Genomic DNA, 576716 nt, shown 5'->3' on the forward strand with positions numbered 1-576716 from the left:
GGGGTCCATTTTGTCCTGTTACCCTTGGTAAAATAAAACAAATTGGAGCTGAAATAAATTTTGTGTGAAAAAAAGTTAAATGTTCAATTTTATTTATACATTCCAAAAATTCCTGTAAAACACCTGAAGGGTTAATAAACTTCTTGAATATGGTTTTGAGCACCTTGAGGGGTGCAGTTTTTAGAATGGTGTCACACTTGGATATTTTCTATCATATAGACCCCTCAAAATGACTTCAAATGAGATGTGGTGTTGTAAAAATGAGAAATTGCTGTTCAACTTTTAACCCTTATAACTCCCTAAAAAAAAAAAATTTTGGTTCCAAAATTGTGCTGATGTAAAGTAGACATGTGGGAAATGTTACTTATTTAGTATTTTGCATGACATATCTCTGTGATTTAAGGGTATAAAAATTCAAAGTTGGAAAATTGCGAAATTTTCAAAATGTTCGCCAAATTTCCGTTTTTTTCTCAAATAAACGCAAGTTATATCGAATAAATTTTACCACTATCATGAAGTACAATACGTCACGAGAAAACAATGTCAGAATCGCCAAGATCCGTTGAAGCGTTCCAGAGTTATAATCTCATAAAGGGACAGTGGTCAGAATTGTAAAAATTGGCCCGGTCATTAACGTGCAAACCACCCTCGGGGCTTAAGGGGTTAAAATCTATGTTACTATGTAGAGCTGATGAGATCTATCAGAAGTTGAAAGGGGGGAGAAGATAACTGCTATATGGAAATTAATGGGCTGGGTAGGTGACTAGGATCTCAGGAGTTAACTCTTCTTATGGAACTACTGTACACACTGGGACAGGATCTTTTGGCCAGGCTCCATGGAAACAAGATACTCACTATGTAAAATAAAAGATGAATTACGACAGCACATAGAAAAAGTCAATTGAAAATGTACTTCTTTTCATGCAGCCTAACTAAACCTATGTAACAGCATGAGAATTCACACATTTCCACACGACAGACAGTATATAAGGGCATTTTTCTGCAGAGAAATGACTGTGTCTAACGTCTCGCTTGCACCATCTTATTGTCTCAGCATGCTCTGATCTTTTTCTTGTTCTTGTTAGTCGTTTTGCAAAAACTTATGTCCATTTATGATGGCAAATAACAGAGCTGACCATGGAAAATAGCAGCTCTGTAACACATGCCAGAAAACAAGTATTCAAAATGATTTGTCTGGCACGTTATCATCCACAGATGCCACAGTGCGCAGCATGCTCCCAGTGATGGACCCACAGTGCGAGGCATGCCCCCAGTGATGTATGCCACAGTACACGGCATACTCCCAGTGATGGACCCACAGTGCGAGGCATGCCCCCAGTGATGGATGCCACAGTACACGGCATACTCCCAGTGATGGACCCACAGTACACGGCATACTCCCAGTGATGGACCCACAGTACACGGCATGCTCCCAGTGATGGACCCTGTTATGACCTGGTGGTTAGGAGCACCCGGAATGACCTGATAATTAAACCTCATACAGGACGAGCTCTGGGATGTGGGAGCTCTGCTGACCGCAAGCCCTAATCCTATTACACACACTAGAAATAGCTGTGGAGCGCTCCTGACCAGACCTAGGCGCCTAGTCACAGCCTAAGAACTATCTAGCCCTAGAGATAGAAAATAAAGCCTACCTTGCCTCAGAGAAATTCCCCAAAGGTAAAGGAAGCCCCCCACATATATTGACTGTGAGTAAGATGAAAGTCACCAACGCAGAAATGAAAACAGGTTTCAGCAAAGGGAGGCCAGACTTACTAAATAGACAGAGGATAGGAAAGGTAACTTTGCGATCAGCACAAAAACCTACAAAGACCACGCAGAGTGTGCAAAAAAAAAAGAGCTCCGCACCGACTCACGGTGGGGAGGGGCCACTCTGCATCCCAGAGCTTCCAGCTGGCAAGACAAAATCATGAAAATCAGCTGGACAAGAAAACAGAGAACAAAATAAGACTATAAGGAACTTAGCTTCTGCAGGAGAAGGCAGGTCACCAGAGAGATCCAGGAGCGAACTGAACGAATACAAAAACATTGTCAGCTGGCATGGAGTAACGATCAGAGAGGAGTTATATAGAGCAGCCAACCAAAGGATAAACCACGTCACCTGTGTAAGGAACCTCAGAAGCAGCAGCTTCACTCAAAGCCACCAGAGGGAGCCCATAGACAGAACTCGCCGAAGTACCATTCACGACCAAAGGAGGGAGTTCGACAACAGAATTCACAACAGTACCCCCCCCTTGAGGAGGGGTCACCGAACCCTCACCAGAGCCCCCAGGCCGATCAGGATGAGCCAAATGAAAGGCACGAACCAGATCGGCAGCTTGAACATCAGAGGCAAAAACCCAGGAATTATCTTCCTGACCATAACCCTTCCACTTGACCAGGTACTGGAATTTCCGTCTCGAAACCCGAGAATCCAAAATCTTCTCCACCACATACTCCAACTCCCCCTCGACCAACACCGGGGCAGGAGGATCATCGGAGGGAACCATAGGCGCCACGTATCTCCGCAACAACGACCTATGGAACACATTATGGATGGCAAAAGAAGCTGGAAGGTCCAAACGAAATGACACAGGATTAAGAACTTCAGAAATCTTGTATGGCCCAATGAAACGAGGCTTAAACTTAGGAGAGGAAACCTTCATAGGAACGTGGCGAGATGACAACCAAACCAAATCCCCCACACGAAGTCGGGGACCAACACAACGCCGGCGGTTAGCGAAACGTTGAGCCTTCTCCTGGGACATTGCCAAATTGTCCACCACATGAGTCCAAATCTGCTGCAACCTGTCCACCACCGCATCCACACCAGGACAGTCCGAAGACTCAACCTGCCCTGAAGAAAAACGAGGATGGAAACCAGAATTACAGAAAAAAGGAGAAACTAAAGTAGCCGAGCTGGCCCAATTATTAACCCCTTCATGACCCAGCCTATTTTGACCTTAAAGACCTTGCCGTTTTTTGCAATTCTGACCAGTGTCCCTTCATGAGGTAATAACTCAGGAACGCTTCAACGGATCCTAGCGGTTCTGAGATTGTTTTTTCGTGACATATTGGGCTTCATGTTAGTGGTAAATTTAGGTCAATAAATTCTGTGTTTATTTGTGATAAAAACGGAAATTTGGCGAAAATTTTGAAAATTTCGCAATTTTCACATTTTGAATTTTTATTCTGTTAAACCCGAGAGTTATGTGACACAAAATAGTTAATAAATAACATTTCCCACACGTCTACTTTACATCAGCACAATTTTGGAAACAAAATTTTTTTTTGCTAGGAAGTTATAAGGGTTAAAATTTGACCAGCGATTTCTCATTTTTACAACGAAATTTACAAAACCATTTTTTTTAGGGACCACCTCACATTTGAAGTCAGTTTGAGGGGTCTATATGGCTGAAAATACCCAAAAGTGACACCATTCTAAAAACTGCACCCCTCAAGGTGCACAAAACCACATTCAAGAAGTTTATTAACCCTTCAGGTGCTTCACAGCAGCAGAAGCAACATGGAAGGAAAAAATGAACATTTAACTTTTTAGTCACAAAAATGATTTTTCAGCAACAATTTTTTTATTTTCCCAATGGTGAAAGGAGAAACTGAACCATGTACGTTGTTGTCCAATTTGTCCTGAGTACGCTGATACCTCATATGTGGGGGTAAACCACTGTTTGGGCGCACGGCAGGGCTTGGAAGGGAAGGAGCGCCATTTGACTTTTTGAATGAAAAATTGGCTGCACTCTTTAGCGGACACCATGTCACATTTGGAGAGCCCCCGTGTGCCTAAAAATTGGAGCTCCCCCACAAGTGACCCCATTTTGGAAACTAGACGCCCCAAGGAACTTATCTAGATGCATAGTGAGCCCTTTAAACCCCCAGGTGCTTCACAAATTGATCCGTAAAAATGAAAAAGTACTTTTTTTTCACAAAAAAATTCTTTTAGCCTCAATTTTTTCATTTTCACATGGACAACAGGATAAAATGGATCCTAAAATTTGTTTGGCAATTTCTCCTGAGTACACCGATACTTCACATGTGGGGGTAAACCACTGTTTGGGCACATGGTAAGGCTCGGAAGGGAAGGAGCGCCATTTGACTTTTTGAATGAAAAATTATCTCCATCGATAGCGGACACCATGTCGCGTTTGGAGAGACCCTGTGTGCTTAAACATTGGAGCTCCCCCACAAGTGACCCTATTTTGGAAACTGGACCCCCCAAGGAACTTATCTAGATGCCTAGTGAGCACTTTAAACCCTCAGGTGCTTCACAAATTGATCCGTAAAAATGAAAAAGTACTTTTTTTTCACAAAAAAGTTATTTTCGCCTCAATTTTTTCATTTTCACATGGGCAATAGGATAAAATGGATCCTAAAATTTGTTGAGCAATTTCTCCCGAGTACGCCGATACCTCATATGTGGGGGTAAACCACTGTTTGGGCACACGGCAGGGCTCGGAAGGGAAGGCGCGCCTTTTAACTTTTTGAATGGAAAATTAGCTCCAATTGTTAGCGGACACCATGTCGCATTTGGAGAGCCCCTGTGTGCCTATGCAATGGAGCTCCCCCACAAGTGACCCCATTTTGGAAACTAGACCCCCCAAGGAACTTATCTAGATGCATACTGAGCACTTTAAACCCCCAGGTGCTTCACAGAAGTTTATAATGCAGAGCCATGAAAATAAAAAAAAAAAATTATTTTCTCAAAAATGAATTTTAGCCCGCAATTTTTTATTTTCCCAAGGGTAACAGGAGAAATTTGACCCCAAAAGTTGTTGTCCAGTTTCTCCTGAGTACGCTGATACCCCATATGTGGGGGTAAACCACTGTTTAGGCACATGCTGGGGCTCGGAAGTGAAGTAGTGACGTTTTGAAATGCAGACTTTGATGGAATGCTCTGCGGGCGTCACGTTGCGCTTGCAGAGCCCCTGATGTGGCTAAACAGTAGAAACCCCCCACAAGTGACCCCATTTTGGAAACTAGACCCCGAAAGGAACTTATCTAGATGTGAGGTGAGCACTTTGAACCCCCAAGTGCTTCACAGAAGTTCATAACACAGAGCAGTGAAAATAATAAATACGTTTTCTTTCCTCAAAAATAATTTTTTAGCCCAGAATTTTTTATTTTCCCAAGGGTTACAGGAGAAATTGGACCACAAAAGTTGTTGTCCAGTTTCTCCTGAGTACGCTGATACCCCATGTGTGGGGGTAAACCACTGTTTGGGCACACGTGGGGGCTCAGAAGGGAAGTAGTGACTTTTGAAATGCAGACTTTGATGGAATGGTCTGCGGGCGTCACATTGCGTTTGCAGAGCCCCTGGTGTGCCTAAACAGTAGAAACCCCCCACAAGTGACCCCATTTTGGAAACTAGACCCCCAAAGGAACTTATCTAGATGTGTGGTGAGCACTTTCAACCCCCAAGTGCTTTACAGAAGTTTATAACGCAGAGCCGTGAAAATAATAAATACGTTTTCTTTCCTCAAAAATAATTTTTTAGCCCAGAATTTTTTATTTTCCCAAGGGTTACAGGAGAAATTGGACCACAAAAGTTGTTGTCCAGTTTCTCCTGAGTACGCTGATGCCCCATGTGTGGGGGTAAACCACTGTTTGGGCACACGTGGGGGCTCAGAAGGGAAGTAGTGACTTTTGAAATGCAGACTTTGATGGAATGGTCTGCGGGCGTCACGTTGCGTTTGCAGAGCCCCTGGTGTGCCTAAACAGTAGAAACCCCCCACAAGTGACCCCATTTTGGAAACTAGACCCCCCAAGGAACTTATCTAGATATGTGGTGAGCACTTTGAACCCCCAAGTGCTTCACAGACGTTTACAACGCAGAGCCGTGAAAATAAAAAATCATTTTTCTTTCCTCAAAAATGATGTTTTAGCAAGCAATTTTTTATTTTCTCAAGGGTAACAGGAGAAATTGGACCCCAGTAATTGTTGCGCAGTTTGTCCTGAGTATGCTGGTACCCCATATGTGGGGGTAAACCACTGTTTGGGCACACGTCGGGGTTCGGAAGTGAGGGAGCACCATTTGAATTTTTGAATACAAGATTGGCTGGAATCAATGGTGGCGCCATGTTGCGTTTGGAGACCCCCTGAAGTGCCTAAACAGTGGAAACCCCTCAATTCTACCTCCAACACACCCCTAACCCTTATCCCAACTGTAGCCGTAACCCTAATCACAACCCTAACCCCAACACACCCCTAACCACAACCCTAACCCCAACACACCCCTAACCCTAACCACAACCCTAATTCCAACCCAACTGTAAGGCTATGTGCCAACGTTGCGGATTCGTATGAGATTTTTCAGCATCATTTTTGAAAAATCCGCGGGTAAAAGGCACTGCGTTTTACCTGTGGATTTACCGTGGATTTCCAGTGTTTTTTGTGCGGATTTCACCTGTGGATTCCTATTGAGGAACAGGTGTAAAACGCTGCGGAATCCGCACAAAGAATTGGCATGCTGCGGAAAATACAACGCAGCGTTCCCGCACGGTATTTTCTGCACCATGGGCACAGCGGATTTGGTTTTCCATATGTTTACATGGTACTGTAAACCCGATGGAACACTGCTGCGGATCCGCAGCGGCCAATCCGCACCGTGTGCACATAGCCTAATTCTAAAGGTATGTGCACACGCTGCGGAAAACGCTGCGGATCCGCAGCAGTTTCCCATGAGTTTACAGTTCAATGTGAACCTATGGGAACCAAAAATTGCTGTACACATGCTGCGGAAAAACTGCACGGAAACGCAGCGGTTTACATTCCGCAGCATGTCACTTCTTTCTGCGGATTCCGCAGCGGTTTTACAACTGCTCAAATAGAAAATCGCAGTTGTAAAACCGCAGTGAAATGCGCAGAAAAACCGCGGTAAATCCACGATAAATCGGCAGCGGTTTAGCACTGTGGATTTTTCAAATCCGCTGCGGAAAAATCCGCATAGGACCAGAATACGTGTGCACATACCGAAACCCTAACCCTAGCCCTAACCCTAGCCCTAACCCTACCCCTAACCCTACCCCTAACCCTAACCCTACCCCTAACCCTAACCCTAGTTCTTACCCCAACCTTAGTGAAAAAAAAAAAAATTCTTTATTTTTTTTATTGTCCCTATCTATGGGGGTGACAAAGGGGGGGGGTCATTTACTATTTTTTTTATTTTGATCACTGAGATAGGATATATCTCAGTGATCAAAATTCACTCTGGAACGAATCTGCCGGCCGGCAGATTCGGCGGGCGCACTGCACATGCGCCCGCCATTTTGGAAGATGGCGGCGCCCAGGAAAGAAGACGGACGGACCTCGGGCGGCCAGGTAAGTATAAGGGGGGGGAGATCAGGGCACGGGGGGGGCGTCGGAGCACGGGGGGGTGGATCGGATCATGGGGGGGGTGGATCGGAACACGGGAGGGAGGATTGGAGCACGGGGAAGGATTGGAGCACGGGGTGAGGGATCGCTGTGCGGGGGGGTGGATCGGAGCACGGGGGGGGGGTCGCTGTGTGCGGGGGGGGGATCGGAGTGCGGGGGGGTTTGATTGCAGCACAGGGGGTGTGATTGGTGCACGGGGAAGCGGACAGGAGGACGGGGGAGCGGAGCACAGGACGGAGGGGAGCGGACCACAGATCGGGGGGCTGGGGGGGCGATCGGAGGGGTGGGGTGGGTGCACATAAGTGTTTCCAGCCATGGCCGATGATATTGCAGCATCGGCCATGGCTGGATTGTAATATTTCACCAGTTTTTTAGGTGAAATATTACAAATCGCTCTGATTGGCAGTTTCACTTTCAACAGCCAATCAGAGCGATCGTAGCCACGAGGGGGTGAAGCCACCCCCCCTGGGCTAAACTACCACTCCCCCTGTCCCTGCAGATCGGGTGAAATGGGAGTTAACCCTTTCACCCGGCCTGCAGGGACGCGATCTTTCCATGACGCATATGCTGCGTCATGGGTCGGAATGGCACCGACTTTCATGACGCAGCGTATGCGTCAAAGGTCGGGAAGGGGTTAAGGGCGAACTCAGCCAAAGGCAAGAAGGACACCCAATCATTCTGATCAGCAGAAACAAAGCATCTCAGATATGTCTCCAAAGTCTGATTAGTTCGTTCGGTTTGGCCATTAGTCTGAGGATGGAAAGCCGAAGAAAAAGACAAATCAATGCCCATCTAAGCGCAAAAGGACCGCCAAAACCTCGAAACAAACTGGGAACCTCTGTCCGAGACGATGTTCTCTGGAATGCCATGCAAACGAACCACATGCTGGAAAAACAATGGCACCAAATCAGAGGAGGAAGGCAATTTAGACAAGGGTACCAAATGGACCATCTTAGAGAAGCGATCACAAACCACCCAAATGACCGACATCTTTTGAGAAACAGGGAGATCAGAAATAAAATCCATGGAAATATGCGTCCAGGGCCTCTTCGGGATCGGCAAGGGAAAAAGCAACCCACTGGCACGAGAACAGCAGGGTTTAGCCCGAGCACAAGTCCCACAGGACTGCACAAAAGAACGCACATCCCGTGACAAAGAAGGCCACCAAAAGGATCTAGCCACCAAATCTCTGGTACCAAAGATTACAGGATGACCAGCAAACACTGAACAATGAATCTCAGAGATAACTCTACTAGTCCATCTATCAGGGACAAACAGTTTTTCCGTAGGACAACGGTCAGGTCTATCAGCCTGAAACTTTTGCAGCACACGCCGCAAATCAGGGGAAATGGCAGACAAAATTACCCCTTATTTAAGAATACCTGCCGGCTCCGGAACACCCGGAGAGTCAGGCACAAAACTCCTTGACAGGGCGTCAGCCTTCACATTCTTAAATCCCGGAAGGTATGAAACCACAAAATCAAAACGAGAGAAAAAGAGCGACCATCGAGCCTGTCTAAGATTCAACCGTTTGGCAGACTCGAGATAAGTCAAATTCTTGTGATCCGTCAAGACCACCACCCGATGTTTAGCTCCTTCAAGCCAATGTCGCCACTCCTCGAATGCCCACTTCATGGCCAACAACTCCCGATTGCCCACATCATAACTGCGCTCAGCAGGCGAGAATTTCCTAGAAAAGAAGGCACAGGGTTTCATCACCGAGCCATCAGAACTTCTTTGCGACAAAACAGCCCCTGCTCCAATTTCAGAGGACCAATTGACCACATCAGCACCTTTCTTAGTCAAATCAGTCAACGGTTTAGCAATACTGGAAAAATTAGCGATGAAGCGACGATAAAAATTAGCAAAGCCCAGGAACTTCTGTAACCTCTTCACAGATGTCGGCTGAGTCCAATCGTAAATGGCCTGGACTTTAACAGGGTCCATCTCGATAGTAGAAGGGGAAAAAATGAAACCCAAAAATGAAACCTTCTGAACTCCAAAGAGACACTTTGACCCCTTCACAAACAAGGAATTCGCACGAAGGACCTGGAACACAATTCTGACCTGCTTCACATGAGACTCCCAATCATCCGAAAAGACCAAAATGTCATCCAAATATACAATCATGAATCTATCCAGGTACTCTCAAAAGATGTCATGCATAAAGGACTGAAACACAGATGGAGCATTAGAAAGCCCGAAAGGCATAACCAGGTACTCAAAATGGCCCTCGGGCGTATTAAATGCCGTTTTCCATTCATCACCCTGTTTAATTCGCACAAGATTATACGCACCACGAAGATCTATCTTGGTGAACCAACTAGCCCCCTTAATCCGAGCAAATAAATCAGACAGCAGCAGCAAAGGATATTGAAATTTGACTGTGATCTTATTAAGAAGGTGGTAATCAATACAAGGTCTCAAAGAACCATCCTTCTTGGCCACAAAGAAGAACCCTGCTCCCAATGGTGACGACGACGGACGAATATGACCCTTCTCCAAGGATTCCTTTATATAACTCCGCATAGCGGCGTGCTCTGGCACAGATAAATTAAACAGACGGCCCTTAGGAAACTTACTACCAGGAATCAAATTAATAGCACAGTCGCAATCCCTATGAGGAGGTAGGGCACCAGATTTGGGCTCTTCAAATACATCTCGGTAATCTGATAAAAACTCAGGGACTTCAGAAGGAGTGGATGGCGAAATTGACAGGAATGGAACATCACCATGTACCCCCTGACAACCCCAGCTGGACGCAGACATAGATTTCCAATATAACACTGGATTATGGACCTGTAGCCATGGCAACCCCAAAACGACCACATCATGCAGATTATGCAACACCAAAAAGCGAATATCCTCCTGATGTGCAGGAGCCATGCACATGGTAAATTGAGTCCAGTACTGAGGCTTATTCTTGGCCAAAGGCGTAGCATCAATTCCTCTCAATGGAATAGGATACCGCAAGGGCTCCAAGAAAAAACCACAGCGCCTGGCAAACTCCAAGTCCATCAAATTCAGGGCAGCGCCTGAATCCACAAATGCCATTACAGAATAGGACGATAGAGAGCAAATCAGAGTAACGGACAAAAGAAATTTAGACTGTACCGTACCAATGGTGGCAGACCTAGCGAACCGCTTAGTGCGCTTAGGACAATCGGAGATAGCATCAGTGGATTCACCACAGTAAAAACACAGCCCATTCCGACGTCTGTGTTCTTGCCGTTCAGCTCTGGTCAAAGTCCTATCACACTGCATAGGCTCAGGCCTATGCTCAGAGGATACCGCCATATGGTGCACAGCTTTGCGCTCACGCATGCGCCGATCGATCTGAATGGCCAAAGACAGACTCATTCAGACCAGCAGGCGTGGGAAATCCCACCATGACATCCTTAAGGGCTTCAGAAAGACCCTTTCTGAAAATTGCAGCCAGGGCACATTCATTCCAGTGAGTAAGCACAGACCACTTTCTAAACTTCTGACAGTACACCTCCGCTTCATCCTGACCCTGACACAAAGCCAGCAAGATTTTCTCTGCCTGATCCACTGAATTTGGTTCATCATAAAGCAATCCAAGGGCGAGAAACGCATCAACATCACGCAATGCAGGATCTCCTGGCGCAAGGGAAAATGCCCAGTCTTGAGGGTCACCACGTAACAAAGAAATAATGATTTTTACCTGTTGAACGGGGTCACCAGAGGAGCGGGTTTTCAAAGCTAGAAACAGTTTACAATTATTTTTTGAAATTCAAGAACCTAGGTCTATCCCCAGAAAATAAGTCAGGAATAGGAATTCTAGGCTCTAACATAGGATTCTGAACCACAAAATCTTGAATGTTTTGCACCCTTGCAGTGAGATGATCCAAACAAGAGGACAGACCTTGAATGTCCATATCTACACCTGTATCCTGAACCACCCAAAGGTCTATGGGAAAAGAAAGACAAAACACAGTGCAAAGAAAAAAAAATGGTCTCAGAAGTTCTCTTATCCCTCTATTGAGATGCATTAATACTTTGGGCCTGCTGTACTGTTATGACCTGGTGGTTAGGAGCACCCGGAATGACCTGATAATTAAACCTCATACAGGACGAGCTCTGGGATGTGGGAGCTCTGCTGACCGCAAGCCCTAATCCTATCACACACACTAGAAATAGCCGTGGAGCGCTCCTGACCAGACCTAGGCGCCTCGTCACAGCCTAAGAACTATCTAGCCCTAGAGATAGAAAATAAAGCCTACCTTGCCTCAGAGAAATTCCCCAAAGGTAAAGGAAGCCCCCCACATATATTGACTGTGAGTAAAATGAAAGTCACAAACGCAGAAATGAAAACAGGTTTCAGCAAAGGGAGGCCAGACTTACTAAATAGACAGAGGATAAGAAAGGTAACTTTGCGATCAGCACAAAAACCTACAAAGACGGGCGTGGCCTAACTGCTGATGGAGTAGGTCACACAGAGTGGGAGCTCCGTGTCCAGGAATCCTAAAGCGGCTCTTATCTACCTCTCCGGCGCCCTTCTGCTCCTCGTTGATCTTGATTCCGGTCCCTGGTACGGTGGTGAGTGTATGGGGAAATCCAAAACGCGCTCCCGTGACCCCACCAGGAGAATTCCTGACTTCTTTGCGGCCTCCTCACAGCTACCGCCGGAGTCTAAGATGGCGCCGCCCTCCCCCAGATCTTCCCGCTCTTCACAACGCAACGCTCAGGCGTCGCAATCGAGCGCTGCAGCGTCGCATTCAAGCGGAGTAGCGTCGCATTTAGGCGGAGCAGCGTTGCATTCAAGTGGTACAGCGTCTGATTCGGCTGATGGCCCGGTGACTGCTTCTCTCCTCAAGGGTTTGCTGGGAGACCTTAGAACCTCCATCCAGGAAGATATACGCACTATGCTGGCTGAACTGAGAGGGGAGGTGGTTGAGCTGGGTAACCGCACTGACCGTTTGGAACGCAAAATGGCGGAGCTGGTCTCTTCTCATAATGAACTCTGGGACGCTCATGAGACCCTGCAAATCATGGCCACTAAAACCCATGCTAAAGCCTTGGACCTGGAAGATAGGTCCAGGAGAAACAACGTCAAACTGAGAGGCATTGAGGAATCTGTCCTGGCGGCGGATTTTAAGATATTTCTGCAGGAATTTATGGCCGCAGCTCTCCCGCAGTTTGCCCCAAAGGACATTATAATTGACCGCGTGCACAGGATCCCTAAACCGTCTGGCCTGGGGCCCTCCATCCCGAGAGATGTCCTGGCACGCATACACTTCTTCGAGATGAAGGAGGATTTTCTCCAGGCCCTAAGGAAGGGTCCAGCTCTTCCTGAAAGATTTGCAAGCATCTCCGTCTTTCCAGATCTCTCCCCGGGCACGTTGGCTCTACGGATGGCCTTTGCCCCCTACACTACCATCCTCAGAGAGAAAGGCATCCTGTACCGCTGGGGGTTTCCTACCAAGCTCCTCATCCGTAAAGATGGATCAATCACCACCTGCCTGACTCCGGCACACGCAGCTACTGCTTTCACCAAATGGGGATTCTCTACTCCGGACTCTCCGACCGCCGTGACCCTTCCTAAGCGTGGAGCTGGTGGAGGTCTCAGGGCCCGCATCACACCGGACTGGGAGGTGGCCTGAGCCCACTGCAACTTTGGTTCCTGGCCATTTTCCCGCACGGATTCATTTGGTTTTCTTTTTTCTTTTTTTAAGCTGCGTTGGTTCCTCTCTCGAGAGTATCCGCAGCATTTGTTTGCCCCATAGGTGAATTGTTTTCCTGATTCTCACCTCTTGGACTCAGGGTATCCCTGATGGACCTCGGTCCACTGGTTGACTTGTTGTATGTCTTGTTTGCTCCCCTTTTTCCCCTTCTCTCCTTCTGGTCCCCCCTTACTTACTTTTTTGCCACAAGTACTAGACTCTTTTACACAGGTTATTGGTGTCCTGAAGTTTGCAAAACTGTTTACATGTTCTCATTATGAGTATATCGCTGTATTCAATTAATGTTAATGGTCTCAATTCGCCGGGCAAGAGGTCTGTGGTATGGCGTCAGTTGGGTAAATCCCGTCACGACATTCTGTGTCTTCAGGAAACACACCTACTGGAATGTGATAATCTCAGAATGCAGTCAGGCTTATACCCGCATCAATTTTTTGCCAACGGCCCGTCAAAAAAGGCGGGAGTAGCCATTTTTTTCAGTAGGTCCAACACCTTCCAGCTGGTTCGCTCCATAGCAGATCCGTTGGGTAGGTTTATTGTGGTCCTATGCCTTATTAATAACGCCCCCTATACCATCGCCTCGATCTACGCCCCCAATGTAGGGCAGCTTAGGTTCCTGGAGGAGGTCTTTGAAACTTTGCGTGATATCCAACATGGTCATAAACTGATTGCTGGTGATTTCAATGCTCCAATGTTTAGGGACTTGGACTGCTCTGCTTCTTCCCTGTCAAGATGCGAAGCAGGTCCTCTGACTAACTCTTTTAACCTGCATGATATCTGGAGATATTTGCATTGCGGCGAGAGAGACTACACGTTCCTGTCTCCCAGGCACGGTTCCTATAGCAGGATTGATTTTGTGCTGGTAAATGACGTGGCTCTCCCTCACTGCATTTCAGCAGATATAGGCAGTATCACATGGTCTGACCATGCCCCGGTGTCCCTTACACTGAGAGATCCTTTGGCTATTAGACCCCCCTTGCACTGGCGTCTCAACCCCCATCTCCTTGCTGACCATTCCAACTCTCGGTGTATTGAGGAGGCTTTGGGGGAATTTTTCACCTCCAATGATACTCCTGACATAGGCGACGACACCCTTTGGTTTGCCCACAAGGCGGTAATTAGGGGTCACTTTATTAAACTGGCGGCAAGGGCCAAAAGAAAGTATAATGCAGCTCTCCAGTCTTCCCTAGATGAATTAAGGCGCCTGGAGTCCGCGCACAAATTATCTCCTACCCCGGCGCTTCTCTCCGACCTCTCCAAAGCACGCATGCATGTTCGCAATTTGCTTCTCCATAAGGCTGAGAGGGCCCTGAGGAAAACTAGGGCTAAATTTTACACAATGGGCGATCGAGCGGGTGCTGTTCTGGCCAGACGTGTTAGGAAGAGAGAGGCTCAATCCAAGATTCCATTTTTGCTCAAGCCTGACGGCTCCCGGGTGTATAATCCGATTCATATCGCGGAGGAATTTGCATCTTATTACTCCTCGCTCTATGACCTCGGGTCTGACCTAGGGATTCCTCAGCCTTCGCGGGAGTCAATTTTGGCGTTCTTGGAGAGGGTTAATCTCCCCTCGGTCACCCAGGAACAGCGCTCCTTCCTAAACTCTCCCATTGTTGAGTCTGAACTCTCGCAGATTGTCAGAGAGGCCAACAAGGGTTCTTCCCCGGGGCCTGATGGTTTTTCTTTTCTCTACTATGCTCAGTTCTTCCCTGCCCTCTCCCCCTACCTCTTACGCCTTTTTAATAATTGGCTGTCGACGGGCAGTATTAGGGCTGAGGGGTTGGAGGCATCCATAGCGACTCTCCCCAAACAAGGGAAACCCCCAACATCCCCGGGGAACTTTCGTCCGATAGCACTTTTAAACTGCGACGTTAAGATTTATGCAAAAATCTGGGCCAACAGACTGTTCTCGGTTCTCCCTGGTCTCATCCACCCCGACCAAGTTGGGTTTGTTCCTGGCAGACAGACCAGAGATGGCACCAGGCGCCTGATAGATCTTTTAGATGTGGTCGAGAGGGGGAGCCTCCCCAGTGTATTTCTCTCGCTTGATGCCGAAAAGGCGTTCGACAGGGTACACTGGAGTTATATTGAACTCACGCTGGAAAAATTTGGGCTCACCGGGCAAATTAGTAGAGCGGTTATGGCATTATACTCCAATCCCTGCGCGTCGGTTCGTTCGGCAGGATTTAGATCTCGGACATTTTCTATTCGGAATGGCACTCGTCAGGGCTGCCCCCTCTCGCCTATCATCTTTGCTCTGGTCATGGAGCCTTTGGCTTCCATGGTCAGACAGAGTGCGGACATTGAGGGAATCCGGGTGGGGGGAACCGAACACAAAATTGGCCTCTATGCCGACGACGTGGTCCTGACTTGTGCCTCACCGTTAGCATCGCTGAATGCGATTACCTCTATTCTAACTGAGTTTTCGGCGGTTTCGTATTATAAACTTAATCTGACCAAATCCACAATTTTCCCCCTTTTTCTCCCGACCCCCCTTCAAATCCAAATTCAATCCCAATACGAGTTCATTTGGGCTCCCCTGGGCTTTACGTACTTAGGCATCAGGATAACTAGGCTGGATAATATAGTTCGTGTAAATTGTGAGGAAACTCTTGCGGAAGTCAGGAAGAGCATGGATCATCTGTCCCGCATACAAACGGCGAAAATGCTATTCCTACCCAAAATAATGTATCTCTTCCGATGCCTCCCCCTTTTTATCCCTTCGAAGTTTATTTCAGCTTTTCAATCTCTTATAGATCGGTTTATTTGGAATGGGAAACCTCACAGGATTAGGCGTCGGATTATGTCCCTACCGTATTCTATGGGTGGGTTGGGCGCGCCTGCAGTGCTTTCATACTATAGGGCGGCGATCCTTGAGCCCCTTAAAATATGGTGGGAGGGGAACTCATGTTTACCCTGGTTTCTGATTGAATCGCATTTTGCCCCCAAAAACTCGCTTAGATTGCTCTTGGAGTTTCAGCTGCTTAAGGTACCTCTAGTTGGCCCTTGTCTCCGTTCTATTAGGAATGCTTCTAAATTGTGGGCGCTACTCAGCACTTCCCATCTAATATTTATGTTTGACTATGTTTCTTTGCAGGCTTTGGAGTATGCTATCGGGCACATTTCTCTTTCCTCCTGGACGGACCGCGGGGTGCTCCGGGTGGCAGACCTTTTCGGCTCAAATGGCCTTCTGTCGTTTGAGGACCTCTCAGGGAGATTCTCTCTTACTGGGTCTGACTTTTATCAATACCTGCAGCTCCGTAGCTTTCTCAGGTCACGTCGGTCATTCGGAGTGCCCTCGCCTCTGACAGAGGACCCGGCTCATAGATATTTCAGACCGGCCACCATATTGCCCCATGGCATCTCCATAATCTATAAAGCTCTCATCTCCTATGGTTCTGCTGACAAGCTCCCTTTCATGACCGCCTGGGAGTCCTCGCTGGGTTTCGAGGCCTCCCTGGAGGACTGGCAATTTGCTATGGTGCACCCTTCCAGGTTCTCCACATGTCTTGGCCACTTGGAGCAGGTGAAAAAAATTCAACTGCATTGGTACTTTACCCCTGTCCGCCTGGCGAAGGTTTTCCCGTCTTCCTCCCCTCTGTGTTGGAAGAAGTGCGGCGCCTTGGGGTCCTCCTCTCATGTATGGTGGTCGTGCCCGCAGATCCGGGTTTTCTGGCGTGAGGTGGAGGCTTTGATTGTCGATCTGACACGTCTCCCCCTTGCGCTGAGTGGTCAACTAGCTGTCCTGGGTATTTCCCTCGTGGGTCTCCCTTCCCCTCTCCGGCCCATAATTTCAAATATCCTAGTTGCCGCTAGACAATGTATAGCGAAACATTGGAAATCCCCGGGTCTTCCCTCCAGAGCCGAACTGATCGCCAGAATTGACTTACACTTCTGCTATGAGGTTATCATGGCACAGGATCTATCGAGGAGAACTAGGGTTCTCTCGTGGTGGGATCCCTGGGTGTCCTCGGCACATATATCTCAGTCTGCTCTTGCCCTCATTTAAATCGTTTGCTTCTCATGTTTTGACACTGTATCTGTGTGTATTATACTGTTCATATTGTGGTCTTTAACTTAGGCGCTGGTCCTGTTTTCCCACATCCCCCTCCCCCCCCCGTTTACCCTTGTCTCCCTCCCCCTCTGTAGTTTACTGATGTGTTGTTTAACATGCAAAATTTCAATAAACAACTATTGGTTAAAAAAAAAAAAACCTACAAAGACCACGCAGAGTGTGCAAAAAAAAAAGACCTCCGCACCGACTCACGGTGCGGAGGGGCCACTCTGCATCCCAGAGCTTCCAGCTAGCAAAACAAAATCATGAAAACCAGCTGGACAAGAAAACAGAGAACAAAATAAGACTATAAGGAACTTAGCTTCTGCAGGAGAAGGCAGGTCACCAGAGAGATCCAGGGGCGAACTGAACGAATGCAAAAACATTGACAGCTGGCATGGAGTAACGATCAGAGAGGAGTTAAATAGAGCAGCCAACCAAAGGATAAACCACGTCACCTGTGTAAAGAACCTCAGAAGCAGCAGCTTCCCTCAAAGCCACCAGAGGGAGCCCATAGACAGAACTCGCCGAAGTACCATTCACGACCACAGGAGGGAGTTCGACAACAGAATTCACAACAGGACCCACAGTACACGACATGCTCCCAGTGATGGACCCACAGTACACGGCATGCTATCAGTGATGGACCCACAGTACACGGCATACTCCCAGTGATGGACCCACAGTACACAGCATACTCCCAGTGATGGACCCACAGTACACGGCATACTCCCAGTGACGGACCCACAGTACACGGCATGCTCCCAGTGATGGACCCACCGTAAACGGCATACTCCCAGTGATGGACCCACAGTACACGACATGCTATCAGTGATGGACCCACAGTACACGGCATGCTATCAGTGATGGACCCACAGTACACGGCATACTCCCAGTGATGGACCCACAGTACACGGCATGCTTCCAGTGATGGACCCACAGTACACGGCATGCCCCCAGTGATGGACCCACAGTACACGTCATGCTCCCAGTGATGGACCCATAGTACACGGCATACTCCCAGTGATCGACCCACAGTACACGGCATACTCCCTGTGATGGACCCACAGTGCACGGCATACTCCCAGTGATGGACCCACAGTACACGGCATGCTATCAGTGATGGACCCACAGTACACGGCATACTCCCAGTGATGGACCCACAGTACACGGCATACTCCCAGTGATGGACCCACAGTACACGGCATACTCCCTGTGATGGACCCACAGTACATGGCATACTCCCAGTGATGGACCCACAGTACACGACATACTCCCAGTGATGGACCCACAGTACACGGCATACTCCCAGTGATGGACCCACAGTACAAGGCATGCTGCCAGTGATGGACCCACAGTACACGGCATACTCCCAGTGATGGACCCACAGTACACGGCATACTCCCAGTGATGGACCCACAGTACACGGCATAGTCCCAGTGATGGACCCACAGTACACGGTATACTCCCAGTGATGGACCCACAGTACACGGCATACTCCCAGTGATGGATGCCACAGTACATGGCATGCTATCAGTGATGGACCCACAGTACACGACATACTCCCAGTGATGGACCCACAGTACACGGCATACTCCCAGTGATGGATGCTACAGTACACGGCATACTCCCAGTGATGGACCCACAGTACACGACATACTCCCAGTGATGGACCCACAGTACACGGCATACTCCCAGTGATGGACCCACAGTACAAGGCATGCTGCCAGTGATGGACCCACAGTGCACGGCATACTCCAAGTGATGGACCCACAGTACACGGCATACTCCCAGTGATGGACCCACAGTACACGGCATACTCCCAGTGATGGACCCACAGTGCACGGCATACTCCCAGTGATGGCCCCACAGTGCACGGCATGCTCCCAGTGATGGACCCACAGTACACGGCATACTCCCAGTGATGGACCCACAGTACACGGCATACTCCCAGTGATGGACCCACAGTACACGGCATACTCCCAGTGATGGACCCACAGTACACGGCATACTCCCAGTGATAGCATGCCGTGCACTGTGGGTCTATCAGTGATGGACCCACAGTGCACGGCATACTACCAGTGAAGGACCCACAGTACTCGGCATACTCCCAGTGATGGACCCACAGTACACGGCATACTCCCAGTGATGGACCCACAGTACACGGCATGCTCCCAGTGATGGACCCACAGTACACCTCGGCATACTCCCAGTGATGGACCCACAGTACACGGCATACTCCCAGTGATGGACCCACAGTACTCGGCATGCTCCCAGTGATGGACCCACAGTGCACGGCGTACTCCCAGTGATGGACCCACAGTACACGGCATACTCCCAGTGACGGACCCACAGTACACGGCATGCTCCCAGTGATGGACCCACCGTAAACGGCATACTCCCAGTGATGGACCTACAGTACACGACATGCTATCAGTGATGGACCCACAGTACACGGCATGCTATCAGTGATGGACCCACAGTACACGGCATAGTCCCAGTGATAGACCCACAGTGCACGGCATGCTATCAGTGATGGACCCACAGTGCACGGCATACTACCAGTGAAGGACCCACAGTACTCGGCATACTCCCAGTGATGGACCCACAGTACACGACATGCTATCAGTGATGGACCCACAGTACACGGCATACTCCCAGTGATGGACCCACAGTACACGGCATACTCCCAGTGATGGACCCACAGTACACGGCATGCTCCCAGTGATGGACCCACAGTACACCTCGGCATACTCCCAGTGATGGACCCACAGTACACGGCATACTCCCAGTGATGGACCCACAGTACTCGGCATGCTCCCAGTGATGGACCCACAGTGCACGGCGTACTCCCAGTGATGGACCCACAGTACACGGCATACTCCCAGTGACGGACCCACAGTACACGGCATGCTCCCAGTGATGGACCCACCGTAAACGGCATACTCCCAGTGATGGACCTACAGTACACGACATGCTATCAGTGATGGACCCACAGTACACGGCATGCTATCAGTGATGGACCCACAGTACACGGCATAGTCCCAGTGATGGACCCACAGTACACGGCATACTCCCAGTGATGGACCCACAGTACACGGCATACTCCCAGTGATGGACCCACAGTACACGGCATGCCCCCAGTGATGGACCCACAGTACACGTCATGCTCCCAGTGATGGACCCACAGTACACGGCATGCCCCCAGTGATGGACCCACAGTACACGGCATACTCCCAGTGATGGACCCACAGTACACGTCATACTCCCAGTGATGGACCCACAGTACACGGCATGCTCCCAGTGATGGACCCACAGTACACGGCATGCTCCCAGTGATGGACCCACAGTACACGTCATGCTCCCAGTGATGGACCCACAGTACACGTCATGCCCCCAGTGATGGACCCACAGTACACGGCATGCTCCCAGTGATGGACCCACAGTGCACGTCATGCTCCCAGTGATGGACCCACAGTGCACGGCATGCTCCCAGTGATGGACCCACAGTGCACGGCATGCTCCCAGTGATGGACCCACAGTACACGGCATGCTCCCAGTGATGGACCCACAGTACACGGCATGCTCCCAGTGATGGACCCACAGTACACGGCATGCTCCCAGTGATGGACCCACAGTACACGGCATGCTCCCAGTGATGGACCCACAGTACACGGCATGCTCCCAGTGATGGACCCACAGTGCACGGCATGCTCCCAGTGATGGACCCACAGTGCACGGCATGCTCCCAGTGATGGACCCACAGTGCACGGCATGCTCCCAGTGATGGACCCACAGTGCACGGCATGCTCCCAGTGATGGACCCACAGTACACGGCATGCTCCCAGTGATGGACCCACAGTACACGGCATGCTCCCAGTGATGGACCCACAGTACACGTCATGCTCCCAGTGATGGACCCACAGTGCACGGCATGCTCCCAGTGATGGACCCACAGTGCACGGCATGCTCCCAGTGATGGACCCACAGTGCACGGCATGCTCCCAGTGATGGACCCACAGTACACGGCATGCTCCCAGTGATGGACCCACAGTACACGGCATGCTCCCAGTGATGGACCCACAGTGCACGGCATGCTCCCAGTGATGGACCCACAGTGCACGGCATGCTCCCAGTGATGGACCCACAGTGCACGGCATGCTCCCAGTGATGGACCCACAGTGCACGGCATGCTCCCAGTGATGGACCCACAGTGCACGGCATGCTCCCAGTGATGGACCCACAGTGCACGGCATGCTCCCAGTGATGGACCCACAGTGCACGGCATGCTCCCAGTGATGGACCCACAGTGCACGGCATGCTCCCAGTGATGGACCCACAGTGCACGGCATGCTCCCAGTGATGGACCCACAGTGCACGGCATGCTCCCAGTGATGGACCCACAGTGCACGGCATGCTCCCAGTGATGGACCCACAGTGCACGGCATGCTCCCAGTGATGGACCCACAGTGCACGGCATGCTCCCAGTGATGGACCCACAGTGCACGGCATGCTCCCAGTGATGGACCCACAGTACACGTCATGCTCCCAGTGATGGACCCACAGTGCACGGCATGCTCCCAGTGATGGACCCACAGTGCACGGCATGCTCCCAGTGATGGACCCACAGTGCACGTCATGCTCCCAGTGATGGACCCACAGTGCACGTCATGCTCCCAGTGATGGACCCACAGTGCACGTCATGCTCCCAGTGATGGACCCACAGTGCACGTCATGCTCCCAGTGATGGACCCACAGTGCACGTCATGCTCCCAGTGATGGACCCACAGTGCACGGCATGCTCCCAGTGATGGACCCACAGTGCACGGCATGCTCCCAGTGATGGACCCACAGTGCACGGCATGCTCCCAGTGATGGACCCACAGTGCACGGCATGCTCCCAGTGATGGACCCACAGTGCACGGCATGCTCCCAGTGATGGACCCACAGTGCACGGCATGCTCCCAGTGATGGACCCACAGTGCACGGCATGCTCCCAGTGATGGACCCACAGTGCACGGCATGCTCCCAGTGATGGACCCACAGTGCACGGCATGCTCCCAGTGATGGACCCACAGTGCACGGCATGCTCCCAGTGATGGACCCACAGTGCACGGCATGCTCCCAGTGATGGACCCACAGTGCACGGCATGCTCCCAGTGATGGACCCACAGTGCACGGCATGCTCCCAGTGATGGACCCACAGTGCACGGCATGCTCCCAGTGATGGACCCACAGTGCACGGCATGCTCCCAGTGATGGACCCACAGTGCACGGCATGCTCCCAGTGATGGACCCACAGTGCACGGCATGCTCCCAGTGATGGACCCACAGTGCACGGCATGCTCCCAGTGATGGACCCACAGTGCACGGCATGCTCCCAGTGATGGACCCACAGTGCACGGCATGCTCCCAGTGATGGACCCACAGTGCACGGCATGCTCCCAGTGATGGACCCACAGTGCACGGCATACTCCCAGTGATGGACCCACAGTGCACGGCATACTCCCAGTGATGGACCCACAGTGCACGGCATACTCCCAGTGATGGACCCACAGTGCACGGCATACTCCCAGTGATGGACCCACAGTGCACGGCATGCTCCCAGTGATGGACCCACAGTGCACGGCATGCTCCCAGTGATGGACCCACAGTGCACGGCATGCTCCCAGTGATGGACCCACAGTACACGGCATACTCCCAGTGATGGACCCACAGTGCACGGCATGCTCCCAGTGATGGACCCACAGTACACGGCATGCTCCCAGTGATGGACCCACAGTGCACGGCATACTCCCAGTGATGGACCCACAGTACACGGCATACTCCCAGTGATAGACCCACAGTACACGGCATACTCCCAGTAACATCCCACAGATATCACACAATCAGCATCAGAGCAGCCACCACAACAGAAAAACACACTTCACTTGTTAAACAGCTCGTGACTACTCAACTACTGCGCCTGCGCCTGACGCTACACTAACACCCGCCTTTCACTGAGAAAGGCGTCCAATCAGAACCAGTCTTCCGGGACACGACTCCAAAATTGTTTTGGCTGCTATTTGACAAGTTGGACGGTAGAGGGCGTGGTGAGCAGGCTTGCAGAGGGTGAATCTGGCGCACTGATGACGGTAGCGGAGGTGCAGTGAGAGACGGGCGCATGCGCAGTGCCTGCAGAGCGGTTACCTCAGTGTGTGTATTTTGCTATCCTCTGCGGTTTCCTCACCAGTGCTCCCTGTCTCCCCGCTGCACCTGTACTCGGCCTGGAAGACACGGGCTCCTGCCCGGGAGCGTTACTGCGGGGCCGGGACCTGCAGCTCCGTGTGCGCGGAGACCTCCTATCACTGACATTCAGCGGGCGCTCCGGGAAGTGTCATGTGCTGGTAACCCGCTGTGTGCCGGGCTCTATGCGGCCGCTGGACCATGAATCTGCACCAGGTGCTGACAGGAGCCGTCAATCCGGGGGATCACTGCTTCTCTGTGGGGAGCCTGCAGGAGCAGCCCATAACGGTGAGACCCTAGACATGGGGGGCACTGATACTGTATGGGGGGGCTACTGTACATGGCAGCACTGATACTGTATGGGGGGCACTGATACTGTATGGGGGGCTACTGTACATGGCAGCACTGATACTGTATGGGGGGCACTGATACTGTATGGGGGGCTACTGTACATGGCAGCACTGATACTGTATGGGGGGCACTGATACTGTGTGGGGGGCTACTGTACATGGCAGCACTGATACTGTATGGGGGCACTGATACTGTATGGGGGGCACTGTACATGGCTGCACTGATACTGTATGGGGGCACTGATACTGTATGGGGGGCACTGTACATGGCTGCACTGATACTGTATGGGGGGCTACTGTACATGGCAGCACTGATACTGTATGGGGGGCACTGATACTGTATGGGGGGCTACTGTACATGGCAGCACTGATACTGTATGGGGGGGCTACTGTACATGGCAGCACTGATACTGTATGGGGGGCACTGATACTGTATGGGGGGCTACTGTACATGGCAGCACTGATACTGTATGGGGGCACTGATACTGTATGGGGGGCACTGTACATGGCTGCACTGATACTGTATGGGGGCACTGATACTGTATGGGGGGGCTACTGTACATGGCAGCACTGATACTGTATGGGGGGCACTGTACATGGCAGCACTGATACTGTATGGGGGGCACTGTACATGGCAGCACTGATACCGTATGGGGGGCACTGTACATGGCAGCACTGATACCGTATGGGGGGCACTGTACATGGCAGCACTGATACCGTATGGGGGGCACTGTACATGGCAGCACTGATAGTGTATGGGGGGCACTGTACATGGCGGCACTGATACTGTGTGGGGGCACTGTACATGGCGGCACTGATACTGTATGGGGGGCACTGTACATGGCGGCACTGATACTGTATGGGGGGCTACTGTACATGGCAGCACTGATACTGTGTGGGGGGCACTGTACATGGCGGCACTGATACTGTATGGGGGGGCCACTGTAGATGGCAGCACTGATACTGTATGGGGGGCACTGTACATGGCTGCACTGATACTGTATGGGGGGCTACTGTACATGGCAGCACTGATACTGTATGGGGGGCACTGATACTGTATGGGGGGGGCTACTGTACATGGCAGCACTGATACTGTATGGGGGGCACTGTATATGGCTGCACTGATACTGTATGGGGGGCACTGTACATGGCAGCACTGATACTGTATGGGGGCTACTGTACATGGCAGCACTGATAGTGTATGGGGGGCTACTGTACATGGCAGCACTGATACTGTATGGGGGGGCACTGTACATGGCAGCACTGATGCCGTATGGGGGGCACTGTACATGGCAGCACTGATACTGTATGGGGGCACTGTACATGGCAGCACTGATACTGTGTGGGGGGCTACTGTACATGGCCGCACTGATACCGTATGGGGGGGCTACTGTACATGGCAGCACTGATAGTGTATGGGGGGCTACTGTACATGGCAGCACTGATACTGTATGGGGGGCACTGTACATGGCAGCACTGATACTGTGTGGGGGGCTACTGTACATGGCCGCACTGATACCGTATGGGGGGGCTACTGTACATGGCCACACTGATACTGTATGGGGGGCTACTGTACATGGCAGCACTGATGCCGTATGGGGGGCTACTGTACATGGCAGCACTGATACCGTATGGGGGGCTACTGTACATGTCAGCACTGATACCGTATGGGGGGGCTACTGTACATGGCCACACTGATACTGTATGGGGGGCTACTGTACATGGCAGCACTGATACCGTATGGGGGGCTACTGTACATGGCAGCACTGATACCGTATGGGGGGCTACTGTACATGTCAGCACTGATGCCGTATGGGGGGCTACTGTACATGGCAGCACTGATGTTGTATGGGGGCACTGTACATGGCAGCAGTGTGGTACAGTGTGGGCACATTACATGGCAGCAGTGTGGTCTGTGTGGTACAGTTCGGGCACATTACATGGCAGCAGTGTGGTACAGTGTGGGCACATTACATGGCAGTGGTGTGTGTGGTACAGTGTGGGCACATTACATGGCAGTGGTGTGTGTGGTACAGTTTGGGCACATTACATGGCAGCAGTGTGTGTGTGTGGTACAGTGTGGGCACGTTACATGGCAGCAGTGTGGTACAGTGTGGGCACATTACATGGCAGTGGTGTATGGTACCCTATTACATGTGTGACACATTACATGGCAGCAGTGTGGTGAATTTCCTAACACAGCTTTCCCATGAGTGTCCTATGAGCAGGACTCTGTGTCCTGTTCGGGTTGTGTATGTACCATGGCTGATTAAGCAGTGTGAGCGCCAGTCCCATCAGTGTCCTAGTAGCTGGTATTTTTACCCCTGGACACAGACTTAGTTACTCTGGTAGAAAAACCACAAGTCTGGATCTCTTCCCAATGACTTGTTCTGTCACATGACTGTGTATTTCATGTAAGACAGGACAAACCGCCGTGTGACTCCAGTCTGTGCTTTATAGGAGGCTGCCATGTTATCTGTGTCGTCTGTACGGTATATTTTGTAAAACCTCACGTCTTGATGTCAGCGTCTGGTGATGTTGGAGATGAGCCGTGCTAGATGCAGTGGGTGCTAGGCTTGTCTCTTGTCTGGTTTTTCTTTTGTGCCACTTCTCTGATTGTTAGAGGGGAAATATACTAAGGGTTTCATGACACAAGGAGATAATTGTGAGAATAATGTGACTGTAAAGGTACCTTTACACTAAACGACTTACCAACGATCACGACCAGCGATACGACCTGGCCGTGATAGTTGGTAAGTCGTTGTGTGGTCGCTGGGGAGCTGTCACACAGACCGCTCTCTCCAGCGACCAACGATCAGGGGAAAGACTTCGGCATCGTTGAAACTGTCTTCAACGATGCCGAAGTCCCCCTGCAGCACCCGGGTAACCAGGGTAAACATTGGGTTACTAAGTGCAGGGCCGCGCTTAGTAACCCGATATTTACCCTGGTTACCATTGTAAAAGTAAAAAAAAAAACACTACATACTCACATTCTGATGTCTGTCACGTCCCCCGCCGGCGTCCACAGGGTTAAAACTGCTTTCGGCAAGAGCGCTGCTAATGCACGCGCTTTGGCCGAGAGCTTCCCTGCACTGACTGTGTCAATCCGGCCGTAAAGCAGAGCACAGCGGTGACGTCACCGCTGTGCTATGCTTTACGGCCGGCACTGACACAGTGGACTCCGGGGGACGTGACAGACATCAGAATGTAAGTATGTAGTGTTTTTTGTTTTTAACTTTTACATTGGTAACCAGAGTAAATATTGGGTTACTAAGCGCGGCCCTGCGCTTAGTAACCCGATATTTACCCTGGTTACAAGTGAACACATCGCTGGATCGGCGTCATACTCGCCGATCCAGCGATGACAGCGGGTGATCAGCGACCAAAAAAAGGTCCTGATCATTCCCCAACAATCTCCCAGCAAGGGCCTGATCGTTGGTCGCTGTCACAGATAATGAGATCGTTAGCGGGATCGTTGCTACGTCACAAAAAGCGTGACGTTGCAATGATATCGTTAACGATATCGTTATGTGTGACGGTACCTCTACCTTGCGGTTACTCGCAACTAACAAACTATGCAAAGTTCTATCTGAACAAAACACCAGATTTCTGGATCAATGAAAGTCTTTTGGAATACAAGTGAAGATGTTTATCTGTAGTGTCCTGCCCCACAAATGCCTCAGACCAGTTATCAGGTGCAGTGGTGGACGGGTGATGACTTGAGCTTGCTTTGCTGTCACAGGCTCTGGGCAGTTTGCAGTCATTAAAAGAACCATGAACTCCTCTTTATACCCAAGTATTCTAGGGTCAGTAGTGAGGCTATGTGGCATAAACTGAGTGTTGCTACAAAACAATGATTGGAAACACAACAGCAAATCTACTCCATAGTGTCTGAAAAAGAGAAAATAATTGAGGTATTGCAATGGTCTGTTCAAAGTTAGGACCTCAACCCAGCTGAAATTCTATGGCAGCACCTTAACTCCTTCCTGCAAATAGGCGTAACTGATTGCAGGTGATTTCCCATACAGTTGTACAGTTACGTCTTCGTAGCAAGAGCTAGCTGTCATACACAACCAGGCTCCTGCTGCATGCATTGAGACTGGACATAGCACCAATCCCAGCTCTTTAGCCCCTCAGATGCCATTGTCACTAGCTCCGCTCACGGCTGTTAACCAGAGACAACGTCATTTACAGTGCTGGGGGGTGCACCATTCTGTGCATTCAACGGCGCTCCAGCCAATCAAAACATTGTATCTACCCTAAAAATTGAAAATGTTAAGCGTCTCGGAAAATGGGGTCACAATCAAATTACTTTTTTGCAAGTACCCATGAACCGCACCTGAGGCTATGTGCACACGTTGCAGATTTGCCTGTGGAATTTCCTGGGCAGATTCTGAATTTCTTGGCAGAAAACTCAGGTCAGAATCTGCTCCATTTTTTTGGTATGTGCACACGTTGCAGATTTTTGTGCGGATTTCTTCCTTTTTTTTACCCCTGCAGACTTCTATTATGGATTGGGTGCAGAAATGCAGCAGAACTGCACAAAAGAAGTGACATGCTCCTTTTTTGAATCTGCTGCGTTTTCTGTGCAGATTTTTCATTAGCACAGCGTTTTTTTTTTGGCCATTGATTTACATTGTACTGTAAATCACTTGCAGATCTGCAGCGTTTCTGCGCGGAAAAAAAAAGCTGCAGTTCTGCAGGAAATCTGCAAGGTGTGCACATAGCCTGAGAGAGATTGGGATCCGCCGTTATCACTGGACAGAAAACCAAGAGCACAAAATAAAAAGGCACCTCCCACTTCCTCATTCATTGTGGTCTCCTGACCTTTGGATGTAGGACAGAGCAGCCGGGAATCCTAGAATACTATAGCGTGTCATATAGCAACCTCTAGTAAGAATGGCAGTGAGTACAGGGGCCCAGTTAGGCACTGAAATTCCAACATCAGTCTGGGTCAATCTGCATTAAATGCTTGCGTACCCACCTAGGTTTGGTGTCTGGCCTGGGCCTTGTGTTTCAGTGGTCCTGTGGCCTTATGACTCTGGCTAGTCATGTAGCCTGACATTTCACGTTCAGTCTGCAGCCTGCCGTTTCTTGTTTTGGTACTGTGGCTTAGTTGCTTAAAGCGTCTGTCTTGTCATCAGATCCTGTGTTCGGATCTCGGTAATGTCTGGCCTCGTGTCTTGTGTGTTGCTTTGACCAATACCATATGATGTCTAGATCTCGTTCTGACGGAGTCGCTTCCTCATGGGAAAAAAAAGTAGTGTATTAGAAGTGATGGTTATCACTTTGTTTTCTTAAGGTACCGTTACACTAAACGACTTACCAACGATCACGACCAGCGATATGACCTGGCCGTGATCGTTGGTAAGTCGTTGTGTGGTCGTTGGGGAGCTGTCACACAGTCAGCTCTCCAGCGTCCAGCGATCCGGGGAAAGACTTCGGCATCGTTGAAACTGTCTTCAACGATGCCGAAGTACCCGGGTAAACATCGGGTTACTAAGTGCAAGGCCGCGCTTAGTAACCCGATATTTACCCTGGTTACCATTGTAAAAGTAAAAAAAAAAAAAACACTTCAGATCTTTTGAACTATTAGGTGTTCATTGAGACTAGAAGGGTTTCTTAAATTCCAGATTTCGGCCTTAGGCCGGGGTCAGACTAGCGTACGGCTTCCGATGCTATATGCTAGTGACCCTCGGCTCCTGCTCTGCTGCGAGTGGGAGCCGAGTGTCATGTGTCTGTGCTCCGAGCCTCTAGCACAGAGAAACGGAGCACAGCTGTGGAGGAGGCGGAGAAATGAATCTCTCCATCTCCTCCATTGCCAGGGTCAGCGTATATCGCACAGCACTCAGATGAAATCCGAGTGATGTGCGTTGTCTCACTCGCACCCATAGACTTATATGGATGCGAGTGAGCCGAGTCTCTGCCGAGTGTCGGTGACAATCGCAGCATTCTGCGATTTCACTCGCACGTTGAAAACAACCAACAAAAAACAAAAAAAAAAAGCTGCTGTGAGCTGCCCCATAGATGAATACTGGTCCGAGTGCTATGCGATGTTTTATCAGCCCAAGGCTGTTTGCACTTTCATGACCAGGCCAAATTTTACAATTTTTACCAGTGTCGCTTTATGTGGTAATAACTCTGGAACGATTCAATGAATTCCAGTGATTCTGAGATTGTTTTTTCGTGACATACTGTACTTCATGTTAGTGGTAAAATTTCTTCATATGACTTGCGTTTATTTGTGAAAAAGCGAAAATTTGGCAAAAATTTTATGTTTTTCAAACTTGATTTTTATGCTCTTAAATCAGAGGTATATCACACAAAATAGTAAATAAATAAGGCTACTTTCACACTAGCGTCGGAAGCTCCCCGTCGCAATGCGTCGGGCAGAGATTCCGATGCTAGCGTTTAACGCACTGCACAACGGAGGCAGCGGATGCATTTCTCCGGCACATCCGCTGCCCCATTGTGAGGTGCGGGGAGGTGGGGGCGGAGTTCCAGCCGCGCATGCGCGGTCGGAAAAAGCGGTCCGTCAGGAGGAAAAAACGTTACATGTAGCGTTTTTTGCTCCCGACAGTCCGCCAAAGCACGACGCATCCGTCGCACGACGGATGCGACGTGTGGCAATCTGTCGCAATGCGTCGTCAATACAAGTCTATGGGGAAAAACGCATCCTGCAAGCACTTTTGCAGGATGCATTTTTTCTGCAAAACGACGCATTGTGACGGATTGCAGTTAACGCTAGTGTGAAAGTAGCCTAACATTGTCCACAAATCTACTTTACATCAGCATAATTTTTGTTTGTTAGGTAGTTATAAGGGTTAAAAGGTGACCAGCGATTTATCACTTTTCCAACAAAATTTACAAAACCATTTTTTTAGGGACCACATTACATTTGTATGTAAGTGACTTTGAGGGGTCTATACTGCAAAAACTGCACCCGGTGCTCAAAACCACATTCAAGAAGTTTATTAACCCTTTAGGTGCTTCACATGAATTTTTAGAATGTGGAATGAAAAAATGACCATTTAACTTTTTTTCTCACAACAATTTTACTTTAGACCCACATTTTTTTAAATTTTTTTATTTTCACAAGGGCAATGGGAAAAAATGGGCCCCAGAATTTGGTCTCCAATTTATCCTGAGTACGCCGATACCCCATTACGTGGGAGAAAACTACAGTTTGAGCGCATGGCAGGGCTCGAAAGTGAAGCAGTGCCGTATGACTTTTTGAATGCAAAATTTGCTGGACTAATTAGCGGATGCCATGCTGAGTTTGGAGTTCCCCTGATGTGCCTAAACAGTGGAAACTCTACACAAGTGACCCCATTTTTTTAAACTCGACCCCTCAAGGAATGTATCTAGATATGTGGTGAGCACCTTGAACCCCCCAGGTGTGTCACCAAAGTTTATAACGTAGAGCCATGAAAATAAAAAATCACATTTTTCCAACAAAAATGTTTTATCCTCAATTTTTTTTTTTTTTCAGAAGGGTAACAGGAGAAAATGGAACCCAAAATTTGTTGTGCAATTTCTCCTGAGTATGCTGATACCTCATAAGTGGTTGAAAACTACTTTTGAGGCACAGTGCAATACTGTGCAATAGGGTAGAAGCGTCATATTGAAGTTGAGATTTTGCTGGACTGATTTGAGGGTGCCATGTCACATTAGCAGTACCTCTGAGGAGACAGAACAGAAGAAACATACAAAGGAATCCACATTTTACAAACTACACCTCTCAATGAATTCATCTAGGGGTGCAGTGATCGTATTGGTGCCACAGGTGTGTCACAGAGTTTTATACCATTGGACAGTGAAGAAAAAATAATTACATTTTTACCACCAAAATGTTGTTTTGGCCCCAGAATTTACATTATCTCACTGGGAAATGGGTAAAAATGGCACCAAAATTTGTCTCACAATTTCTGCTGTAATACCGTATATATGGGTGTACACTAATGCATAATGTTCGGCGGTATGATGACAAAGCATTTTTTTTTGTTAGGGTGTTCATTGAAGAAGTTAACTAGTGGATTGTTTCGGACATGCCAATACCAAATATATGTCCTTTTATTGTTTTTTTTTATTTACATAAATGTATTTATAGGAAAAATATTTTTCTTTTTTTCCCCTTTATTTGGGGATTTTTTTTTTAAATTTCTTTTAATTTAATTTTCTTTTATACTTTTTTTACATTGTATGAGCCACCTTCACTGCAGGGCCAGGAAGGACGCCGTGGCCATCTTGGGGCCGGGGTCTCCATGCAGACCATCAGGACAATGCGATTGCATCACGTTGTTCTAATGGAAGCGCGCAGCGAACACATTCCTTGCGCGATGCTCCTTTATGTTGCTGTCACTACTGACAGCGGCATCAGAGGGATTAAAGGCCCGCGATTGGTGCTAACACCGATCATGGGCGTTGCTGCGGGGTGTCAGCTCTCACACAGAGCTGACACCCGCACGCAATCGCTACGGTGTGAGGCCACGCCATACATATACTGCTGTTTGCCGGAACGCAGCTCCCGCAAAGCAGTATATGTACGGCGCATGTCAGGAAGGGAAAACTTTCACAAACATCAGTGTATCAAATACTTATTTTCCCCGCTATACAGTCATGAGAAAACCAAAGTACACCCTCTTTGAATTCTACAGTTTCCCCTACCGTGATACATACATTTGGTCCTTAAGGGTATGTGCACACGTCAGGATTTCTTGCAGAAATTTTCCTGACAAAAACCAGACATTTCTGCCAGAAATCCGCATGCGTTTTTTTTCACGTTTTTTCATGCGTTTGTGACTCATTTTTGGTGGGTTTTTTGTGCGTTTTTTCCCAAATGCATAGAATAGCGGGAAAAATGCAGAAAATCCGCAAAATTAATGAACATGCTGCTTTTTTTTTTTAACCGAGATGCGTTTTTTTTTGCGGAAAAAAATGCATCATGTGCACAAAACATGCTGAATATAGGATGCATAATGTATACACTTTTAATGAGTTTTTATAGCATTTTTACCGCGAAAAAATGTGAAAAAAACGCGAAAAAACCTGAACGTGTGCACATAGCCTAAAGGGTCTTAAAATTTGGTAACTACAGCCACCGTTGCAAAACATGACAAATAAACTTACTATAATCCATATATGTCTCGTGGCGAAAAATCTTATTGCTTTTCACTGGAAGAGTCAACAGATACCATCAGTTAAAGATATCATACTAAAAGTTTCTCAGCACAGATCTCATGAATATCATTTTTCAATAGCAAATAACCAGTGTCTAAAGTTCTTGAAAAAGTGGTCCAGATGGGATAAAACATTCCCTACCCCGATAACTTGAAATGTTAATCAAGTTCAGGCTCCAATTATTAATCATAATGTGTCTACCCTGATTTCTGTTCTTGTGGTTCTAACTTATAACCTTGGTTATATTCTAAGATGTATAGTAATATGCTTGCTAAAATCTGTACATAGTTCTTGTTATCATACTTGTCCTATGCAAATCTATTGTACGATCATTATTATACCCCATTGTTAGGGGTTTGTTTTCCCTACCTCCATACCCCTCCCCCTCCCCCTCTCCCCCTCCTGACCTATCCCTCCCGGTTAAAGTTTAAAATTAATAAAATTATTTTGAAAGCAAAACATGACAAATTACACTGTCATTATTTAACCACTTAGGGAAGGGGCAGTTAGTTTTTTACTTTCGTTTTTTCATCCCCTTAACCCAATAGCTGTAATTTTTCCGTTGACACAGCCATGTGAGGGTTATTTTTTGTACTTTTGAATTGCTAGATCTATTTTAACCCCTTCATGACCCAGCCTATTTTGACCTTAAAGACCTTGCCGTTTTTTGCAATTCTGACCAGTGTCCCTTCATGAGGTAATAACTCAGGAACGCTTCAATGGATCCTAGCGGTTCTGAGATTGTTTTTTCGTGACATATTGGGCTTCATGTTAGTGGTAAATTTAGGTCAATAAATTCTGTGTTTATTTGTGATAAAAACGGAAATTTGGCGAAAATTTTGAAAATTTCGCAATTTTCACATTTTGAATTTTTATTCTGTTAAACCAGAGAGTTATGTGACACAAAATAGTTAATAAATAACATTTCCCACACGTCTACTTTACATCAGCACAATTTTGGAAACAAAATTTTTTTTTGCTAGGAAGTTATAAGGGTTAAAATTTGACCAGCGATTTCTCATTTTTACAACGAAATTTACAAAACCATTTTTTTTAGGGACCACCTCACATTTGAAGTCAGTTTGAGGGGTCTATATGGCTGAAAATACCCAAAAGTGACACCATTCTAAAAACTGCACCCCTCAAGGTGCACAAAACCACATTCAAGAAGTTTATTAACCCTTCAGGTGCTTCACAGCAGCAGAAGCAACATGGAAGGAAAAAATGAACATTTAACTTTTTAGTCACAAAAATGATTTTTCAGCAACAATTTTTTTATTTTCCCAATGGTAAAAGGAGAAACTGAACCACGTACGTTGTTGTCCAATTTGTCCTGAGTACGCTGATACCTCATATGTGGGGGTAAACCACTGTTTGGGCGCACGGCAGGGCTTGGAAGGGAAGGAGCGCCATTTCGCATTTGGAGAGCCCCTGTGTGCCTATGCAATGGAGCTCCCCCACAAATGACCCCATTTTGGAAACTAGACCCCCCAAGGAACTTATCTAGATGCATACTGAGCACTTTAAACCCCCAGGTGCTTCACAGAAGTTTATAATGCAGAGCCATGAAAATAAAAAATAATTTTTCTTTTCTCAAAAATGATTTTTTAGCCTGGAATTTCCTATTTTGCCAATGGTAATAGGAGAAATTGGACCACAAATGTTGTTGTCCAGTTTGTCCTGAGTATGCAGATACCCCATATGTGGGGGTAAACCACTGTTTGGGCGCATGGCAGGGCTCAGAAGGGAAGGCACGCCATTTGGCTTTTTAAATGGAAAATTATCTCCAATCATTAGCGGACACCATGTCGCGTTTGGAGAGCCCCTGTGTGCCTAAACATTGGAGATCCCCCACAAATTACCCCATTTTGGAAACTAGACCCCCAAAGGAACTAATCTAGATGTGTAGTGAGCACTTTGAACCCTCAAGTGCTTCACAGAAGTTTATAACGCAGAGCCATGAAAATAAAAAAAAAAAATTATTTTCTCAAAAATGAATTTTAGCCCGCAATTTTTTATTTTCCCAAGGGTAACAGGAGAAATTTGACCCCAAAAGTTGTTGTCCAGTTTCTCCTGAGTACGCTGATACCCCATATGTGGGGGTAAACCACTGTTTAGGCACATGCTGGGGCTCGGAAGTGAAGTAGTGACGTTTTGAAATGCAGACTTTGATGGAATGCTCTGTGGGCGTCACGTTGCGTTTGCAGAGCCCCTGATGTGGCTAAACAGTAGAAACCCCACACAAGTGACCCCATTTTGGAAACTAGACCCCGAAAGGAACTTATCTAGATGTGAGGTGAGCACTTTGAACCCCCAAGTGCTTCACAGAAGTTCATAACACAGAGCAGTGAAAATAATAAATACGTTTTCTTTCCTCAAAAATAATTTTTTAGCCCAGAATTTTTTATTTTCCCAAGGGTTACAGGAGAAATTGGACCACAAAAGTTGTTGTCCAGTTTCTCCTGAGTACGCTGATACCCCATGTGTGGGGGTAAACCACTGTTTGGGCACACGTAGGGGCTCAGAAGGGAAGTAGTGACTTTTGAAATGCAGACTTTGATGGAATGGTCTGCGGGCGTCACATTGCGTTTGCAGAGCCCCTGGTGTGCCTAAACAGTAGAAACCCCCCACAAGTGACCCCATTTTGGAAACTAGACCCCCAAAGGAACTTATCTAGATGTGTGGTGAGCACTTTCAACCCCCAAGTGCTTTACAGAAGTTTATAACGCAGAGCCGTGAAAATAATAAATACGTTTTCTTTCCTCAAAAATAATTTTTTAGCCCAGAATTTTTTATTTTCCCAAGGGTTACAGGAGAAATTGGACCACAAAAGTTGTTGTCCAGTTTCTCCTGAGTACGCTGATACCCCATGTGTGGAGGTAACCCACTGTTTGGGCACACGTGGGGGCTCAGAAGGGAAGTAGTGACTTTTGAAATGCAGACTTTGATGGAATGGTCTGCGGGCGTCACGTTGCGTTTGCAGAGCCCCTGGTGTTCCTAAACAGTAGAAACCCCCCACAAGTGACCCCATTTTGGAAACTAGACCCCCCAAGGAACTTATCTAGATATGTGGTGAGCACTTTGAACCCCCAAGTGCTTCACAGACGTTTACAACGCAGAGCCGTGAAAATAAAAAATCATTTTTCTTTCCTCAAAAATGATGTTTTAGCAAGCAATTTTTTATTTTCTCAAGGGTAACAGGAGAAATTGGACCCCAGTAATTGTTGTGCAGTTTGTCCTGAGTATGCTGGTACCCCATATGTGGGGGTAAACCACTGTTTGGGCACACGTCGGGGTTCGGAAGTGAGGGAGCACCATTTGAATTTTTGAATACAAGATTGGCTGGAATCAATGGTGGCGCCATGTTGCGTTTGGAGACCCCCTGATGTGCCTAAACAGTGGAAACCCCTCAATTCTACCTCCAACACACCCCTAACCCTTATCCCAACTGTAGCCGTAACCCTAATCACAACCCTAACCCCAACACACCCCTAACCACAACCCTAACCCCAACACACCCCTAACCCTAACCACAACCCTAATTCCAACCCAACTCTAAGGCTATGTGCCAACGTTGCGGATTCGTATGAGATTTTTCAGCATCATTTTTGAAAAATCCGCGGGTAAAAGGCACTGCGTTTTACCTGTGGATTTACCGTGGATTTCCAGTGTTTTTTGTGCGGATTTCACCTGTGGATTCCTATTGAGGAACAGGTGTAAAACGCTGCGGAATCCGCACAAAGAATTGGCATGCTGCGGAAAATACAACGCAGCGTTCCCGCGCGGTATTTTCTGCACCATGGGCACAGCAGATTTGGTTTTCCATATGTTTACATGGTACTGTAAACCTGATGGAACACTGCTGCGAATCCGCAGCGGCCAATCCGCACCGTGTGCACATAGCCTAATTCTAAAGGTATGTGCACACGCTGCGGAAAACGCTGCGGATCCGCAGCAGTTTCCCATGAGTTTACAGTTCAATGTGAACCTATGGGAACCAAAAATCGCTGTACACATGCTGCGGAAAAACTGCACGGAAACGCAGCGGTTTACATTCCGCAGCATGTCACTTCTTTCTGCGGATTCCGCAGCGGTTTTACAACTGCTCCAATAGAAAATCGTAGTTGTAAAACCGCAGTGAAATGCGCAGAAAAACCGCGGTAAATCCACGATAAATCGGCAGCGGTTTAGCACTGTGGATTTTTCAAATCCGCTGCGGAAAAATCCGCATAGGACCAGAATACGTGTGCACATACCGAAACCCTAACCCTAGCCCTAACCCTAGCCCTAACCCTAGCCCTAACCCTAACCCTAACCCTAGCCCTAACCCTAACCCTACCCCTAACCCTACCCCTACCCCTAGCCCTAACCCTACCCCTAACCCTAACCCTACCCCTAACCCTAACCCTAGTTCTTACCCCAACCTTAGTGAAAAAAAAAAAAATTCTTTATTTTTTTTATTGTCCCTATCTATGGGGGTGACAAAGGGGGGGGGGTCATTTACTATTTTTTTATTTTGATCACTGAGATAGGTTATATCTCAGTGATCAAAATTCACTCTGGAACGAATCTGCCGGCCGGCAGATTCGGCGGGCGCACTGCACATGCGCCCGCCATTTTGGAAGATGGCGGCGCCCAGGAAAGAAGACGGACGGACCTCGGGCGGCCAGGTAAGTATAAGGGGGGGAGATCAGGGCACGGGGGGGGGCGTCGGAGCACGGGGGGGTGGATCGGATCATGGGGGGGGTGGATCGGAACACGGGAGGGAGGATTGGAGCACGGGGAAGGATTGGAGCACGGGGTGAGGGATCGCTGTGCGGGGGGGGTGGATCGGAGCACGGGGGGGTCGCTGTGTGCGGGGGGGGGATCGGAGTGCGGGGGGGTTTGATTGGAGCGCGGGGGATGTGATTGGTGCACGGGGAAGCGGACAGGAGGACGGGGGAGCGGAGCACAGGACGGAGGGGAGCGGACCACAGATCGGGGGGCTGGGGGGGCGATCGGAGGAGTGGGGTGGGGGCACATTAGTATTTCCAGCCATGGCCGATGATATTGCAGCATCGGCCATGGCTGGATTGTAATATTTCACCAGTTTTTTAGGTGAAATATTACAAATCGCTCTGATTGGCAGTTTCACTTTCAACAGCCAATCAGAGCGATCGTAGCCACGAGGGGGTGAAGCCACCCCCCCTGGGCTAAACTACCACTCCCCCTGTCCCTGCAGATCGGGTGAAATGGGAGTTAACCCTTTCACCCGGCCTGCAGGGACGCGATCTTTCCATGACGCATATGCTGCGTCATGGGTCGGAATGGCACCGACTTTCATGACGCAGCGTATGCGTCAAAGGTCGGGAAGGGGTTAAGTGTGGCAAAATAGCAAAAATGTGCACTTTCACAACAGTTTTTATTTTTTTTCTGGCGTTCTGATCACATGAGTCTCCAAGTCAGTATGATTACTGAGATACCAAACATGCATAGATTTTGCTTTATTTAAGTGGTGAAAAAAATAATTTGGTTTTCCTGAAACCCACGACCGCATTTGAGAAAGAAAATGGGATCTGATAAATAAAAAGGCAGCTCCCACTTCCTCCTTCAATGTGATTTCCAGGAAGTCAAGAATCGCCCAAATTCTGATAATTATTATTATTTATACATTCACTCAAGCCCTTCCCTGAGAAGACAATATTGAGAACCACCAATCATAAGCTACAGAGAGGGAATAAATAGGGATGCATGGGTTGCAGGAAAATCAAATTACCTATAAGTACCGTAATTACCGTATCATTTTTCTCCCCACCCATGACAGCAACTGAGAGACGATGACCAAGGAATCCTCTGATAGGGAGGTAGCAACCATATAAGATCTTGCACCTGAAGAATATCTTAGTTCAACAGAGATGGCTTTAGGACTGAAGATTGTGAAAGTTATATCATTCATTCAAGATGTCTCTGTCGCTTTGTACCTCCACCAAAACCAAACACCAACAAGAGTAAAAATAGAATTCTATTCCTGCTTATCACAACTTTTTTTTTTTCCAGAGATGTTCTATATTTTCAGACTTAAAGGGAACCTGTCACCCGCCCCCCCAGGGCCTGTAAAGGTAAAAGAGCCACCTTCTGCAGCACTAAGGCTGCATTCTGTGGAGGTGGCTCTTATGTTTTTGATCCCTAGTAACGATGAAATATTCACTTTTATAAATTGCGTGCCATAGCTGTATTGAGTCCGGGGGGAAAACATCCATGGAGTAAAAATAGTCACTACATCTGTAGATAAATTCCCAAAGGGCTATAATTTCCAAAGTGGGGTCACTTGAGGGGGGATTCTGCTTCTCTAGCACTTAGGGGCTCTGTTTATGAAGTCCACAAACTAGTCTAATTAAAACTGCACTCCTGGAGGCAAATAGCGCTCTGTCCCTCCCGAGTCTCTCCGTTTGGCAAAGTAGTACTATAGAGCCACATATGGGGTATTTCTACTTTCAGCAGAAATTGTGGGACATATTTTGGTGCCATTTTTACCCATTTCCACATCTGAAAATGTAAAACTTGGGACTAACACACAATCTTGGTGGTAAAAATGTAAATTATTTAGTTTTCAATTGAGAGGTTTAACTTTGGGGTCCACTTTCTCCTGTTGCCCTACAAAGTTTGTAGCAAAAAAAGTTTTTTGTGTGAAAAATGTGATTTTTTTTTTTTTTTCCCCCCACAGCTTAACGTTTTAAACTTCTGTGAAGCACCTGGGGGATCAAGGTGCTCAATACACATCTAGATAAGTTCCCAAAGGGGTCTAGTTTCCAAATTGGTGTCATTTGTGGAGGGTTTCCACTGTTTAGGCACATCAGGGGCTCTCCAAACGCGACATGGCGTCCTCTAATTATTCCAGCAAACTTTGCATTCAAAAAGTCAAATGCATGCTTCCCTTCCAAGCCCTGTCGTGCACCCAAACAGTAGTATTCCCCCACATATGGGGTATTGGCGTACTCTGGATAAACTACTCAACAAATTGTATGGTCCATTTTCTCCTGTTACCCTTGTGAAAGTAAAAAAAAAATAGATCTAAAGGAAAATTTTTGTGAAAGAAAAGTAAATTTTTTTTTGCCTTCCACATTCAAAAAATTCCTGTGAAGCACCTGAAGGGTTAATAATAAACTTCTTGAATGTGGTTTTGAGCACCTTGAGGGGGTGCAGTTTTTTAGAATGATGGTATTTTTTTTTATTTCTTTTGTCATATGGGCCCCTCAAAGTCACTTCAAATGTGAGGTGGTCCCTAAAAAAAAAAATGGTTTTGCAAATTTTATTGTAAAAATGAGAAGTCACTGGTCAACTTTTAACCCGTATTACTTCCTAACAACAAAAAAAATTTTGTTTCAAAAATTGTGCTGATGTAAATTAGACATGTGGCAAAGGTTATATATTAACTATTTTGTGCGATATGACTGATTTAAGGGCATAAAAATTATAAGTTTGATAACTGCAGACCGAGGAACATTGATAGTCATCTTGTATTTCTTCCATTTTCTAATAATTGGGCCAACAGTTGTTGCCTTCCAGGGCCGGACTGGGACTAAAATTCAGCCCAGGCATTTGAAGTTACACAGGCCCACTTGTCACATGGTGACTATATAATATCTTTGTACACTTGTAGGCAGGGCCAGTTTTAGGCAAAGTGGGGCCCTACGCCTAGGCAAAGTTTAATATGGGGCCCAAATGCTAACATATTGCACATCACACAAAAGCATTTCGGTTGTATTTCCAAGCGCTGAGTTCAGGCCGCTAAATGAGTTTGATCGACAATACTGAAGTTGTTCAACGCTTGTTTCCCGGCCTCTTTCCACCAGCTGAGGAATAATGATTCGACAAGACGATTACTAACAGATCACCATACAGTATCATGTTATCAGCAGAACATCTACAGTTTACACCGGCGATGTGCTGCTGAGAACAATGATTTTTTTTCCAGCAAAAACAATCTGAATATGCAGTATTTTACTTGTTTAGTAAAATACATCCCATAGTCCTCCATATATTATAATGTTCACCACAGTCCTCCATATACTATAATACAATCCCTATAGTCCTCCATATATTAAAATACACTTCTCTGTCCTCCATATAGCATAATACACTCCTCATAGTGCTCCATATAGTATAATACACTCCTCATAGTGCTCCATATAGTATAATGCACCGCCATAGTCATCCATGTAGTGCAATTCAATTCCCATAGTATAATGCACCCCATAGTTCTTCATATAGTATAACGTATTCCCCATGGTCCTCAATACAGTATAATACAGCCACCACCCTACAGAATATAATGCAGCCACCCCAGAGTATAATGCAGCCACCTTATAGAATATAATACAGCCCACCTCCCCATAATATATAATGTAGCCCCCATAGTATATAGCACAGCCTCCCCCATAGAATATAATATACCCCCACAATAGTATATAACACAGCCACATAGTATGTAACACGGCCTCCCCCACAGAATAAAATATACCCCACATAGTATATTGCACAACCCGCATAGCAGATAACACAGCCCACGTAGCAGTATACAGCACAGCCCACGTAGCAGTATACAGCGCAGCCCACGTAGCAGTATACAGCGCAGCCCACGTAGCAGTATACAGCGCAGCCCACGTAGCAGTATACAGCGCAGCCCACGTAGCAGTATACAGCGCAGCCCACGTAGCAGTATACAGCGCAGCCCACGTAGCAGTATACAGCGCAGCCCACACAGTAGTATACAGCGCAGCCCGCACAGTAGTATACAGCGCAGCCCGCACAGTAGTATACAGCGCAGCCCGCACAGTAGTATACAGCGCAGCCCACACAGTAGTATACAGCGCAGCCCCCACAGTAGTATACAGCGCAGCCCCCACAGTAGTATACAGCGCAGCCCCCACAGTAGTATACAGCGCAGCCCCCACAGTAGTATACTGTTATGACCTGGTGGTTAGGAGCACCCGGTACGACCTGATAGTTAAACTCACACAGGACAAGCTCTGGGATGTGGGAGCTCTGCTGACCGCAGGCCCTAATCCTATCACATCAACTATAAATTGGCGTGGAGCGTTCCTGACTCTCCCTAGACGCCTCTTCACAGCCTAAGAGCTAGCTAGCCCTAGAGATAGAAAATAAAGCCTACCTTGCCTCAGAGAAATTCCCCAAAGGAAAAGGCAGCCCCCCACATATATTGACTGTGAGTAAAGATGAAAGTCACAAACGCAGAAATGAAAGAGGTTTCAACAATGGGAGGCCAGACTTACTAAACAGACAGAGGATAGGAAAGGTATCTTTGCGGTCAGCACAAAAAACTACAAAAGACCACGCAGAGTGTGCAAAAAAGACCTCCGCACCGACTAACGGTGCGGAGATGCCACTCTGCATCCCAGAGCTTCCAGCTAGCAAGACAAAATCATGATAACCAGCTGGACAAGGACACAATGAACAAATAATAACTATCAGGAACTTAGCTTCTGCTGGAGAAGACAGGTCACCAGAAAGATCCAAGAGCGAACTGAACCAATGCAGGAACATTGACAGCTGGCATGGAGTAACGATCTGAGTGGAGTTAAATAGAGCAACCAACCAAAGGATAAACCACGTCACCTGTGTCAGGAACCTCAGAAGCAGCAGCTTCACTCACAGCCACCAGAGGGAGTCCATGGACAGAACTCGCCGAAGTACCATTCACGACCACAGGAGGGAGTTCGACAACAGAATTCACAACAGTATACAGCGCAGCCCCCACAGTAGTATACAGTGCAGCCCCCACAGTAGTATACAGCGCAGCCCCCACAGTAGTATACAGCGCAGCCCCCACAGTAGTATACTGTTATGACCTGGTGGTTAGGAGCACCCGGTACGACCTGATAGTTAAACTCACACAGGACAAGCTCTGGGATGTGGGAGCTCTGCTGACCGCAGGCCCTAATCCTATCACATCAACTATAAATAGGCGTGGAGCGTTCCTGACTCTCCCTAGACGCCTCTTCACAGCCTAAGAGCTAGCTAGCCCTAGAGATAGAAAATAAAGCCTACCTTGCCTCAGAGAAATTCCCCAAAGGAAAAGGCAGGCCCCCACATATATTGACTGTGAGTAAAGATGAAAGTCACAAACGCAGAAATGAAAGAGGTTTCAGCAAAGGGAGGCCAGACTTACTAAACAGACAGAGGATAGGAAAGGTATCTTTGCGGTCAGCACAAAAAACTACAAAAGACCACGCAGAGTGTGCAAAAAAGACCTCCGCACCGACTAACAGTGCGGAGATGCCACTCTGCATCCCAGAGCTTCCAGCTAGCAAGACAAAATCATGATAACCAGCTGGACAAGGACACAATGAACAAATAATAACTATCAGGAACTTGGCTTCTGCTGGAGAAGACAGGTCACCAGAAAGATCCAAGAGCGAACTGAACCAATGCAGGAACATTGACAGCTGGCATGGAGTAACGATCTGAGTGGAGTTAAATAGAGCAGCCAACCAAAGGATAAACCACGTCACCTGTGTCAGGAACCTCAGAAGCAGCAGCTTCACTCACAGCCACCAGAGGGAGTCCATGGACAGAACTCGCCGAAGTACCATTCATGACCACAGGAGGGAGTTCGACAACAGAATTCACAACAGTATACATCGCAGCCCCCACAGTAGTATACATCGCAGCCCCCACAGTAGTATACATCGCAGCCCCCACAGTAGTATACATCGCAGCCCCCACAGTAGTATACATCGCAGCCCACACAGTAGTATACAGCGCAGCCCCCACAGTAGTATACATCGCAGCCCACACAGTAGTATACAGCGCAGCCCACACAGTAGTATACAGCGCAGCCCACACAGTAGTATACAGCACTGCCCCATAATAGTATACTGCACAGCCCACATAGTAGTATACTGCACAGCCCACGTAGTAGTATATAGCATTGCCCACATAGTAGTATACAGCACAGCCCATGTAGTATATAGCACAGCCCGCACAGTAGTATACAGCACAGCCCGCACAGTAGTATACAGCACAGCCCGCACAGTAGCATACAGTAGAGCCCACATCTCTCCTCTCACCCTAGAATGGCCCCACAGTCCTGTAAAAAAAAACAGAAAAAAACACAAGCTCCTCACCTCACCTCGTGCCCGCGTTGCTCCCTGCTCCTGTCTCGGCAGCTGCCGCTGCACTGCCTGGAACACAGTGAGTGCCCGCGCACCTGCAGTGTCAGAGGCAGAGCGGGGAATGATGGGAGAGGGGGCGTCAGGTGATGCTCTCTCCATCATTGCATTCAACTGTGCTGGCGTCATAGTCGCTTGTATAGTTGAATGCGGCGGCGCTGGGGGGGGAAGGGTGAGTCGGTGTGCAGCGGCCCACTACTGGCACCGGCCCTTCTGGCATTTGCCAGAACTGCCCGATGGCCAGTCCGGCCCTGTTGCCTTCTCACCAAGCTGCTTGCCTACTGTCCTGTAGCCCTTCCTAGCCATGTGCAGGTCTCCAGTTTTGTTCCTGTTGTCCTTAGACAGCTCTTTGGTCTTTGATATGGAGGAGGCGTTGGATGTGATTGTGTGCTCAGGTGCAATTTGTGCAGGTAATGCATGCAGAGTAGAAGGGCTTCTTAAAGAATAACTAATAGGTCTGTGAGAGCCAACATTCTTGCTGGGTGGTAGGTGATCAAAATCATACAATATCATTTTCTGGTATTTATTTTTAGATTCTGTGTCCAAGTGTACCTACGATAAAAATTATAGACCTCTCCGTTCTTTGTAAAATCGTCAGTGTATCAAGTACTTATTCCCCCCCTGTAGCTACCAATGCGGGATCGGCCACAATATATAGGAAGTTGTACCGCCAATCTACAAAGGAAAATAAATATTAAGAGTGAAAATTAAAGGCTTTTTCTTGTTTTACAATGCAGACCTGCAAACTTCTACTAAATGCCTAGTGATTCAGTGAGAAGAGCTGCAGTAAGAGTATTGTGCACACGTCGCAGATTTGCCTGTGGTATTTTCTGTGCAAATTCTTCCTCTCTTGGCAGAAAACGCAGGTGCGGATTTGATGAATTTTTAATGCATTTTTTTGCTGCAGATTTTCATGCGTTTTTGAAAGCTAAATAGAGATCTATTATTAAGCAAAAAAAAAAAAGAATTGTGATGTAATTTCTTGTCCAACCTCTTTATTTACATACTCCATTGAAGAATGTTTACACAGACAGATAGATCTATAGATAGATAAATCTGTCTATACATATAGATCTATCGATGGATAATACCAAGCCCGATGTTTAGTAATAAACATAAAATGGTACGTAAAGAGTTAAATAAAGACACACACACAATCTGTGTTATTAAACGCAATATCTGTTTAATTTAAAAAATAATTGAAAAAAAATGGCATTCGCTCCCTCGCAATTGTCTGCACCAGAGAGGAAAAAGCCGATGGTCGGGACCCGATGTTTATAGCCTGAGAATACCCATGGATCTTCCCAGACTATGAATATCATCCCGCAGCTGTATATTTAGCTTTACTGGCTATTAAAATAGGGGGACCCCCCAAAAAATGACGTGGGGTTCCCTTATAATTTATAGTCAGAAACGCTATGCAGACAGCTGCGGGCTGATATTCATAGCCTAGAGAGGGACCATGGATATTGCCGCCCCCTCCCCCCAACTACAAATGCCAGCTCCCAGCCACCCCAGAATTGATGCATCTGTAAGATGCGCCAATTCTGGCACTTAGCCTCTCTCTTCCCACTGCCCTGTAGCGGTGCCATATGGGGTAAAAAGGGGTTAATGTCACCTTTGATTGTAAGGTGACATTAAGCCCGGTTAGTAATGGAGAGGCGTCAATAAGATACCTATCCATTAGTAATCCTACAGTAGTGAAAGTAAAAAAAAAGACAGTGTTTTAAAATTCTTAATTTCACCATACTTACAACCACGCCTAATTCCCCAAAGCCATCGATCACCTTCAAAAAATAATAAACCAACCGTATACTCCCTGGTCCGACGCAGTCCAATTAATAACGAGTGTCCCACGACGATCTCCCCTGTAGAACAGTGACATCGGGTGATGTCACTGATCTATAGGCCTCCATTGACACACTGACAGGAAGCAATGGTTCCTGCAGTACATCGCTGAAGAGGTTACCTTAGTTCATTCTCTCGCTTTACTGCAATGGTGTGTGGGAATTTTCTCACACAGCTTTCCGGCAAGAGAATGAACTTAAGTGTCCTCTCTCCCGGAAGCAGCGAAGGGATATACATCGCGGAGGATTACCCCCGCTGTCAGTTCATTGCAGGGCCCCTGTAGAGTGCGGACATCGCCCGATGTCACTGTTCTGCACGGGAGATCGTCATGGGAGGACACTTCTTATTAATTGGACTACTGCGGAAAGGTAAGTATAGGTTGCTTTACTATGTTATTTTTTGGTTACAGGAGAATTGAGGGCTTCGGGGACTAGGCGTTTGGTAAATATATACTCTGTTGTGTGCTGTATGTTATGTGTATGTACTGTTTGTTATATGTTGTATGTTCTGTATGGTTTTGTTTTTTTTAAACTACTGAACACAGCCATTGTCTGATGGGACTGCTTTCCCATCATCGGCAATTCTGTCGTGAGCTTTCATTGCTGGATGGGAGCAGTAGTCCTATCAGACAATGGATACACGCGCGCGCGCGCAAACCCATCACACAGACCTACGCGCACATAGCTCCGCCGCCCCACTCCGCCCACACATTCCCTCCTCCCGATCTGCAGCGTTTCATCCGTAGCAAAACTACAGATCTTTTTTACATCTGCGGGTTTGCTGCGGATGTGCCTGACACAATGGTAGTCAATGGGTGCAGAAACGCTGCAGATCCGCCAAAAGAATTGATTTCGCGTATTTTTTTTCCGCAGCATGTGCACAACAATTGTCAATTTCACATACAGTAGACTAACATTGGCTGTGCACTACACTGCGGATTTGATGCAAATCCGTGGGACCTAAAACGCGGCGGAGATGCATCAAAATCCGCAACGTGTGCACATAGCTAAACAGGCATAACTCCTGATCACACAATTCATAGCCAGGTTCCTATCTATAGATCTATTGAAACTAGAATAGCAGGAGGAAATTCATGGAAACAAGGACAATGTACAGTCTCCATGCATAGAAGTCCATCCTGTCGGAGTGATTGCACAGTCCATGGTGAGCAGAGCAGATTTTGTCAGGTGTTTAGTTTTCTTATTGAGGACTTTCGCTTAAAGTGAATGTCATCAGGATTGTGCTCAGTAAACTACAGGCATTATCATGTTGGCCCTGTTATTCTGATTAAAATGATACCTGGGTTGAAGTAAGGCCGGTTTCACATTAACGTTTTTTGCCCAATGTAGCCCTGCTTACTGTCCGCATTCGTCTTGCATACCTATCTTTAACATTGTGTACGCAGGGACATGCTTTGGCATCAGTTTGTATGCGGATGCTTCGTTTCGCTGTGTCCGGCGAATGCAACATGTTCCATTTTTTGAGGCGTCAAATATGCGCATATGTGTGCGGATGATTGCGTATAAACAATGCATTACTGTCTATGGGAACGCATTGGTACGCAAGGACATGCGTTCGATGCTCTCGTGTATTATACTAATATTGAGGACTGAGGAGTGAATTATACTACATGAAGGACTATGAGGAGTATATTATACTATATGGAGGACTATGCGGTGTATTATACTAAACAAGCAAAATGCTGCTTATTCATAGAGTGATTGGATTGTTTATCTGGGAACAGAAATCCTTGTTCTCAGCAGCACATCGCCGGTGTAAACTGTAGATGTGCTGCTGATGACATGATACTGTATGGGGACAGATTGATCTAATTGTGATTGTTCTGTCCCCATCATTCTTTCTCAGTTGGTGTAAAGAGGCCGGGAAACAAGCGAACGACTTCAGCATTGTCGATCACACTCGTTTAGCGGCCTGAGATCAGCACATGTAAATACAGCAGAAATGCTTCGCAGGGAGACCAGGCAAGGATGATGACAGTTGTAGTTAGCACCCGGCGCCTGGGAATAGCGCTAACTCTACTGATTTTCCCAGCCGCCAAAGCATTTAATTCCGGTATGTGTAATGATTTTTAGGGTTGATGTCAGCTGCGTAATTTCAGCTGCTATTAATCCCTGGTGTAAGTAATGGAGAGACACCTCCACTACTAGCCCAGACCTGGCGAGACCCAGCGACTCTGAAGAGCGGTGACGGTAGTAACAGTACCGCTCTTCACAGTCGCCGAGCTCAGCGGAAGATCCGGAATATCTGAAGAGCGGTGACGTTACTGATGTCACCGCTCTTCAGAGTCACCGGGTCTCGTGCTGCGCAGCGTAACCAAAAGTGGCTGTAGGCAAAGTATATGGAGCATCAGAATGAGGTTCTCTACGAGATCCAGTTATGTAGGTAAAGTAGCGCCTTTTCTTGGTACTGCAACTAAAAGCAATAAATAGGACTGAGCTGTAATGCTGGATACAGCTGTGATTATATGTTATATAGTCGTGTTACACTCCCCTCACTTCTTGTAACCTACAAGTGTTCAAAGATGTTATACAGTCACCATGTGACAAGTGGGCCTGTGTAACTTCAAATGCCAGTGCTGAATTTTAGTCCCAGTCCAGCCCTGCTGGGAGCCGGCAGAGGACTGACAGCCCTTCTCTTTGGATCGGAGACCCCACTGCGTGACGCGAGGTCCCAATCGTTGCCATGGTGACCTGATTTCGCCATGATGATATCCGGGTCATCAGAGCTAGGAAAGTTGCTGATCAAGTGCAGTGCATGATCAGCAGCTTTCCCTGTCAATGCAGAGCTGACAGCTTCTATTGCAGGCTGCTGCATCCCCATGCGGTACAGGCGATCAACCTGCAAAAAATAATAGTCCCATATTGGGACAAAGTTAAAAAAAAATTATAAAAAGTAAAACTTTTTTAAATAATTGTAAAAATATTTTAAAAATATCAAATAGTAATAAAAAAATTGTTTCTATAAATAAATATTTGTATGAAAAAAAAGATATAAGCCATAACAGTACACATATTTGGTGTTGACCCGACCTATAAAACCGTTCAACTAGTTAACCCCTTTATTACCATAAAAAAATAAAACAAGGCATAAAACAATGCTTTTATCGTACCACCAAATAAAAAGTGGAATAAAACGCGACAAAAAGATGGATATAAACAAACGTGGTACCGCTGAAAACTGCATCTTGTCCTGCAAAAAACAAGCCGCCATACAGGTCCATCAGCAGAAAAATAAAATAGAATAAAGCTATGCAAAAAATAATCCAGCCGACACACGGGCTCTCCAGCCCGACACACGGGCTCTCCAGCCCGACACACGGGCTCTCCAGCCCGACACACGGGCTCTCCAGCCCGACACACGGGCTCTCCAGCCCGACACACGGGCTCTCCAGCCCGACACACGGGCTCTCCAGCCCGACACACGGGCTCTCCAGCCCGACACACGGGCTCTCCAGCCCGACACACGGGCTCTCCAGCCCGACACACGGGCTCTCCAGCCCGACACACGGGCTCTCCATGCATGTACTGTGATAGTGACATAGCTTCGACACATGCAGCTGCTGAGCCGAACAGCTGATCAGCCGAAGCGATCCATATACCCGGGTTCCCGCTGTAGCTTATTCTGTAAGCGCTATAGCGTGCCGAATAAGCAGGAACCCGATCAAATTCGCTCATCTCTAGTTTTGAGCACCTTGATGTGATGCAGTGCCTTAAAAAAATGTTTTTGTAAATTTTGTTGTAAAAATGAGAAATTGCTGGTCAACTTTTAACCATTTTAACTCCCTAACAAAAAAAAAAATTTGGTTCCAAAATTGTGCTGCTGTAAAGTAGACATATGGGAAATGTTATTTATTAACTATTTTGTGTGACATATCTCTGTGATTTAAGGCCATGAAAATTCAAAGTTGGAAAATTGCTAAATTTTTCCCATATTTCCATTTTTTTCACAAATAAACGCAAGTCATATCAAAGAAATGTTACCACTATCATGAAGTACAATATGTTATGAGAAAACCGTCTCAGAGTCACCGGGATCCGTTGAAGTGTTATAACCACATAAAGTGACACTGGTCAGAATTGTAAAAATTGGCCTGGTCATGGAGGTGCAAACCACCTTCGGGGGTAATGGGGTTAAACAACAACCACAAGACGGATTTAGTAAACCCAGGTATCATTTTAATCAGAATAAGGCCAGAATCACACATGCAAGAAATACGGCCGAGTCTCGCATGTTAATATCCGGCATTGCCTTCATTATTCAGGAGCGGAGTGTGCGGCCGCATAGCAATACATGGAGCCGCACGCTCCGCTCCTGAGTGACGGCGGCAATGCCGGGTATGAACATGCCAGACTCGGCCGTATTTCTCGCATGTGTGATCCTGGCCTAACAGTGCCAACCTGACAGTGTTTGTAGTTTACTTAGCAAAATCCTGATGACAGGTTCGCTTTAAAGGGATTTTTCAGATAGTCTTTTCAGGTCAGTTTTCCCACTGTCCTCTTCTGGGGGGTATCCATCCTCCATGTGTAGTTTATTTTGGAGTTTTCTGTGCTCACCCTTTCCTTACTGATAATGACTGAAATGGCAAGCAGCTCTGGACAAGGTCGCTTGTAGCCTTAGGCAGGATAAATATACCTTGATGTTCAGGTTTTGTGGTTATACAAGTCTAATATTTCACTACGTGAATGGAGCCTTTAATATCTGGAAATAATATCTCGTAGTCAGTAAAAGACATTTTTTATAGGAAACCAATCATGGGGGAGGTGGGAATCTGTAGCAAAGCCACATGTAGTATAGTCTGTATCCATTCTTATGCAGTAAAGATTTCCGGGATTTAAAAAAAACAATTGTTTCGTTATTTTTTGTTATTCCAAATCTTTGCTTTTTGTATTGAAGTGATTTTTTTTTTTAAATTAAAAAATGTGTTATCTTAAGTCTTATTGTAAGACTCGTTAAAGGGTTGATTGTGACTTGTAGGATCACTACTTCCAACAGGTGGCGCTATAGAGTTCAAGTTCTCTTTTTCTCTGAAGAGGCAATTTGCATATTAAATTTCCCAGAGGAGCATTGCACGGCTAATTAGCCTCCTTACCTTGACATGCCAGAGCTGGTATGTCACTCTCCACAAGGAGAAACGTTACCCCTTAGACTTCAGTCCAGAGCCTCTCACCTAGCCAAATCAGTTCTCATGCTTCGCACTGACGAGGGCCAACAGCCCGAAACACCGTGTCTGCGAATTGAGATACTGATTTGACATTTTATCCTAAGTCATATTGTAAGACTCATTAAAGGGTTGATTGTGACTTGTAGAATAGCTACTTCCAACAGGTGGCGCTATAGAGTACTAGTCCTCTTTTTCTCTGATGAGGCAATTTGTATGTTAGTATAATGTTCTTTTTGCGTTAGGTTTTTTGTCTACTGTTACATGCATGTACCTGAAATGGGTGGGACACAGTGAGTTCTATTTTTTACTTTTTTTTGTTGAAAGTTTACGTTTTCAAAAGTGGAATGTAAGTTGCAGTCTGCAGTCCCTTTCACAGCCAAATCTTACTTTTTCTGTGTCTCAATGAGGAGTCCTATTTTGCTGGTCCAAAATAAGTGGACTAGGTAACAAGAATGTTAGGGCCTCAATCCCCATAGGCGAGCATATCATCATGTTCCCGTCTTTGCCCTTACAGTGGCTTCCATCTGAATAGGTGTGAAAAAGGCAGACACGGTCTGATATGAAATTGTGACTGGTTATGTCAGGGGACAAGTGTGAGTAGGGAGAAGGTCATGTGAACTCGCCTAACCCTAGTCCTAGCAGGGTTAGGCGAGTTCACATAACCTTCTCCCTATTATGTCTTCCCATAGTAATCTCCGTGTTTCATTGGAGTCACTTCTAATAATAATCTTTATTTAATAATCTTTATTTTTATATAGCGCTAACATATTCCACAGCGCTTTACAGTTTTGCACACGTTATCCTCACTGTCCCCGATGGCGCTCACAATCTAGAATCCCTATCAGTATGTCTTTGGAATGTGGGAGGAAACCGGAGTGCCCGGAGGAAACCCACGCAAACACGGAGAGAACATACAAACTCTTTGCAGATGTTGTCCTGGGTTGGATTAGAACCCAGGACCCCGACGCTGCAAGGCTGCTGTGCTAACCACTGCGCCACCGTGCTGCCCATTGCAGAACATCTTTTATAAAGTGCAGTAAAATGAAAATTGTGAATAATGGGAGGGGTACAGATGTGTAGACCAGAGGTGTCAAACTGCATTCCTCGAGGGCCGCAAACAGGTCATGTTTTCAGGATTTCCTTGTATTGCACAGGTGATAATTTAATCACCTGCACAGAATGATTCCAGCACCTTGAAAACATGACCAGTTTGCGGCTCTCGAGGAATGCAGTTTGACACCTCTGGTGTAGACTATGGGCATGATATTGCTTCACTGAGTAAAAACTGAAGTGGTTTTTCAGTCTTTGTTTACCCCAGTGTAGTGATGACGTGTGTGACAGCACAGATTTCCACCGCTGGTTTCTGAACAAGGTGGTCACCTCTGCGAAGTCAAATTATCACCTGACTTGGCAAGAGGCTACTTATAAACCAGCAGGAATGGATGTTTAGTGAAAGTAGAACTGGTAATTTATCTAAGCACTACAGAAAAAATTCTAAATCAAGGTCAAGGGTCCTTTAAATAAAGGTCTTATTTTATTTTCTCTGTAATGTATTTTTGATGCTAAGGTTACTCCATAACCAAGGGCCCAGAGTCATTACAGATGCTGGAAGGAAAGCTGTGCTGCCGGAGATCATTGTAACGCACCTTTGGTAATTTGTATTGGGCCAGGGGCAATGGCTCCTGCTTTACCTTCCAGGCGTTTGATATATTCCTGGATTTTGTTTGACATTTGCTTTCCACAATTGCAATAATAAAATTACTCCCAAGTATCCTGAGGTGTGAGGCCAGAACAAATGCTGTTCAGATTGATTTAACGCCCCTTACTGAAAGAGAAATCTAATATTCCTTTTACAGAACATTATTCTTCACTTTGTGACAGATGAAGAAAATGATTTACAAATTATGTAATGTGGTAACATTAGAAAAAGAAGGCAGCACTCCTTTAGGTGAAATACTGTGGTTTAATTCTGTGGGTCTGAATTAAACCACAGTATTTCAGCTAAAGGAAGGAGTGTTGCCTTCTTTTTCTAATGTTGGATTTTTTTGCATAGTGAATGCATTGCAGTGAAGGCTTGTGCACCTGACAGTACATATAGTGCTGTTCCTCTTTTTTGGTTCCAATTCTAATGTGAAAATAATTACTTTAAAGCAAATGTTTTTTAAAGGGAGTTGTACGTGGGTGTCTTTTTTTTTTTTTCCCAGAGCCTACTGCTGCTCTATTCTTAAAGTACCTTCACACTGAACAACTTAACAACGATATCGCTAGCGATCCGTGACGTTGCAGCATTCTGGATAGCGATATCCTTGTGTTTGACTCGCAGCAGCGATCTGGATCCTGCTGTGACATCGTTGGCCGGAGCAGAAAGGCCAGAACTTTATTTTGTCGCTGGATCTCCCGCAGACATCGCTGAATCGGCGTGTGTGACGCCGATTCAGCGATGTCTTCACTGGTAACCAGGGTAAACATTGGGTTACTAAGCGCAGGGCTGCGCTTAGTAACCCAATGTTTACCCTGGTTACCATTGTAAATGTAAAAAAAACCAAACAGTACATACTTACACTCCGGTGTCTGTCCCCTCGCCGTCAGCTTCCCGCACTGACTGTGAGCGCCGGCCGGCCGTAAAGCACAGCAGTGACGTCACCGCTCTGCTTTACGGCCTGCCAGCGCTTACAGAGTGCAGGGAAGCTGAGGCCGGGGGACAGACACTGGAATGTAAGTATGTAGTGTTTTTTTTTTTTTTTACATTTACAATGGTAACCAGGGTAAACATCGGGTTACTAAGCGCGGCCCTGCGCTTAGTAACCCGATGTTTACCCTGGTTACCAGGGGACTTCGGCATCGTTGGTCGCTGGAGAGCTGTCTGTGTGACAGCTCTCCAGCGGCCACACAGCGACGAAACAGCGACGCTGCAGCGATCGGCATCGTTGCCTATATCGCTGCAGCGTCGCGTAAAGGGAACCTGTCACCCCGTTTTTTCAGTAGGAGATAAAAATACCGTTAAATAGGGCCTGAGCTGTGCTTTACAATGGGGTATTTTTTGTCCCCTGATTCCCTGCCTATGCTGCCGAAATACCTTACAAAAGTGTCCTTTTTCGCCTGTCAATCAGGCTGGTCAGGTCAGATGGGCGTGGTCACAGCGCTGTTTTTCCCCCACATCTTGCTTAAGTTCCCGTTGGTGGCGTAGTGCTTCTCGCATGCGCAAGTGCCGAATGCACTGCACAGCTGTCGAAAAAGAGCACGCTCGCCGCTATTCAGCGGTTTCTCGGTGGGCGCGGCCATCTTCCTGAGGCCGCGCGTGCGCAGATGGAGTCTCCTGCTTCCCGGGGCTTCAGGAAAATGGCCGCGGGATGCCGCGCGTGCGCAGATGGACATTGCGGTGGCCATTTTCCTGAAGCCGAGATTCGAACCAGCCAAATGCAGCAAAACTGATTGGTCGTCGTTTCATACTACAGATGGACAATGACCCAAAACATAAAGCCAAAGCAACCCAGGAGTTTATTAAAGCAAAGAAGTGGAATATTCTTGAATGGCCAAGTCAGTCACCTGATCTCAACTCAATTGAGCAGCATTTCACTTGTTAAAGACTAAACTTCAGACAGAAAGGCCCACAAACAAACAGCAACTGAAAACCACCGCATTGAAGGCCTGGCAGAGCATCAAAAAGGAGGAAACACAGCGTCTGGTGATGTCCATGAGTTCAAGACTTCAGGCAGTCATTGCCAACAAAGGGTTTTCAACCAAGTACTAAAAATGAACATTTTATTTAAAATTATTGAATCTGTCCAATTACTTTTGATCCCTTTAAAAACAGGGTGGCACATGTTAAGGAGCTGAAACTCCTAAACCCTTCATCCAATTTTAAGGCCATGTTCACACAGTGCGTTTTTTACCGCGGAACCGCGGCGGTTTTGCCGCTGCGGTTCCGCAGCTGTTTTCCATGCAGGGTACAGTACACTGTACCCTATGGAAAACAGGACACACTGTGCACATGGTCCGGAAATTGTAAAAAAAAAGCCGCGCTGAATAGCTCCCGGAAAAAAGAAGGAGCATGTCAATTCTTCTTCCTGAACCGCAGCGGTTCTGCACCCATAGACCTCCATTGTGAGGTCAAAATCGCAGTAAAACCCGCAGATCAAAAATATATCTGCGGGTTTTACTGCGATTTGATGTGCAGAACCGCTGCAGCAGGAAGTGCGGGGGAGCGGGCGGAAGTGCGTGGGCGGAGTGTGGCTGCCCCCCCGTGCTCCGATCCCGCCCCCCCGTGCTCCGATGCCCCCCCCGTGCTCCGATGCCCCCCCCCAGTGCTCCGATGCCCCCCCGTGCCCTAATCTCCCCCCCTTATACTTACCCGGCGTCCCGGTGTCCGTCCGGCCGTCTTCTCCCTGGGCGCCGCCATCTTGCAAAATGGCGGGCGCATGCGCAGTGCGCCCGCCGAATCTGCCGGCCGGCAGATTCGCTCCAAAGTGCATTTTGATCACTGAGATATAACCTATCTCAGTGATCAAAATAAAAAAATAGTAAATGACACCCCCCCCACTTTGTCACCCCCATTGGTAGGGACAATAAAAAAAATTAAGATTTTTTTTTTTTTTTTTTTCACTAAGGTTAGAATAGGGTTAGGGTTAGGGGTAGGGTTAGGGGTAGGGTTAGGGGTAGGGTTAGGGTTAGGGGTAGGGTTAGGGTTAGGGTTAGGGGTAGGGTTAGGGGTAGGGTTAGGGTTAGGGTTAGGGGTAGGGTTAGGGTATTTTCAGCCATTTTAGCCCTAAAAAGCTTCCTAGGAAACACACAGTAAAAAAAGGATAAAAAAACGCATCAAAAAACGCATCAAAAAAGGACAAAAAAAGGACCTGCGTTTTCTGCCAAGAGCTGCAGTTTTTAAAAAAAAAACTGTCCTGAAAAAAAAAGGATGGAAATCCTGAACGTGTGAACATACCCTAATGTGGATACCCTCAAATGTAAGCTGAAAGTCTGAACTTCAACTGCATCTGAATTGTTTTGTTTAAAATTCATTGTGGTAATGTCTATAACCAAAATTAGAGAAATGTTGTCTCTGTCCAAATATATATGGACCTAACTGTATATGTGTGTGTATATATATATATATATATATATATATATATATATATATATATATATATATATATATATATATATATATATATATATATATATATACACATATATATATATATATATATATATATATATATATATATGTGTGTGTGTGTGTATATATATATATATATATATATATATATATATATATTTATTAAGAGACCACAGCAAAATTTTCAGTTTGTCTGACTCTTTATAGGTATAGTTTTGAGTAAAATGTAAATTGTTCTTTTATTCTATGAACTACTGACAACATGTCTCCAAAGATCCAAATAATAAATTTTGTATTTTCTCTTCGCCACGACAGCACCCACTGAGAGAAGGGATCCGCCCCTAGGAACGGGAAACTCTATGGAGAGATTAAAGAGGCGGTCCCCCTCGCTCCCACAGTTGGTTTCCTGTTCCTAGGGAACATGTGAAGAGAAGAGGATACCTGGGCTGTGATGCCGCTTGTGTGCTTACTGTAGGAACGGCAGGGGCTCCAGCTCCAGAAGCAGTGTCGGGGGATTTTTGTCTCCAGCTCCCCCCTCAGCTGACAGGACACCGTGAGGCCGGGATCCGGGGAGTCGCCCTGGCTCACGGAGAGAGCACGGCGTGGCTGGATGGGTCATTGCTTGTCTGGGGCTGCAAATGAAGCTGGAGGTAATATGGAAGAACGCCGCCATCGCGACCTTGCTAGTGGGCGCGCATCTGCTGAGTCCCCAGATGCGTTCTCCCACGGAAGTCATCGGTAACTTCCGGGGGGTACCAGGGAAGCGAGAGGATGTGTCTGTATATAGCGGCGATGCCGTGCAAGCGCGCACAGTGCGGCTGCCACCCGGAAGTAGTGAGTACTTCCGAGGGGGAGGACTGAGGAAAAAAAATGGAGTGGAATTCCAGCATTTTGGGAGTAGAACTGCATAAGAACACCGGCGAGAGATCCACAGGTGTGCAACATTGCATCCCCTGAACAGACTGCTGTACCTCCTTTGGAAAATACAGCAGCTTCAGTACGCAAAAGCAGCAGTGGACGCTCTAAACACAGCGGATCCTCGGCCAAAAGTGGAAAAGATAAAGGATCTGGCAGGTCCACGTCGCAGCCTGTGCCCTCTCCTCCGCAACCGGTACCATATTAACAAGAAAGCTTCACTGGGTGAGTGTTATTGTCCCACCTATTAAGCTGATAGTCCCCTTCTTTCTGTATGCCCTAGGCAAAAAGAGCTGAAAAATCTAAACATAATGCGCCCTGTGTTCCCAGCCCCTTCCGGACAGCTACCCCAAAAGGATTTGCCAAACATGCATCGAAAATACCCTACAGGAAGAGTCCTCTATAAGGACAGAGAATATCAGACTGATGATTAGGGAAGAATTCCTGGCCTTAAGGGGTTCAGGTAGTGTAACGGGAATAAGGTCCATTAAGACATATGACTCCCAGAGATCAGAAGCATTCCTTGGATATTGATGATAGAGGCTCAGATTCCTCCTGAGAATCCCTTTCCTCATAAGGGGAGCAAGATACATGTTTTCCAACCGAAAGTATCGACAATCTTGTCAGGTCAGTTCGAAGAACAATGGGTCTTACGGACACTAAAGATCCCAAAATCCCTCAGGATATTATGTTCGCAGGCCTATCTGAGAAAAAGAGACGGGTATTCCCCGTGATTCCAGCAATTGAGAGGTTAGTAAGGAAGGAATGGGAGAAACAGGGACAAAAAGGTCTTCCTTCAACATCAAAAAGACATTATCCATTTTGATGACGACGATCTATCTTCATGGGCAAAAGCCCCAAAAGTGGATGCGGCTGAAGCCTCCACATCAAAACGATCCTCGTTACCAGTAGAAGACTCAGGAACCCTACAGGACCCTTTTGATCATAAAGCAGATACCCTTCTAAAAGATCTTGGGAATCATGTACAGGAGCATTTCAGCCGGCAAGATCCATGTTAGTATGGTTGAATGATCTGGAAGAAGGCATAAAAGGCGGCCTATCCAGAGATAAATTAATGTCCTCCATCCCTCTGATCAGAGGCACCACAGCCTTCTTGAAAGACGCCTCAGCCGATTCTTAGCGGCCAAGTCAGCAGGACTGACAAATGCAGCACGTCGGGCTCTATGGTTAAAAGGATGGAAAAGAGATGCGCAGACCAAATCCAGGCTCTGCAGCCTACCATGCCAGGGTGAGTACCTGTTTGGTACAAAGTTGGATGAGATTCTCACCAAAGCTGGTGAAAGGGGTTTCCTAATATTTACATTCCATCCTATAGGAGAGCCTTCCGAAAACCCGCATTTAACAGGAGGAAGGACTATAGAAACCAGGACCGCTGGCCCCACAAAGAAACCAAATAAAAGGGTAAACTGTTCGGCAAACGTTCATTCAGAATTAAGGATAAACCACGTTAATTCTGACCTACCGGTGGGTGGCAGACTATCTTTTTTCTTCCAACAATGGAGGGGGATAACGTCCAACTCATGAGCTATTAGCCTTGTAACTTCAGGCTTAAAGTTAAAATTTGCTTGGGTTCCCCCGGACACCTTCCTATTGACATTTCTAAACTCCCAATCTCAACAGGGTTTTTTGGTGCGGAAATAGAAAGTTTATTGTCCAAAAGGGTTCTGGTGGAAGCTCCAGTACATCAAAGGGGGAAGGGGTTCTATTCCACTCTATTTCTGGTATCTAAACCAGATGGTTCATATAGGACCATAATAAACCTGAGGAAATTGAATGTCTTTTTAGAAAACCAAACTTTCAAGATGGAGTCCATACGATCAACTATGAAACTTTTGCTTCCCAGGTGCGTTATGTCGGTCCTCAACCTCAAAGATGCGTATTACCATCTACCAATATGTATCAAACATCATCAATACCTCTGCGTGGCGGTCATGTTGGAAGGTCAAGTCTGTCACTTCCAGTATACAGCAATGCCCTTCGGGCTGTCCGTGGCTCCCCGAGTCTTCACCATATTGATGTCAGAGGTGATGTCATATATGAGGTTAAAGGACACTCGTATAGTCCCATATCTAGACGGCCTACTGGTGGTAGGAAATTCTGCTTCAGTGTCAGCAACGCCTATTTAATGTAATCTTGTCCTTACAGGAGTTGGGATGGTTTGAAATTGGGAAAAGTCCAGACTGTGCCCGATAACCTGTCAAACATTCCTGGGCCTTTTTCTAGACTCCGTAAGTCAGAGGTGCCTTCTCCCAGAAGCAAAACAACTAACAATAATTAATAAAGTATGATCAGTAGTCAACAACCCCACGGTATCCCTTCTGGGTTCTTTAACATCATGTATTCCAGCAGTCCCATGTGCTCAGTTCCATACTAGACAGTTGCAGATCACAATCCTGCAAGAAGAAGTGAAGTTACAGGGTCATCTAGAAGCAGAAGTAATTGAATCTCTAACCTGGTGGCTAGAACCAGACCATCTCTTAGGAAGGGTTCCCTGGGTTATTAAACCCTCAAAAATAATTTTCACAGATGCCAGTCCTAGAGGTTGGGGAGCGCATCTAGGAAAACAAATAGTTCAGAGGCAGTGGTCTATTAGCGAAACAAGCGACTCATCAAATGTAAGGGAGTTGAAGGCCATTTATCATGCCATATGCAAATTTCTTCCACAGTTACAAGGGACCCACACAAGGGTACTATCAGACAACATGACATCCGTGGCATATATAAATCATCAAGGAGGAACAAGATCAGGAACTCTCATGTCTATTTCGGAAAAAATCCTAACAATAGCCAAAAAAAATCTATCCTTGTCAAGGTTTGCACGTCAGGGGACTGGACAACTTCAGAACAGATTTCCTCAGCCGCCAGACCTTGCACCAAGGAGAATAGGTACTCAACCGTCACATTTTCAAAATGATAACAGAAATAGACCTTTTTGCGACAAGGAACAACAGACAAGTCGAAAGGTTCGCTTCATTATATATGACAGACAACCTGGATATTCTCGACTCCCTTCAAGTCCCATGGACCTTTCATCGGGCATATGCATTTCCTCCAATGATAATCCTGCCAGTAGTCTTCAGGAAGATAAGGGAGGAAAGGGGCATATGTGATTCTATTAGCACCATTTTGGCCCAAAAGACCATGGTTCTGGCTCAGAACCATGTCAATCTCAGACCTGTGGATTCTCCCTGGAGATTAGGATCTGCCGTCTCAGGGGCACTTCTACCATCCTTATGTGAAGGGCTTGCGAATGATCACCTGGAATTTGAGAGGCAATTATTAAGTCTAAGAGGCTTCTCAGAGAAACTAATTGATTCCCTTTTACAAGGTAGGAAAACGGCCACCATAAAAATTTACATAAGAGTATGGAGGAAATTCCATAGTTTGCATTCAGCAGCTCTTTCCAAAGAAGTACCCATGTCCACTATTTTAGAGCTCTTGCAGAAGGGTCATGAGTTAGGTCTTTCGATCAACACTTTGAAAGTACAACTATCTGCAAAGGGAGCCTTATATAATTACTATGTGGCAGATGACAAATGGGTAGCTTGCTTCATGTCAGCATGTCAAAGAGCAGAACTGGTACATATTCTCCAAATGCCTCCTTGGGATCTCAACTTAGTATTAGATGCTTTGACAGACGTCCCATTTGAACCTCTACACTCAGTCCTGATTAAATATGTCTCCCTAGAAACAGCTCTATTGGTGGCCTTAAGGTACCTTCACACTCAGCGACGCTGCAGCGATACCGACAACGATGTCGATCGCTGCAGCGTCGCTGTTTGGTCGCTGGAGAGCTGTCACACAGACAGCTCTCCAGCGACCAACGATCCCGAGGTCCCCGGGTAACCAGGGTAAACATCGGGTTACTAAGCGCAGGGCCGCGCTTAGTAACCCGATGTTTACCCTGGTTACGAGCGTAAAGGTAAAAAAACAAACACTACATACTTACCTACCACTGTCTGTCCCCGGCGCTCTGCTTCTCTGCACTCCTCCTGCACTGACTGCTCTGCTTTCCGGCTGACCGACGCTCACAGCCAGTGCAGGAGGAGTACAGAGAAGCACAGCGCCGGGGACAGACAGCGGTAGGTAAGTATGTAGTGTTTGTTTTTTTTACTTTTACGCTGGTAACCAGGGTAAACATCGGGTTACTAAGTGCGGCCCTGCGCTTAGTAACCCGATGTTTACCCTGGTTACAAGTGAAGACATCGCTGGATCGGTGTCACACACGCCGATCCAGCGATGTCTGCAGGGAGTCCAGCGACGAAATAAAGTTCTGGACTTTCCTCAGCGACCAACGATCTCCCAGCAGGGGCCTGATCGTTGGTCGCTGTCACACAGAACGATTTCCTTAACGATATCGTTAACGATATCGTTATGTGTGAAGGTACCTTTAGTGTCAGCAAGAAGAGTAAGTGACATTCATGGCTTGTCAATATATCCCCCTTTCTGTCTGTATTTCAAGATAAAATAGTCCTGAAAACAGACCCCTCTTACCTGCCTAAAGTATCCACTAGATTCCACAAATGGCAAGAAATTTTCCTTCTTCCTTTTATAATAACCCCACAAATCAGCAAGAAGAAAGATATCACACGCTGTATGTGAGAAGGGCCATAATAACATATAATTAAATAGGTGATGCCCCACTGAATGGCTTGATCCACAACTGCCACTTTTCCAGCACTTCTCTTCAAGATGGAATCAATTTTAAGGGTTCTGGCAGAATAGCCAATTTCTTCAATTTGCTAATCAGAGTTCCAGCATGTCCCACTAGCAGACTATCTCTTATTGCCAGCTGCAGCGTGTGCACATCACAGCGCATGTGATGAATAGGAAAGAGGTGTGAAGCAGCTTCAACAAAATCATCTAATTGTAAAAAATCATTTTGCTGTTCTTCTGTAGTAATATCTGTTTATTCCTCCGTTATGGGAACAGGACTGTGGCCTTCCATCTCCAACATACTGAATGTGAATTGTTCTTCTAGGTGCTGTTCACCTTCATTACTTTCATTCATCAGTTTAATTGTACTTATCATGTTTGAAGCATTATCAGTTACAATAGCAAGAACCTGTTCTTTTTTGAGTTCATAATCTTGCAGAACTTTTTCCACTAAGGTGTGGAGAAACTGGCTGCTGTGAAGAGCTTTAGTATGTTTTACTGCCAGCATCTTGGTAACAATTTTTTGGTTGTCACAAACTTATCGAATGTTGATGGCAAAATAGTTCACTCTGTGACGTGTGCAGGCATCCATTTTAAGATACACAAAGTGTCTCTTGAGTCTTTTTAAGATCTTCTTTTTGGTTAAGGGCTTCTTCAATCACTAATTTTCTAATACTTTCTCTTTCAAGAGAAACACCAAGTTTGTGGGCCGTTTATCCATTAAGAGCTGTAAAAGATAGTTGTGCAAATAATGATAATGGTACGCTGTCCTTCACAACAAGCTCGATGAGCTGTCTTTTAAACACATCCTCTGTCATTGTTACAGTAACTTAGGGTACCGTCACACAGTGGCATTTTGATCGCTACGACGGCACGATCCGTGATGCTCCAGCATCGTAACAATATCGCTCCAGCGTTGTAAACTGCTGTCACACTTTACAATGTACGACGCTGGAGCGATAATTTCATGACGTATGTGCGATGTAGAAGCCGTTGGTTACTATGCGCACATCGTATACAATATCGTGCACACCTTTGTTACACCATGCGATCATGCCGCCACAGCGGGACACTAGGCGACGAAAGAAAGTTTCAAACGATCCGCTACGACGTACGATTCTCAGCGGGGTCCCTGATCGCAGGAGCGTGTCAGACACAGCGAGATCGCTGGAACGTCACGGATATATCGCTGGAACGTCACAAATCGTGCCATCGTAGCGATCAAAATGCCACTGTGTGACGGTACCCTTAGTCACTTACAAAATATCTTGTATCTGATGTTTGAGACGCTCTTTCCTCCTTTGCCTGGTGGGAAGTGCCGGTCTCTGGTTTGTTGGTGCTGCTGTGATCTTTTTCAATCACAGCTTTGTAAACTTCTGGGTGGCAGCGTTGTAAATGTCTTCTTAGATTGGAAGCTCTTGAAGGAGCATTTTTATCACTGACTGATTTTGGCATCAAAACATTTGTTTTCACCTGGGTCAATACACTGACACACAAAATGTTTTTTTTTATCTTGAGTCACTGTAAAATGCTCAAAAATAGCTGACTTCATAAGATGCTTCTTAGACATTTTGTAATTATGTAAATTCGCTCTTAAAATAATTTTGTCCTGTAAAAAAATAAGGTTTATTGTGATTCTTGCAAGAATTGGGGAATCATGCATGCACTGTATAATTTAGGATATAAATAAAACAATCTTTGCATAAATCAATAGGACAGATGAGAAGTATAAAGGTTGTAAAATATGTTAGATAGCTTTATGCTGAACTTTCAATGTCAGGCTTGTCTCAGGGTACAGCTCACTAAATGCTTCACATATTTCTTCACAGCCTATGAAGAGGGGAGGAGGGAGGGAGCATGTTTGTGCTGAATCATATTGCAGAACACACACACACAAATATATATGTCCTCATCGATCCTGTTAGTGTATTTCTGAATTTGAGATGTTAGAAAATAGTTTTTCCCCTTATATTCTATGTATAGTGTATATAAGTCATCAGGGCAGCTAAGAAAAAAAACAAGCTAAAACATCAAGAATACAGACAACATATACTGGACTATTGATTTATGCACAGTTTATTGAAAGTTTAGATATGCTTTACGAAGTACTTGCCTTAATCCTGCTTTCCTGTTCACTCCAGAAGTTCTGAGATAAATGCTAGGCTACGTTCACATTGGCGTTCCGCCAATGTGCGTCGCTGTTGCGCCGGCGACGCAGCGGCGACGCAGCGGCGACGCGCCCCTATGTTTAACATAGGGGACGCGTGCGTTGTTTTGGTGGCGTTTTTGCCACGTGCGTCGTTTCCGACGCTAGCGTCGGACGCAAGAAAACGCTACATTGTAGCATTTTCTGTGCATCCGATTTTCGTCAAAAGCGTCGCAAAACGCGCGCGTTTTTGCGCGCGTTTGCGCGCGTTTTTACGTGCGTCGCGCGTTGCGTCGCCGACGCAGGGCGGCGCAACGCTAGTGTGAACCTAGCCCTAGGCATTCCTTCCCTGTGTGTGTGTTTATTTTTCCCCTTATCTGTAGAGAAGGAACTTCACTACTTATCATGAACATAAACTGCAGCACAGATTCAGCTCAGCTAAAAGTCTAGATCAGGAATAGGACAGACATTTATAGTACATTTTTAGAACTTTCCCAAATTCTTGTGATAAAAATATTCTCCACAAACTGCATTGAACTACTGTACCCAATGTATTATATATTTTCAGAGTCGGTCCATTTTATACCAACTTCGACTCCACCAAAATGTGCTCAAACTCCGACTCCATAGCCCTGGTTATAAATTGCTATGATAGTTTCATGCAAAATAAATTGAAACCTTTGTTGAATGTTTACATAGGAGAAACCTGTTATAAAGTGTTAATGTACTGGCATTTAAAGTTAATGGGGCAGAAAAGGCATGTTCCAGACTCTTGGACTGTACTGTACTCACAATATGTAACATTTTTATGCATTATGTAAAACTCATTTGGATGAGGGAATGGAGACAGCCTCATATTGCCATTATGTGCAGTACAGTGGCGTAGTGGTTAGCACAGCAGCCTTGCAGCGCTGGAGTCCTGGGTTCAAACCCCACTAAGGACAACATCTGCAAAGAGTTTGTATGTTCTCTCCGCGTTTGTGTGGGTTTCCTCCCACACTCCAAAGACATACTGACAGGGAATTTAGATTGTGAGCCCCATCGGGGACAGTGATGATAATGTGTGCAACCTGTAAAGCGCTGCGGAATATGTTAGCGCTATATAAAAATAAAGATTATTATTATGTGTACTATTACACATCCTTTGCACACACAGAATAAGATGCTGAAACAAAATCAGAGATGACTTTATCAGCACTCTTTGATATTGAGGCTCTGTAAGTGAAATTTTATTTAATTTTACAAGTTACTTATAAGTAGATGTGGAATTGTAAAAATATTAGACACAGATATACGTATACTTAGGAATAACATAATTTTTGGTCATTTTATGACATAAGTCCTGCATTTACCTTCGTTTTCCCCTTTGGTCCTTTTCTTTAATCCGCCGTTGTATCTGAGCTGGTATATGAAGACTAGCTGCTATAATTTCTTCCATAGAGAGTGCACAGAGTTTTGAGGGATTCCTCCTTTGTCTACATAACACATGCTGCATGTAGGACATTATGCAGGTTTATTGAGCTGTGTAGCTGTGAATCCAGCACTGACTTTAGATAAATCATTGTTCCCCTCGCTATGTCTGCTTCTCCCCTTTCCTCTCTCATCTTGATAGACTCCAAAAGGCAGCTCTAATGTGATGCCTCACTTGTTTTGAACAGGATGTTTCATTGAAGGATGAGTTTTCTTTTGGAGTCGAGGAGAGGGGGTGAAGTGACCCAGAAGAGGAGAAAGCAGCATCTTTCTCGAATCAGAAACATTAGAGTTCCTCCTTATATTCATCCGTGCTATTGATGCATGCAAAGTTTGTTGAAATGGCAGTGATCGTTTTAATATTCTCATCTGGAGAAGCCTCTAAGCTTTCATTACTAACATAATCTATATGACAATGTTACAAAGTGTAGGCCTAGCAAAGCTCTCTTTAACTAAACTGTACAATTCGTTTTGTTTGTTTTTTACCGATTTTTATTGTACCTATGTAAAGACCATTACATACTATGGCTATGATACATTGATCAGTAGTTTTTGACAAAATGTGTTTTCTCTATGGACTGAATATCTATCTGTAGATGTCTGAGATCAGGTTTAGAAATCTGAGGCTTTGGTCACTCCTGCATTTTGCAATTCTGGAATCCTGTAGAATTCATACACCGTACAGAAAAATATTTAGAACTGAGAGTCCTCAGTGGTTGATACCTTTTAATGGATAACTGAAAAGATGGTAACAAATTGCAAGCTTTCGAGACTACACAGGTCTCTTCATCAGGCAAAGACTAAAAGAAATTCTGAAGAATCACATATTTATGCACAACATAGCACAGAAAAAAAAAATCATTGATAAGACAGGTGACATGAAGCAGAATTACCATGAGTGATAAACAGTTATGTCCATAAATATTGGACCAGTTCTTAGATAGGGAATGTTTTATTATCCTCTGATTGGGGTCTGGTTCTGTTGTGATGACCCCACGTAGCCTGAGGGGCAAGTTCCTTAGTTGAGGTAAAAAGACATAAATCCATGCGACACATTCATTCCTGCACTAAGACTGTCAAAGGTCGTCATCAGTTTATAATCCCATACTCTTCTGTCTCTTAGATTTGAAGCTACCTTTTAATACAAGTAATTTCATGTCCATAATGTTATGATTTGGGAGACAAAAATGTATTGCCACAGGTAGATCCATTCTTTTTTCTCTTATTGTGTGGCGGTGAGAATCCATTCTTGTTCTAAGCTTTTGTCCTGTCTTCTCCACAGACAGACCCCCAGTTGGACATTTAGTACAAATAGTTAGGTACACCACATTAGAAGTGTCGCAGCTGAAAGTACCTGGTATCTTGTAGTCCTGATGTGAGTTGGGGATCTTTATCTTGTCCGTGGTCATTATAAATGGACATCAGTGCCTAGGAGAGAAAGGCCATACAGTCTCTGAAAACCAACAACGAAATGATCATCAAATCTGCTGACAAGGGAGGTGCAATAGTCATGATGAACACATCAGACTATATGAAGGAAGCAAACAGACAACTTATGGACACACACTACTACAAAAAATTGGAGTCGGATCCTACACAGGACTAATACAAGGAACTAAACAAGCTGGTATCTTGTCTGCCCGACGAATCCATAGGAGCCAATGACCTGATACCAGAAAGTCCAAGAACAGGGACATTCTACATGCTTCCCAAAATCCACAAATCTGGAATCCAGGATGACCAATTATTTCATGTGTGGGCACCCTTACTGAGCAGGTATCTGGATGGGTAGAGGGTATTCTTAAACCCCTGGTAAAGGATACACCCAGCTTCATTCAGGACACAACTATCACCAATAGGTCCTCTACCAGAAGGAACCATCCTGGCCATCATGGATGTGGAATCTTTGTACTCCCAATATCCCACACAAGGATGGATTAAATGCCTGCAAATTCTTCCTGGAAAATACAGGGACTGATGCAATTCTGTGGTGAAACTTATAAAATTCATCTTCACCCACAATTACTTTGAATTTGACAAGAAGATCTATCTACAGGAGACTGGCACAGCAATGGGAAGTAAAATAGCCCCACAGTATGCAAATCTTTTCATGGCCAAGCTTGAAAGCGACTTTTTGTCCTCATGACCCATCAGGTCTCTGGCGTACTACCGCTACATTGATGATATTTTAATCATCTGGACGGAGTCTGAGCCACAGCTAAAGACGTTCTATGAACAATTTCATCCTACCATCAACTTGACACTCAACTACTCCTGTACTGAAATTATCTTTTTGGACACCATCATTAAGCTGCAGAACAATAAAATAGAGACATCCCTCTATCAGAAGCCAATCGACCGTCCAACATACCTTAAATGGGACAGTTTCCATCCAAAATACATAAAAACTATTGTCTACAGCCAAGCCATCAGATACAGTCGTATAATGTTCCAACCCAATGGATAGGGATGTGTTGTGAATTCTGCTTTTGGGCTCCCTCCGGTGGTTGTAGATGGTAATGCAGTTGTCCCTGGGTTGCAGTCCTGGTCAGGTGTATCTGCTGATTGCAGTTCTGACTGGGGTATTTAGGTGTGCAGGATTCATTAGTCCTTGCCAGTTGTCCATGGTTGTTGGGAGGTGTTGGACCTCTGTCTGGTTCCTCCTGCCTTGCTGCCAAATCAGCAAAGATAAGTGTCTGGTTTTGTTTCTGTGGCACACATGCTGTGTGCTTGATAATTCAGTGCTATTCATTTGTTTTTTCTTGTCCAGCTTAGATTGTGTCAGTATTTTCTCAGTCTTGTTGGATTCTCAGGAGTTGCAGATATACATTCCACGTCTTTAGTTAGATGGTGGAATTTTTTGTATTATCTGCTGTGGATATTTTTGGAAGGGTTTTAATACTGACCGCTTAGTATTGTGTCCTATCCTTTCCTATTTAGCTAGAGTGGCCTTTTTTGCTAAATCCTGTTTTCTGCCTGCGTGTGTCTTTCCTCTCCTACTCACAGTCAATATTCGTGGGGGGCTGCCTATCCTTTGGGGTTCTGCTCTGAGGCAAGGTAGAATTCCTATTTCCATCTATAGGGGTATTTAGTCCTCCGGCTGTGTCGAGGTGTCTAGGGTTTGTTAGGCACACCCCACGGCTACTTCTAGTTGCGGTGTTAGTTCAGGATTTGCGGTCAGTACAGTTTCCACCTACTCCAGAGAAAGTTTAATGCGGCTCCAAGGTCACCGGATCATAACAGGGATGAACACCTTGGTCGCCTCAGAAAGACCTTTTTGAATCAGGGCTACCATCCAAGAACAATTGAAAATCAGATCACAAGAGCCACCAGAATATCAAGGAATCACCTGCTACATTACAAAGCTAAAGAAGAAAATAACCGGGTACCTCTAGTAGTTACCTACAATCCAAATCTGGAGATGCTAAGAGGAGCTGCACAGAAATTACAACCTTTACTACAAAAAGATGCCCACTTATAATCCATTTTTCCAGACCCCCCATTACTGTGTTTTAGGCAGCCCCCAAATCTAAGAAGCATCATTGTCAAGAGCTCCCTGTCCTCTCCAACAGCTGCAGATACCTTTCCTTGCAATCAGAAAAAATGTAAAGCCTGTCCATTTATAATGACCACGGGCAAGATAAAGATCCCCAACTCACATCAGGACTACAAGATACCAGGTACTTTCAGCTGCAACACTTCTAATGTGGTGTACCTAACTATTTGTACTAAATGTCCAACTGGGGGTCTATATGTGGGGAGACAGGACAAAAGCTTAGAACAAGAATGAATTCTCACTGCCACACAATAATAGAAAAAAAGAATGGATGTACCTGTGGCAATACATAGAAGAAGAAAAAAACACAAAATTGAGCTTAAATTCAGTTGGTACACATGCAGAGGTTAAATGCATGTTCACATTGGCCACAAAACATTGAAACCTGCAAGAGAAAAAAGTAAACAAAAACCCTGATGTAACGAAGCAAAAGTGCATTTAAATAACACAGAGTTTTTAGTAATACTGTTTTTTGATAAAAAAATAGCACAAAAGCCATCCCACCTCGTCACGGTAACTCTGATCGGGACAGTCCTACACTGTCTAATATTAAAACCTTACATTGTGTCAATATTGACCTCAGTGTGAATAAGGGCAGACAAAAGGACTGGGCCCAACCAGTGAAACACAAGGCTTCCCCAGTCTATTGTTTCACTGGTTGGGGCCAGTCCTTTTGTCTGCCCTTAAGGTACCGTCACACTCAGCGACGCTGCAGCGATACCGACAACGATCCGGATCGCTGCAGCGTCGCTGTTTGGTCGCTGGAGAGCTGTCACACAGACAGCTCTCCAGCGACCAACGATGCCGGTAACCAGGGTAAACATCGGTTACTAAGCGCAGGGCCGCGCTTAGTAACCCGATGTTTACCCTGGTTACCATCCTAAAAGTAAAAAAAACAAACGCTTCATACTTACCTTCCGCTGTCTGTCCTCGGCGCTCTGCTTCTCTGTACTGGCTGTGAGCACAGCGGCCGGAAAGCAGAGCGGTGACGTCAACGCTCTGCTTTCCGGCCTCTGTGCTCACAGTGAGTGCAGGAAAGCACAGCGCCGAGGACAGACAGCGGAAGGTAAGTATGAAGCGTTTGTTTTTTTTACTTTTAGGATGGTAACCAGGGTAAACATCGGGTTACTAAGCGCGGCCCTGCACTTAGTAACCCGATGTTTACCCTGGTTACCAGCGAAGACATCGCTGAATCGGTGTCACACGCCGATTCAGCGATGTCAGCAGGAAGTCCAGCGACGAAGTAAAGTGCTGGACTTTCTGCAGCGACCAACGACATCACAGCAGGATTCTGATCGCTGCTGCGTGTCAAACTGAACGATATCTCTAGCCAGGACGCTGCAACGTCACGGATCGCTAGCGATATTGTTTAGTGTGACGGTACCTTTATTCACACTGAGGTCAACATTGACACAATGTAAGGTTTTAATATTAGACAGTGTAGGACTGTCCCGATCAGAGTTACCGTGACGAGGTGGGATGGCTTTTGTGCTATTTTTTTATCAAAAAACAGTATTACTAAAAACTCTGTTATTTAAATGCACTTTTGCTTTTTTTACTTAGTTACATCAGGTTTTTCATTTACTTTTTTCTCTTGCAGATTTCACTGTGGCAATACATTTTTGTCTCCCAAATCATAACATTATGGACATGAAATACTTGTATTAAAAGGTAGCTTCAAATCTAAGAGAGACATAAGAGTATGGGAATGTAAACTGATAATGACCTTCTTAGTGCAGGAATGAATGTGTCGCATGGATTTATGTCTTTTTACATCAACTAAGGAACTTGCCCCTCAGACTACGTGGGGTCATCACAACAGAACGAGACCCCAATCAGAGGATAATAAAACATTCCCTATCTAAGAACTGGTCCAATATTTATGGACATAACTGTTTATCACTCATGGTAATTCTGCTTCATGTCACCTGTCTTATCCAGGTTTTTTTCTGTGCTATGTTGTGCATAAATATGTGATTTTCCAGAATTTCTTTTAGTCTTTGCCTGATGAAGAGACCTGTGTAGTCTCGAAAGCTTGCAATTTGTTACCATCTTTTCAGTTACTGTAGCCATTAAAAGGTATCAACCACTGAGGACTCACAATTCTAAATATTTTTCTATCTACTGGCTAACACGATACCAAGATATTTATCTTTCCTGTGCACAGTACGGAGGCATTGTATAATGAATGCAATTTGCACCCGAAGGAGCCCATTGTCTGTAAAGGTCTCTTTCAGCTTTTTGTTATCATGCAGAGAAACAGAATGGTAAAACACATGTATGAACAGAGCCCAAGCCCAAAATCTCTCTTATGTTTCCTATGTACACACATGTAGTATAGCTATGGTATATTAGTCCCTAGCTCTGTTAGAAACCTATTTATTGTGGTGCTTGTAGTGTACACAAATCAAAAACCGCATGATGGCCTCAATGATACAACTGAGCCTGTGCAGCAGAATGTTTTATATCAGCAATCTCTGCCTGTACAATGAATACAATATGTCTGACTGATGACTCAGACATTATGTGAACCGAGCCAGCAAAAGGAACCCAAAATGTGAATGTTAATAATCCCATATGTTCATAACTGTGGTATGGCCAGTTTGGTAGTCACACCCCACCACCCTCTGTAATTCGTTCCTTGTTAATATACTTTCTCGATCAGATAGTACAGTAATGCTGCAGTGATTCACAGTAAAAATAATTTCAAATAATTTTTGGCATTTTTTCATGCTTTGTACAAAATCGTGCCATTTTGTTTTATGAAAGCATATGAATTTATAGAGGGTCTGTCATCTGATTATGCTTGTCTGATATAGGGCAGCATATTATCATGCCGGTTCTGAGCTATTTTATCAAACAGCACAAAAAGTGTACAATAGAAAGCATATTTGCTGCACCAGGAGCCCTGCTGCTTCGGCACTCTTCTTTTTTGTTTGGTGTTCTAAATCAGCAGACCTGTTATGATCTGATGACCATATAGATGACCACCTTATGTGGAATTGGGGTTGTCTCCGTGACTTGTCAGCAGATATTTATTTAGATGATTTAGTGAGAGAAACTCTCTTTAGCGTTATGCAACATTATACAAGATGTGAACCTAAGTGAATCCATTTGTTTAAACCCATTATAAGCTTAAAATAGGTTTCAGAGCTGAAAATAACTGAATGGAGAAGTGAAGCGTGTTTCTCTCATGCAGAGGTATTGTTCAGCTCCTCTGTGACTCACGGGGCTGCGGCTGCACAAGAACAGGAACTCCAGGTCCTGCTCCACACTTGAGCTTTGTGTACTGTATACAGTGTGTGCTGTATACAGTGTGTGCTGACAGAAGCCTATTGTCAGAAAATACCAAAGACCATCTCGCTGCGTGTTGCACAAATATCAGAGATTTTGTACCACCTCCTGGTCTGTTAGCCCTAAACTTTTCCAGCATGAGATATATATGTATGTATATATATTTATATACATAAATACACACACACACACACACACACACACACACACACACACACACACACACACACACACACACACACTGTGTTCCAAATTATTATGCACAAAGAGTTTAGGAGTGGTAAGGTTAGAATTTTTTTGTTTGTCATTTAAACTCATTGATGGTGATGTGTGTCAGGGCTCTTTATATCACTGAAAGCAATTGCAGATACCTGTGCAAATTAGTTGGCAGGTGTGTCCAAATAGAGGCAAAACTACTTAAGAAGGCTGTTCCACATTATTAAACAGCCTACATTTTTGGCCAAAATGGGAAAGAAAAAGGATGTGTCGGCTGCTGAGGAGCAACAAATTGTGGAGTATTTAGGTCAAGGCATGACTACAATCAACATTGCCAAGACACTTCATCGTGATCATCGCACAATCAAGAAGTATGTAGCTGATTCCCAGCACACACGTGTGTGTGCTGATAAGGAAAAATTGAGGACTCTTTCCAACAGGCAATTGCATAAGGTTAAAAGAGCAGCTGCAAAAATGCCTTGTCATAGCAGCAGACAAGTTTTTGAAGCTGCTGGTGCCTCCAACGACTCCAGAACAACAAGATGCAGGGTCCTTTTAGAGGTTTGCATCTGTGCGTAAGTCATCCTGTCGACCACCTCTATCCACTGCACACAAGCAGAAACGGCTCAAGTGGGCCAAACGGTACATGAAGACTGACTTCCTAACAGTTTTGTTCACCGATGAGTGCCGTGCAACGCTCGATGGTCCAGATGGATGGAGTGGAGGATGGCTGGTTGATGGACACCCCATGAAAACACGGCTAAGGCGCCAACAAGGAGGAGGTGGAGTAATGTTTTGGGCTGGAATCATGGGGAGAGAGATTGTCGGCCCCTTTATGATCCCTGAAGGGGTAAAGATTCAAGAGGAAGAACCGTGCTTTCTGCAGTAAGATCATTTTCATGCATGATAATGCACCGTCTCATGCTGCAAAAAATATATCTGCATCTCTGGCTGCTATGGGCATAAAAGAGGAGAAACTTATGGTGTGGCCACCATCTTCCCCTGACCTCAACCCCATTGAGAAACTCTGGAGCATCATCAAAAGGAGTGTCTATGATGGCGGGAGGCAGATCACATCTAAGCAACAGCTCTGGGAGGGTATTCTGTCCACATGCAAAACAATTGAAGCAGAAACCATCCAAAAACTGACAAATTCAATGGACGAGAGAGTTCAGAAGCTTCTTTCGAACAAGGGGTCCTATGTACAAATGTAACATCACCTAGAATAACGTTTTCACTTGAAAACTGATTTCATTTTGCTGATAATGCTTATAACTTCACAATTTACCATTTTTTTTGTTAAAAATGAAATAAAAAAGGTTGAAAACTCTGCTGTGCATAATAATTTGGAACATGCATTTTGAGTGTTTATTTTTTTTTAACCCCTTAATGACAGCCAATACGTCTTTTAACTGACCTGAGATATAAGAGAATAGCCTCCCCATACAGGAGACAATCCAGTATCTGTCGGCTGTCCACTATAACTGACAACTTTCTGCATCAGCCACGATCAGTGTTTGCACCGTCCAACTCTGTTTAACCCCTTAGATGCTGCTGTCAATAGTGACTACATCATTATAAATGGTTAACAGAGTGTGGGGGCTTCCTATTTAACCAAATTGGTGCCCTCAGATCTTGATTTTGTGGCCCTGATGTTTGCCATGGCAATTCATGACCAAATAGTGGCCTTAGAGTCTGATTGCTGTAGTAATCTGTTCAGAAGTTAGAGACATTTAAGTGGTAAAAATACACATTTTCATTTCTGTCATACCACTTTGCATTAATTCCTGTAAAGCACCTGAAGGGTTAATAAACTACCTGACAGCAGTTTTCAATATGTTTAGGGGTGCTGTTTTTAAAATGCTATCACGTTTGGGGGTTTCCCAATATATGAGACCCCTAAAGTCACTTCAAACATGGATAAGTCCCTAAAAAAATAAATTTTGCAAATTTCCTTGAAAAAATTAAAAATTGCTGCTACAATTTTAATCCTCCTAAAATGCTAACAAAATAAAATAAAATTTTACAAATGATGCTGATGTAAAGCCAACATGTGGAAAATGTTATTTATCAATGATTTGCTGTGGTATGACTATCTGGATTAAAGGGATAATCATTCAAAGTTTGAAAATTGCTAATTTTTTAACATTTTTCTCAAATATTTTATATTTTTTATAAATAAACACAAAACATATTGACCTAAACTTACCATTATCATAAAGTATAATGTGTCACGAAAAAACAATCTCAAAATCACTGGAATTTGTTGAAGCGTTCCAGAGTTATTACCACATAAAGTGACACTGGTCAGATTTCAAAAATTTGGCTCCGTCACTAAGGGGTTAAAAAAGATACTGTTTTCATAGGCAGTTTGTTTCAAAACATTGCAATTATACTAGAATAGTAGATGACTGGAAAATAAGAATGACTGCAATTCAGATAGGTAATTTAGAGAAAATACGTGGACATATTATTTGCATAATAATTTGGAACACTGTGTGTGTGTGTATATGTATGTATGTGTATATATATATGTATGTATATATGTATGTATATATGTATGTATGTATATATATATATATATATATATATATATATATATATATATATATATATATATATATATATATATAAATTTTTCCCCAACCGAGTTTTGGTTTTGTCACAGGAGTGAATCTAAAACCAAGTGTATGTTTAACTGAATACTTGTCAGGGCAGATATGATATCTCTTGGCTTTTACAGATAGGGATTTGTTTTCTAAACATGTTCTTAAGTTATGTAGACATCAGTTTTTCACAGATAGTACTCTTAAGGTACCGTCACACTCAGCGACGCTGCAGCGATTTAGGTCGCTGTAGAGACATCAAACACAGCAACTCCAGAACGATGCAGGAGCAATCCAGTGACGTAACGGTGACTCACTTCTCGTTCTCGCTGGTTGTTGGCTCCATGTCAAACAGCCGGAGTGTACCAATCCGACGCATCTAGGGGCCCTATGCTCGTTGCTGGCATCGTTGCTTTTGATGTCAAACACGACGATACACGCCGACCTGGCGACGAAATAAAGTTCTGGACTTCTAGCTCCGACCAGCGATGGCACAGCGGGATCCAGATCGCTGCTCCGTGTCAAACACAACGAGATCGCTATCCAGGACGCTGCAACGTCACGGATCGTTGTCGTTCTCTTTGCAAAGTTGCTGAGTGTGACGGTACCTTTACCCATCATGGTCTGAGGCTATTTACATATCTGTGTTTTATTGCAGACCAAGTGGTCTGCTCCAAAACATGGAGACGTGTTTGATTTTGATCTGGGTCATGGATAAAAATTATCAATGCAACTATATGGCTTCATAAAAAAAAATGGAAAGCACTCGGATGCCTTGATTTTTGCATGCTAATTCTGCCCGAGTTGCATGTGTGTTTGGTAGGAGAAGCTTGAGAAACTTTTTCATATGCAAAAAAACTGATGAAACTACGAAAGTAAAATTGTCACACTGATGAAAATCTGACCCAAAACACAGATGAAAACCATCCTGAGAAAAACCACCTATGTCTGAGTGAGACCATAGTGTTGCTGACTGCACAGAAACAGTTTTGAGCTAAAAATGTGCAGCCATTGCTGGAAGGTGGAGATTCTTATGCACCAGCCATAGAGTGTGTCCTTGCCCTAAATCTACCATTTATTCATGCATTATGTAATACAGAAGTGTGAACATAGCATGTGCAGCATTCAAATTACAACAGGGAAGTAGTATACTGCCAGTATTGAGCCACATTAACACGTTCAGTATTTCGCATCAGTATTTGTGAGCCAGAACCAGGAGTGACAGAAAAATACAGAAGTGATTACGTGTTTCTATTATAGTTTTCTTCTGATTGTTCCTTACTTGGTTTTGGCTTACAAATACTGATGTAAAATACTGAACGTGATCGTGGCCTTAGGCTTGGGCTACACAGCAACGTCCGTCACAGCACAGGTCACGTGGTCAATGATTGCTATGTGTCGCTGCAACATTGCAGTGCAATACAGATGAATGGCATTACATTGCAAACATTGGGGTACTGCGACATGCAAGTCACAAAAAATCTGACTGGGGTTTTCCCTGACAGGATTCCTTTTAGAGTGTGTAGACTGATACATTGCGGATTTTCTGCTGCCGATGTGTGTGTGTTGACCGTTCACTACGTGCTACACTCAACAAAAACCTAAAGAAATGAAATGGCATATACATTGGTTTGCATGCAACGTGTAGGTGCATGTTCACACTGGCCACTAAACCGAAGATAAAAACAAAGTGAGCAAATACCCTGCAGTAAATAAATAAATGGCAGTAGTGCATGCAAATACTATAGGGGTATTTGGTTAACATAATTTTCATTAAAAAAAACATTAAAGCCATCCCACCACGTTGTATTGGGACGGTCGTAACATCTAGTAACCTTATCATTTGTCAAATTACGTAAATCACGCCTAGCATCTCACAGCGGCAGATATCTCCCTGACGATTAGATCGCCAAATGACGTAAGGCTATGTGCACACGTTCAGGAATTCATGCAGAAAATTCCTGACAATTCCGGACATTTTCTGCATGAAATCCGCAAGAAAACCGCGTGCGTTTTTGCCGCGGTTTTGACGCGTTTTTGCCGCGGTTTTGACACATTTTTGCCGCGGTTTTTTCCCAATGCATTTTGGAGTGGGAAATCCTCAAAAAAAACGCAAAAAGATAGAGCATGTCCGGATTTTTGTGCCTGATGCGTTTTTTTTGCGGTAAAAAACGCATCATGTGCACAAAACATGCGGAATTCATTCTAAATGATGGGATGCTTATTGGATGCGGTTTTTTTGCGGTTTTATAGCGTTTTTATCGGGAAAAACCACGAAAAAACCGGAACGTGTGAACACAGCCTAAATGTATTACATTCCTAGCATCTCACAGCAGCGGACATCTCCCTGACGATTAGATCGCCAAATGACGTAAATGTATTACACTCCTAGCATCTCACAGCAGCGGACATCTCCCTGACTATTAGACCGTCATTGTGGATTTCACTCTGACATGCAGAGAGTGTAATTTGCCTCAGTTCCGCGGCATTTTTCAGTTCTACAATATATCATGAGAAAAAAAATGTATGTCATGATGTAAAGATGCATTGAGGAGAGAGCTCTTTGGAAATAACTAGGATTGTCTCATGCAGGCTGATGCCCCCTTTATATATCAGGCCGGTGGTAGAGGAATACACACTGTTTGCAGAATTCTTAGGCAAGTTGTATTTTGATCACATGATACTTTTTATACATGTTGTCCTACTCCATGATGTTCAGGCTTGAGAGCCAACTACCAATTTAGTAAATCAGGTGATGTGCATCTCTGTAATGAGGAGGGGTGTTGTCTAATGACATCAAAACCCTATATAAGGTGTGCTTAATTATTAGGCAACGTCTTTTCCTTTGGTAAAATGGGTCAGAAGAGAGATTTGACGGGCTCTGAAAAGTCCAAAATTGTGAGATGTCTTGCAGAGGGATGCAGCAGTCTTGAAATTGCCAAACTTTTGAAGCGTGATCACTGAACAATCAAGCGTTTCATGGCAAATAGCCAACAGGGTCACAAGAAGCGTGTTGGGCAAAAAAGGTGCAAAATAACTGTCCATGAATTGAGGAAAATCAAGCGTGAAGCTGCCAAGAAGCCATTTGCCACCAGATTTTCCATATTTCAGAGCTGCAACGCTACTGGAGTAACAAAAAGCACAAGGTGTACGATACTTAGGGACATGGCCAAGGTAAGGAAGGCTGAAAAACGACCACATTTGAACAAGAAACATGAGATAAAACGTCAAGACTGGGCCAAGAAATATCTTAAGACTGACTTTTCAAAGGTTTTATGGACTGATGAAAGGTGGAGGTGGGGTACTGGTATGGGCTGGTATCATCAAAGATGAACTTGTGGGACCTTTTCGGGTTGAGGATGGAGTGAAGCTCCTATAGACCTACTGCCAGTTTCTGGAAGACAACTTCTTCAAGCAGTGGTGCAGGAAGAAGTCGGTATCGTTCAAGAAAAACATGATTTTCATGCAGGACAATGCTCCATCACATGCCTCCAACTACTCCACAGCGTGGCTGGCCAGTAAAGCTCTCAAATAAGAAAATATAATGACATGGCCCCCTTGTTCACCTGATCTGAACCCCATAGAGAACCTGTGGTCCCTCATAAAATGTGAGATCTACAGGGAGGGAAAACAGTCCACCTCTCGGAACAGTGTCTGGGAGGCTGTGGTGGCTGCGGCACGCAATGTTGATCGTAAACAGATCAAGCAACTAACAATTAATGGATGGAAGGCTATTGAGTGTCATCATAAAGAAAGGTGGCTATATCGGTCTCTAATTTTTTGGGTCTTGTTTTTGCATGTCAGAAATGTTTATTTCTAAATTTTGTGCAGTTATATTGGTTTACCAGGTGAAAATAAACAAGTGACATGTTAATATATTTGGTTTTTATTAAGTTGCCTAATAATTCTGCACAGTAAAGGTACCGTCACACTAGACGATATCGCTAGCGATCCGTGACGTTGCAGCGTCCTCGCTAGCGATATCGTCCAGTGTGACAGGCAGCAGCGATCAGGCCCCTGCTGTGCTGTCGCTGGTCGGGGAAGAAAGTCCAGAACTTTATTTGGTCGCTGGACTCCCCGTAGACATCGCTGGATCGGCGTGTGTGACACCGATTCAGCGATGTCTTCACTGGTAACCAGGGTAAACATCGGGTAACTAAGCGCAGGGACGCGCTTAGTAACCCGATGTTTACCCTGGTTACCAGCGTAAAAAAACAAACAGTACATACTTACATTCAGCTGTCTGTCCCTTGCCGTCTGGTTCCTGCACTGACTGCTGGCCGCAAAGTGAAAGTGAAAGCACAGCACAGCGGTGAGTCACACAGCGGTGACTCACCGCTGTGGCTGTGCTCTGCTTTCACTTTACAGCCAGCAGTCAGTGCGGAAGCAGACGGCAAGGGACAGACAGCTGAATGTAAGTATGTACTGTTTGTTTTTTTACGCTGGTAACCAGGGTAAACATCGGGTTACTAAGCGCGGCCCTGCGCTTAGTTACCCGATGTTTACCCTGGTTACCGGGGACCTCGGGATCGTTGGTCGCTGGAGAGCTGTCTGTGTGACAGCTCTCCAGCGACCAAACAGCGACGCTGCAGCGATCCGGATCGTTGTCGGTATCGCTGCAGCGTCGCTAAGTGTGACGGTACCTTAACAGTTACCTGCACAAACAGATATCCTCCTAAGATAACCAAATGTAAAAAAAAAAACACTCCAACTTCCAAAAATATTAAGCTTTGATATTTGAGTCTTTTGGGTTGATTGAGAACATAGTTGTTGATCAGTAATAAGGCTGTGTGCACACGATGCGGAATTAGTGCGGATCCACAGCATTTTTTTCCGCAAAGTGATTTACAGTACAATGTAAATCAATAGGAAAAAAAATGCTGTGCTAATGGTGCGGAAAATCCGCATGAAAACCGCTGCGGATCAAAAGAAGTAGCATGCTACTTCTTTTGTGCAGAACTGCAGCGTTTCTGACCCTTTCCATTATAGAAATCCGCAGGGGTAAAAAAAAAGGCAGAAAATCCGCATCAATTCCGCAACAAAAACTCACAAAATCCACATAAAATCCGCGACAAATCTGCACCTGCGTTTTCTGCCAGGAGATGCAGATTTTGTGCAGAGAATTTTGCATCCCAATCCGCAACGTGTGCACATACCCTTAAATTAATCCTCTAAATTACAGCTTGCCTAATAATTCTGCACACAGTGACACTGCTCGCTGTATGCTTCTACTCGCTATATACCTTTGTAAAGTTCGCTGTGCAATTCAGTAACACAGTAAAATGCTTCTTGTCCCAAAATAGTGTCCGAGATCCTCTGGGTAAATCGAGCCCTCTGGATACATTTGAGTAGAGAATCTTCATTTACAGGGTGATTATGACAAAGCAAGGGTAGTTAATTTGTATGTTATGTTGTTTTTTCCCCCTTTAAAAGCAGCGTTCTTTGCTATGTGACATAATGTAAAGTCATGCATCATACCAGACGTTTAGTTCTTGATATTGCTCCATTTTTTTCAGCTTCTATATTTTTTTTGTGTGTGATCCTGGTAAAATGTGACCACAATGGATGGATTGTTGCTGTGTTAATTGAAGCCAGGCACACAGGTGGCTTTCATCCGGCTGTAATAATAGTGTTATACTGTGCTGTGTAATTTACCTGTCTAGCTGGCAGCAGCTGCTTGTGTGTAGTATGTGGCAGTGATAACTGGGGACACCAGGGCTCCTGTCTGGGTAAGGTAATGCTTGAAGAAAAGGATCACAGTTCCAGCTCCTTAAAACGATTAGTTTATTAAGTTCAAAATATAAAATCCAAATATCCAAAGTGAGTAAACTCCCAGCGGTTGGTGCTAAGATAGTGAAGACTGACTGCCATTCAGTCTTCGCTATCTTAGCACCAACCGCTGGGAGTTTACTCACTTTGGATATTTGGATTTTATATTTTGAACTTAATAAACTAATCGTTTTAAGGAGCTGGAACTGTGATCCTTTTCTTCAAGTATGAACATTTCGCCTGTCTGCAGCGGAGTTCCGTGCACCTGCGGTGATTACTGGTGAGCTGGTTACATACCCCTTCTCTATGTAAGGTAATGCTGCTCTCTCCACATACCTAGGCTTTCACTCCAGTTTTACCCTGTAGGAGCGCCCTCGGCTGGTTCTAGCTCCTCTCCTGTGGGTGCCTCTATGCACAAGGTCTGTTTAGTCAACATTACATGAGAGGAGCACTGGAAACTTTGTTTATTTGCACTTGTAGCAGACTCTGTCCTGTCTGTATACTGCTAGTGTGTGTATATTCTATACTAAGCTATTTTACATCTTGTTCTTCATGATCCTGCACTCACTCACATATTTCATCTGTTATGTAGTTACATGCGCCCTTTAATATGTTAATAAAGTCTCAAATTCATCAAAAACATCATTAGCACCAAATCTTTGGTGTACTCACTTAATTCCTGGTACACAATATTTATCAAAGGTTGCAACTCAAAATATAATGTGTCATAAATATGTCCTCTATGTTTACGTTTTTGTGCAGGTACTGAAAACTGGTGTAATACATTGAGTAAAACATGGGTAGATTTAGCCTAAGCATTTAAGATGAGATAACAACACAATTTGTGGAAATATGGCACAATAAATGCCACCCAGTGTTTCTGGCTGCAACATTTATAAATGGGGAGAAAGAAGCTAGGATACTTGGTAAATCTTCATGTACTCTCCTAATATATCAGTGGGATGCACTGTAAAGAGGCTGTTCATTGTATTACTAAAGAGAAATTGCTAAAGGTCCTCTTTACTGCTGGACACTATTTACATTTATTAGTCTTGGTATTCACTTACCGTACATAGCGCCATCATATTCCACAGCTCTCTACAGATATTATCATCACTGTCCCCATTGGGGTCTACAATGTAAATTCCCTATCAGTATGTCTTTAGAGTGTGGGAGGAAAGTGGAGTACCCGGAGGAAACCCACACAAACACTGGGAAAACGTATAAACTCCTTGCAGATGTTGTCCTTGGTGGGTGTAGGGTTTCCACTCGCTCAGCTGCAGTTGAGGTAGGCATGGGAAGCGGTTTTATAAGAATGTCCAGGCTGGTTTATTAAACTTCATAAATTACTCAGCATAAGCAAATCAAAAAGACAGATTTTTTCCATCATACTTGACGGCACCACGAGAGGGGATCTGCCCTTCAAGGACAGGAAACCTTCAAGATAAAAGGGGCGGCTCCTCTCTCCACATCAATTGGTTTCCTGTCCTTGATGGGGAACCCTCAAGATGGACTTCTGAAGACAGAAGAGGATGCATGGGTCTGGTGGATTTGGGCAGACATTAGTTTGCTGCACCCGTCACCAGATACCGGTAGTCGCCTCGGGGGCCATGTTTTTCCATGCCCTCCCCCCTGAGCGAAACATGGCCACAGCCCGCGAGGCGAAGCCCGGGTGAAAATAGGGCCTCAGAGGCCACAGATAGTGTAACCTCCCTGTGGCCGTAAAATCTGCTGTATTGAGCCCTCCCTGTTGAGCACTGAAGGTGGTCCTTCCCCCGCTCCCCTCCTTCCTCACTGGGCTCCCTTCATGGAGTACCTTCAAGCAGCATGATCACGGCAGGGAGGAGAGCGGTGTATGGGACAAGCGCTGTGGAAAAGCAGGGTGAGTGCAGCTTCTGTCTGGTGATTCGGCCCGGGACACGGTGAAGGTCCTTCTCGGGCATCGTGTATCGCGCATCCTGAAGGAGGAAGCTCGCGCGTGCGCACAACATCCGGGACACAGCGGCACTCGGAACCCTAGATGTGGTGCGAAGTGGCAGGGGGGCTGAGAATTCCAGCGCGCATTGGAAGTAATGGCCGTGTGCACGCCTAGAAGGGAAGGGTATGTGCAGGTGTTGGCGCTGGGAGCAGAGGCACGGTCAACCAGGTGAATAGTTGATTAGGTAGCGCGCCGGACGTGACTGCCGGCGGCGCGCATAGAATGAGGCGCAAATGTATTAATTTACCAGCTGAGGCTGGACGGCTGCAGAGGCAGGATCAGCCAGGTGATTGATTGCATCTACATGCATCGGAAGTGGTGCAGGCATGATCAACCAGGTAATCAATCAATAAGATTAACATGCAGGTGCGCACATACACCCGATTGTAGCACAGACCGGAGTGTTGAGCGGCCAGTAAAAGGCAGGATCAACCAGGTGATCCATTAAGAAAAAAAAAGGGTTAAGTGAGTCTATTTAAAGGAATTAGAAGTGCTGCCCTGTGTCACTAACCAGTCCAGGTTCATTGTGACTGCTCTTGGTACGTGGTAGTTTGTAAGATGGAGAGTTTTTCGCCGGAACATTAAGGCTGTGCACACGTTGCAGAATTCCCGCAGAATTTTCCGCGGCAATTCCGCAACTCCTGCCGCGGATATATGGCTTGCGGAATTGGCATGCTTATTCCTGCTAAACACTAGCATTTTCCAAGCGATCTGTAGCATCGCTTGTAAAACTGATTGACAGTTTGGTCACACTTGGTTACAAACATAGTGTTTGACAAGTGTGACCAACTTTTTACTATTGATGCTGCCTATGCAGCATCAACAGTAAAAGATAGTGTTAAAAATAATTAAAAAAAAAAATGGTTATTCTCACCTTCCAATGTCCCGATCTCAGCGGTGCACGCGGCGGCTTCCGTTCCCATGAATGCTGTGTGCGAAGGACCTGCAGTGATGTCACGGTCACGTGACCGCGACGTCATCGCAGGTCCTTCGCACACAGCATCCCAGGGAACGGAAGGTGCCGCGTGCACTGCTGAGAGGCGGGAGGACTTCGGGGGCCATCGGAAGGTGAGTACCGTATATACAGTCATGGCCAAAAGTATTGACACCCCTGCAATTCTGTCAGATAATACTCATTTTCTTCCTGAAAATGATTGCAAACGGAAATTATTTGGTATTATTTTCATTTAATTTGTCTTAAATGAAAAAACACAAAAAGAATTGTCCTAAAGCCAAATTGGATATAATTCCACACCAAACATAAAAAAGAGGGTGGACAAAAGTATTGGCACTGTTGGAAAAATCATGTGATGCTTCTCTAATTTGTGTAATTAACAGCACTTGTAACTTACCTGTGGCACCTAACAGGTGTTGGCAATAACTAAATCACACTTGCAGCCAGTTGACATGGATTAAAGTTGACTCAACCTCTGTCCTGTGTCCTTGTGTGTACCACATTGAGAATGGAGAAAAGAAAGAAGACCAAAGAACTGTCTGAGGACTTGAGAAACCAAATTGTGAGGAAGCATGAGCAATCTCAAGGCTACAAGTCCATCTCCAAAGACCTGAATGTTCCTGTGTCTACCGTGCGCAGTTTCATCAAGAAGTTTAAAGCCCATGGCACTGTGGCTAACCTCCCTAGATGTGGACGAAAAAGAAAAATTGACAAGAGATTTCAACGCAAGATTGTGCGGATGTTGGCTAAAGAACCTCGACTAACATCCAAACAAGTTTAAGCTGCCCTGCAGTCCGAGGGTACAACAGTGTCAACCCGTACTATCCGTCGGCGTCTGAATGAAAAGGGACTGTATGGTAGGAGACCCAGGAAGACCCCACTTCTTACCCCGAGACATAAAAAAGCCAGGCTGGAGTTTGCCAAAACGTACCTGAAAAAGCCTAAAATGTTTTGGAAGAATGTTCTCTGGTCAGATGAGACAAAAGTAGAGCTTTTTGGGCAAAGGCATCAACACAGAGTTTACAGAAGAAAAAAAGAGGCATTCAAAGAAAAGAACACGGTCCCTACAGTCAAACATGGCGGAGGTTCCCTGATGTTTTGGGGTTGCTTTGCTGCCTCTGGCACTGGACTGCTTGACCGTGTGCATGGCATTATGAAGTCTGAAGACGACCAACAAATTTTGCAGCATAATGTAGGGCCCAGTGTGAGAAAGCTGGGTCTCCCTCAGAGGTCATGGGTCTTCCAGCAGGACAATGACCCAAAACACACTTCAAAAAGCACTGGAAAATGGTTTGAGAGAAAGCACTGGAGACTTCTAAGGTGGCCAGCAATGAGTCCAGACCTGAATCCCATAGAACACCTGTGGAGATATGTAAAAATGGCAGTTTGGAGAAGGCACCCTTCAAATATCAGGGTCCTGGAGCAGTTTGCCAAAGAAGAATGGTCTAAAATTCCAGCAGAGCATTGTAATAAACTCATTGATGGTTACCGGAAGCGGTTGGTCGCAGTTATTTTGGCTAAGGGTTGTGCAACCAAGTATTAGGCTGAGGGTGCCAATACTTTTGTCTGGCCCATTTTTGGAGTTTTGTGTGAAATGATCAATGTTTTGCTTTTTGCTTCATTCTCTTTTGTGTTTTTTTCATTTAAGACAAATTAAATGAAGATAATAATACCAAAGAATTTATGTTTGCAATCATTTTCAGGAAGAAACTGAGTATTATCTGAGAGAATTGCAGGGGTGTTAATACTTTTGGCCATGACTGTGCTCGAGTATAAGCCGACCACTCTAATTTTGCCACAAAAAACTGGGAAAACTTATTGACTCGAGTATAAGCCTATGGTGGGAATTGCAGCAGCTACCGGTAAATTTCAAAAGTAAACATAGATACCAATAAAAGTAAAATTAATTGAGACATCAGTAGGTTAAGTGTTTTTGAATATCCATATTGAATCAAGAGCCCCATATAATGCTCCATAAAGTTTATGATGGGCCCCATAAGATGCTCCATATTAAAATATGCCCCATATAATCCTGCATAAAGGTTAATAATGGCCCCATAAGATGCTCCATAGACACATTTGCCCAATATAATGCTGCACAAATGTTGATTATGGCCCCATAAGATTCTCCATACAGACACTTGCCCCATTGGCTGTTGCTGTCATAAAAAAAAAATCACATACTCGCCTCTCTTCGCTCAGGCCCCCGGCACTTTAGATATTCACCTTTCCTCGTTCCGGCCGCCGCTCTGTCTTCAGCGTCATCTGCACTGACGTTCAGGCAGAAGGCGCACACTAACCACGTCACTGCGTCCTCTGACCTGAGCATCACTGCAGAAGACGCTGAAGACGGAGCGGCGGCAGGAACGAGGAGAGGTGAATATTGCACAGCGCTCCCCCTCCCCATTATACTCACCCTCCTGGTGCAGTGCAGTCCTTGGTTCCCCAGCGCCGCAGCTTCTTCCTGTATTGAGCGGTCACATGATACTGCTCATTACAGTAATGAATATGCGGCTCCACCCCTATGGGAATATTTCTAGCTGAATCGTGACTGTAAGACTAACTTTAAAATAGGACTCCTACACGAGTGCCCTTAGACAGTGCCCTTAAACTACCTTCACACTTCCGTCATTTGGGCTACGTCGCAATGCGTCGTTTTGGAGAAAAAACTCATCCTGCAAAGTTTCCCGCAGGATGTGTTTTTTCTTTATAGACTTGCATTAGCGACGCATTGCGACGTATGGCCATAGGTCGCATCCGTCGTGCTTTGGTGGACCGCCGGCACAAAAAGTTCAATGTAATGTTTTTGTGCGAAGTGTCCGCCATTTTTGACCGCACATGCACGGCCGAAACTCCGCCCCCTCGTCCCCACTCATCACACTGGGCAGCGGATGTGTTGTAAAACTGCATCCGCTGCCCACGTTGTGCTAAATTTAGCACAACGTCCGTCGGTACGTCGGGCTGACTGTTTGCGACAGTCCCGTACCGACGGAAGTGTGAAAGTAGCCTTAGAGAGTGCCCTTAGAGAGTCCCCCTTAGCTGTGGCTGATGAACACTATGGTAGCTCTTACAAGAGCACTGCTGCCCATTCAGTCAGCAGATCGGTGGAGGTGTCTTTAGTCAGTGTTTTTTCTTACTACTGTATGTCCAAGGCAATTGTAGTGACCACTCTTTGGGTGTGAAATATTAGGGCAAGTTTGCTGAATCTTGTGTCAGTGGTGGACTTTCATGACATTAGTTTGTTTTATTAGACCTGCAGAGTGTTGTGCTGAAATCAGCTTTGTAATTTCTGGGTCTCTGCCATTGTAACCTATTTCCACAACACAACGGCTGCACAGGAAATTCTTTTTGTTTGTTTTGCTACCCGATGTTTAGAATATCATACTACGGTTTGGAAAGTCTTATTTGTTATATAAGATACAGCCACTTATAATAAGCAAAGTTAGAGCATGGGTTTCCATAATTGTCATTTATAAATGTACCATATTTATTTTACTAGCTTATTTGGCGCTCTTAATTTGCACAGCATTTTATAGACCTCTTCATGATTGTCCCCATCTGGGTTTACAATCTAGATTCCCTATTAGTATGTCTTCGGAGTGTATGAGGAAACCGAGAACCCAGGGAAAACCCATTCAAACTCCTTGCAGATGTTGTCCTTGGTGGGATATAAATCCAGTACCCCAGCGTTGTAAGGCTAGAATGCTAACCTTCCTCCACATACAATCCTTTTTATCCAGACACACACGGCCGCATCATGTCCTATCCTGCTCCCACCTTCTAATGATCTGTCTGTTACTCCTCATTGCTGGTGACATATCCCCAAATCCCGGCCCTCCCCAATTCATCCCCACACTCGTTTCTAACCCCCTGCCACGATCCTCCGCACGTTTTCCCAACCACGACAACCTCATACCCATTCATCCAGCCCCCACTCCCCAGCTCCCCCTACTTGGAGCACTATGGAACGCACGCTCCATCTGCAACATACTGCCATTTATCCATGACCTCTTCATCACCAACAAACTCTCCTTCCTCGGCCTCACCGAAACCTGGCTCACCCCCTCTGACTCGGCCTCTCCAGCTGCGCTCTCCTATGGCGGATTCCACCTCTCTCACACCCCTCGCCACAGCAACAAACGCGGTGGAGGAGTTGGCTTGCTCCTGTCCGACACCTGCTCCTTCACTCCAATCCCGCTACCACCCTCCACTACTCTTCCCTCGTTTGAGGTGCACTCTGTCCGCATCTATTCCCCCTCCAACCTCCAGCTGGCTGTCATCTACCGCCCCCCAGAACTAGCCATCTCCACCTTTCTCGACCACTTCACCACCTGGCTACTTCATTTCCTCTCTGTTGACATCCCCACTATCATCATGGGTGATTTCAATGTCCCCATTGACACTTTCACCTCAGCTACCTCTAAACTTTTATCACTGACTGCCTCCTTTGGCCTCACTCAATGGTCCTCTGAGGCCACTCACAAAGATGGCCACACGCTGGACCTCATCTTCACCCCTCCTCTGCTCCCTTACTAACCTCACTAACACACCCCTCCCCCTGTCTGACCACAACCTACTGACATTATCGTCCCTCTCCTCTCCTAGTGTGCAACCCCCACTCCACAAACTCACTCACCCTCGCAGAAATCTCAAACATCTCAACTTACAATCACTCTCTGAGTCCCTTCTCCTTCTCACAGACATAGCTTCCCTTCATGACACAGATGCTGCTGCCACTTTTTATAACACCACAATAGCAGCAACACTCGATTCGGCCGCCCCACTCATGCATAGTAAAACTCGTACAATTAACAGGCAGCCCTGGCTGACCAGCCTGACCAAAGAATTGAGACGGGCTTCCAGGATTGCTGAGCGGAGATGGAAGCGATCCCACTCTGCCGACCACTTCACTGCATACAAGCAGTCCCTCGCCAGCTTCAAGTCTGCGCTCACTGCCGCAAAACAAACTTACTTCTCATCCCTCATATCCTCCCTGTCCCACAACAGCTTTTCAACACTTTCAATTCTCTACTCCGTCCCCCTGCACCTCCTCCCTCCCCCCTCATTTCTGCTGATGACTTCGCCTCTTTCTTTAAACAGAAGATCGAAACGATCAGAGAAAGCTTTGGCCCACAGCGCCCACTGCCCCTCTTAGCTGCTCAACCCTGCACCTCCAAAACCAGCTTCTCCACCATGACAGAAGATCAGCTCTCCACCCTCCTGTCAAGATCACACCTCACCACCTGCACGCTTGACCCGCTCCCATCCCACCTCATCCCTAACCTTTCCACGGTCTTCATCCCAACCCTAACGCACCTCTTCAACCTCTCACTCACAACAGGTGTCTTTCCCTCATCCTTCAAGCATGCCAAGATCACACCCATCCTCAAAAAGCCCTCCCTCGACCCATCCTCTGTGTCTAGCTATCGCCCAGTATCTCTTCTCCCTTATGCCTCCAAATTGCTGGAGCAACACATCCATCTTGAACTGTCCTCCCACTTCTCCTCCTGCTCCCTCTTTGATCGGTTACAATCAGGCTTCTGTTCCCATCACTCAACTGAAACTGCCCTAACTAAAGTCACCAATGACCTACTAACTGCCAGGAGCAAGCGACACTACTCTGTCCTCCTTCTCCTGGACCTGTCTTCTGCCTTTGACACTGTAGACCACTCCCTTTTGCTACAAATCCTCTCATCCCTTGGCATCACAGACTTGGCCCTTTCCTGGATCTCGTCATATCTGACAGACCGAACATTCAGTGTCTCCCTCCCCCACACCACCTCCTCACTTCGCCCCTTGTCAGTCGGTGTTCCTCAAGGCTCTGTTTTAGGACCCCTACTCTTCTCCATCTACACTTTCGGCCTGGGACAGCTCATAGAATCCCACGGTATGCAGTACTATCTCTACGCTGACGACACGCAGATCTACCTCTCCGGACCTGACCTCTCCTCCTTGCTTACCAAAATCCCGCACTGTCTGTCTGCCATTTCAGCCTTCTTTTCTGCTCGCTTTCTACAACTGAACATGGACAAAACAGAATTCATCATCTTTCCCCCATCTCACTCTACCCCTCCACCAGACCTATCCATCAATGTCAATGGCTGCTCACTATCCCCAGTCCCACACGCCCGGTGCCTCGGGGTGATCCTCGACTCTGCCCTCTCTTTCAAGCCACATATCCAAGCCCTTGCCTCCTCCTGTCGTCTCAAACTCAAAAATATTTTCCGGATCCGTGCTTTCCTTGACCGCAACACTGCAAAAACGCTAGTGCATGCCCTTATCATCTCCTGCCTCGACTACTGCAACCTCCTACTCTCTGGACTCCCCTCTAGCACTCTGGCACCACTCCAATCCATCCTACACTCTGCTGCCCGACTAATCCACCTGTCCCCCCGCTATTTCCCAGCCTCTCCCCTGTGTCAAGCCCTTCACTGGCTTCCTATCGCCCAGAGACTCCAGTTCAAAACCCTCACACTGACATACAAAGCCATCCACAACCTGTCTCCTCCATACATCTGTGACATGGTCTCCCGGTACCTACCTACACGCGACCTCCGATCCTCCCAAGACCTCCTTCTCTACTCCCCTCTCATCTCTTCTTCCCATAACCGCATCCAAGACTTCTCCCGTGCTTCCCCCATACTCTGGAACTCTCTACCCCAACACATCAGACTCGCGCCTACCATAGAAACCTTCAAAAAGAACCTGAAGACTCATCTCTTCCGACAAGCCTACAGCCTGCAGTGATCCTCAACCTACTGAACAGCCGCACAGCCAGCTCTTCCCTCTCCTAGTGTATCCTCACCCACCCCCTGCAGACTGTGAGCCCTCGCGGGCAGGGTCCTCCCTCCTTATGTACTCGTGTGCCTTGTTATCTGCTCATGTTTAATGTATTTGTCTATATTTGCCCCGTATTCACATGTAAAGCGCCATGGAATAAATGGCGCTATAAAAATGTATAATAATAATAATAATAATAAAATGCTAACCACTTAGCTACTGTGCTGCCGTATATATTTATGTATTATTTATTAATTACATTGTAAAAGTAATATTTTTGTTCTTCAATTCACAGGCTTACGCATCTGGGTGTGATGTTGTGATTTTGGGAAGTGATTTTGAGAGACTACAAGTAATCCCTGGAGTCCAACATGGAAATGTGCTGGTGGGATGTGTAGACTGTTCAATGCAACAGGGCAGAGTAAGTGTTGTAATCACCTAGTAATGGTCATACGTGTCTGAGAGGGACCAGAACTGCTTTGTCTCAAGGCTAAGGCTATGTGCCCACGTTCAGGAAAGTGTGCAGAATTTTTCTGAACAAATCAGGACTACTTTTGCAGGACATCTGCACGTGTATTTTTTCGCGTTTTTTGTGCTTTTTGTTTTTGCAGATTTTTCACGTTTTTTTTTCTGGAGCTTCGCAATGCAATAATATAGTGGGAAATCCGCGAAAAATAAACAAAATTAAACCCTTAAGCACCGAGGGTGGTTTGCACGTTAATGACCGGGCCAATTTTTACAATTCTGACTACTGTTATGAGGTTATAACTCTGGAACGCTTCAACGGATCCCGGTGATTCGAGACTTATTGTACTTCATGATAGTGGTAAAATTTCTTTGATATTACCTGCGTTTATTTGTGAAAAAACGGAAATTTGGCGAAAATTTAGAAAATTTTACAACTTTGAATTTTTATGCCCTTAAATCACAGAGATATGTCACACAAATTACTTAATAAGTAACATTTACCACATGTCTACTTTACATCAGCACAATTTTGGAAACAAATTTTTTTGTTTTGTTAGGGAGTTATAAGGGTTAAAATTTGACCAACAATTTCTCATTTTTACAACACCATCTTTTTTAGAGCCCACATCACATTTTAAGTCATTTTGAGGGGTCTATATGATAGAAAATAACCAAGTGTGAAACCATTCTAAAGACTGCACCCCTCAAGGTGCTCAAAACCACATTCAAGAAGTGTATTAACCCTTCTGGTGCTTCACAGAAATTTTTCGAATGTTTAAAAAAAAAATGAACATTTAATTTTTTTTCACAAAAAATTTACTTCAGCTCCAATTTGTTTTATTTTACAAAGGGAAACAGGAGACAACGCACCCCAAACGTTGTTGTACAATTTGTCCTGAGTACCCTGATACCCCATATGTGGGGGTAAACCACTGTTTGGATGCATGGCAGAGCTTGGAAGGGAAGGAGCGCCGTTTGACTTCTCAATGCAAAATTGGCTGGAATTGAGATGGGACGCCATGTTGCGTTGGGGAGCCCCTGATGTGCCTAAACATTGAAACCTCCCACAAGTGGCACCATTTTGGAAAGTAGACCCCCTAAGGATCTTATTTAGATGTGTTGTGAGAGCTTTGAACCCCCAAGTGTTTCACTACAGTTTATGATGCAGAGCCGTGAAAATAAAAAAAAAAATTTTTTCCACAAAAAATATTTTTTAGTCCCCAGTTTTGTATTTTCCCAAGGGTAACAGGAGAAATTGGACCCCAAACGTTGTTGTGCAATTTGTCCTGAGTACGCTGATGCCCCACATGTGGGGGGTAACCACCGCTTCGGCGCATGGCAGAGCTCTGAAGGGAAGGAGCGCCATTTGGAATGCTGACTTAGATGGATTGGTCTGCAGGCGTCACGTTGCATTTGCAGACCCCCTGATGTACCTAAACAGTAGAAACCCCCCCACAAGTGACCCCATATTGGAACCTAGACCCCCAAGAAACTTATCTAGTTGAGTTGTGAGAACTTTGAACCCCCAACTATTTCACTACAGTTTATAACGCAGAGCCGTGAAAATAAAAATAATTTTTGTCCCACAATAATGTTTTTTTAGCCCACCAATTTTTTTATTTTCCCAATTGTAACAAGTGAAATTGGACCCCAGAAGTTGTTGTCCAATTTGTCCTGAGTACGCTGATGCCCCATCTGTTGGGGTAAACCCCTGTTTGGGCGCACAGGAGAGCTTGGAAGGGAAGGAGCACTGTTTTACTTTTTCAACGCAGAATTGGCTGGAATTGAGATCAGACGCCATATCGTGTTTGGAGAGCCCCTGACGTGCCTAAACAATGGAAACCCCCAATTCTAACTGAAACCCTAACCCAAACACACCCCTAATCCCAACCACACCCCCAACCCTAACCACACCCCTAACCCTGACCCACCCCTAACCCTAATTCCAACCGTAAATGTAATCCAAACCCCAACCCTAACCCTAGCTCTAACTTTAACCTTAACCCTAACCCTAATGGGAAAATTTAAATAAATTTATTTTTTTATTTTTCCCTAACTAAGGGGGTGATGAAGGGGGGGGTTTGATTTACTTTTATAGCGGGTTTTTTAGCCGATTTTTATGATTGGCAGTTGTCACACACTAAAAAACGCTTTTTATTGCAAAAAATAATTCTTTACGTTACCACATTTTGAGAGCTATAATTTTTCCATATTTTGGTCCACAGAGTCATGTGAGATCTTGTTTTTTTTGGGACGACTTGTCGTTTTTATTGGTAACATTTTCAGGCACGTTACATTTTTTGATCGCTTTTTATTCTGATTTCTGTGAGGCACTATGACAAAAAAAACAGCTATTCATGAATAGGGATTGCATCACATTATATCAACACATATACTTTGCTGTGCACTGTGTCAGATCAGCAATCACACACAGGAACAGCAGGGAGGCTTACCAGCGCTTGCTCTGAGCAGGCGCTGGTAAGCCACCTCCCTGCAGGACCCGGATGCAGCCCTGTGGCCATTTTGGATCCGGGCCTGCAGGGAGGAGGAGGGTAAGAGACCCTCAGAGCAACGCGATCACATCGCGTTGCTCTGAGGGTCTCAGGGAAGCTTGCAGGGAGCCCCCTCCCTGCGCGATGCTTCCCTATACCGCTGGAACACTACGATCATGTTTGATCGCAGTGTGCCGGGCGTTAATGTGTCGGGGGCGGTCTGTGACTGCTCCTGGCATATTGTGCCGGATGTCAGCTGCGATAGTCAGCTGACACCAGGCCGCTCCCCCCGTGAGCGCGGCTGATCGCATTGGATGTACTATCCCGTCACTGGGAATTAAGTCCCAGGTCACCTTGACGGGATAGTACGTCCAATGGGATTAAGGGGTTAATAAACATGCTGCGTTTTTTCCGCGATGCATTTTTATCGTGGCAAAAATGCAACATGTGCACAAAAATGATAGGATACTTAATGTAAGCGTTCTTAAGCGTTTTTGCAACGGAAAAACGCGAAAAAAACTCGAAAAATCTGCAACATGTGCACATAGCCTAAATGCAAAATGATGTACAGTCATGGCCAAAAGTGTTGACACCTCTGCAATTCTGTCAGATAATACTCATTTTCTTCCTGAAAATGATTGCAAACACAATTATTTTGGTATTATTCTCTTCATTTAATTTGTCTTAAATGAAAAAACACAAAAGAGAATGAAGCAAAAAGCAAAACATTGATCATTTCACACAAAACTCCAGACAAAAGTATTGGCATCCTCAGCCTAATACTTGGTTGCACAACCTTTAGCCAAAACAACTGTGATCAACCACTTCCAGGAACCATCAATGAGTTTCTTACAATGCTCTGCTGGAATTTTAGACCATTCTTCTTTGGCAAACTGTTCCAGGTCCCTGATATTTGAAGGGTGCCTTCTACAAACTGCCATTTTTAGATCTCTCCACAGGTGTTCTATGGGATTCAGGTCTGGACTCATTGCTGGCCACCTTAGAAGTCTCCAGTGCTTTCTCTCAAACCATTTTCTAGTGCTTTTTGAATTGTATTTTGGGTCATTGTCCTGCTGGAAGACCCATGACCTCTGAGGGAGACCCAGCTTTCTCACACTGGGCCCGACATTATGCTGCAAAATTTGTTGCTTTTCTTCAGACTTCATAATGCCATGCACACGGTCAAGCAGTCCACTGCCAGAGGCAGCAAAGTAACCCCAAAACATCAGGGAACCTCCGCCATGTTTGACTGTAGGGACCGTGTTCTTTTCTTTGAATGCCTCTTTTTTTCTCCTGTAAACTCTGTGTTGATGCCTTTGCCCAAAAAGCTCTACTTTTGTCTCATCTGACCAGAGAACATTCTTCCAAAACGTTTTAGGCTTTTTCAGGTACGTTTTGGAAAACTCTAGCCTGGCATTTTTATGTCTCGGGTTAAGAAGTGGGGTCTTCCTGGGTCTCCTACCATACAGTCCCTTTTCATTCAGATGCCGACGGATAGTACAGGTTGACACTGTTGTACCCTCGGACTTCAGGGCACCTTGAACTTGTTTGGATGTTAGTCGAGGTTCTTTATCCAACATCCGCACAATCTTGCGTTGAAATCTCTTGTCAATTTTTATTTTCCATCCACATCTAGGGAGGTTAGCCACAGTGCCATGGGCTTTAAACTTCTTGATGACATTGTGCACGGTAGACACAGGAACATTCAGGTCTTTGGAGATGGACTTGTAGCCTTGAGATTTCTCATGCTTCCTCACAATTTGGTTTCTCAAGTCCTCAGACAGTTCTTTGGTCTTCTTTCTTTTCTCCATGCTCAATGTGGTACACATTGACACAGGACAGAGGTTGAGTCAACTTTAATCCATGTCAACTGGCTGCAAGTGTGATTTAGTTATTGCCAACACTTGTTAGGTGCTACAGTTAAGTTGCAGGTGCTGTTAATTTCACAAATTAGAGAAGCATCACATGATTTTTCGAACAGTGCCAATACTTTTGTCCACCTCCTTTTTTATGTTTGGTGTGGAACTATATCCAATTTGGCTTTAGGACAATTCTTTTTGTGTTTTTTCATTTAAGACAAATTAAATGAAGATAATAATACCAAAGAATTTGTGTTTGCAATCATTTTCAGGAAGAAAATGAGTATTATCTGACAGAATTGCAGGGGTGTCAATACTTTTGGCCATGACTGTAGTGTGATCGAGGGTACCACTGCGGTGAGCAAGGATCACCTTAAGTATGCTGAATACAATGAACTGCATACAAGAAAAGAGAAAGAGGCATACTAATACCAGGGATCACTCAGAAATATTGAAAATAAAATATTTGTGCCTTTATTCACATACAAGAAAATGCTTCAATTATAAAAACATTTAAAAGGGCCTACATAACAAGAACAAGCCTATAATAAGGCTAACTGTCCACCACACTCATGGACCTGTCCCAGCACACAGATATTTTTGAATATATATCAAAATAATTAATAAACAATATCCTGTAACAATCCACTATATAACATAGTATGCACAATGGTAGATATTTGCCAAATTTAGGACATGTAAATTATATCTCATAATCAGCTGCGCTTGTAGCGAACCAGCATCAATTATGTTCAATGCAAAGAAGATGTTCAAATCGGGTGTCCAAAAATGTGTACATAAAGTACAAGAAGGCAGCCGACTAACAGCTCCTAATGGATGCAATCAAATACACAAACATCAAAAAGCAGGTGGTGTGAACAAAATCACCATGGTCCAATGCTGCTAGTAATTCCCTCCAATACTCCTACCATGTGCAGTTCAGTCCCTGTGGATGCAGATCAAATATCAGGATAGAGCTGGGGAAAGAAAAGGTCACAGAGGGCTGGACAGACACAGAGCCTGCCCGAAGCATGTGGCCAGTAAACTGGCTTCCTCAGGTCCAACAGCTCTCCAAGGTGTGATCACTCCTTTTTAGATGCAGACTAATGAGCAGATCTAATTTGATGCAGGTGTTAGTTTTGGGAATTAACATTTACACGGTGATTCCATAATTTTTTTTCTCAGAATTGAGTGACTCCATAATTTTTCCCCTATGCTTGGTTAAAAAAAGTAACCATTACTGACTACCACATGTTTTGTTCTTGATTTCTTTTAGTGTTTCTTAAAGCCAGAAAGTTGCCATTTGAACTCACTTTAGTTTTTGTGCTATGTCTGTGATCTGCTTTTTTTTCTACAAAATGCAACAACTGAATGAACATCCCCCAAGGCGGTGATTCCATAATTTTTGCCAGGGGTTGTATATCGGTGATCGGTGGTGTGTGTGAGTTAGCAGAGAGTTCAATAGACCTTGTGAAAAAGACTCCGCGCATAGAGGGAAACCGAGAGGTAAAGAAATAGGTATATTAGCTATAAATGTGTCCACATAGTGTAAATTGCATATTGTGCAAATGTTATAAATGTAACCGAGTGAATTCCAGCAAATTACAATGCCCAGGTTCCCACAGGTATCACTAAGTCACCACTAGTCACAAGTCAAGAATAAGACTTGCCACTTACCCATACTATTTTGAAATAGAATGCCTGAAACAGCCCCGACGCACGTTTCACTTTCTCTAGGGGAGGTGCTTGCAACATGTTTACAAGTCAGGATTATACCCACCCCTGGAGCCAATCACTCGGCGCTGATCGGGCCGTTAAGGAAGAGCCAGCCTGCTGCCATTACAACATTGTTCGCATGCGGGGTGCAATGATGACCCTCTGACGTCAATAAGTTCCAAAATTGCAAACATTTTTTTTTCACAAATGAATGCATGTCATATCGAAGAAATATTACCACTATCATGAAGTGTATGTCAAGAAAAACAATCCTCGAATCAGTGGGATCCGCTGAAACGTTCCAGAGTTATTACCACATAAAGTGACACTGGTCAGAATTGTAAAATGTGACCCGGTCATGAAGGTGAAAACAGGCTTGGGGATGAAGGGGTTAAAAATGATAATATGCAGGAGTCACAAAGCTTGTGCCTGGAGAATAGAATGGGTACTCTATTAGCAGGCGGACAAATCGCAGTAAGACTGCAGCATTTCTGACCATGAGAGCTTGCATCTATAGTAGACCTTGAAGGTAAGAAAGGAAACCAAGAAACTACGTGGAATCGCTGAATTGCATCGCGCCCTGTAGTGCTAGTGAAGGTGCTATTTATTCTCTAGACCCTCCTGTATGGTTCCTGGCTGAGAAATGATTTATTTCCTTTTTATGTTGCGCTTTCCCACAGATAACCTGGCACAGTTACCGTAATTGATACAAACGTAAATGGCACTTTTAGGTCACACTGCCCGTGTTATTCAGCATCATTAGGTTTTGTGTCTTTTTAACGTTTGTATTGTGTCATAGAATGTTATATGTTTTGTATTTTTGTTACTACATTGTCTGACTCGCTCAAGAGTTTCTTCTGTATGTCATCTTTAGCATCATTTTACAATTTGCTTACTAAAATATTCTAATAAGTAGACCTTCCTTATGACAATTCTGGTTTTGTAGCTGCTGCTAAATTACATATAGAAAACCTTTTTAAACATGTTTGTGAAATCGTGAAGGTTGCGAGAATGTTATATTGTCATGGTGCTCAGAACAGTCACTTCAGTTACTCGGTGCCTGGTCTTTAATCACAGCCATTGGTACATTCACATACAGAGACTCGTGTCAGACAAGGAACATTGGGTGGCATTATAACTGTGACTGTTCAATGCGTCACCTCCACCCATGACATAACATCATTCTCCCTGACCCAGAGCTTCGATTTTACAGGAATCTGTTTACTGCTGTATTTACCAGCACGTTCCCGATATGCCTTTAGTTAAATAACCACATTTCTCATTCTGCGTAAAGGGTTCATTGTTGTGTCTTATCCGTCCTCCTCTATTCCCTGTTCTGCAGACTGAAGAGCTGAAATGTTCCAAGCGTTGTCTATTGTACAGGTTTTGCACACAAGGAAATATCATTATGGTCACTTAGAAACAGACAAATCTGCCAATGCTAATAGCTGGCGCAGGTCACTGATAAAGAATGAACGTGTAACGGTGATGTGTAATAGGGTAATACCACTCTAAGCTTTAGGATTATTACTGACCACAAACTGTCTGCTGGGTCCAGTGGAAATAATTACAATTGTGGCTTTACCTTTAGACTTCTATACCAGCATTGTCTCAGGTATTAGTGGTTTATCGCCTGTGTGAATATATGGAATCCAAGATGCCCATTCTTTCCTCCTTAGACGTGTGCCATTGGTGAGAATCTGGAGACCCATAATACTCATTAGTCTGCATTCCCTGTGAGCCCCTCTTTCTCTAATCCTGTACACAAGTTTGCTAAAATGTATCCAATGTAAGAAAAAAAATACATTGTACAAACGAAAACGAAGTCTGCCTAAAAGCCTGCTTAAAGGCCTCACAAACAAAGGAAGGCTTTAATCATTGAAGTAAATGAAAGCATTGGTTGATCTATAATGTGCTGCGGAGTATAAAAGCCTTCTGAAATTATAACCATTATGTATATTTTGAAGTAATTTCCCAGTGAAAAGCAGATCTCGCACAATGAGGCCTCTGCTGTACCGACAGGCTGAACGTACAGCAATATGAAGGGCACAGATTGCAGTGATAAAAGACCGTAAAATACATACTAGACATCTGAAATGACAAGTTTTTCTGTTTCTAGATTGCAGCATCATACAACAATGTGATTTGCATTTTTGAACCGGTGAGTCTGCTGAAACAAAAGAATGCTCCGTTACAAGTAAGTATACTCCCTGGTTAATCGCTAGCGGTGATTAATTCCCTAAGATTGTTATAGTGGGGTCAGAGTTGGAGATACTTCTGCTCTTATTCAGCACGTAATATTAAGGCATTGTGCAGGCACAATTCCCGCTTGACTTTAAATTACCGTATGTGAGGAGAGACACGAGTGCACGCTAGGTCATACAATTGGGGGGGCAACCTTTCGCTATCTGATGATCATTGCCCACAATGTCTCTTAATTGCAATAAGATCGCTGTACGATGCTCCTGCGCTTCAGACATTTGCCCCTGCTGTACCACCATGTGTGCGCAGTCACTCCACACCAAATGTCATATCAGGCAGAAGAGAATGACTGTACAAATAACTGTAGGTGAATATGGCTTATGATCTGGTGGTGTTTGTCCTTTTAAGCGTGCATAAAAGCACGGTCTGCCACAGTTTTGTGCAGTTCTGAAAACCTCTGAACACAGACCAGACTGAGTTCAGAGAAACTCTGCTGCGTCTTTCGAGTGAATGGATCCCTTGGGAGTTCATCTGAATTGTGTCACTCAGAGATTTAGATGGAAACCCCAATATAGAGTGCAGGATAAATGTGATCCAAAATGTTATGTAGAATGTTCAATAAAAGCTTCAACTCAATCTAGAAAAAAAGTAAGCCCCCACTCAGGTCCGTCATCTGTCAATGGAAATATAGGGGGTTTCCACGTTACTGGTATAACAAAGGCTCTAGAAAAGCGCTATAGCTCCTCACATCCCAGAAGATATCTAGCGAATTCTGTTCTCCTAAATCCGAATGCCTCTCTCCCTTTTGAACCCGAGTTTGCATAAACCATTTAGCATCCACATGTTTGGTGTTTCTGTAGTGGTGAGAGCGTGCTTAATTTGCAGAGGCCGTGTCTCCAGAAGAACGAGCTGGGCACAATGTACTGGGCACTGTACTGGGCACGTGACAGCTTGTTTCTGGCATACACCTATGGAGTCAAAATTGTCACTACACCTGTAGATAAAAATGGGGTCACTTGAGTGGGAATTCTTCTCTTCTGACACATAAGGGCTCCTATTTTGAGTCTGCAAACTATTCTACAATCATTTGTTCTCAAATAGTCAAATAGCGCTCGAATCTCGCTGTGTGGCTAAGCAGTACTGTACAGCCACATAAGGGGTATTTTGGTATTTTTTTACCCATTTTCCCATATGATAGTGTAAAATATGGGGCTCATACAAAAATTTTGTGCTAAAAATTTAATTATTTTTTCTTCACTGCCCAATAGGACAAGATTCAATAACACATCTGTGGTGTTAAAAAGGTCACTGCACTTCAGATTAATTAATTGAGAGGTGTTGTTTGTAAAATTGGGTCACTTATGGGGGGATGTGGCTGTTCTGGCCACCTCAGGGGCTCTTCCAGTGGCATTCTCAAACCATAACGGCAAAATCTGTACTAAAATATGGTGCTCCTACCCTTCTTAGCTTTTTACTGTGCCTAAAAAGTAGTAACCGATTATATGTAGAGTATTGGCGCACGCAGGAGAAATTGCACAACAAACTGTGAGGTCCATTTTTCCTACTAGCCCTTATAAAAATTAAAAACTTTGGGCTAAAACCTAATTTTATTGGTAAAAATGAAATTATTCTTTCTTCACCGCCCAATAGTATCAAATTCTGTTAGGTACATGTGGTGTCAACATGCTCACTGCACCCCTAGATAATTGAGGAGTGTTGTTTGTAAAATGTGCCCACTTATGTGGGTTCTGCTTTTCTGGCACCTCAGGGGCTCTGCCAATGTAACATGGCACCCTCAAAGTATTCCAGCAAAATCTGAACTCCAATATTACCGCATATCTGGTATTGGTGTACACCACAAATTGTACCATCCATTTTCTCATATTTACGGCTTTTGAAAATTGATAACTTGGGGCCAAAGCAACATTTTTAATGGAAAAAAATTAAATTTTCCATTGACTCATCCCAATGTTATATAATTCTGTGAATCGCCTGAGGGTTAAAAATGCTCACTACACCGCTAGAATTTTTTGGTAGGTGTAGTTACCAAAATGGGGTCACTTGTGGGGGTTTCTCCTGTTTTGGCATGCCAGGGGCTCTTCAAATGTGTCATGGTTTCCGCAATCTGTTCCAGTCAAAATTGCACTCCAAAATTCAATTGCCGTTCCTACCTTTCTGAGCTCTGCAGTATGTCCAAGAAGTAGTTTTCCACCATATGTGGTGTTCTAAGTAGAAATCGCACAACAGATTTTAGGGTAAATTTTCTACTGTTATCCTTGTTAGGAGTTGGGGTATGTATCCATGGGACGGATTACATCCGGAATAGCTGCGGATTGAAGGCTGCGTACAACCGCAGCGTTCAATCCGCAGCGTCCAGATGTTACAGCATAGTGGAGGGGATTTTATGAAATCCCGTCTCCACTATGCTTACGAACACGCATCCGGCGACCCTGCATTTACGGACATGTGGCGCGTCTTTTTAGAACGCTTCGTCACCGCAAGGTAAATAACAGGATCCTATGTATAGGGTGCTGCAATTCCGGATGTGCGCAATGAACATATCCGGAATCACCATGCCTACAGAAGGGGCGGCACTCAGTTTTTCGCTCCGTCCAAAGCGCTGGCAATCCCGACAGTGGACACTCACCCTTAAAATCTGGGGCTAAAGCAAAATTTTTGCAGAAAAATTTATTTTTTTTTTTTTTAATTTTCACGGCTCAATGTTTTACAATTCTGTGAAGCACCTGTGGGTTCAAGGTGGTCACCATGCCTCTAGGTAAGTTCCTTGAGGTGTGTAGTTTCCAAAATGGGGGTTTCCGCTGTTTAAAGGGTTTGCAAACACGACATGGCGTCTATCTATTCCAGCCAATTTTATGCTCCATAAGTTAAATGGTGCTTCTTCCCTTCCAAGCCCTGCCGTGTGTTCCACCACATATGGGGTATCGGTGTACTCGGGAGAACTTACATAACAAATTGTACTGTATGTTTTCTCCTGTTACCCTTATGAAAATGTGAAATTTGGGGCTAAAGCAATATGTTTGTGGGAAAAAGTAAAGTTTTCATTTTTTTCCTTCAGCATTGCTTTAATGCACGTGAAGCCCCTAAAGGAGATAATAAACTTCTTGAGGAGTGCAGCTTTTCAAATAGTGTAACTTTTGGGTTATTTTATGTCACATAGGCTCCTTAAAATCACTTCAAATGAGATGTGGTCCCTTAAAAAAAAAAAAAAAAAAGTTGGTTTTGTAAATGATGTTGGTGAAATTGGAAATAGGCTGTTCAATGTTTAACTTCCAAACAAAAAAAGTTTGAAAAATAATGCTGATGTAAAATCCGTGTTTTCATTTTCTTATTTTCCTCCCCTTCCAGGAGCCATAACTTTTTTAGATTTCCTTCAACATTGCTGTATGAAGGCTTGTGTTGTGAGGGAAGAGTTGTACTTTTGAATTGCATTGTTGATTTTACCATTATAGTTTACAATAGTTTATAATTTTTTATATATCATGTTCACTATATGATAAAACTGACCTGGCAATATGATTTTCCAGGTCAGTATGAATATTCAGATACCATCATGTATAATTTTATTTTTATTTACTGTAAATGGTGGAAAAAACCTTCTGAAATTTGTATGACAATGTTTTTGCGCTCGTTCACTTTTCTTTTTTTTTTTTTTTTTAGACCTCTAGTGCTTCCATTTTTTGGTATCTGGGGCCGAGTGATGGCTTTTTTTTTTCTCTCTGGTCTGATGTTTGTGTTGATACCATATTCGGACAGGATACAAATATGATGTTTTGATTGGCTCTTATTGTATTCTATTTTTTGGCAGCCTCAACATTGTAGTTCTGGCGTTAAAATTTTTTCTCTTGTTACGCTGTTTACCGACCAGATTAATTTAGTTTATATTTTGATAGATTGGATCTTTCTGAACACAGTGATACCAAAATTTTTTTTGTTTTGTTTTTTTTTTAGTTTTATTTTTTAAAAGGGGAAAAGGGGAGTGATTTGAACTTTTGTTGTTTTGATTCGTATTTTTTTTTTAAATACAGTGCTGCGATGTATAGCAGAAATCACGATCTCCTTGGGCCATGGGCCGGCTTTCACAGTAGTATCATCATGGCAGGCATGTGGGTCTTCTGCAGACCCCCAGCAATCATGACAACCCATCGGCGCTTCGCGACCACAGGACAGGGACGCCGATGGGCAGACGGCGTGACTCAATTTTGGACTGAACTTATTAAATCTCGCTGTCATACAGCTGAATTTAAACAGTTAACAGCTGAAGGTGGAGCTCCGATCCACCCGTGGCTGTTTTGAATGCACATGATCTCCGATCCACCCGCAGCTGTTTTGAATGCACATGATAGCCAATTAAGTTTTCAATATTTTCATAAATAAGCACACATCCTATCAACCAAAATTTACCTCTAACATGAAGTATCACGTCATGAAAAACCATTCTCAGAATTGGTGGGATCCGTTAAAGCATCCCAGAGTTATTATCACATAATGTGACATTTGTCAGAATTAAAAAAATTTAGCCTGGTCAGAATGGTAAAAACTGGTTCAGGGGGGTGAAAGGTTTAACGAAGATTTCCATCCAGAACCTAAACTTCAGCTATATATAAGAAACTGTTAATTTTGACAAGTAACCACTGTAGTTATTGTGTATTTTAATGAATATTTCATTTTTTTTCTGCATTATCAATGTTTATAAAAATGATCAGAATAATAGCTTTCACTTTTTTTAATTGTATTCTAATCCTCAGTAGAAAATACTAAAGCTCTATTTTTTGTTCCTAGGGAGTTCAATCCCAGTGGCAGAAACGTGGCCATATAGTCTTGGACTCTGTTGCACATAATATAACTTGGGACCCAACAGGTGAGCAGCAGTTATGGACTCATGAGACAGTGTGTTTTAGTGTTTATAAGCTTTTTATCACATATTTTTAATATTGTACTAATTTTAAAAGGAACCTGTTATGTTGAAATTTGTATCTGATCTTTCGACAGGATGTGATAGAGCAGGGGGAACTGATCATTTTAATATACTTTTTTTTATGAGAAAAGTTTTAGTAAAATTTAAATGTTCTTGAAATCCCTGGTGTTCTTACACACACAAGCACAGTGGGCGGCCCTGCTTGGTGATTGGCAGTCCTTCTTGTATGGCTGCGTACAGTTATCGCTGTCAATCACTCAGTAGGGCCCACTTGACGTGTGTGTGTGTGTCGTACCCACACGTGTTGCAGGTAACAGATTTGCCTTTGTCTCATACAATCTGTACAAATCCATTCTGAAACAAACTAAAATAATTTTGACTGTGGAAATTAAAGTGTCAAAACTTAAATAATGTGGCTGCATTATTGTGAACACTCTATTTTATAATTGGGGACGTGGTTATGTTCAGAATTAGCCAATCATATTTAAACTCATGTTAAATAGTAGAGAGTACAAAGCTGAGATCATTTACAGTGATTCTGATTTACTTCATATAAAGTTTAGCTGTTCTAAAACTATTTTCTGAAATTTTCATAGTTGCAGTTTACAGCAAAACTCATAGTCTGTAAACCGCTTCAAACACTGCAAAGGTATCTCATTGCTGAAGGCTATCTTTCAGGAGAAGGCTACAAAAACATTTGCAAGGCATTTGATATACCATGGAACGTTATGAAGACAGTCCTCAAGAAATGGCTTAGAATTGGCACTATCTTTGCCAAAAGGTACATCAGATCAGCCAAAAGGAAAATGGGAAAATTTAGGGTATGTGCACACGTTCAGGTTTTTTCACGTTATTTTTTCCGCATTTTTTCGCGATAAAAGCGCATTTCAAACTGCAGACATTTGCATCCTATCATTTAGAATGCATTCTGCAACTTTTGTGCTCATGATGCATTTTTTTTCCGCAAAAAAAAAAAACCGCATTGCGGTAAAAAAAGCAGCATGTTCATTAATTTTGTGGATTTTCTGCGTTTTTCCCGCTATTCTATGCATTTGGGAAAAAACGCACAAAAATGAGAAAAAAAACGCATGCGGATTTCTGGCAGAAATGTCCGGTTTTTGTCAGGAAATTTCTGCTAGAAAATCCTGACGTGTGCACATACCCTTATGGTCTGATGAGACCAAGATGAACTTTTTGGCCCTGAGTCCACTGTGTTTGATTATAAAGGAAGTACTGTGCATCACCAAAAGAACACCCGTGAAGCATGGTGGAGGCAGCATTATTCTTAAGGGCTGATTTTTAGTACCTGGAACTAGGGCTTTAGTCAAGGTGGAAGGAAATCTGAACAGTTCCAAATATCAGTCAATTTTCCATCAAAACCTTCAGGCCTCCACTAAATAGCTGGTATCGCAGTAGTCGTACTGACCCGAAGAATAAAACTGCTTTATCCATTTTACCAAACGCAGAACGGTATAAATGCCTCCTCCAAAAGAAATTCATGAATAGCTGGTTTTTGGTCATTCTGCCTCACAAAAATCGGAATAAAAAGCGATGAATAAATGTCACGTGCCCGAAAATGTTACCAATAAAAACGTCAACTCGTCTCGCCAAAAACAGGACATCACATGACTCTGTGGACCAAAATATGGAAAAATTATAGCTCTCAAAATGTGGTAACGCAAAAAATATTTTTTGCAATAAAGAGCGTCTTTCAGTGTGTGACGGCTGCCAATCATAAAAATCCGCTAAAACCCCCACTATAAAAGTAAATCAAACCCCCCTTCATCACCCCCTTGGTTAGGGAAAAATAAAAAAAAATGTATTTATTTCCATTTTCCCATTAGGGTTAGGGCTAGGGTTGGGGCTAAGGTTAAGGCTACAGTTAGGGTTGGGGCTAAAGTTAGGGTTAGGCTGGGATCACACTGCGTTGTGTGAACCCGTTTAACGGACTACCTTACACCGTGGCATAACGATGTGTAACGTACTCCGTTAACGCCGCCATCACTTGCAATGGCGAACGCATCGCTAGCACACGCTCACAATGGGCGTGCGCTAGCGATGTGCCATCATTGAGTGGCGGACCCGAGACGCGGGCTGCAGCGTTTCCGGGTCCGTCACTGCTAGCGCAGATGGAGCTAGCAGATGCTCCATCTGCACTAGCGCAGTGCCAAAGTCGGCACTTGCGTTAGTGCAGTCCGTTTAACGGATTTGTTGAACGGACTGCACAACGCAAGTGTGAACCTAGCCTTAGGGTTTGGATTACATTTATGGTTGGGAATAGGGTTGGGATTAGGGTTAGGGGTGTGTCTGGGTTAGAGGTGTGGTTAGGGTTACCATTGGGATTAGGGTTAGGGGTGTGTTTGGATTAGGTTTTCAGTTATAATTGGGGGGTTTCCATTGTTTAGGCACATCAGGGGCTCTCCAAACACGACATGGCGTCCGATCTCAATTCCAGCCAATTCTGCGTTGAAAAAGTAAAACAGTGCTCCTTCCTTTCCGAGCTCTCCCGTGCGCCCAAACAGGGGTTTACCCCAACATATGGGGTATCAGCGTACTCAGGACAAATTGGACAACAACTTTTGGGGTCCAATTTCTCCTGTTACCATTGGGAAAATACAAAACTGGGGGCTAAAAAAGATTTTTTATGGAAAAAAAAAAAGATTTTTTTCTTTTCACGGCTCTGCGTTATAAACTGTAGTGAAACACTTGGGGGTTCAAAGTTCTCACAACACATCTACATTAGTTCCCTGGGGGGTCTAGTTTCCAATATGGGGTCACTTGTGGGGAGTTTCTACTGTGTAGGTTCATTAGGGGCTCTGCAAACGCAAACTCTGCCATGCGCTCAAGTGGTGGTTCCCCCCCACATATGGCGTATCAGCGTACTCAAGACAAATTGGACAACAACGTTTGGGGTCCAATTTCAACTGTTACCCTTGGAAAAATACAAAACTGGGTGCTAAAAAATAATTTTTGTGGAAAAAAAAAAAAGATTTTTTATTTTCACGGCTCCGCCTTATAAACTGTAGTGAAACACTTGGGGGTTCAAAGCTCTCACAACACATCTAGATGAGTGCCTTAGGGGGTCTACTTTCCAAAATGCTGTCACTTGTGGGGGGTTTCAATGTTTAGGCACATCAGTGGCTCTCTAAACGCAACATGGCGTCCCATCTCAATTCCAGTCAATTTTGCATTGAAAAGTCAAATGGCGCTCCTTCCTTTCCGAGCTCTGCCATGCGCCCAAACAGTGGTTTACCCCCACATATGGGGTATCAGCATACTCAGGACAAATTGTACAACTTCTGGGGTCCAATTTCTTCTCTTACCCTTGGGAAAACAAAAAATTGGGGGCGAAAAGATCATTTTTGTGAAAAAATGATTTTTTTATTTTTACGGCTCTGCATTATAAACTTCTGTGAATCACTTAATGGGTCAAAGTGCTCACCACACATCTAGATAAGTTCCTTAGGGGGTCTACTTTCCAAAATGGTGTCACTTGTGGAGGGTTTCAATGTTTAGGCACATCAGGGGCTCTCTAAACGCAACATGGCGTCCCATCTCAATTTCAGTCAATTTTGCATTGAAAAGTCAAGTGGCGCTCCTTCGCTTCCAAGGTCTGCCATGCACCCAAACAGTGTTTTACCTCCACATATGTGGTATCGGCGTACTCAAGACAAATTGTACAACAACTTTTGGGGTCCCTTTTCTTCTGTTACCCTTGGAAAAGTAAAACAAATTGGAGCTGAAGTTTGTGAAAAAAGCTAAATGTTAATTTTTATTTAAACATTGCAAAAATTCCTGTGAAACACCTTAAGGGTTAATAAACTTCTTGAATGTGGTTTTGAGCACCTTGAGGGGTGTAGTTTTTAGAATGGTGTCACACTTGGTTATTTTCTATCATATATAGCCCTCAAAATGACTTCAAATGAGATGTGGTCCCTAAAATAAAATGGTGTTGTAAAAATGACAAATTGCTGTTCAACTTTTAACCCTTATAACTTCCTAACAAAAAAAAATTGTGTTTCCAAAATTGTGCTGATGTAACGTAGACATGTGGGAAATGTTACTTATTAAGTATTTTGTGTGACATATCTCTGTGATTTAATTGCATAAAAATTCAAATTTGGAAAATTTTTGCCAAATTTCAGTTTTTTTTCACAAATAAATGCAGGTAATATCAAAGAAATTTTACCAATATCATGAAATAAAATATGTCACGAGAAAACAGTGTCAGAATCACCGGGATCCGTTGAAGCGTTCCAGAGTTATCTAATATATAAAGCTGAATGTTTGTGTGTATGTCCGGGATTGGCATCTGCACCGTCGCAGCTACAGCCACACAATTTTGCACAGTCACCTGTCTGGACCCCAAGAGCGTCATAGGCTATGTTGTGAGGCAAAATTTTAACCCCACGCGTTCCAATTCGCCAAACAATTTTGCCCCTATCTACATAATGGGGAAAAAGTGAAAGGAAAAGTGTTGGAGGCAAATTGACAGCTGCCAGATATGAACAAGGGGGACTTAAAAAGTGAGAGTGATGGCGCCAAAGAGTATATACCGTACAGTTGCTAAGGTGGGGCCCCGACATGGGATACTCACCACACATGGGGATATGAACACACACACAAAATGCGCCACACACTACCACGTGCTTGAACACATATACCACCCTCAGCACACATTTCACCACACATACACCAACCTCGCCACATAAAAGTCGAAACACAAAAGTCGCCGCTCAAAACTCGCCACGCGCAAAACAGGAAGAGATGACATACAGGTATATACTATATACAGGAGGAGATGACACACAAATATAAACTATATACAGGGGAGATGACACACAGGTATATACTATATACAGGAGGACATGACACACTGGTATATACTATATACAGGGGAGATGACACACAGGTATATACTCTATACAGGTGAGATGACATACAGGTACATACTATATACAGGAGGAGATGACACACAGATATATACTATATACAGGAGATGACACACAGGTATATTCCATATACAGCAGCAGATGACAAACAGGTATATACTATATACAGGAGGAGATGACACACAGGTATATACTATATACAGGAGGAGATGACATACAGGTACATACAATATACAGGAGGAGATGACACACAGGTATATACTTTATACAGGAGCAGATGAGAGGAGATGACATACAGCAGGTATATACTATATACAGGGGAGATGACATACAGGTATATACTATATACAGGAGATGACATACAGGTATATACTATATATAGGAGGAGATGACATACAGGTATATAGTATATACAGAAGAGATGACATACCGGTATATACTATATACAGGAGGAGATGACACATAGATATATACAATATACAGGAGGAGATGACATACAGCAGGTATATACTATATACAGGAGATGACATACAGGTGTATACTATATATAAGGGAGATGACAAACATATATATACTGAGGGGAAAATGAGAGGTGTGAGGTGAAAATGAGGGGTGTGAGGTGAAAATGAAAAGGTGTGAGTGCAAAATGAGAGGAGTGAGGGAAAATAGTGGAGTGATCGGAAAATGACAGATGTGAGGTTGAAATGACAAGTGTTAGGGGGGAATGAGAGGAGTGAGGGGGAAAATAAGAGGAGTGAGGGGGAAAATGAGAGGTGTAAGGGAGAAAATGAGAGATGTGAGGGGGAAAATGAGAGGCGTGATGGGAAAATAAGAGAAGTGAGGTGCTATAACTAACCACAGATATTTACTATGCCCAGGCAACGCCGGGCTCTTCAGCTAGTAACCTCATAAAGGGACAGTGGTCAGAATTGTAAAAATTGGCCTGGTCATTAACGTGCAAACCACCCTTGGGGGTAAAGGGGTTAAAGGTGAAAAAAGTTATGAAATTATTATTCGTATGATTTTTTTATTTTTTTTTATGACAAAACTTGACATTTTAACAGAGATGTCTAGACCCAGACTTTTTATAGCCACTGTATATTGCACAAATTATAGTGTTTTAACCCCTTAGTGACAGTGCCAATTTGGTACTTAATGACCGAGCCAATTTTTGCAATTCTGACCACTGTCACTTTATGAGGTTATAACTCTGGAACGCTTCAACGGATCCCGCTGATTCTGAGATTGTTTTTTCGTGACATATTGTACTTCATGTTAGTGGTAACATTTCTTCGATATTACTTGCGATTATTTATGAAAAAAAATGGAAATATGGCGAAAACTTTTAAAATTTCGCAATTTTCAAACTTTGTATTTTTATGCCCTTAAATCAGAGAGATATGTCACGAAAAATAGTTAATAAATAACATTTCCCACATGTCTACTTTACATCAGCACAATTTTGGAAACAAAATTTTTTTTTGTTAGGGAGTTATAAGGGTTAAAAGTTGACCAGCAATTTCTCATTTTTACAACACCATTTTTTTTTAGGGACCACATCACATTTGAAGTCATTTTGAGGGGTCTATATGATAGAAAATACCCAAGTGTGACACCATTCTAAAAACTACACCCCTCAAGGTTCTCAAAACCACATTCAAGAAGTTTATTAACCCTTTACGTGCTTCACAGGAACTGAAACAATGTGGAAGGAAAAAATGAACATTTAACTTTTTTTTGCAAACATCTTAATTCAGAACCATTTTTTTTATTTTCACAAGTGTAGAAACAGAAATGTAACCATAAATTTTGTTATGCAATTTCTCCTGAATACGCCAATACCCCATATGTGGGGGTAAACCACTTTTTGGGCGCACCGCAGAACTTAGAAGTGAAGGAGCGCCGTTTGACTGTTTCAATGCAGAATTGGCTGGAATTGAGATCGGACGCCATGTCACGTTTAGAGAGCCCCTGATGTGCCTAAACAGTGGAAACTCCCCACAAGTGACACCATTTTGGAAACTAGACCCCTTAAGGAACTTATCTAGATGTGTGGTGAGCACTTTGAACCCCCAAGTGCTTCACAGAAGTTTATAATGTAGAGCCGTGAAAATAGAAAATCGCTTTTGTTTACACAAAAATGATATTTTCGCCCCCAAAAATTCTTATTTTCACAAGGGTAACAGGAGAAATTAGACCACAAAAGTTGTTGTGCGATTTCTCTTGAATACGTCGATACCCCATATGTGAGGGTAAACCACTGTTTGGGCGCACCGCAGAGCTTGGAAGTGAAGGAGCGCCGTTTTATTTTTTCAATGTAGAATTGGCTGGAATTGAGATTGGACGCCATGTCGCGTTTGGAGAGCCCCTGATGTGCCTAAACAGTGGAAACCCCCCCCCACAAGTGACTCCATTTTGGAAACTAGACCCCTTAAGGAACATATCTAGATGTGTGGTGAGCACTTTGAACCCCCATGTGCTTCACAGAAGTTTATAATGTAGAGCCGTGAAAAAAAAAAATCGCATTTTTTTCTACAAAAATGATCTTTTTGCCCACAAATTTTTATTTTCACAAGGGTAACAGGAGAAATTAGACCACTAAAGTTGTTGTGCAATTTCTCCTGAGTACGTCGATACCCAATATGTGGGGGTAAACCACTGTTTGGGCGCACCGCAGAGCTTGGAAGAGAAAGAGTGCCGTTTTACTTTTTCAATGTAGAATTCGCTGGAATTGAGATCGGACGCCATGTCGCGTTTGGAGAGCCCCTGATGTGCCTAAACAGTAGAAATCCCACACAAGTGACCCCATTTTGGAAACTAGACCCCCCATGGAACTTATCTAGATGTGTGGTGAGAACCTTGAATGCCCAAGTGCTTCACAGAAGTTTAGAATGCAGAGTCGTGAAAATAAAAAATATTTTTTTTTCCACAAAAAAGATTTTTTAGCCCCCAAGTTTTTATTTTCACAAGGGTAACAGGAGAAATTGGACTGCAATAGTTGTTGTCCAATTTATCCCGAGTACGCTGATGCGCCATATGTGGGGGTAAACCACTGTTTGGGCGCACGGCAGAGATCGGAAGGGAAGGAGCGCCTTTTTGGGATGCAGACTTTGATAGAATGGTCTGTGGGCATTATGTTGCGATTGCAGAGCCCCTGATGTACCTAAACTGTAGTAACCCCCCACAATTGACCCCATTTTGGAAACTAGACCCCCCAAGGAACTTATCTAGATGTGTGGTGAGAACTTTGAATGCCCAAGTGCTTCACAGAAGTTTAGAATGCAGAGTCGTGAAAATAAAAAAAAATTTTTTTTTCACAAAAAAGATATTGTAGCCCCCAAGTTTTTATTTTCACAAGGGTAACAAGAGAAATTGGACCCCAGAAGTTGTTGTCCAATTTATCCCGAGTACGCTGATGCCCCACATGTGGGGGTAACCCACTGTTTGGGCGCACGGCAGAGCTCAGAAGGGAGGGAGCACCATTTGACTTTTTGAGCGCAAAATTGGCTGTCGTGTTTGGAGACCCCCTGATGTACCTAAACAGTGGAAACCCCCCAATTCTAGCTCCAACCCTAACTTAAAACACCCCTAACCCTAATCCCAACCTGATCCATAATCCTAATCACTAACCCTAACCATAATCACAACCCTTACCCCAAAACAACCCTAATGTCAACCCTAACCATAACCCTAATCAAAACCCTAAATCCAACACACCCCTAATCCTAATCTCAACCCTAACCTCAAACCTAACCCTAATCCCAATACACCCCTAATCACAACCCTAACCTTAACCCTAATCCCAAACCTAACCCTAATCCCAAGCGTAACCATAATGCCAACCCTAACCCTAATACCAACCCTAATCCAAACCCTAACCCTAATCCCAGCTCTAACCCTAATTTAAGCCCCAACCCTAGCCCTAACTTTAGCCCCAACCCTAACCCTAAGGCTACTTTCACACTTGCGTCGTTTGGCATTCCGTCGCAATCCGTCGTTTTGGACAAGAAACGGATCCTGCAAATGTGCCCGCAGGATGCGTTTTTTGCCCATAGACTTGTATTGCCGACGGATCGTGACGGATGGCCACACGTCGCGTCCGTCGTGCACTGGATCAGTTGTGTTTTGGCGGACCGTCGGCACAAAAAAAGTTCAATGAAACGTTTTTTTGTACGTCGGCATTTCTGACCGCGCATTCGTGGCCGTAACTCCGCCCCCTCCTCCCCAGGACATAGATTGGGCAGCGGATGCGTTGAAAAACTACAGCTGCTGCCCACGTTGTGCACAATTTTCACAACGTGCGTCGGTATGTCGGGCCGACGCATTGCGACGGCCCCGTACTGACGTAAGTGTGAAAGAAGCCTAACCCTAAATTTAGCCCCAACCCTAACCCTAGCCCTAACCCTAGCCCTAACCCTAGCCCTAACCCTAGCCCTAACCCTAGCCCTAACCTACCCCTAACCCTACCCCTAACCCTACCCCTAACCCTACCCCTAACCTACCCCTAACCCTAATTTTAGCCCCAACTGCTGTTCTCCTGCCGGCCGGCAGATGGAGACAGATGGCGGGCGCACTGGGCATGCGTCCGCCATGTTCTTCTGCCGGCGGCCAGGAGGAAAAGCAAGAGGATCCAGGGACACAGGTGAGTATTGTAGGGTCCCCGAATCCCCCTATTTCTCTGTCCTCTGATGTACGATCACATCAGCGGACAGAGAATTACACTTTACTTTTTTTTTTTTTTTTTTGTGGTCGCCGGTAAACAGTTAATTACCGGCGATCGCAAAACAGGGGTCGGTAAAACCGACCCCGATCATGCTCTTTGGGGTCTCGGCTACCCCCGGCAGCCGAGACCCCAAAGATTCTCCCGGTGCCGGCCGGCGGGCGCACTGCGCATGCGCCCGCCACCGGGAGACACGAGGAGCATCGGGGGAGCTAGGTGAGTATTGGGGGGCCACCTGGGACCCCTTTTCTCTGTCCTCCGATGTGCGATCACATCGGAGGACAGAGAAATTAAAAAGAGATCGCATTTTTTTTTTTTTCTTTTGCGATCGCCGGTAAACGGTTAATTACCGGCGATCGCAAATGCGGGGTGGGTTAAAAAAAAACCCAAATCATGTTCTCTGGGGTCTCTGCTACCCCCGGCAGCCGAGACCCCGGAGAAAATCGTCCTCTGGGGGGCACTATTGACTTTTTCCACAGCGCCGTTAATTAACGGCGCTGTGGTTTAAGTACCCTTAGCGGCCGCCGTTAAAAGGCGTATCGGCGGTCGCTAAGGGGTTAAACTTATCTCTGGCTTAAGCGTAAAAACAAACTGATTGCTGCACACCTGTCAAGATTTCTGCCCTGTGACAATGGCCTTAGTATAAGAACCCAAACTTACTGAATCCATGTCGATTTGTTTCAGGAACACGTCTGTTGATTGGCTCAAGCAGTTTACATCTATGGTCCAATGTGCCGATAGAAAAGTTATCCGGTGATGATTCTCAGGAGAAGCCATACACGGATTTTAGCAACTGGACATGTATCTGGCAGTGCAAGTAAGATATTCATATACAAAATGTCTGTATTTCTTTTTTCAGAAATTATATAAGACAACACCTATCTATCTATCTATCTATCTATCTATCTATCTATCTATCTATCTACAGTACAGACCAAAAGTTTGGACACACCTTCTCATTTAAAGATTTATCTGTATTTTCATGACTATGAAAATTGTACATTCACACTAAAGGCATCAAAGCTATGAATTAACACATGTGGAATTATACACTTAACAAAAAAGTGTGAAACAACTGAAAATATGTCTTATATTCTAGGTTCTTCAAAGTAACCACCTTTTGCTTTGTACACTCTTGGCATTCTCTTGATGAGCTTCAAGAGGTAGTCACCGGGAATGGTCTTCCAACAATCTTGAAGGAGTTCCCAGAGATGCTTAGCACTTGTTGGCCCTTTTGCCTGCACTCTGCGGTCCAGCTGACCCCAAACCATCTCGATTGGGTTCAGGTCTGGCGACTGTGGAGGCCAGGTCATCTGGCGTAGCACCCAATTACTCTCCCTCTTGGTCAAATAGCCCTTACACAGCCTGGAGGTGTGTTTGGGGTCATTGTCCTGTTGAAAAATATATGATGGTCCAACTAAAAGCAAACCGGATGTAATAGCATGCCGCTGCAAGATGCTGTGGTAGCCATGCTGGTTCAGTATGCCTTTAATTTTGAATAAATCCCCAACAGTGTCACCAGCAAAGCACCCCCACACCATCACACCTCCTCCTCCATGCTTCACGGTGGGAACCAGGCATGTAGAGTCCATCCGTTCACTTTTTCTGCGTCGCACAAAGACACGGTGGTTGGAACGAAAGATCTCAAATTTGGACTCATCAGACCAAATCACAGATTTCCACTGGTCTAATGTCCATTCCTTGTGTTCTTTAGCCCAAACAAGTCTCTTCTGCTTGTTGCCTGTCCTTAGCAGTGGTTTCCTAGCAGCTATTTTACCATGAAGGCCTACTGCACAAAGTCTCCTCTTTGTAGTTGTTGTAGAGATGTCTCTGCTGCTAGAACTCTGTGTGGCATTGACCTGGTCTCTAATCTGAGCTGCTGTTAACCTGCGATTTGTGAGGTTGGTGACTCAGATAAACTTCTCCTCAGAAGCAGAGGTGACTCTTGGTCTTCCTTTCCTGGGGAGGTCCTCATGTGAGCCAATTTCTTTCTACCTCTTGATGGTTTTTGCCACTGCACTTGGGGACGCTTTCAACGTTTTCCCAATTTTTCGGACTGACTAACCTTCATTTCTTTAAAGTAATGATGGCCACTTGTTTTTCTTTACTTAGCTGCTTTTCTTGCCATAATACAAATTCTAACAGTCTATTCAGTAGGACTAATAAATATTTGTAATTCACCGCACACTCTAATTGAATTCTGTACAATGAGTATATGCAAATAAAATGTGGATTTATTTATACACTTGGGAGCATAACAGAATAAAGCAGCTCATGCGATCTGACACAACGTTTCGGCTCCTCCGGAGCCTTTTTCACGTGATCGCTTATTCCAGTGTGAGAGGAACATACGAATGCGGGAGCGCCGCTTAGCACAGCGACTGAAACAGAGTACCCTCATCTGGCCAGCAGTCAATCATAGGCCGTTGCAACCTCATTAGTGTAAGTGTCACCATTGGGATCTCTTTCCCTCATTCGTATGTTCCTCTCACACTGGAATAAGCGATCACGTGAAAAAGGCTCCGGAGGAGCCGAAACGTTGTGTCAGATCGCATGAGCTGCTTTATTCTGTTATGCTCCCAAGTGTATAAATAAATCCACATTTTATTTGCATATACTCATTGTACAGAATTCAATTAGAGTGTGCGGTGAATTACAAATATTTATTATTACTTAGGACCAATTGGTCCATTACACCAGCACCTCGCCTCTAGCAGACTGAGTGCACGCCAAAACTTCTCTTTATTCAGTAGGACTATCAGCTGTGTATCCACCAGACTTCTGCACAACACTGATGGTCCCAACCCCATTTATAAGGCAAGAAATCCCACTTATTAAACCTGACAGGGCACACCTGTGAAGTGAAAACCATTTCCTGTGACTACCTCTTGAAGCTCATCAAGAGAATGCCAAGAGTGTGCAAAGCAGTCATCAAAGCAAAAGGTGGCTACTTTGAAGAACCTAGAATATAAGACAAAATTTCAGCTGTTTCACACTTTTTTGTTAAGAATAAAATTCCACATGTGTTAATTCATAGCTTTGATGCCTTCAGTGCGAATGTACAATTTTCCTAGTCATGAAAATACAGATAAATCTTTAAATGAGAATATATATATATATACTTCTCAAAAAGATAAAGGGAATAATTAAACATCAGCACTGTTTGACAATCAATTTCACATGCTGTTGTGCAAATGGCATAGACAACAGATGGAAATTATTGGCAATTATCAAGACACACTCAATAAAGGAGTGGTTCTGCAGGTGGGAACCACAGGCCACATCTCAGTACCAATAGCTTTCTGACTGATGTTTTGGTCACTTTTGTATGTTGGTTGTGCTTTCACACTCGTGGTAGCATGAGACAGACTCTACAACCCACACAAGTGGCTCAGGTAGTGCAGCTCATCTAGTATGGCACATCAATGTGCACTGTGGCAAGAAGGTTTGCTGTGTCTGTCACCGTAGTGTCCAGAGGCTGGTGGTGCTACCAGGAGACAATCCAGTACACCAGGAGACATGGAGGGGGCTGTAGGAGGGCAACAACCCAGCAGCAGGACCACTACCTCAGCCTTTGTGCAAGGAGGAACAGGAGGAGAGGAGCACTGCCAGAGCCCTGCAAAATGACCTCCAGCAGCCACAAATATGTATTAGTCTGCACAAATGGTTAGAAATCGACTCCATGAGGATGGTCTGAATGCCCAACGTCCACAGATAGGGGTTGTGCTTACAGCCCAACACCGTGCACGATGCTTGGCATTTGCCACAGATCACCAGGATTGGCAAATTCGCTACTAGTGCCCTGTACTCTTCACAGATGAAAGCAGGTTCACACTGAGCACATGTGACAGACGTGCCAGAGTCTGGAGATGCCGTGGAGAGCGATCTGCCACCTGCAACATCCTTCAGCATGACCGGTTTGGCAGTGGGTCAGTAATGGTGTGGGTGGCATTTCTTTGGAGGGCTTCACAGCCCTCCGTGTGCTAACCAACGGTATCCGACTGCCATTAGGTACCGAGATGCGATCCTCAGACCCCTTGTGAGACCATATGCTGCTGCGGTTGGCCCTGGGTTCCTCCTAATGCAGGACAGTGCCAGACCTCATGTGGCTGAAGTGTGTCAGCAGTTCCTGCAAGATGAAGGCATTGAAGCTATGGACTGGCCCGCCTGTTCCCCAGACCTGAATCCGATTAAACACATCTGGGACATCATGTCTTGCACCATCCACCAACTTCACGTTGCACCACAGACTGTCCTGGAGTTGGGGATGCTTTAGTCCAGGTCTGGGAGGAGATCCCTCAGGAGACCATCCGCCGCCTCATCAGGAGCATGTCCAGGTGTTGTAGGGAGATCATACAGGCATGTGGAGGCCACACACACTACTGAGCATCATTTCCACTGAAGTTCGATCAGCCTGTAACTTCATTTTCCACTTTGATTTTGAGCATTATTCCAACTCCAGACCTCCGTGGGGTATTAGTTGTGATTTACGTTTATCATTTTTAGGTTTTATTGTTCTTAACACATTCCACTATGTAAAAACTTATTTTTGCTTTTATTTAAAAAATAAAGAAATTTCTAAGTGGCCCTAAACTTTTGAACGATAGTGTGTGTAATATATATATATATATATATATATCTATCTATCACGTTCAAAGTACCAGACGGCTCCCTATAGAGCTTGTAAGTTGTAAAGTAAACAAATGAGTGTTTTTTTTTCTTCGGTATTATGATTGCGCACATTAAGATCCATTTGAATTTGGCTCATTTACAATAACCGAATCTGATTGCACGATGTCCAGTCATCTCTGGCCAGTAGTAGGTCTGAAGGGATGAAGGAGGGAGTCTCAAAATAATAACAATGTTCAAGCAAATTTTATATTTTGATTCCTCGTAATGTAGTCATGTACAGTGGGTAAAAAAGCAGATAAAAATGTACACTTAGTGGGTGCCTCCATTTATGCCATCTGCTTCCACTTCATCCCCAATAGGCTCCTGTGTTAAATAATGTATAAATAAACTTGCAATGCACGTATACCTCTCTATTTCTACCGGTTCTGTTTTTCATGGATGGCCGAAGTGTAATGATTTGGTATCATGACAAACTGTATAGCAGAATGCAGCTATACTGTCCCCAAACAGTGCTAGTGCTAGTCAAGTATTCTGTTTCTTTTGTCATTTATTTCATCAGTCACACAGCTCTCATATTAGCCTCAATATATTTATGTTCTTTACAAGGCTGTGTGGCTTACAGCAGAGGTGTCAAACTGCATTCCTCGAGGGCTGCAAACAGGTCATGTTTTCAGGATTTCCTTGTATTGCACAGGTGATAATTTGATCACCTGCACAGAATGATTCCAGCACCTGTGTAATGCAAAGGAAATCTTGAAAACACGTATGGTCTGAGGCCCTCGAGGAATGCAGTTTGACACCCCTGGCTTACAGGATTCCCTGGGGGTGCATCTGTAGCAGCTCTGCATTATTATCTTGTGATAAAGACCATAAAAATTATCACCAAATAAAAAGGCCTTTATTTCTTGAATCGTATGGCCGAGTTTTACAAAGAATAATCTGAACTATTCTTGGAGAGTGAATAAGCCAGAAACTGTCCATTTTTATATGGTGGGAAATTCTCTTTAAATAAAATGCCCAGCTATGTACCAGTGATAGGCCTCCTTTTAAGGGATCCGTGAGCATGCAATCTTACAGCGTTGTGAGGTAGGGACAGAGACTCTGATTCATGTGGTGTATCACTTAGTTTACGGGGTGCAGCAATTCTGATAGTCAGAGTTTTCTCTACTGCAGATCTGGCAGAGCTGAGCTGGTTATAACCCGACCCACAGCACAGCTTTGTGTGTATTGTATAGTGACAGAGAGCTGCTAATCAGTGCTGGGAGGGATTGGACAAGTTGTCTCTGTTGATAAACTACTGATTCAGCAAAACAAAGCCTGGTAAGTGACAAACCGCTGTAATTGGGCTCTCTGCTCCTACTTATGCTGTTGTCAGATTGCATAGCAATTAGCTGGTAACACATTCCCTTTAATGATGTTTACATCTGTATATATGAAATGCACCCAAGTTTAGTGAGTAAAAACAACACTCCAGAATGGAAGATGTCCTCTCTGTGCATCCTTAAAACAAAGGTGACCACTCTTAAGGCCCCTTCACATTAAGCGACGCTGCAGCGATACCGACAACGATCCGGATCGCTGCAGCGTCGCTGTTTGGTCGCTGGAGAGCTGTCACACAGACCGCTCTCCAGCGACCAACGATGCCGGTAACCAGAGTAAACTTCGGGTTACTAAGCGCAGGGCCGCGCTTAGTAACCCGATGTTTACCCTGGTTACCATCCTAAAAGTAAAAAAAACAAACACTACATACTTACCTACCGCTGTCTGTCCCCGGCGCTCTGCTTCTCTGCACTCCTCCTGTACTGTCTGTGTGACATTTACCATGACTTTTAGGATGGTAACCAGGGTAAACATCGGGTTACTAAGCGTGGCCCTGCGCTTAGTTACCCGATGTTTACCCTGGTTACCAGTGAAGACATCGCTGGATCGGTGTCACACACGCCGATCCAGCGATGTCAGCAGGGAGATCCAGCGGCGAAATAAAGTTCTGGACTTTCTTCAGCGACCAACGATCTCCCAGCAGGGGCGTGATCGTTGGTCGCTGTCACACATAACGATTTCATTAACGATATCGTTGCTACGTCACAAAATGCAACAATATCGTTAACAATATCGTTATGTGTGAAGGTACCTTTACACCAGAATAAACTGAATGTTGTTTGATGTAAGAGAAGGCGAGAAATCATCTGTCTCAATGACTATAAACTAGGCAATGCTTTGGTAAGGGACTCTCTTTTGGTAAAAGGTATGTGAATCGCTAGTCACTGGGTCTTCACAAATGTGTTTGCTTGCTTTGGAGGTAAAGCTTTGTCTTATACTCATCAAAAAATGTGTTTCTTTACAGAACCGCTTTTTCAGTCCATCTTATGAAGTTTTCACCAGACGGAGAATTTTTTGCCACAGCTGGAAAGGTGAGCGTTTCCTCATTTTGTATCTTGGTAAGAGATTATTAAGACAAGTTGGGACTATAATGTTTTGTTCACAGAGATGTTTTTGCATATGTTTGTGGGGTGGGGCTTTTCAAAAGTGGAGTGAGATCCAAATTTTATCAAAAAAGTGGCTTTAGGAACTGTTCCTGAGTTCTTTTTTTATAGCTGAGAAGGCACACTTGCAGAAAGTACAGTTGAAGGTTAACAAATCCTCATAATAATGGTGGTTTAATTATGATGCCTGGATGGGTTAAAACCAAACAGGAAAGCTGGCTGCACACTCCCAAAACTCCGCCATCCAATGATGGCTAATATTCACACTTTGGGTGGTGTGTCAGCCCCATTCAGCCATTCTCCCTGTGTGATGTTGGGTGAACAGAGAATGTATGGATGCCTGCCTTCCAGTCTTTGCGTCAGTTCAGACCTACCTATTTTTGCTCTGTCGTTACTATTGCCAAATGTGTTTAACGGCAGCGGGTGAAGGAGAATCTATCTGGGAACATTCCTTGCGAATTCTCGGCAAATACGATTGTTCATCGTCCTGTCCTGAATGCTGCTGCCAGGATCATATTCCTCACCAATCGGTACACCGATGCCTCTACCTTGTGCCAGTCATTACACTGGTTACCCATCCACTCCAGAATCCAGTACAAAACTACTACCCTCATCCACAAAGCACTCCATGGCTCAGCACCACCCTATATCTCCTCTCTGGTCTCGGTCTACCACCCTACCCGTGCCCTCCGCTCCGCTAATGACCTCAGGTTAGCATCCTCAATAATCAGAACCTCCCACTCCCGTCTCCAAGACTTTACACGTGCTGCGCCGATTCTTTGGAATGCACTACCTAGGTTAATGCGAATAATCCCCAATCCCCACAGTTTTAAGCGTGCCCTAAAAACTCATTTGTTCAGACTGGCCTACCACCTCAATGCATTAATGTAAGGATCCCTGTGTGGCCTATTTAAAAAAAAAAAAAAATGTTCTCATTCACTTTATGCAGTTAATAGCCCTCTGTGTCTGTACTGTTACATACTTAGGCAGTTAACTGGTTCATGCAGCTTTACATGAACACCCGATCCTTACACTATGGCTGGTCCGAATAACTATAGCATTTGTTACCATCCACCTCTCGTGTCTCCCCTTTTCCTCATAGATTGTAAGCTTGCGAGCAGGGCCCTCATTCCTCCTGGTATCTGTTTTGAACTGTATTCCTGTTATGCTGTAATGTCTGTTGTCTGTGCAAGTCCCCTCTATAATTTGTAAAGCGCTGCGGAATATGTTGGCGCTATATAAATAAAAATTATTATTATTATTATTCATTGTTAAAATATTCCTGTCAAAGTCTTGTTAAAAGTGTCCATTTTCAACAACTTTAGTTTAATGTGTGGGCATCTTTACCACCCTGTTCACATATTCATCTTTAGTTTGGACACATAAAATGCTGAATCATTGGATAAATAAAGTATACCCGTGGCAGGGCATGTTATCAATGTACTTTTCTTGAATGGGGATTTTGATTCTGGCATGAATCTTTTATGATATCAGTGTGATGTAGTATATGCCAGGCAGTAGCTGCACATACCGGTAAGGCCATGTTCACACGATCCTTTTTTTCATGCGGAATTGCCGCGATTTTCCCGCTGCGGGTCCGCAGCTGTTTTCCATGCAGGGTACATTACATTGTACCCTATGGAAAACAGGAACTGCTGTGCCCACAATGCGGAAAATCAAAAAAAAAGCCGCGCTGAATAGCTGCGGGAAAAAAGAAGTACCATGTCACTTCTTTTTTCGGAGCCGCAGCGGTTCTGCACCCATTGACCTCCATTGTGAGGTCAAACCCGCAGTAAAACCCGCAGATGAAAAAAATATCTGCGGGTTTTACTGCGGTTTGTGGTGCAGAACCGCTGCAGCAGGAAGTGCGGGGAAGCGGGCGGAAGTGCGTGGGCGGAGTGTGGCTGCCCCCCCGTGCTCCGATCCCGCCCCCCCGTGCTCCAATCCCACCGCCCCGTGCTCCGATGCCCCACCCCCAGTGTTCCGATGCCCCCCCCCCCCCCCCGTGCCCTAATCTCCCCCCCTTATACTTACCCGGTGTCCGTCCGGCCGTCTTCTCCCTGGGCGCAGCCATCTTGCAAAATGGCGGGCGCATGCGCAGTGCGCCCGCCGAATCTGCTGGCCGGCAGATTCGTTCCAAAGTGCATTTTGATCACTGAGATATAACCTATCTCAGTGATCAAAATAAAAAAAAAATAGTAAATGACACTCCCCCCCCCCCCCCTTTGTCACCCCCATAGGTAGGGACAATTAAAAAAAAATTAAGAATTTTTTTTTTTTTTCCACTAAGGTTAGAATAGGGTTAGGGGTAGGGTTAGGGGTAGGGTTAGGGTATTTTCAGCCATTTTAACTGCATACAAAACTGCATAAAAAAAAGGATCAAAAAACGCATCAAAAAAGGACAAAAAAAAGGACCAAAAAAAGGACCTGCGTTTTCTGCCAAGAGCTGCAGTTTTTTAAAAAACAGTCCTGAAAAAAAAAGGATGGAAATCAGGAACGTGTGAACATACCCTTATTTATAGAGCGACAATAATAAGTACACCTTCAGCTCACCTTCCTGCTTCTTCAGATGTGTGGGAACCCGCCTGAGGTCCAGTAACCAGAAGAAATGTAGGCTTTATTTCAAATTAATCAGAAATACAGGGCGCATCATCGCCTGCAAAAGACCACGCATGCTTTACATAGATACACAAAAGTAACCAATTGTAAAGTACTAATTATCCAAATGCTTATGATGAAAGCTATGATTAATAAAAGGTAAAATATAGCTACAAAATACAATTTATGTAAGTTCACTTAACAGGGAAAGAATAAATGGTGGGTTCTATTCCTTTTTCTGTAGGCCTCAACCATGATAAAACATACAGGTGATATTTACCGCTCCAGCACCACTGCTCTTGTGCTCTGTGCTGGACCTGGATGTCGTGATGTCTTTTCCAACGATTGGCGGATGAGTCCTTTGATCAATGGGATGATGTCCCCTCCGTCATTCACCTGACCACATAGTCAATTGGTGGTTTAGAACTTTTAAAGTCGATAATGTTGCCTCCATAACGTTGTAAAAAGTGTTGTTATGCTGCGTGCCATCTTGACCTGTGTAGGCTTTAACTTTCACCAGATACACCAGAATTTATTTCAGCAGGATCTCTTAAGCAAGGTTGAAAAAAAACCAATTCTTATCAAATTTAAATGTATACTTTATATTTTAAACAAAGTCCTATAAAATTGTCACCATTTTTAACTTTGTATCATATGTACTTTTGCTTTCTGTTCTTTACTTTATTCTACTAATAAAAAACCTACAAGAAGAAAAATAAAGTAAACCCTGCTGTAACTAATAAATGAAAAGCAAAAGTGCATGTTAATAACACAGGGTTCTTAGTAACACTGTTTTCAATCACAAATATTATAAAAGCCATCCCACCGTCAGCTAGGTGACCCTGATTGGTATGGTCCTACGCTGTCTAATATTAAAAACCTCTACTAGTGTCTAAACTCCTCTCCTTTCTAATGTTTTTAATAATTTTTTCTCAATTTATAACTTTTTTAAAAAAATAGAAGGATACAGTCAAAACCAGATACATTTAGAACATAATTATTTAGGCATTTCTGTAAGGTGAATGTATCTTGCCTGTGATGATGAAGTGATTGCTGAAGTGATCTCTACAGAACAGTAGGTATCAGCCTAATGTAAACTTTTGTGGCCAAACTAAAAATTGAAAGCTAATGACATGGGAAAAAAAATGCAATTAAAACCAAATTTTAACATGAACTTGGGTAGTTTTTTGGTGATGCATAAACTTTAAGTCCCCAAAGAGCCGTGTTCTTCAGAGGTCACATTGTTGTGTGTTCACAAGATGAGCATTGATTTTTGCTTCCAGGATGTATGGCTATATGCTTCATTAGCTATGAATGCAGCAGGAAAAGTTCTCACCTTTGATCTCATATTCTTGGAAATTGATTTTACGTTTTAGGATGCCCAAGTATCAGAGAATCATATCATTAGAAAGTACCAGCTTCATTGTGCTTTCTTTTTCTCTGAAGGCTCGGGGGCAGTACGAAGTTCACGGCCTAAGAGTTGTATGGTTTTCTGGATATTGTTCAGTTGTCTTCAGGCTTTATTTTCATGCTTCACCTGAATGTTCTTTATCTGCCTGTTTTCACAGGATGACTGCCTTGTAAAGGTCTGGTACAATACTGAAAGCTGGCACTCAGCTGTTTCATCTCCAGTTACCAGTCCAGAAAAGGAAGGTGAAGGAGAGGTGGAATTCTCATTTATCTACCTTGCTCATCCTCGAGCAGTAACTGGGTTTTCCTGGAGAAAGACAAGTAAATTCATGCCACGGTCAGTGCACGTTATAGGTCCTGCATCAATGGCTGACTGTCAGTTACACAGGAAAAGCAATCTTAATAATAAGCAATATCACACTTTTATTAAAAGGGTTTTCAGAAAATTACATTTTGGAACTCATCAGCTTCAACTGTTAGCAAACTATTACACAAATACCTAACTTTTACTCGCCCTCCTCACTGCAGTGCCTGCTCTCCACTAGTTCTGTGGTCTTTATTGATGGGCTGCAGCAAAGACATCACAATTACAGCTGATGGGATCAATGCAGCCAATAATTGGCCCAGGGGATCTTGTGCCTACTTGGTATCAATGCTGAGCCTGGTGATTGGCTGCAGTCGTGACATTGCAGCCGTCTGACTGAGTAAGGCTAGTTTCACACTAGCATTCGGCAGGGCTGCGGATGAAAGCCTTCTTCCTCCATTAAGCCCCGCCCACTGCCACACATTTTCCTTCAGCTCCGCCCATATCCACATGCGTCGTTTTGGCGCGCTCAACGCAGTTCAGCGCAGCGTCAAAAAGGATGCATGCAGAGGCATCTGCATACATCCGCATGGCCTGCGTACCCAATGTTAAAGATAGGATACGCAGGACGCATGCAGACGTAGGCGGAGCTGAAGGAAGAGGTGCGGCAGTGGGCGTTGCTTAACGGAGGAATTAGGCTGTCATCCGCAGCCCGGTCGAACGCAAGTCTGAAACTAGCCTAAGCAATGGAGAGCTGTCGCTTTAGCAAAGGAAGGTAAGTAAATCTCTCTTTGGTATTTTGATAGCTGTTTGGTAGCAGTTTAAGTTTTTTGGATAAACATTGTTTTTCTTGGAAAACTCCTTCTAAGGGATTGGTCTCTATCTAGTCCTCTGAGTGGTTGCCATGTAATGTTACATTTCCACTGCAGGAAAAATGCCTGATGGGCCACAACTTCATGGTGAAAAATCACCTGATTTCACCAGGTGCCACATTTTGAAATGTGTTGCCTCTTGGTACAATTTTGTTAACATATGTTAGTGTGAACATAGCTTAACACTATAAAAATACAGATGCCGAATGGGAACTGGTAATTTAATTGTTTTCACTTTAGCGCTATCCTTGTAATCGGAGCAGGTGTTATTCTTATTACCACAAATCCATTATCATAAGCAGGTGCAGACAACTGCACCAGAGCTCAAAGGTGGAGAGGAGTGGGCGTACTGCCCATAGCGGCAGATCATTCAGACGCTATCCGTCCACTCGGTCAAGATTACGGCGGAAGGGAGAGGGGCCCGGTGCTGCTTGACACCGGGCCCCTCTCACAATCATGTGGATACCCATAGCTAGGGAGAGAGCGGTGCGCAGCCTGCAGGAATTGAAGACTGGTGAGAGCTCTCACTGGCTGCCGTCTTTGTACCCCTGCAGGGTGCATCCCAATGGTGACTATTCACCTGTAGTCTGGGGGCCTGAGCCGCAGAGCCTACTCAGTACATTGGTGGAGGAAGAGCCTGGCTAAGGCCACATGTACATATTCAGTATTTGATCAGTATTCTACATCAGTATTTGTAAGCGAAAACCAGGGGTGGGTGAAAAATGCAGAAGTGGTGCCATGTTTCTGTTTTACTTTTCAACTCCTGATTTTGTCTTACAAATACTAATGTAAAATACTGACCAAATACAGACAGAGAAGAGGTTGGGGGAGGAGAGCTTACTACAGGGGTCAGCAGCAGGGAACTGATTTCAGTCCTCTGTTGTCCCCATCCCCCACACTGGTTTCTGCAGCCCTCTTCAGAAGATCTCTGAACTATGTGGCCGACCTCCTCCACAGCTTATCTGAACGCCTCATATCATTGATTAGTGTATGTGTACATATATGTGTATGTATGTTTGTGTGTATGTGCATATATATATACACATGCATACATATAGGTGCTTCCAACAAAATTAGAATGTTATCAAAATGTTAATTTATTTCAGTTCTTTAATACTGTAAACATATATAGAGTCATTATAAACAGTGATATTTTTCAACTGTTTATTTCTGTTGATGATTATGGCTACAGTTAGTGAAAATCCAAAATTCATTATCTCAGTAAATTAGAATACTTTATAACAGCAGCTTGAAAAATGATTTCAAAATCCAAACTGTTGGCCTACTGAAATGTATGTTCAGTAAATGCACTCAATAATTGGTCGGGGCTCCTTTTGCATCAATTACTGCATCAATGCGGCGCTGCATGGAGGCGATCAGCCTGCGGCATTGCTGAGGTGTTATGGAAGCCCAGGTTGCTTTGATAGCAGCCTTCAGCTCATCCTCATTGTTGGGTCTGGTGTCTCATCTTCCTCTTGATAATACCCCATAGATTCTCTACGGGGTTAAGGTCAGGCGAGTTTGTTGGCCAATCGAGCACAGTGATACTGTTGTTTTTAGACCAAATAGTCATACTTTTGTCAGTGTGGACAGGTGCTAAGTCCTGCTGGAGAATGAAATTTCCATCTCCAAAAAGCTTGTCGGCAGAGGGAAGCATGAAGTGCTCTAAAGTTTCCTGGTAGATTTCTACGCTGACTTTAGTCTTGATAAAACACAGTGGACCTACACCAGCAGATGATATGGCTCTTCAAACCATCGCTGATTGTGGAAACTTCACACTAGACCTCAAGCAGCTTGGATTGTGTGCCTCTCCACTCTTCCTCCAGACTCTGGGACCTTAATTTCAAAATGAAATGCAAAATTTACTTTAATCTGAAAACAACACCTTGGACCACTGAGCAAAAGTCAAGTTCTTTTTTTCTCCTTGGCCCATGTAAGACGCTTTCTGGCCTTGTCTATTGGTCATGAGTGGCTTGACACAAGGAATGCGACACTTGTAGCCCATGTCCTGGATACATCTGTGTGTGGTGGCTCTTCAAGCAATGACTCCAGCAGCAGTCCACTCCTTGTGAATTTCCCCCAAATTTTTGAATGGCCTTTTCATAACAATCCTTTCAAGGCTGCAGTTATCCCGATTGCTTGTGCACTTTTTCCTACCACACTTTTTCCTTCCACTCAACTTTCCATTAATATGCTTGGATACAGCACTCTGTGAACAGCCAGCTTCTTTAGCATTGACCTTTTGTGGCTTACCCTCCTTGTGGAGTGTGTCAATGACTGCCTTCTGGACATCTGTCAAGTCAACAGTCTTTCCCATGATTGTGGAGCCTACTGAAACAGAATAAAGGACCTTTTTAAATGCTTAGGAAGCCTTTGCAGGTGTTTTTGTTAATTATTCTAATTTACTGCTATAATTGAGTTTTGGGTTTTCATTGGCTGTAAGTCATAATAATCAACATTAACAGAAATTAACATTTGAAATAGATCACTCTGTTTGTAATGACTCTATTTAATATAAGTTTCACTTTTTGTCTTGAAGAACTGAAATTCATTCACATTTTGATATTATAATTTTGTGAGAAGCACCTGTGTGTGTGTGTGTACACACACACACACACACACACACACACACACACACACACACACACACACACATTTTTCAATTTCAGAGAAACTTTATTGGCAGAACCAAATAAACATTAGTTTTGCCTAAGCACGTGTACAGTAGAGAGTAGGGACTGTGGGGATAATAGGTGGGAACTGTAGAAACGATGGATGGGGCACAGGGTGGAGGCTAAGGAAGCCCATGGCATATCATGGTTGTCTTTCTCACAGCCTATGGTATGCGCTCACATACTGCGCTCCTCTCTCCATTGCGCTTTGTTCTTCCCCAGCGGGATATACAGTATGTTTTCTCTTCCTCTTTTATGGAGCTGAAATCTGGAAAGAGATCTAATAGTCTACTGAAGTGAATGTCCCTCACTGCTGAAAATTTGGTGCAGTGTAGCAGGAAGTGGGTCTCATTCTCCAGGTCATAGTGGAGGCACAGTCTGTCTTACCCGGGCTTGTAGCTACAGTCATGGCCAAAAGTATTGACACCCCTGCAATTCTGTCAGATAATACTCCGTTTCTTCCCGAAAATGATTGCAAACACAAATTCTTTGGTATTATTATCTTCATTTAATTTTGTCTTAAATTAAAAAAACACAAAAGAGAATGAAGCAAAAAGCAAAACATTGATCATTTCACACAAAACTCCAAAAATGGACCAGACAAAAGTATTAGCACCCTCAGCCTAATACTTGGTTGCACAACCCTTAGCCAAAATAACTGCAACCAACCACTTCCGGTAACCATCAATGAGCTTCTTACAATGCTCTGCTGGAATTTTAGACCATTCTTCTTTGGCAAACTGCTCCAGGTCCCTGATATTTGAAGGGTGCCTTCTCCAAACTGCCATTTTTAGATCTCTCCACAGGTGTTCTATGGGATTCAGGTTTGGACTCATTGCTGGCCACCTTAGAAGTCTCCAGTGCTTTCTCTCAAACCATTTTCTAGTGCTTTTTGAAGTGTGTTTTGGGTCATTGTCCTGCTGGAAGACCCATGACCTCTGCGGGAGACCCAGCTTTCTCACACTGGGCCCTACATTATGCTGCAAAATTTGTTGGTAGTCTTCAGACTTCATAATGCCATGCACACGGTCAAGCAGTCCAGTGCCAGAGGCAGCAATGCAACCCCAAAACATCAGAAAACCTCTGCCATGTTTGACTGTAGGGACCGTGTTCTTTTTTTTGAATGCCTCTTTTTTTCTCTTGTAAACTATGTTGATGCCTTTGCCCAAAAAGCTCTACTTTTGTCTCATCTGACCAGAGAACATTCTTCCAAACCGTTTTAGGGTTTTTCAGGTATGTTTTGGCAAACTTCAGTCTGGCTTTTTTATGTCTCGGGGTAAGAAGTGGGGTCTTCCTGGGTCTCCTACCATACAGTCCCTTTTCATTCCGACGCCGACGGATAGTACGGGTTGACACTATTGTACCCTCGGACTGCAGGGCAGCTTGAACTTGTTTGGATGTTAGTCGAGGTTCTTTATTCAACATCCGCACAATCTTATGTTGAAATCTCTTGTCAATTTTTCTTTTCCGTCCACATCTAGGGAGGTTAGCCACAGTGCCATGGGCTTTAAACTTCTTGATGACACTGCGCACGGTAGACACAGGAACATTCAGGTCTTTGGATTTGGACTTGTAGCCTTGAGATTGCTCATGCTTCCTCACAATTTGGTTTCTCAAGTCTTCAGACAGTTCTTTGGTCTTCTTTCTTTTCTCCATGCTCAATGTGGTACACACAAGGACACAGCACAGAGATTCAGTCAACTTTAATCCTTGTCAACTGGCTGCAAGTGTGATTTAGTTATTACCAACACCTGTTAGGTGCCACAGGTAAGTTACAGGTGCTGTTAATTAGACAAATTAGAGAAGCATCACATGATTTTTCGAACAGTGCCAATACTTTTGTCCACCCCCTTTTTTGTGTTTGGTGTGGAATTATATCCAATTTGGCTTTAGGACAATTCTTTTTGTGTTTTTTCATTTAAGACAAATTAAATGAAGATAATAATACCAAAGAATTTGTGTTTGCAATCATTTTCAGGAAGAAACTGAGTATTATCTGACAGAATTGCAGGGGTGTCAATACTATTGGCCATGACTGTATGTCTGTGCCAGCCAACCAGATTGTGAGTACAGAGTCTATACAGGTTCAGGATTTGGCGGTCTCTGGGGTGCTGATATGCTGATCTTGTTCTTCCAGTCACTGACCATACCTACCATCCCACCATCTTCCTGATTCAGGCTTTTGTCAGATTGCTTTGGTTGACTGTTCGGTCAGGTTGGGTTTGGTTTGGTTGAGCTGTTCCGACGGTCTGAGTTTGTGGGGACCACCTATATGTAGCATGACTTTATGGTGATGGGAGCTTGGAACTAGCCCGACAGGCACTGTTGGTGGTGCTCCGATGGACCTGGAGAAGGTGTTTACAGAATTCCAGGTTGAATATTTCTGTTGGACTGGAATCCCACTTTGACCAGTCTGGGTATGTGTGAGGGCCCCAGACTTCACTGCCGTACTGGAGGATTGGAGTGATTATGGCACTGAAGATCTTTAACCAGACCCTCACTAGCTGATTCAGATGGTATAGTTTCCTTCGTATGGCATAGAAGTTTTTGCAGGCCTTGTCCTTCAGGGTCTCTATGGCTTTTGTTATTATATATACATGTATGTGTATGTATGCATGTTTGTACAGCTCTGGCAAAAATTAAGAGACCGCCACATCAAAACCCTGTCATGGGCAGCTGTAACTCCAGACCTGAACCCCATTGAAAACCTCTGGAATGTAATCTAGAGGATGATGGATAGTCACAAGCCATCAAACAAAGAAGAACTGCTTAAATCTTTGTGCCAAAAGCAGCGTGAAAGACTGGTGGAAAGCATGCCAAGACGCATGAAAGCTGTGATTAAAAATCATGGTTATTCCACAAAATATTGATTTCTGAACTCTTCCTGAGTTAAAACATTAGTATTGTTGTTTCTATATGATTACTAACTTGTTTTCTTTTCATTATTTGAGGTCTGAAAGCAATGTTTTGTTTTGTATTTGTGTTGACCATTTTTGTCAGAGAAAAACTACAAAGTTTATTGCTTGGAACTTTGGAGACATGTTGCCAGAAGTTTATAGATTAAAAGAACAATTTACATTTTACTCAAAAATATACCTATAAAGAGAAATATCAGACTAACTGAACATTTTGCAGTGGTCTTTTAATTTTTGCCAGAGCTGTATCTACCTACATACATGCATACATACATTTCTAGATTGTGTGCCCCCTTGGGGACAGCGATGATAATGTGTGCAAACTGTAATGCGCTGTGGAATATGTTATAGCGCTATATATAAATAAAGATTATTATTATTATTATTTATACTCCACTAGTCCGGGCTCTGTATAACTCATGCATACGCTCTGTTCCTGGTTCTGAAACCGGTGAATCCCCGAAGACCAAAGTGCGTGTGTCCTAGGGGAATTCATAAGTCTGCAGTCACACAGAATGACGACAGACTTATCAGTTTTGACTAGAAAACCCCTTTAAATATAGGCCTTCTAATGTTTAGGCTATGTACCAAGTTTATAAGTTTCCCCTTATTCATAAGCTAGAGGATACCTTCTCGATTGTTGGGTGTCCGACCACTGGGACCCCAACTGATTCCGATAATATAGCTCTTCTGAGTCCCGTCTGTATAAAGCAGAGGTCACACCTCCATTCCATTCTCGATGGGCATGCCGGAGATTGCGAGTCTGGCCCATTGAGAATGAATGGAGGAAAGGTGCATGCTCGACCTCCACTTCCTTCAGGTGAACTCTTCAGAGCCGTGTGGGTCCCAGCCGTCTCACCTCCAGTGATCAGGAAGTTATCCCTTATCCCCATACCTTTTACATTTATTGTTAAGTATTGTACTTTACACTTTCATGATCTATTCTAAGTGCATTAAATAAATTTGTTACATACATTTCTGTCACTGGAGATCGGTGTGAATGTCTTTTTTCTCTGTATCATGCACATAAGATGCGCAGAGTAAGCTCATACATTTTCAGTTAGAAATCTCCCACTTGTGACCAAACCATTAGGAAATCTCCACCATCTTCTAATTCCGCCAATTGTATTCTGTAGTTCTATAACTTTAATGAGAACAATTGGGTTAGAGCATGCTTCTGTTCCAGCCTGTGGTGCCCGAGTGTCTGCAAAAATAAATTGGACACATGTTGGTTATCGATCCAAGTCACAGATCAAATTTACCAATGCAAGGTACTGGTCCTTGAACATGACATTAGGGTATCCGTGAGTCAAATTAGCTTACATGTTAGTTAACCTTCTCCCCAACCAACCACCTTACCCAACTCCTTTTTACCCAAACCCTCTCCCAAGTACCTGTTGCAGTGACCATTGCTGAATAAAAACTTTACACTGAATTTGGATTAACTGGCCACAGCAGCCTTTTATTAACATTTAATAAACGATTTAACAATAAAGTCCAAAAAGAGGGAGTGTGTTCCTCGAAGCCCCAAACGCATAATCGTAAGTATCCACAGCCCACCATGGCCCCAGGTTAAGTCTTACCCCCAGCCGCTATGCACCAGCTTGGGGGCAGATGATAACCAACCTGTCCGAACCACTAAACAATTGACGGGTCCCTTGATTAACCCTTCCATAGGATTGGACAGACCCCGTCCAACCAAAATTCCTTAGGGGAGTCCAGGACCTCGTGAGATCCCCCCCCCCCCCCTACCAATCCACCATTTCCATTTCCACCAACTTCGAGGACCTTCCACCCCCACGCCACCAACATGAATGTTCTAAACACTCAAACATTCATGTCTCCCCACACTTTTAAAGCTGTCTCGATGCCTTCCTGAATGGCCAAGCACCACATATCCGTGCCCACTGCATTTAAATGGACGCCGTCCGCTCTCCAATAACTTCCTTCACCGGATTCCAAATCCACATGCCTAACTACCACCGCGCCATTCCTTCCCATAAAATGAGATACCGCTTTATTCAACTTAATCCTCGCTTAATTCACCCCCGCCACTGATCTTGCTCCTCGCCAGACCTTCTTCGGGATAATATCGGACCAAACTACCACCACTTTTGGAAACATCGCCCACAGCCTCAGCATGTCATACTTGATATCTTTTATCAACTCTCTGCAAGGCCTCTTACCTAGATCATTCCCTCCTAAATGTATAACAACTATGTCAGGAACCCGATCCAACCGAACGAAACGATGAAATTCGAACAAAAACTGACCCCAAATCATCCCTCTTTTACCAATCTACCGTAGGGTTGCCGATTCCTGAGGAAAACCCAATTGACGCCTCGACGGGAAGACGAATGAGTGTCCCATAATCCAAATTAACCGTTAATGATGGTCTGCAACAGAAAAAAGGTGGGAAGACAAACAACTCAAATTAGGTTTGGCCGAACATAATACCTAAATCTCTCGGATTCCCAGTGTCCAATTTTCTTTATCACATCCTCATGCAAACCCGACCTAGCAGCTTCCGTTGCTGCCCCAATCCTGAACGAATGACCATTATATTCAGCGGCTGGTAAACCCCCCCTCCTTCAAACAACGTCTAAAAACCGCTATAAATTGGAACCTGGACGAAAAAGAACCGTCAGCATGAACCAACAGCGGTTCACTTAATGACCCCCCGTACTTCATAAAATTCCTCAAACAGAACATCAGACACAAGGGAGAACCACGAACCTCGAACAATATAACCTTACAACCTCTCCCACTCACGTCTGTTTTTGAGGAGTAAAGGAACACCACCACCCTATCGTCAGAGACATCCACGTCTTCTCTCAGCAAGCCCTCTCTTATGAACCTGGTTGGACTAATGAGCTCCCCTAAGCAGAAAGTGCCAAAAAACGCCAAAGAAAACAAACGCGGCATTAAACAAATCGATTTCCCATGCAGAAGAGCATACGGCCGATAATTTTCTTCCAATTACCAGCAACACTTCATATGATACAGGCCGCCTGCCGTCTACTGACTTCTTACCTCTTTTCATACCTCTTACCACTTGCCGCACCAAAAATGATTTGATTTCATCTGTCATTCCTCTGACTTTAAAGCCAAACGATAATCCCGCCACAAACTTATCCAGTTTTGACACTGACCAGCCTGACTCCCAGTCATGACCCAACAACAACAACAATTTACTCTCATCCTCAATATCAGTGCTGATTGATGCCCTCCAAGCATCCCAAATATTCCATGCTTGGCCATACTGTCTCCAAGACCTGTCTGCCAGTGACCTAGAAAAAAGATGCCTCATGGCCCGCAAGGCAGGTTCCATAATTCCGCTGGACACTCCGTGCCCCGCGAGTCCGACTCCGAATGTCGTTCCCACTGTGAACAAAAAGAAAATCAGCAACAGAGTTAGAAGAGCCAAAACCAACTTCTGCTACGATTCAGAACTTAAATTTCAAACCTACAAACACCAAGTGCCTGCAGTACTCTCACGACTACCGGTGATGCCGCCGACAGAGTATTTATTGCCACAACTGCACCTACATGCTCACAAAGAAAATAGATTTTTCTGTTTTGAACCATTTCCCCCCACCGAGCCAGTGCTACAACTCTGGGGAACAACTGAAGCAAAATGCTGTTTAATGCCAAACCCGAATCACTCCATGACTGAGGCCACATAGTCACCATCGAGTCGCCGCGAAAATACAAACCGAAACAGCGGCTTTCATCTACCTTGATGAACAAACCCAAAACGTCGGCATCAACAATTGGGCGAATCCAAATTGAACGACCATTATAATTCTCCAAAAACCATTCCCACACTTTCAAATCATCTCTCATCTCCTTTTTTAATCTGATAAAATGCAGAGGGGATTTTACCCCCGTCGTCACCAACGATAGCCGCCGACAAAAAACACGACCCATCGGCAAAATCATGCACGCAAAATTTAGTTTGCCTAATAACGACTGTACCTCCCTCAATGTTAATTTACGTGCACTCGCTGCTCTCCCTACCTCAGCCTTCAAGGCCGTCACTTTTTCGTCTACCTCCATTTATAAACCCGCCTTTTTTGAATCCCTCTGTCCCCTCCCAATCAGTGACCTCATCACCCCAGTACTCCCATTAACCCCTTATTTACCTTTAAAACTAAACGCTCCTTATTATCCCACGTCTCCTTGTCATGCCGGCCTCCCCTTAAAGGGCCGTTGGCCCAGTACGGCCTCACTTCTCCGACATCACACTGATGGCATCCTTGTGCTGTCAGTGCTTCACCTCAGGAGAAGGTTCAGAAACTGCTAAGATTTATTTATTTTTATGCATACGTGAACAACTGATGAAACACTGATAGTAAAAACTGACACACTGATGAAAATCGGATTCACTACGCTGAAGAAAGTACCAGAGGGAAAAAGCAATAGATTTCTGAGTGAAGCATTTCTGCACATTGTACTTTAATGTCAGAGATTTTCTGTGTAACACACCTCATTCAAACATTGCTTTTTTTCTCGTATGTGTTTGGTCAGTATCCGGTTTTACCATCGGTGATTTTCTCATAAGCCCCTACCTCCATACCATAAAAAATAAAGATTTAAAAACATACGACCTTTCTCGCACCCATTACAAAGGCTGGATTGCACCTGTAGGTATTAGTGCGCTAGTGGAGGTTTCCGGTGACCCTTATACTAGGTTCCCATTGCGTTAATGGGACAGCGCTAACGGACAGCGTTGCACGGCGAAATTAACGCCATGCAACGCGTCCGTTAACGCACCCATTGGCAGCAATGTTAACACGCATCGCTAGCGCGTGCCATTTTTCGGCACGTGCTAGCGATGTGCTGTTCTTTTGTGACGCGCCTCGGACGCTGCTTACAGCGTCCGAGGCGCGCCCGAGGTCCGTTCCCCGCTCTCGCAGATCGGGGATCTGTGCTAGTGGGGACGTTAAACGTGACCCCCAAAAATACATTGCGTTAGCGCAATCCGCTAGCGCTATGCGCTAAACGGATTGCCTTAACGCAGTGGGAACCAAGCCTTAGACTTATTCATTTTGGTGTTTTTTTTTTTTTTTTTATATGTATCAAACAATAAGGCTATGTGCACACGTTCAGGATTTCTTGCAGAAATTTCCTGAGCAAAACCGGACATTTTCTGCAAGAAATCCGCATGTGTTTTTTTCACGCATTTTTTTCACGCATTTTTTTTACGCGTTTTTGACGCGTTTTTTTTCAGAGCTTACCAATGCATTAAATAGTGGGAAAAACGCGAAAAATCCACAAAATTAATGAACATGCTGCGTTTTTTACAGCGAAGCATTTTTTTCGCAGAAAAAATAAGAATCATGTGCATAAAAATTGCGGAATGCATTCTAAATGATGGGATGCATAATGTATGCGTTTTTTATGCATTTTTATACCGAAAAAAAGCAACGTGTGCACACAGCCTAAAGATGTCGCTTTTTTATGTTTTAATTCTTTTGTTGATGTAAAAACACAGTATAGCAGCATGACAACTTGTATCTGAATGATGCCTGGAGAGAGGTGGAGGGAACTGTTGCAGAGCCGCACTGATGTGCACACGTCCGTATTTCTTGCAGAAATTTCCTGACAAAAACCAGACATTTCTGCCAGAAATGCGCATGCGTTTTTTTTGTGTTTTTTTTGTGCGTTTTTTGCAAGTTTTTTTGCGTTTTTCCCAATGCATTAAATAGCGGGAAAACCGCGAAAAATCCGCAAAATTAGGGTATGTGCACATGTTAAGGATTTGTTGCAGAAATTTCCTGAGCAAGACCAGACATTTTCTGCAAGAAACCACCATGCGTTTTTCTTGTGTTTTTAACCGCGTTTTTGGTGCGTTTTTTTGCAAATTTTTCTGGAGGTTCCCAATGCAATAATATAGTGGGAAATCTTTTTTTCATGGAAAAAAACACATCATGTGCACAAAAATTGCAGAATGCATTCTAAATGATAGGATGCATATGTATGCGATTTTATCGCAGAAAAAACCTGAACTTGTGCACATACCTTAAAGGAGAGGCAGTGCTCATTGTATTCTGCTCAGCACTTCTCGTAGATTTTTGCACTGCTGAACACCAGGGGCATCATCATCCCAATGTGACGTTTTATTCTAAAAGAAGAAAGTGTCCAGCTTCACCGAATCCGTGAAAAAAAGGTTTCTTTATTCCCAAACTTGTAGCATAGAGGATACAAACTTCAGCACAAGCCATGTGGGTGTGAATCTCAAGTTTCTCAATCTCACGTTTTATTCTACTGTCTTATACTCTGTTCCATGATAGTATTTTGTTTTTCCCTTACAGAGGTTCTGTATGTAATGTTCTTCTCACCTGCTGCAAGGACAATGTCTGCCGGCTTTGGTCAGAGACTTTGCTGCCTAACGACAGCCTATTATGTGGCGACGGATTTAGCCAAAACATTGAGCCCGACAGCTTGAATAATAACTTCAAAAGAAATCCGTCAAGTAAAGAGCGTGTACAGAGTGCACTGGAGGTGAGGACTGCAGTTATTGACGTCGTAACCTGTACCCATGTCATCTTTATTAACTGGTTTTAATGGCAATGCCAGAGCACATTGGTACATTTTTATGCTGTAGACACCAATGTACTATGTTAAGAAGATCACTACAAATGATATATTATTATCCACAACATCAAAAGCTAGCGCTGTTACCCCCACTGTTAAAACTGTGGAGATAGAGCACAGTGTAGTAAGTGAAGTTGTTTTGCAATTAAGGGAAATAAATGTGCCTGGTAAACAATGAAGGGGGCATAGCACAGTTCCGGGAGTCCTACCCCACTAATCTGATGTAATCCCTCACTGCTCCATGATGGAAATATCTGTGGGGAGTTACGTTTTTCTCTATGACAGATATATACATCCTGCCTGTCAGTTCAGCGCCAGGAACATGGGTGATATACAAAATGTGGCTCCTGTAACTGCAGGAAGTGGAGAGATCCCCGCAATGTAATGCCTTAGAAGTACTGGGCAATAGGGAACTGTCCCCTAAGCAGTTAGATGGCGGGACGGGGCACCTCTGTCAGGTCATCAGTTCCCCAACCAACCTCTTGTACAACGCATTAATTCATCTTCATAGTCCTGGACAATGGCATACAGGATTTCCATCTTAGGCCATGTTCACACAGTGCGTTTTTTACTGCGGAACCGCCGCGATTTTGCCGCTGCGGCTCCGCAGCTGTTTTCCATGCAGGGTACAGTACACTGTACCCTATGGAAAACAGGAACCACTGTGCACATGATGCGGGAATCGGGAAAAAAAGCCGCGCTGAATAGCTGCGGTAAAAAAGAAGTACCATGTCACTTCTTTTTGCAAAACTGCAGCGGTTCTGCACCCATTGACCTCCATTGTGAGGTCAAACCCGCAGTAAAACCCGCAGATGAAAAATATATCTGCGGGTTTTACTGCGGTTTGTGGTGCAGAACCGCTGCAGTGTGGCTGCCCCCCGTGCCCCAATCCCACCCCCCCATGCTCCGATGCCACCCCCCCGTGCTCCGACGCCCCCCCTCCGTGCCCTCATCTCCCCCCCTTATACTTACCCGGCCTCCCGGTGTCCGTCCGTCCGTCTTCTGCCTGGGCGCCACCATCTTCCAAAATGGCGGGCGCATGCGCAGTGCTCCCGCCGAATCTGCCGGCCGGCAGATTCGTTCCAAAGTGCATTTTGATCACTGAGAGAGGTTATATCTCAGTGATCAAAATAAAAAAAATAGTAAATGACCCCCCCCCCCCTTTGTCACCCCCATAGGTAGGGACAATAAAAAAATAAAGAATTTTTTTTTCTTTCCCCCCACTAAGGTTAGAATAGGGTTAGGGGTAGGGTTAGGGGTAGGTTAGGGTATTTTCAGCCATTTTAACCCTAAAAAACTCCCTAGAAAACACACACTCTGCATAGAAAACTGCATAAAGAAACGCACTAAAAAACGCATCAAAAAACGCACCAAAAACACACCAAAAAAAGGACCTGCGTTTTCTGCCAAGAGCTGCGGTTTTTAGTGCAGAAAAAAAAGGATGGAAATCAGGAACGTGTGAACATGGCCTTAGGCTACTTTCACACTAGCGTTGTTTTCAATACGTCGCAATGCGTCGTTTAGGGGAAAAAACGCATCCTGCAAAGTTGTTTGCAGGATGCGTCTTTGCCCCATAGAGTAACATTACCGACGCATTGCGAAGTATTGACACACGTCGCAAACTGACGTGCGACGGTTGCGCCGTGTTTTGGCGGACCGCCGGGAGCAAAAAACGTTAAATGTAACGTTTTTTGCTGCCGACGGACCACTTTTTCCGACCGCGCATGCGCGGCCGAAACTCCGCACCCACCTCCCCGCACCTCACAATGGGGCAGCGGATGCGCCGGAGAAATGCATCCGCTGCCTCCGTTGTGCAGCGCATCAAACGCTAGCGTCGGAATCGCGGCCCGACACATTGCGACGGGCCGAATCCGACGCTAGTGTGAAAGTAGCCTTAGTACATCAAGTGGCTTTAGATCACACTAGAATAGTGAAACTGAATGTAGTCACATTGCGACCACCAAGTTGCCGCAACTCCCAAAAAAATCTAGGTTTGCTGGACTTATTTATACTTACACTAGATGGCAGCCCGATTCTAAAGAATCGGGAGTCTAGAATCCATATATACTTGAAATTCGGCAGGAACTTGAAGAGCAACGTCACTGGGCCCGCCTCCACGCAGTAGAAACTTGCTGTGAGGTAAAAATTCAAAAATCACACCAAAATGGCGGGCGGAGTGTGTCACAGTACGGCACGTTTCTGATTGGTCGCTCGCAGCAGGCGGCAACCAATCAGACACTGGACACTGTTGACGTCACTTATCTCCGGACATTAGCTCCGGACATTAGCTCCGGACATTAGCTCCGGACATTATCTCCGCACATTAGCTCCGGACATTAGCTCCGGACATTAGCTCCGGACAAAGCCACGGAAGTTGGCACAAATTGCAGGAAGTAGTATTCTAGGCAATTATATATTAGATGATGCACTCACAGCACAAGTACATTAACTTGTATTATGGTAATATCTAGTGTCACCATGGTACAGTCCTTAGCCCCAGCCTAAGGTTAGGGTCAGCCAGTGCAGGAAAAAATCCACTCAACACTGGACAATTTAGTGTTGTGAAGCATTAGAAACTGTATTTTCCTCCTTATGCCCTTTTTTCAAAGCTATTGACCGTGTCTAGTTGATATTCTTGTATCCCCTGTTGAATTGGTTTCTGCACAGTGACACATGGGGGGGCTCAGATAGTGTGGATGCCGTGATGTCAGGGTGATGGTCATGCAGCACAGTCGCTGGCTGGATGACTAGGATGGATTCTGTCCGGTTGCACTGCTGCCACAGCTATTGGGTGGGGAGAAAATGGATGTCCTGAAAGTTACCCTTTCAGTGCTACAATTAGTCCTACATTGAAATTGGAAGGGGGAAAACTAAAAATGTTAATATCCTCATCCATGGTGACCAGGAGCCGCTCTTTATAGCGGTATTCTATGGAAGGAGGAGCAGTTGGTATTCACCAGACTAACTTGATGCGCACTATGAGGCGGCAAAAGTTTTTTCATACTCAGGATTTCTCTTATGCGCAGTTATGAAAAGCAGTAGTCTACCAGGACTTTTATACATTTGCACCTCTTTCATCAATTTTGGGTTGTTAATAACCCCCATCACATCCCCTCTCCCAACAATGTGTCTTAACAATAGATTATTGTCCAAAATATTTCATATTCCCAGTGTTATGTTATATGCACAGAAATACTTGTGTGTTTATGACCAGTCAATCATGTTGCTTTCCTTGATATGTGCTCATCTAGTGACGGCAGCACACAATTGCTCCTGAGCTGGGATGAAGCCTGCTGGGAGCGCTGGGCTGTTACCTACTTTTTTTAGACCTTGTTAGATCAGAATTAACAGTTATTGGCAATATTGTCAGACGTTAGTTGCCAAGTAACTAGCCAAGGCCACTTTAGAAAAAAAAGCTACAGAGCCCTTTACGGGGAGAGGAGATATTTCAGTAATTGCCAAGGTTATGGCTAATATAAGACACAACTATTATTGTGTAGGATTATCAGCTGTAATCCATGTGCGACCTTTTATTACCTTTACCACATCTGTAATATTTAATTTCATGTCTTACATACTGTAGGTAGAAAGTATGTTGGTAACAATGCAGCTAGAAATGTTGTCCTTTCTGCATATTTTGGGTCATTTTCCTTCCGTTTGTGCCTTTCTGTAAATGTACACATTTAGGTAGGCTTCTCTTGGGGTAATCTTGGAGATACGCTAGGGGCCTACAGCATATTAACGGCCCTGCCTTGCTGTTACTTCTTCAAGCTCACATTATGCAGTGTAGAAACTTTTATGTTTGGTGTGTGTATATATTATGTATGTATATGAATACAGTTGGCAAAATAGTATTTGATGTATTGACGATTTTGCAACTCTTCCCACCTACAAAGAATGGAGAAGTCTGTAATTTTTATTGTAGGTACACTTCACCTGTGAGAGACAGAATCTAAAAATAATTCTAGAAAATCACATTGTATTATTTTTTACATAATTAATTAGCATTTTATTACATGAAATACGTATTTGATACAATAGAAAAACAACATAATATTTGGTACAGAAACCTTTGTTTGCAATTACAGAGGTCAGACGGTTTATTCCTTGACAACGGTTTCACACACTGCAGCAGGGATTTTGGCCCACTCCTCCATACAGATTTTAGCTAATTCCTTTGGGTTTCGGGGCTTTCACTGGGCAACATTGAGTTTATTTTCGCCAAAGATTCTGAGTCTGGCTAGGACACTCCTCCACCTTGAAATGCTTTTATTGAGCCACTCCTTGGCTGCCCTGGCTGTGCTTCGGGTTATTGTCATGCTGGAAAACCCAGCCATGACCCATGTTCAATGCTCTTACTGAGGGAAGGAGGTTGTTGGCCAAAATATCACGATATATGACCCCATCCATCTTCCCTTCAACACGGTGCAGTCATCCTATACTCTTTGGAGAAAAGTACCTCCAAAGCATGATGTTTCCATGCTTCATGGTTGGGACGCTGTTCTTGAGGTTGTAATCGCCCTTCTTCCTCCAAATACGGTGAGTGGAGTTGATACCAAAAAGTTCTATTTTGGTCTCATCTGACCACATACTTTATCCCATGCCTCCTCTGGATCATCTAGATGGTCATGTGTTGGTGTGAGCTGGGGACCTTGCGTGCCCTGCACGATTTTAATCCAATACTTCATAGTAATTACTAACTGTAATGTTTGAGATTGTGGTCCTAGCTCTCTTCAGGTCATTGACCAGGTCCTCCCATGTAGATCTGGCTGATTCATGATCTTTCTCAGAATCATCCTTAGCACACGAGGTAAGATCTTGCATGGAGCCCCAGACAAATGAAGATTGACCAGTCATCTTGTGTTCCTTCCATTTTCTAATAATTGTGCCAGCAGTTGTTGCCTTCTCGACAATCTGCTTGCCTATTGCCCTGTAGCCCATCCCAGCCTTGTGCAGGTCTACAATTTTGTTGCTGGTGTCATTAGGCCGCTCTTTGGTCTTGGCCATGGTGGAGAGGGTGGAATGTGATTGGACAGGTGTCTTTTATACAGGCAAAGAGTTCAAACAGGAAATGATTTCAGAGTAGGAGGGCTGCTTGCTGATTGGTAGGTCATCATATACTTATTTCACGCAATAAAACGTAATTTAAAGGGACTCTGTCACCTGAATTTGGAGGGAACAATCTTCAGCCATAGGGGCGGGGTTTTCGGGTGTTTGATTCACCCTTTCCTTACCCGCCGGCTGCACGCTGGCTGCAGTATTGGATTGAAGTTCATTCTCTTTCCTCCATAGTACACACCTGCACAAGGCAAGCGCAGGCGTGTACTATGGAGGACAGAGAATGAACTTCAATCCAATATTGCAGCCAGCGTGCAGCCGGCGGGTAAGGAAAGGGTGAATCAAACACCCAAAAACCCCGCCTCTATGGCTGAAGATTGTTCCCTCCAAATTCAGGTGACAGTCCCTTTAAGTACCGTATTTGAAAATCATACAATGTGATTCTTTGTTTTTAAATTTTGCCTCACAGTTGAAGTGCACCTACAATAAAAATTACAGGCACGTGCATTCTTTGTAGGTGGGAAAACTTGCAAAGTCAGCAGTGTTTCAAATACTTATTTTCACTCATGCCTGCACAAGTTTGGGAGAAAAAATGCTACAATGTAAGAGTGCATTTAAAGATAGAAATGTAAGCAGCTTAGTTTATTTTTTTCAACAAAATGGATGGTGAATGGACAAAGAGATCTGAATCAAATCAATATTTGGTGTGACCGCTCTTTGCCTTTCAAGCCGCATCAAAGCTTCTATTCTTCTAGGTGCACTTGCACTTGGCTTTTGTAGGAACTCTGAAGGCAGGAAGTCCCAAACATCTTGGAGAACTAAGCACATATCTTCTGTGGATGTAGGGTTGTGTAAATCCTTTAGTCTTCTGGTGTATTCCCACACAGACTTGATGATATTGAGAACAAGTCTGTGGTTGTGTATGTTATCACAAACCCACATTCCTTGTTCTTGCTTGCGCTGAAGATGATTCTTAATTACATTGTGTATGTGACATTAGAGTTTCACTTATTACAATTTAAAAAAAAATGGAATATGGTTTAGAAAAAGCATAAATACAGTATTACACTTTTCTCTGCACAGTTGAACCTGAGGCATTTCCGTAGAGGAAGGAGACGCTCTTTAGCACTGGTAGCGCACACTGGATACCCTCCTCACCAGCAAGATGCTCATGAGGTTCATCGGAATACACCCTTCCATGGCAATGCTCTATGTCACTTTCACATTGCGGCCAGCATCAATCCAGCCACAGGTGAGATCTATAGATGAAGTGTTATATGTGTAGTATTGCTAAAAGCAGTTCTGGATAAGTTTGTTGAATTTCGTACCTTGACTGTTTTATGTTTTGCCTTCCTTTTATTAGTCTTGCATCACAGACCTTCTGTCCTTGCAGTGATAGAAATACTGTATTTCTGTCTCTTACACAAGTGTGTGCAACATGTGATTTATTAGTGCTTTCGAGAGCAGCAGCTCGGCTCCTAGGGCTGATTTGAGCTCTTGACAGCAGCGTACACAGAGCTGTTCTGCTCCGTACAATGTTTACACCCAGCCATGGTTGATATCAGCTCATCGGTGGCGTTGCCTGGTGTTAACCTATATTTAGCATAGGTCATAAATATCAGATCAGTGGGGCTGATCGATGTCAAAGCCACATTCAACCCATTAATGACTGGAGACTTTTTATACAGGGATGCAGTTAAGCTAGAACAGGACAGGGCTTTTCCAGACCATTACTAAAAACTTTGAAGTATTTGGCTGTCGAAAATGACATTGTGCACTGTACCTTGTTTTCATGGGAAAGACCCATGAACCTTCCAGAGCCCCATAACATTATCCCTCTCCCACCAAGTTTTACAGTAGACTATGCATATTGTGGAGGTCGTATTTTTTCAGTTTATCAGTGACTCTTCATCACTGTAGAGAGCATGTCGTCTCCGCAGGCTCTAGAGTTCATGGTTGTGCGCTTTATAGCTCTCGAGCTGACACCTGAATTGTGCATGGTTATCTTAGGCTTGGGTATCTGCTCCACCATGGAAACACATCCCACACAGGCATCTTGTGCTGGTGTCCCGTCCGGAGGCAATTTGAAGCTCAGTAGTGAGTGATATAACAGAGGATGGGTGATTTTAACATTTTACACACTGCCTAACCTGTGAGTTTGCACAGCCTGCTTCTTCATGACTTAGCCATTCTTAGGCTACGTGCGCACAGTGCGTTTTTGATGCTTTTTCACAGCATTTTTCCGTGTGGAAATGGGCCAAAAACGCTATGGAAACCTTACACAAGCTAATTAAATGTTAATCCGGAAGTGTTGTGCACATGATCAGTAGATTTCTTTAGAGTATTTGCAGTGCATTTTTTTCTGCAGCATGTCAATTCTTTGTGTGTTTTTGCAGCGTTTCCCCACACATTGACTTCAATTTAGTCAGTTAAATCTGCAGTAAAAACGCAGGTATAAAAATGTATACGGATTTGCTGAGTTTGTTTGCATTTTTACTGTCCTTTTATGGTGTTTCCCTCACTGTCATCTGTGTGTCAACGTGGGATACATCGGCGCAGTGGTTCTTATCGGCGGTACCGTGTTTTGGCTGTGTTTTTGCTGCCAAGAAATGCAGAAACCTTGCAAAAATTTCTGCAAACAAATATTTGGAATTGAGAGTCCTCAGTGGTTGATCCCTTTTAATGGCTAACTGAAAAGATGGTAACAAATTGCAAACTTTCAAGACTACTCAGGTCTCTTCATCAGGCATAAATTAATACAACATCTGAAGAATCACATTTATACACAACACCGCACAGACCTGTCATTATGGGAGAGTGATAAACAGTTGCGTCCATAAGTATTGGAACAGTTCGTAGATAAGGAGTGAATGTTTTATTGTCCTCTGATTGGGGTCTGGTTCTGTTATGATGCTCCATAAGGTCTGAAGTTCAAATTCCTTAATGATGTACTAAGCTAAAGAAGGAAATAACCGGGTACCTCTAGTGGTCACCTACAATCCAAATCTGGAGGTGCTAAGGGGAACTGCATGGAAATTACAACCTTTACTACAAAAAGATGCCCGTTTACAATCCATTTTTCTTTTCTTTTTGTGCATAAATATGTGATTTGTCAGATGTTGTATTAGTCTATGCCTGATGAAGAGACCTGAGTAGTCTCGAAAGCTTGCCATTTGTTACCATCTTTTCAGTTAGCCATTAAAAGGTATTCACCACTGAGGACTCTCAATTCCAAATATTATTCTATCTACTGGCTAACACGGTACCAAGATATATATCTTTCCTGCAAACAAATACTCAGCGAGCGCACATGGCCTTACTCCTCTTCACAATAATCACATTTATGCTACAGGTCTGATCTGGCAGGTGAAAAAAATCACAAATCGTCTTGCAGAGTTGAAGTATAGCCTCACCAAATGTAGACCATTTTTTTATATTGGACCACAAGGCTCAGCAAAGTAACTTGTTGTAAGAAAGTTTCAGCCAGTTTCTTTCTACCGTTTTCTATAAGCTTGTCTCCAAGTACATTTATGGCTTGCTGGCTCCATTTTATAAAGGGCACTTACATAATTTTTATGTTGTGTAGACTGTCCTGAGTGGTCCGCATATAATCATGGGGGACGGACCTCTGCTAAATGGCATTATGGGGTGTTGCTTTGTGAATTGACCTTTATTAGGATTTTGCCAAACTAGATTCAATAATCAGTAACAGCATATAATTTGATGGGACTCAATCATGAGTCCATGGGAGTTATTTTTTTTTATGAGTTAATCATATTTTTTCTAACTAATCAAGCAGATATTAATTGGTGCACAAAGTTTTGCTTTAACCCCTTCATGATTGGGTGCTTTTGCTTTTCCTCCCCTTATTTCAAAAGCCACAACTTTTTATATATTTCTGCTTCAACATAGCTGGATTCGTACCCATATACCCAGCATGTGACACACGTCAGTCACACATCGAGAAAGGGTTAATCATGAAATGGGAATAGATGCATATTCTGCATGAGTTGTAATGGGCTGTGATTGTTTTTTTTATTTTAATTGTTTTATTTTTTTAATATCATGTGAAGCATCACACCATTTCCTTTTTTTCACCACCTTTTTATATGTTGGTAAATTGATAGTAAAGATAATGTAATTTTCCTAGTATTCCACCTTAGAGCCAATTGTTGTTTGTTTGTTTGTTTTTTCTTCAGCTTTTCTTTCTTTCTAAATTGGCTTTAAGAACACTGTATTCTACTTTTTATTGAGTTTTCTGGTTACCCCCTCAGACATTCCTCTTCTTCCTTCCATATCATCTATGAGTCTTGGAGAGACTGAAGAAAAAAATGGACCTTTTGTTGTACATTGGCTAAATAACAAGGAGTTGCATTTTTCCTTATCGATGGAAGTCTTCCTCCAACAATTAAAGAAAAGTTTTGACCAGCAGTCGTCAGAGGCCAGTGCTGATGAAATGCACCAGGCTGAAGGAAACTCAGATGAAGGTTTGTCTTTTATGGACATCTGTCAAGCTAATAGTAATTTTTCTTAGACTTTCATTGAGTATTCCACTTGAGGCCAAAGCTGCTAATTGGTTCCAGAGCTCGCAAATTATCTGCCTGAAATAAGTTAAGATTAAACAAAAAGGCTATAGGCGTATAACTAGCGCAGATGAAGCAAGAGAATACATCATGGATACCTCACACCCACTGTTTTAAAGTGTTTGTCCAGTCTTAAATTAAATTAAAGTCTGCAGTCTCTTTATGTGACTGCAGACTTGTGAATCCTCACATTGCACATACTGTGTGCTGTGACGATTTGCTAGTATTGGGAGGTCATGTGACCACAGGCATGCATACTCTAACACATTCCAACTACATGGGTGTATTGAGTGAGGCCAGGCACAGTCTAGTCGGAATGTGGCCAGAAGTGTCACATGACCACCCACTGTTGGCACTGGCAATGGCAGTGTGAGGATTCACAAGTCCACAGTTGGACGGGAGATTAAAGGGATTGTCTAGTCTTAAATTCTAAGTGTGCCGTCACTCTATCTGGCGTGGTGTGCTGCTCCTTTATGCTGTGTGGTAAGAAGAGTTGAGGAAATTTGATTGGGTCTCTGCTTATTCTGCAATCTTTAGCGCTTGCCGAATAGGCTGCAGAGGGAACCCGGATATATGGAGCGTGCCGGCTGGTCAGCTGTCCGGCGCCGCAGCTGCATATGTCGCAGCTGTGTCGCTGTCACAGGACCTGCATGGAGAGCTTAACACACAGGCTCTCCAGCCGAACACACAGGCTCCCCAGCCGAACACACAGGCTCTCTAGCCCAACACACAGGCTCTCTAGCCCAACACACAGGCTCTCTAGCCCAACACACAGGCTCTCTAGCCCAACACACAGGCTCTCTAGCCCAACACACAGGCTCTCTAGCCCAACACACAGGCTCTCTAGCCCAACACACAGGCTCTCTAGCCCAACACACAGGCTCTCTAGCCCAACACACAGGCTCTCTAGCCCAACACACAGGCTCTCTAGCCCAACACACAGGCTCTCTAGCCCAACACACAGGCTCTCTAGCCCAACACACAGGCTCTCTAGCCCAACACACAGGCTCTCTAGCCCAACACACAGGCTCTCTAGCCCAACACACAGGCTCTCTAGCCCAACACACAGGCTCTCTAGCCCAACACACAGGCTCTCTAGCCCAACACACAGGCTCTCTAGCCCAACACACAGGCTCTCTAGCCCAACACACAGGCTCTCTAGCCCAACACACAGGCTCTCTAGCCCAACACACAGGCTCTCTAGCCCAACACACAGGCTCTCTAGCCCAACACACAGGCTCTCTAGCCCAACACACAGGCTCTCTAGCCCAACACACAGGCTCTCTAGCCCAACACACAGGCTCTCTAGCCCAACACACAGGCTCTCTAGCCCAACACACAGGCTCTCTAGCCCAACACACAGGCTCTCTAGCCCAACACACAGGCTCTCTAGCCCAACACACAGGCTCTCTAGCCCAACACACAGGCTCTCTAGCCCAACACACAGGCTCTCTAGCCCAACACACAGGCTCTCTAGCCCAACACACAGGCTCTCTAGCCCAACACACAGGCTCTCTAGCCCAACACACAGGCTCTCTAGCCCAACACACAGGCTCTCTAGCCCAACACACAGGCTCTCTAGCCCAACACACAGGCTCTCTAGCCCAACACACAGGCTCTCTAGCCCAACACACAGGCTCTCCAGCCCAACACACAGGCTCTCCAGCCCAACACACAGGCTCTCCAGCCCAACACACAGGCTCTCCAGCCCAACACACAGGCTCTCCATGCATGTACTTTAACAGTGACACAGCGCATCATGTATGGGACTTGTCAATTATATTATACTAGATTGTGGCCCGATTCTAGCGCATCGGGTTTTCTAGAATATGCATGTCCCCGTAGTATATGGACAATGATGATTCCAGAATTCGCGGCAGACTGTGCCCGTCGCTGATTGGTCGAGGCAGCCTTTATGACATCATCGTCGCCATGGCAACCATTATGACATCTACGTCGATACTGTGCCCGTCGCTGAATCAGAAACGTGAGATGTCTACGTCCTTTATGACATCATCGTCGCTGTGCCCGTTGCTGATTGGTCGAGGCCTGGCAGCCTCGACCAATCAGATGCGGTATTTCTACGTCCTTTATGACATCATCGTCGCTGTGCCCGTTGCTGATTGGTCGAGGCCTGGCAGCCTCGACCAATCAGACGCGGTATTTCTACGTCCTTTATGACATCATCGTCGCTGTGCCCGTTGCTGATTGGTCGAGGCCGCCAGGCATGTCATAATGGTTGCCATGGCGACGATGTCATAAAGGTTGCCTCGACCAATCAGCGACGGGCACAATCTGCTGCGAATTCTGGAATCATCATTGTCCATATACTACGGGGACATACATATTCTAGAATACCCGATGCGTTAGAATCGGGCCACAGTCTAGTAGTATATATCTGTGTGTCATCTCCCCTGTATATAGTATATACTGTGTGTCATCTCCTCCTGTATTAGACCTTGTTCACACGTTATTTGCTCAGTAGTTTTACCTCAGTATTTGTAAGCTAAATTGACAGCCTGATAAATCCCCAGCCAACAGGAAGCCCTCCCCCCTGGCAGTATATATTAGCTCACACATACACATAAAAGACAGGTCATGTGACTGACAGCTGCCGTATTTCCTATATGGTACAGTTGTTGCTCTTGTAGTTTGTCTGCTTATTAATCAGATTTTTATTTTTGAAGGATAATACCAGACTTGTGTGTGTTTTAGGGCGAGTTCCATGTGTCAAGTTGTGTGTGTTGAGTTGCATGTGGCTACATGCATGTAGCGACATTTGTGAGATGAGTTTTGCGTGGCAACATGCGTGTAGCAACTTTTTGTGTGTCGAGTTGCATGTGACAGGTTAGTGTAGCAAGTTGTGTGCAGCAAGTTTTGCGCATGGCGAGTTTTGCACGTGGCGAGTTTTATGTGTGGTGCGTTTTGAGTATGTGCAAGTTTTGTGTGAGGCAACTTTTTCATGTGTTGCAACTTTTGTGCCTGTGGCAATTTTTCCGCGTGTGCAAGTTTTGCGTGTGGCGAGTTTTCCATGAGGTGAGTTTTGCACGTGTGGCGAGTTTTGCGTAAGCCTAGTTTTGCATGTGGCGAGTTTTGCGCGTGGTGAGTTTTGAGTGGCGACTTTTGTGTTTCGACTTTTATGTGACGAGGTTGGTGTATGTGTGATGAAATGTGTGCTGAGGGTGGTATAGGTGTTCAAGCACGTAGTAGTGTGTGGCGCATTTTGTGTGTGTGTTCATATCCCCATGTGTGGTGAGTATCCCATGTCGGGTCCCCACCTTAGCAACTGTACGGTATATACTCTTTGGCGCCATCGCTCTCATTCTTTAAGTCCCCCTTGTTCACATCTGGCAGCTGTCAATTTGCCTCCAATACTTTTTCCTTTCACTTTTTCCCCATTATGTAGATAGGGGCAAAATTGTTTGGTGAATTGGAACACGTGGGGTTAAAATTTCGCCTCACAACATAGCCTATGATGCTCTCGGGGTCCAGACTTGTGACTGTGCAAAATTTTGTGGCTGTAGCTGCGACGGTGCAGATGCCAATCCCGGACATACACACACATTCAGCTTTATATATTAGATTTGTAATAATGAAATATTTTTCCAAAGAGAAAGGAATCTCCAAATAAATCCCAGCACTGGGGCCGCAGTGTAACAGGGCTCCACACCTATCTAGCTAGGTAACATATACAACGTTCAATGCTTGGCAGGGGAATATCTGCCTAAGGATTCATACATGTGTCCCGTTAGCCAGGTAAGTACGCCAGGTGACGGTAGTATGAGTAGCATGAAATTATAGATTTAGGTACCCGTGGCTAGTAACAAAGTGCGGCGAATCCGCTGTCCCCAACGCACGTTTCGCTTGTGGGTTGCTTCTTCAGGGGTGGGGCTTAACAGGTCATGTGTGCCCCTCCATATATGTCCAGCGGGAGTCATTCATTATGACATGGCTGCTCGTGCGCATTGTCGCTCACAGCTGATGCGATTACGTGGGACGGCCAGCGCCTGGTGTGATAGGGGGATGCCCAGAGGAGGAAACCTGGAGAGCGTGCATACATCACGGATAAAGAGTGTATGTGAGCAAAATGAAGATGAAAAGTGCCCATGTGCGGGACAAATGTATATTATATGATCAAAACATTAGCATTAGAATTTCAATATAATATAACGAGGTATACAGACAATGTAGATGAGGCCTCTGGGGGTTTAGTCAGAATTCCTCCAAAGGTAACATACACATCTGGCAATGATGAAATACACGTCCACGTCGTGGGGCACAATAGGGGAGATGTGGACTGTAACAGCTGGATGAGTCAGAAGGCGACAGAGACAAGCTTGAAAATGAGAGGAATTGGGCAAATCCCTGAGATTCACTGAGACCATGAGGGGACATTGCCCCCAAGGCCGTGATCCACCTGGTCTCTCTGAGCCAGAAGGTGTTTTCTGTCTCCTCCTCTAATTCCGCATTGAATAGGGTTCACAGTGATGGAGTCATTTGTAGTGCCGTGGTTTGGTTTTCAGCAGGGACAGATCAGTAATGGTTTCTGTGGCCAGTATGTCACCCACGTGTCCCTAGTGCGTGTCTGGAGCTGGCGAGGTGTTAACCCGATATAGATTTTGGGGGAACTACAGGTGGCATTATATGAACCAGTATGACACCTAAATTTTGGCTCCTTCTAGAGGTCACGAGAGGATATATTGGCAGGAATGTGGATAAAGTAAGTTCAGTTTGTAAAATTTTCCATTGTCGTTGGAGACTCTCCCTCATAGTGTACCATTCCCCAATAGAGGTGGAAACAAACCTTTTTTGATCTTGTGGTCGCGGGATTTCTACGTTGATGCTGTGCCGGTCTCTGATTGGTCGAGGCCTGGCGGCCTCGACCAATCAGAGAGCCGGGATTTCCAGGACAGACAGACAGACAGACGGAAAAACCCTTAGACAATTATATATATAGACTAGATGGTGGCCCGATTCTAACATATCGGGTATTCTAGAATATGTAGGTAGTATATAGCACAGGCTACGTAGTATTCTAACGTATCGGGTATTCTAGAATATGTAGGTAGTATATAGCACAGGCTATGTACTATTCTAACGTATTGGGTATTCTAGAATATGTAGGTAGTATATAGCACAGGCTACGTACTATATTGCACAGTGACATAGTATATAACACAACCGACGTAGTATATAACATAGCTATGTAGTATATAACAGAGCTACGTAGTATGTAACAAAGTGTACGTAGTATATAGCAGAGCTACGTAGTATATAACACAGCCGCGTAGTATATAGCATAGCCACGTAGTGTATTGCACAGGTATGTAGTATATTGGTCAGCCACGTAGTATATAGCAGAGCCACGTAGTATATATCATAGCCACGTAGTATATTGCACAGGCACATAGTATATTGCACAGGCATGTAGTATATTGGACAGTCATGTTGTATATTGCCTAGCTACATAGTGTATAGCACAGAGATGTAGTATGTAACAGAGCCCACGCAGTATATAGCAATGTGGGCACTATATGCATGGTTAAAAAAGACTTAAAATAAAGAATAAACATATACTCACCTTCCGAAGGCCTGTTGAAGTCCTGGCCCCTGTGTGTGGTGCACGCGGCAGTTTCTGGTCCCAGGTTGGTATGAGCGCAGGACCTGTGATGACGTCGCGGTCACATGACCATGACGTCAAGGCAGATCCTTCTCGCATAGCATCTTTGGCATCGGAACCTGCCGCTTGCAGTGCCGAGGACAGCAGGCGAAGTCGGAGGGTGACTATAACCTTTTTTATTTATTAGTATTATTTGTAACATTGGGGTTAATGGCTGCGTTATCGGAGTCCGTTACCAGAGTGCGTTACACTGCGCTCCGGTAACGCTGGCATTAACCCTGTGTGAGGGCTGACTGGAGGGGAGTATGGCGCAGGCACTGACTGCGGGGAGGAAAGAGCGGCCATTTTGACGCCAGACTGTGCCCGTCGCTGATTGGTCGTGGCAATGGTCGTGGGCGTTTTGCCACTACCAATCAGTGACTTGTATTTCCATGACAGACAGAGGCCGCGACCAATGAATATCCGTGACAGACAGAACGACAGACAGACAGACAGAAAGACAGACATACAGACAGACGGAAGTGACCCTTAGACAATTATATAGTAGATGGACTCGTACATGATACTCTCCTGGCATTGTATGGTTTCCACTGCAAGTAATAGCGCCCATTATTCCTGCCTGGCTAGTTGTAGCTTTACATAGCAAAATCGGCTCTAGTCATTAAGGGTGACGTGTCATTTCTCCTTAATCTACACCCCAGAACAATATGGACCTGTAGTGTCCAATCAGATTTTCTGGGGAAAATACATTTACAATTATAAGAATTCTCCCTAAATATTTCACCGTGAGACTTGTGGCACCTGGAAAAGTTCTTATAGTGGATTATGAAATGTCCAGATGAGAAAACTCTTTTTTACAGGGTAGATTTAGATACTTCAGCTATTGTATTTAGTAGTTTTCTATTTTTTTTCAATTGTTTTGCAGTTATTTTGTTCTTATTTGTCTTTCACGAAGTTGCATTTCACTTGCACCCAGTTTTTCTTATTTTTTCTGTTAGACCCATAAACAGAATATTAGTCCATATTTTCTTTTTCTTTTACTTCTTTTCTTTCAGAAAACGATTCTATTGGGGAAGTCGATGCCAATGTGGCCACTGATAAGAAAGAAGCGAATGGTGAAAAGTCTGTGACAAATTCTAACTTTGTTTCCTTCCCATCATCCGTTATTGACCACGAGATTGAAGTCCTGCTGTCCGAATGGAACAAGAACCCTGACATGTTATTCAGTATTCATCCCGTTGATGGCTCTCTGCTGGTGTGGCATGTTGATTGGCTGGATGAATACCAGCCTGGCATGTTTCGTCAAGTGCAGGTTTGCTCTGCTAATTATCTTTCATCAGAATGCTAATTATTAGAAGACTTTATGATTCACAGACCCTTTTTTCTTTTAATAGGTGTCCTTCTCATGTAGAATTCCTGTGGCTTTCCCAACCGGGGACGCAAATTCTCTTTGCAGAAGCATTGTGATGTATGCCAGTACGAAAAACGTAGACTTGGCTATTCAACAGGGCAAACAAAAGCCTCCCAGTATGGCGCATTCGTCTTCAATGCTGATATCCGCTGGCCAAAATAAGTCCTCCAGCAGTCTGAAATTGAGCATTTTCACTCCTAATGTCTTGATGATCTCTAAGCATGCTGATGGGTCGCTAAATCAGTGGCAGGTCAGCTTTGCTGAGGAATCTGCCTTTTCAACCGTGCTCAGCATTTCTCACAAATCTAGATACTGTGGTCATCGCTTTCATCTCAATGACCTAGCCTGCCATTCGGTGCTGCCACTACTCCTGACAACGTCTCACCACAACTCTCTGCACCCCGTAGAAGATGATGGTGGCCAAGAGGCACAAGCAGATCCTAATTGTAATCAAAATGCCGTGGAAGACAAAACCTGGCAAGACCCAAGTGCCGTGTATAGTGAGCTCATCCTTTGGAGGGTGGATCCTGTTGGACCGTTGTCTTTTTCTGGTGGAGTTTCCGAGCTGGCTCGTATTAATTCTCTTCACGTTTCTGCTTTCTCAAATGTTGCTTGGTTGCCAACTCTTATACCAAGCCATTGCTTAGGTGAGCCCCTTTATGTGTCACATTTTAAGAGATGGTGCTAGCTGATACTGCAGATAAACTACAGCTATGACCAAGGCTGCAACAGCTTAGTGACGTCACATGTCTGAATTTCAGGAACATACTGCAATTCCCCAAGTGCGTGTTTTGTTGCAAGCGATGGCCAGAATTTAAGATTATACCAAGCGGTGATCGATGCTAAGAAGCTACTGTGTGAGCTGTCCAACCCCGATATCTCTGTAAGTGCTGCAGTCTGATGTGCTTGTCTCAGTGAAACATGAAAGTGGCCTAATTAATCTCAGTTATGATGCCTGATTTCAGAAATACGTCGGGGAGGTTTTCAATATCATTAGTCAACAATCCACCGCTAGACCAGGTTGCATCATCGAACTTGATGCCATTACCAGCTTGGTAAGCTTAGATAGATGTAAATCATTGCATATACTGCAGATGCCTAATTTCATTTTTGCTAACACTTTTGTCATGCTTAGCATTGCAGAAAAACTCAACTATTGCACGTCTTTCAAGAAGACTTCATACTGGGAAATCTAAAGAAAACTGGGTCTTCTGGAATTAGTGGTCTTCTGTCGGATTCTGGTAATATGATGTTTGAGGTTGGCTTAGGCTACGTTCACACTAGCGTTGTGCGCCGCTGCGTCGGCGACGCAACGCACGCAAAAACGCACGCAAAAACGCTGCGTTTTGCGATGCATGCGTCGGTTTTTGCCGAAATTTGGCCGCAAGAAAAATGCAACTTGTTGCTTTTTCTTGGTCCGACGCTAGCGGCAAAAAAGACGCATGCGTCGCACAACGCAACAAAAAAAAAAACGCATGCGTCCCCCATGTTAAATATAGGGGCGCATGACGCATGCGTCGCCGCTGCGTCGCCCGACGCAAACTAGCATAACGCTAGTGTGAACGTTACCTAAGTGCAGCTGTAGTTAATATGCTGCCGATAAGTTGTGAAAGATTAAGAATATGCTCTACCTTAAAAGGAAACTGTCAGCCATGTTTTTGCCATGTAAGCATTAGGTAGGGACCGAGACCCTGATTCCAGCAATGTGTCACTTAGTTTACTGGATACAGCAGGTATGATACAATCAGTTTTCTCTGCTGCAGATCTAGCAGAGCTCTGAATGCTGAGCTGTGTATAACCCTGTCCACACCACTGATTAGTATATTGACAGAGAGCTGCTAATCGGTGCTGATGGCGTGGCGGGACTAGGAAGCATGAGACAACTTGTCCTGTAGTGATAAGCCCCTGCTGGTAAAACACTAATTGTATTGAAACAGCAAAACACAGCCTAGTAAGTGACACATCCCTGGAATAAGGCTCTCTTCCTCTACATCATGGTGCTCTCAGATTACATAAAAAAATCTGGTGGCCTAATACACCAGCCAAGTATCATTTAGAATATCGTATGATTGAGTAACTGTTTGCAGTGTTTGACCTGTGAAAAGATAGGAGTGAAATTGTTCACTTGTAGTTTGTATTAAAAAATATACCTCTATGAATGCATGCCTTAGTGGCACACTGATGTCATTCTAGAGAATTTGTCATTATTTCCAGACGTTGCGTTTTTTTCCTCTATATTAAATATAGGTGTTAAAATCTGAAGTCTTGATGGTAAAAGCTACCAAAAGATCTCCCGAACTGCAGGGTGAACCAGTAAATTGGTTGCCTCTAAAACAACACCGAACACACAGACATTGTCACCTATGAGCATGAATGATAAAAACAAAGCTTTCATTGTACAAGTTCATGTGAGAAAACTGAGCAGCATGGCAGGAAATGTGACTTCACGTGTTGGTGGCAAGCGGGCGCATGTGACTGTCTTTGAGGACGGTTATTTTAATCCTGTTTTTTAACTCTGTTAATAATCGCCAGGCTTACTACAATCAGATCTTTCTTTTCCTGAAATGATTAGCATAGCATGCCAAAACATTTAGACATTTTAGGCCTAATTATTTGTTGCAGATGCCCTAACAGTTAATTCCTTCTTATTTTTTTTTCTCCCATAGAAAACTCTCAAAGTGGATTTTCTGAAAAATTCTACTTAGTGGTGATTGAATGCGCAACAAACAAACTTTCTGTGTTGCATATGTGGAAATTACACCTGAAATCTATCCCCGTTTCTCTAGGTATGTTACTTTTCTGTCCTGCACTTGTTTAGCTCAAACGTAAAAGAGCATTCTTAATATCTGTTACATAAATCCACAAGAAGCCATTCCTCTAGTAACATTATGCTTCTCACAAAATAGGTGTGTTGTTTTATTGACCACTTTTAAGGATTATTAGTAAAGAAAAGTGCATCACAAGCAGGATGAGGAGTGAAAATAAATCCGTGTCCCCATTATAAAGTATGATACCATTAGTCAATTAAGTGAAAAATGTTACTTTAATTAGCATTTGATGGTTTAAAATCCTGCTATTAAAAATTTAACAAAAAGTCCAATTCTGAGTAAGTAAAGAATTTGCCAAACAACCCAGCTCCAATATACGTACAATACAGTAGATAGCTGTCAGCCAAGAGGGATCTCCTCAAGGGTAGCCTCGTCCGAGCTTGCCTGTGCTCTATGAAAAAGCCACTGCCCAACTCCTCTGACATCTGCTTGTCTGCAGGGAGGACAAAAGGACTTGCTGCTGAAATTCAGCCGAACTCTGCAAGTTTGACTGACTTCAGTCTACTGTGTTGGGACCCTTTATCTTATGGTTTGTCATTCATTTAATTCCGGCACCTTAGCATTCCCAAAAATAACTATAATATGTATTTCTTAATTGATTAGTATAGACATATCTCAAGTTTTGGTATTGCTGACCTGTTGGTGTAATTGCTTTACTATTCATTATTTTATTTTACAGAGGAAAAATCTGTCTGTGAAAATAGTCCGCCAAGAGAGGAGTCTTATAGTTCTGCTTCTGGAGAAAAGGTTCAGTCTCCACTTACTCAAAGATACCAGACCTGCAAGGCAAATTTACAGAGTACCAGCAAAATGTCCCTTTCGTCCGAGCTTGTGTATAGCCAAGAAATACCTTTGCCTGATGGCGTGGAAATAATTAGTGTTAAACCATCTGCAGGTAATAACATGGTTATTTTTTGATTAATTAAAAAAGAGGACAATTGAGGGTGTGCCATGGATCAGTCCTGTGTTGGGACAAATACTACTGTCTTCCAGTCGTACCATTTCCACATCAAATCAGTAGGGATCCAGAACCCTGCATCCTTTCTGATTAGCTGTTTTTAGTTCTGGCTTAGAATCGGATCTGATCTGCAGTACTTGGCAGTGGCCACTACACAGATTATGGCGCTGTGCTGTTTAGCTCCGCACCTGTTTACATCTGTCGGCTGCCTCTGCTGAGAACAGCTGATCGGTAGGCAATAAGTATTAGGATGGTGCAGACGCTGGGTGCCCAGTGGGTAATGCACACTGTGGCTGCTGTTTATAAGGACTGTTAAGTTTAATCTTGTCTAATGAGAAGCAGTACCTAGACTTACGGTACCGTCACACTCAGCGACGCTGCAGCGATATAGGGACGTCAAACACGGCAACACCAGAACGATGCAGGAGCGATCCAGTGACGTACTTATCGTTCTCGCTGGTTGTTAGCTCCATGTAAAAACATTGCTGGCATCGTTGCTTTTGCTGTCAAACATGACGAATCACGCCGACCTGACGACCAAATAAAGTTCTGGACTTCTAGCTACGACCAGCGATGTCACAGCGGGATCCTGATCGCTGCTGCGTGTCAAACACAACGAGATCGCTATCCAGGACGCTGCAACGTCACGGATCGCTGTCGTTCTCGTTCTAAAGTTGCTCAGTGTGAAGGTACCTTTACACTGAAGCAAGCTGATGATCATCCCCTTGTTGATCACTTCGTTGTTCTTCCCTTGGAGAGGGAAAAGAACACTTGTTCTCCTTGCCCTAGAAATCAGTGGACTTATTTACATTTACTGCTTGGCGCTCTGTAGAATAAAGGACCTACCTCCATAGACATTTATTAACCATGATTATTTTCTTCATTCCATTGTAGGGCACCTGAGTTCTTCTTCAATATACCCCGTTTGCAATGCTCCTTACCTTTTAGCCACTTCTTGCTCGGATGGTAAAGTGAGATTCTGGAGGTGCACGGTGGATTCGGACCTCGCACTCTCTCCATCTGATGTGGAGAACTGCATTGTGTACACATGGGATGAATGGCCCCTGCTGAATGAGGATGGCTTACAAGTCAGCACAGTGAGTGTACCCGGCAGGCCCATAGAGGTGAGCTGTGCGCACACAAACTGCCTGGCCGTAGCATTCAAGCAGACACCATATAAAACCAGCAACTCCGCTAATGAGTTTTTGATGCATGTGAGCATCTTTGAATGTGAATCCACGGGTGGCTCTTGTTGGATCCTGGAACAGACTATTCATTTGGATGAGCTAAGTACAATGCTAGAGACTGGAATCAGTATCGACAATAATCTTGTAGCTTACAATAAGCAAGATGTGTTTTTCTCTTCAAACAAGCATCTTAAACCCAGCACCAAACACTTGGTTCATTTAGACTGGATGTCCCGGGAGGATGGCTCACACATTCTAACCATCGGCATTGGTTGCAAACTACTTATGTACGGCCAGGTTGCCAGAAAACTACCAGAACACGCTAGTAAGGAAGACTTTGCATTGCAGCTCTGGAATACAGCCAAAAACACATCTCAGCCTAGGTTTGTGCTGTTGAGATGCGTTGACTTGGTGTCTTCTGTGGAGGGCTCCCTTCCTTTGCCCGTGTCCTTGTCTTGGGTTCGGGATGGCATACTTGTTGTGGGGATGGATTGTGAAATGCATGTTTATTCCCAGTGGCAGCCTTTCTCTAAGCAGGATTCGTCCAGCACAGATTCTTATAACGGAAGCACTCCATCTATCACTAATTTGGTCAAACAAAGCCAATCTGTTGCATCTGGTCTCTATCCACCAAAGAAAGCCATGACAAGATCCATGACTAGCTTAGCACAAAAACTTATGGGAAAGAGAACTGCGTACGATCTCCCTGTAGAGATGGAAGACTCTGGACTCTTTGAAGCTGCTCATGCTCTATTTCCCATTTTACCTCAGTACCATCCATTGCAATTAATAGAATTAATGGATCTGGGAAAAGTGCGCAGAGCGAAAGCTATCCTATCTCACCTGGTAAAGTGTATTGCTGGGGAAGTGGTCTCTATTAACGACAATGAACCCAACCCGGAGCGCAGGCTCCGATCACTCTCAATCAGCGCAAGTGGAAGCACTTCTCGAGATCCTAAAACGTTCAATAAGCCAGAGACTGCAGATTACACAGAAATTGACTCTGTGCCTCCCCTACCATTGTATGCACTTCTGGCTGCTGATGAAGATTCCTCTTTCACATCCACAGTAGAAAAATCCAGCAACCACAACAACTCCAACAAGCAAACGGATAGCAATGCAAATGGTGAAAACTACGATGAACTCTTCCAGGCTCCGACTCTGAGCGCTGATGAGCTTACAAACCTGGATTCCGAAGAAGAAAGCACTAAGCCGCAAATCATCGACCTGTCTCAGTACAGCCCCACGTACTTTGGCCCAGAACATTCTACCGTTCTCTCTAGACATTTGCTCCACTCCAGCTTACCTGGCCTGACTCGCATCGAGCAGATGTCTCTGATGGCCCTGGCAGATACCATTGCCACGACAAGTACAGATATCGGAGAGAGCCGAGACCGGAGTCAAGGTAATACACATATGCTTTAACCTTTCTAACGTGTCTGCTCATCAGTTTCTTGTTGCTGCTTGTTTTTGTTTTTCCTCGGGGGACGTGTGGGGGGTTGATACCATGCTAGTGATTTATTAGACTGAGCATTATTTTTTTTTATTCCTTAAAATATGCCACAGTTTTAGACAAATTATCTCTGTACAAGTATTTAGAAGAAGAAATCACTGCATTGTCCTCTGTACTTTATAATGCATAAAATATAACCTTTATTAGTACTAATAGGTAAATGTGACACGGACCACAGATGAAAAAAGAACCACCATCACCCTTTAAAATTAGAAACCAGGGATGTGCCTGATCCTATATGGTTGCTATACTTTTCCTGCTTTGCTGCGGAGGTTGGCACCCTAAAACCTGCGCATCGGCGCCCACGCTCGTCATTGGCTGTCCCCTCTTACCCTATGTTGCTATATTGGGATTAGAGGGAAAGGAAAAAACAAGACTATATGTGAGTGGGATATAATCTCTGGTCTGTAGGGCAAAGGATAACAATAATGCAATAACAGGATTGCTTATGACTTTCAGCCCAAACATTGATATTGCACTATATCAATAAAGTGCACGTGTTTAGGATATATCAGAAGGTATGAGAAATGGGAAGGGGCAAAATTACTCTACAAATGCCCTACATGCCAGTACGGGTTGGCACCCTATTGACCTGCGCAAAATGGCGCCCCGCTCCCGACGACAGTCCTTTGTGTCTCTATTGATGCCATACCCAAAAAAAAATTGTTATATCAGGTGTCAACAAAGAAAGGAGGCGGCGGAGGGGACAAATTGCAACCTTATTAATGTATCATGATCAGCAGTGTTATATATGATATTAAGTATACTTTGCAGATAGATGGTAAAGATAGTCTGCAGTTACTCTTCTTGTTCCATAAATACTCAAATATATTGACCAAACCCCGGAGGTGCCAGGTAACTCAGAGGTTTTGAAAAAAACTTAGTTATAAAAAGGTAAAAACACTCTCAGAACACTCTACACATTTCCCCTATAGCAAAAACCACAATAGGAGGAAAAATACTCCACTATTCTGGAAAAAAACACCAGAAAAACAGGCAAAGGTGCTTACCTGACTAGGCCTCAAATCAAATGCACTCTCGTGGTGCAGTGGGCCCAAGTAAAGATGGGGACTGCACATGTGCAGTAATACCAATGAGACAGCCAGCCTGCAATCAGGGATCGGCCGCTTGGCACACCGGTGCAAACAGATAATCTGCAGCAGTGTTCACACAGAGTATGCACAGCATCTGCATCATAGCCTATTAGTAACGCCCAGTGCTAACTATAATGCGTCCCGTGTGAACAGGGGCCACAGTATACAGAGCCCTCTGGGCCCAACTGCACCCCGAAAAGTAAAAGTATATAAAGTGCACAAAAATATCAAAATATGTAAGGTATTAGTTAATATTATGGCCACAATACGTAAGCTGGCAACCCACGTAAAGGGTCCTCACACTTGCCAGTCCTACTCTAACAGCAAAAACCACAAAAGGAGGAAAAAGAGGAAAAAAACCTCCATTATTCTAGAAAAAAACACCAGAAAAACAGGCAAAGGTGCTTACCTTACATTTCCCCTATATCGGCTTCATTAGGAGGATATGTGAAGAGTGGCACTAATAGCAAGAAAAAAATACTTGGCTCATGAAAATTCTTCTGTTGATTAGCCCATCATAACACCAATGATACATTCAAGCACGAGGATCGATCCCTCCTGACGCTGTGCTGGATGATGCAATGCATGCCCTCCATTATAACATGCCTCCTTACTAACACGCTGCACCTGAGTTGCACCACCATGGCGCATGTGCAGTGTCCAAGTCACTGGTGTAAATAATCTTCTTGTCAAACTATGCGTTCCACACAAAAGGAGGAAGAAAATACATGTACCAGATATGACAAACACGTGTCGGAGGTTGTGTTCTAGATGCCGGAAGTGTCTGCCTCTGCCGGATGTAGCAAGCAGCAGAGACTGTGTGCCAGAGGCTGTGTTCCAAATACCGGGTCAGCTGCGACCGCCAGAAGTGACAAAGATACGCTTCCGAAGCCGCGCTCCAGGGGGCATGTCAACAAAAAATGGTTATGCTGGTCGGTATTAAAAAAATAACCCAGTGGGAATAAAAGGATTAACCATGTGTTTCCAAAAGCCACCACCGGAGCTGCAGCCTAAATTCAGTACGCTGCAGTTATTGAGGCACTGGCAAAACTTATGTTAAATCTCACACATTAGTAAAAAATAAGAGAGAAAGAAGAATTTATCATGTTTAATTTAAATAAATGTCAATCCATACATATAAAGAGGGCAAACATTATGTTATTAAAATGTGTAAGCACTATCGCACAATGGGGATAGGTGAAGAATAACCTATTAGGTCAGTTTTCTAAGATGACAGGTTTTCTTCAAAAAAAGGCCTAGAAGTTAGCAGATAGTGACTGGGCAGAGAAAGGTGCACAAAGGGAGCTAAATGTAGCATCTAAATCACATCTGCTCATTCAGCCCTTTATGGTGTACACAATCAAATCTGTGAATCCATTTGAATTCCTTCTGAAGAATGTTGCAATCCCAGTTCCCTCCACTTCAGTGACACAAAAAGAAAATGAGTTGAGGTCACCATGATGTTTTTCTCTTACATGTCTAGAACTGGGTGTATCCCTTGCATGTTTAATGTCCCCCATGTGGTCCCCTATTTGTCTTCTCAACTCTTTTAGTTTTGCCAATATAATTATAGGGACAGGAACATTGATTAGGTAGATAACACCCTTTGTTTTACAGTTGGCAGTGTGTCTAGAATGGTAGCTTTTGCCAGTGCTTGCATTCTCGAAGGTTGCTTTCACTTCAGTATACTTACAGAAAGTACACCCACCATAACGAAAAGTACCATTACTTCTATCCAACCAACGCCACCTTTTTTGGAACAGAATATAGGTGCTATGCACCAGTTGCTATCCATTGGATCTACCCTCCCTATCAATGTTATAGATATAGGAGCATATGTGCTTCACAGACCTGTGTGAGTGCGGGAAGCGTCTGTCTGCAGTCGCGATCAGACAGGTGTGTGGAGCAGAATGATCTCACCCAGACCTGTGAGCGCAGGGGGTGAATCACTGACATGTTCATGCGTCTCAGCAATGTGCGCACTGTCAGACCTATGTGAGGGGAGCGCAGGAAGCATACGTTGTACACACTGAGGGCGGTGAGTTGGGATCGTCTACTGGGAGGATGGATAATGCTTGCAGATGGAATAATGCCAGGGGCCATACTTCAGAGGATAAAACCTTGTTATTTTTTCAGTGGAGCATAATTTTTAATAACTGTAAATTAAAAAACCACGTGTTTCCACCGGTTCTGCTTAGTTAAATATATTCTCTAAGGTGACACTCCCCCTTTAAGTGCCCTGGTTGTGACAGAGCACTTCCCGAGCCTTCCTCCCATGGTTGTTTCACCACCCAGCACCGGACTCTTTCACTTGTGTGATGGCTCACTGCCAGTGTGTCGCCAGGTGCAAGGCAAGGAAATCGGACCTATAAAAAAGAGTAAAGAGGCTGGAGCTGAGCAGGGAAGCAAAATCGAAAGGCAGTGTCTTCTTAAGTGCTCTGTAACATCTCATTTGCATATGAACTAAATTGCTAATCATTCAGGAAACGCAGCAACAGATATGATATAAAAATGGTGTTTGTGGATTTACATTTCACTCTTATGGCAGCAGAAAAAAGCGGTTTAAGGGTAAGATCACACGGCGTTTTTTTTGCTGCTTTTTTTTATTGCTAATTTTCAGCTGCTTTTTACAGTACTAGTAAAGCCTATGAGATTTCAGAAAGCACACATTGGGTTTTTGTGTAATCAGTATTTTGTGCTTTGCAGAGTTTTTTTTTTTACATAGGGCATGTCACTTCTTTCAGCAATTTTTCAGCGTTTTCCACCCATTGACTTGAATGGGTGGTGAAAAAACGCTGCAAATACGCAGGTTGACTTTTCTTGCAGCGTATTTGCAGCAGAAAAGTCAAGGACAGCCGGATGTGACCAAAAGCGCTTCCTCTTGAAGCTCATGAAGAAAATGCCAAGAGTGTGCAAAGCAGTCATCAAAGCAAAAGGTGGCTACTTTGAAGAACCTAGAGTATAAGACATATTTTCAGTTGTTTCACACTTTTTTGTTAACTAAAATGAGAAGGTGTCCAAACTTTTGCTCTGTACTGTACTTCTCAGTTTTCTGATATAAATTGCTTTTAATCACTTATTTCTGGGATCAATATTAGATAATAAAATGTTTATTTATTCTCAAGCCACTGCATCCAGTGTAACCTTATGAATTGATAAACTCTTCCTGACAGGCGGTGAGACCCTTGATGAATGTGGCCTGAAGTTTTTCCTGGCGGTTCGTCTTCATACATTTCTCACGACCTCTCTTCCTCCGGCTTACAGAGCTCAGCTTTCTCATCAAGGTATCTGTGCTGTGTAGTGCAGCTTATCTATAAGTGCAGGCGTGTAAAAGGAACATCCCTGGGAGTCCGTCACTCTGACCATGGGCAGTGTTTTGAGTTGAATCATTCACCATTTTATGTGCTTATACTTTTATTCTGGGGGGGGGGTTACGGGTTATAAAGCATGCATTGCATAGAACGCAGAAAAATAGAAACGCTTGACACTAAAGCCATTTTCTGGGACAGAGCAGGATGCCGGTCAGGGGTCAGTGGGGTGATTGCAGCGCTCTCCCTGTGTGGAGCGATGACTGCTCGCCTCTACCGGCTCTGTCCCAATGACTGAAGCGAGTGGCTGCTGAGGGAATAGAACTTCATTTTCTCCCTGCAGCCGACCATCCAGTTAGACAGCTGTGTATGTTTGGGACAGTATTTTCTCTAGATTACCACCATGGCTCTAGGACTAAGTAAATGCTGCTTTTTCATGACCAGTTCTTTTAACTATACTGGTTTCTCTATGGTACATTTTTTCAGTACATGTGTATTGGTGCACTGATGTAATTTCTAACTATGTTCATCCGTTCTAGGCTTGTCTACAGGAGATTTTGCTTGGGCTTTTCATTCTGTGGCAGAGGAAGAGCTCCTTGCCACTCTGCCAGCAATGCAGAAAGGTGACCCTACCTGGGCAGAGCTTAGAGCAATGGGGGTAGGCTGGTGGGTCCGAAACACAAACAGTTTACGGAGATGCATTGAAAAGGTATACTGGAAATACTGCAATTTTTTTCAGACATATTGATAATTATTGTGATGTGAATGTAACCCCTTAATGACTGCTGATAAGAGAATAGCATCCCCATACAGGTGACAATCCAGCAGCTGTCGGCTGTACACTATAGCTGACAATTTGCTGCATCAGCCACGATCAGTGTTTGCACCATCCATATTTGTTTAACCCCTAAGATCCTGCTGTCAATAATGACTATATCATATAAATGTTTAAAAAGAGTGTGGCTTCTCCCTCTTTACCACCATCGGCACCCTGAAATCATGATTGTGTGGTCCTGATGTTTTGTCATGGCAATTCACGAGCAAATAGCAGTCTGCCGGCTACACTGACCTGTTAAAAAGTCAGCGACGTTTAGGTGGTAAAAATCAACTTTTTCATTCCTATCATGCCACTTTGTATTAATTCCTGAAAAGCACCTGAAGGGTTAATAAACTAGCTGACAGCAGTTTTCAGTATGTGAGGAGGTGCTGTTTTTAATATGATATCAGTTTTGGGGTTTTCCAATATATAGAACCCCTAAAGTCACTTCAAACCTGGATAGGCCCCCCCAAAAAAACAATTTTGTAAATTTCTTTGAAAAAATGAAAAATTGCTGCTACAGTTGTAAACCTTTTAAAAATGCTAACAAAATAAAATAACATTTTACAAATGGTGCTGACGTAAAGCAGACATGAGGGAAACATTATTTATTAATGCTTTGCTATGGTATGACTATCTGAACTAAAGGGATAATCATTCAAAGTTTGAAAATTGCTAATTTTTTTTACATTTTTGTCAAATTTCTGAAATTTTTTATAAATAAACATAAAGCATATCAACCTAAATTTACCATTAGCATAAAGTATAATGTGTCATGAAATAACGATCTCAAAATCAATGGGATTTGTCGGTGTTCCAGAGTTATTACCACATAGTGACTCTGGTCAGATTTTTAAAATTTGGCTCTGTCACTAAGGGGAAGCAAAGTCTCCTATTAATCACCCCTTTTACCCCCCACTTAACAAATAACTAGATGTTTGCAAATCTGTACGTCAATTCTGATTCCTGACCATCTTCATCCCTGGTGTCTGAGAGCAGAAGTGCTAGAGGTATAAATCCTCGGCCAGCAGATTGCCAGAAGTGCATCCAGCCCTGCCAGCTATCAGGTAGCAAATATTAAAGAGTCCTGCGGAAGCTCGAATTCTTGCTTCGGGTGATTGGTTACTTTATAGTAGGAGGTGGGAGATGGAAGAGACGTGTAGTGATTTAGGCACACTCCTCACTGGTCCCTGCATTGCTTGCTGTATCACTAGGAGATTTGGTAGTGGGCTGCGTTCCCCAAATCAAGTGCATGCATTAGGCTATGTTCACACGTTCCTGATTTCCCTCCTTTTTTTTCAGGACTAAAAACCGCAGCTCTTTGCAGAAAACGCAGGTCCTTTTTTTGGTGCTTTTTTGGTGCGTTTTTTGATGCGTTTTTTTATGCAGTTTTCTATGCAGAGAGTCTGTGTGTTTTCTAGGAAGTTTTTTAGGTTAAAATGGCTGAAAATACCCTACCCCTAACCCTAACCCTACCCCTACCCCTAACCCTATTCTAACCTTAGTGAAAAAAAAAAAATTATTAATTTTTTTATTGTCCCTACCTATGGGGGTGACAAAGGGGGGGGGGGGGGGTCATTTACTATTTTTTTTTTATTTTGATCACTGAGATAGGTTATATCTCAGTGATCAAAATGCACTTTGTAACGAATCTGCCAGCCGGCAGATTCGGCGGGCGCACTGCGCATGCGCCCGCCATTTTGCAAGATGGCGGCGCCCAGGGAGAAGACGGACGGACGGACACCGGGAGGCCGGGTAAGTATAAGGGGGGGAGATGAGGGCACGGGGGGGGGGGGGGGCGTCGGAGCACGGGGGGTGGCATCGGAGCATGGGGGGGGTGGCATCGGAGCATGGGGGGGTGGGATTGGGGCACGGGGGGGCAGCCACACTGCAGCGGTTCTGCACCACAAACCGCAGAAAACCCGCAGATATTTTTTTCATCTGCGGGTTTTACTGCGGGTTTGACCTCACAATGGAGGTCTATGGGTGCAGAACCGCTGCAGTTCCGCAAAAAGAAGTGACATGGTACTTCTTTTTTACCGCGGCTATTCAGTGCGGCTTTTTTCGCGATTTTCCGCAATGTGGGCACAACAGTTCCTGTTTTCCATAGGGTACATTGTAATGTACCCTGCATGGAAAACAGCTGCGGACCTGCAGCGGGAAAATCGCGGCGATTCCGCATGAAAAGAAGGATGGTGTGAACATGGCCTTACACTTCACCACACTGGATTACTGACTCTGGGGGGAATCTGGAAGTAATTCTCCCAGCTAAAAGATGGAAATCTCTACTTTACCGTGCGTAAGTGCGGTTATTATCTTCCTGGACTGATTCTATGCCTCAGAGGCTTTGTATGGCAAAGAAAATATTTGCTATAGTTTGAATGTACAAGAGGACATTGATATCATCCCGGTTTTCTGATACCTGGTGATTAATATAAATGAATGGCAGCTAAACTTATAGACCTGTTTATCTCACTGTTCTACTATGTTATATTTATACTATGCTGTTTATTTCCATTTCTGATTGTCAGATTGCTAAGGCAGCTTTCCAGAGAAACAATGATCCCTTAGATGCTGCAATATTCTACCTTGCCATGAAGAAGAAAGCTGTTATATGGGGGCTATATAGGTGAGCTGCATTTTATTTCTTTTATAAAGCTTATTTTAGTAGAGACACATGTCTGAATGTTTTGGTTGGTGAGATTTTGCTTTTCACCTGGACCTGTCCGTATGTGTGAGAATGATCTATAAGTTCTGCGACTGTGTACGGAAATGTTATAGCCGACCGTGAGATGCAGACTTTTTAATATTTTTTCTTTCTTGGTTTCTCATGTTAGGTCTCAGAAAGACGCACGGATGACTAAGTTTTTTGGAAACAACTTCAGTGAAGAGAGATGGAGGAAGGCTGCTCTGAAGAATGCTTTCTCGCTCCTCGGCAAGCAGCGCTTTGAGCACTCTGCTGCTTTCTTCCTTCTCGCTGGTTCTCTGAAGGATGCTGTGGAGGTTGGAAGGAATTAGACTTATCATTAGGAATTCCTCATGTACTGTCTATTCCATAATCTTTTAATAATATCATAAAAAGTTAGTTACTTAAAAAGGATATGCTTTCATTGTCCAGTAGAACCGGCTGCTTGTATTCCATGAATTGCTTAGAAGTTTGTAATTCTTTACTATATTTTTTTTCCAGGTTTGTCTTGAAAAGTTACATGACATCCAGCTCGCTCTTGTGATATCGAGACTTTATGAATCTGACTTTGAAAAATCTTCAACTTATAAATCAATCTTGCAAAAGAGAGTACTCGGCATTGAGTCATCTGGCCGAGAGCCCACTCTGTCTTCAATGCATCCTGACCCCTTTGTGCGCAGCATGGCTTACTGGATTTTGGAGAATTACAAAAAATCATTAGAAACCCTGTTGAAACATTTGTTTAGAGATGAAGAAGGTAAATATTTTATTTAAGGAAATCTGTCAGCCGCCTTTTTACCCACCCACCCCTCCACGCAGCAAAGTACGTGTGTGGGTTGTAAGAACACAAGTGAGTCCATGCATTTGGTAGATAAAAATGCTGTTCTGCGGAAGATGAATGCACTTTAGAAGTGATATGCCATTGAGGCTGTAAGTGCTTTGGGTAGGACAGAGCACTGTCTCGGCTACCATCTCCATTCTTTACCTACACCTGCCCTCCACTAGGTAATCTATGTGCTGCTCACAGTCAGCCACCTCGTAGGGATGGGGGAGATGGAGCAAGTCAGTGAAGTGCTTTGTCCATCCCCGAGCACTTCCAGATTAGATTGCATATCACTTCAAAGTGAATGTCTCTGCAGCAGAGCAGCGTTTCTGCTCCATAAAGGTATGGATTCACTCGTGTTTTTACACCCTATACACACATCTGTTTGGGGGGCTGGGGTTCGAAAAAGCTACAAGAATCTTTTCTAAGGGGTATTCTCATCTTGTACACTTATGGCATGCTCACAGGCTATACCATGTATAGTAAATGTAGGTCTCGCCAATGGGACTCGCATCTATCTTGAGAATAATGCCACGTGGTATGCTGATATCAGTGGAGAGGTCATCATGGGAATTTCAGCTCCTCTCCACTGACAGCAGGGTGCGTTAGGGTCCCGTTCTCCGGATAGATGGTAATGTTTTTAGGTTTCTAGATCTCAAAGTGTCTTTGATAGTTCAGTCTTGGCAAAGAAAAATGGCTACCTGCAGACAAGATTCACTGATTATAAATTACAGGTGAAAACTGAAGGCGGAGGATTGAGAAGGAAAAATGTAAAGGCTTAAAGGGATATTCCGATGTCCAAGATCCTATCTCCAATATGTAATAGGTGTAATAATATTAGCAAATGCCTCCAATTAGAAATGTATAGTTTTTCTAATTCGCTACGCCTTTCCTCATGTGCTGGCTTTAGTAGGACCTTAGGTGTCCATGGTTACGGCCACTGATATAGTGACAGCTAGCTAGTTGCTAGTGGTTGTAACCATGGATACATAAGGTCCTGCCATTCCCTTCACATGAGGAAAGAGACTTGGCAAATCAGAGAAACTTTACATTTTTAATTGTAGTTATTTGCTAATATAATTTTTATTACACCTACTACATATTGGGATAGGATCTTTGATGTGGGAATACCCCTTTTAAGGCAGATTATTCATTAATTGGGGACATTTATAGGTTGTGTGGTTCAGTATTCAGTCAGGGCTCCGTTATTTGAGTGTAAAACGTCACATGGAAATGTGAGAAATAGCCTAATTTCACTGCCTGGGATGAGGATGATTGATGATCTTCTTGTAAATGGCCTTTTAGCTGTAGCAATGTGCAGACAGGAATATGCAGGACGGCGAGGAGTTGTCCGTATTGTGCAAACCTGAGCTGCCGTCATTTGCTGACTTGTTTTGTGTCAACCTGGTCCTGCCTTGCTGTCACAGACGTGATGTTTTGTAAATTACTGTCTGTGCTTTTGCCAAGGCGTCCATAGGACAGAGAGTCATGAATCTGGCATTTCCCACAGTCCTCATGTTACTGTATTAGGGAATAATTCTAGGTGACGCAAATGATAGAAAATGATCTTTACCAAAGATTTATCCTATGAAACCTGACTTTGCTGCCTTAGTAGTCTTATTTTTCAAGCCATTTTTTATTCTTACCTGTTATTTTTGGCTATTGCATTGCAGATGACTATTGGAGCCTCTCATCAAGCTGCGAACCATCAGTCTTCAATTTCTACAACTTCTTAAGAACTCACCCCATGTTGTTAAGGCGACATTTTGGATCTTCAGAGGCGTCCTCTACCAAAATGCGTCTCTCTGTTGAAAATGGCTTGACTGACAAAATTAACTTGGGGGAAAGAAAACTTTTCTTCACTACTGCACATGCTCACTTAAAAGCCGGCTGTCCAATGTTGGCTCTCGAAGTATTATCGAAAATGCCCAAGGTAGTAAAGAGATCAAAGCCATTGGTTCGGACTTCAAGTTTAGCAGATGCAAGCAAGTCGTCTACACCATTGTCTCCTTTACTTGGTGAGAAGAAAGACTCGGCTTGTGAATTTGACTGGTCAAGCTCTTTGGTCAATGGAATATCTGATGGATCCTCGGAGAAGCGGCAGAATTCTGCCCTGTTATTTGACTGGAGTCAGCCATCCACGGTCATTGAAGATGAACCTTTGGAATTAAAGTGGGACAGTGAAACAGATGAGGAGTCCGAAGGCTCAGGCTTGTCAATGAGAGAATTAAAGCCTTCACCAAGTACAGAAAGTGACAAACATGAGGCAACTGTGACTAGTTACTCAGAATCTCTAAGCATTGATGAAAATGACGTCCTCAGTCACTCTGAAGATGTGATCGCTGCTCAGCTAAAGTTCAGAGCATGTCTGAAGATCCTTACTGGTGAGCTACGGACATTATCTACTGGTTATGAAGTGGATGGTGGCAAACTGCGATATCAGCTGTATAGTTGGTTGGAGAAAGCCGTGGTCGCTTTGCAGAAGATATGTGACTACAGTGCCAATCTGGATGAGCTCAGTTCTGCCGGAGCTACTGATTGTTCTTATGAGGACAGTTCAGATAATTCTTGTGATCAAGTGGCGACGAAGCAAAGGAAAGAGCTTCTTCAGAGACGGCAGTGGTTACTAAAATCCCAGTCCCTTCTGAGGATGTTTCTGAGCTTTTGTGTCCTGCACGGATCTCATGGTGGTGGTCTGGCCTCCGTACGAATGGAATTGATATTGCTTCTTCAGGAGTCTCAGCAGGTACGTTCTCTTGTTTGTCACTCAGGTGTTGCTAACAAAGATGCAATGCATATTCTTAAACTGGAGTACAGTGCTAAGTACACAGCTTTCAGAGCCAAGCAATAGGCTTACTGTTCATGTATCAGTGCCCTCGGGGCTATGTACGTTCCTGCAGACCCACATACAGCACATTTACCATGCAGACATCTGTCCAGCCACTTACTACTACTGACCCTGAGCATAGAGTGTGGCTGGTAGATGGGGAAACTGCCCGGAGGGGGCTGACAGATAGCATATGTACCTAGAATTGTTCCAGTTTAACCCTTTTAAATCTTTTCTGTACTCTGGTGTGAAAATATAGTGTATGCATATGAATAACACACCGTGTTATTACGGCACAAAGATGTTGTGGGCACAGGAGCTAAGCCACTGTCATCAGCAGCAGTCCGCTGTAATATAGATGTAATTTCATAATGTCAGCAAGTCATTAATACAGCAGTCATAGCCCAAAACCCAATGGTGGAATTACTTAGTGCCTCCACACACACAAAAAACGCAAAACCTCGCTATAAATTTACATCATGTGCCTCAAAAAGGTGCCATTTATAGATAGTTCATTATGCAAAAATAATATGGCAACTTGTAAAGGAGGAAAAAAATGTGAAATATGTTTTGTTTGTTTTTTTAAAGGAACGTTTTATAAATCCTTTATCCTGAATGCCACAAGTATTCAGCGTGTGTTGTTTCCAAGTCCTCTGAATACAGAAATTGTTGTGCTTTGATAAATGCATAGAATTTTTTTTGTCCACCAAATTACTAATCAAACATTTTCTTTACAGGATACCTCTGTCCTTTCCAATCCTCAAACAGAACAGACATCAATCCCGCTCTTATTTGCCTGCACAGCAAGTGCCAAAACTGTTGTGGCCAATCCTCTGTTACACCTCAGTAACCTGACTCATGATATTCTGCATGCCATAATCAATCTGGATTCCCCTCCGCACCCTGATGTCCGGGGTAATAAGGTATGTGCTTGAACACATTGTGCCTTAGAAAGGTGAATTTCTAAATGTGAATTTAATAACGTGCCTGCGTTTCTTCCTTCCTTCCCTCCCAGATATATGTAATGCACACTCTGGCGGCATCTCTCTCTGCCTGTATCTATCAGTGCCTTTGTGGAGGACCGGCAAACAGGTATGAGAGCCTTAAACAGTTCTATTTTTGGAGATAGCTTTTATCTGAACAGACATAAGGGGAGGAATACATTGCAATAATTGAGAGCACAATGTATGTCTACTCTGGAAGATTGCGTGTTTTGTGTAAGAGCCATGTTGCATTATACACGGTGTTTAGGATTGACCATTGATGTAAGATTAATGTCGCATCAAGTGCTGGAATCAACAAGGGTCATCTTCTATTAAGATCACTATGGCAGTCAGTGGAGACAATGTAGTAAATGGTCAGACCAATTCCATCAGAGTGGGTCTATATCTGACATATCCATCCTAGGTTATAATGACTGTATACCATCATTCTGTCTTTCAGTTCCTCTATTCAGACCAACCCCTTTACAGGTATGGTGTACCAGAGTGTCCTCCTTATCCATCGGCAGCCTTTACGTACGGCAAGTCTGGATGAAGCCGTCATACCAAACACGTCACCCACCCATTGGCCAGGTATGGTTTCCACATAACTTTCACTCACTAATCAAGTGATTAAATAGATGATACTTTACCTGCTTGCTGGACGACTACATAACTATAATCTCTGGCCAGATTCTGTCACTATATAACTTCTCTTCTACTTGCTAGATAAGTAATGCAAATAGCTTCACCTTTACCCTTGCGGCCATTGCCTAGGAGGTTCCCACTCCATGAACACCTGAAATACACGCAAAGAACCTTTACAATTATAATTTTTTTTTTTATAGTAGAAAAATGGCTCAGAGGACACACAATACGTCCGAGGTCAGAAGCCCCGCTTTGATGCGGGCTCCGGCGGTGAGCCCGCATCAAAGCCGGGACATGTCAGCTGTTTTGAACAGCTGACATGTGCTTGTAATAGGCGCGAGCAGAATCGTGATCTGCCCGCGCCTATTAACTAGTTAAATGCCGCTGTCAAACGCAGACAGCGGCATTTAACTACCGCATCCGGCCGGGCGGCCGGAAATGACGGCATCGCCAACCCCCGTCACATGATCGGAGGTCGGCGATGCTTCTCCATTGTAACCATAGAGGTCCTTGAGACCTCTATGGTTACTGATCGCCGGTAGCTGTGAGCGCCACCCTGTGGTCGGCGCTCACAGCACACCTGATTTTCTGTTACATAGCAGTGGCGATCGTGCTGGGCCTGCTTCTAGCCTCCCATGGAGGCTATTGAAGCATGGCAAAAGTAAAAAAAAAAAAAATGTGAAAAAAATAAAAAAAATATAAAAGTTTAAATCACCCCCCTTTCGCCTCAATCAAAATAAATCAATAAAAAAAAAAAAATCAAATCTACACATATTTGGTATCGCCGCGTTCAGAATCGCCCGATCTATCAATAAAAAAAAAGCATTAACGTGATCGCTAAACAGCGTAGCGAGAAAAAAATTCGAAACGCCAGAATTACTTTTTTTGGTTGCCGCAACATTGCATTAAAATTCAATAACGGGCGATCAAAAGAACGTATCTGCACCAAAATGCTATCATTAAAAACGTCATCTCGGCACGCAAAAAATTAGCCCTCAACCGACCCCAGATCATGAAAAATGGAGACGCTACGAGTATCGGAAAATGGAGCGATTTTTTTTTTTTTTTTTTTTTTTTTTTTTTAAGCAAAGTTTGGAATTTTTTTTCACCACTTAGGTAAAAAATAACCTAGTCATGTTAGGTGTCTATGAACTCGTAATGACCTGGAGAATCATAATGTCAGGTCAGTTTTAGCATTTAGTGAACCTAGCAAAAAAGCCAAACAAAAAACAAGTGTGGGATTGCATTTTTTTTTTGCAATTTCACCGCACTTGAAATTTTTTTCCCGTTTTCTAGTACACGACATGCTAAAACCAATTATGTCGTTCCGCAAAAAATAAGCCCTCACATGGCCATATTGACGTAAAAATATAAAAGTTATGGCTCTGGGAAGGAGGGGAGCGAAAAACGAAAAATGCCAAGGTCATGAAGGGGTTAAGGCTGCTGTGGCCCGCCAATTTGGCAGCGGTACAGACTGCGTGGCCAATGATCACTACATACCGCTGTTACGGAGCAGTGCCAGTGATTAGGGTTGCATTGTGACCTACTAGGTACCGCAAAGACGCTCTGTAGCCCCAGCCTTATGCAGGTGCCAGCCACTAACTCCGTGTATTTCTTGTCCTATATAGGAATAAGTAGCTTAATCCGCCTCCTTAATTCTGCTGGGGAAGAAGCCCAATCGGGCCTTACAGTCCTGCTGTGCGAAATTCTCACTGCTGTCTACCTGAGTCTCTTCATCCATGGATTAGCCACTCACTCCAGCCAGGAGTTATTCTGCATCGTTGCCCATCCTTTGGGTGACAAGATGTGGTCTGCAGTGTTTGGTGGAGGAGCTCGCATCCCATGCAGGGGACAAATGCCTGTGAAACCAGTGACAGGTCAGTCATTACTTACACATTACTGTGGAGCCATCTTTTTATATTACAGTCCTTTGTGTTGTGCACATTTGTGTTCACCAGTTCTGTATAGCACCGCACCCTGCTTGTGTCTTAGTAATGTATTGTGTCGTCTTTTTTGTGTTTGTGCTTACACTCAGGATGATATAGTAAGGTTATACACCTTCAATAGGTGCTCATTGGCTTCCACACGGCATAGGAGTGAGGCCATTTTGCCAGTACTGTAGCTTTTAGCGAGAGGTCGTTGATCTGTCATGTTAGCATTAAAAATATAGAATTTAGTCACTATGTATATACAGTGGTGGACTCCAATATCGGCAGGAACCGCACATGGACCTCTTGTTAGCAGCTGCTGCTTTGATGAGAGAGGGGCGCAAGTCATAGACCACTTCATTTAGAACTCTAAAAATCACTTTATGCTTTTGGATTTGCATTGATGTTTTTGCCCTGAAGACAATTTGTCTTTTTATACCCTAATCAATATATTTATAGAACGCCAGGAGAACTTGGCAATGGGACGTGATTGGTACAGAGCCATGAATTGGCTCCTAGATCGCTATCCTGCCAGTATCTGCTCCTAGCCCTGTAATCAAGCATGTATATAAATAGATTGGACTTCTTAAATAGGCACTCCGAGTTCAGACACAAGCCATCACAATGAGTTTTCGGAAGCGTACGTTGCTTACCTTGTGTATGTGTGCGCTCTTTTGCCCTGTGAATTTCTGAATTTATAAGCTGACGTCTGGTCCCAGAGCCTCACTGTACCTACGTGGTGAGCTCTAGGGCCGTCTGAGCAGCATACTCCATGTGACGGGTATAGAAGTGCAGGGATTGTCACACTGCAGCTAGGTATTTGGGCACATGTATACCGAAGAGCCTAGCAGACTGCTTGCCTTGCTCAGCCAGTATTAAGTATTGCTGTCTGGTTTGGTTTTTAATGCTCCTGGTCTTCAGTCCGTTTTTGAAGTACTGTGTGACTCCGTTCCATCCCCTTTCATGCTCTGAATGTTCTCTCTCTTTTTGTTTTGACAGGAAAATACTTTTCTATTCCTAGTCCTCATCAGGTAGTTGTGTTCTCCATGGAATGTGTTGGCTTTTCCAAAGCCCTTACTGCCATCAGTACCCATAGCCCTCCCAGCCCTCCAGGCAAGAAACTAGATTTCAGTTGAGGGCAGTGTTTTCTTCCCTTTCCATTGCAGGACCATTGGCTAGCGCTGGGGGATGTTTTGTTTTTTTTTGTACTGCATTTATTTTTCAATGGATTTCTAATTGTTAATTTATTGATATAGAAGACAATTCCTTACCTGTGGTCATGCTTTCCATACAAAGAACATATGTCGCATATGGTTTTACAGAGTTGGTAAAGAAACTCTGTGTTCTTCCTGCAGAACATTAAAGACCCACTTGATAACAATCAGTACTGGCGATCAGCAGTCTGGTAGCTAAACTATTAGAAATCCATACCTTTTTACCTTTTCATCTTAGTTTACTAACATGCTGTGTGGCTAGCATTTTGCTTTTAGGTGTATGGTGTGGTTTGTGTGTTTTATGGCTTTTGTAGTCTTTCAAGGGAAGGGGTGTGCAGTGTTTGTGAATAATGGAGTACTTATTTTTGGTGAATAGTTTAGTTTGTAGTATAATGGTAAGGTAGTGATTGGCTGTGTGATAGCAGAAATTGTAAAACCATCAGCAAGCAACCCAAGATGCGCAGGGATGGCAGCTTATAAATGGCACTAGGATTTCTCACAGAGCTAAGGCTGGGTTCACATTGCGTTAAGAGCAGCCCGTTCAACACATGCGTTAACGGGCTGCTGTTAATGCAAGTGCCGATATGTCATCGCGCTAGCGCAGATAGAGCTAGCAGATGCTCCATCTGCGCTAGCAGTGACGGACCCGGAAACGCTGCAGCCCACGTCCCAGGGTCCGTCACTCAATGACAGCACATCGCTAGCGCACGCCCATTGTGCGCATTGTGTGCGCTAGCGATGCGTCCGACATAGGGCTTAATGGCGGCGTTAACGGACTGTGTAACACCGCGATGTAACATAGTCCGTCTAACGGAAGCCTCTAACGCAATATGAACCCAGCCTAATACTTCTCCTGAGCTGACCTTACATCAGTTCCATTGGTTTAGTAGAGCGGTGGTAGGGGAAATCACTGATGACAGGTCTTCCATTGAATATATACAGGTCCTTCTCAAAAAATTAGCATATAGTGTTAAATTTCATTATTTACCATAATGTAATGATTACAATTAAACTTTCATATATTATAGATTCATTATCCACCAACTGAAATTTGTCAGGTCTTTTATTGTTTTATACTGATGATTTTGGCATACAACTCCTGATAACCCAAAAAACCTGTCTCAATAAATTAGCATATTTCACCCATCCAATCAAATAAAAGTGTTTTTTAATAACAAACAAAAAAACCATCAAATAATAATGTTCAGTTATGCACTCAATACTTGGTCGGGAATCCTTTGGCAGAAATGACTGCTTCAATGCGGCGTGGCATGGAGGCAATCAGCCTGTGACACTGCTGAGATGTTATGGAGGCCCAGGATGCTTCAATAGCGGCCTTAAGCTCATCCAGAGTGTTGGGTCTTGCGTCTCTCAACTTTCTCTTCACAATATCCCACAGATTCTCTATGGGGTTCAGGTCAGGAGAGTTGGCAGGCCAATTGAGCACAGTAATACCATGGTCAGTAAACCATTTACCAGTGGTTTTGGCACTGTGAGCAGGTGCCAGGTCGTGCTGAAAAATGAAATCTTCATCTCCATAAAGCATTTCAGCCGATGGAAGCATGAAGTGCTCCAAAATCTCCTGATAGCTAGCTGCATTGACCCTGCCCTTGATGAAACACAGTGGACCAACACCAGCAGCTGACATGGCACCCCACACCATCACTGACTGTGGGTACTTGACACTGGACTTCAGGCATTTTGGCATTTCCTTCTCCCCAGTCTTCCTCCAGACTCTGGCACCTTGATTTCCGAATGACATGCAAAATTTGCTTTCATCAGAAAAAAGTACTTGGGACCACTTAGCAACAGTCCAGTGCTGCTTCTCTGTAGCCCAGGTCAGGCGCCTCTGCCGCTGTTTATGGTTCAAAAGTGGCTTTACCTGGGGAATGCGGCACCTGTAGCCCATTTCCTGCACACGCCTGTGCACGGTGGCTCTGGATGTTTCCACACCAGACTCAGTCCACTGCTTCCTCAGGTTCCCCAAGGTCTGGAATCGGTCCTTCTCCACAATCTTCCTCAGGGTCCGGTCTCCTCTTCTCGTTGTACAGCGTTTTCTGCCACATTGTTTCCTTCCAACAGACTTACCATTGAGGTGCCTTGATACAGCACTCTGGGAACAGCCTATTTGTTGAGAAATTTCTTTCTGGGTCTTACCCTCTTGCTTGAGGGTGTCAATGATGGCCTTCTTGACATCTGTCAGGTCGCTAGTCTTACCCATGATGGGGGTTTTGAGTAATGAACCAGGCAGGGAGTTTATAAAAGCCTCAGGTATCTTTTGCATGTGTTTAGAGTTAATTAGTTGATTCAGAAGATTAGGGTAATAGGTCGTTTAGAGAACCTTTTCTTGAAATGCTAATTTATTGAGACAGGTTTTTTGGGTTATCAGGAGTTGTATGCCAAAATCATCAGTATTAAAACAATAAAAGACCTGACAAATTTCAGTTGGTGGATAATGAATCTATAATATATGAAAGTTTAATTGTAATCATTACATTATGGGAAATAATGAAATTTAACACTATATGCTAATTTTTTGAGAAGGACCTGTATATAATTATATTCAATGTTGACAAAACAGCATCTTTGACAGAAAAGATTGATATTTGCTATTCATTTAGTTCAATAGCCGATAAAGTTTTTCAAGATCAGAGATTTTAATCCTTTTTCCATAAAAAAAATAATAGTTCAGACCTTTGTTCCTTGGCGTTACAGCAGTGATGAAGGTTGGGCTTTGTGATGTCCTTGATAAAAGGATTATTTTGTGGAATAAGCTTGTTTGGGAAGCTAAATATATTGCATGTGTTCCTCCAAAGGAAGACATTTTGTCATGTGAAAGTCTTGTTCCTGAAACGTTTCCTGCCCACTCTGGTGCCAAGATGTGGACCATGAGCAGAATTGGCACGTTCGAGTGGCGGATAGGCCAATGCCGGGCACCTCTGGTGGGGACTTGTATACTAATGAACAAAAGTAATGAGTATGGTGAAATCCATCTCACAGCCTTCCCGACATCAGGAATCCAGTGCACTAGCAGATGCAGCAGACCCCCATGATAAAGGCGGGGGCAGCACAGGAACAAAATAGTGATGAAACAACCGCTCACAAACCTACTATTCACAGATGGGGTGGTCGCCTAGTATTAAAAATGCACACAGATGATGCTTGCTAGGGCACCAGACACACAGATAGATTTGGTAAGATCTGCCGAGAACCTGATAATCTGGTGGTCACGTAAGAGTGGCCGCAGATGCTACAAGAGAACGCTACTTGTATACCATAGATGGCTCCGTAGACAAGAGCACATGCACGCTGAGCATGCTCAACTGCGAGCAGAGGATAGGCGAATGCCAGACACCTGTAGGTCACTTACCTACTTAAGAACAAAAGCGAGAGGCCTGTTGAAATCCAGCATGTCCGCTCAGTCAGCAGGCCCCCATACCAATTAGATGGTCGTTCGCTCCTGTGGAAGTGGATGGGTGATGTTCTTCGAAGATGGACAGCCACTTAAGCTGGAGAAGCCAATGGTCTGCGTATGTAGTTATGGTTGACTAGGGTTAATTGAGGAACAATGATCAGTGCTAGTATCGAGGTCTTTCCCAACATTCATTTTAGGAGTGAGCTTTTAGCTGCTACGTAGTTACAGGTGATAATGAATTTTTCGCTGTCCTTGGTGTTGGCATGCTCTTTGCTGTTTTGTGTGTTGCTGTCACGCTCCATTCCATTATTTCCTCCATTTTATATTATTTCTATTCACTATTATATCCGCTGTAATATGTTGAAAGACAGCCTGTTCCCCTTGGTCTCATAGTATAACATGATATATAATGTGATAATTACAAAATATGTCCTTGGATGTCAGTCTTAGTAAAGGATAAAGAGTATGTTCCAAAATTAGAAGCCCACCCCCCACCCATGACATAAAGGATAGCACGGGGGACGCCAGGGGTCGTTTTGAATCTTGGTACATACCTTTGGCTTTTTTGCAGGATACTTTTTTTGCCTCTAAAGACCATTGTTTTATTGCTGACCACCTTCCGTTGGGCATGTGCATGCCGATAGTGCACGTTTGGGTTCTTCAATGTGTTATATGTAGAATATTCTGTGTTGTATTTCAGCTTAATAATCCCAGGTTTATATAAGGTAAGTTGATTCCAGTTAACTTATTTTATAGGAAGACTATTAAAACCAGTGGCCACTTAGTAGATATTTATCTGCCGTCATTATTGTTTGGTATGAAGATTTCATGCACGATTCCCAGCAATCCAAAAGAGAAGACGCAGCAGTCCCGGACATTCAGATGTCACAGTGGGTGAATAGAATGTGATGCATCTGGATAGCCGTCTCTTGGGATTTCTGAGATGATGATAATGGTGGCAGAAGCAGTTCTGTTTTTTTCCCTGCTGCTTCTTTTGTAGATGCTGGATGCAAACATAAGGAAAAAAGGCAGATCAGCATTAAAGGGCCACTGTCACCCCCTCCAGCCGTTATAAACTAAAAGAGCCACCTTGTGCAGCAGTAATGCTGCATTCTTACAAGGTGGCTCTTTTAGTTCTTGGTGCAGTTATTGCCAAAATAAAGCATTTTATAATTTCGCCAAAATACCTTTCTTTAGACAGGGAAGCAGGTCTTAACCCCCCAGCTGCAAACGCCACACTGCCGTCACTCAAATCTTCAGGGGTGCCGGGCGCCGCCCCCTCCGCACTGTTTTCCAATGAAGTCCGTTTAGTCTTGCAGACTGCGCCTGTGCGGCCGCCCTGCCTGTGATTCCCAGCCCCGCACTGTGCATAATGCATAACACACTGCGGGGCTGGGATTCACTAGCTGGGTGGCCGCACAGGCGCAGTCTGCAAGACTGCATGTGAGGTCAGACGGCCAAAGCTCACTGCGCCTGCCCCAGGCAGTACTAAACAGCGCACGCACCGGATTTCATGGGAAAACAGCACGGAGGGGGCGGCAGTGTGGCGTTTGCAGCAGGGGGGTTAAGACCTGCCTCCCTGTCTAAAGAAAGGTATTTTGGCGAAATTATAAAACGCTTTATTTTGGCAATAACTGCACCAAAAACTAAAAGAGCCACCTTGGTAGAATGCAGCATTACTGCTGCACAAGGTGGCTCTTTTAGTTTATAACGGCTGGAGGGGTGACAGAGTCCCTTTAATTCACCGCCCATTCCCTCATTTTAATGTTTTTTTGGGATCACACTAGTGATGACCTATCTTTTTTTGATAGGTCTTCAGTATTAGATCAGTGGTCACCGACTCTCAGTAACTCCCCCAAGCAATGCAGCCTCTTCGTTTTTACATTTCTCTGTCTACCTGCATGCCGTCCACTTATAATGTCTTAAAAAAACTGCTGGCCCCAAAAGGTCTCCAATTACCATAAACTTTTACTAATAATAAACTCCTATTAATTGGTAATGAAGGGATACAGAGCACAGCTCCCGTGAGTGTAGATCTAGTGGGAAGGACTGTGTGATCTAGTATGTGAAATCCTGAATCTAGTGCAGCCCGAAACTACCACCATATGCATAGATATGCCATTACATATCCAGGGGCACAACACAAATTTCACCTATTCTTCAGGTGACGTGTCTGGATGGGGAAGCTGTTAAGAGACTGTCAGCACAGAATGACTGATCAGTCCAAATACAGGCTCTCGATCCATCATGATGAGGCCAAAACAATTAATGTGCAGGCATTGCAGAACCTTAGGTATCCATGGTTACCACCACCGATATAGAGGCAGTCAGTTAGCTAGTTGCTAGTGGTCGTAACCAAGGATACCTAAGGTCCTGCAATGCCTGCACATGAGGAAAGAGACATAGCGAATCAGAAAACACCTATACTACATTTCTAATTGAAGGTGTTTGATAATGTTATTATTATTACACCTACTACACATTAGGATAAGATCTTCGAGATGGGAATACCCTTTTAATTGCTCTTGACACCTGCTTGTTTTCTATCTATCTCTGTTTTTCTCTTGCTCTGTGAAGCCAGAACTGTCACTCAAAGTAAGGGAAGATGGAGATAGAGGGAAATGAATCAGGTGCATTTAAGTGTTTGGCCTCATTATAATGGACAGAGCGCCTGGATGTGGTTTGAACAGTCATTCTATGCTGACAGAGCCCCTTTAAGGAATGAAGTTTTGCCCCAGCTATGGGTGACCCCCTGAGCTGCCATTGCATGCAGTCAGGTCCATATGTCCTATTGAAGTGAAAGGGAGCTGAATGCACACAGATCGAATACTGCTGGCCTAACCTAAGGGATAAGCTATTTTATCCCAGAAAATCTCTAGAGGTAAGGGTTTGTGCACATGACCATATTTTCAGTCTGAGTGTGATCCATCAAAGCATTAGATCGCACTCGGACCAATGTTATTCTATGGGCCGTACACATGTTCAATTTTTTTTTTCCCTCCGACTGAGCTGGTCTGAGGAAAAAAATTGCAACACACCTGAGTTTGGTCCAATATTCAAATCACACTCTGCCATGCAAGTCAATGAGTTTCTGGAAAACATCGGATTTCACTCTGATGACATCTGAATGCAGTCCCATTTCCACAGACTGACATACTAGAGAAGAAGAAGAAATGTTTTTTCTCCATCTTCTCCTCATCCGAGAGCATTGGATCACACTCTGATCTGATTTGCGTAATCGCCCCAATTGTCTCAGATGAGAGAATATATGCCGGTGTGACCCTGGTCTGAGAGGGCAAAATCACCTCCGCGCCCTCAGCAGTTACATAGAAAATACTATCTGGATTGTACGTGGCCACTGTGGGTGACGTCTTTGCACGGATTCTGATACCATTGTGTGTTTTTTTTCTTTATAGTTGGTGCTTTTGGACGTAGGTTAGTTCTTTTTTTCGTGAGTCTTCTTTTACAATATTACAGTTTCTATTGTTTCTCGTTATTTTATAGTTGTTGTATCTCCTCCAGCTGAAGAGAGTGACAAGGCTGCAAAGCGGTTCAGACTTTCCACAAAATCTCCTCTCAAAGAGAGTCCATCTGTTTTATCGTCATCAGTGTTAGACCAGGGGTCATCCATATTCCGCGAGAAGTTCGTCCCCCCTGAACTCAGCATCTGGGATTACTTCATAACCAAGGTACCTGACAATGAACCTTTTTATATAGTATATACATGTTAGCTACTTACTGTGTCCACATCAGGAAGATCTCTGGGCATGTAGTCCCTCATAGTTAAAAATACAGATGGGGAAAGAAGAGTTACAATTTCTGGAAATAATCATTACATACATTGAGAGCATTTACACTGAACATGTAAAAATAATGCAGTGTGAACCTAGCCCAAATGAGATTGGGGGAGGAGGTCTTGTAATGGCTAGGTGGTTGGTCAGATTGATTTGGTAATTAAATCAGTAATGGGAATTAACATGATGTATGCCGTAGCATTTGATGGTACAGTCCACAATGAGTTAAAGGCAATGCAAGTACCGATGCAGATGTAATAGTTCCAGTCCATAATATCTGTCCACCTCTGATAACACAACACATTTGTACAGGAGCAGAGATATCTGGCTCTTCCTGCTCCATCCCCAGCAGGTTACTGTACGGAACATAGCGAGGTATGCAGTAATGTGTTCATTATAATACTGTTGGGATAACAGATGCTGTAACACAGAATATCCCGGCCACTGACATCCCCTGATGGAGCAAAAACTGAAGTGTTCAGTAGTAGACTCCAAATCAAATTCTTAAGAAAGGATGATTGATTCCGCTATATGCTAGCTCCATCCTTTAATCCACTAACTGATACCTAAACAAATATAAAAAGGACACGACATAGACAGGAAGGGATGAGGAGGAGAATGGGGGAAAAAGGCACAAACTCTGTGGATATAGTAAGGCCAATCTGAGCCCAATAATAATCCCAAATCCGTCCACTCCAGCTCTCAGCAAAGCCGTCATATATTCCGTTCTACGGATGTCAGCAATTCTATTTAGTAAGTGTTGGTGGGAAGGGGGAGAGGTCTGTTTCCAATTAAGAGCTATCAAACACCTCGCCACAGTGAGAATGTGTAACAGCAGTTTAGCTGAATTTTCCCCATCCCTCTAGGAGAGACATTTAGGCGATAGCTGGATCTAATTCAACCTCCACATAGAGAACCCTGCAAATTAAGGCTCTTACGTCCTCCCAAAACGAATGCTCTCCGGACAAGACCATAAGATGTGTCATTGAGAGCCAGCCTCCGAATCACAATGCCAAGAGAGGTTCGAGAGCTGGGGACTCAATCTATGGAGGAGCTCCGGAGAGTGATACCCGAACATCAACATTTTGTACTGATTCTCCTTATAAAGAGCGCAAACTGACGATTTAGCTGCCCTATTCCAAATATGTTGCCAGGTTTGAGGCGACAAACCCCTCCCCAAAATAGATTCCCATCTATTCCAATTGCTGACCCCCATGGGGATAGTTTATTATCTTATATATTTCCGAGATGAATCCCTTGGTTGATGGCCCCTTTTGCAAATCCTCTCAATGTCAGACTGTGAGGACACCTATGATGCTCCATATAACGACAAGGTGCTTAATCTGCCTGTACTGAAAGAACTCCCTATTAGAGTAAATCTAGACTTGATATCGTCAAGGGAAAGAGCCTCCAACGTGTCCCCATCCACCAAGTCCGCAAATCTGAACAATCCCGCCGAAATCCACAGAATCATTGTATACTTTTTACTGAACAGTTATTGGAATGTATATTACAAGCATCTTTTCCCTTTCAGCCTTTCTTTCCACAGTCACAAAGCAGACTGGAATATGACTCTGAGGACAGTCTTGGAAGTGACGATGAGGAAGAAGACGACATGTCACTGTCTGACGTCCAGATTCAGGAACACTCCAATCCTAACTCTTACAGGTACAGTGCGGCATAGCAGAGGTTCTGTTACACGGCCACTGTGAGGGGTGGTGTGGGGAGAGATTGCAGTCATTACCAAGGTCTGGTGCCATAAATGACAAGTGATTAGTTTAATTGTCCACCCCTAAGTATATTTTCAGCAAGCTGTGCAGCTTGAAGAATCTTGCTAACGAGTAATGTACACACTGTCAGGATTTCTTTCCAGTAGAGATTCGTAGATCAAGGAAAACATTGAGCAAAGCGCCAGAGATGCTATTTATCACATGACCGCATTTATGTATATAGCCTCCTTGTGGTTGTGTGACTACTGCTGGAGTCAGTTAGCGGAGCCGAATCTTAACTGTGCAGATTATTCTACTACATTGGGATTCGGTAAGTGGTTTGCCAAGAATTTACACAGGGGAAGACAACCCATTTAAAGGGATATTCCTGCCAAGAGCATTTCTCTTTCGTCCTACGGAGGAACTCACAAACCGTAGGATAGTCTGTTGCCACCTGGAGGCTGACACTATTAATGCAACTAATAGAAAATTGCCTCCTCCCCGGCAGAATATATCTTGCCTGCTAGCACCAGGCTCCTCAGCTTTTCAATGTCAGTTAGAGGCAACCGATGTCTGAGTCTGAGACCTATTTTGGGCCTTTAGAGGCCAGGTTAGGCGTTAACCTTTTGGGCTGATCAGAGAGATCTCTCCCATTCGTTTTTTTTTTGTGACTTTTTTTTTCTCTCTCCTTCTCCAGGACAGAGCATTAGAGTGTTCGGTTCCCTCCTTTCCCCTTAGCGGAACTCTCCATCTTTTCACCTTAATGAGGAGATTGCTCTCCCTTCTTTAGGTACTTCGTCCTCGTCTCTGAGAGGTTCTCACATAAGGTGATGTAGCCAGAAGCTGGGCAGCTCTGCCGGTCCCTCAAAGCTCCGTTTGGATGCCTTATGGTCATCCCGGTATGCTCTGTCAGAGGCCCGGTCTCCTCTGTGGGTGATCTCTGCTCGCTGGATTAGATCAGACACTAGAAAGGCTTATAAGGCAGGTGCTGGTGCTGCCCCGTTCAGGCTTAGGGCGCACTCTGCATGGACTTCCAAGGTCTTTCCGGGCAGTTCTTCGCCAGGTGTCGACCTTGCAGCTCTGTAAAGCAGCCACTTGCTCATCAGGGCATACTGTTTCCAAGTTTTACAGGGTCCACAGCTTTGCTTCAGCAGATGCAGGGCTGGGGAGGAAGTTACTGCAGGCAGCAGTTGCTTAGGCGGTCGATAGTGTAATAGTGGAAAACGTTTACGTTATTCCCATCCCTGGAACATCACACTGTTACGGTGTTCCCCAATAGTACCAACAAGAAATGAGGATTTTTTACTCACTGTAAAATCTTTCTAGTAGTCTTTATTGGGGTACACATCTGCCACCTTTTGTTGCCTGGTTGGGCGTGCATTATTTTTATTTTCAGGCTTTAATTCATTTGTCTGTGTCTCACTGATTTTTGACTAAACTGAGGAGCCTGGTGTTAACAGGCGAGGAGACCATTTTCTGTTAGTTGCATTAATAATGTCAGCCTCCAGGTGGCAGCAGACAACCCCACGGTTACTGTGTCCTCCAATGAAGACTACGAGGTTTTATGGTGCATAAAAAATCCTCATCAATGCTAGATTGGTGGGGATCCATATTGGAAGACCACCTTTGCTTGACTTTTTGTCATTACTATAAACTTTGTGTGTAGCAGCAGGACACATACATGGTCTCCAATGCATGCAAACTCTGCCTAGCCGCATCCGTGCTGAAGGACGGAAACTGAGATCCCCATTCTAGCAATCAGTGGAGGCCGAGCAATAAGACCCATGTAGCATTTATCCGCTGTCCAGTGGAAAGAAGAGATACAGGCTCAAATGCTCTTTTAAGGGCTGCTGTTAGAGATTTTGCACTTTCACTAACTAATAGTAAGTTCCATTAAGTTTCTGTCATTTTGATTAATAAATAATTGCTCCACGGACGGTACTATTTTTCCCATCAAAGCAGAATCCGCACCAGAGGTGTGTACAATAATGTCCTTTTTTTAAATGGCCACTTTACGAAATATCCATTATCTGTGCTGAGCGATTTGTAGAAACTGCCTCTACTTCTGTATCAGGGCTAATGTGATTGTCAGGATGAAAAGTCTGCAGCCTGCGGTCTCGCTTATCATTTGTTCCAAGGCTTAGCGTAACTTCATTACCGATCTTAAGTGCAGTATTCGCCTACTGTCTTCCCATAATTCAGTGTGGTCAGATCACATTTGTTATTGATTGTTTCCTATAAACTTAATATACAGTAGTGCCGGCTTTATCTCTCTATAATCCTGGATAGAGGCAAGCCATCCACTACCAAGTTAGTGAGTGGCCACTTTTACAGCAACTTTTTCCAAATCTGATTTACGCAACTGATTTGTGATTTGAAGAGGTTTTCTGAAATATTGTCTGCACGTGCCCTATCCCTGTCTCCATGTCCGTACAATGTCCCCGGAGTAATCTCATATTTAAGCAACGGTGTGTGTACATGACATAGTAAAACTGCAGTATGGTTCCTCACATGGAAATGTATTCAGGGTCCACGTTCTAGCTACATAATAATGCCACTATGCTGATATACTGTTATCTAGTTACGTGTTCCTCAATGGGGAAATTTTATTAATATTGTGTTAAAATAAGACTATACCAGTCAGACTGAAATGTGGAGAATTTAGCACTGGCTCACACCGTGTGATAGAATTGGTAGACATGTTAAAAACCTTGTTGGCTGGTTTACTTTATCCCAATATTTATGGCACACTTTACATTGTGGTAAAAATAGACAATGTCAAAAACTCATAAAAAATCTGTCACAGGTCTTGTACACTAGGTTTTCTCACAAGATGAGCAAGAATTCTGATTCCTTTATCTTAGGGAGTTCAGTTTTGGAATTTAGAAGCCGAGATGTTTCTTGTGAACCCTTGTGGCCTTGTTTCCCCACATCTCCTCCACTAATGCTTTGCCTGTATTACAGCTGGGCTCTCATGCGTCTCACTATGGTGCAGTTTGTGCTTCAGAATCTCAAGAGCTTTTACCCCTTAGCTGGACACGAGCTTTCAGGTAAATATATGTGACTAGATTGTGGCCCGATTCTAACGCATCGGGTATTCTAGAATATGCATGTCCCTGTAATATATGGACAATGATGATTCCAGAATTCGCGGCAGACTGTGCCCGTTGCTGATTGGTCGAGGCAACCTTTATGACATCATCGTCGCCATGGCAACCATTATGACATCATCGTCGCTGTGCCCGTTGCTGATTGGTCGAGGCCTGGCGGCCTCGACCAATCAGAGACGCAGGATGTCTACGTCCTTTATGACATCATCGTCACTGTGCCCGTTGCTGATTGGTCGAGGCCTGGCGGCCTCGACCAATCAGAGACGCGGGATTTCCAAGACAGAAAGACAGACAGACAGACGGAAAAACCCTTAGGCAATTATATATATAGATATTCAGCAAGTGTCAATGTGAAGTTAGACAGTGACTCTGTGCCAAAATCACAGCTGGGTATCACGGTACCAGAACGTACAGACGCACAAAGCTACATCAGCCATTTTATGCATTTGGCATATGTCCCCTGTTCACTTCAGCCAAGATTAATGAGGTGATTTGCTAAATGTGCACCTAATGGTGAGAGTTATAGTTTATGGAAGTGTCATTATCTTTACACAATGGATGCAGAATGACTATTTTAACCATCTGAAATGGCACATTTTTATAGATAGTTATTGTCTATTTTTATCTATTAGTTTTATTTAATACATACAAATAGGTGTAAAATCTAGTTAGAACTACCAACTGTGTTTGCATCGCTGAGGGCAGGATACAGATATGATTGGTGCCTTTCCAGAAGTTGTCTGAGTAATGTGCATGGGCTCAGGAGTGTCTGGTATTCTGACCTGTGGGCTATCCCCACCTAGCCCTGCCCTCTATCTACTCTTTGGCTTTTGCGGTCTATGCATAGTAATATGGAGAAAGCTGGCACTCCGAGGCAGGAGGTGGTCGCCTTCCGCTCACAGATACCGAGGATGCCTTCCTTACAGCCCAATGCTCCACGTTTCACAGAAACTACAGTCCACACATTTCAGACATAACTCTGAATTTCTTTCACTAGAGCACAATACTTTCAATATACCGTAATAATTTTTCCTGTATAAGTAGATTATTGGTGAAGTTGACATTTAGGTATGTTATCTTTACCAGAGCTTCCGGTGGCTTCTCCACTCTGCCATGCGACACTGAAGACTTTGCAGAGATGGGAGCAGGTACTGTTACGACGGCTGGAGCTGTATGAGGGCCCACCACAAGACTTCATTGCAATCCCCACCTCAGAGGAAGCCTTGTCTTCTGGCCCTGCTATCCTGAGACACAAAGCATTGCTGGAGCCAACTAATACACCCTTCAAGTTAGTATATCTGTTCATACAGGTGTCGTCAGAGGTTTATGGGTGTTTCAAGTATTTTTTGACCTATAAACAATAGCCATGATGCACTAATGTGAGCTTAACCTTTTACAATGTTATTCCCTTATTCATAGATACATATTGCTGATTAAGGCTTGTAAAAATAAGCACTTGTAATTTACAGCTTAGTAAAATTTGCAGCCAAGTACATACTTTTGGTGATGGGCAGTGGAGCTGAAGTTATGGAGAGATGGTGAAATCTCTTCTGTTGAAATGAAGCGATGTTCCCGGCAGCAGCACATATAGTATCAGTTCTTCAGAAAAAACTGAGAAATCTTGTGATAATTTGCAAATTGTTATTGTTTAGTGAGGATCAAATTTAGAAGGACTGATACTATATGCCAGTGTTCCCCAACTCCAGTCCTCAAGAGCCACCAACAGGTCATGTTTTCAGTATTTCCTTAGTATTGCACAGGTGATAATTGCATCACCTGCACAGGCAATAATTCCATCACCTGTGCAATACTAACGAAATCCTGAAAACATGACCTGTTGGTGGCTCTTGAGGACCGGACTTGGGGAGCACTGCTATATGCGCTGCTGCCGGGGACATCTTTTCATTTAATTTTCACCACCTATCACCATGATCATCAAAACTACTTTTCCTTGGATCTCTGCAGCATTTCCCTGTCCATCATTATCACACTGGTCCACGTTCGGATCGTTGTGAGAACAGTCCAATCAGAGACCAGTGATGGTAATAGACAGGGAAGACTATTGTAATAAAGTTACTGTCCCTGGCAGCCTAGTACTTGTTTCTTCAGCCCATGCATGAGCTTTAGTAGCATCTGTGGTGCAGAGGGCTCAATGAGAAGCCATGCCATCCACAAAATGCAAGGCACACTTCCATTGAGAAATAGTAATGTAAATCACAGGTTTTTAGATACTAACTCTCAAAGTAGTCAGTAGATATCTAAACAAGTAAACAAATATAGTTATAGTTTAATGTCTGGGTTTTCTCATTGTTTTTGACAGTCATTGTTTACAGTCACTGTTTTTGTTTTCTCTATTAATTTCTGATTTTAAATTGCTTTTATTTTTGCAATATAGGTCCAGACATTCAAGCACATTACCAGTAAAGAGACTATGGCAGTATCTAGTGAAACAAGAGGGAATCCAAGAAACCTTTATCAGAAACATTTTTACCAAGAAAAGATCTCTCAACGAGGTATGGAATCATTAGTGGTAAATGTATGTGTTTTATACCTCTTTATAAAAAGTGTGCCGTCTGTATTTAGCCTAGAGGCAATGAGGAAACGTTCCTGTGTCCAAAACAAATGTGTGAACTTCTGTGCAGGCGCCGTAATCCTACAAATGGAAATTCTTCTCTTAACCCCTTTTAAGAAAATTCTTTGCTTTACTTGAAGTGTGGTCCTCCCCAGGATTGAAGCTTGGAGCATCTGTCATGACAGACAGTACCTTTACCAGCAAACCACTGACAGCACTGCTAAGTATATCAGGATTGTCTCTGCCTAAACATTGAAATTGTATTCTTTGTTACAGGCAAATAATACTGGTATATATCTCTATATACATGCATGTAGAGGGTAAATTAGAACTCCGATATTTTTCATCTATAAAATTACTAAAAGGTAATGGAGAAGAATTAAGATAATCACATTATTAAAAATAAACATTACAAACTAGTATATTGCACAGATAAATTTTGTCTCACTGTAATCATAACAGCCCATACAATACTGTGAACAATAAGTTGTTTTTTTGTTGTTGTTTGTTTTCTTTTTTTTTGTTGATTACTTAAAAAAAAAAACTGGTACAATTGCTTGGGGTTTTGTTTGTTGTTTTTTTATTTTTTTTATTAAACTCATAAAAAGTTAATAAAAATGTAATACTTACATTTGTGTTTGTCATGATGGCACTTTAAAAAAAAAAACAACTACATCTCATCTCATTAAAAACTAGCCCTCATATAGTGAAGCATACGTAAAAAAAAGAAAAAAACAAAAACTATGGCTATTTCAACAATTAAAGAAGGAAGTAAAATTGTTTGTGTGAATCTGGCATTTTTCAGCCATCTTCTGCCTCTAAAAACAATGGGTAGAGCTGAGCACCGTCCATATATGTGTTTATTTATGGGGGGGAAAAAACAGAAATTTGCCATTTTCAAACTTTTAATTTTGGGGCCCTTAAATCAGTCATATCACAGAAAATAGTTAGTAAATAACATTTCCCACAAGAGGTTGGTACACAAAATGAGAATGCTTGGTCTGGGGGAAAATGTGTGTAAATGGGTTAGTAACTGGCTAAGTGATAGAAAGCAGAGGGTGGTTATAAATGGTATAGTCTCTAACTGGGTCGCTGTGACCAGTGGGGTACCGCAGGGGTCAGTATTGGGACCTGTTCTCTTCAACATATTCATTAATGATCTGGTAGAAGGTTTACACAGTAAAATATCGATATTTGCAGATGATACAAAACTATGTAAAGCAGTTAATACAAGAGAAGATAGTATTCTGCTACAGATGGATCTGGATAAGTTGGAAACTTGGGCTGAAAGGTGGCAGATGAGGTTTAACAATGATAAATGTAAGGTTATACACATGGGAAGAAGGAATCAATATCACCATTACACACTGAACGGGAAACCACTGGGTAAATCTGACAGGGAGAAGGACTTGGGGATCCTAGTTAATGATAAACTTACCTGGAGCAGCCAGTGCCAGGCAGCAGCTGCCAAGGCAAACAGGATCATGGGGTGCATTAAAAGAGGTCTGGATACACATGATGAGAGCATTATACTGCCTCTGTACAAATCCCTAGTTAGACCGCACATGGAGTACTGTGTCCAGTTTTGGGCACCGGTGCTCAGGAAGGATATACAGGTCCTTCTCAAAAAATTAGCATATAGTGTTAAATTTTATTATTTACCATAATGTAATGATTACAATTAAACTTTCATATATTATAGATTCATTATCCACCAACTGAAATTTGTCAGATCTTTTATTGTTTTAATACTGATGATTTTGGCATACAACTCCTGATAACCCAAAAAACCTGTCTCAATAAATTAGCATATCAAGAAAAGGTTCTCTAAACGACCTATTACCCTAATCTTCTGAATCAACTAATTAACTCTAAACACATGCAAAAGATACCTGAGGCTTTTATAAACTCCCTGCCTGGTTCATTACTCAAAACCCCCATCATGGGTAAGACTAGCGACCTGACAGATGTCAAGAAGGCCATCATTGACACCCTCAAGCAAGAGGGTAAGACCCAGAAAGAAATTTCTCAACAAATAGGCTGTTCCCAGAGTGCTGTATCAAGGCACCTCAATGGTAAGTCTGTTGGAAGGAAACAATGTGGCAGAAAACGCTGTACAACCAGAAGAGGAGACCGGACCCTGAGGAAGATTGTGGAGAAGGACCGATTCCAGACCTTGGGGAACCTGAGGAAGCAGTGGACTGAGTCTGGTGTGGAAACATCCAGAGCCACCGTGCACAGGCGTGTGCAGGAAATGGGCTACAGGTGCCGCATTCCCCAGGTAAAGCCACTTTTGAGCTACAGAGAAGCAGCACTGGACTGTTGCTAAGTGGTCCCAAGTACTTTTTTCTGATGAAAGCAAATTTTGCATGTCATTCGGAAATCAAGGTGCCAGAGTCTGGAGGAAGACTGGGGAGAAGGAAATGCCAAAATGCCTGAAGTCCAGTGTCAAGTACCCACAGTCAGTGATGGTGTGGGGTGCCATGTCAGCTGCTGGTGTTGGTCCACTGTGTTTCATCAAGGGCAGGGTCAATGCAGCTAGCTATCAGGAGATTTTGGAGCACTTCATGCTTCCATCGGCTGAAATGCTTTATGGAGATGAAGATTTCATTTTTCAGCACGACCTGGCACCTGCTCACAGTGCCAAAACCACTGGTAAATGGTTTACTGACCATGGTATTACTGTGCTCAATTGGCCTGCCAACTCTCCTGACCTGAACCCCATAGAGAATCTGTGGGATATTGTGAAGAGAAAGTTGAGAGACGCAAGACCCAACACTCTGGATGAGCTTAAGGCCGCTATTGAAGCATCCTGGGCCTCCATAACATCTCAGCAGTGTCACAGGCTGATTGCCTCCATGCCACGCCGCATTGAAGCAGTCATTTCTGCCAAAGGATTCCCGACCAAGTATTGAGTGCATAACTGAACATTATTATTTGTTGGTTTTTTTGTTTGTTATTAAAAAACACTTTTATTTGATTGGATGGGTGAAATATGCTAATTTATTGAGACAGGTTTTTTGGGTTATCAGGAGTTGTATGCCAAAATCATCAGTATTAAAACAATAAAAGACCTGACAAATTTCAGTTGGTGGATAATGAATCTATAATATATGAAAGTTTAATTGTAATCATTACATTATGGTAAATAATGAAATTTAACACTATATGCTAATTTTTTGAGAAGGACCTGTAATGGAACTAGAGAGAGTACAAAGGAGGGCAACAAAATTAATAAAGGGGATGGGAGAACTACAATACCCAGATAGATTAGCGAAATTAGGATTATTTAGTCTAGAAAAAAAACGACTGAGGGGCGATCTAATAACCATGTATAAGTATATAAGGGGACAATACAAATATCTCGCTGAGGATCTGTTTATACCAAGGAAGGTGACGGGCACAAGGGGGCATTCTTTGCGTCTGGAGGAGAGAAGGTTTTTCCACCAACATAGAAGAGGATTCTTTACTGTTAGGGCAGTGAGAATCTGGAATTGCTTGCCTGAGGAGGTGGTGATGGCGAACTCAGTCGAGGGGTTCAAGAGAGGCCTGGATGTCTTCCTGGAGCAGAACAATATTGTAACATACAATTATTAGGTTCTGTAGAAGGACGTAGATCTGGGTATTTATTATGATGGAATATAGGCTGAACTGGATGGACAAATGTCTTTTTTCGGCCTTACTAACTATGTTACTATGTTACTATGTTACTTTACATCAGCACAATTTTGGAAACATTATTTTTTTGTTAGGACGACCAGCAATTTCTCATTTTTCGAACAAAATTTACAAAACCATTTTTTTTTTTAGGGACCACCTCACATTTGAAGTGAGTTTGGGGGGTCAATAAAACAGGAAATACCTAAAAGTGACACCATTCTAAAAAACTGCACCCCTCAAGATGTGCAAAACCACATTCAAGAAGTTTATTAACCCTTCAGGTGCTTCACGAGAAATAAAGCAAAGTGGAAGGAAAAAATTTAAATTTTACTTTTTTCACTGGGTTCCCATTGCGTTATGGGACCGCGTTAAACGGACAGCGTTGCACGGCGAAATTAACGCCGTGCAACCCGGCCGTTAACGCGCCCATTCACGCTAATGGGAACGCGCTTCACTAGCGCGTGCCATGTTCGGCACGCGCTGGTGATTCCTGGCGCGCCGCGGACGCTGCTTGCAGCGTCCGAGGCGCGCCCGCGGTCCGTTCCCCGCTCTCGCAGATCGGGGATCTGCGAGAGCGGGGACGTTACCGCGACCCCGACCGCAGCCCCATAGAAAACATTGCGTTAGCGCAATCCGCTAGCGCTAAACGGATTGCACTAACGCAATGTGACCCTAGCCTAAGAATTTACTTTGGATCTCAATTTTTTTATTTTCACAAGGGTAAGGCTGGTTTCACATTTGCGTTTTTTGACGCTGCGTTTTTGCGCCAGAAAACGCATGCGTTTTTTTTCCTATACTTAACATTAAAAACGCATGTGTTTTTTTGCATGCTTTTTGCCGCGTTTTGCCGCCGCATGCGTCTTTTGTATGCATGCGTTGTGTTGCAGAAATGCAACATGTAGTAATTTTTAGCGGCGTTTTTTTGCCTCAAAAAAACGTATTGCTGTCTATGTAAACGCATGCGTTTTTAAGCACATGCGTTTGCATGCGTTTAAAACGCATGCGTTTTTATTAAAAAAAAACAAGAAAACACATTGATAAGCCACCCCACACCATAAAATTGATAAAGGGATCCTACCCCTAACCCTACCCCTAACCCTACCCCTAGGGATCCTAACCCTAAAGGGATCCTAACCCTAAAGGGATCCTAACCCTAACCATAACCCTAAGGGTTAGGGTTAGGATCCCTAGGGGTAGGGTTAGGGTTTGGATCCCTTAGGGTTAGGGGTAGGGTTAGGGTTTGGATCCCTTAGGGGTAGGGGTAGGGTTAGGGTCCCTAGGGTTACTAGGGATCCTAACCCTAGCTATTTTTGTTTATAGTGGGTTTTCTTGTTGATTTTGATGATTGGCAGCTGTCACACTTCTCATCATGCGCAAACGCATGAAAAAACGCATGGAAACGCGTCAAAATGCCGCGTTTGTATTAAAACATGCAAAAACGCATGCGTCAAAAAAACGCAGCGTTTAAACGCGTTTACATGCATTTTTTCACCAAATGCGTTTGCGTTTAAAACGCTGCGTTTTTAAACGCAAATGTGAAACCAGCCTAACAAGAGAAAATGGACAACGCAAAATTAGCTGGAATCAATGGCGAGTGCCATGTCGCGTTTGGAGACTCCCTGATGTACCTAAACAGTGGAAACCCCCCCAATTCTAACTCCAACCCTAACACACCCATAACCCTAATCCCAACCATAATCCTGACCACAGCCCTAAGCCCTACACCACCATAACCCCAACACCACAATCCTAACCCTACCCCTTGCTCTAACACTAACTCCAACCCTAGCCCCAACCCTAAGGCTAGGGTCACATTGCGTTAGTGCAATCCGTTTAGCGCTAGCGGATTGCGCTAACGCAATGTTTTCTATGGGGCAGCGGTCGGGGTCGCGGTAACGTCCCCGCTCTCGCAGATCCCCGATCTGCGAGAGCGGGGAACGGACCGCGGGCGCGCCTCGGACGCTGCAAGCAGCGTCCGCGGCGCGCCAGGAATCACCGGCGCGTCGCTAGCGCGTGCCGAACATGGCACGCGCTAGTGAAGCGCGTTCCCATTGCCTTCAATGGGCGCGTTAACGGCCGCGTTGCACGGCGTTAATTTCGCCGTGCAACGCTGTCCGTTTAACGCGGTCCCATAACGCAATGGGAACCCAGCCTAACTCTAATAGAAAAATGGAAATCAAAACATGTTTTATTATTTTTACCTAACTAATGGGGTAAAAATTTACTATTTTTTATTTTGATCACTGTGATAGGGTCTATCACAGTAATCAAAATGAACTAATAGGAAAAATCTCCTATTTGTTGCCGGGTGCCGGCTGGAAGATCTCGGCTGGCGCACTGCGTACGCGCCCACCATTTTCTTCCCGGAAAAAGCCGCCGATGGCCAGGGAACATCACCATGGGATGCAGAAGGTGGTGTAGGTACCAGAGGTGCTCGAGGGACCCCATTTCTTTCTCCTCTGATGGGCTAGATCATATCAGAGGAAATGAGAAAAATAAATAAGAAATCGGCCTTTTGTTTTCTTTTTTTTGCGGTCGTCGTTATTCCATCAATTTTACCTTACGCTGACAGCATAAAAAAACAAACACAAAAACAGTTCCTGAATTGCTGGTTTTTGTTCATTCTGCCCCTCAAAAATCGGAATAGAAAGCGATCAAAAAATGTCATGTGCTCGAACATGGTACCAAAAAAGTCAACTTGTTCGCAAAAAAACAAGCCCTCACATGACTCGAGCTGAAATTTGGAAACGTGATAGCTATCAAAATATGGGGATGCAAAGCATCTTTTAGTGTGTGACAGCAGCCAAACATAAAAAAAAAGCTGTATAAATCTGATATCGTTGAAATCACACCGACCTGAAGAATAAAATCATCTAATCACTTATATCTCACGAATAATGGTGTAAAAATGAAAACCAATTCTTCACCTGCTGTTAATTTGTTCATTCGGCCTCACAAAGATGGCAGTAAGGCTCGGATCACATTTATTCTGCGCTCTATGCTGAGCACTTACCATGTAAATCTCTAAAATACGTGATTCAGACAGAACCCCGGCGGAATATTCCTCATAATGAGGCAGATGCAGGCACTGTGGACTCTGTGATCTGGCGGTGTCCATCTTTTTAGGCGTGTATAAAAGCACGGTCCGACACAGTTTTGTGCACTTCTCAAAAGGACAATTCTGAACAGAGGCCAGACGGAGTCCAGGGTATCTCTGCTGCCTCATTATAGTGAATGGATCTCTCAGGTGTTTCATCTGAATCACGTCACTCGGAGATTTAGATGGAAACCCCGATGTGTGTGTTCAGCGTGTAGAGCGCCAGATAAATGTCATCCCAAACGTTATGTTAAATGTTATCAGTAAAAGCTTCAACTCAATCCACGAGTAAAGAAAGTCCTCACTCAGGTCTGTTAACGGAAATATAAAGGCGGCTTTCATATTACTAGTAGTACAAAAGCTCTAGAAAGAATGTGCTATGGCTGCTCGCCCCACCCCCCCAAAAGAAATTCACTAACTTCCACACTCCCAAATCCAAATGCCCCCTCCCTTCTAAGGCTTCTTTCATACTTCCGTTTTTCTTTTTCCTTCACAATGCGTCGTTTTGTGAAAAAAAAATGGATCCAGCAATAGACTTGTATTGGCGACAAATTATGATGGATGGCCATCCATTTCATCCGTCATGCGCTGGATCCATCGTAAAATTGCTATCCGTCGGGTGGAGACAACGCACAGAGGAACGGTTTTTTTCTGTACGTCGGAGAATCGCTCAGCGACGGGTCCTGCGCTGTCCGTCCTTGGCTATAATAGAAGCCTATGGACGCAGGATCCGTCGCTGACTGTGAAAATCAGGAATCCAGCGACGGATGCCGTCTTTTTAAACTGAGCATGCGAGGAAGAATTTCCCATCAGGGAAATTCTCTCTCGCTCTCTCTCTATTTTTACTATTGACACTGCCTATGCAGCATCAATAGTAAAAAGATATAATATAAAAAATAATTTAAAAAAATAAAAAATCGTGATATTCTTACCTTCCGGCGTCCCCCGCAGCCTTCTTGCAGCCTTCCCGATGCTCGCAATGCTGCCAGCAGCTCCCGTTCCCAGTAATGCCTTCCGAAATGACCCGATGACATAGCAGTCTCACAAGAACGTCATCACAGGTCTATGTTTCGCAAGGCATTACTGGGAACGGGAGCTGCCGGCAGCATCGCGAGCATCGGGAAGGCTGCTGGGGATGCCCGAAGCTTTTTTTTAAATTTTATTATTTTTAACCTGGGTTGTGTTGTGTATGCGTTTTCGCAGCGGGAAAATATGGCGAAGACGCCTACAAAACGCGTGCACATAGCCTCGACGGATCCGTCAAAAAAACGGACCCAGTGCATCTGTTTTTTACAATCTGCACAGGATCCCGTCTTTTCATCATTTTGACGGATTGTGACTGATTGTAAAAAACGGAAGTGTGAAAGAGGCCTAAGCCCCACAGTGTGTCTAAACCACATTTGTCGTCCACATGTTTGGCATTTCTGTAGCAATGACTGCCCACCAAATGTAAAGGTGCCTGTCTCCAGAAGTATGAGCTGGGTGCCAACATCCACTTCAAATCATCATCAAGTCAAAATCATCACTACATCTGTAGTTAAATTTCCAAAGGATTATAATTTCAAAATGGGGTCACTTGAGGATGGATTCTGCTCTTCTAGCACTTAGGGGCTCTGTATATGAAGTCCACAAACTATTCAAGGAAAATCTGCGCTCCAGGAGGCAAATAGCCCTCTGTCCCTCCCGAGTCTCGCCGTGTGGCTAAGCAGTACTGTACAGCCACCTATAGGGTGTTTCTACATTCAGAAGAAATTGTGGGACTAGAAATGTGTTTTTTTTTTTCTTCACTGCCTAATGGTTTAAAAACGTTGTGAAGCACCTGTTGTTTCAAGGTGCCCACCAAACATCTGGATCAATTCCTTTAGGTGTCTAGTTTCCAACATCGGGTCACTTTTGTGCGGTTCCCACTCTTTAGGCACAACAGGGGCTCTCCAAGCGTGACATGGTGTCCCTCTAATGATCCCAGCCAATTTTGCATTCAAAAAGTCATGCACCCAAAAAATAGTTTTCTTCCACATATTGGGTGTCTGCATAGTGCATACTCAGGAGAAATTGCACAACAAATAGAATGGTGCATGTTCTCTTTTACCCTTGTGAAAATAACAAAAAAAATTGGGTGTAAAGTAAAATTTTTAGTGAAAGTTTTTTCCTTCCACGTTACTTCAGTTCCTGTGGACAACCTGATAAACCTGGATAAACTTCTTGATTATGTTTTTGAGCACCTTGAGGGTTGCAGGTTTTAGAATGGTGTCACTTTTGGGTATTTTCTGTTGTATATACCCCTCAAAGTCACTTCAAATTTCGTGTGGTTCCTTAAAAAAAATTGTTTTGTAAATTTTATTGGAAAAATTAGAAATTACTGTTCAACTTTTAACCCTTCGAACTTGCTAACAAAAAAAAATATATTTCTAAAATTCTGCTGATGTAAAGTAGACATGTGGGGAAATATTTACAGTTGTGTGATTTCCTATTCTTTTGCATGTTTATCACACTTAAATGTTTCAGATCACCAAACAAATTTAAATGTTAGACAAAGATAATACAAGTAAACACAGACTGCAGTTTTTAAATAAAGGTCTATATTATTAACCCCTTTCTGACATGTGACGTACTATCCCGACGAGGTGGTATGGGCCCGTATGACCACTGACGGAAAGTAGGACATCATCACCGATCAGCCGATCAGGGCCGGGTGTCAGCTGACTTATCACAGCTGACATCCGGCACTATGTGCCAGGCGCGGTCACGGACCGCGCCTGGCACATTAACCCCCGGAACACTGTGATCATACATGATCGCAGCTTTCCGGCGGCATAGGGAAGCATCACGCAAGGAGGGGTCTCCCTGCGTGCTTCCCTGAAACCCTCGGAGCCGAGTTGATCGAGTTGCTTTGAGGGTCTCCTCTGACGTCCTGCAGGGAGGCGGTTTGCAAGCGCCTGCTCAGAGCAGGCGCTAGCAAGCCTCCTGCAGTGCCTGTCAGATCAGCGATCTGACACTATATAGTCATGTCCCCCCCCCTGGGACAAAGTAAACAAGTAAAAAAAAAATATTTACATGTGTAAAAAAAAAAAAAATGTGTGTGTGTGTATATATATGTGTATATATATATATATATATATATATATATATATATATATATACATACATACATACATATATATATATATATATATATATATATATATATATATATATATATATATATATATATATATATATATAGTTCCAATAAATACATTTCTTTATCTCAATAAAAAAAAACAATAAAAGTACACATATTTAGTATTGCCGCATTCGTAGCGACCCGACCTATAAAACTATCCCACTAGTTCACCCCTTCAGTGAACACCGTAAAAAAAAGGCAATAACAACGCTTTATTATCATACCGTCATCTTGTCCCGCAAAAAATGAGCCGCCATACAGCGTCATCAGCGAAAAAATAAAAAAGTTATAATTATTTTTTTATATAAAATAGTTTTTATCGTATAAAATCGCCAAAACATAAAAAATGATATAAATGAGGTATCGCTGTAATCGTACTGACCCGAAAAATAAAACTGCTTTCTCAATTTTACCAAACGTGGAATGGTATTAACCCCGTCCCCCCTCCCCCACCCAAAAAAAAAAAAAGAAATTCATGAATTGCTGGTTATTGGTCATTCTGCCTCACAAAAATCGTAATAAAAAGCGCAATCAAAAAATGTCACTTGCCCGAAAATGGTACCAATAAAAACGCCAAATCGTCCCACAAAAAACAAGACCTCACATGACTCTGTGGACCAAAATATGGAAAAATTATAGCTCTCAAAATGTGGAGACGCAAAAACAATGTTTTGCAATAAAAAGCGTCTTTTAGTGTGTGACAGCTGCCAATCGTAAAAATCAGCATAAAAATCAGCTAAAAAAACCTGCTATAAATGGTAAATCAACCCCCCCTTCATCACCCCCTTAGCTAGGGAAAAATAATAAAATAAAAAAGTATTTATTTCCATTTTCCCGTTAGGGTTGGGCCTAAAGTTAGGGTTAGGGTTGGGGCTAAAGTTAGGGTTAGGGCTAAAGTTAGGGTTATGGATGGGGCTAAAGTTAGGGATAGGGTTTGGATTACATTTACGGTTGGGGTTAGGGTTATGGTTGGGATTAGGGTTGAGTGTGTTGGAGTTAGGGGTGTGGTTGGGATTGGGGTTAGGGGCGTGTTTGGGTTAGGGGTGTGGTTAGGGTTATGGTTAGGGTTGGGAATAGGGTTAGGGGTGTTTTGGTTAGGGTTTCAGATAGAATAGGGGGGTTTCCACTGTTTAGGCACATCAGGGGCTCTCCAAACGTGACATGGCGTCCAATCTCAATTTCAGCCAATTTTGCATTGAAAAGTCAAACGGCGCTACTTCCCTTCCGAGCTCTGCCATGCGCCCAAACAGTGGTTTACCCCCACATATGGGGTATCAGCGTACTCAGGACAAATTCCACAACAACTTTTGGGGTCCAATTTCTCCTGTTACCCTTGGTAAAATAAAACAAATTGGAGTTAAAGTAAATTGTTTGTGAAGAAAAGTTAAATGTTCATATTTTGTTAAACATTCCAAAAATTCCTGTGAAACACCTGAAGGGTTAATAAACTTCTTAAATGTGGTTTTGAGCACCCTGAGGGGTGAAGTTTTTAGAATGGTGTCACACTTGGGTATTTTCTATCATATAGACCCCTCAAAGTGACTTCAAATGTGATGTGGTCCCTAAAAAAAATGGTGTTGTAAAAATGAGAAATTGCTGGTCAACTTTTAACCCTTATAACTCCCTAACCCCCAAAAATGTTGGTTCCAAAATTGTGCTGATGTAAAGTAGACATGTGGGAAATGTTACTTATTAAGTATTTTGTGTGATTTATATCTGTGATTTAAGGGCATAAAAATTAAAAGTTTGAAAATTGCCAAATATTCAAAATTTTTACCAAATTTTCCGTTTTTTTCACAAATAAATGCAGGTAATATCAAAGAAATTTTACCACTATCATGAAGTAGAGTATGTCACGAGAAAACAGTGTCCGAATCCTCAGGATCCGTTAAAGCGTTCCAGAGTTATAACCTCATAAAGGGACAGTGGTCAATATTGTAAACATTGGCCCACCCCAAACCACCCTTGGGGGTAAAGGGGTTAAAGGAAGGGAAAAAGAAATCCCAACCTACAGGGCCCTGTGTGAAAAAGTGATTGCCCCCTGAACCTAATAACTGGTTGACTCACCCTTAGCCGCAACAACTGCAATCAAGCGTTTGAGATAACTGGTAATGAGTCTTTTACAACACTCTGATGCATTTTGGCCCACTCATCTTTGCAGAATTGTTGTAATTCAGCCACATTGGAGAGTTCCGAGTATGAACCACCTTTTTAAGGTCATTCCATAGCATCTCAATACGATTAAGGTCAGGACTTTGACTAGGCCACTCCAAAGTCTTAAATTTGTTTTCATTCAGAAGTGGACTTGCTGATGTGTTTTGTTTCATTGTCCTGCTGCATAACCCAAGTGCGCTTCAGCTTAAGGTCACGAATAAATGGCCGGACATCCTCCTTCAGGATTTTTTTTGGTGGACACCAGAATTCATGGTTCCGTTTACCACAGCAAGTTTTGCACGTCCTTAATCAGCAAAACAGCTCCAGACCATCACACTAACCACCACCATATTTTACTTTTGGTATGATGTTCCTTTTCTGAAATCCTGTATTACTTCTCCACCAGATGTAATGGGACATACACCTTCCAAAAAGTTTAGGAGTGATAAACATGAAAAAGAGTAGGAAATTAGGAAGGGAGCCAACACTTTTTCACACAACTTTATTGCCTATTTTGCGTGTATAATGCAGAAGCATTTTTTAAGATTTTACCCTAAATTAAGATTTCTTCTTTCCAGACCGAAGCTGATCTGGTGTCCTCGGGAGGAAGAGCCCGCATAATCCATAAAGAGTCTGATATAATCACAGCTTTTGCAGTAAATAAAGTAAGTGTTTTTCTACATTCTCAGGTCGTGTCATTTCATTTTTAGGGAAGGTTCACACATTGCCAATTTGTTCCAGAAGTTTCTGCCACTGGTAATAAGTTCCAAATATCCAAATGTTTGTTTTTTTCTGCCACATTAGCATGTTCAGGGTTTTTAAGGAGAGAAGTCGTGATGAGTGAATGTACTTGGATAAGGTGTTACCAAAGCATGCTCGGGTGCTAACCTAATGTCTTTGTCATGCTCAAATAATACGTTTGAGTCCCCGTGCCTGCATGTCTCGCGGTTGTTCGACAGTTGCAACGCATGCAGGGATTGCCTAACAATCAGGCAATCCCTGCATGTGTTGAGGCTGTCTAAAAGCCGCTAGACATCAAGCCGTGGGGTGTCGAACATATTATTCGAGTGTGAATGGAGCATGCTCGGATAACACCTTATCTGAGCACATTCGCTCATCACTAGAGAGAAGTAAGCAAAGAACATAAAGCCCCTAAATTTAAATGACATGCAACTTTACCATGCATTTTCATATTTTTCATCTATGCTCTCAGTGCATGTTTTTAAAGTCAGTAGTATTGCCTAAGTAATATCAGGAGGACAGGTTACCTACCCTTGCTGTTGTTCAAATTTGCAATCGGCAAGCTTATTCTGCCACCACTGATGTATGAAGATGTGTCTGAAGGATGTGAACACGAATCTCTGTACAAGCAATGGTAGATAAGTTACTCACTATCCTCTCTTCTCTAGTCTGACTAGTTGCATGTTGATAATACAGGAAGATGCAGTGGACAAACTTTTAGGCAGTTTATCGACTGTACCTTGACAAATAATGAGTTAGAGATGTTCGAGAAGATAAAAGGACGTGAATGAAAGATAGAAGATGATAGTTGGACGATAGACCTAGCAGGAAAATCCTGTCTCTGTCTGAAAAATCCTGTCTGAAAATCCAGCTCTGATGCATGTTTCTGCCAAGATGACACTGACAAGGAAGAGTAGGCAGGATGTGAATTAACAGGATGCAATATGTCACTCTGTGACTACAGACTTGTGAATCCTCACATCACGTGCACTGTGCTCTGTGAGGATTCGCCTGTGTCCGTGTCGGGAACGGTGGTCACGTGACCACGTTTCTTGGTCCTGACACTGGGGAATCTTCACAGCCCTCGATATAAGGATTCACAAGTCTGCAGACACATAGTATATATGACTATATAGTATGACTGCACACTATGTGTTTTAGACTGGACAACTTCTTTTAGACGAGAGAGGCATAGTTGGAAATTACAGTACATATTATAACAATGGCCACTAGATGACAGCGTGGGCATGCAAACTCTTTAGAAACCAGCATAACAATAGATAATGAGTAGCACAAAGACATTATTTTTCATGGGTTTTCCAGCACTATTTTTTTTTTTGTACTATGTGCCAAAGAACTAAAAGGCAGTTGGCTCATAACAGAGGCAATTTGCCTGTCGTACCTAGCACCAGCTCAGAGCACTCCACACTATTTCTGGCAAAACAGCTGCTTCACGTCAACAAGGCAGCTCTACTTCCAGCCAGTTTTGTTGACAAGGCGTGACTGCTGAAGTCTTGCTGATTGACAACCGGTGTTGTGAATTCTGTGGCAGAGCTCCCTCCTGTGGTCACAAGTGGTACTTCGGCTGATTCTCTCTGTGAGCTTCCGTTGGTGGAGGAAAGTGGTACTGCGGCTTCTGAGTTTCCTTCCTCAGGTGATGTGGTGAAGTCGTTAGGTGCTGCTCTATTTAACTCCACCTAGTGCTTTGATCCTGGCCTCCAGTCAATGTTCTAGTATTGGACCTGTTTCCTCCTGGATCGTTCCTGTGGCCTGCTGCTCTGCATAGCTAAGTTCCGCTTTGCTATTTTGTTTGCTGTTTTTTTCTGTCCAGCTTGTCTATTTGTTTTTTCCTGCTTGCTGGAAGCTCTGGGACGCAGAGGGTGTACCTCCGTGCCGTTAGTTCGGTACGAAGGGTCTTTTTGCCCCCTTTGCGTGGTTTTTGTAGAGTTTTGTGTTGACCGCAAAGTTACCTTTCCTATCCTCGCTCTGTTCAGAAAGTCGGGCCTCACTTTGCTAAATCTATTTCATCTCTACGTTTGTCTTTTCATCTTAACTCACAGTCATTATATGTGGGGGCTGCCTTTTCCTTTGGGGTATTTCTCTGAGGCAAGGTAGGCTTATTTTCTATCTTCAGGCTAGCTAGTTTCTCAGGCTGTGCCGAGTTGCATAGGGAGCGTTAGGCGCAATCCACGGCTGCCTCTAGTGTGGTTGGAGAGGATTAGGGATTGCGGTCAGCAGAGTTCCCACGTCTCAGAGCTCGTTCTATGTTTTTGGGTTATTGTCAGGTCACTGTATGTGCTCTGACCTCTATGTCCATTGTGGTACTGAATTACCTTAAAAAATAAAGGAGGCCCAGGAAGCCTTCAGAATTAAACTTGAAAAGAAACTGTCCCACAATAATACCAGAGAGGTTTGGGCAGGAATGAAATTACTGACTGGGCTTAAGCTGAGGCCTGAAAATGATCCAGGAACAATGGACAAGGCTAATGAGATGAATGAGTATTTCAACAGGTTCAGCAGTACATGTGTACATGTGCCAACTGATAGTGGAGGGGACCTGGGTGCAAATTCTGCAACATCGATATTGGAGGATGAGCAGACTAATTTTAGAGTATCCGAAAATGATGTGAGGAGGCAGTTTAAGTCACTTAACATTGGTAAAGCTGCAGGACCAGATGGACTCAGCTCACGTGTCCTTAAAGTTTGTGCAGACCAGCTGTGTACTGTCTTTACGCGCCTATTTAATGGAAGTATACAAACACAGAGGGTACCTGTGCTATGGAAAACTTACTGTCTGGTGCCGGTACCCAAGACTTCTTCTCCTGCAACCCTAAATGACTATCGTCCTGTAGCCTTAACATCTCACGCTATGAAGGCCTTGGAAAGATTAGTGCTTGCTCACTTAAGACCAAGGGTCAATGCTTTTATCGATCCCCTTCAGTTTGCTTACCGACATAGATTGGGGGTGGATGATGCTATTCTTTCTCTGTTACATAGGGTACATTCATTTCTGGAGATTGACGGAACCACGGTGCGAGCGATGTTCTTCGATTTCTCGAGTGCATTTAACTCCCTGCAGCCACTTTTACTACACAAAAAGATGACTGATATGAAGGTTGAGGTGGGGATGAGAAATTGGATAACTGACTACCTATCAGATCGGCCACAGTTTGTACAGATGGGAGCAGTTGTGTCAAGCAGATTATTGAGCAGTGTAGGTGCCCCCCAGGGAACGGTGCTTGCACCCTTTCTATTCACACTGTATACTTCAGACTTTCAGTATAAATCTGAACTTTGCCACCTTCAATAATTTTCGGATGACTCCTTGGTTGTGGGATGCATTAGGGGGGATCAGGGGGATGAGGAATACAGAAGTGTGGTGTCGAATTTCGTGGATTGGTGCAATGGTAACTATCTGCAACTAAATGTTAAGAAAACTAAGGAGTTGGTGGCCAACTATAGCAGGATTAAGTTGGAATGCTTACCGATCACTATTGCTGGTCAGGAGGTCGAGCAGGTGGAGAGTTACAAATATTTGGGGGTTCATTTGGATAGCAAACTGGACTGGAGATGCCACTCAGAGTTTGTCTACAAGAAGGGGATGAGCAGATTGTATTTCCTAAGGAAACTGAGGTCTTTTAATGTGTGCAGCAAAATGTTAGAAATGTTCTACCAATCTGTAGTGGCAAGTGCCATCTTTTTTGCAATCACGTGCTGGGGTAGTAGTGTGCGGGCCTCTGATGCTAATAAGCTGAATAAGATTATCAAGAAGGCAAGTTCTGCTGTGGGCTGCAAGCTGGACTCTTTTGGGGAGGTAGTGGAGAGAAGAACTCTGAAAAAGTGTATGGCAATTATGAACAATAATGCACATCCATTATATGAGCTATTCATGAGACAGAAGAGCACCTTCAGTAACCGGCTAATACTTCTGAGGTGTAAGAAGGAAAAATATAGGAAATCGTTTGTGCCAACTGCCATGGGAATGTACAATAATAACATTAGGGTTAAACCACCAAGGTGATAGTCTACTTATTTCTCTACATTTCAGTTCACTCGTTGTGTATGTCCTATTCTAATGTATGATGTTCTTCTGTCAACAAACTGTCATGTCAACTATGTAATTCCTTTATGATTTTTATGATTTAAGTTGTGCTGCTGTGATACCATAATTTCCCACGGGATCAATAAAGTGTAGCGTATCGTATCGTACCTTATCATAACAAACCGGCTCCCGATAGTTAGGCCGGTTTCACACGTCAGTGGCTCCGGTACGTGAGGTGTCAGTTTCCTCACTTACCGGAAACACTGACTCACGTAGACACATTAAAATCAATGTGTCTCTGCACATGTCAGCGTGTTTTCACGGACCGTGTGTCCGTTTGAAAAACACGGAGACATGTCAGTGTTCGTGGGAGCGCACGAATCACCCGGACCCATTAAAGTCAATGGGTCCGTGTAAAACACGTACCGCACATGGATGCTGTCCATGTGCAGTCCGTGTGCCGTGCAAGAGACAGCGCTACAGTAAGCGCTGTCCCCCCAGCTTGTGGTGCTGAAGCCCCATTCATTTCTTCTCTCCAGCAGCGTTCGCTGGAGCGAAGGAATGAAAAATCTTTTTTTTTTTTTTTGTTAAAATAAAGTTCCCGGTAATCTCCCCCCTCCCTCCCCCTGTGCGCCCACCCGCTCGCTCGCTGGCATTAAAATACTTACCCAGCTCCCTCGGCGCTTCCTCTCAGCGTTGCAGCTCTTCCTGTATGAGCGGTCATGTGGTGCCGCTTATTACAGTGATGAATATGCGGCTCCACCTTCCATAGGGAAACTAAACGCTTTAAGAAATTATTTTAGTGTTGTAGTGAGTATTTAGAACCCATTTTTGCTTCACAGAATTTTAGAATTCACCCTAAAGTGCCAGTACAGCAGAAAATCCCCATTTTTGACACTACACCCATCATGTAATTTGTGTACAGGAGAATATTTTTCTCACAAGTGTTTTCCATTGTAATGAAAATGGTGAGATTACGTTTCTTACAATAATAAATAGATTTAGCTTCAAATGTCTCTTCTTTACCAGGGATAATAAGTATAAACCTACCATCCATTATGCTATAACTGTAATGCCAAATACGCCAATACCTTATATATGCTCATACACTACTGTTTAGACACATTTGTGGCGATATTGGCTTGTAAAGTTTAGGTTATAATTTGTAAGCAAAACTGGGTGTTAGCAGAGATTTGTTTCTGTGAGTGTGTTCTTTTTCCCCCTTTATAACGTTGACCAATCATAAACAGGCAGCAAAATACATGGGATAGAAGAACACTCCTCCGCTTAAATCGTGATTTCTCCAGTGTGAAACATGTAATCTCCTCATGGATCTCACAGGTCTTATTACAGAGCTGTGTTTTATTACATAGTGTCTTGAGTAGTGTAAGGAGGAGATTGATTATGGACACTTCTTCAGCTTTCATCTCATGGGAGTAAGCGTGGGGGAGGGTTGGTACAGCAGACTTGAGGTTCGTTTCATTACAAACACTTTCTTGGAGACAGTGCTGTCAGCCCCGCTGTTCTCGCCTGCCACCCACTCTGGTTGCCGTGACGAAAGGTGTACGTAGTCACACTCTCCTCTGTTCCTGGCAATTCATAATCAGAGTTCTGCAGTGAGACCAGTGAGGAGAGCAGACTGTTTGTCATTACACGTCTCACACAGGAGGAAACCTGCTCGATGTCATTGTGGGGATGTGTTCTTCTTTTCCCCATATTTTACTGTCTGCTTTTGATTGGCCAACGTCACACAGATAAAAATGTGCACACCCCCAAATGAAAAATCTCTGGTAACGTTCAGCTGAACTTACCATAAATTATGACCCAAACTTTACAAGCTAATATCTCTGCAACAGTAAGGAGAAATCTAATATATAAAGCTGAATGTGTGTGTGTGTATGTTCGGGATTGGCATCTGCACCGTCGCAGCTACAGCCACAAAATTTTGCACAGTCACACGTCTGGACCCCGAGAGCGTCATAGGCTATGTAGTGAGGCGATATTTTAACCCCGCGCATTCTAATTCACCAAACAATTTTGCCCCTATCTACATAATGGGGAAAAAGTGAAAGGAAAAGTGTTAGAGGCAAATTGACAGCTGCCAGATGTGAACAATGGGGATTTAAAGAGTGAGAGCGATGGCGCCAAAGAGTATATATCGTACAGTTGGTAAAGTGGGGCCCCGACATGGGATACTCACCACACACAGGGATATGAACACACACACAAAATGCGCCAAACGCTACCACGTGCTTGAACACATATACCGTACCACCCTCAGCACACATTTCACCACACATACACCAACCTCGCCACATAAAAGTCGAAACACAAAAGTCGCCACTCAAAACTCACCACGCGCAAAATTCGCCACACGCAAAACTCGCCACGCACAAAACTAGGCTCACGCAAAACTAGCCACACGTGCAAAACTCACCTCATGAAAAACTCGCCACACGCAAAACTTGCACACGTGGAAAAATTGCCACAAGCACAAAAGTTGCAACACATGCAAAAGTTGCCTCACACAAAACTTGCACATACTCAAAATGCACCACACATAAAACTCGCCACGTTCAAAACTCGCCATGCGCAAAACTTGCTGCACACAACTTGCTACACTAACCTGTCACATGCAACTCGACAGAAAAAGTTGCTTCACGCATGTCGCCACACAAAACTCATCTCACAAAAGTCGCTACATGCATGTCGCCACACGCAACTGAACACACACAACTTGACACATGAAACTCGCCCTAAAACACACACAAGTCTGGTATTATCCTTCAAAAATAAAAATCTGATTAATAAGCAGACAAACTGCAAGATCAACAAATGTACCATATAGGAAATACGGCAGCTGTCAGTCACATGACCTGTCTATTATGTGTATGTGTGAGCTAATATATACTGCCAGGGGGGAGGGCTTCCTGTTGGCTGGGGATTTATCAGGCTGCCAATTTAGCTTACAAATACTGAGGTAAAAATACTGACCAAATAACGCGTGAACGCGGTCTAATACAGGAGGGGATGACATGCAGGTACATACTATATACAGGGGAGATGACACACAGGTATATACTATATACTGGAGCAGATGACACAGAGGTATATACTATATACAGGAGGAGATGACACAGGTATATACTATATACAGGAGGAGATGACATACAGGTATATACTGTATAAAAGAGATGACATACAGGTATATACTATATACAGGGGAGATGACACACAGGTATATACTATGTACAGGAGGAGATGACAATAAGGTATATACTATATAAAAGAAGAGATGTCACATATGTATATAAAGGAGGAGATGACATACAGCATGTATATACAGGGGAGATGACATACAGGTATATACTATATATAGGAGGAGATGACATACAGGTATATACTATATACAGGACCAGAAACACATGGGCTACTTGCACACCGAACAAGTCCGTAGGAACCCGTTCACACCACCAAAAAACTTGAAGACACAAAAGAGCACAGTGAGGTCAAAAATACTGTTGTAAAAAAAATCACAGTAATAAGCAAGTGCTTGTCAAAAGATGGAAAAAAAACAGGGTATTTAGTTGATACGTTTTTTTGCAAAAAAATGTATACTAAGCTGCTCCACCAATCGTCAAGGTATACCCTTATAGAGCAGTCCTATCTAATGTATATAATCCCTATCTGATGTATTTAAAACCTGATCATCTGTATAGTACCTGTATAAGCATGGTTCAGAGAAGGAATATCCATGTGGACGTGCAGGATGGAACAGCTTAAATGCAAATGACCCAACAGAGGAGGAGATGACACACGTATATACTATATACATGAGGAGATGACACACAGGTATATACTATATATTGGAGGAGATGACATACAGGTATATACTATATACAGGAGGAGATGACACACAGGTATATACTATATACAGGAGGAGATGACACATAGGTATATAGAGGAGGAGATGACATACAGCAGGTATATACTATATACAGGTTAGATGACACACTGGTATATACTATATACAGGGGAGATGACATACAGGTATATACTATATACAGGGGAGATGACATACAGGTATATACTATATACAGGAGATGACATACAGGTATATACTAAATACAGAAGAGATGACATACAGGTATATGCTATGTACAGGAGGAGATAACACATAGGTATATACAATATACAGGAGGAGATGACATACAGCAGGTATATACTATTTACAGGGGAGATGACATGCAGGTATATACTATATACAGGAGATGACATACAGGTATATACTATATATAAGGGAGATGACAAACATGTATATACTGAGGGGAAAATGAGAGTTGTGAGGTGAAAATGAGAGGAGTGAGGTGAAAAGGTATGAGTGCAAAATGAGAGGAGTGAGAGAAAATAGTGGAGTGATCGGAAAATTACAGATGTGAGGTCGAAATGATAAGTGTTAGGAGGGAATGAGAGGCGTGAGGGGGAAAATAAGAGGTGTGAGGGGGAAAATGAGAGAAGTGAGGTACTATAACTAACCACAGATATTTACTATGCCCAGGCAACGCCGGGCTCTTCAGCTAGTTAAAGAATAAAAACGGAGTTTCACTCGGCTCGGCAGCCGTTATTCCATGATCTGACGAGTTTACCATGCACAAACTGGGGAAAGGTCTTTTTTAAGCCCTGTAACATGCTGCACATGTTAAGGTTCGACACTGCCGTATACTGGTCATTTAGGGCAACAATATTTTGGTATAGAAAACGTCACAATATTATGGCTATGTGGTTAAACAAAGGGGACACAGAAAAGGAGGTCTCTGCCTTTTTATACCTCTCCAACCTGACGCCTTGGTCAATTTCCCAATAGCCTAGCAGCATTGCGTATTGAAGAAACGCTGGGTGTCCTCAGCCTACAGCTGGTCATTCACTTAAGATTTGTCACCTGATTTTTACCTCCTCTATAAGGTGCCTTGAGCAGTCCACTAACATCTGGGATGGAGTAGGAGGGAGAACAAGCTGGTTACAGTTCAATATGCTTGAACCTTTGTTCTGCCGACATAAAGCACTGCCAGATGTGTCCGGATGAATCTGAGAAATCGTGTGCTACACTGGTTATAATGGTGGCATTTTATAGGTTTCCTACAGATACTTATGTCTGATCTGTTTGCTGTGGAGCGAGGCTGAAGTGTCCGTCAGCAGCTTGTTCTTCTTTCCGCGTTGAAATAAATATTCACGATGTGTTCAAGTTTAAATTCATTGTTGCTGACTTCTTATTGGCTCTTCTGTCTGTAGAAAGCAGAAAATGATCTGCATTCGTCTAGGTTTGGACAAACATCCGTAGTCGATTCCTCTGTACTTTTGATTTTGGCATTTATCTATTGTAGACTGTGTACATTTATGTTTTTTTTAGGCCAACCGAAACTGTGTTGCAATTGCTTCTAGCCATGACATCCAGGAGCTTGATGTGTCTGCAATCTTGGCCACCCAGATTTTTTCTTGGATTGATGATGACTTTGAAATGGAAAATAAAGGGTATATGTTTGTTTTTATGATTCTAGTATTTGACGACTTCCATAATTACCTGTACTTATCTATATGTATAAATATGATCGTGGTGGTTTTCGTTTGTACTGGTTCTTTACTGATGACTCTAGTTGTGTCCCATGATGTGTTTTTACAGACCTGACGATTTTCTAGTTGTACACACTCGGGATGATCTTTCCGCAGTTCAAGGCTCCACTCCTTACACCCACAGCAATCCAGGAACACCTATAAATATGCCCTGGCTTGGAGGAGTTCAGACAGGAAGAGGTGCATCAGTGGTATGTATTATTGGGGGAGTGGGGACTATGTAGACGGGCACCCCAGTGTTTTCCATGCTAAGTGTCCAAAATACTATAGGTGCATAAGTACAATAATACCTTTAATTGACATTACTTGCCATAAAAATATGTAAATCCAACATGGTCACTCAGCTGCTGTGTAACTCAGCAAAAGTAATTCAACAATGACTGGGACCTGTAAAAACAAAAAAAAAACAGCGTTACTCTCCTACCAGCACCCACCTGGGTCCAGTGCAGGCTGCTCCTTGGTCTATGCTGACACAGGATTAGGAGAAGTCTCCGTTCCACCAGGTCTGTGAATGGCTGCAGCGGACATGTGACTTTATCGGTGCATAATCAGAAAAGCATTTGATGACTTGTTTCTCAAGTCAACAGACCATTATAGGTCCTGCTGCTGGTAGAACGGAGATGTCTCCTTTTCCCATGTTGTCATAGACCGCGGAGCAACCTGCGCAGGATCCAGGTGGCTGCCGGTATGTGAGTGACACTTTGTGGGGTGTTTTGTTTTGTTTTTTTGGGGTTTTTTTTTACAACCCCAAGCTTTTGGGGAAATTTTCTTTTTGCCTGGGCAGTCCCTTGAAGGTTCCTGGTGCAAATACTGAATGTGTTCAAAAGCCCGAGAATACTAAGCATAAAGTGTATTATATTCCCTTTTCTTTTGTAAATAAAATGTAGCACACTGCATTGTTCTGTACAAACAGACACCGTAAAATCCACTGTGTAGATACATGTATATACACGTGGTGGTGGTCAGTGGTTGACATGCCACAGTTTGTCACTTCTGTTCTGACAGAAGCAAAAGACAATATTTGAGCAGAGCCGAACATAAAATATTGTAACCTATTAGTAATTTGAAAATGCATGTAATATTTTCTACTTATAAATGATTTTATTGTTTTATGTAAATTATGCACAAGGAAAGTCAATTTTTATTTTTATTTTACAGATGATAAAAAAGCAAATTAAAGATGTCCGAAGAATGGCATCACATCCAACCCTGCCTTACTGTGAGTTGCTGAAAAAATCCTGAGTGGATTTTCTTTCTTTTATTTTATCTTTCTATTGTGACTGGAAGGAAAATCTAGCCGATCACAACAATATAGCAGCATCTTGCTCTCTTATTTTCCTTCCTGGCTATTCTTGATGCGTTTTTGTCTAGTTTAAAAAGCAGTCTGCAACTTTAGCCATGTTTCCGCTGAAATATTTTATGAGATTATTTGGGGTTAGATTGGTTCACACAGAACTTTTACTCCTGAACAATGCTTTATTGTTTAATCTGACCAGCTTTATTATCTTGTACACAGCAAACACAAGAGTCAACACCTCAGGGTACTCAGTTACTGTGACTTCTTGAGAAAGTCCACGTGACTCCTTAGCTACAGTTGTGCTCAAAAACTTACATACCCCTGCAGAATTTTTGCTTTCTTTGTCTTTTACACAATATAAATGATTTTTCTCCACTCGTGGTTAGTGGTTGGGTGAAGCCATTTATTGTCAAACTACTGTGTTTTCTCTTTTTAAATCATAATGACAAACCAAAACCTCCAAATGACCCCGATCAAAAGTTTACATACCACATTTCTTAGTACTGTGTATTGCCCCCTCTAACATCAATGACAGCTTGAAGTCTTTTGTGGTAGTTATGTATGAGGATCTTTATTTTCTCAGTTGGTAAAGCTGCCCACCCTTGTTGTCAAAAAGCCTCCAGTTCCTGTAAATTCCTGGGCTGTCTAGCATGAACTGCACGCTTGAGATCACCCCAGAGTGGCTAAATGATATTGAGGTCAGGAGACTGAAATGGCCACTCCAGAACCTTCATTTTGTTCTGCTGTAGCCAAAGACGGGTCGACTTGGCCTTGTGTTTTGGACCGTTGTCATGTTGGAACATCCAAGTGCATCCCATGTGCTGTTCCCAGGCTGATGAGTGCAAATTTGCCTCCAGTATTTGCTGATAACGTGCTGCATTCATCTTTCCTTCAACTTTAACCAAATTTCCTGTGCCTCTGTAGCTCACACATCCCCAAAACATCAGCGATCCACCTCCATGCTTTACAGTAGGAATTCTGTTCCTTTCATCATAGGCCTTGTTGTTCTCTCCAAATGTAATCTTTATGGTTGTGGCCAAAAAGTTCAATTTTGGTCTCATCACTTCAAATTACCTTGTTCCTGAAGTTTTGAGGCTTGTCTCTGTGCTGTTTTGCGTGTTGTAGGAGAAATACTTTGTGGCATTTGTGCAGTAATGGCTTTCTTCTGGCCATTCGACTATGCAGCCCATTTTTCTTCAAGTGTCTCCTTATTGTGCATTTTGAAACCACTACACTGCTAATTTTCAGAGTGCCCTGTATTTCAGCTGATGTTATTTGTTGGTTTTTCTTTCCCGAACAATTTTCCTGGCAGCCGTGGGCAACATTTTTGTTGATCTACCTGACCGTGGTTTTGTTTTTACAGAACCCCTGATTTTCCATTTGTTAATTACAGTTTGAACACTGCTGACTGGCATTATCAATTCCTTGAATATCTTTTTGTATCCCTTTCCTGTTTTATACAGCTCAACTACCTTTTCCCGTAGAAAATTATTTTGCTTTACCCATTACTTACAATCCAGAATTGTCAGTGGCTGGTTCAAAGATGCAAGAGTCTGTCTGGATCCCAGAAACTCACTCGGCTTTTATACACACACTGATTACAGGCAAACAGGTCACAGGTCAGGATGTTACCTTTAGTAGCCATTCAAACCCATTTGTGTGAACTTCTGTGCATGTTATCAGTCTAAAATCACCAGGGCATGTAAACTTTTGATCATGGTCATTTGGATGTTTTGGGTCGTCATTATAAATTTAAAAAGAGAAAACACAGTAATCTGACAATAAATGGCTTCACCCAACCACTAACCATGAGTGGAGAAAAAGTTTTGGTGTTATCATTCATATTCTCTGAAAAAAAGGCCTAGAAAGCAAAAATTCTGCCGGTGTATGCAAACTTTTGAGCTCAACTGTATCTGACCCTGTCTGCACCAACCGCAGATTCTATACAGGGAATTACAAATGCGTGAAGGTACCTTCACACTAAGCGACGCTGCAGCGATACCGACAACGATGTCGATCGCTGCAGCGTCGCTGGAGAGCTGTCACACAGACAGTTCTCCAGCGACCAACGATGCCGGTAACCAGGGTAAACATCGGGTTACTAAGCGCAGGGCCGCGCTTAGTAACCTGATGTTTACCCTGGTTACCAGCGTAAAAGTAAAAAAAAAAAACACTACATACTTACCTTCCGCTGACTGTCCCTGGCGTTCTGCTTCTCTGCGCTGTGTAAGCACAGCGGCCGGAAAGCAGAGCGGTGACGTCACCGCTGTGCTTTCCGGCTGGCCGGCGCTCACAGCCAGTGCAGAGAAGCAGAGCGCCGGGGACAGACAGCGTAGGTAAGTATGTAGTGTTTGTTTTTTTAACTTTTACGCTGGTAACCAGGGTAAACATCGGGTTACTAAGCACGGCCCTGCGCTTAGTAACCCGATGTTTACCCTGGTTACCAGTGAAGACATCGCTGATTTGGCGTCACACACGCCGATTCAGCGATGTCTGCAGGGAGTCCAGCGACGAAATAAAGTGCTGGACTTTCTGCAGCGACCAACGACATCACAGCAGGATCCTGATCGCTGCTGCGTGTCAAACTGAACGATATCGCTAGCAAGGACGCTGCAACGTCACAGATCGCTAGCGGTATCGTTCAGTGTGAAGGTACCTTTACACTGAAGGGAGAGATAGTGACAGGTAACACTACCAACGTATCTGCCATAATATCAAATTCCAGACACAGAGATAATAGTTTACTTAAAACTCTGTAAAATATTTTTGGTGGAAACCAAGCTTTCCTAAATGCCTTTAATCTCACGTAGCTTTCCTGAGTGATAGTGCTATTATATTGCCAACACCCACTGCTAACAGCAGCAACCAAAGCTTGCTTCAGTCACTGATGTTTAATCCCTTAACTACTGCTGTCCAAGATTGACAGCGGCATTTATCTGGTATGATCAGCATGGCCGTCTGATCCCAACTCCTCCCACTCCCTGCAACATGATTGCTGAGTGCCATTTGGTTGCATTTGGGGATCTACTTAAGCCCCCTATAATCCCATCTTTGCACTCCTATTAAAGCACCACTCCAGCATTTTTTTACTTCACTGCTTGAGTGGTATCACCAGTGTAAGTTCCCTGCCCCTAATAATATACTTACCAGCCACCGTTGTCATCTGATTTTGGCGGTGCTACGGTCATTTTCTGCTGTGTCCTGCGAGGTCACTGAAGTGTTTTCTTGGTGATGCGGAAGTCACTACTCATTGTAAGACCATTAGAGCCAGAACGAGACTCTCATACACTGTATTGAGCACTAGTCACCGTTACCTCGAACTTCTGGTCAGTGAAGAAGATTCAATCACAACATGGCGGTACACTACTGGAACGACACGTGAAGGAGCAGAAAACCGCAACTGGTAAGTATATTACTAGAGGCAGGAAACATGAATTATCAATATCATTCCAAAAGCAAGAAAAAAGCGAATGTCACTGAGTAGCGCACTTTACTTACTATTATCGCAGAGTAGACGCAGAATCACAGACACAATACAGTGGTTGAATCAAGCTGTTGAAGGTGCTTGCTGGAAAGCCACATGAAGAAATCCCAAAATGAAGAAAAATAGCAGCAACACTCCAAATGTTGGTGAAAAAAATCCTTAGTCCTTTATTTTACAAAGAATTGCATGGACAAGGTTCTGCGGGCAAGGACAAGTGCAGATTATGCAGAAAAGAGAAATTGGACGACGGCCGTTTCACGTTATTCACGCTTCCATCTGGACCCGTGGAGACGTGAATAACGTGAAACGGCCACCGTCCTGTTTCTCTTTTCTGCATAATCTGCACTTGTCCTAGCCCGCACAACCTTGTCCATGCAATTCTTTGTAAAATAAAGGACTAAGGATTTTTTTCACCAACATTTGGAGTGTTGCTGCTATTTTTCTTCATTTTGGGACCCCATCTATTTATGTAACAATTTCCTATCATTTGTATGTTGATGTAGATCTCACTGGTGCTCAAGATGGCAGCGTAAGAATGTTTGAATGGGGTCACGCTCAACAAATAACTTGCTTCAGGACAGGAGGAAATTCCAGAATAACTCGCATAAAGTTTAACCACCAAGGGAACAAGGTAATACTTCTTTTGTGTGACATAAAAATCTAGTTGATAGATGGGGTCCCAAAATGCAAACTCGGCTTCAGGAAAATGGCCGTCGAGATCGCCATCTGCGCACGCGCGGCATCCCGCGGTCATTTTCCTGAAGCCCCGGGAAGCCGAGAAGAACCATCTGCGCACGCGCGGCCTCACAAAGATGGCTGCGCCCACCGATAAACGGCTGAATAGCACAGATCGCGCTATTTTCCTTGAAGCTGCGCCGTGGATTCGCCACTTGGACATGCGCATACCACTACGCCACCAACGGAGATCTGGGGGAGAAACAGCGCTGTCACCACGCCCATATAACCTGACCAGCGTGAGTGACAACCCAAAACGGCGACTTTACAAAGGTATTTTGGCAGCATAGGTGGGGAATAAATGCTCCAAAATACACTAATGTAAAGCACAGCTCTGCCCCTATTTAACGCTATTTTTAGCTCTTCTTGAAAAAACGGGGTGACAGGTTCCCTTTAATATGTAATTTTTTTTGCATTGTGTTCTTGCTAGTGATGAGCGAATATACTCGTTACTCGAGATTTCCCGAGCACACTCGGTTGTCCTCCGAGTATTTTTTAGTTCTCGGAGATTTAGTTTTCATCGCTGCAGCTGAATGATTTACATCTGTTAACCAACATAAGTACATGTGGGGATCCCCTAGTAACCAGGCAACCCCCACATGTAGTTTTGCTGGCTAATAGATGTAAATCATTCAGAACTAAAAAATACTCGGAGGACACTCGAGCGTGCTCGGAAAATCTCGAGTAATGAGTATATTCGCTCATCACTAGTTCTTACCACTTTTCTCTGGACTTGTCCATTTTTTATTCCTGCACCTCTCAATCCTGAGATATGGTCCTCACCTTTCTGTCTGTAAATCTGGTTTATTAGCCAATTGGTGAGATATGCAAACAAACATCAACAAAGAAAAATTGAGGACCACTCCCACTTAACTTAACCTCTTAGTGACGGAACAAAATTTTTTAAATCTGACCAGTGTCATTTTATGTGATAATAGCTCTGGAATGCTTCAACAAATCCCATTGATCTTGAGATTGTTTTTTCGTGACATGTTGTACTTTATGATAATGATAAATTTAGGTTGATATGTTTTGTGTTTATTTATAAAAAATATCAGAAATTTGCGAAAAATGTTAAAAAATTAGCAATTTTCAAACTTTGATTATCCCTTTAATCCAGATAGTCACCCCACAGCAAAACATTAATAAATAACATTTCCCACATGTCTGCTTTACATCAGCACCATTTGTAAAATGTTATTTTATTTTGTTAGCATTTTAGGAGGTTTAAAAATGTAGCAGTCATTTTTCCTTTTTTCAAGGAAATTTTCAAAAAAAATTTTTTTTATGGACCTATCCAGGTTTGAAGTGACTTTATGGTTCCTATATATTGGGAACCCCTCCAAAAGTGATAACCATTTTAAAAACAGCACCCCCGACATACTGAAAACTGCAATTACGTAGTTTATTAACCCTTCAGGCTATTTTCAGGAATTAATGCAAAGTGGCATGACAGAGATGAAAATGTGTATTTTTTTAATACCTAAATGCCGCTAACTTCTGAACAGGTTGCAACAGCCGTCAGGCTCTAAGGTCTATTTGGTCATGAATTGCCATCGCAAACATCAGGACTACACTAATCATGATCTGAGGGAACCAATTGGGATAGAGAGGAAGCCCCCACACTCTCTTAACCATTTATATGATGCAGTCACTATTGACAGCAGCATCTAAGGGGTTAAACAGATTTGGGAGGTGCAAACATTGATCATGGCTGATGCAGCAAGTTGTCAGCTATAGTGTACAGCCGACAGCTGCTGGATTGTCAGCTGTATGGGTAGGCTATTCTCTTATATATCAGGTCAGTTAACCCCTTTCTGCCAGCTGACGGAATAGTACGTCAGCTGGCGGATCCCCTGCTTTGAGGTGGGCTCCGGCGGTGAGCCCACCTCAAAGCCGCGACATGTCAGCTGTTTTGTACAGCTGACATGTGCGCGCAATGAGCGCGAGCGGAATGCCGCCGTCAAGCGCTGACAGCGGCATCTAACTAGCGCTCCCGCTCGCACCACTGACCCCCGTCACATGATCGGGGGTCAGCAGTGCATTGCCATAACAACCAGAGGTCTCCTTGAGACCTCTATGGTTGTTGATGGCCGATTGCTTTGAGCGCCACCCTGTGGTCGGCGTTCAAAGCAACCCTGCATTTCTGCTACATAGAGGTGATCTGTGCATCACCTCTATGTAGCAGAGGCGATCGAGTTGTGCATGCTTCTAGCCTCCTATGGAGGCTATTGAAGCATGCCAAAATTAAAAAAAAAAAAAAAAAAAAAAAAAAGTGATTAAAAATATAAAAAAAAATAAAAAATATATTAAAGTTCAAATCACCCCCCTTTCGCCCCAATCAAAATAAAACAATTTAAAAAAATCAAACATACACATATTTGGTATCGCCGCGTTCAGAATCGCCCGATCCTATCAATAAAAACAAAGGATTAACCTGACCGCTAAATGGCATAGCCAGAAAAAAAATCAAAACGCCAAAATTACGTTTTTTGGTCGCCGTGACATTGCATTAAAATGCAATAACGGGCGATCAAAAGAACGTATCTGCACCAAAATGGTATCATTAAAAACGCCAGCTCGTCCCGCAAAAAATAAGCCCTTACCTGACCCCAGATCACGAAAATTGGAGACGCTACGGGTATCGAAAAATCGCGCAATTTTTTTTTTTATTTTTTTTAAGCAAACTTTGGAATTTTTTTCACCACTTAGATAAAAAAATAACCTAGTCATGTTATGTGTCTATGAACTCGTAATGACCTGGAGAATCATAATGGCAGGTTAGTTTTAGCATTTGGTGAACCTAGCCAAACAAAAAACAAGTGTGAGATTGCACTTTTTTTGCAATTTCATCACACTTGGAATTTTTTTCCCGTTTTCTGTTACATGGCATGGTAAAACTAATGATGTCGTTCAAAAGAACAACTCGTCCTGCAAAAAATAAGCCCTCACATGGCCATATTGACGGAAAAATAAAAAAGTTATGGCTCTGGGAAGGAGGGGAGCAAAAAACGAAAATGAAAAAGCGGAAAAAGCTAAGGGGGTGAAGGGGTTTAAAAGACGTATTGGGGTCATTAAGGGGTTAAAAGTCCTGTCTTGCATACAGGGAAGAATGGGCAATATCTCAAGAAGTGAGTGGCATGGGAACAAAAAATAAACCTGTAATCCTCAAGAAAATAGTATTTACACCATATTTACAGCAAGTGACAGGCTCTCCTTATCCAGACTTGAACTACACTTCACTCTGATCTGACATTCTAAAACATCAGTGCAGAGTGAGAGAGAGAGATTGCCTGAATGGAATAATTGGTTAAATTAAAGGAATAGAAATTCTTCCAGGCATGCTCAGTTTCAAAAAACGGAATCCATCGATGGACAGCGACAGATCCTGCGCCCATAGGCTTCCATTATAGCCAACGACGGACGGCACAGGATCCGTCGCTGTCCGACTTTTCGACGTACACAAAAAACGTTATGTCCGTTGTCTCCGGTCGACAGACAAAGACTTTACGATAGATCTGTCAAATGACAGACGAAACGGAAGGCCATCCGTCACAATCCGTCGCTAACACAAGTCTATTCGAAAAAAGCGGATCAAGCAGCAACATTTGCTGGATCCGTTTCTTTCTAAAAAAGACGGATTGTGACTGATTCTAAAAAACTGATGTGTGAAAGAGGCCTAATCCGTTTTCGGTAGATCATGCAGTTTTTGGGGCCGGGGATTCGTCGACTTTCAGATACAGGCTCACTCCCCATGGAGAAGACAGAGATGGGTTATTAACATATCTACCTTCTCGACAACTATATAAACATCACTGTACAAGGCCTGTGTATACAGATTGGGAAGGACTGAGGGTATGTGCACACGTCAAGATTTCTTGCAGAAATTTTCCTGACAAAAACCGTACATTTCTGCGTTTTTGGTGCGTTTTTTTGTACGTTTTTTCCCAAATGCATAGAATAGCGGGAAAAACACAGAAAATCCGCAAAATAATGAACATGCTGCTTTTTTTACCGCGATGCGTTTTTTTCACGGAAAAAAAGCATCATGTGCACAAAACATGCAGAATGCATTCTAAATGATAGGATGCATAATGTATGCGTTTTTAATGAGATTTTATAGCATTTTTACTGCGAAAAAAACGGGAAAAAACCTGAACGTGTGCACATAGCCTGAGAGTGCTACTTCCCACAGGCCTAGTAACATAGTTATTAATTAATGTGGAAGGAAGACTTTAAGTCCATCTATTTCAACCCATAGCCTAACCTAACATGCCCTAACGTGTTGATCCAGTGATGATGTGATCGCTGGATGAAGGTAATAAACCAGAGCTGCTGGATCCTAGGGAGCCCTGCAAGCTCTGCTATTTATAGCCCTGCAATCATTGAAAAAATGTTCCATTTGTAAAAATAATTTCTTTGTAAAGGGGAACACAGCTTAAAATGTTTTTTACTGTTTTTTTTTTTTGTGGTCATTAAAGAATATGAAAAATAGACACAATTTCCTATTTTCTTTACATTTTCCCCAATAACAGCAAAAAAATAAAGTGAATAGAAAAATGATACAAAGCCCAATGTGTCATGAAAAAATTAGGCAAACGTTATTTGAATATCCAAACAAAATGTTAAAGCTATATAAAGTGCATGTGCTGCAAAATCCAAAAATGTCTGTTCGCCTTAGAGACGCCGCCTTTTTTTTTCTTGCATTTTGGTTTTTCGCTCCTCTTCTTCCCAGAGCCATAACTTTTTTTATTTTTCCGTCAATATGGCCGTGTGAGGGCTTGTTTTTTTGCGAGACAAGTTGTACTTTTGAACGACACCATGTTGTGTACTAGAAAATGGGAAAAAATTCCAAGTGCTGTCAAATTGCAAAAAAAGTGCAAACCCACAACTGTTTTTTTGTTTGGCTTTTTTGCTAGGTTCACTAAATGCTAAAACTGACCTGCTTTTATGATTCTCCAGGTCATTACGAGTTCGTAGACACCAAACATGTCTATGTAAGTGGTGAAAAAAAATTCCAAACTTTTTGCGTGCCAAGCTGACGTTTTTAATGATACCACTTTTGATCGCCCGTTATTGCATTTTAATGCAATGTCGCTGCGACAAAAAAAACTGAATTCTGGCGTTTTGAATTTTTTTATGCTACGCTGTTTAGCGATCAGGTTAATCCTTTTTTTTTTATTGATAGATCAAGCGATTCTGAACACGGCGATACCAAATATATGTATGTTTGATTTTTTTATTGTTTTGTTTTGAATGGGGTGAAAGGGGGGTGATTTAAACTTTTATATATATATATATTTTTTTTTCATATTTTTTAAAAGATTTTGTTCTTACTTTTGTCATGCTTCAATAGCCTCCATGGGAGGCTTAGAAGCTGGCACAACTTGATCGGCTCTGCTACATAGAAGCCATGCTTAGATCGCTCCTATGTAGATGAATTACAGCATTGTTATGAGAGCAGACCACAGGGTGGCATGTAGTTAATTTTTGTCCGGGCAGCTTTTGAATGGCAGCTATAATTTCTTCTAGATGGTGGCCCGATTCTAACGCATCAGGTATTCTAGAATATGCATGTCCACGTAGTATATTGCCCAGCCACGTAGTATATTGCCCAGCCACGTAGTATATTGCCCAGTCACGTAGTATATGGCCCAGCCACGTAGTATATTGCCCAGCCACGTAGTATATGGCCCAGCCACGTAGTATATGGCCCAGTCACGTAGTATATGGCCCAGCCACGTAGTATATTGCCCATTGACGTAGTATATTGCCCAGCCACGTAGTATATGGCCCAGCCACGTAGTATATGGCCCAGTCACGTAGTATATTGCCCAGCCACGTAGTATATGGCCCAGTCACGTAGTATATTGCCCAGTCACGTAGTATATTGCCCAGCCACGTAGTATATGGCCCAGCCACGTAGTATATGGCCCAGTCACGTAGTATATTGCCCAGTCACGTACTATATTGCCCAGCCACGTAGTATATGGCCCAGTCACGTAGTATATGGCCCAGCCACGTAGTATATTGCCCAGCACATAGTATATTGCCCAGTCACGTAGTATATGGCCCAGCCACGTAGTATATGGCCCAGCCACGTAGTATATGGCCCAGCCACGTAGTATATTGCCCAGCCACGTAGTATATTGCCCAGCCACGTAGTATATTGCCCAGTCACGTAGTATGTTGCCCAGCACAGAGTCACGTAGTATGGAGACTTAAAAAAACAAAAAAAAAAAACATATACTCACCTATAGCCCGTTGAAGTCCTGCTATACTTACCATCCGCTGCCTTTCTTGCTCCTCTCCACGCTCCCGGGACCGCTCCATTGCAAGCGGCAGCTTGCGGTCCCAGGGCTGGTGTGAGCACAGGACCTATGATGACGTCGCGGTCACATGACCGTGACGTCACAGCAGGTCCTTGTCCCACACCAGCCCTGGGACCGCAAGCTGCCGCTTGCAATGGAGCGGTCCCGGGAGCGTGGAGAGGAGCAAGAAAGGCGGCGGAGGGTGAGTATAGCAGGTTTTTTGTTTTTTTTAATTATTTTTAACATGACATATTTTTCCTATTGATGCAGCATAGGCAGCATCAATAGTAAATAGTTGGGGACACACAGGGTTAATAGCAGCGGTAACGGAGTGCGTTACACCGCGGGCTGTTACCGCTGCCATTAACCCTGTGTGAGTGGAGGGAATTACGGAGCGGGCGCCGGGCAGTGAGTGCAGGGGAGTAGGGGAGGGACTAATCGGACTGTGACCGTCGCTGATTGGTCGCGGCAGCCATGACAGACAGCTGCCGAGACCAATCAGCGAACGAATAACCGTGACAGAAGGACAGACAGACAGACAGAAGTACCCCTTAGACAATTATGTACAGTATATAAATATTTTAAGACACAAAAGAGAATGGTAAAACCAAAAACACTCAGTTTGAAAAAATGTTTGCAGTAATCCGCAAGTGCTAGTAAAAGATGTAAATAACAGGGTATTTGGTTGATACGTTTTTTGCAAAAAATGTATACTAAGCTGCTCTACCAATCTTCACGGTATACCCTTATCAGAGCAGTCCTAACTAATGTATGCAATCCCTATCTGATGTATTTAAAAACCTGATCATCTGTATATTACCTGTGTGAACAGGGTTCAGAGAGGAAAAATCCATGTGTGCATACAGGGCAGAACAGCTTTTGTGCAGCTAGCCCAAGAGGAGTGGTGGAACTCCCCAGTCTTGTAGACACAAGAGAACAATTATGGAAACAGGAACACATGGGCTACTTGCACAGTGAACAAGTCTGTATGATCATGTTCACACACCACCAAGAAACCTGAAGACACAAAAGAGAATGGTAAAACCAAAAACACTCAGTTTGAAAAAATGTTTGCAGTAATCCGCAAGTGCTAGTAAAAGATGTAAATAACAGGGTATTTGGTTGATACGTTTTTTGCAAAAAATGTATACTAAGCTGCTCTACTTGCGGATTACTGCAAACATTTTTTCAAACTGAGTGTTTTTGGTTTTACCATTCTCTTTTGTGTCTTCAGGTTTCTTGGTGGTGTGTGAACATGATCATACAGACTTGTTCACTGTGCAAGTAGCCCATGTGTTCCTGTTTCCATATAAATATTTTAGCTGTAACTCTTTGCCTGTGGTAATTACATAGTTACTGCACATTATATTTTTTTCATTACATTATTGATGCATATATTATATTTTTTCTTTAGGATACATTAGTTATACCCCCTCTACTGGGCGCTCTGCTGCTACTATTACTACTTCTCTGCATTTACTGCTTGTTTTATCCTTCATTTAATAAAAATTTACAATTTTATTATTGTTTGAAGTGCCATTTTCTTTTTTTTTGTTTTGGACCCCATTTGTATTAATTTACTTATGTATATATACAGAACTCATTTGTGACTTCTTAGCACATAGACATGAAGTCAAAGCAGCACTACGGCATTTTGGTTATTTTTTTTTCAGCGCTGGAGTGGTGCTTCTATTGAAAGGTCCCAGCCCCCTGTCTTCTACTCTGCCTCTGTGGTCAGAAGCTATGTTACGAGCTCTCAGTACAAGTCTATGAGAGAAACAAGAAGGATCTTATAGACTTGTATTTCGTTGTGACCTCTGTCCTACTCCATGAAACACTGCAGCGATTCAGCAGTTCAGAAACTACAGGAGACCGACGGGAGCAGTGGTGATAAAAGGTGAAGATGGAGACAGGTGAGTATGAGAGTAAGGGGAGGAGACTAGGGTTGAGCGAAACGGATCGTTCATTTTCAAAAGTCGCCGACTTTTGGCAAAGTCGGGTTTCATGAAACCCGACCCGATCCCTGTGTGGGGTAGGCCATGCGGTACGCGACTTTCGCGCCAAAGTCGCGTTTCGTATGACGCGCTTGGCGCCATTTTTTTCAGCCAATGAAGGGGCGTGGGCAGAGTGATGACATAGGCGTCCACGCCCCTAAGACCTATCGCCATGTTGTCGCTTGTGCGCTGTAGCGATTTGCAATGTGTAACACCAGCTTTTCAGTTCAGGGACGGAGGAGAGAGAGAGAGAGAAAAAAAAAAAAAAAAATTAAATTCCCATTGGCTTTGCATTGGGTTTCGTGTTTCGGTCGATGCTCGAATTTTCGCCATAATCGGCCGATTTCACTCGACTCGACTTTTGAGATAGTCGGGTTTCGCGAAACCCGGCTCGACCCTAAAAAAAGTCAAGGTCGCTCAACCCTAGAGGAGACCTTAGATTAGAAGCACCACTCCGGCGCTGCAATAGGAAACAAAACTCTGGAGTGGCGCTTTACACACTTGGCACAACTCCTCAACCTATTGCAATGATAACTCACGGTTATCAGCATTACCGCCATGTACAAGCTTTGCAATCTACAAGAGTGATATGACTATTTTGGCTATGCTAAATCTGCAGCTATCAATATATGTGTCAAATTTATTATTTTAATTTTTTTTTACAGTTTGGAATTGTTGATGCTGATGGATTTATCAGTCTGTATCAGACCAACTGGAAATACAGTGCAACTACTGGGGGTCCGGCCAAGCCATACTTGGTAACTTGTTTTTTTCCTCATTGCTCATAGTCTGCATATATAATGCAGCACTCTATATAGATTATCAGCACCCAAATCCTTCTTCATCCACCAGATGTTTTAAGAGTTTAGGGCCCCCATACCCAGGCTCAGACTTGACCACCAGGGAACAATTCATTCATTTACCAAACTACCAGTTTATTATTATATAGAAGCAGGGGTAAATATGTGGATGAGGGTAATGTAATATTTGCATAAAGCTGAACATTGGCCCCCCAAAATAAATAATACTGGTGGGCCTTTGGCAGCCCCATCCGATACTGAACGTGCACATCAGACGGCGGTTGCCTGAGCAATCTTTACCTTGACAGCTATCTTCCCCAACTGCTCCACACATGGGAACGCCCGTCTCGCCCGGATGCTCTTCTGCTCTCTATGAAAGACATTTGTCAGACTCCTCTGCAGCAGATTATTTCCTGGAGAACAAAAGAATCGTCCGTGCTACAGTGCAATGGATATCCATCAGGCCAGATCCTGCCCTTCCCCATTATCTGTCAGTCGAGGGGCCCCAATATGCATTAGAATGGAGGCCGATCCTGCCAATATTGGCAGATTTGGCTGAATTTAGTCTGTGTACACAGGTCTGTAAGAGGCAACTGAAGTACCTGTGAAAAAAACACAGCAAATGTGAAATGGACATACAAGCTCTATGCTGAATGTAGACTAGTAACCAAAGGCTTTTTTCTCTTTCTGTATTTTTCTATAAACCTCATGCAAGCTATTTTTTCTCTTTTTGTTTGTATAGACATGGCAATGTCATAACAAAACCGCCAATGATTTTGTTTTCATAAGTTCATCTTCTCTGATAGCAACAGCCGGGCAGTCAAGTGATAACAGGTAATTGGAAACTATTTTCATACATGTATGTGTTTGGTATTTTTTAAGCCACTCCGGATTTACTCTTAAGGAATCCTGTTTTCTTTTTAAAAATACAGCGTCGTATTTCCACTAAGACACTGTCTTCTTTTATTGAAATGAAGGGAAGCCTTCAATGCAGTATTTGTCTTGTAGAAATGAGTTTGTTGCTTCCTTCTTGTTTACAGATTACCTTAACATTTTCTGATAGATGGGAAGACAAAAAAAAGTCTGCATTTACAGTTATGCATGTTTGGCGGTAATGACTGTTCTGTGTAGCGTAGCTAAAGCCCTGGTAAGGCTGGAATCACACATGCAATAAATACGGCCGATTCTCACATGTTAATACCCGGCATTGCTGCCGACATGTATTGCTATGCTGCCGCACGCTCCGCTCCTGAGTGACGGCGGCAGTGCCGGGTATTAACATGCAAGACTCGGCCGTATTTCTCGCATGTGTAATCCCGGCCTACTACTCCCTACTTTTGGCTGCCAGAGGTGGAGTTGCAGTTTCATGTTACTTCTGTAAAGATTACAGGACAGAAAGTTTTCATTAATGAAACTTCATTCTTGGCAATCTAAATCCCTAAACTGAAGTCCTTTATAACTTATTGTATATATTTTTTATTAATTTATTGTTAAGATACGTTACCGCATATCAGATACAGAGTGGGTTTAAAATCTGTGTATTACAATTGTATTTTAGGCTTAAAGAAATTGCAGTCACATTCTGCACTGAAAATCTGCAGCGTGAACGTGTCACTTTATGCTGTAGCTATTGCTGCATATTTTACTCTTTGCAATGAAATGGACAGAAAATAAGCATATTTCTCCTTCGCCTCATTGGGGGACACAGACCGTGGGTGTATGCTGCTGCCACTAGGAGGCTGACACTAAGTGGTACAAAGAAAGTTAGCTCCTCCGCTGCAGTATACACCCTCCTGCTGGCTCTCAGCTAACCAGTTCTTGCTTAGTGTCCGTAGGAGGCACACGGACGTGTCTGCTATTCACACCCAAAACTCTTTTTATTTTATTTTTTACATTTTTACATTGTTTTGATTTTATCTTTTACAATGGACGAAGGGGCGAGAGATCCTTTCAAGGCGCCGATCTCCCCGAACCATCAACAGGCGAGCATGGAGAGTGTCGCCTCTCCGTATCCGGGCGTCGTGGGATGCCACACCTGAGCTGATATTTAGGGGCGACGGGTCCCTTCAAGGGCACCGATCTCCCCACACCTTCAACAGACGAGCACATGGAGTGTCCCCTCCACGTATCCTCTTCCGTAGCCAGGCCTATAGCCGTACATTCAGCCCTGTCCCATCCTAGGCGATTAACCCTTTGGATGTACAGAGGCCCTCCTCGTGGCGTCCGAGCAGCCCCCACTGCACCACCACTGTTAAAGCGGATCGTACAAGGAGGCAGACGGTCCCTCTCCACCTCCCTACTAAAGGGTTGGTGGATTGAGGGTTTTTACCCCTTATCCCTGCATCGTCCAAACCAGCAGCAGCACAGGAGGACCTGCAGCAAGCTGCCTTAGGCTTCTTTCACACTTGCGTCGTCGTGGAAAACGAGTGTGACGCATCCAGTGTAATGACGGATGCATCGTTTGTGCTGTTGCCACAATTTCAATGGAGAAACTGCCGGGAATAGTCCGGGGACGAGAGAGAAAGAGATTGATTCTTCCAGGCATGCTCAGAGGGGAAAAACGTGATAAGTCACTGGATTCCTGAGTGTGACGGTCAGTGACAGATCTTGCGTCCATAGGCTTCCATTATGGCCGACGACGGGCAGCACAGGGCAGTTACTCTGAACGTTTTCTCCGCACGACGGAACGTTATTTTCCGATGGATCCAATGCACGACAGATGAATCCGTCGCTAGTACACGTCTATGGGAAAATGCAGTGAGTGCCGGGGCTGGAGGGCTCCTTTCAGGCGGTCTGGGGCGGCGCTGGTTAGGGGGGACCCATTTTGGCGGCGGGGCTTGCATTCGGCCCCTTCCTGCATCAGCACCGCAAATTTAGTCCCCAGCTTCGGCCCTGTAATAGGCCGCAACCCCTATCTCCGCTCATGCGATGATGCAATGTGGAGCCCCCGCCCACCAGTCCTGGTGCTTCTCGCACAGCACGAGAAGCGCCTCTGAGATCTCGGGGGCCATCTTTCTCCCCCCAAACCGCCTCAGGACACACTAGCTGATATCAGGACCGGCAACAAGTGTTCTCAGTGCAGGGGCCACGCAGTTGGAGAGATGCAGGAGGAACGGGGACACAGGCCTGGGTAAGGGAGCGCTGCATAATAAATCCTCCTCCCTGCTGTAACCCCTTCTTTTCTCAGCAGTATCCTTTCTCTGCAACCCCTAATATTATAGGGCCACATAGAAGGATACATCATGTCCCAGCCTAAGGCATAATAATAATCTTTATTTTTATATAGCGCTAACATATTCCGCAGCGCTTTACAGTTTTTGCACACATTATCATCACTGTCCCCATTGGGGCTCACAATCTAAATTCCCTATCAGTATGTCTTTGGAATGTGGGAGGAAACCGGAGTACCCGGAAGAAACCCACGCAAACACGGAGACAACATACAAACTCTTTGCAGATGTTGTCTTTGGTGGGGTGTGAACCCAGGACCCCAGCGCTGCAAGGCTGCTGTGCTAACCACTGCGCCACCGTGCTGCCCCTGTCCAAAAAGTCTAACAAGACTATGGCTATATTCTTTACTTCATGCTTCTCCTGCCAATCTGCGTTTCCTGAAGCTAAGAGTTCACCGCTCTGCAATGCCTGTGACCCAAACTGCTCTCAGGAGCCCTCTGCCACCACCGAGCCCAGTGTACCTAGTCCCCATGAGTGGGCTTCGTCAGTGTCTCAATCCATGGCTTCGCTGGCCAAAGCGATTGAATTCCTCCGTGATCCTTCGGGGGACCGGAGCGTTTGCAGGACTGATGCAGTCAAATCCTCCCCAAGCTGGGAGCAGTCTGTTAGCAGGGTCCGAAAGCACTCCAGAAGCTGTCAGGCACCTAGAAAACAGATCCATAGCACATCTCCTGAGCAGACACGTGCCTTGTCGCCTCACAGCTCTGTTTCTCTCTCTCTCTCTCCAGAGTTCAGTAGCGAACGCGAATCTGACTGCAAATCTGATGGTTCCTTAGATCGGGATTGCCAGACTTTCAGAAGACAGTGGATTTGCTTATTGAGGCAGTCAACCAGGCTTTAAAGGTTGAGAAAGATTCCCGCTCTGCACCGGATCAGACCTTGTCGTTTAAGAGAACTAAATGCTCTCATAAGGCATTGGCTCTTCATCCGGAATTTAGTGCCATAGTTATTAAGCATAGAGAACGCCCGGACAGGACAAAGGCCTCATGAAGCCAAGTATCCTTTTCTCCTTACCCTCATTGGGGGACACAGACCATGGGTGTTTGCTGCTGCCACCAGGAGGCTGACATGAAGTATTACTAAGAAATTTAGCTCCCCCCTGCAGTATACACTTTCATGCTGGCTCCCAGAGAACCAGTTCTTGCTTAGTGTCCCTAGGAGGTATACGGACAGGTCTGCTATTCAGACCCAAAACTCTTTATTATTTTACTTTTCAATTTTGAAAAGTAGACCCCCCCCCCTCAGTATCCCGCCTAGCATCCAAAGCTCTCCTGTGTGTGTCGGATGGCTCATCCATCAGAAATCCCACGGACTGCTTTTGAGGCCTCGGCCCTCTATCCATCCTTTGCTGCAACATGGGAAGCTAAGGATATGGTTTTCTGGTCAGAGACCTAGCTAATTCACTTCGGAATAGTAACCTTCCTCCAGAGGTGGCGCATCTTGCCAACCAAATTTCCTGGGCAGGCGATTACCTGGTACATGCATCTTTGGATGCGGCCAGTTGTGCGGCTTAGTCAGCAGCCAATGCCATCTCTATCAGAAGGTCATTATGGCTCAGAGAGTGGAAGGCAGACTCTGCTTCAAAAAAGTCTCTCACCTCCCTTCCTTATCAAATCGGTCGCTTATGTGGAGAAAAGCTGGATCAGATCATTTCGGATACTACGGGAGGAAAAAGTAAATTCCTTCCCCAATAGAGACTCGGGCGTCCCTTTCGGAGATGGCAACAAATCCATTTCCGTTTCATTCGCTCCACTCCAAGCTGGGCCACTACCGCTACTTCGTCCGGTTCAGGACATTCTCCACGAAGAGATGGAGGAACTCAGGACTTGTACAGGCCTAACCAGCATTGGAAGTCCCGACCCAAATAGTTGAGGCCTAAAGATTGAGTTGAGGTCCTAGAGATTTTCCTCACACTGACGATCAGCACTATCCGGTCCACACCGGCAGGGTAGGCGGCCGCCTACTTCTCTTATCAGGTCTGGCTTTCTGTCGTCTCCGTCAAGTGGGTCAGAGATATGGTGTCGTCCGGATACAAAATTGACTTTGCTACGCTTTCCCCTTCACGTTCCTCCCTCTTCTGAGGCAAGGGCAAAAGCGTTCTCCCGGGCCAAAGATGCACTGCGTCACAATGGCGTAATTGTCCTGGTCCCAGAATGCAAAAGGTTTCAGGGTTTCTATTCAACCCTTTTCGTCTGTGCACACATTCAGGATTTCTTGCAGAAATTTCCTGAGCAAAACAGGACATTTTCTGCAAAAAATCTGCATGCTTTTTTTCGCTTTTTTTCTGCGTTTTTGACACTTTTTTTTGCGGATTTCCCAATGCAATGATATAGTGGGAAATTTGCAAAAAATCCACAAAATTAATGAACATACGAGGGGCGATCCAAAAGTAATGATAATCGGTTATTTCTATTGCACACAAAATTTAAAATAAAATGTTTTCTTCTCTCTTAGGTACCCACTAGTCCAGGAAAAAAAAATTACTTAAATAGACCACGATTCCTGGGAGCTACATTCATTTGAATATGAACTGCCGAGGAGTGAACATCAAAATGGAAAAAACGAGCTCAGAGCTGTCATCAAATACCTCTGCTTGAAAAAAATGACTACCAAAGACATACACAGCGACTTGGTGGAAACATTGGGGGACTCTTCTCCTCCATATTCCACAGTTGCACGCTGGGCCAAGGAATTTAAGCTGGGAAGAACATCGACGGAAAATAACCATCGTGAAGGACGCCCATCCACGTCCCTCAATGAAGAAAACGTGAAAAAAGTTGAAGAAGTTGTATTGGCAGATCGAAGAGAGGGTCAAGATCAATAATTTTTTTCGAAGGGAATTCTAAGTTTAGAAAAGAGATGGACTAAATGTATAGACTTGTTAGGAGACTATGTAGAAAAATAAATTTATTTTTTGACTATATTCATTGTGTTTAGTATTGATTATCATTACTTTTGGATCGCCCCTCGTACTGCGTTTTTTACCGCGATGCGTTTTTTCCACGGAAAAAAACGCATCATGTGCACAAAAATGGCGGAATGCATTCTAAATGATGGGATGCATAATGTATGCAATTTTTATGCATTTTTATAGCGTTTTTATAGCGAAAAAATGCAAAAAAAAAAAAACTCGAAAAATAAGCAACGTGTGCACACAGCCTAAAACTTTGTCAAGGTCCGTCATTTCCGCATGGAATCTCTACTTTATCACTTCCCTGGAAGAAGGGGAATTTTTGGCCTCAATCGACATTCGAGACGCTTACTTGCACATTCCAATCTTTCCCACTCACCAGAGATGCCTGCGCTTTGCCATTCACGAACAGCACTTCAATTCACGGCCCTGTCCTTCGGCCTTGCTACTGCCCCCAGAGTGTTCAGAAAGGTCATGGCGGCTGTCATGTCCATCCTGCACTCTAGGGACGTGATCGTTCTGCCCCTTCTGGATGACCTGTTGATCAAAGGTCTGTCCTTCCGACTTCGCGGAGTCCGTTCGCATTACTTGTGATACCCTTTCTCGCCTGGGCTGGTTGATAAACTTAAGCAAAATCTCTCCGGTCCCAGCCCACCAGATCTCATTTCTAGGAATGTCCCTGGACTCGTCTCGGTGGTTGGTAATTCTCCCTCCAGACAAAATCTTAGCCCTTCATCAAGGAGCCCAAGATCTTAGTCAGTCTACCCCTCACTCCATCCGGTTTGCAATGAGGGTACTAGGAAAGATGGTTGCTGCAATGGAAGCGGTCCCCTTTGCGCAACTGCACCTTTGTCCCCTTTAACATGCCCTTCTGTCAGCTTGGGACAGGAACCCTTTCTCCCTCGACCGAAGGTGCCGCTTATCCCTGCAAGTCAAACACACTCAGGTGGTGGACATTGAACTCTTCCCTCAACCGGGTGAAGTCTTTTCTACCCGTTCAATAGCTAGTAATGACTACCGATGCCAGTCTTTCGGGCTGGGGAGCAGTCTTCTGCCACCACACTGCTCAGGGCCACTGGTCAATTCAGGAATCTAAGCTACCGATCAGCGTTCTGGAGGTCCTTGCTATTCATCTGGCTTTGCAGCACTTCCAACATCTTCTGGCGGGTCACCCCATCCGTATCCAATCAGACAATGCCACGGCTGTGGCATACATCAATCATCAGGGGGGTACCTGCAGCAGGACGGCCATGTTCGAGGTAATTCACATACTTCGATGGGCAGAGAACAACCACTCAGTGATCTCAGTGGTACACATTCCAGGAGTGGAAAACTGGACTGCGGATTTTCTCAGCTGTCAGGGTCTCATTTCGGGGAAATGGGAGCTCCATCCGGAAGTCTTCTCCCAGATCTGTCTTCGCTGGGGGAACCCAGGATTGTGGTCTTTCTTTTCTCGTCTTCTCAGTCCCCACCATTCTAGAGTTTCTACAGGTCGGTCTGGACTCCGGGCTGGCACTTAGCTCTCTCAAGGGCCAAATCTCCGCTCTATTTGTCTTATTTCAAAGACTCACCACGTTAAGACTCCAGGTTAAGACTTTTCTTCAGGCAGTATCACATGTCGCTCCTCCTATCGCATGCCTTTAGAGCCTTGGGGCCTCAAGTTGGTGCTAAGTGCCCTTTAGGAATCGCCCTTTGAACCGCTTCAGGACATTTCACTTTCCTTTCTTGTGGCAATCACATTGATCAGACGGGTTTCGTAATTAGCTGCCTTATCCTGCCGGGCACCTTTCCTTAACTTCCATAAGGACAAGGTTGTCCTCAGGCTGTTGCCTTCCTTTTTGCCAAAGGTCGTTTTGTCCTTCCATCGTAGCAAGGATATTGTTCTTCCTTCCTTTTGTCCGGCTCCGATTCACAACATTGAAAGAGCTCTCCACACTCTGGACCTAGTCTGAGCTCTGCGAAGGTACGTCTCAAGGACAGCATCCTTCAGAAGAACAGATGCCCTGTTCATTCTCCCAAAAGGTCACAAGAAGGGTCTTGCCGCTTTGAAGGCCACTATAACCAGGTGGATTCGTTCCACCATTCAGGAGTCATACCGAGTCAGAAGTCAGCCCATCCCATCGGGGATTAGAGCACACTCCACTCAAGCAGCAATTCCGCCCCAATATCGGTGATTGGTCGCGCCCGGCTGGCCGATCAGCGAAGCGTGGTTCAAATCTGGTGCCAATTCGCGGCCGGACTGCGTCTGTCGCTGATTGGTCGCGGCCGGCCGCGACCAATCACCGAAGCGGTGTTTAAATCCCGTGCCAATATCGCTGATTGGTCGCGACCGGCCGCGACAAATCAATCAGCGAAGCGTGGTTTAAATTTGCGGCTGGACTGCATCTGTCGCTGATTGGTCGCAGGATGTCAGGGGTTCGGGACGCTGGATGTCGGGGGTTCGGGGTGCAGGATATAGTACAGCCACGTAGTATAAAACACAGCCACGTAGTATATAGCACAGCCACGTAGTATGTAGCACAGCCACGTAGTATATAGCACAGCCACGTAGTATATAGCACAGCTACGTAGTATATAGCACAGCAATGTAGTATATAGCACAGCCACTTAGTATATAGCACAGGCATGTAGTATATAGTACAAGCAAGTAGTATATAGCACAGGCACGTAGTATATAACACAGCCCGCGTAGTATATAACATAGCCCACATACTATATAACATAGCCCACGTACTATATAACACAGAAAGCCACATAGTATATAGCACAGCCACGTAGTATATAGCACAGCCACGTAGTATATAGCACAGCCACGTAGTATATAGCACAGCCGCGTAGTATATAGCACAGCCACGTAGTATATAACACAGCCCATGTACTATATAATACAGAAAGCCACATAGTATATAGCAGAGCCACGTAGTATATAGCACAGCCACGTAGTATATAGCGCAGCCACGTAGTGTATAGCAGCCACATAGTATATAACACAGCCCACGCAGTATATAACACTGCCCATGTAGTATATATCAGTCACGCAGTATATAACACAGCCCACATAGTATACAGCAGTGTGGGCACCATATCTCTGTTAAAAAAAGAATTAAAATAAAAAATTGTTATATACTCATCCTCCGGCATCCACCGAAGTTGTCCCGATGCGTGCGAGGCTGCCGCCAGCTTCCGTTGCCAGTGATGCATGGCGAAATTACCCAGATGACTTGGCAGTCTCGCGAGACCGCTAAGTCATCTGGGTAATTTCTCCATCGTCTCATTGGGGGACACAGGACTGTGGGTGTATGCTATTGCCGCCAGGAGGCTGACACTAAGTAGACAAAAAAAAAAAAGTTAGCTCCTCCTCCATAGTATACACCTTGACACTGGCCCTGACAGCTCCAGTTTATGCTTAGTGTCCGTAGGAGGCACATCTCTGGGTTTTCCCAGATTCATTCTACCTTGAAGATAAGACAGGGGCGACGGACCTTTTTGAAGGGGTCCGATCTCCCCAAACCAACAACGGGCGAGCACGTGTGAGTGTCGCCTCCACGTAGCCTTTCCCGCAACGTGGGATTGCCGGACTTAAAGCCTGACCACCCTGAGGTAACGAAACCCTAGGTTGTACAGGCATTCATGCATTGTCCGTGCAGCCTCCACTTTGATCACCAATGCATTTGACTACGGTGCTTAAAGGAGGCAGACGGTCCCTCTCCTCACCTTTTGAAAGGTGAAGGAGCTAGGGTGCCTGCACCGTCCTTTCCCATACGTGTATATATATATATATATATATATATACATATATATATATTTATCATGTGTATGCCTCTTTTCTAACCTTGCGTGTTGTCAGAGGCTGCGGGGGGGGGGCTCCTGCTTCATCGCGCGGTCTCAGGTGGTAAATCGCCATGCTACACTCAGTGCAGTGCCGGTTCCATCATAGCTAAAGCACGGGCGGAAGTCCCGCCCCTAGCATCTTTCTTCCGGCGGCCCGCTGCATCATGGTCGCTGTAGTCTTCCTGCAGGATCACGGGCGGAAGTTCCGCCCCTAGCGTCCTTTTCTTAGGCGGCCCGCTGCATCATGGTCGCTGTAGTTTCAGCAAGGTTGTGGGCGGAAGTTCCGCCCCCTTCGCCGTCGCGTACTTCCGGTTTCGCGCTCCCAGCGTTTCTAGGAGAGAGCAGGTATGGGGAAAATCAAGTCCCCTGCTTTGGCCTTCTGCGCGTCCCTTATGGCGGCTCCTCCCCCTTTCATGATCTTCATAAGGGAGGTTTTCTCTGCTCAGAGCTCGGTCAGTTTGGTGCTCAGAACCGACGGGGACACAGGACTGGGGTAAGTGCTACTTCCCTCAGCCTGACAGCAGTCTTTTGCTCTAGACACAGTGGCCCATAAGGAGTTTCATAGCAGCAGCAGCAGCAATAGTCAGTCATGTCTAGAAGGACTAAGTCTCACTCCGTCCTGTATTCCTCATGCATTACTTGCCGGGCTTCTTTTCCGCATGCGCAAACTAGCCACTTCTGTGAGGCTTGTGACCCCGAACGCGTCCAGGAGCCCCCGCCTGCTATTCTGCCGGGTATGCCTGTATCTGAGACTGCGGCATCTCCCCCTGAGTGGGTCGTATCCTTAACGCAATCTATAGCGTCCCTAACAAAGGCAGTTCAGTCCCTTCAGGCCCCTGTCGGGGACATTCATCCATCTGCTTCGGGAAGATCCTCCGATTCTCATGACCCTCCGGCCTGCAGGGGCCGTACTCCCTCTAGGCAGACGCGGGGGAAGCGTACCCATACAGCGTCTCCCGGTCCATCGGGTGCATCTGTGAATTCCGTCTCTCGGTCTCCCTCACCTGTGGAAGTGAGTGTACATGGTTCAGACGTTGACTCTGAAGGGTCTTTTGATTTAGAAGCTCCTGATTATCAGGAATCAGTTGACAGTCTCATTGAGGCCGTTAACCAGTCTTTGGGAGTAGAGGATGAAGCCACCCTACCTTCAGGTCATAAGGTGTCTTTTAAAAGATTCAAGCAACCTCATAAGGTGTTTTCTTCTCATCCTGAGTTTGAGGATCTAGTTCAACGTCACATGGAGCGACCGGATAAACGTTTCTTAGGCCAGAAGGCCCTGGGTACCAGGTATCCTTTCGCTCCCGAAATTTGTAAAAAATGGGCAGAATCTCCTTCTGTGGATCCTCCCGTGTCCCGTTTGGCCTCTAACACACTGTTGTCTCTTCCTAATGGATCCGCTATTAAAGACCCAACTGATCGGCTCTTAGAGAGTCTAGCTCGGTCGGTGTTTGAGGCTTCAGGGTCAGCCCTCGCGCCGTCTTTTGCGGCGACATGGGTTGCCAAAGCTATGATAGCTTGGTCAGAGTCCGTCACTAAAGCTCTTCAGGATAGGGAGTTTCCTGTAGAAGTGATAGAGATGTCTAATCAGATATCCTTGGCTGGGAATTATTTGATTAATGCATCTTTGGATGCGGCAAATTGTTCAGCATTGGCAGCTGCAAATGCTATCGCTATCAGAAGGGCTCTATGGCTGCGAAATTGGCGGGCGGATTCTACTTCAAAAAAGTCCCTTACATCCCTTCCTTATCAAGGTGGCCGATTATTTGGCGCAAAGTTGGATCAACTTATATCTGATACCACAGGGGGAAAGAGTAATTTCCTTCCACAACAAAGGGTTAAGCAACCTTTTCGTCGCCAATTTCAAGCAAGGTTTAAATCCTTTCGTAACACCCGGTGGTCTGCAGCCCCAAGCTCAGGTCCTCCAAGTCGGTCTAACCAAGACAGGGAGCACCAGGTCTCATATAGAGCCAATCCATTGGCAAGAATGCGATATCAACCATCAAGATCTAGGGGATCTAGATATCCGCGGTCTTCGGCTAAATGACTGGAGGCAGCCTCATGGCGTCTTCAACAGGGTAGGCGGTCGCCTACTTCTGTTCCATCAGTCCTGGCTGTCAGTCGTATCCGACAGATGGGTGAGAGAACTGGTGGTCTCAGGGTACAAAATAGAGTTTCTCTCTCTCCCTCCAAGCCGTTTTTTTCCGTCCAGTCTTCCCAGTTCAAGATCCCGTCTAAGGGCCTTATTCAAAGCAGTCGAGTCTCTTCAGTCCAACGGGGTCATTGTTCCCATTCCAGGGGTAGAAAGATTTCAAGGATTCTATTCCAATCTGTTTACGGTCCCCAAAAAAGACGGGACTGTAAGACCCATTCTGGACCTAAAATGTTTAAACAAGTTCGTAAGCATTCGTCACTTCCGTATGGAGTCGCTCCGCTCGGTTATTGCGGCTATGGAAAAGGGAGAATTCCTAGCTTCCATAGATATCCAAGATGCCTATCTGCATGTTCCCATATTTCTTCCGCATCAAAGGTTTCTACGGTTTTCCATAGGTGAACGTCACTTCCAATTCACAGCATTACCTTTCGGTCTCGCCTCTGCTCCCAGGGTGTTCACAAAGGTGATGTCAACAGTTGTGTCCATCCTGCACTCCCGGGGCATAGTCATTTTGCCATACTTGGACGATCTCTTGGTCAAGGGACCAACTTTTCAAGCATGCAAAGAAAACATCAGCATCACTTTGGACACTCTGTCCCGACTAGGGTGGCTGGTCAATCGGAAAAAGTCATCTCTCGTCCCATCTCGAAAGATTTCTTTTTTAGGAATGATCTTCGATACTTCTCGGGGTCTGACTATCCTACCCCAGGACAAGGTACTCTGCCTTCAGCAGGAAGGGAAAATACTGCAGCAGCCAAGTTTTCACTCTATCCGGTTTTGCATGAGGGTCTTGGGCAGGACGGCCATGGAAGCAGTACCATTCGCCCAATTTCATCTTCGACCTCTCCAGCAGGCAATTTTGTCAGCCTGGAACAGGAGTCCGGCTTCTCTCAACCTCCGGTGCCGTCTGTCTCCCCGGGTCAGGCAGTCTCTCATATGGTGGATGAGGAGCTCCTCTCTGCGGCAGGGGAAAGCTTTTCCTCCAGTCCATTGGCTGGTAGTCTCTACAGACGCCAGTCTTCTCGGTTGGGGAGCAGTGTTTCTCCAACACACAGCACAAGGTTTTTGGTCTCCAGAGGAGTCAACTCTTCCAATCAATCTGTTGGAGATAAGGGCTATTTGGCTGGCTCTGCAGCACTTTCACCATCTTCTGGCGGGTCGCCCGGTCCGGATCCAATCGGACAATGCCACGGCTGTGGCTTACGTAAATCATCAAGGGGGCACCCGCAGCAGGTCAGCCATGCGCGAGGTAGGGAAAATCCTCCGCTGGGCCGAGAACAACCACTCCGTGATCTCGGCAGTTTACATCCCGGGCAAGGAGAACTGGGCAGCGGACTTTCTGAGCCGTCAGGGTCTTGCGTCCGGGGAATGGTCTCTTCATCCCGACGTTTTTCGGCAGATTTGCCAACGCTGGGGTATCCCGGACGTGGATCTAATGGCATCCGGGTGGAATGCCAAGGTCCCCAGGTTCGTAGCTCGTTATCGAGATCCAAGAGCTCTCGCCATAGACGCGCTGGTCCTTCCTTGGAACCAGTTTCGTCTTCCATATCTGTTTCCTCCTCTGGCGCTCCTCCCAAGGGTAGTCAGGAAGATCAAGATAGAGGGGGTTCCGGCAATTCTAGTCGCCCCAGATTGGCCTTGGAGGTGGATCTAATGGCATCCGGGTGGAATGCCAAGGTCCCCAGGTTCGTAGCTCGTTATCGAGATCCAAGAGCTCTCGCCATAGATGCGCTGGTCCTTCCTTGGAACCAGTTTCGTCTTCCATATCTGTTTCCTCCTCTGGCGCTCCTCCCAAGGGTAGTCAGGAAGATCAAGATAGAGGGGGTTCCGGCAATTCTAGTTGCCCCAGATTGGCCTCGGAGGTCATGGTACGCAGACCTTGTTCAGCTGATTGCTGGGGTTCCTTGGCAGCTTCCAATGCGGCCGGATCTTCTGTCGCAGGGGCCGATATTCCACCAGAACTTAGGGGCCCTGCGTTTGACGGCTTGGCCGTTGAATCTTGGATTCTGACCCAGGCCGGTTTTTCTCAAAAGGTAGCTTCTACTATGATTAATGCTCGAAAGACGGTTTCTGCACGCATCTACCACCACACCTGGAAAGTTTTTCTTTCATGGTGCAGGAAGAAGGGTCTTCCTCCTTTACGGTTCTCCGTTCCTAATATTTTAGCCTTTCTCCAAACTGGTTTAGACTCAGGTCTCGCTCCAAGTACCCTTAGGAGGCAGATATCAGCCTTATCGGTTCTTTTTCAGCACAGGATTGCTACCATTTCACAGGTCAATACTTTTTTGCAGGGAGTCTCTCACATGGTCCCCCCTTGAGCTCCGCTAGAGGCTTGGGACCTTAATCTGGTCTTGAGCGCTCTTCAGGAAGCCCCATTTGAGCCTTTCCAAGAAGTTTCTTTAACGTATCTTTCTTGGAAGGTTTCGTTTTTGGTAGCCATAACCTCCATTAGGCGGGTGTCGGAATTGGCGGCCTTGTCCTGCCAGTCGCCTTTTCTGCAATTTCATCAAGATAAGGTAGTATTAAGACCAGTTCCCTCTTTTCTACCAAAGGTAGTTTCCTCATTTCACATCAATGAGGACATAGTCTTGCCTTCGTTTTGTCCTGCTCCTTCTCACCGTGTGGAAAAAGCTCTCCATACTCTGGACCTAGTGAGAGCACTGAGAAGATATGTTTCTCGGACCGCGTCTTTTCGACAGACGGATGTCCTGTTCGTTCTTCCGGTGGGTCACAAGAAGGGATTCGCAGCCTCTAGGTCGACCTTAGCCAGATGGATACGAGCCACCATTCAGGAGGCCTACCGTATCAAGGGTGCAGCCATCCCGGCTGGGATCAGAGCACACTCTACTCGAGCAGTGGGGGCTTCCTGGGCACTTCGGCACCAAGCTTCAGCAGAACAAGTTTGCAAAGCGGCAACTTGGTCCAGCCTGCACACCTTCTCTAAGCATTACAATATCCACACTCAGGCCTCTGCTGATGCAAGTTTGGGAAGAAAAATTCTTCAGGCTGCGGTATCACACCTATAGGCGGTAAGTGCCTAAGGGTTTGTTCCAGTAAGTCTTTTTTTCCCACCCTGGGACTGCTTTGGGACATCCCACAGTCCTGTGTCCCCCAATGAGACGATGGAGAAACAGGGATTTTTGTGTTACTCACCGTAAAATCCTTTTCTCCGAGTCATTCATTGGGGGACACAGCGCCCTCCCTATTTTTTTCTTGTTATTTTCTCTACGGAGTTGTTCAGGCTGTAGTGTTATTCTAGACATGTTGTCTTTGCTCTAATGCTGTTTTGTTGTCTCTATCTCCTACTGCTTGTGCACCAAACTGGAGCTGTCAGGGCCAGTGTCAAGGTGTATACTATGGAGGAGGAGCTAACTTTTTTTTTTTTTGTCTACTTAGTGTCAGCCTCCTGGCGGCAATAGCTTACACCTACAGTCCTGTGTCCCCCAATGAATGACTCGGAGAAAAGGATTTTACGGTGAGTAACACAAAAATCCCTGTTTCGCAATGCATCTCTGGAACGGAAGCTGGCGGCAGCCTCGCCACTCGAGCGCTTCGGTGGACGGGGGAAGATGAGAATAGCACCATTTTTATTTTATTTTTTTAAATTATTTTTAACATTATATCTTTTTACTATTGATGCTGCATAGGCAGCATCAATAGTAAAAAGTTTGTCACAGTGTTAATAGCAGCGTTAACAGACTGCGTTACACCGCGATATGCCGCCGTGTAACGCAGTCAGTTTAACGGACTGCTAAAACGCTATGTGGGCGGCGGGCGCTGACTGAGTGGGGGCACAGACTTCAGGGAAATAGGGAGCGGCCATTTCGCGGCCGGACTGTGCCCGTCGCTGGCCGCGACCAATCAGCGACTTTGGATTTCCGTGACAGACAGACAGACGGAAGTGCCCCTTTAGGGGTTCAGTCTGTTGTTCACCTCCAAAAAAGAGCAGAAGAAATGCATTAAAGGTGTAGTCCTGGCTAAAAACGCAGTTGCCTGGGGTTTAGATTTCTGAAATTAACCAACTCTGCCATACTCTCCACCAGTCACCCATGTGGATTCAGCTCAGGTTGCTCCATGAACTGGTCTGGCATCAGAAGTGATGACATTCACCTGTGATTGACTGCAGCGGTTAGGTGACTTGAACAGTGCGTTATTGGGTGTTTCTCTGACACGCTGTTCAAGTCACTTGGCTGCTCCAGCCAGTGACAGTCTGCAGTGCCAGACGAACCTCTACAACTTTAATAACTCTTATGATCTGCAGCTTCTTCCTGCCTACTTATTCATTATGCTTGATCCTTATTACAGGTAAAACTCTGGTTTGGGTTGTATTTTCTTCTGCTTTCAAAACATGGATAGCATGGCTTTTAGTTTACGACTCTTACTATGCAAGTCTCCAACATCTTTCAGGAGAAGGCTTGTGACACGTTTACTGAAGGCTTACCAATATATGGTCAACTTATGGCCGTAAACCAGAAGAAGAAAGAAATGTCTCCTAATTACATAAATGCTTGCCTCAGTTTGCCTGTATTATTCCTAGCAAGCTTTATATTTTTGTATGACAGAAAAGAAGTCCTGTCTATGGAGGAGTGTGGACTCTACTATTACTATATTGCTATCCTTATATGATGGTCGTTTACATGTGCGTCACTGCTGAGCAGCTGGTATTATAGAGGCATGGCGCAAACTACCCCTTCTGTATCTTTATATACTGTCAGACAGTGACTGTGTATAAAGACGTGCTCATTCATCAAACATCTGCAGCACTGATTAAAATTCATGCACGTTTCATTCTACAGGGTGGAAGTAAAGTTTTGTTACGCCCCCCTCCATTGCACTTCTTGGTTGAAACATTTCAGTACAGAATTCTGCACTAGAAATATGCAATAACCGTCCCATATGTGACCCAGTCCCCTGATATTTACATACCCTTCTGTTTCCTTCCAGAAATCTCTGTCTGTGGGATACATTGGTTACCCCGGCAAATAGTTTAGTTCATGGTAAGTAATTATCTTTCTCTCCCTATTCACATTTCACTTGATGGTTTTACATCTGATTGCATTTCTTTTATTAAGTCAGCAAAAGCCAAGACAGATCTTTATTTTTCCCTTATAGGATATGTGCTCAGCTAAATTGTTATACAGTATGATATCTGTGCCCCAAACATAAGCCTGTTAATACCGGCCGTCACTAAATAATCTTAGGCCATATTATCTTGCCTAAGGCTGTGTTCACACGTTGCATTTTTGCTGGGTTTTTTTATGGAAATATTCAGCTGCATTTAGTTAATGGGTATCAGTCTCCAAGTTTCGAGGTCGACATTATATGCAATCCAGTAAATGTATACTGAGATAACAAGTTAGAATGTGTGGTTAGATGTATGTGATGTATGTGAATATATATAATCATGGTGTAACATTGCTGGACGGTTAATGACCAGACATGGGAATGAACACGTAGTAATTCATACATTGTTGCTTCAAATTTTGTAAACCAGTGTAATAACAAAGTGTGCTCCTGTTTATGAACATCGGAAATGTGTTCGTTCTTATGTATATTTTTAATAAACGAAGTTAACAAAAAATATTCAGCTGCATTTCAAAGTACCATCAAAGTCTGAGATTTCAGAAATCCCATGAATGCAGCTTGTTTTTTTTTAACCTGACTTTAATCCGAGCTGCTTTTAGCATGGCACTTTTTTCAGCTTTTTTTTTTATTTTTTTGCTGTTTTTTCACCCATTGAAAGCAATATGTAGTCTACGTTTTTGGTACCAAAACCTGATGACGTTGAATCAGATTATAAAAAAAAAAAAACGTGTGAACATAGCTTAACCCCTTCATGACCTTGGGATTTTCTGTTTTTCCGTGTTCATTTTTCACTCCCCTCCTTCCCAGAGCCATAACTTTTTTGTTTTTCTGTCAATATGGCCGTGTGAGGGCTTATTTTTCTGCGGGACGAGTTGTACTTTTGAACGACATCATTGGTTTTACCATGTCATGTACTAGAAAATGGGAAAAAAATTCCAAGTGCGGTGAAATTGCAAAAAAAAAGTGCAATCCCATGCGGGTTTTTTGTTTGGCTTTTTTGCTAGGTTCACTAAATGCTAAAACTGACCATTATGATTCTCCAGATCATTACGAGTTCATAGTCACCAACCATGTCTAGGTTCTTTTTTATCTAAAAAAAATTGCTCCATTTTCCGATACCAGTAGCATCACCATTTTTCATGATCTGGGGTCAGGTGAGGGCTTATTTTTTGTGTGCCGAGCTGACGTTTTTAATTATAGCATTTTGGTGCAGATACGTTCTTTTGATCGCCCGTTATTGCATTTTAATGCAATGTCGCAGCGACCAAAAAAAAATAATTTTGGCGTTTTAAATTTTTTTCTCGCTACACCGTTTAGTGATCAGGTTAATCCTTTTTTTGTTGATAGATCGGGCAATTCTGAACGCGGCGATACCAAATATGTGTATGTTTGATTTTATTTTCATTGTTTTATTTTGAATGGGGAGAAAGGGGGGTGATTTAAACTTTTATATATATTTTTATTAATTTCATAATTTTTTAAACATTTTTTTTTACTTTTGCCATGCCTCAATAGCCTCCATGGGAGGCTAGAAGCTGGCAGAGCCTGATCGGCTCTGCTACATAGGAGCGATAATCAGATCGCTCCTATGCAGCTTAATTACAGGCTTGCTATGAGTGCGGACCACAGGGTGGCGCTCACAGCGAACCGGCATCAGTAATCATAGAGGTCTCAAGGACCTCTATAGTTACTATCCTGATGCATCGCTGACCCCTGATCATGTGACGGGGGTCAGAAATGCGCGTGGCCAGAAGCGGTAGTTAAATGCTGCTGTCGGCGTTTGACAGCGACATTTAACTAGTTAATAGCTGCGGGTGGATCGCGATTCCACTCGTCACTATTGCGCGCACATGTCAGCTGTTCAAAACAGCTGACATCTTGCAGCTTTGATTTGGGCTCACCGCTGGAGCCCTGCATCAAAGAGGGGGATCTGACCTCGAACGTACTCTCCCGTCCGAGGTCAGAAAGGGGTTAAAGCTATTTTCTCATCAGAGGCAACAACTTTCCAAAATGCGGGCTCTATAGCTATCGCCCAGTCTCCTCCTTGGGCTACACCCATACTATTCCTTAGACAAAGTAAAAACTGCATACTGCCATGTTTTTGAAGTGGCTGCAGCAGGAGAAATATAAAGTATTACATGGTGGCCATATACATCAGTGACCAGCCATGTAGTGCTAGGATAGCTGGAGTCCGTCAAAACAGGAACTACTCTCATAAAGTAGGATAGAGGGGGATCCTGAGCAGGATAACCCCCTGCATGACCCCTAACAATGCATTTGGACATACGTTGTCCTAATAGCTCAGTGGACCATTGTTCTAGTAAAACCCTAACTTGGCCAAAATATTGAAATTACAATCACTTTAAGTATCAATAAATTGTGTTTTTTTTTCCATTTGTATTTTCAGCTTTCTTTTGCCACGAGAGTGGAGCAACTGTTATAGCTTATGCACCAAAAAATCAGCTTTTGATATCTGGAGGAAGGAAGGGTCTCATTGGCTTATATGACTTGCGTCAGAGGCAACAACGGCATTCATTCCAAAGCCATGATTCTGCAGTCAAGGCCATTGCTATTGACACAACAGAAGAATATTTTGTCACCGGATCTGCAGAGGGCAACATTAAGGTATAGTGTTCATATAGGAACTAGTTTATATATTGAGCTGTTCTATCAGGATATCTACACATGAATATCATCTTAATTTTTTATTTTCTTGCCTTAATTATTATCAACTCATAGACTGCAGCATTCAGGATTCTGCAAGCTTTAGAGTTAAAATCTCTCACTATCCCTTGATGGTGCGCAAAATGTCATGATTTACATTGTAGCCCAGGGTTAACACATGGTGCCACTAAACACTCTCCCGGATGGGGGGCTGGCCTGCTCTCTCGGATGGGGGGCTGGCCTGCTCTCTCAGATGGGGGGCCGGCCTGCTCTCTCGGATGGGGGGCCGGCCTGCTCTCTCGAATGGGGGGCCGGCCTGCTCTCTCGGATGGGGGGCCGGCCTGCTCTCGGGGGTGGTAGGCTGCTCTTTCAGATGAGTGCCGGCCTGCCGTCTCGGCTGGGGGGGCGGCCTGCTGTCTCGGATGGGGGGGGCAGCCTGCTGTCTCGGATGGGGGAGGGCGGGGGGAGGCGGCCTGCTGTGTCAGATTGTGGGGGCGGCCTGCTCTCTCGGATGGGGGGCTGCTCTCTCAGACAAGCATAAATGGTTCTGGCCTAAAAGATGACTCATGCATGGAATCAAGTAAACTATCTCTAGATTTGGTATACTGCAGCAAATCTACATATTGAAGGGCAGTTATATATCACTTTTTTTTTCCTGCAAAGTTCATTGTACAGCAGAAAAAAAATACAATGTATTTTCTCATTATCATTGCTCCTATACAGAGCTACAGACATGCTTCAACAAGGAGCTGTTTTGCACTTAGTGCAAGTTCTGGTTGTTGCTCTAGCCAATTATCGTTATATATTCCTAACTTATAGAAGTATATTGGCTCATAAGCAAGCAAAGCCATCAGGAGGAATTGTTTGTGTAGTAGATGCTTCCCCGAAGATTTGAGACAGAATAAGACCTTATTCACACATACATATAATGGTTCTATGTACATGTGGTATATTTGGTGACAGATAGATCACCAAACATTTCCCTACTTTCTTCAGATGGGATCTGATACAATTTTTGCTACTAAATATAAAGTACAGAAGCCATAAAACATGTGGCTGACTAGACAGTCTCGTCCCTATATTTCCATATACAGTAGCAATCACAAGTCAGCTGTAGTTTATTACATAGATTAGGGCTTATAGTGCGATGTACAAGGATATAAGTGTTGTTTTCTCTGTTCCAGGTCTGGAGCCTGAGCTCTTTCAATGTAATGCACACTTTCCTCAATGAGCATGCACGTCAGTCCATCTTTAGAAATATCGGGACCGGCGTGATGCAGATCGAGACCGGGCCCGCCAATCACATCTTTTCCTGTGGTGCAGATGGAACAGTCAAAATGAGAGTATTGCCGGACCGATTTAGCACAATTAACGACCTTCTGAAAAATGAAGTCAAATTTTTTCTCTGAACTTTTTACTTTGTACAGTTTAACCCTGTGGACTCTTTCCAATGCATCGTCCTGCACTAGCACTGAAGGTGGATTAACATGTAATGTATTGGGTGAGACAAGGGGCCGGCAGATGAAATGTGCAATGCTTTAAAGATGTGCCACTGTTCTGCTTTTCTCTGCTTGTATTTATTTATGTCAATGTTTTCTTTCCGTTTTCGCCCTTAACGCACTGATGCCTTAAATGATTAACACAATCATTCATCGATTGAATGCTATGTTGCCTAAAATAGGAAAATGGATAAATATGTAAAATAAGATGTATTCATATATATATATTCCTACATACTTGTGCTGCTGCTGTTTTTTTTCTTTCTATTATTCTTCTAAAATGTTTTTTCATGTGTTTTACAATCTGCACATTTAGAGGATATTTTATTAATTGTGTGACATTTGAACCATTTGATTTACTCATCATAGTTATATATACAGAAATTACGATAAATTATATTTTGAGGCCGTTAAAGATCATTTCAAAATAAAATAGACACAGTTTAGGTATTAATTTACCTATATATAAAAAAAAGGTTTCCTAACGTGAGTCACAACAAATAAGGCAAAAAAACATTTTGCAGTATTTGTTGCTGGCTAACTTTTATTTTGATGATCTTTAAAAGCACTTACATAACTGTGTTACAGCTTTACAGGAATATTTTTTTGTATTTATAAGATTTTTTAGAAAGGTGTGCATACATCTTTTCTTTTTTTTTTCTTTGCCAAAACTTAGGATTTTTATCTAAGCCTGAAAATTGTACCAGTAATTATCCCATTTCCAAGGGTTACACACAGCACACGTTTTTGGGGAAGTTCGGTGGCTCAAATCACATATGCAGTTTTAAGTTTTTCCCCTTTTTTGTGGGGATTAGAAGTAGGTTTTGCTTTCGCTTCTGGGCTTTAGTGGAAAAATGCCATCAAAGGGTCTTGCGCTGCTGATCTGTTTCCCCTCTGTCAGCATTTTAGTTGATAAAACAAAGTAGTAAACCTGGATCTGCAGGATATGTAATATAATTTCCTAGCCTAGAGAAGACAATCACTTGTGATCACCTTGTTCCCTCATTGTAACCAGGCATGGCTACCGCTCTTTTCTGACACTGTGACTGTGTGGACCACATGGGCTGGTGCAGCCAATGATGTTACAACCCTACACTCCATCCAGCAGGTGTGCGGAGTTGTCACACAATCTACAAGGGTCATGTACGCTCTTTATAACCCTTTTGAATGGGTTCACAAGCCGCCATTCACCAAATGCGGCCAGTTTGGCCTTTGTTGCATTAGGGTCTACGCATTTTTCACCGTGTGGAATAGTGCAGCCATTATTCCTACACTTGCATCCAGTAACAAACATGAAACATTTTTCTTTGCACAATTAAATCTTTTAGGTGACGGATGTCACAGGATGGCATCTAATCAACAAAATGAAGGGAGGCTGGAGGGGGGAGTGCAGCCACAACATTTTAGGTCCAACACAATTGCTAAAACAATAAAGGAAAAGACTGCAGCATTCAAGAGTATGGAAGAAAACCATCTGTCCGAAAAGAGCATAAATTGTCAGCAGAGTAAGTGTCCGCACCCTAACGTACTGGATTATAGTGTGTTTTAGGGTAATTGGGTGGAATCTTGGCATAAACTACATTCACACCTGTTTTCATATTTTTAGTGTGGTCTTAAACATATGACCAAAAAACTACAAGAGCACAAAACAAGTATAATTATTTCTCCAGTAGTGCAGCTGTATAGGTTAGATCTAGTGTTTGCAGGGCCAATATTCTAGCTGTGCTTTTATTCTGGTCCAGCTAAAAGGTAAGATACAAACCTTCCCTGGCTAATGTAACGATCCTCATTTCCTTCTTCTGTCCGCCTATTTGCCTGTAACAGGGCAACAAGACAGATGTGTGATAATTAGCTGGTGACAATGCTTTCCACTTGACTATGAAGCCAGGGAATACGTAGCTGCATTGTCAGTGTAGATCACAATTTGCTATTTTTCATCATCTTTAGACGTCAGCAGAAAACTCCTAAATGGTATATTCCCATACGTCAGAAAAATAATATGGTCTACAGTACATTAGCCAGTGCTTTCACTTAGGTTATACCGTACACTGCATAGCGACTGCAATGTAATGATGGTCTAGGTGTGAATGATCATATGTGACTTTTATAACATTCTCAGGACTTGGGTTTTTTAAATTACTCCAGTAAGGAAGACTTTTTAAACTATATTTTCGTTATTTAACTGTTAGGAAAGTCACAAAAATTCTGACTATAAGCTTAAGAGGTGCAATAACTTATATGGGGTTCTAAAATCCAAGGTTAAAATCTAGTGTAACGCTAAGTAACAATTGACCATAACTGTGTTAATAATTGACTGTTTAAAAAAAAAAAAATTATAGATAGATTACCGGAATGAAATGCTTAACAATGGGAACAATTGTGTTTAAATCTCAGAGTTTCTAATGAATTATAAAGAAATGTGATTTGTCATGTACTAAGTATCCATCTTTTAAATAAACTTAGAGACCATGCAGTCTGGTTTGACCTTGGTGCTTTGTACAATTTAGTGTTGGGGATATGAACTTCAGTGACATAAAATTTATAGAGGGTGAGCCTCGTGCAACAAACCAGTGGGTGGCACAAGATAATTCTTCTCATTTATTAGAACTGTTTTTATAGCCCATTAAAAAATTAGACCGCAGGTTTTATTTAACAGTGTAAGAAATGAATCGTATTATATCCTTCTCTGCCAGGCAAGTGGTAATCTTCGCCCAGGGCAATTGTGTTATGTGTGTGAGTATCCAACATGTTGTATTCGATGAAGCTAAATAATTGCGATAGTGGTGTCCTACACACAGACTCATTCACGGAAGTAGAAGGACTGCTTTTCTGGTCAATTTCTGGACCATAATATTAATATATATTATATATATATATAGATAGAGAGAGAGAAAAACAGCCAGCACTCCTAATGTGAACACGTGCAAGCTGCAAACTGCATCATATAGATAAAGAAAAACACAGCAGCACATGTACATGAATCTAGGCCATGTGAAAACACAGACCAATATTCAATATGAATTATACTTCTCACAAATATTTTCCATAAAAAAAATTCAAAAATTTTTTTTTTCATAAAACTTAGTCATAGATGAAATGAAGATTCTTAGCGCATAAATTGGCCAATTCATGTGTGCCCATCAACCACGGCAAGGTGATCTCCTTCTGATGGGTCCTACACTACCACACATGCCACTTTTGGGCCACCAGCCTACAACTCTGGACAAACCATGTCACTCTGGGCTAAACCTACAATTTATGGGCAGGTAGAGTAGATTACCACCACCTGCAAGGTCAATGGGAGGAGTGCACGATCAGTGGGGATGCAGCCGCATCCATACATCAAATAGAGAAAAAAATATATATATATATACTAGATGGTGGCCCGATTCTAACGCATCGGGTATTCTAGTATATTGCCCGGCCACGTATTATATTGCCCGGCCACGTATTATATTGCCCGGCCACGTAGTATATTGCCCGGCCACGTAGTATATTGCCCGGCCACGTAGTATATTGCCCGGCCACGTAGTATATTGCCCGGCCACGTAGTATATTGCCCAGCCACGTAGTATATTGCCCAGCCACGTAGTATATTGCCCAGCCACGTAGTATATTGCACAGCCACGTAGTATATTGCCCAGTTACGTAGTACATTGCCTAGTGACGTAGTATATTGTGCAGCCACGTAGTATATTGCCCAGTTACGTAGTATATTGCCCAGTGACGTAGTATATTGCGCAGCCACGTAGTATATTGCCCAGTGACGTAGTATATTGCGCAGCCACATAGTATATTGCCCAGTGACGTAGTATACAGCACAGAGTCACGTAGTATATTGCACAGCGATGTAGTATACAGCACAGAGCCACATAGTATATTGCCCAGTGACGTAGTATATTGCCCAGTGACGTAGTATATTGCGCAGCCACGTAGTGTATTGCGCAGCCACGTAGTATATTGCCCAGTGACGTAGTATACAGCACAGAGCCACGTATTATATTGCACAGCGATGTAGTATACAGCACAGAGCCACATAGTATATTGCCCAGTTACGTAGTATATTGCCCAGTGACGTAGTATATTGCGCAGCCACGTAGTATATTGCCCAGTGACGTAGTATATTGCGCAGCCACGTAGTATATTGCCCAGTGACGTAGCATACAGCACAGACCCACGTAGTATATTGCACAGCGACGTAGTATACAGCACAGAGCCACGTAGTATATTGCCCAGTGACGTAGTATACAGCACAGAGCATATTGCCCAGTTACGTAGTATATTGGCCAGTCACGTAGTATATTGCCCAGTGACGTAGTATACAGCACAGAGTCACGTAGTATATTACACAGCAAAGTAGTATATAGCACAGAGCCACGTAGTATATTGCCCAGCTACGTAGTATATTGCCCAGCCACGTAGTATATTGCCCAGCCAGGTTTGTCACAGGTTAAAAAATAAACATATACTCACCTTTCCGAGGGCCCCTTGTAGTTCACGGCAGGTTCCGGTCCCAGGGTTGGTATGAGCGCAGGACCTGTGATGACGTCGCGGTCACATGACCGTGACGTCATGGCAGGTCTTTCTAGTGCAGGGCCTGTGATGACGTCGCGGTCACATGACCGTGACGTCATGGCAGGTCCTTCTCGCATACCATCTTTGCCACCGGAACCTGCAACGGAAGATGGCGGCCAGCGCGAGCAACTACAGAGGGTGAGTATAGCAGGTTTTTTTTAAATTATTTTTAACATTACATTTTTTACTGTTGATGCCGCATAGGCAACATCAATAGTAAAAAGTTGGGGACACACAGGGTTAATAGCGGCGGTAACGGAGTGCGTTACCCGCGGCATAATGCGGTCCGTTACCACCGGCATTAACCCTGTGATAGCGGTGACCGGAGGGGAGTATGCGGGCGCCGGGCACTGACTGCGGGGAGGAAGGAGCGGCCATTTTCTTCCGGACTGTGCCCGTCGCTGATTGGTCGCGGCAGCCATGACAGGCAGCTGCCGAGACCAATCAGCGAATGAATATCCGTGACAGAAAGAAAGAAGGACAGACGGAAGTGACCCTTAGACAATTATATAGTAGATTTATATATATATATATACACACACACACGATCTGTGACGATTCCCCCCCCCCCCCCAAAAAAAAAATACCGTAGATAATCATGTGTTCAAATATCTATTGTTCCTGCAGACATCCAGGAAAAGATTATGGAAAGCCCCAGGAAATTAACACAAATTATCACACATACGAAGTACAGCATGTTGAGTAAAAAAATGTGGATAAGCAGAAGCATATGGCATATTGTAGTTGACTACTACAACCCCTGGCAAAAATTATGGAATCACCGGCCTTGGAGGATGTTCATTCAGTTGTTTAACTTTGTAGAAAAAAAAGCAGATCACAGACATGGCACAAAACTAAAATAATTTCAAATGGCAACTTTTCTGGCTTTAAGAAACACTAAAAGAAATCAAGAACAAAAAATGTGGTAGTCTGTAATGGTTACTTTTTTTTAACCAAGCATAGGGGAAAAATTATGCAATCACTCAAATCTGAGGAAAAAATCATGAAAAACAAACAAAAATACACTCCAAAACATCTAGTATTTTGTTGCACCACCTCTGGCTTTTATTACAGCTTGTAGTCCCTGAGGCATGGTCATAATGAGTGTCAAACAGTACTCTTCATCAATCTGGCTCCAACTTTCTCTGATTGCTGTTGCCGGATCAGCTTTGCAGGTTGGAGCCATAATTTTTACCAGGTGATGTAGATATCATCGCAGACAGCCATTTGGACCACTTTGAAAACCTCATGACTGATGAAGCATAGGCCCATCTAACCTGTTCTGTTAATTATCAGAGCCATAGATGATGGCACCAAGACAATTCACACAAGCTAATCATAATCCAAAAGTCATTTGGTATACGGATTTGAAATCTAATATTCTTTGATAATGTGAACACTAATATAAAATGTGAACACTGCCATTCATATGGACCATTTCAAGCAAGAGCATGCAGTTAACTGAACGAACAAGTGCATGATTGTTTTTTCAGCAATAAATTGGGTTCTGTTTTACATTTTTTTTCAACCAAATCAATACATAACTAGCTAAGATTTGCTACTCAATAACTGCATGTGACATCTGATCATTTTTATTTTATTTTTTAATGTAGGCCATCTTACTTGCCACTTAGCTTTTTTCAGACCTAGATATACACAAGTAATTGTTGAGGAAAAATAAAGAAATATTAACTATTTTTAGACCACCCATAGACTTTAAAGGGCACCTGTCACCTCTTTTTTGGCCTACCAGCTAAAAATATCCGTTAACTGAGTGTCAGCTATGCATTCCACTACTACTTCTGAAACCCCCTGACTCCCCACGTATCACCCATAAAAAAAACTTTTTTATTGATCCAGCGCTGTATGGTAATGTGTTCGGTCCGGTCCCATGGGCGTTGCTTCGGTTCCCTCACTTCACCCCTCCTCGGCTTGCTGTATGCATTCCTTGCCGTGATTATCACAGATCATGTAGAGGTTTCGAGTGTGCGTATTCAAATGGGTTCTCGTGCATACACAGTATGCTTTGCCCAACTGCGGGCAAAGTCGAAAAGCAATACAGCGCATGCGCACTACTGCTTTTAGGCTTTGCCTACAGTTGGGCAAAGCATACTGCGCACGCACGAGATCCCAGGTGATGTCATGTGACCCAGCTCATTATACTCTATGGGGTTCAGAGGAGAGAGTGAGCAGCAGGGAGAGAAAACAGGTAGAGGGAGAAATACAAAGATGGTGGTGAACTTTCTAACTTTTTACCTCACCACAGAGCTGATTCATAACAAGACAACTCAGCTTTACTTTATAATTTTCTCTAGGTTGCTCCAGCTTGACTGTGTGTAAAAAAAAAAAAAAAAACTGAAGAGAAGGAATCCTTTGTGTAGTGCTGTTTGACAGAGATCACTGCAGCTAGTCTCTTCCCCACAAATCCCAATTGATTGCAAATTAGAGAGAGCGCTAAACTGGTGAAAATGCAGGACACAACGTGCAGCTTAAGGCTGTGTGCACACGTTCCGGATTTTTCGAGTTTTTTCACTATAAAAACGCAATAAAACCGCGAAAAAACGCTCACATTAAGCATCCTATTAAAAAGAATGCAATCCACATTTTGTATGCACATGCTGCATTTTTTTCCTGAGCGGAAACGCATTCCGGAAAAAATTGCAGCATGTTCATTAATTTGCTATGCCCACCATGCGGGAAGTAAGTGGATCATGTGCGGATGGTACCCAGGGTGGAGGAGAGAAGACTCTCCTGCACGGACTGGGCACCATATAATTGTTAAAAAAAATGAAAATAAAAAATAGTAATATACTCACCTTCCGATGGCCCCCGGAGTCCTCCTGCCTCTCAGCGGTGCACGCGGCGGCTTCCGTGACCAGGGATGCTGTGTGCGAAGGACCAGGGATGAGGTTGCGGTCATGTGACCGTGACATCATCCCTGGGAACGGAAGCCTTCGCATGCACCGCTGAGGAGATCGGGTGACGTCGGAAGGTGAGAATAACCATTTTTTTTATTTTTTTTAACATTAGATCTTTTTACTATTGATGCTGCATAGGCAGCATCAATAGTAAAAAGTTGGTCACACTTGTCAAACAGTGTTTGACAAGTGTGACCAACCTGTCAATCAGTTTTCCAAGCGATGCTACAGATCGCTTGGAAAATGCTAGCATTCTTCAAACTAATTACGCTTGCAAAACGCTAGTGTTTAGTGGGTATACACATGCCAATTCCGCATGCGATATACCCGCGGCAGGAGTTGCGTAATTGCCGCAGAAATTTCCTTGTCAATTCCGCAATGTGTGCACTTAGCCTAAATATTACTCAAAAAATGGTTACCCCTTAAATGACCAAGTGGTTGGCATTTTGCTTTGCTGTGATTTTATAAAATGTAATTACAGAAGAATCAGCTGCACGAGATCCTGCAGGAGCGGGAAGCTGATTGTCAGACACAGCCAGACTCCCTATGGAGAAGGCAGAAATGGTTTATTACCATCTCTGCCTTCCTTATTGTTGTCTAGACAGCAGTAGACAAACTGTGTGTACAGTAATGGAAGCACAGACCGTGCTTCTGCCTCTAGATCCAATGATCATGTTTTCACTGGGTTTCTGGATAGAGCCAGAGCTGCTGGGCACTGTCAGACCTAGAACACCTCTGTTGTTCAAGCAGTTGGCTGAATTTGCACTGTAGCTGAGGTTAATATACCAGCCCCAGGGGAAATCGGCAATATAAAAAAGTATTAACCCTTTGCGAAATATGATGCAAACTTACATCATATGTTGTGTCCCTGCCTTTGATATGGGCTCACAGGCCAAGCCCGCATCTTTCCCGACTCATAATGGCTGATTTTCAGTCGTCATTTGCCTTTAACAGTTGCGGGTGGAGGGGAGCTCCACCCGACCTGTTAACCTGTTAAATCCTGTCAATCTCTGTCAGCGGCATTAAGGCTATGTGCACACGTAAGAAAAGAGGTGCAGAATTTTCTGCACAAAATCTGCATCTCCTGGCAGAATCCGCAGAAGCTGATTTTGTGCGGAATTGATGCGGATTTTCTGCGGTTTTTTCCACTGCGGAATTTTAACATGGAGGGGTTCAGAAATGCTGCAGATCCGCACAAAAGAAGTGACATGCACTTCTTTGAAATCCGCAGCAATTACGCACTGATTTTTCCGCACCATCTGCACAACTATTTTTTTACCCCCATTGATTTACATTGTACTGTACATCACAGTGCGGATCTGCAGCATTTCTCCGTGGAAAAATCCACTGTGGATCAGCACTAAATCCGCATCGTGTGCACATAGCCTTACTCTGCACTGACAGAGGCACTCTCTCATTGACGTATCTGTGATGTGATTGATCACAGGGTGCTGATCGTTTGTCATGACAGCTGAGATTTCTCGAGCATGCTCAGGGGTCCTCCGAGTATTTTTTAGTGCTCGGAGATTTAGTTTTTCTTTCTGCAGCTGAATGATTTACATTTGTTAGCCAGCATAAATACATGTGGGGGTTGCCTGGTTGCTAGGGAATTCCCACATGTAATCAATCAGGCTAGCAGGTGTAAATCATTCAGCTGCGGCAAGAAAAACTAAATCTCCGAGCACTAAAAAATACTCGGAGGACCCCTGAGCGTGCTCGAGAAATCTCGAGTAACGAGTATATTCGCTCATCACTAAGATTGTCAAATGCAGAAAAAAAAGTGAGGGGAAAAAAAGTTTTTAAAAATGTAAAAAAAAAACTATTCAAATTGCCCCCCTTTTGCGCAATTAAAAATGATTTGGTATCTCTGTGTTTGTAAAAGTCTGAGCAATCAAAATATAAAATACCGTTATCCAATCCGTAAACAGTGTAACGAAAAAAATATACCAGAATTAGTTGGGTTTTTTTTTTTTCTTTTGCAACATTGCAATGAGAGGCAATCAAAACATTATATCTAATCCAAAATGCTATAAGTAAAAAGATCACCTCAGGGCACAAATAAAAGCATGTATGAAGACAGCCCAAAATCACAAAAAATTAAAACAGTACGGGTGTTGAAAAATGATGACAAAAGCAAGATTTTTTTTCTTACAGATTTCTGAATAAACACTATACATGTCTGGTATCTGTGTACTTGTACTGACCTAGAGAATCTTATTGCCAGGTCAGTTTTGCCACATAATGAACATGGTAGATCAAAAAACAAAAACAAAAAAAAATTGTGAAGTTTGCAATTTCAACGCACTTAGAATTTTTTTTTTCACACTTTACAGTGCATGATAAAGTGAATGATGGTAAAACTAGTCCCGCAAAAAAAATCAAGCCCTCATATAGTTATATTGATGGGAAAATAAAAAAGTTGTGGCTCTTGGAGAGAAGGGGAGGAAAAAATGAAACCAGAAAATGGCCATGACATGAATTAAATGTTGGAATTTCTCTAAAGGTCTTATGATCTTGTGGGGGGAGCATAATGTGTGAAATAAAAGAAAATAATAAAATAAAACCACTGTCAGTACGAATTTCTGTTTGTAGCACTACTTTTATCGAAATATAGCATATGTTCAAAATATTACCCCCAAGGGTGGTGTGCACGTTAATGACCGGGCCAATGTTTACAATTCTGACCACTGTCCCTTTGTGAGGTCATAACTCTGGAACGCTTCAACAGATCCCGGTGATTCTGACAGTTTTCTCGTGACATATTGTACTTCATGATAGTGGTAAAATTTCTTTGATATTACTTGCGTTTATTTGTGGGAAAAAACTGAAATGTGGTGAAAATTTTGCAATTTTCCAACTTTGAATTTTCATGCCCTTAAATCAGTGATATATCACACAAAATACTTAATAAGTAACATTTCCCACATGCCTACTTTACATCAGCACAATTTTTCTTTGTTAGGGAGTTATAAGGGTTACAAATTGACCAGCGGTTTCTAATTTTTACAACACCATTTTTTTTTTAGGGACCACATCACATTTGAAGTAACTTTGAGGGGTCTATATGATAGAAAATACCAAAAAGTGACACCATTCTAAAAACTGCACCCATCAAGGTGCTCAAAACCACATTCAAGAAGTTTATTAACCCTTCAGGTGCTTCAGAGGAATTTTTGGAATGTTTAAAAAAAAAATAACATTTACCTTTTTTTCACAAAAAAATTACTTCAGATCCAATTTGTTTTATTTTACCAAGGGTAACAAGAGAATTTGGACCCCAAAACTTGTACAATTTGTCCGGAGTATGCCGATGCCCCATATGTGGGGGTAAACCACTGTTTGGGTGCATGGCAGGGCTCGGAAGGGAAGGAGCGCCATTTGACTTTTCAATGCAAAATTGGCTGGAATTGAGATTGGATGCCATGTTGCGTTTGGAGAGCCACTGATGTGCCTAAACAGTGGAAACTCTCCACAAGTGACACCATTTTGGAAAGAAGACCCCCTAAGGAACTTATCTAGATGTGTGGTGAGCACTTTGAATCCCCAAGTACTTCACAGAAGTTTATAATGTAGAGCCGTAAAAATAAAACATTTTTTTTCACAAAAATGATCTTTCACCCCCAATTTTTTATTTTCCCAAGGGTATCCACAGAACTTGGACCCCAAAAGTCGTTGTGCAATTTGTCCTGTGTATGCTGATACCCAATATGTGAGGGGAACCACTGTTTGGGCACACGTCGTGGCTCAGAAGGGAAGATGTGGCGTTTTGGAATGCAACTTTGATGGAATGGTCTGCAGGCGTTACGTTGTGTTTGCAGAGCCCCTGATGTACCTACACAGTAGAAACCCCCCACAAGTGACCCCATATTGGAAACTAGACCCCCCGAAGGAACTTATCTAGATGTGTTATGAGAACTTCAAACCCCCAAGTGTTTCACTAAAGTTTATAACGCAGAGCAGTGAAAAAATAATAATTTTTTTCCCGCAAAAATGATTTTTTTAGCCCCCAAACTTTTATTTTCCCAAGGGTAACAGGAGAAATTGGACCGCAAAACTTGTTGTCCAATGTGTCCTGAGTACGCCGATAACCCATGTGTGGAGGTAAACCACTTTTTGGGAGCACATCGGGGTTCGGAAGGGAAGAAGTGGCGTGTTGGAATGCAGACTTTGATGGAATGGTCTGCAGGCATCATGTTGCGTTTGCATAGCCCCTGATGTGCCTAAACAGTGGAAACGCCCCAATTCTAACTCCAACCCTAACCCCAACACACCCTTAACCCTAATCCCAACCCTAACCACACCCCTAACCCCAACACACCCCTAATCCCAACCATAACCCTAACCACACCCCTAATCTGAACACACCCCTAATCCCAACCCCAGCACACCCCTAACCACACCCCTAACCCAACCGAAAACATAATCAAAACCCTAACCCCAACTCTAGCCCCAACCGTAATGGGAAGATGGAAATAAATGCAGTTTTTAAATTTTACTATTTTTCCCGAACTAAGGTGGTGATAAAGAGGGGGTTTATTGGTACCATTTTCGGGCACATGACATTTTTTTTTATCGCTTTTATTCCGATTTTTGTTAGGCAGAATGAACAAAAACAAGCAATTCAGAAATTTCTTGGGGGCGTTTATACCGCTCCGCGTTTGGTAAATTTGATAAAGCAGTTTTATTTTTCGGGTTAGTACGATTACAGCGATATCTCATTTTTTTATGTTTTGGCTCTTTTATACAATAAAAATGTATGTAAAAAATAATTATTTTTGCATCGTTTTATTCTGAGTGCTATAACTTTTTTTTTTCCGCTGATGACACTGTGTGGCAGCTTGTTTTTTTGCTGGACAAGATGATGTTTTCAGCTGTACCATGTTTATAACCGGTTTTTTGATCACGTATTATTCCACTTTTTGTTCGGCGGTATGATGATAAAGCATTGTTTTTTGCCTCGTTTTTTTTTTGTTTGTTTTTTACGGTGTTCACTGAAGGGGTTAACTAGTGAAAGTTTTATAGGTCGGGTCGTTAGACGCGGCAATACTAAATGTGTACTTCTATTGTTTTTTTTTTAATTTGCATAAAGAAATGTATTTATTGAAACAATATTTGTTTTTTCTTTATTTAGGATTTTTTAAAAATGTTTTTACACAGTGTTTTTTTTTTTTACGTGGTCCCAAGGTGGGACATTCCTATATAATGTCAGATCACTGATCTGACACTTTGCTCATTAGTGCTGAAGGCTTGCCGCTCACAAGCCACCTCCCATGGCCAGCTTGGATCCGGGGCCTGCAGGGAGGAGAACGGAGGAGACTCTTGGAACAACGCAATCACATTGCGTTGTTCTGAGGATCTCAGGGAAGCACGCAGGGAGCCTCTTCCCTGCTCGATGCTTCCCTATGCCACTGGAACTAAGCAATCATGTTTGATCGCAGTGTTCCGGGGGTTAGTGTGCTGGGAGCTGTCCGTGACCGCTCCTGGCACATAGTGCTGGATGTCAGCTGTCATAATCAGCTGACACTCGGCCACGCTCCCCCCGTGAGCGCAGCTGATTGCATGTGACGTACTATCCCATCGGTGGTCTTACGGGCCCAAGCCACCTCGATGGGTGTCACGATTGGACTGGCGAGTAAACTGGGACCAGGGGCACCTTTCCTGGCCCTAGTTCTAGGGGGCACCCTAACTCGCCCTGTTCCCCGGGATACCTCAGATGGCGAGGATGCCGGGACCTCCGCCCTTGTCCTGTCTCCTAACTGCAGCCCTGCATCTGTCCTCCTCCCCACTCGGGGAAGAGAGGCGCTACCGTGTACCGCAGTACACCAAACGGGAACAAAGACAATGGTAAAAGTAAACTCCACTCACACAAAATATACTCCCCCAAAAACAGGTATTCACCAGGGAGTGAAGGAAGGGAGGAAGAAAATAAGGCAGGTAAGAATGAGGAATTTCCATGCGTACAAACTATTCAACTGTCCCACAATAAATTCCTCCAGCTCTCCAAACACCAGCTCCTCACTACTCTAGGTCTATCAAGCAAGTGCTATCTCAGACAAGGATCTGACCAGAAGGCCTAAATTTTAAAGGAGAGAGGAGTGTCTAACCTAGCACAGCTGAAAGCAGAGATTTCCACATGGCCTATTAACTCCTATTCTGCTGAAAGAAAACAAACACCTTTCATACACTGGAGAAGTGCTTCTTCTCCGCGGCGAAGCAGGAGCTATCAGACGCCGTGGTGTACTGGTACTGCTCTGTCGCGGTAACTCCGTGACAGTATCCCCCCCTTCTATGAGGGACCTCTGGAACCTCAGGACCTGGTTTATCTGGGTGGGCTGCATGAAAGGCCCGAACCAGTCTGGTCGCATGCACGTCGGAAGCTGGAACCCACATCTTCTCCAGGCCGTACCTCTTACAATGTACCATGTATTGAAGTGACCGACGAACAAGACAAGAATCTAAGACTTTTGCTATCTGGAACTCCAGATTACCATTGACAATGACAGGAGAAGGTGGCAGAGGTGAAGGTCCTGCAGATGCCACGTACCTCTTGAGAAGTGAACGGTGAAAAACATTGTGGATTTTAAAAAGTAGGTGGCAGAGCAAGACGGAATGCTACCGGATTGACGACGGCTAGGATCTTATAAGGACCAATAAACCTGGGACCCAATTTCCAATATGGAACCTTTAACTTAATGTTCCTTGAGGACAGCCACACCAAGTCACCAACACACAGGTCCGGGCCCACGAAACGTCTCCGATCTTTTGCAAATTATTAATCACCCCCTGCCATATTGTAGAAATAGAAAACCATTCCTCTGGTAAACCAGAAGGACGATCACCATTGAACAAACTAAACTGCGGATGGAACCCATATGCCCCGAAAAACGGGGACTTACCAGTTGATTCCTGACAGCGATTATTAACCGCAAATTCCATCAATGGTAAGTCACGCAGTCCTCCTGATTCTTAGACACAAAACATCTAAGATATGTCTCTAAATTCTGATTAACCCGTTCAGTCTGCCCGTTAGACTGTGGGTGAAAAGCCGAAGAAAAAGACAAATGGATCCTCAGATGGGTGCAAAACGCCCTCCAGAATTTGGAGATAAACTGAACCCCACGACTCCGAAACAATATCGGTAGGAATCCCATGCAGTCTTAGGCTATGTTCACGCTTTGCGGATTTTTGCTGCGGATCCGCAGCGGATTTGACCGCTGCGGATTCGCAGGAGTTTCCTATAAGTTTACAGTCCAATGTAAACCTATGGGAAACAAAAAACGCTGTGCACATGCTGCGGAAAAAAACGCGCGGAAACGCAGCGGATTACATTCCGCAGCATGTCACTACTGCGGATTTTTACCTGCTCCAATAGGAAAATGCAGATGAAAATCCGCATAAGAAACCGCAGTAAAAACTGCGATAAATCCGCAGTAAAAACCGCGACAGGTTTTCACTGCAGATTTTGGAATTCCGGTGCAGAAAAATCCGCAGTGGAATCCGCAAAGTGTGCACATAGCCTTATTATTTCCTTGACGAAGATTTGCGCCAGTCTTGGCATTAGGCAAAGCAATAAAATTAGACATTTTACTGAACCTGTCCACCACCACCAGGATTACAGTGTTCCCTGCCGACACAGGTAGATCCGTAATAAAATTTACCAACAAATGAGTCCAAGGTCTGCTGGGAATCTCCAATGGTAGGAGAACCCCTGACGGACGAGTATGTGAAGTCTTAGAATGCGCACAGATATTGCAGGCGGCTACATACTCCTGAACATCCTTATAAGAACCTGGCCACCAAAACCGCCGAGAAAGTAGATCCGCAGTGGCCTTAATCCCTGGATGTCCAGCCAGCACTGAATCATGATGTTCACTGAGGATTCTTAGATGGAGATTGACTGGTACAAACAGTTTACCAAGTGGGCAGGTAGCAGGGGCGTCCCCCTGAACATCAGCAACCTCTATTTCAAGATTAGAGCATATAGACGCCATCACTACCCCTTTTTGCAAAATAGGTACCGATTTGCACTTTTCGCTTCCCCCAGGAAAGCAACGGTACAAAGCATCTGCCTTAACATTTTTGCTCCCCGGCCTAAAGGTAACAAAGAAGTTAAACCTGGTAAAGAATAATGCCCATCTTGCCTGATGAGGTGTAAGACGTTTTGCCGACTCCAAGTAAACCAGATTCTTATGGTCAGGGTGAACTGCTCCCTCCAAAAAATGATGCCGCTCCTCAAATGCCCATTTGATAGCTAAGAGTTCCCTATTACCAATATCATAGTTTCTCTCAACTGGCGACAGTTTTTTTAGAAAAGTATGCTCATGGTTGCCATTAACCAGGAGACGCACCCTGCGACGATACAGCCCCCACTCCCACCTCGAATGCATCCACCTCCACAATGAAAGGCTGAGGGACATCAGGCTGAATAAGAATCAGTGCAGAAGCAAAACACCTTTCCAATGTGTGAAATGCCTCCCTGGCAGGACTGGACCACTTGGAGAAGTCTGTCCCCTTTTTAGTCATATCAGTGAGCGGTTTGGCTACTACCGAAAAGTTTTTTTTATGAATTTACGGTAGTAATTGGCAAAACCCACAAACCTTTGTAAGGCCTTCAAATCCTCAGGACGATCTCATTCCAATACCGCCCGGACTTTCGCCGGATCCATGTGAAAACCGGTGGCAGATAATATGTATCCAAGGAAAGGGATCTCAACCGAGAACATACACTTTTCAGGTTTGACATACAGTTTATTGTCACGAAGTGTGTGTAGGACTTGTATGACATGTTGCTGGTGTGAATCAAGGTGAAACAAGAATGTGAACCAGGTAGATAACAACAAACCTGGCTACAAGGTGACTAAAGATGTCATTAATAAAATGCTGTAAGACGACGGGCGCGTTCGTCAACCCAAAAGGCATCACCAGATTCTCGTGTCCTTCTGGCGTATTGAACGCAGTCTTCCACTCATCCCCCTCCTTAATGCGGGTGAGATTGTACGCCCTCTAAGGTCCATTTTAGAGAACCATTTTGCCCCAATGATTTGATTAAAAAGGTCATGGATTAGAGGTAGCGGATACAGATCACGGACCGTGATCGCATTAGGTTCCTGGAAATCCAGGCAAGGATGTAACCCGCCATCCTTCTTAACGAAAAAGAAGCCTGCAGCAAGGGGAGAAGAGGATGGTCGGATACGGCCTTTAGCCAGACTTTTCATAATATAGTCCTTCATGGCCTGCCTTTCTGGACCTTAGATGTTATAGAGTCTGCTCTTGGGCAGCTTGGCACCAGGAACCAGATTGATGGCACAATCATAAGGACAATGAGGGGGAAGCTCTTGGCTCCCCTGCTCAGAAAATACATCCATGAAGTCTGACAGGTAATGGGGCACGAACTGGGTATCCACCCTTGCCAACCGGGTACCCAAACAGTGTCCTTGACTGTATGTACTCCACTTTACCACTTCCTGTGTCTGCCAATCAATTACCGGATTGTGCAGAGCGAGCCAAGGAAGTCCCAGTATCACAGGTGAGGGCAGGCCCTCAAGCACATAACATTTTAACACCTCAGAGTGTATGGCCTCCACCTGTAGCTGTAAGTCATGGATTACCTGCATGAAGTGCCCCAGTTTTAGAGGGCTGGAATCGATAGCTATTATGGGTATCGGTCTGGACAAGGTTTGTGAGACAAGGCCTTGGTCCCGGACGAACCCAGCGTCGACCAAATTAAACCCTGCCCCACTATCCAAGAAGGCGGACATGTCAACCTTGTTTTCACTAACGTATAAAATAGTTGGAAGGAAAAACGAGTCTTTCCCTCAGAGGTTATGAGTACACCCGAGTTGCCAACCTCCCCGCAACCTGGGCCCTCTAGTTTTCCTGCAGTTGTTTAAACAAGTGACCGGTAGGACATGTGCTTACAAAATGACACTTCTTGCCACAACAGAAACACACTCCCCCTTTTACGCCGAATTAATGCAAGTTTGCTAGATTGGGATGCCACACCCACTTGCATGGGTTCCACAGTGGAATCAGTACTGGTCATGCCCAAACTTGGACCTCCTGCCCCTAGAGGTGTCTCCCTATGCCTCTGGCGAAGACGGCGATCAACCCGGATCGCCAGAGACATGGCTGCCTCAAGGGAATCCGGAGTCTCATAGAGAGCTAATGCATTCCTTACTCTTAAAGAGAGACCCTCGCAGAACTGACTACGGGTCATTCCACCTCGTGTCAGTGGCCCACAGCTGGAACTCAGAGCAGTATTGCTCCGCCAGACTGTCTCCTTGTTGAAGTTGGCGCAGAGATGATTCAGCCAAGGAGACACGATCAGGGTCATCATACACCAAACCCAAAGCCTGGATGAAGCCCTGTACTATCTGGAGTGACTGTGAGTCAGATGGGAGAGAAAATGCCCACGCTTGCGGGTCCCCCTGCAGGAGTGAGATAACAATCCCCACCCGTTGCTCCTCTGTACCAGAGGATACCGGAAATAAAGTTTACAGGCCTCCCGGAACACAACAAACTTGTCCCGCCCTCCAGAGAACCTGTCTGGCAGCGCGACCTTGGGCTCCACAATGGTTTGTTTGGAAGGCGAGATCCCCATAACAGAGTGCTGTGAAACCACCGTGCGTAAATCCAACACCTCCAGACTGAGCTGCTGCAACTGCCCTGTCAGCGCTGTGATAGGATCCATCATGGATCATAAAATGCTTTCGGTCTGAGATAATGTCACGATTGGACTGGCGAGTAAACTGGGACCAGGGGCACCTTTCCTGGCCCTAGTTCTATGGGGCGCCCTAACTCGCCCTGTTCCCCGGGATACCTCAGATGGCGAGGAGGCCGGGGCCTCCGCCTTTGCCCTGTCTCCTAACTACAGCCCTGCGTCTGTCCCCCTCCCCCACCTGGGGAAGAGAAGCCCTACTGTGTACCGCAGTACACCAACCTGACAAACGGGAACAAAGACAAGGGTAAAAATAAACTCCACTCACACAAAATATGCTTGCACAAATAACAGAGGTATTCACCATTGAGTGAAGAAAGGGGGAAAGAAAATAAGGCAGGTAAGGATGAGGAATTACCATGCGTACAAACCACACAACTGTCGCACAATAAATTCCTCCAGCTCTCCAAACACCAGCTCCTCACTACTCCAGGTCTATCAAGCAAGTGCTATCTCAGACAAGGATCTGACCAGGAGGCCTAAATTTTAAAGGAGAGAGAAGTGGCTAGCGGAGCACAGCTGAAAGCAGGGATTTCCATATGGCCTATTAATGCCTGTCCTGCTGAAAGAAAACAAACACCTTTAAAGGGAACCTGTCACCTGAATTTGGCAGGACTGGTTTTCGGTCATAGGGGCGGAGTTTTCGGGTGTTTGATTCACCCTTTCCTTACCCGCTGGCTGCATGCTGGCCGCAATATTGGATTGAAGTTCATTCTATGTCCTCCGTAGTACGCGCCTGCGCAAAGCAATCTTCCCTTTAATACACTGGAGAAGTGCTTCTTCTCAGCGGCAAAGCAGGAGCCATCAGACGCTGTGGTCTTCTGGTACTGCTCTGTTGCGGTTACTCCGTGACAACGGGATAGTACTTCAGATGTCAGAAAGGGGTTAAAAATAATTTTTAAAGAAAGGAGATAAAATTAACCAACACTTAAAATTATAGACTGTTCATGTCTTTGTCAGTGGGCAAACTTACAAAATCACCAAATAATATGTCTACAACGTTTGTCACACATAAAACAAACAATTCTTGAACTGCTAGTTATTTATTCATTCTGCATCCCAAAAAATCTGTAATAAAAGGAAGGGTTCACATTTATCTTGTGCTCTATGCTGAGCATTTACATCGGGATTTCTGTCTAAACCTTAAAAAAATTAGATTCAAATGATACCTACTAGTGATAAGCGAACGGATTTTGATAACGTCTTATTCGACCATGCTCGTGTTTTAACCGAGCATCTGGCAGTGATCATGATTTACGGCTGAAGACATGTGGGGATTGCATGTTTTTTAGGGAATCCACACATGTGTTCAGTCTGTCTTAACAGCCGCAATCAGGCAGCCACAGTGACTTGAACATAATATACAAGCACTGCCAGATGCTCGGATAGCACCCGAGCACGCTTGGATAAGACATCTGAGCAGGTTTGCTCATCATTACTACCACCGAAACCATTCACTATAACAAGTGTGATAAAGTCTCTGGTAAACTGTTTGAGAGGAGATGTTTCACTACGTCTAATAGCATCAGTGATATAAAACCCAGAGTTTTTCCTCCAGCACACTAAGTGTTGTGAGGGGTTAAGCTAATTTGCATAATGAGCTAGCTTTTATGTGGACATCCATAGAGTTGGTAGGAGGATGTCCACCTTATCTCCACCCCAGGGTGTGGCCTAAGGCTTAAGTAGCTGGCCTCCAAAGGTAGCAGGGATCAGTGGAGAGGAACACTCCAGAGAAGTGTTTTTGTTTATGCCTGAACTATGGGTTTTGCTATCCCTGAGCTGGCTGATCCCCGCTAATGCAAGGACTGTACCTAGTGCTAGTGCTACCTTTTTGTTTTTCCCAGAGGGCCATGTTTATTTTGTGCTTCAGCTTGGTTTATGCCATATCTAATAAACTAAATGCATTCCTAAAGCCGCAGTGTTCCCGTGTACTACCTCCATGTGCAGCCGAGTGAGATAATCTACCACATGTTGTGTTAGAAGTGTGGGCAGCGTTCCCAGTGATCACGTGTGACGGCTACATGAGGTACTGTATGTCCTGGACGAAGGCGGCTACAAGCCAGCATACATCAGGCAAAATGGAGGACCTGCTTAAGCATCTGGTACAAGCACAGCAACAGCAGCAATTACAGCAGCAACAGATGGGGCAATAGGAAAGAAGTAAGCTGCTTATGCAATAAATGCAACAGCAGCAGATTGACTTGCTAGCAGAGGCGGTTCGTGGAAGGCCAGCAGCTCCTCCCCCAAGACCAGGTGACGACACGTATGTCCAGATGTCAACTACAAGGTCCACCAACCAGGGAGAAGAAAACCATACCAGGTGTATCACAACTCTTGAAACCGTGGCGAGACAAGGATCTGGTAGATGTCACAGTGGCAGAGACACTGTCGCCTGCCCAGAAACAACAATGCCGTGAGCTGTTTTCTGCAGAACCGAGACCTGTTTTCAGAGTTACCAGGATGTACGCAGGTTGTGGAGCACGAAATCCTGACTGAACCGCATGTGAGGGTGAACCAAAGGTCGTATCGGATTCCCGAAGACCGCCGTGAGACCATCTCCAAGGAGGTAAAGAGAATGTTGAGTCATCGAGCAGTCAGCACTATTGTCCATGTGCCGAAGCGCATTCCTAAAGCCGCAATGTTCCTGTGTATACCTCCGTGTGCAGCCGAGTGAGCCAATCTACCACACAAGGCAGATGGAGTCACTTTAGACTTCATCTGGCTTCTACACCCACAGTGACTAGACGTTTTAGATGTACACAAAAGTGTGGTAGACTGAATGGAGAGTGGCGCTTCTATAACGATTACAGGAAGCTCAATGAGGTGTCCAAGTTCGACGCATATCTGATGCCCTGGGTCAATGAGCTTATTGATAGGCTACAGTCAGCCAAATAGATCACCACCCTGGACCTAACAAAAGTGTACTGGCAAATTCTCCAGTTTCTAAATGCCAAGGAAAAGATGGCCTTCTCTATACCTGACGGGTGCTTTCAGTATACCCGGATGCCGTTCGAACTACAAGGAGCCCCAGCTACCTTCCAGATGACTATGGACCGGATCCTAGCCCCTCACAAGAAGTACATTGCCGCTTATTTGGACGACATTGTGATCTTCAGCCCGGATTGGGGAAGTTACCTGCAGAAGGTCCTGGCGGTACTGGATGCACTGAGCAAGGCAGGGTTTACCATAAACCCAAAGAAGTGCGCCCTCGAGAGAGGAGAGGCAAAACACTTGGGCTATATTTTTGTAAGCAGCGAGATAAAAAACAGAGATAGACAAGGTGGAGGCAATCCAAAAGTTTTTTCAGTCGGTCTCCAAAAAGCAGGTTAGGGTTTTTCTGGGAACTGAGGGATATTATCAACGATTTATCCCAAATTTCACCATGATAGATGGCCCCTGACTGATGTTCTCAAGGGCTCAAAGTCGTTGATGGTCAAACGGACCTCTGAAACTGAGATGGCATTTCAGGAGTTAAAGCTCGTTCTGTGCAGACAGCCAGTCTTGGTTGCACTGGACTTCACTAAGGAGCTTGTGCTCCAGACAGAAGCCTCCGAGGTCGGTTTGGGAGCTGTGTTGTCCCAGGAAATAAATGGGTACGAAAATCCAGTCCTATACCTGAGTAGGAAACTCTCCTCCTGTGAGAATAACTATGCCATCATAGAGATAGAGGGCTTGGCCATCAAGTGGACCATCGCACTCCGAGATACTACCTATTAGGCAAAAAGTGTTATGACACAGCTGTCGGGTGACACGGGATCAGGGGCTCCTTCCCTGTCTCTACCACTAGGGGCACCCTAGCTCACCCTATTACCCAGGATACTTATGAAGGTGAAGATGCCGTGGCCAACACCCTTGCCTTATGTCCTGAATCAGCCCTTTGTCTGTTCTCTTCCCCCACCCAGGGAAGAGACCGTACACAAATCTGATGAACAAGGCAACACAAACAAGAGTGAGGCTATGTGCACACATTGCGGATTAGCCTTAGGAATTTCTGGTGCGGATTCTGCCTCTCCTGGCAGAAAACGCACCTGCGGATTTGTTGCGTTTTTTCTGCGTTTTTTTTTGCGGATTTGCTGCGTTTTTTACCCCTGCAGTTTTCTATAATGGAATGGGTACAAAAACGCTGCAGATTCGCAAAAAAGAAGTAACATGCTACTTCTTTTAAACCGTAGTGTTTCCACAGCGGATTTTCCCCAAAGTGTGCACAGCATTTTTTTTTCTCATTGATTTACACTGTACTGTAAATCAATTGCGGATCTGCAGAGTTTCTGCACTGCAAAAAATGCTGTGGTTCCGCAGAGAATCCGCACTGTGTGCACATACCCTAACTGAAAATAGCTAGCTCTGAGATGTGTGTGAATCAAGACCCAGATTATAAAGGTAATGGGAGTGGAACCCGACCCGATCCCACTGTGGGATCGGGTCGGCGGTCGGCGATCTTCGCTCCAAAGTCGGGTTTCGTTTTTTTATATATATATATATATATATATATATATATGTGTATATATATATATATATATAATCATTGAGACACATATATATATATATATATATAATATATATATATATATATATATATATATTTATATATTTATATTTACTTCGGCACGATATTTCAGAAAAGCCGGTAATTCAATTGCCGGCTTTTCATTTCTCCTTCCTAAACCCGACATGATATGAGACATGGTTTACATACAGTAAACCATGTCATATCCCCATTTTTTTTTTTTTGCATATTCCACACTACTAATGTTAGTAGTGTGTATGTGCAAAATTTGGGCTGTCTAGCTATTAAATTTAAGGGTTAAATCACGGAAAAAATTGTCGTGGGCTCCCGCGCCATTTTCTCCGCCAGAGTGGTAAAGCCAGTGACTGAGGGCAGATATTAATAGCCTAGAGAGGGTCCACGGTTATTGGCCCCCCTGGCCAATATGCAAAAAAATGGGGATATGACATGGTTTACTGTATGTATGTAAATCATGTCTCATATCATGTCGGGTTTAGGAAGGAGAAATGAAAAGCCGGCAATTGAATTACCAGCTTTTCTGCAATATCGCGCTGAAGTAAATATATAGAGATTTCCCATTGACTTGCATTGGGTTTCGTGTTTCGGCCGATCCCCCGACCCCGACTTTTCAAGATAATCGGCCGATTTCACTCGACTCGACTTTTGAGAAAGTCGGGTTTCGCGAAACCCGACTCGACCTCAAAAAAGGAAAAGTCGCTCAACCCTAATAAACACCATTTAAAAAGGAGAAATGCTTCTTTTTAATGCACAAAAGTGTGGTAGACCACAACTCCAAAATGCAATCTTGCCTTGCGCATGCGTGTACTATGGAGGACAGAGAATGAACTTCAATCCAATATTGCAGCCAGCATGCAGCCAGCGGGTAAGGAAAGGGTGAATCAAACACCCAAAAACCCCGCCTCCATGGCTGAAGATTGTTCCCTCCAAATTCAGGTGACAGTGTCCCTTTAAGTACAAGAAAAACAGACCGAGTTTCATCAGTGGTTTTCATCAGTGTCATCAGACTTTCATCAGAGTTTGGTCATAGTTTCATCAGGTTTTTTCCTGAGGAAACAAAAGTGTCTTCACCTTTTCCCATCAGTCAGTGAAAAATGGACATCATACAGATGACATCCGAGTGCTGTCTTGAGTTTTTTTAATTGACTTGCATTGCTGATTTTGATCTGACACATGGATCAATATTGGACCCATCTCTGTGATTTTGCTCAGACCACTTGGTCCAATGAAAAAAATCTGACATGCGAACAGCCCTGTACATAACAGTCATAGGTATGAGTGCTATCCATGAAAAAAACTAATAGCACTGATGGTGAAAAACTGCATGAGGCGTTTATGACTAATGTTTCCAAGGGGGTGCAGTGTACAGCACAGGATAAATGTAAACCTAACTTTGAAAGTTCTCTAAATGTTATTTACCTCAAAATTTTACCGATAACTTGAACTCATTTTACAAAAAAAAGTAAGCCCCCACTCAGGTCTGTCACGAGTTAATCAAAAAAGGGGAATTTCCACATTAATGTTAGCCCAGAGATTGTGGAAAAAATGACATTACATACACAAAAAAATTCAGCAACATCTGCACTCCGAAAGCCGAATGTCCCGTCTCCCATCTGAGCCCCGCAGTATCCTGAGATGGCAGTTAGTGCACATTATTTTATTATTATTATTATTATTATTTATATAGCACCATTGATTCCATGGTGCTGTACATGAGAAGGGGTTACATACAAATTACAGATATCACATACAGTAAACAAACTAACAATGACGGACTGATACAGAGGGGCGAGGACCCTGCCCTTGCGGGCTCACATTCTACAGGATTATGGGGAAGGAGACAGAAGGTTGAGGGTTATGTATGTATGGTATTGCTCCAGTGGGAACAACCCACTTAACAATTATTTGGGTCTGTGTCTCCACAAACACAATCTGTGTATGTATTATGTGTATGGCATTAAACAAACATATTTGCAATTTTCACTCTGCAACATTCACTGTGTGCTTATTTCTACAAATCATAGTGACCTAAATTTACCATTAGCATAAGATAAATAACTTCTTAAGCCCTGTAATAGGTAGCAACTTTCCAAAGTTAATAATGGGACACATCAGATATGAACAATTTGGCCAGGTGAAAACTGGCTTCTTCGGGAAGGGTTAAAGGAACATTGGCTACACTATCTGGATGAGCAAAAAGAGGAAGCTGTGGCAGCTACCAGAGTCCTGATTCTCGAATTACTGTAAAGAACCTTCAGCAGGACTCGATGACGATGAAAGTCTCCATGCTTGAACTCCTTGTACACCTGAAATGTGGACAAGGGACGGCCACAGGACGAGGGGTACAGCAACAGTCTGCAGACACACAGAGATTAGATAATATAATATGAATATTTACTAAACAGTTTTTAAAGTAAAGGAAATGATGGTAGGTAAGCAGTATATAAGTAACAAATACAATGACAGCATTTACTCGTAATAACACCGACTATGAATATACGCAGGTAACTTGAACAAAATTAACAGTTATGTGCAAGTAAAAAACAACATGATTAACCCTTTCCATGCATGAATCAATAAAACAACAGTGTTGTGCCAGTACTTTATAAATAATTAGTGATGAGCAAATAGTGAAATATTCGGATTCGGGAAAATCGGCACAAATAATTTCTAATATCCGTGTATTTGTACCGAATAACGAATCCAATGCAAGTCAATAGGAAAGCCAAATATTTTTCTGCTTGGCCCAACAAACAGAACTGGATGCGAAAGATCTAAGACAGAACAGCCTTTCTGACTCACATATGATATCTGGGAATGATGTCAGATTATTGCGCTGGTTTTACAGAGTTATAAGACCTACCAAACCAAACTTACATCTTTTTTAAAGAGAAAAATGCTAAGAAACATTTTTTCCTTCATAATTACATCTATATACCGCAAAATAAAAATAATTTAAAAATTATAAGCACACCTCCCCTGTTCACACGGAGCGTTTTGGCTTTAGTTTTTCCTTTTACATTTGTGAGGGCTCTCACTCCTACATTTTTAGAGGAGCCTCATTCATTCAAAATTGTTAGCTAGATAGTGGAATGCATATTCCCCATCCCTTTACAATGCCAGCTAAAACATGTCCATTTGAATTTTGGGCTTTACCCGCCACCACCACCACTTCCACCGCCATGTCATTATGAGGTCCTCGCTTCACATTTTCAGAGGTCCAGCAGGTGCCATGAAACCGCGGTTTTATGAGCTTCACGGTTTATTTTGGCCTCCGGATCCCAATGGAACCACGGTTATAGCGGGTGAAGCCGCTATAAGATTAATATAATACAGGAGTTGGGAGAGCTGAATGCTCAATGCCAGTAAATTGGAGTCTACCAGACACCAAAAGCATTAGAATTAAATTTTGAAAACAGTGTATGCAAGCGAGGACCTGTATTGTGGTCAGTCTGTCAGGCTTGAAACCCATGTCAGGAACATGTACAAGCCTCATTTTACTTGGAAGCAGCCTCCTCAAGAGACAGGAGTACCATTGACCAATCTGCACAAGCCTACGAACTTCTTTTGCAAACTACCCAACCAGGCAGAATTTCTCTTTTGCATGGTTTTGAGCAACAATGGAGTAATTACAGCATAAGTCCCAGAGAGAGACTAGGTCTGTGGAGTGTATTACTCAGGTGGCAGGCAGTGCTACAGAGCTCAGGTTTTAGCGTGGCAATGACCATCTTCCAATATGAGTAAAGCTGCGGCCTGAATAGGTCTGTGGAGTGTATTAACCAAGTTTCTTGGACGTGCTTAAAATGTACAGAAACTGGGCAATACCTGACCACCATTTTTTTTTTGCTCCCAAATTTAGAACATTTAAGGGGAGCGGCAGTTTAATAAAGAGACACAAGTCTCATTTAGGTGAATGGAAAAGTCATCAATGCTCTTTGTCCAGCATCGGACAATGTATAGTGCTAACGAATATGTGTGCTCTATCTAACAATTTGTGAACAGACCTATATGATGACAAAGTAAAACTGAACGCTGTGCTGGGACAACGAGAAAAAGAACTGGACTGTTGCTCAGTGGTCCAAGGTGTTGTTTTCAGATGAAAGTATATTTTCCATTTCATTGGAAATCAAGGTCCCAGAGTCTGGAGGAAGAGTGGAGAGGCACACAATCCAAGCTGCTTGAGGTCTAGTGTGAAGTTTCCACAAACAGTGATGGTTGGGGAGCCATGTCATCTGCTGGTGTAGGTCCACTGTGCTTTATCAAGACCAAATTCAGCGCAGCCGTCTACCAGGAAATTTTAGAGCATTTCATGCTTTCCTCTGCCGACAAGCTTATAGTCCGGATATATGGGCTCTGGTGGGGAGGTGGCAGAGCGGTTTCAGCAGAGCATCTTGTCACTGGAGGTTGGAGCCGGCGGCTCTGGTTAACTCCTGTGCCCGCTGCTAAAGAGAAATGAATATGCACTGCATTCCATGCCTATGGCGTGGAGGGCAAAGCATATTCATTTTTCTGGCATCCTGGTATGATTGGTCCCATCTTTTTTCTTTTATAATTGGCCCCATCCTGTTCCTAGTATGCATGGCCCCATCAGGAGAAATTTAAAAAAATTACACTCACCTACACGACGCTCCATTGCAGCATCCTGCTTCGGTGCCAGCAGTTGCTTAATGCTTGTAAGCAGCGCATGGCAGGGATGTCATGCGCAGCTCACAAGCAGACCACAGCTGCCAGAATACTCACCGGGACCTTTCATCGCAGAGAGCGGTGATTATCCATTCCTCTTCAGTAGCGTGCAGTGTCAGCCAGTGGCTTCCTGCTGCGGCTGGCGGTCAAGTGTGCCGATACTTAAGAGAAATGAATATTCAGAATTCAGTTTAAGGCCCCCTTCTCCTACCTAAGACCGTCACAGTGTGACAGTGGGAAATGCTTTTGTCTTCTTACTGACACCGATTAAAGAAGCCTGTCCGGAAACTAGAGGCTGAGCATCTATCTCCATAAACCTCCTCTAATATGGCCATAATGTCTTCTAGAGTTTTTCTTGTTGACACGGGATGCTGCGTCACGTTTTCCCTGGCTTATTCCTTTAGCAAATACAGAGTAACGTCAGAGTGCACCTCCTCAGCTAGGTTTTGCAGTAAGTATGTACTTCGTATACAATCAGCCATTCTTCATGTTATCATCAAATTTTGCAAGTTGTCTCAGTATGAACCCTGCTAACAAGCTCAGGCTCGGAGCGTTTAGAGTTGGCCGGAGAGGAATTGGAACAGGTGCTTCTGTGGACGCTGCGGCCTCTACCGCAGTACTATCCCCAGTCACGTTCTGCATTGTGATGCTGTGCCCTGCTAGCAGTGTCAAATGAAATGTTGAAGAGGGATGACTACAGGATGAAGGGTACAGCAACAATAAGCAGATACACACAAAAATTAGGTAATATACTGTATGAATGTGTATAAGTAACAAATACAATGACAGCAGTTACGCAGGTACACTTAAGAAGAATTAACAGTTATATGCAAGCAAAATACAACAGAATTAACCCTTTCTATGCATAAATCAATAAAATTACAGTGTTGTGCCAGTACTATAGTAATGGCCTACTTGGAGCAGTTTTCGATGTGTCTCTTACAGAAAAGGCCTTTTATGCTAACTAACTGGACCTCTACAAGGCTATTTATATATACACTAGATTGTGGCCCGATTCTAACGCATCGGGTGTTCTAGAATATGCATGTCCCCGTAGTATATGGACAATGATGATTCCAGAATTCGTGGCGGCCTCGACCAATCAGATAGGCGGGATTTCCAGGACAGACAGACAGACAGAAAGACAGACAGACGGAAAAACCCTTATTATACCTAATTATATATATAGATATATATTCAGATGTAAGACGATAATGGTACGTCATGAAACTGATGTAGAAGGGCCCTTGCTGAGTTGAGTCCCGAATAATCAGAAACGCCATCTTGAAACTCTTTGGGAATGCCGATCTCTCCATTGTAGGGTTTCCCTAAGTCATTAGCGATAGAAATGTCATCTTGAAGATCGTAGGGAATGTCGATCTCTCCAATGCAAGGCTTCTCTAAGTCCTTAGAGATAAGGCATCACATGGCCTAGCGCAAGATGCGGTGTACTTGGTTGTTCTCACCGAGTAGGCTCATGTCAAGCCGAACAAGTCCCAGAGTCACCAACAGATCCAGAGTTTCACCACCCTATGCAGATTTTCTCCAAGCGTTCGCAGCTTCACTTCCACCCAGCCTCTCGTTCGACTCCTCCCAACTGCCCACCAGCTGCCAAAAACCCCCGAACTCCAATTTTGGCCTCTGACTGCTGCGCTCTACTCTGCCTTGATCCAAAACGCGCGACGGGGCGCATTACGCACTCATCACTCTGACCATCCAGGTAACCTTATACAAAAATCATTCTCTTGTGCCTGTACCTAGCTTCACATGCATGAGACTCTTCCATTTAGCTCCGCAAATATCATTCCTTCAGAGTGATTTCCCATGCTTGTTGTCTCCTCTACGTCATAACTTCCACCAAAGTTCCAGGATGTATTAAACCCATTCTATTCTGCTAGCTATGGGCACCCCTATTTAGCCTTTTTTGATTTGTATAGAATATCCCATTACCTAGAGAACCAATGTATTACAACTGATTACCTTGTCACGCACAGTGTGGGAAGACTAAGTGCAACATGACGGGAATGAAGCCCAAGCACTAGCGAAAGGGGCATGGAGACCCCTCGGCAGATTTAATAGCACCTTGCCTACCCTACCATCCCTATATTGGTTCTACGCCAATCGCCGAGCAAGAACCTAATCCCTGTATATCCCTAGAGCTAGGCCCTGAATAGGGAAGGGGGGTATGCAATGGTCAGTCCCCACTGTACACTAAAGACATGAAGGGAGACAAACAAAGGGGAAGCAACTTAGCTTGAGCAGACTCCAGAGAGATAACACCAAACGTCCTCCAACAGCACCAGAGAGGAAGTAAGCTAACTGCTATAGCTCCAGACCTTCACATGGGGAAAATGTGTATATCACTGGTGGCTCCCTGAAGCAGACTGAGGGTCTATAAACACCCAGGTCCAGGTGTGTCAATTAGAGCCAGAGGGAGGTTGCCACTGGGTCTAACATTCAGAAGGATTAAGAAGGTGTCTGGAAAGGCAAACGCGGAGACCTTTTGCAGCCAGATGTGTTATGACCTGATAGTTAAGAGGCCACACTGAAATGACCTGGTGGCTAAAACACAACATGAAACGAGCTCTGAGGTGGTATCTCTACTGACCGCAGTCCCTAATCCTAACAACACAACTAGAAATAGCCGTGGGATGTTCCTGACACTCCCTAGACACCTCGTCACAGCCTAAGATATAACTACCCCTAAAGAAGGAAATAGAAAGCTATCTTGCCTCAGAGAAACCTCCAAAAGGAAAGATAGCCCCCCACAAACATTGACTGTGAAAGGAGAGGGAAATTACGAACACAGAAATGAAATTAGAATTCAGCAAAGGGGAGGCCAATACTAAACTAGATAGACAGAGAGCAAAGGATACTGTGCGGTCAGTATTAAAAACTACAAAATCCACGCAGAGTTTACAAAAATGAACTCCACACCGACTCACGGTGTGGAGGGGCAAATCTGCTTTCCCAGAGCTTCCAGCTAGCCTAAATAAGACATAGTGACAAGCTGGACAAAGAGACAAAATGCAAAGCAATAGAGTCCAAACAAATGGACAAACAAACTAGCAAAACTTATCTTTTGCAGACAAGGACTGGCCATATGAGAAATCCAAGGGAAGGATCAAATCCAACCAAGAACATTGACAGCAGGCATGGACTAAAGCCCAGAGCAGGTTTAAATAACAAACCCAGGCAAGGCGATTAGTGAAGGCAGCTGCTACAGCTACCTAACGAAGCAGCAGTTCCACTCGAAACCACCAGAGGGAGCCCAAGGGCAGAACTCGCAAACATACCATTAGCAACCACAGAAGGGAGCTCCAGAACGGAACTCACAACAGTACCCCCACCGAACCCTCACCAGAGCTCCCAGGCCGATCAGGACGAGCCAAATGGAAAGCATGAAGCAAATCGGGAGCATGAACATCGGAGGCAACAACCCAAGAATTATCCTCCTGGCCATAACCCTTCCACTTGACCAGATACTGAAGCTTCCGCCTCGAAAAAGGAGAATCCAAAATCTTCTCTACCACATATTCCAATTCCCCCTCAACCAACACCAGAGCAGGAGGATCAACGGAGGGAACTATAGGTACCACATATCTCCGCAACAAGGATCTATGGAACACATTATGAATGGAAAAGGAAGCTGGAAGGGCCAAACGAAAAGACACTGGATTGATAATTTCAGAAATCTTATAAGGCCCAATAAAGCGAGGCTTGAACTTAGGGGAAGAAACCTTCATAGGAACATGACGAGAAGACAACCAGACCAAATCCCCAACACGAAGCTGGGGACCAACACACCGACGACGGTTAGCAAAACGCTGAGCCTTCTCCTGAGACAACGTCAAATTGTCCACCACCTGAGTCCAAATTTGCTGCAACCTGTCCACCACGGAATCCACACCAGGACAGTCAGAAGGCTCAAGCTGCCCTGAAGAAAAACGAGGATGAAAACCAAAGTTACAAAAAAAAGGCGAAACCAAGGTAGCCGAACTAGCCCGATTATTAAGGGCAAACTCGGCCAACGGCAAAAAGGTCACCCAATCATCCTGATCAGCAGACACGAAGCATCTCAAATAGGTTTCCAAGGTCTGATTGGTTCGCTCCGTTTGGCCATTTGTCTGAGGATGGAATGCAGAAGAAAAAGACAAATCAATGCCCATTCTAGCACAAAAGGACCGCCAAAACCTAGAAACGAACTGGGAACCTCTGTCAGACACAATATTCTCCGGAATACCATGCAAACAAACCACATGCTGAAAAAATAATGGAACCAAATCAGAAGAGGAAGGCAACTTAGGCAACGGCACCAAATGGACCATCTTAGAAAACCGGTCACAAACCACCCAGATGACAGACATCTTCTGAGAAACAGGAAGATCAGAAATAAAATCCATGGAAATATGCGTCCATGGCCTCTCAGGAATAGGCAAAGGCAAAAGCAACCCGCTGGCACGGGTACAGCAAGGCTTAGGCCGAGCAAAGGTCCCACAGGACTGCACAAACGAACGCACATCAAGTGACAAGGAAGGCCACCAAAAGGACCTAGCCACCAAATCTCTGGTACCGAAAATCCCAGGGTGACCAGCCGACACCGAACCATGAACCTCAGAAATTACCCTACTAGTCCATCTATCAGGAACAAACAATTTCCCCACAGGACAGCGGTCAGGTTTATCAGCCTGAAACTCCTGAAGTACCCGCCGTAAATCAGGGGAGATGGCAGAAAGAATCCCCCCGTCCTTGAGGATCCCAGCCGGCTCAAGAACTCCCGGAGAATCAGGCAAAAAACTCCTAGAAAGGGCATCAGCCTTCACATTCTTAGATCCAGGAATATACGAGACCACAAAATCAAAACGTGAGAAAAACAAAGACCCCCGAGCCTGTCTAGGATTCAACCGCTTAGCAGACTCGAGGTAAATCAGATTCTTGTGATCAGTCAAGACCCCCACGCGATGCTTGGCTCCCTCAAGCCAATGTCGCCACTCCTCAAATGCCCACTTCATAGCCAACAACTCCCAATTGCCGGCATCATAATTACGCTCAGAAGACGAACATTTTCTGGAGATGAAGGCACATGGTTTCATCAAAGAGCCATCAGAATTTCTCTGAGACAAAATGGCCCCTGCCCCAATCTCAGAAGCATCAACCTCAGCCTGAAAAGGGAGAGAAACATCTGGCTGACGCAACACAGGGGCAGAAGTAAAACGACGTTTAAGCTCCTGAAAGGCCTCAACAGCCGCAGAGGACCAATTCACCACATCAGCGCCCTTCCTCGTCAAATCGGTCAGAGGCTTCACCACACTAGAAAAATTAGCAATAAAGCGACGATAAAAATTGGTAAAGCCCAAAAATTTCTGAAGACTCTTTACAGATGTAGGTTGAGTCCAATCATGAATGGCTTGGACTTTAACAGGGTCCATTTCAATAGCCGAGTGAGAAAAAATGAAACCCAAAAAAGAAACCCTCTGAACTCCAAAGAGGCACTTAGACCCCTTCACAAACATTAGAACGAAGGACCTGAAACACCATCCTAACCTGCTTCACATGAGACTCCCAATCATCGGAGAAAACCAAAATATCATCCAAATACACAATCATAAATTTATCCAGATAATTCCAGAAGATATCATGCATAAAGGACTGAAATACCGATGGAGCATTAGAGAGCCCGAATGGCATCAAAATATATTCAAAATGGCCTTCAGGCGTATTAAATGCTGTTTTCCATTCATCACCTTGTTTAATACGCACAAGATTATACGCCCCTCGGAGGTCGATTTTAGTAAACCAACTAGCACCCTTAATCCGAGCAAACAAATCAGAAAGCAAAGGTAACGGATACTGGAATTTGACAGTGATCTTATTGAGAAGGCGATAATCTATACAGGGTCTCAAGGAGCCATCCTTCTTGGCAACAAAAAAAAATCCCGCTCCCAACGGTGACGAAGACGGGTGAATATGCCCTTTCTCCAAGGACTCCTTTACATAACTCCGCATAGCGGCATGCTCTGGCACAGACAGATTGAAAAGCCGGCCCTTAGGGAACTTACAGCCAGGAATCAAATTAATGGCACAATCGCAGTCCCTATGAGGAGGCAGGGAACTGGACTTGGGCTCATCAAATACATCCTGGAAATCCGACAGAAACTCAAGAACTTCAGAAGAAGGGGACGAGGAAATGGACATCAAAGGAATATCACTATGTATCCCCTGACAACCCCAACCAGTCACAGACATAGATCTCCAATTCAGCACTGGATTATGTTCCTGTAACCATGGAAAACCCAGCACAACAACATCATGCAAATTATGCAACACCAAAAAACGAATATTTTCCTGATGTGCTGGAGCCATGCACATGGTTAACTGTGTCCAGTATTGAGGTTTATTCTTGGCCAATGGCGTAGCATCAATCCCCCTTAAGGGAATAGGACTCTGCAAAGGTTCCAAGAAAAAACCACAGCGCCTGGCAAACTCGAAGTCCATTAAGTTCAGGGCAGCGCCAGAATCCACAAATGCCATAACAGAAAAGGACGACAATGAGCAAATCAGGGTAACAGACAAGATAAATTTAGGCTGCACAGTACTAATGGTAACAGACCTAGGGACCCTCCTAGTACGCTTAGGGCAATCAGAAATAGCATGAGTTGAATCACCACAGTAAAAACACAGGCCATTCTGACGTCTGAATTTCTGCCTTTCTGCTCTAGTCAAAATCCTATCACATTGCATAGGCTCAGGACTTCGCTCAGAGGACACTGCCATATGGTGCACCGCCTTGCGCTCACGCAAGCGAAGATCAATCTGAATGGCTAGAGACATAGACTCGCTCAAACCGGCAGGCGCAGGAAAGCCCACCATTACATCTTTAAGGGTTTCAGAAAGACCTTTTCTGAAAATAGCAGCCAGCGCCTCTTCATTCCATTTAGTGTGCACAGACCATTTTCTAAATTTCTGGCAATATAACTCTGCCGCTTCCTGACCCTGACACAGGGCCAACAGTGCTTTCTCAGCATGCTCTACAGAGTTAGGTTCGTCATACAACAATCCGAGCGCCTGAAAAAATGCATCTACATTCAATAATGCCGGATTCCCTGTTTCAAGAGCAAATGCCCAGTCTTGAGGATCACCAACCAGTAAGGATATGATGATTTTCACTTGCTGAATTGTTGTGAATTCTGTGGCCAAGCTCCCTCCTGTGGTCGTGAGTGGTACTTCGGCTGGTTCTGTCTATGAGCTTCCTTTGGTGGATGAGTGTTGTGAATTCTGTGGCATAGTTCACTCCTGTGGTCACAAGTGGTACTTCGGCTGATTCTCTCGGGGATCTTCCGTTTGTGGAGGAAAGTGGTACTGCAGCTTCTGAGTTTTCTCCCTCAGGTGATCTGGTGAGCTCGTTAGCTTCTTCTCTACTTAACTCCACCTGATGCTTTGATCCATGCTTCCTGTCAATGTTCCAGTGTTGGACTGGTTTTTTTCCCTGGATCATTCCTGTGGCCTGCTGCTCTGCAAAGCTAAGTTTTGCTTTTGTTATTTTGTTGCTATTTTTCAGTCCAGCTTGCTTTATTGTTTTTTTCTCGCCTGCTGGAAGCTCTGAGACTCAGAGGGACGACCTCCGTACCGTTAGTCGGTGCGGAGGGTCTTTTTGTCCCCTCTGCGTGGTTATTTATAGGTTTTTGTGCTGACCGCAAAGTTATCTTCCCTATCCTCGTTCTATTCAGCTAGTCGGGCCTCACTTTGCTAAATCTGTTTCATCTCTATGTTTGTGTTTTCATCTTACTCACAGTCATTATATGTGGGGGGCTGCCTTTTCCTTTGGGGAATTTCTCTGAGGCAAGGTAGGCTTATTTTTCTATCTTCAGGAATAGCTAGTTTCTCAGGCTGTGACGAGGCGCCTAGGTTCTGGTCAGGAGCGCTCCACGGCTACCTTTAGTGTGGTTTGATAGGATCAGGGATTGCGGTCTGCAGAGTTCCCACGTCTCAGAGCTCGTTCTTTAATTTTGGGTGTTTGTCAGATCACTGTATGTGTTCTGACCGCTATGTCCATTGTGTTACTGAATTGGTTAACATAACAGTACAGGAAGCCATAAGTGCTAATGATTCTCAATAGAGGGAAAAAAGAAGTTCTGAGACCATTTTTTTTTTTTGCACTGTGTTTTGTCTTTTTTTTCCCCTAGACATTTGGGTGGTTCAGGACACAGGTGTGGACATGGAGATTCAGGGTCTGTGCTCTTCAATGGATAATCTCGTTATAAATGTGCAAAAGATTCAAGATTTGGTGGTTCAGAAGCCTATTTTTGAACCAAGAATTCCTATTCCTGATTTGTTTTATGGTGATAGAGTCAAGTTTGTGAATTTCAAAAATAATTGCAAACTGTTTTTGGCCTTGAAACCTCACTCCTCTGGTGACCCAGCTCAACAAGTGAGAATTATTATTTCTTTTTTGCGTGGCGACCCTCAGGATTGGGCATTTTCTCTTGCGCCAGGAGATCCTGCATTAAGTAATATTGATGCGTTTTTCCTGGCGCTCGGATTGCTGTACGATGAGCCTAGTTCAGTGGATCAGGCAGAGAAAAATTTGCTGGCTTTGTGTCAGGGTCAGGATGAGATAGAGGTATACTGTCAAAAATTTAGAAAGTGGTCTGTACTCACTCAATGGAATGAAGCTGCGCTGGCAGCAATTTTCAGAAAGGGTCTCTCTGAAGCCCTTAAAGATGTCATGGTGGGATTTCCTATGCCTGCTGGTCTGAATGAGTCTATGTCTTTGGCCATTCAGATCGGTCGACGCTTGCGTGAGCGTAAATCTGTGCACCATTTGGCGGTATTATCTGAGCATAAACCTGAGCCTATGCAGTGCGATAGGACTTTGACCAGAGCTGAAAGGCAAGAACACAGACGTCAGAATGGGCTGTGTTTCTACTGTGGTGATTCCACTCATGCTATCTCCGATTGTCCTAAGCGCACTAAGCGGTTCACTAGGTCTGCCACCATTGGTACGGTACAGTCAAAATTTCTTTTGTCCGTTACTTTGATCTGCTCTTTGTCTTCCTATTCTGTCATGGCATTTCTGGATTCAGGCGCTGCCCTGAATTGGATGGACTTGGAGTATGCTAGGCGCTGTGGGTTTGTCTTGGAGCCCTTGCAGTGTCTTATTCCATTGAGAGGAATTGATGCTACGCCTTTGGCCAAGAATAAGCCTCAGTATTGGACCCAGCTGACCATGTGCATGGCTCCTGCGCACCAGGAGGATATTCGCTTTCTGGTGTTGCATAATCTGCATGATGTGGTCGTGTTAATAAATAATAATAATAATCTTTATTTTTATATAGCGCTAACATATTCCGCAGCGCTTAACAGTTTTGCACACATTATCATCACTGTCCCCGATGGGGCTCACAATCTAGAATCCCTATCAGTATGTCTTTGGAATGTGGGAGGAAACCGGAGTGCCCGGAGGAAACCCACGCAAACACGGAGAGAACATACAAACTCTTTGCAGATGTTGTCCTGGGTGGGATTAGAACCCAGGACCCCAGCGCTGCAAGGCTGCTGTGCTACCCACTGCGCCACCGTGCCGCCCCACGGGGCGCAGTGGGTAGCCATGGCTACAAGTCCATAACCCAGTATTAGATTGGAAATCTATGTCTGTGTCCAACTGGGGTTGTCAGGGAGTACATGGTGATGTTCCATTTCTGACTATCTCGTCATCCACCCCTTCTGAGGTCCCAGAGTTCTTGTCTGATTACCGGGATGTATTCGATGAGCCCAAGTCCAATGCCCTACCTTCGCATGGGGATTGTGATTGTGCTATCGATTTGATTCCTGGTAGTAAGTTTCCTAAGGGTCGACTGTTTAATTTATCTGTACCTAAGCACGCCGCTATGCGGAGTTACGTGAAGGAGTCCTTGGAGAAGGGTCATATTCGCCCGTCATCGTCGCCATTGGGAGCGGGGTTCTTTTTTGTGGCCAAGAAGGATGGTTCGCTGAGACCTTGTATAGATTACCGCCTTCTAAATAAGATCACGTTTAAATTTCAGTACCCCTTGCCATTGTTATCTGATCTGTTTGCTCGGATTAAGGGGGCTAGTTGGTTCACCAAGATAGATCTTCGTGGTGCGTATAATCTTGTGCGTATTAAACGGGGCGATGAATGGAAAACAGCATTTAATACGCCCGAGGGCCATTTTGAGTACCTGGTTATGCCTTTCGGGCTTTCCAATGCTCCATCAGTGATTCAGTCCTTTATGCATGTCATCTTCCGAGAGTACCTGGATAAATTCCTGATTGTATACTTGGATGATATTTTGGTCTTCTCGGATGATTGGGAGTCTCATGTGAAGCAGGTCAGAATGGTGTTCCAGGTCCTGCGTGCGAATTCTTTGTTTGTGAAGGGGTCAAAGTGTCTCTTTGGTGTTCAGAAGGTTTCATTTTTGGGGTTCATTTTTTCTCCTTCTACTATCGAGATGGACCCTGTTAAAGTTCAGGCCATTTATGATTGGACTCAGCCAACATCTCTGAAGAGTCTGCAGAAGTTCCTGGGCTTTGCTAATTTTTATCGTCGCTTCATCAATAATTTTTCTAGTATTGCTAAACCGTTGACTGATTTAACCAAGAAGAGTGCTGATGTGGTCAATTGGTCTTCTGCTGCTGTGGAAGCATTTTAAGGAGTTGAAGCGTCGTTTTTCTTCTGCCCCTATGTTGTGCCAACCAGATGTTTTGCTTCCGTTCCAGGTCGAGGTTGATGCTTCTGAAATTGGAGCAGGGGCGGTTTTGTTGCAGAGAAGTTCTGATTGCTCGGTGATGAAACCATGCACCTTCTTTTCCAGGAAGTTTTCGCCTGCTGAGCGAAATTATGATGTTGGCAATCGAGAGTTGCTAGCCATGAAGTGGGCATTCGAGGAGTGGCGTCATTGGCTTGAAGGAGCTAAGCATCGCGTGGTTGTCTTCACTGATCACAAGAACTTGACTTATCTCGAGTCTGCCAAACGGTTGAATCCTAGACAGGCTCGTTGGTCGCTGTTTTTCTCCCGTTTTGACTTTGTGGTTTCGTACCTTCCGGGCTCTAAAAATGTGAAGGCGGATGCCCAGTCTAGGAGTTTTGTGCCCGATTCTCCGGGCTTGCCTGAGCCGGCGGGTATTCTCAAAGAGGGGGTAATATTGTCTGCCATCTCCCCTGATTTGCGGCGGGTGCTGCAAAAATTTCAGGCTAATAGACCTGACCGTTGCCCAGCGGAGAAACTGTTTGTCCCTGATAGGTGGACGAATAAAGTTATCTCTGAGGTTCATTGTTCGGTGTTGGCTGGTCATCCTGGAATCTTTGGTACCAGAGATTTGGTGGCTAGATCCTTTTGGTGGCCGTCTCTGTCGCGGGATGTACGTTCTTTTGTGCAGTCCTGTGGGATTTGTGCTCGGGCTAAGCCCTGCTGTTCTCGTACCAGTGGGTTGCTTTTGCCCTTGCCGGTCCCGAAGAGGCCTTGGACACATATCTCTATGGATTTTATTTCGGATCTCCCCGTCTCTCAAAGAATGTCGGTCATTTGGGTGGTTTGTGATCGCTTCTCTAAGATGGTCCTTTTGGTGCCCTTGTCTAAATTGCCTTCCTCCTCTGATTTGGTGCCATTGTTTTTCCAGCATGTGGTTCGTTTACATGGCATTCCAGAGAACATCGTTTCTGACAGAGGTTCCCAGTTTGTTTCGAGGTTTTGGCGAGCCTTTTGTGCTAGGATGGGCATTGATTTGTCTTTTTCCTCGGCTTTCCATCCTCAGACAAATGGCCAGACTGAACGAACCAATCAGACCTTGGAAACATATCTGAGATGTTTTGTTTCTGCTGATCAGGATGATTGGGTGTCCTTTTTGCCTTTGGCTGAGTTCGCCCTTAATAATCGGGCCAGCTCGGCTACTTTGGTTTCGCCGTTTTTCTGCAATTCTGGGTTCCACCCTCGTTTCTCTTCAGGGCAGGTTGAGTCTTCGGACTGTCCTGGTGTGGATACTGTGGTGGATAGGTTGCGGCAGATTTGGACTCATGTAGTGGACAATTTGACTTTGTCCCAGGAGAAGGCTCAACGTTTCGCTAACCGCAGGCGCTGTGTGGGTCCCTGACTTCGTGTTGGAGATTTAGTTTGGTTGTCATCTCGTTATATTCCTATGAAGGTTTCCTCTCCTAAGTTTAAGCCTCGTTTCATTGGTCCGTATAGGATTTCTGAGGTTCTTAATCCTGTGTCTTTTCGTTTGACTCTTCCTGCTTCTTTTTCCATCCATAACGTGTTCCATAAGTCATTGTTGCGGAGATACGTGGCACCTGTGGTTCCATCTATTGATCCTCCTGCTCCGGTTTTGGTTGAAGGGGAGTTGGAGTATATAGTGGAGAAGATTTTGGATTCTCGTGTTTCGAGACGGAAACTCCAGTATCTGGTTAAGTGGAAAGGTTATGGTCAGGAAGATAATTCCTGGGCCTCTGATGTCCATGCTGCCGATCTGGTTCGTGCCTTTCATGTGGCTCATCCTGGTCGGCCTGGGGGCTCTGGTGAGGGTTCGGTGACCCCTCCTCAAGGGGGGTACTGTTGTGAATTCTGTGGCCAAGCTCCCTCCTGTGGTCGTGAGTGGTACTTCGGCTGGTTCTGTCTATGAGCTTCCTTTGGTGGATGAGAGTGGTACTGCGGCTTCTGAGTTTCCTTCCTCAGGTGACGAGGTTAAGTCGTTAGGTGCTGCTCTATTTAACTCCATCTAGTGCTTTGATCCTGGCCTCCAGTCAATGTTCTAGTATTGGTCGTGCTTTCTCCTGGATCGTTCCTGTGGCCTGTCTATCCTGCATAAGCTAAGTTTTGCTTGTGTTATTTTTTGTTTGCTATTTTTTCTGTCCAGCTTGCTATATTGGTTTTTCTTGCTTGCTGGAAGCTCTGGGACGCAGAGGGAGCACCTCCGTACCGTTAGTCGGTGCGGAGGGTCTTTTTGCCCCCTCTGCGTGGTTGTTTGTAGGGTTTTGTGTTGACCGCAAAGCAATCTTTCCTATCTTCGGTCTGTTCAGTAAGTCGGGCCTCACTTTGCTAAATCTATTTCATCTCTGCGTTTGTATTTTCATCTCAACTCACAGTCATTATATGTGGGGGGCTGCCTTTTCCTTTGGGGTATTTCTCTGAGGCAAGCTAGGCTTATTTTTCTTCCTGAGGGCTAGCTAGTTTCTCAGGCTGTGCTCGAGGCGCATAGGTCTGGTCAGGAGCGCTCCACGGCTACCTCTAGTGTGGTTGGATAGGATTAGGGATTGCGGTCAGCAGAGTTCCCATGTCTCAGAGCTCGTCCTATATTTTTGGTAATTGTCAGGTCACTTTGTGTGCTCTGAACTTCAAGGTCCATTGTGGTTCTGAATTACCTGTTCATCACACTGAATGGCATCACCAGAAGAACGGGGTTTCAAAGCAAAAAAACAATTTGCAGCTATTTTTAAAGTTCAAAAACTTGGATCTGTCCCCAAAAAAAAAAATCAGGAGTAGGAATTCTTGGCTCTAGAGCCGGAGTCTGAACAATATAATCTTGGATACTCAGGACTCCTGCAGCAAGTTGATCCACACGAGAAAACAAACCCTGAACCTCCATACCAGAGCATATATCCAGCACCACCCAGATATCAAGAGGAAAAAAAAGGCAGAACAGAGCACAGAAAAAAAAATGGTTCAGAACTCTTTTTTTTCCTTCTTTTGAGACGCATTCAATTCATTCTTGGCCTGCTGTACTGTTATGACCTGGTGGTTAAGAGGCCACACTGAAATGACCTGGTGGCTAAAACGCAACATGGAACGAGCTCTGAGAAGGTGGTATCTCTACTGACCGCAGTCCCTAATCCTAACAACACAACTAGAAATAGCCGTGGGATGTTCCTGACACTCTCTAGACACCTCGTCACAGCCTAAGATATAACTACCCCTAAAGAAGGAAATAGAAAGCTATCTTGCCTCAGAGAAACCCCCAAAAGGAATGATAGCCCCCCACAAATATTGACTGTAAAAGGAGAGGGAAATGACGAACACAGAAATGAAATTAGAATTCAGCAAAGGGGAGGCCAATACTAAACTAGATAGACAGAGAGCAAAGGATACTGTGCGGTCAGTATTAAAAACTACAAAATCCACGCAGAGTTTACAAAAATGAACTCCACACCGACTCACAGTGTGGAGGGGCAAATCTGCTTTCCCAGAGCTTCCAGCTAGCCTAAATAAGACATAGTGACAAGCTGGACAAAGAGACAAAATGCAAAGCAATAGAGTCCAAACAAATGGACAAACAAACTAGCAAAACTTATCTTTTGCAGACAAGGACTGGCCATATGAGAAATCCAAGGGAAGGATCAAATCCAACCAAGAACATTGACAGCAGGCATGGACTAAAGCCCAGAGCAGGTTTAAATAACAAACCCAGGCAAGGCGATTAGTGAAGGCAGCTGCTACAGCTACCTAACGAAGCAGCAGTTCCACTCGAAACCACCAGAGGGAGCCCAAGGGCAGAACTCGCAAACATACCATTAGCAACCACAGAAGGGAGCTCCAGAACGGAACTCATAACACAGATGCAGAGCAACTGTCTGTAGCATCTGACACACCCATGACACGTGTGCCCATAGTCTTCTTACTATCTTTTCCATACCGCACCTCTGTTCCATTTACAATCTTAATACTGCCTCATGTCATAGGCACATTCCATATATTAATCATTGTGATGCACCATTGATCTTGTCTTACAGCTCCATAAACAGTATATATTATTTGATGCATATAGATAGATTTTTCATGATTTGCTTATATACATCATTGTAACAAATGGAAACAGAGGCACAGAAGATGAAGTTCACATTCGTGTTTATTGAAGTTTAATGTGGAACCTCGGGACCACGGTCCGGGGGCTCCGAAGGGGGCGTGACTACGTGAGCCCCAGATACCCGTAGTATGTCCCCCCGAAAAAGGTCAGAATGGAATCCTTGGGGGACACGGATGCTACCTCCAGTTAGACACCGGACTTGTGGCAGCTGTCCCAGTGGAATAGACGGACATGCAGGGTTAGCAGAAAACGTAGAGCTAACCAGATGATACCGGGTATACGGGTAAGAGCTGGTACTGGCGAGTCTGGCGTTGTCCGAAGAGGTTGATGACTGACTGACAGGACGAGACAGGATTGCGTAGATTGAACTGTCATCCTCTACGATAGCCAGGTAACAGGTAGCTGATGATCTGTGGAAACAGACAGTACGTGTATAAGCGGAGTACTAGCAAAAGAACTTCAGAAACAGGAGCACGTGCAGACAAGAACCAGAAGTAAGCAACTGTGGATACTTGTTTCTCTGGCACCCTCCCTATGGTGGAGGGGCTAGAAATAGTGATCCCTAACACACCCTTGGTCAGAAGAGCTTTTTGAAAAATGCGCGCTGTCTCTTTAAGAGACAGGGAGTGAGCGTGTGCGCGACCTAAGTACTGTGCTCGGGAACCTGCTGGCTGAATGACAAGCACCTGAGGGAGGAGGAGTAGAGGCTGTATCCAGACAGCGTGGAGCCGGCACAGAGCGGGAGTCCCGACGGGGACCCCGGGAAGGTACAGAAGCTGGAACGGGTGTAACAATCATCAATCCCTGTCAATGCTTATATCAGTCATACTTGAAAGGTTGTTGTGATTATACCTTATATTGCTATTACCTAGGGTTGAGCGAAACGGGTCGGCCATTTTCAGAAGTCGCCGACTTTTGGCAAAGTCGGGTTTCATGAAACCCGACCCGACCCCTGTGTGGGGTCGGCCATGAGGTCGGCGATCTTCTGAATCTGGTATCAGAATTCCGATACCGAGTTCCGATATGTTTGCAATATCGGAAATCGGTATCGGAATCCATATTTAAGTGTAAAATAAAGAATTAAAATAAAAAATATTGCTATACTCACCCTCTGACGCGCCCTGGTACTAACCGGCAGCCTTCCTTCCTTAGAATCAGCGCGTGAAGGACCTTAGATGACGTCGCGGCTTGTGATTGGTCGTGCAACCGCCCATGTGACCGCTCACGCGACCAATCACAAGCCACGACGTCACCGAAGGTCTTTCAAGCGCTGATTCTTAGGAAGGAAGGCTCCCGGAAAGAAGCAGGGCGCGTCCGAGGGCGAGTATATACCTAATAGGAATATACTCACCCTCGGACGCGCCCTGCTTCTTTCTGGCAGCCTTCCTTCCTAAGAATCAGCGCTTGAAAGACCTTCGGTGACGTCGCGGCTTGTGATTGGTCGCGTGAGCGGTCACATGGGCGGTCGCGCGACCAATCACAAGCCGCGACGTCATCTAAGGTCCTTCACGCGCTGATTCTAAGGAAGGAAGGCTGCCGGTTAGTACCAGGGCACGTCAGAGGGTGAGTATAGCAATATTTTTTATTTTAATTCTTTATTTTACACTTAAATATGGATCCCAGGACCTGAAGGAGAGTTTCCTCTCCTTCAGACCCTGGGAACCATAGTATCCCATTGCACTGCATTGGGTTTCGTGTTTCGGCCGACCCCGACTTTTCTATAGGAACGGCCGATTTCACTCGACCCGACTTTTGAGAAAGTCGGGTTTCGTGAAACCCGACCCGATCCTATAAAAGTAAAAGTCGCTCAACCCTACTATTTCCCCCTCATGGTCTTCATGTTTGGTAACAACATATTTGAATATCTTGTGTGTATTATCATATTGTATACATGAGTGCTGGCACTCTTCTGCTTTTAGTGCCACTTTTACCATTTTATCTCAATAAAGTCTATTTTTTACTCTTCTAATGATTACTTTCCTCTCCATTTGTTGGACCTTTTGTTCAGCATTTTCATCACTGCTCATCTATCCTAATCCCAATGGTCTGCCATTTATATGTCCACTAGCAAGAATATATGTTTACTACTCTACTGTCTATTTTTCTTATTACACAGTGATATACAGTATATACAACCGCTATGCTCAGTGTGTACCTTCTTTCATATATTACATAACAAATCTCGAACAATACAGTAACTGTGATTAACCCTTACACACCTCTATCATCCAAAAGCACAAGTTGCCTGTGATATGCTCAAAACAATATAGATAAGACACAACATTTTTGGAGTACTGTCTGTAGAGTGATGTGTCACATAAGTGGAACTTTTTTAGCCCATGGATTGGCATTATGTCAGAAGAAAGAAAAATGAATCATATGCCGAAAAGGACACTTTTCCTATGGTGAAATCTGGCAGTAGCTCAATGATGCTCTGGGACTGCTTTGCTTCCTCTGTAAGCCTGCAGCATTTCGAAGGCGAAATGCATTCAAACAAATATCAGGAAGATCTTGAAAAAAATGTTGTGCCTTAGATCCGCAAACTGAAGTTTGAGCATTATTAGACCTTATAACTAGAGTTGAGCGACTATGTTCGGAATCGGTCGCAGATTCTGAATTTGCCATATTAGTGCCATATTATTACCCTATTCGTGCTGAATTTATGCTTGATGATCGGTTCCGAACATATTCGGTCATTTCTACTCCCATTAACTCCAATGATGTTCGGCGAATATTGCAAAACTATTTGCTGATGATCGTAATCGGAACTGAATTTTGAAAAATTCACTCAACTCTACTTATAATAGTACTGGGATTTCAAGCATAACTCAGTCTACTAAAGCTTGGTTTCAGAAGAAGTCGTTAAAGAGTAGCCATCCTATTAATTTTTATTGCTTAAATCAATAGTACATGTGAAAATAATACATTTTTAAATATTTCTTATAAGAGAATTCTGCTTCTTTCTCCACCAGGACTGATACGTAATTCTCAAAATTATCAATTCTCTGGTAAAATCTGTATTTACTGAAGACAGATTGTTACATTACTTAGATAGGAGATGTAGTGGAGTTGGTGCTCAAAAGACTATGTAGACGGGAGGAGGTGCTAGAAGCAGATCTCCTGCTTCCTCCTCCCTCTCCCATATCTATATAATCTTACCTGTAGTAACTCCAAGGTGTGATCACTCCTATTTAGATGCAGACTAACGAGCAGATCTAATTTGATGCAGGTGTTAGTTTTGGAAATGAAAATTTACAGGGTGATTCCATCATTTTTTCCTCATAATTGAGTGACTCCATAATTTGTACCCTATGCTTGGTTAAAAAAATTAACCATTACTGACTACCACATGTTTTGTTCTTGATTTCTTTTAGTGTTTCTTAAAGCCAGAGAGTTGCCATTTGAAATGACTTTAGTTTTGTGCCATGTCTGTGATCTGCTTTTTTTCTACAAAATTAAACAACTGAATGAACATCCTCCAAGGCCAGTGATTCCATAATTTTTGCCAGGGGTTGTAATCCGGTGTGTCTTATATTCCGAAAAATCTGGTAACTGTTAAAAATCTCAGTTCCTTTCTTTTCCATTGGTTACCCAAGACAAACAACAGTGTGTTCCCACCACCATTGCACCCAATCATCTCAGGCATTGAATCCCTTAAAGAGAGGCTCAGTGTCTGAGTTGATGAACAACTGCAACCATTGACATACAGAATCCTGAGCTACCTTAATGACAGTACTTCGATTTTGACATATTTGTAGGTTTTGAGTGAAAGTAAATCTATAACTTTTTTACATGTGATATAGTAAGGAGTACCCTTGCAATATGCCATCACTTCTAAAAGACCGCATACAAATTAGATTAAATTTGGCCAAACCCGTCAATATCAGCGGGATTAACAGACCATCTAATATGCATGGGGTCCTTCTGACTTTCTCCCAATTGATGTCATTGGGAGAGAGAATTCCAAAGACTGATCTTTTGTTTTCCCTGGAAACAAGTCTCTCTCATAAAGATCACCGGAGCACTTGACCAAGTAGAGCATTCCTGTGTATGATATAGTCATAGGAAGATAGTTGTCTGCTGAACTACCGTAGTTGTGTGGTTGACAGCTATCTAAAATGCATGGGGGTCTTATGATGGAATATCTGTTTTATGGTCATTTTACATGGTGTTTTTTTAATATATATTTTTTTTGATGGTATGAGAGAAAAGACAATATGTAATTCCACTTGGAGGAAGATCTAGTTGTAATATCTGGGGATCTCAGTTGCAGGTCAAAATTTTAATTTATGCTATTTCAATAAACTTTCAAATTCTTTGTGCACTTACACTTCTCTGTCCCTCAGTTTTCACATTACATATGTGTTTTTACTCAACTGGGGTAATACCAATATAATATTGACTCGTTACCTTCACCTCACCCCTATTGTACACCTTTTCACTAATTTGCATAATCTGTGTTTTTACACTTCACTCACCCGTGATCACATTTACAGTATTAGTTATCAGTATTATATAAGATTCACTTACTTCATGTATATTTTCACATTACGCATGTGTTCTCACTTGGGTTATATTAACTTAATTTTGACCCACTACATCACTATTTATCATCGCTGCATATATTTTTACATACTTTACTGTTGTGAATTCTGTGGTCAAGCTCCCTCCTGTGGTCATGAGTGGTACTTCGGCTGGTTCTGTCTATGAGCTTCCTCTGGTGGATGTGAGTGGGGCTGCGGCTTCTGAGTTTCCTTCCTCAGGTGACGAGGTTAAGTCGTTAGGTGCTACTCTATTTAACTCCACCTAGTTCTTTGTTCCTGGCCTCCAGTCAATGTTCCAGTGTTGGTCCTGCTCTCTCCTGGATCGTTCTTGTGGCCTGTCTACCCTGCATAAGCTAAGTTTTGCTGGTGTTACTTTTGTTTGCTATTTTTCCTGTCCAGCTTGCTATATTGGTTTTTCTTGCTTGCTGGAAGCTCTGAGACGCAGAGGGAGCACCTCCGTACCGTTAGTCGGTGCGGAGGGTCTTTTTGCTCCCTCTGCGTGGTTGTTTCGCCATTTTTCTGCATTTCTGGATTCCATCCTCGTTTCTCTTCAGGGCAGGTTGAGTCTTCAGACTGTCCTGGTGTGGATACTGTGGTGGATAGGTTGCAGCAGATTTGGACTTATGTAGTGGACAATTTGACATTGTCCCAGGAGAAGGATCAACGTTTCGCTAACCGCAGGCGCTGCGTGGGTCCCCAAATTCGTGTTGGGGATTTGGTTTGGTTGTCATCTCGTTATATTCCTATGAAAGTTTCCTCTCCTAAGTTTAAGCCTCGTTTCATTGGTCCATATAGGATTTCTGAGGTTCTTAATCCTGTGTCTTTTCGTTTGACCCTTCCAGCTTCTTTTTCCATCCATAACGTATTCCATAGGTCATTGTTGCGGAGATACGTGGCACCTGTGGTTCCATCCGTTGATCCTCCTGCCCCGGTTTTGGTTGAGGGGGAGTTGGAGTATATAGTGGAGAAGATTTTGGATTCTCGTATTTCGAGACGGAAACTCCAGTACCTGGTTAAGTGGAAGGGTTATGGTCAGGAAGATAATTCCTGGGTCTTTGCCTCTGATGTTCATGCTGCCGATCTGGTTCGTACCTTTCATTTGGCTCATCCTGGTCGGCCTGGGGGCTCTGGTGAGGGTTCGGTGACCCCTCCTCAAGGGGGGGGTACTGTTGTGAATTCTGTGGTCAAGCTCCCTCCTGTGGTCATGAGTGGTACTTCGGCTGGTTCTGTCTATGAGCTTCCTCTGGTGGATGTGAGTGGGGCTGCGGCTTCTGAGTTTCCTTCCTCAGGTGACGAGGTTAAGTCGTTAGGTGCTGCTCTATTTAACTCCACCTAGTTCTTTGTTCCTGGCCTCCAGTCAATGTTCCAGTGTTGGTCTTGCTCTCTCCTGGATCGTTCTTGTGGCCTGTCTACCCTGCATAAGCTAAGTTTTGCTGGTGTTACTTTTGTTTGCTATTTTTCCTGTCCAGCTTGCTATATTGGTTTTTCTTGCTTGCTGGAAGCTCTGAGACGCAGAGGGAGCACCTCCGTACCGTTAGTCGGTGCGGAGGGTCTTTTTGCGCCCTCTGCGTGGTTGTTTGTAGGTTTTTGTGCTGACCGCAAAGCTATCTTTCCTATCCTCGGTCTATTCAGTAAGTCAGGCCTCACTTTGCTAAAATCTATTTCATCTCTGTGTTTCTATTTTCATCTTAACTCACAGTCATTATATGTGGGGGGCTGCCTTTTCCTTTGGGGATTTTCTCTGAGGCAAGGTAGGCTTATCTTTCTATCTTCAGGGCTAGCTAGTTTCTCAGGCTGTGCCCGAGGCGCCTAGGTCTGGTCAGGAGCGCTCCACGGCTACCTCTAGTGTGGTATGATAGGATTAGGGATTGCGGTCAGCAGAGTTCCCACGTCTCAGAGCTCGTCCTATGTTATTAGCAACTATCAGGTCACCTTGTGTGCTCTTAACCACTAAGTCCATTGTGGTTCTGAATCACCAGTTCATAACACTTTACTCACCTGATACCACATTAACCTATATCTTGATTTGTTATTAATATATCGAATTCATTCACTTTATGTCTGTTCATCATTTTCACCATTCACATATTTTAAAATTATGACACAATTTTAGCATTTCACAATTTATTTTAACCCCTTGACCCCAAGGGTGGTTTGCACGTTAATGACCGGGCCAATTTTTACAATTCTGACCACTGTCCTTTTATGAGGTTATAACTCTGGAACACTTCAACGGATCCTGATGATTCTGACATTGTTTTCTCGTGACATATTGCACTTCATGATAGTGGTAAAATGTCTTTGATATTACCTGCGTTTATTTGTGAAAAAAATGGAAATTTTCCAGCTTTGAATTTTTATGCCCTTAAATTACGTCAGACAAATAATAATAATAATAATTTTTATTTATATAGCGCCAACATATTCCGCAGCGCTTTACAAATTATAGACGGGAATTGTACAGACAATAGACATTACAGCATAACAGAAATATAGTTCAATACAGATACCAGGAGGAGTGAGGGCCCTGCTCGCAAGCTTACAAACTATGAGGAAAAGGGGAGACACGAGAGGTGGATGATAACAATTGCTTTAGTTATTCGGACCAGCCATAGTGTAAGGCTCAGGTGTTCATGTAAAGCTGCATGAACCAGTTATCTGCCTAAGTATGTAGCAGTACAGACACAGAGGGCTAATACTGCATAAAGTGTATGAGAACATGATGCGAGGAACCTTTTTTTTTTTTTTTTTTTATAAATAGGCCACACAGGGATCGTTAGGTTAATGCATTGAGGCGGTAGGCCAGTCTGAACAAATGAGTTTTTAGGGTACGCTTAAAACTGTGGGGATTGGGGATTAATCGTATTAACCTAGGTAGTGAATTCCAAAGAATCGGCGCAGCACGTGTAAAGTCTTGGAGACGGGAGTGGGAGGTTCTGATTATTGAGGATGCTAACCTGAGGTCATTAGCGGAGCGGAGGGCACGGGTAGGGTGGTAGACTGATACCAGGGAGGAGATGTAGGGTGGTGCTGAGCCATGGAGTGCTTTGTGGATAAGGGTAGTAGTTTTGTACTGGATTCTGGAGTGGATGGGTAGCCAGTGTAATGACTGGCACAGGGTAGAGGCATCGGTGTAACGGTTGGTGAGGAATATGATCCTGGCTGCAGCATTCAGGACAGATTGGAGCGGGGAGAGTTTTGCAAGAGGGAGGCCGATTAGTAGAGAGTTACAATAGTCCAGACGAGAATGAATAAGTGAAACAGTAAGAGTTTTTGCAGAGTCGAAAGTAAGAAAAGGGCGAATTCTAGAAATGTTTTTGAGATGCAGGTAAGAAGAGCGAGCCAATGATCGGATGTAGGGGGTGAATGAAAGGTCAGAATCAAGGATGACCCCAAGGCAGCGGGCATGTTGCTTTGGAGTAATGGTGGAACCGCACACGGAGATGGCAATGTCAGGCAAAGGTAGGTTAGTAGAGGGAGAGAACACGAGGAGTTCAGTTTTTGACAGGTTTAGTTTCAGATAGAGGGAGGACATGATGTTAGAGACAGCGGTAAGACAATCACTGGTGTTTTCTAAAAAGGTCGGTGTGATATCAGGAGAAGAAGTGTATAATTGGGTGTCGTCAGCATAGAGATGGTACTGGAAACCAAATCTACTGATTGCTTGTCCAATAGGGGCAGTATACAACGAGAAGAGGAGGGGGCCTAGGACTGATTCTTGAGGAACCCCAACAGTAAGGGGAAGGTGAGAGGAGGAGGAACCAGCAAAAGATACAGTGAAGGATCGGTCAGAGAGATAGGAGGAGAACCAGGAGAGAACGGTGTCCTTGAGGCCGATGGAGCGGAGCATAGTGAGGAGGAGCTGATGATCCACAGTATCGAATGCTGCAGAGAGATCCAAGAGAATTAGCATGGAGTAGTGACCATTAGATTTAGCTGTTAGTAGGTCATTAGAGACTTTAGTGAGGGCAGTTTCAGTAGAGTGTAAAGAGCGGAAGCCAGATTGAAGAGGGTCGAGAAGAGAGTTATCTGAGAGATAGCGGGTAAGACGGGAGTGGACCAGGCGTTCGAGGAGTTTAGAGATGAAGGGAAGATTAGAGACAGGTCTATAATTTGCGGCACAGTTTTGATCGAGGGATGGTTTTTTAAGTAATGGATGTATGATGACATGCTTAAATGAGGAGGGAAAAATACCGGAAGTGAGGGATAGGTTGAATATTTTTGTTAGGTGAGAGGTGACAGCCGGGGAAAGGGACTGGAGGAGATGTGACGGAATGGGGTCACTGGTGCAAGTGGTCGGGCGAGAAGATGCAAGGAGCCTGCTTACTTCTTCTTCTGTAACTGCTTCAAAGTCAGAGCGTGAACTAGATGCAGTGGGGGAGGGAGGACAGTGCATGGTATGAAGAGATTGGGAGATGATTTCCTGTCGAATGTGGTCAATTTTTTCTTTGAAGTAATTGGCCAGATCGTCAGCACGGAGATCCGTGGTTGGGGCCTGCTCTCTTGGGTTGAGTAGGGACTGGAACGTGTCAAAGAGACGTTTAGGGTTATTAGACAGGGAGGTGATGAGGGTGTTGAAGTAGGTTTGTTTGGAGAGGTGAAGGGCAGAATTGTATGTCTTTAGCATGAACTTATAATGGATGAAATCTTCGGGTAGATTAGATTTTCTCCACAGACGTTCTGCGCACCTGGAGCACCGCTGCAGGAAACGTGTTTGCAGCGTGTGCCACGGTTGTTGCCGTCTGTGCCGAGTTGTTTTATGTATAGGAGGAGCAGCTTCATCCAGAGCACTTTGCAGGGTTTCATTGTAATGCTTCAGAGCAGAATCAGGACATGAGATGGAGGAGATTGGGGCCAATGAGGACTGCAAGTTCTTCATAAGTTTCTGGGTGTTAATGGCCTGTATGTTTCTATAAGTGTGGAAAGTGGGGGTGACCTGAGCGGGATGGCAGTTCTTTATAGAGAATGAAAGAAGGTTGTGGTCAGAGAGTGGGAGAGGGGAGTTTGTGAAATCATCCACTGAGCAAAGCCGGGAGAAGACCAAGTCAAGGGAGTTTCCATCTTCATGTGTTGGAGAGTTAGTATGCTGCGAGAGGCCAAAAGAGGAGGATAGCGATAAAAGGTGAGAAGCAGATGGGGAGAGGGGAGAGGCAATGGGGATGTTGAAATCACCCATGATAAGGGTGGGGGTGTCACAGGAGAGAAAGTGTGGAAGCCAGGTGGCAAAGTGATCCAGGAACTGATGAGAGGGGCCGGGAGGACGATACACCACCGCCACTCGCATGGAGAAGGGGACATAGAGTCTGACCACATGGACCTCAAAGGAAGGGAAGACAAGTGAGGGTACTTGGGGGATAACTTGGAAAGTACATTTGGGTGAAAGGAGCAGGCCAACACCTCCACCTGCTCTGTTGTCTAATCTTGGGGTATGAGAAAAGTGTAGTCCACCATATGAAAGAGCAGCAGCAGCAGTGGTGTCTGACTGCTGAATCCAGGTTTCAGTAAGAGCCAGGAGATTAAGAGAATTAGAAAGGAAGAAGTCATGAATGAAGGAGAGTTTATTACACACAGAGCGAGAATTCCAAAGGGCACAGTTGAAAGAGACAGAAGGCATGCAGGGAATATTAATAAGGTTAGAGGGGTTTCTGGGTGTAGCAATTGGGAGGTTTGACTGGCTATAACATGGGGGGCCGGGGTTTGGAGATATGTCTCCAGCGACTATGAGAAGGAGGATCGAAAGAGTGAGCAGATGGTTAAGTGATTTGTGAGAGCGTCTCTTGTGTTGGATGGTGGGACTGAATGGATCTGTGCTGTTAAGCAATGTGAATAGAGCATGAGTGCTATACATAGGAGAGGCAAGGACAGAGGGGCCGATATGGATGGAGTGTAGAGAGTTAATGCAAGGGCGGTGAATGTGAGTGAATGCGGCAGTCAGGATATAGATTATACAAATAAATATGGTGAGTATTTGTGCTGTTTCAAGTGAATATGGATTAGATTTAGTTTTTCTTACCTGTCTCCTGCCCTGTCTAACTGCCATGTTATAACTGCCGAGTACTTAGAAAAAAAGTACTTTGAATAAAAATACACAAATAACAGTGCATGAATGCACCCCTGCACGAATGCATCCCCAAGCTAAGTCTACATTTATAGAAGGCTAGCCCTTAGATCTCTTTTTTTTTTTTCTTTTTTTTTTTTTGGGTTAAAGCTCGTTAGCAATCAATCTAACTCAGTTGAGACAACAGGACACAATAAATGTAGTGATCAGATAAACAAATGTCCAGGTCTACATGGATCATAAACCGCTTTGAAACAGTTATGTGATCTCTCTGAGTAAGGACATGCAAAAGTGAGTTAAATATCTATAAACACAAACAAAGGCATAATAGGATGAAATACTTAATAAGTAACATTTCCAACATGTCTACTTTACACCAGCACAATTTTGGAACCAAATTTTTATTTGTTAGGGAGTTATAAGGGTTAAAAGTTGACCAGCAATTTCTCATTTTTACAACACCAGTTTTTAGGGACCACATCACATTTTAAGTCACTTTAAGGGGTCTATATGATAGAAAATACCCAAGTGTGACACCATTCTAAAAACTACACATCTCAAGATGCTCAAAACCACATTCAAGAAGTTTATTAACCCTTCAGGTGTTTCACAGGAATTTTTGGAATGTTTAAAAAAAATTAAAAAATTAACATTTAACTTTTGTTCACAAAAAATTTAGTTCAGCTCTAATTTGTTTTATTTCACCAAGGGTAGCAGGAGAAATTGGACCCCAAAAGTTGTTGTACAATTTGTCCTGAGTACGCTGATACCTTATATTTGGGGGTAAACCACTGTTTGGGCGCATGGCAGCGCTCGGAAGGGAAGGAGCACCATTTGACTTTTCAATGCAAAATTGACTGGAATTGAGATAGGATGCCATGTCGCGTTTGGAGAGCCCCTGATGTGCCTAAGCATTCAAACCCCCCACAAGTGACACCATTTTAGAAGCTAGACCCCCTAAAGAATTTATCTAGATGTGTTGTGAGAACCTTGAACCTCCAAGGTTTTCACAAGAGTTTATAACGCAGAGCCGTGAAAATACAAAAAAAAATTTTCCACAAAAATTATATTTTAGCCCCCAGTCTTGTATTTTCCCAAGGGTAACAGGAGATATTGGACCCCAAAAGTTGTTGTCCAATTTGTCCTGAGTACGCTGATACCCCATATGCTGGGGTAAACCCCTGTTTGGGCGCATGGGAGAGCACGGAAGGGAAGGAGCACTGTTTTACTTTTTCAACGCAGAATTGGCTGGAATTGAGATCAGACGCCATGTCGCATTTGGAGAGCCCCTGATGTGCCTAAACAGTGGAAACACCCAATTCTAACTGAAACCCTAACCCAAACACACCCCTAACCCTAATCCCAACCATAACCCTAACCACTCCCAAAACCCTAATCCCAATCCTAATCCCAACTGTAATGTAATCCAAACCCTTTAACTTTAGCCCCAACCCTAACCCTAACTTTAGCCCCAACCCTAACTTTAGCCCCAATCCTAACTCTATCTTTAGCCCCAACTCTAACCCTAACTTTAGCCCCAAATCTAACCCTAACTGTAGCCCCAACACTAACTGTAGCCCTAACCCTAACTTTAGCCGCAACTCTAACCCTAACATTAGCCCTAACCCTAACTGTAGCCCCAACCCTAACCTTAACTCTAGCCCCAACCCTAACCTTAACTCTAGCCCCAACCCTAACTGTAGCCCTAACCCTAACTTTAACCCCAACCCTAACCCTAATGGGAAAATGAAAATAAATAATTTTTTTAACGTTTTTTTTTTCCCCAAACTAAGGGGGTGATGAAGGGGGGATTTGATTTACTTTTATAGTGGGTTTTTTTATTGGCAGCTGTCACACACTAAAAGACGCTTTTTATTGAAAAAAATAGTTTTTGCATCTCCACATTTTGAGAGCTATAATTTTTCCATACTTTTGTCCACAGAGTCATGTGAGGTCTTGTTTTTTTGTGGGACGAGTTGAAGTTTTATTGGTACCATTTTCGGGCATCTGACATTTTTTTATTGCTTTTTATTCCGATTTTTGTGAGGCAGAATGACCAAAAACCAGCTATTCATGAATTTCTTTTGGGTGGGGGGGCTCTTATACCGTTCCACGTTTGATAAAATTGATAAAGCAGTTTTATTCTTCGGGTCAGAATGATTACAGCGATAACTCATTTATATCATTTTTTTACAATACAGACCAAAAGTTTGGACACACCTTCTCATTTAAAGATTTTTCTGTTTTTTTTTTTAATGACTATCAAAATTGTACATTCACAATGAAGGCATCAAAACTATGAATTAACACATGTGGAATTATATACTTAACAAAAAAGCCGGTTTGTGTTTAGTTGGACCATCATTTATTTTTCAACAGGACAGTGACCCAAAACTCACCTCCAGGCTGTGTAAGGGCTATTTGACCAAGAAGGAGAGTGATGGGGTGCTACACCAGATGACCTGGCCTCCACAGTCACCAGACCTGAACCCAATCGAGATGGTTTGGAGTGAGCTGGACCTCAGAGTGGAAGCAAAAGGGCCAACAAGTGCTAAGCATCTCAGGGAACTCCTTCAAGATTGTTGGAAGACCATTCCTGGTGACTACCTCTTGAAGCTCATCAAGAGAATGCCAAGAGTGTGCAAAGCAGTCATCAAAGCAAAAGGTGGCTACTTTGAAGGACCTAGAATATTAATCATATTTTCAGTTGTTTCCCACTTTTTTGTTAAAGAGAACCTGTCACCTGAATTTGGCAGGATCGGTTTTCGGTCATATGTGCGGACTTTTCGGGTGTTTGATTCACCCTTTCCTTACCTGCTGGCTGCATGCTGGCCGCAATATTGGATTGAAGTTCATTCTCTGTCCTCCGTAGTACACGCCTGCGCACGGCAAGATTGCTGTAATGATCCGGTGACCTTGGAGCTGCACGAGAACTTTCACTGGAGAAAGTGGCCACTATACTGACCGCAAACCTGAACTTGACACCGCAACTAGAAGTAGCCGTGGAGTGTACCTAACACACCTAGACACCTCGTCACAGCCGGAGGACTAAATACCCCTAAAGATGGAAATCGGAATACTATCTTGCCTCAGAGAAAATCCCCAAAGGATAGACAGCCCCCCACAAATATTAGCGGTGAGTCGGAGAGGAAAAAACATACACAGGCAGAAAAAACAGGATTTAGCACAGGAGGCCACTCTAGCTAGATAGTACAGGATATGACAGAGTTCTGTGCGGTCAGTATTAAAACCCTTCAAAAAATTCACAGCAGAATATACAAAAAACTTCCTACATCTAACTAAAGATGTAGGAGCGTATATCTGCAACTCCAGTGAATCCTACAAACAGAGCAGGAATAAACTGAAACAAGCACACAGCAGTGTGCCACAGATACAAAAACAAAACACTTATCTTTGCTGAATTTGGCAGCAAGCAGGAGAAGCCAGAAAGAGATCCAACACTTCACAAGGAACATTGACAACTGGCAAGGGCTAAAGGATCCTGCACACCTAAATATCCCAGTCAGAATTGTAATTATCCGATACACCTGGCCAGGACTGCGAGTCAGAGACAACTGCATTCCCACCAACAACCACTGGAGGGAACCCAAGAGCAGAATTCACAACAGATTGCACCCTGGGTGTAAAATGATTTAACTCCTTCAGATGGATTTACAGCGTGGGACAAGAGTGTAACGACGAAAGGTATGGAATATTGTTGTTTGTTTTTTTTTAACTTTGTTTCAGGTGACAAGGGTCTTCAGGTGGATTAAGAGTATAATAAAATATTAAAACACCCTGTGTCTTTATTTCATTAAAATACTTTTTAATAATGTGTGTGTGTTTTATTAACCATTTCGTACTATTGGAATAATAATGGATAGGTGTCATAATTGACGCCTCTCCATTATTAACCTGGCTTAACGTCACCTTACAAAAGCAAGATGACATTAACCCTTCATTACCCCATATCCCACCGCTACAGGGGAGTGGGAAGAGAGAGGCTAAGTGCCAGAATAGGCGCATCTTACAGATGTGCCTTTTCTGGGGTGGCTGGGAGCAGATGTTTTTAGCCGGGGGGGTCCCTATAACCATGGTCCCTCTCTAGGCTATTAATATCTGCCCTCAGTCACTGGCTTTCCCACTCTGGCGGAGAAAATTGCGCGGGAGCCCACGCCAATTTTTTCTGGGATTTAACCCTTTAATTTAATAGCTAGAGACCCCAAATTTGACACAAAGACACTTTGTACATTACTAAAGAGGAATATGTAATAAAAGAAGGGATATGAGATAGTTTACTGTATGTAAACCATGTCTCATATCCTGTCGGGTTTGTGAAGGTGATAGGAAAAGCCGGCAATTGAATTACCGGCTTTTCTGCTATCTAGCGCTGAGTTAAATATATATATATATATATATATATATATATGTGTCTCACTGACATATATATATATATATATAGACTGTATATATGTTTTTAAGAATATTTGAGCCAATGGATCCATGATATGTCCATTTTGCAAGCCTGCGAGAAAAAAATCGCCGTACGGAAGCCATACAGATGCCATACGGATGACACACGGATAAATTTGTGCGTAAAAATCGCATCCTTGCATTGAATACGGAACAGTATTTTGGGACAATTACTGCGTATTAGGGCCGTAAAAAACGGACCGTATTTACTTACGCCTAGTGTGACGCAGGCCTTATAAATACTCGGAGACCACCCGAGCAACGAGCATACTCGCTCATCACTAATATATATATATATATATATATATATATATTGCATGTTGCCCATGTGTTCCAGATATAAATGCATGTGTATATATATAGATATACTAGATGGTGGCCCGATTCTAACGCATCGGGTATTCTAGAATATGTATGACAGAACTTGTTCAGTAAGTGTAAACCTAGCATATAACAGACCGCGTAGCATTTAGCGCAGCCTATGTAACATATTGCACAGCCACGTAGTATATAACACAGCCACATAGCATATAGCACAGCCACGTAGCATATAACAGCCCACGTAGCATATAGCACAGCCACGTAGTATATAACACAGCCACGTAGTATATAGCACAGCCACGTAGCATATAACACAGCCCACATAGCATATAGCACAGCCACGTAGTATATAACACAGCCATGTAGTTTATAGCACAGCCACGTAGCATATAACACAACCACATAGCATATAGCACAGCCACGTAGCATATAACAGCCCACGAACTATATAGCACAGCCATGTAGTATATAACACAGCCACGTAGTATATAGCACAGCCACGTTGCATATAGCACAGCCATGTAGTATATTACACAGCCCACGTAGCATATAACAGCCCACGTAGTATATAGCACAGCCACATAGCATATAACACAGCCAATGTAGTATATAGCACAGCCACGTAGCATAAGGCACAGCCACGTAGTATATTACACAGCCCACATAACATATAACAGCCCATGTAGTATATAACACAGCCCATGCAGTATATAGTACAGTCCACGTAGTATATAACACAGCCCACGTAGTATAAAGTACAGTCCATAGTATATAACACAGCCCACGTATTATATAGCACAGTCCACGTAGTATATAGCACAGACACGTAGTATATAGCACAGGCACAGCCCACGTAGTGTATAGCACAGCCACATAGTATATAGCAGCCACATAGTATATAGCACAGCCACGGAGTATATAACACAGCTCACATAGTATATAGCACAGCCCACGTAGTATATAGCAGTGTGGGAACCATATCCCTGTTAAAAAAAATTATTAAAATAAAAAATAGTTATATACTCACCTTTCGGCGGCCCCCGGATCCAGCCCAGGAGTTAGCGATGCTCTCGCCAGGTCCATTCCCAGTGATGCTTCGCGGCAATAACCCGTGATGACGTAGCGTTCTTGCATGATCCTACGTCATCTGGGGTCATTTCGCAAAGCATTACTGGGAACAGAGCTGCAGAGAGCCTTGCATGGATGGGGAAGGCTTCGGGGGCCGCCAGGTGAGAATAGCACGATTTTTTTAAAAATTATTTTTAACATTATATCTTTTTACTATTGATGCATAGGCAGCATCAATATTAAAGCCTGTCGCTGATTGGTCGCGGCCAGCCGTGGGATTTAAACACCAGCGATATTGGCGCAGGATTTAAACACTGCTTTGCTGATTGGTCGCGCCCGGCCGGGCGTGACCAATCAGCAAAGCGTGGTTCAAATCCTGCGCCTGTCGCTGATTGGTTGCGGGCGGCTGGCGCGACCAATCAGCGACACGGGATTTCCGTTACAAACAGACGGAAATAGACCTTAGACAATCTACTATATAAAGCTGAATGTGTGTGTGTGTGTGTGTGTGTGTGTGTGTGTGTGTGTGTGTGTGTGTGTGTGTGTGTGTGTGTGTGTGTGTGTGTGTGTGTGTGTGTGTGTGTGTGTGTGTGTGTCCGGGATTGGCATCTGCACCGTCGCAGCTACAGCCACAAAATTTTGCACAGTCACAAGTCTGGACCCTGAGAGCGTCATAGGCTATATTGTTAGGCGAAATTTTAACCCCGCGCGTTCCAATTCACCAAACAATTTTGCCCCTATCTACATAATGGGGAAAAAAGTGAAAGGAAAAGTGTTGGAAGCGTCGCAGTTACAGCAACAAAATTTTGCACAGTCACACGTCTGGACCCCGAGAGCATCATAGGCTATGTTGTGAGGTGAAATTTTAACCCCGCGCTTTCCAATTCACCAAACAATTTTGCCCCTATCTACATAATGGGGAAAAAAGTGAAAGGAAAAGTGTTGGAAGCATCGAAGCTACAGAAACAAAATTTTGCACAGTCACACGTCTGGACCCTGAGAGCGTCATAGGCTATGTTGTGAGGTGAAATTTTAACCCCGCGCTTTCCAATTCACCAAACAATTTTGCCCCTATCTACATAATGGGGAAAAAAGTGAAAGGAAAAGTGTTGGAAGCATCGAAGCTACAGAAACAAAATTTTGCACAGTCACACGTCTGGACCCCGAGAGCGTCATAGGCTATGTTGTGAGGTGAAATTTTAACCCCGCGCTTTCCAATTCACCAAACAATTTTGCCCCTATCTACATAATGGGGAAAAAGTGAAAGGAAAAGTGTTGGAAGCATCGCAGCTACAGCAACAAAATTTTGCACAGTCACATGTCTGGACCCTGAGAGCGTCATAGGCTACGTTGTGAGGTGAAATTTTAACTCCGCGCTTTCCAATTCACCAAACTATTTTTCCCCTATCTACATAATGGGGAAAAGTTAAAGGAAAAGTGTTGGAGGCGAATTGACAGCTGCCAGATGTGAACAAGGGGGACTTAAAGAATGAGAGCGATGGCTCAAAAGAGTATATACCGATCAGTTGCTAAGGTGGGGCCCCGACATGAGATACCACACATGGGGATATGAACACACACACAAAATGCGCCACACACTACCACGTGCTTGAACACATATACCACCCTCAGCACACATTTCACCACACATACACCAACCTCGCCACATAAAAGTCGAAACACAAAAGTCGCCACTCAAAACTCGCCACGCGCAAAACTCGCCACATGCAAAAACTAGGCTCACGCAAAACTCGCCACAAGTGCAAAACTCACCTCATGGAAAACTCGCCACACGCAAAACTTGCACACGTGGAAAAATTGCCATATGCACAAAATTTGCAACACATGCAAAAGTTGCCTCACACAAAACTTGCACATACTCAAAAGGCACCAGACATAAAACTCACCACGCGCAAAACTCGCCATGCGCAAAACTTGCTGCACACAACTTGCTACACTAACCTGTTACATGCAACTCGACACACAAAAAGTTGCTACACGCATGTTGCCACACAAAACTCATCTCACAAAAGTCGCTACATGCATGTCGCCACACACAACTCAACACACACAACTTGACAAACGAAACTCGCCCTAAAACACACACAAGTCTGGTATTAGCCTTCAAAAATAAAAATCTGATTAATAAGCAGACAAACTACAAGAGCAACAAATGTACCATATAGGAAAGACAGCAGCTGTCAGTCACATGACCTGTCTATTATGTGTATGTGTGAGCTAATATATACTGCCTGGGGGAGGGCTTCCTGTTGGCTGGGGATATATCAGGCTGCCAATTTATCTTACAAATACTGAGGTAAAAATACTGAGCAAATAACGTGTTAACGAGGTCTAATACAGGAGATCACACAGGTATATACTATATACAGGGGAGATGACACACAGATATATACTATATACAGGAGAGATAACACACAGGTATATACTATATAGAGGAGGAGATGACATACAGGTACATACTATATACAGGAGGAGATGACATACAGGTATATACTAAATGCAGGAGGAGATGACACACAGGTATATACTATATACAGGAGCAGATTACCTACAGGTATACACTATATACAGGAGGAGATGACATACAGGTATATACTATATATAGGAGGAGATGACATACAGGTATATACTATATATAGGAGATGACATACAGGTATATACTATATACAGGGGAGATGACACACAGCAGGTATATACTATATACAGGGGAGATGACATACAGGTATATACTATATACAGGAGATGACATACAGGTGTATACTGTTGTGAATTCTGTGGCTGAATTCACTCCTGTGGTCACAAGTGGTACTGCAGCCTCTGGGCTTCCTCCCTCAGGTGTTCTGGTGAGCTCGTTGGCTGCCTTGTTATTTAACTCCACCTGATTCTGTCTTCCTTGCTCCTTGTCAATGTTCCAGTGTTGGATCTGAGCTCCTGGATCTTTCCTGTGGCCTGCTGCTCTGCTTAGATAAGTGCTTCTTTGCTTTTGTTGCTGTTTTTTCTGTCCAGCTTGTCTATTCGTTTTTGCTGGTAGCTCTGGGACGCAAAGGGTGTACCGCCGTGCCGTTAGTTCGGCACGGTGGGTCTTTTTGCCCCCTTTGCGTGGTTTTTGCTTTAGGGTTTTTTGTAGACTGCATAGTTCTCTTTGCTATCCTCGCTCTGTCTAGAATATCGGGCCTCACTTTGCTGAATCTATTTCATCCCTATGTTTTGTCTTTTCATCTTGCTAACAGTCATTATATGTGGGGGGCTGCCTTTTCCTTTGGGGTATTTCTCTGAGGCAAGTCAGGCTTGTATTTCTATCTTCAGGCTAGTCAGCTCCTCAGGCTGTGCCGAGTTGCATAGGTAGTGACAGGCGCAATCCACAGCCACCTTTAGTTGTGTTAGGATAGGTTCAGGTATTGCGGTCTACAGAGATTCCACGTCTCAGAGCTCGTTCTATTGTTTTTGGGTTATTGTCAGATCACTGTATGTGCCCTGATTACTGCACACTGTGTTACTGGATTGCCTACACAACAGTTCAAGGAGCCAAACCAATGATTCTCAATAGAGGGAAAAAAGAAGTTCTGACATCATTTTTTTTTCTCAGCTCTGTGTTCAGTCTTTTTTTTTCCCTAGACATTAGGGTGCTTCAGGACACAGCTGTGGACATGGATATTCAGGCTCTGTGCTCTTCAATGGATAATCTCGTTATAAATGTACAAAAGATTCAAGATACAATTGATCAGAAATCTATGCTAGAACCAAGAATTCCTATTCCTGATTTGTTTTTTGGTGATAGAACTAAGTTTCTGAGCTTCAAAAATAATTGTAAGCTATTTCTGGCCTTGAAACCTCATTCTTCTGGTAATTCAGTTCAACAGGTTTTGTTTATTATTTCTTTTTTGCGCGGCGACCCTCAGGACTGGGCATTTTCTCTTGCGCCAGGAGACCCTGCATTGAGTGGTGTCGATGCGTTTTTCCTGGCGCTCGGATTGCTGTACGATGAGCCTAATTCAGTGGATCAGGCTGAGAAAAATTTGCTGGCTTTGTGCCAGGGTCAGGATGATATAGAAGTATATTGTCAGAAATTTAGGAAGTGGTCAGTACTCACTCTGTGGAATGAATCTGCGCTGGCAGCTTTGTTCAGAAGGGGTCTCTCTGAGGCTCTTAAGGATGTCATGGTGGGTTTTCCTATGACTGCTGGTTTGAATGAGTCTATGTCTTTGGCCATTCAGATCGGTCGTCGCTTGCGCGAGCGTAAATCTGTGCACCATCTGGCGGTATTGTCTGAGATTAAACCTGAGCCTATGCAGTGCGATAGGACTATGACCAGAGTTGAACGGCAAGAACACAGACGTCTGAATGGGCTGTGTTTCTACTGTGGTGATTCCACTCATGCTATTTCTGATTGTCCTAAGCGCACTAAGCGGTTCGATAGGTCTGCCGTCATTGGTACTGTACAGTCCAAATTCCTTCTGTCCATTACCTTGATATGCTCTTTGTCATCGTATTCTGTCATGGCGTTTGTGGATTCAGGCGCTGCCCTGAATCTGATGGATTTGGATTATGCTAAGCGTTGTGGCTTTTTCTTGGAGCCTTTGCGGTGTCCTATTCCGTTGAGAGGATTTGATGCTACGCCTTTGGCCAAAAATAAACCTCAGTACTGGGCCCAGCTGACCATGTGCATGGCTCCTGCACATCAGGAAGTTATTCGCTTTCTGGTGCTGCATAATCTGCATGATGTGGTCGTGTTGGGGTTGCCATGGCTACAAACCCATAATCCAGTATTGGATTGGAACTCTATGTCGGTATCCAGCTGGGGTTGTCAGGGGGTACATGGTGATGTTCCATTTTTGTCTATTTCGTCATCCACTCCTTCTGAGGTCCCAGAGTTCTTGTCTGATTATCAGGATGTATTTGAAGAGCCCAAGTCCGATGCCCTACCTCCGCATAGGGATTGTGATTGTGCTATCAATTTGATTCCTGGTAGTAAATTCCCTAAAGGTCGTTTATTTAATTTATCCGTGCCTGAACACACCGCTATGCGCAGTTATGTGAAGGAATCCCTGGAGAAGGGACATATTCGCCCATCGTCATCACCACTGGGAGCAGGGTTCTTTTTTGTAGCCAAGAAGGATGGTTCGCTGAGACCGTGTATTGATTACCGCCTTCTTAATAAGATCACTGTTAAGTTTCAGTATCCCTGGCCATTGTTATCTGACTTGTTTGCTCGGATTAAGGGGGCTAGTTGGTTCACTAAGATAGATCTTCGTGGTGCGTATAATCTGGTGAGAATCAGGCAAGGAGATGAATGGAAAACGGCATTTAATACGCCCGAGGGTCATTTTGAGTATCTAGTGATGCCGTTCGGACTTGCCAATGCTCCATCTGTTTTTCAGTCTTTTATGCATGACATCTTCCGTGAGTATCTGGATAAATTCCTGATTGTTTACTTGGATGACATTTTGATCTTCTCAGATGATTGGGAGTCTCATGTGAAGCAGGTCAGAATGGTTTTCCAGGTACTGCGTGCTAATTCTTTGTTCGTGAAGGGATCAAAGTGTCTCTTCGGTGTGCAGAAAGTTTCATTTTTGGGGTTGATCTTTTCCCCTTCTACTATCGAGATGGATCCGGTTAAGGTCCAAGCCATCCAGGATTGGACTGAGCCTACATCTCTGAAAAGTCTGCAAAAGTTCCTGGGCTTTGCTAATTTTTATCCAAAGACATACTGATAGGGAATTTAGATTGTGAGCCCCAAAAGGGACAGTAATGATAATGTGTGAAAAAATGTAAAGCGCTGCGGAATATGTTAGCGCTATATAAAAATAAAGATTATTATTATTATTATTATTATCGTCGCTTCATCTGTAATTTTTCTAGCATTGCCAGACCATTGACCGATTTGACCAAGAAGGGTGCTGATTTGGTAAATTGGTCTTCTGCTGCCGTGGAAGCTTTTCAGGAGTTGAAGCGTCGTTTTTGTTCTGCCCCTGTGTTGTGTCAACCAGATGTTTCTCTTCCGTTCCAGGTCGAGGTTGATGCTTCTGAGATTGGAGCAGGGGCGGTTTTGTCACAGAGAGGTTCTGGTTGCTCAGTGTTGAAACCATGTGCTTTCTTTTCCAGGAAGTTTTCTGCTGCTGAGCGTAATTATGATGTGGGCAACCGAGAGTTGCTGGCCATGAAGTGGGCATTCGAGGAGTGGCGTCATTGGCTTGAAGGAGCTAAGCATCGCGTGGTGGTATTGACTGATCATAAGAACCTTACTTATCTCGAGTCTGCCAAGCGCTTGAATCCTAGACAGGCCCGTTGGTCGTTATTTTTTGCTCGCTTCGATTTTGTGATTTCGTACCTTCCGGGCTCTAAAAATGTGAAGGCGGATGCTCTGTCTAGGAGTTTTGTGCCTGACTCTCCGGGTTTATCTGAGCCGGCGAGTATCCTCAAGGAAGGAGTCATTGTGTCTGCCATCTCCCCTGATTTGCGGCGAGTGTTGCAAAAATTTCAGGCTAATAAACCTGATCGTTGTCCGGCCGAGAAACTGTTCGTCCCTGATAGGTGGACTAGTAAAGTTATCTCTGAACTTCATTGTTCGGTGTTGGCTGGTCATCCAGGAATCTTTGGTACTAGAGAGTTAGTGGCTAGATCCTTCTGGTGGCCATCTCTGTCACGGGATGTACGTGCTTTTGTGCAGTCCTGTGGGATTTGTGCTAGGGCTAAGCCCTGCTGTTCACGTGCCAGTGGGTTGCTTTTGCCCTTGCCGGTCCCGAAGAGGCCTTGGACACATATTTCGATGGATTTCATTTCTGACCTTCCCGTTTCTCAAAAGATGTCAGTCATTTGGGTGGTCTGTGATCGCTTTTCTAAAATGGTCCATCTGGTGCCCTTGGTTAAATTGCCTTCCTCCTCTGATTTGGTGCCTTTGTTCTTCCAGCATGTGGTTAGTTTGCATGGCATTCCTGAGAATATTGTTTCTGACAGAGGTTCCCAGTTTGTTTCAAGGTTCTGGCGAGCCTTTTGTGGTAGGATGGGCATTGACCTATCTTGTTCCTCGGCTTTCCATCCTCAGACTAATGGCCAGACCGAACGAACCAATCAGACCTTGGAAACATATCTGAGATGTTTTGTTTCTGCAGACCAGGATGATTGGGTGTCCTTTTTGCCGTTGGCTGAGTTCGCCCTTAATAATCGGGCCAGCTCGGCTACCTTGGTCTCTCCATTTTTCTGCAATTCTGGGTTCCATCCTCGTTTCTCTTCAGGACAGGTTGAGTCTTCGGACTGTCCTGGTGTGGATTCTGTGGTGGATAGGTTGCAGCAGATCTGGACTCAGGTAGTGGACAATTTGACCTTGTCCCAGGAGAAGGCTCAACTTTTCGCTAATCGCAGACGCCGTGTGGGTCCCCGACTTCGTGTTGGGGATCTGGTTTGGTTATCTTCTCGTCATATTCCTATGAAGGTTTCCTCTCCTAAATTTAAACCTCGTTTTATTGGTCCGTATAGGATTTCTGAGATTCTCAATCCTGTGTCCTTTCGTCTGACCCTCCCGGACTCCTTTTCCATACATAATGTATTCCATAGGTCGTTGTTGCGGAGATACGTGGCACCTATGGTTCCATCTGTTGAGCCTCCTGCCCCTGTTTTGGTGGAGGGGGAATTGGAGTATATTGTGGAGAAAATTTTGGATTCTCGTGTCTCTAGACGGAAACTCCAGTATCTGGTTAAATGGAAGGGTTATGCTCAGGAGGATAATTCCTGGGTTTTTGCCTCTGATGTCCATGCTCCAGATCTTGTTCGTGCCTTTCATGTGGCTCATCCTGGTCGGCCTGGGGGCTCTGGTGAGGGTTCGGTGACCCCTCCTCAAGGGGGGGGGTACTGTTGTGAATTCTGTGGCTGAATTCACTCCTGTGGTCACAAGTGGTACTGCAGCCTCTGGGCTTCCTCCCTCAGGTGTTCTGGTGAGCTCGTTGGCTGCCTTGTTATTTAACTCCACCTGATTCTGTCTTCCTTGCTCCTTGTCAATGTTCCAGTGTTGGATCTGAGCTCCTGGATCTTTCCTGTGGCCTGCTGCTCTGCTTAGATAAGTGCTTCTTTGCTTTTGTTGCTGTTTTTTCTGTCCAGCTTGTCTATTCGTTTTTGCTGGTAGCTCTGGGACGCAAAGGGTGTACCGCCGTGCCGTTAGTTCGGCACGGTGGGTCTTTTTGCCCCCTTTGCGTGGTTTTTGCTTTAGGGTTTTTTGTAGACTGCATAGTTCTCTTTGCTATCCTCGCTCTGTCTAGAATATCGGGCCTCACTTTGCTGAATCTATTTCATCCCTATGTTTTGTCTTTTCATCTTGCTAACAGTCATTATATGTGGGGGGCTGCCTTTTCCTTTGGGGTATTTCTCTGAGGCAAGTCAGGCTTGTATTTCTATCTTCAGGCTAGTCAGCTCCTCAGGCTGTGCCGAGTTGCATAGGTAGTGACAGGCGCAATCCACAGCCGCCTTTAGTTGTGTTAGGATAGGTTCAGGTATTGCGGTCTACAGAGATTCCACGTCTCAGAGCTCGTTCTATTGTTTTTGGGTTATTGTCAGATCACTGTATGTGCCCTGATTACTGCACACTGTGTTACTGGATTGCCTACACAACAGTATACTATATATAAGGGAGATTACAAACATGTATATACTGAGGTGAAAATGAGAGGTGTGAGGTGAAAATGAAAAGGTGTGAGTGCAAAATGAGAGGAGTGAGGGAAAATAGTGTAGTGATAGGAAAATGACAGATGTGAGGTCGAAATGACAAGTGTTAGGGGGGAATGAGAGGAGTGAGGGAGAAAATGAGAGGTGTGAGGGAGAAAATGAGAGATGTGAGGGGAAAAATGAGAGGCGTGATGGGAAAATAAGAGAAGTGACGTGCTATAACTAACCACAGATATTTACTTTGCCCAGGCAATGCCGGGCTCTTCAGCTAGTTATATATATAGACTAGATGGTGGTGGTATTCTAGAATATGCATGTCCACGTTGTATATTGCCCAGCCACGTACTATATTGCACAGCCCGCGTAGTATATTACACAGCCCACGTAGTATATTGCACAGCCCGCGTATATTGCCCAGCGTGCGTAGTATATTGCCCAGTGTGTGTAGTATATTGCACAGCCCGCGTAATACATTGCCCAGCCCGCGTAGTATATTGCCCAGCCCGCGTAGTATATTGCACAGCCCGCGTAGTATATAGCAATGTGGGCATCATATCCATGTTAAAAAAAAGAATTAAAATAAAAAATAGTTATATACTCACCCTCTGTTGGCCCCTGGATCCAGGAAGCGTTTACCGACGCTCCTCGCGCGCTCCGATCTCAAGAGTGCATTGCGGTCTCGCGAGATGATGACGTAGCGGTCTCGCGAATGCATGGACCGTTTACCGGAGCGTCGCGAGGAGCGGGAAAGGCACCGGAAGGTGAGTATATGATGATTTTTTATTTTTTTATTATTTTTAACATTAGATCTTTTTACTATTGATGCTGCATAGGGTTAATAGCAGCGTTAATGGAGTGCATTACACCGCGGCATAACGCGGTCCATTAGCACTGCCATTAACCCTGTGTGAGTGCTGACTGGAGGGGAGTATGGAGCGGGCACTGACTGCAGGGAGGAAGGAGCAACCATGTTGCCGCCAGACTGTGCACGTGGCTGATTGGTCGTGGAAATGGTCGTGGGCGTTTTGCCACGACCAATCAGCAACTTGTATTTCAATGACAGAGGCCGCGACCAATGAATATCCGTGACAGAAAGACAGACAGGAAGACAGACAGACGGAAGTGACCCTTAGACAATTATATAGTAGATGTGTGTATACATGTGTATGTACAGGGTGGGCCATGTATATGGATACTCCTAAATAAAATGGGAATGGTTGGTGATATCAACTTCCTGTTTGTGGCACATTAGTATATGGGAGAAGGAAAACTTTTCAAGATGGGTGTTGTCGATGGCGGCCATTTTGAAGTCAGCCATTTTGGATTCAACTTTATCTTTCCTAATGGGAAGAGGGTCATGTGACACATCAAACTTATTGAGAATTTCACAAGAAAAATAATGATGTGCTTGGTTTTAACGTAACTTTATTCTTTCATGAGTTATTTACAAGTTTATTTTTGATACAGGCAAAGAGGTTAACACGTGAGGAACGGATAATTGTGTTGATGTCTGGTGACCGCAGTACCCGGGTCATTGCAGCAGATTTCAATGCAAGACACCCTACGCAAGAAAACTGTCACCATTTCCATGTTATTTAGGTGTATCCATATAAATGGCCCACCCAAAAATTTCTGCCTCATCTCCGAACATACTGTTCTGTGTAAACTGAGGGTCCTGTTCCAATGTTTGCTTTGCCCATTCTGCAAATTCAGTGCGGCGATCTGGGTCATCCTCATTGAGATGCTGCAGCAGCTGGATTTTGTAAGGGTGCCATTTGTGAGTAGCTAATATCTGCTGAAGGGATGTTCGACTGATGCCAGATCGGCACGCTGAATCTTGGCCATTTAGATGTTTTGAGTTGTCATTATGATTTAAAAAGAGAAAACAGTAATCTGACAATAAATGGCTTCACCCAACCAGTAACCATGAGTGGAGAGAAAGTTTTGGTGCTATCATTCATATTCTCTGAAAAAAGGCCAAGAAAGCAAAAATTCTGCCGGGTATGTAAACTTTTGAGCACCAGCATACTCAGGAGAAATTGCAAAACAGACTTGGAGGTCGATTTTTTTATGTTAATGTGGCACCCCTAGGGGTATTTGCCACAAAAATAGTTACTGACAGTAAATACAAATACTAAAATAGCAAGACTGCACTACCACCTCCGGCCAGAAGGGAGAGCTCCAGAGACTCCCCTTGATCCATTCTGGTCTGAGAGAAGAAATGGCAGTTGGGCCAAGGAGCTGATAGTGAGAGGTCATACAGCTGAATTTCTAACAGTCCTGTGACTGTTTCCAGGCCTAAATCACCGGCCTGAGGAGAAGAGGGACAGAGAAAAAGGACATTGTGAGAACCGGGTAGCATTAATCACTACCCAGAACAGGCGCAAAGACGGATACCGGATCCGTGGCTGTATTCATTATATATAATACAGCAACCGGAAAAACGTGAGGTGATACCAGCTTCACTAGGGCCGGACGCAGCAACAGACTCAGAGTTCAGCGGTACTCCCGGAGGGGGTAAGCCGATAAAAGGACTCGGGTTGCCTGTCGAACCAGGACCCAGAGGGGACAGATTGGGCCGGCAGCCAGTTCACATACAGCAGCAGGGCCACACAGAAATTGCGTACAATAAGAGGCGAAGACCCCGGCAGGGTCAAAGTAACTCAGAGTTCCCATACAGACTCCGGTGACAGGACTGGTTGTAAATCCCTTTATGTTAAAGTAAACTGGTTAAACGTTTCAGTGCCTCAGTCTTTCATTTGGACAATAGCCAATATCCAGGATCATCGCCGCTGGGAGAACCTGCTGCTGATCAAGTAAGTGCCTGCTCCCTCACGATACCCCTTACACTGTGCATTGCCTGAGGCTACAGCACCGGGTCAAGCCACCCGTGACATCCCCCTTAAGAGACAGACCCCATTGGTCCGGTGCTGGGTATCCCGGTCTCCTGGGCGTCACATTAATCTTGTGAAAATAAAAAAAATTGTGGCTAAAAGATAATTTTTGTGGAAAAAATGTATTTTTTTTATTTAAACAACTCAATGTTATCATTTTCTGTGAAGCTCCTATGGGTTCAAGGTGCTCACCAAACATTTAGATAAATTCCTTGTGGGGTCTAGTTTCCAAAATGGTGTCACTTGTGGGGGGTTTCCACTGTTTAGGCACATCAGGGGCTCTCCAAACGCGACATGACGCCCGCAGACCATTCCATCAGAGTCTGTAGTCCAAAATGTCACTCCTTCCTTACCAAGCCCTGCCATGCGCCCAAACAGTGGTTTTCCTCCAAATATGGGGTATCAGCATTCTTAGGAGAAATTATAAAACAGACTTGGCGGTCCATTTTCTCCTGTTAACCTTGTGAAAATAAAAAAAAATCTGGCTAAAAGAACATTTATGTGGAAATTTTTTTATTTTCACAATTCAAAGTTATAATTTTATGCGAAGCACTTGGGGGGGTTCAAGGTGGGCACCACACATTTAGAAAAACTCCTTGGGGGGGACTAGTTTCTAAAATGGTGTCATTTGTGGGAGTTTCCACTGTTTAAGCACATAAGGGGCTCTCCAAACACAACATGGCATCTGCTCTCAATTACAGCCAATTTTGTGCTGAAAAAGTCAGACGGTGCTCCTTCCCTGCCACGTGCCCAAACAGTGGTTTCCCCCACATATGGGGTATTGGCATACTCAGGACAAATTGCACAACTTTTGGGGTCCAATTTCTTCTGTTATCCCTGTGAAAATAAAGAAATGGGTCTGAAGTTAAATTTTGTGAAAAAAGTTAAATGTTCATTTTTTCCTTCCACATTTCATTAATTCCTGTAAAGCACCTGAAGGGTTAATACACTTCTTGACTGTGGTTTTGATCACCTTGAGGGGTGCAGTTTTTAGAATGGTGTCACGTTTATTTTCTGCCATATAGACCCCTCAAAGGGACTTCAAGTGTGAGGTGGTTCCTAAAAAACATGGTGTTGTAAATTTTGTTGTAAAAATGAGAAGTCACTGGTCAACTTTTAACCCTTATAACTCCCTAACAGTAAAAAATGTTGGTGCCAAAATTGTGCTGATGTAAAGCAGACATGTGGGAAATGTTACTTAATAACAATTTTGTATGACCTCTCTCTCTGATTTAAGGGCATCAGAATTTTCAGTTTGAAAATTGAAAAATGTTCTACATTTTTCGTCAAATTTCCAATATTTCAACAAATAAAGCAAGTTATACCGAAGAAATGTCACCACTGTCATGAAGTACAGTATGTCCTGAAAAAAATCAGAATCACCGGGATCCAGAGTTATTACCTCACGGGGTCCTGGGTTCAAATCCCACCAAGGACAACATCTGCAAAGAGTTTGTATGTTCTCTCCGTGTTTGCGGGGGTTTCCTCCGGGTACTCCGGTTTCCTCCCACATTCCAAAGACATACTGATAGGGAATTTAGATTGTGAGCCCCAATGGGGACAGTGATGATAATTAATGGCGCTATGTAAATAAGTAACATAAGATAAAGCAACACTGGTCAGAATTGTACTCGTTGGCCCGGTCATGAAGTTGAATACTGGCCAGGGGGTGAAGAGGTTAAGGAAGAGCCCGGAGCATTAGGTGGCACATAGCCCCAAGTATGTGACCTCCTAAACTCAGGACCTATAGTATCTATAGCTGTTCCCAGTGGTGCCAGTCTCCTCTATGAAGTAAGGAGAGCTGTGGCGGGCACCACACGGCACACCGCCGCCGCCCGGCCACATACACAGCATTCCCGGGGCCGCACTGACACGCCGCTACACGCCGCGCTCTGCTGTGCACGGCCAGGGCTCTGCTGCCTCAGTGTCCGCCCCGCCAGCACAGGCTCCGCCCCCGCACCGCTCACAGTCCCGCACTTCTCCGGAGCTCTGCGCGCTACAGCTTGTGCTCCCGGCAGCTCGCTTGGCGTTACCCGGTGCGTGGTGGTTACTGGACCCTGGACCCCGTCACCACTGTGCCCCGTCACCACCTTGAGTAAGTACCGGCTGCGTCCCCTAACTGTGTGAACCAGTGCAGTCAGTAGTCATGCCTCTAGGCGCAGGGTTTCCAAGGTGCAGTGAGGAGCGGTGCCCTCTCTACCTGGCATGTGCCCTCCTTACCTGGCATGTGCCCTCCCCGCCTGGCATGTGCCCTGCCCTCCCCGCCTGGCATGTGCCCTCTCTACCTGGCATGTGCCCTCTCTACCTGGCATGTGCCCTCTCTACCTGGCATGTGCCCTTCTTGTCTGGCATGTGCCCTCTCTACCTGGCATGTGCCCTCTCTACCTGGCATGTGCCCTCTCTACCTGGCATGTACCCTCCTTGTCTGGCATGTGCCCTCTCTGCCTGATATGTGCCCTCCCCACCTGGCATGTGCCCTCCCCACCTGGCATGTGCCCTCCCCGCCTGGCATGTGCCCTCTCTGCCTGGCATGTGCCCTCCCCGCCTGGCATGTGCCCTCTCTACCTGGCATGTACCCTCCTTGTCTGGCATGTGCCCTCTCTGCCTGACATGTGCCCTCCCCACCTGGCATGTGCCCTCCCCACCTGGCATGTGCCCTCCCCGCCTGGCATGTGCCCTCTCTGCCTGGCATGGGCCCTCCCTGCCAATCATCTGTTACACTGTGACCCTTTTCCCGAGTGTGGCACTTGGCTGAGCAGACAGAAGATTGTGATCAGAGTGATGGGAATTGATGTTGGCGGTGCAGTTATCTCAGTTTTTCGGATGATTTATTTTCTGTGATCGCTCAGTTATCTGAAGTTATGTAATTTGTTGAAAAATGTGAAATGTTTAAGTATTTTGTATTTCAACCATTTGCAGTATTTTAAGTGCAATGAATATGTGACTGGTGAAATATTTATCGGCACTGGATTGTTGTGGAGCCGCCTATTCTCAATGCCTATAGAAGTGATGGGCACAACAGAGCGATATGCTCAAGTGCCAGCGCAGGGGGAATCGGAGACATAAGACCCCCAATCTAGTGACTGGTGGGGCTACCATTGATCTGTGGATAGTTGTCATGTGTGAGGAAACCCCCAGGAAGTGATGGCACCAAATATGCTCTTCCTTATTGGTAAGGCGGCACCCCAACGATCCCAGAAGCGGGGCTTTGCACCCAGTCTCCATGGATCATCTCTGCCCCATTCATTCTCTATGGGACTGCAGAAATAGCTGAGCACAGTATTGGGCTTTCTCTGACAGGTCCGAAGAGAATGAATGGAGCAGAGGTGACTCTTGCTGGGCTTCCTCTTTAATCAGACTGGGTGCAGAGCCTCACTCTTAGGATTGGTGGGGGTCCCAACTGTTGGAACTTTATTGGTCGGTAACTTAGCCCCCATTGGTGATGGACACACAAACCCTGATGGGGGGGGGGGAGGGGCAGTGCAGGTAGGTGACTTCTGACGTAAGATGCACAAATTGTTTGTTTTGCCTTTATGAAAGTGAACTTTAAGATGCTACTGATTGATTTTAACTGCGATTGGTTGAACAGCTTTAAAGTAGCTGTACTTTAAAGGGATTGCCCACTATTTGGACAACTCCTTCATAAATGCTTTTGTCCACCCTGTACAATGAAAAAAACCCCTTGTTCTCCTCATCATCTTCCAACTGCGCAGTCCCAGCAACGTCAGTGTGCCGCAGCCAATCAGCACCTGATAATGGACTTCACTCATACATACGGCTTTTAGGGTATGTGCACACGTATCTGTGAGGGCTGCGGATTTTTCCGCAGTGGATTTGATAAATCCGCAGTGCAAACCCGCTGCGGTTTTTCCTGCGGATTTATCGCGTTTTCTATTGAGGATTCCGCTGCGGGTTTACACCTGCAGTTTCCTATTGGAGCAGGTGTAAACCCGCAGCGGAATCCGCACAAATAATTGACATGCTGCGGAATGTAAACCACTACGTTTCCGCGTTGTTTTTTTCCGTAGCATGTGCACTGCGGATTTCGTTTCCCATAGGTTTACATTGTACTGTAAACTCATGGGAAACAGCTGCGGATCCGCAGCAAAATCCGCAGCGTGTGCACATACCCTTAAAGTGTGTTTTTCTCTGACATCACGCAGCGTTTCACAGTCAAACATACCTGCCTGACATCACACAGTGTGTGTCCAATACATGCTGCCTGTGGATTGGGCAGCATGTAAGAGCTATCAAGTTCCCTTCAAAGGGAACCTGTCACCCCCAAAATCGAAGGTGAGCTAAGCCCACCAGCATCGGGGGCTTATCTACAGCATTCTGTAATGCTGTAGATAAGCCCCCTATGTATCCTGAAAGATGAGAAAAAGAGGCTAGGTTATACTCACCTGGTAAGCGGTCTGATCCGATGTGCGTCGCGGTCCGGGGCCTCCCATCTTCTTACAATAATGTCCTCTTCTTGTCTTCACGCTCCGGCGCAGGCGTACTGATTTGCCCTGTTGAGGGCAGAGCAAAGTACTGCAGTGCGCAGGTGCCAGGAAAGGTCAGAGAGGCCCAGCACCTGCGCACTGCAGTACTTTGCTCTGCCCTCAACAGGGCAAATCAGTACGCCTGCGCCGGAGCCGCGGCAGGAAGACAAGAAGAGGACGTCATCGTAAGAAGATGGGAGGCGCTGGACAGCAACGCCCATCGTACCGGACCGCCCCTGGGTGAGTATAATCTAACCTCTTTTTCTCATCTTTCAGGATACATCGGGGGCTTATCTACAGCATTACAGAAGAATCTTGCCTTGTGCAGGCGTGTACTACGGTGGACATAGAATGAACTTCAATCCAATATTGCAGCCAGCATGCAGCCAGCGGGTAAGGAAAGGGTGAATCAAACACCCGAAAACTCCGCCCATATGACCCAAAACCGGTCCCGCCAAATTCAGGTGACAGGTTCCCTTTAAGGTAAACCTAAGCCTGTTTGTGCATAATTGTGAAAAACTGCAGCAGGCAAAATACACCACGGCCACAATGTGCGAGTGCAGCCTTTTGTTACCCCTAATCTTACTAGGGAATATGTACATGACGGTGGAGAGACTCCGCTAAGGTTCCTCACAATGTGATGTTCCATGGATGGTCATTGATCTAAATGGACTTGAATAGTATTACATTTTACTTTTAGTAAAAGTGTATAGCCCACTACAGCTACACTAGTATAATTATCTGATTCCGGATCTGTGATAAGCCGGACTTGTGGCAATTTCTGTTTTCTTGTTTTTTAAAATGCTTCCTTCCTTTTGCTGATCTTCTGCAAGATAAAAAAAAAAGCATGATTTGATGTGTTTTTGATGTGAGTGAAGTCCTGAATCATAGACTTTCTATTGAGCCCATACACCATTCAGCTTTTGCCTGATAAGTGATGTTTTCATAAAGGCTAATTGAGTGAGCGGTGAGATCTCAGGACCTACCCACCGATTTACAGGACATGTCCGATAATACCAATCATTTAAAAAATAAAATTCCTGTTCTGAAAAAAAGACTATATCAGGTGTATGCTGAAAAAAAAAGTATCAAATTTAGGTAAAATGGTCCAAAAATCACTGTTTGGAGTGTGTTTTAATATTTTTCTATTCTGTCACTGCTAACTTCTAACGGCAGCAAAATAAATATATTAATATATACCATATATATATATTCCTAAGTGGGGACCCAAAAGGATTCTTTTCTTGTGAAAGAACATGGTTGCTGTGAGTTTGTGCTGGATAAGGTGATACTCACTTTTATGTTTTTGTGTTAGCTATATGTCACATTTCAGTTCACATTGTTGTAATATTGATTTAGGTTTTTGTTTCATCCAGGTTTGCACCATGTTGTATACAGGAGGCCCTCGTACAATTGCTATGTATGAGCTGTACATCACATTGTAGTGTTTTATTTAGATTTATGCATGTAGAAAAGCCACGGAGACACCATCATGTGTTTCTCAACGCAAGCAATAAATAGCCAGGTCTTTCACAGGGAAGGAACAACCACGGGAAGGGCAGCATCCCAAAAGGGAAAACCACCTATGCCAAAACATGGTATCCATCCACAGACAGCTGTTTCGGGGTATTTGCCCCTCATCAGTGTGGAGTAGGAAACTGGCTATTAGGAGCAGTGCCTAGTAAAATTTATTTAAATTTATGGCAGTGTGTGTAAATAATCCAACCAAACTGTGAGTCCTGATTACAGTTGCACAAGTCTGTCTTCAGATGGGTGTTTCTGTAGCAAGTTCTTCTGTAAACTTGTGTTCGACAGGGCTGTGGAGTCTGTAAGACAAACCTCCTGCTCTGACACCTCAATTTCCATGACACCGACTCCACCAAAATGGACTCCGACTCCGACCTGCCAGGACTGTGAAGTCAGTAAGCCAATGGTGATGAGCGAATATACTCGTTACTTGAGATCTCCCGAGCACGCTCGCGTGTCCTCCGAGTATTTTTTAGTGCCCGGAGATTTAGTTTTCATCGCCTCAGCTGAATGATTTACAGCTATTATCCAGGCTGAGTACATGTGGGGGTTGCCTGGTTGCTAGGGAATCCCCACATGTAATCAAGCAGGCTAGTAGCTGTAAATCATTCAGCTGCAGCGAAGAAAACTAAATCTATGAGCATTTACAAATACTCGGAGGACACCCGAGCGTGCTCGGGAAATCTCGAGTAACGAGTATATTTGCTCATCACTGTAAGCCAAACCTCCAACTCTTCAGTTTCCATGACTCTGACTCCACCGAAATGGACTCAGACTCCACAGCCCTGGTTAGCAGTGATGAGCGAGTATACTCGTTGCTCGAGATTTCCCGAGCACGCTCTGGGGGTCTCCGAGAATTTGTAAGTGCTCGGAGATTTAGTTTTTGTTGACACAGCTGCATGATTTACATCTACTAGCCAGCGCCTGAGTGCATGTGGGGGTTGCCTGGTTGCTAGGGAACCCCCACATGTACTTATGCTAGCTAACAGATGTAAATCATTCAGCTGCGGCGATGAAAACTAAATCTCCGAGCACTAAAAAATACTCGGACACCCGAGCGTGCTCAGAAAATCTCGAGCAGCGAGTATACTCGCTCATCACTACTGGTTAGTAATTACATTTCATACAGTAATTTTTTTTCATACACTCTCCTGGCACTGGCTTAAATATGGTTTATGTGAAACTATCTTGATGGGGATTGTCTCTTTGAAATGGGGTAATGACCATATTGTGCTCGACCATATTCAGCAGTGCGATTGACAATAGTGATGGCTATGTGACATTTCAGAGCTCCTTCCCGAGCGTTCTCCATGGTCAAGCAATCAGCAAGCTATCACCTCTGCTGTGGATATTAGATATTTTGCTGAGTTCAGATATTCCCTTTAATCTATAAGGGCAGGTGCAGACGCCCCTAGATTCTCTCATCCAAGAGAATCGCGCTGATTATGCAAATGACACTGATTAGAGTGTGACCAAAGTGCGATCTGATTCTCCGATGAAGAAAAAAAATGTCTCCATCTTCCCTATTCTGTTAGTGAATGGAAATCAGACTGCACTCAGATGTCATGCGGGAGCGGACCGATGTTTTCCATCCACTGATGGACTTTCATGGCCAAGTGCAATCCGAATATTGGATCAAACTCTGGCATGGAGCTGTTTTTTTTTTTTTCCCTCGGACAATCTGTCAAGGGAACTATCCGACATGTGTATGGCCCCATACGCTGACATCTCGACTGAAAATACGCTCGTATGCACCTGCCCTAAAAAAAAGTTATGTGATTTTAATAGTTTGCTACATGTTTCAAGGTCTTCTTAAGGAGACCTATTCCTGCAGAGAGATTGATAGATTTGTATCTTTCAATTACTAATTCCATAGGGATGTTACATGGCTACATGTCTCCTGACTACCGCGGCTGATTCGTGCCCATTGTGGTCACCCTGCCCAATATAACATCCCTACGTTGAGCACACACATTCCAGTAAATCATGATACAAGTAGTACTGAATGTCTATCTGACCTGCCATGACATCTGAATGCAGCGGCCTCATACTGATTTGCTGCCAGACTGAGTTTTATTAGTGGTTTGGCAAAACCTGCTATTACTGCAACCTAATACAGCATTCAAATCATAGTCACTATAATGGCGCAGTCAGACGGCCGTATCACACGGATGACGATCACATCGCAGTGCCCAGACTGGCCTGTGGCTCTCCGGACCTGAGCGTGACAGCTGCATAGAAATACATGCTGGTCAGGAGAGCCACCAGGCAATCCGAGCATTGCGGTGCGACCCTGTGATAATGCTGTACGACTGCGCCCTAAACTAAGACTTCTATTATTCTGTAAAAGTTTCCTATGTCTATCACAATGTAAAATGACCATGATCGGTTTTCTTCCCCATGTAGAAGGATAGCTGTTGCATTGCTGCTGTGACTTGCATGTTAAAGCTCTTCTAGATCCCTAGCTGTAACAGCACTTTTGGGTTCTGTAACCATCAGTCGCACTATGACACTGAACTACCGTAATACTGAGTTCCTGCATAATGCCACTTCCTGCTAATTAGAACTGAAGCCACATCAAGAGCAAGTCTAGGCCTTATTGTGCAGGAAGAATACATCTTGTATAACTCACTGGACACTTGGTGAATTCAGATCTCGAATTTACGATATACCCATCACGGTATCATTCACACAATGTTTTATTTTTGAAATTTTAAATTGCATGAAATAAAAAAAAAAAAAAACCACACTTGAAAATGTCAGTATTCAAGAAAAATATTTCGTGATGGTTTTTAAAATATTATTTTTTCCAATGTGTTTGATGGATTTCCCTCCCCCCTTTGTAGTACATTTTGTTTTTGTTTTTTATACATGAGGTTGTAGCTTTTTTTCCCCCGCATCCCCACCAGAAAAAAAAGCTGAAAACAGCAAATTGATGCAATGCAAATTGATATCTACATTTCATGCCCAGTGTATCAGGTCCCTGTTGACCTTTTGCGGTGATATCACCTACGAGACCAGTAGGGAAGATCAGGGATCCGGCCCGTGTCAGGGATGAAATGGGTAAGTATATACAACTTTCTTATTTTACTTACTGTATATTACTGCCTGTTGGCAATATTTATTAGTCCAGACATCCCTTTAAATCAATTTTTACAGCAATACCCCTTTGTACTCCTGTGAAGTATTTGCAATCGGTAACATTCATTAGCAGATGATGGTAGTTAGTCACACGTATGCTTTCTAACATGCTTGGCGTTATATTATTTTCCTACATGCCGGCAGAAAGTGGAGTACTAAAACGTTTCACATGCGTTGAAGATTGGAAAATATGCAAAGAACACGTGATGTAAATTTCACTGATAAAAAGAACAAAAAAGTTCTAATGACTTGTGCAGAATTTACTGTTGACCTTTCATATGGGCACAAGAGTCACTAGAAGACTGAAAAGCCTTGTTCTGATTTTCCCCTTCTCTCTTGGATGGAAGCCAGATGTGGGGAGCACCTAACCTAAAAACCACTCTGTTTCTTTCTTTTTTTTTTTTCTTTTAAACTCCTGGATTTCGTCAAGTGAGGAAGTGTTTCTGGAGTGGGCCTGATTTCATTCTGTTTCCTGGCGGTTGGTGATTTGTTTACTACATTACTATACTCCATCTCTGTGATGGTCGTGATTTAGGCATATAGACTATATTATATGAACCGTTCAGACTGTGGGGCAATTGTTCTGACATCTCAGTATTTATCCAGGAAAAAGGAAATGACCCAATACATTCAGTTAGCCCTGAACCCTTGTGTAAGACTGCAATGCCTCCTTGTAAATGTTACCAGGTTGCGCGGTAAATACGGCATGCTTTGTCACCCCTCTGTAATAATGCTATGTTTGTATAACATGCCATCGCTAAGCAAGACAATGCACTGTCATCGTGCCGTACACTACACTTTCTGAGATTTATTACTCAAACATAACAATTAGGTTATGCGCAAGAGAGGGTTTGTTTTTTTTAGCAGGACAACTGTGAAAAATGCCTGAAAAAGCGCTTGAAAGACTACTGCTAGTCATTTCTATTGTAAAACAACTTTGCTGTTAATTCGCTCGGTCTTTTCTCCCACTTCAGGTATTGGAAAATGACTAGTGGAAGAAAAGAAAGTGCATGTCACTTCTTATAGACGTCTCTCCATTACTAACCAGACAATGCAAAGGTGACATCAACCTCACATATATTACCTCACTAGCCACCGCTACAGGGTAAGAGGGAACAGCCAGACAAAGCGCTGGAATTGATAGATGTGCCTTTTTTGGGCAGCTGAATGTTGCTATTTGTAGGATGGGAAAGGGGTCAACATCCATGGCCCATTACCAGCCTGAGAATACCAGCCCCCAGCTGTGTGCTCTAGCTAGGCTGGTTGTCAAATGAAGGGGACCACATGCGTTTTAAAAAAAAAATTTTTTTTATTTAAATAAAAAACAAAAAAAAAAACAGCGTGGAGACTCTTTCTTGATAACCAGCCTTGCTGACACCTGAGGGTTGCAGCCCGCAGCTGTCAGTTTTGCCTGGCTGGTTATCAAAAATACAGTAGAACCCACGTCGTTTTTAAAAAAAATTTATAGCGCAGGCGACAGCTGATGAATACTCCCATCAGCTGCCGCCTGCTCTCACTGTTGTTAGTGGCAGCAGGTGTAGGCTGATGGGAGTAAAGGCCCCGTCACACATAGCGAGATCGCTAGCGAGATCCCTGCTGAGTCACAAGTTTTGTGACGCAACAGCGACCCCAGTAGCGATCTCGCTATGTGTGACACGTACCAGCGATCAGGCCCCTGCTGTGAGATCGCTGGTCGTGTCGGAATGGCCTGGGCCATTTTTTGATCGTTGAGGTCCCACTGACATCGCTGAATCGGCGTGTGTGACCGAGGTCCCCGGTAACCAGGGTAAACATCGGGTTACTAAGCGCAGGGCCGCGCTTAGTAGCCCGATGTTTACCCTGGTTACCATCGTTAAAGTAAAAAAAACAACCGCTACATACTTGCCTACCGCTGTCTGTCCCCGGCGCTGGGCTTCTCTGCTCTGGCTGTGAGCACAGCGGCCGGAAAGCAGAGCGGTGACGTCACTGCTCTGCTTTCCGGCTGCCTGCCGCTCACAGCCAGACCAGAGAAGCAGAGCGCCGGGGACAGACAGCGGTAGGTAAGTATGTAGCGGTTGTTTTTTTTACTTTAACGATGGTAACCAGGGTAAACATCGGGTTACTAAGTGCGGCCCTGCGCTTAGTAACCCGATGTTTACCCTGGTTACCGGGGACCTCGGGATCGTTGGTCGCTGGAGAGCTGTCTGTGTGACAGCTCTCCAGCGACCAAACAGCGACGCTGCAGCGATCCGGATCGTTGTCGGTATCGCTGCAGCGTCGCTAAAGTGTGACGGTACCTTAAGGCTGGCGTCACACTCAGCGTATAAATATACGGTCCGTAATTTACGGCCGTAATACGCAGAAAAGTCCCCAAAATAGTGGTCCGTATCTCCTCCGTAGGCAGGGTGTGTCAGCATATTTTGCGCATGGCATCCTCCGTATGTAATCCGTATGGCATCCGTACTGCGAGATTTTTTGCAGGCTTGCAAAACCGACATACGGACATACAATGGACACATGTTCTCAAAAAATCGTAACATATATACTGTATATATATATATGTATGTATATATATATATATATATATATATATATATATATGTGTGTATATGTATATATGTATATATGTGTATGTATATGTATATATATATATATATATATATATATATATATATATATATATATATATATATATATATATATATATATATATATATAATAGTGAAGAAACCAGGTTGTATCTTAATTACCCAGACAGCTACCTTTTTGCAAACCAATAAGAACTGACTTTTCATTTGTATATTGGCTTGTGCATTTAAGTGTTTGTCTGTTGGTTCAAGAAGACAGACTTGCAAACTGATACCATTTAACATACAGTGTAAGTCTGTAATAGTGACTTGTACATAGTGTGTGTTTATCTTTGTTTATGATGTGTGCTGATATGCTAATTGTGCATTGAATTCCAGAACTAGCTTGGTGACTTCTAAAGCAGAGAAGGAAAGTCTGTGCAAATAGATTGAATGGTCAAGTAGTACTACGTAATCTCATCACCATTGTTTGCCATATCTTGATGTTGAACTAAAGGACACTGGGTAATTCTAAAAATAGCTTACATGCCTTGGGTATAAAAAGACTCAGAGATCACATCCTGGGGGAGTCTGAAGTAATACAGAGCTACCAGCCGGACATTCTGCAAACCACACTACAAACAGAAGAAAGGACTGCAGCCAATTCATCATGGCACCATCACGAGGGACACTGGTCTAGGATTCTATAGGATACAACCTAGGGGTTTTCGGCTCCGGTTGGAAGGACACAGATCTGATCCAGTGACCATCTCTGTACCATGGATATGTTTGGAGAAAGCCAGGGTTGGGACCCGCTGGTTGCCTGGTTCCATGGAGATGGTCCGATAAGACAGGTGGTGACTCGTGTCAACTGGCTTCGGACCTTGTATGGACTCTATGGACAGTTCTTGGTCATCTCCCTATGCTTGTTGTTGCCCCTTCTCTGTGCTTTCATCCACAGATGGAGTAGCGACCCTGGGAGCTCTGATATCATGTCAACTGGCTTTGGACCTTGTATAGACTCTATGGACAGTTCTTGGTCATCTCCCTATGCTTGTTGCTGCCCCTTATCTGTGCGTTCATCCACAGATGGAATAGTGACCCTGGGAGCTCTGGCATCATGTCATACTGGAAACACGTGGCGACGCAGTGATATTTTATATGCGCCCATGTACCCATACAATTCCAGGCATGTTGGGAATGCTCTGTTTGCTATTGTGTGCTGTGGTTCAATTAAGTATTGCCACACTGTTTTACCTTAACCCTGTGTTGTCTGTGTAGTGTATTGCCCACTGGGAGATATAGCGGGCGTTCAGTGGTATGAGCCGTGGTCCATGCAGTCTTGCTAAAGACAGCCGGGCTAGCGGACGAGAGCACCCACTGACCCCGTTTCTCCGTAATATTATATATATATATAATCTCTTTAACCCCTTAGCGACCGCCGATACGCCTTTTAACGGCAGCCGCTAAGGGTACTTAAACCACAGCGTCGTTAATTAAAAAGTAAATAGCGCCCCCCAGAGTCGGATTTTCTCCGGGGTCTCGGCTGCCGGGGGTAGCCGAGACCCCAGAGAACATGATTCGGGGGGGGGGGGGTTTACCGATCCCGCATTTGCGATCGCCGGTAATTAACCGTTTACCGGCGATCGCAAAAAAAAAAAAAAAATGCGATCTCTTTTTAATTTCTCTGTCCTCCGGTGTGATCGCACATCAGAGGACAGAGAAAAGGGGTCCCAGATAGCCCCCCGATACTCAGCTATCTCCCCCGATGCTCCTCGTGGCTCCCGGTGGGCGCCGCCATCTTCAAAATGGCGGGCGCATGCGCAGTGCGCCCGCCGGCCGGCACCGGGAGGATCTTTGGGGTCTCGGCTGCCGGGGGTAGCCGAGACCCCAAAGAACATGATCGGGGTCGGTATTACTGACCCCTGTTTTGTGATCGCCGGTAATTAACTGCTTACCGGCGACCGCAAAAAAAAACAAAAAACAAAAACGAAGTGTAATTCTCTGTCCTCTGATGTGATCGCACATCAGAGGACAGAGAAATAGGGGGATTCGGGGACCCTATTATACTTACCGGTGTCCCTGGATCCTCCTGCTGCTCCTCCTGGCTGCCGGGGAAAAGAAAATGGCGGGCCCATGCGCAGTGCGCCCGCCATCTATCGCCATCTGCCGGCCGACAGGAGAAGAGCAGTTGGGGCTAAAATTAGGGTTAGGGTTGGGGCTAAATTCAGGGTTAGGGTTCTTTCACACTTACGTCGGTACGGGGCCGTCGCAATGCGTCGGCCCGACATACCGACGCACGTTGTGAGAATTGTGCACAACGTGGGCAGCGGATGTAGTTTTTCAACGCATCCGCTGCCTAATCTATGTCCTGGGGAGGAGGGGGCGGAGTTACGGCCACACATGTGCGGTCAGAAATGGCAGACGCGACGTACAAAAAAACGTTACATTGAACGTTTTTTGTGCCGACGGTCCGCCAAAACACAACTGATCCAGTGCACGACGGACGCGACGTGTGGCCATCCGTCACGATCCGTTGGCAATACAAGTCTATGGGCAAAAAAACGCATCCTGCGGGCACATTTGGAGGATCCGTTTTTTGTCCAAAACGACGGATTGCGACGGATGCCAAACGACGCAAGTGTGAAAGTAGCCTTAGGCTACTTTCACACTAGCGTTAGCTGCAAACCGTCTCAAAAACGTCTTTTTGCCGAAAAAACAGATGCGTCAAAAAAGTGGAAAACGTATGCAATGCATACAGCATTTCGACGGATCCGTCGCAAATCCGCTAAACGGTTGCGTTGAAATGCTGGATGCGTTGCATACGTTGCATTCGTTTTTAACATCCGTTGCATCCGTTTTTACGACGGATCCGTTTTTAAAATGGGAGGAACCCAAATTTGATTGGCTACTGTAGAATAAGGGAAATCTATATACTGACTGTATTTACAGCCCATCTTTGAGGGTTTTAGTTTAGTGGCAAGGATGGATGGTGTACTTGGGAGGATTGCGAGTTTGGTTACTGACGTTATATTTGAGACGAATCGCCTGGATATCATAGTGCGGGAGAAGGAGGCGGCAGCAGAAAGACGGAGGATGCAACGGAGAGTGAGACGATTCTGGATACATCCGATCAATGAGCTGCGGATGACCAGGGGTGTCCAGTCCACTCTCTATCTGGAGTTGCGGTGCAACCCACAGAAATTCTTCAATTATGTACGGATGAGGATGGAACATTTCGATTATTTGGTTGGAAAACTAGAGGATGTCATCCAAAGGCAGGACACAAGGATGAGGCTTGCCATCACACCGGCGGAGCGTCTCCTGGTGACACTGCGGTAAGCCTCTTTTTTTTATGTGATTGCTCATATTGAATGTTATTACATGCTGCAGACAAAACTGCGCTGACAAATTGCGCAGCATTTTCTGCAGCATGTAATTTTTTGGTTTGTTTGAGGCCATTCCACTGGTTTTTTTTTTCTTATGTCATTGGTCATATTGAATGTTATTACATGCTGCAGACAAAACTGCGATGACACATTGCGCAGCATTTTCTGCAGCATGTAATTTTTTGTGTTGTTTGAGGCCATTCCACTGGTTTTTTTTTGTTGATGGTCTGTGCAATTATTTTTTACATTTTTTTTTTTTTCTGCAGCTTCCTAGCTATGGGTGAGTCTCTGACTTCGCTCCATTACCAATTCAGGCTGGGGATTTCCACTATTGGCGGAATAGTGAAGGACACATGTCGGGCTATTTGGGACACTTTACAGCCGGAGTATATCCCACAACCATCAATGGACATCTGGTTGAGAAGTTCCGAACAATTTGAGAGAATTTGCAATTTCCCAAATTGTGTTGGTGCCGTGGACGGCAAACACATAAGGATTGCTAAACCGGCAGGAACAGGCTCCGAGTACTACAACTATAAAAAATACTTCTCCTTGGCCACCTAAGTAACTTCAAAATGAATTTCCATAAATCCGAAGTCCTAAACATATCACTCCAACTCCCCTTGGTGGATCAATTAAGGAGGGCTTTCCCATTTAAATGGAGCTTTGATTCCCTTACATATTTAGGTATCAAAATTACAAACAAAACGTCTAAACTGTTTGAAACCAACCTTGCGCCAATCCTACAGAAAACAAACTCAGACTTGGAGAAGTGGCACAGGCTACAATTGTCCTGGCTGGGTAGGATCAATGCAGTGAAGATGGACCTCCTGCCTCGCCTCTTATATTTTTTTCAAACAATTCCCCTATACCTACCAGCTTCCTTCTTTTCCCGCCTCAAACAAATAATTACTCGTTTTATTTGGTCTCATAATCGAGCACGAATTTCATATACAACATTGAGTAGATCTAAATCGACAGGTGGACTGGGTCTCCCGGACCTCGCGATTTATAGCTATGCATCATTGGGAACTTGTATCCTAGACCTTTATCATAGTAAAAACAATAAAAAGTGGGTCAACTTAGAAAATGATCTTAATGGACGCGACTCCCAAATTGTACTTTGGAAAGGAGGCAAGGGGCTAGGGCAGGACATCTACATGCCCTTCCTTACGAGAAACTTGTTGCTTCTTATCAAAAATCGAAATAAAGACTTTCAGATCACAACCCTCCCGGGCCCCTTAATTCCAATTTACGATAATTCTGCTTTTCCGGCAGGGCAGAATAGAGAGACATTTCTAAATAAGAGAAAAGCGTCAAAACCCATCATCCACGACTATTTAAATGAGACAGGGATGAAGTCCCTCAGGGAACTATTCCCAGGGGAGGAATCATGCTCTGTTGACTGGTTCTTCTATGAACAACTTAAAAGTTATATCCACTCAATCTCTAAACAAGCCAACATCAACAGGCCGCTAACTCCCTTTGAGAAGCTTTGCATATCAGCAAATCCCCCAGATCATACTGTCTCGCTGCTTTAAAAAATCTTCCAAGAGGGGAGGGCTCCGCTGCAGGGTTGGCCATTATTTTTCTCAAAATTGGAGGGCGATCTGGGAAGACCCTTGTCATCTGAGGATAGGGAAAAAATTCTTCTCTTCTCTTCCAGATCGTCATTATGCGCAGTATCACAGGAGAGGAGCTATAAGATTCTAGCAAGATGGTATAGATGCCCCTCCATGGTGCATGCGGTGTTCCCCACGACTCCTGACGTCTGTTGGAGATGTTTAAAGGAAATAGGCTCCTACATGCATATCTGGTGGGACTGCCCCCCCATAAGGGATTTGTGGCTGGCCGTCTTTAAACTTCATAATAAGCTGTCTATCACACAGATCCAACCTTCAGCAGGTCTAGCTTTGCTGTCTCTATGCGACTTGTCAATATCTAGGTTCAAGAGGGGCATCCTAAGACACTTTCTTACCGCAGTCAGAAATTTGATCCCTCGGTTTTGGAAACAAGAAAAATTTCCTTCCCGTACAGATTTTGTGGCAGAACTTAATAACATCTATAGAATGGAGCAGTTGATAAATCAGTCACCAGGTAACGCAGAGAAAACTTACAACATATGGGCCCCTTGGATCGCTTTTAGGGAAACTCCTGAATTAGATCTCTGGGTTTCCAGAACCCGACACACTATATAGCCTATTCTCGTATGCTTCCGAGCCATTCCTCGGCATGCGTTCTGTCCGCTGGGATATGGGGGCAGCCACACTCCTTCCCTGAACCCCCCCACACCCTCATCCATCCTTCTTTTCTTCTTCCCACCCTCTTTTCTTTCCCCTTCCTTACTTTCTATGTTTGTCCTCCTCACAACTAGTTCGATTATACATATCGTATTTTGAATATTCACAAAGAAATCTAACAATTGGTACCAATTATCCCGGCTTTTTTTATTGTTATCAGCTCATGATTTCGGGATAGACAGGAGCATTGTTGATCAGAAAAGTTAAATCATAAGACATTAATGCTGTAACTATGCTCCTCTTGTTTGACTTAAAATTACTGCCTATCATTGCACAGATTTACCAGTTTGTAACGTTTGCCTTTGTTCTTTATTGCTGTGACCAATAAATACCGGATTACTTACCGGTAATGCTCTTTTATAGAGCCCACGACAGCACCCACTAGAGAGAGGGGATCCGCCCCTAGGAACAGGAAACCTACAGAGAGATAAAAGGGGCGGCCCCCCCTCGCTCCTCAGTTGTTTTACAGAGAATAGGAGGAACCGCCGCCAGGTTTTAGTTAACAGGTTCAGGTATATACATATATATACACATATTTACAACCTCATACTACATCTTTCTAATATTTACACCTCACCAAAAAAGCACCATGTGCAACTATATACAGAAAAGGGAGGGATGTGAACGGGTGCTGTCGTGGGCTCTATAAAAGAGCATTACCGGTAAGTAATCCGGTATTTTCTATTCGCCACGACAGCACCCACTAGAGAGAATTACAGAGACTATAGACTGGGTGGGTTTACTGAGTCAAGGACCGATACACCGAAGGTCAGGTCAGAAGCAGAGGATAGATCTAATCTATAATGCTTATAGAAGGTGTTAGGTGAAGACCAAGTTGCAGCCTTACATATAAGGTCTATTGGTACATTTGCCCTTTCTGCCCAGGAAGTCGACAAGGCTCTTGTAGAGTGCGCTCCTACATGCATTGGAGGATCTCTTCCTCCCACTTTATACGCCAAGATTATGGCCTCTCTGATCCAGCGAGATAATGTGTTCTTTGTCACTCTGGCACCCTTGGTTTTACCCTGGAAAGACACAAAGAGAGCCCTACTCTTCCTCCAGTCCCTAGTTCTCTCTAAATAGGCTAAGACAGTCCTTTTTACATCTAGGGTGTGAAGTCTATCTTCTTCTGGAGTTGAGTGGTTCTCATAAAAGGTAGGTAGCAAGATCTCTTGGGATCTATGAAAGGTAGAGGCCACCTTAGGGAGATAACACGGATCTGTTTTTAGAAGTATCCTATCTGATGTTACCACCAAAAAGGGAGGATCTATAGATAATGCATGAAGATCACTAACTCTTCTAGCAGAAACTAATGCCACTAATAATACCGTTTTTAAAGAAATATTCTTTAGTGAGGCTGCATGGAGAGGCTCAAAAGGTGGTTGTGTCAATGCATTTAGGACTATCGATAGATCCCACTGAGGAACCCGAGGTATGCTAATTGGTTTTGATCTCTCACAGGCAGATATAAACCGAGATATCCATCTATTACCTGCCACGTCGTAATTAAACAGAGCTCCTAAGGCTGACACCTGAACCTTCAGAGTGCTTACGGAAAGACCTAATTCCCGACCTTTTTGTAGAAATTCCAATATTGGAAATATAGGAATTTCAGCTGAAAGTTGTGTAGTATGAAATTGAAGAAATTTTCTCCAAATTCTAACATAAATCCTGGTAGTTGAAGGTTTTCTGCTTTTCATCAGAGTATCTATTAACCCACTAGAAAACCCCCTGAGATTTAGTAACCGCCTTTCAAACTCCATGCAGTTAAATTCATGCCCTTTGCCTGAGGATGAAGGAATGGACCCTGAGAGAGCAAGTCCTTGGACTGAGGCAGAATCCACGGGTCCGACACTGACATCGCCCTCAGCCATGAGAACCATGGCCTTTTGGGCCAGAACGGGGCTATTAATAGAATTTTTGCTCTTTCTTCCCTTATTTTTCTTATTACCAAAGGCAGTAGATTCCATGGAGGAAAAGCATATGACAGGTCGAAAGTCCATGGTACTTGGAGGGCATCGAGTATGTCCGGCTCGTCCTCCCTGTTTAGAGAGGCAAACACCCTGACCTGTCGGTTGGCTCTTGTGGCAAACAAGTCTATTTGAGGAACACCCCATCGAGCTGTTATCATTTTGAAAATTTTTCTGTTTAGCATCCATTCTCCTTGATGAAGGGTGTGACGGCTCAGGAAATCTGCACGAAAATTGTCTGTGCCCCTGATGTGCACTGCTGACAGTGATAGCAGATGACCTTCTGCTAATTCCATGATGTCTGATGCCAGCCCCCTGAGTCTGTCCGACCGCGTACCTCCTTGATGGTTCAAGTAAGCTACCGCTGTGGTGTCGTCGGAGAACACTCTTGTGTGAGAGCCGCTGAGCTGAGGAAGAAAGTGAAGTAGGGAATAATATATCGCCCTCAACTCTTTGACATTCGAAGAACTATCAAGTTCCGAACTAGACCAAAGATCCTGAACCCACTGATCCTGAAAATGTGCCCCCCAGCCTTTAGGCCCAGCATCTGTGGTCACTATACTAGAGGGGGAAATTACCCAAAGAACCCCTTTTGAAAGGTTTTTCTGATTTAACCACCACTTAAGAGAGTGTAATACTTCCGTTGTTAGATAAACTGTCCTATCCAGACAGCCTCTATTCTTGATGTCTTCCTCCAATATAAATTTCTGTAGAAGCCTAGTATGAGCCTGTGCCCACTGGACCGCAGGAATACACGATGTCAGAGAACCTAGTAATGACATGCTCTGTCTGAGTGACATACTACGATTTTTTATTGCTAAGGATACCTTATCAACTATGGAGATTTTCTTATCCTCGGGCAGCTTACAAATCTGGTCAGCTGAATCTAGAAGGAGTCCAAGGAATTTCTGACACTTTACAGGCTGAAGTCTAGATTTTTCCCAATTAACCAGCCAACCCAGGGATTGCAAGGAAAACACTACTTCCCATAACCTCTGCTCACACTGTAGGGGGTCTTTACCTACAATCAATAGGTCATCTAGATATGGAATGACTAAAGTATCCTTTACTCTTAAGAAAGACATTACTTCCAATTGCAATTTTGTAAAAACCCTTGGGGCCATAGATAATCCGAAGGGCATCGCCTTATATTGTAGATGACGAATTTGTCCCTCTATACAAACTGCTACCCGAAGAAACTGCTGGTATAAATGATGTATAGGAATATGATAGTAAGCATCCTTAAGATCCAATACTACCATGTAACAGTTTGGAAATAGATTTTTTATAGCTGAACGAATGGATTCCATCTTGAATGTTTTAGGTCTTATAAAGGAATTCAGCTTTCTTAAATTAATTATGGTTCTGAAAGAGCCATCCGGCTTACTAATCAGAAACAAGGGAGAATAAAATCCTCTCCCCATCTGGGAAGATGGGACAGCCACTAGGACTTGTTTGCGTAGGAGGGATTTAACCTCTGTTTCAAGTGCCTCTTGCTGAGGCCTGGATCTTAAGGTACCTTCACACATAACGATATTGTTAACGATATCGTTGCTATTTGTGACGTAGCAACGATATCGTTAATGAAATCGTTATGTGTGACAGCGACCAACGATCAGGCCCCTGCTGGGAGATCGTTGGTCGCTGAATAAAGTCCAGAACTTTATTTCGTCGCTGGACTCCTGCTGACATCGCTGGATCGGCGTGTGTGACACCGATCCAGCGATGTCTTCACTGGTAACCAGGGTAAACATCGGGTAACTAAGCGCAGGGCCGCGCTTAGTAACCCGATGTTTACCCTGGTTACCATGCTAAAAGTAAAAAAAAAAAAAACACTACATACTTACCTACCGCTGTCTGTCCTCCAGCGCTGTGCTCTGCTCTCCTCCTGTACTGTCTGTGAGCCGGAAAGCAGAACGGTGACGACACCGCTCTGCTTTCCGGCTCCCAGACAGTACAGGAGGAGAGCAGAGAAGCAGAGCGCAGCGCTGGAGGACAGACAGCGTTAGGTAAGTATGTAGTGTTTGTTTTTTTTTTACTTTTAGCATGGTAACCAGGGTAAACATCGGGTTACTAAGCGCGGCCCTGCGCTTAGTTACCCGATGTTTACCCTGGTTACCGGCATCGTTGGTCGCTGGAGAGCGGTCTGTGTGACAGCTCTCCAGCGACCAAACAGCGACGCTGCAGCGATCCGGATCGTTGTCGGTATCGCTGCAGCGTCGCTTAATGTGAAGGGGCCTTTAAGGTGGTAAGGAGGAAGGAATCCGGAGGAGTTCTAATAAAGTCTAATGTGAGCCCTGAAGATATTAATTTAATAGCCCATGGATTAATTGTTATCTCTTCCCATTGTTGCCTAAACTGTTTTAGCCTTCCACCCACTGGAGGAATATAGTTAATGGAATTTGTCGGCTGGCTTGAATGGACGTTTATTAAACAAGTTTCCTTTTTGTTTAAAATCCTTATTGTTCCATCTGTCTCTGAAGCCTCCCCTCTTTCCGAATGGTGGCTTCCTGAACGCCCTTCTGTAAGACGGAATAAAGGGATTAGGAAATCCTTTTTTCCTTTCACCTGCCTTAGTGAGTATATCATCAAGGACTGTTCCAAAAAGGTACTCACCCTGACAGGGTATGGCACATAATTTGGATCTAGACTGGGCATCTCCCTTCCAGTTTTTTAGCCATAAAGCACGCCTAGCCGTATTGGAGAGATTAGCTGTTCTGGCCGCAAGTCGTAGGGAGTCAATAGAGGCATCAGATATAAAGGCGGCCGCACCCTTGATCAAAGGGATAGACGCTCGTAACTTTTCCCTGGATACACCATTTTTAATATTTTGTTCTAGCTGATCCAGCCAGACTAGCATTGACCTGCTAGTACATGTGGCTGAAATTGCTGGCTTGAATGCCGTGACACAGGCCTCCCACGATTTTTTAAGGAGCGCATCTGATTTTCGGTCCATGGGATCTGATAAGGAACCTGCATCCTCCACGGGCAAGGAAAACCGGCGAGATGTAGATGCAACTGCCGCATCAACCTTCGGTATTTTGGTCCAGGTACTCAAATCTTCGTCATCGAAGGGGTAGCGCCTCTTACAGGATATTGGCACAAACCCCTTTTGACCTTTACCCCATTCCTTCTTAACGAGGTCTTTTATGGCCTGGTTTATTGGAAACACGTGGCCTTTCCGTTGGGAAAGACCAGCAAACATGACCTCCTGTGGTGTTTGGGGTTCTTTTGACTCAGATACCCCCATTGTATTTCTCACTGATTTGACTAAGTTGTTTATGCCTTCTGTTGGAAAACAAACAAAGTCTTCTTCCTCTGAAGAATCGGACAGCTGAGAGACCTCTGAGTCGACCTCCCCGCTCTCTGCTGACGTGTCAGCTTTAGGAGGGGATACTCTTCTTTTCCTTTTCTCCATATTAACCGAGGAAGAACCGCCTCCTAATGACTGAAGTTCTTCCCGGATTATGAGCCGTATGTCATTCATCTTAACCGATTCCTCCTGCCGTAAGGTGTTATCTATACATGTCTGACACAGATTTTTAAGATAGGATTCAGGCAGGGGTTCGGTACATATAGCACACTGTTTGTGCTTACTCTTCCCCGTCCTCTTTGCCTAGAAATAATATAAGCAAAGGAATCAATATAAGCTTCAGTGAAGCTATATATACACTCACCCAGCGTATTAATTTTACCGGCTGCAGGGTTGCCTTAGTCTGGGATGTGGAACGGGACGATTTCCTTCCCGATTTGTCAGTGGAGTCACTTATTTTAGAGTGTCCACTGCTCTTTTTTCTGGTTTCACTACTAGGTACTAGTGGCTCTTCCATGGGGTGCATACGGACCTCCTCTTGGGACGACATAATGCACACTGACTGCACTCCTAATCCTCACTTTTATAGTGTAGCCACTCCTGCACACATCCCCTTTTTTTTTTTCTACTCACAAGTCTGGCGTCAGGACACTGGGATCGCATGGGGGAATCCAATATGGTGGTTCCCCCGGAAATAGTACTCCGACCTCGCGACCCCGGAAGTTCAAGCTTTCTTTCCGGGGACGCCGACGCTACTGCGCATGCGCCCGCGTCTGCTGTATACCGGAACACGCCGCTGAAAGCGCTGCATCCACCACCATGTCGCCTCTTACCTTGGAGGGACAGGAGGGAAGACTCCGACCGGGGACGCCATCCGCCGCTCAGCTCCACTCAGGAGGGCACCACCGCAGGTATCCACACTGCACCATGCAGTTGTCAGCACTTATCCAACTGTGTCCCAGCAGGGAGACCGTTGGCAACTTCAGGCTTTCCTGTCAGCCGCACCAGATGAGGGGGGAGCCCGCAGGAACATTCCCCCGACACTGTCTACCTGCTCTGAGACCCCTGTCGCTCAGCAGAGACGGTATAGGCGGTAGCCCTGGCAGGTTTTCCTCTTCTTAGCACCATAGAGCTTCTCTGTGGGTTCCCTTCTAGGAACAGGAAACCAACTGAGGAGGAGCGAGGGGGGGCCGCCCCTTTTATCTCTCTGTAGGTTTCCTGTTCCTAGGGGCGGATCCCCTCTCTCTAGTGGGTGCTGTCGTGGCGAATAGAAAAAATGATTTATACAAAAAAATACTTCTCCATTGTACTCATGGCTATTGCAGACGTCAACTGCCGATTCCTTGCTGTGGACATAGGAGCGTATGGCCGTTCCAACGATTCGCAAGTTTTTAAAAACTCTGCAATGGGTCGTTGCCTGTATGGAGATACATACAATTTCCCGCCAGCCAGACCACTCCCAGGAACAAGTGAACCAGCCATGCAATATGTTTGTGTAGGTGATGAAGCGTTTCAACTGTCGCCGCACCTACTGAAACCATATAGCAGCCGTGAATTAAACCGTACCAAGCGGGTATTTAATTACCGTCTTACCAGAGCAAGAAGAGTAGTAGAGTGCTCTTTTGATATATTGACGGCAAAGTGGAGAGTTCTGCTGACGGCTATAAAACTGGAAACCAAAACTGTAGACGATGTTGTCAAGGCATGTGTGGTGCTCCATAATTTTGTCATTTCAAAGGAGCCCGTTACCTTGGATGACGAAGAGTTGGAGACAACCTTGTGGGATTACCGCAGTGCCTCTGTTCGCTCCACAGGTTCTGTTACTAGGATGAGGGACCAGTTGGCGGATTATTTTTGTCACCTGTTGGGCGGATTCCATGGCAAGACATCATTGTGTGACATGTTTTTCATGGCTTTTGTTGTTTATGTAAAAATTGTGTTTCTAGCAAAAAAAAAAAAAAAAAAATCCCAAAGCGTGGTTTGCTTGGTAATAAAACCATTGTTATACCTTTCAAACGTCTGGTGTTTCTTTTCACTTAACCTTTAATATTTACCCTATTACCTTAATGAATCAACACACACACAGAGTAGATTTTAAATCAGAAAGATTTTTATTTTAAACCTTGAATTTTTTTTTAGCATTTTCAAAAAACATTTTTTTTTTCTTTTCAAAATAACTTTTTTTTTTTGTGAAAATTTATAAACTTATAATTTTTTTACTACAAGTCTTGGTAGTGTTGGGTGGAGTAACTATGGGAGGAGGGGCTGGAATGTTGGACCACGTTGGTAGGTGGGATTGGGGAAACCCTACTTGTTTGGTCTGCAGTGGAAGGGTGGTGAAAAGCAGGAGGCTGACCAGAGGGGGGTTGTGTTGGGGTATTTGTATAACTGAATGGGGAAGGAAAGCTGGGCAAGGAAGAAGAAAACACTGGGGAATACATTTGGGTTGTGGGTCTGGTTTGGTATTGGGACTGACGTTGATATTGGGGGGCATGATGTTGAAATGGTGACTGGGATGTGTGGGGGTAGATTGGGGTTCGTGGAGGACCTTGAGTAGAGCATTATGGCAGCTATTCATTACCCGCATCTGCTGATCAAAAGAAAGCTTTTCCATGCTCCTGAGCATGGATTGAAAAAAAAGATTGGCCGGAGATTGACTTACATCTAAATGCAGCCTACCCAAGCGACTGCTGGTTTCATGGTGGGTTTCACTGATGCGTGATTGCACCATGTTGAAACCAGCAGTCACTTGTTCTCCCAAAATTTTAAAAGAACTTTGGAAGGATGCATTTAGATGTAAGAACTCAGGAGCATAGCTCCTTTCCTGACCCCTCTGTCGCTGCCGCCACGAACCTAACGGTGGTGTAGAAGTGGCAGGGTCAGAGGGGTGGGGTAAAGGGAACGCTATCTGTTGACCATCAGATGCGAGTAACGAAGGCTGCGCTCCAGTGCCTGAGGTGGATGAAGTGGAGGGGTCAGAGGTGTGGGGCCTACCGACGTGGTCCCCGGTGGCAGACTCAGGAGGGATCGCTCCAGAGGGCGCAGAGGAAGATGCAGGCGCACGGTGGCTGGAGAAGGTGCTGTGAAAGAAAAAAAAAAAAAAAAATAATAATATATTGATATGAAAAAGCCCGGACTGAAACAAAAGTTTTGTGATTAGACAGGTTAACATGGTTATTACTGGGATGTTGAATACTTACACTCTACTCAGCATGGTTCGCCTCAGGAAGGAGAGGGCAGGGGCGTATCTGTAGCTCCTCTTCTTCCTTCCTGCTGAGCCACTCGGGGCCTGCATCTCCTCGTTGAATTCCCTCTTAAAGCGATCCCTCAGTGACCGCCACCGATTCCTAACCTTGCCACCTGTGAAGACAGAAGACAGGAATGAAGAAAAAAAAATGGTAAATGCAAGACATTACATTCAGCTCTAAACATCACTGAAAAGTGAATACTTACATAGTTTGCTCTGCTGCTGTGGAAGAAGGTTCTCCCACCTTGGAAAGATGTTATGGCATACTTCCAACCAGAGCCGAAGGGTGACACTGGTATCAGCATGTCTGCGGTCAGCCATGTTCCACAGCGGCTCCCGCTCTCGAACCTCCTCAATGAGGGCTTCGATTTCTATATCAAAATCTTCGGCGGGAGCACACTGTGAAGCCTGTGAGAAAAAAAAAATAAAAAAATAAAAATTAGTAGACTGAAAAACAAAATTACCAATCGAAGCCCCCCAAAAAACCAACTCACTGATGGCCAACCGCGGCGTCGATTCCGCCGACTCTGGGAGCGCCTGGGAGAACCTTCACGCTGTGCTTAATGTATGTATATGTTTTCTGTGTTACGTTATATATGAAATTCTGTTTTGTGTATGGTGCAGTGTGATGTGTGAAGCAAGTGTTTCGCCAGTACTTACACTTGGTTCCTCCTCCACTTGGATGTCTCCACCCGTCTCGGTCCCTTCTGACAGCTCCTCATCGGATTCTGATTCCTGTTTAAACATAATAAATGCATGTAGTGAATAAAAATGATGTAAATTTAAAAATAAATAAATAATAATAATTGGTTTACTTACCGATACACGCTGTTGCTGTGGAGGAGGGCTGTCAGAAGAGGACATTGTGTTCCTGGTGTTAAGGCCGGTGGCTGTGGTCCTGGTGGCTACGGCCGGTGGCTGTGGTCCTGGTGGCTACGGCCGGTGGCTGTGGTCCTGGTGGCTACGGCCGGTGGCTGTGGTCCTGGTGGGTCTGTAAGTTAAAAGAGACTTGCAATCTGCTCTACACATTGAAGTAGCAGATTTGGGGTCTTCAAAACTTACTTTGAAAAATTTGAGGATGTGGTCCTGGTGGCTACGGCCGGTGGCTGTGGTCCTGGTGGGTATGGCCGGTGGCTGTGGTCCTGGTGGGTACGGCCGGTGGCTACGGCCGGTGGCTGTGGTCCTGGTGGCTACGGCCGGTGGCTCTGGTCCTGGTGGCTACGGCCGGTGGCTATGGTTCTGGTGGGTCTGTAAGTTAAGACACTTGCAATCTGCTCTACACATTGAAGTAGCAGATTTGGGGTCTTCAAAACTTACTTTGAAAAATTTGAGGATGTGGTCCTGGTGGCTACGGCCGGTGGCTGTGGTCCTGTCGGGTACGGCCGGTGGCTGTGGTCCTGGTGGGTACGGCCGGTGGCTGTGGTCCTGGTGGCTACGGCCGGTGGCTGTGGTCCTGGTGGGTACGGCCGGTGGCTGTGGTCCTGGTGGCTACAGCCGGTGGCTGTGGTCCCTAGTGTATCTGTAATATAATAAGTATAATGGATTTATAGTTAGACCACCGCAGAACTAGGTAATGTTTAACAATAAACACCCTGTTTTAAAATGTGAGAAATAGCTGAAAACCAAAACCCAAAAACAGGTGCACGTTATACCATTCATTTCCATGTCCCAAAAGAAAAAAAAAAAATTAAAATGAGACACCATGGAAAAATATTTTTACCACATTTTTTTTAACAAAAATAACCTCCCCCAAAAAACCTTCCAAGGATAACCTTTAGTAAAAAATGAGCCCTCAACCAACTCTGTATTGTATGTGTAACCATTGGTACATACACCAGTTTTAAATTTACCTTTATGAAATTATACTACGGACAATTTTTTAAACATTTTATTATTTTTTTTTTTCGTTTTTTTTTTTTTTTTAAATCACAATGGAGCAGAAATGCTCTTTATTTTAAATACAAGTACATCAACTGGGAATGGTTTCAACAGTAAAAAAATCAACACTATTTAAAAAAAAAAAAAAAACACTCACACATTCTAACCACAAGCTGCAGACCACTAGACTTTGCAATAATACATCAGATAAAAATAAAAAAAATTCACACAGGCTGCACAAACCACTATACTTGGTAAATACCTCAAAAAAGTACATTAACCAATATGGCATTGACAAATGCACATGCAACCAACAAGACGCACACAAACATACCTGCAAGCAGAGTCATAACACAAGCATAACACATGAACAGGCATAATATTGGCGAAGGCATAAGGTGCAGGCACGTGAACACATACATACAAAAGCACACAGCAGTACAAAAATACACACACACGGCCATCAGTCCTCTGGCTGGAGCTGGATGTTTTCACAGTGGCAGGCCTCAGGGTGGATCTGGACTGTAGCAGGGCACTGGCTGTTGCAGGACGACGGCAGGCCTCAGGTTGTATTCAGGTTTTAAGCTCTTGCTGTAGTAAGTACGTCATACACACACACACACACACACACACACACACACACACACACACACACACACACACACACACACACACACACACACAGCCATCAGTCCTCCGGCTGGAGCTTGATGTCTTCACAGTGGCAGACCTCAGGGTGGATCTGGACTCTAGCAGGGCACTGGCTGTTGCAGGACGACGGCAGGCCTCAGGTTGTATTCAGGTTTTAAGCTCTTGCTGTAGTCAGTACGTCATACACAAATGCGCGCACACACACACACACACACACACACACACACACACACACACACACACACACACACACACACACAGCAATACTCACAGCAATACTCACACTGTTGGAGTGTGTCTGGAAGGTCCTTGCTGCCAGGCTGGGGTCTTGCTGTCCGGCTGGGGTCTTGCTGTCCGGCTGGGGTCTTGCTGTCCGGCTGGGGTCTTGCTGTCCGGCTGGGGTCTTGCTGTCCGGCTGGGGTCTTGATGGCAGTCTTGCTGGCTTCTTCTTGCTCTGTCTTCTTTTTGGCATATGTGGGGTTGAAGGCCCAGGCCAGGTTTATATAGATTTGGGGATGTCTGGCCAATTAGCTAAAAAATCCTGGTTCTGAGCATGCTCAGTAGAAAAATATGTATTGCTGCATTGCGTCGTACGACGTGTCTCGACGCATCCATCGCTCATAGACTTTCATTGTAGCCAAAGACACATGCCGCTGGATGCGTCGCGACACGTTTTTTTGTCGGAGCCAAAAAACTTTACAATCTACGTTTTTCCAGACGACGTGTTGCCTAATTTCGACGCATCCGTCGTACGACGTATACCGACTTATGCCAATCCGTCGCAATACGTCGCCAATACAAGTCTATGGGGAAAAAACGCATCCTGGAAGCACTTTTGCTGGATGCGTTTTTTCGGCAAAACGACGCATTTGAACATATTGCAGTTAACGCTAGTGTGAAAGTAGCCTTAGGGTTAGGGTTGGGGCTAAAGTTAGGGCTAGGGTTGGGGCTAAAGTTAGATTTGGGGTTAGGGTTTGGATTAGAGTTGGTATTAGAGTTAGGGTTGGCATTAGGGTTAGGTTTGGGATTAGGGTTAAGGTTAGGGTTGTGATTAGGGGTGTATTGGGATTAGGGTTAGGTTTGAGGTTAGGGTTGAGATTAGGATTAGGGGTGTGTTGGATTTAGGGTTTTGATTAGGGTCATGGTTTAGGGTTGACATTAGGGTTGTTTTGGGGTAAGGGTTGTGATTATCGTTAGGGTTAGTGATTAGGATTATGGATCGGGTTGGGATTAGGGCTAGGGGTGTGTTGGGGTTAGGGTTGGAGCTAGAATTGGGGGGTTTCCACTGTTTAGGTACATCAGGGGGTCTCCAAACACGACAGCCAATTTTGCGCTCAAAAAGTCAAATGGTGCTCCCTCTTTTCTGAGCTCTGCCGTGCGCCCAAACAGTGGTTTGCCCCCACATATGGCACATCATTGTACTCAGGATAAATTGGACAACACCTTTTGGGGTCCAATTTCTCCTGTTAACCTTGTGAAAATAAAAACTTGGGGGCTACAATATCTTTTTTGTGGAAAAAAAAATATTATTTATTTTCACGACTCTGCATTCTAAACTTCTGTGAAGTACTTGGGCATTCAAAGTTCTCACCACACATCTAGATAAGTTCCCCATGGGGGGTCTAGTTTCCAAAATGGGGTCACTTGTGGGGGGTTTCCACTGTTTAGGCACATTAGGGGCTCTCCAAACGCGACATGGCGTCCAATCTCAATTCCAGACAATTCTACATTGAAAAAGTAAAATGGCACTCCTTCTCTTCCAAGCCCTGCGGTGCGCCCAAACAGTGGTTTACTCCCACATATTGGGTATCGACGTACTCAGGAGAAATTGCACTACAACTTTTGTGGTCTAATTTCTCCTGTTACCCTTGTGAAAATAAGAATTTGTGGGCGAAAAGATCATTTTTGTGTAAACAAATGCGATTTTTTTTATTTTCACGGCTCTACGTTATAAACGTCTGTGAAGCTCTTGGTGGTTCAAAGTGCTCACCACACATCTAGATAAGTTTCTTAAGGGCAGTACCCTTTCTGACTTGTTCCTGGATTGTCCTAGTATGTTGTTTTAATTGTTAATAAAGTTTGTTTACATTTGTACTATATGGACTTTAAGGTCGTTTTTTCGGGCCCTTGTGACCCATGTTTTGGTATATTTCGTTAGCGACTAGTCCGTCTATACAGTCCCCTTCTTTTGATCAGCTATAGATAGTTTATATTATGCTGAACCTTGTTGTGCTTCTGTTTAATTAAGTTTCTTAACCCCTTAGTGACAGAGCCAATTTGGTACTTAATGACCCAGCCAATTTTTGCAATTCTGACCACTGTCACTTTATGAGGTTATAACTCTGGAACGCTTCAACGGATCCCGCTGATTCTGAGATTGTTTTTTCGTGACATATTGTACTTCATGTTAGTGGTAACATTTCTTCGATATTACTTGCGATTATTTATGAAAAAAACGGAAATATGGCGAAAATTTTTAAAGTTTTGCAATTTTCAAACTTTGTATTTTTATGCCCTTAAATCAGAGAGATATGTCACGAAATATAGTTAATAAATAACATTTCCCACATGTCTACTTTACATCAGCACAATTTTGGAAACAAAATTTTTTTTTTGTTAGGGAGTTATAAGGGTTAAAAGTTGACCAGCAATTTCTAATTTTTACAACACCATTTTTTTTTAGGGACCACATCACATTTGAAGTCATTTTGAGTGGTCTATATGATAGAAAATAATGAAGTGTGACACCATTCTAAAAACTACACCCGTCAAGGTTCTCAAAACCACATTCAAGAAGTTAATTAACCCTTTACGTGCTTCACAGGAACTGAAACAATGTGGAAGGAAAAAATGAACATTTAACTTTTTTTTGCAAACATCTTAATTCAGAACCATTTTTTTTATTTTCACAAGTGTAAAAACAGAAATGTAACCATAAATTTTGTTATGCAATTTCTCCTTAATACGCCAATACCCCATATGTGGGGGTAAACCACTTTTTGGGCGCACCGCAGAACTTAGAAGTGAAGGAGCGCCGTTTGACTTTTTCAATGTAGAATTGGCTGGAATTGAGATTGGACGCCATGTCGCGTTTGGAAAGCCCCTGATGTGCCTAAACAGTGGAAACCCTCCACAAGTGACACCATTTTGGAAACTAGACCCCTTAAGGAACTTATCTAGATGTGTGGCGAGCACTTTGAACCCCCATGTGCTTCACAGAAGTTTATAACGTAGAGCCGTGAAAAAAAAAATTGCATTTTTTCTACAAAAATGATCTTTTTGCCCACAAATTTTTATTTTCACAAGGGTAACAGGAGAAATTAGACCACTAAAGTTGTTGTGCAATTTCTCCTGAGTACGTCGATACCCAATATGTGGGGGTAAACCACTGTTTGGGCGCACCGCAGAGCTTGGAAGAGAAAGAGTGCCGTTTTACTTTTTCAATGTAGAATTGGCTGGAATTGAGATCGGACGCCATGTCGCGTTTGGAGAGCCCCTGATGTGCCTAAACAGTAGAAATCCCCCACAAGTGACCCCATTTTGGAAACTAGACCCCCCATGGAACTTATCTAGATGTGTGGTGAGAACCTTGAATGCCCAAGTGCTTCACAGAAGTTTATAATGCACAGCCGTGAAAAGAAAAAAAAATTTTTTTTCCACAAAAAAGATTTTTTAGCCCCCCAAGTTTTTATTTTCACAAGGGTAACAGGAGAAATTGGACTGCAATAGTTGTTGTCCAATTTATCCCGAGTATGCTGATGCGCCATATGTGGGGGTAAACCACTGTTTGGGCGCACGGCAGAGCTCGGAAGGGAAGGAGCGCCTTTTTGGAATGCAGACTTTGATAGAATGGTCTGTGGGCATTATGTTTAGATTGCAGAGCCCCTGATGTACCTAAACTGTAGTAACCCCCCACAAGTGACCCCATTTTGGAAACTAGACCCCTCAAGGAACTTATCTAGATGTGTGGTGAGAACTTTGAATGCCCAAGTGCTTCACAGAAGTTTAGAATGCAGAGTCGTGAAAATAAAAAATATTTTTTTTTCCACAAAAAAGATATTGTAGCCCCCAAGTTTTTATTTTCACAAGGGTAACGAGAAATTGGACCCCAGAAGTTGTTGTCCAATTTATCCCGAGTACGCTGATGCCCCATATGTGGGGGTAACCCACTGTTTGGGCGCACGGCAGAGCTCAGAAGGGAGGGAGCACCATTTGACTTTTTGAGCGCAAAATTGGCTGTCGTGTTTGGAGACCCCCTGATGTACCTAAACAGTGGAAACCCCCCAATTCTAGCTCCAACCCCTAACCCTAATCCCAACCTGATCCATAATCCTAATCACTAACCCTAACCATAATCACAACCCTTACCCCAAAACAACCCTAATGTCAACCCTAACCATAACCCTAATCAAAACCCTAAATCCAACACACCCCTAATCCTAATCTCAACCCTAACCTCAAACCTAACCCTAATCCCAATACACCCCTAATCACAACCCTAACCTTAACCCTAATCCCAAACCTAACCCTAATCCCAAGCGTAACCCTAATGCCAACCCTAACCCTAATACCAACCCTAATCCAAACCCTAACCCTAATCCCAGCTCTAACCCTAACTTTAGCCCCAACCCTAGCCCTAAATTTAGCCCCAACCCTAACCCTAGCCCTAAGGCTACTTTCACACTTGCGTCGTTTGGCATTCCGTCGCAATCCGTCGTTTTGGACAAGAAACGAATCCTGCAAATGTGCCCGCAGGATGCGTTTTTTGCCCATAGACTTGTATTGCCGACGGATCGTGACGGATGGCCACACGTCGCGTCCGTCGTGCACTGGATCAGTTGTATTTTGGCGGACCGTCGGCACAAAAAAACGTTCAATGAAACGTTTTTTTGTACGTCGCATCCGCCATTTCTGACCGCGCATGCGTGGCCGTAACTCCGCCCCCTCCTCCCCAGGACATAGATTGGGCAGCGGATGCGTTGAAAAACTACAGCTGCTGCCCACGTTGTGCACAATTTTCACAACGTGCGTCGGTATGTCGGGCCGACGCATTGCGACGGCCCCGTACCGACGTAAGTGTGAAAGAAGCCTAACCCTAAATTTAGCCCCAACCCTAACCCTAAATTTAGCCCCAACCCTAGCCCTAAGCCTAGCCCTAACCCTAACCCTACCCCTAACCTAACCTGTTATGACAGACAATTCAGTATCACCATGGACATGGAGGTCAGAGCACATACAGTGATCTGACAATAACCCAAAATAATAGAACGAGCTCTGAGACGTGGGAACTCTGCAGACCGCAATTCCTGATCCTCTCCAAACACAACTAGAGGCAGCCGTGGATTGCGCCTAAAGCTACCTATGCAACTCGGCACAGCCTGAGAAACTAACTAGCCTGAAGATAGAAAAAATAAGCCTACCTTGCCTCAGAGAAATACCCCAAAGGAAAAGGCAGCCCCCCACATATAATGACTGTGAGTAAGATGAAAAGACAAACGTAGGGATGAAATAGATTCAGCAAAGTGAGGCCCGATATTCTAGACAGAACGAGGATAGGAAAGATAACTTTGCGGTCTACACAAAACCCTAAAGAAAACCACGCAAAGGGGCAAAAAGACCCTCCGTACCGAACTAACGGCACGGAGGTACACCCTTTGCGTCCCAGAGCTTCCAGCAAAACAAATAGACAAGCTGGACAGAAAAAATAGCAACAAATAGCAAAGAAGCACTTAGCTATGCAGAGCAGCAGGCCACAGGAACGATCCAGAGATACACAAGTCCAACACTGGAACATTGACAGGAAGCATGAATCAAAGCATTAGGTGGGGTTAAGTAGAGAAGCACCTAACGACCTCACCAGATCACCTGAGGGAGGAAACTCAGAAGCAGCAGTACCAGTTTCCTCCACAAACGGAAGCTCGTGTAACATGCGATACAGGCCTGGGCATCAGGGCACCTGTATCTATGACCTCCGATTTATCATTATCTCTGCCCCCTGAGGAACCGTATGACGGGGAAACGCGTCGGGGCGTTATTCTGACAGCTAAGTGTTTGGTTTCTTTTGGGTTAACCACCCCCTTTTTTTCACTGGCTGTTGCTGAAATCATCTATTTTTTGTCTATCCGACTGTGCATGTGTATCGGTACCTACTATTGGCTATTAGAACCCACTGGGTAGCTCATCTAGTGTGTAGCTTGAAATATCCCTTTAAGACTTTGTACCAGTGTGGCATCATGTTATTACTGTGTACCTAGAGACAATTGTAGCTATACTGAGTTGTGTTACATTGTTTCACATTCTAAAATATATTGATTGTTTTGCCAAGGGGGTGCTACCATGCACTGTGTCTATCTTAGACTAAATCAGGTCATTTGTTATTCTGTACCTGTTCTCCCACTGTCATCTCGCCATTTGATGCACGGAGTTATGTCCCTTGCTGATACATAACGGGACTGCTGTATTGCAACGCTGGGAGCACATGTTTTGTTTGGCTCCACGCACTAGTATATATATATATATATATTTTTTTTTTTTTTTCTCAAGTGTCTGTTGGCTGAACATGAGATGTCATTGAGGGAGGACGGTATATAGATTTTTGTGCACCTTAGTTTCTCTACCCTACATCTTCCTTCATTTCTTTTTATTGCTTATTGTTTTCCCTCCTATAGCTGACTAGTTTCATTAACAGGGATAGCAGGTGTCAGCCGTCGTGGAGTGGGGGCGCCAAAATATCTATCAGGGTGCCAACCTCCACTGCTAGGAAGGGATAGCAGGCGAGTGTAGGGTTATCTGTGAGGAAAGGTGCACTAGTGGATTCGTTTTTTGTATTCCATTTTTCTGTGTTCACTGGGAAGTGGTATTTTTTAGATTATCTCTAAATAAAATATATATTGTTTTAAAGGGACTACATGTTACACGTTTTTTGATTTTCCCTTTCTTATTTATTTGTTTTCCGATGATATACAAACGGAAGCTCCCAGAGAGAATCAGCCGAAGTACCACTTGTGACCACAGGAGGGAGCTCTGCCACAGAATTCACAACAGTACCCCCCCTTGAGGAGGGGTCACCGAACCCTCACCAGAGCCCCCAGGCCGACCAGGATGAGCCACATGAAAGGCACGAACAAGATCGGGAGCATGGACATCAGAGGCAAAAACCCAGGAATTATCCTCCTGAGCATAACCCTTCCATTTAACCAGATACTGGAGTTTCCGTCTTGAAACACGAGAATCCAAAATCTTCTCCACAATATACTCCAATTCCCCCTCCACCAAAACCGGGCAGGAGGGTCAACAGATGGAACCATAGGTGCCACGTATCTCCGCAACAATGACCTATGGAAGACGTTATGTATGAAAAAAGATTCTGGGAGGGTCAGACGAAAAGACACAGGATTAATAACCTCAGAAATCCTATAAGGACCAATGAAACGAGGTTTAAACTTCGGAGAGGAAACCTTCATAGGAATATGATGAGAAGATAACCAAACCAGATCCCCAACACGAAGTCGGGGACCCACACGGCGTCTGCGATTAGCGAAACGTTGAGCCTTCTCCTGGGACAAGGTCAAATTGTCCACTACATGAGTCCAAATCTGCTGCAACCTGTCCACCACAGTATCCACACCAGGACAGTCCGAAGACTCAACCTGTCCTGAAGAGAAACGAGGATGGAACCCAGAATTGCAGAAAAACGGCGAAACCAAGGTAGCCGAGCTGGCCCGATTATTAAGGGCGAACTCAGCCAAAGGCAAAAAGGACACCCAGTCATCCTGATCGGCAGAAACAAAGCATCTCAGATAGGTTTCCAAGGTCTGATTGGTTCGTTCGGTCTGGCCATTAATCTGAGGATGAAAAGCCGAGGAAAAAGACAAGTCAATGCCCATCCTACCACAAAAGGCTCGCCAAAACCTCGAAACAAACTGGGAACCTCTGTCAGAAACGATATTCTCTGGAATGCCATGCAAATGAACCACATGCTGGAAGAACAATGGCACCAAATCAGAGGAGGAAGGCAACTTGGACAAGGGTACCAGATGGACCATCTTAGAAAAGCGATCACAGACCACCCAAATGACTGACATCTTTTGAGAGACGGGAAGATCTGAAATAAAATCCATAGAGATATGTGTCCAAGGTCTCTTCGGGACCGGCAAGGGCAAAAGCAACCCACTGGCACGAGAACAGCAGGGCTTAGCCCGAGCACAAATCCCACAGGACTGCACAAAAGAACGCACATCCTGCGACAGAGACGGCCACCAAAAGGATCTAGCCACTAACTCTCTGGTACCAAAGATTCCAGGATGACCAGCCAACACCGAACAATGAACCTCAGAGATCACTTTATTTGTCCACCTATCCGGGACAAACAGTTTCTCCGCTGGACAACGATCAGGTTTATTAGCCTGAAATTTTTGCAGCACCCGCCGCAAATCAGGGGAGATGGCAGACACAATTACTCCTTCCTTGAGGATACCCGCCGGCTCAGATAAACCCGGAGAGTCGGGCACAAAACTCCTAGACAGAGCATCCGCCTTCACATTTTTAGAGCCCGGAAGGTACGAAATCACAAAGTCAAAACGGGCGAAAAACAGCGACCAACGAGCCTGTCTAGGATTCAAACGCTTAGCAGACTCGAGATAAGTCAGGTTCTTATGATCAGTCAATACCACCACTCGATGCTTAGCTCCTTCAAGCCAATGACGCCACTCCTCGAATGCCCACTTCATGGCCAGCAACTCTCGGTTACCCACATCATAATTCCGCTCAGCAGGCGAAAACTTCCTGGAAAAAAAAGCGCATGGTTTCATCACTGAACAGTCAGAACCTCTCTGCGACAAAACAGCCCCTGCTCCAATCTCAGAAGCATCAACCTCGACCTGGAACGGAAGAGAAACATCAGGTTGACACAACACAGGGGCAGAAGAAAAACGACGCTTCAACTCTTGAAAAGCTTCCACAGCAGCAGAAGACCAATTGACCAAATCAGCACCCTTCTTGGTCAAATCGGTCAATGGTTTGGCAATACTAGAAAAATTGCAGATGAAGCGACGATAAAAAATTAGCAAAGCCCAGGAACTTTTGCAGACTTTTCAGAGATGTCGGCTGAGTCCAATCATGGATGGCTTGGACCTTAACAGGATCCATCTCGATAGTAGAAGGGGAAAAGATGAACCCCAAAAATGAAACCTTCTGCACACCAAAGAGACACTTTGATCCCTTCACAAACAAAGAGTTAGCACGCAGGACCTGAAAAACCGTTCTGACCTGTTTCACATGAGACTCCCAATCATCCGAGAAGATCAAAATGTCATCCAAGTACACAATCAGGAATTTATCCAGGTACTCTCGGAAGATGTCATGCATAAAGGACTGAAACACTGATGGAGCATTGGCAAGTCCGAATGGCATCACTAGATACTCAAAATGACCCTCGGGCGTATTAAATGCAGTTTTCCATTCATCGCCTCGCCTGATTCGCACCAGATTTTACGCACCACGAAGATCAATCTTCGTGAACCAACTAGCCCCCTTAATCCGAGCAAACAAATCAGATAACAAAGGCAAGGGGTAATGAAATTTAACAGTGATCTTATTAAGAAGGCGATAATCTATACAAGGTCTCAGCGAACCATCCTTTTTGGCTACAAAAAAGAACCCTGCTCCTAATGGCGACGATGACGGGCGAATATGCCCCTTCTCCAGGGATTCCTTCACATAACTGCGCATAGCGGTGTGCTCAGGCACGGATAAATTAAACAGTCGACCTTTTGGGAATTTACCACCAGGAATCAAATTGATAGCACAATCACAATCCCTATGCGGAGGTAGGGCATTGGACTTGGGCTCATCAAATACATCCCGGTAATCAGACAAGAACTCTGGAACCTCAGAAGGGGTGGATGACGAAATTGACAAAAATGGAACATCACCATGTACCCCCTGACAACCCCAGCTGGACACCGACATGGATTTCCAATCCAATACTGGATTATGGGCTTGTAGCCATGGCAACCCCAACACGACCACATCATGCAGATTATGCAACACCAGAAAGCGAATATCCTCCTGATGTGCAGGAGCCATGCACATGGTCAGCTGGGTCCAGTATTGAGGCTTATTCTTGGCCAAAGGCATAGCATCAATACCTCTCAATGGAATAGGACACTGCAAGGGCTCCAAGAAAAACCCACAACGCTTAGCATATTCCAAGTCCATCAAATTCAGAGCAGCGCCTGAATCCACAAACGCCATGACAGAATATGATGACAAAGAGCAGATCAAGGTAACGGACAGAAGAAATTTTGACTGTACCGTACCAATGGTGGCAGTCCTAGCGAACCGCTTAGTGCGCTTAGGACAATCAGAGATGGCATGAGTGGAATCACCACAGTAGAAACACAGCCCCTTCAAACGTCTGTGTTCTTGCCGTTCAACTCTGGTCAAAGTCCTATCACACTACATAGGCTCAGGTTTAAGCTCAGGTAATACCGCCAAATGGTGCACAGATTTACGCTCACGCAAGCGTCGACCGATCTGAATAGCCAAAGACATAGACTCATTCAAACCAGCAGGCATAGGAAATCCCACCATGACATCCTTAAGGGCTTCAGAGAGACCCTTTCTGAACATAGCTGCCAGTGCAGATTCATTCCATTGAGTGAGCACTGACCATTTTCTAAATTTCTGGCAATATACTTCTATCTCATCCTGACCCTGACAAAGAACCAGCAAATTCTTTTCTGCCTGATCCACTGAATTAGGCTCATCGTACAGCAATCCGAGTGCCAGGAAAAACGCATTGATATTACTCAATGCAGGATCTCCTGGCGCAAGAGAAAATGCCCAGTCCTGAGGGTCGCCGCGCAAAAAAGAAGTAATAATCAAAACCTGTTGAACTGGATCACCAGAGGAACGAGGTTTCAAGGCCAGAAATAACTTACAATTATTTTTGAAACTCAGAAACTTAGTTCTATCTCCAAAAAACAAATCAGGAATAGGAATTCTTGGTTCTAACATAGATTTCTGATCAATAGTGTCTTGAATCTTTTGACTCTTGCCGAGAGCTGATCCACAGATGAAGACAGACTTCTAATGTCCATCGCTACACCTGTGTACTGAACCACCCAAATGTCTAGGGGAAAAAAAAGACAAAACACAAAGCCAAGAAAAAAAAATGGTCTCAGAACTTCTTTTTTCCCTCTATTGAGAATCATTAGTACTTATGGCTTCCTGTACTGTTATGACAGGCAATTCAGTATCACCATGGACATGGAGGTCAGAGCACATACAGTGATCTGACAATAACCCAAAATAATAGAACGAGCTCTGAGACGTGGGAACTCTGCAGACCGCAATCCCTGATCCTCTCCAAACACAACTAAAGGCAGCCGTGGATTGCGCCTAAAGCTACCTATGCAACTCGGCACAGCCTGAGAAACTAACTAGCCTGAAGATAGAAAAAATAAGCCTACCTTGCCTCAGAGAAATACCCCAAAGGAAAAGGCAGCCCCCCACATATAATGACTGTGAGTAAGATGAAAAGACAAACGTAGGGATGAAATAGATTCAGCAAAGTGAGGCCCGATATTCTAGACAGAACGAGGATAGGAAAGATAACTTTGCGGTCTACACAAAACCCTAAAGAAAACCACGCAAAGGGGCAAAAAGACCCTCCGTACCGAACTAACGGCACGGAGGTACACCCTTTGCGTCCCAGAGCTTCCAGCAAAACAAATAGACAAGCTGGACAGAAAAAATAGCAACAAATAGCAAAGAAGCACTTAGCTATGCAGAGCAGCAGGCCACAGGAATGATCCAGAGAAACACAAGTCCAACACTGGAACATTGACAGGAAGCATGAATCAAAGCATTAGGTGGGGTTAAGTAGAGAAGCACCTAACGACCTCACCAGATCACCTGAGGGAGGAAACTCAGAAGCAGCAGTACCAGTTTCCTCCACAAACGGAAGCTCCCAGAGAGAATCAGCCGAAGTACCACTTGTGACCACAGGAGGGAGCTCTGCCACAGAATTCACAACACTAACCCTACCCCTAACCTAACCCTAACCTAACCCTACCCCTAACCCTACCCCTAACCCTACCCCTAACCCTAACCCTAATTTTAGCCCCAACTGCTGTTCTCCTGCCGGCCGGCAGATGGAGACAGATGGCGGGCGCACTGGGCATGCGTCCGCCATGTTCTTCTGCCGGCGGCCAGGAGGAGCAGCAAGAGGATCCAGGGACACAGGTGAGTATTGTAGGGTCCCCGAATCCCCCTATTTCTCTTTTTTTGCGGTCGCCGGTAAACAGTTAATTACCGGCGATCGCAAAACAGGGTTCGGTAAAACCGACCCCGATCATGCTCTTTGGGATCTCGGCTACCCCCGGCAGCCGAGACCCCAAAGATTCTCCCGGTGCCGGCCGGCGGGCGCACTGCGCATGCGCCCGCCATTTTGAAGATGGCGGCGCCCACCGGGAGACACGAGGAGCATCGGGGGAGCTAGGTGAGTATTGGGGGGCCACCTGGGACCCCTTTTCTCTGTCCTCCGATGTGCGATCACATCGGAGGACAGAGAAATTAAAAAGAGATTGCGTTTTTTTTTTCTTTTTGCGATCGCCGGTAAACAGTTAATTACCGGCGATCGCATATGCGGGGTGGGTTAAAAACCCCCGAATCATGTTCTCTGGGGTCTCGGCTACCCCCGGCAGCCGAGACCCCGGAGAAAATCGGCCTCTGGGGGGGGCGCTATTGACTTTTTCTACAGCGCCGTTAATTAACGGCGTTGTGGTTTAAGTACCCTTAGCGGCCGCCGTTAAAAGGCGTATCGGCGGTCGCTAAGGCGTTAAGGGGTCTAGTTTACAAAATGGTGTCACTTGTGGGGGGTTTCCACTGTTTAGGCACATCAGGGGCTCTCTAAACGTGACATGGCGTCCAATCTCAATTCCAGCCAATTCTGCATTGAATAAGTCAAACTGCGCTCCTTCACTTCCAAGTTCTGCGGTGCGCCCAAAAAGTGGTTTACCCCCACATATGGGGTATTGGCGTATTCAGGAGAAATTGCATAACAAAATTTATGGTTACATTTCTGTTTTTACACTTGTGAAAATAAAAAAAAAAATGGTTCTGAATTAAAATGTTTGCAAAAAAAAGTTAAATGTTCATTTTTTCCTTCCACATTGTTTCAGTTCCTGTGAAGCACGTAAAGGGTTAATAAACTTCTTGAATGTGGTTTTGAGAACCTTGAGGGGTGTAGTTTTTAGAATGGTGTCACACTTCGTTATTTTCTATCATATAGACCCCTCAAAATGACTTCAAATGTGATGTGGTCCCTAAATAAAAAAGGTGTTGTAAAAATGAGAAATTGCTGGTCAACATTTAACCCTTATAACTCCCTAACAAAAAAAAAATGTTGGTTCCAAAATTGTGCTGATGTAAAGTAGACATGTGGGAAATGTTATTTATTAGCTATTTTTTGTGACATATCTCTCTGATTTAAGGGCATAAAAATACAAAGTTTGAAAATTGCAAAATTGTAAAAATTTTCGCCATATTTCCGGTTTTTTCATAAATAATCGCAAGTAATATCGAAGAAATGTTACCACTAACATGAAGTACAATATGTCACGAAAAAACAATCTCAGAATCAGCGGGATCCTTTGAAGCGTTCCAGAGTTATAACCTCATAAAGTGACAGTGGTCAGAATTGCAAAAATTGGCTGGGTCATTAAGTACCAAATTGGCTCTGTCACTAAGGGGTTAAAGCCGGTAATTTAATTACTGGCTTTTGCGATCTCCTTCCTAATCCCGACATGATATGAGACATGGTTTACATACAGTAAACCATCTCATATCCCCAATTTTTTTGCATATTCCACACTACTAATGTTAGTGTGTATGTGCAAAATTTGGGTTAAATGGCGGAAAAAATTGGCATGGGCTCCCGCGCAATTGTCTCCGCCAGAGTAGTAAAGCCAGTGACTGACGCCTCTCAATTATTAATCTGGCTTAATGTCACCTTACAATAGCAGGGTGACATTAACCCACATCCCACCGCTACACGGGAATGGGAAGAGAGTGGCCAAGTGCCAGAATAGGCGCATCTTTCAGATGTGCCTTTTCTGGGGTGGCTGGGGGCAGATGTTTTTAGCCGGGGGGGGGCAATAACCGTGGACCCTCTCCAGGCTATTAATATCTGCCCTCAGTCACTGGCTTTACCACTCTGGTGGAGAAAATTGCGCGGGAGCCCACGCCAATTTTTTCCACGATTTAACCCTTAAATTTAATAGCTACAGCGCCCCAATTTTGCACATACACACTACTAACATTGGTAGTGTGGAATATGCAAAAAAAATGGGAATATGACATGGTATACTGTGTATGTGTATATGTATATATATATATATATATATATATATATATATATATATATATATATATATTTTACACACATATATATATATATATATATATATATATATATATATAATGTGTGTGTATGTCATATATATATATATATATATATATATATATATACACCTATTCTACGTGTACACATTTATTCTACCTATTCTATTGTAAGCGGTCAGTGTGATTTTACTGTACACCGCACTGAATTGCCGGCTTTTCTATAGAACACCGCTGCGTATTTCTCACAAGTCACACTGCTGGTCCGTGTGTAATCCGTATTTTTCTGGCCCCCATAGACTTTAATTGGCGTATTTTTTGCGCAATACCGTGACAAACGCAGCATGCTGCGATTTTCTACGACCGTAGAAGACCGTATAATACGGATCAGTAAAATACGGCTGATAGGCGCTGGGGCATAGAGAAGCATTGTACCGTATGCAACCCGTATTTTCAGCACCTCTCTTACGTCCGTAAAACACGGTAGTGTGACTCCGGCCTTAGGCCGGGATCACACATGCGAGAAACTTGGACAAGTCTCTCCTCAATACCCAGCACTGCCGCCGGCACTCGGGAGCGGAGCGTTCAGCTGCATGTATTTCTATGTAGCCACACACTCCGCTCCTGAGTGCCGGCGGCAGTGCCGGGTATAAAGATGCGAGGTTCGTCTGAGTTTCTCGCATGTGTGATACCGGACTTAAAAAAAAAAAAAGACACACACACATACACGAAATCTGCGTTAGGCCGTGGTCACATTTGCAAGAAACTCGCACGAGTCTCGCACTTCAGTACCCGGCACTGCCACCGGCAAGCATGACCGGAGTGTGCGGCTGCATGTATTTCCATGTAGCTGAATGCTCCGGTCCCGAGTGTCGGCGGCAGTGATGGGTATTGAGGCGAGAGACTCATGTGAGTTTCTCGCAAGTGTGACCCTGGCCTTAACCCCTTCATGACCTTGGGATTTTCCGTTTTTCCGTGTTTGTTTTTCGCTCCCCTCCTTCCCAGAGCCATAACTTTTTAGTTTTTCTGTCAATATTGCCATGTGAGGGCTTTTTTTTTTGCGAAACAAGTTGTATTTTGAACGACATCATTGGTTTTAGCATGTCGTGTACTAGAAAATGAGAAAAAAATTCCAAGTGCGGTGACATTGCAAAAAAAGTGCAATCCCACAGTAGTTGTTTGTTTGGCTTTTTTGCTAGGTTTAATAAATGCTAAAACTGACCTGCCATTATGATTCTCCAGGTCATTACGAGTTCATAGACACCTAACATGACTAGGCTATTTTTTATCTAAGTGGTGAAAAAAAATACCAAACTTTGCTAAAAAAAAATAAATACTCGTAGCGTCTCCATTTTTCATCATCTGGGGTCTGTTGAGGGCTTATTTTTTGCGCGCTGAGCTGGCATTTTTAATGATACCATTTCGGTGCAGATACGTTCTTTTGATCGCCCATTATTGCATTTTAATGCAATGTCGCGGTGACAAAAAAATTTAATTCTGGCGTTTCAAATTTTTTTCTCGCTACGCTGTTTAGCGATCAGGTTAATGCTTTTTTTTTTTATTGATCGATAGGGTGATTCTGAACGCAGCAATACCAAATCTGTGTAGGTTTGATTTTTTTTTTTTATTTTTTTTTTATTTTGAATGGGGCGAAAGGGGGGTGATTTCAACTTTTATATTTGTTTTTTATTTTTTTAACTTATTTTTTTTGCTTTTGCCATGCTTCAATAGCCTCCATAGGAGGCTAGAAGCTGGCACAACTCGATCGCCTCTGCTACATAGCAGCGATCATTAGATCGCTGCTATGCAGCAGAAATGCAGGTGTAGCATGAGCGCCGACCACAGGGTGGCGCTCACAGCTAGCCGGGATCAGTAACCATAGAGGTCTCAAGGACCTCTATGGTTACTATACAGAAGCATCGCTGACCCCCGATCATGTGACGTCCGGCCAAAAGCTCCGGTTAAATGCCGCTGTCGACGTTGGACAGCGGCATTTAACTCTTTAATAGTGGCGGGTGATAGCGATTTCACCCGCCGCTATTGCGGGCACATGTCAGCTGTTCAAAACAGCTGACATGTCCCGGCTTTGATGCGGGCTCACCGCCGGAGCCCTGCATCAAATAGGGGATCTGACCTCGGACATACTATCCCGTCCGAGGTCAAAAAGGGGTTAAAAGCAATATGTTTAATTTAAAAAAGATAAAAAATGAAAAAAAATTGCTCCCACGCAATTTTCTGCGCCAGAGAGGGAAAGCCAGCGACTGGGGGACAGATGTTTGTTGCCTGGGAAGGGGTTAATACCCATGGATCTTCCTAGGCTGAATATCAGCACACAGCTGAATATTTAGCCTTTACTGGCTATAAAAATAGGGGGACCCCCTCCCCCCAAAAAATGATGTGGGGTCCCCCTATAATTTATAGCCAGAAAGGCTACGCAGACAGCTGCGGGCTGATATTCATAGCCTTGAGAGGGGCCATGGATATTAGCCCCCTCGGCTACAAATACCAGCCGCCCCAGAAATGGCACATCTGTAGGATGCGCCAATTCCGGCGCTTAGCTTCTCTTCCCACTCCTGAGTAGCGGTGGGATGTGGGGTAATAAAGGGTTAATATCACCTTTGTAAGGTGACATTAAGCCGGTTTATTAATGGAGAGGCATCAATAAGATACCTACCATTACTAATCCTATAGATGTTCAAGGGTTAATAAAACACACACATGCAGAATAAAGTTTTGTTTTTTTTAAACCATAAATTTTTATTGAAGTTTGCATATATGATACAGGAAAAGAAGAAACTTTAGTATTATCATTTTAATGAAATAAAACACCACACAGTTTTGACCATATTTTTATTATATGCTCAATCCATGCGATGCCCTCGTCTCCTGGGAAAAAAAAGAAAAATAATAAACCAACAGTATACTCCCTGAGTCCAACGTAGTCCTTAATAACGAGTGTCCCACAGAGTCCAGCTCTGCTACATCTGGATGCCTGACATCCAGACATAGCAGAGCCTGTAGATGACCAGCGGAGATAACTCTCCAGCGATCACCTGCACTGCAGCGTTCTCACAATCGGCTGATCAGCTGACCGTGAGACCCAGCCTAGTGTGACCGGAGATAACCCCCGGTCACGTGCACGGCAGTTCTCGCGGTAAGCCAAGTTATCGCGAGAACTTGGCTTACTGCTAGAAGTGCAGTGGACACGGGACTTCCGGCGGCGGGACAGGTAAGCCGGCATGTGAATTAGTAGACATGCGTAGTAAGCTGCGTTAACGCAGTTACTACGCATGTGACTAATCATTAGATGCGGTTTTACCGCTATTTAATGATAGTCTGCTAAATTTACGGCGCGGCGACGGAGCGTCGCCGCATTGTAAACAGACATGCTGCGTTCTGAAAAGACGCGCCGCATGTCCGTTTACGCGGGTCTGCGGCATGCGTGTTTTAACGCATAGTGGAGACGGGATTTCATGAAATCCTCTCCACTATGCTGTAACATCTGGACGCTGCGGGTTTGACGCTGTGGCTCTACGCAGCGTCAAACACGCAGCGTTTCCTGACCGTGTCTCCGGTACTTATGAAAAGTGTCACCACATGTACCAGTCTCAATGTTGTCTGAAAGAGGATTAAGAGGGACTGCGATAAAGAATGTGATATTTTCCCTAGCTCCCCCTTGTGGTGGATTAACGTTTGCTTCCCTATGTACACTGTGATGTAATACAGCCTGTAGGATCTGCCGTCTCCACAATCGGTTATGACCTGTACCTCATCCTCTGCATACCTGCTTCTATCGTCATGAACTTATTTGCTCATCTGGAATCTGGAGATCAAACCAACATCATACTTGGTTTTTCTTTTTTCAGTTTTAATATTTTGTAATATGGATAGCAGACATACGATAACAACGAATGTCTGAATGAGAACTTGAACTGATCTAGAAGCAGTGCACTGTCTGACCTGTGTCATAGGCAGCTGGACAACTGGCTATGTGAATGAGTTATACAGACTATAGCATCAAAATTGCCTTTTTTTTTTTTTTTAACGGCTACTTGCTATTTGCTCTCTAAATGCACATTAGGCAACTTTATAAATGGAACAGAAATAATGACCCTTTTCCAAAATTGTTAGGCTGTGTGCGCACGTTGCAGATTTTGCTGCGGATCTGCAGCTGTTTTCCATGCGTTGTAAAGTACCATGTAAACCTATGGAAAACAAAATCCGCAGTGCACATTATGCGGAAAAAAATGCGCTGAAACGGAGTGGTGTTTTTTCCACAGCGTGTCAATTCTTTGTGCGGATTCCGCAGCGGTTTACACCTGCTCCTCAATAGGAATCCGCTGGTGTAAAACCGCAGGTGGAATCCGCACAAAAACCGCCGTAAATCCCCAGGTAATCTGCAGTGCGGTTTACCTGCGGATTTTGGTAAAGCAGTGCGGAAAAAGCCGCACACCAATCTGCAACGTGTGCACATAGCCTAACAGACTGTGTCTCAATATATTAAATACCTGCACACATTGTTTGAAACTGATACAGAGAATAACACAGGATGGCAATTAGTATTAATATATATTAAGGGGTCCAAGTTCTTGTAATGTTACTGATAGTTTCAGATGACTTTTTTTGTGTTTATACATGAAAAATAAAGGTTTGTGCACACAGTTTTTTGAGGCAGTCAAAAAAAACCATTGCGTTTTCAAGCAGAAACCTCTTTTAGGAACGCGCCTTCGAATTGGCTTATTCTAGGTATTTTATTTTTGTCCTGAAGTGTTTTTTGTTAACACAATGCTAACCTTTCCTGAAGCATTTTTCTCATTTGTAAATATTTCTGAAGCTTTTTTTTTTTAAATTGCGGGCGGTCTTCACGTTTTAGCAGTGAGTTAATCACTAGCATTTTATGTGGCAAAACCGCGTACAAAATGCTCAAAAAGAGTCCCAGGCGTCTTTGTGGTGTTTTTGTAGACTTCCCATTGACCACCGTTGTAAAATGTAAAGCAACTTCATAGCGTAACACGCCTGCATAGGACACTGATTTTAAACTCTTGTGTCTTGAGTCATCGTTATATTTCCACTAGTTTTTTTACGCCTCAATTAGTGAACTTTGTGATTTGCAACAAATTCAGCAATTTTCACTTTTATTTCCCCCAAGTTGTCGTTAATTTAGTGTTGCACTTTTTTTTACAACAGTGTGGCTTTTCCAAATGTTGTAGGCTCGTCAATTGAAACTTTTTTTTTTTAAGTTGCATAATTTGGCATAAGACTACTCGTCGCCAAATACCATTTCTGGGTATTGTATGGTTTCCAATTTACCTCTGCAAGCTCTAGCTGTAAATTAAAGTTGACCTGAGTAAGTGGGTGGAAATGAGCTACTACAATAGCCTGAAGGGGCAGCACTTGGCATTGAGGTGGGATCACTACTAAACATATGCCTCTGACGTTCCCCGTCAGTGTGGTATTCATCCATAAAGGATTAGACAGTCTTGTGATGAGCGGATAGTCTGTGTGTGATCTGTACATCTTACAATATTCACTTTAGTTTTTGGCAAAGCCATTTGCAAAATTCTTTTTGTTAATCTAATTGTCAAAGTTCATTAGCATTGCCTGAATTTTTTTCATTCTTTCCATGCATTTTTTTTGTTCTCTTATTAGTTTCTCTTTTTTCCATTTTATGGCTATTGTTAGATTTCAAAGTCCCTGAACGTGATCTCCTAAATGAAATATGGCACGCATAGATCTTGGGACATTCTCTATTCTATTTGATTTTTGCAACTTGCTCAACGAAAGCCACATGTGGTGATCATACCAAACAGTCTGTGTTAGAGGTGGTTCAATAGTTTGACTGTGTTTTATAAAGGCAAAACATTCTCTCGTTCTTAACGGTTTACTCAGTTTCCCTCCGGGAGCTCTCTATACACATGCAGCATAGTCCATAGTGGGAACCTGTTTCAATGCATGGAAGTTAACATTTCAGGCTATGTTCACACACATTTTTTTTTTGCAGACTAAAACTGCTCTCTTGATGTTAAAAATGCTGCGTATTCGAGGTGATTTTTGTGTGGATTACATGTGTGCTTTGTCTACAGGACATATTTAATAAAGTTACAGTAGTTTTATTCAGCAAAAATTCCTGAAAAATGCCACAAAACTGCACTTTTTTCCCACTTTCTCATTGCTTTCAATGTGTGAACAAAATGCTGCAAGCGTGTCCACAAGATTTCTGCAATCTCATTGATTTTGCTGTTGTAAAAGTCTGACTATAAATTGTATAAAGAAAAGGTGGCATGTTAACAGAGCCTTGCTCATTCTGGGACTGTGTAAATGCTTAAAAATGTCTTTTTATTCAAGACCACAACCGCAGAGAAAAAATGCACCGTTTATAAACTGTATTGAAAACGCAAAGTGTGAACTTATCCAATGTAATGTGTATATAGAGTAGCAGGAGAGCTTTCTGAGCAGCTTGGCTCAGTACACCGTGCATCTGAGCTGTATATTTAACATATATGCCAGGAAAAGCCCTGCGTGGTTCATATGCGCCTATACCGTGCCATGTAATGACTTTCTGGCACTCGTCTGTGCGATCTGGTGCATTTAAAATTAGAAGAACAAATGATGTCACGGAAACTAATAACAATAGTTTCTTAGTGTTAGTTGACAAACCGATGCTTTTTATATCTCTGACATTCAGTTGTTTGTACCTTTTTTGCAGCTCTTATGCAAGCTAATGTAAGCTTGTAGGAGTGTCAGGGTATGTGCACACGATGCGGAAAACGCTGCGTATCCGCAGTGTTTCCGCAGCTGCGGGTCCGCGGCAGTTTCCCATGCGTTTACAGTACAACGTAAACCTATGGGAAACAAAAAAACGCTGTACCCATGCTGCGGAAAAAAACGCGCGGAAACACAGCGGTTTACATTCCGCAGCATGTCACTTTCTGCGGATTCCGCAGCGGTTTTACAGCTGCTCCTATAAAAAACTGCAGTTGTAAAACCGCAGTGAAAACCACAGGAAAAAACGTGATACATCTGCAGCAAAAAAGCAGTGTTTTTTTCCCTGCAGATTTATCAAATCTGCTGCGGAAAAATCCGCAGTGGACCATTATACGTGTGCACATAGCCTCAGAGTTTTCTGTTAGCACTGGATGTTCTACGTATTGCTTTTACTGCTAGTACTTTACTAGCTTCACTCTAATCATATGATTCTTAGAGATGATGATGAAAATGTGTATGCATTTATAATGGCACGATAAAAAATATTAGTTTTTATTTTACATGATAGGTAATTATTACATGCTACAAAGAAATAGACTGCAAGCTGCACGTTGTGTGCCCAAATATAGCTTCATGTTGCTGCTACAATTAAGTATAAATGCAGAGAAATGGGGTAGCATTACGACTGGCAACAAGTTTTTGCGACTTGCGGAAGCACTCCTCCCATCAAAGTTTTCATCCTCTTAATATATTGCAGTCATCATATTATATAGCACTGTGTACTTACTATTGCTCATTTTGCCTTTCTTCCTAGTTAATTCCTCTCTTTTCTCTGCTCTATTTATAAACAGGAAGTTTCTTGTTCCTGCAGAAAACATTCCTCTCCAACTCCTGACCCAGCTGCTCTCTCCTCCCCAGCCCCCCCCCCATTGACTTTTGCAGTGACTTATGATCCATGGAGGGAAAATTAACCTCTTGTTTCTACATAGAGCTTAGAAAGATTCAGCTTGTTTTTAATCACGTGATGTTATAGACCTAACGAAAAATCAGAAGAATTAACTTGGTAGAAAGGCAAAATTGTAGTACACAGTGATATATAATATGATGATAGTAATTTACTAACAGGATACAAATTTTGATGGGAGTATTTGTTAACTTTGTGCAATACCCTGTGGATCACAATGCACCCCCATTAATTTGCATGACGCTGCAATGCAGCAGCGGCATAGAGGCCAAAGTTAACGTGTACCCACAGTCTTATGGTGGAAGTATTTGCCAAAATTAAAGAAATACTATCTCCTGAAGTTTGCTTAAATTGAACCTGTTGGATGATGCATGCTGCTCAATCCACAAGCAACGTGTATTAGACACTGGCTGTATGAACTCAGCCAGGTATGACTGACTCTGAAACGCTTCATAGAAAAACATACTTTAAAAGTCACCCATTGACCTGGATTGTTAGGTCTTTGCCTGCATGTGTAGGCAGAGGCCTGTCAATCCACAGGTATAGGTGGGGAGAAGCTGCCGGGGACCCGCCTGTCCAGCTAGTCTACTTGGCTCAGTATGTTTGTCTCTGAAATGCCGAAGCGTTTTTGAGTCAAACATACCTGGCTGAGCTCATAGAGCCAGTGGCTAATACATGCTGCCCAAGGGATTGGAAGAATGCATCGGATATCAAGATCTCTTGAACTTTTTACATGGTTACGAAATGAGTTAATAATAAGGTTACTACAGCAAGACAAGTGACTGTGTAGCTCATATTCACTTGTGAAAACTGCCACCTTCCCAGTTATAGCTTAGAAATACTGATGGAAAACGCTGGCTGAATACTGCCGTGTGAAAGTGGCCCACTATTGCAGTGCCCAAGTACATGGCTGTCACTGTGAGAAGCATGGCTCTATTTGGGCAAACCGCACTGCGGATTACCCACGGATTTGCCTCGGATTTACCGCGTTTTTTGTGTAGATTCCTATTGAGGAGCAGGTGTAAACCGCTGCGGAATCCCCACAAAGAATTGACATGAGGCGGAAAAAACACTGCTGCGTTTACGCGTTTTTTTTTTCAACAGCATGTGCACTGCGGATTTTGTTTTCCATAGGTTTACATGGTACTGTACAACAAGTCCAAAAAAAGAAACAAAGTATACCTGCACTGCTGTCATTCGCGATCGGCGTGCTACAATATGCTGTACCAGCCCCTATATCTCCTACTCAATGCATGGGCATAAGGGGTGCTCAACCAAAAAGATATATAATTCAAAAGCAATAATTTTTTTTTTTTTCTTTTGAATTACATGGTACTGTACAACGCATGGAAAACAGCTGCAGATCCGCAGCGTCAAATCCGCAGCAAAATCCACAGCATGTGCATATAGCCTCATCCTGCTATTCTTTCCACATTAACTAAAAGACTAGCACGTTTTCTACACCGGGTCTGTATGGAATAGAGATTTGTTTTTCTGACTTTTTAAACCGTATTTCATAAATGTGTCTAATTCCTAGCCAAGCAGCAAGCTACACTTGCTTTTCTTTCCACCTTTAAAATATAATGTTGTGCTTGGCATAAATAGTTAAAAAACAATAACAAAGTAGAATGGGCACTGCTTCAAAAGAAAAAAAATGCACAAAATACATTAACCCCTTAGTGACCACCGATACGCGGAAAAAGTAAATAGCGCACCCCAGAGGCAGATTTTCTCCAGGGTCTCGGCTGCCGGGGGTAGCCGAGACCCCAGAGAACATGATTCGGGGGGTTTTTAACCCACCCCGCATTTGCGATCGCCGGTAATTAACCGTTTACCGGCGATCGCAAAAAAAAAAAAAAAGCGATCTCTTTTTAATTTCTCTGTCCTTTGATGTGATCGCACATCGGAGGACAGAGAAAAGGGGTCCCAGGTAGCCCCCCAATACTCACCTAGCTCCCCCGATGCTCCTCGTGTCTCCCGGTGGGCGCCGCCATCTTCAAAATGGCGGGCGCATGCGCAGTGCGCCCGCCGGCCGGCACCGGGAGAATCTTTGGGGTCTCGGCTGCCGGGGGTAGCCGAGACCCCAAAGAGCATGATCGGGGTCAGTTTTACCGACCCCTGTTTTGCGATCGCCGGTAATTAACTGTTTACCGGCGACCGCAAAAAAAAAAAAAGTAAAGTGTAATTCTCTGTCCTCTGATGTGATCGCACATCAGAGGACAGAGAAATAGGGGGATTCGGGGACCCTACAATACTCACCTGTGTCCCTGGATCCTCTTGCTGCTCCTCCTGGCCGCCGGCAGAAGAAAATGGCGGGCGCATGCCCAGTGCGCCCGCCATCTGTCTCCATCTGCCGGCCGGCAGGAGAACAGCAGTTGGGGCTAAAATTAGGGGTAGGGGTAGGGTTAGGGGTAGGGGTAGGGCTAGGGTTAGGGCTAGGGTTGGGGCTAAATTTAGGGTTAGGGTTGGGGCTAAATTTAGGGTTAGGGTTCTTTCACACTTACGTCGGTACGGGGCCGTCGCAATGCGTCGGCCCGACATACCGACGCACGTTGTGAAAATTGTGCACAACGTGGGCAGCAGCTGTAGTTTTTCAACGCATCCGCTGCCCAATCTATGTCCTGGGGAGGAGGGGGCGGAGTTACGGCCACGCATGCGCGGTCAGAAATGGCGGATGCGACGTACAAAAAAACGTTTCATTGAACGTTTTTTTGTGCCGACGCTCCGCCAAAACACAACTGATCCAGTGCACGACGGACGCGACGTGTGGCCATCCGTCACGATCCGTCGGCAATACAAGTCTATAGGCAAAAAACGCATCCTGCGGGCACATTTGCAGGATCCGTTTCTTGTCCAAAACGACGGATTGCGACGGAATGCCAAACGACGCAAGTGTGAAAGTAGCCTTAGGGCTAGGGTTAGGGTTGGGGCTAAAGTTAGGGTTAGGGTTGGGGCTAAATTTAGGGTTAGGCTTCTTTCACACTTACGTCGGTGCGGGGCCGTCGCAATGCGTCGGCCCGACATACCGACGCACGTTGTGAAAATTGTGCACAACGTGGGCAGCAGCTGTAGTTTTTCAACGCATCCGCTGCCCAATCTATGTCCTGGGGAGGAGGGGGCGGAGTTACGGCCACGCATGCGCGGTCAGAAATGGCGGATGCGACGTACAAAAAAACGTTTCATTGAACGTTTTTTTGTGCCGACGCGCCGCCAAAACACAACTTATCCAGTGAATGACGGACGCGACGTGTGGCCATCCGTCACGATCCGTCGGCAATACAAGTCTATGGGCAAAAAACGCATCCTGCGGGCACATTTGCAGGATCCGTTTCTTGTCCAAAATGACGGATTGCGACGGAATGCCAAACGACGCAAGTGTGAAAGTAGCCTTAGGGCTAGGGTTAGGGTTGGGGCTAAAGTTAGGGCTAGGGTTGGGGCTAAAGTTAGGGTTAGAGCTGGGATTAGGGTTAGGGTTTGGATTAGGGTTGGTATTAGGGTTAGGGTTACGCTTGGGATTAGGGTTAGGTTTGGGATTAGGGTTAAGGTTAGGGTTGTGATTAGGGGTGTATTGGGATTAGGGTTAGGTTTGAGGTTAGGGTTGAGATTAGGATTAGGGGTGTGTTGGATTTAGGGTTTTGATTAGGGTTATGGTTAGGGTTGACATTAGGGTTATTTTGGGGTAAGGGTTGTGATTATGGTTAGGGTTAGTGATTAGGATTATGGATCAGGTTGGGATTAGGGTTAGGGGTGTGTTGGGGTTAGGGTTGGAGCTAGAATTGGGGGGTTTCCACTGTTTAGTTACATCAGGGGGTCTCCAAACACGACAGCCAATTTTGCGCTCAAAAAGTCAAATGGTGCTCCCTCCCTTCTGAGCTCTGCCGTGCGCCCAAACAGTGGTTTACCCCCACATATGGGGTACCAGCATACTCAGGACAAATTGGACAACAACTTTTGGGGTCCAATTTCTCTTGTTACCCTTGTGAAAATAAAAACTTGGGGGGCTAAAAAATCTTTTTTGTGGAAAAAAAAATATTTTTTATTTTCACGGCTCTGCATTATAAACTTCTGTGAAGCACTTGGGCATTCAAGGTTCTCACCACACATCTAGATAAGTTCCATGGGGGGTCTTGTTTCCAAAATGGGGTCACTTGTGGGGGATTTATACTGTTTAGGCACATCAGGGGCTCTCCAAACGCGACATGGCGTCCGATCTCAATTCCAGCCAATTCTACATTGAAAAAGTAAAACGGCACTCTTTCTCTTCCAAGCTCTGCGGTGCGCCCAAACAGTGGTTTACCCCCACATATTGGGTATCGACGTACTCAGGAGAAATTGCACAACAACTTTAGTCGTCTAATTTCTCCTGTTACCCTTGTGAAAATAAAATTTTGTGGGCAAAAAGATCATTTTTGTAGAAAAAATGCAATTTTTTTTTTCACGGCTCTACGTTATAAACTTCTGTGAAGCACATGGGGGTTCAAAGTGCTCGCCACACATCTAGATAAGTTTCTTAAGGGTTCTAGTTTCCAAAATGGTGTCACTTGTGGGGGGTTTCCACTGTTTAGGCACATCAGGGGCTCTCCAAACTCGACATGGCGTCCAATCTCAATTCCAGCCAATTCTACATTGAAAAAGTAAAACGGCGCTCCTTCACTTCCAAGCTCTGCGGTGCGCCCAAACAGTGGTTTACCCTCACATATGGGGTATCGACGTATTCAGGAGAAATCGCACAACAACTTTTGTGGTCTAATTTCTCCTGTTACCCTTGTGAAAATAAGAATTTGTGGGCGAAAAGATCATTTTTGTGTAAACAAAAGCGATTTTTTATTTTCACGGCTCTACGTTATAAACTTCTGTGAAGCACTTCAGGGTTCAAAGTGCTCACCACACATCTAGATAAGTTCCTTAAGGGGTCTAGTTTCCAAAATGGTGTCACTGTTTAGGCACATCAGGGGCTCTCTAAACGTGACATGGCATCCGATCTCAATTCCAGCCAATTCTGCATTGAAAAAGTCAAATGGCGCTCCTTCACTTCTAAGTTCTGCGGTGCGCCCAAAAAGTGGTTTACCCCCACATATGGGGTATTGCCGTATTCAGGAGAAATTGCATAACAAAATTTATGGTTACATTTCTGTTTTTACACTTGTGAAAATAAAAAAAATGGTTCTGAATTAAGATGTTTGCAAAAAAAAGTTAAATGTTCATATTTTTCTTCCACATTGTTTCAGTTCCTGTGAGGCACGTAAAGGGTTAATAAACTTCTTGAATGTGGTTTTGAGAACCTTGAGGGGTGTAGTTTTTAGAATGGTGTGACACTTCATTATTTTCTATCATATAGACCCCTCAAAATGACTTCAAATGTGATGTGGTCCCTAAAAAAAAAATGGTGTTGTAAAAATGAGAAATTGCTGGTCAACTTTTAACCCTTATAACTCCCTAAAAAAAAAAAATTTTGTTTCCAAAATTGTGCTGATGTAAAGTAGACATGTGGGAAATGTTATTTATTAACTATTTTTCGTGACATATCTCTCTGATTTAAGGGCATGAAAATACAAAGTTTGAAAATTGCAAAATTTTAAAAATTTTCGCCATATTTCCGTTTTTTTCATAAATAATCGCAAGTAATATCGAAGAAATATTACCACTAACATGAAGTACAATATGTCACGAAAAAACAATCTCAGAATCAGCGGGATCCGTTGAAGCGTTCCAGAGTTATAACCTCATAAAGTGACAGTGGTCAGAATTGCAAAAATTGGCCTGGTCATTAAGTACCAAATTGGCTCTGTCACTAAGGGGTTAAGTGAGGGCCAGTAGAAAAGAAGCGTAAACCGGTATAAAGACCTATGATTGTATCTGACAATGGCAGAACCTGACCCTGAAATACTCGGTCTCAATCAGACTGCTGACCTGCACTTTTAGCTTTGTTTTGCCAGTGACATGGGAAAGGTTGTGATTGTATGATGTTGTTACAGAAAAGCTCTAGATATCCATGTGTGTAAATACACTTCACCTTAGGGAAACTTTTGTGAGAATGCAGTAACATAGATTTACTAATAATAGTGAGTGTATCTTTTACATTCTGTGCAATGTAGCGCTGAGTGAGTTACATGAGCATTCATTTGTTTGCTACCGAAAAGGATAAAAGGGGACAGTTCTGCCAGAAAAGTTTCACTTTTGTTTTAGAAAGTGCGTTATTTGAGCATGTCCTCTATGGTCGCTTGTCCCTAGGGCTGACTTGGTTGCCGGACCTGTAAAGGAGCTATGTCATTGATTAGTATATTAATGATAATAAAAGCGTGAGTCTGCAGGGAGACTGGGTGCTAAGATCACTGCAGTGGCCCTGCCTGTGGATAATATGTGGTATTATGACTGTTTCATGTTGGAAGTGTTTGTACTCTTAAGAAGAGGTACTCGAAGTCTAAATACCCTCTAGTTGTGTAACTTTCCAATTGCGCCACATTTATTAAGATGCCTTTGAATACATTTGGCACGAGACACTCCAGTTTGGCATAAGATGCACAATGTAAGGGGTTCCAGTTTTAGTAAATTTGGACAATTATATTTTCTGCTAATAGTGGCCATTGCTAAGTAAAGTCTGGGCTATACTGCAAGTTTTTGTCGCCCTACTGATTGATTTTTTACTGTGAAGTGGCAGCTGCAGTCCTCCCAATTACATACAGCTCCTTGTATTGATGATTTGGACAGCACGTGTACGGTAACTAAAATCAATTGGTAGTGCTACAAAAAGTCGCAGTGTAGATCAGGTTTTGTCCTGGGGCCCTTGTTGCAGACATGCTTAGTGTATTTCCTACTTTCATACAAGACCCCCTGCATTCAGTGGCTCTGTGTCCCAGTCTTCAGTGTTCGTTCAGGTAGTATGTTGTGTAGAACAAATACTGTAAGTGTCCCCATCACAGAGATTGACCCACATAACACTTGTAATGTATCTTTGGACAAGAGTTGACAATATAACCTCACAATATGTGGAGTTGCGTGATCTGCTTTCTGTATATGATGCCCGCTATGGCACTGGGTCTAGTTGTGAAATACTGAGGGCAATAGTGATGACTTTAATCATTGTCTCACACCACAATATATAGCTTTTATTTTTTTAAATTAGAATAGCAATAGGCAGTATTGTAATGAAAATATTACCGGCCTTTTAAGTAAACAATGATCACAGTGACTCTCCTGTCCATGACCACGGATGCTACAGAACAAGCTGTGGTCGTTGCGGGAATGATGAGAGCCACTGAGTAAAAAACTCCAGAGGAAGGCGAAGAACCCCCCCATCCTTCCTAGAGTTGTACCTCAAAGGAGGAAAAATTCCTTCCTGACCGCTGTTCTGGTGATCACATATTTCCCTGGATCATTTCTGCCATGCTGCATGTTACTATAGAGGTGCTTCTCAAAAAATTAAAATATCATAAAAAGTTAATTATTTCAGTCCTTCAATACAAAAAGTGAAATTCGTATATTATGTAGAGTAATTACATTAGTGATCTATTTCAAGTGTTTATTTCTGTTAATGTTGATGATTATGGCTTACAGCCAATGAAAACCCCAAAGTCATTATCTCAGTAAAATTAGAATAATTAACAAAAAACACCTGCAAAGGCTTCCCAAGCATTTAAAAAGGTCCCTTAGTCTCTTTCAGTAGGCTCTACAATCATGTGGTAGACTGCTGACTTGCCAAATGTCCAGAAAGTAGTCATTGACACACTCCACAAGGAGGGTAAGGGTACCGTCACACTATACGATTTACCTACGATCACGACCAGCGATACGACCTGGCCGTGATCGTAGGTAAATCGTAGTGTGGTCGCTGGGGAGCTGTCACACAGACAGCTCTCCAGCGACCAAGATGCCGAGGTCCCTGGGTAACCAGGGTAAACATCGGGTAACCAAGCGCAGGGCCGCGCTTAGTTACCCGATGTTTACCCTGGTTACAAGCGTTATACTAAAAAAAAAACAAACAGCACATACTTACATTCTGGTGTCCGTCAGGTCCCTTGCAGTCTCTGCTTCCCGCACTCAGTGACTGCCGGCCGTAAAGTGAAAGTGAAAGCACAGCCGCTGTGCTCTGCTTTCACTTTACGGCCGGCAGTCACAGTGCTGGAAGCAGACTGCAAGGGACCTGACGGACACCAGAATGTAAGTATGTGCTGTTTGTTTTTTTTTAGTTTAACGCTTGTAACCAGGGTAAACATCGGGTAACTAAGCGCGGCCCTGCGCTTAGTTACCCGATGTTTACCCTGGTTACAAGCGGACGCATCGCTGGATCGCATCGCTAGATCGCTAGATCGGTGTCACACACACCGATCTAGCGATGACAGCGGGAGATCCAGCGATGAAAGAAAGTTCTAAACGATCTGCTACGACGTACGATTCTCAGCAGGATCCCTGATCGCTGCTGCGTGTCAGACACAGCGATATCGTAACGATATCGCTGGAACGTCACGAATCGTACCGTCGTAGCGATCGAAATGTTATAGTGTGACGGTACCCTAAGCCACAAAAGGTCATTGCTAAAGAAGCTGGCTGGTTACGGAGTGCTGTATCCAAGCATATTAATGGAAAGTTGAGTAGAAGGCAAAAGTGTGGTAGAAAAAGGTGCACAAGCAGCCTAGATAACCACAGCCTGGAAAGGATTGTTAAGAAAAGGCCATTCAAAAATTTGGGGGAGATTCACAAGGAGTGGACTGCTGCTGGAGTCATTGCTTCAAGAGCCACCACACACAGACGTATCCAGGACATGGACTACAAGTGTCACATTCCTTGTGTCAAGCCACTCATGACCAATAGACAAGGCCTGAAGCGTTTTGTATTGATGAAATGAAATAAAGTAACTTTTTGATATTCTAATTTGGGAGAAGCACCTGTATATCTTTATAAGCTCAGTAGGACCAACTGCTCATAGAAAAAGCAATATACCGTAGTTGAAGGTGGGTGGGTGGGGGGTCAGGTTGCTGGTTTGGTGAAACTTTTAAAATTTTGGGGTTCAGCTGTCCTGGTGCTATAAAGTTGACAAAAGGGGTTAAAACAAGTTCACTATTCATGCCAGCATTAGAGTGTGACTAATGGCTTTACTCTGTTTATTAACCTCCTTTAATGTAGGTTTTTAAAAGAAAGCAGTGTGTGGAGACGGCACCAGTCTGCTGTCGGAGTGCCCTCCAGTGAAGCTTAGTTTGCCTTGAATTGCTCTAGTGTTTTGGACGGGCTACAGCTGTACTCACACTGACCTTTCCTCGCCCGCTCTGGCATCATTTTGTACAGTGAGTAGAAGTTTACTTTAGGTGTCACTATACTGGTATTCTAAGCTTTTGAAAAACAAAACTTTTCCAGTGAGTTAATTTAACTGTGTTTTTGCTTATTATTATTGCATGCCTTACCGGAAAGGTTCAAAAATAAGAGGGCGTACTGCAATGGTCTAGTCAGACTCTGGGTGTTAAATTGGGTTTTGGATATTCCATCAAAGAAAATATCTGAGGCAGAACTCCAGTTGGGTGTTACATCATTTGGAAAACTTATTGAGTTATGTGTGTGTTTACAAAAGCGCTTGTGAATATGAATAAGTCCAGTTTTTGGTGTGATATCATGCTGTGTGGAGGTATTAGTCTATGCTAGAAAACTGGTGTGCACAAGTTGCAACAGTTACATACTTCGACACAGAAATATTGAGCCTTCTGTAGCTTTGTACCAGCCCTGGCTGGAGTTTTGAAGCAGGATGGGCCTTTTGCTGCCCAACAAATTAAATATAGTTTATGACAAAAAGTGGCGCCCATACAATTAGGCTGGTGGTGTGAGGGGGCCCGGCTTACTCCTATTGTCTGTCGGTGAGCTGTACAGTTCAGGTACTATTATATGATAGAGTAGAGAGGGGTTAAAGGGAATATGTCATGATGATGTAACTACTGAAACTGCTAGTATGGCGGTAAAGGTCCTAGCAAAACAGTAAAAATGGTATTTGGTTTGTTGTAGTCGATTTGCCAGCAATTGGAGTGCATCAATACGCTTGTAATGCACTTCCAGGCTAATCTGTGAGCTTCCCTTCTGAGCACCAGCGCCTCAGATTACTACAATATTGGTATTCTTTTTCGGGCATGTTTACCTCGTTCAGTATTTGTGAGCCAAAATCGGGAGTGGAACAATCAGAAATAGTATAATAGAAAAAAGGAAAATGCAGAAAACACTAGCACCCTCACAACGGAATGGATAAAGGAGGAACAGGAAAGCAGTAAGCTGAAGGCAAACTTCGGATTGTGTGTGATAAATCCAATGGTTAAACAAAAATATGTTGTTTGTCACACTAGTATGCTTATAGAGATACTAACTAGCAGGATAAGATAGCTATTTAATGGATATGCTTTAAGCACTCTGCATTCGCCACTAACACAAAAATGGTTATAATAAACTAGATGGTGGCCCGATTCTAACGCATTGGGTATTCTAGAATCTGTATGTAGTTTATTTATTAAGATTTAAGAATAATGCAATGAATACTCAGGATCCGGACGGCCGGGCGTGACAAATCAGCGAAGCGTGGTTCAAATCCCGTGCCAATTCGCCGGTCGGACTGCGCCTGTTGCTGATTGATTTGTCACGCCCGGCCAGGCGCGACCAATCAGTGAAGCCAGGGCCGGCTCCAGATTTTTGAGGGCCCCAGGCGAGTCTTAGTGGCCCCCCTCCCTTTAACACATACCACAATTCATGATGCACACATAGAGCAGAGCAATATAGCACAGCCACGTAGCATATAACACAGCCAACGTAGCATATAACACAGCCCACGTAGTATATAACACAGCCCACGCAATATAGAACACAGTCCACGTAGTATATAACACAGCCACTTAGTATATAGCAGTATGGGCACCATATCCCTGTTAAAAAAAAAAATTAAAATAAAAAATAGTTATATACTCACCTTCCGGCGGCCCCCGTATCCAGCCCAGGCCTTTAGCGATGCTCCCGTCAGGTCCGTTGCCAGCGATGCTTTGCGGCAAAAACCTGTGATGATGTAGCGGTCTTGCAAGACCACTACATCATCTGGGGTCATTACCGCAAAGCATTACTGGGACCGGAGCATCGCGAGGAGTGGGAAAAGCTGCCAGGGATGCCGGAAGGTGAGAATATCACGATTATTTTTAAAATTATTTTTAACATTATATGTTTTTACTATTGATGCTACATAAGGCCTCTTTCACACTTCCGTCTTTCATCTCCCGTCACAATCCATCGAGTTTTGAGAAAACAGGATCCTGGAAATTTTTCTGCATAGACTTGTATTAGCGACGGATGGCCATCCGTTTCGTCCGTCGTGCACTGTGGATCCGTCGGCAAAAAATGGTCCGTCGGGCGGAGAAAACGTTCAGAGGAACGTTTTTTCTGCACGTCGGAAAATCGCTCAGCGATGCATCCTGTGCTGCCCATCGCTGGTTATAATGGAAGCTTATGGGCGCAGGATGCGTCTCTGACTGAAAAACAGGATTCCAGCGACGTATCAGGTTTCTGTGCTCTGAGCATGCCCGGAAGGATTTTCTAGTCAGGGAAAAATCTTTCTCTTTCTCTTTCTCTCTCTCCTCAGTCGATGCATCCGTCATAACACTGGATGCGTTACTCACGTTTTCAACACATCCGTCGATACGTCAATTCACTGCATCATGACGCACCCCGACCGACGGAAGTGTGAAAAAAGCCTAAAGGTACCGTCGCACTCAGCGATGCTGCAGCGATCTAGACAACGATCCGACCTAAACTAGATAGCTGGAGCGTCACTGTTTAGGTCGCTGTAGAGACGTCAAACACAGCAACTCCAGAACGATGCAGGAGCGATCCAGTGACATAACGGTGACTCACTTATTGTTCTCGCTCCATGTAAAAACGTTGCTGGCGTCGTTGCTTTTGATGTCAAACATGACGATACACGCCGATCTAGCGACCAGGGCCGGCTCCAGGATTTTGTGGGCCCCGGGCAAAAGAGTCTCAGTGGGCCCACATACCACGATTCATGATGCACAGATACGGAGGAGAAATATAGATATACTACATAGGGCCTAGCCTTCCCCCTCATCCTTCACATAGGCAGATATGCACACACACAATACGCAGACATGCACGCACACACACAATACGCATACATGCACACACACAATACGCAGACATACACACACACACAATACGCAAACATACACATACAGTACGCAGACATGCTGCACACACATACAGTACTCAGACATGCACACACACACGCAGCACTCAGACATGCACACACACAATACGCAGACATGCGCACACACACAATACGCAGACATACATATGCAATACGCAGACATGCACACAAATACAATATGCAGACATGCACACAAATACAATATGCAGACATGCACACAAATACAATACACAGATATACACATACAATACGCAGATATTTACATACATATATTTGAAGACAAATTCACAAAAAAACATAAATATGTACAGTCACACACTGATATACACAGATATGCACATCATACAGGCATACACAGACATACAGAATGACACAACACACAAGCCTCACTCAACTCCCCCAGGCTTGTCACCCATCAGGCTCCTCTGGCATGTGGATATGGAGGGAGTGCTGCTTGATCGATGGCCGTCACTTAAACAGACATGGCCACCCACAGTGCACGCTGCAGCTGTGTCTGTTACTAATGATGCGGTCAGGCAGACACTGTGCCTTTAACTTTGCTTGTGTGTCCGCCCAGCCGCGTCATTACTAGCAGAAGCAGAGACATCGCTGCAGAGTGCACTGTGCGCGGCCATGTTTATTTAAGTGACGGCTGAGCTCAAGTAGTAGCGAAGCTGCTGGGGGAGCAGCCCGGGCTCCCTGGTATCCCGGCCACGAGTGGGCCCCCCCATTTGTTCAGGGCCCCGGCATTTGCCCCGGTACGCCGGGTGCTGACGCCGGCCCTGCTAGCGACCAAATAAAGTTCTGGACTTCTAGCTCCGACCAGCGATATAACAGTGGGATCCAGATCGCTGCTACGTGTCAAACACAACGAGATCGCTATCTAGCACGCTGCAACGTCACGGATCGTTGTCGTTGTAAAGTTGCTGAATGTGACGGTACCTTAAGCGGCATCAATAGTAAAAAGTTGGTCACACTTGTCAAAAGCGATGACTGACCTGGAAATGCTATAGGCAGGGTTTCCGGGTCCATCACAGAATGACGGCACATCGCTAGCGCATTCCCAGTATGGCTTACGTTGGCGATGCGCCCGGTAACAGGATTTTATGGCAGCTTTAACGGACTGCATTATGCCGCGGTGTAACGCAGTCCGTTTAACGGACTGCTAAAACGCTATTTGGGCGCTGATTGGAGGGGGCACTGACTGGAGGGGAGTAGGGAGGGGCCAATTCGCGGCCGGACTGTTACTGTCGCTGATTGGTCACGCCCAGCCGACTGCGACTAATCAGCGACTCGGGATTTTCATAACAGACAAACAGACGGAAGTGGACCTTAGACAATTATAATAAAAGTGAAACACAGAAACTCAATATATACCCGTTGGTAGTTAGACAGAAGACTGGTGAATTGCCAAACATTCCAAAAATATCCGCTTTTGTGGAGGAAGCGCAAATTGTAAAAAGGGTTACTATTGCGTTGTTTCTTTGAAATTATTACTCAAGTAAAACAAAGTAAATGAGAACCTGCATTTAGCTTGTTTTACTTGATTCAAGTATTACTGATTTGTGCAGCAGTGAAAAATAAACTGCTTTGGTGTTTCTAGAACTCTTGGAAGGACGCGATGTCTTGGAGAGGTACCAGCCATGTTTTATAGATTGCAAAAGGATGTTGAGAATTACCCAAAGGACTCGAGAAGCCAATAGTTCGTAAATAGTGCAATCTAATAGCCAAGATCCATCTTCTGTTTGTATTTTCCTTCCTGTGACCTTGCTTTCTTGTCTTGTAGATTTTTTTTTTTCCCCTCGAAATGTTTTAATATTGATGCACTTTATGGGCCAAGCGCACAGGTCAAAATGACAAAACCAATTTAGAATATAATATGCAGGTTGTTTTACAATGTTTATTTACATTGTAAACTTGTGAAAAATGAACTTATAGGCTACATTCCCCGGCTGAGCTTTTGGTGAGTTTTTGATGTTGACATTTTCTAAAACCCATTACGTGAAATAAGAAAGAAGAATCCTCCAGCGATGAAGCAGGGTAAGTAAAAAGAAACTTCACATTTATTGGTACGTTAAAAGATTACGGCAGCCTCGTATCTCACACTAAACCTACACGTTTGGGCTAGAGAGCCTTAATCCTCAAGGGCTGCAAACAGGTCATGTTTTCAGGATTTCCTTGTACTGCACAGGTGATAATTTAATCACCTACACACATAATGATTACAGCACCTTGTGCAAAGCTAAGGAAATCTTGAAAACACGCATGGTTTGCGGCCCTCGAGGAATGCAGTTTGACACCCCTGGTCTAGATAGCTGCTGGTGAACCACCATCAAATGTGTCCACATGGTGTTCATCAGCCAATGGGAAAATAAACCCATGCATAAAATTAGTTCACCTGCTGAAACAAATATGTGTAAAACAGTTAGAAACTATAAACAGTAACACAGGATGGGTATTACTTGAAAAAACTATTAAACAATGACAAATCATTAACCCCTTACCGACATCGGGCGTAATAGTACGCCGATATCAGTACCCCTCCCTTTGATGTGGGCTCCGGCGGTGAGCCAACATCTTTCCCTGGACATGTCAGCTGTTTTGAACAGCTGACATGTGCCCGCAATAGCCGCGGATGGAATTGTGATCCACCCGCGGCTCTTAACTAGTCAAGTGCCGCTGTCAAACTCTGACAGCAGCATTTAAATGTCGCTTCCGGCTATCGTGCAAGAAATACGCACACGTGTGTCGGCATGACAACCCGAGGTCTGCTGGAGAGCCCTATGATTGTCACTGTCGGATTGCTGTGAGTGCCACCCAGTGGTCGGCACTCATAGCAAGTCAGCAATTCTAATACATAGTGGCAATCTGACCATCCTCTCTATGTAGCAGAGCCGATCGGGCTGTCTGCTTCTAGTCGCCTATGGAAACTATTGAAGCATACCAAAAGTAAAAAAAAAAAAAAAAATGTTTAAAAAAAAATCTAAAAGTTCAAGTCTGCACATATTTGGTATCGCCGAGTTCAGAATCGACCAGTCTATCAATTAAAAAAAAGGATTAACCTGATCGCTAAACAGCGTAGCAAGAAAAAAAGTAAAAATGGCAAAATTATGGTTCCGTGACATTGCTTTAAAATGCAATAATGGGCGATCAAAAGAACATATCTGCACTAAAATGGTATAATTAAAACCATCAACTCGGAATGCAAAAACTAAGCCCTCACCGAAACCGAGATCACGAAAAATGGAGACGCTGCAGGTATTGGAAAATAGTGCAATTTTTTTTTTTTTTTTTACCAAAGTTTAGACATTTTTTTCACCACTTAGAGAAAAATGAATCTAGACATGTTTGGTGTCTGTGAACTCATAATGACCCGGAGAATCATAAAAGCAGGTCAGTTTTAGCATTTAGTGAACTTAGTAAATAAGACAAAAAAACATTATGGGATTGCACTTTTTTGCAATTTCACCACACTTGGAATTTTTTTCCTGTTTTCTAGTACACAACATGGGAAAACCAATGGTGTCGTTAACAAGTACAACTCGTCCCGCAAAAAAACAAGCCCTCATATGGCCATATTGACGGAAAAATAAAAAAAGTTATGGCTCTGGGAAGAAGGAGAACGGAAAACGAAATGCAAAACAGAAAAAAAGCTCCGGGGGTTAAGGGGTTAAAATTAGTGATGAGCGAATGTACTCGTTACTCGAGAGGGGTCCTCCGAGTATTTTTTTAGTGCTCAAAGATTTAGTTTTTCTTGCCGCAGCTGGATGATTTACATCTGTTAGCCAGCAGAAGTACATGTGGGGATCCCCTAGCAATCAGGCAACCCCCACATGTACTTATGCTGGCTAACAGATGTAACTCATTCAGCTGCGGCAAGAAAAACTAAATCTCCGAGCACTAAAAAATACTCGGAGGACCCCCGAGCATGCTCGAGAAATCTCGATTAACGAGTATATTCGCTCATCATTAGTTAAAGGGACACTGTCACCCCCTCCAGCCGTTATAAACAAAAATAGCCACCTTGTGCAGCAGTAATGCTGCATTCTAACAAGGTGGCTCTTTTAGTTTTTGCTTCTGTTATTCCCTCAATAAAGCGTTTTATAATTTTCCCCAAATACCTATCTTTAGCCAGGGAGGCAGGTCTGAAGCCCCCTCTTTGAAGCGCCCAACTGCCTTCAGTCATCCCTTCTGGGGCGCTGTTCGCCGCCCCTTCAGCGCTGTTTTCGTCTGAAATCCGGCGCCTGCGCTGTGATATGCCTTCTCATTTAAAGATTTTTCTGTATTTTCATGACTATGAAAATTGTACATTCACACTGAAGGCATCAAAACTATGAATTAACACATGTGGAATTAAATACTTAACAAAAAAGTGTGAAACAACTGAAATTATGTCTTATATTCTAGGTTCTTCAAAGTAGCCACCTTTTGCTTTGATGACTGCTTTGCACACTCTTGGCATTCTCTTGATGAGCTTCAAGAGGCAGTCACCAGGAATGGTTTTTACTTCACAGGTGTGACCGTTCAGGTTTAATAAGTGGGATTTCTTGCCTTATAATTGGGTTGGGACCATCAGTTGTGTTGTGGAGAAGTCTGGTGGATACACAGCTGATAGTCCTACTGAATAGACTGTTAGAATTTGTATTATGGCAAGAAAAAAGCAGCTAAGTAAAGAAACGAGTGGCCATCATTACTTTAAGAAATGAAGGTCAGTCAGTCCAAAAAATTGGGAAAACTTTGAAAGTGTGCAGTGGCAAAAACCATCAAGCGCTACAAAGAAACTGGCTCACATGAGGACTGCCCCAGAAAAGGAAGACCAAGAGTCACCCCTGCTTCTGAGGATAAGTTTATCTGAGTCACCAGCCTCAGAAATCGAAGGTTAACAGCAGCTCAGATTAGAGACCAGGTCAATGCCACACAGAGTTCTAGCAGCAGACACATCTCTACAACAACTATTAAGAGGAGACTTTGTGCAGCAGGCCTTCATGGTAAAATAGCTGCTAGGAAACCACTGCTAAGGACAGGCAACAAGCAGAAGAGACTTATTTGGGTTAAAGAATACAAGGAATGGACATTAGACCAGTGGAAATCTGTGCCTTGGTCTGATAAGTCCAAATTTGAGATCTTTGGTTCCAACCACCGTGTCTTTGTGTGACGCAGAAAAGGTGAACGGATGGACTCTACATGCCTGGTTCCCACCGTGAAGCATGGAGGAGGAGGTGTGATGCTGTGGGGGTGCTTTGCTGGTGACACTGTTGGGGATTTATTCAAAATTGATGGCATCCTGAACCAGCATGGCTACCACAGCATCTTGCAGCGGCATGCTATTCCATCCGGTTTGCGTTTAGTTGGACCATCATTTATTTTTCAACAGGACAATGACCCCAAACACGCCTCCAGGCTGTGTAAGGGCTATTTGACCAAGGAGGAGAGTTATGGGGTGCTACACCAGATGACCTGGCCTCCACAGTCACCAGACCTTGACCCAATTGAGATGGTTTGGGGTGAGCTGAACCGCAGAGTGAAGGCAAAAGGGCCAACAAGTGCTAAGCATCTCTGGGAACTCCTTCAAGATTGTTGGAAGACCATTCCCGGTGACGATCTCTTGAAGCTCATCAAAAGAATGTCAAGAGTGTGCAAAGCACTCATCAAAGCAAAAGGTATGCTAAGCAACTGTCACGATCCATGTTTGGATCTGTGGCAGATCTGTTTTGCCTCAGTTAAAGAACTTTTTTCCTTTCTGGTCATCGGGAGTTAATGCAGTTTCTTCCCCCCCGGTGGCCGCTGATGTTACTGCATTGCTGCTGGCTCAGCTGATGCTTGTGATGACCACTTTCTCCATCCTTTAAAAGGTCACCTTGTTCATCAGCTGACTGTCGGTGTTAGTTCTTCAGCGACCAAGCCAGGAGTAGGAGCTAGCTGGGAACTGCTGTTCTACAGCTGTGTACGTTGTATCTGGTGTTTCTTTCTGCTGTGCTGTGCCTTGCAGCATTAAGCTAAGTTTGGTTTTCCTTTACACTGGTGCAGTCCACCTCCCTTGGGGGGAGTGGGGGTCACTATAGGGCCTGCATAGGAGACAGGGATACGCTGGCGGCTCGGGCCTCCTAACCTTCATAGGTACTCCCAAGATAAGGGAAAACCAGGGCCCCTTATAAGGGCCCCTTATAGTGGCAGGGACAGGTGTGGGTTCCAAATACGCCGTCCTGCCCCTTTATCGCCGTAATCGGCGTGACATTAACACCGACCTTCACATTTTTTCTGGTGAGCTATGGCTCAAATGCAGGCCTTTGCCCAACTGCTTCAGACCCTCACCGACGAGTTTAAGGTGCTGCGTGGTGAGGTGGTGCATCAGCTGCAGCAGTTGGTGGGGTTTTGGGCTTCAGCCCAGGTAAATGCTCAACCTGAGCCCAAGTTATCTCTTCCTGACCGGTTCTCTGGTGGGAGAGATAAATTTTTAGTTTTTAAGGAGGCCTGTAAGTTATACTTCAGGCTCTGCCCTCGTTCATCAGGGAGTGAGGAACAATGGGTGGGAATCATCGTTTCCCTTCTTAAGGGTGATCCCCAATCCTGGGCCTTCTCCCTGCCGACTGGTTCTCCATCTCTACGGTCAGTGGACAAGTTTTTTGCAGCTCTGGCGCTGGTATATGGTGACCCGGACGGCGTCTCCTTGTCGGAATCCCGACACCGTAAGATCAAGCAGGGGGCTCGGCCGGCGGAGGAGTACTGTTCAGAGTTCAGGAGGTGGGCCACTGACACACAGTGGAATGACCCGACCCTTAGGAGTCATTTTGTGCAGGGTCTGTTCCCTAGGTTGCAAGATACTCTGGTACAGTTCGCCGCTCCCAAGTCATTGGAGGCCACCATGTCCCTTGCCATCCGGGTGAATAGACATTTGAGGGAGAGGCATACACCAAATGTGCCCCCGGTAGTCCTTGCTAGGGAGGAGGACACACCTGACCAGGTGGACGAACCCATGCAGGTGGGAGGAGTTGCTTCCCAAACGGGGTTGTCTGGGGTTCGCCGTGGTGTTGGGGCATGTTTTTACTGTGGGCAGACTGGTCATTTTATTAATGTCTGCCCAGCTCGCGCCAAGATACCTGTTCCATCTAAAAATCCACGTCCCCCTGGTTGTGTGGAAGGAAGCGACCAGGGAGTGTATATTTCCTCCATTTTCTCATCTCCGTGTACCTTACCTGCTGAGGTGGTTGTAGGTGGGGTAACAGAATATTCCGGTGCTTGTGGACAGTGGAGCAGGAGTCAATTTGGTGGATGCTCATTTTGTCCAGAACCACGGCCTGATGAGTAGGTCGCTAGCTAGACCCCTAAGCGTTCAGGCCGTTGTCCCGCTCAGCCAGGGGAGCATTACCCAAGTCGTTGACAAGATACATTTGCGTATAGGGGCTTGTCATGAAGAGTTCCTGTCATGCTACGTCTTGGAGAACATACCAACTCCCATTGTCTTAGGTCTCCCTTGGTTGAGTAAACACAACCCGGTCATAGACTGGCGGTCCAGAGAAGTAGTCAGCTGGGGTCAGTCGTGTAAGGACTGCTGTCCAGGAGCTACGATCTCTGCCATCCTTCTACAACCTACCCCTTCTTCTCCTGTGGGGGTAGTAGAGGTGTTTGAAGGGAGTAGGGGCAAGACTCTACCCTCATTACATTACTAACCCGGTATGTCAGAGACCTCTTAGGAGGAGGGGTTGGAGGAGAGTGGTGGTTCCCTCGGTGCATAGTGGGGGTGTGAGTTTGGTGACACAGGGGGACACCTCTGTTGTCGGTTCTATAAAGAGTTCACCATCTTGTGGCAGACGCATGCGTGAAAATAAACATTCAGGTCCGGACCTGTGTGTGAATGATTACGTATGGGTGTCCACCAAAAATATCAGGTGGAAGTGTGGAACTGGAATCTGGAGTTCGAGGGTAATCGGGCCATACCAGATGTCAGCCATTGTTGGTCTGAAGACTCACCAGTTGGAGTTACCCTCTGTAATGCCCATTCACAACTCATTCCACAGGTCGGCGCTCTGGAGATTTGTGCCGCCTTCGTTGTCATCTCCAATGTGCTGTGTCCACCGTAAACCTAAGGGTCAGGTGACTGAGGAGGTGAACTCTGGTGAATCGAGACGTTCTCACTGTAGGTTGTTTACTGGTGAGGTCCAGTGTTGAGGGTCCAGAGGCCCCTCATTGAAAGGGGGGTACTGTCACGATCCATGTTTGGATCTGTGGCAGATCTGGTTTGCCTCAGTTAAATACCTTTTTTCCTTTCTGGTCATCGGGGGTTAATGCAGTTTCTTCCCCCCAGTGGCCGCTGATGTTACTGCACTGCTGTTGGCTCAGCTGATGCTTGTGATGACCACTCCCTGCATCCTTTAAAAGGTCACCTGGTTCATCAGCTGACTGTCGGTGTTAGTTCTTTCTTCAGCGACCAAGCCAGGAGTAGGAGCTAGCTGGGAACTGCTGTTCTACAGCTGTGTCCGTTGTATCTGGTGTTTCTTTCTGCTGTGCTGTGCCTTGCAGCATTAAGCTAAGTTTGGTTTTCCTTTACTTTGTCTGTTTTCCTGTTTATTGTATAGTTATACACTGGTGCAGTCCACCTCCCTTGGGGGGTGTGGGGGTCACTATAGGGCCTGCATAGGAGACATGGATACGCTGGCGGCTCGGGCCTTCTAACCTTCATAGGTACCCCCGAGATAAGGGAAAGCCAGGGCCCCTTATAGTGGCAGGGACAGGTGCGGGTTCCAAATACGCCGTCCTGCCCCTTTATCGCCGTAATCGGCATGACAGCATCTCTGGGAACTCCTTCAAGATTGTTGGAAGACAATTCCCGTTGACTACCTCTTGAAGCTCATCAAGAGAATACCAAGAGTGTGCAAAGCAGTCATCAAAGCAAAAGGTGTCTACTAGTGATGAGCGAGTATTCTAGTTGATCGGGTTTTCCCGAGCATGCTCGGGTGACCTTCGAGTATTTGTTATTGCTCGGAGATATAGTTTTCATCGCCTCAGTTGCATCATTTACGGCCTCCAGATAAGCTGAATACATGTGGTAATTCCCTAACAAACAGGCATTCTTCACATGTATTCGTACAAGAAAAAGTAGCGGGCACCACAAAACCAAATAAATCAGGGATCAACCATATGCATATAAAAGGGACCATAGAAAATCAAGCAAGAGAAAAGATATGCATAACAAAAGGGATCAACCATCAAAAAATTAATTTTATTATATTAATACAAAAAGCACAGCAAGGTAAGACACACATTTAAAAACATATTAAAAACCAAAAGACAAGCATATGGCTAATAAGCCACATGTAACCCCCCCTCCCCCCCCCAGTAAATGGAAACAAATACCAACCAGCACCCAATATTTGATAATATATCAGATGAAAAATATGCATACACACATATGATAATCGCCGGCTATACCCCACGAAATCGACAGTCTGAACCACACAATAGTGGTAAGGTCAGGACACAGATCATGCATCTCAGATATATCAACCAAAATAATACCATACACAGATAGATGTCACAGGATCGCGGTAGATATCACCCAAAAGAAGAGAGCCTGGGGGTAAGATCGATATTGAGGTCCAAAGTCCTTAGAAAGCCTAAAGGACAGGGCGCAAGACAGAGATGCAGCGGCCAAAATTAAGGTGCTAGTGCTGGGGGGGGGGAGCTGAGCCCCATGCGTATCGACGCTACAAGAGCATCTTCATCGGGGGAAATGTGACATTTTCTCTTACTTGATTTTCTATCCTCGCATGTATTCAGCGTATCTGGAACCATAAATCATGCAATTGAGGTGATGAAAACTATATCTCCGAGCAATAAATACTCAGAGGTCACCTGAGTGCTCGGGAAAATCCGAGCAATGAGTACACTCGCTCATCACTAGTGGCTACTTTGAAGAACCTAGAATATAAGACATCATTTCAGTTGTTTCACACTTTTGTTTAAGTATATAATTCAACATGTGTTAATTCATAGTTTTGATGCCTTCAGTGTGAATGTACAATTTTCATAGTCATGAAAATACAGAAAAAAATCTTTAAATGAAGTGTCCAAACTTTTGGTCTGTACTGTATATATCTCTACCAAGTCATCATTCCCCTTTGTTTGTTTTTTGTGTAAAACTGTTTTATTCAAATATCATGAACCAGGGTGGATTTGATTTAAATCTAACTGATTTAAATCACGATTTAAATCACGATTTAAATCATTAGTCAGTAAGGCTTGATTTAAATCAGTGATTTAAATCAAAGTTTCTACCTAACTGAATTTGACTCCGCAGAGGTCCCAGCCTCTTCTTCACGGCAAAAATGTTACAACATGAACAGAGTTGAGAAAAAGACCTTAATCCTATTGTTCTACAAACCTATGAATACAGAATCAACACCTTCAGTGCCAAGTCCAAGAAGTTAGACAATATTTTTCTGATTGTTTGGAGTGGAATAGATCTGCACAACACAAGAAGAATGTGAATCTAAGTGTGAGGAGGAGGAAGGGCAAGCAGACAAGAAAATGAAAGTGAAACTTTGAGCACAATACTGCAGCATAGTAATACTTCATCACTGCACTTCTCATGATGTTGCCTCATTCGCGCCACCAGGCCTTGCATCTCTTTGTTGCATCGTCTGCATTTTGCACGCATGCCTACCTTATCGATAGGCGAAGGAGCTTCATTAAAATATTCCCAAACTGGGTCTCTTTTACGGCCTGCTGCCATTATAAGGAAACAATGTAATAAACCTCAGATCGTACACACAAACAGATCCAGACTTGTCTGTCTGTGGCTATGCTGCAGTATTGTGCTCAAAGTTTCACTTTCATTTTCTTGTCTGCTTGCCCTTCCTCCTCCTCACACTTAGATTTTTTGCTGTGAAGAAGAGGCTGGGACCGCTGCGGAGTCAAATTCAGTTTTGAGAACTGCGTAAGTAAAGCGAGCGTCTGTGATAATATAGGAGAGAAACTGCCCACTAATCCTACAGAAACCTCTGGAAGAGCATGGCATTGTGAATGTTACACATATACAGCCTTTATTCTACTGAGTTAAGCAACTCAGCTTTATCTCATGATGGAAGAACCTTTGGATGGTAAAATATTTTCCTCAAAAAGCCGTTTATTGAAAAAAATCCAATTTAAATAAAAAAAATCCGATTTTTTTTGATTTTTTAAAAAAAAAAAAACATTGATTTTTATCCACCCTGTGACATGAACCCTCTCCATATGTCCGTCACTCTGAGGAGACCACTTCCTTGTTCCGACTAGGTTTCCTGTGGAAGGTTTTCAGTTCCACCATGTATTATGCAAAGTGAATATCATCTTTGAGAAGACCACCCCTAGTTAACCACTTTTCAAGAGGTTTCACTATTCATTTTAGTAAATGTGGGGGTTGTATGTGAAAGCTGTTCTTTTGCAGGACTTGATTAGTATAATGATGTCTTGATCTATTAGTATTTTAACGATCTCTCGTAACCACAGTTTCCTTCCTCACATAAAATGTTTTCATCACTGCGACACACTCCTGCACTTCTCATCAAGTAAATATCCTAGCTATTTACTGAGAGTGGCTGCATCTTCTGTTACACCAAGTATAGCCCTAAAACACTGAGAGTTTTAGAAAATTATTTATAAGTTTTCACTATGTGAAAAAAACGTGAATTTGAGGTTATGCTGCAGAAATTACAGTTGTTTGCATTCTTTACCTGTTCCAGTTTTCTGGCAAAAATTCCACAAATTTTATTGTATTAAAATATGTGAACATGCGTTTTGCTGCGATTTTTGGTGCATGTATGCCGCGGTTTTACATGTTTTTTGTATGTGTTTTTGTACAGAAATGAATGCTTTTTTAAGTTAAAGATCTAAAAAAAAAATTTGTGATGTAATTTCTTGGTTTAACACCACCTTTTTCCTTCTGATTTAGTAGCATCAGAGTAGTGGGATTAGGGTTTGGTGTCAGCAGCTGTCATTGACACCAAGCCCTAGGCTTAGTAATGAAAAGGTGTCAGGGACATTCGGGAATATGTGGGATTCACAGACTCAATTGAAGTCAATGTGTGGGAAACGCTGCAGAAACGCACAAAGAAAGAATTGACATGCTGCAGAAAATTTTGCACTGCAAATACTCAAAGAAAGTTTACTGATTATTTGCACAACACTTCAGGATTGTAATTAAATTAGCTTGCACATGGTTTCTATAGCGTTTTTGGCCCATTTTCGAAATAAAAAAAGTCTTGCAAATGCATAAAAACCGCACTGTGTGCACATAGCCTTAAGTGTTGTGAATTCTGCTCTTGGGCTCCCTCCGGTGGTTATGAGTGGTAGTGCTGCTGTCTTTGGATCGCAGCATTTATCAGGTGTGTCCACTTAATTGCAATTTGGACTGGGCTATTTAGTCTTGCTTGATCCTTTAGTCAGTGCCAGTTGTCCATTGTTTTTGGAGGATTCACATCCATACCTGGTCTCTCCTGTTTTGCTGTTCTTTTCAACAAAGATAAGTTCTGGCTTTGTTTTTGCTGTCCACATGCTGTGGACCTTATAGTTCAGTGCATTTTCATGTTTTGTCTTGTCCAGCTTTGTCTGTGAAGGATTTTTTGCAGCCAAGCTGTGTCTCTGGAGATGCAGATATACCCTCCATGTCTTTAGTCAGATGTGGAGATTTGTATTTTCTATGGTGGATATTTTCTAGTGTTTTAATACTGACCGCATAGTACTCTGTCCTATTCTTTCTTTTTAGCTAGAATGGCCTCCTTTGCTAAATCCTGATTTCAGTCTGCGTATGTCATTTCCCTCTCCTCTCACAGTCAATATTTGTGGGGGGCTGTCTATCCTTTGGGGATTTTCTCTGAGGCAAGATAGTTTTCCCGTTTCTATCTTTAGGGGAAGTTAGTTCTTAGACTGTGTCGAGGGGTCTAGGGAGTGTTAGGTACTTCCCACGGCTACTTCTAGTTGCGGTGCTAAGTTCAGGGTCTGCGGTCAGTACAGGTACCACCTTCTTCAGAGTACGTCTCATGCTGCTCCTAGGCCACCAGTTCATAACACTTAAGGTGATGTTCTTGATGCTGTGAACCTTTTCTGCCGATTGTTTACATCATCTAATTTATGAAAGAATAACTGTTGTTTTAATTTTTATTTACCGTATATACTCGAGTATAAGCCGACCCCTCCCCCCCCTAATTTTGCCACAAAAAACTGGGAAAACTTAATGACTCGAGTATAAGCCTAGGGTGGGAAATGCAGCAGCTACCGGTAAATGTCAAAAGTAAAGATAGATACTAATAAAAGTTAAATTAATTGAGACATCAGTAGGTTAAGTGTTTTTGAATATCCATATTGAATCAGGAGCCCCATATAATGCTCCATAAAGTTTATGATGGCCCCATAAGATGCTCCATATTAAAATATCATACAATACAAATAATACGGGAAAAAAGACCACTAGGTGGCACACAATAGCTGGAAACAGCACAAGGGTATGGCATTACATCAATAATATATTATAAATCATTCCATAGACATATAGCAAGTGGAATGCAACTAGTAGCATTTAAAAATATCATAAAAATCTATTAGAAGGAAAAATAATGATAATATTATGCCACTACTAAGCGCTAGATCATCATAAAATATATACTTTTTTCTAACAAATGAAGTGTATCATATTTATAGGAATATTATGTAAGAGTGGATACACGTCAAATCGTTATTTAGTTTTTTGTATGATATTAAAATATGCCCCATATAATCCTACATAAAGGTTAATAATGGCCCCATAAGGTGCTCCATAGACATATTTGCCCAATATAATGCTGCACAAATGTTGATTATGGCCCCATAAGATGCTCCATAAAGATATTTGCCCCATATAGTGCTGCACAGACACTTGCCCCATATAGTGCTGCACAAACGTTATGGCCCCACAAGATGCTCCATACAGACACTTGCCCCATTCGCTGTTGCTGCGATAAAAAAAAATAAAAAATCATATACTCACCTCTCCGTCGCTCAGGCCCCCGGCACTTTCAATATTCACCTGATCCACGTTCCGGCGCCGCTCGATCTTCAGCGTCTTCTGCACTGACGTTCAGACAGAGGGCGCGCACTAACCACGTTATCGTGCCCTCTGACCTGAGCGTCACTGCAGAAGACGCTGAAGATGGAGCGGCACCGAAACAGGGAGCAGGTGACTATCGTACAGCGCTCCCCCTCCCCATTATACTCACCCGCTCCTGGCGCGGTGCAGTCCCTGCTTCCCCGGCGCTGCAGATTCTAACTGTACTGAGCCGTCACCGTTACCGCTCATTACAGTAATGAATATGCGGCTTCACCCCTATGGGAGGTGGAGCCGCATATTCATTACTGTAATGAGCGGTAACATGTGACCGCTCAGTACAGGAAAAAGCTGGGGCGCCGGGAAGCAGGGACCTGCAGGTCCGGACCGCACCAGGAGCAGGTGAGTATAATTAGACAGCCCCCGCTCCCCCTCCCCTGCCGACCCCTGGGTATGACTCGAGTATAAGCCGAGAGGGGGACTTTCAGCCCCAAAAAATGGGCTGAAAATCTTGGCTTATACTCGAGTATATACGGTAACTTAATTCTACACATGAAAATAAGAAACTTTGTAATATGTCTTATCAGGGAAATCTGCTTCTTTCTTTACCAGGACTAAAAAAGCTAAAAGAAAACCAATCATTTGTTAAACTCAACAGTAGTCCTTGATGTCTTGATCAATTACTGCTAAAGTAATTGTGAAACAAACTCTATCTATCTATCTATCTATATACATATAGATACACATGTGCTTCTCACAAAATTAGAATATCATCAAAAAGTTAATTTATTTCTGTTGTGCAATACTAAAAGTGAGTCTCATAAAACAACCCCTGGCAAAAATTATGGAATCACCGGCCTTGGAAGATGTTCATTCAGTTGTTTAATTTTGTAGAAAAAAAAAGCAGATCACAGACATGGTACAAAACTAAAGTCATTTCAAATGGAAACTTTCTGGCTTTAAGAAACACTAAAAGAAATCAAGAACAAAACATGTGGTAGTCAGTAATGGTTACTTTTTTAACCAAGCATAGGGGAAAAATTATGGAATCACTCAATTCTGAGGAAAAAATGATGGAATTACCCTGTAAATTTTCATACCCAAAAATAACACTTGAATCAAATTAGATCTGCTCGCTAGTCTGCATCTAAAAAGGAGTGATCACACCTTGGAGAGCTGTTGCACCAAGTGGGCTGATATGAATCATGGCTCCAACAAGAGAGATGTCAATTGAAACAAAGGAGAGGGTTATCAAACTCTTAAGAGGGTAAATCGTCACACAATGTTGCAAAAGATGTTGGTTGTTCAGTCAACTGTGTCTAAAATCTGAACCAAATACAAACAACATGGGAAGGTTGTTAAAGGCAAACATACTGGTAGACCAAGGAAGACATCAAAGCATCAAGACCGGAAACTTAAAGCAATATGTCTCCAAAACAGGAAATGCACAACAAAACAAATGAGGAAAGAATGGGTGGAAACTGGAGTCAACGTCTGTGACCGAACTGTAAGAAACCGCCTAAAGGAAATGGGATTTACATACAGAAAAGCTAAATCAAAGCCATCATTAACACCTAAACAGAAAAAACAAGGTTAGAATGGGCTAAGGAAAAGCAATCGTGGACTGTGGATGACTGGATGAAAGTCATATTCAGTTATGAATCACGAATCTGCATTGGGCATGGTGATGATGCTGGAACTTTTGTTTGGTGCTGTTCCAATGAGAATTATAAAGATGACTGCCTGAAGAGAACATGCAAATTTCCACAGTCATTGATGATATGGGGCTGCACGTCAGATATAGGCACTGGGGAGATGGCTGTCATTACATAGTAACATCTTCAATAAATGCACAAGTTTATGTTGATATTTTGGACCCTTTCCTTATCAATTCAAAGGATGTTTGGGGATGATGAAATAATTTTTCAAGATTATAATGCATCCTGCCATAGGGCAAAAACTGTGCAAACATTCCTTGAAAAAAAGACACATAAGGTCAATGTCATGGCCTGCAAATAGTCCGGATCTCAATCAAATTGAAAATCTTAGGTGGAAGATGAAGAAAATGGTCCATGACAAGGCTCCAACCTGCAAAGCTGATCCGGCAACAGCAATCAGAGAAAGTTGGAGCCAGATTGATGAAGAGTACTGTTTGACACTCATTAAGTCCATGCCTCAGAGACTGCAAGTTGTTTTAAAAGCCAGAGGTGGTGCAACAAAATACTAGTGATGGTTTGGAGTGTTTTTTTTTGTTTGCTTGTTTTTCATGATTGCATAATTTTTTCCTCAGAATTGAGTGATTCCATAATTTTTCCCATATGCTTGGTTAAAAAAAGTAACCATTACTGACGACCACATTTTTTGTTTTTGATTTCTTTTAGTGTTTCTTAAAGCCAGATAGTTGCCATTTGAAATGACTTTAGTTTTGTACCATGTCTATGATCTGCTTTTTTCTATAAAATGAAACAACTGAATGAATATCCTCCAAGGCCGGTGATTCCATTCCAAAATGACATACTCACCTCTCTTGCTGCCCGCAGCTCCTCAGCGTCCCGTCTCGGCGTCTCTCCGCACTGACTGTTCAGGCAGAGGGCGGCGCGCAGATTAGTACGTCATCGCGCCCTCTGACCTGAACAGTCATTGCAAGAGGACGTGGAAGACGGAGCTGCGCCCGGCGGGTGGAACGTGGACAGGTAAATATGAAATACTCACCTGCTCCGGCGTGGTCCCTGGCTCCTTATCCCGGACAGATCGTCTTCTGGTGCCGCAGCCTCTAACTCTGTCAGCGGTCACCGTTACCGCTCATTAGAGGAATGAATATGTGGCTCCACCCCTATGGGAGTGGAGTCCATATTCTTAACTTTAATGAGCGGTACCATGTGACCGCTGAACAGGGGAAGAGCTGCGGCACCCGAAGACCATAGGACATGCAGGGACAGCGACAGGAGCGCCCGGACTAGGTGAGTATATGACAGTCCTCTCTCCCCCTCACCCGCCGACCCCACCGCCGATCATGACTCGAGTATAAGCCGGGAGGGGCACTTTAAGCCCAAAAATTTGGGCTGAAAATCTCGGCTTATACTCGAGTATATACGGTAAGTTGTTCCAAACACAGATGTATATTATACTACAGGTCTTCTCACAGTAGGAAATCAATCACTGTTCATAATACATTTATAGAACTCAAGCATTGGCAAGTCTGAGACTGTTCTAAATACATCACGTAGGAGACACCAAGACTGCATTATATACATCACATAGGATGCACTGAGGTTGGAGTATAAACATCGAGTGAGTTAAGTATTGAACACATCACCTACTTTCTAAGTAAATATTTTTCTAAAGGTGATATTGACATGAAATTCTCACCAGATGTCATTAACTAACCGTCCAATAAACACAGGCAAAGAAATCAAACCATAGATGTTTATAAATTATGTTGTGTGTAATAATGATATATGACACCAGGAAAAAGTATTGAACACGCTTACTTGAAATGTATTTGGTACTTCGTATAAAAGCCTTTGTTGGCTTTTTTTATACACATTAAGAAGGAGACATGGTGCTGCGGCATATACATCACAGGAAGAGTCATGGGGCTGCAGTATATAAACTGCAGCTGCGGTAAATGAGCTGCAGCTGTGGTCTTTTTTAGGAAGGGAGCACATCATACCCTAATCCTGCCAACAAAAGACGTCCTGACGCAGGCAGTGGCCAGCGTCAGGACATAGTCTATTATTGCATGTGCCGCAGTGTTCAGTCGTGAATGCTGCAAGCCCTTGCAGCTGCCAGCCCAAGCATTGCAGTCACCAGGAATTTGCCCGCCCAGGGGCCAGAGAAAACATCATCGTGGGCTGTACCCCTGGCTAGGTAATCCAAGTATTTCCAGATGCTTCCAAACTGGTTTCCAGTCATATAGATGTGTCCTTTCACCAAACTTTGTCGTAAGTTGGCAGTAATTTCATGTTTTACTTAATTGCTTAAATAAAAGCAGATTTTTTCTTGATTTAATGGAACATCTTCTGTGTATTTTTGGAAAACCTTTCGCCTGCTTGTTGTTGTTTTTTTTTATATCCACCATGCAGTTTCAAAGAATTTTCCCTTTTTTATTTAGTGCACCCATTCTGCATTTTTTATAGTTTTCTTTTTTGCTCTTCTTTAAAGAGTAACTAAACCTTTAGCAGTTTTTTTAAATTATTTTGCAGGCACTGTATTTGTCTGCAGATCGCTGAAAAGTGTGCAGTTCAATTTATAGGAGTGCCAAGCTGCTGCATGAGCGCCCCCCCAGCGAAGTGCAGATTCAGCAGGAAGCATAGTGTCTGCAACGTTCTAAACAAAAAACAACCTGCTGAAGGATTAGCTACTCCCTGAGCCAATCTATACAGCAACCTATGCTGTGCAGTGCTAATGCACTTTCATTCCCTTTAAAGTCCACGGAAAAATCACACATGATTTACGGTACTATGATTCCATATCTACAGTTATAGCACATGCCAACCTTTATTTTTACCTGGGATTTCTAAAAGGTGTGTAGTCCGATCATAAAGCCTGTTGTACACTATAGGTAGCTGTTAAGTAATTTTGTCCCAACACATGTACGTACAATTCGTTTCCAGACTGAAATATCTTGTTTCTATAACTCCTATAGAAATAAATGGGAGTTTCGGAAATTGCATAGCTCGCTTTTTAGTGTTTGCATAATTCCCATTAGTTTTTACTGGTGGTGTGGAAATGGCCTAGCTGTGCGTTAACGTAGCCCTAAGCCCTGTTATCCCCTTCTGGATAGAATTATTTTAGTCTCAGGCTTGAAAAAAATATCACAGAAAAAAAAGATACAGCCTTACCAACACCAGGTCAGATTACCAATGTACCAGCAGGATGCAGCAGACCCCTATGATAAAGGCCAGGGCAGCACAGGAGCAAAATGCTGATAAACTCTCACAAGCCTACCATGGAGGGGGTGGCTGTGTAGTATTAGGGTATGTTCACACGTTCCTGATTTCCATCCTTTTTTTCTGCACTAAAAACCGCAGCTCTTAGCAGAAAACGCAGGTGCGTTTTTTGGTGCGTTTTTTGGTGCGTTTTTTGGTGCGTTTTTTGATGCGTTTTTTAGTGCAGTTTTCTATGCAGAGTCTATGTGTGTTTTCTAGGAAGTTTAGGGTTAATGGCTGAAAAAACCCTAACCCTACCCCTAACCATACCCCTAACCCTAACCCTACCCCTAACCCTATTCTAACCTTAGTGGGGAAAAAAAAAAATTCTTTATTTTTTTATTGTCCCTACCTATGGGGGTGACAAAAGGGGGGGGGGTCATTTGCTATTTTTTTTATTTTGATCACTGAGATTATATCTCAGTGATCAAAATGCACTTTGGAACGAATCTGCCGGCCGGCAGATTCGGCGGGCGCACTGCGCATGCGCCCGCCATTTTGGAAGATGGCAGCGCCCAGGGAGAAGACGGACGGACGGACACCGGGAGGCCGGGTAAGTATAGGGGGGGAGATGGGGGCACGGGGGGGGGGGGGGCGTCGGAGCACGGGGGGTGGCATTGGAGCATGGGGGGGTGGGATTGGGGCACGGGGGGGGCAGCCACACTGCAGCGGTTCTGCACCACAAACCGCAGTAAAACCCGCAGATATTTTTTTCATCTGCGGGTTTCACTGCGGGTTTGACCTCACAATGGAGGTCTATGGGTGCAGAACCGCTGCAGTTTCGCAAAAAGAAGTGACATGGTACTTCTTTTTTACCGCAGAAATTCAGTGCGTTTTTTTTTTAGAATTTCAGGATCATGTGCACAGTGGTTCCTGTTTTCCATAGGGTACAGTGTACTGTACCCTGCATGGAAAACAGCTGCGGTTCCGCAGTAAAAAACGCACTGTGTGAACATGGCCTTAAACATGCACGCAGATGGAGCTTTGCATAGGACGCCAGTCACACAGATAAGTGTGATGCACAGTGTCTGGCTTACAGCCTATTGATGACACGCACACTATTACATCGTGGACTTGTCAGCACTATATAAATGCACCCCACAACGACAGACACCCCAATACACCCAACCATTACTAAAGGGTCTGGCTGCATCCTGCATAACCATGAAAAAAAGTGCAATAAAAAGATGAAAAATAATGTATAAAATAAATACATTATGTAAGGTGCTGGTCGATATTTTGGCAAAGATATGCAAACTCACAACCCACGTCAAGGATCCTCACACTTGCAAGTCCTAACACTAAAATTAACAATGGCTGCCAAAATTTAAAAAAATCCTCACAGAAAAAGATACAGCCTTACCAATATCAGGTCAGATTACCAATGTACCAGCAGGAGGCAGCAGACCCCCATGATAAAGGTGGGGGCAGTATACAGTGGGGAAATAAGCATTTGATCCCTTGCTGATTTTCTGAGTCTGCCCACTGGCAAAGACATGAACAGTCTACAATTTTAAGGGTAGGTAAATTTTAACATTGAGAGATAGAATATCAAAAATATACACTCGCTACACTCATCAGGAGGGCGTTAAACTAGAAGAAGAGGGGACGGGAAGAAAAACATTAGACTCGAACAAAGACGACCCAGGAAAACATACTCAGAAGGGAGGTAAGAACATTTCTAAAACAATCCACAGTGAGGAGATTGGAACAAAACAAAATCCTCTAAACTGCATGCTCGCAAACGCCAGAAGCCTGACAAACAAGATGGAAGAACTAGAAGCAGAAATATCTACAGGTAACTTTGACATAGTGGGAATAACCGAGACATGGTTAGATGAAAGCTATGACTGGGCAGTTAACTTACAGGGTTACAGTCTGTTTAGAAAGGATCGTAAAAATCGGAGAGGAGGAGGGGTTTGTCTCTATGTAAAGTCTTGTCTAAAGTCCACTTTAAGGGAGGATATTAGCGAAGGGAATGAGGATGTCGAGTCCATATGGGTTGAAATTCATGGAGGGAAAAATGGTAACAAAATTCTCATTGGGGTCTGTTACAAACCCCCAAATATAACAGAAACCATGGAAAGTCTACTTCTAAAGCAGATAGATGAAGCTGCAACCCATAATGAGGTCCTGGTTATGGGGGACTTTAACTACCCGGATATTAACTGGGAAACAGAAACCTGTGAAACCCATAAAGGCAACAGGTTTCTGCTAATAACCAAGAAAAATTATCTTTCACAATTGGTGCAGAATCCAACCAGAGGAGCAGCACTTTTAGACCTAATACTATCTAATAGACCTGACAGAATAACAAATCTGCAGGTGGTTGGGCATTTAGGAAATAGCGACCACAATATTATGCAGTTTCACCTGTCTTTCACTAGGGGGACTTGTCAGGGAGTCACAAAAACATTGAACTTTAGGAAGGCAAAGTTTGAACAGCTTAGAGATGCCCTTAATCTGGTAGACTGGGACAATATCCTCAGAAATGAGAATACAGATAATAAATGGGAAATGTTTAAGAACATCCTAAATAGGCAGTGTAAGCGGTTTATACCTTGTGGGAATAAAAGGACTAGAAATAGAAAAAACCCAATGTGGCTAAACAAAGAAGTAAGGCAGGCAATTAACAGTAAAAAGAAAGCATTTGCACTACTAAAGCAGGATGGCACCACTGAAGCTCTAAAAAACTATAGGGAGAAAAATACTTTATCTAAAAAACTAATTAAAGCTGCCAAAAAGGAAACAGAGAAGCACATTGCTAAGGAGAGTAAAACTAATCCCAAACTGTTCTTCAACTATATCAATAGTAAAAGAATAAAAACTGAAAATGTAGGCCCCTTAAAAAATAGTGAGGAAAGAATGGTTGTAGATGACGAGGAAAAAGCTAACATATTAAACACCTTCTTCTCCACGGTATTCACGGTGGAAAATGAAATGCTAGGTGAAATCCCAAGAAACAATGAAAACCCTATATTAAGGGTCACCAATCTAACCCAAGAAGAGGTGCGAAACCGGCTAAATAAGATTAAAATAGATAAATCTCCGGGTCCTGATGGCATACACCCACGAGTACTAAGAGAACTAAGTAATGTAATAGATAAACCATTATTTCTTATTTTTAGTGACTCTATAGCGACAGGGTCTGTTCCGCAGGACTGGCGCATAGCAAATGTGGTGCCAATATTCAAAAAGGGCTCTAAAAGTGAACCTGGAAATTATAGGCCAGTAAGTCTAACCTCTATTGTTGGTAAAATATTTGAAGGGTTTCTGAGGGATGTTATTCTGGATTATCTCAATGAGAATAACTGTTTAACTCCATATCAGCATGGGTTTATGAGAAATCGCTCCTGCCAAACCAATCTAATCAGTTTTTATGAAGAGGTAAGCTATAGACTGGACCACGGTGAGTCATTGGACGTGGTATATCTCGATTTTTCCAAAGCGTTTGATACCGTGCCGCACAAGAGGTTGGTACACAAAATGAGAATGCTTGGTCTGGGGGAAAATGTGTGTAAATGGGTTAGTAACTGGCTTAGTGATAGAAAGCAGAGGGTGGTTATAAATGGTATAGTCTCTAACTGGGTCGCTGTGACCAGTGGGGTACCGCAGGGGTCAGTATTGGGACCTGTTCTCTTCAACATATTCATTAATGATCTGGTAGAAGGTTTACACAGTAAAATATCGATATTTGCAGATGATACAAAACTATGTAAAGCAGTTAATACAAGAGAAGATAGTATTCTGCTACAGATGGATCTGGATAAGTTGGAAACTTGGGCTGAAAGGTGGCAGATGAGGTTTAACAATGATAAATGTAAGGTTATACACATGGGAAGAAGGAATCAATATCACCATTACACACTGAATGGGAAACCACTGGGTAAATCTGACAGGGAGAAGGACTTGGGGATCCTAGTTAATGATAAACTTACCTGGAGCAGCCAGTGCCAGGCAGCAGCTGCCAAGGCAAACAGGATCATGGGGTGCATTAAAAGAGGTCTGGATACACATGATGAGAGCATTATACTGCCTCTGTACAAATCCCTAGTTAGACCGCACATGGAGTACTGTGTCCAGTTTTGGGCACCGGTGCTCAGGAAGGATATAATGGAACTAGAGAGAGTACAAAGGAGGGCAACAAAATTAATAAAGGGGATGGGAGAACTACAATACCCAGATAGATTAGCGAAATTAGGATTATTTAGTCTAGAAAAAAGACGACTGAGGGGCGATCTAATAACCATGTATAAGTATATAAGGGGACAATACAAATATCTCGCTGAGGATCTGTTTATACCAAGGAAGGTGACGGGCACAAGGGGGCATTCTTTGCGTCTGGAGGAGAGAAGGTTTTTCCACCAACATAGAAGAGGATTCTTTACTGTTAGGGCAGTGAGAATCTGGAATTGCTTGCCTGAGGAGGTGGTGATGGCGAACTCAGTCGAGTGGTTCAAGAGAGGCCTGGATGTCTTCCTGGAGCAGAACAATATTGTATCATACAATTATTAGGTTCTGTAGAAGGACGTAGATCTGGGGATTTATTATGATGGAATATAGGCTGAACTGGATGGACAAATGTCTTTTTTCGGCCTTACTAACTATGTTACTATGTTACTATGTTACTATGTTACTAAATCCAGAAAATCACATTGTATAAATTTATTTTCATTTTGCAGTGAGAAATAAGTATTTGATCCTTCTGGCATTCAAGACTTAATACTTGGTGGCAAAACCCTTTGTTGACAAGCACAGCAGTCAGACCATGGGCGGACATACCGCCTGTTCAACCTGTGCAACCGCACAGGGGCCAAGAGCGGGAGGGTGCCCCCAACGGACATACAAAGCAATGAATGTGAATGACTGCCGGCGGTAGTATTACTGCTAACAGGAGAAGCAGGGGAGCCCGCTCTGCTGCACACATGTGATATGACCGTTAACCCCTTAATGACCGCCAATACGTCTTTTAACTGACCTGAGATATAAGAGAATAGCCTCCCCATACAGATGACAATCCAGCATCTGTCGGTTGTGCACTATAGCTGACAACTTGCTGTACCAGCCACGATCAGTATTTGCACCATCTAAATCTGTTTAACACCTTAGATGCTGCTGTCAATAGTGACTACATCATTATAAATGGTTAACAGTGTGTGGGGGCTTCTTCTTTGTCACAATTGGTGCCCTCAGATCATGATTTTGTTGTCCTGATGTTTGCCATGGCAATTCATGACCAAATAGCGGCCTTAGAGTCTGACGGCTGTAGTAATCTGTTTAGAAGTCAGCGACATTTAGGTGGTAAAAATACACATTTTCATTTCTGTCATACCACTTTGCATTAATTCCTGTAAAGCACCTGAAGGGTTAATAAACTACCTGACAGCAGTTTTCAATGTTTAGGGGTGCTGTTTTTAAAATGGTATCACGTTTGTGGGTTTCCCAATATATGGGACCCCTAAAGTCACTTCAAACATGGATAAGTCCCTAAAAAAATAAATTTTGTAAATTTGTTTGAAAAAATGAAAAATTGCTGCTACATTTTTTAACCTCCTAAAATGCTAACAAAATAAAATAACATTTTCCAAATGGTGCTGATGTAAAGCAGACATGTGGGAAATGTTATTTATTAATGGTTTGCTGTTGTATAACTATCTGGATTAAAGGGATAATCATTCAAATTTAGAAAATTGCTAATTTTTTAACATTTTTCTCAAATTCTTGATATTTTTTATAAATAAACACAAAAAATGTTGAACAAAATTTACCATTATCATAAAGTATAATGTGTCACGAAAAAACAATCTCAAAATCACTGGGATTTGTTGAAGCGTTGCAGAGTTATTACCACATAAAGGGACACTGGTCAGATTTCAAAAATTTGGCTCGGTCACTAAGGGGTTAAACGGGCCCCCCTCACCTGCTAGCATATATTATTCTGCTGTTCAGCCGGCTGTCACTGCTGCGGTCTGCGGTGAGGAGATGGGTAGCAGACGCTGGACCAGGAAGAGAGGAGGGAGGGGAGGGCCTCTCAGTCACAGTGAGTCACTGAAGCTTGCTCAGGACATGTGATGAGGTCACAGGAGGGGAGGAGTCAGGAATCACATGATCAGGGCCTCTGTGTATTGCAGGACTCTGCTGTCATGGTGCACTGCTAGACGGTAAGCTTATGTGTGGGGTCAGGAGTTGTTTACAGTGGATGTAGCAGAGCCGTGTGTGTACGAGGTGTACAGAGCGGAGCAGTATGTGTATGAGCTGTACGGAGCGGAGCCGTGTGTGTATGAGGTGTACGGAGCGGAGCCGTGTCTGTATGAGGTGTACGGAGCGGAGCGGTGTGTGTATGAGGTGTACGGAGCCGCGTGTGTAGGAGTAACTGTGGCCGTTATACTGTACGCAGCATCATGTGGGGCCGTCATACAGTACGAAGCATCATGTGGGGCCGTCATACAGTACGGATCATCATGTGTGGCCATTATACTGTATGGAGCATCATATGGGGCCATTATACAGTACGGAGCATCATGTGTAGCCATTATACGGCATTGAGCATCATGTGTGGCCATTATACAGCATTGAGCATCATGTGTGGCCATTATACAGTACGGAGCATCATGTGTGTGGCCATTATACAGCACGGAGCATCATGTGTGGCCATTATACAGCACGGAGCATCATGTGTGGCCATTATACAGCACGGAGCATCATGTGTGGCCATTATACAGCACGGAGCATCATGTGTGGCCATTATACAGCATGGAGCATAATGTGTGGCCATTATACAGTACGGAGCATAATGTGGGGCCATTATACAGTACGGAGCACTGTGGCCATTATACAGTACGGAGCATCATCTGTGGCCATTATACAGTACAGAGCATCATGTGTGGCCATTATACAGTACGGACCATATTGTGTGGCCATTATACAGTACTGAGCATCATGTGTGGCCATTATACAGTGCGGAGCATCATGTGTGGCCATTATATAGTATGGAGCACTGTGTGGCCATTATACAGTATGGAGCATCATGTGTGGCCATTATACAGTATGGAGCATCATGTGGGGCCATTATGCAGTATGGAGCACTGTGTGGCCATATTTTTTGTTTATAATTAATGTTTATGAAACTCTGATCAGCAGTTCTAAATGGCTGTGGTTGTGGATATAAGTGTGACTAGTTGTGAAATGGGTGTGGTCAGAGGCGTGGCTTAAAATTTGGGAGGTATGGTTTAACTGCGCCCCCACTTGTATATGTTTGAGGAAAAGGTGTGTGTTAATGGGTGTGGCTTAAAAATGGGTGTAGTTTTCCTACACACCAACACAGAACCTGTTGTTAAAAATATGAATCCCACCCCTGCTTGCTCTGCTTGTGACTCACTGTTGCTGTGCACGGGCAGTAGTTCGTGCACTCTTCCTAGAGCCTCAGAGATCCCCGGGACTGGGTCTTTACATTACGCATGAAAATGGGGTGGTGAGGCGAGGAATTAATTAATCACTGGTCTAGGTAGGGTAAGGGCTGGCTCCCCTGGAATAAATGTATTGAAATGATCGATCCACTATATAGGGGGTGATGGGGATAGAGATCTACTGAGCACTTGGTACATGTTTAAGGTTATATGGAGTGCACAGTGACATATTTGCATGGTTACCTCTCAGCCAATCACAAATTGCCTTACAAGCACATCTGTGATTGGCTGACAGGATGATCTGCAAGTGTCTTCTGTTCAGATACGACATCAATTGCATGACTGCTTTGTGTTATATTCAGTTTTTAAGTATGGAACATAAATTTATTATTTAGACTTGATAGTTGTGTTCTAAACTGATAAATATTACAACCTATATGTTTACATAACTTTGTTGCGCTATGGGGGGGTGGGAAGATTTCTTGCACAGGGGCCATCTGCAGTCTGTGTCCGCCCCTGAGTTAGACGTTTTTTGTAGTTGATGATGAGGTTTGCGCACATGTCGAGGAATTTTGTTCCATTCCTCTTTGCAGATCATCTCTAAATCATTAAGATTTTGAGGCTGTCTCTTGGCAACTAGGAGATTCAACTCCCTCCATAAGTTTTCTACAGGATTAAGGTCTAGAGACTAGGTAGGCCACTCCATGACCTTAATGTGCTTCTTTTTGAGCCCCTCCTTTGTTGCCTTGACTGCATGTTTTGGGTCATTGTTTTGCTGGAAGACCCAGCCTCGACCCATTTTTAATGTCCTGGCAGAGGGAAGGAGGTTGTCACTCAGGATTTTATGGTACATGGCTCCATCCGTTCTCCCATTGATGCAATGATCTAGTCCTGTGCCCTTAGCAGAGAAACACCCCCAAAACATAATGTTTCCACCTCCATGCTTGACAGTGGGAACGATGTTCTTTAGGTCATAGGCAGCATTTCTCTTCCTCCAAACATGGCTAGTTGAGTTAATTTTTGTCTCACCTGACCACATCACCTTCTCCCAATCACTTGCAGACGGCATATCTGAGTTGATGGCCTGAACTTTGCACAGTCTATTACTATAAGGAAAGGCTGCCTTGCCACTACAGCGTCGTGCTGTAGTGCTGCTGCTGCTCTCCTATGCTGTAGTGCTGCTGCTGCTCCGAAATTCTGTAGTGTCTGCTGCTCTCCGACGCTGTAGTACCTGCTGCGCTTCAACGCTGCAGAGGCAAAGCAGCCTTTGCTTATAGTAATAGACTGTGCAAAGTTCAAGCCATCATCTCAGATATGCCGTCTGCCCCAACTGTTAACAATCGGCGTTTAACTCCGAATATTGAAAGTGAGACAATCCCTTTTAAGATGGGGTTTCTAATAGTGAGAACAGTATTAGATGCAATTGCATACACATTGTGCTAATAGTCATGTAACCTTTATTGCAAATCATCCTGCATGTTTAGTTGCTGTGGAGCCCTGGTATAAAAAGTTTGATTTTAGGTTTTCTTTAATGGTCCTGAAATACTAGCAGCAAAATCTGATTGTGATATTTGCCAAAATAGCACCAAAAACATTTTTCCAGTTGATGTTTAAAACAGAAAACCTTGAATGCCATTTCTGCCATTAAGGCCATACTATACCTCCTCAGCACTGAGCCTCAGGCTAGGTTAACATTTGCGTTGTGCATACGCTAATGGACTGCGGTAACACAATGTCTAAAAAGGGATCGCGCTTAGCGATCGCGCTAGCGCAGATGCCCGATCTGCGTTAGCGAGAACGAACCCAAAAAAGCTGCAAGCAGCGTTCGAGGTCTGTCACAAATTAGCGGAACATCGCTAACGCATGCCAAAAATGGCATGTGTTAGGGATGCGTTAGTTACATTGCAGTCAATGGGTGCGCTAACGGATCCGTTACATTGCGTTAGTGGTGCTATGTAACGGATTCCGTTTGCGGATACCCACTAACGCAATGTGAACCTAGCCTGACAGTGACATAATGGGGTAGTGTATATTTTTCTGGCTCAGAGGAATTCCATAAAAGTGGCGCTATGGCTGTTCATAAAAGTTGTTTAAAAAAACCTGCTTTTGGTGTCCATGGACTAAGAATAGGTCATAAGATTTGTTTTGTTACTATATGAATACTTTAATATAGACGAGAAACTTAATGGAGGAGACACAAACTGCAAGAAACACCAGAACAGCAAATATATTGTTCTTAAAGGTCATTCATACACTAAATAAAACGGTTTGTTTGTAAATTTAATTCTATTGCTTTGGAAAAAAAAGATTCTATAAAGGGGTTTTCCAAAAAATTGGTTAAATGTGTTAAGACGTCTGAAATAGCTTTTACTTGCCTGTTCTATCCCCCTCTGCTCCAGCGGGGAAATTCAGGTGCTCCTGTTCTGTCCTCCTCTGCTCCAGCGGGGCAGTTCCGGTGCTCGTGTTCTATCCCCCTCTGCTGCAGCGGGCTAGTTCCGGTGCTCCTGTTCTGTCCTCCTTTGCTCCAGCGGGGACATTCCGGTGCTCCTGTTCTGTCATCCTTTGCTCCAGCGGGGAAGTTCCGGTGCTCCTGTTCTGTCCTCCTCTGCTCCAGCGGGGAAGTTCCGGTGCTCCTGTTCTGTCCTCCTTTGCTCCAGCGGGGAAGTTCCGGTGGTCCTGTTCTATCCTCCTTTGCTCCAGCGGGGAAGTTCCCGTGCTCCTGTTCTATCCCCTTCTGCTCCAGCGAGGAAGTTCCGGTGCTCCTGTTCTATCCCCCTCTGCTCCAGCGGGGCAGTTTTGGTGTTGCAGGGTAATTTTGGTGCTTTTTGCTGCTTTTGTTTACTTGTCTGCAGCAGTGACGTTGACCTTAAGGGCTCATACTCACTTGCGAGCAAAACGGACGCGTGCAATCCGATAAAAAAATCGGATTGCACTTGGACCAATGTTAGTCAATAGGTGACATCTCATTTGCAATTTTTTTTCTCAGACAAAATTGGACTGAGAAAAAAATCGCAGCATGCTGCGAGTCTCGGACGAGACTCGCCAATGCAATGCAATGGGTGCAAGAAAAAAAAAATCGCACAGCACTCGCACCATGTGAGTGCTGTCTGATTTTTACACAAGCCGGTAATTCAGCGCGGTGTACACACTGACAGGTTAGAATAGATATATACACATAGAATAGGTGTGTGTATGTATGTATGTGTGAATATATATATATATATATATATATATATAATAATATATGTCAGTGAGGTATATATATTTATATTTCATACAGCGCTAGATAGCAGAAAAGCCTGTAATTCAATTGCCGGCTTTTGCTATCTCCTTCTCCTTCCCGACAGGATATGAGACATGGTTTACATACAGCAAACCATTTCATATCCCTTATTTTTTTTTACATATTCCTCACTAATAATGTTACAAGTGTCTGTGTGTAAAATTTGGGAGCTGTAGCTGTTAAAATAAAGGGTTAATTCACGGAAAAAACTGGCGTGGGCTCCCGCGCAATTTTCTCCGCCAGAGTGGTAAAGCCAGTGACTGAGGGCAGATATTAATAGCCTAGAGAGGGACCATGGTTATTGGCCCCCCTGGCTAAAAACATCTGCCCACAGCCACCCCAGAAAAGGCGCATCTGTAAGATGCGCCTTTTCCGACACTTAGCCTCTCTCTCTTCCCACTCCCTGTAGCGGTGGGATGTGGGGTAATAAAGGGTTAATGTCACCTTGCTAATGTAAGGTGACATTAAGCCTGGTTAACAATGGAGAGGTGTCAATAAGACAGCTATCCATTATTAATCCAATAGTAATAAAGGGTTAATAATACACACAATAGGAAAAAAGTATTTTAATGAAATAAATACACAGGGTGTTGTAATATGTTTATTATACGCTCAATCCAAATGACGACCCATGTTTTCTGTAAAAAAGGTTAAAAAAAGCAAAACAATATCCCATACCTCTCCACCGGTACAGTCATGTCCCACGATGTAAAGGGGTTAAATAATTTTACAGATTAAAGGGGTTAAATAATTTTACAGCCAGGAGCCTGCTAATGCAGCTGCCCCTGGCTGTAAAAACTGGGGAATGAATGGAAAGCAAGGGAACATATCTACCTAGACTTGCGGTGCTGCACCCTCTGCTGGCATAACCTCATATGAACTCAAACGTGAGAAAATATTCTAAAAAATTCCCACGCTAGAGTTCTTATAAGGTTCTGCCAGCAGGGGGGCGCAGCACCGCAAGTCTAGGTAGCAATGTTCCCTTGCTTTCCATTCATTCCCCAGTTTTTACAGTCAGGAGCACAGCTGCATTAGCAGAGCTCCTGGTTGTAAAATTATTTAACCCCTTCTGATGGATTTACATCGTGGGACATGACTGAGCATCGGAGAGGTATGGGGTATTGTTGTTTTGTTTTTACCTTTTTTTTTTTTTTACAGAAGACATGGGTCGTCATTTGGATTGAGTGTATAATAAACATATAGCAGCACCCTGTGTATTTCATTAAAAAACGTATTTCCTATTGAGTGTGTGTATTATTAACCCTTTATTACTATTGGATTAATAATGGATAGGTGTCTTATTGACACCTCTCCATTATTAACCAGACTGAATATCACCTTACATTAGCAAGGTGACATTAATCCCTTATTACCCCATATCCACCCCTACTCAGGAGTGGGAAGAGAGTGGCTAAGTGCCAGAATAGGCGCATCTGACAGATGTGCCTTTTCTGGGGTGGCTGGAGGCAGATGTTTGTAGCCAGGGGGGGAAATAACCATGGTACCTCTCTAGGCTATTAATATCTGCCCTCAGTCACTGGCTTTCCCACTCTGGCGGAGAAAATTGCGCGGGAGCCCACGCCAATTGTTTCCGGGATTTAACCCTTTATTTTAACAGCTACAGTTCCCAAATTTTGCCATTGAATTACAGGCTTTCCTGCTATCTAGCGCTGTATGAAATACATATATATATATATATATATATATATATATATATATATATATATATATATATATATATATATATATATATATATATATATATATATATATATATATATATATATATACACAGATTTATAAGGAGCATCTATGGGGCCATAATGAACGGTGCAGAGCATTCTATATTGCACAGCTTTATGTGGAGCATCTATGGGGCCATACTAAACGGTGCAGAGCATTATATATGGGGCACAGCTTTATATGAAGCATCTATGGGGCCATACTAAACGGTGCAGAGCATTATATATGGGGCACAGCTTTATATGAAGCATCTATGGGGCCATACTGAACGGTGCAGAGCATTATATATGGCACAGCTTTATGTGGAGCATCTATGGGGCTATACTGAACGGTGCAGAGCATTATATATGGCACAGCTTTATGTGGAGCATCTATGGGGCCATACTGAACAGTGCAGAGCATTATATATGGCACAGCTTTATATGAAGCATCTATGGGGCCATACTGAACGGTGCAGGGCATTATATATGGCACAGATTTATATGGAGCATCTAAGGGGCCACAATGAACGGTATGGAGCATCTATTTTTATTTTTGAAATTCACCGGTAGCTGCTGCATTTTCCACCCTAGGCTTATACTCGAGTCAATAAGTTTTCCCAGTTTTTTGTGGCAAAATTAGGGGGGTCGGCTTATACTCGAGTATATACTGTGTGTGTGTGTATGTGTGTATATATATATATATATATATATATATATATATATATATATATATATATATATATATATATACACCGTATATACTCGAGTATAAGCCGAGATTTTCAGCCCATTTTTTTGGGCTGAAAGTCCCCCTCTCGGCTTATACTCGAGTCATATACCCGGGTGTCAGCAGGGGAGGGGGAGCGGGGGCTGTGTAGTCATACTTACCTGCTCCCAGCGCGGTCCCTGCAGTCCCTGGCTTCTCCGGCGCTGCAGATTCTTCCTGCACTGAGCGGTCACATGGCACCGCTCATTACAGAAATGAATAGGCAGCTCCACCCCCATAGGGGAGGAGCCGCATATTCATTGTTGTAAATGATCGGTGCCATGTGACCGCTCAATTACATGAAGAAGCTGCAGCGCCGGAGAAGCCAGGGACTGCAGGGACCGCGCCGCAGCAGGTAAGGGGAACGCAGCGCTATAATTACCTGCTCCTCGCTCCGGCTCCGTCTGCAGCGTCCTCTAGCAATGACGCTCAGGTTAGAGGGCGCTGTGACGTAGTCAGTGCGCGCCCTCTGCTGAGCGTCAGTGCTGGAGACGGAGCGGCAGAGGAGCAGGTAATTATTGAAAGCGCCGGCGTCCTGAGAAGAGAGGTGAGTATGTGATTTTTTTTTTTTTTATGGCAGCACCAGCAGCATTCTAAGGAGCACCTATGGGGCCATAAAGGTGCAGAGCATATAAGGGGCACAGCATTATAAGGAGCATTTATGGGGCCATAAAGGTGCAGAGCATATAAGGGGCACAGCATTATAAGGAGCACCTATGGGGCCATAAAGGTGCAGAGCATATACAGGTCCTTCTCAAAAAATTAGCATATAGTGTTAAATTTCATTATTTACCATAATGTAATGATTACAATTAAACTTTCATATATTATAGATTCATTATCCACCAACTGAAATTTGTCAGGTCTTTTATTGTTTTAATACTGATGATTTTGGCATACAACTCCTGATAACCCAAAAAACCTGTCTCAATAAATTAGCATATCAAGAAAAGGTTCTCTAAACGACTTATTACCCTAATCTTCTGAATCAACTAATTAACTCTAAACACATGCAAAAGATACCTGAGGCTTTTATAAACTCCCTGCCTGGTTCATTACTCAAAACCCCCATCATGGGTAAGACTAGCGACCTGACAGATGTCAAGAAGGCCATCATTGACACCCTCAAGCAAGAGGGTAAGACCCAGAAAGAAATTTCTCAACAAATAGGCTGTTCACAGAGTGCTGTATCAAGGCACCTCAATGGTAAGTCTGTTGGAAGGAAACAATGTGGCAGAAAACGCTGTACAACGAGAAGAGGAGACCGGACCCTGAGGAAGATTGTGGAGAAGGACCGATTCCAGACCTTGGGGAACCTGAGGAAGCAGTGGACTGAGTCTGGTGTGGAAACATCCAGAGCCACCGTGCACAGGCGTGTGCAGGAAATGGGCTACAGGTGCCGCATTCCCCAGGTAAAGCCACTTTTGAGCTACAGAGAAGCAGCACTGGACTGTTGCTAAGTGGTCCCAAGTACTTTTTTCTGATGAAAGCAAATTTTGCATGTCATTCGGAAATCAAGGTGCCAGAGTCTGGAGGAAGACTGGGGAGAAGGAAATGCCAAAATGCCTGAAGTCCAGTGTCAAGTACCCACAGTCAGTGATGGTGTGGGGTGCCATGTCAGCTGCTGGTGTCGGTCCACTGTGTTTCATCAAGGGCAGGGTCAATGCAGCTAGCTATCAGGAGATTTTGGAGCACTTCATGCTTCCATCGGCTGAAATGCTTTATGGAGATGAAGATTTCATTTTTCAGCACGACCTGGCACCTGCTCACAGTGCCAAAACCACTGGTAAATGGTTTACTGACCATGGTATTACTGTGCTCAATTGGCCTGCCAACTCTCCTGACCTGAACCCCATAGAGAATCTGTGGGATATTGTGAAGAGAAAGTTGAGAGACGCAAGACCCAACACTCTGGATGAGCTTAAGGCCGCTATTGAAGCATCCTGGGCCTCCATAACATCTCAGCAGTGTCACAGGCTGATTGCCTCCATGCCACGCCGCATTGAAGCAGTCATTTCTGCCAAAGGATTCCCGACCAAGTATTGAGTGCATAACTGAACATCATTATTTGTTGTTTTTTTTGTTTGTTATTAAAAAACACTTTAATTTGATTGGATGGGTGAAATATGCTAATTTATTGAGACAGGTTTTTTGGGTTATCAGGAGTTGTATGCCAAAATCATCAGTATTAAAACAATAAAAGACCTGACAAATTTCAGTTGGTGGATAATGAATCTATAATATATGAAAGTTTAATTGTAATCATTACATTATGGTAAATAATGAAATGTAACACTATATGCTAATTTTTTGAGAAGGACCTGTATGGGGCACAGCATTATAAGGAACACCTATGGGGCCATAAAGGTGCAGAGCATATATGGGGCACAGCATTATAAGGAGCACCTATGGGCCATAAAGGTGCAGAGCATATAAGGGGCACAGCATTATAAGGAGCACCTATGGGCCATAAAGGTGCAGAGCATATATGGGGCACAGCATTATAAGGAGCACCTATGGGGCCATAAAGGTGCAGAGCATATATGGGGCACAGCATTATAAGGAGCACCTATGGGGCCATAAAGGTGCAGAGCATATAAGGGGCACAGCATTATAAGGAGCACCTATAGGGCCATAAAGGTGCAGAGCATATATGGGGCACAGCATTATAAGGAGCACCTATGGGGCCATAAAGGTGCAGAGCATAAATGGGGCACAGCATTATAAGGAGCACCTATGGGGCCATAAAGGTGCAGAGCATATATGGGGCACAGCATTATAAGGAGCACCTATGGGGCCATAATCAAAGGTGCAGAGCATATATGGCACAGCATTATAAGGAGCATCTATGGGGCCATAATCAACGGTGCAGAGCATTCTATATAGCACAGTTGTATATGGAGCATCTATGGGGCAATAATGAACGGTATGGAGCATCTATTTTTATTTTTGAAATTCACCGGTAAATGCTGCATTTTCTACCCTAGGCTTATACTCGAGTCAATAAGTTTTCCCAGTTTTTTGTGGCAAAATTAGGGGGGTCGGCTTATACTCAGGTCGGCTTATACTCGAGTATATACGGTATATATATATATATATATATATATATATATATATATATATATATATATATATATATATATATATATACACATAATATATATTGTAAAGCTGCAGCAGCTTCGTACGCAGTGAAGAAGCAGTGACCCACAAATTCAAACACAAAAGTCTCTTTTAATGTGTTTCTTCACAGCATTAAAGTCCACTTTACATAAATGCATATAACTTCAGTGATCAGTTTACACCAGTTCAAAATAATGCATATCACATGGCTTTAGATTTGCGGTCCCTAAACAGGCCAGACTTCCCTTGTCCAGTTTCCCTGGGCGACAGCACGCCATCTCAGTCTCTATACGTCTCCGTACACACAGTCTCATATGTTGCAGACACTGCACACGCCAGCCCTCCTCTGACTAGTTCTCGTGGGTGTCTTGCATCGCTGTATCACAGTCTCTTACAGACTCATTACTCACACAGTCGTACACAGTTCAGGATATCCTCCGGATAGCAGCCGGGCACCATATCCACCTGTTTGCAATCGTTACACATGCTAGTCCTCTTTCGGGTACAGGACATCCACCTCTGGACACAGGACTATCCACATCCGACTCCTACGGGCACAGGATATCCACCCCCGGGCACAGGACTGTCCACATCCGAGACCAGTACCATGGACGACTTGCATCTCTGTGTACGCTGCGGGTGCCAGGCTATTCAGGTGCCCTGGGTGCTGGCTCTGCTGGCCTCCATGCACTCTGCAGACCAGCACACACCAGACTGACACTGATGTGCACCTCACACACCTGGCCAGACACCTGACACACCCATACCCCTTACTGCAGGCTTTTAAACACACACAAACCTGTGGCCTTCAGCCACATGGAAAACCCAGACCGGAAATCCGTGACTCTCATGCACACCTATGGACTTCATCCGTCTGCATGCACATTCTGGGGAGAACAAACAGCGCCCCCTAGCTGTATCAGAGGCCGCAGCCTCACAAAATATATATATATATATATATATATATATAGATATAGATATAGATATATATATATATATATATATATATATATATATATATATATATAGATATATATATATATATAGATATATATATATAGATATATATATAGATATAGATATATATAGATATATATAGATATATATAGATATCTATATATATAATTGTCTAAGGGTTTTTCCGTCTGTCTGTCTGTCTGTCTGTCTGTCCTGGAAATCCCTGCTCTCTGATTGGTCGAGGGCTGGCGGCCCCGACCAATCAGAGACCGGCACAGCATCGACGTAGAAATCCCGCGTCTCTGATTGGTCGAGGCCGCAACTAATCAGCAACGGGCACAGTCTGCCGCGAATTCTGGAATCATCATTGTCCATATATTACAGGGACATGCATATTCTAGAATACCCGATGCGTTAGAATCGGGCCACAATCTAGTGTATATATATATATATATAGATAGAGAGAGAGAGAGAGAGAGAGGAGAGAGAGAGAGATTCAAAGAAGCTTTATTGGCAGGACCAAATACACATCAGTTTTGCCAAAGCAAGCGTATAAAGGCAATAGGGATAGGGACTGTGGGGATGTTGGGTAGGGGAGGTGGATGGGGCAGGTCCATTGTGGGGGCTATAGTCCATGGCATAGGGGAGGTGGATGGGGCAGGTCCATTGTGGGGGTTATAGTCCATGGCATAGGGGAGGTGGATGGGGCAGATGCAGGGTGGGGGCTATAGTCCATGGCATAGGGGAGGTGGATGGGGCAGGTCCATTTTGGGGGCTATAGTCCATGGCATAGGGGAGGTGGATGGGGGCAGATCCAGGGTGGGGGCTATAGTCCATGGCATAGGGGAGGTGGATGGGGGCAGATCCATTGTGGGGGCTATAGTCTATGGCATCATAGTTCTCTTTCTCGCAGTCTATGACATTCGCTCACATACCGCGCTGCTATCTCCACTGCGCTCTCTTCTTCTCCCAGCAGGATATATGTTTTCTCTTCCTCTTTCATGGTGATGAAGTCTGGGAAGAGATGTGCGAGTCTCCTGAAGTGAGTGTCCCTCACTGCTGAGTATTTGGAGCAGTGTAGCAGGAAGTGGGTTTCGTCCTCTATGGCCTCCTGATCACAGTGTTGGCACAGTCTTTCCTCCCTGGGCTTGTAGCTCTGCCTGTGTCGGCCACATTCGATGGCCAGACTGTGGGCGCTGAGTCTATATCGGCTCAGGATCTGGCGGTCTCTGGGGTCCGGGAGTTTCTCCAGATATGGGGCCAGTCTGTAGTCTCTCTGTAGGCTCCGGTACATGGTCAGTTTCTGTGAGCTGATGATATCATTCTTCCAGTCACTGACATACCTCTCCTGGCCTTCGTCTGCCATCTTCCTAATTCCGGCTTTTGTCAGGTTGTTGTGATTGGTGTTCTGGTCCGGTTGGGTTTGGCTGGGCTGTTCCGAGGGTTCTGGTTTTTCTGTTTCACCTACATGTATCATGGCTTTATGGTGATGGGAGCTTGGATTGCTCCTATGCAGGTGAGCCCGGAATGACAGCGCCCTCTTTAGAACTGTTAGGTGTAGAGGGAATCTGCCCAGCTCGGCCCGACAAGCACTGTTGGAGGTGCTCCGATGGACCTGGAGAAGGTGCTTGCAGAATTCCAGGTGGAATATTTCTGTTGGACTGGAATCCCACTTTGACCAGTCTGGGTAGGTGTAAGGACCCCAGACTTCGCTGCCATACAGGAGGATTGGGGCGATGATGGAGTCGAAGATTTTTAGCCAGACCCTCACTGGTGGCTTCAGATGGTAGTGTCCTTCGGATGGCATAGAAGGTTTTGCAGGCCTTGTCTTTCAGGGTCTCTATGGCTTGTTTGAAACTCCCTGACCGGTGAATCTCTAGGCCCAGGTAGGTATATTTGTCAGTTCCTGTGAGGTCGCAGTTGTTGAGGACGAATGGTGGGTGTTGGTCTGATCTTCTCTTTCTCCTCTGGAACACCATGGTGTTGGTTTTCTTTAGGTTGACCGGTAGAGCCCAGGTGGAGCTGAATTTCTTTAGGATTTTCAGGTTGTCCTGGAGGCCTTTCTCGGTTGGTGACAGCAGCAGCAGGTCATCTGCATACAGCAGGAATTTCACCTGAGCGTCGTGGAGGGTGAGACCTGGTGCTGAGGAGGATTCCAGGGCGGTAGCCAGCTCGTTGATGTAGATGTTGAAGAGCGTTGGACTTAGGCTGCAGCCTTGTCTGACTCCGCGGCTCTGCTGGAGATAAGCCGTTCTTTTGCCGTTCACACTCACGCTGCAGCGGTTCTCGGTGTAGGAGCTTTTGATGACATCGTAGGTCTTTCCTCCTATTCCACTCTCCAGCAGTTTCAGGAATAAGCCCGGGTGCCACACTGAATCAAAGGCCTTTTTAAAGTCCACAAAGCAGGCGTATATCTTCCCATTCTTTGTATTGTAGACGTGTTTCTGAATGAGGCTGTGCAGAGTATAGATGTGGTCAGTGGTGCGGTGGTTCGGCATGAACCCTGCTTGGCTCTTGCTGAGGACGTTGTGCTCGGTGAGGAAGGTGAGGACCCTCTTGTTCAGGATACTGTTGAACAGTTTTCCCAGGTTGCTGCTGACGCATATGCCTCTGTAGTTGGCTGGGTCATACCTGTCCCCACTCTTGTGGATGGGTGTGATGAGGCCTTGGTTCCAGGTACGAGGGAAGTAGCCGGCACTCAGTACAATATTGAAGAGTTTAACCATTGCAGCCTGTATTTCTGGTGGGCTGAACTTCAGCATTTCTGGTAGGATTCCATCCAGGCCACCGGCTTTTCTACATCTTATGGAGGAGAGTCTCTCGGTTACTTCCTGTAGTGTTATAGGTGTATCCACCAGGTTTTGGAAGTTTTTGATTTTTTCCTCCATTGCTTTTAGTTTCGCCATTATGTTTTCCTGTTCTTGGCTTAGTCCTTCCTTTGGAATGTCTTTATAGAGGTCTCTGAAGTATTGGAGCCAGAGGTTGCCATTTTGGATATGGTTGTTGTTTTTCTTGTCTTTGGTGCCCATGTGGTTCCATAGATCCCAGAAGGAGTTGTCTTGGAGGGCGTCTTGGAGTTGGTTAAGCTTGGTAGAGATGTAACTCTGCTTCTTCCTCCTGAGGATGGTTTTGTACTGCTTTTGTATGGAGTCATAGGCTTCCCTCAGACCCAGGTGGTTGGGGTCTCTGTGTTTCTTGTTGGAGGTTGTTCTCAGGGTCTTCCGTACAGCTTTGCATTCTTTGTCAAACCAGCCATTGACCTATGTTTCTTTTGGTCTCTTGTAGTCGACTTTTTTAAGGTCGGACAGTCTGGCCATTGCGTAGAATATATTGTTGAGGTCCTTTGCGGCTTGGCTCACTCCCTCTGGGTTTGGCATGTACTCGAGGTTGTAGAAGTGGTGGAGCATCCGCTGTATTTCAGGTCTGCTGGAAGCTTCTTTATACTTTAGTGCCGACATTTTGAACCATTTGTAGGATGGAGGCCGGGTGAAGAGGCCGCTCTGCTGTGGCTTCTGAGTGGATGGTTTCTCTGTAGATTTCATGTACAGAAGAAGTTGGCTGTGGTCTGACAGGTGCGTTTGTGGGGTGACTATGAAGGCGCTGACATCTGCCAGGTTCAGGTCTGTAATGGCGTAATCAACTACGCTCCTCCCTACATGGGAGTTTAGTGTATACCTTCCTAAGGAGTCACCCTTGCTTCGTCCATTGAGGATATGAAGTCCTAAACTTTTACATACGTTCAGGAGCTTTCTGCCACTTTTGTTGACTGTACTGTCATAGCCGTTTCTCTCAGTGTGTACAGGGTCTTGGCCGTCATTCTCTGCTCCAAGTATGTAGATGTTTCCATCCGTGGTCAGGAAGTCTCTCTCTCTCCCTGTTCTTGCATTGAGGTCTCCAAAGATGAGAACTTTGCCCAGGGCCTGATAATGGGCGGCTTGTCTTAGTAAGATCTCGAAGCAGTCTGGATTGAAGTAGGGGGACTCTGGCGGTGGTATATAGGTGGCACAGAGGTGGACATCAGACTGACAGGTAAGGATGGAGCTGCTGATTCTGATCCATATGTGGCTGCCTCCTTTCTTCACCGGTTTGATGTACTGATGGAGCTCCTCTTTATACCAGATCGCTACTCCTCCTGAGCCCCGGCCCTGTTTGATGTTTTTATTTTTCTGGGCATGGACATACATACATACATAGATACATACATACACACATATATATATATATATATATATATATATATATATATATATATATATATATACACATACATATATATATATAGAGAGAGAGAGAGAGAAAAAAAACAACCAGCGCTCCTAATGTGAACCCGTGCAAGCTGCATCATATAGATAAAGAAGAACACAGCAGGACATGTACATGAATCTAGGCCATGTGAAAACAGACAAATATTCAATACGAATTATACTTCTCAAAATAAAAATTTTATTACAATTTTTTTTCAGAAAACTTACAGTTATAGATAAAATGAAGATTCTTAGCGCATAAATTGGCCAATTCATATGTGCCCATCAACCACGGCAAGGTGATCTCCCCCTGATGGGTCCTACTCTACCATACATGCCACTTTTGGGCCATCAGCCTACAACTCTGGACAAAACATGTCATTCTGGGCTAAACCTACAATTTATGGGCAGGTAGTGGTAATCAACTCTACCTGCCCATAAATTGTAGGTTTAGCCCAGAATGACATGTTTTGTCCAGAGTTGTAGGCTGATGACCCAAAAGTGGCATGTTTGGTAGAGTAGGACCCATCAGGGGGAGATCACCTTGCCGTGGTTGATGGGCACACATGAATTGGCCAATTTATGCGCTAAGAATCTTCATTTTATCTATAACTGTAAGTTTTATGAAAAAAATGTTTTATACATTTTTTTTGAAAAGTATAATTCGTATTGAATATTTGTCTGATTTCACATGGCCTAGATTCATGTACATGTGCTGCTGTGTGTGTGTGTGTGTATGTGTGTATATATATATATATATATATATATATATATATATATATATATATATATATATATATATATATATATATATATATATATATATATATACTATATATGACACTATATCCGAAATGTTGCCACTCCGTTTGGGCAATAAAGTCCACTTTTTTTGAGTTTTTTTGTGCTGTTTCCCTTTTTTTTTATTTCTACACGCACGCACGCACGCACACACGCACACGCATACACACACACACATATATATATCTACTATATAATTGTCTAAGGGTCACTTCCGTCTGTCTGTATTTCTGTCTGTCTGTCATGGATATTCATTGGTCGCGGCCTCTGTCTGTCCTGGAAATCCAAGTCGCTGATTGGTCACGGCAAAACAGCCACGACCAATCAGCAACGGGCACAGTACGGAAGAAAATGGCCGCTCCTTACTACTCGCAGTCAGTGGCCGGCGCCCGCATACTCCCCTCCACTCACCGCTCACGCAGGGTTAATCCCGGCGGTAACAGACCGCGTTATGCCGCGGGTAACGCACTCCGTTACCACCGCTATTAACCCTGTGTGTCCCCAACCTTTTACTATTGATGCTGCCTATGTGGCATCAATAGTAAAAAAAAGTTATGTTAAAAATAATAAAAAAACAAAAAAAACTGCTATACTCCCCCTCCGTTGTCCGCTGAGCCCCTCACGCCTGCTGCGATCTTCCGTTCCCGGCGATGCATTGCGAAATTACCCAAAAGACTTAGCGGTCTTGCGAGACCGCTAAGTCATCTGGGTAATTTCGCAATGCATCCTGGGAACGGAAGATGGCGGCAGCCGCGTGCCTATCGCCGGAGCTCTGCTGGATCCCAGGAGGTGAGCATATAACTATTTTTTATTTTAATTATTTTTTTTAACAGGGATATGGTGCCCACACTGCTGTATACTACGTGGGCTGTGTTAAATACCGCGTGGCTCTGTGCTGTATACTACATAGGCAGTGTTATACACTATGTGGGCTGTGTGATATACACCGTGGGCTGTGCTATATATTACGTGGCCACTGTTATATACTGTGTGGGCTGTGCTATATACTACATGACTGTGGAGGCCAGGTCATCTGGCGTAGCACCCCATCACTCTCCTTATTGGTCAAATAGCCCTTACACAGCCTGGAGGTGTGTTTGGGGTCATTGTCCTGTTGAAAAATAAATGATGGTCCAACTAAACGCAAACCGGATGGAATAGCATGCCGCTGCAAGATGATGTAGTAGCCATGCTCATACCTCCCAACCGTCCCGGATCCCGCGGGACTGTCCAGATTTCGGCAGTCAGCCCCGTGATCCCGGGCGGGACATTAGTTGTCCCGCACTACGCAAGGTTTGTTGCTGTTTTTTCTTTTTTTTTTTTAATAAAAGCTGGGTCACCTCCTGACCGACCCCGCCCCCCCCGCCTCCCCTCCCCTCCCCTCCCCTCCTCTCCTTGAAGACGATACTCACCCTGCTCCAGCGATGCCTGGTTCCGGCTTCTGCAGTGCTCCTGAATGAGCGGTCACGTGGTAGCATCATTATGGTCAATGAATATGCACATATTCATTGACCTTAATGAGCAGTATCACATGACCGCTCAAGCAGGAAGAAGGTGCACTGCTGAGCCGGGAGTCGGGACACTGCGAGAGGGATGGCCGCGCGGTGAGGAACAGGTAAGTATGAGGGACAGGGTAGGGGGGGATGAATGAGGACGGCATTCAAGATGGGAGGGGGGGAATATGAGCCATGCATGGGGGGGAATATGAGCCATGCATGGTGGGGGGTAATATGAGCCATGCATGGTGGGGGATAATATGAGCCATGCATGGTGGGGGGTAATATGAGCCATGCATGGTAGGGGGTAATATGAGCCATGCATGGGGGGGGAATATGAGCCATGCATACAGGGGGGGGGGGGGCATGGGCCATGCATACAGGGGGGGGAATATGAGCCATGCATACAGGGGGGTGAAATATGAGCCATGCATACAGGAGGGGGGTCATTATACAGTATTAAGCATCATGTGGGATCATTATACAGTATGGAGAACTGTGTGGCCATTATACAGTATGGAGCATCATGTGCGGTCATTATACAATATGGAGCATCATGTGTGGCCGTTATACAGTATGGAGCATCATGTGTGACCATTATACAGTATGGAGCATCATGTGCGGTCATTATACAGTATGGAGCATTATGTTTGGTCATTATACAGTATGGAGCATCATGTGCGGTCATTATACAGTATGGAGCATCATGTGTGGTAATTATACAATATGGAGCATCATGTGTGGTCATTATACAGTATGGAGCATCATGTGCGGTCATTATACAATATGGAGCATCATGTGCGGTCATTATACAATATGGAGCATCATGTGCGGTCATTATACAGTTGAGCATCATGTGGGGTCATTATACAGTATGGAGCATCATGTGCGGTCATTATACAGTATGGAGCATCATGTGCGGTCATTATACAGTATGGAGCATCATGTGCTGTCATTATACAATATGGAGCATCATGTGCGGTCATTATACAGTATTGAGCATCATGTGGGGTCATTATACAGTATGGAGCATCATGTGCGGTAATTATACAGTATGGAGCATCATGTGCGGTAATTATACAGTATGGAGCATCATGTGCGGTCATTATACAGTATGGAGCATCATGTGCGATCATTATACAGTATGGAGCATCATGTGCGGTCACTATACAGTATGGAGCATCATGTGCAGTCATTATACAATATGGAGCATTATGTGCGGTCATTATACAGTATGGAGCATCATGTGGGGTCATTATACAGTATGCAGCATCATGTGCGGTCATTATACAGTATGCAGCATCATGTGCGGCCATTATACAGTATGGAGCATCATGTGTGGCCATTATACAGTATGGAGCACTGTGTGGCCATTATACAGTATGGAGCATCATGTGTGGCCATTATACAGTATGGAGCACTGTGTGGCCATATTTTTTGTTTATAATTATTGTATATGAAACAGTGTGATCAGCAGTGCTAAATGGGTGTGGTTGGGAAGTGGATATGGGTGTGAATAATTATGAATGGGTGTGGTCAGAGGCGTGGCCTAAAATTTGCCGCGACACGCTTTGCGCGCCGCAAACTTTGTCCCTCTTTTACGTCTTCAAAAGTTGGGAGGTATGCATGCTGGTTCAGTAAAGCACCCCCACACCATCACACCTCCTCCATGCTTCACGGTGGGAACCAGGCATGTAGAGTCCAACCGTTCACCTTTTCTGCGTCGCACAAAGACACGGTGGTTGGAACCAAAGATCTCAAATTTGGACTCATCAGACCAAAGCACAGATTTCCACTGGTCTAAAGTCCATTCCTTGTGTTCTTTACTTTCAAAATATTTTATTAAATTTTTAACTTTAACCGGTAAGGATTAGTTAGGAAAGGGAGGAGGGGAAAGGGTGGGGTATGGAGGTAGGGAAAAACAAACCCCCTAACAATAGGGGAGACAGGCGATCATACAGTAGAATTGTATAAACATAATAAGATAACAAGTACTATGTGCAGTTTCGCTAAAACATAGTAGTTTAGGATGGAATAACGCAATAGGCTATTAAACTGACACAGGTAAAGTTTTATGTAGATTCGTTGAGTATGCATCTAAGACCATAATGACTAACTAGTAGGTAGTAATATACGAAGGCCTGTTGTAAATTTTAGCTTAATGTATGATATGTAGTAACTTATCTCCGGAAACACCCAATGGTGATCCTTCGACTATGTGGGCGGCAAAATATCTGGCTCAGTATTAAAGCTAATCTTTGGGAATAAGTACATCTATAACCTGTGAGGGGTGTTGTGAAAGTAGATGTCAATGTGTGCAGAACAAAACTACAGTTCATGCAGGACCATTGTAGGTTCTAAGAGATTTCAGGCCATGTTGCTTGGAGATTCCGGGAGGATTCAGGCCGTGTTGCTGCAGAAAGGATAAGCCCTCCACTGGGTTTGCAACATGTTCATTTCCAGACAAAAGTTTTATCGTAAGAGTAGAGGAGGGAGACCACGAATATGCAAAGTGAGCCCTCCGAAGCTCCCGTGTAATGGATGAAAAGTCTCTTCGTTTTTTTAGAGTGTCTCTAGATAAATCTCTAAAAAATGATAGATGACCATATGGGGAGAGCTGAAAGTTCTTATCGAAGGGGAGATCAAATAATTTACTCCTGACCCAAGCCGGGAAAAAGGAGACAATGATGTCCCTTGGCACATCCTGTGGGAGAAACGCAGGTCTTTTGATTCGGAAAGCATTTTCAATAATGTTCGGTTCACTGACATCAGGAATGAATTTGTGAATCATTTTGAGAATATAATTCTTCAAATGAGGGGGTTTAACAGACTCCGGAACTCCTCTTATTTTTACGTTATTTCTTCGTCTGTGGTCCTCGAGACTCGCCATGTTGCTTTTTAGTGCGTCTATGTCTTTTTGCAGATTTTCCAGTGTAATTCCAGATATAGGAGGGGTCAGCGAACTAACCAAGTGGGGAAGATCTAAGTGACTCTAGGTGAGAAGTCCTTTTCGCTGCTATCCGATGAATATACAGAGGGTGAGTATGAGTCGCATATAGGCGAGGAGCAATCACATTGGGATGACCTTGAAGAAGAAGCCGATGAGGAGGAGTCAATGCTCTCTGCAATGGAAGTCAGTGCGTCTCTTATGTAGGACTCAGACGCTGTCTCCATACCATCTAATCCTGTGTTAAAAGATTTGAAAGAGAGTATGTATTTGTCTAGCTTTGAAGAGCCTTCATCCATTTTTTTATTTATGATGTCACAGAAGCCTGTATATTGTCCATAGCTATTTTAGTGGGGGGACCTTCTGTCACTATTGTCTCCACTGATCCGAATGATAGACATGGGGTGTTTGATGTGGAGCATTTCTCCCCCTGATCGATTAGACTGCTATGACCCTTTAACAGCGCGTTTTGTGAAATGCGATTTTTTTTTTTTGTGGCGTGTCCTCTGGTTTGAGCTGTGGAACCCCAGGGCTTGTGGACTGGTGTTTCTCCTTTGACTGGGGTCTGAGCTGCGGTATGAATGAAGGGGCATTGTAACTAAGGGTACGGGTTGCTGCTTGTTTTCTGATGTTATTAGTGGCAGTTCAGCTGTAATCAGTGGGCGGAGTTGAGGGCGGGGTCTCGTCCTGTCTCTCTCTCCCCTGTCCGAGGATTTTCCCTTGTGCTACCCTGCACCCTGTCCCAGCCGGCAAATGTAGAGCTGCGGTACCTGAATCAGATGACACACCGGTCTGAGGAGTTGTAGCAGCTATAGCCGGGGAGTTTAGAGCCAGAGCCGCCTGTGACTGAGGTACCACCGGAGCTTCTCCTGTGTGCGGGTCCAAGCTCTTCCTATCGGGATCTGGGTTGCCGTGCGCTGTGGGCGGGACTGTGGGCGGGACCTTCTCTCCGTCCCCTCTCTCAAGCTTCCTCAGCGCGAGCAGTGTCGCGGCTCCGGGTCCTCTCTCGGAGGTGTCACCGGCCCGGGAAAATAAGTCGGAGGGTCCCGGGGAACTTGTGGAAGTAGCTGCGAGGAGCACCGCTTCACCCGATCTCCCCTTAGCTTTCGGGATGCGGCTCAGTCCTCCTGTAGCGGCGCCGCGGCGGGCGGAGCCGTGGGCGGGATCGTGGGCAGGGCCACCTCCCCTCTCTTGTTTCTCGGCCTCGCCAGCTCAGGCGAGGCCGCGGCTTTAGGCCTACCTGCGGCAATAACTCCAGGACCAGTCAGGGAGCCGGCGAATCTCACAGATTTCAATACGGTAGCCGCTGTGGACGGAGGCTTATCCAGGGATCTTCTTATGTGCACACCTGGTCCGGGGCTTGGTAGCGCCGATGATTGCAGCCTCATGTTTCCTTGTGCACGCAAGCCTTCAGCAAGGCCGCAGTTGGGGTCCATATGTTCCGGTGATGTTTGTGCTTTCTTCCAAGTTGCTTTTTCCATAATGTGTCTTTCCTTGGACACTTTAAATAAAGTTCTGTGTGGTTTATTCCCAGAAAGCATTAAAATTGCCGCTGATAATAAGGGATTTATTGGGAGCCTCAGTGAAACAGGTCAGCTCCCAGTCCCCAGCAAGCCACGCTCCTTGTGTTCTTTAGCCCAAACAAGTCTTTTGTGCTTGTTGCCTGTCCTTAGCAGTGGTTTCCTAGCAGCTATTTTACCATGAAGACCTGCTGCACAAAGTCTCCTCTTAACAGTTGTTGTAGAGATATGTCTGCTGCTAGAACTCTGTGTGGCATTGACCTGGCGTCTAATCTGAGCTGCTGTTAACCTGCGATTTCTGAGGCTGGTGACTCGGATAAACTTATCATCATAAGCAGAGGTGACTCTTGGTCTTCCTTTCCTGGGGCGGTCCTCATGTGAGCCAGTTTCTTTGTAGTGCTTGATGGTTTTTGCCACTGCACTTGGGGACACTTTCAAAGTTTTCCAAATTTTCCGGACTGACTGACCTTCATTCAGTAATAATGGCCACTCATTTTTCTTTACTTAGCTGCTTTTTTCTTGCCATAATACAAATTCTAACAGTCTATTCAGTAGGACTATCAGCTGTGTATCCACCAGACTTCTGCACAACACAACTGATGGTCCCAACCCAATTATAAGGCAAGAAATCCCACTTATTAAACCTGACAGGGCACACCTATGAAGTGAAAACCATTCACGGTGACTACCTCTTGAAGGTCATCAAGAGAATGCCAAGAGTGTGCAAAGCAGTCATCAAAGCAAAAGGTGGCTACTTAGAAGAACCTAGAATATAAGACATAATTTCAGTTGTTTCACACTTTTTTGTTAAGTATATAATTCCACATGTGTTAACTCATAATTTTGATGCCTTCAGTGTGAATGTACAATTTTCATAGTCATGAAAATACAGAAAAATCTTTAAATGAGGTGTGTCCAAACTTTTGGTCTGTACTGTGTATATTTATTTATTTTATCAATTTTATTGCAACCTGTCAGTGTGATTTTACTGTAAGCGCACAGGAATTGCAGGCTTTTCTATCTATCTGAGATAGATAGATATATATATATATATATATATATATATATATATATCTATATAATGTGTGTGTTTTGAACAATATTTCAGTGTAAAACGATGTGTAATTATCAGAGAACTGCTGTATGTAAAAGATCATGTTAAGATCGAATTGCATACGGATGTCATACGGATGTTGTGATAAAAAATCGCATTGACATCGCATGACACTCGCATATTTTGCCTCCGTTTTTTCGGACCAGAAATCGGACCGTTTTTTTTCACACATATGGGTATGAGCCCTTAACCCCTTTCTGACCTCGGATGGGATAGTCCGAGGTCAGACCCCCCGCTTTGATGCAGGTCTCCGGCTATGAGACCGCATCAAAGCCAGGACATGTCGGCTGTTTTGAACAGCTGACATGTGCCCGCAATAGCGGTGGGTGAAATCGCGATTCACCCGCCGCTGTTAACTAGTTAAATGCCGCTGTCAATCGCTGACAGCGGCATTTAACCGGCGCTTCTGGCCAGGCGGCCGGAAATGAGCGCATCGCTGACCCCCGTCACATGATCTGGGGTCAGCGATGCTTCTGCATTGTAACCATAGAGGTCCTTGAGAACTCTATGGTTACTGATCCCGGCTAGCTGTGAGCGCGACCCTGTGGACGGCGCTCATAGCACACCTGCATTTCTGCTGCATAGCAGCCGTCTGATGATCGCTGCTATGTAGCAGAGCCGATCGCGTTGTGCCAGCTTCTAGCCTCTTATGAAGGCTATTGAAGCATGGCAAAAGTAAAAAAAAAAAAAAAAGTTTAAAAAAAAATGTGAAAAAAATATAAAAGTTTAAATCACCCCCCTTTCGCCCCATTCAAAATAAATCAATAAAAAAAATTCAAACCTACACATATTTGGTATCGCCGCGTTCAGAATCGCCCCATTTATCAAGAAAAAAAAGGATTAATCTGATCGCTAAACGGTGTAGCGAGAAAAAAACGCCAGAATTACTTTTTTTGGTCACCGCGACATTGCATTAAAATGCAATAACGGGCGATCAAAAGAACGTATCTGCACTAAAACGCTATCATTAAAAATGCCAGTTCAGCACGTGAAAAATGAGTCCTCACCCGACCCAAGATCATGAAAAATAGAGACGCTACGGGTATCGGAAAATGGCACAATTTATTTTTTTTTTTTAGCAAAGTTTGGAATTTTTTTTCACCACTTAGATAAAAGAGAACCTTGCCATGTTTGATGTCTATGAACTCGTAATGACCTGTAGAATCATAATGGCAGGTCAGTTTTAGCATTTAGTGAACCTAGTAAAAAAGCCAATCAAAAAACAAGTGTGGGATTGCACTTTTTTTGCAATTTCACTGCACTTGGTATTTTTTTCCTGTTTTCTAGTACACGACATGCTAAAACCAATGTTGTCGTTCAAAAGTACAACTTGTTTTGCAAAAAATAAGCCCTCACATGGCCATATTGACGGAAAAATAAAAAAGTTATGGCTCTGGGAACAAGGGGAGCAAAAAACGCACACGGAAAAACGGACAATCCCAAGGTCGTGAAGGGGTTAAAGTCACATTGAAACTTTTGCTTTTACATATTCTACTCATTCATGGGTTTTTATATCTAGTGCACAAAACACAACAGATGTAACTTTCAGAAGTGACTTACAACCAATTCGGCCTCATTGAGTTCTTGAGAAATGTTACTATTCTGCAAACTGATAATAAATAATAATCTTCTGGAGTAGCTTTCTGTCTAGTCCATACTGCCATCTTGAGGGCACTTAGCAAACTGCATACCGTTATTGTTTTTGGTTACTGAGGCATCACATTTGAGGACACTTTTTATGTAAAACAAACACACAAAACAAATTACTCTGTAACCAGTAAAAACAAATAGCGCAAATTGCTAAGTTAGTGCATAACACCTTAGTTGGAAATAAAATGGACCTTTACCCTGCTGTAAATAAATAACTAAAATTAATAGTGCATATAAATAACACTGGGTACTCGGTAAACAGTTTTTTATTTTTTAAAAAAAAAAGCGTAAAAGTCATCCCACCAGCTTCAAGGTGTACTCAAATCGGGATGGTCCTAACCTCTAGTATTAAAAACTTACCTTGTGTCATAGTGACGTCAGTGTGAATAAAGGCTGAGCAGGACCCAGCAAATGGGAAGCTATAGAAAAGTAATGTCGAGCTGAAATAAAGGAAAGCCACATCCTTACCTACACTGACTGCAGAAACCTGAAATATAACCCCCAAAAATGAACTGGAGTATAAATTGTTCTGCATTCAAAATAGGAGCATGTTCACACCGGCCATGAAACGAACAAACAAGACAGAAATTGCAAGATAGAAACAAAATGAAAATATATCCTGCTGTAAATAAATAAGTAAAAGCAATTGTGCATAGAAAGAGCATGAGGAACTTGTTAAACACCTTCTCTAATAAAAAGAAGCCTTAAAATCCATCCCACCAGCGTCAAGGTGGCACCTAAATAAGTTAGTGGATAACATAATATACTAATATATTTGGCACAATTCTGTAGGTACGCTTCTCTTTCCCATCTAGTGGACATGTACAGAAATTGTTTGTTCCAGAAAATTCTGAACATCTTTAAAAATGTAGCCATGAATTTGTCCATGAGCTTTGTGTATTACATGGTCAGTGTTTCACAGAACTTTGCATCAATAGTACAAGCAAATATTAAAAGCTTTTCAGAAATATGTGCTCCTTTTCTCTACTCAGAGACAGTTCTTTTCCTTGTCTCTGCCTTCTCATTTGCTCAGAAAAATGGATAAACTCTGTCTTGCCAAAACAAGTGGAACTGCCAGCTCACTATGGGATTAGATGAATGCTGCCCATTGAGGTTGAAGAGAAGGGAGGAGCAGAGTGAAACAGACCCATGCTGTGACTTTCTAGTGTTTTAACTCATTCCATAGCTGGATTCACAGATACTCTGATAAGTACTGCTGGAAAGAATATGTATTACATTAAGACCTGAAAGTAGGAATCCTTCAAGTCTGTGTGTACTGTGGATGGTCAATATCATAGCAGCTAGTCTTCACCCACTAGCTCAGAGGAAATGAGTTTTGCATGTAGAAGGAAAAACAAGTAAATTAAAGTCATACAATGTCCAGAAATACTGACAGCTTGTTGTGAAACAGAAACCTGGAATGATCAGGGGGTTTTTAAGCTAAAGTATGCATTACAACTGAAAGTCGCCTTAAGACAGCCGTCACACTTGCAGTATTTGGTCAGTATTTTACATCCGTATTTGTAAGCCAAAACCAGGAGTGGGTGATAAATGCAGAAGTGGTGCATATGTTTCTATTATACTTTTCCTCTAATTGTTCCACTCCTGGTTTTGGCTTACAAATACTGATGTAAAATACTGACCAAATACTGCTAGTGTGACGGCAGCCTAAAAGTGCAGAAAGCTGAAATGAAACCTGTACGAATTCCAGAAGCCACATAGTAAATTTGGGGTTTTTCATTTTTAAGATTAAGAAATCATTTATTACCGTGTTACTATAAATAAAAACAAAATGGCTCTTTTAACCTCTTCACCCCGAAGCCTGTTTTCAACTTCCTGTTTTTCAATTCTGACCACTGTCCCTTTATGAGGTCATAACTCTGAAACGCTTCAACGGATCCCAGTGATTCTGAGTTTGTTTTCTTGTGACATATTGTACTTTATGATAGTGGCAAAATTTCTTCGATTTGACTTGCGCTTATTTGTGAAAAAAATGGAAACTTGGCAAAAATTTTGAAAATGTTGCAATTTTTAAACTTTTAGTTTTTATGCCCTTAAATTAGAGAGTCATATCATACAAAATAGTTAATAAATAACATTACCCACATGTCTGCTTTACATTAGCACAATTTTGGAAACATATTTTTTTGGTTAGGAAGTTAAAAGGGTTAAAAATTAACCAGCGATTTCTCATTTTTACAACAGAATTTGCAAAACCATTTTTTTTAGTGACCACCTCACACTTGGAGTGACTTTGAGGGGTCTATATGACAGAAAATGCCCAAAATTGACATCATTCTAAAAACTGCACCCCTCAAGGTACTCAAAATCACTTTAAAAAGGTTTATTAACCCTTCAGGTGCTTCACAGGAATTTTTGGAATGTTTAAAAAAAAATTGAACATTTAACTTTTTTCCCCAAAATTTTTACTTCAGATCCAATTTGTTTTATTTTACCAAGGGTAACAGGAGGAATTGGACCACAAAAGTCGTTGTACAATTTGTCCTGAGTACGCCGATACCCCATATATGGGGGTAAACCACTGTTTGGGCGCATGGCAGAACTCAGAAGGGAAGGAGCGCCATTTGACTTTTCAATGTAAAATTTGCTGGAATTGAGATCGTTCACCATGTCGCGTTTGGAGAGCCTCTGATGTGCCTAAACAGTGGAAACCCCCCACAAGTGACACCATTATGGAAAGTAGACCCCCTAAGGAACTAATGTAGATGTGTGGTGAGCACTTTGAGCCCCCAAGTGCTTCACAGAAGTTTATAATGTAGAGCCGTAAAAAAAATTATATTTTTTTCACAAAAAATGATATTTTCACCCCAAATTTTTTATTTTCCCAAGGGTAACCGGACAAATTGAACCCCAAAAGTTGTTGTTCAATTTGTCCTCAGTACGCTGATACCCCATATATGGGGGTAAACCACTGGTTGAGCGCATGGCAGAGCTCGGAAGGGAAGGAGCGCTGTTTGACTTTTCAATGCAAAATTGGCTGGAATTGAGATCGGGACCCATGTCGTGTTTGGAGAGCCCCTGATGTGCCTAAACAGTGGAAACCCCCACAAGTGACCCAATTTTGGGAAGAAGACCCCCTGAGGAACTTATCTAGATGTGTGGTGAGCACTTTTAACCCCCAATTGTTTCACTAAAGTTTAGAATGTAGAGCCGTGAAAATTAAAAAATCATTTTTTCTTTCCACAAAATGATCTTTTAGCCCGCAATATTTTTTTCCCCCAAGGGTAAGAGAAATTGGACCCAAAAGTTGTTGTCCAATTTGTCCTGAGTACCACCGTTTGGGCGCACGGCAGAGGAAGGAGCGCCATTTGGAATGCTTAGATGATTTGGTCTGCAGGCGTCACATTGCATTTGCAGAGCCCCTGATGTACCTAAACAGTAGAAACCCCCCACAAGTGACCCCATATTGGAAACTAGACCCCCCAAGGAACTTATCTAGATGTGTTGTGAGAACTTTGAACCCCCAAGTGTTTTACTACAGTTTATAACGCAGAGCCGTGAAAATAAAACACCCTTTTTTCCCACAAATATTATTTTTTAGCCCCCGGTTTTGTATTTTCCCAAGGGTAACAGGAGAAATTGGACCCAAAAATTTGTTGTCCAATTTGTCCTGAGTACGCTGATACTCCATATGTTGGGGTAAATGTTGTGAATTCTGTGGCTGAGTTCACTTCTGTGGTCACAAGTGGTATTGCAGTCTCTGGGCTTCCTCCCTCAGGTGTTTTGGTGAGCTCGTTGGCTGCCTTGCTATTTAGCTCCACCTGAGTCTGTCTTCCTTGCTCCTTGTCAATGTTCCAGTGTTGGATCTGAGCTACTGCATCTTTCCTTGGGCCTGCTGCTCTGCTAGATAAGTGCTTCTAGTTTGTTTTCCGTTTTTTTCTGTCCAGCTTGCTATTGTCTTTTGCTGGAAGCTCTGAGAAGCAGAGGGGTGCACCGCCGTGCTGTTAGTTCGGCACGGTGGGTCTTTTTGCCCCTTTGCGTGGTTTTCGTTTTAGGGTTTTTTGTAGACTGCATAGTTCTCTTTGCTATCCTCGCTCTGTCTAGAATATCGGGCCTCACTTTGCTGAATCTATTTCATTCCTACGTTTGTCTTTTCATCTTGCTAACAGTCATTATATGTGGGGGGCTGCCTATTCCTTTGGGGTATTTCTCTGAGGTAAGTCAGGCTTGTATTTCTATCTTCAGGCTAGTCAGCTCCTCAGGCAGTGCCGAGTTGCATAGGTAGTTGTTAGGCGCAATCCACTGCTGCTTTATAGTTGTGTGAGGATAGATCAGGTACTGCAGTCTACAGAGATTCCACGTCTCAGAGCTCGTCCTATTGTTTTTGGTTATTGCCAGATCTCTGTATGTGCGCTGATTACTGCACGCTGTGTTGCCTGATTGCCAGCCATAACAGTACAAGGAGCCTCACCAATGATTCCCAATAGAGGGAAAAAAGAAATCCTGACATCATTTTTTTTTCTTAGCTCTGTCTTCAGTCTTTTTTTTCCCCTAGACATTAGAGTGCTTCAGGACACAGCTGTGGACATGGATATTCAGGCTCTGTGCTCCTCAATGAATAATCTCGTTGTAAATGTACAAAAGATTCAAGATACTATTGATCAGAAATCGATGCTAGAACCAAGAATTCCGATTCCTGATTTGTTTTTTGGTGACAGAACTAAGTTCCTGAGCTTCAGAAATAATTGTAAGCTATTTTTGGCCTTGAAACCTCATTCTTCTGGTAATCCTATTCAACAGGTTTTGATTATTATTTCTTTTTTGCGCGGCGACCCACAGGACTGGGCGTTTTCTCTTGCACCAGGAGATTCTGCATTGAGTAATGTTGATGCATTTTTCCTGGCGCTCGGATTGCTTTACGATGAGCCTAATTCAGTCAATCAGGCTGAGAAAAATCTGCTGGCTTTATGCCAGGGTCAGGATGATGTAGAAGTATATTGTCAGAAATTTAGGAAATGGTCAGTACTCACTCTGTGGAATGAATCTGCACTAGCGGCTTTGTTCAGAAAGGGTCTCTCTGAAGCTCTTAAGGATGTAATGGTGGGATTTCCTATGCCTGCTGGTTTGAATGAGTCTATGTCCTTGGCCATTCAGATCGGTCGTCGCTTGCGCGAGCGTAAATCTGTGCACCATCTGGCGGTACTGCCTGAGAGTAAACCTGAGCCTATGCAGTGCGACAGGACTATGACTAAAGTAGAACGGCAAGAACACAGACGTCTGAACAGACTGTGTTTCTATTGTGGTGATTCTACTCATGCTATTTCTAATTGTCCTAAACGCACTAGGCGGTTCGATAGCTCTGCCGTTATTGGTACTGTACAGTCCAAATTCCTTTTGTCCATTACCTTAATGTGCTCTTTGTCATCGTATTCTGTCATGGCGTTTGTGGATTCAGGCGCTGCCCTGAATCTGATGGATTTGGATTATGCTAAACGTTGTGGCTTTTTCTTGGAGCCTTTGCGGTGTCCTATTCCGTTGAGAGGAATTGATGCTACACCTTTGGCCAAGAATAAGCCTCAGTACTGGGCCCAGCTGACCATGTGCATTGCTCCTGCACATCAGGAAGTTATTCGCTTTCTGGTACTGCATAATTTGCATGATGTGGTCGTGTTGGGGTTGCCATGGCTACAAACCCATAATCCAGTATTGGATTGGAACTCTATGTCGGTAACCAGCTGGGGTTGTCAGGGAGTACATGGTGATGTTCCATTTTTGTCTATTTCGTCATCCATTCCTTCTGACATCCCAGAGTTCTTGTCGGACTTTCAGGATGTATTTGAAGAGTCCAAGTCTGATGCCCTACCTCCGCATAGGAATTGTGATTGTGCTATCGATTTGATTCCTGGTAGTAAATTCCCTAAGGGTCGTTTATTTAATTTGTCCGTACCTGAACACACCGCTATGCGCAGTTATGTGAAGGAGTCCCTGGAGAAGGGACATATTCGCCCATCGTCGTCACCATTGGGAGCAGGGTTCTTTTTTGTAGCCAAGAAGGATGGTTCGCTAAGACCGTGTATTGATTACCGCCTTCTTAATAAGATCACTGTTAAGTTTCAGTATCCCTTGCCATTGATTTCTGACTTGTTTGCTCGGATTAAGGGGGCTAGTTGGTTTACTAAGATTGATCTTCGTGGTGCGTATAATCTGGTGAGAATCAGGCAGGGAGATGAATGGAAAACGGCATTTAATACGCCCGAGGGTCATTTTGAGTATCTGGTGATGCCGTTCGGACTTGCCAATGCTCCATCTGTTTTTCAGTCTTTTATGCATGACATTTTCCGTGAGTATCTGGATAAATTCTTGATTGTTTACTTGGATGACATTTTGATCTTCTCAGATGATTGGGAGTCTCATGTGAAGCAAGTCAGAATGGTTTTCCAGGTACTGCGTGCTAATTCCTTGTTCGTGAAGGGATCAAAGTGTCTCTTCGGTGTGCAGAAAGTTTCATTTTTGGGGTTCATCTTTTCCCCTTCTACTATCGAGATGGATCCGGTTAAGGTTCAGGCCATCCAGGATTGGACTCAGCCGACATCTCTAAAAAGTCTGCAGAAATTCCTGGGCTTTGCTAATTTTTATCGTCGCTTCATCTGTAATTTTTCTAGCATTGCCAGACCATTGACCGATTTGACCAAGAAGGGTGCTGATTTGGTTAATTGGTCTTCTGCTGCCGTGGAAGCTTTTCAGGAGTTGAAGCGTCGTTTTTGCTGTGCCCCTGTGTTGTGTCAACCTGATGTTTCTCTTCCGTTCCAGGTCGAGGTTGATGCTTCTGAGATTGGTGCAGGGGCGGTTTTGTCACAGAGAGGTTCTGGTTGCTCAGTGTTCAAACCATGTGCTTTCTTTTCCAGGAAATTTTCTGCTGCTGAGCGTAATTATGATGTGGGCAACCGAGAGTTGCTGGCCATGAAGTGGGCATTCGAGGAGTGGCGTCATTGGCTTGAGGGTGCTAAGCATCGCGTGGTGGTATTGACTGATCATAAGAACTTGACTTATCTCGAGTCTGCCAAGCGCTTGAATCCTAGACAGGCCCGTTGGTCGTTATTTTTTGCTCGTTTTGATTTTGTGATTTCATACCTTCCGGGCTCTAAAAATGTGAAGGCGGATGCTCTGTCTAGGAGTTTTGTGCCCGACTCTCCGGGGTTATCTGAGCCGGCGAGTATCCTCAAGGAAGGAGTCATTGTGTCTGCCATCTCCCCTGATTTGCGGAGAGTGTTGCAGAAATTTCAGGCTAATAAACCTGATCGTTGTCCGGCCGAGAAACTGTTCGTCCCTGATAGGTGGACTAGTAAAGTTATCTCTGAACTTCATTGTTCGGTGCTGGCCGGTCATCCAGGAATCTTTGGTACCAGGGAGTTGGTTGCTAGATCCTTCTGGGGCCATCTCTGTCACGGGATGTGCGTGCTTTTGTGCAGTCCTGTGGAATTTGTGCTAGGGCTAAGCCCTGCTGTTCACGTGCCAGTGGGTTGCTTTTGCCCTTGCCGGTCCCGAAGAGGCCTTGGACACATATTTCGATGGATTTCATTTCTGACCTTCCCGTTTCTCAAAAAATGTCGGTCATTTGGGTGGTCTGTGATCGCTTTTCTAAAATGGTCCATCTGGTGCCCTTGGTTAAATTGCCTTCCTCCTCTGATTTGGTGCCTTTGTTCTTCCAGCATGTGGTTCGTTTACATGGCATTCCTGAGAATATTGTTTCTGACAGAGGTTCCCAGTTTGTCTCGAGGTTCTGGCGAGCCTTTTGTGGTAGGATGGGCATTGACCTATCTTTCTCCTCGGCCTTCCATCCTCAGACTAATGGCCAGACCGAACGAACCAATCAGACCTTGGAAACATATCTGAGATGTTTTGTTTCCGCTGACCAGGATGATTGGGTGTCATTTTTGCCGTTGGCTGAGTTCGCCCTTAATAATCGGGCCAGCTCGGCTACCTTGGTCTCTCCATTTTTCTGCAATTCTGGGTTCCATCCTCGTTTCTCTTCAGGACAGGTTGAGTCTTCGGACTGTCCTGGTGTGGATTCTGTGGTGGACAGGTTGCAGCAGATCTGGACTCAGGTAGTGGACAATTTGACCTTGTCCCAGGAGAAGGCTCAGCTTTTCGCTAATCGCAGACGCCGTGTGGGACCCCGACTTCGTGTTGGGGATCTGGTTTGGTTATCTTCTCGTCATATTCCTATGAAGGTTTCCTCTCCTAAATTTAAACCTCGTTTTATTGGTCCGTATAGGATTTCTGAGATTCTCAATCCGGTGTCTTTTCGTCTGATCCTCCCAGACTCCTTTTCCATACATAATGTATTCCATAGGTCGTTGTTGAGGAGATACGTGGCACCTATGGTTCCATCTGTGGAGCCTCCTGCCCCTGTTTTGGTGGAGGGGGAATTGGAGTATATTGTGGAGAAGATTTTGGATTCTCGTGTCTCTAGACGGAAACTCCAGTATCTGGTCAAATGGAAGGGTTATGCTCAGGAAGATAATTCCTGGGTTTTTGCCTCTGATGTCCATGCCCCAGATCTTGTTCGTGCCTTTCATGTGGCTCATCCTGGTCGGCCTGGGGGTTCTGGTGAGGGTTCGGTGACCCCTCCTCAAGGGGGGGGTACTGTTGTGAATTCTGTGGCTGAGTTCACTTCTGTGGTCACAAGTGGTATTGCAGTCTCTGGGCTTCCTCCCTCAGGTGTTTTGGTGAGCTCGTTGGCTGCCTTGCTATTTAGCTCCACCTGAGTCTGTCTTCCTTGCTCCTTGTCAATGTTCCAGTGTTGGATCTGAGCTACTGCATCTTTCCTTGGGCCTGCTGCTCTGCTAGATAAGTGCTTCTAGTTTGTTTTCTGTTTTTTTCTGTCCAGCTTGCTATTGTCTTTTGCTGGAAGCTCTGAGAAGCAGAGGGGTGCACCGCCGTGCTGTTAGTTTGGCACGGTGGGTCTTTTTGCCCCTTTGCGTGGTTTTCGTTTTAGGGTTTTTTGTAGACTGCATAGTTCTCTTTGCTATCCTCGCTCTGTCTAGAATATCGGGCCTCACTTTGCTGAATCTATTTCATTCCTACGTTTGTCTTTTCATCTTGCTAACAGTCATTATATGTGGGGGGCTGCCTATTCCTTTGGGGTATTTCTCTGAGGTAAGTCAGGCTTGTATTTCTATCTTCAGGCTAGTCAGCTCCTCAGGCAGTGCCGAGTTGCATAGGTAGTTGTTAGGCGCAATCCACTGCTGCTTTATAGTTGTGTGAGGATAGATCAGGTACTGCAGTCTACAGAGATTCCACGTCTCAGAGCTCGTCCTATTGTTTTTGGTTATTGCCAGATCTCTGTATGTGCGCTGATTACTGCACGCTGTGTTGCCTGATTGCCAGCCATAACAGGTAAACCCCTGTTTGGGCGCACTGGGGAGCTCGGAAGGGAAAGAGCACTGTTTTCGTTTTTCAATGCAGAATTGACTGGAATTGAGATTTGACGCCATGTCGCATTTGGAGAGCCCCTGATGTGCCTAAACAGTGGAAACCCCCCAATTCTAACTGAAACCCAAACCCACCCCTAATCCCAACCATAACCCTAACCACACCCCTAATCCCAACCCTAATCCCAACCATAAATGTAATCCAAACCCTAACTTTAACCCTAACCCCAACCCTAACCCTAACTTTATCCCTATCCCTAACCTTAACGGGAAAATGGTAATAAATAATTTTTTTAAATTTTATTATTTTTCCCTAACTAAGGGGGTGATGAAGGGGGGTTTGATTCACTTTTATAGCGTTTTTTTGGCAGATTTTTATGATTGGCAGCCGTCACACGCTAAAAGACGCTTTTTTTTGTAAAAAAATAGTTTTTGCATCACCACATTTTGAGAGCTATAATTTATCGATATTTTGGCCCACATAGTCATGTGAGGTCTTGTTTTTTTGCGGGACAAGTTGACGTTTTTATTAATAACATTTTTGGGCATGTGACATTTTTTGATCGCTTTTTATTCTGATTTTTGGGAGGCAGAATGAACAATAATCAGCAATTCCTGAATTTCTTTTAGAGGGGCATTTATACCGTTCCACGTGTGGTAAAATTGATAAAGCAGCTTTATTCTTCAGGTCAGTACGATTACAGCGATACCTCATTTATATCATTTTTTTTTATCTTTTGGCGCTTTTACACAATAAAAACTATTTTATATAAAAAATAATTGTTTTTGCATCGCTTTATTCTGAGAGCTATAACTTTTTTATTTTTCTGCTGATGATGCTGTATGGCGGCTTTTTTTTGCGGGACAAGATGACGTTTTCAGCGGTACCATGTTTATTTATATCCGTCTTTTTGATCGCGCGTTATTCCACTTTTTTTTCGCCAGTATGATAATTAAAAGTTGTTTTTTGCCTCGTTTTTTATTTATTTTTTTTAGATGTTCAGTGAAGGGGTTAACTAGTGGGATAGTTTTATAGAGCGGGTTGTTACGGACGCGGCGATACCAAATGTGTACTTTTACTGCTTTTTTTTATTTTTTTTATTTACATAAATGGATTTATTGAGAAATTTTTTTTTTTTTTCCTTATTTGGGTTTTTTTTTTTTCCACTTTCTAACATTGTCCCAGGGTGGGACATCACTATATTAGATCGGATCGCTGATCTGACACTTTGCATAGCACTGTGTCAGATCAGCAATATGACAGGCAGTGCAGGAGGCTTTCCGGCGCCTGCTCTGAGCAGGCGCTGGCAAGCCACCTAACTTCAGGATCCGGAAGGAGCCCCGTGGCCATTTTGGATCCGTGGACTCCTTCCAGAACACCGGAACAACGCGATCGCTTCGCATTGTTCCGGTGGGAGAGCGCAAGAAGCCCCCGTCCCTGTGCGATGCCCCTCTATGTCGCTGTCACTACTGACAGTCCGCAGTTGTGGGCCTCTCTGACCTTTCCTGGCACCTGCGCACTGCAGTACTTTGCTCCGCCCTCAACAGGGCTGACAAAGTACGCCGGAGCCGCAGCATGACTACAGGAAGAGGATGTCATCGTAAGAAGATGGGAGGCCCCGGACTTGGACCGCAACTCCCATTGGACCAGAACCGCAGCGGACCGCCCCTGGGTGAGTATAATCTAACCTCTTTTTCTCATCTTTCAGGATACATCGGGGGCTTATCTACAGCCTTCCAGAATGCTGTAGATAAGCCCCTGATGCTGGTGGGCTTAGCTCACCTTTGATTTTGGGGGTGACAGGTTCCCTTTAAGATTATTCCCGTTTTATAAAGGGATGGCATATCTTTAGGATTACCCATTACTTTATGATTATTGGGTTTCTGGCCTCTGGTACCCCCCACTCTGTTCCTAAGAATGAATCAGTGCTGTATCAGTTTTACCATGCACAGTGCTGATATCGGCCCCTTGAATAGATCTGTGCTACACGTCTTTGCACAGCAGGTGGATAGTGTGTGATTATGCAGGAAAAAGCATCCCAGAGGTCAGACATATGATGGCATAGCCTAACAATTTGCTACCACTTTACGAGATGGAAAAGTCCCTTTATCTAAACAGAAATGTGTCCACTTTTGGCAGAAATGACTAATAAACTGTAACCAAAACTACAGTATTTTATAAGTAGCCAGAAAAGCAATACATGTCAATATTGAAAAGAGCAAGGTCAAAAATGTTATATTAAATCAAGCTAATATCTTTTCCATGCCCATGATACTCTTAGGTGATTGTTTGCCTTGCAAACACAAAGCAATAGTGTTTATCGGTAAACAGGATCGAAGAAGCAAAAAGGTCAGAGTTTTGTGGTTGCATGAAGCTCTTAAGTCTCAGTGTTTTTACAACACCAGAACATGTTCACCAGTTGCCAGTTATTGAAAGGAATCGAGTCACTAATAATATTTTTTGTATTATTGTTTATTTAGATAATCCAAGTATATAAGCTGTTACGGATTTATAGTAATAGCAGTGTGTTTAATATATTCCTATGTAAATATAAAAAGTAGAACCCGTAATATGTAAACTACTAAAATGGAAAAAAAAATTTTGACCTCAAGGTTACCGTCCCACAGACTGATAATAGAGGTGCCTTGGTATTTGAGTAAACAGAGGGACAGAGGGCATTGTTAGGGTATGTGCACACATCAGGATTTCTTGCAGAAATTTTCCTGACAAAAACTGAACATTTCTGCCAGAAATCCGCATGTATTTTTTTCGCGTTTTTGATGCCTTTTTGATGCGTTTTTTGTGCCTTTTTTTCCCAAATGCATAGAATAGCGGGAAAAACGCAGAAAATCCGCAAAATTAATGAACATGCTGCTATTTTACCGCATCATGTGCACAAAACATGCAGAATGCATTCTAAATGATAGGATGCATAATGTATGCGTTTTTAATGAGTTATTATAGCGTTTTTAACGTGAAAAAAAAAGCGAAAAAACCTGAACGTGTGCGCACAGCCTTACAGTGGGTATTGGAGTAATCTAATATATAAAGCTGAATGTGTGTGTGTATGTGTGTATGTATGTCCGGGATTGGCATCTGCACCGTCGCAGCTACAGCCACAAAATTTTGCACAGTCACACGTCTGGACCCCGAGAGCGTCATAGGCTATGTTGTGAGGTGAAATTTTAACCCCGCGCTTTCCAATTCACCAAACAATTTTGCCCCTATCTACATAATGGGGAAAAGTGTTGGAGGCAAATTGACAGCTGCCAGATGTGAACAAGGGGGACTTAAAGAATGAGAGCGATGGCGCCAAAGAGTATATACCGTACAGTTGCTAAGGTGGGGCCCCGACATGGGATACTCACCACACACGGGGATATGAACACACACACAAAATGTGCCACACACTACCTCGTGCTTGAACACATATACCACCCTCAGCACACATTTCACCACACATACACCAGCCTCGCCACATAAAAGTCGAAACACAAAAGTCGCCGCTCAAAACTCGCCACGCGCAAAACTCGCCACATGGAAAACTCGCCACATGCAAAACTTGCACACGTGGAAAAATTGCCACATGCACAAAAGCTGCAACACATGCAAAAGTTGCCTCACACAAAACTTGCACATACTCAAAAGGCACCACACATAAAACTCGCCACGCGCAAAACTCGCCATGCGCAAAACTTGCTGCACACAACTTGCTACACTAACCTGTGACATGCAACTCGACACACAAAAAGTTGCTACACGCATGTTGCCACACAAAACTCATCTCACAAAAGTCGCTACATGCATGTCGCCACACGCAACTCAACACACACAACTTGACAAACAAAACTCGCCCTAAAACACACACAAGTCTGGTATTATCCTTCAAAAATAAAAATCTGATCAATAAGCAGACAAACTACAAGAGCAACAAATGTACCATATAGGAAATACGGCAGCTGTCAGTCACATGACCTGTCTATTATGTCTATTATGTGTATGTGTGAGCTAATATATACTGCCAGGGGGAGGGCTTCCTGTTGGCTGGGGATTTATCAGGCTGCCAATTTAGCTTACAAATACTGAGGTAAAAATACTGAGCAAATAACGTGTGAATGAGGTCTAATACAGGAGGAGATGACACACAGGTATATACTATATACAGGGGAGATGACACACGGATACATACTATATACAGGAGAGATGACACACAGGTATATACTATATAGAGGAGGAGATGACATACAGGTATATACTATATACAGGAGGAGATGACACACAGATATATACTATATACTGGGGAGATGACACACAGGTGTATACTATATACAGGATGAGATGACATACAGGTATAAACTATATATAGAAGGAGATGACATACAGGTATATACTATATATAGGAGGAGATGACATACAGGTATATACTATATACAGGGGAGATGAGACACAGCAGGTATATACTATATACAGGGGAGATGACATACAGGTATACACTATATACAGGAGATGACATACAGGTGTATAATATATATAAGGGAGATGACAAACATGTACAGTCATGGCCAAAAGTATTAACACCCCTGCAATTCTGTCACATAATACTCAGTTTCTTCCTCAAAATGATTGCAATCACAAATTCTTTGGTATTATTATCTTCATTTAATTTGTCTTAAATGAAAAAACACAAAAAGAATTGTCCTAAAGCCAAATTGGATATAATTCCACACCAAACATAAAAAAGGGGGTGGACAAAAGTATTGGCACCGTTCGAAAAATCATGTGATGCTTCTCTAATTTGTGTAATTAGCAGCACCTGTAACTTAAGGTACCGTCACACATAGCGACGCTGCAGCGATACCGACAACGATCCGGATCGCTGCAGCGTCGCTGTTTGGTCGCTGGAGAGCTGTCACACAGACCGCTCTCCAGCGACCAACGATCCCGAGGTCCCCGGTAACCAGGGTAAACATCGGGTAACTAAGCGCAGGGCCGCGCTTAGTAACCCGATGTTTACCCTGGTTACCATCCTAAAAAGTAAAAAAACAAACGCTACATATTTACCTTCCGCTGTCTGTCCTCGGCGCTCTGCTTCTCTGGTCTGGCTGTGAGCGCCGGGCAGCCAGAAAGCAGAGCGGTGACGTCACCGCTCTGCTTTCCGGCTGACCGACGCTCACAGCCAGAGCAGGAGGAGAGCAGAGCACAGCGCTGGAGGACAGAGAGCGGTAGGTAAGTATGTAGTGTTTGTTTTTTTACTTTTAGGATGGTAACCAGGGTAAACATCGGGTTACTAAGCGCGGCCCTGCGCTTAGTTACCCGATGTTTACCCTGGTTACCAGCAAAGACATCGCTGAATCGGTGTCACACACGCCGATTCAGCGATGTCTACGGGGAGTCCAGCGACGAAATAAAGTTCTGGACTTTCTTCCCCGACCAGCGATCTCCCAGCAGGGGCCTGATCGCTGCTGCCTGTCACACTGGACGATATCGCTAGCGAGGACGCTGCAACATCACGGATCGCTAGCGATATCGTCTAGTGTGACAGTACCTTTACCTGTGGCACCTAACAGGTGTTGGCAATAACTAAATCACACTTGCAGCCAGCTGACATGGATTAAAGTTGACTCAACCTCTCCTGTGTCCTTGTGTGTACCACATTGAGCATGGAGAAAAGAAAGAAGACCAAAGAACTGTCTGAGGAGTTGAGAAACCAAATTGTGAGGAAGCATGAGCAATCTCAAGGCTACAAGTCCATCTCCAAAGACCTGAATGTTCCTGTGTCTACCGTGCGCAGTGTCATCAAGAAGTATAAAGCCCATGGCACTGTGGCTAACCTCCCTAGATGTGGACGGAAAAGAAAAATTGACAAGAGATTTCAATGCAAGATTGTGCGGATGTTGGATAAAGAACCTCAACTAAAGGTACCTTCACACTCAGCAACTTTACAACGAGAAAGACAACGATCCGTGATGTTGCAGCATCCTGGATAGCGATCTCGTTGTGTGATCTCGTTGTGTTTGACACGCACCAGCGATCTGGATCCTGCTGTGATATCGCTGGTCGGAGCTAGAAGTCCAGAACTTTATTTGGTCATCAGGTCGGCGTATCGTCGTGTTTGACAGCAAAAGCAAGGATGCCTGCATTGATTTACATGGAGCTAACGACCTGTGATGACCTGTGAGAACGATAAGTGAGTAACCCTTACGTCACTGGATCGCTCCTGCATCGTTCTGGAGCTGCTGTGTTTGACATCTCTACAGCGACCTAAACAGCGACGCTGCAGCGATTTGCTCGTTGTCTATGTCGCTGCAGCGTCGCTGAGTGTGAAGGTACCTTAACATCCAAACAAGTTCAAGCTGCCCTGCAGTCCGAGGGTACAACAGTGTCCACCCGTACTATCCGTCGGTGTCTGAATGAAAAGGGACTGTATGGTAGGAGACCCAGGAAGACCCCACTTCTTACCCCGAGACATAAAAAAGCCAGGCTGGAGTTTTCCAAAACATACATGAAAAAGCATAAAACGTTTTGGAAGAATGTTCTGTGGTCAGATGAGACCAAAGTAGAGCTTTTTGGGCAAAGCATCAACATACAGTAGAGTTTACAGGAGAAAAAAAAGAGGCATTCAAAGAAAAGAACACGGTCCCTACAGTCAAACATGGCGGAGGTTCCCTGATGTTTTGGGGTTGCTTTGCTGCCTCTGGCACTGGACTACTTGACCGTGTGCATGGCATTATGAAGTCTGAAGACTACCAACAAATTTTGCAGCATTATGTAGGGCCCAGTGTGAGAAAGCTGGGTCTCCATCAGAGGTCATGGGTCTTCCAGCAGGACAATGACCGAAAACACCCTTCAAAAAGCACTAGAAAATGGTTTGAGAGAAAGCACTGGAGACTTCTAAGGTGGTCAGCAATGAGTCCAGACCTGAATCCCATATTACACCTGTGGAGAGATCTAAAAATGGCAGTTTGGAGAAGGCACCCTTCAAATATCAGGGACCTGGAGCAGTTTGCCAAAGAAGAATGATCTAAAATTCCAGCAGAGCATTGTAAGAAACTCATTGATGGTTACTGGAAGCGGTTGGTCGCAGTTATATTGGCTAAAGGTTGTGCAACCAAGTAATAGGCTGAGGGTGCCAATACCTTTGTCTGGCCCATTTTTGGAGTTTTGTGTGAAAAGATCAATTTTTTGCTTCATTCTCTTTTGTGTTTTTTTCATTTAAGACAAATTAAATGAAGATAATACCAAAGAATTTGTGATTGCAATCATTTTCTGGAAGAAACTGAGTATTATCTGACAGAATTGAAGGGGTGTTAATACTTTTGGCCATGACTGTATATACTGAGGTGAAAATGAGAGGTGTGAGGTGAAAATGAAAAGGTGTGAGTGCAAAATGAGAGGAGTGAGGGAAAATAGTCGAGTGATCGGAAAATGACAGATGTGAGGTCGAAATGACAAGTGTTAGGGGGGACTGAGAGGAGTGAGGGAGAAAATGAGAGGTGTGATTGGGAAAATGAGAGGCGTGATGGGAAAATATGAGAATTGACGTGCTATAACTAATCACAGATATTTACTATGCCCAGGCAACGCCGGGCTCTTCAGCTAGTCTAATATATAAAGCTGAATGTGTGTGTGTGTATGTATGTATGTCCGGGATTGGCATCTGCACCGTCGCAGCTAGAGCCAGAAAATTTTGCACAGTCACACGTCTGGACCCTGAGAGCGTCATAGGCTATGTTGTGAGGTGAAATTTTAACCCCGCGCTTTCCAATTCACCAAAAATTTTTGCCCCTATCTACATAATGGGGAAAAAGTGAAAGGAAAAGTGTTGGAGGCAAATTGACAGCTACCAGATGTGAACAAGGGGGACTTAAAGAATGAGAGCGATGGCGCCAAAGAGTATATACCGTACAGTTGCTAAGGTGGGGCCCTGACATGAGATACTCACCACAGACGGGGATATGAACACACACACAAAATGCGCCACACACTACCACGTGCTTGAACACACATACCACCCTCAGCACACATTTCACCACACATACACCAACCTCGCCACATAAAAGTCGAAACACAAAAGTTGCCGCTCAAAACTCGCCACATGCAAAACTAGGTTCACGCAAAACTCGCCACACGTGCAAAACTCACCTCATGGAAAACTCGCCACATGCAAAACTTGCACACGCGGAAAAATTGCCACATGCACAAAAGTTGCAACACATGCAAAAGTTGTCTCACACAAAACTTGCACATACTCAAAACGCACCACACGTAAAACTCGCCACGCGCAAAACTCGCCATGCGCAAAACTTGCTGCACACAACTTGCTACACTAACCTGTCAAATGCAACTCGACACACAAAAAGTTGCTACATGCATGTCGCCACACAAAACTCATCTCACAAAAGTCGCTACATGCATGTCGCCACATGCAACTCAACACACACAACTTGACACATGAAACTCGCCCTAAAACACACACAAGTCTGGTATTATCCTTCAAAAATAAAAATCTGATTAATAAGCAGACAAACTACAAGAGCAACAAATGTACCATATAGGAAATACGGCAGCTCTCAGTCACATGACCTGTCTATTATGTGTATATGTGAGCTAATATATACTGCCAGGGGAGAGGGCTTCCTGTTGGCTGCCAATTTAGCTTACAAATTCTGAGGTAAAAATACTGACCAAATAACGTGTGAACGCGGTCTAATATATTAGGAGATGACATACAGGTACATACTATATACAGGGGAGATGACAAACCGGTATATACTATATACAGGAGCAGCTGACACACAGGTAAATACTATATACAGGAGATGACGACATACAGGTATATACTATATACAGGAGGAGATGACACACAGGTATATACTATATACAGGAGGAGATGACACATAAATACTATATACAGGGGAGATGACACACGTATATACTATATACAGGAGGAGATGACATACAGGTATATACTATATACAGGAGGAGATGACACACAGGTATATACTATATACAGGGGAGATGACACACAGGTATATACTATATACAGGGGAGATGACACACAGGTATATACTATATACAGGAGAAATGACACAGGTATGTACTATATACAGGACTAGATGGCACACAGGTATATACTATATACAGGAGGAGATGACACACAGGTATATAGTATATACAGGGGAGATGACACACACGTATATACTACATACAGGGGAGATGACACAGGTACAGTATATACTATATACAGGAGGAGATGACATACAGGTATATACTATATACAGGAGGAGATGACACATATATACTATATACAGGGGAGATGACACACAGGTGTATACTATATACAGGAGGAAATGAGACACTGGTATATACTATATACAGGGGAGGTGACATACAGTTACATACTATATACAGAGGAGATGACACACAGGTATATACTGTATACAGGGGAGATGACACACAGGTATATACTATATACAGGGGAGATGACACACAGGTATATACTATATACAGGAGATGACACACAGGTATATAGTATATACAGGAGGAGATGACCCACAGATATATACTATATACAGGAGGAGATGACCCACAGATATATACTATATACAGGAGGAGATGACACAGATATATACTATATACAGGAGCAGATGACACACAGGTATATACTATATACAGGAGCAGATGACACACGTATATACTGTACAGGATGAGATGACACGTATATACAGGAGGAGATGACATACAGCAGGTATATACTATATACAGGGGAGATGACATACAGGTATATACTATATACAGGAGATGACATACAGGTATATACTATATATAGGAGGAGATGACATACAGGTATATAGTATATACAGAAGAGATGACATACAGGTATATACTATATACAGGAGGAGATGACATACAGCAGGTATATACAGTGGGGCAAAAAAGTATTTAGTCAGTCAGCAATAGTGCAAGTTCCACCACTTAAAAAGATGAGAGGCGTCTGTAATTTACATCATAGGTAGACCTCAACTATGGGAGACAAACTGAGAAAAAAAAATCCAGAAAATCACATTGTCTGTTTTTTTAACATTTTATTTGCATATTATGGTGGAAAATAAGTATTTGGTCAGAAACAAACAATCAAGATTTCTGGCTCTCACAGACCTGTAACTTCTTCTTTAAGAGTCTCCTCTTTCCTCCACTCATTACCTGTAGTAATGGCACCTGTTTAAACTTGTTATCAGTACAAAAAGACACCTGTGCACACCCTCAAACAGTCTGAATCCAAACTCCACTATGGTGAAGACCAAAGAGCTGTCAAAGGACACCAGAAACAAAATTGTAGCCCTGCACCAGGCTGGGAAGACTGAATCTGCAATAGCCAACCAGGTTGGAGTGAAGAAATCAACAGTGGGAGCAATAATTAGAAAATGGAAGACATACAAGACCACTGATAATCTCCCTCGATCTGGGGCTCCACGCAAAATCCCACCCCGTGGGGTCAGAATGATCACAAGAACGGTGAGCAAAACTCCCAGAACCACGCGAGGGGACCTAGTGAATGAACTGCAGAGAGCTGGGACCAATGTAACAAGGCCTACCATAAGTAACACACTACGCCACCATGGACTCAGATCCTGCAGTGCCAGACGTGTCCCACTGCTTAAGCCAGTACATGTCCTGGCCCGTCTGAAGTTTGCTAGAGAGCATTTGGATGATCCAGAGGAGTTTTGGGAGAATGTCCTATGGTCTGATGAAACCAAACTGGAACTGTTTGGTAGAAACACAACTTGTCGTGTTTGGAGGAAAAAGAATACTGAGTTGCATCCATCATACACCATACCTACTGTAAAGCATGGTGGTGGAAACATCATGCTTTGGGGCTGTTTCTCTGCAAAGGGGCCAGGATGACTGATCCGGGTACATGAAAGAATGAATGGGGCCATGTATCGTGAGATTTTGAGTGCAAACCTCCTTCCATCAGCAAGGGCATTGAAGATGAAACGTGGCTGGGTCTTTCAACATGACAATGATCCAAAGCACACCGCCAGGGCAACGAAGGAGTGGCTTCGTAAGAAGCATTTCAAGGTCCTGGAGTGGCCTAGCCAGTCCCCAGATCTCAACCCTATAGAAAACCTTTGGAGGGAGTTGAAAGTCCGTGTTGCCAAGCGAAAAGCCAAAAACATCACTGCTCTAGAGGAGATCTGCATGGAGGAATGGGCCAACATACCAACAACAGTGTGTGGCAACCTTGTGAAGACTTACAGAAAACGTTTGACCTCTGTCATTGCCAACAAAGGATATATTACAAAGTATTGAGATGAAATTTTGTTTCTGACCAAATACTTATTTTCCACCATAATATGCAAATAAAATGTTAAAAAAACAGACAATGTGATTTTCTGGATTTTTTTTTCTCAGTTTGTCTCCCATAGTTGAGGTCTACCTATGATGTAAATTACAGACGCCTCTCATCTTTTTAAGTGGTGGAACTTGCACTATTGCTGACTGACTAAATACTTTTTTGCCCCACTGTATATTTACAGGGGAGATGACATACAGGTATGTACTATATACAGGAGATGACATACAGGTGTATCTACTATATAATTGTCTAAGGGTCACTTCTGTCTGTCCTTCTGTCTGTCTGTCACGGTTATTCATTCGCTGATTGGTCTCGCCAGCTGCCTGTCATGGCTGCCGCGACCAATCAGCGATGGCCACAGTCCGGAAGAAAATGGCCGCTCCTTACTCCCCGCAGTCAGTGCCTGTCGCCCGCATACTCCCTCCGGTCACCGCTAACACAGGGTTAATGCCAGTGGTAACGGACCGCGTTATGCCGCGGGTAACGCACTCCTTTACCGCCGCTATTAATATGTGTGTCCCCAACTTTTTACTATTGACGCTGCCTATGCGGCATCAATAGTAAAAAATGTAATGTTAAAAATAATAATAAAACAAAAAACCTGCTATGCTCGCCCTCTGTTGCCGCTCGCGCCGGCCGCCATCCTCCGTTGCAGGTTCCGGTGGCAGAAGGACCTGCCATGACGTCACGGTCATGTGACCGCGACGTCATCACAGGTCCTGCGCTGATACCAACCCTGGGACCGGAAGCTGCCGTGGACTACAAGGGCTCCCTCGGAAAGGTGAGTATATGTTTATTTTTAAACCTGTGACAAACCTGGCTGGACAATATACTACGTCGCTGGGCAATATACTACGTGACTGGGCTGGGCAATATACTACGTGACTGGGCAATATACTACGTGTCTGGGCAATATACTACGTGTCTGGGCAATATACTACTTGGCTGGACAATATACTACGTGACTGGGCAATATACTACGTGGCTGGGCAATATACTACGTGGCTCTGTGCTGTATACTACGTAACTGGGCAATATACTACGTAACTGGGCAATATACTACATAACTGGGCAATATACTATGTCGCTGGGCAATATACTACATCAATGGGCTGAGCAATATACTACGTGTCTGGGCAATATACTACGTCACTGGGCAATATACTACGTGGGCTGTGCAATATACTACGTGGACTGTGCAATATACTACTTGGACATGCATATTCTAGAATACCCGATGCGTTAGAATCGGGCCACCATCTAGTACTATATATAAGAGAGATGACAAACATTTATATACTGAGGTGAAAATGAGAGGTGTGAGTGCAAAATGAGAGGAGTGAGGGAAAATAGTGGAGTGATCGGAAAATGACAGATGTGAGGTCGAAATGACAAGTGTTAGGGGGGAATGAGAGTAGTGAGGGGGAAAATAAGAGGAGTGAGGGGGGGGAAATAAAGAGGTGTAAGGCTAGGTTCCCATTGCGTTAATGGGACCGCGCTAACGGACAGCGTTGCACGGCGAAATTAACGTCGTGCAGCGCGTCCGTTAGCACGCCCATTCACGGCAATGGGAACGAGCATCACTAGCGCGTGCCATGTTCGGCACGCGCTAGCGACGCGCTGGTGTTTTCTGGCGCGCCGCGGACGCTGCTTGCAGCGTCCGAGGTGCGCCCGCGGTCCGTTCCCCGCTCTCGCAGATCGGGGACCTGCAAGAGCGGGGACGTTAACGCGACCCCGAAACGCGGCCCCATAAAAAACATTGCGTTAGCGCAATCCGCTAGCGCTAAACGGATTGCACTAACGCAATGTGACCCTAGCCTTAGGGAGAAAATGAGAGATGTGAGGGGGAAAATAAGAGAAGTGAGGTGCTATAACTAACCATAGATATTTACTATGCCCAGGCAATGCCGGGCTCTTCAGCTAGTTGATAGTATAAATGAGAACTAATGGAGCTGTCCACAAATGAGAACTTTCCCCACAACATAAAAAGTGTTTTTGATGTGATTTGGTTTTTGGAAAGCTGATTGTGGGGATGTTTTCTATGATGCTAGTAATAGATGTTTTCTAGTATGCAGTGTGCTGTATTTGATTCTTAAGGCTACGCTCACCCTAGTGTATAACACAGCCGAGTGCTATCCGATGTTTTATTGGTTCGCACTCGGCCCAATGTTATGCTATGAGGCAGTGCAGGTCTGCTATTTTTTTTTTCAGCCAATTCAGCATGGGAAAACAATTGCAGCATGCTGCGAGTGACTCTAGTATTTGGATCTCGCGCACTCAAGTCTAAGGACTGCACTCTGATATCATCTGAGTGCAGTCTGACATTCATGGACTCTGACAATGGATGAGATGGAGAAATTAAGTTCTCCTTTTTCTCCACGCCTCTCATGCAAGAGTCTGATCACACTAAGATAATATACGGCTCAAACTCTGAGTTTGAGCTGAGTGTCCTTGGCATAATCGGCCCGATTCTATTCACGTGACAGAAGATACTGCCATCTGACCGCAGTCTTACTTGTAACCTCATCTCTCCTGTCATCTACGATAAAGGTATATATGCATATACATGTAGCAGATTAATCACAGAAATGTCTGCTACTAATAATTATATAACAAAAGGGATTGTAACTAGAAATGAGCGAATATTTCAAAATAAGGTTCGGCTCACGATCGCCGAAATTGCAGTATTCACCGATTTAATAGCCGAACAGACACCACACAAAAGCCGGCGTTTCCCATGCTGTGTGACAGTGTGGGAAATACCAGCGTAGCGCTTCTGATCGGCAGTGAAATCATCCCCGCTGGTCAGAGAACCGCGGTTCCCACGCTGTCAATAGACAGCGTGAGCGCTCAGCTATGATCGGAGGTATAAAGTTTACCTCCGATCACTGGTGTCAGGTGATGGGACTACTGCTCCCATCATCCGACACCTGCTGCTGCTAGTAACAGTGAGAGCGGGAGCGGTGGATGGAAGTATTCATCAACCGCTCCTGCGCTGTAAATACATTTAAAAAAACCTGCATGGGTTCTCATGTATTTTTGTCCAAGAAATATCGTTTCTCTCGGAGATTGACATGCTAAGCATCTCAAGATGAGGAGACTTAAAGCCGCAATGCTCCTCTGGAAGAGACAATTTGCATGTATTTTTGATAACCAGCCAGGCAAAACTCACAGCTGCGGGCTGCATCCGTCAGCTTCAGCAAGCTTGGTTATCAAGTATAGAGGGGTCCCCATGCCGTATTTTTTTAATTATTTAAATAAATCCTTTAAAAACGGCATGAAGTCCCCCCATTTTTGACAGCCAGCCTTGCTAAAGCAGACAGCTGGGGGATTGTATTCTCAGGCTGGTAAGGGGCCATGGATATTGCCCCCCAGCCTAAAAATAGCAGTGTGCAGTCGCCCAGAAATGCACATCTATTAGATGCGCCAATTCTGGCACTTTGACCAGCTCTTCCAACTTGCCCTGTAGTGGTGGCAAATGGGGTTCAGATTTGTGGGATTGATGTCACCTCTGTAATGTCTGGTAACATCAAGCCCACAGATTACTAATGGAGAGGTGTCTGTAAGACAGCTATCCATTACTAATCCTGTAGTTATATGGTAAGTAAAGACACAGCCAGAATAAAGTCCTTTATTACAAATAAGACTTAACACAGATTTCCATTTTATTTAAAAACAACAAACACAGCTAGACTCGCCTAATTCCACCGAAGTCCTCGTTCTCCTGTAATAAAGTTAAAATAAAAAAAAGCAACAATATCTTTCACCTGTCGGTCATTCTGTCCCACGCCGTAATCCATGTCTGGGGGATTAATAGTTTAAAACCTGGACGGTGCCAAGATGCGACTGTCCAGGCTGAGAACCGCAGGTGACTGAGCTGCTGCGAGCGCAGAGTCCGTGACTAGCGGTTACGTCATCAAGGTTAACTCCGGTCACTGAGGCTGTGTTCCCAGCCAGGCTGAACTGCAGTGACCTCGGTCAGATCCCTGTGGAGTTCACTGCAGTTCAAGCTCAGTGACTTAACAGCAGATCACCGTGAGAATTTCTCACCTTGAACTGCAGTGACCTCATCACTGACTTTTTCCCACGGTGCTGAGGTCACGGCAGTTCAGCCTGGCTGGAAACGCAGTCTAAGTGACTGGAGGTAACCTCGATGACGTCACTGCTAGTCACCAGTGGTTCTCATCCTGGACGGATGCATCTTGGCACCATCCATGTTGAAATCTATTAAACCCCCAGACATGGATTACGGCGTGGGACAGAACAACCGACAGTGTCTTTATTTACCATATATCTATAGGATTAGTAATGGATAGGTGTCTTATAGACACCTTTCCATTACTAACCCATGGGCTTGATGTCACCTGACAATACAAAGGTGACATTGTACGCTGCACATGAATTGCCGGCTTTTATTCTACCTACCTATCATCTACTTTAAAATACTTTTAGTGGCAACGCAATTATTTTCCTGCAATTTTACTGAATGTTACCAATTTTTTCCATTACTAATGCAGCTGATCATTTTTGTACATAAATTCCATTTGTCTGTTCCTAAAGTGGAATGCGCAATTTGACATATCAACTTACCTATCTAACTATTAGGGCATTGTAGTGGTTAGTGCTTTTTTTCCTTCTTGCACTTACTTTAAACCATTTGTAGGGGTTCACAAGTTACCTGTCCAACTCTGGTGACACCATTACTGAAGGTCTTTTAAGATCTGTTAAATAAGCTTTCTGTATGTTATATTCTATCCACTACCCTGAACAATGCGATTAATCCCCAATACCCACCTTTTTAAGCGTGCCCTAAAAACGCATTTCTTCAGACCGGCCTACCACCTCAACATATTTGTTTTAACTATCCCTGTGTTGCCCATTCCAAATTTTCTTCAAAACCAGGACCTCATATCATCTGTTCTCACCCCCTTTATGCATTAAGTAGCCGTCTGTGTCTGTACTTTTACACATACTGGCTGGTTACCGGTTCATGCAGCATTAATCCCTTAGTGACAGAGCCAGTTTTGTACTTAATAACCAAGCCAATTTTTACAATTCTGACCACTGTCATTTTATGAGGTTACAGCTCTGGAACGCTTCAACGGATCCCACTGATTCTGAGGTTGTTTTTTTGTGACATACTGTACTTCATGTTAGTGGTAAAATTTCTTTGATATGACATGTGTTTATGAAAAAAAATGGACATTTGGACATTTAGCAATTTTCAAACTTTTAGTTTTTGTGCCCTTAAATCAGAGAGTCATATCGCACAAAATACTGTAGTTAATAAAAACATTTCCCACATGTCAACTTTAAATCAGCGCAATTTTGGAAATATAATTTTTTTGTTAGGATGTTATAAGGGTTAAAAGTTGACCAGAGATTTCTAATTTTTCCAACAAAATTTACAAAACCATTTTTGTTATTTACCACCTCACATTTGAAGTGAGTTTGGGGGGGGTCATTATAACAGAAAATACCCCAAAGTGACACCATTCTAAAAACTGCACCCTCAAGATGCGTAAAACCACATTCAAGAAGTTTATTTACCCCTTCAGGGGCTTCACGAGAACTAAAACAATGTGGAATGAAAAAACAAACATTTTCCTTTTTTTTTTTTTTTTACAAAAAATTAATTTTGGAACCAAACTTTTTTTACTTTCACAAGGTTATCAGGAGAAAATGGACCACAAGCTTTGTTGTGGAATTTCTCCTGAGTACGCTGATACCCCGTATGTGGGGAAAAGCCACTGTTTGGGTGCATGGCAGGGCTCAGAAGGGAGGGAGCACAGTTTGACTTTTTGAACGCAAAATTGGCTGGAATCAATGGTGGACACCATGTCGCGTTTGGAGACCCCCTGATGTACCTTAACAGTGGAAACCCCCCAATTGTAACTCTAGCCCTAACCCCAACACACCCCTAACCATAACTCTAACCACAGCCTCTAACCCCAACACCATAACTCCATCCCTAGCCCCAATCCTTACCCCAGCCCAACCCTAACCACAGCTCTAACCCTAATGGAAAAAATACATTTATTTTATTATTTTTACCTAACTAAGGGGATGATAAAGGGGAATTTTATTTACTATTTTTTTTATTTTGATAACTGTGATAGGGTCTATCACAGTGATCAAAATGAACCAATAGGAGAAATCTCTTGTTGCCAGGTTATAGCCAGCAGATCTTGGCGTGCGCATGCATCCGCCATTTTGTTCCCGGAAGAAGACGCTGGGGGACAAAGGAGGTACTGGGGGGAGCTTGGGGGACCCCATTTCTCTCTCCTCTGGTGTACTAAATCAGTGTTTCCCAACTCCAGTCCTCAAGAGCCACCAACAGATAATGTTTTCAGGATTTCCCTAGTATTGCCCAGGTGATGGACTTGTTGCCTGTGCAGTTTCTGCAATTATCACCTGAGCAATACAAAGGAAATCCTGAAAACCTAACCTGTTGGTGGCTCTTGAGGACTGGAGTTAGGGAACACTGTGGTAGATCATATCAGAGGAGAGAAAAGTAAATGGGAAATCGGACTGTTTTTTTGGGTGGCCGCCGTTATTCTGTAGATAACGGTGACCGCAACACTGAGATTGGTAAAAACTGACCCGAATCATGTTCTCCTGGGTCTCAGCTACCCCAGGTAGCCAAGATCCCAGAGATTTTCCAACGCTGGGGGGCGCTATAACGTTATTTCTCAGCGCTGTTAAAAAGCGGCGCTGAGGAATAAGTATCCTTAACTGCCGCCGTTAAAAGGCGTATTGGCGGTTGTCACACTATCTATAACATTGTTGGCTGGACCGTACAATGAAAACAATTATTACCATCCACCTTTTGTGTCTCCCCTGTTTCCTCAAAGATTGTAAACTTTCTAGCAGGGCCCTCCTTTCTCTTGGTATCTGTTGATTATATGGGATTATTGTTATTCTGTAATGTATTTTATTGTTTGTACAAGTCCCCTCTAAAATGTATGGGATCATTCTCAGATAAACTGTTGCAAACACAGAGCCCCACAGTTAATCTTCACTCTTCAGGTATGTCCTTGGAATTAACGATATCCTCCACTAAAGACTAACTCTGTGTTAGTTTTTTGTGGATGCCTCCGAAGGTAGTCTCTGTGAATGGCTCTGCAGATTCTCCACCATCACCTGATTCTGGTAGATCTTCATTCAGTTTATGGTTTTTCTTCTTTTGGTTTGAATTCTTCCTCCCCTATCATCCTCCTGAAAAAAAAACTTCAAAGGTTATGCCATATGCAGATACTTTGATCCAGGTGATCCTTCTGAAGATGCATCTTCACATTTAATTGAATCTGAACCTATCCTAGTTTCCATCTCATCTTCAGATTCTCCACTCCACCGTCTCTAAAGCACGCCACCAGAAAGTCTTGCCTTGGGCATATTCTTCTCCACTTTGTGATCATCCAGGTATTAAATTGCTGAAATAATTTGTTTCTTATTTGGGGCACAAATGGAAACAAGAAATCAAGGTATTTGTGCAATGTTGCCTTCAGTTTGTTCAGTTCAAAATGGCTCCTCCTGTACCACAAAAATCCTGCCGGCTGAGATTCCCATGGAATTTATTGATCTTCCTGATCTACGAGTGTTCACTACTATCTGGGTCATAGTGGACCATTTCTCCAAAATCTTTTTTTTTTTTTCTTTCATCAACCGTACTTCCATCTGCTGCACAGTTTTCCTAAGTATTTTTCAAAGAAATGTTTTGCTTCTCTCCTCTGGAATAGTGTCTGACTGTGATGTGCTATATTTTTCCAGGTTCTGTAATGCACTCTGCAAGAATTTAAAAATCTTCTTGATTTTCTCTTCAGCTTATCAACCTCAAAGGCTCAAAATTTATGAATTTTCTGTAACTCTCATCTAGAAAATTGGCCGGATTAGTTTCTTTGGGCTGATTTTGCCTACAAAAATTCAGTTTCAATCTCCTTGAAATCTCCATTTGTTGAAGTGTGTGGTGGAGAGGCTTATCTTCCTTTGGTGATTGCACCTAAGAGTCAACTCCATACTGTGAAGTGCCTCTCTCAGAACATGCATAACATTTGGACTGAGGTGCAATCCAATTTGGCGGCGAAAGTGAAGCAGAGTGCTGATGTACACAGTCGACCTCGTCATAGCATCTGAAGCGTAGATGAGGTTTGACTTTCCAGCAAAAACATGTGGTTAATCACTCATTCCAATGCTTTTCATATATGCTTTACTATGTACTCTGATCTTCAATAAATTCTCTATGCTATGGTCAAGACATCTCTTGCTTCCTCCTGGTCCTAACATGGGAGTATGAGATAAACCAATTTCTGGACTGTAAGTTGGTCAATGGGAACCTCATCTACTTGATAGACTGGAAGTGATACAGTCCTGAAAAGAAATGCTGGGTCCTCTTAAAAAATACATTAATGCTCCAATCTGGCTCATATTTCATGCGAAGCATATTCTTTCCTCTCATATTGACCGTCCTAAGTGAGGCCCTAAAAGGAGGTTGTTGTCACCCACCTCTATTGGCTCCATGGTCTGACTCTACTCCATTTCCCTACACGTTCTTAAGTTTTGGGTTTCACAAGTTCTCTAGTGACATCACCCAAGAGCTTTTAAACTCGACTTTGACACGTGTGTCTGAATGTTAAGTAAGCCTTGTGTTTGTAACCTTCTGCTTTGGAGTTTGTTCCACCAGTTTACTTAGCTGAAATCACCTCTTCAAACTTCTGTCTGCTTCTACAATCTACATTTGCTTCCTGGATCAGACCTGCTTATTAACCCATCATCTACTTTAAGCATAAAGGTACCTTCACACTGAACGATATCGCTAGCGATCCATGACGTTGCAGCGTCCTGGCTAGCGATATCGTTGAGTTTGACAAGCAGCAGCGATCAGGATCCTGCTGTGCCATCGTTGGTCAGAGCAGAAAGTCCAGAACTTTATTTCGTCGCTGGACTCCCGCAGACATCGCTGAATCGGCGTGTGTGACGCCGATTCAGCGATGTCTTCACTGGTAACCAGGGTAAACATCGGGTTACTAAGCGCAGGGCCGCGCTTAGTAACCCGATGTTTACCCTGGTTACCAGCGTAAACGTAAAAAAAACCAAACACTACATACTTACATTCCGGTGTTTGTCCCCCGGCGCTGTGCTTCTCTGCACTGTGTAAGCGCCGGCCGGAATGCAGAGCACAGCGGTGACGTCACCGCTGTGCTTTCCGGCCGGCACTTACAGTCAGTGCAGAGAAGCAGAGCGCCGTGGGACAGACAGCGGAATGTAAGTATGTAGTGGTTGTTTTTTTTTACGTTTACGCTGGTAACCAGGGTAAACATCGGGTTACTAAGCGCAGCCCTGCGCTTAGTAACCCAATGTTTACCCTGGTTACCAGGGGACTTCGCATAGTTGGTCGCTGGAGAGCTGTCTGTGTGACAGCTCTCCAGCGACCACACAGCGACGCTGCAGCGATCGGGATCGTTGTCTAGATCGCTGCAGCGTCGCTAAATGTGACGGTACCTTAAGTGACTGTTGACATTACTATCACTACTGCATCTTCTCCATAGAAAAGTTTTCCTCTTCATCTCTGCTGCCAGCAGCTATCTGTTGTTTGCTTATTATCCCTTTGTCTGCAGAAAGCATTACAAACTTTACCTTTAGACTAGTGAACATTACAAAAGATGCTGCTATTCCTGCCCTGTTTCATCTTCAGTTGAAGTGCTTGTCTATACTCCTAGCTCTGCGTCTTCTGGTCTGGGCGGCTCCACTTGTCTGCCTGTGGTCTTATTAGTCCTCACTGTTTTTAATGTGAAGTTCAGTCCGCTGTGCCATTCCTTTTGATCCATATTTTCATCCTGACCTCCGACTTAGTAAATCCACTTCTCCATGTGAGTCTTATCCTTAAAATAAGGGGGCAGTCCTCTCAATAAAGTGATCCTTTGGAGAGTTTTCACTGTAAATACATTTCTGTAGAACTCTGCTGCCACTTTTTGTTGTTGTAAATCAGGACTTGCTGACAATCCGTTAATTGTTGAGTCTGCAGCTGAAAGCTCTATCACTTTTCCTTGTTACCTATTGAAATGACTAAAGGTACCGTCACACTCAGCGACGCTGCAGCGATATAGACAACGAGCTGATCGCTGCAGCGTTGCTGTTTAGGTCGCTGTAGAGACGTCAAACACAGAAGCTCCAGAACGATGCAGGAGCGATCCAGTGATGTAACGGCGACTCACTTATCGTTCTCGCTGGTTGTTAGCTCCATGTAAAAACATTGCTGGCATCGTTGCTTTTGATGTCAAACACGACGATACACGCCGACCTGACGACGAAATAAAGTTCTGGACTTCTAGCTCCGACCAGCGATGTCACAGCGGGATCCAGATCGCTGCTGCGTGTCAAACACAACGAGATCGCTATCCAGGACGCTGCAACGTCACGGATTGTTGTCGTTCTCTTTGCAAAGATGCTGAGTGTGACGGTACCTTTAGTCCTCTAAAGTGGGGACCTCTATTTGCATTGGCTCTTCTCTTAGTAAAAGAGAGAGCCAGTAGAAGGCAAAACTTGGCAGAAGCAGGACTGGACCTTAAATGACTACAGCAATCTTAGGGCCATTGCCGTAGTTTAAAATCAGTCAAATCCATAAATATTGGTGGAATTAGCTGACAATCGGAGGACTCATTCACATGTCCATGTTGCATGTACGTGTTGTATCTGTTTTTTTTCACAGATATAACACATACCCATTATAATTTATGGTGCTATTAACATGTCTATGGCTGACCAGGGCCAATACAAGTCTATGGGTCGGTGAAAAACGCGATCAGCACATGGATGGCATCTGTGTGCTGTCCGTGTTTAACATTCCAAAGGATAAGAGAAGCTTTGTACTTTATTTGTCCATCTGTGAAAGACATTGATGACACACTGATGGTAAAAACGGACACACGGATGGCACACTGATGTAAAACACTGACATTTGTACCATTTTTTCACAAATAGATGTGTGAATGAGGCCTAATGTGTATGGAGACCTGACATCCCTGACATGAGAGGAATTTGAATTTAATTGTCCCACCCTTTTGTTCTCTGGGGATAGCTCGCCACTATAGCTGTTTGGCAGAAGTTTGTTCCACTCTCCCTATCGAAAACGCAGAACAGCTCTGCAGTTCTTGTGTATTGGGGAGTCAGGAGTGATGACTATCAGCACTGTGACCTTGTGTTCCAGCCATTGTTTTGCTTGCTGATTACTTTAACTTAATTAAAAGATGAATATGCAACATTTTTATTTTTAGCAAACAGTGGTAGAACACATTGTAACATGCTTTTATCAACAAGCACAATCGGCAACGTTCTTATTGATACTGTACACATAGGAGCTTCGTATCAAATGAAAGTCTTATAGCAAAAGTAAATGATTTAAATTGACCAACGGTAAATAATGACAAGACAAATGGAGTTATAATTTAGGATGCCCAAAGACATTAAATTAATGTCAGTGGAAATTACAGACTGTCAGATGTTTCAGGGTCTCCTAAATATGGAGCCAAAAGGGAGTGTCCTCTTTCTATTCAAATTAACATGTGCATGTTAAAAGATTGTTTCCATTTCAGACATTCATAATGGAGTACTGGAATAATCCCATCCAGGCTTCAATCACTATAAGTGCAGCTAAAGAAACAGCTGAGCTACACTGTCTACCATAGAAATGAATGGAGGCTACATAAAAGGAATAGCTCAGCAGGCTAGGTTTTTGCCATGTTAGCATGTGTTAGGGGTTCATACAATTGAATCTGTCCTTTCAACAAACGTTGCATGAATCAATAGTACAGACTAATATAAGAATCTTCGCAATATATACTTTAGGAGAGAAATCCCCTTTCCCCCACTGCTGCCTCCTGAACTTTTCAAGCACTCTTAAAAACTAGCTAAAATCCATGCTCAGACAAGGACTACAGGTGTGACACAGCCCTCTATACTCTATGTAGGCTGGAGATGTGAGGAGCAATGGGAGGAAACAGGCAGAGGGAGTCGCTGAACCATTGGACTGAGGTGTCTAACACTAACTTATTTCAGATCCAGACAGCTCTGCTATATAAGATACTCCATGTTTCTGTTACTGGTCTTTATGCACTAAAAAAATGAATGAAGTACAGGAATCCCACTGTGGTGAGTATGGTGTACAGTGGGTAAGGAAAGTATTCAGAAATGTTTCACTCTTTGTTTCATTGCAGCGATATGGTAAATTCAAAAGAGTTCATTTTCTTCTAATTTTTCTCACAGAATTGCAGTAATTTTTGCAAATTTATTAAAAAACAAAAACTGAAATATCACATGGTCATAAGTATTCAGACCCTTTGCTCAGTATTGAGTAGAAGCACCTTTTGAGCTAGCACAGCCATGAGTGTTCTTGGGAATGATGCAACAAGTTTTTCACACCTGGATTTGGGGATCCTCTGCCATTCTTCTTTGCAGATCCTCTCCTGTTCCGTCAGGTTGGATGGTGAAGGTTGGTGGACAGCTATTTTCAGGTCTCTTCAGAAATGTTCAATTCGGGTTAGGTCAGGGCTCTGGCTGGGCCTGTTAAGAATGGTCACAGAGTTGTTCTGAAGCCACTCCTATGTTATTTTAGCTGTGTGCTTAGGATCATTCTTGTTGGAAGGTGAACCTTCTGCCAAGTCTGAGGTCCAGAGCACTCTGGAAGAGGTTTTCATCCAGGATATCTCTGAACTTGGCCACATTCATGTTTCCTTCAATGACAACCAGTCGTCCTGTCCCTGCAGCTGAAAAACACCCCCATAGCATGATGCTGCCACCACCACGTTTCACTGTTGGGATTGTATTGGGCAGGTGATGAGCAGTGCCTGTTTTTCTCCACAGATACCGCTTAGAGCTTAGAATTATCACCAAAAAGCTCTATCTTCATCTCATCAGACCAGAGAATCTTATTTCTCATAGTCTGGGAGTCCTTCATGTGTTTTTTAGCAAACTCTATGTGGGCTTTCATATGTCTTGCACTGAGGAGAGGCTTCCGTCGGGCCACTCTGCCATAAAGGCCTGACTGTTGGAGGGCTGCAATGATAGTTGACTTTGTGGAACTTTCTCCCATCTCCCTACTGCATCTATGGAGTTCAGCCACAGTGATCTTGGGGCTTCTTTACCTCTCTCACCAAGGCTCTTCTTCCATGATTGCTCAGTTTGGCTGGATGGCCAGGTCTAGGAAGACTTCTTGTGGTCCCAAACTTCTTCCATTTAAGGATTATGGAGGCCACTGTGCTCTTAGGAACCTTGAGCATTGCAGAAATTCGTTTGTAACCTTGGCCAGATCTATGCCTTGCCACTGAGTTCCTTGGCCAGTTCCTTTGACCTCATGATTCTCATTTGGTGTGACATGCACTGTGAGCTGTGAGGTCTTATATAGACAGGTGTGCGCCTTTCCAAATCAAGTCCTATCAGTTTAATTAAACATAACAGTGAAGGAGTAGAGCCATCTCAAGGAAGAACACAAGGAAATGGACAGCATGTGACTTAAATATGCGTGTCCGAGCACAGGGTCTGAATACTTATGACCATGTGATATTTCAGTTTTTCTTTTTTTAATAAATTTGGAAAAATTACTATATTTCTCTTTTTGTTCAGTCAAGATGGGGTGCAGAGTGTACATTAATGAGAAAAAAAGTGAACTTTTTTGAATTTACCAAATGGCTGCAATGAAACAAAGAGTGAATAATTTAAAGGTGTCTGCATACTGACCGTACCCACTGTATGGCAGAGATCACAGCAGCTAGTCTACTTCCACCAGCTCCTAATCGGTTCCAAATGAGAGGGAGCATGCAGCGGTGAAAACTGGTGAAAATGCAGTTTACACGTCATATAATGATCAGAATAGTGTCTATCTTTATGTACACACAAAGAAACCAGCTAATTCTAAAACGTTACTTGAAAGTATGGTTACCATTTAAGAGACATTTTACTTTGAACAGTGTAGCATGTTGGTTGGTAACAGTTAGCAAGGCTGAAAAAAGACATTTGTCCATCCAGTTCAGCCTATATTCCATTAGAATAAATCCCCAGATCTACGTCCTTCTAAATAACCTAATAACTGTAAGCAGGGCCGGCGCACCCGGGCACTGTATGGAGAATTATATGTGGCTCACTATACTGTATGGAGCATTATATGGGGTCAGTTCCGTATGGAGCGATATATGCGGCTCATTCTGTATGGAGCACTCTGTGGTGCCCATTATACTGTATGGAGCATTATATGAGGCTCATTATTCTGTATGGAGCATAATATTGGGCTCATTATTCTGTTTGGAGCAATATATGGGGCTCATTATTCTGTATAGAGGACTATGTGGTGCCAATTATACTGTATGGAGCACTATATGGGGCCATTATAGTGTATGGGGCAATATATGGGGCTCATTCTTTTTGGAGCAATATATGGGGCTCATTATTCTGCATAGAGGACTATAGGATCGACCAGAAGAAGAATTAAATTTCACCTGTCAGAAGTGTAGACTAGTGGCCCTTTTAGAAGAAAAGGTGCGGGGTCTGGAAGAAAGAATAGCAACTTTGAAACTCATCAAAGAGAATGAAGACTTTCTAGACAGAACAGAAGCATCTCTACTGGTCACAGAAGGTGAAAAAAGTGTCAGAGAACCTCCAAAAGCAGATGAGTGGAAGCATGTGACCAAAAGAAGCAAGAAGACCATGGAGAAATCACCAACCACACAACTGAAGAACCGATATCAAATCTTTGTAGAGGATGAAGATGGCACACCTAAGGATGAAGCAATACCAGCAAGCAAAAAAGGAAAGGGCACACAGCAACAAGTGACAGCAAAAAGTACAGCCAAGAAGCAACGAAGAGTGGTGGTGGTGGGAGACTCACTACTGAGAGGCACAGAAGCAGCCATCTGCAGACCGGACATAACTGCAAGAGAAGTATGCTGCCTTCCAGGTGCGATGATCAAGGATGTGACCGATAGGATACCAAAGCTCTTCAACTCCAAGGACGTCCACCCATTTCTTCTGATACATGTTGGCACCAATGACACAGCAAGGAAGGACCTACCGACAATCTGCAAAGACTTTGAAGAGTTGGGGAAGAAAGTAAAGGAACTGGATGCACAGGTAGTTTTTTCTTCTATCCTTCCAGTAGACGGGTATGGCACCAGGAGATGGAACAGGATCCTTGATGCAAACAACTGGCTAAGACGATGGTGCAGACAACAAGGATTCGGATTCCTGGACCACGGTGTGAATTACTTGTACGATGGACTCCTCGCCAGAGACGGACTACACCTCAACAAACCTGGGAAACACACATTCGCCAGAAGACTCGCTACACTCATCAGGAGGGCGTTAAACTAGAAGAAGAGGGGACGGGAAGAAAAACATTAGACTTGAACAAAGAAGATCCAGGAAAACATACTCAGAAGGGAGGTAAGAACATTTCTAAAACAATCCACAGCGAGGAGATTGGAACAAAACAAAATCCTCTAAACTGCATGCTTGCAAACGCCAGAAGCCTGACAAACAAGATGGAAGAACTAGAAGCAGAAATATCTACAGGTAACTTTGACATAGTGGGAATAACCGAGACATGGTTAGATGAAAGCTATGACTGGGCAGTTAACTTACAGGGTTACAGTCTGTTTAGAAAGGATCGTAAAAATCGGAGAGGAGGAGGGGTTTGTCTCTATGTAAAGTCTTGTCTAAAGTCCACTTTAAGGGAGGATATTAGCGAAGGAAATGAGGATGTTGAGTCCATATGGGTCGAAATTCATGGAGGGAAAAATGGTAACAAAATTCTCATTGGGGTCTGTTACAAACCCCCAAATATAACAGAAACCATGGAAAGTCTACTTCTAAAGCAGATAGATGAAGCTGCAACCCATAATGAGGTCCTGGTTATGGGGGACTTTAACTACCCGGATATTAACTGGGAAACAGAAACCTGTGAAACCCATAAAGGCAACAGGTTTCTGCTAATAACCAAGAAAAATTATCTTTCACAATTGGTGCAGAATCCAACCAGAGGAGCAGCACTTTTAGACCTAATACTATCTAATAGACCTGACAGAATAACAAATCTGCAGGTGGTCGGGCATCTAGGAAATAGCGACCACAATATTGTACAGTTTCACCTGTCTTTCACTAGGGGGACTTGTCAGGGAGTCACAAAAACACTGAACTTTAGGAAGGCAAAGTTTGACCAGCTTAGAGATGCCCTTAATCTGGTAGACTGGGACAATATCCTCAGAACTAATAATACAGATAATAAATGGGAAATGTTTAAGAACATCCTAAATAGGCAGTGTAAGCGGTTTATACCTTGTGGGAATAAAAGGACTAGAAATAGGAAAAACCCAATGTGGCTAAACAAAGAAGTAAGACAGGCAATTAACAGTAAAAAGAAAGCATTTGCACTACTAAAGCAGGATGGCACCATTGAAGCTCTAAAAAACTATAGGGAGAAAAATACTTTATCTAAAAAAACTAATTAAAGCTGCCAAAAAGGAAACAGAGAAGCACATTGCTAAGGAGAGTAAAACTAATCCCAAACTGTTCTTCAACTATATCAATAGTAAAAGAATAAAAACTGAAAATGTAGGCCCCTTAAAAAATAGTGAGGAAAGAATGGTTGTAGATGACGAGGAAAAAGCTAACATATTAAACACCTTCTTCTCCACGGTATTCACGGTGGAAAATGAAATGCTAGGTGAAATCCCAAGAAACAATGAAAACCCTATATTAAGGGTCACCAATCTAACCCAAGAAGAGGTGCGAAACCGGCTAAATAAGATTAAAATAGATAAATCTCCGGGTCCGGATGGCATACACCCACGAGTACTACGAGAACTAAGTAATGTAATAGATAAACCATTATTTCTTATTTTTAGGGACTCTATAGCGACAGGGTCTGTTCCGCAGGATTGGCGCATAGCAAATGTGGTGCCAATATTCAAAAAGGGCTCTAAAAGTGAACCTGGAAATTATAGGCCAGTAAGTCTAACCTCTATTGTTGGTAAAATATTTGAAGGGTTTCTGAGGGATGTTATTCTGGATTATCTCAATGAGAATAACTGTTTAACTCCATATCAGCATGGGTTTATGAGAAATCGCTCCTGTCAAACCAATCTAATCAGTTTTTATGAAGAGGTAAGCTATAGGCTGGACCACGGTGAGTCATTGGACGTGGTATATCTCGATTTTTCCAAAGCGTTTGATACCGTGCCGCACAAGAGGTTGGTACACAAAATGAGAATGCTTGGTCTGGGGGAAATTGTGTGTAAATGGGTTAGTAACTGGCTTAGTGATAGAAAGCAGAGGGTGGTTATAAATGGTATAGTCTCTAACTGGGTCGCTGTGACCAGTGGGGTACCGCAGGGGTCAGTATTGGGACCTGTTCTCTTCAACATATTCATTAATGATCTGGTAGAAGGTTTACACAGTAAAATATCGATATTTGCAGATGATACAAAACTATGTAAAGCAGTTAATACAAGAGAAGATAGTATTCTGCTACAGATGGATCTGGATAAGTTGGAAACTTGGGCTGAAAGGTGGCAGATGAGGTTTAACAATGATAAATGTAAGGTTATACACATGGGAAGAAGGAATCAATGTCACCATTACACACTGAATGGGAAACCACTGGGTAAATCTGACAGGGAGAAGGACTTGGGGATCCTAGTTAATGATAAACTTACCTGGAGCAGCCAGTGCCAGGCAGCAGCTGCCAAGACAAACAGGATCATGGGGTGCATTAAAAGAGGTCTGGATACACATGATGAGAGCATTATACTGCCTCTGTACAAATCCCTAGTTAGACCGCACATGGAGTACTGTGTCCAGTTTTGGGCACCGGTGCTCAGGAAGGATATAATGGAACTAGAGAGAGTACAAAGGAGGGCAACAAAATTAATAAAGGGGATGGGAGAACTACAATACCCAGATAGGTTAGCGAAATTAGGATTATTTAGTCTAGAAAAAAGACGACTGAGGGGCGATCTAATAACCATGTATAAGTATATAAGGGGACAATACAAATATCTCGCTGAGGATCTGTTTATACCAAGGAAGGTGACGGGCACAAGGGGGCATTCTTTGCGTCTGGAGGAGAGAAGGTTTTTCCATCAACATAGAAGAGGATTCTTTACTGTTAGGGCAGTGAGAATCTGGAATTGCTTGCCTGAGGAGGTGGTGATGGCGAACTCAGTCGAGGGGTTCAAGAGAGGCCTGGATGTCTTCCTGGAGCAGAACAATATTGTATCATACAATTAGGTTCTGTAGAAGGACGTAGATCTGGGGATTTATTATGATGGAATATAGGCTGAACTGGATGGACAAATGTCTTTTTTTCGGCCTTACTAACTATGTTACTATGTTACTATGTTACTGATAATAAATAATAATAATACTGTCCGGTTTCTGAGCTAATGTAGAATGTACAATAGATATCACTCATGTAATGTAAGAAGTAAGTGAAATATTTGGCATTGTACTATACCTATATTTCTCTGCCGTATCAGTGCATTATGAATTGTGGTATGTGTTAAAGGGGCCCACCGGGACTCTTTCGCCTAGGGCCCATGAAAACCTGGAGCCGCCCCTGACTGTAACATACAATATTATTACGCTCCAGGAAGATATCTAGGCCTCTCTTGAACCCCTCGACTGAGTTCGCCATCACCACCTCCTCAGGCAAGGAATTCCAGATTCTCACTGCCCTAACAGTAAAGAATCCTCTTCTATGTTGGTGAAAAAACCTTCCCTCCTCCTTACGCAGAGACTGCTCCCATGGGACCGTCACCTTCCTTGGTATAAACAGATACTCGGAGAGATATTTGTATTGTCCCCTTATACAGTATACTTCTACATGGTTATTACATCGCCCCTCAGTCGTCTTTTTTCTAGACTAAATAATCCTAATTTTGCTAATCTCTCTGGGTATTGTAGTTCCCCCATCCCCTTTATTAATTTTGTTGCCCTCCTTTGTACTCGCTCTAGTTCCTTTATATCCTTCCTGAGCACCGGTGCCCAAAACTGTACACAGTACTCCATGTGCGGTCTAAGCAGGTATTTGTTGCACATTCATTTACATGCATCAATCAATCATCTGCATGACTAATTATATAGGCAACACCTAGGGCATTTATTGCCGACCAGCAATGATTTTTAGACCAGCGTAAAAGTGATTATCTAGTCTATACAGGCTTTTTTGCATGAAGCAACGAACAGGAATGAACGTTCTCATGAATACTTATTTGGCTGATGGTCGACCCACGTTTAATGGTTTAAAGTTTTCCCAGTTACCTAGTTTTGACCTATGTAACATAGAGAAGTGATGAACATATAAATTTCTTGTAGTGGTTGGTAACGTTTGGACTTCAGTCACTTTTACAAGGCTTTTTTTGGCGCAGAATGAAATATAACACCCACAATAACAAGCAGGGCCTTTCTATTTGTTTAGCAAACACTGGTTTCTCGGGGTGGTGTGTACTGGCTTCTTATAACTGGTGTGAACAAGTATTTTGTCTGTTGGAAACCAATGAGTAATTGGGAAAGTGAACATTACAAAGCTTGAGGAGTGCTAACCACACATCTCTCACATAGACCACCTTCTAAAGCTCAGGACACCATTGAGCAAAATGCTCAAGTCATGTAAGTACAATATGTGTTTAATGACTTTTGTAATATTACTTATATGCGATGATGTAATGATAATGAGCCTAGCTACGGTGTAACAAATGGCCCAGGAATTTATCATGCTTTAGCCATATGGTTTATAAATTGGTCAGGGATTAATGGGCTAAATTTGGAATAATATTCTCGTGATGCTCCAGTCCCTTCTTCCTATTGACCAATCCCCATTTTTATTAATGTATTGTATGCAGGAATGCACATTTACAGCGTTTATATATAAAATCTCTTTACAAAATAAATTTGCTTAAGCATTCTTAAAATTAGAGTGCAGCTTTTTAGAAGGAAGTTGAGTTAGTTACTCGAATATCCATTAACTACTGTAGTTACAAGCTTATTTCAATTGAAGGTTTCTGGCTTTCCAAACTATAACACCCAACATGCCTAAACTAACAACTTTTAACCTCTTGACGACACTGAAGAGGAGCCCTTTTTAAGCAGTAGCGTAACTAGAGTCAGATGGGCCTGGGTGCAAAATTTGGATCCGCCTTCCCCCCAACACACACACACACACACACACACACACACTTCCCTGCATGTTGATCAGCTGTATGAGCCTTTGTAGTGTTGTAAATCCATTAAGGACATACGAGTTGCACCCCCTCTCCCATTATGTAGTAACATCCCCCATCCAGTTATATAGGTCCGTTATCTTGGGCCCCATCCTAGTATATGTCCCCCATTCTGCTGCTGTTCTTTAGTGCATTGAAAAAAAAGACCATGGTCTTTGTCATTGTGGGTTCCTCCACCATTCTACATCCTCTTCTGAAGTCTGCAGCTGAGTTCAGCATGCAAGTGACGGTAGCACATGACCCAGTGGGTCACTGCGTTGCAATACACTTCAACTGAATGTGCGACCAAGGATGAACATCCAGTTGAAGTTTGCTCTGACATTGGCAGGCCCGGTTGCAACCTCTGCCACCGCATTTTTTGCGCTTGGTTTTTAAGTTTTAATTATCTTCTGCAGTACTTCAGTATTGCAGTAAACAAGTACAGTCCTGGTCGAAAGTGTTGGCACCCTTGACATTTTTTCAGAAAATGAAGTATTTCTCCAAGAAAATTATTGCAATTATGCATGTTTTGTTACACACCTGTTTATTTTAGCTTTTTATGTATTGACACAACACAAACAAACAGGAAAAAAAAGGAAATACATCATTTCACACAAAACTCCCGAAAACGGAATGAGGCCTACAAAGAAAAGTACCTACAGTCAAATATGATGGCGGTTCAACGATTTTTTTGGGAGGATGTTTTGCGGCCACTGGTACTGGGTGCCTTAACTTGACTTAACTTCCTAACAAAAAAAATGTAGCTTCAAAATTGTGCTGATGTAAAGTAGACATGAGGGAATTGTTGTATATTAACTATTTTGTGTGACATATCTCTGTGATTTAAGGGCATGAAAATACAAAGTTTGAAAATTGCAAAATTTTTGCCAAATTTCCATTTTTTTCGTAAATAAACACAAGTCATATCAAATAAATTTTACCACTATCATGAAGTACGATATATCAAGAGAAAACCGTCTCAGAATCACTGGGATCCGTCGAAACGTTCCAGAGTTATTACCTCATAAAGTGATGGTCATAATTGTAAAAAATTGGCCTGGTCATTAATGTGCAAACCACCTTCAGGGTTAGAGGGGTTAAGGTCAAAATTGGCTCGGTCACTAAGAGGTTAATATATTTCTATTGTAATTGTTCCCTGATGTTTTGGGTGCATATATATATTTTATGGTATTCGTGGTCTATCATATCTTTTTAGATTTCAGAATTTCCTTATGATGGTTTTGAGCTAAATTTAAGGCCTCAGTGACTGCATTGTTCCCTAGTATTTCTTGTCAATGGATATCATTTTCACAACAAATCCTTAAAGGGCTATTTCCGTCTCTGCCTTTCATGGCTAAGGTGAGAGTAACTGCTTCTAGTTCCGAACAATCAGAGATGGGATTATGAAAAGGGGTTATGGAAACGGTGTAGCAAAGTAAGCTACACTGCTGATGTACAGTGCCTTGCGAAAGTATTCGGCCCCCTGGAACGTTTCAACCTTTTCCCACATATCATGCTTCAAACATAAAGATGCCAAATGTAAATTTTTGGTGAAGAATCAACAAGTGGAACAAAATTGTGAAGTTGAACAAAATTTGGTTATGGTTATTTTAATTTTTGTGGAAATTCAAAAACTGAAAAGTGGGGCGTGCAATATTATTCGGCCCCTTTAACTTAATATTTTGTTGCACCACCTTTTGCTGCGATTAGAACTGCAAGTCACTTGGGGTATGTCTCTATCTGTTTTGTACATCGAGAGACTGAAATTCTTACCCGTTCTTCCAGACAGCTCGAGCTCAGTGAGGTTTGATGGAGATCGTTTGTGAACAGCAGTTTTCAGCTCTTTCCACAGATTCTCGATTGGATTGAGGTCTGGACTTTGACTTGGCCATTCTACCACCTGGATATGTTTATTTGTGAACCATTCCATTGTAGAATTTGCTTTGTTTGGGATCATTGTCTTGTCGGAAGACACATCTCCATCCTAGTCTCAGGTCTTTTGTAGACCCCAACAGGTTTTCTGCAAGAATGGTCATGTATTTGGCTCCATCCATCTTCCCATCAATTTTAACCATCTTCTCTGTCCCTGCTGATGAAAAGCAGGCCCAAACCATGATTCTGCCACCACCATGTTTGACAGTGGGGATGGTGTGTTCAGGGTGGTGAGCTGTGTTGCCTTTACGCCAAGCATATCGTTTGGCATTGTTGCCAAAAAGTTTGATTTTGGTTTCATCTGACCAGAGCACCTTCTTCCACATGTTTGGTGTTTCTCCCAGGTGGCTTGTTGCAAACTTTAAACGACACCTTTTATGGATATCTTTAAGAAATGGCTTTCTTCTTGCCACTCTTCCATAAAGGCCAGATTTGTGCAGTGTACGACTGAATGTTGTCCTATGGACAGACTATGCCACCTCAGCTGTAGATCTCTGCAGTTCATCCAGAGTGATCATGGGCCTCTTGGCTGCATCTCTGATCAATCTTCTCCTTGTTTGAGATGAAAGTTTAGAGGGACGGCTGAGTCTTGGTAGATTTGCAGTGGTATGATACTCCTTCCATTTTAATATGATCGCTTGCACAGTGCTCCTTGGGATGTTTAAAGTTTTGGAAATCATTTTGTGTCCAAATCCGGCTTTAAACCTCCCCACAACATTATCACGGACCTACCTGTTGTGTTCCTTGGTCTTCATGATGCTCTCTGTGCTTCAAACAGAACCTTGAGACTATCACAGAGCAGGTGCATTTATACGGAGACTTGATTACACACAGGTGGATTATATTTATCATCATTAGGCATTTAGGACAACACTGGATCATTCAGAGATCCACAATGAACTTCTGGAGTGAGTTTGCTTCACTGAAAGTAAAGGGGCCAAATAATATTGCACGCCCCACTTTTCAGTTTTTGAATTTCCACAAAAATTTAAAATAACCAATAAATTTCATTCAACTTAACAATTGTGTTCCACTTGTTGATTCTTCACCAAAAATTTACACTTGGTATCTTTATGTTTGAAGCATGATATGTGGGAAAAGGTTGAAAAGTTCCAGGGGGCGAATACTTTCGCAAGGCACTGTAACACCTAATTTACAGAAACTACATTGCCTGGCGTTTTTATGTCACATAAGTGAGAGCTGCTCTCTGATTACCTCCAGGTCTCTGTTACAGCTGAAGGTAGTGAGAGTGAAGCAGCCGCTGATTGCTGCTGCAGGATTTTCAGATCTACAATTTGCATGGGAGTTACGCAAACCGCCTAGAACTGCGCTCTGCTCTTTTTACAACCCCGGCTCTAGAGGTCAGAACCTAGAAACAGTTATTCCCATTTTGGTCATAAAAATCCAGAGATGGGCTTAAGCCTTTATTACTAAGGCTACTTTCACACTAGCGTTTTCTGCAATCCGTCACAATGCGTCGTTTTTCAGAAAAAACGCATCCTGCAAAAGTGCTTGCAGGATGCGATTTTTTTCCCCATAGACTTGCGTTGACGACGCATTTGCGACGGATTGCCACACGTCGCATCCGTCGAGCGACGGATGCGTTGTGCTTTTGCGGACCGTCGGGAGAAAAAACGCTACATGTAACGTTTTTTCTCCTGACGGACCGCTTTTTCCAACCGCGCATGTGCGGCCGGAACTCCGCCCCCACCTCCCCGCACCTTACAATGGGGCAGCGGATGCGCCGGAAAAATGCATCCGCTGCACCCATTGTGCAATGCAGCAAACGCTAGCTTCGGAATCTCTCCCCGACGCATTGCGACGGGGAGATTCCGACGCTAGTGTGAAAGAAGCCTAACTTTTCTCTAGACCTATCTAAAAGGTTAACCCAGCCCCTTTATTTTCCTACAGAATAACAAACTGTGCATCTATGTCAGATTATATTTTTTAATATTATGAAAATAACTACAGGGAAATGAAGTAAAGCTGCATAAGTTGTGTAACACTTTAAATGATTACAAACTTACCGCATTAACAGAGTGCACCGAAACAGCAGAAGTTACGGGCGCACTGCTATCATGTAAAATTATTATTTGTTCAACAGTCTGTTTTGGTTGGCTGTTTATTAGATAAAGCGTGCAGTACACAGTCGCCTAATGCAAATCTGATTTTGGTTGTCCAAAATAATAAAAATCGGGAATATATTTTAAACAGAACTTTTCACTGGATTTTTTTCAAACCAAGTAAGTAGCTCTTCCAGTACTGATTCTGGAACGTTTTTTTTCTCCTTTTCTTTTCTTTTGTGCTCCTCTATTTCAAAGGATATCTTTCCTGTAAATAAAAGTGCAAATTTTCACTTCAACCAACTGGGAGAAATTATTTAGGGCACCGCTGTGTTTTGATTGGCCGTTGTCAGAGGAGAAATAACAATCCGTATACAACTGTGCCCACATAAAAGTTCTGTGATATACGCCCAGTTGGTCAGAGGGAAAACGTATATATTTACTACCAGGTAGATATATCTTTAGAACAAGGGGCAGAGATTGAGGCTATGTATACACGTTCAGGATTTTTCACGTTTTTTTCAGTGGTTTTACGCTGCAAAAACGCTAAAAAAGCTTACATTAAGCATCCTATTATTAGAATGCAATCCGCAATTTTTGTGCACATGTTGCGTTTTTTTCGCCAAAAAAGGCATCGCGGAAAAAACGCAGCATGTTCATTAATTTTGCGGAAAATCTCTGGATTTGCCACTATATAATATAGAACCAAAAATATATAATATAGTAGTGGAAAGCTCCGGAAAAATCCGCATAAAAAACGCGAGCAGATTTCTTTTTGACTTCAGAGCATTATTGCCTGTTGTGTTACATGTGTGAAGCTGCGGTCACATTGTATTTTTGATCTAGACAAAAGCCCTCCATTTTTTATATGGTTTTCAAAGATCACGGCAAAATCTGTGGTGGATTTACCAGGATCGGGCAAAAAAAAAAAATCACAGCCACAACATGTTAATGCAATCTTAGGTTATATTCACACATTAGTTTTAAAAATGGCTCTGGGTCTCCGGTCCAGGAGATTCAGAGCAAGTTCTGTTCTGATCATCTCAGACTCGGCCATTAAAGGAAACCTGTCCCATCCGATAACACTATTAACCTGCTTATATAGGGTTAATCTGCTGGTTAAAGGGATTTCCCACTACTAGGGCAACCTCTTCTCAGTCTGAATGTTTGCTCCCTTCGAAATAAAAACACATATACTCACCACCGGTGTTGGCGCTGTTCCAGTGGTGTTGGCACTTGCGTTCATGGGTCTTATGTGGGATTGTCACGTGATCCCTTTGGCCAGTGAGCTCCGGTTTCACTGCCCCCACATTTTGGACGAATCGAACAGCAAGAGGAAGTTAGGTTCACATTGCGTTTGGGCGATCCGTACAACGGATCCATTACTTAGCGGCATTAATGCTGTGTAATGGATCTGTTAACGTGCCCATAGACTTACATTATCGTAACGCATGTCAAAATTGGCATACGTTAGTGATGATGTGTTACGCACCCTCGAATGCGGTCTACCGCGTTTTCGGGTACGTTAGGTCTAACCCACAGCGAACGGATGCGTTCGCTGTGCATAGACCTCTATAACTAGCGCATGTCAACGCAATGGTACCATGCGTTAATGTGATTGTAGTAAAAAAGAGATTTTGCGCATCCGTTTAACGGATCTATTAAATGGATGGCACTAACGCGATGTGAACCTAGCCTTAGAGCGCAGCCACAGCACTGCTTTCCTGTTGATATTCGATTTGTCCGGAGGCAGTGACAGTGAAGCCCCGCGCTGATTGTGTACAGGGCTCGCATGATGTGACAACCTCATGAGTCCTGAGAATGTGAGTGCCGTCACTGCTGGAACGGCGTCAGCACCTGAGGGGAGCATGTGCTTTTATTTTAACTGGGCCAAACATTGAGATTGAGAAGAGGGGTGTCCTAGTAGTGGGTAACCCCTCTAAGACGGTTATGAAGGTGGCCGGCTACAGTACTGAAAGTCTGGAATCCAGGAGAAAGTGATCTATATTCTTCCCAGGAGCCTCCGGCTTTCAGTCATGTAGGAGCACCTGGAGCAATTTTAGTCACGGCTTATAGCACCGAGAGCGGCAGCTGTAAGAATGTTTGCCCCCCCCCGCACAGAACATATGAAATATGGCGGGGGTCTCATGCCCACATAGACCTGATTTACCTCAGGCAGTGATTTACCTCAGGCAGTGGTAAACAAGGGTCAGTGAAAGGTCACTGGATGTGCTATTTTTAGGTAAAGTGGCTTAAACCAGTTTTTTCTGGTTCTTGTGCGCTCAGTTTATGACAATTTGATTGGTTACTGAAGGGTTTGGCGGTGGTTTATTTACTATAAAAGACTGATTCCTGTCAGCGCCTGTCACTCTGTCGGCGCTTGAAGAAAGAAGAGGACCTACCAGAAGATGGAGAAGCTGATGCAGGAACTTCTAGCCAGGGCCGGCGGGGAGGACGGAATGGATTGGCTAAGGAGCTGCTTAGCTATAAAACCTCCAGCGGCAGTCTCCGAAGCCATGTCTCCTCCCGAACCTGAGGCCCTGGTACCATCCCCGGTTCCAGCTCCCGCTCTCCTGCACGCCGAAGGCTCCGGGTCAAGGTCCGGCAGACAGAGGGCGGCCTCCTCCCCTCCGGCGTCTCCTGTGACATCTCGGCGCGGCTCCTCAGCGCCAAGCAGGAAGTCGAGTCGCCGCCCTGCGGTGAAGTCCCGCAGCCCGCCGCGAGATTTCGGCGGCCGTCATCCCGGCGCGACCGCCGCATCAGCAGGAGCCGCCGGTAAAGCTTGTAGGGGTACCGGCCGTAAAAGCGCCGCGGTGCCCGCTGCTGCCAGTTCCCAGGCGGTTCCTGCCACAGCGACGGAGGGAGCAAGGCCGGCTCTGCATCCCCGGGACCAGTCTTCAGACGAGGAAGAGACGCTTCAATCAAGCGGTGCCAGGCAGCTGCGCTCGCCCTATCCTGAGGGCTGGAGCGCAAGTGCTGCTGAAGACAGAAGACGTGACTGCTTTCCAGCGAGGGGTGAGACTTCTAGTTTTCCTATGTCTGTCCCTCAGTCTGATCTAAAGAATTTGATTAAGTTGGTTTTAACTGAAGCCCTGGGTGAGGCTAATGTTCGCCCCCAAGCAGCAGCTTCTTATGCCCCTTGTCGCTTAGAAGCTCCTGCGGTCAGTGTGCCCCCTTTAAATCCCTTTAAGGAGGCTTTAACTTGCGAGCTCTCCCCCCTTGGCTTCCATTTAAGCCCCTCAATTAAGGAGCTTATTTGGAACAACCAATATGTAGACATATTTTCCCTTTTACCCCGCAGAGATCACCTTCCTAAATCTGATAGGAAGGATGATAAATCCGATTCTGATGACGCTAAGCGTAACATCAGATCATTTCATAATTGGATTCAAGCGTTTGCTATATATGCGGCGGTATTAGGCGAAAAGTCCCCTTAACCTGTGCAGTAGCCTCTTTCAGCACTTAGACATTATTTTAGAGGCCTCCAAAAATATTTGGTGGCTCTGCATGGTTAAATTATGACGAGGCTTTTAGGCATAAATTGTCGGTACACCCAGAGGTAAAATGGGGTTCCAAGGACATTGGTATCTGGATTAATCTCATTCTCCCTGTTAGGAATTCCGTGATTAGACAGCCTAGTAGTTCTGTTTCCAGAAAAGGAGTTTGTTTAGCTTACAACGAATCTTTTTGTAAGTGGAACAATAGGTGTCGTTTTCGGCATGAATGCTCCTTTTGTGGGAACTCCCACCCAATGTCTAAGTGTTTTAAAAAACAAGCCGTTCAGCAGTCTTCCCTCAAAGATGCAATTTCAAAAGGCTCTGTCTCCAGTGAAGCTGGAAAAAATGGCGCACTGGTTAGGCAGGTACCCAGACAAGCGGATCAGTGAATTACTGTACAATGGCTTTGCAGTGGGCTTTTATGTACCAGAATTTAAAGGGGATGGCTGTGTTTTTGTAAAAAATTTATCTTCGGTTTCTGATTTCCCTGATATTGCTAGAGAAAAAATTTTCAGTGAGCTGGAATTGGGTAGGATTGCTGGCCCGTTTTTGTCCTCCCCATTTTTAAATTTCCGCTTATCCCCCCTGGGTATTGTCCCGAAGAAAGATTCCGGTTCCTATAGGATGATACATCACCTATCTTATCCACCGGGCCAGTCATTGAATGACGAGGTTGATAAGAGCCTTTGTTCTATCACCTACTCCTCCTTTGACGGCGCTCTGGATCTGCTGAGAAAATTCGGCCCTAAGGCGTTAATGGCCAAATCTGATATCAAATCTGCCTTTAGACTCCTTCCAGTCCATCCAGAGGGGTTTAATTCACTCGGTTTTCAGTTTGACGGGTTTTTCTTTTTTGACAAATGTCTCCCGATGGGCTTCTCGCTCTCTTGTTTTTATTTTGAGAATTTTTCCCGTTTTTTGCACTGGGTCTTAGAATCCAGTGAGGTTGACGCAGGCGTATTACACTACCTGGACGATTTTTTATTTATTGGTCCCCCTCAATCCCATTCATGCATGGAGGACCTTAACAAATTTTTGCAGCTTTGTTCACATTTTGGCATCCCAATTGCCCATGAAAAAACAATAGGCCCGGTATGCCGTATTGAATTCTTGGGTATCACAATTGACTCAAAGAATGGAATCTGTGTTACCTCAAGAAAAAATTGACAAACTTCGCAGTTCCCTTTTAAGCCTCTTATCTAAGAGTAAGGTTACCCTCAAAGAGCTTCAGTCTGTGCTTGGCCTTTTAAATTTTGCCTTACGGGTAATACCAATTGGCAGGGTTTTTTCTAGAAGTCTTTATGAATCTACTAAGGGCCTCTCATCACCTAATTCTCACGTTCGGTTGAGTGCCGCCTTGAAAGAAGACGCCAGAATTTGGTTGTCATTTCTTTCAGATTTTAATGGTAGGTCGTTAATTCAATCACCTTTTGTTTCGGCGGATTCTTTTCCACTCGCTTTTTCTACGGATAGCATCGCAGGTTTGTCTATTTTGTTTCGATCACACTGGGTGTCCTTACCATGGCCAGATAAATGGGTGTTGAATAAGCTTAATGAGAATTTGCTGGTTAGGGAAGTTTTTTCCGTTTATTTGGGAATCCTTTTATGGGGCCCTTACTTGAGGGATTCTAGAATTCTCTTTTCCTCACCGAACCAGTCGGTAGTTTTTTCCATTAACACCCTTTCGTCTAAACATCTGCAAACAGCTAGAATTCTGAGACACTTAGTCTTGGAGTGCCTAAAAGGCAACATTTGGTTGAAGGCGAATTTGGGTATCGGTAAATGTAGTTATTTGTCTGAATTCATACTGCATGGTCAGTGGCTCCATTTTTACCAACAGGTGCCACTCGCAGACAAGGAAGCAACCCCCTGCCCTCTATCAGTTTGGGATGTAATCCCGATATAATTCCCTATTTTATTAAGAATTCATTATCTAGGAGATCATGGGCTGACTATTCAGCTGCGTGGAAGAGGTGGATCGAGTTTTCAGATTTACATGGATCGGAGGCGACGTCACCAAGTCCGATTTCTGCCCTGAAGTTTGCGGAGTCGCTGGTCAGAAAAGGCCTTTCGTACTCTGCGGTAGCCAAATGTTTCGCAGGAGTTTCTTTCTTTTTACGGTTACATGGTTGTATGGCATTAACGGAGTTTTTCTTAGTGAAGCAATTTTTAAAAGGCCTCAAAAGGGATAAATTCTTAACAGATTCCAGACGTCCAATTTCAATTGCCCTGTTAAAAGACTTGTGTTCAGCCCTACAGCATGTATGTTTGAATGCCGAGGAGGCTTTGTTATTTTCTACCGTATTCTCCATTTCCTTCTTCGGGGCTCTGAGAGTCAGTGAGGTAGTTTCGGTAAAAAAATCTGAACCCTCAGGTCTAATGTTGTCAGACGTCAGGATTTTTGATTCATTCCTCCTGATTTTTATTAGGAAATCAAAAACGGATCAGCTTGGGAGAGGTTCCGAGCTGAGATTGAACTCATTTCCGGACCCTTTGATTTGTCCTGTGGGTACCTTATCGAAATGGCTTATTTTTAGGCCGGTAGCTCAGGGCCCATTATTTTTGCATAGAAATTAATCCCCTGTTACGGTTTTTCAGTTTAATTTTATTTTAAAAAAGTGTTTGAGCTTTTTAGGTAAAAGTCATCTCAAAATCACTTCACATTCTTTCAGGATCGGAGCGGCTACTGAGGCCGCAAGAGCGGGTTTGTCTGATGATAAAATAAGAAAACTGGGAAGATGGGATTCAAATCGATTCAAACTTTATGTCCATCATGACTTGTATGATGACTAATTCTCATTTTCTTGTAGGTCCAACAATCATTTGGGTCGTTGGTCACTCCTTTGTCTTCTGGGCCCAGAAGAGGGCTAGCTTGCGGTCTTATTCAGAAAATTTATCGTTTCATCCTTCTAGCACCCGAGTTTTTTGGCACAGCGTGCGAGGAATGAGATGGTCCTCTTTATCGTTTGAGTTACAAAATTGCTTGGTGAAATTCCCGTATCCTGATTTAATTATTGTGCATTTATCTGGTAATGACTTGGGTAAGTCCAACACTCTGAATTTATTAGCCGCAATGCGGGCCGACCTTATCGGCATAAAACAAAGTTTTCCCTCCTTTGGTGTTGTTTTTTCCGAAGTCATTCCCAGGCTTTTATGGCAGCAGGACCAACTTCGTTTTTTGGATAAGATCCGAAAAAGGGTGAACCTTTCCATGCATAAATTCCTACCCGTTATTAACGGGTTCTCGTTTAGGCATGTAGACCTTGAGGGTTTTTTACCAGGATTGTTTAGACAAGACTCGGTGCATCTATCTGATATCGGTCTAGATATTTTTAATCTGAACTTGGGTAATATTATTGAAAAATGGCTGTGTGGTTTTGGGGGGGCCTCGACCCTTTGAGTCTTGGCCTGGTGGGTAAAAATCACCCTTCAACGGGTGGATTTGGCTAATGGTTGAAATCTTTTGGTTACGGACTTTAACTTATGGAATTAATTTATTTGGTATTTATTCAAGTTTTATGTTACCCAAAATAAAACCGCACGGCCAATTTTTATTCCAACAAGAAAGGTGTCTTGTCGTTTTTATTTATTTATTAAAGGGGTTTTTATGGGTCTTACCATTTTAATGGGTCTTATGGGGACATGTTTGCCCCCCCGCACAGAACATATGAAATATGGCGGGGGTCTCATGTCCACATAGACCTGATTTACCTCAGGCAGTGATTTACCTCAGGCAGTGGTAAACAAGGGTCAGTGAAAGGTCACTGGATGTGCTATTTTTAGGTAAAGTGGCTTAAACCAGTTTTTTCTGGTTTTTGTGCGCTCAGTTTATGACAATTTGATTGGTTACTGAAGGGTTTGGCGGTGGTTTATTTACTATAAAAGACTGATTCCTGTCAGCGCCTGTCACTCTGTCGACGCTTGAAGAAAGAAGAGCCCACCCTCCCGCCCATTATTTCAACAGTAATTCTCTTGTCGTTCGGTTTTATTTGTGGGGTAAAAATCACCCTTCAACGGGTGGATTTGGCTAATGGTTGAAATCTTTTGGTTACGGACTTTAACTTATGGAATTAATTTATTTGGTATTTATTCAAGTTTTATGTTACCCAAAATAAAACCGCACGGCAAATTTTTATTCCAACAAGAAAGGTGTCTTGTCGTTTTTATTTATTTATTAAAGGGGTTTTTATGGGTCTTACCATTTTAATGGGTCTTATGGGGACATGCTTCGGCACTGACTGACGGCCAGCTCTGCACTGATGTACTGCAAAGCTAGCAACCAGTGCGTGAAAAACTGACATGTGAATGAGACCTTACACTAACACGCATGTGTGAATGTAGCCTTACAGTGATATCCATTATGTAATGTCCTCCCACATTCTCATCACAGTGCTGACAGAATAAGCCCCCTCTGTCATACACCTTAATGCGGGTGCTCCTTATTAACGGTGGTGTCTAAAGGGCTAAATGATTAATGGGTGTCTGATCAATGCTTTGATTTGTTAAGCTCGCCAACATGCTGCAGTAATACTGTGGATTTACTGTTCCCCAAATCTATCATAGGTTTTCTTTCTTTATATATTTCTTTAATATCCCAAAAGTGTTGTAAAACCATAAACCAATGACACTTTCTGGCCATGTTAACATGATGACAGTGTTTTGTGACCGTATTTTGGAACCAAAACCTAGAGTGGTAAATATACTGGAAAGATGGCACCTCCACGTTTTGGGCTCGCTCACTCATGGTCCTGGCTGGGCAGTAGTAATGCAAAATACTGACGTGTTACATGGTGAGAAAGTTTGTGCTTCTTTTATGTGTTTTTCTATATAAAGTGTTTTCATTATGCACTACACAACGGCTCACTCTCTATTTATTTCTATTATTTTCACAAGACCGAAGTTCCTGAAACTTTATAAATCATCTGCATGTCTGTACTTGGCAGCCTAAATTAATACTGGCTTTCTCCGCTTCTCCGGATGCTGGGTTACATGTTGCTGTCACATGACCCTTTAACATTCCATCTTGCAAGCACATTTGTTTGTGTTTTTCTGTAGCATCCTATTTACCAGTGTATCAGACTATATAATTACCATTTATTTGTGACTCTGTGGCCACATTTGTAAGGCATACTTTATACTTATATATTATCTTATATCTTGCATCATAATCCCTCCTAATTCTTTTTGAAGTGGTGTGTAAGGGTGTAAAAATCATTTCTGATCGCCATTTTGTCTAGTTTCCCGTACCACTCTGGTCCCACGTGACCATTCTGCAGCTTTGTGGGATAACCCAGATTCTGGATGGAGCAATAACTGCCGTCTCCTTATAAGTCTGAGACTCAGAACAAGGCTCCATAGACTTCCATTCAGAAAGTGACATCCAGGCCACATACAATCCCCTGTGTGATCATGCTATTATGTATCATGTATCTAAGAAAAGGACCTGAGCAGTGCTGAAAACTAGGGAAGATGGTGATTGGTAAGTATTTTAATACTTACACACCATTACATGGATACTTAAGAAGGATTATGGAGTACAAATTTTGATGAGACTTAAAAACATAAGCTCTGACATCCAAAATAAGTTACTGCATCAAATTTTTCATTATTAACAGCAACCCTGATGCCGTGCCAGATCTATCAAATACCATGCCCATCAGAGCCCATTGTGTCTGTTACAGAGTTTTAGAAATATTTCCTGGAAAGTTTCCTAAGGCTACGTTCACATTAGCGTTCCGCTAATGTGCGTCGCTGTTGCGTCGGCGACGCAGCGGCGACGCGCCCCTATGTTTAACATGGGGGACGCGTGCGTTTTTTTTGTTGCGTTTTCCGACACGTGCGTCGTTTCCGACGCTAGCGTCGGATGCAAGAAAATGCAACAAGTTGCATTTTTCGTGCGTCCGATTTTCGTCAAAAAACGACGCACGCGTCGCAAAACGCAGCGTTTTTGCGTGCGTCGTGCGTTGCGTCGCCGACGCAGCGGCGCGCAACGCTAATGTGAGCGTAGCCTAAAAGGTGTACTCCTCATTGCTCACCCCTCTGCTTGGACATTACAGCAGTGTGCAGCTCCATGCAGTAACTATCAGTCTCCTGATGATAGCGGTTTCTTTGTAGATAACTGGGGGCATGGTCACACCAATCTTCTCAGACTGGCTATTGCTCACAGGGGAAACTGAACTCTGGTGTCATAGAAGGTCCCAGACGGGAGGGGAAGCAGTGAGGAGCAGCTGCTGTCACACTGAATTACAATAATAATAATAATTACAAGTGTTATAAATATAAAAGAACTGCGCTGGGCATCTCATCTTCATAGTTTGAGGGCAGTGACAGTACAAACATTTTTCATCTCCCTGGAGTGCCCCATTAAAGGGAATATGTCAGTAGACTCAAAGCCTTCTAAATTGGCATGCAGGTCATAGAAAGATGAATAAATGTTACATTGATATCTGTGATCCGCTGTCTTAACCAAGAGGAATCCGCATTTTTATTAATGTATAAGTAAGCAGTTAAGATCTATGGGCAGACAGATCTCCCTGAGAATTTGCCTCAAGAATTTAAGGGGCATTACCATTGTGAGACATGTACTCCGCGTGCCAAATTAATATGCAAATGCTATTTTTCTCAGCTTTTTTAAATGGATGATGCAAATGAGTTAGTATAAGGTTCAAATCATCAACCATTGGAGTATAAATCACATGTTATTGGACATCCCTCCCAAAGATAACTATATCTTTTGTAAAAAAAAAAAAAAAAAAACCCTAAAAATGCAGTGTACCAAATTATTGTGCACAACGGAGTTTCCTACACAAATTTATAGGTTGTAAAGAACTTAAACTGGCTACTTGTTGAATTTGCAGCATTAAGAGGTCACGTTTATTGAAATCAAAAGCCTTTCGATAAAAATCATCTTAACGAGCCAAGATAGGACCTCTTCTTTTATATTGCCTTCTCAATTCTTGCTTAACTTTGTGAGTTTTTAAATAGTTTCTGCTTGTATTTCTTTGCAAGATGACAGAATAGCCTCCCAGAGCTGCTGTTTTGATGTGACCTGCCTCCCATCATCATTGTTCTTTTGCTTGACGATGCTCCAAAGGTTCTCTGTACGGTTGAGGTCAGGTGAAGATGGTGGCCACACCATGAGTTTATCTCCTTTTATGCCCATAGCAGCTGAATGACTCAGAGATACAGTTCTCCAAAATTTACATACCCTGGCAGAATTTTTGCTTTCTTTGCCTTTTTCAGAGAATATGAATGATAACACCAAAACCTTTTCTCCACTCATGGTTAGTGGTTGGGTGAAGCCATTTATTGTCAAACTACTGTGTTTTCTCTTGTTAAATCATAATGACAACCCAAAACATCCAAATGCCCCTGATCTATTCCCAATATTGTCCTATCCTATCCACTATGTCTTTCCCTAATCTTACACAAAGTAGATGTAAAAACACATACATATTATAATAACATTAACCCCTTCATGACCTTGGGATTTTTCGTTTTTCCGTGTTCGTTTTTCACTCCCCTCCTTCCCAGAGCCATAACTTTTTTATTTTTCCGTCAATTTGGCCATGTGAGGGCTTATTTTTTGCGGGACGAGTTGTACTTTTGAACGACATCATTGGTTTTAGCATGTCGTGTACTAGAAAACGGGAAAAAAATTCCAAGTGCGGTGAAATTGCAAAAAAAGTGCAATCCCACACTTGTTTTTTGTTTGGCTTTTTTGCTAGGTTCACTGAATGCTAAAACTGACCTGCCATTATGATTCTCCAGGTCAGTACGAGTTCATAGACACCTAACATGACTAGGTTATTTTTTACCTAAGTGGTGAAAAAAAATTCCAAACTTTGCTAAAAAAAAAAAAATTGCGCCATTTTCCGATACTCGTAGCATCTCCATTTTTCATGATCTGGGGTCGGTTGAGGGCTTATTTTTTGCGTGCCGAGATGACGTTTTTAATGATAGCATTTCGGTGCAGATACGTTCTTTTGATCGCCCGTTATTGCATTTTAATGCAATGTCGCTGCGACCAAAAAAACGTAATTCTGGCGTTTCGCATTTTTTTCTCGCTACGCCGTTTAGTGATCAGGTTAATGCTTTTTTTTATTTGATAGATCGGGCGATTCTGAGCGCAGCGATACCAAATATGTGTAGATTTGATTTTCTCCTTCGCCTCATTGGGGGACACAGACCGTGGGTGTATGCTGCTGCCAATAGGAGGCTGACACTAAGTGATACAAAAAAAAGTTAGCTCCTCCCCTGCAGTATACACCCTCCTGCTGGCTCTCAGCTAACCAGTTCTTGCTTAGTGTCTGTAGGAGGAGCAACAACTGGCCAATCAAATCCTTTGAGCGGGAGACTGACAAAGGATTGTATAAGGATTGTCCAGCACAGTCTAGATCTAAGGGATCTTGGTTCCAAACAGGGGAACGAAAAGTAAGATCGACCCTGGACCTCAAACTTCTAACAACCTTTGACATGGTCCTCCTTCTTTGGATGGAGTTCCTCCGCTCAGCCATTACTTCAACAGAAAAAGGTGCAGTTTCCGGCATCCATCGACATTCGGGTTGCTTGCCCTCTGCAAAAATTCCTTCGCCTTTCCATTCGTCAGCAGCATTTTCAAGTCACAACCTTGTCCTTTGGCCTTGCTTCCGCACCCAGAGTGTTCGCTCGGGTCATGGCGGATGTCATGTTTCTCTTGCACTCTAGAGGCGTGCTCGTCCTGCCCTGTTTGGTCTGTCTAGCCCAGTGGTCCCCAACTCCAGGCCTCGAGGGCCGCCAACAGTGCAGGTTTTCAGGATTTCCTTAGTATTGCACAGGGGTTGGAATCATCACCTGTGCAGATGATCACATTACCACCGATGCAATACTAAAGAAATCCTGAAAACCTGCACTGTTGGCGGCCCTCGAGGCCTGGAGTTGTGGACCCCTGGTCTAGCCGCCCTTCCAGGACTACGCTGAGTCGTCTATATCTCTTGCGATACCTTCTCTCCTGGGCTGGCAGCTACACTTAGACAAGTTCTCCTCATTTCCAGCCCAGCAGATATCCTTTTTGAGGATGATCCTGCACGCTTCTAGAAGGATGGTAATTCTTCCTCGAGACAAGGTCATGGCCCTTCAACAGGGACCTCGCGCAAGGAGAGTTCTGAGGACTTGATTACTCACCCCCTCATTTCATTCGATTTGCTAAGAGAGTTCTGAGGAAAAATGGTGATGACAATGGAAGCGGTTTCCTTCGCTCCGCTCGTTTTCTGCAAGTCAAACAGACTTTCAGACAATAGTCTCTGAGCTCCTTCTTCATCCAGGGCCTTTATCCCGGTTCAATGGTTATTCGTAACTACCAATGCCAGTCTTCTTCTCCCCATCATTGTTCTGAAGATCCGAACGGTAGTCTTACAGCAGGTCCACTGCCTTCTGGCGGGTCATCCTATCCGAATTCAATTGGATAATGCCACGGCGGTGCCTTACGTCAGTCATCTAGCAGGTACCCACGGTCAGGCGCCATGACAGAGGTACCTCACTTTCGCTGATGGGCCGAAGTCTATTATTCGGTGATCTCGGCAGTATATATCCCAGAAGTAGAACTCTGAACGGCAAACAAATTCAGCCGTCAGGGTTCCGCCTCAAGTCAGTGGGAACTTCACCCCGAAGTCTTCCATCAGATCTGTCCTGACTGGAGCTCTCCAGTTGTAGGTGGGATGACATCCAGACTGAAGGCCAATGTTTTCGAGTTCATGGTTCGGCCTCGAGATCCAAGAGCCATCGCTCTCCATGCTCTGGTTCTGCTGTGGTACCAGTTTCCATAACTCCAGAAAGGGGCCCCAGTGATCCTCAGAGATCCGCACTGACCACGTCCGTTTTTTGTTTGCGGAGCTAGTATCACACAGGGAGTTTTCACACGTAGTTCTTCCCTATCACATACCGTTAGATCATTGGGACCTTATTATTCCTAGGAGCCTTACAGTAGGCTCCTTTTTCATCCGGGCAGACTTTACTATCAGAGAAAGTCGTCCCGTTCTCCTCTGCGATATTCTCACTCTGACGAGTCTTCGGAGCTAGCTTCTCTGCTCTTTCAGACTTTTTTCCCTAATTACCTTCGAGGCAAGGTTGTCCTCAGGCCATCTCCATCCCTTGTTACCAAGGTGGTACTGTATTACCACTGTTATAAGGGCTTAGTTCTTCCCTCATCTCTTTTGGCTCCAGTCCACAAAATGGAATAAGATCCCCCATATTCTGGACGAAGTGAGTGCTCTGAGTAGGTACGTCTTGAGGACGGCGTCCTTCTGAAGGTCGGACGTTTTATTTGGGCTTCCTGACGGTAGAGGAAGGCTTCCTGACATTTTCAGGAAGGGTTTAGCCGTTTCATCGACCATGATTACATGGTGAATTCTTTTCTCCATCCAGGAGTCCTTCCGTGCTAGATGTCAGCCTATCTCCCTGTCTATCAAGGGTCCTAGGCACCAGGCGTCAGCAAGGCACGCCTGCAAGCTTGCGGATTCGTCCAGTCCGCATGCATTCTTGAAGCACTATAATTCCCACACTTCCACAGATGTGAGTCTGGGCAGGCGGACTCTGCAGGCCGCGGTGGCGCACTTGTAAGTAGCGGTTACACAGGGCCTGATCTATTGTTGTCCCCACCCAGGGACTGCTTTGGGACGTCCCACGGTCTGTGTCCCCCAATGAGGCGAAGGAGAAATAGGGATTTTTGTGTACTCACCGTAAAATCCTTTTCTCCGAGCCATTCATTGGGGGACACAGCTCCCACCCTGTTATTAGCTTGTGCTTGTTTTTTACAATATGACATGCTATACGCTCATATATTGTTATTGATCTCCTACTGCTTTTGCACCGAACTGGTTAGCTGAGAGCCAGTAGGAGGGTGTATACTGCAGGGGAGGAGCTAACTTTTTTTTGTATCACTTAGTGTCAGCCTCCTATTGGCAGCAGCATACACCCACGGTCTGTGTCCCCCAATGAATGGCTCGGAGAAAAGGATTTTACGGTGAGTACACAAAAATCCCTATTTTTTTTTATTCATTTATTTTGATTGGGGCGAAAGGGGGGTGATTTAAACTTTTATATTTTTTTATTTTTTTCACATTTTTTTTTCACTTTTTTTTTTTACTTTTGCCATGCTTCAATAGCCTCCATGGTAGGCTAGAAGCAGGCACAGCACGATCGGCTCTGCTACATAGCAGCGATCATCAGATCGCTGCTATGTAGCAGAATTGCAGGTGTGTTGTGAGCGCCGACCACAGGGTGGCGCTCACAGCTGCCGGGGATCAGTAACCATAGAGGTCTCAAGGACCTCTATGGTTACTATTCTGAAGCATTGCCAACCTCCGATCATGTGACGGGGGTCGGCGATGCGATCATTTCCGGCCGCCCGGCCGGAAGCGGTGGTTAAATGCCGCTGTCTGCGTTTGACAGCGGCATTTAACTAGCTAATAGGTGCGGGCAGATCGCGATTCTGCCCGCGCCTATTACGGGCACATGTCAGCTGTTCAAGACAGCTGACATATCCCGGCTTTGATGCGGGCTCACCGCGGAGCCCTGCATCAAAGCAGGGGAGCTGACCTCAGACGTACTATCCCGTCCGAGGTCAGAAGGGGGTTAAGCGAATACAATAATGTTTATAAAACTCTATGAAACAGCACATATTTAATACTAACACTGTTTAAGAAGGGAGAGGCACATGGTGATCTGTCACCCCCCTTAGGCTACGTTCACATTTGCGCTGTTGGGCGCAGCGTTGTCGACGCATACCGACGCATGCGTTATGTGCCCCTATCTTTAACATGGGGGGCGCATGGACATGCGCCGGTATGCGTTGTATTGCGTTTTATGACGCATGCGTCAGTTTGACGCACCAGATAGGGCGCGGAGAACGCTACTTGTAGCGTTTTCCCTGTGCCAAAATTCAGGAACATTACATGTTTATGTCAACGCATGCGTCAAAAAACGCAGCGTTGTGTATTGCGTTGTTGGTTGCGTCGACAACGCTGCACCCAACAACGCAAATGTGAACGTTACCTTACAGCTTGCATTTTTGGTGAAATATCTGTTTTTCATACCTTGTCCAAGGCATTGCACTATTTGACGCTTTTTCTCACATTGAATTGCCCGATTTAATATTGTGGATCATCCTTAAGTAGTTTTCCATAAATTGGGCTCACATGGCAAACTAATTATCACAGGTGTTTGAGATTGATTTCAGTGATCTGATCCAAAGTGCCCTTAGACACAATACCATCTATGAGCTTAGTTTAAAAACAAAAGATTACATCTTGAATGCTATGGTAAATGGGGCTCCACTTCCCACACTTACTTGTCTATTCACCTATCGCAGTAGGCTGACCATGAGCTAAGCTCACCCCAAAGCAATTTAGCACATCCACACTTTTCGCTGCCACAACTCGCTGTTACAGGGCCAGCAAGAGGTGCCTTCACTTGGTCACACACTAGCATACATGCCACCAAATTTTCATGAGCACCTGAAGTGTACTTTTTTTTGCACTGTGGCATACAACGTGTAACACAGCTAAGCTATACTCGCTTTTAGATCAGTAAGTAACAAACTTACGGTATTACACTTTAGATTTAATATACAAAAAGCGCACAGTGCTTAATGTAAGCATAACCAAAAATAATCCAGCACTTAATTTTAATCAGGGCCAAGGGTATATCAGTACAAAAACCCTCTACATATATCTCATATCGGCATATCGCCGGGTGAAATACTCCAGAGCAACATTAGCTACACAAGAAAAGAGGAGTATATATAACACCACCACAGTAATTTACATGAAACAACTGTTATGAAACATATACCATGATTACATATAACATGCTTCAATGAATAAGCAGATAGAAGGAAGGACAGCAACTGATACTCAAAAGGAGGACCACTGCTCCACTATAAGACTTGGGGGAGCGTATATATATATATATATATATATATATATATATATATATATATATATATATATATATGTATATATGTATTATATAATATATATACAAGTACAAAACGGCCACACTGGGAGGGATAAACAAACTAGATGCAGTGAAAATCAATCGTAAGGTCAGCACACATGTGCTAGCAACGTACTACCCTATCCCTAAGGCACATGTAAATTCAAAGCTAATGCTCATCCATTGTAAGTCCGGATAGTGCAGCGGTCCTCCTTATGGCCCCTGACGCGCGTTTCACGTGATGGCTTTCTCAAAGGGGATATAATCATAATATATAAGTGCTTAATGTAAACCTGACAGCTGATACATGTCACTGCCAGTGCAGTGAATATTCATTTCTCTTTAGCCACAGGCTTTAGCCGCAGCCACCGGCTCCTGCCTCCTGTGACCCGCTGCTCCGCCACTCACCCTCCCTCGCCGTAAACTGGGACAATGACACGTGTATAAGCCAATTTTGTGTTTTCCATGAAAACTCATACTTTTATTAATCAACTGAGTTGCCAAATCAATTTAAAATGTAGTCCGGAGGTTCGAAAAAAAGATTTTTATTTGAAATAATAATATTCTCCTTCAAACTTTGCTTTCGTCAAAGAATGCTCCCTTTGCAGCAATTACAGCATTGCAGACCTTTGGCATTCTAGCAGTTAATTTGCTGAGGTAATCTGGAGAAATTTCGCCCCAAGCTTCCAGAAGCACCTCCCACAAGTTGGTTTGGCTTGACCTCAAACTTGGATTCGTCTGTCCATAACACTTTTTTCCTATCTTCCTCTGTCCAATGTCTGTGTTCTTTGCGCATATTAATCTTTTCCTTTTATTAGCCAGTCTCAGATATGGATTTTTCTTTGCCACTCTGCCTTGAAGGCCAGAATCTCGGAGTTGCCTCTTCACAGTAGATGTTGACACTGGCGTTTTGCGTGTACTATTAAATGAAGCTGCCAGTTGAGGACCTGTGAGGCGTCGATTTTCTCAAACTACAGACTCTAATGTACTTGTCTTGTTGCTCAGTTGTGCAGCGGGGCCTCCCACTTCTCTTTCTACTCTGGTTAGAGCCTGTTTGTGCTCCTCTGAAGGGAGTAGAACACACCATTGTAGGAAATCTTCACTTTCTTGGCAATTTCTCGCATGGAATAGCCTTCTTTTCTAAGAACAAGGAAATGGGCCTCTATACACCTATGAAGATATTGCATTACAAACCAGACTTTGCAACTAGAATGGTCATTTCATGTATTTCTGTTTAATTTAATGTTAGCTTCATTGGGAAAAAACTGCTTTTCTTTTAAAAAAATAAGGACATTTCTAAGTGACCCTAAACTTTTACGGTCTTTCTGTCTTTCTGTCTGTAACGGAAATCCCAAGTCGCTGATTGGTCGCGGCATAACAACCATGACCAATCAGCGATGGGCACAGTCCGGCGGCAAAATGGCCGCTCCTTACTCCCCGCAGTCGGTGCCCGCTCCATACCCCCCTCCAGACAGCGCTCACACAGAGTTAATGGCAGCGTTAACGGACCGTGTTATGCCGCGGTGTAACACACTCCGTTAACGCTGCTATTAACCCTGTGTGACCAACATTTTTTACTATTGATGCTGCCTATGCAGCATCAATAGTAAAAAGATCGAATGTTAAAAATAATAATAATAAAAAAAAAAAAGTTATATACTCACCGTCCGGTGGCCCCTTGGATCCAGAACAGGCCTTTACCGCTCCGGTGACCGCTCCATGCATGGCGATCTCGCGAGATGATGACGTAGCGGTCTTGCGAGACCGCTACGTCATCATCTCACGAGACCGCAATGCAATCTTGGGACCGGAGCACGCGAGGAGCATTGGTAAACGCTTCGCCTGGATCCGGAGGCTGACGGACGGTGAGTATATAACTATTTTTTATTTTAATTCTTTTTTTAACAGGGATATGATGCCCACATTGCTATATACTACGTGGGCTGTGCAATATGCTACGTGGGCTGGGCAATATACTACGTGGGCTGTGCAATATACTACGTGGGCTGTGCAATATACTACGTGGGCTGTGCAATATACTACGTGGGCTGTGTTATACACTACGTGGCCTGTGTCATACACTACGTGGGCTGTGTCGTACACTACGTGGGCTGTGTCGTACACTACGTGGGCTGTGTCGTACACTACGTGGGCTGTGTCGTACACTACGTGGGCTGTGTCGTACACTACGTGGGCTGTGTCGTACACTACGTGGGCTGTGTCGTACACTACGTGGGCTGTGTCGTACACTACGTGGGCTGTGTCGTACACTACGTGGGCTGTGTCGTACACTACGTGGGCTGTGTCGTACACTACGTGGGCTGTGTCGTACACTACGTGGGCTGTGTCGTACACTACGTGGGCTGTGTCGTACACTACGTGGGCTGTGTCGTACACTACGTGGGCTGTGTCGTACACTACGTGGGCTGTGTCGTACACTACGTGGGCTGTGTCGTACACTACGTGGGCTGTGTCGTACACTACGTGGGCTGTGTCGTACACTACGTGGGCTGTGTCGTACACTACGTGGGCTGTGTCTTACACTACGTGGGCTGTGTCATACACTGCATGCGTGGGCTGTTGTATACTCCGTGGGCTGTGCTATATTCTCCGTGGGCTGTGCTATATTCTCCGTGGGCTGTGCTATATACTCCGTGGGCTGTGCTATATACTACGTGACCGGCCGCGAACAATCAGCGACACGGGGGGAGCGCGTCCGATCGCGGCCGGGTGTCAGCTGCCTATCACAGCTGACATGCGGCACTATGTGCCAGGAGCGGTCACGGACCGCTCCCGGCATATTAACCCCCGGCACACCGCGATCAAACATGATCGCGATGTGCCGGCGGTACAGGGAAGCATCGCGCAGGGAGGGGCTCCCTGCCTGCTTCCCTGAGCCCCCCGCAGCAACGCGATGTGATCACGTTGCTGCGAGGGTCTCCGTACCTCCCTCCCTGCTCCAGGCCCGGATCCAAGATGGCCGCAGCATCCGGGTCCTGCAGGGAGGGAGGTGGCTTCACAGAGCCTGCTCAGAGCAGGCACTGTGAAGCCTGCAGTGCTGTAAGTCAGATCGGTGATCTGACAGAGTGCTGTGCAAACTGTCAGATCACCGATAAAAGTACACATATTTAGTATCGCCGCGTCCGTAACGGCCCGACCTATAAAACTGGCCCACTAGTTAACCCCTTCAGTAAACACCGTAAGAAAAGAAAAAAAAAAAACGAGGCAAAAAACAACGCTTTATTATCATACCGCCGAACAAAAGTGGAATAACACGTGATCAAAAAGACGGATATAAATAACCATGGTACCGCTGAAAGCGTCATCTTGTCCCGCAAAAAACGAGCCACGGTACAGCATCATCAGCAAAAAAATAAAAAAGTTATAGTCCTGAGAATAAAGCGATGCAAAAATTATTATTTTTTCTATAAAATAGTTTTTATCATATAAAAGCGCCAAAACATAAAAAAAGATATAAATGAGGTATCGCTGTAATCGTACTGACCCGAAGAATAAAACTGCTTTATCAATTTTACCAAACGCGGAACGGTATAAACGCCTCCCCCAAAAGAAATTCATGAATAGCTGGTTTTTGGTCATTCTGCCTCACAAAAATCGGAATAAAAAGCGATCAAAAAATGTCACGTGCCCGAAAATGTTACCAATAAAAACGTCAACTCGTCCCGCAAAGAACAAGACCTCACATGACTCTGTGGACCAAAATGTGGAAAAATTATAGCTCTCAAAATGTGGTAACGCAAAAAATATTTTTAGCAATAAAAAGCGTCTTTCAGTGTGTGACGGCTGCCAATCATAAAAATCCGCTAAAAAACCCGCTATAAAAGTAAATCAAACCCCCCTTCATCACCCCCTTAGTTAGGGAAAAATTAAAAAAATGTATTTATTTCCATTTTCCGGTTAGGGCTAGGGTTAGGGCTAGTGTTGGGGCTAGGGTTAGGGTTAGGGCTACAGTTAGGGTTGGGGCTAAAGTTAGGGTTAGGGTTTAGATTACATTTACAGTTGGGAACAGGGTTGGGATTAGGGTTAGGGGTGTGGTTAGGGTTACTGTTGGGATTAGGCTTAGGGGTGTGTTTGGATTAGGGTTTCAGTTATAATTGGGGGGTTTCCACTGTTTAGGCACATCAGGGGCTCTCCAAACGCGACATGGCATCCGATCTCAATTCCAGCCAATTCTGCGTTGAAAAAGTAAAACAGTGCTTCTTCCCTTCCGAGCTCTCCCGTGCGCCCAAACAGGGGTTTACCCCAACATATGCAGTATCAGCGTACTCAGGACAAATAGGACAACAACTTTTGGGGTCGAATTTCTCCTCTTACCCCCGAGAAAATACAAAACTGGGGGCTAAAACATAATTTTGTGGGGAAATTTTTTTTTTTGTTTTCACGGCTCTGCGTTACAAACTGTAGTGAAACACTTGAGGGTTCAAAGCTCTCACAACACATCTAGATAAGTTCCTTAGGGGGTCTAGTTTCCAAAATGGTGTCACTTGTGGGGGGTTTCAATGTTTAGGCACATCAGTGGCTCTCCAAACGCAACATGGCGTCCCATCTCAATTCCAGTCAATTTTGCATTGAAAAGTCAAACGGCGCTCCTTCCCTTCCGAGCTCTCCCACACGCCCAAACAGTGGTTTACCCCCACATATGGGGTATCAGCGTACTCAGGACAAATTGCACAACAACTTATGGGGTCCAATTTCTACTCTTACCCTTGGGAAAATAAAAATTTGGGGGCGAAAAGATAATTTTTGTGAAAAAATGATTTTTTATTTTTACGGTTCTGCATTATAAACTTCTGTGAAGCACTTGGTGGGTCAAAGTGCTCACCACACCTCTAGATAAGTTCCTTAGGGGGTCTACTTTCCAAAATGGTGTCACTTGTGGGGGGTTTTAATGTTTAGGCACATCAGGGGCTCTCCAAACGCAACATGGTGTCCCATCTCAATTCCAGCCAATTTTGCATTGAAAAGTCAAATGGCGCTCCTTCGCTTCCGAGCTCTGTCATGTGCCCAAACAGTGGTTTACCCCCACATATGGGGTATTTGTGTACTCAGGACAAATTGTACAACAACTTTTGGGGTCCATTTTCTCCTGTTACCCTTGGTAAAATAAAACAAATTGGAGCTGAAGTAAATTTTTTGTGAAAAAAAGTTAAATGTTCATTTTTATTTAAACATTCCCAAAATTCCTGTGAAGCACCAGAAGGGTTTATAAACTTCTTGAATATGGTTTTGAGCACCTTGAGGGGTGCAGTTTTTAGAATGATGTCACACTTGGGTATTTTCTATCATATAGACCGCTCAAAATGACTTCAAATGAGATGTGGTCCCTAAAAAAAAATGGTGTTGTAAAAACGAGAATTTGCTGGTCAACTTTTAACCCTTATAACTCCCTAACAAAAAAAAATTTTGGTTCCAAAATTGTGCTGATGTAAAGTAGACATGTGGGAAATGCTTCCTCGAATGTGTCGTCATGGACGTTTGTAATGCGGCACATATTATCCATTACCTCGACGACTTCTTGTGCCTGGGCCAAAAAGATTCGCCACAGTGTGAAAACACGCGGTAGTCCACCTGTGAGAAGGAGAGAGCTGGAGGGAGAGTGGACACCCCAGAGCCGTGGGGTTAGAATGAGAAAAAAAGAAGGCGGTGTTGCTTGCTACATGGGTGGGGTACTCTGCTGAGTAGCAGAAACTGCTAGTAGGCCCAAAGTATTGCCTGGGCTAGATAGATCTGTGCTGAAATAACGCCGATCTCCATTTTTTTTTCTTTCCCCCATTTACAGTGGGGCGGTGCAGTCTTTCAGCCTATCAGCAGTGCACACACACACACACACATAAGAACCAGCCATTTGCCCCGTCGCCACCATTTCCTCACTGCTGCAGCTTAGTGTTAGATGGCACCGCTGCTGCTGTGGGCACTATACAGACTAAGAGATTTTTTTTTTTGGAGCGAATTGTCAGAGAAATAGGTTTAGGGAGTCGGTAGGAGTCGGGACTAGTTGTAATATCAGCCCTTTTCAGGGTAGGTTACAGCAGTTCATAGCACTGTTTGGCAGGCAGGTCTGTGCCAGTTCTGTGCATGTGTTTGTCACAGCATTTGGTGTAATCTAGCTCAGCCAATCGTTTTGGGCTAGTAGCATTGTCTGATGGTCATCTGAGTAGCCCGCCTGTGAAGCTAGCTACACTGCCTGTGTATCTTAATTTTTAATGCATCTAACCCAATTAATAGTTTTGGGCCTAGGAGCAGTGTCTGCAAGTCAGCAGAGTAGCCCGCCTGTGAAAAACTATGCCGCCTGTGTATCTCTATTTTCACTGCATCTAATCCAGTTATTAGTTTAGGGCCTAGCAGTGTCTGCACGTCAGCAGAGTAGCCCACCTGTGAAACAAACTACACCGCCTGTGTATCTCTATTTTCACTGCATCTAATCCAGTTAATAGTTTAGGGCCTAGGAGCAGTGTCTGCACGTCAGCAGAGTAGCCCGCCTGTGAAACAAACTATACCGCCTGTGTAAGTCCCAGACACCAGGTGTAATCCACGCACTTTTGAAAATTATACCATATTAGTTAGCTGCTTTATTTCAGATTTTGGCACCACTCGATTTTTTTCTCGATCTACAGCACCTTTAATTGTTAATGTTTAGGAATGAGTTTGCATCTTGCGTGGTTTATGGCCACATATCTTCAATTTCACAATTATTCAGTTCTTGAATATTTTTTTGTCTTCTGACATTCCATAGCAAAATAACGCTAGAACAGATAGGGGTTCAGATGCTAGAGATCACTTGTCCCTTCCTCTCAGATCTCAAAGCAATGTTGTTGTGCTCTCCATGACTCAATTTCGCACGCATATGCCGGACTGCGTAGTGGCGCAAGCTCTGTTCACATCACTTTGACATAGATCATAATGTAACATAGGTCAGACATGTAAGCATAGCTGGCATATGATTGACCACTCGCCGTCTTGATTTGATTTCTACTTTTTTTAGGGTTTACATGTTTTTACATTTCCATTTAAACATTTTCAACATCTAGTGAGCAAAGCAGAGGTGAAATCCCATGAACGTGTGTGTTCCTGGGGTAGAGGTGACCTTTTTCTTATGTGCACAGTATCTGGCATGTTCACACCTATGTACTTGTTACAAATCTTTATTGCTACAAATTTGTCCCAACCACTAGCGGGTAGTCCGATCTATTGCAATTTTTTTGTCTGTTTTTATTTATTGTTTAGTAAATTGTCAGATTTGGCAGCGAATCTGTAGCAACATTTGGCATGTAACATGGTTGGGATTAAAAGCAATTTGTGCCATTTTGGTTTTACATTATCTGTGCTCTATGGATTTGTAATCTGATATCCATAACCTTCCAGAGGCACAAAATATAGATCTGAGATTCCAATTTTAAGGAATCAGTTAAGGTTTTGTTTTTGTTTTCAGATTTTATATCCATCATCGTCTAATTGATCCACTGAATTTTATATTACTTGGGCCACTTTCCTATGATTGTTTTGTTATTTTTGCTATGGATGAATCACACTGAACATGGCACTTCTTATTGCCGCACCTGGAATGAAATACTACTACTGCATCTGTAGCGATATATTACTGTGTTGAGTAATCTACTATATAATTGTCTAAGGGTCACTTCTGTCTGTCTTTTTGTCACGGATATTCATGGGTCGCGGCCTCTGTCTGTCAAGGAATACAAGTCGCTGATTGGTCGTGGCAAAACGCCCACGACCATTGCCACGACCAATCAGCGAAGGGTGCAGTCCGGCGGCAACATGGCCGCTCCTTCCTCCACCCACTCCATAATCCTGGCAGTCAGTGCCGGGGCCCGCTCCATACTCCCCGCAGTCAGCGCCCGCTCCATACTCCCCTCCAATCACCGCTCACATAGGGTTAATGCCAGCGGTAACGGACCGCGTTATGCAGCGGGTAACTCAATCCGTTACCGCCGCTATTACCCCTGTGTGACCAAGTTTTTACTATTGATGCTGCCTATGCAGCATTAATTGTAAAAAGATCTAATGTTAAAAATAATAAAATATAAAAAATCATCATATACTCACCTTCCGGCTGTGCAATGTACAACGCGGGCTGTGCAATGTACTACGCGGGCTGTGCAATGTACTACGCGGGCTGTGCAATGTACTACGCGGGCTGTGCAATGTACTACGCGGGCTGTGCAATGTACTACGCGGGCTGTGCAATGTACTACGCGGGCTGTGCAATGTACTACGCGGGCTGTGCAATGTACTACGCGGGCTGTGCAATGTACTACGCGGGCTGTGCAATGTACTACGCGGGCTGTGCAATGTACTACGCGGGCTGTGCAATGTACTACGCGGGCTGTGCAATGTACAACGCGGGCTGGGCAATGTACTACGCGGGCTGGGCAATGTACTACGCGGGCTGGGCAATATACTACGCGGGCTGGGCAATATACTACGCGGGCTGGGCAATATACTACGCGGGCTGGGCAATATACTACGCGGGCTGGGCAATATACTACGCGGGCTGGGCAATATAGTACGCGACTGGGCAATATACTACGTGGACATGCATATTCTAGAATACCCGATGCGTTAGAATCGGGCCACCATCTAGTGACCCTGATAAATGCCATACAGCCACAACACAAAGGGAAAATGACTGAATTTAGAGCCTGCAGTTATAAATCTACTGTCAAAGCTCATTTGTTTCTGCACAAACTGCAAGTCTATGAGTTCATCCAAACGACATTCAACTCCACACTCTGCACGCAACCATTTAATTTTTATTTATTTGAGAACAGCATAATGTACGGACAGAGACCCGGATCCCTGTGATGTCACTTGCTGAGCTGCTGGCTGTCATTTTAATAAAATCACTATTTTGCCTGCTGTGCTCTGAATGCTGAGCTCTGTATAACCCTGTACTCACCACTGATTGGCCACTTTCTTCCCATGTACAGTGTACACAGTAAGCAGCCAATCAGTGGTGGGGTTATACAGAGCTCATGAATATTCAGGACTACCTGGCATCAGGTTTACTAGTCCTCTAATCATAATCTCCTGCTGATAAACTGTGATTACACTAAGCAGCCTAGTAAGTGATACATCTCTGTAATCAGTGTCTACACCCTAGTATTATGCTGCTATCAGGTGGCAAAAACTTGCTGACAGAATCCCTTTAACCGAGATAACCGAGCACAGCGTTCTGCTGGTTTTTGGCACTGCCATATAAATGAATGGAGCAGCATTGCTTATGATCGACCACCGCTCCCGTCACATGGGGCTCATGAGTGACCGAGTTCTCGGGGTTTGATCAGGGAGTCCTTTCCTATCGGGGAGAAGTTAAAAGTTGAGACACGTTCTTTAAACTATAAAATGTATGCCATACCAGTCATTTCTTCCTGCATTTATACTCCTGTTTGTGCAAAGTTCACATCACTCTACAAAGAAAAGCATCTGATTTTCATCCAGGACAATGAATAATCACACGTATGCCATCCGTTTTTATACATCAGCAGATAGTGTACTAGACCAAATTCACTTTCCTATGTTAATAATTGCAATGTAGCCGTAAAAAACGGATGAAGTATGGATGATCTGTATGAGATCTGATTGTTATTTTTTTATTATTGTACATCCATGCGGAAGAAACTGGGGCATGTTGCAAATTATTTTTTCACATGGACATTGGGTGTGTGTGAATAAGCTATTAAATGAGCAGGCCCCCGAAAATCCCAGAGATGATCTTTGAAAGTAGTACTCAAAACTGTTAAACTGTAAAGCGCTGCGGAATATGTTGGCGCTATATAAATAAAGATTATTATTATTATTCATTTGTATGGAGGAGTCTCGGCTCCTAGTGCTGCACTGTTGGTTTTCCCAATTATGTGTAAGGGTATGTGCACACGTCAGGATTTTCTAGCAGAAATTTCCTGACAAAAACCAGACATTTCTGCCAGAAATCCGCATGCGTTTTTTTTTTGCGTTTTTTCCAAATGCATAGAATAGCGGGAAAAACGTGAAAAATCCGCAAAATTAATGAACATGCTGCTTTTTTTTTTTTACCGCAATGCGTTTTTTTTGCGGAAAAAAGCGCATCATGTGCACAAAAATTGCAGAATGCATTCTAAATGATAGGATGCATATGTCTGCAGTTTATAATGCGTTTTTATCGCGAAAAAAAACGTGAAAAAACCTGAACGTGTGCACATACCCTAAGTGTGCAGCTTCTCCCACCATCCTATGTCTGGGGGCCCAGCCCGGTCGTTTCATGACACACGTCTGACTATGCCATGTTCTAGGGCTGAGCGCGAGTAACATCAATGCTGCTGGAGTTATTAGCCTTGGGGAGCAGAGCCATAACAATCACTTTAAAGAAATCCTGGGAATCCAGCATTGCTCAGTCCTATTCCTTCCTGTAATCCAGTCATGTTGCAACAAGCATCACCCCACCCCTCAAAGAACAAAAAATAATCCTAAATTCCCAGGAAGGCTGCTCTCCTGGAGACATGCTTGTGTGGAGGTGCTGCTTCTCCATACAGTGGCTGAGAAGGGGATGGTTCTCCTTCTACACCGCCTTCTTGTGATTGGCCAAACTTTCAGAACTTTCCTCTTTTCATCCTGACTTTTTTTTTTTTTTTGAGAAGTTGACTTGCTGCTTGTGCTGCTCAGTGTGCACGTCAGCTGTAATCTGGTCTCCAGTGCCTGACACCATGAGCTCAGAGTCAGATGAACCAAAGGAAGGTATGTCTGGATCTTCTATTTCAGCTCCATTCCCAACCTTTCTGCATGTGAAATGTAGGAATCCTGTGCTCTTGGCTGAGCTTCTGCTCATACAGTGCTCAGCCATGATGTCTGAAAATCTGGCATATTCATTGGAAGCCCTGTCCTTTAGATTTCCGGGATGAGGAGCTCCAGTGTTGGCTTTGTATACGTTTTTGGTAGGTTAGGCCAGCAGGCCGCGGCTTGCGTTGGACAGTGATGTGCTCCCCTCAGTAGACAACTGTTTGTTGTGGAGCTGTAGGGCTCCAGATTTCTGCAGCTCGCAGGCGAAGACTTCAAAGTTTCAGCTGAGCAATGAAGATCTCTATTTTTGGCTGCAAAACGATATTTCCTCTTTCTTCGTAAGGTTCTCGTTTCACTAAGGGATGTGTGAAGAAACTGCACACTGCACAGCTCTGTTCGGAAAACTGGAAGCCTTCCAGAAAAAGCAATTTCGAAAGAATGGTTTCATCAACTTCAATATAACTTTCAGCGTTTTGAGCTTTTTTTTTTAAGTTGGTCGCCCAATATAGATCAGTCGAAATACCCAAAAGTAGAGGAAAATTAACCGTGAATAATACACATCTGCAAACTCTTTTCAAGTTGCCGGTTTTGTTTCGTTCAGTAAAGTGGGGCAGGCTTTGGCAGTAAAGAATAGAAGTAAGTGATTATCCTGGGCATGTGCGCATACTAGGTACGTTTGTCAACCGAAACTTATTTAAATAAGCGGTGGGATATTGGCCCGAGGCCTGAGATGAACTGAAGTTTTTCCTTTCTTGAGTGTTTTGACAAAGTGCATTCTTATGGGAAGTCTGACATTCCAGGCCGGTATTGCTGAAGGACAGGAATGGTGGGAGCTCCAGACACCTAAATCTCCAGTTGTCTGTACACACAGAAAGAACAACCAACAAGAGCTAATTGTTGTAATAAAATCTCGGGCAGGAGTTTATTACCTCCACAGTCCAGTTTAATTCCCTAATGTGCAATGCTGCGAGGTATAATGTTTTTAAAAGGTGTCAGAAAGCTGGTTCTCATTCATAAAAACATTAGAATTTGGGCAGTAAAGTAAGAAAAACAAAATAAAAATCCATCTTTTGGAAACCTATTACTGCTCTCCAAACACATTCACATACCTGAGTGTGAAAACCGTTCTGAACGTGGGCAGGTAGTCCTACTTCTCAATTACCAATCTATGGGCAGGTTATTGTGAAGTATTACGGTACTCGCAGATCTATTGCCAATTTTGTTTTACTCTAATGATGAGGTTTTAACTGAAAAAAAATAACATGTTTGCGGTGCTCCCAAAATTGCAGGGGTGTCCTGGTTATCAAACCAATGGGGTCCACCTGGAGTACCAAATTGTAAAATGCAGAGAAGTGGCAGAGGTCGCCGGGTTAGCAAAAATAGATAACGTCTTTATTCATTCATTGATATATACCAGCAACAACTCAACCTACAGCTCTAGCAAAAATGAAGAGACCACCACATCAAAACCCTGTCATGGGCAGCCCAATCTCCAGACCTGAACCCCATTGAAAACCTCTAAAATGTCATCAAGAGGATGATGGATAGTCACAAGCCATCAAACAAAGAAGAACTGCTTACATTTTTACGCCAGAAGTAGTGTGAAAGACTGGTGGAAAGCATGCCAAGATGCATGACAGCTGTGATTAAAAATCATGGTTATTCCACAAAATATTGATTTCTGAACTCTTCCTGAGTTAAAACATTAGTATTGTTGTTTATAAATGATTATGAACTTGTTTTCTTTGCATTTCTCTCCTAGAAGGCGATTATGCCTCCATTGCTTCTTTTCAAATCCATGCCTAATATGTGCACACGATGCAGATTTAGTGCAGAACTGTAGCAGATTTTTCTGCAGCACAAACGCTGCAGATCTACACTGTGATTTACAGTACAATGTAAATCAATGTAAAAAAAAAAAGCTGTGCACATGGTGCAGAAAAATCTGCGCAGAAACGCTGCAGATTTCAAAGAAGTGCATGTCACTTCTTTTGTGCAGTTCTGCAGCGTTTCTGCACCCCTCCATTATAGAAATCCACAGTGGTAAAATCTGCACAAAAAACGCACCTGCGGATTCTGCCAGGAGATGCAGAGCAGAAAATTCTGCAGCACATTTCCTACGTGTGCACATAGCCTAAATGTATTTTATTTTACTGTCGGACAACTTCTATCAAGTTGTGGCTTTCTTCTGTGTTGTTTAAATTGGTTTGTCTAAATTCCAGCTCACTACAGTATAATACCTGGTCATCCCAGGGGTAAATATATGTGAATATATATATACCTTCGTGGAATTTCAACTAAGGAATGTTAAATGCTCTAAATATTTCAGAAATACGATCATGATCACTAAGGTTACTTAAGGTACATCAAATTGGGAAGATTAATAAAAGTTATTGGAATAAAAGGTATCAACTAATCAGATTTCAGACAATAAGAAGCGACCTTATAATAATATTATGCTTTTCTTCTATAGCGCCAGCACTTTACAGACATTATCATCGCTGTCCCCATTGGGACTCAGTCTATAAATATTCCCTATCAGTATGTCTTTGGAGTGTTGCAGTAAGTGACGTACCTGGGGGAAACGCCCACAAACACGGGGGTATATACAAACTTTTTGCAGTTGTCGTTAATGGGATTTGAATTCAGGGCCCCATCACTGTAATGGTGCTAACCACTGAGCCACCGTGCTGCTCAAAATAATGCCCTATATTGCACCGATTGCCAATTTCCCAACAGGAAAGCCTTTTGATCACTACAGTGCTTCGGCTGATCGCCATGTGGTACCTGGCACTGTCTACCACCATAGGAGTGGGCAGAGAAATGTAGTCGGTCACACACAGTGCAAACTAAAGCCACAGACCCGTTTTTGGGGGATAATCATAATTAGTCTGGGACTATTTGATAGCTTCAGTAGAAACTGTCATGACATTTTTTTTGTAGCCAATATTCCTCTACACATGCATGTTCACGACACTCAGTGTATTCGTGTAGATGATGATGTTGGGTGCCAATGCTTCTCGCCATCCTACTTCTATGCTGTAGCCCTAATTGTAGGCTGTGGCTACATTGTGACACAGCGACTTCTATTTTTCATGATCTGAAAACATTTGCTTTTTCTGCTTTTACATCGCTGTGTAGCCGTAGCCTGGGACTTCACAAACTTTTTTTTCCCCAGCATGACACCTGTGATACCATCAGTCCTCATCTATTGTGTGGTTCTTACCACTTGCATGAGGTTTTCTCACAACTATTGATAACTATATGACTAAAAGGTACCTTCACACATAACGATTTCATTAACGATATCGTTGCTTTTTGTGACGTAGCCACGATATCGTTAACGAAATCGTTATGCGTGACAGCGACAAACGATCAGGCCCCTGCTGGGAGATCGTTGGTCGCTGGGGAATGATCAGGACCCTTTTTTGGTCGCTGATCACCCGCTGTCATTGCTGAATCGGCATGTGTGATGCCGATCCAGCGATGTGTTCACTGGTAACCAGGGTAAATATCGGGTTACTAAGTGCAGGGCCGCGCTTAGTAACCCGATATTTACCCTGGTTACCATCGTAAAAGTAAAAAAAAAAACCAGTACATACTCACATTCCGATGTCTGTCACGTCTCCCGCCGTCAGCTTCCCTGCAGACTGTGAGCGCCGGCCGTAAAGCAGAGCACAGCGGTGACGTCACCGCTGTGCTCTGCTTTACGGCCGGCTGGCGCTGACACAGTGCAGGGAAGCTGACGCCAGGGGACGTGACAGACATCGGAATGTGAGTATGTACTGTTTTTTTTTTTTTAACTTTTACGATGGTAACCAGGGTAAATATCGGGTTACTAAGCGCGGCCCTGCGCTTAGTAACCTGATATTTACCCTGGTTACCCAGGGACTTCGGCATCGTTGAAGACAGTTACCTCTGTATTTATTATACTTTTCCTCTATTTGTTCCACTCCTGGTTTTGGCATATAGAAACTGATGTAAAATACTGACCAAATACTGCACATGTGAACATGGCCTAAGGTGGGTTAATGTCTCTGCATAGCTATTTTGTCGCATACGCCCGATGTGACATGCATCACATATTGGCCCCCAGAGTGATTAAATAAGAATATTCCACCGTCTACTCTGCTTTCCTTTACTGTTAAAAGATCTCTAATACATATGAGCAAACAGATTTGCAGGTCCCTGAACCTGTGGCCACATGGCAAGTGCGGGGCTGCCGGCCGGAGCACTACAAGCCTGCAGCTATGTGCGGCATCCCATGACATCATTCATGCATCATAATGATGTGATGTCGCAGTTAGGAGGTTTCAGTGCTCTGGTCTGGCAGCCAAGGGCTAATGTCATGTCCTCCAGTGTCCTATGCTACTTTTGCTCAACTCTGTTTTGTATGATTCTACTTGTCAGATTTTGGCTACTGTCAAGTAAAATAAGGGCTTATGTAGTTGTATGACATCTGAATTGTAATTCTTCTGAGTGAATACACCAAATGTGAACATGAAACATTGATAACATCGTTTATAGGGCGTCTGACTCAGCCAAACATGTAAGTGACCCTACTCACCTACTTGTTTTCCGCCCCTTTTCTGGCTCCATAAATCCAGAGCTGTCAATCAACCAAGATCGGAGGGGAACACAAGAGGGTGGGAAGGTGCCATGCCAGGAGTGCATCTGGCACTTGTGCTTGGTTTGGACAGTCATTCTGTGCTGACAGGTAGGATGGGGAAATCATGTGTGCATCCCACTATGACCGCCTAGCAGTGTGAATGATCGGCTACCGAGGCCTCGTCATGAATGTATGACTGATCCATTTCTTATGTAACACTGATGATTGATGAACTCATGGAACATCTTTTCATTGCATTAGGTCGTGTGCAGCAACACTATGAAACAATTAATTTACTGTGTCCCCTGCAGAATAATACCAGGAGTATGTGGAAACAAATGGCAGCCATGACACTTATACTTTGTAAATGGGGCTTTCACTGCGAGGGTAGCAGATTCTGTCGTCATATGTCTGCCCAGTAATGTGAACACGGCTAATGATTCCCGGCTGCACATTTCATAGTGAAATAATGCTCCCTTTGTTAACTAGTTACCTGCAGTTAAAGTTTGTGGCCCAAGGGGAAGCTTTAAATATATCATTGCTGCCTATTGAGTACATGCATGTGCAGCGCTTAGCTCAGCCTTAATGAAGGTACTTCACTGAAAAGGTTTTGTCATTTATGCCAAGATCTGTGGGCGTAATCATTAAGAAAAATGTTTATATTACTGAATACAGGGGCACATTTAGGGACTTGAGTCACACAGGTCCTAACTAAATATCAGCCCTGTGCCTGGGCTTGTTCATATGACCATCTCTAGAAAGGAACATTCTAAGGGTACCGTCACACAGTGGCATTTTGATCGCTACGACGGCACGATCCGTGACGCTCCAGCATCGTAACAATATCGCTCCAGTGTCGTAGACTGCTGTCACACTTTGCAATGTACGACGCTGGAGCGATAATTTCATGACGTATGTGCGATGTAGAAGCCGTTGGTTACTATGCGCACATCGTATACAATATCGTGCACACCTTTGTTACACCATGCGATTATGCCGCCACAGCGGGACACTAGACGACGAAAGAAAGTTTCAAACGATCTGCTACGACGTACGATTCTCAGCGGGGTCCCTGATCGCAGGAGCGTCTCAGACACAGCGAGATCGCTGGAACGTCACGGATATATCGCTGGAACGTCACAAATCGTGCCGTCGTAGCGATCAAAATGCCACTGTGTGACGGTACCCTAAGTTATTTCACCCAAATTTGGGGGGGGGGGGGCGGGAAGGGTTGTCTTTATGCCTCTCCCCTTTGAGAGAAGAGATAATAAAAGTGACAGAGACAGGGCTTTAAGTCTTTGATTCTTTCCATTGCCAGGTTTTCATAAAATCACGGTCTGTTTGCTGCAGAATGAGTAAAGTGTTAAACCCTTGTATATGTAAAAAATATCAGTCATAGTCACCTACTGGTACCCACTTGAAACTAGTGCAGGCCGCACTGGTTTAACAAGTGAAATGCATGCTCAATTGGGTTGAGATCAGGTGACTGACTTGGCCATTCAAGAATATTCCACTTCTTTGCTTTAATAAACTCCTGGGTTGCTTTGACTTTATGTTTTGGGTCATTGTCCATCTGTAGTATGAAATGACGACCAATCAGTTTGGCTGCATTTGGCTGGATCTGAGCACACAGTATGGCTCTGAATACCTCAGAATTCATTCGGCTGCTTCTGTCCTATGTCACATCATTAATAAACACTAGTGACCCAGTGCCACTGGCAGCCATACATGCCCGCGCCATCACACTGCCTCCGCCGTGTTTTACAGATGATGTGGTATGCTTTGGATTATGAGCTGTACCACGCCTTCACCATACTTTTCTCTTTCCATCATTATGGTAGAGGTTGATCTTGGTTTCATCTGTCCAAAGAATGTTCTTCCAGAACTGTGCTGGCTTTTTTAGATGTTTTTAGCAAAGTCCAGTCGAGCCTTTTTATTCTTGATACTTATGAGTGGCTTGCACCGTGCAGTGAACCCTCTGTATTTACTTTCATGCCATCTTCTCTTTATGGTAGATTTGGATATTGATACGCCGACCTCCTGGAGAGTGTTGTTCTCTTGGTTGGCTGTTGTGAAGGGGTTTCTCTTCACCATGGAGATTATTCTGTGATCATCCACCATTGTTGTCTTCCGTGGGCGCCCAGGTCTTTTTGCATTAATGAGTTCACCAGTGCTTTCTTTCTTTCTCAGGATGTACCAAACTGTAGATTTTGCCACTCCTAATATTGTAGCAATTTCTTGGATGAGTTTTTTCTGTTTTCGCAGCTTAAGCATGGCTAGTCTCACCTTCATGGAGAGCTCCTTTAACCGCATGTTTACTTCACAGCAAAACCTTCCAAATGCAAGCACCACACCTCAAATCAACTCCAGGCCTTTTTGAGAATGATATAACGAAGGGATTGCCCACACCTATCCATGAAATAGCCTTGGAGTCAATTGTCCAATTACTTTTGGTCCCTTTAAAAACAGGGTGGCACATGTTAAGGAGCTGAAACTCCTAAACCCTTCATCCAATTTTAATGTGGATACCCTCAAAGGAAAGCTGAAAGTCTGAACTTCAACTGCATCTGAATTGTTTTGTTTAAAATTCATTGTGGTAATGTCTATAACCAAAATTAGAAAAATGTTGTCTCTGTCCAAATATATATGGACCTAACTGTATATCTCACATATAAGATGTCTAATGGTTGCGTGCATGTTCTGACTGCGATGTGGATATTGCTTCGTTTTCTTCGGAATCGCAGCAAAGCCACAACATTTTTTTTGCATAATTGTGGAAAATTGTGACAAAGCTATTTGTTTATGCTAGGAATACGGAAAATGGAGATTAAAAAAATGCATAATGGATTTTAGTCGTGAACCCACTCTGACTGGTTTCTCACTTTTCTGTGACAGCTGACATTACATTTCCTATCTGAATTATTACAAGTCAGAATCCTCAGGGAAATATAACCAACACGTGTCCTGTACCTGTAATATTTGTCACTAGGCGACATCGCACCGGACCTATCAATCAGAAGAGGCATCAGGGATGCCGGCAGGTAGAAAGTAAGCAGGGCTCTGGTCTGGTGGCCTCGCACTACCGATGTTGTTACTGGACAGATCCCGTTGTGATGCCGAGACCGGAGAGGTACGACAAGAGTAGTGATTGAAGAAAAGATGGAGTATAAATACTTGTTACCAGGTCACGATCTTTAATTAGCCGTAGACTGTGGCTGTGTGACGTCACATAACTTGACAGAAAAGGACAACTCAAGGAGTTATTGAGGTATTCCCATCTTACATGATCAGGCGCTAGATAAATAAAGATGATGACTATTAGTATTATTACTATTACAACTTCATAGCCCTTTCCATTGAACCCAATGGAAATTCTGGAAACATGCATGCAGTCACATCTTCATTAAAGCCTGGGAAGACCGCAGTTACACATAATCGGTCAGTGATGGGGTCATTGAACATATCAACCCTAAACTAGTGAAAATGCAGTCTAATCTTAAGGCACCTTTTTATAGAGTAGGAGGAGCTGAGTATTTTGATACATAGTTTTCTGGGGAATGATTCGGGATACCCTGTGTTGTAATCACTTAAACCTCTGCTCTTTCTGAGATTTTTTTGTCCAGGGGGCGGTCCTATCAGTGACTGACAGCTTTCTTTGTATAACTGTATATACATAGATGGCTGTCAGTCACTGATAGGACCGTCCACTGGACTACAGTACAGATCACAGAACAGAGGTTTAAATTATATCACGGGCTATATTTAATCTTTTCTCACAAAACTATATATCAATCTGCTCTGCTTCCCCACTCGATAATATGGTGCCTGCAGATTGGACTGTATTTTCAAGGTAACAGGTTCCCTTTAAGTAGGTTTTTTTATACAAATGTATTGTCCTTAGCTCACCTTTAAAACTTTACCTCCAAAAGTTATAAGAATAGATGTTAAATATTAACAGACAACACTCAGATTGGGTCAATACATGTATCACCCGCGTACATCTTGTCATAGAGCAATACTAAGATAAATGTTATGTGGTCATCTAACAGGTTTAGTAACTGGTTGGAGGTACGATAGCTGCACGCATCATTACGATGTGCATGTATCCTATACAGAGATACATGCTGCACTATGGACCCATATAAAAGACTTGTTGCACTTGTGCCCATATAATTCAACGTTACCTTTGCAATATGGCAGACAGACACATGTCCACCTCCCATCACATTCATTGCCAACTTGACGTTTTTGTTTTTTTCTAGACTGCTTATCAAAATATGATGGACAGACAATATTGTAATAACTGATTATGATTATAAGTGATCCACGTCTGCAGCCCATAATTCTGATATAACCTTGGCCGCATTCACTGTAAAATTATAATTATAGTCACAATAATGTGTACAAGTTTCTTCACCTTAAAAAAAAAAATATCCTGGACACCTTAAATGTTTCTTACGGACAGGGCATAAATGAGTCCTATTTTTACTGGCTGTCCAGGAATTTCTGGACGATTAGGAACCTTGATCACATTGCCTATACCGGTGATTCCAAACCGTTCATATGGAGAAAAAAAATCACATGGGCATTTGAGATTTCGTCCTCAGCATTAGGCCAAGTTCTTACAACCGTGTTTTGTTCATGTGCACAATGGACTGCACGCTTGTTAGTCCACTTTATGGGATAGAGGTATGCATGTAATGGCAGACACCTCCTGCACCTACATACTATGTGAATAAGTGCACGGAGGTGCGGATTGACCCAGATGCTGACTAGCCTACAAATTTCAAACTTCATCTGAACCTGGCCTTCTAGACCAGTAACATCTGCTTGTAAAGGAGGGAAAAGACTAGATAATGGCTACATTGATGAGAATTTTTGCCATTGCCCTTTAGTCTGTTCGGCAGTGTGCACGATTTACAGTTACGCCATTAACCAGTAATGTTTTACATCCATATCATAAGTTACAGATAGTACCGCCTGCGGTCTCCTGTGTACTGCTGCTATCAAAAGCCGCTTCCTTAGCTGCTTCCTGACCATGGAGTAAGATGCTTACATTGTCAGATTTCATCTTACTTTGGGTCTTCATTATTCTAAATGCAGATAAACAAGTGGCATAAGTAAAACCTAGTACATGGACACAATGCAAAATGCTGTAGCATGTTTCCTTGTACCTGGGTTTGATTTCTGCTAGTTTTCTGGTGATTCCTTCATTCTGTTCTACATCCTGAGGTTCTTTTGGATGTGACATTAGTCAGTTTTGACTCTGATTACATCTACCGTATGTTAATGTTTGCGGATTTTCATTTGTTTTTATCTGATGTGTTATTTGGGGCAGTGATAAAGCATTTCAGATTTTTTGTATTTTTACTTATGCACCTTTTTCATAATATTGATATGTGTAGCATCCTTATTTTTAGCTCATCATTGTTAAAGAAGTATTTTCATGGTATTACATTGCTTTAGTTAGCATACAAATAAGCACATTTGCATTTGACTTGCTTTCTCTATCTGCTGCCATTCTCCTGCAACAAGAGCTTTTATCTTTGACAGTGTACAGCTTGTTTTCAAAGAGCTTGGCTACCAGATCATGACTAAAGGCCCCTTCACATTAAGCAACGCTGCAGCGATACCGACAACGATCTGGATCGCTGCAGCGTCGCTGTTTGGTCGCTGGAGAGCTGTCACACAGACAGCTCTCCAGCGACCAACGATCCCGAAGTCCCCGGGTAACCAGGGTAAACATCGGGTTACTAAGCTCAGGGCCGCGCTTAGTAACCCGATGTTTACCCTGGTTACCAGCGTAAAAGTAAAAAAAAACAAACACTACATACTTACCTACCGCTGTCTGTCCCCGGCGCTGTGCTTCTCTGCACTCCTCCTGTACTGGCTGTGAGCACAGCGGCCGGAAAGCAGAGCAGTGACGTCACCGCTCTGCTTTCCGGCTGACCGACGCTCACAGCCAGTACAGGAGGAGTGCAGAGCACAGCGCCGGAGGACAGACAGCGGTAGGTAAGTATGTAGTGTTTGTTTTTTTTTACTTTTACGCTGGTAACCAGGGTAAACATCGGGTTACTAAGCGCGGCCCTGCGCTTAGTTACCCGATGTTTACCCTGGTTACCAGTGAAGACATCGCTGGATCGGTGTCACACACGCCAATCCAGCGATGTCCACGGGAGATCCAGCGACGAAATAAAGTTCTGGACTTTGTTCAGCGACCAACGATCTCCCAGCAGGGGCCTGATCGTTGGTCGCTGTCACACAGAACGATTTCCTTAACGATATCATTGCTACGTCACAAAAAGCAACGATATCGTTAACGATATCGTTATGTGTGAAGGTACCTTAAGGGTGCGCTATAGTTGTATTTTAGTATGAGTTAACTCCTGTTATTCCAGTCAGCTCTCTCCATCCCATTGATTCCTATGCAGCAGTTATCAGATTACCTCCTTTCCCATTCTCTCAGCTCTTATCAGTCCTGTAGAATCAAAATTCCCTGGCAGCCTGCATCGGCAGTTTCCAGAGTACTCACTGCAGACAGTTTCCAGAGTAAAGGTACCTTCACACTCAACGATATCGCTAGCGATCCGTGACGTTGCAGCGTCCTGGCTAGCGATATCGTTGAGTTTGACAGGCAGCAGCGATCAGGATCCTGCTGTGCCATCGTTGGTCGGAGCAGAAAGTCCAGCACTTTATTTCGTCGCTGGACCTCCTGCAGACATCGCTGAATCGGCGTGTGTGACGCCGATTCAGCGATGTCTTCACTGGTAACCAGGGTAAACATCGGGTTACCGTTGTGCTTTCCGGCTGGCGCTCACAGTCAGTGCAGGAAGCAGAGCGCCGGGGGACAGACCCCGGAAAGTAAGTATGTAGTGTTTGGTTTTTTTACGTTTACGCTGGTAACCAGGGTAAACATCGGGTTACTAAGCGCGGCCATGCGCTTAGTAACCCGATGTTTACCCTGGTTACTAGGGGACCGGCATCGTTGGTCGCTGGAGAGCTGTCTGTGTGACAGATCTCCAGCGACCAAACAGCGACGCTGCAGCGATCGGGATCGTTGTCTGGATCGCTGCAGCGTCGCTAAATGTGACTGTACCTTAATTCTAATCACTGCCATTTGATTGTTCAAAAACGTTATTTGTATACATATATGCAGTGATATTAGAGTAGAGGCAGAACATATAGTGGCATAATGCGGTGTAGTAGCAGAAAAGAGCTCCTGACAAGAACTTTCTCTCAGGTAGGAGCACACTCCCCCTAGCAATAAGGAAGTAAGGAAATTGCTTACCTCTGAGTTGATCAGGAGACCGCTTAAGAATACCCATTTAAGGCTAAGGTCTCACAACCGTATTTTCTCCTGTTCCAAAAAAATTGGTCCGATTATGCTAATCACACTGATCAAAGTTTGATACTAGCGTTAGCATGTTGTGCTCTGATTTTCTTGTAATTTTTGTCCATTCCGACAGTCCATGAAAATCAGACCACACTCAGATGTTCTAATTTTTTTGCGAAACCCATTGGCTTCCTTATCGATGGCAATTCGATTTAGCGATGTAAATTTTCCATGCTGAGATTTTTTTTTTTTTCCTCGGACATACTTGATCTGTGGGAAAATATCTGACATTTGCACGACCTTATAGACTAGAATTGGTCCTGGTCCACACCAATTTTTTTGTTGGATTGCACTCGGACTGCATATACAGTTGTCTGCATGAGCCTTTATACTTAGAATAGTGCATAGAGTGGCCATGTAAAGTATGTCGTGTCGGTTTTGTTCTCTCCCAATAGGCTGCAACGCTCTGGTATTTGGACGGCACTAATGTAACCTTCTCTCTTCTCACCTTCAGCATGGTGGGAGTTCTGGAACTGACCAGCAACTAACAAGTTGTACACAGCAGTGTGGAGATATACAGGTGCTTCTCACATAATTAGAATATCATCAAAAAGTTAATTTATTTCAGTTCTTCAATACAAAACGTGAATCTCGTCTATTACATACTCGAGTATAAGCCGACCCGAGTATAAGCCGACCCCCCCTAATTTTGCCACAAAAAACTGGGAAAACTTATTGACTCGAGTATAAGCCTAGGGTGGAAATGCAGCAGCTATCGGTGAATTTCAATAATAAAAATAGATCATTATTTCCCCATAGCTGTGCCATATAGTGCTCTGCGCCGTTCATTATTGCCCTATAGCTCTGCCCCATATAGTGCTCTGCGCCGTTCATTATTGCCCTATAGCTGTGCCCCATATAGTACTCTGCACCGTTCATTATTGCCCTATAGCTGTGCCCCATATAGTGCTCTGCACCGTTCATTGTTGCCCTATAGCTGTGCCCCAGATAGTGCTCTGCACCGTTCATTATTGCCCTATAGCTGTGCCCCATATAGTGCTCTGCACCGTTCATTGTTGCCCTATAGCTGTGACCCATATAGTGCTCTGCACCGTTCATTATTGCCCTATAGCTGTGCCCCATATAGTGCTCTTGCACCGTTCATTATTGCCCTATAGCTCTGCCCCATATAGTGCTCTGCGCCGTTCATTATTACCCTATAGCTGTGCCCCAGATAGTGCTCTGCACCGTTCATTATTGCCCTATAGCTGTGCCCCATATAGTGCTCTGCGCCGTTCATTATTGCCCTATAGCTGTGCCCCATATAGTGCTCTGCACAGTTCATTATTGCCCTATAGCTGTGCCCCATATAGTGCTCTGCGCCGTTCATTATTGCCCTATAGCTGTGCCCCATATAGTGCTCTGCACCGTTAATTATTGCCCTATAGCTGTGCCCCATATAGTGCTCTGCACCGTTCATTGTTGCCCTATAGCTGTGCCCCATATAGTGCTCTGCACCGTTCATTATTGCCCTATAGCTGTGCCCCAGATAGTGCTCTGCACCGTTCATTATTGCCCTATAGCTGTGCCCCATATAGTGCTCTGCACCGTTCATTATTGCCCTATAGCTGTGCCCCATATAGTGCTCTGCACCGTTCATTATTGCCCTATAGCTGTGCCCCATATAGTGCTCTGCACCGTTCATTATTGCCCTATAGCTGTGCCCCATATAGTGCTCTGCACCGTTCATTATTGCCCTATAGCTGTGACCCATATAGTGCTCTGCACCGTTCATTATTGCCCTATAGCTGTGCCCCATATAGTGCTCTGCACCGTTCATTATTGCCCTATAGCTGTGCCCCATATAGTGCTCTGCACCGTTCATTATTGCCCTATAGCTGTGACCCATATAGTGCTCTGCACCGTTCATTATTGCCCTATAGCTGAGCCCCATATAGTGCTCTGCACCGTTCATTATTGCCCTATAGCTGTGCCCCATATAGTGCTCTGCACCGTTCATTATTGCCCTATAGCTGTGCCCCATATAGTGCTCTGCACCGTTCATTATTGCCCTATAGCTGTGCCCCATATAGTGCTCTGCACCGTTCATTATTGCCCTATAGCTGTGCCCCATATAGTGCTCTGCACCGTTCATTATTGCCCTATAGCTCTGCCCCATATAGTGCTTGCACCGTTCATTATTGCCCTATAGCTCTGCCCCATATAGTGCTCTTGCACCGTTCATATTGCCCCATAGAAAGCTGTGCCATTGTCGCTGCTGCTGCTGCAGTAAAAAAAAAAAACAAAAAAACACATACTCACCTCTCTTGCTTGCAGCTCCCGGCGTCTCGTTCCGGCGTCCGGTCCCGGTGTCTCTCTGCTCTGACTGATCAGGCAGAGGGCGCCGCGGACACTATATGCGTCATCGCGCCCTCTGACCTGAACAGTCAGAGCGCAGAGACGCCGGGAAGATGGAGCGGCGCCCGGCGGCTGGAACGCGGACAGGTGAATATTACATACTTACCTGGTCCTGGCGTCCGGCTCCTTCTCCCGGACAGCTGTCTTCGGTGCCGCAGCTTCTTCCTCTATCAGCGGTCACCGTTACCGCTGATTAGAGAAATGAATAGGCGGCTCCACCCCTATGGGAGGTGGAGCCGCTTATTCATTTCTCTAATGAGCGCTCCCACGTGACCGCTGATAGAGGAAGAACTGCAGCACCGAAGACCGTGGGACGGCAGGGGGAGCGCCAGGATCGCTGGAAGCAGGTAAGTATGCCTCAGCGCCCTCACCCCCTCACCCACCGACCCTGCCACCCACCTTGACTCGAGTATAAGCTGAGAGGGGCACTTTCAGCCCAAAAATTTGGGCTGAAAATCTCGGCTTATACTCGAGTATATACGGTATATAGAGTCATTACAAAGAGAGTGATCTATTTCAATAATTTATTTCTCTTAATGTTGATGATTATTGCTTACAGCCAATGACAATCCAAAAGTCATTATCTCAGTAAATTAGAATACTTTATAACACCAGCTTGAAAAATTTATTTTAAAATCAGAAATGTTGGCCTACTGAAATGTATGTTCAATAAATGCACTCAATACTTGGTCGGGGCTCCTTTTGCATCAATTACTGCATCAGTGTGGCGTGGCATAGAGGCGATCAGCCTGTAGCACTGCTGAGATGTTATGGGAGCCCAGGTTGCTTGATAGCAGCCTTCAGCTTGTCTGCATTGTTGGTTCGGGTGTCTCTCGTCTTTCTCTTGAAAATATCTCATGAATCAAGCACAGTGATAGTGTTGTTTTTAAACCAGGTATTGGTACTTTTGGCTCTGTGGACAGGTGCCAAGTCCTGCTGGAGAATGAAATTTCCATCTCCATCACTGTGTCAAGCTACTCATGACCAATTGACGCCAGAAGCCACTTACCAGAAGAAGCCAGAAGCGTCTTACATGGGCCAAGGAGGAAAAGAACTGGACTGTTGCTGAGTGGTCCAAGCTGTTGTTTTCAGATTAAGTAAATGTTGCATTTCATTTGGAAATCAAGGTCCCAGAGTCTGGAGGAAGAGTGGAGAGGCACAAAATCCAAGCTGCTTGAGATCTAGTGTGAAGTTTCCACATTCAGTGATGGTTTAGGGAGCCATGTCATCTGCTGGTGTAATTCCACTGTGTTTTATCAAGACCAAAGTCAGTGCAGCCGTCTACCAGGAAATTTTAGAGCACTTCATGCTTCCCTCTGCCGACAAGCTTTTTGGAGGTGGAAATTTCATTCTCCAGCAGGACTTGGCACCTGTCCAAACTGCCAAAAGTACCAATACCTGGTGTAAAAACAGCAGTATCACTGTGCTTGATTGGTCAGCAAACTCGCCTCACCTTAACCCCATAGAGAAGCTATGGGATATTGTCAAGAGAAAGATGAGACACCAGTCCCAACAATGCAGATGAGCTGAAGGCTGGTATCAAAGCAACCTGGGCTTCCGTAACACCTCAGCAGTGCCACAGGTTGATTGCCGCCATGCCACTCGTTATTGATGCAGGAATTGATGCAAAAGATGCCTCAACCAAGTACTACCGTATATACTCGAGTATAAGCCGAGATTTTCAGCCCAAATTTTTGGGCTGAAAGTGCCCCTCTCGGCTTATACTCGAGTCAATGTGGGTGGCAGGGTCGGCGGGTGAGGGCGCTAAGGTATACTTACCTAGTCCCAGCGATCCTCGCGCTGTCCCTGCCGTCCCACGGGCTTCTGTGCTGCAGCTTCTTCCCCTCTTCAGCGGTCACGTGGGACCGCTCATTAGAGATATGAATAAGCGGCTCCACCTCCCATAGGGGCGGAGCCGCCTATTCATTCCTCTAATCAGCGGTGCCGGTGACCGCTGACAGGAAGAGCTGCGGCACCGAAGACCAGGCAGAGGGACAGCGCGAGGATCGCCAGGACTAGGTAAGTATAGCATATTCACCTGTCCTCGTTCCAGCCGCCGGGCGCCGCTCCATCTTCCCGGCCGGCGCCTCCATCTTCCCGGCGTCTGCGCTCTGACTGTTCAGGCAGAGGGCGCGATGACGCATACAGTGTGCGCGGCGCCCTCTGCCTGATCAGTCAGAGCAGAGACGCTGGGAAGATGGAGGCGCCGGAACGAGACGCCGGGAGCTGCAATCAAGGGAGGTGAGTATGTGTTTTTTTTTTTTATTGCAGCAGCGGCGGCAGAGATTTCTATGGGGCACAATGAACGGTGCAGAGCACCGTATATGGCACAGCAATGGGGCACAATGAACGGTGCAAAGCACCGTATATGGCACAGCAATGGGGCACAATGAACGGTGCAGAGCACCGTATATGGCACAGCAATGGGGCACAATGAACGGTGCAGAGCACCGTATATGGGCACAGATATGGGGCACAATGAACGGTGCAGAGCACCGTATATGGCACAGCAATGGGGCACAATGAACGGAGCAGAGCACCGTATATGGGCACAGATATGGGGCACAATGAACGGTGCAGAGCACCGTATATGGCACAGCAATGGGGCACAATGAACGGTGCAGAGCACCGTATATGGGCACAGATATGGGGCACAATGAACGGTGCAGAGCACCGTATATGGCACAGCAATGGGGCACAATGAACGGAGCAGAGCACCGTATATGGGCACAGATATGGGGCACAATGAACGGTGCAGAGCACTGTATATGGCACAGCAATGGGGCACAATGAACGGTGCAGAGCACCGTATATGGCACAGCAATGGGGCACAATGAACGGTTCAGAGCACCGTATATGGCACAGCAATGGGGCACAATGAACGGTGCAGAGCACTGTATATGCACAGCAATGGGGCACAATGAACGGTGCAGAGCACCGTATATGGCACAGCAATGGGGCACAATGAACGGTGCAGAGCACTATATGGGGCACAGCTATGGGGCACAATGAACGGTGCAGAGCACTATATGGGGCACAGCTATGGGGAAATAATGAACGGTGTAGAGCACTATATGGCACAGCTATGGGGAAATAATGATCTATTTTTTGAAATTCACCGGTAAATGCTGCATTTCCACCCTAGGCTTATACTCGAGTCAATAAGTTTTCCCAGTTTTTTGTGGCAAAATTAGGGGGGTCGGCTTATACTCGGGTCGGCTTATACTCGAGTATATACGGTAAGTGCATTTACTGAACACACATTTCAGTAGGCCAACATTTTGTTGTTTTTTTTTAAATAAATTTTCAAGCTGGTGTTATAAAGTCTTCTAATTTACTGAGATAATGACTTTTGAGTTTTCACTGGCTGTAAGCCATAATCATCAACATTAACAGAAATAAACACTTGAAATAGATCACTCTGTTTGTAATGACTATATAATATGTGAGTTTCACTTTTTGTATTGAAGAACTGAAATAAATAAACTTTTTGATTCTAATTTTGTAAGAAGCACGTGTATGCCAAAAATGTTTGCTCTCCTTCACTGTACTAGCACCTGATACTTGCTCTATTAGGTTTTTTAATTCTTCTGGGTGGGTTGGATAGATGGTGATTAATGTATTTCATTATCTTGTCTAGGTTTCGCCTGTATTGTTTTACTTTGCATTTTTTCTACATCTATCATACTTGGAATTTGCATCTAAAGGCAACAAGCGAAACAAGTCCTTCAAGATTTGGTAACGATGTAAGGAACAGAAACCACACATTACAAAATGGATGGGATTGGTTTTGTACCCCTATGTAAAAGATCTTCTCTAGAGTGGGAGATTGCTGTTAAGCATGTGGCATGTGTTAGCAGTATGCCACAATTTCAGTTTCACATAATCTTTAAGGAAAAACACCGTAAAAATATGGGCTCGGCAGGGAGTCTGCACACTGTGTGGTGTTAAGCTACATTTACACTCGCAGATTGTGAATTGAGATAATTTTCTCAGCGATGGGTTCATCGTCATATATAAATGAAACCCACTGAGCACTATGGCAGCCTGTGCGCTCTGATTGGGGGCATCATTTACTGTGGTCTGTCTGTGTAATAAGGCTGTGAAACGACTGTCGGTCGGTATAGGCTTCGTATTGTGCCACCTGTTGGTGCTTAGCCCTTTTTGGGCTAATTCTGAGCCAATAAAGATGTGGATAGTGACTGGTCCATTCCTCAGCAGTAACTTTTGAAGAGCTTCTGTCATCAGGTTTTTGCTTTGCCTTCTGAGAACAGAATAAGTCCTCATTCACATGTCTGGACTGCTGGTACATATTCTATCTTTCACAGATCGTGTGTCAATGCAAAACCCACGGAGACATGTCTGGATTCTTTACTGACAACACATGAAAAGTGCCAATACAAGTCCGTGGGTCAGTGAATGAGGCGTATAGCACATGGATGGCATCAGTTGGCTGCCCGTAATTAGGATTGCGAATAATAGGAGAAGCTTTGTAATTTATTCTTCCATGAAAAACACTGATGGTGAAACCGGGCTCACGAACCAGACAAGATCTGAAATACTAATGACACTGGAACCATATTTGCATGTGTTTAAACACAGATGTGTGAATGAGGACTACCGTAATTTAGAGACAAAGACCCTGATTCCAGCAATGGGTTATTTAAATGTCTGCTTGCTATAGTTTTGATCATCAGTAAAACTGCTACCATGTAGTCCTCCATATTCATGGCCTCTGAACCCCCACCATTAATTGGCAGCTTTCTGCCAAGGTGCAGTGTACACAGAAAGCGGTCAGTAATATAGGCAGAGTTGTACAGAGCTCTGTACATTTACCACTCTTGGGCCTGGACTTTATCCCTGCGCCATTCTACATGTACGGTGTAGTGTTCTATCTCCTGCATTTTAGCATGAGTAGGTCTAATGCTCATCTGTAAGACACAGCCAGCCAAAGACGCTGGTTGTCAGCCCACAACAGTGACTGAAGTCACGGCAGAACGGATCTGGGCCTGCTAGTGCACAACGGCTTTGTTATGCTCTACATCTTCCCCTGTAACTACGGCCCATATGTATACCCCAGTTATAGTGGGAAAAAATGAACAATAAAATAAAAAAAATATGATCTTTTATGATATCTTGGTAGGCAAATTATGTAAAAAAAAAATTTGATAAAACCTCTTACAAAAAAAAAAGAAAAATTAATGAAAAATATCCAATGGAAAAAATTATAAAGCTTTAAGAGATCACTCAACAGGTTCGTTCATAGGAAACATGAACAGCAAAACAATATAAGCAAAAAAGCAATTTTTGTTTTATTTGCTTTTAAAAAAAAAAAAAAAAAAAACCTTCTGAATTTATAAAATATTTATACTACCGTATTTGTCCTTCATAAAACAAAGCCTCAGTGGTACAGTAATATAAAGTTATGGCTGATGAAAAGTAGAGAAGCAAAAATGGAAAAAAATCTTCATTAAATGGTTCACATTACCCAAACTACGGGCAGTATGAATTTAGCGTCAGGTGGCACGTTGCTACCGGGTATATTTTTCTCTGAAATGCTCCAGTGTTTCAGAGGAAATAAACTGTAAAGGTGCAGCCTAGGAGCGTGGGAAAAGACCTGGCTAGTTCGGTGCGACCTCTGACAGGTCTCTCGCTGGCCAATCACCTCCAGCAATGCTGAGAAGAGGTGGTCAGGGGCTGTGCCGGACTAGCCAGGTCTTTCTTTATAGTCTTTCCTTTCTGAAATGCTGGATTGGTTCAGAAAATTACATAACCAGGTGCAATTGTGCAGCCGGGCTCGGTTTCATACTGCTGTGGTTTGGGTGGCGTTAATCACATGACTGGTTCCCTTTATGGCCACTTCATTAAGGGGTTAAAGTGGATGGTTTACAGTGATATCCATGAACTGGAGAAATGTGCAGGCAACAGGGGCACAGCTGGGAGTTTCTATGAAGCGGACACACGTGACTTTTGACATTCAGGCAGAGAATGCTGGTATGGAGTTTATTGCATGTGAACAATGCAAATAAATCTAAACTGGAAATATTTGAGTGTTTAGTAAGTCAAGAGATGAAAGATAAGCGTTTACTGTGCCAGGGTGATAACCACTGTCAAATAATCATGACATCGGACTCTTGGTGAATAGCTGGCCCAGAAGCAAATTGCCATTTATTAGGGGAGTTTTAGGTGGTGCTACATAGTATTAAACTCCTTACATAAACATAAAAAAAAAAACAACTTTGGCTTTTTTTGTCCTCAATATTTATTGCTCGGTTTAAATAAATTTATATTTTTATAGTGTGCAAATTGCCTCTTCTGAGAAAAAGAGGACTTAAACTCTATAGCGCCACCTGTTGGAAGTAGCGATCCTACAAGTCACAATCAACTCTTTAACGAGTCGTGCAATATGACTTAGGATAAAAGCCAAATCAGTATCTCAATTCACAGACACAGTGTTTCGGGCTGTTGGCCCTCGTCAGTGCGAAGCATGAGAACTGATTTGGCTAGGTGAGAGGCTCTGGACTGGGGTCTAAGGGGTATCGTTTCTCCTTGTGGAGAGTGACATACCAGCTGGCTTGTCAAGGTAAGGAGGCTAATTAGCCGTGCAATGCTCCTCTGGGAAATATAATAGTGGACTTTTACAGATGTGGTAATACTGAATGCTTATTTTGTTAATTTTTAAAATTTCTTTGTAATATGGTAGAATAGGAAGACAAATCAAATTTTATTTTTGTTTTTCATATTTTTTAAAATTTATTTTTTTTTGCCACAAGCTCGGATTCACAGGAGTAACAAAACAAAAAAAAGGCATAAGTTGGGATCTTCAGCGGGCCCCCATTTGCCATAACAGCCCATAGACTCCTTATGATTGCGTCGTGATGGGTGGAAGGGTATGGGAGGGGGCGCGTTGGAAACTGATGAACATGTGCACAGACAATTGTTCTATTAAGCATATAAAAGTTAGACAATGGTACTTGGCTCTGGTAGCTGCTGTCACAGCAAGCTGCTGACTGTATATCACACTTGGCATATCCTGGTAATGGTGCGGGCTCAGCTCTTGAGCCTGTTTTCATACCGTCCACTTTTTTAATCACTCTGGCTAAATGAAAGCAGTGCCGCTTTGGGCGATAATTGTATTAATGAAGCTTTTGAAATAGTTGTGTTGTACAGAATAGCTTGGTGATCTTTTACCTTCCTACTAGAAGTGATAAAGGATAGCATGGAGAGCACCAGATGCCAGGCCTCCTATCCCATCAGTGCATGGTCCCTTTAAGAGTTGTAACTTTACATTGAAGTTTGCCATTGTTCCCGATGTATGGCGCGTTCAGGCGTGTACAGCGCATTTCTTTCTTCTGTGCTCTCGCCTAGAATAGCATTGGCATTCAAACAATGAGCACTTCATCCTTCTCTGGTTTCTTCAGCCAGTGTATGAACATACATGTATTTATTTCTTGTCCTCTCCGTGTCAGCACAGAAAGCTTTTGTTTCCTATTGAAATTCTGCTCAGGATATCACTAGCACTAGGGTTTTGTGACAAATGGGAAGATGAAGCAGCCGGGGAACAGCTGCCCATGGCAAATGGCTACAAATGAGTTTACTTTGAGTTGCAGTTGAATTCCTGGAATAGACTTCTCCATGCTACGTTCTGCCATGGCAATGCATCTACTACCATAGTATGCTTGATGCTGTACTTGGCAGAAGATTAATCACATTGTTATATTTCCTTATATGCACATCTGAGCGTTAACAAAAGAAGATGTTAGTAGGATGATTGTGGATTGTGTTGAGAAACGTCCAAATATTTATACCATGTAATATGGAGTATGTATATATAGATATGGGATGTGATATGCACTTAATATATCTGCCTTACAACCCAAATATGTCACTAACGTAAAGCTCCCCTTTGAGTAGCAACTGGGACTGTGTGTATAGTGGGCCACGGTGGCCACCATGGTGATGTATACTATGGTAATGAGGCCCCCCGAAGTGCTCAACATCTCCACTCTCATACCATTTTTCACTGCTGGCTGCAATTTGTATATTATTTCCAATGTATCCTTTTCTGTGCCATGTTTGCATGAACCATCCCTACTGGCAGTGCCCAGAATGTAATCACACACTTCCACGTCTATTTTCAATGTATTGTGTACAGACTTTTGTAAGTGAAAACTTGAAAATGTTTCTGGGTGAAACTATTTCAGCTATTTTCTGCATTTCTTCGGTCTAAGCAAACAAGTAAAATCGTTTTATTGTCAACACTTCTGTGTTAACCATTAATCAATAGTACAAGTTGAAAAGCTGTTCTACAGAGTTTGGAACACTTAAATTGGCTAAATATGGTGCTTAGTTAATGTACAGTAGCTTGCGAAAGTAATCACCACGTTGGCTTTTACTTACTTGGTTACATTACAACCTGTGTTCAAATATTTTTGCAATCCGATGTGTGTGTGTGTGTGTGTGTGTGTGTGTGTGTGTGTGTGTGTGTGTGTGTGTGACGCATCAGCAAAAAATAGTCTAAGTTGGTGAAGTGCGAAAAATATGGATCAAATAACTGAAGATTTGGCATGTATATGTATGTGTGTGTATATATATGTGTGTATATATATATATATATATATATATATATATATATATATATATATATATACCGTATATACTCGAGTATAAGCCGACCCGAGTATAAGCCGACCCCCCTAATTTTGCCACAAAAAACTGGGAAAACTTATTGACTCGAGTATAAGCCTAGGGTGGAAAATGGAGCAGCTACAGGTTACTGTCAAAAATAAAAATAGATACCAATAAAAGTAAAATTAATTGAGACATCAGTAGGTTAAGTGTTTTTGAATATCCATATTGAATCAGGAGCCCCATATAATGCTCCATACAGTTCATGATGGGCCCCATAGATGCTCTATATAAAAATGTGCCACATATAATGCTCCATACAGTTCATTATTGCCCCATAGATGCTCCATATAAAGCTGTGCCCCATATACAATGCTCTGCACCGTTCATTATTGCCCCATAGCGGTGCCATATAGTGCTCTGCACCGTTCATTATTGCCCCATAGCTGTGCCATATAGTGCTCTGCACCGTTCATTATTGCCCCATAGCTGTGCCATATAGTGCTCTGCACTGTTCATTCTTGCCCCATAGCTGTGCCATATAGTGCTCTGCACCGTTGATTATTGCCCCATAGCTGTGCCATATAGTGCTCTGCACCGTTCATTATTGCCCCATAGCTGTGCCATATAGTGCTCTGCACCGTTCATTATTGCCCCATAGCTGTGCCATATAGTGCTCTGCACCGTTCATTATTGCCCCATAGATGCCCCATAGAAAGCTCTGCCCTTGCTGCTGCTGCAATAAAAAAAAAAAACACATACTCACATCTCTTGCTTGCAGCTCCCAGCGTCCGGTCCCGGCATCTCTCTGCACTGACTGATCAGGCAGAGGGCGCCGCGCACTATATATGCGTCATCGCGCCCTCTGACCTGCACAGTCAGTGCCGAGAGACGCCGGGAAGATGGAGCGACGCCCGGCGTGTGGAACGGGGATAGGTGTAAATATGACATACTTACCTGCTCCCGGCGTCCGGCTCCTTCTCCCGCACAGCTGGTCTTCGGTGCTGCAGCCTCTTCCTCTATCAGGGGTCACCGTTACCGCTGATTAGAGAAATGAATATGCGGCTCTTCCCCTATGGGAGTGGAGTCCATATTTATTTTTCTAATGAGCGGTCCCACGTGACCACTGAAGAGGGGAAGAGCTGCAGCACCCGAAGACCGTGGGACGGCAGGGGGAGCGCCAGGATCGCCGGGACTAGGTAAGTATGCCTCAGCGCCCTCTCCCCCTCACCCGCCGACCCCACCGCTACCGTGACTCGAGTATAAGCCGAGAGGGGCACTTTCAGCCCAAAAATTTGGGCTGAAAATCTCGGCTTATACTCGAGTATATACGGTGTGTGTGTGTGTATATATATATAGAGAGAGAGAGAGACTCAAAAAAGAGGCAGCACTCCATAGTTAAGGTGAAAAAATGTGGAAGGTTTAATCGGCCCACATAGCCGGGCTATCTCCTGATAGCTAGCTGCATTGACCCTGCCCTTGATGAAACACAGTGGACCAACACCAGCAGCTGACATGGCACCCCACACCATCACTGACTGTGGGTACTTGACACTGGACTTCAGGCATTTTGGCATTTCCTTCTCCCCAGTCTTCCTCCAGACTCTGGCACCTTGATTTCCGATTGACATGCAAAATTTGCTTTCATCAGAAAAAAGTACTTGGGACCACTTAGCAACAGTCCAGTGCTGCTTCTCTGTAGCCCAGGTCAGGCGCCTCTGCCGCTGTTTATGGTTCAAAAGTGGCTTTACCTGGGGAATGCGGCACCTGTAGCCCATTTCCTGCACACGCCTGTGCACGGTGGCTCTGGATGTTTCCACACCAGACTCAGTCCACTGCTTCCTCAGGTTCCCCAAGGTCTGGAATCGGTCCTTCTCCACAATCTTCCTCAGGGTCCGGTCTCCTCTTCTCGTTGTACAGCGTTTTCTGCCACATTGTTTCCTTCCAACAGACTTACCATTGAGGTGCCTTGATACAGCACTCTGATACAGCCTATTTGTTGAGAAATTTCTTTCTGGGTCTTACCCTCTTGCTTGAGGGTGTCAATGATGGTCTTCTTGACATCTGTCAGGTCGCTAGTCTTACCCATGATGGGGGTTTTGAGTAATGAACCAGGCAGGGAGTTTATAAAAGCCTCAGGTATCTTTTGCATGTGTTTAGAGTTAATTAGTTGATTCAGAAGATTAGGGTAATAGGTCGTTTAGAGAACCTTTTCTTGATATGCTAATTTATTGAGACAGGTTTTTTGGGTTATCAGGAGTTGTATGCCAAAATCATCAGTATTAAAACAATAAAAGACCTGACAAATTTCAGTTGGTGGATAATGAATCTATAATATATGAAAGTTTAATTGTAATCATTACATTATGGTAAATAATGAAATTTAACACTATATGCTAATTTTTTGAGAAGGACCTGTATATATATATATATATATATATATATATATATATATATATATATATATATATATATATATATATATATATATATATATATATATATATATATATAATTTTCACCTCTTTTGCTATGAACCTCTTTAAAATTTCTGGTGCAAGCAATTACCCTCATAAGTCACATGCTTAGTGAAATGAAGTTCACCTTTGTGCAATCGAAGTGTCACATGATCTGTCAATATACACACTTTGGGCAGTACGGTGGCGCAGTGGTTAGCACAGCAGCCTTGCAGCGCTGGAGTCCTGGGTTCAAGCCCCACTAAGGACAACATCTGCAAAGAGTTTGTATGTTCTCTCTGTGTTTGCGTGGGTTTTCTCTGGGTACTCCGGTTTCCTCCCACATTCCAAAGACATACTGATAGGGAATTTAGATTGTGAGCCCCAACGGGGACAGCGACGATAATGTGTGCAACCTGTAAAGCGCTGCGGAATATGTTAGCGCTATATAAAAATAAATATTATTATTATTATTACCTTTTCTGAAAGGCCACCGAGGCTGCAACACCATTAAGCAAGAGGCTCCACTAAACAAACACCATAAAGGCCAAGGAGATCTCCAAACAAGTCAAAGTTGTTAAGAAGTGCAAGTCAGGGTTGAGATATAAAAAAAAAAAAAAAAAATACCAATCTTTGATGATCCCCGGAGCGCCATCAAATCCATTATCATACAGTGGAAAGAACATGGTACCACAACACCAAAACTCTCAGCCTGGACAAGGAGGGCATTAATCAAAGAGGCAGCACAAAGACACAAGGGAACCTAAAGGAGCAGCACAATTCCCAAGCAGAGACTAGTGTATCTGTCCATATGACCACAATAAGCCGAATGCTGCATAGAGGCAGCCTTTATGGAAGAGTGGCAGAAAAAAGGCTTTACTTACACATAAAAATTGTAAGGTTAGTTCTGAGTTTGTTTAAAGACGTGGGATACTCCTCAAATGTATGGAGGAAGGTGCTGTAGTCTGATGAGACCAAAATTTAACTTTTTGGCTACCAAGGTAAACGCTATGTCTGTCAACACAGCTCATCGCCCCATGAACACAATCCCGACAGTGAAACATGGTGGTGGCAGCATCATGCTGTGGGGGTGTTTTTCGGCAACAGGGAAAATGGTCTGAGTCAAGGGTAAGATGGATGGTGTGAACTACAGGGGGATATTCTTAAGCAAAACCTGGGATAGAGCGATTCATCTTCCAATTAGAGAATGACCCAAAGCATACTGCTAAAGCAACACTTGAAAACATTTACACGTTTCCCCTTAAACCATTCAAGTGGTCCAGTCAAAGCCCAGACCTTAATCTAATTGAGAACCTGTTGTCAGATTTGAAGATTGCTGTTCACCAGAGGAAACCATCTAACTGAAGGACCTGGAGCAGTTTTGCCTTTAGGAATGAACAAAAATCCCAGTGGCAAGATGTGGAAAGCTGATAGAGACTTATCCAAAGCAACTTCCAGCTGTACTTGCCACAAAAGGAGGCTCTACAAAGTACGTAACATAGTAACATAGTTAGTAAGGCCGAAAAAAGACATTTGTCCATCCAGTTCAGCCTATATTCCATCATAATAAATCCCCAGATCTACGTCCTTCTACAGAACCTAATTGTATGATACAATATTGTTCTGCTCCAGGAAGACATCCAGGCCTCTCTTGAACCCCTCGACTGAGTTCGCCATCACCACCTCCTCAGGCAAGCAATTCCAGATTCTCACTGCCCTAACAGTAAAGAATCCTCTTCTATGTTGGTGGAAAAACCTTCTCTCCTCCAGACGCAAAGAATGCCCCCTTGTGCCCGTCACCTTCCTTGGTATAAACAGATCCTCAGCGAGATATTTGTATTGTCCCCTTATATACTTATACATGGTTATTAGATCGCCCCTCAGTCGTCTTTTTTCTAGACTAAATAATCCTAATTTCGCTAATCTATCTGGGTATTGTAGTTCTCCCATCCCCTTTATTAATTTTGTTGCCCTCCTTTAGAGGAGTGAATAGTTATGCACACTGAAGTTTTCAGGTATTTTGTTCTGTTTGTTGTTTGCTTTTACAATAAAAAGAAAACCAATTGTTCTCAGTTTTAGGTATCTTCTTTAATGAACTGAGGCAAACTCTCAAAAAAAAAGCAAACTGTAAAATTCCAGGTTGTGAGATAGCAAAACACAAAAAATGTGAATGGGCTGAATTTTGAATCTTGAGCCACTGTAACTTGCTTTTAGTATTGTGACTTTCCACCAGGGTGGCTACTTGTTGGCTGTGGGTGGGAGCTAGCGATGTATTTTTGCTTATGGTGTCCCATGGTTCTAATGGGTGCTGACCCGGTACACAAATTGCTTAAAGGACTCAGAAAAGCATGGTGTCATGACGCTGACTAATGTCAGGAACAGTGAGGAGGTGGCGGAGGATCCAGCTCTGGAGTTTGATTTTTTTTTTTTGTTTGTTTGATCTGGACTGAATTATTTCATTATTCTATTCTTATGGTCGGAATAAATTTAGCTGGTGGTTAATGGATTATTTAGTTTTTTAGACAGTCTGTTGCTGCATTTCAGCGGTTTATGAGCTTATTTCAAACATTGCATTTTGCCTTCATCTTACAAATCCATATAAATGGTCAAAGATTTGGCTCTTTTCAGAGACCATATTAATAAGTAAAATTAAAAAATCAAATGCAAATCAAGGGATCAAAATACACTGTAGAAAATGAAGCCTGAAAGGCCACCATTAAGGAGTTGTTCAAAAAGTATATATTTGTGTTCTTGAATGATTATTTTATAATGATCTGTTTTCATCTACCCACTTGACCTTTGCAGCCAGGTGCTTGACTTGGCGGTATTGGTCTGTACACCACGGAGGCCTGTGTTTGGCCCTTTGCAGTCATGTGTGTAGACGGCACATCATAAGTGCCATAACTGGTTGAGAGTCTCAAAGAGAATTATCAGGTGTCATTCATTTCCCATAACTTTTTTTTTTTTTTTAATCTCTGAAACCACTTTAACCCCTTTACCCCCAAGGGTGGTTTGCATGATAATTTTTACAATTCTGACCACTGTCTGTTTTCATTGGTACCATTTTCTGGCACATGACATTTTTTGATCACTTTCTATTCCGATCTTTGGGAGGCAGAATGAACAAAACCCATTAATTCATGAATTTCTTTGGGGGGGGGGGGAGGGAGGTGTTGATACCGTTCCATGTGTGGTAAAATTGATAAGGCAGTTTTATTCTTCGGGTTAGTACAATTACAGCGATACCTCATTTGTACAATTTTTTTTTTATATTTTGGCGTTTTTATACCATAAAAACTATTTTATATAAAAAATCATTTTTGCATCGCTTTATTTTAAGAGCTATAACCTTTTATTTGTCCTCTGATGGAGCTGTATGGGGGCTTGTTTTTTTTTTTGTGGGACAAGATGACGTTTTCAGAGGTACCATGTTTATATCCGACTTTTTCATCACGTGTTATTCCACTTTTTGTTCGGCGGTATGTTGATAAAGCATTGTTTTTTTCCTTTTTTGTTTTCACTAAACGGGTTAACTAGTGGTATAGTTTTATAGGCTGGGTAGTTGCGGACACGGCAATACCAAATATGTGTACTTTTATTGTTTAGCAGCAGCATTACCATGCCATAGAAGCTGTCAGCGCTGCGCTGACAGAGAGACTTGCTGATCATGCACTGCGCATGATCACCAAGTTTCCTAGCTCTGGTGACCCGAATGTCGTCATGACGACATCAGGTCTCCATGGCAACATCGGGACCCCGCGTCACGTCGTAGGGTCTCCGATGCAAAGACAGAGGGGCTGTCAGCCTCTGCGCCAGCTTCCAAAATGCTGCGATCGTTTTCGATTGCAGTATTTTGGGGGTAAAAGTGCCAGGTGTCATCTGTGAGAAGCAGCTGACACCCGGCGGTGATTGGCCGATCGCGATGACGTACTATCCCATCCATTGTCAGACAGGCCCAGGTCACATGGCCGGGATAGTACGTCGGATGTCAGGGAGGGGTTAAAGGGAACCTTTCACCCCCCTCTCGCATTTTTAACTAAAAGAGCCACCTTGTACAGCACTAATGCTGAATTTTGTGAAGGTGGCTCTTCTTTTTGTGCTCCCTTCCAACGCAGCAATAATAATTTTTATAATTTTGGCACCATACCTTTAGTCTGTCCAGGGGGCACGGCTAGGGTCAGAAAAGATTGGGGGCCCAAGCCCCAAGACAAAGAGTTGCCCCCAACCCCCTCTTAATTTTTTTTAAACACCACAGATAATACAGTGATAACTATGAGTACCGATAATTTAGTAGATGTCACCTGCAGTCCTATGTAACACCCCAGATAGACATAGCGTTTCAGAGTTAAGACTATGTTCACATGCAGCATTTTTGTCAGCACCCTTTTATTTTCTCCTGACTGAATTTCACAACTGCAGCGTTTTTTAAATCTGCAGCGTGTCACTTTCAGCAATTTTTTCACCCGTAGAAAGCAATAAAAAAGTTTAAAAAATCATGCAAATGTTGCAACGTTGTTTTTCACTGCGTTTTTGCTGAATAAAACTAACTTTATTAAACGTACTGTAGACAAAATGCATACTGTAAAAAATAAACAGGAAAAGCTCTAAGGGTGTGTGCCCACAATCCGTAAACACTGCGGGTCGGCTGCTGTGTACATGTTACAGTATAGTGGATGGGATTTCAAGAAATTCCATCTCTACTATGCATGCACTATCACCTGCACCTCACCTGCAGAGACGGACATGCGGCGCGTCTCTCCAGACTCCAGCATGCCAATTTATCTGGCGTAGATGCGAGTCTCCACAAGAGAAATCTCACCCGTGCAATGTATAGGACGCAGGACGCGGTGATGCCACACGGTTCAATGAACACATGCGGAATCACCTGTGTTCAAAACATGGCAGCACTTTGGACGCAGCACATGTCCACTGCATCCAAAGGGCTGCCATTTCCGGATTGTCTGCACATACCCTAAAAAATGGGTGCTTTGAAAGCAGTGTTTTTACTGCCAAGAGAGCTGGTTTTGGCTGCAAAAAAAATGCACCAAAAACGCTGATTCCTCTGCAAACCTGTACTATATATGTGTATTGTTTACCCTTATTATTTCACCTGGGAATTCATTTATTTCTATATAATAAATGTCCTGATTCAGCAGACAATATTCCTGTCTTGTGTCATCCAGGCAGTAGTGACAGGAGGTCGTCCTGTCAGATTAAAAGCAGTGATTTAGTGACTGTGGTCAGAGCCCATGCTGATGGCTGCTGTATGGGACTGTGAAACCTGATCCTACAGCAACCAGCACAGAGCTCTGGGACCACAGTGAGTAAATCACTGCACTGAGGGGGGTCTCAGGGGGGGTTTGGGAGAGACGCTCTGGGACTACAGAGCAATGCACAGCATTATTCACTGCTGAACACCCTCTGGGCAATTCATACAGGGGCTGCAGACACAGGCGTCTGCCTGTGCCAAACGCCGGCCCTGATTATCACTAGAGGATTCGTAAGCTGGTATCCTGGTAGTCCTCCATATTCATGCGCTCTGTATATCTCAGCCCCACCTCTGATTGGCTGCGTTCTGTGTACACCGTGCCAATCAGTGGTGCAGGCGCGGTTATACAGAGCTCAGCATTCAGAGCACTGGTAGGATGTAGCTTGATATATTTGCTAGAGTTTTCCCTAGATTAATCTTTCTGTTCCCAGCACTGCTCTATATGTGCCAGGCAGCAAGACCTACCATTGGGTCTGGAGTTTTGCGCATGTAGAAAATCTTTGATATTTATTGACTTAGAATGGAGATGTGGATATAGTGCTGGTCTTTAATACTGTTTTTTTCCCTCATTATTCTATTGGTTTAGTGTGTTGTCTTGATGCCTCGGTGCTGTGCAGCTGGGACATCCATCTTACTCAGCAGTGCAATTTCCTGTAGAGCTCTGCTTTACAGAAATGAAACTTTACCGTGCCGGAACCTTGTATGAGTGAACAACAAACTGCCCTATAACTGTAACTATGGGGTTGGGTAATATAGGATGTTGGTAAAGTAGTAGTGACACAACATACAGTGCTTGCATTTATATACCGGTATTTATTTTTAATCAGATCATTTTAATTAAACAACTCCGATACAATCAGTTTCTACTTTTTCACAAACAAAAAAAACAACAAATACTATAACTTCATCAAATGTGCAGGCAACACATTATATTATAAGCCATTAGGCATTCTTCCCTTTAAAGGGAATCTTCCAGCAGGTTTTTCCTCATCTGAGAGCCACTTAACCCCGTTACAACCTATGATGTATAGGTACGTCATAGGTCGTGTATCCCCCTTTGATGCGGGCTCTAGCGCTGAGCCTGCATCTTTTCCAGCTGATTTGATCAGCTGTCATGTGCCTCTAATCGTGATTCACCCACAGCTGTTAACTAGATAAATGCCACTGTCAATCTCTGACAGCGGCATTTAACATGATTGTGCCGGAAGCACATCATAAGATCAGCCCACCGGCGCCCACGTCGCATAACGGGAGAACTATGAGTTGGCATGACAGCCAGGGGTCTGCAGAAGACCCTCATGTTTGTCATTGCTGATCTGCTATGATGATTTTTGCTACACAATAGTAATCAGATGATCGCAGCTTCGAGTCTACAAAAGAGACTATTTAAGCAAGTAAAAAAGTCGAAATAATGTTTTGTAAAGTATTAAAAAAAATAAAAGTTTAATTCACGCCACCTTTTGCCCCATTCAAAATAAAACAATTTAAAAAAATACACACATTTGGTATCGCTGTGTTCAGAACACCCGATCTATCAAAATATAAAAATAATTTGATTGCCTGTTTTTGCACATTATGTCATTTACCAATCAAAACATCATATTTACCACAAAATGGTATCATTAAAAAAGTCAGCTCAGTGTGCAAAAAAATAAGCACTCACCCAGATCCTGAAAAAAAAAAAGAGATGTTACGGGTCTCTGAAAATTGCACTGTTTAAAAAAAATGTATATATTTTTTACAAACTGCAATCCCCCCCCACCATTTTAGATTTAGAATGAAGCAGAGCTGAGAAAATTAACCCCGCCCACATAAGGCTCTCCGTGTACAAAGCCCATAGGCAGTGAGCTGCTTATCACAGGCGGGGGCGATGCCGGACTAATGTAGTCTGGCAATGTTAGTCTTTAGATTACATAGCAAAAACTTGCTGAAATATTCCCCTTAAGTTTTGAAAACCTAGTATCCATTTATTTATAATAAAAGCTTTATTTGTGATGAAAAGTCCCTTTTAATTCCAGCCACTACAGTTTAAAAAAAATAAGGAAAAAAAATGAAATCCTATAGCTTTTAATTTTTTATTTACTTATTTTTTTAACCCCTTTACCCCCAAGGGAGGTTTGCATGTTAATGACCAGGTCAATTTTTACAATTCTGACCACTGTCCCTTTATGAGGTTATAACTATGAAACGCTTCAACGGATCCCGGTGATTCTGACACTGTTTTCTTGTGACATATTGTACTTGATGATGGTGGTAACATTTATTTGATATAACTTGTGATTATTTATGAAGAAAATGGAAATTTGGAGAACATTTTGCAATTTTTCAACTTTGTATTTTTATGCCCTTAAATCAGAGAGATATGTCACACAAAATACTTAATAAGTAACATTTCCCACATGTCTACTTTACATCAGCACAATTTTGGAACCAAATTTTTTTTTCGTTAGGGAGTTATAAGGGTTAAGAGTTGAGCCAGGGCTGCCACTAGAATTTCAGGGCCCCGTACTGGCAAAATTTCCGGGGCCCCCTTGAGACTCCGCCCAGGCTCCACCCCAGCCCCGCCTCCATGCTCCACCCCTCAAACTGTCCACAGTCCCACCGCTCTTTCTTGGAAAAACTCCACTTCTCACCTATCACACATTAACAGTTCCCATCACCAGATCACACATATAACCGGCAGCTTTTGTTGTGGCCAAAAGATTTTTTAAACCACCAAAATGACAAGGTAGACACTTTTGGCCAGGCCCTACTCTACTGTAACCTATTAAATATTTGTTAAAATATGCAATACAATTTAGGTATATTTTTATTTATTTTTCAATTTTTAAAATGACCTATAATACCACATACAAGGAACAAATACCACAGCACTATGACCAGATGACATATTACCACCACAGTGATCAAATAATATCAAATACAAGGAACAAATACCACAACATCATGACCAGACCACATATTACCACCACATAGTGACTGAATACTACAATACTGGTCAATAATAAAAAAAACACAATACTATCACCATCAGTGCCATTATACACAGGAGATCTGTACTTAGTATGCAGTGTCTGTGTACAGGTAATACAGTGATCACCAGTGACATTATACACAGGAGCTCTGTATATAATGTATAGGTAATCCAGTGATCACTGGTGACATTATACACAGGACCTCTGTATATAGTATACAGTGTATAGTGTCAGTGTATAGGTAACACACTGACTCACCAGTGACGTCTCTAGGTGAAGTCCTTCATCTTTCATCCAGCACAGACCGCCATCACTTCATCCAGCCAGGACTCGTCTCTGCAGGAAATAACACAGTTATCTCGAGTTCCACTTGCAGAACACATTACTTAATTTTCCCAACTTCTACACTACACCACATGAAGAAGGCGACATAGTATCACTCTACACAGTAATAGGACCGCCCCCCATTTAGAACAGTATACTCAAAAAATAAAATAAATACATCACTGCAGTAATAATATCCCTTAATTAGCCCCTATGGTAATAATATTCGCCACCCTAGCCCCGTGTGTCTCATTCCTGGCTCCAGCCATATGTTCTCCCATCCTGCCCTAATGAGTATCCATCCTGCCCCATATGATCTCCCCATCCGGCCCCATCTGTCTCCATCGTATCCATCCTGCCCCATGATCCTGCCCCATCTCTAGTGTATCCAATCATGCCCATATCACCATTCTGCCCCGTCTCCAATCATGCCCCCTGTGTCTCAATTCTGCCCCATCTGTCTCCAGTCATGCCCCAGTGTGCAGCAATCTGCCCCCGTGTCCAGCAATCTGCCCCCGTGTCCAGCAATCTGCGCCCCGTGTCCAGCAATCTGCCCCCGTGTCCAGCAATCTGCCCCCGTGTCCAGCAATCTGCCCCCGTGTCCAGCAATCTGCCCCCGTGTCCAGCAATCTGCCCCCGTGTCCAGCAATCTGCCCCCGTGTCCAGCAATCTGCCCCCGTGTCCAGCAATCTGCCCCCGTGTCCAGCTTTCTGCCAGTGTCCAGCTTTCTGCCCCTGTGCCCAGCTTTCTGCCCCCCCTGTGTCCAGCTTTCTGCCCCCCCTGTGTCCAGCTTTCTGCTCCCCCTGTGTCCAGCTTTCTGCCCCCCCCCTGTGTCCAGCTTTCTGCCCCCCCCCCCCCCCTTCCTGTGTCCAGCTTTACTGCCCTGTGACGTGACGTGACAATGACGTCAGACGCCGGCGACCTGCACGCTGCGGCTGACGTCGGCTGCCAGCTGGCGGCAGTTAACTATTGACGTGCGGGCCCGCACGTCAATAGCGTTAAACAGCTGCAGCGTCGGCCGCCACTAAGGGGCCGATGCGGGCCCCCTCTGCTCACCGGGCCCCATACGCCAGTCACAGCTGTAATGCCCTGATGGCGGCCCTGAGTTGAGCAGTGATTTCTCATTTTTACAACACCATTTTTTTTTTTTTAGGGACCACATCACATTTTAAGTCACTTTGAGGGGTCTGTATGATCGAAAATTCCCAAAAGTGACACCATTCTAAAAACTGCACCCTTCAAGGTGCGCAAAACCACATTCAAGAAGTTTATTAACCCTTCTGGTCCTTCACACAAATTTTTGGAATGTTTTTAAAAAAAAATTAACATTTAACTTTTTTCACAAAAAAATTACTTCAGATCCTTTTTTTTATTTTTCCCAAGGGTAACAGGAGAATTTGGACCCCAAAAGTTATTGTGCAATTTGTCCTGAGTATGTTGATACCACATATGTGGGGGGAACCACTGTTTGGGCGCATGGCAGAGCTCGGAAGGGAAGGAGCACCGTTTGACTTTTTCAACGCAAAATTGGCTGGAATTGAGATCGGACGCCATGTCGCGTTTGGAGAGTGCCTGATGTGCCTAATCAGTGGAAAACCCCCCCTTCCCTCAAGTGACCCCATTTTGGAAACTAGACCCCCCAAGGAACTTATCTACATTTGTGGTGAGAACTTTGAACCCCCAGGTGTTTCACTAAAGTTTATAACGCCCGGGCGTGAAAATAAAAAAAAATCATATTTTTTCCACAAACATGATCTTTTAGTCACCAATTTTTTATTTTCTCAAGGGTAACAAGAGAAATTGGATCCCAAAAGTTGTACAATTTGTCCAGAGTACGCTGATACCCCATATGTGGGAGTAAACCACTGTTTGGGCGCATGGTGGCAGAGCTCGGAAGTGAAGGAGCATCATTTGACTTTTTCAACACAGAATTGGCTGGAATTGAGATCAGATGCCATGTTGCGTTTGGAGAGCCCCTGATGTGCCTAAACAGTGGAATCCCCCAATTCTAACTCCAACCCTAACCCCAGTACACCCCTATTCCTAACCCTAACACACCCCTAATCCCAACTGTAACCGTAATCATAAGTTTAGCCCTAACCCTAATTTAAAGGGAATCTGTCACCCCAAAAATTCCCTATAAGCTAAGGCCACCGCCATCAGAGGCTCATCTACAGCATTCTGTAATGCTGTAGATAAGCCCCCGATGTAACCTGCAAGATAAGAAAAACAGGTTATATTATACTCACCCAGGGGCGGTCCCGGTTCGGTCTGGGTCTGATGGGCATTGCGGTCCAGCGCCTCCCATCTTCATACTATGTTGTCCTCTTCTTTTCTTCCTGCCGCGGCTCCTGCCCAGGCGTATTTTATCTGCCCTGTTGAGGGCAGAGCAAAGTACTGCAGTGCGCAGGTCCCGGGCCTCTCTGACCTTTCCCGACACCTGCACACTGCAGTACTTTGCTCTGCCCTCAACAGGACCGAACCGGGGCCGCCCCTAGGTGAGTATAGTATAGTATAACCTTTTTCTTATCTTGCAGGTTACATTGGGGGCTTATCTACAGCATTCTGTAATGCTGTAGATAAGCCCCTGATGCCAGTGGCCTTAGCTTATAGGCGAATTTTGGGTGACAGATTCCCTTTAAGCCCTAACCCTGGTGGGAAAATGGAAATAAATAAAAAAAAAATTATTTTATTATTTTTCCCTAACTAAGGGGATGATAAAGGGGGGTTTGATTTACTATTTATAGCGGGGTTTTTATGTTTGGCTGCTGTCACACACTAAAAGATGCTTTTTACTGCAAAAAATAGTTTTTGCATCACCACATTTTGGGAGCTATAATTTTCCATATTTTGGCCCACAGAGTCACTTGAGGTTTTTTTTTTTTTGCAAGACAAGTTGACGTTTCTATTGGTACAATTGTCAGGCACGTGCCATTTTTTTATCGCATTTTATTCCGATTTTTCGAGGCAGAATGAACAGAAAACAGCAATTCATGAATTTCTTGGGGGGGGGGGGAGGGGTGGCGTTTATACTGTTCCGCGTGTGATAAAATTGATAAAGCAGTTCTATTCTTCGGGTCAGTACGATGACAGTGATACCTTATTTATATATTTTTTTTTATATTTTGGCACTTTTATGCAATAAAAGCTATTCTGCGGCAATTCCGCAACGTGTGCACTTAGCCTTACACTGACCTGAGAGACTTTCTGGTCATCACTGCAAATGACAGGAAGTCTCTCATATCTGGAGACCCGGATGTCGTGATGATGACATCAGGTCTCCATGGCAGCGATCGGGAACCCGTGTCATGACGCGGGGTCTCCGATCCAAAGGCAGAGTGGCTGTCAGCCCCTCTGCCGGCTCCGGAACGCTGAGATCATGTTTGATTGCAGTGTTTCGGGGGTTGTAGTGCCAGGCGTGGTCTGTGACTGCTCCTGGCACTTAGTGCCGGGTGTCAGCCGTGAGCGCAGCTGATCGCCTATGATGTGCTTATGCCGTCCATGGGAAGTAAGTCCCAGGTCGCATGGACGGAATAGTACGTCCAATGCCAGAAAGGGGTTAATGGCAAGCGGTAAGAATTTTCATATAACTCATGTAAAAATTTCTTAAGCTGTCTCTACATCTGAATGGGTCTGACAGAAATCCATGCACTTTCCCATGTAAGCAATGGTTATTTAGCTGCAGATATGTGAATTGACTATTGTTGCCTATCATTCTACTGTGCAGTGTATTCACATCTACATTGGTGCTTCCAATAATTTGAATAACCACAGACAACAGGTCTGGAGGATAACAGCTGCTTTACTTCAGCAGAACAGGGAGATATAACATGTAGCCATAATTTACAGCTCACATGGGGAATCCACGTCCAATACAGCACAGGATTGGATTCTGACAAAAATTGAGGTTCTGGAACTTTAAGAACCTGTGTTATTATTATTATTATTATTATTATTATTATTATTTATATAGCACCATTGAATCCATGAGAAGGGGTTACATAGAAATTACAGATATCACTTACAGTAAGCAAACTAACAATGACAGACTGATACAGAGGGAGAGGATCCTACCCTTGCGGGCTCACATTCTACATTCTGTATCACCGTAGTTAGAAGTAGGACTTGCAGGTAATTATCAGAGAGTTTAAATTCTTTTGGGGCATATGAGTAGAAAAGGAGATATATAGTCAATGTATTTACAGACCTGGGGTACTGTATCCATTTCACAGCTTGTCGTGTTCCATGCAGAAATATACTTTGAAGTAAATAACGGATAATTTGAGGTGATGCGGGAGACCCTCAATTTCCTCAACATGTGGGGCAATAGGTTCTTCTGTGCACTTCAGTGTGACCTAATGCTAGAGAAGCACGGGTAAATCCGGACAGCGCAAGACCCGGGGTTAAAAGAAAAATTTTAAAGTCTTTAGCCATCTTGGCTGTAGAAGCCTAGGGAAAAATCCTGGGCATCAGGTCTGGCTGTAAAGGTACCTTCACACATAACGATATTGTTAATGAAATTGTTCTGTGTGACAGCGACCAACGATCAGGCCCCTGCTGGGAGATCGTTGGTCGCTGAATAAAGTCCAGAACTTTATTTGGTCGCTGGACTCCTGCTGACATCGCTGGATCGGCGTGTGTGACACCGATCCAGCGATGTCTTCACTGGTAACCAGGGTAAACATCGGGTAACTAAGCGCAGGGCCGCGCTTAGTAACCCGATGTTTACCCTGGATACCATGCTAAAAGTAAAAAAAAACAAACACTACATACTTACCTACCGCTGTCTGTCCTCCAGCGCTGTGCTCTGCACTCCTCCTGTACTGGCTGTGAGCCGGAAAGCAGAGCGGTGACGTCACCGCTCTGCTTTCCGGCTCACAGCCAGTACAGGAGGAGAGCAGAGAAGCAGAGCGCAGCGCTGGAGGACAGACAGCGGTAGGTAAGTATCTAGTGTTTTTTTTTTTTTTACTTTTAGCATGGTATCCAGGGTAAACATCGGGTTACTAAGCGCGGCCCTGCGCTTAGTTACCCGATGTTTACCCTGGTTACCGGCATCGTTGGTCGCTGGAGAGCGGTCTGTGTGACAGCTCTCCAGCGACCAAACAGCGACGCTGCAGCGATCCGGATCGTTGTCGGTATCGCTGCAGCGTCGCTTAATGTGAAGGGGCCTTAAGTCTTTAGGCTATGTGCTGTGCACACGTTGCAGATTTCCTTCAGATTCGCAGCGTTTTTTTTCCGCGCAGAAACACTGCAGATCCGCAAATGATTTACAGTACAATGTAAATCAATGGCAAAAGAAATGCTGTGCTAATGGTGCGGAAAATTCCGCACAGAAAACGCAGCGGATTAAAAGGAGCAGCATGTCATTTCTTTGTGCAGATCTGCAGCGTTTCTGCACCCATTCCATAATAGAAATCCGCAGGGGTAAAAACGCATGAAATCCGCACAGAATCCACAGTAAATCCGCAACAAAAACGCACAAAACCCGCATATTTTGACCTGCATTTTCTGTCAAGAGATGCAGAATCCGCACAGAAAATTCCACAGGCAAATCCGCAACGTGTGCACATACCCTTAGATGCATAACATAAAAAGAAGGATGAACCTCCTGGCATGATGCCTGGAGGGGTGAGGAGACCCCTCAACTGAGGTCTGCTCTGGGTCACATCTTGTATCAGGGAACTTTCCAGATCTCTCTTGTCTAGACAGAGACTGGAGGTAGCTCTCCTATTGAATCTTGGTGACAGGGTCACTGACCAGTAGGATCTATACCTAATTCTGTGTGAGATCGTACATTGAGAATAATATAAATCATGCATTTCACCAGCAAATGGTGCTGGAACCCACCAAATGAAAAGTGCAATTAAGGCTACGTTCACATTTGCGTTGTTGTGTGTTGCGTCGGCGACGCAACAGCAACACAATGCATGCAAAAACGCATTGTTTTGTGACGCATGCGTCCATTTTTGGTCGATTTTGGACGCAAAAAAATGCAACTTGCTGCGTCCTCTGCGCCCTGACGCTTGCGCCAAAAAAGACGCTTGCGTCACAAAACGCAAGACAACGCATGTCAATGCGCCCTCATGTTAAATATAGGGGCGCATGACGCATGCGTCACCGTGGTTGCGCCCGATGCACCGCAAATGTGAACGTAGCCTAATAGAACACTGAAACACATACCGGAGGAATATATGAGATTAGTGAGTTTTGAATTCATTTAAACCATATAACAGTGAAAGGATAACTTAGGACTGAGTTGCAGTGTCAGGGTATGTGCACACGTATTTTTTAGGGCTGCGGATTTTTCCGCAGCGGATTTCAGAAATCCGCAGGTAAAAGGCACTGCGTTGTATGTTATGGACCTGGTGGTTAGGAGCTCCCGAAATGACCTGATGGTTAAACTAACAAGGACAAGCTCTGGGAAGTGGGAGCTTTGCTGACCGCAACCCCTAATCCTATCACACACACTAGAAATAGCCGTGGAGCGTACCTAACTCTACCTAGACGCCTCTTCACAGCCTAAGAGCTAACTAGCCCTAGAGATAGAAAATAAAGCCTACCTTGCCTCAGAGAAATTCCCCAAAGAAAAAGGCAGCCCCCCACATATATTGACTGTGAGTTAAGATGAAAGTCACAAACACAGAAATGAAACAAGTTTCAGCAAAGGGAGGCCAGACTTACTAAACAGACTGAGGATAGGAAAGGTAACTTTGCGGTCAGCACAAAAAACTACAAAAGACCACGCAGAGTGTGCAAAAAGACCTCCGCACCGACTCACGGTGCGGAGGTGCCACTCTGCATCCCAGAGCTTCCAGCTAACAAGGCAAAATCAAGATAGCAAGCTGGACAAGAAAACAATGAACAAATAATTAACTAGCAGCGACTTAGCTTCTGCTGGAGTAGACCGGTCACCAGAAAGATCCAGGAGCGAACTGAGCCAGTACAAGAACATTGACAGCTGGCATGGAGTAACGATCTGAGTGGAGTTAAATAGAGCAGCCAGCCAAAGAATAAACTTAGTCACCTGTGGAAGGAACCTCAGAAGCAGCAGCTCCACTCACAGCCACCAGAGGGAGTCCATGGACAGAACTCGCCGAAGTACCATTCATGACTACAGGGGGGAGTTCGATAACAGAATTCACAACAGTTGTACCTGCGGATTTACCGCAGTTTTTATGTGGATTCCACCTGCGGTTTTACAATGGCAGATTCCTATAATGGAGCAGGTGTAAACCACTGCGGAATCCGCACAAAGAATTGACATGCTGTGGAATGTAACCCGCAGCGTTTCCGCGCGTTTTTTTTCCGCAGCATGGGCACTGCGGATTGCGTTTTCCATAGGTTTAAATTGTACTGTAAATGCATGGAAAACTGCTGCGGACTTGCAGCTGCAGATACGCTGTGGATCCGCAGCAAAATCCGCAACGTGTGCACATAGCCTAAAGAAGCTACTCACAGTCCAGGGTTACTTAAAGAGACATACAGAGTCTGGACCAGGTCACTACACTATATTGTTACAATTGCTAATTTTGCCTTTCTACCCAGCTAATTCTTCTCTTTTCTATTAGGTTTATGACCTCACATGATTAAGAACCGACTAGCTGAATCCTTCTAGGCTCTATGTGAAGACAGGCAGTCTCCCTTCCCTACATCAGTCATGAGACTCTGCGAAGGTCCCTGGTAGGAGCAAGGAGCTGATCAGCTGGGTCAGGAATTGAAGAGGGGGATGAGAAATGCAGAGAAAAGAAACTTCTTGTATCTACACAAAGCAGAGAAAAGAGAGGAATTAGCTAGGTACAAAGGCAAAATGACTAATAGTAAGTTCACAGTGCTATATAATGCGATGACTGCGATATATTAAGAGGATGAAAACTGATGGGAGAAGTGCTTCTTAAAAGGAACCTAAAGGGGTTGTCTGTTTTGGACCAAGATCCTCTGGAAATAGACTACCGTAATTGCAGCATGTTCCTCAGGAATATGCTATAATCTACAGGAAAACCTGACAGCGTCTTTCAAATTAGTGGATGGTCTGTGTAATACAGGACAGGTCCTCCAGGGCTAGATACCCCTTTGGCATTTTTCATACTTTGCTATATCACAACATGGAATTTCGGGTTTGTTTTTTTTTTTTTCATTTTTTGAGGGTTTGCATCAGTTCATGCCTACTGTTCACCCCCCTAAAGTCAGTATTTTGCAGAGCCTCCATTTGCGGCAGTTCCAGCTGCAAGTCGCTTTGGTTCAGTGTCTGAGCTTTCCAAATCTTGCCACTTGGATTTTTGCCCATTCGTCAAGGCAAAACTGCTCCAGCTCTTTCAACTTAGATTGTTTCCTTTGGTGAACAGAAATTTTCAAGTCTGACCACAGATTGTCAATTTGATTAATGCCTGGGTTTCGACTAGGCCACTCCAGAACATTTACACATTTCCCCTTAAACCACTGGAGTGTTGTCTTGTTGGAAGGTGAAGCCTGACCCAGTGTCAAATCACTGACAAACTGAAACTGGTTTTGCTCAAGAATATCTCCACCATCCATCTTCCCCTCGACTCGGACCATTTTCCCTGTCCCAGGTGCCGAAAAACATGGTGTTCTTGTGGTGATGAGCGGTATTGGTTTGGCACCAGACATAGCGTTTACCTTGGTGGCCAAAAAGTTCAATTTTGGTCTCCCCTGACCACAGCTCCATCCTCCATACACGTACCACATGTCTTTTGGCAAACTCAAAACAATCCTTACAATTCTTGTGTGTAAGTAAAGCCTTTTTTCTGCCCACTCTTCCATAAAGGCCGCCTCTATGGAGTGTACGGCTTATTGTGGTTGTATGGAAAGATACGCTAGTCTTGGGAACTCTGCACCTCCTTCAGGGTTACCTATTGGTCTCTGTGCTGCCTCTCTGATTAATTCTATTCATGCCCACGCTGAGAGTTTTGGTGAGCGGCCCTCTCTCACAGGTCTTCATGGTGTTGTTTGGTTAGTGTTGCGGCCTCTGCGGTCTTTCAGAAAAGATGTGTATATACTGACAGCGCATGTGACACTTGGATTGCACACAGGTGGCTTCCTGTCACTAAGCGTGTGACTTAGGAACGTAATTGCTTGCTCCAGAAATTTTTAGGGCTTCATAGCAAAATCATTACTAGCGAGTGGCCAATGATTCCTGACATGCCGTCAGCATGTGGCCACTACAGCCACACTGTCAGCCCTCAGAAGAGTCGTCATTCGATTGCTGATGGAGAGTGTAGGTCAGTAGGGCGGTTTTGCCATATTACAGTATTAGCGGCAGTTTTTACAAAACCACTTTAGAACTTTTGTAATGTCATTTAGGGTGGCGTTTCCCTTTAAGGTTCTAGAAGAAGTCTTGGTGAAATTTTCCTGCAGGATACTAGCGTGTGTCAGTCATGTGCACATTCCTCCCATCTCTGTATGGATCATGGTCTGATGCCAGACTATTTACTCCGGACTACACCCATAAGGCATTAGGGTGTGAGGTGCTGGGTGTCAGCACTACTACAAAGCCAGAATATTATTTTCCATAATTCTGTCTGAACAATCACTCCACGTGGATATCAATTACTATATGTGTAGAGTTTACATTATCCAGCTCCATAGTGATTATAAGATCCCCAATATTAGACTCTGGGCACATTCCTTCCCTTGTGAGAGCTCCAGTTTTAGATGCATTAAAGGGTATGTCAGCATTTTTTGCTATGTAATCTAACACCAGCATAAGGTAGGGACAGAGACCCTGATTCCAGCAGTGTGTCACTCAATGTACGGTGTGCAGCGGTTTTGATTGTCTGTGTTCTCTGCTGCAAATCTAGCATAGCTCTGAATGCTGAGCTGTGTATAACCCCACACTACTGATTGTCAGATTTCTATGAACATTGTATATTGACAGAAAGCTGCTAATCCGTGCTGGTGGTGTGGTTGGAACAGGAGGCACAAGGTAGCTTGTTCTTTATTGATGATTTCCTGCTAATAAAACAGTGATTGTATTGAAACAGCAAAACATGGCCCAGTAAGTGATACTACACTGGAATTAGTGTCTCTATCCCTACATGCTCTATCAGATTACAAAGCAAAACCACCTGATGAAAGATTCCCTTTTAAAGAACCTCTTCCATGGATTTTTTTTAAATAAATCCGTGTATATGTGTATGTAATGTACTGTTAATATACTCACGCACCGCTACCTTATCCGGCATCCAGTACCGTTCTGCCCCTCTTCTCAGTGACGTCACCACTCTCCAGACTCTCTGGCTCATTCTGATACTCCATAGACTTACATTGTCTTACAGATTATGAAGAGTGGTGACTCAGAAGAGAAGCAGAGCAGCACACGATCCAAGAGATGGTGGCGGTAGGGGAGTATATTGACACACACAATACATGCACGTATACACAGATTTATTAAAAAAAACTTAATGGTAGGGCGTCTTTAAAGGAATCTGTCACCAGAGGCTTGTGGGGGCGCCTCTTTAAGTGCAAACATGCAGCCCAAAAAATGCATCTCTGTCGCCATTCATACCAGTGTCCAGATCTTGGCTGTGACCCGCTCGGATTGTCCATGAAGTGGAAGCGCATAATAACTTCAATGGAGACGGTGTGGATTTTGTTGGTTACCCAAATTATAATGGGAGTTTACTTAAATAGTAGGAGAATGTAATAGTTTGTCGCTGTCGTGTTTCTTTTCCAAACAGTTGCTGCAGGTATGCAAAATCATGTTGTTAGCTAGATTATGTGCAACCGCAACTTCCTAAATCAATTCTTAGCAAATTGTGGCAACATGCAACATTCATCGTTCATCACTTCTGTCATTGCTTCGTTTCAGTGTGTTAGACACTCCTGACTGACAGGATGGCACCTTGGTGGCAATTGGCTTCCCAACCTGATCGCATTGAATTGAGGTCACGCTCATCACCATTATGATTGATTAATGAAGTGTGACACTACCCAAAATGCATAAACTGTGTTGCGTATCCAGTGTCAAACGGGGGTGCAGGGGCCCACCAGTAACATCAACTCCAGGGCCCCAGTTTTCAGCTACATTCAAATATGACTTTATCCTCATTGACAAATTTCTGTAGCGATAAACTGGGTTTATTGTTAAATTAATAAGATGGCGCCTTTGTCTGTACCTAGTGAATCAAGCATATAGTGCCAAGTGCTGCTCATATAAGAGGGTGGTGGCCCACTTCTGCACAGAGGCCCACCGGAGGATTCTCCTGTTCTCCGGTGTGCCAGTCCGAGCCTGTACGTCTCTCATGGTTGTATCTGTATTCCAGCATTAGCAGACTGACTTCTTCTGAGGTTAGTTATCACAACTAATGGCGGTGTTCTGTTTTGCACGCACAGGGTGGACACGTTTTCTGTTTCCACAATGACCTTTTCTGATATTATGAGTAAATAAGAAATGCTCTGTCACTGAACATAGGACTCGGCACAAGGATGCTTGGATACTCGTTCTGCCACCTACAGTTCGGCAATAGTTTTGCAACTCGTGTTTTTTGTCACTGGCTGTACATACTGAATATATACAGATTATTGAGGCAAGCCAAAGTGTATGGGGGAGAGGGGACTATCCGGGAATACACGAATTGGGTAAATAACTTCAAGATGAAGGGTACCAGTGCATTTGGTAGTTATTTTATCTCCCCCTCTCACATACAGATGCAATGAAGATTAATCTGTATTTCAAACATCCTCCATATACTTTAGTTTACGATTTCCATACGCAAAACAGATAAAAGTATATATTGTGTTTACCATATCTACTATATAATTGTCTAAGGGTCACTTCCGTCTTTCCTTCTGTCTTTCTGTCTGTCTGTCACGGATATTCATTGGTCGCGGCCTCTGTCTGTCAAGGAAATCCAAGTCGCTGATTGGTCGCGGAAAAAAAGCCACGACCTATCAGCAACGGGCACAGTCCAGAAGAAAATGGCCGCTCCTTACTCCCCGCAGTCACTGCCCGGCGCCAGCATACTCCCCTCCACTCACCACTAACACAGGGTTAATGCTGGCGGTAACGGACCGCGTTATGCCGCAGGTAACGCACTCCGTTACCGCCGCTATTAACCCTGTGTGTCCTCAACTTTTTACTATTGATGCTGCCTATGCGGCATCAATAGTAAAAAATCTAATGTTAAAAATAATAAAAAAAACAAAAAACCTGCTATACTCACCCTCCGTTGTCCGCCGAGCCGCACGCGCCTGCCGCCATCTTCCGTTCCCGGCGATGCATTGCGAAATTACCCAGAAGACTTCGCGAGACCGCTAAGTCATCTGGGTACTTTCGCAATGCATCCTGGAAACGGAAGATGGCGGCAGCTGCGCGCTCATCGCCTGCGCCAGATCCGAAGGTGAGTATGTTACAACTACAATGGGCCCTCGGATCCGAAGGTGAGTATGTTTATTTTTTATTTTTTAACCTGTGACATACGTGGCTGGGCAAAATACTACGTCACTGGGCAATATACAGTACTACGTGGCTGTGCAATATACTACGTCACTGTGCAATATACTACATGGCTCTGTGCTGTATACTACGTAGCCGGGCAATATACTACATGGCTGGGCAATATACTACGTCACTGGGCAATATACTACGTGGCTGGGCAATATACTACGTGGCTGGGCAATATACTACGTGGACATGCATATTCTAGAATACCCGATGCGTTAGAATCGGGCCACCATCTAGTACACTATATACGCCCATGTGAATAACCCCAGAGAGTAACATTAGCTCCTTATTAAAGGAAGGGTACAGATGAGCTGTGATGCCAGGATACTGACTTCTGCGGCCATCAATTGGCTACAGCTGACGCAAGTCAACAAAGACAAGGAGTGCCTACAGGAGGCTCACCACTGGATCGCTGGGGAATTAGAAAATATGATTGAATCTTTTGAAATTTGATTTCACCATTTTTCCCAATAATTATATTGGCTGTGAAAGTACTTCAAAGCCTCCAAATGGCCTTAAAAACATGCATGACAGTATACTCTCTTCTTCACAACCCAGTTGTCTTTATTTCTGTGCTGATGCTTTATCTGTGTAGTTTCCAAAGTGTTTTATGCTTTTCTCTCCCTATCTCTATGGCTAATCTGTGAGCTAGGATGTCCTCTAACTATCCAGATTCACCACAAAATGGCTGCTGCATTTCCTGCCTCTGCTTTTATACAGGCTATGATAGACCCTCCTGATTAACCATGTGGTGTGATGGCTGCAAGGCATTGTGGGGAAGCCCTCCCAAGGCTTTTTCTTACTGATCCAATATTCTGCAACATGTAAAACGTCAGCAGCCAATTTAAATGATTCGCACAAAGCGAATTGCAAATTGTTTGCATTACAAATTCAACATGTAAATTTCCTCTTCAGAGAGGAAAAGGACAAGAACACTAGTGCCACCTATTGGAGATAGCATATTTAAATGCCCAGTGGAACACTACATGGCTGATAAGTCTCCTTACGCAAACTTTCACTCTCCACAAGGAGAAATGTTCCATTTTAGACCCTAAAACACAAATTCTATTTGCATTTAATCAGTTTGCTCATCTCTAGTAAATAGTATTGGTTTGGTTTGGGTTTTTTTACAGTATGGCAGCCAATTTTTGTTTAAAAAGAGATATTCACCAAATCACAATTTGTTTTTTGTGTTACTATGTTGTAGGAGAGGGAGAGACAACCTGCACACTCGGCGGTCCGGGTGCAGAGGCAGTTGCATGTTGCCGTTTACAGCGACACTTTACCATGTTAGTAATGGTACGACAAGACAGGAAATATAGTAAGCAGAGGACTGTACATTTATAATCTGACCTATGACTTGTATGAAGTAACAATAGGAAACAGATCCTCTCTACAACTATTAAAACTGAAAACGGGAACATAGAAAGAGAAGTGCTGCGGAGCGGAAGTAAAGCAAAGATGGCAAGTCTTTGGTGTAAATCAATGGGTGCTTTTTTTTTAGGAGCTTTTTCAGTTTATTTTTACATGGATTAAATACATTTGGGATTCTATTCTAAGGAGCTGGAACATTCCTGCTTTTCATTGTGATTGGTGTTCTTGACTTTTATTATCGCACCCCTACAACTTCATTCTCCGGAGAAGGGTCGCCTCTGCAGAGGTTTTTATTGTAGGCTTAACATCTGATAGCGGGGGGCTAAGGAGACACGAAAGATAATGGGTCACAATTTTGTTATTTTAATTCAATAGATTCTGTGCTATGGCCGCCGTATTATGTGCTTCAGTGTAGAAATGATTTCATGTTACAGAAAATAGTCTGCAGGTTCCAGGTGATTTTGAGGGCGATATAATACATTTATTTCACAGGTCGGTTTATTTTTCATTAAGTTTGTCTTTGTTGCTGTGTCTTGAGAAAGCTGAGCAGCATAAACAATTCTACCCCAGCAAATCAGTGTCCTCACTGCTGAAAACTACAGCACACTGTTAGGGGTGATGTACTACTAGAGGATTGCTTGGAGGACACAATGCCATTCTGCAGCCACCCACACACCCTTCACCCCACACACACACCCTTCACCCCACACACACACAGCCCTCACCCCCACCCCACACACCCCCTCACTCAACACCCCCCCTCACCCCACATCCCCCCTCACCCCACACATACCCCACACATACCCCACACATACCCCACACCCCCCTCACCCCCCCTCACCCCACACATACCCCACACACACCCCTCACCCCACACATACCCCTCACCCCACACATACCCCTCACCCCACACCCCCCCCTCATCCCACACACATACCCCACACATACCCCACACATACCCCACACACACCCTTCACCCCACACACCCCCTCACCCCACACACCCCCTCACCCCACACATACCCCACACACACCCCTCACCCCACACACACCCTTCACCCCACACATACCCCTCACCCCACACACACCCTCACCCCACACACACCCCTCGCCCCACACACACCCCTCGCCCCACACACACCCCTCGCCCCACACAAACCCCTCGCCCCACACCCACCCCTCGCCCCACACCCACCCCTCGCCCCACACACACCCCTCGCCCCACACACACACACCCCTCGCCCCACACACACACACACCCCTCGCCCCACACACACACACACCCCTCGCCACACACACACACACACCCCTCGCCCCACACACACACACCCCTCGCCACACACACCCCTCGCCCCACACACACCCCTCGCCCCACACACACCCCACACACACCCCTCACCCCACACACGGTTCCACGGCCATCTTTCACTGTACAGAAGGCTTTTTGGTGCGCTCACCGTGCTTCAGCCCACTGCATTTTGACGTCGCCCTAGCAACTGTCATCAATGAACTCTCCTTACTAACTGACTAAACCAGGACGTGGTTGCCATTTACTGGCCCTGACACCTCCCATTTTGGGCTGGACCAATCACCAACTGTCTCCTTTCTCTGTCTGCCCCAGCAGTCTTTTGCTGGGCAAACATCACCTTTCACTTATTTAACTTCAGTTGCTACCTTCTAACAGTATGCACTGAACTTCCTATATCTAATGTGCCCCCAATTAAATCTTCCCCCTTTCTAACTTAATCCCCAAGTCCTATGCTATGCTTTATATACTCTAAACTTAACTCTAGACTTTCCCTATATACTATACATGAATAACTTGCATTAATCTCAATACATTACATTAACCGCAAACATTAATGCCTATGAAACTCTATGCAGATTCACATATTAATATAGTCACAAAAATGCAATAAAACCATCTTGGTACAAACACAGTTTAAAGAGGGAGAGGCATATGCCAGCCCCTGTCACACCCTTCTGTCATACTCCACTCCGCCATCAGATATACCTGCCAAACAGAGACCAAAGGAGCACTCATGAACCATGAGACTTACAGAACAATATAGATACATTTAGGTTGTACATCAGAGGCTTTTATATGGTAAAACATGTATGAGGCCTTGGAGGCTGTGGTGTATGTTTTGGATGACATTACTTAATATTCATCTGACCCTCAAACCAAAACATTAGAACCCAGTAGCATAATTAATCACTTTAAAGTGAGGTGGGAAATTGCTGGTGAAGGTCTGATCATTGAGGTCCCATGTTGCTTAAATTGTTGGTACATCTGTATTGAACAATAACATTTCTAAAACTAACGTCACTGGTATATTAATACTGGGTTTTTTTTTCTATTTTAGTGGCAACAGATTTTTTCAGTTCCAAATATCTGGCTGTCCAGGCCCAGAAGAAAATTCTTGGTAAGATGGCTTCCTCTAAATACATTGCAACATCCTTGATTGACGATACAAGTGGAGAAGTGTTGGATGAGCTCTATCAAGCAACCAGAGAGTTCACCCAAAGCAAGAAAGACTCAGAGAAAATAATAAAGAATCTCATCAAGATAGTAATAAAGCTGGCAGTCCTGTATAGAAATAATCAGTTCAACCAGGATGAGATAGCACTTATGGAAAAGTTCAAGAGGAAAGTCCACCAGCTGGCCATGACGGTGGTCAGCTTTCAGCAGGTGGAGTATACATTCGACCGCAATGTGCTCTCAAAATTATTGAATGAGTGTCGGGAGCTTCTTCATCAGGTGGTTCAGCGTCATCTCACTGCAAAGTCTCATGGACGCATCAACAACGTGTTCGATCATTTCTCAAATTGTGAGTTTTTGGCAGCTCTGTACAACCCATTTGGACCTTACAAAAACCATCTTCAGAGACTTTGTGAAGGTGTGAACAAAATGTTAGACGACGACAATATTTAATGATGGGACGTTGGCGTCTTTGAACATGATTGCTGGGAAATTCAATTTTGAAACTGTTTGCCACCAAGGCGTAAGAGACCATTGATTAAATGGTGTTTTATTTGCTGATGGTAACACTGGAACCAGATTGTCATACAATACCGCTTACTGGTTCTTGCTGGAGAGTCGTTACTAAGCAGTGATTCTATGCAGATACGTTCCCTCTACATGCTGAGTGTGCCCTAGGTTGTAAGTGGAAAACGCCACCAACGCAGTGAATTACTCAGAAATGGGAATCTTCCGAAGAATTTCTACAAATGGATGGGGGGGGAGATGCTATTTATGGCCTTGCCAAAAATCTTTCAGTACAAATGATGTGTTTTTCCGTGTAATGTATAATATATATATATGCCATGATTCTTTATGCATTGTTTCTTAATAATTGAATGACAAGGCAGCTTTCTTTGGTCTTTGCTTCTGTTCTCCAATCTTTGTTTTGTAGGAACTATATCCATACAGATCTGCTGTCATGGAAGTGCATCGCATTTTATGGGATATTATTATTGATACCGATATCCTCATTGTGAAAGGTTCTTAATTTGTATATGTAGACCGCAGAATTGCACTTTCTTAATGCCCTGGACAAACTGTCTTATGGAAAAAAAATAAAACAATCTTTCCAGTCAGAGATTATTATCATTATTATATTACAGCACTCACTAGACTTGTTACACTGGGTTGGCGTTACTTTTTTTCTTGCGATGTTCTACTGCCTTACAACCAATCTAACTGGATTGAAACCCCAGATAAGGACTTCTGTTTTAGCCCATGGATGAGGGTCTTTTCGGGATAGCAGCATCCATAGGACAGGGACCTATAAGCAGAAGGCGACAGTCACACAATGTTTTGGTGTACATTCATAGTATCGGCACAGTCCTGCCTAAGACACTAGTGTCCATTGTGTATGTGCAGTATACATCACAGATGGCAACAAATACAACTGCATAGCATGTTATTGCATCAGCGCTATAGTCTGGCATGTGGTCACTAAACGCTACAAGTAAAGCCGTACACTAAGCGCCTGTCACTACTTTAGGAAGCAAAAAGCATATGCACGTCCAGTTACAATGTTTAACATTCTAGGTAATTTCACAAAAATATTGAGGTTTTTTTTCTTTTTTAATAAGAAATGAATGATTTGGTTAAACTAACTTATTAGTCCCAGTAATGATGGTCATCTACTGAAATTGTTTCACATCCAGTGATGGTTGTAAGGTTGAGTTCAGACAGGGCTGCAATGCATCAAAAAGAAGGTGCTTGCAAATTCTGATCAGGGCTTTGGATTTTTTTATTTTTTCCTAAAAAAAACATTAGCAGTAGCCTGGCATTTTTTTTTGTCATCGAGCCTTCTCCCACTTGATATTGATAATTCCCCACTGAATTACACGTTACGCCAGGTTTATGCAATATTTTGTATGTTCCTTATTACACCTAATATCGTGCAGATTTATTTTTCAGAAAAGAGCCAGGTTAAAGGTCCATGTTTAAATAAATTGTGGTTACAGGATTATTAAAAAAAAATAAATCCAAAAGCGGGAATAACTTGCTGACTGCAGAGGGTCTGACTGATAGGACCCCAACCGATCCTGATTGGGGCTCTGGAACTCCAGAAATGAGGCTCTGCTCCAATCATTTTCTATAGCACTGCTGTAAATAATAAAGCTCTGAACTCTGCAGTCCAATAGGCAATTAATGAAGCAGATGCAGAGTGTTCCATTCAGGAGTGGGACTACAGAAGCCCCATCCTTGGGGTTCCAGGACTCCAATCTCTGCATCTGGCCCATGTATAAAGGCTATTTACTGCCTCTGAGCTATTAGTGTATGGGGTTGTACTTCACTTTGGTGTGACTTATATTAGTGCGAGTTTGTATGAAATCAAATAGCAAAAAAATTATAACTATTTCATCAGATGCCATATTTGAGGAACTTCATAAATAAGACACCCAGTGTATCCGTGTACGGCCTCTACTTCCTCTGTATTCATGTTCTATTCTGCATTTTACACCCTTAATAGCTTGTCTTTAAAGTAAAACATCAGAATTTAAGGTACATTTTTTTCTCAGCTTACCCATAGACACTGTGTGGTGATATTTGTAAATGCACCCTATGTACATTTATATAGTTTACTATCGATTGTGCAGCACATTTACTATTTAATTTAGGGCTCATTTATACACGAGTTTTTCACTGACCGCTCACTGACTGTTTTATAAAAATGAAGCATGTCATGGTAATACCAAAGCACCCTGGCAGGATGCCAGTATTTGGAGAATTGTTTTAAAATGTGAAACATGGAAGAAGTTAAATAAAAAATGACCTTCACTGGTAACACCTTTTTATATATTGAGTTGATTTTTGTAGAATCTTCTAAGGCAGCGATCCCCAAACCTTCTTACCTTGAGAGCCACATTCAACTTTGAGAGATGGCCGCAAGCCACCATTACCGGTATGACGACAGCAAAAGCTTGTCCACAGAAAGCACACTAAGATCTTGTACCACCTTCCCATATAGGCAGTATACTTGCATTCAAGAGTTCCTAATTTACTCTCATTTAGTGTTGAATCAAGCACACTTTCCATACACTCACGTCCAGCTTCAAGCTCCCCTCTGACGAGCAGTATCATCCTATTCCCAGCTTGCTATTTTTTATTTCTGAGCCCCATCCCATATATACTGTATTTTTCGGTCAATAAGACTCCCCAAAAATTTTGAGGTGGAAAATAGCAGAAAAAAGATTTTTATAAGATGGGGATCCGTCTTATTGTCCAAATTTAAGGTATCTTAACTTAGAGCCAGGGGTGGTACAGTGGGGTCACATAAGGCAGGGTCCCTTCCTCAGGAAGCTGGCAGTGCCAGAAGTGGGGCAATGCTGCAGTCCCGGGGTGCAGTGCTGCGAGTCAGGTGTTGGCGGTGAGGCAGAGCTGGAGCAGGGTCCCATCATCAGGATGCCGGCGGCGGCAGAGGTGTGGCGCTGCTGTGGCGGTGGGCGGTGAGGAGTGCACCTGAGCAGGGACCCTTCATCAGGATAACAGCGGCAGAAATGCGGCAGCCATTTTCCTGAAGCCTCCGGCGGCCCACGGCTTCAGGAGGATGTCTTCAGGGAAACCGGTGATGCACTGTGCTCACCGTTGACACCTCCACATTTCTGACGCCTGCATCCTGAAGAAGGGACCCTGCTCAGGTGTACTGTGCACCACCTACCGCTGCAGCATCACCACACCTCTGCCGCAACCCGGCAGTAAGCCTGCGTTCACACTATGAGACACCCCCCATTTTCCTCCCAAATATCTTTGAGAAAAAGTGCATCTTATAGTCCGAAAAATGCGGTATATAATATGCACATCCAGATCTTATGTACAGGGCTACGCACAAAAACTCTAAATTTGGACACCTGCTCACCATAGCTGGTTGCTAGACCAGCTGCTAAGCTGTCGGAGAGCTGCGTGCCACAAATCTTGGGCCTGGCAGCCACATGTAGCTTCTGAGCTACAGGTTCAGAACCCTTGTTCGAAGGGTATATAAAAAACCTTGATGGCTTTTTCATATATCCTTATCATATTAATGCGGTCTACAAATATCTCAAGGGCTGTCAAAGTTTAGAAGGATCAGCTTTATTCTCATTTGCACAATGAAAGACTAGAAGCAATAGGATAAAACTGAATGGAAGGAGACAGATTAGATATTAGAAAAAACTTTTTGACTGTGCGGATGATCAATGAGTGGAACAGGCTGCCACGAGAGTTGGTGAGTAGGGTTGAGCGAAACGGATCGTTCATTTTCAAAAGTCGCTGACTTTTGGCAAAGTCGCGTTTCGTATGACGCGCTTGGCGCCATTTTTTTTTTCAGCCAATGAAGGGGCGTGGGCAGAGTGATGACATAGGTCTTAGGGGCGTGGACGCCTATCGCCATGTTGTCGCTTGTGCGCTGTAGCGATTTGCACTGTGTAACACCAGCTTTTCAGTTCAGGAGAGAGAGAGAGTTTTTTCTGTACACCTTTTGAACATTTTTGCAGTGTTTTTTTTATTTTTTTTAGAGCTTGGGTCATTATGGATGTGGTGATAACAAATGTGCACTCATATTGTAGTTATGTCCCCATATTGGAGATATGGCCCCATCCAGGTCCCCATATTGTAGATATGTCCCCATCCAGGTCTCTATATTGTAGATACATATAAGAAAAACCTGGCACTCAACTTTATATAGGTGATATTTTATTATTCCAAGCGGAGGTGCAGTAACAGCAAACGTTTCGGTCATAAACACATGACCTTCATCAGTTACTGTAGGTTACAAATTATGAAAATATATGAATTGGTAAAAAAATTAAATAAAGTATATACAAAAATTCATGGCATTACAATGGAGAAACATGGTTCAGAGAAAACAAGTACATCATGACAGTCACATGAAGAGTCAGAGGAAAACAACGGAAGTACATACCGTAAAGTGAACGAGGGTGAATGTATTAAAGATTGAAGGTAGGGGACGTGACATCGATGTAGAGCACCGGTGTGAGAAAAAGAATATCTGCATACCCCTTTAAAGGAAGGCACTGGTTAGAGTACTCGGGTATGGGCTCCCAGCATACAGCAGCGCTCACTGACTCCCACTCACTTCCGGTCTTCGGCGTCTCCACGCCCCCTCTCTGCACATAACATGCGGTACTCAGACGGCACACTTCAGACAAGCGGTGGACTACGCGTCTGCAGCGCCACAGCAGGGTAAGCTATCGTAGCTATCTCCTTCCACCTCCCTGACCCCCTCTAGATGGGCAAACAAGCTAATAATAACCTTACCCCAATACAGGCTGCGCCCATACCTGAGTACTCTAACCAGTGCCTTCCTTTAAAGGGGTATGCAGATATTCTTTTTCTCACACCGGTGCTCTACTTCGATGTCACATCCCTTACCTTTCATTCTTTAATACATTCACCCTCGTTCATTTTTTTCAGCAATTAGCACTATAGTCTGTTAAACAGAGCTAACACTTACTTCACCAGCAATCACTTTACGGTATGTACTTCCGTTGTTTTCCTCTGACTCTTCATGTGACTGTTATGATGTACTTGTTTTCTCTGAACCATGTTGCTTCATTGTAATGCCATGAATTTTTGTATATACTTTATTTAATTTTTTTACCAATTCATATATTATTTTCATAATTTGTAACCTACAGTAACTGATGAAGGTCATGTGTTTATGACCGAAACGTTTGCTGTTACTGCACCTCCACTTGGAATAATAAAATATCACCTATATAAAGTTGAGTGCCAGGTTTTTCTTATATGTATCACTACGGTTTTGGAACCTACCTGGGCACCATTATATAGAACTGTGCACACGTTTTTTTGTTTATTCTATATTGTAGATAGTCCCCCATTCAGGTCCTCATATTGTATTTATATCCCCATAGTGTAGTTATGTCCCCATATTATTATTATTTATTACTAGCTGAAGAGCTCAGCGTTGTCCGGGCACAGTAACGAACTGTGGTTAGTTATAACAAATTATAATGATTATCCTCCATCCCATAGTCCCGTGCCCATATACCCATCATACATATCCTTCATCCCATAGTCCAGTGCCCATATACACATGCTCCATCCCATAGTCCCTTGCCCATATACCCATCATACACATCCTCCATTCCATAGTCCCATGCCCATATACCCATCATACACATCCTCCATCCTATAGTCCTGTGCCCATATACACATTCTCCATCCCATAGTCCCGTGCCCATATACCCATCATAAGCAGCCTCCTCTTTTTTTTTTTAAATTTAGATATGTGTCATGTAGCGGAGCTGCCCCCTCTCACTACTGCGTACACATTGCTAAAGCCGACCATGGACGGCCACATGTGCCCGCTTCTTGTCCCACCCCCCGTGATGCTGAAAAATTAAAGGGGCCGGTAAACGGGCTGGCAGCCCCCCCAATATGTGGCTCACTGGGAAAATGCCCGAAAGGTCAGATTAGCAGTCTGGTGCATGGTCATGTTTAAATTAAACCCATAATCACTGTCCAATTATTGAAGTATTTTCGTTTTGCACAATACTCTCCTATTTCAGGCTTCATTAGGGTGAGGGAAATCCTGTGGAATCTGGCAGCACTAAATCATATCTGATTGTATAACCAGGGATTACAATTATCGCTGGGACTTATGCAATCAATGTGTTTGTTTCATGGCTTGGTTCATGCTTCAGGGGTTCCAGCCTGTAGCACTAATTTTGATATAAAAAGGACTGGAAGCTGCAGAAGTTGCTCATGGTATGTGCAAACCTTGAACAGCTTGAATAGCACACAAATCGTTGGTATTACTGGACTCGGGAGAGCTAGTAATTTAAACCACATGGAAAAATTCTAGGCTGGACTAATTACATTAAATTAACTGTGGGAACAATCATGGGAAACTATGTTTTATTGCATTGTCTGCTTCTACCCACAAAACTAATTTTGTCCCACGGTAAAACAATATAACGATATTGGTAGGCGAACAGATATCTCCACCCAAATATGTTGTATTTCATTATTTATGATTTCATGAGATTCGCAATAATGAAAAAAAGGCCAAAGTTCTCTCCTAAACATAAATGTGTTCTTCTCCCAAAATGTGTACTCTCACTCATGTCCCCTTGTACTTTTTTTTGCACCTGTGGTGCGATTCTATCATGCAAGAGAATCGGATGACACTCTTATCAATCTCTGACAGAGTTTGAGATAAGTGTCCTTAGCATAAACGCTTTGGTTCTCTCGCATGAGGGAATATATGCCAGTGTGAGCGAGCCGAAGAAAAAGTCAATCAGATGATTGTGAGTAAACTATAAAGCATAACCTTTAATAAAAGGAAAATCACACATGGTAAACTTACCAGTGTTGGATAGACAAAAACCAATATGTCCAGTCCAGGGTGATGGATAACATATGACAGATATTGTCACTATACCAATGACAGACCATTTAGAAATAAGGTGACAGTGGTCAACGAAAGAGTACAATCTGTACCTCCATCACCACTGGTCAGTGTGCTGAATGCCAGGTCCACCACTGGGATGCTGGTACCACTGGCCTTATTTAATTTGATGTGTGCATTACCAAACCCTTGTGACCCTGAAAGAATGAAACTTGATGGGTGGTACGCAGGGCGACTGCATAGGATTAGATGCAGACTGCCCTTGTTAGGGTGGGAACACAGGACCATTGTGCTACCAATAGGGCTCAATAGGTTCATCTCCAAGCTCCACTTGGACATTTTATATATATTTTTCTGCCTATTCAACACGTGTAATTTTAATGATTTTTATTTTCTATTCATTAAAGGTTATCTTTTATAGTTTACTCACAATGTGTTGTTCTACTAAATTCTCATGTATGAGAGCCTCGTTCTGGCTCTCATTGACTTACATTGATTTGTGACTTCCGAATCGCCCAGCAAACACTGGAGTGATCCGGCATATCACAAACTGCTGGAAAATGACCGGGGTGCTGCCAGAAAATGTCTGAAATCAGTAGCTGGTAAACATAATGCTAGTGACAGGGGCCTTAGATTAACAGCACACTTCAGTGCTTCAATAAAAAGAAAAATGCTGGAGAGGTGCTCTAAATTATTTTATATTTTATTAATTCAGACAGTTTTGTACACGGTTGTAAATGAGTGAGGCCCCCCCAGCCTGTTTTCAGGAACCGTACTGTAATCAGTATCAAAAAAGGGGATGGTGAACAGGAGAGGTCAGCTCACCATTTGCAGTCTCCTGAATGAGTCCAACGCACAGAGCCACCTTGGCTTAGGCGTGCAAGTTCCAGGGAATGAAGAAAAGAAGGTACTCCAGGGTAGGAAAATATAAAACTTCATCTTTAATGAAGGCGCTATATGGATAATATGTAGGTCCCAGAGAGCTACCAACCGAGGCGTTTTGACACTCAGATCTTAATCATGGAGTGATTAAGACCGGAGTGTTGAAACGCGTCGGCTGGTAGAACTCTGGGACCTATTGGTTATCCATATTGTGCCTGCTGTTATGAATATTCTCAATTATAGACAAAATGTTATATTTTCCTACGCTTCTTTTCTTCATACTGTAATCAGACCTACATTAGCATTTCCTAACCTACATTTGGTGGGAGCACATTTCTTTGTTCCTCACTGCAGGGGGCTTCCCTAATACACAACCCTGCAGATAAGGTACCTTCACACATAGCGATATTGTTAACGATATCGTTGCTATTTGTGACGTAGCAACGATATCGTTAATGAAATCGTTATGTGTGACAGCGACCAACGATCAGGCCCCTGCTGGGAGATCGTTGGTCGCTGAATAAAGGCCCCTTCACATTAAGCGACGCTGCAGCGATACCGACAACGATCCGGATCGCTGCAGCGTCGCTGTTTGGTCGCTGGAGAGCTGTCACACAGACCGCTCTCCAGCGACCAACGATGCCGGTAACCAGGGTAAACATCGGGTAACTAAGCGCAGGGCCGCGCTTAGTAACCCGATGTTTACCCTGGTTACCATGCTAAAAGTAAAAAAAAACAAACAGTACATACTTACCTACAGCTGTCTGTCCTCCAGCGCTGCGCTCTGCTTCTCTGCTCTCCTCCTGTACTGTCTGGGAGCCGGAAAGCAGAGCGGTGACGTCACCGCTCTGCTTTCCGGCTCACAGCCAGTACAGGAGGAGTGCAGAGCGCAGCGCTGGAGCACAGACAGCGGTAGGTAAGTATGTACTGTTTGTTTTTTTTTACTTTTAGCATGGTAACCAGGGTAAACATCGGGTTACTAAGCGCGGCCCTGCGCTTAGTTACCCGATGTTTACCCTGGTTACCAGTGAAGACATCGCTGGATCGGTGTCACACACGCCGATCCAGCGATGTCCACGGGAGATCCAGCGACGAAATAAAGTTCTGGACTTTATTCAGCGACCAACGATCTCCCAGCAGGGGCCTGATCGTTGGTCGCTGTCACACATAACGATTTTATTAACGATATCGTTGCTACGTTACAAATAGCAACGATATCGTTAACGATATCGTTATGTGTGAAGGTACCTTAAAGTCCAGAACTTTATTTCGTCGCTGGACTCCTGCTGACATCGCTGGATCGGCGTGTGTGACACCGATCCAGCGATGTCTTCACTGGTAACCAGGGTAAACATCGGGTAACTAAGCGCAGGGCCGCGTTTAGTAACCCGATGTTTACCCTGGTTACCATGCTAAAAGTAAAAAAAAACAAACACTAGATACTTACCTACAGCCGTCTGTCCTCCAGCGCTGTGCTCTGCACTCCTCCTGTACTGGCTGTGAGCCGGAAAGCAGAGCGGTGACGTCACCGCTCTGCTTTCCGGCTCACAGCCAGTACAGGAGGAGTGCAGAGAAGCAGAGCGCAGCGCTGGAGGACAGACGGCTGTAGGTAAGTATCTAGTGTTTGTTTTTTTTTACTTTTAGCATGGTAACCAGGGTAAACATCGGGTTACTAAGCGCGGCCCTGCGCTTAGTTACCCGATGTTTACCCTGGTTACCGGCATCGTTGGTCGCTGGAGAGCGGTCTGTGTGACAGCTCTCCAGCGACCAAACAGCGACGCTGCAGCGATCCGGATCGTTGTCGGTATCGCTGCAGCGTCGCTAAATGTGAAGGGGCCTTAAGTGCCTCTGCCCAACAAGGGGTCTGATCCCATGAGAGGTAGAACAATAAGCCACATGTTTGGTTTGTTGGTGTTGAGTTTTGTGAATGGCGAGCATCTGCTGCTGTGGCCAGGTACTGTCCAGGAACCGTGTATGGACTATTGAAGATAAGAGATCAGTTGCCACGTGGGATTATGATGTCTTGCCACCCTGCTGGATTTGAGGAACTAATCTAAAGACTTTTGTTACATTTTCCTTGACGTCGGATTACAAAGTGGCGCCCCTGAATTCCTGAATTTGTTCCTTTTGTGTAGCCACATTGCAGACTCTAAGGCAGGGGTCCCCAACTCCAGTGCTCAAGGCCCACCAACATGTCATGTTTTCAGGATTTCCTTAGTCTTGCCCAGGTAATAATTGCATCACCTGTGCAATGCAAAGGAAATCCTGAAAATATGACCTGTTGGTGGGCCTTGAGGACTGGAGTTGGGGACCCCTGCTCTAAGGAATGATATCTATGTTTGGTGTTATTTTCTCCCAGTCTTAATAAAGCTGTTTTTCATTGTTCACCAGCCTGCTCTCCCTGTCTGCTCTATCACACACCCTGTCACAAACTGGTGGCAGCAGTAGGATCAGAGCAGAGCTAAATGGAAAACAGCAGCCCTGCAATGAATGGAACCAGAACCTCAGGATACAGAAATTGGACTGTGGGGAACTTAGAAACAAAAGCCAGTGAATTAGGGGTCCGTTACAAAGGACTATCCAAAGATCAACTAATTAAGGGTTTGGAAGGAACGAGCCTTCAAGATTGCACAAGAGAGGGATTCCAAGAGCAATTGGAGGAAAGAATCATAGGATCATAGAATGTTAGAGTTGGAAGGGATCTGAAGGATCATCATGTCCAACCCCTTGCCCAAAGCAGCACAGGATTCCCTAAACGATCTCAAACCAATATCTCTCCAGCATCTGTTTGAAGACTTCCATTGAAAGAGAACACCCCACCTCTTGTGCCAGCATGTTCCACTAATTGATAACCTGCACTGTCAAAAAGTTTTTTTCTAATATCTAATCTGTATCTTATCCCTTTCAGTTTCATTCCATTGCTTCTCGTGTTTCCATGTGCAAATGAGAATAAGGATGATCCCTCTACACTGTGACATCCCTTCAGATATTTGCAGACAACCCTAAAGTCTCCTCTTGGCCTTCTTTTTTTGCAAGCTACACATTCCCAGATTCTTTACCCGTTCCCTGAAGGACAAACTTTGCAGTCCGCTCACCACCCTAGTAGCTCTTCTCTGCAGTTGTTCTAGTTTTTCAATTGTTTTTTTTTTTAAATACTTGTACTGCGGAGGTTGCATCTCTTCCTTTGATGCGGGCTCCAGCGGTGAGCCCACATCAAAGCCGGGACATGTCAGCTGCTTTGTACAGCTGACATGTGCCTGCAATAGCGGCGGGTGGCATTGCTATCCACCCACTGCTATTAACTAGTTAAATGACGCTGTTCCTAAAAATATATACCGTATATACAGTATATATATATATATATATATATGTATATATATATATATATATATATATATTGTTCCTATAAATATATTTCTTTATCTAAATTTAAAAAAAAACAATAAAAGCACACATATTTAGTATCGCCGCATCCATAACGACCCGACCTATAAAACGGTCTCACTAGTTAACCCATTCAGTGAACACCGTAAAAAAAAAAAGGGCAAAAAACAACGCTTTATTATCATACCGCCAAACAAAAAGTGGAATAAAACGCGATCAAAAAGATGGATATAAATATCCATGGTACCGCTGAAAACGTCATCTTGTCCCGCAAAAAACGAGCTGCCATACAGCGTCATCAAAGAAAAAATAAAAAAGTTATAGTCCTCAGAATAAAGCGATGCAAAAATAATTATTTTTTCTATAAAATAGTTTTTATCGTATAAAAGCGCCAAAACATAAAAAAATATAAATGAGGTATCGCTGTAATCGTACTGACCCGAATAATAAAACTGCTTTATCAATTTTACCAAACGCGGAACGGTATAAATGCCTCCCCCAAAAGAAATTCATGAATAGCTGGTTTTTGGTCATTCTTCCTCACAAAAATCGGAATAAAAAGCGACCAAAAAATGTCAGGTGCCCGAAAATTATACCAATAAAAACGTCAACTCGTCCCGCAAAAAAAACAAGACCTCACATGACTCTGTGGACCCAAATATGGAAAAATTATAGGTCTCAAAATGTGGTAACACAAAAAATATTTTTTGCAATAAAAAGCGTCTTTCAGTGTGTGACAGCTGCCAATCATAAAAATCCGCTTAAAAACCCGCTATAAAAGTAAATCAAACCCCCCTTCATCACCCCCTTAGTTAGGGAAAAATTTTAAAAATGTATTTATTTCAATTTTCCCATTAGGGTTAGGTTTAGGGTTGGGGCTAGGGTTAAGGCTACAGTTAGGGTTGGGGCTAAAGTTAGGGTTAGGGTTGGGACTACAGTTAGGGTTAGGGTTTGGATTACATTTACGGTTGGGATTAGGGTTAGGGGTGTGGTTAGGGTTACCATTGGGATTAGGGTTAAGGGTGTGTGTGGATTAGGGTTTCAGTTATAATTGGAGGGTTTCCACTGTTTAGGGACATCAGGGGCTCTCCAAACGCGACATGGCGTCCGATCTCAATTCCAGCCAATTCTATGTTGAAAAAGTAAAACAGTGCTCCTTCCCTTCCGAGCTCTCCTCCAACATATGGGGTATCAGCGTACTCAGGACACATTGGACAACAACTTTTGGGGTCCAATTTCTCCTGTTACCCTTGGGAAAATACAAAACTGGGGGCTAAAAAAAAATTTTTGTGGAAAAAAAAGATTTTTTATTTTCACGGCTCTGCGTTATAAACTGTAGTGAAACACTTGGGAGTTCAAAGTTCTCACAACACACCTAAATAAGTTCCTTGGGGGGTCTAGTTTCCAATATGGGGTCACTTGTGAGGGGTTTCTACTGTTTAGGTACATTAGGGGCTCTGCAAACGCAATGTGACACCTGCAGAACAATCCATCTAAGTCTGCATTCCAAATGACGCTCCTGCCCTTCCGAGCTCTGCCATGCGCTCAAACGGTGGTTCCCCCCCACATATGGGGTATCAGCGTACTCAAGGGAAATTGGACAACAACTTTTGGGGTCCAATTTCAACTGTTACCCTTGGAAAAATACAAAACTGGGGGCTAAAAAATAATTTTTGTGGAAAAAAATTTATTTTTATTTTCACGGCTCTGCGTTATAAACTGTAATGAAACACTTGGGGGTTCAAAGCTCTCACAACACAACACATGCAGCTGCAGCGCCGGACACCCGATTATCGGGAGAGCTCCAGATATCCAGATTCCCGCTGCAGCTTCTTCAGTAAGCGCTATAGCTTGCCGAATAAGGACGGAGGCGACGATATTCACTCATCTCTAGACACCAGCAGGTTTGATTTCCGATTGCTTCCCACAAATGTGACATTTTTTCTACACCATTTTTTACTTTATTTCTTATGCATCTGCTTTCATTTAATTTGGTGATGTGACCCAGCAACGTTCTTTTTCTACGTTGCATGCACTTATGCACTTTATACTTATCCTGTGGCTCACGCTTTATTATTGTCATCGACTTGATGCTATGATGCAAGCATGGTGCCGTGAATATGGGTCGTTGTTTCTACAGGCTGCTTGACCTTGTTAGTTTATAATATTTTCTAGCTTGGTATATTACACCCACGGATTTACTGATACGTTACTCAGGTTTTGCTATATCCATATTTTATAAATTGGTGTTCCGACCAATCTTTAGAGCCATATACCGAACTTTGTTTTTACTGTTTATTTGAGGATTGTTGTTGCCATATTGTGAGCATAACTTGTCATCTAACCTTGTTTTATTTTTTTAAAGTGGGTTAAAATTGTTTGTGTTTTTTTTGTATGTTTTGTTATCAAATAAAACTAAAAATTGTTCGCTTCACATTGGGTGATCCCTATTTCTCAGTATGCACTTTTCTCTTTGTGTAATCAAAACCTGCATTTAGGCCGCAGCTTCTTTCCTGCCAAGCACTCAGCAAAGCCGCCCAATGTGAATTTACCCTAACTGTCCCTACTGTCGGGAAATACAATCTGTCACTTATAACGCATGTCACAATACAGCAAAACGTGTTTCTTCAAGGGCGAATGTGGGCATTATGTCCATCTCCTTGGCATTGCCAAAGAAGCCTTTGGTCCCCTTTTTTCCTGAACTTTGGATTGTGGACCCCAGTATTCATTCAGACATTTATCAATTATTTCTGTGGATAGGTGATGAATGTTATTTATAGAAACCCCCATGTACTTTTATTTTCCTTGTATTAACAGATGAGAAAAAAGGAAAACATAAGAGAAGTCTGCAGAGAACAAATATCAGTTTGATTTGTGACCCACCTCACACTATTACGTGTAATCGAGCATCTCTCCATCCTTCTAGTTGCGCCTGGAGCTTTTGGGAACCAATTTATAGCCAGAAAAAAAAATCTTTGATTTGTTTGTAACATCTTTACAAGATGGCCTTAACAACGGCTCACATATCATGCTATTCTGGATTTATTATCTGGTTCCTTACCAGATCTTCACTGTATCATATTGCTTTTATTTGTGAAGAGGTTGAGCAGATCCAGGGCTCAACATCCATCTGTCCATTTTCATATTATCTTCACTCATGAAAATGTCACTTGCTGATCCACATCCTGACCCGCTGTGACACAAAATCTAAAGGATTACAGTGCGGTGGGAGGAAAAGCAAAATGGAACTGAAATCTAACCTGGAAGAGATGGGCACTGCGACCTTACACAGCTTTTAATGACAGCAGCATAAAACCTGAACTGCTTCCATTACAGCTCACAGTGATAATTTCATTGTCTGCAGTTTTCAAAATCAGTCCTGCCATTTTGGACAATAAACCCTACATGTTCTGTACCGTGTGTTGTTCCAGCTTGTTCTGTGAATTGAAAAATCCCGTCCACAACGTTGCTTCTGTAGTGTGCTGCTTCGTGGGAACATGCTCAGAGAATGGGCCATGCACAATAACATATTTCGCACAATAACATATTTCCCACAATATAAATTATTTTTTTGCTAAATGAAAAGGAATTTTTATTGCCCAACAAATATTTTTTGGAGAATAGTAAATATAATTGTAGCCCCGACCATTGTTAGCTAAGAGGGACTTTGAAGAAGAAAATAACCAGGTTTATATTGTAGCAATTATTATTATCAAGCGTAAAATCGTTCACGTCATTAGAGATAATTATTACTTCTATGGTCAGATTTGTGTCTTTTTCCTGAAAACCAACATTTTTTAGTAGAACTCACAGTACATAAATACGCCTCATCAGTCGTATGACCGACATTCACACGAGGAACACTAAAACTAGAAATGAATGATCAATGAAAGAAATATAATGGCACTCACTGTGAGTCTGCAGCATCTTCTGCATGATCATTAAACTGGCTCATAGAAACCCTGCAGAGATCAAAGGGGTTAAAATGGAGCTAGTGCCTAGTGACTTCTTTGTCTTATTGCAGACAGGGCACAGAAGCAGAGCAGGGGGTCCTACCACATTCTGCTAGGCTCAGAAGTCTGTAAGAAAGTGAGAAAAGAAGGAGGGGGCATTGCTGGTCCCCTGAGACACAGAGAGGATGTTTTTATATGTCCCAGATATATATTATACAACAAAATACAATCAAAAGAATTTAGATAAAATAAGTAATTGCTGGGACATTGTTTTATTTCTTTGTTGATTTTCTGTGTTTAGTGTTTCATCTCTAAATATGAATTTAAAGGCTCGCTCATATAAGAGGAAAACAGGGCCTAGTGCTATGCAATATTTTACCAATGTTATTCTATGGGGCAGCTCAGATCTGCAATTTTTTTTTCTGATGACAATGTAAGAGCGGTGGACTGTACTGTCACGTTCCTACTAGTGATGAGCGAACGTGCTCGGATAAGGTGTTATATGAGCACGCTCATGTCCTAATCAAGTATTTTTGGTGTGCTGAAAAAAAAAATGCTCGAGTCCCCGTAGCTGCATGTCTCGCAGTTGTTTGACAGCCGCAACACATGCAAGGATTGCCTGTTTCTTAGGCAATCCGCCCATCGGTGACCCTGTCACTTGATCGTGGGTCAGCGATGGGTTGGTATGACAACCAGAGGTCTCCTGCAGACCTCTATGGTAGTCACTGCCGGATTGCTATGAGTGCCGCCCGGTGGTCGGCGCTCATAGCAAGTCAGCAATTCCGCAGAGAAATTCTGAGCTATTGTCATTCCTGCCAGCTCCTCCCCGGTTGCCAACCTCCGCAGTCCTCTAGTACTGTTGCCCATTACTAAGGTTCCATTTGAACGCGTAGTGATGGATTGAGTGGGGTCCCTGGTGAGGCCCGCAAGACGACATCAATATATACTGATGGTACTAGAATATGCTACCCAGTACCCAGAGGCGGTATCCTTAAGAAATTCCCCAGCAAAGTGTATCTCTTAGGAGCTGCTCCATATCTTCTCTTCTACCAGGCTGCCAAAGGAGATACCGACGGATCAAGGGACCACCTTCACTTCGAAGATCATGAGGGAGTTGTGCAAGACATTCCAGATTTCACAACTCGGAACCTTAGTGTACCATCGCCAGACAGATGGACTGACAGAAAGGTTTAATAAAACCTTGAAGGCTATTCTGAGGAAAGCAGTTGAAAAGGACGTCCGAGACTGGGACTGTCTGCTTCCCTATCTGTTATTTTCAGGGAAGTTCCCCAAGTTTCCACAGGCTTCTCCCTGTTTGAACTACTCTATGGCCGACAACCTCGAGGACTCCTGAATGTTGTGAAAGAAGCTGAGACCACAGCCTATAGAACCGTGGTTGAGCATATTGTCCAGATGCAAGAGAGGATGGCCAACTTGATGGCCATTTTGAGCTTATTGTGAGGATAGGACCAGCTTGATATATCACCACCCTGGACCTCACTAAAGGATACTGGCAAATTCCTCTGTCCAATGAAGACAAGGGGAAAACGGCCTTCTCGACGCCAGCCGGATGTTATCAATACGTCAGGATGCCGTTTGGGTTGCAGGGAGCTATGGCCACTTTCCAGAAAGGCATGGATCGGATCTTGGCACCTCACAAAAAATATGCAGTGGTCTACCTAGATGACATCGACATATTCGTCCAGGACTGGAGAAGTAATCATGGGAAAGTTCAGGCCATACTTGATGCCCTAAGGAAGGTAGGCTTTGCCATCAGTCCTCAAAAATGTGCTATAAGGATGGAGGAAGCCAAGTATCTGGGCTAAGTTGTAGGTAAAGGTGAAATAAAACCTCAAATAAATAAGGTGGAAGCAATCTAGAGCTGGCCACAGCCCCTCTCAAAGAAGCAGGTTAGGGCATTTCTAGGTATTGTGGGTTACGGTTATGGAAGATTTGTCCCTTACTTTGCCATGATAGCAGCCCCGCTGATGGATCTTCTGAAAGGGAAGAAGTTGGCTATGGCTAACTAGTCCCTGGAAGCTGAGGTGGCCATCCAGGAACTGAAACTGATCCTTTGTAAACAGCCGGTTTTGGTGGCGCTGAACGTCTCCAAAGAGTTTGTGGTCCAGAAGGATTCATTGGATGTTGGGCTGGGGGCCGTTTTATCCCAGGAGATTAACAGAAAGGTACACCTCAGTCGAAAGCTGTTCATGTGTGAGAAGAACTACTCCATAGTGGAAAAAGAATGTTTGGTCATTAAGTGGGTGTCAGACACTCTGAGGTATTACCTGTTAGGTAAAAGGTGCAGGTTAGTGTCGGACCAAGGCCGTGCATGTGCTGCTCAGACGCTGCTGGTGTCTGAGAGGAAAAGACTCACGTTTAAACGGGTGAGTCCGTGGTGTATATCCACTGGCTATTTTCCGTTGTATTCTGTTATACCTTTTGTTTACCTGGAAGAGGCTGTTTTAATTTGTTACCGCTGTCGGTTTATGAGTTGTTAATAAAACCACCTGATTGTTTGAATCATCGAACTAAGTCCCATGTATGAAACAGTGTCTACCTCTGAGCCGATTAACCACAATATGCATATATATTGTGGTATGGGAATGTATATTGTGCAATGTAGGCGTGGTATAGGTTAAGATTTAAGATATAAGATAGACTTGGTAAGCAATGTAAGTGTATTATTTTTAATGTATATAGTGTGATAAGTGATATAATGCATAATGTTGTGAAGGTGATCTGCCCAGCTACATACTGCAGGGATAGACCACAGTGGGAGGGATAAATCCTGGTAAAAAGGGACTGCATCCTGATGGTTGTTCAGATAGGGCAGTACTGTATCCAAGGTCAAGGGTGGTTTGCACGTTATGGACCGGGCCAATTTTTACAATTCTGACCACTGTCCCTTTATGAGGTTATAACTCTGGAACGCTTCAACGGATACTGGTGATTCTGACATGGTTTTCTCGTGACATATTGTACTTCATGATAGTGGTAAAATTTCTTTGATATTACCTGCGTTTATTTGTGAAAAAAAACAGAAATATAGTGAAAATTTTGAAAATTTCGCAATTTTCCAAATTTGAATTTTTATGCAATTAAATCACAGAGATATGTCACACAAAATACTTAATAAGTAACATTTCCCACATGTCTACTTTACATCAGCACAATTTTGGAACCAAAATGTTTTTTTGTTAGGGAGTTATAGGGGTTAAAAGTTGACCAGCAATTTCTAATTTTTACAACACCATTTTATTTTAGGGACCACATCTCATTTGAAGTTATTTTGAGAGGTCTATATGATAGAAAATACCCAAGTGTGACACCATTCTAAAAACTGCACCCCTCAAGGTTCTCAAAACCACATTCAAGAAGTTTACTTACCCTTCAGGTGTTTCACAGGAATTTTTGGAATGTTTAAATAAAAATTAATATTTAACTTTTTTTCACAAAAAATTTACTTCAGCTCCAATTTGTTTTATTTTACCAATAGTTACAGGAGAAAATGGACCGCAAACCTTGTTGTACAATTTGTCCTGAGTACGCCGATACCCCATAAGTGGAGGTAAACCACTGTTTGGGCGCATGGGAGAGCTCGGAAGGGAAGGAGCACCGTTTGACTTTTCAATGCAAAATTCACAGGAATTGAGATGGGACGCCATGTTGCGTTTGGAGAGCCACTGATGTGCCTAAACATTGAAACCCCCCACAAGTGACACCATTTTGCAAAGTAGACCCCCTAAGGAACTTATCTAGATGTGTGGTGAGCACTTTGACCCACCAAGAGCTTCACAGAAGTTTATAATGCAGAGCCGTAAAAATAAAACAAACATTTTTTCCCACAAAAATTATTTTTTAGCCCCCAGTTTTGTATTTTCCCGAGGGTAACAGGAGAAATTGGACCCCAAAAGTTGCTGTGCAATTTGTCCTGAGTGCGCTGATACCCCATATGTGGGGGGGAACCACCGTTTGGGCGCATGGGAGGGCTCGGAAGGGAAGGTGCGCCATTTGGAATACGACTTAGATGGAATGGTCTGCAGGCGTCACATTACGTTTGCAGAGCCCCTAATGTACCTAAACAGTAGAAACCCCCCACAAGTGACCCCATATTGGAAACTAGACCCCCCAAGGAACTTATCTAGATGTGTTGTGAGAACTTTGAGCCCCCAAGTGTTTCACTACAGTTTCTAACGCAGAGCTGTGAAAATAAAAAAATAAAATTCCCCCCAAAATTATTTTTTAGCCCCCAGTTTTGTATTTTCTCGAGGGTAACAGGAGAAATTGGACCCCAAAAGTTGTTGTCCAATTTGTCCTGAGTGCGCTGATGCCCCATATGTGGGGGGGAACCACCGTTTGGGCGCATGGGAGGGCTCGGAAGGGAAGGAGCGCCATTTGGAATGCAGACTTAGATGGAATGGTCTGCAGGCGTCATATTGCGTTTGCAGAGCCCCTAATGTACCTAAACAGTAGAAACCCAGAACAAGTGACCCCATATTGGAAACTAGACCCCCCCACGAACTTATCTAGATGTGTTGTGAGAACTTTGAGCCCCCAAGTGTTTCACTACAGTTTATAACGCAGAGCCGTGAAAATAAAAAATCCTTTTTTTTCCCACAAAAATTATTT

At 44.0% G+C, this 576716-nt stretch overlaps 2 protein-coding genes across 5 annotated transcripts; both read left to right on the plus strand.

Moving 5' to 3' along the window:
* Window positions 1-23285: 23285 nt before the first annotated feature.
* On the plus strand, window positions 23286-253379 carry DMXL1 (Dmx like 1). The gene is made up of 43 exons (XM_069753398.1): window positions 23286-23658; window positions 90869-90994; window positions 99228-99305; window positions 104111-104189; window positions 114543-114675; window positions 120835-120901; window positions 125140-125318; window positions 138062-138251; window positions 144486-144654; window positions 147677-147889; window positions 154661-154917; window positions 155000-155663; window positions 155778-155899; window positions 155982-156071; window positions 156152-156257; window positions 157683-157802; window positions 158524-158739; window positions 159697-161394; window positions 165770-165880; window positions 166444-166613; window positions 169253-169350; window positions 169559-169724; window positions 169909-170164; window positions 171904-172976; window positions 173795-173980; window positions 174073-174149; window positions 174501-174631; window positions 176314-176562; window positions 184747-184931; window positions 186571-186704; window positions 189710-189795; window positions 190942-191143; window positions 192251-192368; window positions 205080-205166; window positions 214692-214813; window positions 214962-215103; window positions 216071-216131; window positions 220197-220324; window positions 229399-229491; window positions 230276-230367; window positions 246603-246655; window positions 249151-249368; window positions 250592-253379. Exons 1-43 carry the CDS (start codon window positions 23572-23574, stop codon window positions 250814-250816), a joined length of 9057 nt encoding a protein of 3018 aa, XP_069609499.1. The 5' UTR covers window positions 23286-23571; the 3' UTR covers window positions 250817-253379.
* Window positions 253380-323146: 69767 nt separating this feature from the next.
* TNFAIP8 (TNF alpha induced protein 8) lies at window positions 323147-557580 on the plus strand. Of its 4 annotated transcripts, none has more exons than XM_069753437.1 (2): window positions 323147-323264; window positions 556345-557580. In XM_069753437.1, coding segments are annotated over exons 1-2 (570 nt in total). In that variant the 5' UTR covers window positions 323147-323263; the 3' UTR covers window positions 556914-557580. The 4 variants fall into 4 exon arrangements, with proteins under 4 accessions (XP_069609538.1, XP_069609518.1, XP_069609509.1 ...); XM_069753417.1 differs by lacking the exon at window positions 323147-323264 and adding an exon at window positions 474183-474285; XM_069753408.1 differs by lacking the exon at window positions 323147-323264 and adding an exon at window positions 505843-506091.
* The last annotated feature ends 19136 nt before the right edge of the window (window positions 557581-576716 follow it).

Source organism: Ranitomeya imitator, chromosome 1, assembly GCF_032444005.1.
Source record: "Ranitomeya imitator isolate aRanImi1 chromosome 1, aRanImi1.pri, whole genome shotgun sequence".
NCBI lineage: Eukaryota > Metazoa > Chordata > Amphibia > Anura > Dendrobatidae > Ranitomeya > Ranitomeya imitator.

Coding starts and splice junctions, on each gene's coding strand:
- DMXL1 (XM_069753398.1), top strand. CDS start 23,572: ATGAATCTGCACCAGGTGCTGACAGGAGCCGTCAATCCGGGGGATCAC. Junction 174,632..176,313: donor GTCACCCACCCATTGGCCAG/GTATGGTTTCCA, acceptor TGTCCTATATAG/GAATAAGTAGCTTAATCCGC. Junction 230,368..246,602: donor GGGCAGTCAAGTGATAACAG/GTAATTGGAAAC, acceptor GTTTCCTTCCAG/AAATCTCTGTCTGTGGGATA.
- TNFAIP8 (XM_069753428.1), top strand. CDS start 547,872: ATGAGAAATGCAGAGAAAAGAAACTTCTTGTATCTACACAAAGCAGAG. Junction 547,963..556,344: donor CAAAGGCAAAATGACTAATA/GTAAGTTCACAG, acceptor TTTCTATTTTAG/TGGCAACAGATTTTTTCAGT.